Here is a 576,716-nt window from a genome sequence, read left to right on the forward strand (position 1 = left end):
ACACTCTGCACTCTGTCTCGTGCCGTAGAGAGTGAAAAGGATGCAGTGCCAGTTCTCTATTTGAGTCTAATTTTCTAGTCATTCTATAAACTAATTTTATTCCATAGCTCAAGAATTAAAGAAGGATCACTGACATACTTAAGAGTTGTTTCTGTGAGATCTATTCAGTGAAATGAAGTTTCATTACAACAGATGTTTTAAGTTTCATGGAATCCTCCCCTTTCACCTCCAATGTTACTTAATTATTGTATTATTGGCCTTTTGTTTGTAATTACAAAGAGTGTGCTTTAAATAATTAATTGCAGCTCAGTGATACAGTTATGTGATTTGCCCTCTGCTGAAATGTAAAAACACACCATGAAAACTTTGAAATTTCAACTGCCATTGTTTATTACTGTTTTGGCTACATTCTCTACAATTTCAGCAGCATCTTAAAGAGACAGTTAACGTTTCTTTATATACAATGAAAACAAAATGGCTTGCAACATCAGAAACAAGAGCAACAGTTTAACTGTACAATACTAAATGAAAACCTGTGGTAATACAGCCTCCTCTTCCTGCAACATGGACAAAATTACATATAGGTATTCAGCATCAAGAATGGGATAGTAAAAAGAATAGTGAACAGGAGAGAGATACACTGTTCTGAAAAATAAGTTTCTACCATACAAGGCAGTTAGAAAATGTTTCACATTTTAAAATATCTGTACAAGCCACAAGAAACATTTCCTTGTTGATAGGAACTTCCAGAAATAGAGAATAACCATGAGCAACTTCTACATCTAGTATCAATGCGCTCTGCAGGTTGAGAACGCAATAAACTGAGTTAAAGAACTGTACTGTATATTGCCAACACAGATCTGTTTGACATGCCTTGATTGTTAACAGATTGCCTACTCTCAATCTCTCTGAGCGTACAGTTGACTTGCACCTTAAGGAGGTCATTTGATTCTTTTGTAAAAGTAAAAGCAACATCATTTAGCAGCAATTAAAAGCGCCTTGAGGGAGACTTAAAAAAAATACAATATCCAATTAGAAAAAGCCATACTTTAAACATTTGTACAGGAATAAGTTGCTGAAATTTAACTGAAAATGTGACATCTGTACAACAATTTACAATAGAGCTAGAAGGGAATTTATCATTATTCCTGCATAGAACATTATACATGACCTGTTTGCATTTGGTTTCATACTGTTGCTTGCTTTTATTAGAAGCCTGGAAGGTTTCACGAGTTTTGATACCACAGCAAGTGTAGTATTTTTAGAAAACTGAATGGATTTCAAAATTAGCAATCTATTTGAGAAGTAAGTACCAGGAATTTCATATCACCCTTCCAATCTAAATTCATGAAACACCGCCACATTTTTGGAGGTACAAGCCTGAGTTGCCAAATACTCTACTTTTAACTGAGAAATCTGATACAGAACATCTTTCACCGTCTCACACTCCTTACTTTGGTTTCAAAAGATCAGTGTCTTGGAAAGATGGCAGTTCATTTAGTTTATAACCAGGCACGAAATTTTTCCTGTGTTTTCAAATTTACTCACTACTCTTTTAGATTTAAATAATGAAAAACTACCCTTCATGTTAGAACTTTCCAGTATCCACCAAATGTATTTTAAGTATTAAAAAGATTATTTACAATGTTCCCCAGAAAAAAACTAAAAACCTTTTCTTCAGTCTTAAACACAGTATACCTGCTAGTTGTAACAGGAAGTGTCATCCTTCAATGTTTAACGGTGTTTCTCAGAAGGGTACATTTATTCACAGTCCATGATCCATTCCAATCATACAAATGACACTATGTAAGAGGACTTCAGTCTGAAAACACAGTTATCAAACTTGTCCTGTGTAAAAACACTCAAACGCTTTCAAGCTCAAGTCTGCATCAGGAAACTACACAAAGGTATCATCCCATTCCTCGGCTGGAGAAACTTCAGTACGAAATAATGCTTGAAGTAGGTGGTGTAGGGGATGCTGCTAGCCCAGTCATGTGCAAGTTTCCTGAAGAATTCGATCTCCTCATGTGAGGGAGAAGATAAGGATCATTAGCCAGCTGGTGGACATCAAATCTATCCTCTTTTCGGTATGCTAAACAGCGTCTAATAAAGGCCTAGAAATGAAATGTAAAAAGTTACACCAGCATTCCAAATACTTACCTCTGCTTTCAGGTAAATATGCAAGTCCTTCTGGATAAACTAGTTTTTAAACAAATTCTTGTTATTAAGTAATTCAGTTCAAATGACATTTTAACTGCTAAGCCCAATGAAAAAATGGAACATCATGGCAGAAAGAAAAAACATCAGTAAATTAACTGGCTTCATATAATCACATTTAAAATATATATTTCCATGTTTAGGAACTACATTTACAAGTAAATGTGCACCTCACCCAATTAGAATTCTGCATGTGTTATGCCTGAACAGCCTAGTAAAAACCAAGAGCAAGTGTCAGAGGAATGAAAAAGTAGACCTTTATACTTTCTCTAATGAGCTTCTAAAACCATTGAGCTGAGTGGTGAAAAGTAGAAAGATTATGCAAGGACAGAATCTCAACACTTCAGTTGACTTTTGAAAACACAGGCATTTCCACCTGTGCCATAATGCAGTATAGCAAAAATGAATAATATTTAAGAAACCACTACCTTGCTGAAACTCTCTTCCCAGGAAAAACTCAATCCCACCTGCTTAGAATCACCTAATCAATTGAAAAACTCTGTAGCTAACTTCAGGACTGTTCTTAAGTCACTCTGTTATCCTACATTTAGGTCCATGCAGTGTAGGCCAATCATTCTGTGCTGAAAGTTTCTGTCCAGTCTTATGTCTAGCATACACAGAACATTTGGTCTCCTGAGAGCTTGGGCTTCAACATTTAATGACAGAAAATCCTTATTATTGCTACAGAACTGATTAGAACATTATTACTTAATTTAGAACTTAATTTAAAAGAATTACATATCTCTTCGATAAATCTGTTCAGCTCTTTGTTCTTTGCTCCAATTAAAAAATGGAGATTAAAGGAAAAAAGAAGTGATACAAGTTACAAAGAATCCTGCTAGAATTTCATTTACATATCCAGCATGAAAAAGGTACAAAATAAAAATCATGCACATCTGTTAATATATATTCACATGTTCTTGAACATTACAAATTTTAAGCAAATTCTTCACAATAAATCCTTCATAACAAATGAACTGTTAAAACTTATTTGCAAGATCCTCAGAGTAACAGTTTGTGTCTATAATGTTTTTAAAATACTTCATGATTTTGTGACATTGTAGACATACTAATGATAAGCAAAGGAGACCACTGCACAAAACAGGAAAAGGGGAGGAGGATCAAAGGACAGTTGCAGTCTGAAAACTAACTGAGTCCTTTCAGGTTCCATATTTACTTCATAGTCATGTTTTCCAAATCAGAATTTCAGTTTACAAGGTGTTCTTTTCCAACTGCCAGGCCTATAAATCTAAAAACAATTTGGATTCTACACAGTCATCATAAATGGCCTGCATGTGCAAGTTAGTCTGAAATTGTTTTATAGCATTTCCACCAGAGAATAATTTCACCCTCTCTCTTAAAGCAATTGTGGCAATGGTAATATGAGACAAGAAGACCAGAAGTTTATTTTAGTCTTTCCAACAAACAGAGCATGAAATACACAGAGAATGCAAAAAGTTGCCAGTTCTCAATGTTGAACTGCCTACTCTTTCCTGACATCCTCTATATAAAAATTATTACTGACAAAGAAATGCAAAGTTAAAAGACAGGGATATAAACTGTTAACATGTAATGTTATCAATTATATGATGCATATCTGTCAACTGCAATTGAGGGAAATAGGTTTTCCAAATGGGGGTGAAAAAACAAAACCAGCAAACAAAAACCTCAACCAAAAATAAAAAACCAGTAATAACTGCAATTCTTCAACCAATTTTTCATAACCTGAACTGCAACTCTCTCACTAACATTACTTTTAGAAAATATAACCAACAGAAATATACCACAAGTTGTAACAGCAGGTTTATGTACCCAAAAGACTTATTTTCTTGGGAAGTTACAGCCCCTAGTAATAGGTTTTCTTTCCTTTTAATCTTTAGAAAGTGAATCTTAACATTCCTAATTTTTTTGCAGCTTGTGTCCCAAATCTAAGTATGTTTAATTAGTTGCTGAAACTTGAACAGGCATTTGACTGTCTTGGGCTTTTTTTTTTTCCAAAGAGCACATCTTCTGCATCTGGTCATGAATATATCTTTCAAAAACAGGGAGAGTTTTTACAAACAAGTAACGCACAGATAACATTTTCTTCCACACTCACAGAATTGGATTTGTGTTATGGATGCTCACAGCAGTATTCATTTGGGAAACAACTTTAATCTGTTTCTGAATAGCTAGTCTGTGTTGAGGAGTTTGATACTACTAAGATTTTTAAATAAAGGCCATCTACACCTTTGTGGCAGATCAACTAGTATGGCAGTTTTATTTCCTGAATCAGTATCACAATATCTTCTGGATTCTTAAGATTAAGAATTCATGTTTCCAAACTCAGCTTTGAATTAATACACACATATTATAACCTTTCAATAGGACAAGTGTTAGCAGTCATATGCTCCAGGTACTTGGTAGCCAAATAGTTCTTCAAGCCAATAAGGCTGCAGAGAATAACATTCACTATTTTCAGAAAGAGCTTGTTAGTATCAGCAGAAGTATTTCACAAGAACTTCTAGTGAGACAGCCTGAATGAGACACATAAGGTCCTCTGGACAAAACCAAAGCAGACAATTTTTGAGGTGGCCTACTTTAAAACCACTTGCATATTTTTGGAATATATATATAGTCTTGCTTTGAAGTACATGGTTTTGAAAAGTCCCAGAATAAGTTTGCTTAAATAAAAATATATCAAAATACTAGTTCTCTGTTATGTTTTTCTACATGTTTAGTTACTATGTCTGACAAAATTCTTGGGTTAACAGCAATTTTACAGCTGAATCCTTTAAGATGAACGTTTTACTCAGAGATGATATTAAAAGTTACCTTGGCTTCATTGCTTACAACAGGTTTGACAGGGAATTGAACTTCTGTGGCTTTTAATATTGTATTTTCTTGTAAAATATCTTGCTGTGATTGATTGTGGCCAAATGGCTGAAAAATAAGCACATGATTTTCTTCATGAGAATTATCCAACTACTTTGATTTTTAAGTATTTATGCCATAGTAAGTTGCTGCAGTGTTAATACAAACTGCTAACCATTCTGCAAATAAAAAAGTTGCAGGCAAGATTTTCTAGTTTCTTGCCGTATCAATGCACACCGCCAAAAAGTAACACGAGTAATTTTCCATGGAAATTCATGTTTTTATGACTGTAATTCACAGTCTACTGAAAACAGGCATTTACACTAAAACTCTTTAGATTTTCAAACATCTTCCTTACCTTTCTGCCATAAAGGCATTGGAAAAAGATTACTCCGACTGACCATACATCAACCTTATTAGAAATCTTTGGTGGCTCTTTGCCAACTACAAAACACTCTGGAGGCAAGTACCTGGAAAACAAAACATGCATCTCAGTGTCTTTAAGTATGGCATCACTAGAACACGTTCAATTATCAAACTGTACAAACCCCTCAGGTACACATCTCTGATCTTCTGACAACTCTACAGTTGCCTTATGATCTGCATTCCAACACCTTGCACACCCATCAAAACTGACATTACAGTCAGTTTTGTCTGACATTACCCGTCAAACAGAGGGTCTCTTTCACACAAGCACAAATACAAGCATTTTTTTACCTAAATCGCCAACTATCACTTTGTTTTTAATTGGGACCCCAGTTTAAATATGAACTTTCTCAATCTATCCAGGCAAGGAAAGATGAGAGCCAAACAGGTCATTTTACAGCAAGGTCTGGTTAGGAATCAAAAATAATGCAGATATGGCTTAAAGACTCTTTACCTAAGTTTTCAGTAAAAACGATGATGTTACCCAGAAGGGTATATGATAGACAAAGGCGATTGCTATTTCCAGCCCTATGACCTGTAGGAATACTCAGAGAACTGAAAGCTGAGGAAGTTCCTGTGCTAATCCTGAATTAGAAAAGAACTGATGAAGCAGAACTTCCTTTAAAAAGCAAACAAAACCTTCCAAATGTATCAATTTCAGTGAGGTATTATTGACCGTAATATCTAAAATTGAAAAAGGCATAAAAACTATTAGAGCAAGTCAGACCAGGCATTCTTTCATCAATGACATGAAAGACTTAAAAAGAAATTCTGAAGAAATATTTGTAGAAACGGAAATAAGGAGAAAAATGAGTTAAGAATGCAACAATTTTGAACAGTATCAAACACTCTCTTCTGGAATACTTGTCTACAATTCTGATTACAAAAACCAAGAAAAGTGAGCTTAAAGTGATACAAGTGCAAAGAAGGTTACCAAAATGATCTGAAGAATGGAGAGCCTATAGTTCGGGGTGGGGGGAAGTGAAGGCTATAAAAACACCAAGGAGCAAGTACTGGGAAGAGAAACAACCTACTTGAGGGAGGACAGTGTTGGCACAGGAACAAACAAGCATAAACTGGCCACAAATAAACACAGTCTGTAAATTAGAGGATTAGGTTTCTAATGATCAGAGAACTGAGGTTACAGAAGACACTTCAAATCAGATTACTGGGGACAAAACACTAACTAAATTTAATACAAACGTCTGTAAGTTTACAAAAGAGATTATGTGACCTAACTGCCTGGAAAGGCAGGTAACTAGATGCAGTGAGTGAAGAAATCCCTTCCAGGTCTATGCTGCTGACAGTTTCTGCAATGTACTCTGAACAGACTCGTTCCCCATCTCAAACTCACTCCAAGTATTTCCCTCCTCAATGATGACTTTGGGCTCAGAGAAAGCATGATTTAGAAATGCAGATTCATCGTGAACCTATAATGGTTACAAATCTTTTTTACTCTTTAGTTTACAGCGCTAGTAGTGCCTGTGGCATTCTAGATTCAAATCCAAAGGCCAATATTTTTTTACATACTTTCCTACAGTAAAATACTTAAAGTGGTGCTGAAACAGGTAAAACACGAAAAAGAGTAGCAAAAGCCTAGCACTTCTAAAATGCTTTAATTTGAATCATCTTTTCCCAGTATGTGCACAGTGGCATTTGTGGAAGAGTATGTGTGTTTTCTTTTCTCAAAAAACCTGAAGGATAAGGCAAAAACTTTATTACATGCAACTTCTGAATATGGGAAAAGCTGCAAAGCAAATGGGAATGACACTGGCTTCTCTGTTTAGTTAGGTTTCAACTCCTGACTGATCTTACTACAGGCACACTGAGGAGAGAAAGAGCAAATGAATTGACAAGTAACAACCTGGCCAATACAGGCTTTCTAATCCACCCAGCCTGACACAGCTACCATGTACCCAGGCTCAAAGGGCTGTGCCATGAAGAAACTGCATCTTCAGAGAGCAAATTCTAAAAACAGATTTTCTGTAAGCAATGAAATGCCTATTGCCATTTCTGTTCTTGGGCAGCTCTAGAACTTCAGTGTTTTGGACAAGCACGCAAATGCACACAAAAAACAAATCACAGCTGTTGAGCTGTCATTAACCTTTAGGATGGAAGAGTGAATACTCTTTTGTCCTAAGGGCATTATCTATTGGTAATCCCTGGTCTACGATTTCCAAGTACTAAGCACCCACACTTAATCATCACAGCTCTGTCAAATGTCTTCAACCACCAGCAGCCAAAGATTAAACACCTGTTTCTTTAGAGGAAGCCATGTTTCTAAATCACAGTGATCATCTCCACGCTTCTATATACACACAGACACACCACATACACATATATAAAAAAAATAAACAACACACACACACACTCTCTTATCTTATTTATTATGTTACTCTTCTTACATTTGGGAATATCAGCATTAACAGTACTGCACAAAACCCTTTCTTTGTCATCCATGTTAATATTTTTAGTCCTAATTCTCTCATCAAATTGGCTTTATAAGAGAGCATTTCCAAAATCTGAACCATTAGCCAAGGTCTAAAGAGCAAAATCAAACCAGGCCTCACCAGTAAGTTCCTGCTCCCTGTGAAGTTAAATCCATTCCATCCACCCCATAGCTATCATCATCCATTATTTTGGACAGGCCAAAATCAGTAATTTTTATTTCTCCACATGCTGTTCCATCTACAAGAAGGATATTACCTATTCAGGGGGGAAAAAAGAAAAATTACCTCAAAACAGCTAAAGAACGCTTTATTTTCAAAACCAGGTTCAATTTTTAAGAACATCTAACTTGATGAGGGCTGACAACTTTACATCATCTTTATATCCTCAAGTCTAGAGTAACTTGACTATAAAACGTTTCAATGCAGTTTCAGGAACTCTCTGGGTTATCATGAACTGAAATGGCACTCTCAGCTGGGAGCTGGCCGGTCAGCAAAGAAACACCAAAATATAGTGACGAGACACCAAAATGCAGCATTATACCAGTTACCATGAAGTTTCACTCTTTTTCTGCCAGAATGAATCCTATACTACATGTTTCAGGGCTTGCACATGCCACAGAATTGTGGCAAGAAATTGCTGTGATACTACAAATCTTACTCCATGTTTTAAAGTTGTACAATAATTTCTTGATATAACAGTTATTTGAAGAGACTAAGAATATAATTCCATAAGACAAGAGAAACTTGTATGAACAATTTATTACACAGCACTAAGCAAACAGCCTGGCACTAAGAGTTACTTTACAAACCCCACACTTGGAATTGCAGCAGACTAAAGCACATGAAGAATACAAGCATCATTCATGCAAGGTGGTAAAACAAAGGCCATGGAATCAAGACAGAATACATTGTTTATAACAATGTTTATTATTCATTGTAAAGAAAACCTTCTGTAAAGTCCTCTTTTGGAGTGCTTATGCTAGGATGCTGAAAGTGACTGATTACCTATTTCAATCCTTCACAAGTTAAGAAAAACATATAGGAAAAATTATTTACATATCAGCATTGAGCCAACTAATGATCTTATCTGTTTATACTGCTAAGTATCAATGCATGTATCTATCACCTATATGATTTTTTCCTAAAAATTCAAATCAAAATAATGCAAAGTAGAAAAGTTATAACAATCACTTTCCACAGAAAAGGCAGATCACTCTGACAATGAAACTAGAAAAGTACACACTTTTTTCCATTGCTTACAATAACCCTGACACACAAGACAATTTTGGTCTTTTGAGGCATGAATTACAAACAAAATAAAGGATAAAAAATAAATTACATTTTCAATCGTAACATTTCTCACTTACCTGGTTTAAGATCATAGTGTATAATAGGGGGCTTGATCTCATTGAGATACCGTAGTGCATTTACTATTTGCATTACAATGGACCTAGCTTCTTTCTCTGACATCAACTTATGTTGCTTGAGATAGAAATCCAAGTCATTGCCTTCACAGTATTCTAACACCGTGCAAAACCTAGAGCAGAATTCAGAGAGACAAAATTAAATAACGTATCACACCGCATAATTAGAAACAGACATGACAACCTAGTTTCATACTGACAAGTTTAAGAATGGCTGCCTGAATATTAAACTATATGAATTAAATTGTTCATAGAACATGATGTAACTATTAGTTTATGAAAAGTGACATAAATCAGAACATTCATACTCACTAAAAGAGCAAACGCACCCATGTTGGTGAGAGGTTAAGTTAAAAAAACCCCTCTATTTTTAGCAGACACATTTCTCAAAAGAAAACCACCCTAACTATCCCTGAAGATGTGATACATTTCATGTGAAGAGGTGCAGGACAGTCACCAGCGGCTACACTTAGGCCAGTAATGCTCTTGATGTCGTTTAGTCTTGGAAACTTGCCTAAGATATGGCAGCCTTTCGAAGCTGCCCTGCAGCAGCTCTTGCTCTGCCCAAAACCATTACAACACTGCATGTTCCTTGCACCCTAAAATCCTGGCTAAGTTTTACTTACGTATCTGTATCCAGGGAGAAGTAGTCATACAGTTTAACTATTCGGGGGTGATCCAGTTCTTTGTGTATTCTATACTCTCTGCAGGCATGTCTAAAAGAAGATGGATACATTAACCTTCCACAATCAATAAAATGCTATTAAGCTTAACATATGAAGCGTAAGTCATTAATATTTACTTGTGGTAGTTTTCTTTCTTTTCATCCCTCCAGCTTTTGTTAAGCTGGTGAATCTTCACAGCAGCATATCTTTGTTCATAAAGATCAAAAGCCTAAAAAAGAAACACACAATTATGGGAAAGTTATAATGAAAGGTGATAAAAGCAACATCCAATAAAGAGAGGGGAAAAAACTGTCATGTAATTCACGAGTCTATTGACAAGTCTATTGTAATGACACCTACCACTCCACAGGTTAATCGAAGTTTGCTCAACCAGTGTTTTAAAGAGTACACCACATTACAATCCTACTTATTTAAATCCCTTTCCATCCCCCAAAAATTAAATGTACATGGTTCAAACACCAGATTTATCAGGTTCAATAAACTCTACCTTGTATACTTCACTGAAGCCACCTCGGCCAAGTAAATGGAGTAACAAATACCGTTCATTCAATGTGGGGTGATCTTTAAATCTTGAAAGAAAAAAAAATTTGTTTAATTCTATTTAAGGTACACAAAAAGAATACACAATCTAAATCTTTTAGTATTATTTATCAAATGGAGTTTTCTTTTTACAAGCTACATATAATATGCTAAGCAACGTTACACCATGTGAAACCCTATGGCACAACTATAGAACATGATGAATTTCAGTACCTTTTGACTATTTAGTGTACAAATGCTATCACAACACCGTCACCGAAACATGTTAAGAAAAGCATGCTTAAACATGTGATATAAGGGGTCTCTCTTTGTTGTGCCAATTTTTAGAGAAGTCTCACACTTCACCCTTCTAGAACAGACAAGAAGGATATTCTTTCAGTTTCACACAAAACATGACCAGGCCTGTTCCTCTCTCTTTTTCACAAAATAAGATTCTACATAACACTAAGAAGTTAAATCAGAAACAGTGATACAGGGGAAAACACACCAAAAGACTGAATATCTGCTCACACTCTAAGCAAAAGCAAAAAGAAAACACTCCTTCCAAACACAAAATGATGCTGCAGAACAGAGTAAAAGGACCATACTCTCTTTCCCGAAATATGCAGAAGACAAAATATATCCTCCCATCCAATCGGGGGGAAGAGAGGTGAATACTCATCACATTTTTAGTACAATAATGAGACAACTATTCTCATGAATCTAGGGCAAGCTGCCAGTTACATTCCATAGAAAACTTTAAGAGGGGGTTTAAGGCTAGTCTGTCAACAGGTCATCCCATCCTTCCATATTCCCTACAGTTTTGGAGGTATGGTCACAGGTAGTCAAGTATTTGAGGGCTGACGCAGATTCTTGCTTACTATGCCCCTTTTAGACATAAAGTTTTCCTTTTCATTCACTATGAAGATACATATTTCAATGCTAAAAATTTTTTAGAAACCCATTAACAGTTACTAACACATTCAGTGTAGAAGAGAGAACAAATTTTGAGGTAGCATCATTAGGCAACTGATGTCATGTGACCAGTAGTCCAATTCTTTAAAATCACACAACAAATTTAGATTCATATTTTCTTGGTCCTTCTATTACACATGTGCCTCTAGTAGGGCCAATCTTGTGAATCTTACCACTTTCCCTCTCCACTGCTGCTTTTGTTACTCTGTGTGGCTCTCCATGGCTAAGAACCTGCACCCCAACATGGTGCTCCAAACCCAGACAGGGAAGCCCTAACCTGCACTCTCAACTTGTCCTGTTACCCCAGTGCAGTTGTAGACATACAGGTTTACCCATACGTAGATGGATTTGCTGCTGGAATAAGAAAATAGGTTTAGCTTTACACCGTAGCTGGAAGCTGAAAACTCAGCAGGATTTGAGCCAGAACCTTACAGCTGCTTTGCCTCAGAACCCTCTCCCTTACCAAACAGCCAGATTGCCAAGACATGTCAGGAAAGACAGCAGGGGCAACACACCTAAATTACTTCTCCATTGCTTCTCTCTTCTATGGGATGACTGGGAACTGTGGCTTGTCCACTTTGTAAATACTTCTCTAAACTCCCACAAAACCATGAAAACACAGTTTAAAGCTTTTTGTTCTGGACCATAAAATGTGTCAACAGTGACTACAGACAGTGAGCAGTGAAGCTGCAGTATCCCGCTTGTCCATCTCCTGTAACTGTTTTCAACTGCGACTGCAATTTGGACATTCTTTCCCCCACACAGGCAACATTTACACAATCAAAGCCTGTCATTTTTCTGTGCCATTTATTACCAGTTGTTGAAGGATCCTTTTTAAAAAATAAAATCCCTTCTTCTAATGCAAACATTGAAGATTTAAAAAAAGTTGTCATTTAACCTGCTTGTTTACTTGTTTTAGGACACTTACTTTAAAAAGATTCTGCCATCAATGTGTAAGCATCAACACCCATGACTTTTCATATCCAAAACACAACACTAGTTTAGATACAAATTAGCACTAAAGCCACACGGTAACAAAAAATTTCTGTATTACTGAAGGGTAGGTACAGGGACCATCAGAACAGTTAAGCAAAATTTCACATCTAGTTCTTTTAGTGTTTTAGTGTATACATAATTCTATTGTGTATAAAAAGTAAAAAATAAAATAAAATCTGGAAGGCTTAAGGCTACTGTTTCATTTACATTTCCTAGTGTAGAAGGCAAGAAGTCCAGTCCCATCATGTCCTTCCCCCTGGCTCATTCCACCCTTGCACTGCCCTCTCTCCTCATGGCAGCATAAACATTTTTGCAACTGGGGCAGAGAACTAGACCAAGCAATTGATCCAGGGTTAAAATTAATTCAGAAAAATATTGACCACAGGAGCTGGTTTTAACTTGGATCAATTTCCAGTATCTGTTCAGTAAAGAAATGCCATTGCAAGCACAGAAAAAGGGCTAAGTAGGCAGGGAGAGGCAGAATCAGTTCCTTTTAAACAACAGGGCCAGCTGAAAGTGTGGGTGAAAATGAAGTGTTAGTGTCTGTATTCATCATCATGGAAAACAGACTTAATTTTTTAAGTTACATAATTATTACATTCAAATCTACACAGTAATAGTTAATATTAAACAACAATTTAACATTATGATACACTGCTATCCAAGGTAAAGTAGAGTAACATTTAAAGTAATATGGCTTTTTCCTGCTAGGTATCTGTACCTAGTAGGAATGAAATTACAGTGCCATAAAACCAAAACTAATTTTAACTGCTGCACAAAATCGCAGCAAACTTCCCTGCCATTTTCTTGCATTATTGTCAGCTAAGTGAATTGCACTAGGTTCTCTTACAAGTATTTTTTTTACTCTAGTGATATGGTGTAGCAAGTTTTAGCTCTCCACTATAAGCTGTGTATATATATATATGTTATTTCTTGCATATTCAACAAAACCATTAATAACTTTACCAAATTATAAGTAATTCTAATTTTTTAAGTTTAAATTAAGTTGCTGTTTAAAATATGTATATAAACACAGAGAACCAAAAAAAATTATGAACAAGTCTCCTCTGTAAAGTGTAATTTTAGAGCATTATTTTAAAAACAGACATGTAAAATTCAGACAGCATCTTACTGTGAATTATCTTCATTATTTATTCTTTTCAGTTCTCTTATGTGAAGATTCCTAACTCTTTCCAAACGTTCAAGTTCTGCTTGTATTTCAGCTTCCTCCTGCAAATGGAAAGAAGGACATATAAAAGCTCATTTACTCCCCATTTGAAAAGGGTATTTTTACCCCTGCATCAATACTAGTGGTGATGAAGGAACGTTACATCACAAAACCCTGCTGAACTAGAAGAAAGCATTGCTTTCCTCTTAAAGCTAGAAAAATTCAGAAAGATAAGGCAAAAGCCTGTTTCAAGGAACCTTTCTGTTCATGAACCCACAGGTAATGAGATGTTCACAGTTTTGTTCTGCACTGTAGGGATGCTATCTGAAATAAGAGGCAGCTGGGTTTTGTACCTCAGCCAAGGAGATAAATTATCTGGGAAGCAGTCTGAAATTGATGTCCAAAAAAGAAAAAATTGAGATATGTGCAGTTACTGATTTTGTACAAACCAACATATCAAGAAAAGACATTTAAAATATTTTGAGGCTGAAGTTCAAATCAAGGAAAAGAAGAAAAGAGTACATCATTACAGCAGAAATCTTCTTAAGGTGCTACTACAAGATAGGAAAACCAATCTAATTTAAAAAGATTTTCCCATTTGTATCTTATTAAAATAACAAATGCAGAATGTATGTTGCCTAAGATTTAAGTGCAATTTCAAAAGAAGCATATCAGGTAGGAGGCACATTCCTTAACTAATTTCAGCACTTAATTTTATCAGATCTTTATGTTACGTATCAGAGAACAACAAAATAATTTTTTATTCTCTAAAAAAGAAAAGAATTCATGATGCCTAATTTGTGGAAATCTATGTATCTATACTCAAACTGAAAAATATACTTCATACACTGTAGTTATTATAGATTTCAGAGTCAGTGCCTCTAGAACTTGAAAGTCTGAAGAAAGGAGAGACAAAATTCATTCGTATCAGAAAGCTCGTAATTATGGAATTATTTTATCTGAAAAGGAAAAAAAAAGGCCTGGCATCCGATACATATTTCTTTTAGTAGCAGTGCCCCTCATCATCTCTTGTGATTTTGGCACAGTCTCTTGCACAGCCACATGGTAAATCAAACCAGAATACTGATCAATCTTTTCTTTAAAAGAAAAAAAAAAGGGAGAAAAAAAATAGAAAAAAGACACTACCATCACAAAAAAATACATATTTTCTCTTTGAAAGAAGCTAGATCAGTTCTCTAACAGAATTTATTCTGTGACTGTACAACTTGGTGGTGCTGGTAAAAGCAACAGGGCAACACGTCATAGCACTAGGGGATGGAGGCAGAAGTCAGCAGGGTAGAGAGAAAATGGCATAAAGCTAGTATTTTCAAACACTGTATATCATAAACTCATACTCTGAAACAACTGCGTTTGATAATTTAAACCACACATTAAAGGACCACATATCCAATGAGTTGAGGAGTCCAAACTAGATGATTTCAGTGGATATCCTGAAACCCTCCGCACAAACCATGGAAAAAACTCTCATCCAAAAACAAGACATGAGATGAACCTTCATTCAGAAAATGAAATTAAATTCCTAATAATTTAAAAGCTGGACTAAGTAGTTCTAATCTGCTAGCAGATCTGGGTGGACCATTTGTTCTTCCTAAAATATGATGTCAAGAATTAGGTTTTTTCTCCTGTTTATACAACGTTATACTCTTTTTTTTATATTTAGATGCTTCCCTGCAGTTCTGTGTTAAATATCCTGAAATGACAGGCAGTTCCTCATAACCCTTCATAAAGAATTCTAGTCCTTCTCCCCACAACAATGGTCACACACTTATACACACACAATTGTCTATGTTCTTCCCAAAGGCTGACAAAAAAAAAAAAATCCATCAGTTATGCCTCTTTTGGACTTTTTTGTTCATATATTATGCAATTCAGTGGTTCTCAAAATGTGGTTCATAGGCCAATGTTAGTCCAAAGAGAACTGGCTGGTTGCATTGTTTCCAGCTGTTATTTAGGACACTCAGGCTGTGAATACCTTTAAGCAAGAATGAACCAGCTTAGCTGCCTCAGGTCACTGCTATATAAAAGGAAGTGAGAAAACAAGAGCCTCTCTCCAGGACCAAAGCCACTAGCTGGAAAAGAATTTCCTGGGTAGCAGAAGGAAAAGAAAACTGGTGGTGGCAGCATGTACAGGGCACCAAAAATAAGAGCACCAGGAAAGCATCTGGAGAATGAAAAGGAAGAGGAGCAGAGAGCAAAACAGCATATGCTGAGGGAAGGAAGGAAAAAAACCTAACTAGCAAAGAAGCACCAGGAAAGAAATGCAGCCACGTAAAAAGAAGGTAATAAAATTGTTTTCCTTAGTTAATGGCAAAATCTGTATCACACATAAGAATTAAGATGTAAGAATGTATTTTTATTATTATTTTCAGATATACTTGAACATAATTTGCTACGAAGTAAAACAGTTTCCCCTCTGGCATTCAGTCAAGGAATTTTCTTCTTATGCAAAGTACTCCAGAACTGATGCTCAAGGTGAAACTGAAATTCCAGAATTAAACAACTATGTAACAGCTTCCTTCATCTACCATTTCAAATTTCCATTAGACTTCAAAAAAGTTAAAGCATGGGAAAAAACCTACAGAATTTCATGTGAAGCTGGTACTATTTCTAAAGCATTAACAATGGTGAACTATGAGGGCAGTCTACTTCACTAGTGCCAACAAGTTACATGCAGATTCTCTACTGCAGATTCAAGTATTTTCTTGTCATATTCTTTAAAAACAGTAACAGCATTCTCACAGGGCCCAGTTCAGTTTACTAGAGTAGGATTTATAGGAGGTGTCTTGTACATTTGATGAGAACAGGCCCAAAACAGACTCTTGCAACATTTCAAGGGGAAATACACTATGACCTGTCTTGACTGAACAACTCAAGTACTACGCAGCACATATAGGTACTTTTCTTTCACTCTTGTTGAGGTATTTCTGTCTGCTTCAACTGTCATTCCTCTTTACTAATTAATCCTCAAAGGCTTTGCTTGAATGAGCAATAGTTTGTTCATATCATAATTATCTCACTACACAGATTTATTAGAATGATGGGCTTCAAGAAAAGTTTTTTTCAAAAGTCAAATACTGGAGTAAAATATCTGACTGCAAAAATAATTTAAGATACAGAGAAAAGATTTTCTGTAAAAGTAGGAAAATTAATATTCTCTTGTGATAGGTAATATGCTAACTGACAACTGAAGTGGATATTGCAAATGATGAAAACATTACATTCATTAAAAAATACAATGCTTTGTAAATTGAATGTTTTTAAAAGTCAAAAAAACTAACAAAATCTCCATATATCAAACTTTGCTGACTCCTCTTCCTTAGTTCTGAAACAAGAGCTCAGGAAGTAGGAAGGGAAGAGCAGTATTGGTGGTGTCATCACTGTTACCACTGCTTTAAGGATTTAAGGAATCAGTACAGTGTTACACTGGATGGACTCACTACTACTCTCCTCTCAGTTTTTATGGGAAGTTGCACAAACAAAAAGAAAAAGAAAACTGAACCCACTATTAGGCATAAAGCTGTACAGCAATTGTAGTATTAGAGTTTCTGATCAGACAGCTCTCAACAAGCCCTCTCCTTATTCTGGTAGTATGGTTTTAGTCATGATCAAAAAAACCCATACCTTTTTGAGATGTCCTAATCGAAGTTTGAAAATTTCTTCCTGTTCATGATACTCGGCTAGAGTCAAACTGAAAAACAGAACAATCATGTAATTAAAGCTCTTATATGGTGGCAAACAAAACAATAGCATTTTTACTTAAATACTACAGTATATACAGTATCTTATATTATTTAGTACCACAATACTAGAAGTACATTTTTTAATCATCTGAACATCTTGGTTTGTAATTTCAGGGCCAAAACATACTTACAGAATGCCTCTCTGTCTGGTATTCTGGAATATTAATTGCCTCTCCCACTGGATCTGTTCTCTCAGATAGCCTGTAAGACTACCTAGGTGCATCCTGAATAATATCAGTGGTCCCTCACTGTCCATAGACTCGCTAGGACATGAAGTCAGTTATCGTGCAGAGGATCTAAACTGTTCATAAAGATTAGTAACTAAGAAGGCCGCGAACTGACTGCAGGCAGGATCCATCGGATGAACGAAAAAGACACAGAAGACAAACGACCAAAGAAAAGAAACCAAAGAGACTTAAGTTCCAGATGAGAAACCATCCACACATGAGAAAGAAAAACAGGGGATGGGGAAGGAGAAAGAGGTATGGCCTCCTTGAAAGGGTTCACACAAATCCCTACAAACAAACTAAAATTAAACTTTTTATTGTTTTGCCTATATTTAATATTTTTTGCATGATACAAAGCTAAAAGTAATAGTATAATATATTCTCACGAAGTCCATATTTCGGTGAGTTCAATTACCAACTGGAAAGCTAATTACCCAAGGTGTTTAGAAGGCTAGAAATGCTGTTCAAGTTGCAAGTCTAAGGACTAGAATGTCTTAAGAATCACCAGTAGTTTCCCCAGAGGTAAGCAAATGCTAACTTCAATAAAATTCACAGAAATCTAATAGACTTATAAGACTTCTTCCTCCCTTTTAAACTTCAAGTTCACCATAGTTTTTAGAATTCTAACTCCTGTATTTACTGGGTCTCAAAAGTTGTTAATAAAGGAGTGCATCTTTTTAGAATAAAAACTGGTGGTCTTGAAGTTTTCACAGAGACCTTCCCATTCCTGATATTATAAATACTGAATTTGCTGCCCATTTTCTGATTTGACCAGGATAGAAGACTGATTCAACCAAATATTAGTAAAATTACTGGGTTCTTTTTTGACCACAGTATCTACATTTTCAAGAAACTAGAAACATCTTCAGAAGACTGCATTTCTTTCATCAACCTTCTGGGTCTGTAATGTATAGAAAAAACTCAGATCAGGCAACAAAAGCACCCATCATCACATCCTGTCAGAATCCAAGAAGGAAGCCATACTTTCTTTTACAAAGCATCATACAAAGTTACCCTGCTTTTTTTTTTCCTACTGGGAATCAAAGCAGTCTTGTATTCCAGTTAATAGACATTCCCAAACACTCTGAAGGCAATAGTGTGAGGAAATTTGCCTCTCCAAGAAAGGCAAAAGGTCTCTTAGTACCAGATTTTGGTACCTATAATTTATGTTCTTTTTATAGCAAATTAAACTAAATGTGAAATGGAGTGTCTCAACAGCTAGGAAAGCTGGCAATGCATTTTCTGTGTAGTCCAAGCAACAGCAAGAAACCTAAGAAAGAAATGCTCTAATTCCTGCTTTAATACACCTGCTAGAACTATCCAAGAGAGCAACAAGCCCACACTAGACAACTTACAGCAACATCTCTGACACCTTTTCAATACTTCCGTTAAAACAGCAAACTACTCTAACACGGATTAAGTTCTCAGTTAAGAAAGACAAAGGATCAATGTCAATGTGTACAAAGCTGAATACTGTTCTTTCCAGATTACTGTCAGCAGTATAAATTACAGGTTTGTGCATTTCCAGAAACACCGTTTGTCTTTCTCAGGAAAACGTGTATGCATTTAGGTGACTTAGCAAAGCTGAGCCACAGGTAAAACACACTGAAAAGGCAAAGTTTATTACACAACTTACCAGAATTTTCAATGAGCACTGAGAGCCCTAAAACCATAGATCCCCTTAAAAACTAATGCAACATAGAAAATAATGTTCCTATTTATAAAACCTCAGATATTCACACAGTTATGATAAAGTGCCTAGACAGATCTAGCAAGTATTGCTTTTCAAAAAGTTCTGAAACAGTCCTCTTGAGCACAGAGCACAAGTTAGAGGTCATACTGAAAACATTAAGATTCAAAGTCACCCTTTCCATGTTTCTATGATATATCCCAATAAATGACTGTTTTCCATTTTTCTATTTCCTTACAAATCTAACTCTATTAGAGGCACAGCATGATTCACAGCAATCTGCAACTGTCGTTACTGACCACCACATTTTGGAGGAAGGCATATAAAAACACTGAACTGTACACAGACATAGTCACTTTCCATTTTGTTCATTTATTTATGAAAAACAAAACTTTATTCCCTCATATTCAGAAACATTTACTGTTTTTCTAGGTTTATTATTATCTATAAAGATACTGTAGTTTATATTAAAATAGCACACAACAAATAGCAGTAAAGCAATGAAAGTGTGTATGCTGTGTTTTCTGGCTAGAGGTTACCAGCCCACTGCACAGTCTGAAAACATCCTAGCAACCAAGAGACTGCTTCCCATCAGTCCACCACTTTCTACCTGCATCCACTCACCACACTTTTTGCAGGATGGTGGCATGCTGGGGACACATTCTGAAAACAGAATCAAAGAAACATGGAATGGTCTAGTTTGGAAGGGATCCTCTAGTTCCAACCGCCATGTCATGGGCAGTGATGCCACCTACTAGATCAAGTTGCTCAGGCCCCATCCAAGTCACCTACAAAACACCATCATTTCCCTCAGAAGGTGTTGCTCCTCCGTCACCTGAGACACACAGGTCTCATCAGATAAGGAGGGAGAAAGGTTGAGGAGCACAGGGGAGGGATGTCAACCAGAAACAGTCGCTGCTGCTGCTGCCATCTTAAGTTGGACAGTCAGGCCTGAGGCTAATCTGAGGAGCACCGGGGAAGGGCAACTGGGAAGAGGTTGCATGGATTAATGTGGCAACAATCTGGTCCTGACCATGTATTTTTTTGCTCGAAATGATTGTGCAATTGTATTTTAATTGTCTGGAGCCAAATAAACTCTAAAACACATGCAATGAATTCCTGAAATTCCCAAAAATGCACTGGACATACTCTGTGTATGTAGTATAATTTTCCTGTGATGTGTAGGGCCGTGATGTGCCACTTTTCCTTGTTGCTGGAAGAAAGTGAACCACTTTCCTGGCCTGAAAGGTTTGATTATCACCAATTCAAACTTTTTTTTTTTCAAATTAGCAAAGGTTTTGACACAATATGCATGGTTAGACATAAGTAGTCTTCTTTTCACTTTTTCCTCACAAGTTCAGACAAAACCTTCTTCTATGACCAAAACACTCTTACTAGTGGGTACAGACAAGACAAAAAACCAAATTGGCTAAGTGTTCCTTGGTTTTCACGATAATCAATCCTGGTACATTTACAAGCATCTCTTCTCCTAGCTGGAATATCATCCTGGATACACGGGCACAGCAGAATGCAGCCATGCTCCCAAACAGTCATATACACATCCAATACAAGTTTTTGGCCTCAATTTCTGAAGTTCTTTTTTTCTGGTCCAACGTTATTCTCGCTCTAGTTCCCCAAGTTTCTACAAGGATGAACAAATACTGACCAAGTCAAAACCTTTCACGATGTCTTTTCACCCATTGTTTCCATGTTTGCCTTAGAAAGAAACTGCCCCAGGAAAGGAGCTGTCTTTACTTGTCCAGTAAAGCCCAGACACATTGTTGGCACTTCAGCCTGAAAAAGTTTCTGAAAATATTTTTATTTGTTCTATACAGAACAGAATGCTCCCTCTAAATGATGCATTTGTTCAGCTACAGTAACAAACTCTGCCAGCTCTCTCTGTTCTCCTATTCCGAACTGCATGCAGGGACAAGGATGCATGCAGGCTACCATTGAGGAACTGGGAAGCATTGGAAGAGGTGACTGGGAAGTGAATACAACCGAAACGGTTGAAGTTGCAGAGGAAGGACTAGCATTATAATCTCACAGACTCATCTCTCATGTCTCCAAAGAATTTGGAATAGTTTTCAAACAAGATTTTTTCCAGGGCTAAGGAGGCAACCTCTATTTCAAATAAATGTTTTTTCTTTAAATAAATTTCAATTTATTCTTTTCATATAAGACTAATAAAATTACTTTGCTCAGTAGAAAACTCTCAAAATTGAAACTACTTTTTAGTCTTGGCTTAGGCCACAAAAGGTGAAAAAATTATGGAAAACCCGAACAGTGTTTAGACTCATCTGTTGCATGTTACTTAAAACACCAACCCACACTCACAAGATACTGGCAAGATGGCCACTTTTATACCAGTAACTTGGCTTTTACATGTGCATCAGAGACTACAGTATATTCAGCTAAACTAAAATGATTCCCTTATTAGGAATGCCTCAGGCAACACCTCCAGTCTGTTTCAAAATAGTTGACACCTGTTTTCAGAAAAAGCTTCAATACTGCTGATTGTTACAAAGCCATAAATCATTTTGTCAATACCAGAAGCTGGAGACATTTTCTAAAGCAAACACTGCAGTGGTAATGAATGACACCTGTTGGTAAAAACCTCTAGCAAGTTGTTTGTATGTTTAAAATAGACCTGTCTGATCACTTGTATATATGTTGTACTGATTTAATACTAGTTTAGTTCATTAATCTCAAGCAGCTCTGCATTTCCTCATGCTTCATATAAACAGAACCTTTTCCATTTGGCTATGCCAATTAAGATCATTATGAAGTAATGATAAGCACAATGTGATAAGCACAACGTAACAGAAGAGAATCACATACAGCAGATGACAAATCTACTCTAAAATTAATGTTTTGCCAAGATACTCAAAACGTTTAATTCTGTACTGAGAAGCAGAGAGGAGTCAACACATAATATTAGTATACAAAGTTATAACAAATCCCAAATTCAAACATTAAAAAACCCTTTCAAGGAAAGGCCTAAGAGCATAATGTAGCTAAATGATTCTGTGATCCCAAGATGTATTACAGATCTTCTCAAAGGTCTGAAACAAAATTTATAAGCTTATCATACAGGCAAGTAAATCTGATATGTGGATTATATAATGATCAAATTAGGATACTTAAAAGGCGCAACGGTTTGATTTAATAACTGCTTACACTTATGCTAGTATTGGATACAAAAGGGCAATTTTGATTGTTTTCTTGGCAATTCCATAACCAGCACGCATTTTCACGTGCCACTTAACATGCAACAGGTTAAGCCAAATGAAATGAAAATCTGAAGTGTCTTTAGTAAATTGGAAACGATTTAACACTGTGTAACACCACAAAATATTCTGAAGTTTATTATCAGGAATTCATCTTGTCCTAAACACCTCCTCTGTATTTTTTCCCAAATTTATATTTTATCACCTTCAAAGCAGCGGTAAGATTATGGGAATTTAACTGGCCAAAAGCTGGCAAATAAAGAGTTCTGTAATTTGCCAGGTATTTCCCACTACTTAAATGTTACTTCTAATAACAGGAAGGATTACATTCAAACTAACATGACAGTAATATTTACCGTACTATTCAGAAGTATTAATTATGGTCTAAGAAGAAACATAGGCATTAAGCACTACTAAAGAATCACACTGAGCAATGGCCCTTCAGCTCTCTGCCAAAACACAGGACTAACACTAACCAAGACTTGCTTACATTGCCAGCCTTACTACTGCATTTTCATATTTTTGTCACAGCAAAACAACTTCACAATGTGAAATTTAAGAATGATGCATTATGCAAAACACATGCAGCTGTCTTCAACCCGATGGTCCAAACGTATCTATTTTGCAAATCTAACCAGAATAATTTATAGACCCCCCGCCTTGGACATATGAATTACTACCTCCACAAGTAAAGGTGACAAGTGGCCACACGTGGCTTACTTCTGCAAAGTAACACAGATTAATTTGTTAGTCTTTTTAATCCTAGTTACTTACTTTTTATTTAAAAATAAACTAGGAACAGATACACTATCAGCTGCAGCCTCTTAGCATCAAGGCAATAACAAGTATCTTCAAGCAGCAACTTCATAAAATATTAAAATTAAATGTCAAGAACACATTTCTGTGTTTTGAATTATACTACTCCTGCCTGCAGGAAAAAAATATCCCTTGAAAAAAGAGAGTTCTCTAATAGCTCTCAATTTTTATGTTTCAATGACAAAACATTTCAACACTGTCAATATGTGAAATGGGATCAGTAACTTCTGACAGCTGGTCTCAGGATCTAGCATTCAGAAGGTGTTTTTTCCATATGTTTTTAGACACATCTTCAAATACTAAAGGCCAAAAAAAGCTTTTCTTGTCAACTAAATACTATTACATGGAAAAAAATGATCTCTAACTGAAGGAGAAGCTCTTAAACCAACATGGAAAAGTTCAAAAGGTATCAGTGACATTATAAGAGAAGGAAGCCAGGATAAGGACACTTCTAGATCAGGAAAACATAAGGAACGTTGCATAAACACAGAATGGTCCTTTCTCTGATGACTTTACCAAAAATAAATTGTGCAATTGTACAACAACTTCATAGACAGTGGTGCAAATTCCCCTAACATCAGCAAGTCCTCAGCGAGAATATAGCTGCTGAATATACTGAGTGTCTTTTTATGCTGTTATTTGAATAGAAGGCACACAGACAATATCTGAGAATTTATGTAAAAGACTGATTGAAATGTTAAACTTACAGCTGTGGTAAATTGGGTCTAACAAAGGGATCGTTTTCTGCCCCATTCACAGCTTTATTTTTCCTCTGCTTGGGTTCAGAATTGGCAGATGGTGCCTGAGAATTATTTGTAGTTGGAGGCTTTCGCTTGGCCAGGAGCTTTCTTTGCCTTTCAATGTCTTCCCTTTGTTGATTCACCCATTCTTGCTGCCTGTAAACCCGAAAAAAAGCTTTATTAAAGTTTGATCCATTTGCATTTTTTAAAGAACTATCTTTTTAACTGGTAAGGCATTTAGAAATTTTAGAAAACTTACTGTACGTGTGAAAATGTTTCCTAGGAAAAAGAACACCGGTGTTCTTCATGAGGTGGAAACATTTTGCTAAAGTTATAGCACAATTTACTTTTTAAATATGTGGTGGTTTGTTTTGGGTTGTTTTGTTGTGTTTTTGAAAGTGTTACACATCACTTCTGCACTAGTAATAGAAAAAAAAAATATATCTGAGCTAGTAGATACCTTCTTTTATACCATCAAAAAACCCCAAAACAGAATCAATAGAGATTACACCTGATTTTTATAGCCCAAATACTGAATTTGATCTGTTGCCAAATAAGTTATCAGTTTGGTTGTATGACAATTACAGCTTTTATGCAAAACTCACCTACAGTCTCTGTTTTTAAGATTGTTTTATAAAAACAATGCCCTAAGCAATCACGTAATGCTAAGACTACATGCTGCCCTTCAAAAACTAAAATCTTGGTGAATTACCTTTTAAACACCTCTCTCTATATCTATCTGTACCTCCAAAGATTGAATCAAATTCATTACCAAATAACACCTTTTGAAGTACTGTGTAATTATTTTACCACCATCTCCAACTGCCTCCCAGAGCCCTTTCCCTTGGCTCTATCTCTGCTGAAATACCTGCTGCAGCATCTCTTTTCCAGGTAGTTGCTCTCCCCCATCCATTGCACTAAACCCTATCTGAGGCTGCCAGATTTGTCACTCCTCCTTCGTGGCACTGAGGAGCAGCAGGATGCCTCAAAAAACTGCTACTGTGATGATGCAGCACATGTAAGTGACCAATGAGAACTTCACAGACCTCATCCGCCCCGACACATGGTTAGCTTCCTGAAAAATCACTGATTAGTTTTATAGCTCTTTCTATGAGATGAGATGAATAATTACATGCTACTTATTTACTACATTCACGCTTTTCTAAGGATAGTTAAAACTAAGTGAAACCAAACTGTCTTTCAAAGACACTCAGCCTTAGTATTCCCTCAGCTGACTAATGGAGTTCTGTACTGTATTCTCAGTTTTCAAAAGGCAAAGCAAAACACAACATATGAAAAGCTGCTCCAATCCTAGAACATTAGTAATAAAAAAATCCACTAGAGGGAACTAACAATTAGTGAGAATTTTAAGAACATAGCATTGACTAACTTTACAAGATTTTGAAATGCAAAGCCATCTGTCCACTGTTCAGTAAATGAAGCACCATGACGAACTGTTGTAAAATGCCCCAGGCGTAATCTGTCTTGCATGCTCTTCTCTCTGCTTGCCAGCTTCTCCTGTGTGCTCTAAGAAAACAACAACAAATTCATATTTAGTAACAATAAAGTGTTCATAAAGTCAATAAAACACTCAGGTTTTTTTCCTCCAACAGCCTTCTAAAGCAGGGATAAAAGGAGAGTAAATGAAAATATCTTGTAGTATTTTACTCCATTTACTTCAATTTCTACAGAACTCAAACTCTGCAGTTGTCAGAATCAGTACTAAGGACAATTTATGCACCAAAAAAAAATAAATCTGAGTTTGGCTCAGTTTTCCTATAAAGTTCACTGCTCTCCATAATTAACAGTTTATTTGTAAATACAGCAAAACTGATAGAGCATCACCATTATAGAGGCATATAATTAAGATTCTGTCTGTACAGGTCTATTATAAAAAATGAGCCAACTTAGATATCAGAAGGAGTGCACCTACTACACTTAGCCTGGAAACTTCCTTGACAGAGCATCTATGTTACTATTTGTACCAAACTGACTTGGGTCAGGGACTTCTATGTGGGAATGCACTGTAGGTAGGCTTAACTGCAATCAGATATTCACTTGCAGTAAGAGAAGCAGATGCCCTTCTCAGAATCAGTCACTGATACCACAAGAATCCTTGGGATGTGACAAACAATTGAATCTGCCTAGTCTCCTTCAGCAGAGGAAGAAAAAGCACTGTGAACACTTGATGGAAGGAAACTCCTTTAATTGTTACAAATGCTTGTTTTATAAGAAATTTCTATGGTCCAAAATCACACACACACAAAAAAAGTCAGAAGTTGACAGAAAGAAGGATCTTTGTGCAAACAGACTCCTAGAATGAGGAAGTGGCCTGCATGGCATTTCACAACAAATGGCCCTTGTGATATTCTCAGTCTGAAGGTACCACCTACTATCATGCCGAACAGATCTGATGCATCTTTTCTTTGCATTCCCCTCACGATGGAACTTAAAAGAACTGCAGTAATTTATTTGTGACATGCTAGTGAGGAAACTCTCCCTAATCTTCCAACAGCTCAGTTTGTGTCCTTGTATCTGACTGCAGCATCCAGCAGCCAGCATTAGGGAAGAGACCTGGCTGTTTATCTTAAAACTTTTTTGTATCCTAATTTGTAATAAGCTGATTTTCTATTCACTTCTTCTTAATGTTTCTCTTTTTTTTTTTAAATAAGATTATTTTAAAGAAGAGGGAGAGAAACAAGGTATCCTTGTCCTCTAAGAAACTGCTGCTAGTTGAAATATAATTGGCATTAAATTTCAAATAAGTATTTCTTTCATAGTAGTATGAAGGTAAACAGTCACTTTCATTTCCCTGTTTCCATTAATTCTGAGCTAACATGGCATTTTACATCATAAATTATCTCAGCCACTTAAGTGTCTCACAAAGAGATTTTAATAGTCTCCTCTCCACAACAGATTAAGTTTAGAAATTCTTTAATCCACTGTGATCTTACAGTTTGTCCATTAAACTACATCACATACTAAATTCTTATCTTTTATGCTTTTCTGTAGCTGAATTACTTATGATGGGAAAATCCTTAAATTAAAAAGGGTACATTTTGCATGATCTGAAAAAGGCTCAGCATTTTACTTTTCCTATTCAGGTTTATAAACACACTGCCAGATAGAGATCCATGGATAGTTTCATTCTCAAGAGACTAATGTGAAAAAGCTGAAGGGAAAATGAAGGAATCATAATGGAGTTCTAGAGCAATCTCCCAGTTTTTATCAAAAAGATTTTAAAAGCAGTGAGCTTACCTTTTCAATTAGAAGCTTCTTGCTCATTGAAATACATTTGTTCAACCTTTCTTTATATTTTTCAAGTAGCTTTTGTTGTTCATCTATTTGTCTTCTAAGATCACAGTTAGCCTAACAGATACATACAAAATATGAAAAGATATATTGAAACACTATTTTTTTAATCAGCTCTCACAGAAAATAAAGGTATCTACCTTCACATGACTAAAGTAAGGAACATGCATAAACATCTATCTACAAAAATTTCTTTTCACAGATCTATCCCAATCTGTAGAAGGATGCTTTGCTTCCTTTTTTATTTCCTGTACACTGTCCTGCATTCTGTATTACAAAGCATTCAGCATACAAACAATACATAAAAGCTCTGAACCTATCTCTTTTCCAGCTCTCCAGTGATAAACTGTAAGTTTAATTTTAGCTCCAGATTCTTTATATCTGATTGCTGAAGTCATGTGAAATCCTAACATTTTTAATTTAAAAGGAAACAAAAACTTCACAATGATAAAAGTTTCAGTCATCTGAGTGTGAAGTTTAACAAATTCCCTATGTTCCAATTATATTTAACTTATTACCTTAAAAATCCCACAGCAGTATTATTTTGATTAAAAGAAAATTTTAAAAAGTGTTTAGGGTTGTCTATCCCATACTGTTGAACATGTGTTCAAACAGTCTACATGTACCATTTCATAATATATGATTGCATGGGTTAATATTTGTATGCATTCTACATATGTATGTACACATATAAACACTAAGCAGACTACAGCCTGTAAATACAGGTTTGTTTTGTATTTCATATTTCTATATATCACCTCTCCAACACTTCTTTCAAGAGCACAAGCATTAAGACTTTTTCCCCAAAAAGCTTAGAGCACAGTATAGCATAGTTTTCTTATACAAAGTAGTTATTTATTGCCTGTAATAATTTGCATCACAATCATTTCCATTCTGAAACTGCCAACAGTTGTTCCATCGGTAACTGCTATTCTCAATTAGAACAACCAAAAAACACCTGTTAGGTGAAATTATAGTATGAACTCAAGGAATTAACCAACTGCTTGCTAACTGCGTCAGCTTTCTTTGTACCTTCAGGAAGTCTATAAACATATTTACTCATAAACAAGTCATAGCAGAGCAGAAAAAACACCTTATACATTTCATTATATGGACTTCTCAGATTTAAGAAAAAATTTTACAGAAATAAAAAACTTGTTATACCTTTTAATTTAGGTAACCCTACAGTAATTAAAAAAAATTTAAAATATTTGCCTCGTATTCACTATCTGTTGTTCTGCACAAATAACCTTTACCCCATGTCTAACACTTACCCTGAGTAAGTCATCTATACGACCTTCTTTCTTTTCCAAGTCTTGATTTTTATTACTTTCTAGTGCAGCTAATTTCAGCATTGTGAGATCAGTCTAAAAAGAACATTTTCAAATATTTATCCTTTCCTTTAACAACTACAGCATTATTTTTCTCGTGTTTGTTAGGCAGAGAAATAAACTAGTTTAAAACATTCAACAAGACCAGCACATCTTATTTTTATGCATTTTGGAAGTGTCATGGAAGGTTCTTATTCAAAACCGCTTTCCCTCTTCGTGAGGGCAACTGTGAACAGTTGGGACAAACCACTAACAGTATCAAAATATTTTATTAATTGAAAAGTTATTGTTCATTAAAAAAGCATCTAAAACAGGGCAAGAACATAAACGTCAACTAATTACTTTAAATTCTCTATATTGGGTCAACAGGTAAAGTAACCTTGTTCTGACTAACATGTGAAAGACAGAACAGATCACAACAGAAGTGGCAGAGAGGATAAAACAGCTGCTTTCAGCTTTTGAAAGTCATGTCAGAACTCTGTCTTGATCATTTTGAGTACCACCTCATTTTTCTTCTTCAATGTCAGATTTTAAATGCAATATGACAATGGCAGCTGTCAATTCAAATAGTGCCTGAAAGAGCAGCCTCTACTTCTAAGATCACACAACAGCTAAAATCTACCAAATGACACGGTCATTTAAGTACATATGAAGTGCAATGCTGGAAGCCAAGCAAGCGCAGAATACAAAACAAATCAGAGAGATTTAAATTATGAGCTGCTGAACTTATTAGGAAAATGCTTCGGCAATTGTAAAAAGCAAAGCTTTTGAAAGCTTTTAAGAGTTTAGAAGTTAAAAGACAATGAAATAAACATAACTACCTTTTTTTTGTTTCTGTGGTCTGAAGTGATATAAGATAGCTCTACTCAAAAAGTTACCTGAGTAATTTTAATAGATAACTGCTTTGGTTGTGTGATAGGGTGGTCCCCGAAAGCTAATGAAGTAGGAGAAGGACTATTCTGTCGAACCTGAAAGGCACGAAAACGAAATATTTTAGATACAACTGTAATATTTAATTATGAACATAGCCTTGTTACAACTCGTGGCAGAAAAAATCCGGAAGAATAGAGAAACAAGGTATCTGTATTACACAAGCTACTACTTGCAGCACTGAATTGAGAGCTATTGCTATGCTGATATGTATCACTTGCAGTTCAGAAAGGATGCAATATATTCACTGAGAAAATTAGGATTGTCACTTTTGGGAAACAGACTGAAAGATTTAAGACAATACAAGACTGACATAAGGTGATGTCAGTCTTACACAGACTTATTTTTCTGATTCTGAGCTTTCACAACTCATGAATAATGTGAGTTATTTTCGGAGTGGTTATTTCCCGTGGGAGAACCAGAAAGGGGAAGCTAGTGCAGATCAGAACACAAATCCTGTTAATGAACATAGTTTGTGTGAATGAGATTTTTTTCAAGCCAAATTCCACAATCTGTATTACACTCCATACTGTTGGCAAGAACAAGAGGATGCCTGAAGTTGAAAGTACATGGAATAAAAGCTGAGGTCTACCATCAGAGAAAACAAATCTTTTCTGCAACTGGCGAAATTTGTTTGGCCATTTAGAATAACACGTGGGTACGCTGAGCACTGAAATTGTGCTTATGAGAAGGGAAAAAAATGAGTTAGCATGACCAACAAAGAGAATTTTAAAGGTAAATTAGGTATTCAATTATTTTTTAAAAATTATGATTTATCATAAAAAACTGAGATTTTAAAGTCCCAAGTTAGGGGTTCAGTTTCCTCACAAGTAAGAAAAAACCTCCTCTTTTTTGTGTGAGACTTATGAATAGATGTCATTATAATATTTAACATTTATTCAACATTTTACATAATTACTTTGTATTTTAAAAAGACGTTTAATAAAAACAAAGTCTCAGTGTTAACAGAAAAATTTAGTTTTAATACTTAGTTTGATCCTTTTTTCTTTTTAATGTTTAAAGAATGAATGTTTTCCAAGGACTCCTTCCTTTAAAAACTCTTCCCTTGAATATAGACTATTTTCAATTATCCTGTTTTTAGACTATAAAATTATGTCCAGCAGTTATGAAGTTCACAAACTTACAGAAGAAGGAGCGGAATGTGAATTCTGAGGAGATCGGATTGCAGGAGGTACACCTCGCACTGGACTAGAGCCGTTTCCACCTTGGTACTGTAGAGTAGATATGGCCCTCCAATTAGTCAATCTTATCAAAATACATTATACACCTACTGAATTATACAGTTCAACTGTACACAGAATCTGTAAATCAGACTGTATCACTTTTATTAATGTAGCCTTTAGCCATTTAAAGAAAAGCGTGAAATAAACTGGTTTTCATATTTTATTTCAGGCTGCACCGAGATGACTGTGTCTCTACTTCAAGGTTTAATACTCAAGAAGTTTATATAAAGAAAAAGAGTGTAATCTCTCAAGAGACCTGTTCATTACAAACAAAATTCTGTAGCATCCAGAACAAGCTAAAAGTAAATTTTAAAACCAAAGTAGATTTTACAAATACACAAAATCCTTACCTCGAAATAATCACTAATCTTGTGACCACGTCCCCCAATATTCTTTCCTGCAACAAATACATTAGAATAGATTAAATAAACCACTTATAGAGGTGCCTTACATTTTTATATATAAAGTAATTATAGCAAAATCTTACCACTTGTTAATTGGTTTTCTTGGATGTGGTAATACGTAATGTCCCTATGTAGGTAACTAAAGGATTGGCCACAACAAAGGGATTTGCATATTCCATTCATTGAGAAATCAGATATTAAGTCACACTTCAATTCCTAAACCACGTTAGTGTAGACTCAGCAGTAACTCTAGACCTCCTCCAGATAACAGGAAACTCATCTCTTATCCTACAGATCAAACCTTTAGCTCTAACTCCCTCCCCTTTTCAAGCACTATCTCAAAGTCCACCCGCTTCCAGAATATTGAATTAACCAAGTCTACTAGCATTATATACTCTACTCGAGTTATTATTCCCAAATGTTCTGCCCAAAGATTTCCCTAAGGGCCAATAACAGAGTGGGCATCGATGATGACAAGTACTTCCAGTCCTCTTAACCTGATTAAGAATCGGGTAACTCACAGGGTTGACTAGGGAAATAAACACCAGAGAATGAGATCAGAATTTCCTTTATCGCAAACATTTTGAGACTTCAGGAGCAGTAATTTGAATTATCTCTCTTCAACTTGAGGACCTGACTCATATGTGGCATTCCTACACCTTACCTGATGCACAAATGCTTTCTTTTATTTGGCCCTAGGATGACCAATAAATCTCAAGACTGTATTTGTCTCTAGTACAGGTGATGCTACCTATTAGGAGACACCTTGGAAACGGACTATTGTTCAAAGCTTTTTACTTTATAGAAAGAAATTTTTGTGATAAATTAGGAGACCATTGCCTACAGATCCAAAAATGTAAATCTTTTAGCAAAGATTTTCAAGCTTTTCTACTGTTCCAGCCCTGATGAATTCTAGTCCAGTGTGACTCTATATTGGCACTGCTGCATAATGCTGTGTTACTAAAAAATAACATGAAGAAACAGAAACATTTGTCAGTCCTGTCTGTGTAAAGACTTTTAACAGAAAAAATTAGATAAAATAATTCAAAGACCTAAACAGCACACAGCTAACTTCTCCAGTAGTTATCCAGTTGGTGTATATACTGCTGCTACTTCCCTCCAGCCAGTTCTTTACCTACCCTATAATTCTGCTAGTGATTTCTGTCTTCATGCTTAATTCTCATGCATTGCTTTATCAAATTAAAATTTGCTTTCATGCAGATAAATGAGACAGACTGCACTCCTTTTCAGTATAGAAAAATCTTTTTGATGTAATGTAACAGAACTCTGTACTGAAGAAATACATCAAATTATTTTGGCACAGCCAATTATGAATAGATTTACACTGATTTTATTCCACATTCCAATTACCTCCATCTTCTAAACAATACTTTTCTTCAACATTTATGGATTATTTTACATATTACAAAGTCAATATCCTGGCTATGCAATATACAAGAGATTGATCTCTTGTTTCTTTTTTTCAACACAATAGCAGTATTGCTGTGCTTGAACCGTACTGTACCACTCCAACAGGTTGCAGTTTCTTAGGCCAGTTCCTTGAGAACATTGCAGTGCAGACTATTTAGTTTCACTGCTGCTGACAGTAAAATAGCAATTATAAGACATTAAAATCATGTTTTCTAAGTTAAAAAGTTCCTGAAACTTCCACATCTTTAATTTCAATCCTTATTAGTAACAGGAAGGATAGGCTATTAGAACAATGGAAATAGGAAATTTCATTCAGGTTCTTTGAACAAAGCAGGTGTCTACAAAGTAACACAAAGAAATCAATTTTAGTCAAACTACATAATTCTTCTGATAATAGCATGTTGCATGATGAAGACTTCCAGATATGGAGCCCATTGATATATATCTGAAGTGACCTTTTCTAGCTCAGTTAGAATAAAACAAAAAAGCTAATACTGATGTTATCAAAACTATTTCCTCTCCCCTTTGATGAATTTTTGTCTTGAGGTTCAATTTCCATCATTCCTCCCCCAAAGTCACACTAAAGAGAGGAACAACAAAAAATAAACTTTGTAAATATTAAATCAGAAATCAGTCTCATCCCTCTTTCCCCATCTCTCTAGACAACCACAGTGTTCCATAGAAAAGGAAGAATAAACCTCAATTTTTGTATATACCTGTAAAACAAGCAATCAGATATTGTAATCTGTAACCCTTTTTTCCCCTTACCTACTGAAAAGAAATACAAACCACAAAGGTATTTTGCATGAGAAGAGCTGCTATAATTCTCAAAAAGAGCACAGAGTTGTATCACAGCTGCAAGTTATAGACACAGTAGCTCATGATTCTTTTGGGTTATTACCAGGTCAATTCATATTTTACTTGCCCACCCCTTTCAGTAACAAACAGGAGGGGGAGGAGAATATGTAATTTATCATTCAAAACCTAACACCCGTCTTACACAAGCAAAACCACAGAATTTTTAAGGCTAACAGTCAAAACTTTGTTACACGCAATCATTATCTAAGTAATTTACAATTTAGTTTACCTTGGCTGCTTTCACTCTGAGTGTCTGCTTTTCTTTTTCTTCCTCTGGAAGGTTCTGACTGTTTCTTCTCTGGAGTCTACAAACAACAAAAAGAAAATGATGCAACAGCATTTCTATTTATTTATATTACTGCTATATTATTGCAAAATAAATTTAAATCCTCATTCATAAAACATGATTTCACAATTAAGCAGACATGCAATTTCAGATAGTAGTTAAAGTAGATAATATGATCTTTGGTCAATCAGGTAAGTACAAGCTAGAAGAGATATTTAAGAAAGTGCAAAATAATTCTTAAATTATTTCCCAAAAGGCAATTCCACATATTAACTTTTAAGCAATTATACCTTTTCATCCATTCCAGGGTTTATGAACACCTAATTTTGTTTCACCTATGGCTACATTTTATCAAGATCTCCATATTTTAGTGTGGGTGTTTTAAAGCTTAATACTTAAGCGAATAATCTGGTTTTTAAAGTTCTAGTGCTTCAATAGGAAGCCAGTAATGTTGCACATTTTCAGAAGTGCAGAAAACATCTCCAAAAAAAAACAACTGTATAGATTTCTAGAATCTGCTTAGGATTAAAAAGAAAGAAAAAGAGGAAAAAATAGAGAGCAATTGCTCAAAATTTTAATATCTATGCACTTGTAAAGTGTCATCCTCCCTTCCCCATTATATTTTTATCTCAAGTAAGTGTAAGAAAATCATCAATGATAAGTGAAAAAATACAAATCTGTTAATAATTCTAAAATAAATTTTTATATACAGTTGCCTAGAAATTACAATCAGCATGTACAACACAGATGACAAGAAAGGGCTGTGATGAGAAGCATCTCTAAATTATATTTGCTCTTCTTTGATCTGAGGATTCAAACCAGCTAGTCTCCCCAGTTTAAGTTAAATGATAAAAGCTGCTTTGGTTCAAGAAGAACATACTGCAGCTCTGTGTGTGTGTGTATTCAGTCTTCATGGTGCCTCATATGTAACTGGAGAAAGCACAGGAGCCATTACATTAACTATTTTAACATCAATAAATCAAAGGTCCCTAATATTTTAGACTAAACTTGAGATTAGTGATCAGATACTTCATTTTTTCATTATATGATCATTTTATCATTTTATTGTATGTCACTTTGTGCTCCAAATATGCTTTCTCAACACAGCAAATTATATCACAATTCAAATTTCAACCATCACTAAAAGCATTTCAAGGATGTTTCATTTCCAAAATCTTCAGGCGGATATCTTCTTATATAAATTTACTAAAAATATTCTAAAGTATTTATTTTGGCAAGAACCACTTTAAGCTATCTGTGATCCGTAGAAAACTGTGAGTCTATAAAAGAACAAGAAAGGTCTTTCTTACTTATACCATGTATTTAAGTTACAAGAGTTATGTGGATAGCTTCATAAAAACATCTTCGGAAGTTTTACAATTATAACTGCATTGTATTATAATTGTATTATCAGGTTACAAATTAAGTTCAAATTAAATACATTTGCATCTTTTCCAGTGCTATCATACATTAGCAAACTATACAACACAGACTCCTGGAAATGAAGTTATTTCAAGACTGTACAATTCTAAAAGCAGAATGCATAGATTAGAAATACTACTTTAATAATTTACAATTACTGCCAGGTAAATAGGTAATATTAAGCTGTTTTTCCATAAACAAAATTGAAACTACCTGACCAAGAATTTTGATGTTATTCTTATTTTCCAACTTTTAATTTTGCAGTTACATTCTAATGTAGTCAGTTTTACCTATCATAGCAAGCAAAAAAAAAAAAAAAATTGTTTAAAAGCTAATTAATGACAAAACATTTAAGATTTCCCCTACCAAAATTAGCTTCCAACTGCTGTGACTTGTATCTAAAAACCAGACATTTAAAGAGGTTTATAGTTTTAAAACTCAAATAATTCATAAATGTCTATATCCTTAAGCTCTTCTGATTTCTTTCAGTGTTTAATTTAACCTTCCAAACTAGAAAGTATTAGCACACTAATGAGGTTATTAATGAGGTTACCCAACAAGGTCATGTTCACCTTTCCTAAGCACAAAATTCACATGGTAATGTACAGCATACATCAATCACTAGAAAATATTCTCCAAAATCCTTCCTAATGAGTGGAATCATATGAATGACAAGAAATTGAAGACTAATGAAGCCAGAGAGTATTCTCCTAATAAATGAAGCTGCTTTCTGTCACTTCAGAAGTGTTTATATATAACCAAGATTTAGATTAAAATCCTACTATTTCATAAGCAAGACAAAACAGTTTTGAGGTTATCCAATGCTAGATTGTAAAGTTCTGTTAAAGTCACACACAGATTGGCACATCAGCAGAGCTTCACACATAGTGGTCTTGATTCTAGTTTTCCCCTCAATTCACTGTGCTTCCCTGAGTCTTCTTTTTACATTTATAATTTTAAATCTTGGGTTTTCACATCCTGTTTTATAAAGTAAACATTTCTAAGTACCAATTATGAACTAGTTAATCTCCTTTTAATAAACACTCAGATAAGTATTTTTATGTATTTTATATATAGTTAAATATTCTTTATCATTACTGTAGAACTGTTAACAACATAATTCAGGAAGTTGTTTTTGTAGAAGAAAAAAAATAATGTGCAATAAAATCAAACTTTTTTTTTTGTATCTCGACACTTAAATCTTTAGTATGCTTAATAGCTATGATGTTTTAGTTGTTAAGATTTTTTCATATGCATAATGAATGAGTCCCTAGTTTTCCACTATCATTTTTTTTCTAAATCCTACCCTCCCCTAAATACAACTACAGCAAACAAATACAGGAGTGCTGTTTTCCCCTGTGACATATTTTAAATTCTAATTAGATCAAAACTTTAGTTACTTCTGAAATTACATTTATAATGAGGGTTCGGTACTACTGGAATCTGTAGCAACTAAACAGCGACAAGCAAGTTGAGCAAAACATTTAAATAACTAATCAAACTGGACAAATCAAGCCACAGACAAAGCTGTCCTCCCCTAAATAATTCATTATCTACAGAGAACAGAAAATACTAGTTATAAATAAAAGAATGTATTTGCCATCAAAACAAGGAGGAGCAATCTATTTTCATAAGGAATGGTAGGGAAGTCCAAAATATTGGAAGACTATCATAGGCACTTGTTCACAACCTGAGGTAGCCAATTTAGGATTCATATCTTAACTACAAGTAGCTAATAAACACTCAAGACCCATGCACCACAGCAACAAAGCATTTAATAAAATAACGTATACCTTTAAAAAGAAACTGGAGTACTGGTCTGGATATCAAGATCAAACATTCAGCTCATGTTTATTGCTCAAAATGCTGTACTGAATCCAGAATAAAGCCTGGTTTCAAGTTATTTTGCAGATCAAAGTTTAGCCCTATTAAAACTATTATTCAAGTAATCTGCCCATCTTCATACATCCATCAGACAGAAAAAAAAGAGACTATAGTTCTAACAGTTGCATTTTCTGCAATACTTTATGGAAAAAGTAGAAAAGGAAAAAAATCACACCAGAGAAACAAAAAGTGGCGTGTGTGGGAAGCCTTCCTTGTTTTAAAAACTAAGTATGAAAGACTCACTTTCTTTTCACATGCCACTTCATGATGAAAGCACATAATAATGACATGAATGTGCCATCACAATTTGATCAGAAACTGACATTCTTGCTAGAAATTAATTTCAATGATTCTGAGATTTGCATTTCTTTTTTTTTTTCTCCCCAAACCTATTGTAATACAACAGTGCTCTCTCAACATCAAATGATGGCACTGCTTCCCGAATGAGCAGGTCTTTGTATTTTCACACTACCATCACTGTTATTGTGAAAGCTTCAAGGTCACACCATTAAAACAAACAAAAAACAACAAAAAAAATCCCACAATGAAGAACTACAGTATACTTTTTATAGTATCACAGCATATAAGTAGCCAGATGCAATTTTAAGAACAAAACTGTAAAAACTTACAAACGTATTTGCTATTACAATTAAAAAAAGTCAAGAAATTATATTTCACTACTCAATGTCATTAAGACTCATCTTGCACTGTGCAATGGAGCACTGGACTTCTATGCAGGATATTTTAGAAAAAGAAGTCTATTTCTATTTTAGAACACAAGTTTTAGAATATTTAAAAAACCAAATTATCCCTACCTAGAAGCACAAACCTCTCTTGAGGCTAAAACACTGTGCAGAGACTTTCAAATTTACATGCCTCAGAAAAACCTTGCCTTTGCATCTCATGTATACAACTGTAAAACAACATTTTCCTACACCAAAAAGTTATTACACATATAGTCAGTGTTCTGAGATCCCTGAAATACTCAAGGACAAGTTTTTCTATCAAGGAGTTGCAATAATGCATCATAGCCTTCATGCTACTGCAGCACATTTCCATTCCCACAGCTACACCAGGACTGCATCACTGCCCAAAGTATTTCTACGAAGAGCCATGAATAAAAACAACAGGCAGACAGAATCTTCTGGTTAAGAAAATAGTCTATGCAGCTGAATGCATAATCCAGCTGGGAAAGGTGAGGGGGAAAAAAAACACAGCAGACACTTTTCCAATGAGGAAAACAAATCACACATACAGAACTTTTATAAATAAGGTATCAGTTTTGGGAACCAACTAAATTCACTTGCTGGGCAGCCCAGTATCAAAGCAAACATCAGACAGTGTTTCGTAGCAACTGAGCAAATGAACAATTAAGCCCCAAAGTAAAGCTTTGATATGTGAAAACAACATCAACAGCACATTCCAAACAACTCTCCCTCCAGCATGACACACACTCCAACACAGGTCTGGCCTAGGCTAGAAATACGCTCTTGGTTAGAGTGGCTATAATCTTGTCCGTGCAATGTGTGATGTACCCCCACAAAACTCTCAGAGGGACGCACCAACCCCAAAACAGGTGAATCCCAAGAGCTGCACTACTGCAACAATATCGATGCTCATCACTGAGGAAGATCTTCTACAGAAGGGAAGTCTGGGCTCTGCACATTAAAACCTAATAAAAGTATGAATTCTTTTTTGCATTACAGAATGGTCTCAGGTAAGAAAATACAGTGACAACTGCAGCTTTTAAAAATGCAGGTGATGGCTACTGTCTGTTCTTGAAATAAATCCATATTTTCAAAAGAAAACATAACAAACTAGTTTTCAGAGTATTTTCTAAGATTCAGTCAAAGACTAGTCAAAGTTTATCTGTGCTGATGAAACACTTATTACTTATGAAATGAAAGACAGCAAACTGTTTAAGCATTTTCAGCTCCAAGAGATGCATGTACACTCACAGCATGAGGACAGATAATAAAGAAGCAGAAGCAGCTTGTTTCATGACCAAAAATCCAAAGAAATTGTCTTTTTCCAGTCATGTTTCCTCCTCCAAGAGATGGTGTCTTTTAGTAGTTTTTGCTTTTTTTCTATCTAGCCGAGTAGTCTGTATTTTATTTTAAAAGCTTCTATACAAAATAAGGCATCAAAGTAGAATACAAAAATATGACTTGTTAGCATTAAAATTCTGAGGTAATAATGAATCTGCACCATATACTTACCTCTGATTCTTTATCACTTAAAGATCCCAAACTTCCAAAGCTGTGATTTGAACTCTCGTTATTTGTTGAGGCCTACCAAGACAAATAAAATAGTCAACATTATATACAGATTAATAGAACAGCTAATCCACCATTCTCACAACAAGTAACAGTCATTTCATTCTTGCATAGAAAAATTGGTTAACTACAGAGCACTTGTGACTTGGAAGGGGGATAAGAAGTTTGACAGGTGGATATTTTGAGAGGGCACAGTAAATTCTGAATTTTGATTGCTTTTAAGCCAAATAAAACCCCAGAACATTCAAAACCATTTCAGTTTTATTTGAGAATAGCAAAATATCCAATGAAAAACCACATGAAATGATTGCACAGAATGGGTTTAAAAAGCCAATACTGCTGAAAGTGCTGGAGACTACTAAAATTTTTCAATTTTCAAAAAAAAGAGGGTTTAATTTTCTCTAAGACAGATAATAGGTTATTGCAGAGATTTTTTTTTTTAGTTCATTCAGTGACAGAAAATTAAAATGTATTGACTGTATCACTCTACATTCTTAAAACAAATTATTTTCCCCAAAGTAATAAATTCACAGTAGTGAGGGAAGGAAAAAAAAAAAGCCCCCAATAGTGAAATAATCCCAAATTACAATGTTTGTTTAGAAATTTACTAAGGCTGATTTATTCAGAGATCTTTTGAACACAGCATGGCAACAAGGGCATTTTAATGAAAGAGTCATCATCAGCTGAGCATCTTTTTATTAAAAGAAAACATCCTTTCTTACAATGCTGGATTGTTCTCCTCCATATAGTAAGGCAGAACAAATACTTTGAAGTGAAACAACTAGTTGCAAGGCAAACTGTTTGCTTCAAAGCATTAAATTCCAGCACTGCATCAGTTTGTGGGAGAGCACTCATCTGTGACACTCATCTGAATAACTAGATCATCTCTGAATCAAAATTTCTAGAGAATGTTAACTAAACCCACAAAACTCCCATGTATGGCTCCCTCTACAGGGAGGTCTCTAGTACAGAAACGCCTGTATGTAGCTCTTCCTTGCAATGTCTCAGTACCTGGCCATTGGAGTCAGCTAAGACAACAATCTAACCTATATTCATATTTCCAGCCTTGCTTACTGAAAAAGCGTGAAGGTGATGGGCTTTTTACCCCAACAACTCCAGACCTCTTCAGCAAAACACAGATAAGGCTAGGCTTTCAAAACAGTAGTCCTCATAAATAACAGTCCATCTCAATTTAATTACTAGAAGAATATAATGACCTAGAATATTACAAAAAATAACAAGTAAGTGCAGCTGCAAGCTCTGTATTGTCTTGCTAGGTTAGGAAAACAAGAATTTGGTACATGTGGATTTGGGTTTGTACACAAAGAAGTTTTCTCATTTTGGCCTTCAAAGTGAAAGCAGAGCAACAGATATCGTATTTATACATCACATTTCCCCAATTACCTCTGTACATCAGTTCAAAAAGGTCTTATCAGTTTTTTTAAGAAAAATCAGATAAGCCTCTCTGAACATCCCCCACCAAGACTAAAGACTGTATTTAAAAGAAAAAGCATTTTCCAAACACAGCCCAGATCAGCTATTACACTTCATTTTATCTGCATGGATACACTGTATGGTCACAAAAGAAATAAAAACAAAACTGATATAATTGTCATTTTACTGATGGTGTAATAAATCACACGACTAGGAGGTAAGAACAACAGTGTCTTAGATGAGCATCTGCATCTATCAGAAAATACTGGTGGCAGTATCTTCAGCAAATATTTATCAAAGCATTTGATAGAATTAAAATCACCTTATCTAGATATCCATCTGGAAACCAACTGAATGAGATACAGATCTTGGAATGCATCAGGGACAAGAAATTTATGTTTTATATGGCAGAGTGAAAAAAGATATTAGTTATTTTAATTTTTTTTCCTGGCTAATTCACTGATAATGTGAAACTGGAATGTAATTTGGCTAACAGCAAAATCAGCTGAACAAAGGACAACAAAAAAAAGACTTGAACAGATTTATGGAAATATAAGCAGTGACTCACAGGGATCAACGTTTAAAGAAGAGGAACACCAAGAAACTTGATAATACCTTTTAAAGAAAATGTATTACACACAGAGTAGTAGACAGATTATGAGGAGGGTAAACTGGCAACAAGGCCAGGGACCAAAACAGCTGTATCAAAAGCTAAAAGTTAAATGAAGCTAAAAAAAGGTACAGATCTAGCAACGAAAGGATAAATAGTAATTTGAATAATGAATGACTACCTGAGCTATTATAATGAGCTAATTAATTTAAGGAGTAAGCAGTACTAGAGAACCGAAGCAATAAATAAACAAAGATGGGCCAGAATTACTGTGTTTGTCTCTAATTATAATCATAAGATATGGCAAGTATACACTTTTGCAGTCATAATGAGAAGGCAATTAAACAGTGCATCAACCTCACTTTGTCAATCCAACCTATTTCCTTCCCCTAACTATTTAACTCATTTCTTGGTTAAGATGGAACTAACAAGTGATAGGCCACCTTTTTACAGCTTTGTAACAGTTACCTTCATGTCACTCTCAAAAACAAATTAAGATACAATGCAAGACCACTATACAATAATTTCAATTCTTTATAGTTTCTTAATAGGCATCAATGTCTCCAGAAATTTCATCAATGTCTCCAGAAATTTCATCAATGTCTGCTATCAGGAAGTATTTTGTTCTGTAATCTGTACTGGTAACTACAATACAGCGTAGGATGTGAAAAACACTTCAAGTTTGTGTAAAATACTTCAAATATAAGGACACTGCAAACACTTTGGAAACAGAATTCAGAAGTACTTTGGTCATGAGGGAGATGTGCCTAAAAAATAAGAATTACATTTTTTTATTATCAGTTTATTAAGTACTACACTTGATGAAGAACATTCAAATGCATAAATACAAAATGGAGTACCTCTGCCTAGGCAATAGTATTGCAGAAATCAGTCTTGGAAGCTGAAGCTAGTAACTTGAACAGAATTTGCAATAAAGGCAAATTTATTTTGCAGAGGTATCAACTGAAGGGTAATATACAACATATGGAAGGTAATTAAGTTCTGCTATTCAATGTTCATAAGGTTCTTCCTGAGGTGGTGTATCCTGGCTTAGATACTAATGGACAAACTGCAGAAAGTCTACAATGAAAGGATACAAATGTCTGGAAATGCTGAAATCATTTGTTAATCTAGATGTATTAATCATCAAAACCATTTAATCTTCAAAACAGAGGTTGCACCAGATTCCCAGTGTCTATTTCAAGCTGAACAGTAAGTAGATGGCCCACTACAGAAGGGACAACTCAAATAGTGGGAAAATCTTCCATCTCTGATCACATGTGCACTACAGCAAAACCACAAAAGAGCCTAGATAAGCTCTTTCTTTTGCGTTTTTAAGAACAATTCAATGCCCATGTCATAGAAAAGTTCAGGATAAACAATCCTATCTCAAAGCAAAATAACAGACTAACAAGGATTTTTCTGAGAGCCTCTTCCAACGCAGTGCTTTTTCAAGTAAATCACATGGGCAATATGCAAGTGAGACAGCGTGAGACAAATAAGTATTTCAAAGATGGCAGATCTGAATGACTGTTCTCAGGACTTACTTTAGCTCCAACACTGCAACTTCCAGTACTCCCAGTGCTGCCACTTACTACTCCTGTAAATCTTGCCTCTAACAATTCTTGTCTTCTTGGGTCCAGGCTATGAAGTTCATCCATTGCTCCTGAAAAAGATACATAAATTCATCACATTTCCTAATATTTGAAGTGGAGTATTCTACAAAAAAGCCAAACATACCACAGGCCTATGCAAAGAAAGGATTTATATCCTCAACTTGACAATGACTCACTATCTGTTACCTAATAACCAATGCACTCAATTAATTACAGAAAATTTGTGGGAAGTTCTATGCATCAGAACAGCCTTGTCAATTCTGGTGAAAACCAGAACCTGTTAGAGGCGTGTAAGAGACAGAGTCTGCAGTATGCAATACGCCAACCAGGCAATTATTTATAGATTAAAAAACTAGCTGACAGGAGCAAAATATTTTCCAGCATAAAACCTCCCAATTCTGCAATGCATTCTGCAATGCTCTTGTTTTCCATATATTTAAAGTGGTAAGACTATCAATGTTCAAGATCAACAAGTAGGAATCATAGAAAAAAAAGAAAATCAGAAGGCAGATCACAGTCCTCAACACATGCAAGGGAACGTACTGTTATATGGAGGCTTGAAGGGCAGAGAAGGAAGGAGCAGGATCAGCAACAAAAAAGGAGCCAAAGAGTAACAGAGACCCTTGTGCAAGCGGTGGCTTTGACAGTGCTCTGTAAAACGGGGTAAAGCAGTGCTGCTGGAATCAGCAGGGAAAGTAAGGTGGAAGGAAATGGAGGAACAAAAGGAGTTTCTGATGAGCTCAGTCTACATGAGTAGGCTGTAACATGATGTGCAGCTTTCTAATTTGTATTTAAATCACTTACGGCTGTTTAATGAGTCTGAAAGATGATCCAGACAAATAGTCTTCCGTATTTACACAAACTGCATTCTTTTTTGTTTTTATCTCTTCAACTACTTGAACATTCAGTTTATCTTCAATTGGAAACATTTGAGCTGCTTTATTTTAAATAAGATAATTAAGGTTAAAGTCTTTATGCACTATTTTAATAGTATATGCCTCAAGTACCACATAGTGATATAGTCTCAATCTTTTCAACTAAGACACAATACATTGGTGCTTTTCAGTCCCAGAGGACAACACAACAGTTCAGAAAGGAATGGTGCTATGAAAAAAAGCTTTTGGAATTCTGTTTTCATGAGTTTAAATGCTACTGTGAACCTCTACCCACCAGCTAAGCATTCTGACAACCAAGGTATCAATGTAGCTTTTTCCACACTTTCTTATATTGCTCTTGGGTATCTCAAAATCTTTAGAATTCAAGAACTTGACAGATCTTTCTGTACCAGACACCACTGCCACTCCTGGCCATGCAGCAAACCACTCCCTTCCCCCGCCCCCCCCACCTTCCACTGGTAGGGAGAGCAGTGGTTCTGCTACTTGGCTAATTCAAGTTGCCCTTGTTCCTGTGGGAAGGCAGATGATGGCGAGTGCGGTGTCAGTGCTCCTTTATCACGGGGCCTGGCAACAGACCTCCTCCTCTGATGGAAGGAAACCACACCAAGACACAAACAGTAGGGAGACATTCAGGAAGTGTGTTGGTGACAGAGCCTTCTTTTGAAAAAATCGAACCGCAAGTGGCAGGTTGAGGATACCACATTTTGTTTCTAGACATAGGGAGTTTACCCAGACGCAGCCATATACAGAGCTGGAAGACTTTTCCAGCAATGCAGGGGAATTACACAGTTTGAAACTGCAGCTGGCTTATCTGCAGTTTTAATGCTGCTTCTGAACTTGCTTAGTAAAAATTCCTCCAATTTCTACATACTTTAGACCGTAAACTCTCTGGCTTAAAAACTGTTTTACTGTGTGTATGCTTAGTGCAGAACAATCAGGAATTCTCTTTAATTCTTGCTTCCTAAAATGTGCTTTCAAGGGTTTCTATTACAAATTGTACATTTCTCATACACACAAAAATGGACTGTGCAGCAAGGATTTTTTTTTAAAAGCAGATGTGTACAGTCTTCCAGTATATATGTAATCTCTACCTTAATGGGAAAGTATTGCTCTGAAAAAGTGTAAAAAATTAATCACACCAGATTTGTCAGGCAAGTTTAAATGACCATTATTTTCCTTCATAACAGTAAGTGTTTAAGTGCATGCCACTCTGAAAAAAACAATTTTTGTTTACCAAAGTAAACCATTTAATGAAATAGGTCTAGCAATATTTTGATTTATTAGCCTATTTGATAGTCACCACCTGCAGAAGTTCAGAGCTTAGTTAAAAGTACTGATGTAACTCCAGCAATTACAAAACCATGTGTACATTACAGAAACAGATACTACCATATCCTACATTGTTTATTTTATGAAATATGGGAAAGCAAAAATCACTGTGGATTGCTAAGGCTCATCTGAAGTACTGCAGAATAAAATCCTCCTGCAGGTCTCGTGTATTGTGTGTAGATAGTAATGCACTAAATAGATCAGCACCCCTGGGTTAACTCACTGGTCAGAACAGTGATGTAGCAGGGTAGAGGGGCAATCCACAGCACAGATGAAATACAATCCCCTTTTTTTTTGCCCAGATTTTGGAGCCTACATACACTAATGAATGCACTATATTCTCTTTACTATTTTTGCTGCTATCTTTGAGGGGTTTATTTTGGTTTGGGTTTTGCTATTGTTAAATATCCAGAAGCAAACAGCAACACATACTCTGCCATCTTTGTGATTTGATTTGAAAGACAAGACAGAAAAGCTGGATTCAAACCTTCTTTTAACAGAGAGTAAATCCCAGGAAGAATCCCAGCAACTGCCTTGCTCATTCATGTTGTAATTTAAAATTACTCCCTGAAACAGCTATTTCCTCAAAACCACGCAGTTCTGTACAATCCTTCAGTTCTCAGCACAAGTTATCTACTTTTAAAGGTACCGTCAGCTCTAAGGCACTTCATGTTAGGGACAAAAAATTTTTTTTTATATTATTGAAACTATATATTATATGTGACATATAATTTTCTCAAACACCAGATTTTATAAATTCTCCTGCTCATTGAATGCCTTTGCTCACAAGACTAACAAAACTTACAGTTTCGAAAATATACACAGACTTCTTACTTGAACTAACTTTATTCCTACACCTGAAAGCCAACTCACTAACTCAAAGGACATGCAATCACATTACACAACTACTTATAGCATTATTTACACCATGATGCTCAAGGAAACACTGGTATTGCTACCACCTACTGCCATTCAAACTTGTACCATCTTCCAAAGAGACTTGGAAGTTTAACTGAAATTCACAGAAGAGCACTATAAACACTACCGGTCTTTATTTCTTGTAAACACCACAGATTTTTGAATGCTCTGTCTAATAGTTTTTTTGGCTTTTCAGATTACCAACAATTTCTAGCTGTTGTGGTTTTGGGGATTGGTGGTATTCTCCATATTAATTTATCAGAACCATACACAGCCTCTCCTCTAAAAAGTAATATAAAATATACAGGTATCTTGCCCTGAAAAGGACACTTTCAGCAAGAACTCTTTTGAAAAGAACTCCAAATTCCTCTGATAATTTGTTAAGCAATGGGGTATGTCAAAAGCCAAAGTTATGAATCAGAGAAGCAACTTGAAAGCTTTTTCATGGCATTTGGTATAATCAATTACACTGAATTCTACCTTAGCAAAACAGAGATGTCAGGATTCAGAGGATTCTCCATGGTAGTTTGATTTTTTTTAGAACCAGTGACCAGAAAACAATGAAGTGAACTACACCTGTACCCCAAGGCACCCCACCCCCAAATAGACAAATACTTGCAAACAATCTACTTATTTAACCAAATACTTGCTCATACCTCAGTAAAATTGACATTTTAGGAGAAAAAGTTTAGCAGAGAGTTGCAACTGCAAGTCTTCATCATCTAAAACTGCATCTTTTGTAATACTCTTGTACTATGGTCTCTATCTTGAGCACAGCTAGACTACACATAGCAGCGCTGAAGATTCAAACGCAAAGGCTTGACAGATCAGACATATTTTTCTTTTCCATTAAATATGGAATCAAGCTCCACGACTCAGTGTTTATCTTTGCATCTCTTATTACCCTGAACTGACTCTTGTTATCTGGCAATCAATTACAGCTTTGAGTTGAAGAAAGATCAACAGCTTCACACATTGTCAGCTTTCTACAATGAAGATAAAGTTCATTATGCAGAAGCCAGATTCTTCTTAGAACAACTCTCCAGATTAGATTGAGGCCCCCCTCTCCTGAATTCAAGGCCAGCACAAACCACCTTTCACTTAAGCGAAAGCCATACTGGTTTGGTCTGGTTTCTTTAACGCATTTATATGCATATAGCTTTTAATGCCAAAGCAAAATACTTCAACACAGAGACCTATCTGTTGAATAGAAATGGACAATTCAACAATAGCCCAAATGTAAATTGAATTTCCTGACGTGCTCCTATTAGGCGCTCAGATTTTACGGTAACACACACAGTATGAAAGTTATGCCTAATGTATTTTTAGGAACACTTCACATTAACATTGATAATATTGCCACCATGTAGTCTCTTCACTGACAGTAACATACTTTAGATCAGTAATCCTAATTAATATACAGCTAAAAGGGCAAGGGGTGAGAAAAGAAAGGGTTGGGGGTGGGGGTGTACACATTTCGAACAGAAGGAAAAGTAGGCTGGAAAGCAGCTTTTTTTTTTGCCCCCCTTCCTTTTTTAAAAAAAATCAAGATTCCTTTAAAGGTATCAAACCAGACTTAGAGTTTGGTAACCACTGGTTAACAGCACTGCAATGCAATCCTTAAAGTCCTTAAGTAACTGTTTATTTCAATTTGGAATATCCTAAATTGCATTATCTCATTATGTTTATGCTCTAATAATTTAATTTTGTAACAATTGAGTATGACAGCTCTTGCCATTCTAGAATACATGTTTATCAGCAGGTAAAAGGAAAGCTTTAAAATATCAAATGCAAAACAGACTACAGAAAATTACTACAACCAGATTTTTAAACCCTTGAGCAATCTCTTAAAAAGAGGCCACACTACTACTTTTCTTCATTCATCAACATGAAGATGCATGTTGCCTCTGCATCCACGTATATTTCCTTTTAATTGAGCTATTATCTTGTTTCATTTCAGGGGGAAAAAAAAAATCAACCCAGACCAAAAACAAACTGTGCACTCAACTTCATTCTTCCTTCTTATCTTTCTGAAACTCTGGACTTTCCTTATTGCGGAACCAACCAGAAAGGACTTTTTCATTTCCAGGAAAATAAGGTAATGAAGCTAATACTTCTGCCTCCAAGAAAACAAACTATTTGGTATTATGTAGTTAGGTAAATGTTAGCAAGTCACCACCATGTTTATCCAGGTCTCTTCCAGATTAGACTTCATATACGCTTCAGTACCTTATAAAAGCCAGTGGAGAATAAAGCGACCCAGAACAAGTTGTCAGTGAAGGAACAGAGGGGAGCACTAAAATACAAACCTAATCAAGTGAAAAAGCACGACAAACCAAAATACATTACAACATCAAATTGTATGGAGTGAATGCAAATTGTGACTTGTAAATTGGAACAAATGACACCTGTTCAACCTAAAGTAGAACATTTGGGTTGTCAGACTGAGAAATTAATAAAAAGACCCCAAAAGGTTGACCTGTTCTGCTAAACAATGTCTTGAATAGTTTCTCTTCCACAGTTTTTTGGGGAGTCACAGAAAATAGAATTGGAAACAGCCTTGAAAACTACTAACGTGCTAAGAAAACGAGTTGAGATGTTAGTATGATGGCATAAAGCCAAGCAGTTTTAATTTGAGAAGAGTTCAATTTCAAGGTAACAGCAAAAACACAGCCCATCCTTAGCAGAAGGCTTTGAAGTACATCACCACCTGAAGTCATTTAGTACCGCGGCCTCAGAAGTCAAGAAGGTCCCGTTCAACTGATATCAGCAGTCAGAAGGGCAGACAGTAAGAGACAATCTCTGAGATTTAAAGTAAAACAAACAAACCAACAAAAAAATCCCAAAACTATATTTACATTCTAACAACAGCTACATAACCAAAGCCTAGAGGACATAGCTTACCAACGTCGCAGCGTTCCAGCTCTTCCAAAACACTTAACTAACAGCTACAAATAGTCCTGTAACAAAGTTAAACCTGGAAATTTAGAAATACTTAAAATGACTGACTTTCCAATGAACAGGATTAACTTCTTTTACAGAGGACTACATAGCTACTATAACCTCCAAACAACAGGTAACATGAAAAAGTTCAGGGGACTACATTCAAGTTGAAAACCTTCACTGTAGCCGAAGCAAACAGTGGCAGTTGATGAAACAGAAAAGGGTAAAACTCATGTTCAAGTGAAATTAGCTGTTTGAAAAGATTGTAAGAGATCAGAAAATCCTAATGAGAGACACATCTAAGCCCAGGGTCAGGAAAGAACAGAATCCATTCAATTAATCAAGAGTCATTTTAAAGCACAGTGAAAATACAACATTTCTCAGCACCTGAGAACACTGAAACAAGTAACACAGTAGACACTTCTGTTTCCTAACAAGGACACCCCCTACCACTACTAAGGTCCCTACGTGAACTTAACATGCTTTTCTTACTAATCTAAACAGAGTTTTTATTCCACTAACTCATCCTTCTAAAATGAGAAAGACTGTGTCCACAAGAACAGACAGTGAAAGGTGGGTAAGCAAAAGGTGACTACTGCTGACAGGAGGCTGAAGAGTAAAAGAAAGGAGGGAAAAAGCAGGATAATTAGCAGACAGATCAGGTTTTAATCTCCATAAAACCTGTGGGATAATAAAACCTAACTGGAAAATTTTGGCCTAAAAAAGCACAACTATGGTAAATCTAACAAAGTATAAGAAAACAAAAATCTCTATGAACATAAAAAGACAGCAGTTTTTGACAAGTATTATAAATTTATATCTGCTGATTACAGTTTGATAATTGCTGGATGCAAACTTGTTAAAATACAAAGCAGAGAATATAAGGGTTTTCTGATGGGGAGAAAAAAAAACCCAAACACAGTAAACTTCTGACCTATTTCCCATGAACTAAAGAGTTGAAAAGGAAGTGCATTTTGGATAGGTTGTTGGGTTACCTGGACTCCATCATTCAAAATTAATTCTTCTGGTGTTGAAAGAACAGGAAAGTATTTCCTGTGTCCCTTCTCTCCCCAAGATGCAGCAGTCTATTTCCGTATGCAAGTCTTTTTAAAATTACTGTAGTTTACTTTTTTAAAATGCTGTTTGAACACTGTTTATTTCACTTTTCCCAACAGTTCAGCAGTCCAGAAATTTGATCTAAAAAGAAGAAAACTTTGGCTGCTGGATAGATAAGTAATTTCCTGCAAATCATTCTACAACAGAAATAATTTCTCTAACACTAAAAAAAATTGTAGTGATCTTTAGACTTCATGTCTGTGCTGCCAGTTTTTGGATTTCAATTTTCTGGCCAACAATCTGGAAAAGAAAAGGGAATTACAGAGAAATATGTTCCTGAGTGAACCTCTGCTAACACCTTTAAGAAAGACTTATGAATAAACCACTTGGGCCATCTCCAGATCGGCTAGGAGACATTTGTGGGTAACAATTTAAGAATGTTTAATTCTCCCTGCCTTTCAGCTGGGTGCTATAATCTAAGGATCTCTTGAGGACTACGTGTCTCATCAGATGGCTGTAGGAAGCAGAGGCAGAGATGAACTTACAAGTTCCCTACCAATGCCTTGATTTGGCCACAAACCAACAACATATTCTCCTGTGAGTGGGTATATGCCACAAGGATGGTATGCCACTCAGAACGGCTCATTCAGAGCTCAGGGAGTGATTCATACGACTGAGAGGACAACAGCTCCCTAGGGTCTATTCTATTGTAATTGGGGCTAAACCAGGCATGCAACTATGTCCAAGGCAATATCCAGTAATGTCTCATTTCTGACTAGGCCCTCTACCAATCCTACCGGCTGGAAGTACAGCTGAATTGCTGAAAGCCACACGTGGCTAAAGAGCAATGCATGGGCCTCCTGAAGCAAGGAAGAACTCAGATATTTCTGACTGACAGCATTTCCCCTATGTATTGCATACAAGTAATTGCGCTTTCCTTCAACACCATAGACAACAATTGCACAGATGTAAATACAACCTGTCTGAGCTGTACCACAGTACCCAAGAAAGACAACGTGCCACCACTAATGTAGGAAATAGAAAGACTTGAAAAGGAAAAATAAAGAAACAACTGATTGAGTACCATTAAAAATTACATTCCAAACTTAAAAAATGATAACGTGCATGTCTATGACAGCTTTCAAGACTGAAGTCTGTCTAACAATTAATGGTGCTGATGGGTCTGAAAGCTACTGAAGTTTTTTTGCAACAATGACATGGTGTGTCTCATTTCAATCTTGTTCATTATTCAGAAAAGAAGTCAACATTTATTGTTATTTGCCATGTGAAAACATACAACAGGTCAGTTTTCAGCCAAATTTTTCTTTCTGCTAGCTTTTCCTGAAGGGATTCTTCACCCATCAAATTTTTCTCATCTTGCCCCAGAAATTATTATGCCATTATTTTTGCAGTGGGTTTTTTTTTTCATATTAGTGATAGGAGTTGGCAAGTATGGAATAATTAATAAAGATATAGCACAGAACATTCAACATGGCATCTACCTATCCATTTCTGAAACTTTTAATATAACTCCATGTGCACTGTGTACAGGAAGCGTTAGCATAGCAAAGACTGCTATGAGCAACAGAACCACGACAAGGTCCTTCCTGAGTCTGTTGAATAATGCTTAACGTGATGAATGAAGGGAAATTAAGGGAACGAAGGGAAAAAGGACAACTGAAAGAACATTTCCCCCTGTATTCAGCACTGGTGAGGCCGCACCTTGAGTACTGCATTCAGCTCTGGGCCTCTCACTAAAAAGGACGTTGAGATGCTGGAGCATGTCCAGCAACGGGCAACAGGGCTCATTAAAGGTCTAGAAAACATGTCTTATGAGAAGCAGCTAAGGTAACTGGGTTTCTTTAGTCTGGAGGATTTTGGGGGGACCTCATCAGTCAGGGAGGTGGTAGTCTCCCTTGAGGTGTTTAAGAGGTGTCTGAATCTGGGTGATATGGTTTAGGGGTTACAGTGATAGTGCTGGTTTGATGGTTGGACTGGATGATCTTGAAGGTCTCTTCCAACCTTGATGATTCTATGAATCTTTAGTACTAATATCTCAAATGCTGTTTATCTTGCAGTTGCCTCAACAGCAGTGAGGAGGCTACATTTTGAAGACTGCTATCATTGTATTTTCCTCTCCTTTGCACACCTTAACTACTGAATTCAACAGATCGGTTCATAGGCACTGTAATAGAAACCTCTGCTGTGCCCCACTGCAGAACAGTTCACTTGCAAGAAGAATTCCCCACATCCAAAATCCCTCTCCCTTCTAATCTCTTAAAAACAATATTATGCAATATCAGAGTGTACTGCCTGTGTCAAAATACCAAACTCCAAGATCTTTCCCCATCATGAGAGCCCTCCTATATCAACAAAACAGAAAAGTCACCACAAAAAATACACCACAGAAAAGCAGTAACAGTGAAAAATATCCCTTTTGGAAATGCCCTAATTTAAAAGACTTACTCTGAACTCACACAGCTAGGAGTTTAAATAATAAAGAATTTGCTAAAACCAGATATCTTAAGTTGCTGGCTACAATACCATATGCAGAACAAGCCTAACAAAGAAGTCAACACTAAACATATACAAACCACACAGGTGATATCCTGAATGTGTTCATTACAAGGAATGGTATTCTTTCCTTTGAAACTTGTTGCTATGTAATCCCAAGTGTCACATTTACCTGCTTTTTCTAAAGGCCTGGATTCCTCACTTGCAATTGTTCTCTAGATTATTCCGAACTGCATAGAGCAAGCAAAGAGCAGGTTCTGATTTGGCAGAAGGATTTTGGTGGCTTTTCAACACCATCAACATCTACCATTTAACAGCAAACTGTCAGAGCCAGTGTTTCAAAGAAACAAGTAGGTTTGTTAACATAGTCCTGACTGACCATTTTGCACTCTTCATGCTAAAGACAGTGATACTGGAGATCAGGTTTATTAACTAGTTTTCTCTCACAGTCTAAAGTACTGCTCTAAGCATTTAGTCTATTTAGAACACATACTGTAGAACAAATGCATCTTCAGTAAAACTCATTTTTAATGACAGCATCTGATTTGAACATCTGCTACAGTGACAGAATAATCAGAGATACAAAGCCCTCTTTTAAAGTGCTTTTAATAAAGTTTTGTTCCAGACAACTGTCAGTTTTGGCAGCAACTGGATAGTCAACTAACACATCCTCCTCATGTTTCTTGTCATCTCTGACCACTACAGTCCATGTCTGCATAAATGCGACACTAACCTCTCTAAAGTCTCTCAAAAAGCCTTAAACAATCACATCTAGGTCCCATGGAGCTTTCTTTTGGAAAGGAATGATTTATTACACAGTTGTAAGGTCAAAAGCAGTAACTTTTCTTTCTTCAGAGTTAAAAACAATGTTCTGGTTAAGAAAAAACAACAGTAAATGCATTGTTTCGTGACCATATGCGACCAAGTTAGAAGAAAGGTTAAAAGAAAATATGATGGCGCCCCTTTGGGTTGCCTTTGTCAATCAAAAATAAAAAAGTCCTTGCTAGTGTCCCATTGAGCAGTATCAGTGTTGATGTATTATACTGTACTACTCCCACTGATCAATAAACAAATATACAATACACAGACAAGTTTATGCTTACTATCGCCCTATAAGGTAAGAAAAGCCTATTTATATTTTACAGACAGTACCTATCATCTTGGACAAAGTTACACAAGACATCTGTGGCAGAACACTAAAAGACTGCCTGTCTAGGTAGCAAACATCTGCCTTGAACACAACATTATGTCAAGAGAGATAAAAACTAACAGCCTGGGCTGCACATATGCAGGTGACGTGCTGCCTGCCTATCTCTACCAGCTTCCTTTCCCTCTGTGTAGGGAAATCTGCAGCAATTACTGTTGCTTCCAGACAGCTCTGTAAAAGGTATCCAAACAGAAAGAGAGCAGCAGAATTTGCCCATTTCAGCTGCAAAACCAGATGCTCCCTGTCCCCTTGGGGAAGAGGCAGCAAGCAGGGAGAAGCACATTGCAAGTTCATGGGTCACTTGTTGGCGATGTAGACTTAACAGGTCACAAGATAACACCAGTTTTGTGATACTCTCAAAAACTGCATCCCATGCTGAACAAAAGCTTGCTACATTCCATCCCTCCATTCATTTCCATGATGAAAAGGACCAAAAGCAAGGAGTAGTCCTGAAGAAGAAACATCTACATAGAGAGATGCCAGAAAGTACAGCAAATTTCATTTGCTGCATTCAGTTATAAGGAAACAAACTGAGAGCTCTAAACGCCTGAGTCCACGAAATGGTTGTTCTGCAAGAATTTAAAATGGCACAGGCCTTTTGCACATATCAAAAATAAACAGTAGTTTCTGATATCTGAGGAAGGAGTGGAAAAGAAGTTAAAAGCGGAGGTCTCCTATAGAGCAGGAAGAGAGCAAGCAATGTCTCTTACCACAGGGCTTTTCGTTCTCACCCTTGCTCCTCAGAAAAAGTAAACTATGAAGGAAGAAATATAAGTTGTGCAGCTTTTCCCCAAATAATTTTTTTAAGTTATCCATAGAGTAGAAAGGCAGCCCAAACCCCCTCAAAAATTTAATAGAATAAATTTATCTTATTTTTCTGAGTTACAATACCAGTCATTTAGTATTTGAAAGCTGTATTTGTGTCAATAGAGGTGTATTTCGGTTGTTAATTCCCTGAACTTCCTAATCTCCTTAATTCTGTAGCTCCTACTGCCATTTCTACCCCCATGATCTTCAAAATCTCCCAAGCACAGCCAGCCCACTGACCCTCAAGGCAAGTGTTCTGCTCCCCAAAGCACGCAGGACATAAATGGCTGACCACAGTACATAAATCTTAACCTATATTGTTCTTGCCATTACATGGCAAGGAATATGTTACAAATAAGAAATTAAACAAAAAAAAATTCCAGAGTCTTTACAAAAATATTAATCTATTCCACTCACTACATTGTGATCAACTAAAATTTCAACCTCCATATAGTTTTAACATCAAACATGCAAACAACCTCATTACACATCTAAGATTAAACTGGAACAGTGAATTCACCAATTGTAATCATAAGATTCATTAAATATTTTGGGTTTTGAACTATTTTTAACCATTTTAAGGAAAAGATATTAACCTCAAATAACACGATCAATTTCCTCCTTTCAAAATACCTGTATGGCTCACTCACCATAGAAACTACAAAAAAATGAAACAGAAATAACTTAGCTAAGAGATTTAGACTCCAGAATCACAAGATCCACCAGAAACCACCACACCACCAGACAGCTCGTATATCAGGGATCCTGTCCCCTGTGCTGAGCAGACCGTGTTACCTGCGAGATGGCTTCCTCTTGGAGGCACCCTGCCTAGGTGGTGCTCAGAGAATCAGGCACCTAGATACTGTTCCTTAGGTTTTTGTGGGGTTTCTGGTTTTGGTTTGTTTTTTTGTTTTGTTTTTTTTTAATTTACAACTCAAACAGCAGCCTCTGAACTGACAAGACAATCCAAACTTCACTAATTTCTTTAAAGTCCCCTATAGGGAGGAGCCTCTCAGAATATGACTACACAAATTACACACACACAAAGCTGACTTGCTAATGACTACACCTACATTTTCCTGGGACCTTGCAGCATTGCTCCCATTCTACAGGCAGAGAAAAAGTGAGACTTGTATGAAAGATGTGAATCAGCAAAAAATCAAATTTAAGGCTACGCGGGGAAAATATTTCAAACTTTTTACTCCTTCTTTCTACAGCACAGCTACAAAGCCTGTTGATACTAGGAGCATACATAGAATTCAGTTGCAACTTTGAGTACTGAACATTTTTAAAAACTCAGAACCCGCCCAGTTCACACACAAAGAAACATCCTATGTAATCATCTGTCAAAAATTCAGTTTTAGTGTTGCTCAGCATTATCATTAAAGAAATTTGCATTACAGGCGTTTCTCCTATCCAGCGTTCATTGCCTAATTTTAAACCAGCTTTCTTTTCTGCTATACTATCACTTTCATTCAAGTTTTAGAAAAAAACAGAAGGAATTCTCACTACTTTCAACACCGTCCCTTCCTAAGAAGTGTCCATCTTGCTGGCTAAGTGAACCTCATAGAACAAAGTCTGCAATCATGTGAATAAAATTTCATAATGTAAATGCAGTTAAAGCCCTGAGGGCAACCAGAAATTGGAAAGAGCCTTTGATACTGCAAACTGAAAAACAAAATAATATTGTCAGGTATATATTCAAAACATACTACAAGACACCAGTAAAAATACTTCTGTGTAATTAGCATCATGCACCATGTAGAAGCACCTGAACACTCCTAGTACTTATTGCCCTTTTCTTCTTAAAGGATAAGGATGTTATACTGCCTTCTGTGGACCACTGCAGGCATAATTTAAGCAAAAACAAGTGTGATTCAACATCCCCTCCCCAGTATGATAAAGCAGGATTTCTCCTTAAAATAGCTCACACCAGAGGCAGGGAAGGACCACGAAATTCCTTGGATGGTTAAAGTGGGTTTCATGGAGCCTACTTCCTGCAGCTGATTTGAGAGAGACAGAACAGACCGTGCTTCCAGGAGGCAGCAGCACACCTTACTAAGAGCTGACAAATCGGGATGCTCATTTAACACAACTTACCCACGCTCCTGACTTTAGGGTATCTATTAACCACACAGAAAATGTTATAGAACTGAATACATCTATCACCAAACCTATGATGGACTTAAGAGAGGATCCAGAACCAAACCAGGCTTACCACTATCAGTGAGAAAAGGCAAACAGTCCAAATGAGACCAGGGCCTCTACAGTCACACGGCAAAGGCCCTGATGAGTCTCCAGGTGCATGGGGGTACCTGACACACACACCACACGCCCATCTCAGCCGGCTGCTTTAGTGGCTATCTCAGTGACAAAAACACAACTCAAATTTAAGCACTGCTCAAAGCAACTGAATAAAAACACACCAGCAAGGAGGAAGTTTCACTAACAGCAGTTCCCCAGAAGCACAAGCAGCTGAGTTGGAGGCCACCCTCCTCATCCTGCCCATGCCCAGAGGGAGCCACCGCCGCCGGCAGGGCTGACACACACCATGCGCTCACAGAGGTGGCAGCCACGTCCTTGCAGCTATTGCATTGCCACAGGAAATATGGACATGTGATAAAGTCTACACACAGGAAAACTTCTAAATACAAGGTAGCAAATGTCAACTGAGTACACCAGGCAGGTTTTGGTGTAACTATTAAAATAAAATCAGTTTAGTCTCTAATGAAACCCTTTATATCCCTAATAGCTAGTCACACCAGTAGTTACTTGAAACACTAATTCACTGCTTTCACATAACAAAATATTGTTCTGCAAGTATTACATGCTAACATGGTTATTTACCAAATGAAAAAACTCCTACTAAAAATGCCTTATTTTTTCAGAAATAAACTTTTTCACTCACTACCTTTGGATCACTGACACAACAAACTCAATAGATTCAATGACTCAAAGCATTTCTAATAACCTGTCTTGCCTTAAACCTAAAAAGTATGAGGAATTTCCATTACTGAGGACTGAATAAAATACTAACAAAATCTGTTATTTCCCCAAAATTTGGACCATTACCCACAACAATCTTAAAACTAGATTTTTGACACTTGAGATAAACCAACATTCCTCTCTAGTCTTTCCAGACACAAGCACCTGTGGTTGTGAACTCCTAATTGCATGAAGCACTCACCCTTGCTGTCAGCACTACAGCGGGAGAGCTCCCACATGGTGATGTGCCGCGGGACACAGGAGGAGAGACTCCCGGGCAGATCCTTGCACAAGTGTGTCACCCAGCGCACCTCCAGCGGAAGATGGGAGATCAAATACCCGGCAGGTTCCCGCTCCTACCGTATCGACCCGTTCCCTTTATGTAAGACTGTCCTCCCTCCAGCAATATCAACAGCATCCACAAATAAAAGCTGAGCAGGGGCACCACTGTTTAGAGAAGCAAAGGGGAAGCAGAGGAGCAGGATGAGACTGGAGGTCACCCTTGTGGCCCAGCACCAGTCCCGAAGGGAAACTGGCAGTGGGAGGAGGCAAGTTGAGCGACCTGATCTAGGAGAGAGCACACACCCCTCCCAGAGACAGCAGGAATGGTGGCACACTGCCAAATTCTGAAACTTCTGACAGTCACTGGTGCTGCTGCCTCATCACTTGCTTCCCTTAGAAAGACGGAATTCCGAAACCACAAGAATAACAAGAAAAAAGTAAAAATAGTAGGTTCTTTCCTTTTTTTTTTTTTGAACAAACTTAAAGAAAAAGATTTAAGGAAAACAGCAGGAAGGTAGTGTTAGATGCTGGCAGAGACTGGTGCCTGTTGGTTGCACTTCTCTAGAAGAAAAAAAAACAAGTGAAAGGCTCCAAGAGAACAGCACATTGTGATTTAGCCAGGAGAACAAATCAGGTCAACTTTCAATTACATGATACAGAGGGGGAAAAAAAATCAGAAACCATTGCTATTAAGGTAATTTACTGGAAATTATTTCACTGTTGTTGCTTCAATATTTCATACCCAAATTATGATATATGTTGCAAGTATAACAAATAGAGATAAAATACAAGAAATACAATATTAATATATAATCTAATACACGACTAGGCTGTTGTGAACTCTGCATGTTTCTGTTCATCTGTTTAAAAGTGAACTGCAATACAAAAAGCTAAAATTCATGATATGGCAAAACTGGCATGATTAATCCAGCTGCCAAATTTTGTAACATCTGCAATAGTTATCAGGTTTAACAAAATTACAAATTTGAAAAAATGAAGCAAGTTTTTAAGAAGTATGTAGTAAGAAACAACAGAAAATTAAAACATTTTTACTAACAAGCAGTTGAAATCTTTGCGTAAGCTTAGCTTGTTTAAGAGACTGCTATGGGGAATGCAGGGTCCTAACCACAACATTAGTATTCCTAATAACAAAACAGCTCGTCAAGACAACATTTTGTGTGTATATAAAAGTGTGTACATGCAGGCCATGTAAAATTGCCTCTTCCCTAATACTAACCACTTGCAGGTTCTGGACATGTAAGCATGTATCAAACAAGCAACTGAAAAAAATATCATCTATGGATGCAGAATACAAAATACCATCTAGCAAGGAGGACCAACATGATACTTGCCTTTCCTAGTTTGAATACTGATGTAACTCCTCTTAGGCATTATTTGTATCACAATCACTTAACAATACAATTTAATTATAAAGAGGCAATATGTAATCTGATAAGTAAATTAAATAAGCAATGAACTTCAAAAAAGTAATCACATACAGAGGCAATACCATGCACAGCAAAAGTGTTTTTAAAATTTCATTTAAAAATTTTAAACTGGCATCTCCAGGAACTGCTTCTATTTGAAACCTATGGTAACTGAAATACTAAAATCCCACTCCTCATAATAATCCTTCATAATACTAAGAAAAAAGGTACTATAACAACAATTTCTCTACCTTATTCAAAGTTAAAGTCTGTAGAAAACTTACAAGAGAGCCTCTTTCAGTAACTACTGAAACTAAAATGCAACATTAATAATCAAAAAGTTTCTAAAACATGTATCAAGACACAGCAACCACTCCCAAACAGCCACCAGTTCAAGGAATAACTGATTTGTAAAAAAACACCCCAAAAAAACCAAACAAAAAAAAACCAAACCAAAAATCTAGTAATACTGACAAAACTACTCTTTATAATCACCACTATCATAGTTAAAAAAAATCACTTTAAGAAGATAATCACATTCCCTAGATACTACCACTCTTGGACATTCTACTGATGTTGAAGTGAATATTATTAATAATCTGTGGATTTTATTTTCAATTGCTTTATAATGAAAATATCAACTTATTAAAGGACATTACTTTTCTCACCACTTTTACTAGGAATAACCTAAGAAATAACAAATGCTATAACGTCCCTGAGGACAAAACTAGCCACGAAGAGGGCATTAGTGAGCACACATTAAAAAATTGGCTAAAGTACTGCTGCAAAATTTAGGACAAAATGTGGAACCTATGTGAGAACAAGTATTAACTACAAAAAACAATGTTTACCAAATACAGCTATGCAGTGTACCGGTCTGATTAGTCTAAGCCATAGGAGTGAAAAAAAGAAGTATCACAAATCCTACTTGTAGCATCATCTGAAACTGTCTCCATAGAATCAAGAGGCCAATGAGTTCCGTAGTGGAGAACAGAAATGGGAAATACCTCTGCTGTTAAATCTATGTGATCCCAAGGGCATCAGAGACCCAGAGAGTGAAGATCAGCATCTAAATTATATTCTTTCAGACTTGCAGGATTTATGAAAAGTAACTTATATATTTATTTGTAGCATTACTTTCCAATTTGTTGCCCTTAAGCATATAGTTTAGAAGTTCTATTACTTACAAAAAAGAAAAAAACTTGCAATCCACCAAAAGCTACAGCTGCAAGACACGGTGATTGAAGTATCTAAATGCTTTCAGCTCAAGGTACAGTTGAAAATTAAACAGCCAAAAGGTTGGGTGCATCATACAACAGATTTTTCTAAAAGCATCAGGATTTCCTGTTATTCCTAAAAAAAAATTTTTTTTCTTATTTTTCTCTTACAAGTATAGATCTATTAGAAGTCCATAGAAAGGGAATCTAGTACTCGCCAATTCCTGAAATAATTATGGTCAGGCTTTATTTCCTGTAAAAGGCACTCGAGTTTCTTACCATCATCCTCATTTCTTAAAATCTGAAGTACAGAGTGCTTTGTTCTTAAGGACATTATAAAGAAAGCACTGTAGCCTTTAAGTTTCCACCCACCTAAAACTGTGCAGACATGATCAGGCAAGATACATCGCTTAATGCTCCTGCTGCCACCTCTCAGCAAGCAGAGGTGGTCCTAGGGAATACCAACCTCCTCTCTGATGTTCTGTTTCACATAAAAGCTCCAGTAAATTAACTTTCCCACTCTAAATTGACCAGATTCCCATCACAGTCGTGTAGCCACTCAACAACCCCTAGCTTTTCCTCTAAATCCTTGGAGGACACTGTCAGCCTCGCAGCCTCTCCAGCTAAAGCTATTGAGCACAGGGCGGATAATTTTTCTTATTTGTGTATTTTAAAAATACGCTCCAGCATTAAATGTTTAAGCTAAGCTTGCAGCGATAAGAATCTACAGTGAGGTTTAAAGTTTATGATCTATTAAATTCGTACAAGGGAAAAACACATCCAAATGTTATAAACTTTAATGCTCTGCTGGCAGCCAAACCATCACATCACGGGAAGCTGCTGATGAGCCGCCTGAATCAGAGTTCTGAAGCACTTGATCAGCTTTCACCAGCAACTACTTCTGCCATTTTCATTTTTTCAACCATTTCAACAGTTGGTTCAGAACTGGTAAAGAGCAACTGACAATTCAGAAAGGAGGAAAGGCTGGCTTTCTTTTCCAAATGATGAACAAGAAGGAATGGTGACTGGATTTGATCTATTAACTCCAAATCTCACAAGGCACAGCGACCAGAAAAAAAATGACTCATTTTACAAACAACAGACAATTCTACTTAATCTGGTTTAAATGCAAAACACATTTGGATATATTTGTCTCTTCTATGTATGTAGCACAATTAGGATTCATTTTACTTAGCTAACAAAGTAAGCTAAAAGCTGTCTAAAGCATGGGGAATTATGTTTCTTAAACATTAAGAATCTAAGCTGCATAACTACCTAAATAAATGCATATAGATGTGTATCCTCCCACCTAGCAAGAGGTATGATCAAATTAGACCAATTAGAATCAACTTTTCTTTAGGAAAAATAATTAAGCACAAATGCAAAATAAAATTAAAAACAATTATTTAATCAGGGTTTCCTGTTCACTGATTTAAGTCATGATTAAAATTAGTAATATAGTCACTCTGATTTCAGTCAATCCCTCCAGCATGGACCGACCCCGAAGGCTCCCACAGTCCCAGCCTTTCCCCAGCATCTTCAGCATGTCCAACCTCATTTAGGACCTTCTGCTCCATTCTTCTAAGTTTGACTGAGGTGGATTAAAGCTTACAAGCTTTAATGTTCCTGCCACCTACCACATCCTCACCAGGGAAAGGCTGGTTGCCAGGACTTTTCTGTTGGCATATCCCAGCATTCTGCTCAGGAATGAAAGAAAGGAGTAAGACCTCCAGAGAGAAGGTGACTGGGAAGGAAGTAGACCCTTACTTCCTATCCCAAATGGAGCATCTCAATAAGGATGGAGTCACGATGATAGGAAATGTAGGATCCAAAATACCTTCTGATACTCGCTAACACTTCCCTACTGCTATAGAACTCGATCATTAAGTACTGAACCTAAAGTGATAAAGTGCAGTACTCCTTCCTTGTTATCTTCAGCTACTATTAGGAGTTTTCCACTTGCAAGTCCTCATGAAAAAACTGGGTTCTATTATGGCAGTCAGCTTCTGTTTAACTGCTCTCCAACGATCACAACTGAAGTACTGGCATTCTCAACAGAAACCCTGACCACTCTTCTTCCCCTACCCACCTTAATATCCACTCAGAGCAACCTGGCAAACTAAATTTCCCTTTTCCTATTTTACGGCTGAAACATACCAAGCCAAACAGAAGGAAGTTTATAAATACAAAGCTTTTCTTCCTCCCACTTGTGTGCTTTTATGCTTTTTAGCTACAGTTCAGGAAATACTCTACTTCATAAACACAATTTACTAACTTCAGCATTTTTTCTTGTGTAAAAATCTCAGCATGGAAGCAAAAAATTTAGTATGGGAGTAAACTGCAAGTACTACTTCAAAACACAACCTTATACCAAGAATACAAAAAGTATAAAGGATTATTTAAGCTTGTCATATTTCCATAATCTCAATTCTTAAGGTAGCAAAATTCTATATGATGCATATATATAAAGTACTCTTTCTCAGAAGTCCCAACAGTATTTTGCAATCGTTTAGGATTACCAGGTTCTAACAAAATCCAAAGAAATGTCAAGACTAAAGACTAATTGCAGACCACAGTTATTACTAATAAGCAAGTTTACTTCAGCTTGATTAAGAAAAAAAATTACTTGCTGAAAGAAAAAGCAAACAAGAAGAAAACATATAGAGAAAAAAAGAATGAGAGAAAAAGCAAGCTTTTTATTTGAATGGAGATAATAATAAATAAGTATAGCCTGTCCTTAAAGATATCAATTCTCTTTCCATTTAAAATGGAATAGGTTAATGGGAAATTCCATTCTAGGCAGCTTAAAACAGAATTAAAACAAAACAATCAGCCAAGTACTAATTTGCTCTATTCGCTACAGCATTGCCTTATAGAAAACCAGATTCAAACAAGAATCCGTATTAAAAAAGGTCAACTTTTCCCATTTCTCATTTGGACATGCTACAAGATCTTGTAAGAATCTGGCATAAGCATCAGCTTACCATGAGAAACTCATCTTCAAGAAAGGCAGAAGCTAGAATTTCTATGTATCACTAGCAGCACAACATTAGGTCTCACACAACATGCAACATGCTACAGCCAGCCTAAATAACCTTTTATGATTGCTTTGCTCATTCTGAGTAAAAATATACCACCGTTTTTAAATTGAAAGTGTTCCCATTCTTGTCTGCTCCCCTATAAACTGGCCAAATTCATAAAATGTTCAATCTACAGTTGAAAGATAAAAAACAACTTACTAAGAACTTACTCATAAAGCAAATAAAGCAGCTGAGGTTTTATACTACAAGCAAACAACAGAAAACAACAACCCTGGAAGTTTTAATAAGGTTCAGGGCTATGTCCACGTCCATGGACTAATACATTGTACATAGCATAGGGGACATAACCTGACACCTAGAAACATTTTCTGGACTGAAAACTTAAGGAGGAAATAAACTGTACCTTTATGTTCAGACAGACAACCACTATCCCAATTTAGATAACAATAAATACAAATATGAGACATTTATCAAACTTTAGGAAAAAAAATGTTAGCAACAAAATTTGCTATACCTACATTAGTTCTTCAAAGACTGTCAAATACATGTCATAAGTTTATTTACCACTTTGCCATCATATATCAATTTGGGCTCAAATTTGAAAACTGAAATTAGCATTCCTGTTGCGGTAATTCAAAGTTCTATTTGGCATTCTATTTTGCTTTTAGTGAAGTGCTGAAAGCCAACAGCACACGCAAAAAATAATTTACAAAGCATTATGCTTGATTGCCAGATACTACAGCACTGCCCAGTGAGCCAACCATGTCCTGGGCTGCATCAAAACAGTGTGGCCAACAGGTTGAAGGAGATGATTCTGCCCCTCTGCTCCACTCTGTTGAGACCCTACCTGGAGAGCTGTGTTCAGCTCAGGGGCCTCAACACAAGGATGTGGACCTGCTGGAGGAGTCCAGAGGAAGGCCATGAAGATGCTGAGAGGGCTGGAGCACCTCTACTATGAAGACAGGCTGAAAGAGTTGGGGCTGTTCAACCTGCAGAAGAGAAAGCTCTGGGGACACCTTAGAGCAGCCCTCCAGGACCTTAAGGGGCCAACAAGAAAGCTGGACAGAGACATTTTACAAGGGTATGGAGGGACAGGACAAGGGACAATGGTTTTAAACTGAAAGTAGGTTTAGATCAGATATTAGGAAGAAATTATTTACTGTGAGAGTGGTGAGACTCTGGAACAGGCTGACCCTCTGGTAATTGTGGCTGCCCCATCTCTGAAGTGTTCAAGGTCAGGTTGGACAGGGCTTTGAGCAACCTGGTCTAGTGGAAGGTGTCCCTGCCCATGGCAGAGGGGTTGGAACTAGGTGACCTTTGCAGTCCCTAAACCCATCTATGAAATCTCTTCTGACTCTGCCTTGTCAGCGATGGCCTGAACATTCCCCATTTAAGAAAGAGCACTTTCCAGCTATGTGCTTTGGTGTTTTTAGTTACACACATAAAGCAGACAAAAGTCAAGAAACTTCAAACAGGAAGTTGAGTGACTGCAATTACGTGAACTATGGCACAAGATTTATCTACAGAATCAAACATACAGTATGTAAAATAATACTGCATAACAGTCCTCCTAAATTCCTGATAGCATCTATTGCAGACTCTTGAATAAGTGACCACATATACCACAAATAAGTCATAGGCATGTACAACAACTGACAGAATGACAGCCATTTAGAAGCTATACTAAAATGCAAACAAGAGACAGTTCTTACACAATAAAAGTGTACAGATATTATTGTGTTCAAGTCCATCACAGTGCTTTCATTTTAAAACCTTAAAACATATATTCAAATCAATACAGCTAAGCAATGATGCCACTCTAAGTAAAGACACAGAAGATAACAGCCAATAGAAAACGTTGCTGCAACGTTGCAGCGCATTTTAAAAGACTGAGATATTTTTAAAATATTATTTTCACCCATGTTTTCCATGTAGTCTCTTTTGATACTGGTACAGCATTGGAATTATTTTTTTTCAAATAACTTTGTGCAATAGTTACATATATGTGAGCTTTTATTTTTGCTTTTTCCTTATGACATATTCAGAGAATATTTTTAGCACATCCTAAATCAGGGTGCTGGGGGTTTCTGTTCTTAATAAACCAGAACCTTTAAATGTCCATATGAGACAGGTGGGTTCATACCAAACCTTCATAGTGGATCACAGGTGAGGTCAAATTAACCACAGCACACGCGATACACTCAGTGAAGGCCTGCATATCTGAAGGCAATGTGAACATAACTCTCACAAAGGCCAACCAAAGGGATTTGAATCCACAACTGAGAAGGCCAGGCCGGATGACAAGCTCTGCCCAAGCGCCAAGCGTGCTCTATCTGTAAATATTATCCACCCAAAACAGGCCCAGGTTTTGAGGCATTAGCAGTGATGCAGCTGATCCAGTATGGGCCGGTAGCCCTGCGCACTGCTCCAAAACTCATAACCTCCACTAACATCACAAGGTGTCACAAGTTCAGAATTGATGATAGCACAGGCTCCTATAAACACACTGCACTGCAAATTTTGCACGCTTATTAGTTTGATCCAATATCATTCTTTCACATACACAAGCCAGTGTCTATGAACGTACTGACATGTTTATATTTCAGAGCCTACTGCTTTCAGGCAAGACACTTAATTGTAAAACGTACATACATAAAGTAAGCTGTGCTGATAACATCCCACGAGCATGAACGCAAAACATAAACCCAAGCATGGCTGGCAGCTTATGCTGATTTTCAAATAGAGCTACTTAGTGAGAACATACAAGTAATGCGACCCAGGAACACCGTGCAAATACAGCACATTATAGTACCAAGCAAACACCAAGGTTTTAATCACTCTGTAACCCCTGAACCTGTATCAGAGAATGTAAATTACAGTACCCAGAAAAATCCAACAGCATGAGCCATAAGAAAGAAAACTGTAAAAAGCATCATCATCATGATCACGTTAAAAATTAATTTCACAAAAAAAATGTTTTTCCTCGTCTAAATAGAGGTAGTCATGGATCACCATTTTTTGTTAAAATAAACAGATACGTAATTTATGCTGCAATAGTAATTTCAAGCTTATACAGCAAGTATTTGAATACACCCGAAAATATCCTATGTATACATATTATATGCACGCATATTCATAACAAGAGTTACAACACCGAAGAAACCTACTCTCAATAAACTTAAAACTACGAATTTGGCTGGTGGTTGTCGTTTTTCTAAGAGCTTCAGTTTCCCAGACAAGACGAGCACAAAATGCCTGCCACTTTACTCAGCATCTTTAACATATACCATAATTCCTTCCCAGGTATTTTCTAGAGCATTTCATGTCAATCTACCTGCAGGAGCGTGTGCAAAAGTGACACCGAGTGATACAAGTCTGACAACTACTGGCGTGGAAAATGGGAGAAACCGGACTGCATTATACGTTTTCAGGATGTCGAATCCCTGTTACCACGTCCTTACATCGCTTATCAACCAAAAAAACCCCCAACAAAACCCAAAAAGCAAGCAAGCAAGTGGCTACAGGAAGACCTGAAAAACAAAGACTCCCCGTCTTCGCTATTATTTCTATTTTAAGTTAGCAAGTTTCCTGCTTGGGCAATGACGTTTTGCAGATGCTGCAAGAAACGCTACATGGTAATCATTAAACTGGGGCAAATCAAGTAAAATTATACAACTGCTCGGTATGCAAATATCTGTGCATAAAAGTTCTCCTCCGCCACTAACCGGCGTTCAGCAAGTAGTTATTTTAGCTAAAAGCGCCGAGCAATTCACTAGCTGTATAACTGCTACATCTTGTGGCAACACATTTCAACACAGGGAGGAAAAGCAGACAATACCCGAAAGGGAACAGCGAAGGGACTTGTTTGCTCATAACCTTCATACAGATATTCCCTGCAAACACCCACAACACCCTGCTGTCGCTGTCGGTGTAACACAAGAGGGGAGGAGCAGGGGAGGGAGGAGAAAAATATTATCATCGAAGGCGTGATGGAGGACAGGAGAAAGTTGCAGTCATTCCGTGGCGGCCGCAAGGCGCCCTGTCACTTCTGGCCGCAAAACCGGCCACCCCCGAGGGCGACTTCCCCACGGGGACGAACCTCCGGTGTCGGCCCCTCTCTCCTTCCCACCTCCATGATGCCAAAAGTGCCCGGCTCCCTCCAGCGACAACAGCCGCATCCTCCGGCGCAGCACTTCTACTTGGCCGCTGGCGGAGGGGAGCCTATTTCGGGGAGGACGCGGCGAGCGGCCGCCCGAGCCGGGAGCGGCGGCGGCCGGCCCGGGAACGGAGGGAGCGCGGCCGGTCCCGCTGCGCGGCCCGGCGCGGGGGGGGACAACGAGGCGCCGCCGCGCTGACGAACGGGCGGGGACGGCGGGGCCCCCTCGCCCAGCGCCCGAGGCTCCGCTCACCGCCGCCGGGCCCAGCGCTGACCCCGCACCGCCACCGGGGGTACCGACCTCTCTCGCCGCCGCTCCCCGCCAGCCCGGGACCGACCTCCGCCGGCGGCCACCGGGCCCCTCCCCGAGAACCGGGCCCCCCGCGCGGCCCCGCGGCGCGCTCGTTACCTTCCTTGGGCGCCTTGCCGGGCGGCGCGCCGTGCAGCTGGGAGGCCGCCGCTGCCGCGGAGCAGCCCTGCAGGCTCGGTGGGGACGTGGAGAGCCGGGACCAAGATGGCGGCCCCTCCAAACTTCCACTGCTACTTTGGACACTCATCAAGCTACTTTCCTGGAGCCCGGCAGCCGCCGGGGGCGGCGGGGGAGGCGGCGCGGCGGGGGGACACCCAGCGCCGCGCTCATGGCCGGGGGGCCGGCCCGACACCGGCGCGGGGAGGCCGCCGGCAGGGAGCGAGCTCCGGAGGCAGGCGGGGCGCGGGAGAGACGGGGCGCGGGGCCAGCTCAACCTGCCCGCACCTCTGCACTGCGTCGCCGCCGCCGCCGCCGAGCAGCCGCCTGTGTCTGAGGCCAACCTTCCCCGCCGCCGCCGCTGCCGCCGGGGAGGGGAGGGGAGGGCGCAGGCGGGGAGGGGTCATGCGCAAACACGATCGTGAGCCGAGCGAGCGCCGCGCTCCGCCGGCGCCCAGCCGAGCCGGAGCCGCCCAGGGGCGGCGGGAGGGGAGCGGCGCCCGCCGCGCACGCACCTGCCCCCGGCCCCGCTGAGCGGCGCGGCCGTAGCGCGCCGGCGGCCCCTGCCCCCGCTCCTGCCCCGGCCGGCCCGCAGCCGCCCCTCGGCTGACCCCCGCTCCCAGCGCACGCCCGTCCCGCGGCGGTACCTCCCCCCCGGCCCAGCGGGCACCTTGCGCGCCGCGGGCAGCGCTCCGCCGGCCGCCACGGCCCAGCCGGAGGCGGCTCCCCCGAGGCCGCGGCGCTCCCCTCCGTCCGGGTGTCCTCGGCGGCACGGTCCGCCCGCGCCCGAGCCTCCGCGCCGGCCGCCGCGCCTTCCCGCGCGCCCCGCCGCCACGGCCATGGTGCTGTCGGGGCGGGGCGGCGGGGGCGGGAGCGGCGGCGGGGCCGGAGCCGGTACGCGCGGCTGCCGGGGCCGGGGCCGCGCCGCCCGGCACCACCTCGGCGTGCTGCCGTGCGAGGCCAGCCCAGCCCGCGGCCGCGGGGAGTGCGGGCGGCAGCGGAGGCGCTGGGCCGGCGCCTCCCGGCACGGTCCAGGTGAGCGGTGTTTCGGCAGCATCCCCTCCGCGCGCTGTCAGGCGCCTGCCGCATCGCAGTGCTTTTCTTTTCCCGGACAGGATGGTGTGGCGGCGGAGAGTCGGGGGGACCTGGGAGAAGCTGAGGTCCCGAGGGAGAGGGCTTTGCTCGCCAGCCTTCTAGAGCTGGAGCTCCCATCAGATGAACTGGAAGTCGGGCAGGAGCCATGTGCCAGGCCCACCACCACTCACTCGCCTCTCCCACGCAGCTGGGCACCAACCCAGACCTGGGCATCTTTGAAAACGTTCCTCTCTGCCTTGAGTTTAGAGTCTAAAGTGAAAACTTAGCTGACTGTAAACACATTTTTCAGTTTTTCCTTCCTTAAAACTAACATAGTCATCACTGAGAACGTGAGATATATGGAAAGTCAGTTTTGGAACAAAAACTATTAATTTACCAGTGCAACTTAGGTATAACAATAACTTTTTATTATTTAAAAAAAATAACGGGTTGCAGATATATTGCATTTTGCATAGATGAAGAATATATTCATCAGTCAGGCCTTAGCACTCATTTTGTGGTTGCTGTGGGGAGACATCCTGGCCATCTACTAACCTACTTTCCCCTCTATTTGAAAATGACAGGAATAGATTACTAATGCTGGATTGCAGCTCTGTGCACAACACACATATTACTAATTCTGTATCTTCTTTTTAAAGTGACATCTGTCAAATTATCTAAGATCTTCACCTCCCACAAATATACAGCATAGCTGCAAGTTTCTTTGCAATTTGGTATTAAGTAAAAATTATTTTGTTTTCTTGCTAAACAAGTCTGTTCCAGGACATATATTTAGTAACAGCTATACATTTTTTTTTGGCAGAGAGAAGTGATTTGATATTTCAACCAAGACTTGTTTTTAAAGACTTGATCTGAAAGAAAACTCAGATTTTACCTAAGCGAATTATACCAGGAAATTGCCAGTACATGGGCATAAAGTAAAACAGTGCTAGTTCACTCTGACTGCAGTATTAATGTTTAGCAGCTGGCATAGAATATTCTTGCAAGGTTAAAACCAAATTGACGTACTCATAATCCCACAATCCATACAATAGCATAAGTGAGCATGCACCTCGTTTCCTCATGAGTATATCCTGCTGCAGCATGCTGCTTTTAAAATCTGCCAAGTAAGAAGCAATAAGTTAAAGAAATTTAGTCTCTTTGTTTATAACCATTTGCATCCACTTAATACAAACCCCTGCTATCCTTACAAAAACATACATAAGCAAGCATTCTTTCTGCCAGTTTTGCTTACAAACTGTTGCCTGCAAGTCATTCCACCAATAGGGTTGAGACTTCCTGTTTAAATAAAGCATCAGTTGCTTTGATTAGGGGAACCAGGACATGAAGAAGATCCGATTCATTACTTCTTCTATCAGACATGCAGTTTAAAAATGCTGAGGTGTCATATATTAACACTATGAATAGTAATCAGATCTTTGCAATGTTGTAGTGTGTTAGAAGACACCTCACCAAGGGACCAAGAGGAAGTGGCATGTACTGCAGGACTCTCCACGAGAGCACAGTACTTGCTGCAAAATACATGTTGTCTACTTTTTGTAACATAGCAGAGCTGTATGTCTTGGTTTTGTGAGCTGTTGATGTAGATTGAAAGCAGAGTGTGAATTATACAGATCATCTCCAGATGACACAACCTAAATAACTTCAAAAATACATGGAGCTGGGTATATTTCCCCTCTGTAGTTCATAGAAAATCTACTTTCTTAGTGAGTTAGAGCTGACACTGATTTATTTGGAAAGCCACATTGCTTCAATGTTACCAGTTTAATAGTATCATGGCAGAAGAGAACATCTTCAGTAAAACCTTTCAGAAATTTCAAAATACTTCCCTTATTAAATAGCATTATAAATGTACATAATGCTTTTCTTTGAATGTCCTGTCTTTATTTTGCAATAAAACTTTATGTTCCAGTGGCCAAATAGATAGATGACCTTTCTCTCACAGTGGTGAGCAGTCAGTCAGTGTCACCTGCCCAAAATGTTAAAAACTAAATCAAACTCAAATAGTACTTAGTAAGTATTACTCTTTAAAAAAATATATAATAAATATTAAATCTTTCTCTTTGCCTTCTAATTTTTAGGAACAGAATAGTCTGCTATCAAGCTTTCCTGTGTAAACACTGCATACCAGTGACATTAGGTAGTAGTAGATATATAGATATAAGTAGTAGATATATAGATATATATATCTATGTATATATATAGATATATATATCTATATAGATATAGATATAGTAGATATATAGATATAGCAGTAGATATATAGATATAAGGAAGTCCCCTTTCAGTGGGATTGCACTGGATAATAATGATGAAGGTGTCACACACCTACCTACATGGGAAAACTTCATTCCAGCTGAAGCCCCAGAAAGCTCATTTAGTTTTGCTAACTCCTAAGGAAGATGACCTCAAAATTCAGATCAGAACAGAGAGGAGTGAAATGCCTGTGTGCTCTTTTTCTCATAAGAACGTGTCAAATGAAAGTTAGCAAGGTTTATTGCAGTAGTAACTCTCTAACTGAGGACAGCTGAGGAACAGAAAAGCATAATGAGTTTTCCTTATTCCAAAAATAAAAAAGCTAAGCAACAAAATTCCCCAAAATTAAAATTCCTAGAGCTTTCAACTTTGCCACTGGAATTATTTGTGCAAGAAACTTTTATCACAGTAAGTTCACAATCTGTGGGAAGTTAAGGGAAGTTAACTGGTGGATAGTGAAGGAAAGCATTTAAAGAAAGGAATTGATGACTAGTGACAATAAGGAAGATGACAGCGGGAGTGAGTTTTTGGAGACATCTGCATGGTGTCTATAAAGATAACTGTGTGCTCAGGTGAGATGTCAGTTAGAAAACTTTTACATATATCCTTTACAGAACAAAGACATAATTTCAAACATTACATGTAAAATCCAGAGTTTATCCCAGATGTTCTTGAGGAAGAATATGCTATGATTGTGGGACCAGAGACATTACAGTTTCTTCCCTATTCTGAGACCCTCACCTTCATCGCTCATAGGCACCAAATACATTTTGGTGTCCTTATGAAAGATATGTATCTAATAACATCAAATAATACATGTTCTTAATAACTGGGTATGTCTTACCTTTCTTTTTCCTACTAAAATCAATTTGCCTCAAATTCACAAGATGATTGGAGGAATTAGAGGTAGAAGAGGAACTTGATTTAGCAGGCTTGATGAAAGTCAAGACTTTCCAGAGTTATGATAAATGACAACATCCTTGGAAAAGTACTAAACTATATGCTTCCAAACTTAAATCAGTCTCTATCAGCTAGAACCCAGGGAAATGTCAGGAATCAGAGATTGCTAGATCTTCAGATGCTTTTGGCATCTCTTTTCTTCATTGACTACTTTTGATTAAGAGTTCTAAAATACGCCCAACAAGGGTATTACGTCTCCTCTTTTTACCTTTTCTTGGCCTTGGCAAAAGACGGTAGAGCAACCCCGACTTGTTAGTATCCTTTTATTTAGCCCATCAATTATTTTTAATGCCAGTGAAACTGAGGTTTTGTTTGTTAAGAAGGCTTCAAATTCTTTGTTAGTTCCCTGTCGTCCTAGCACTGGATAATAGACCTATAGCAGTATTTTCTTAAAGCATAAGCCCTTACAGTATGCCTCATTGTATATTTGCCAGTATATTTGCCAATATTTATGAATTTTATACATAGAAATATGTGTACACATACACTCAACTATCCCATATATAGAAAGACATACACATCCCCTATAACTTTGCCAACACCAGCAGCCAATCTGATTTAACTAGCAGAGTAGAAAAATATTCTTATAACTAAATAGGCACACTGGTACAGCAGTTTGTATAGAAAATGCCTACATTATTTCATAATCAAAATGATGTATTGATGACATTTCTAGGTTAGATGGAATGCAGTATGCTGGGAAAACATAACTTGTGAGAAGAAAATACTGTTTTCTGTCTTGATGAATGCTGGAAGTTTGTAGCTCAAATTCCTCTGTCCTTCCCTTCTCTTGACACAGCTGAGTACATGTATCAGACCAATGTGCTCCTGGCCACTCTGGGCTTGGATAATGACTAGAATCTTCCAGTCTGTGTTCTGTAGCTCAGAAGATTCAAAATGCAGTTTTGACAGAACTACAAGGTAAAATGCCCAGTGATTGTGACAGGAAGTTCATTGCTGGGATAGAACATCTCAGATCGTAACAGCTTCTGCACCTAAATCTCACAAAGCATTTCTATTTGTGAGCAAACAGGAATGTTGCAACTGTACAAACATTCATTTTCAAGTTTAGTTAAAGTTTTCTAAAACTGATTTAGCGCAATAACATTTTTATAGGAAGAATTTATTTTGATCTTTATTAAATCAATTTTGAGGCTCGCTGAATTAGAGCTGTTTCCCTGAGCTATATATTGTACTACATGCTTTATAATTTTTTTAATATAGCACTTGCTACCAACTCTGAGTTGCAAGGTAACAAAAACATACATAAAATAATATAGTAGCAAAAATATCTTCCCTAAATATACCAGTATATCAAAATGCAGAGAAGCTAAAATGAAAACAATGGTATCACATTAAGCCTACTTTTAAGAAATAGACACAAACACCACGTAAGCACAGATCTAGTTTTATCATACATGTAATTGTCATAAACTGCATTTATTATACCTTTGATACCATCACCATCCGTCAGATCCAGTGATCCACCTCTGCTATAATGATTTTTGCTCCAAATCTCCGAGAGGCCTACAAACAGCCTCCCTTCAAACCAAACACAAAAATCAAATGGAATTTGTTTTTTGGGTTTTTTGCCATAGAAATATTCCTCTTGACTCCAGCTCTAGCTAGTATGATTATTAGCTACATTCCAGCCAGAATCAAGGACAGTTTTACAATCCCTTCTTGTGTATGTCATTTTAATAAAAAATATTTGATTTAAATATTCCCTGGTGAAAAAATTTAAAAAAACCCATCCTGATGGATGCTACATTCACTTTCTTTTTCCTCACCTGTTTTCATTTTATTATATTTCTTTTCTTCCCATGCTCCTTACAATCTTCTTGTCTTCTCTTCCCTGCAATTTTTTTCCTACACACAGACTATTCCTTTTACAACGCTGCTCTCAGGTAAATAGGCCTCTCTTATCTGCCAGGCTTCCTCTCCATGTTTTTTTAAGCTCCTGCTTTTCCACACAGCTTTCATACTTCTGTCTCACTCTTTACACCTTATATCTCCTTTCCTGAAGTATCTGTCTTGCCTGGAGCTTATTTTGTTGCCTTTGATTTTAAGCCATTAGAGACAGTCAGTGTTTGCAGAGAGCCATGTCTGTATGTGGTTTCTAATAGCAATGGGGCATGTCTTGATGCTTTTTTTTCAGGCAAAAGTCATACCAATTTAGCATTGTTGGTTTGCTTTTTTGGTAGTTGTTGAATAAGGCCTTCAAATTTTGGCCACAAAACATCAACAATAAGCCTGATAGATGATGAAATATTAGATATTAAAATAACAGTATTCTAATTTACAAATTCTCTGCCTCTGTTCCCTTCCAGCAGCTGGTCTGCTGCCCCATTCTGTGCTGGGAATAGGGGAGCTGCTTTGCTCCATCTGATCTGATACCCACCCAGTTCAGTGTCCTATCCCTTATTCTGTCCAGACACACCTCCAAGAAAAAGATAACAGCCCTGTAGTCAGCAGATTTGGAACAACTTTTCTTTCAGGGTACAGAGATTTCAGACAGTTGAGGAGATAGGAGATGAAAGGCTGTTTTGCATATTTAGCTCATCAGTTAATACTTCCTGATAAGACAAAGGTGGAAGATATAAATATAAAACTGATCACAAAACAATAAAATTAATGATGCCAAAGAAAGCATGGACTGACAGAAAGAGCATGGGCTTCTAAAAGCGGATTTTTGTTGGCTTAGGGAATGAATGGGTAGGTAGATATTTTGGAAGAAATTCATAAGGAAATGGGAGCATAGGAGAGCTGACAGTTACTGAAAGAACTGTATTAAAGGCACAGCAGCAGACTACCCTGACACAAAGTAAGCACTGCAAGAGAGCAGCAAAGCTTCATCAGGAGCTATTTGGTTAAGTGAAAATCAAGAAGGAATGACACAAAAAAGTGAACACAAGAACCAATGACTAAAAATGAGTTTAAAAGAATAGTATACTCACAGGGGGAAAAAATCATGAAGGCTAAGAGGCAAAATGAGTTAATCTAGGAAAGGACCTAAAAGCCAATAAAAGGTTACACACACATGCATACACAAATTAATGCAGACAAAGGAAGATTCAAAACCGGTATCTAACTGAAAGACAGGAAATAATGTGACACAGAGAAGACTGAAATATTCAATGCTCTTTTTTGCCTAACATAGCTACAAAATATCTTAGCGTCTGACATGCAAAGCAATTTACTAAAGTCCAAGATGCACAGACCAGAAAAGGGAAGGAATGGGTTAAGCAATATTAAGAAATGCCAGTTTCCAATCCTGCTGACTTAAACACGTAGTTCAGAAAGCAGTGAATAAAGCTTGTCTCCCTGTAGCCTTATGTCTCCTGTTTGCATTAGCCCAGAGCAAAAAGTCTGACTGAAATTTATGGCTGGAATATTCATAACATTCTTCTGTGAGTTTTCCAATGCCTGATATCAGGGTTTCATTTACACTGAGTTCCTTGTTGCCATGGAAGACTCTCTATTTACCTGCTCATTTTCACAAGATCTATAGAAATGTAGTACCTTTGAGACCACCCCTACCCAGTCTAGTTCAGTTGGAGAGTGAACAGCAAGTTCAAAAGGCATGGTGTGGTCTGACTGGTCATACATGTGATCATATAAACTGTGTTCCCATAGGAAAATCTGCTAAAAATTACCCCAGAGCACTTAAAAGATAAAATAATCTCTGCATGACGATGCAGGGGGAAGGGAGGTTGTGGTGGGTTTTTTTGTTTTGGTTTGGGGTTTTTGAGAATTCATTAAGTGCAAGGGAAGTCCTAGAAGACTAGAAAGGATGAAAATGCTGCCTGTCTTAGGAAATAAAGTTCAATTGACCTAACTTTCATAAATAACTTCCGACATCTCTGAGGGATACTATCCTAGGTTATTAGGCAGTTAGTATATAGGCACGAAGATAACAGTATGACAGAAAACAGTTAAGTAGTAAGATTTTAAAATGTAATCTTAGAATCATTATTGTGTCAAACCTCTCCAATTTCCTTCCTAGAAAGGGCAGCAGGCCTATTGAATAAGAAGGAAGCAGTAAATGTGATATCTGTACTTTAACAAAGCTTTTAGTTGGATCCTCATTAATTTTGCCTTCAACAAAAAAAATGGTGTAGACAAATTCAAGTAACAGGTGACACACAAGTAGTTAAGTATTTCTCTCAAACAGTATTTATCAACAGTTTCCTGACAGAGTAGGATGGCACTGCAGTAACATCCTTCAGGGATTTCTCATCCATCCTATTCTATTCAATTTTTCATTGAACAGCTTGGATAATAAAACAAGGACTAAATTTGTAAAATTTGCAAAAAAAAATCTGGAAGAGGGTTGCAAATACATAGGAAAGCAGATCAGAATCCAAAATATTTAGCTAATGTGAGAAACAGTATAACTGCAACAAGCTCATACTAGACAGAGAGAAATTAGGTACTACCCATGACAAAAATAAAAGAGTATATTAATATAACCTGATGATGATAGAAGGATAGGAAGGTTCAAGTGGATTTCAAACTAAATATTAGTCAACAACATGATGATGTTGCAGAAAGGCATTTTGCATTCCAGGATGTACTAGGAGCGTGCAGTATGTGAGATGCAGGATCTAATTATTTTGCAGTCTTCAGTGCTGCTGAGGCCTCAGCTGGAGCATTCTGTGCAATTTTGGGCAATGCACCCTAAGAATGATTTCAGCAATTTGGATGGAGTTGAAATGAAACCAACAAGAATGGTAAATTATTTTGAAAATATGACTTACAAAGAAAGATTGAAGGAATGGGGCTTGGCTTCCTCAGAAAAAGAAGACTGGAGGGAAAATGTGTATTTTAAAAGGTAGCATACAGAAAGTCATGGTCAACAGATCTTTGTACCCACCTGAATTATAACAATTATGCAGCAGAGTACATATAAAAAATGAAACAACAACAAAAAAATCCTTTCAACTTAAAGTCTAGATTAGATGGAATAGGTTTAAGAGGTTGTGGAATCCCCTTCATTTGTGGTTTTTAACAGCAGCCTATACAAACATCTGTCAGGGATGACCTAGTTACCCATTTCCTGCCACAACAGGGATGGACTGGACCTCCTTTTTTTTTCCCTGTAATGATTTCAGTACTGGAGAACCTGTTTCATTTAACTTGGTTGCTATAGATCAGGCAATACAAATGTTGTGGTGAACCAAGGCCTTAGTAAAATAAAACAAACCTCCACATAAAATAAAAAATAACTATGAAAATGAAAAAATAAACTAACTTTAGCAATTTTTAAACATAAATGTGTCAAAAATATTCTTTATTTATTACTTTATTTCTTAAAATACAGTTCTATTGTCCAAAACATACATTTTACAACCATTAAGAAGTCAAATTGGGATTTTGAATTCTTTTAAAATAACAAGGTTAGTAAAAGGTATTTTGATGTTCATTCTTAATTTTAATCTGGCTTTATTAAAGAGAAGAAATATCAATGATTTTCACCAAGAAAGAGAAGTGATACATGAAATACAGAAAAACAACTCACCGAAAAACTGTGAATGAAGCTCTGCCAGCACCTCAGGGATATGATGGTATCATAAATGTAAACTGCACAAGAGCTTTTCTCCTGTACTTAAGATGCTGTCATCAGAAACTTGTGTTTATCCAGGGCAGCCTTAGGTACCACTGTTACCAGTACTTAGATAATATCAAGCTGTGCACATGCACAGAAGCACAAAGTGTCAAGCTATAGTTACAGTTGATCTGGTGACACTTCCATTCTGAGAGCTAATGCAATCCCTCTTAAAGAAACCAAAATGTCATTTATGATGAAGTCTTCATGACTGTTAAACTTCTAGATGATTTCTAAGAGTTATTTTTAAAAAATACATATTTCTTTCTTCATCACTACCAAGAAGGCCTCTTCCAATTTAAAAAAATTGGAAAAAATTCAGTTCCAGAATAATATTTTGAAGTATTTATTTAAAATTACTTTCCTAGAACTCTAAAATGGCTGTTTTCAGTCCAAGCTTGTAGTTTACAAAACATACACAGCATAAGAAGGTTTCCATGTGTTCTAACACACCAATCAAGAAAAGAATCCAACTCCTACTACTGGCTACTGGCCATCAGTGGGATGAAAGGAAACAAGTTGGTGGAAATCTGGTTCAAAATATGGGATGTGTGGCCAAAGGCCACAGCATGTTCTATATTACCAAGATCCCCACCAAACTTTACAAAATAGTGTGAATTATTAGAACTACACTAAATGATACTTTATCCAAGATCAACGTAGTTCTTGTGTTTGGCTCTCCCATTTCCGTAGACAGGCGTGTTTAATTCTGTGTGTGTTTCCCAGACACTGCTAGGTGTAAAGGACCTGAGAAGAAATTCACTGAAGTAGCAAGACAAGAAAGCAAAATGCCATTGCTTCAATTGGTGTATGACATGCATAAGGCAACTGAGGAGATTAGCTTTAATTTCCAGTCCTAACCAAGAATTGCATGCTGGATTTTTACAATGCAAAAATGTGAGTGGGAGGATATTGCAGGAACACTGACACATACCAATGACTTTTTCATTTTCTGGATTGGATTTCTGATTGTCCTGCATGCCAAAATGTAGGGTTTTCTTCCCCTTCCCAACCTTGTTTAAAGCACGAAGAAGAGATATGAACTAGATAATAGAGGAATTAGCATAACTGTTTGGGAAATACTGAGAAGAAAGTACAATAGTTGTGCCTGTAAAAGTAAGTTCTTATGCATGCAAAAAACCAGATGTACACAACCAGCTGTGCAGTTTCTACCTACAAAGTGAAAGCCTGTGCCTATAAATATATGCTTTTGTGGCTGCAATGTATGTAGAATTGCTTCTTTTTAAACCAGCTCAAATTGAAATTGAATTTTAGGCCTTCCCATTTTTCCACCCTCTGGTATAATACTGCATATAGAATGAATGGCATCATAAGGGAATTTGTTTGTACCTCATCTCTTTTTTTTCACCAAATTGTATTCCCAGACTGTTCCCAGCAGCTGTTCATCTAATTCCTCAGCAAGAACCATATTCGACAAGATTATACTGCTTTCATTAGTCCCATTTGGAGAAGCAGAGGAAGACTAGAAAAGTAGGAGAGCTAAGAATGCAGTAAGTGAGCATATAGGAAAACACAAAATTCCCAGAGTCCTGCAACTCAGTTAAGCCTTAGTTATAGGCAAAACACCACAAACTGCCCTTTGATGTGTTAATTGAAATTTAGCTTTCCACACGGTACTATTTTCTTCTCAACACAAGGGACACTAGCTGCTCTCAAGAAAGAAAAAAATTAAATGCCTGTCATATAGTTTTTCCTTGCTTACTTCAAGAACAAAGGGTTAAAACAGGCATTGAAAAAGCGTCCAGGAGATTAGATAAACAAATAAAAATGCTTATGTGTGTGTATATGTATGCATGATGATAAAACTATTCCTATACATCTTTCCTTCTCCCCTTGCTGCAACACAGACAAAAGACAGTGTCAGGCATGTTAGGCCTCCTCCCTTTCTCTTCTGCTACAGCTTTCAGTAGGCACAATGCTTATTAGTACCACAACAAGCAGAGATTTTGTAGTTCAAATGAATCACATCTTCTGGGGTGTAATCAATGGCTAAATCAAAGAAAAAGAAAAGGTCATAAGTTAAGGACTCAAACTGCAAACCAGCCCAGAAAGGAACAGCAGATGTTAAACATGCCACAATATGTAGAGATGACATTGACTCTTATCTGCATCTAATCAAAGAAGCTCAAAGATCAAACTAGACACAGTCATCTCTTGCTTGTAATTTGCTCTATGGCAGTTCAGCAGTGTTTCACACAAGTATTAACAATCACAAAAAATACAGATGGAAAAGAATTCTGCATGTCCTTCAGGTAATGTAGGAATTTTCATTTTGTATTTTTCTCTTTTTGGTTCAGTATCAGGCACTGGAGATTTTTAGTGGTGGATCTGCAGCCCAGTAGCTGGAGTATTCTTCATTATGGTCTGACAGTGTTAGCTTTGCTGATTTTTCTAGAAGGCAGAAAAGGGTTTTTCGCTGCACCTCATTAGCCTTCTAATTCTCCAATAAATACTAAGAGGGTTGGATTCATCATTCTTGCCAATTTTAGTAGGAAGCAGTTTCTCTCCACTAATAATAAATATTTATATTCACAGAGTTGTTTTCTCTGTTATGTTACATCTTGACCCATAGCTGTTCTTTTCAGAAACAATCCATATCTGTTGCATATTTGTAAAAGTCAGTATCAGTATGCAGATACTGTAGGATATTTTGAGGATGTCCTGTTGCTGTCTGCATAGATGTGCAATTTACGTCCTCCATTATGACCTTATTTTGAGATATCTTATATTTCCCATCTATATTATATTTCAATTCCCCTTTTTTAGATTGCCTCCTATTTGTTGGCCCTATGCTGGTCATGAAGTGTCTCTCACTGAACGCCTTCAGTCTGCTCTGGCAGATGTATGCCAGGATGAATCTAGTGTCATAGTTCATATATTAGAGGAAAAAAATCAAAACTGCATCCTCTGCAGCATTGATTAAGGGACAGCTTGAATCCCTAAGGCATTTCAAGGCACCCTGCTAAAGATATTCCCTGTCAAAATAGGAAAATTTAATCTATCGCACATAGTATAAAAAGCCAAGTACTGGAAATATTCAGCACATAGCCTGAAACACACTAGTGTGAAATGAGGTAATGAAGTGGTCTCACTGTGCCAAGCTGAATATCTCAGGATGTTGACATCTAATACCACAATGCAGAACTTTGCCCAGTCTTGAGTACTATCAGATTGTAAGAGGACTTTGTCACCTCACCCTACTATTCTATTTCCTTCTGATTTGATATACATAATTTTTTTCACTTTATTTTTGGAAAGTATTCAATTAAACCCTTTTCTTCCCTTCTCAAGTTCTCTCTACCATGTACTACCAAGTAGGAAACTTCAAGAGTTTTCCTATTTACAATCAAGAAATTTCAAGTTTCTCAGGGAGCATCATTGCAAAAAAATTCCAGGGCCATCTTTAGTATCTTTAGTCTTGTTTTGCCTTTTATAGTGACAGAAAAATTCCCTAACACAGACAACAGCCACTGCTGAGCTTAAAGCTACAAGGCACCACTTGACCTGAGAGTCAGCTGATTTTAAGTGTGCAATCAAATACAGGCAGGGAAAAACTGATTGGTCTCAGAGCCTTCTTAATTTGGAAGAGGATATTACACAGTGCACTGAAGCACCCATTATGGCTCTATTCCTGCATATATCTATAAGCTCAGCAGAAGGTGATCTCCATTGCTCTGGCAGGAGGCACCCAGACACTATTCAGAGAAAGAACAAGTGCTTCCATGTCATTAATTGAGCTGAGAGAAGCAATCAGAAGTACAAAGTGGAGACCTCAATTCTTAGGGAGAGGCTGAATTAAATTTCCGAATACTCTAATAAGTATCTGGGGAGCTGCAGGAAACTATTATGCAATATAATTTTATCTACAGGATTCATTCTCATGCAAACACATCAAAGAGTTATTTTCTTAGCTGACATCAAAACAGCCCTATCAAAAAGAGTATGTTAGCTCTGCCTGAAATATATGAAGGAACAGTCTTCAATCCATGACTTGTAGGCAATGTACTGGCCAAAGACCCTCTGCAATGTTGCTGATAGCCAAGCACACTATCTAATACCCACTGAGCAGTGGGTCAGTGAAGACTGGGATCCCAATCAAGAGTCATTTTCCTTCTTTCATGATGTGCACAATACGTCCCAGAAATGTGTGCATGAGAATGTCTGCTTTACAAAAGGCAAGACCTGATGATAGGAAGCTAATACAGAACTAGATAGAACCAAAAAAAGAGAGCTGAAAAATTAAACAGTGCCTTGGAGGGCTTCAAAACTTAGTTAGTTATAAATGGTGTGCTTTATTAATAAAAATCTAAGAAGCTTTACCACATCTGACATTTTTTAAAGAGTTTAAAAAAAAATACTAACTACAGTTCCATAAAGAACTCAAATTCATCTTGAGTCTACTTCATTCAGATTTGAAGAAAATAATCTTATACAAACCCAAAAAGCTGATGACTAACATTAATACACTGATCATCAGGGTGCTCACAGCAGCTATTATTGGCTATGGATGTAATTCAATGTTATCCTCTTCCCTTCCTATTGCATTGATGGTGTGCTGGCAGAAGCTGTATTTTATACTTTAGCTTTCCTAGAAAAGCACAACTGCACCTTAGGAGTAAAACTGTGATCATCCTGAAGTCAGTAGCAAAGCTCTTATTAGAATCATAGACCTTTTTAAGATCATCAATTCCATCTATTAACCTAGCATTACAAATAGGGCTAGAATTTCACAGTAGGAGTTATTGTATGGAGAGATATCCTAATCCTTTATTTCTTATCTTTCTCCCTAGGGAAAACTTATTTTCACTTTTGCAAAATCTTATATAAAACTCAATACCAACACATAAAAAAGGATGTCTATCAGACTTGACCACTAAAAGACAATGCACCTCACCTTCTGCCTTCCAAAGATACATTCACCATTCACATTCAGCTGTCATAAAAACAACAGTGAAAGCAATGCCTGTCTCAGATGAGACAGGTTCAAGGATCCTAGGGAAGCAAAGAGAACATAGTATGCTATCAGATTACTTGTAATTCATGTACTTAATAAAGCTCACAGACCTCAGGAACAGCCAAAATATTTGTTTCATTGCCAACAAAACTTAACCTTAAACCATTAATATCAGTCATAAGACTCCTACAGATAACTTGATCCACAATTTGCATTTTTTTCCACAGAAAGTCCTACCCAATTTTCCTGTCAGACAATTCCATTTCACGTAGTAAGGGTTAGTGCCTAATAACACACAGGGCTCTTTTAGCTGCTTGCATGCTAACAACCAGTATAATTGTGCCTAGCTTTTTATTTTAAATGGAGACTACCTGCTTCTCATAATAATGGTCCTTCGTTAGAGGACCTATTCCATCATGACTTATATGATACCTATACAAGTTCCCAATGGGAGTTGTACTTTGAATAATAAATGTAACTTCTTTGTTCCATACAGATTTTGTGCCAGTTCTATCTCCTTTTCACTTATTCTAGTCACTATTTTGATCTTCTTTTTGATGATAGTACCACAGTACACTCATAAATTCATATGCCAAGTTATTAGAAAGTAAAAAAAAAAAAAAAAATCTAAAGAAGTTGTGAAATACCCTGTCAAACTTGTTCCAAATTAAGTTTTTAGACCCTCAAGGGTAAAGGATAATTCATGGTCAACTGCACATACTCATTTATTTACACTATATAGAGAGACAAACAGAACAGCAGCAAGACATTTCTTACCATTAGTTTATTTTTTCCATTCTATTTTTTTATGTATTTCTATTTTGTTTCCTGACCACACTTCAGGCATGCATAAAGCCCGCCTAAAGAACAATTGTTGTCTCTGCAGTTCTACAATTCTGTCTATGTGGAGCTGGGAAGGAGCAAGTCAACTTGCTTTGTTTTGGAATTTTTATTTTGTTTTACACACACATGCACACAAACATGGGTACTTACGTTCCTTATCTGTAGTTTCTGAGACAGAGCTGAACTGTTTCCAAAGAAAATTCTGTTCTCACATGGTCAAGCTTTGCTATTACTGTGGAAAGATTCATTGTTCTAGATAACCTGTGTTTCATTTCTGAACTTTAGTAGATCCCTTAAATACTCCAAATCTCACTCTTGGAGTGCCTAGAGAAAATAGAGCAGAATACTGATATCAATTTATTACTCTTTGAACAGGTAGAGCAAAGAACAGAAGTCAGATGGGCTGTATCTTCCACTTCTGAGAATACACAGCATCATTTTGTGGTAGCTGCAAGTCTTAGGTACCAAAGTTACTGCTTTGTGTGTTATTATATCACCCTCGCTCTAACCCAACCATGAACTAGCAATGAATGAGATGAGATAATTATTCACCAGGATGGGACAATTTCTCACACAACTTCATAACCAATTACAGTTAAGCAGCTGTACTAAATTCAAGGACTGTAGCCATGCCTTTTTTGCTGATGTGACAGGTACAAAATATCCAGGTTGTTTGGGAAGGCTTTGTTTATATATGGTTTTAGTGGACCTTTATTATGGTGGTTATCTTATCCATGGCTCTTGTTATTTGGTCCTGATGCTTAGTTATGGCAAACTGTTTACTGGGTAGCTTCTTGGCATGGGATTCAACAATATGAAAGCAAAGACTACATAGAGATTTTCTGGGCAAAAGTTATGATTCCTCTTTTACAGAAGCTTTCAATTTCCAGTACTGTCATTCCAAACTCTAGCCCTTCTACCTTCATGTGGGAAAGGGTAAGGAATGCTGTAGAGCAGTGGAAGAAAATAATCCACCTGGGGACCAGAGGAATAATTGAGGCTAGCACACATTCAGAATAACTCAGGAGATCCCAGACTCTGACTCAAAAGAGCAATTGCACGGCTATTGCAAAGTTCCCCTAAAGAGAGTGTGAGTGCAGAGTTCACAAAGACATTAGCTTTTTCCTGTTTTTCAGGATCAGAACCAAACTATCGCCCTCCCTTAATACAAAAAAGTAGTTATTGCTATGAATAAACTCAAAAATGCTACTTACAATCTGATGTGTCTAGTTCTGGGTATATTAATGTAGAATATTAAATCCCCAATCTCTGTTAGTGATTTGGGTATTTTTCCACAAAGCACTTCTCAGTGTAATTCACAAACTAGATTAATGTCTGATTTCATTATGATTTTGCTTTTGCATAAAAATCACAAACAAATCCCAAAACATTATAGGTCTCAAGCACCTTGTTAAATACTACCTTGCCCATAAAGACTCTGTACAAGATACCTGAGAGATCTCACAAAAAAGCTGAAACAGAAAGGGACTGAAATAGGTGTATTATATAGAGGTCCCACATACACAGCAAGATTTCTCATATACTTCTAATACAGGCAAAACTTCTCATGACCACTATCTGCAGGAAGAATTTACTGTCAACATATACTGTACACTGAAGGAACAAAATGAGCTCAGTCCACATTCACACCAACTCCACAGCTCCTTAAGACACTCGTTTTCAAAGTGGGTTTTTTTCAGTAAAATGAGCACTGTTTCATTTCTTTATGGCAGGTCAGTAGAATCAAAATGAAGGCATGCTTGCTCACTACTCAAAGCACTTGCCTTCTTTTTAATTTCTCTTGGGAATGAAAAGTATATTCAGCTTTTCTTTCTTCTGCTGCACACTCTGCCCTTGTAGCAACATGCATTTGAGAAGGCTGTTTCAAGCAGAAGCATGTTCCAATGTATAGGAATGATGTTAATTCCTGTCACTCTGAACATCCAAGTAAGATTATTGTTAAAGCTGCTTCTAAAGGACCAAGGGAATGCGTGCCATTCAGTTCAATGACTTTCATCACCTCTATTAGACTAAACATAAATGTAATATAGCCAAGCCAGGTTCCAAAGGTTAGTCTTTCATTTAGGCAAAATACTGGAGATGCAAAGCTGTGTAGCATTTACAGGAATCTAACATGGATTCGATAAACCAATTGAACACGAAAGGAACATCCTTTCTAAATGCAAATTATTCAGGTGCAATTTGAGTTCCTTAAAGGTTACTCTTCAGTTCCCTCTCCCTGTCTAATAAATGAGAATACAGAACAGCTTAGTTTCCTTTTCAAACTTCTTCGTATTAAGGCATTCTGCTGATTCTATTACAGGCTTTTTCTGTATGAAGCAGATACAGACTCTGGACTGCTTCTGTCCTGTGACTGCTCAACACCAACATTAATATTTTACTAAAGCACTTCTGAGAAGAACTTAAAAACTAATTTATAAACCAAGTCTAACAATACAGCAACGTACAGATATAATCAAGCTGCAACATTTTTTCTTTCCTTTTCACTTTGCCAAAAGATTCTATGTTTTCCTATATAGAAGAGTAAAATCACAAATATCAAGAAGGTCCCAGAAAATGCAGCCTAATGACTCTTGATACTACACTCATCCAAGGGTCAACAGATGTACCTGAACAGCTATGCACAGTAGCTCTAGATCTGACTATGAAATTTCTTTATGATGAGATCTTGTCTTTTGTGAAGCCTGTGGCCAATTTTTTTCTTGGTTCCTATGCGTCAGAACAATATTTGTTATACCAATTTTGAGGCACGGTCTTAGGAATCACATGAAAGAAAATGTTATATTATATTAGTCATATTAGAGACATATAGAGACATATATAGACAAGAAAGACTATACTTGTGCACAAATTAAATGCTCCATAATAATAGCCACTGACTAGGAAGCTGCTGTGGGCCCTTTATGGCATTGCACATTCATTAGAGAAATCTGCAAGTATATGTTAGACACAAAATTTGTCTTTTCTATGGAAATTTAATTTTACCACAACTCATATAGCAGCACTGTCAGAATTAAAAGGGATGAGTGACACTTCAGGGCCTTCATATGAAAAAAAAAGACTGATTGAAAATGGCACTGATTTCCACAAGAAAACAAAAACTGAATGATCCTACTGGGAACTACTGCTACCTTACCGGGTTTAGCTCACTGTTAAAGATAGAGGGGAGTCACTTCCACTGGAGAAAGAAGTACTAGCAGTTTTGTGGATACAGAAAATGTTTTGCATTTTCCATGTTTCTTTTCACATAAGATTCAAATGAGACACAGCAACTGGTCACGCAATGTTAAGAGTTTAAGCTGAAATTGTGGCTATATTTTACACAGTCAATAATTCAGTTCATATTTCTGTCTCAGCTGTATTCTGTATTTTTTTAAGTGTACCAAGGTCTCATCCATTATATATTAAAAGGTAGCATGCATGAAATAACTAGTGTTTTTAATGTTGTAGGTAGAAAATAGACAAATAACAGTAAGAAATTCAATTAAGAAGAAGAGACACATTCTGGTTTTGATTCTGTGCAAAGATAGCACCCAAAATAAAGGGAATTATAATAAAGACTGGTAATAAAGTTCCAAATGAATACCTTCAGCATACCATACACAATTGAAAGAAGGATTCAGTCCTCTCCAGAGAACATGCTAGAAAGTCCTGATAAAATGGACTTTCATTTACTGATAATAAACATTTACCGATTTTTCTCCTAGTGGAATAAACCGTGACTTTCTTGCTTTTTTTATATCTCTCGCAGGCAGCAGAAATACACTTGGAGGTCACGTATTAAGCTTTTGTCTTCTGGAGCCCAGAGACCTTGACTCCACCTACATGCTGCTGAGAAACTCCATGAGAGCAACAGACAAGATGTCTGTGGCCAAGATCAGACCTTTTAAGACAAGTGTCAGAACAGTCCTCCACCCTAGTTTAATCAGAAAAAGATTCTTCTCATCATGCTGTTGTAATACTGTCAAGAAACTCCATTTTATTGTAAAATCATCTGTCTTAGTCTTACACCAGTTGGAAGGAAACAGATCAAATTAATTTTGAGCTAGAAGCAAATAAAAACCAGTCTTTTCAAAATTTAACATGAGTTGCTAACTTGTGGTTCTATAACTCACGCATGGCTGACTAACTTTTAAAACCTCAAACTTTGCATGTTTAAAGTTTTCATAGAAAATGAGGGCAGAGTCTCATTTTGAAGCTCACATCTTATAGTAAGGTAATGACTTTTTTTTTTGACTGATGAATCAGCTGCACATGAACTGCCAATGTACAAAAGCACTGCATGTTGGATGTGATGGCTAGAGCTTTGTCGCTTAACACAGCTACACGTTTTTTGCACCCTATTAAGACTTCTGTTTCCAGCTATTTCAGCTACAAAAATAGCTCCTAAAATACACTGTACATACTCAGGATGAAAATTTGACACAAAATTCCAAGAAAAAACCCTATTTTTCCTCAAAACAGTCTTTCCTCTGCTGCCATCCACTTACTAGATATTCTTTCCTTAATTCAGTTACCAAGAGTTTTGCCTGCTTGCACTGTAAGCAATCTAAATAATGAAGCACTTTCTTCACTCAAAGCAGAGCCAGGCACTGGCGCCCCTGGGCCACACCTGGCCTGCCAGAACAATACCTCTTGGAGCTCACAGCTTATTGAAGGACTCACTGTCCTGGAAGACACTGATAGCTGGGTGGGGAGATGGCACCTGTGCTGCACATGCTCTGCAGCAGCAGGTCCATACAGAGAGAACCAGGGCTGAGTCACGGCACCTCGGTGGCACCAGCAGGTGCAATGGCCGGGCCTGCCCCGGCAGAGCCACGACACCACTGTCGGCAATGCACGTGTTTAGCCAAACTGACATAACTGTTGACCAGGCAGGATTTCTCCCTCCCTGCCCCACATTTTCAGGTGGCAAAGCACTCAGCAAGCATTTCTTCAGCTAGGATCTATGCAGAAGGCACAGAAATGCTGTCAAAATAAAACACTGAATCACCCATGTAAAACCTTGCTTTTTTAAGAAGGAACTCCTACTTTGCAACACTGGATTATAAAAATTCATCTACAGTGACAGTGAAAATGCATCTTTAAATTCTGATTCTCTGTCAAAGCACTGAACATCAAAGGTCCTATTGTAGCAAAGTTCCCAAACAAACAAACCAACAAACCAAGTGTGCAGAAGTTCATCAGAAATTAAAAAACCATCCCACCAACCTACTGAATGTTGGTATATTATACCAACTGCAAAGGTAATGTTAGTATAAATATCTGATAATATTTATTCAGCGAACTGACAATTTCCAGTCAGACTCCCACAAACTCACATTCCTTACCCACTGAACACAATAGCTAAAATCCAACTGAAGAGTCAAAATTCACCACTTCTAACCTTAACCTGAGCTTCCTTCCTTAATTTAGGTTGCTCTTATGCTCCCTCCCCCAAAGTCTACTTGTTCTACCTCTTCTGCATAGAGCAAAGATACACAAGCTATCCTGACAGAGTGCTGATGTTTAGCAAAAACTGAAACTTATCACTCTTCTATTTTTCTTATAAAAATTTTTAAATTTTAATTAATTGTTTTTTTTATAGGAGCTACAGTTTGTCAGCAATACATGTAATACAAGCACAACTTTGGTTTTGATACAAGCCTATTACAAATGAAATCTTCATGTCACCAAAGCTGCACACGAATGTCCACTGTTCCCAGATTAGGGCTTTAAATGTTCACCTCTATATTTAGAAACCGTAAACCAAATGGCCAGCTTTCCTGATGACTCAGCATCCATCCTGACTGCAGAAGAATGTGGATCCCCAGCAGGCCCCTTGCATAAAAGTGCTTAGAAAGTCTGAACGTGAAAGTCTGGCTTACACAGTTTTCCAGACTAAGAACAGAAAGACCCTTATTAACTTTTCTTTTACTTCTTGTCCCATACAACCATTTGTTTTAGGAAAAAGTTTGAAGCAAACAGCTGTTCTCTTTTACCTTATGTTAAATGTCTATTTAAAGAATTTCTTTTTTCTCATGCCTGGACCTTTCTTTAATTGGATGCCAGCCAATTTCCATTTCTCTACCTCCCAGCCTGCTGATGTTCTCTATGCTCTCATTTTATTTTTATACATACACACACATATACATATGTATATACGTATGTATGTATATAATCTAAGCCCTTCAGGCTTAGATTTGGCAATAACTGTTTCATTGTGGTTTAGTTTAGTTTTGTTTTTAAATCAGAGAATACTGAAACACTTGGCAGCACCGTCAGAGATAAAAAAGGTCGCTCTAGGCTACCCCGGGGAAAGTTTGCACGTTCATTGCTGATCTCACCAAGCAAGCTGGGCATGAAAATCAAGAAGCCTGAAGCTGTCACTGTTCACATGGTTACACATGGTCACACATGCATACTTATGTTAAAATTTGTATTTATTCACTTTACAAATATAACCAGTAATACTCAGATAATGTAAGTAATATGTAAGCAATACTTACTTACTTACACTCCCCACTTGAGAATCTCCAAAAGCTTTATTAATGTAAATCAGAAAGTAGGATAGCTAGAAACAAGAACGTGCAAATGATACGAAGTATCCAAACGATACCTCTACTAAGAAATTTGCTGGTAACATATCAGACATAACTGCCCATTCTTGATCTCACATAGGGAAGGAAAATCCACTGGAAAAAACAGTTAATATTTGCCTGCATTACCTTCAACAATATTTTGCTTTCAAAGAGTGCCATTATGTTTGCTTTCTTTTTTAATCCGATGGACTGGTTTAGGAAAAGGAGAACGAACAATTGGAAAAAAGTGGAAGCCCAAAGCATAATATAAGTTTAAATTATATTGCTTTACTGGTATTTCCTTAGAATCACATACCATTATGCAAAGTCTTTTGGTAATGAAATAACACAATTTCTATGAAAGCTAAAAACATAGGAAAACATAAATATGCATTTTCACTTTCTGACAATGCATTTAAAAAGCCATTTTTTCCCCTCTTTTTTTTTTTTCAATCTTCACTTTGTTATTTTGGACTTCAAAGGTCTTTTAGGAATAGGCATACTTTTTCAGAGGAACTTTTGCAAGTATTTGAGAGAGAAACATTACAAATACAAACATGCCTTAAGGACTTTATTTAAATCACTTACTTTAATCTATCATACTTATCTGGTTGGTTGTTAAGATTCATAATACTTATTACCCATTACAGAATGTTGTAGGATAAAAAATTCTGAATATCCTACACAAACATATAAACACAGGTATGTGAGCATCTTAAACCCAAACCAAATTTCAGCCCTTAAACAAAGTAAGAGTAGTGAACAAAGTACTTTTGTACTTCTATGTTTGCATTTTTATCTTTACAATTAATATTAAGCACTGTCCTGGTTCAACCCCAGCCAGTAACTAAGCACCAAAGAGCCACTTGCTCACTTCCCCCTGGTGGGATGGGAGAGAGGATCATGAGGGTAAAAGCGAGAGAACTCAGGGGCTGAGGCAGACAGTTCAATAAGTAAGGCAAAAACTGCACATGCAAGCAAAGCCAAACCAGGCATTCATCCACCACTTCCCAAGGGCAGGCAAGCGTTTAGCCTTCTCCAGGACAACAGGGTGACTTGGGAAGACAAATGCCATCCCTCCAAATGTCCTCCTTTCTCCTTCTGCCCCCAGTTTTACATGCTGAGCGTGACACCATATGGTCTGTAATATCCCTTTAGTCAGTTGGAGTCAGCTGTCCTGGCTGTGTCCTCTCCCAGTTTCTTGTGCACCCCCAGCCTCCTCACTGGTGGGGCAGCACAGAAGCAGAACAGGCCTTGACAGGATGCAAGCACTGCTCACATCAGCTCTGTATTATCAAATCGTTTTCAGCACAAATCTAAAACATACCACCATACCAGCCACTGTGAAGAAAATTTAACTCTACCCCAGTCCAAACCAGAACAGGTGCCAGTTAATTTGGATTCCAATTGCGAGCAACTAGTCTATATCTTGAGGACATTCTACAGAGTTCAAGAGTCTTCTGGACTTACAGTGACATAAATTATGTTGGAAATTTGGGTCAAAGATTCAAAGATTTTTTTTTTCTTTCAGAATAACCTCAAGGCCTTTTACTAACATTGTTTCAAAGTAAAATAAATATTTACTGTTTCTGATACTCTGTCTCAAGCCAACTGATGCAAGAAGAGAAGAGTGTGGTTTAGAAGCTTGTTACATATCTTAAGTGATATAATAATACTTGTATGCTTTGTAGACTGTATTATGTGTTTCCTTTTCCATCTGCTTTTATTTGTATTAAAATATATACATGCAAAAGAAAAAGAAACTAAACTCAAGGTTGTTTTTGGTTATATTGATTCCTCATAAACTTCAGTAAAATAAAATGTAGACTTATTGCCAGGATAATTTTGTTCTTCTTTTTTTTGTATAAGATTGCTTGGACTGTTTCCAATTTAAAAACTAGACTTTATTTCAGAGTTTGGTAACTATCACTGAGGGTTTATTCAATTCACTAATGTTCACTCTTGAATAAAAACATGAAATGTTTATCTAAAATAAGATCATGAGTTTGTTTGTCATAATTTGTATCTTAAAGAAAGTCATGGTCAGTGACAACTACAGCTTTGTCACACCATCTTTTCTTAACACAAACATCTCTGGTTGTTAGATCACAAAAATTTCAAAAGGATTAAATGATTGATTTTGAACAGCATTGTGTGCCATCTTTGGGTTTAGCTCAGCCCATGTGTAAACAGGCTTAGCATTGTCATTGAGAATTACACCCATTTATGCCAGGGATTAACATGCCAGGGTCTCTCCCTCTGAAATCACAGCTCCATTCTAAAGATGCAGCTTCTTGCTACTGTTATTTTCAAGCAAATGCACAATTAACTACAGGCTGCACTGGTAGTTTGTGGGGATGAAGATTAAACCTGAAGTGAGCACAGAAGATTCAACTGTGCTCCACTTCAGAGTAAAAACTGTTTCTCTGAGGGATTGTCACCCACATGCAAGTGCTGGAGTGCAAACCTCCTCCTTGAAATGCCTCACACTGCCTTTTCACTTCTCCACCCACCACTTGTTCTCATACTCTCACTGTTGAGTGTAATCAATGTCATTGGAAGCTAAGCTGCCCAATTCCTCAGAACAACATCTGACTACTGCGCTTAATAGCGAATGTAGCAAACAGAGCCATTACAAATGGCAAAGCTTTTCCTAGTGTAGAATAAAAGACTAGCGGTAAGTTCCGTTTCTCTAACCCCATCTGCTAAATCCTACACTACACAACAATCCTTTTATTCAAGTTAAAAGATGCAGCTTCTCCATTTAAAGAGCACTTGTTATCTCAGAGGAAATGGAGGCCAGAGTGTGCCTGACACTAAAAGAAAAAATTAGTGTTGTCTCTGCAATGAGACCCTCCAAAACAGCCAGTCTCACCCAAGCATAATAAATCAATTGTGTGCTCTTTTAGCAAACCAATTACTTTTATTCTTCGGTTTTTGACTTGTCCACGTGCCAGTTTACAATTGTAAGTGACAGGGAAGTGTGGTAAGACTGACGTCTCTCTTCCTTTCTCAGGCACTGAGCTGAATTCATCATTCTATATAAAATACTAACTGCTCTATGATTGCTACAGGACTACATGTCATACTAATTAGTACATTCTCTTTTTTTCCTACTTTTTCCCCCTCTATCTCTTCTTAATTCGATAACTGTGTCTATTAGACCCGTTCTGTATTTAGGCTTGTTCTCCAGCACTGCTGCTGAGCAATGTTAGGACCTCACAAAAAGTAACGAGAAAGGTTTTAGGATTGTTGTTTGGTTTTGATGTGTTTGGTTTGTTTTTTAACTGGAGGTATTTTAAAATCTTTAACAGTAAATATGCAAATTTTCCCTTTCACACATATAAAAATAAAAATGGAAAAATCTAATACAACTCATTTTTGGTAACTCACCAATCTTTTAGCCTCATGAACATTGTGATTCCTTGTGTTTTTAAGGGTACGTTGCATACATTTATCAATGTAGGTTTGTTGCCTGCCAACTTGACTAATTTACCTTGCTTTTTGTATAATGTGAAGGTGTAAACTAGACCATCTAAATACTAAAATGTAATATTATACGCCATTTGCACACTGTCTACCATTCATTTCCCTAACATGTCTTCATATGAAAATTCCTAGACACATGGAAAAATTCCACTATCTATTTTTACTGCATTTTTTTTCCCTAGCTTAACAGGACACACTACAGAGAAGACTATACACTGGATTTATGCAGTAGCTATAGAGCATTCTATTTTTACATCATACTTACAGATTTTAACATTTTGGTTGTTTTTATAACTAGCAGCATACACTAAGTCTGTTTTTTTAATGAACTTAAAACTTCATTTAGTATCAATACACTAGGAAATAATAATCTAGGAATGTCTAGATTATTCTTAATTTAATTATTTATTAAATTGTATATGTCATCCGTGGGTTTTAGCCATTATTAAGCTAATTCACTTGCTTTCTTAATCTTTCATGTTCCCTTCAAAATTGTAGTAACCCGATCAATAAAACATCATCTGAAAATGAGACTATCTCATTGCTAAATTCTTTTTCACAGTTGACAAGATGTCTTTGTCTAACATTATGTATACAAAGCTTCAGAACATGGCTATTAGCTTTAGTATTCTTGACCTACATTATACCTCAAATAAGCTAAATTTTCTGCCCCTTGGCTAAGTGCTCCTCTGCAATAGTGAGTATTTTAAAATAATAAAGCCTATCCTGCTATTTTCCCTTAAGTTTTATTTCTAGTTTATACAAATTTGTTTTAAGTTCTGTTGAACAGATGCAAGTATAACAGAAACTGATATGGGGAGGCACTTCAATGTGATAATCTGCAGATATGATCTTGATTTAAATGGGACAACATCAGAACATATGGAGTAAATTTAATTGTTCTACCTTGATTGAACACAATCAGGATGGAGACACTTCTGTTATTCTTTTGTATTTGCTTCCCAGGAGGTTAGGAATGTAGCTTCTGTCACTATGGGGTTCTACTTGAAAGAAGGTAAAAACATTGTTCCCTAAGGAAAAAGCAAAAGCAGGTGTATCATACACTTGCCTGCACTGTTGCAAACAAGTGCATAGCACAAACTACAACAAATGAAACATTCCATCATTTTAATGAATTGAAATAGATTGTGCACATATGGATGAAAGATAAAACCTGTAATATTCCACCAAGATGTGAAAATACAGTACCACTTGGAAGAATAAAAACTTTGAAGATACATCGTTCTACCTCCAATCCTTACACCCAGTTTCTTTGTTTACCCAGATTTCACCCTATTTCTGTGACAGATAGGCCCCTTTTTCTTCTTGCCTCCACCATTTCATCCCACTCATTTCTAGGCCCAGTGTTCTCACCCTGCCACACTGCCACTGTTACATATCTTCTCCATATATGGTGCCCATGGATTTCTGTTCCTCAGTTCCCTGTTCCGTTCTGCATCTCGTTCTTTCTGGTGAGTCTATCCAAGCTTCCTCTTATCCTAGTTCCCAGAGGAAACACTCACTCCTTCTCTTGTTTGCCTTTGAGCCGCATCTTCATTTTCCTCCCTTCCTGCATGTATGGCTCTTGCTTTCAAACCAGACAATTCTCCTTTTTTAGTTGCTTGGTACTAGCAAAGGGTGAAGGATGGTCACCCCAAAGTCCAGTCCTTGTTTCAAACATGTAAAGAAGTCTACACACACTGAAAGGCAAAGTGACCTGTATTATTAACAATAGCAATGTTTAATATTTTTATAATATGTATAAAGGGTTTATTTCCAAGGTTGTTCAACCACCCATTATGAAGACTCTATGGAGAAGATATAGTTTATATATGAACTGTCTGTTATCACAGACAGAGTGCTCACGTTCAAGGCTGGGATGCACGGGGCTTTGAGCAACCTGGTTTAGTGGAAGGTGTCTGTGCCTGCAGCAGGGTGGTTGGAACTACAGGATTTTCAAGGTTCCTTACAACCCAAACTGTTCTATGATCCTATGATATTTGATCTAAAATAACTAAAAAAATGCACCCAACACCACTGTATAGAATTTGGCATCTTTATAATTCATTGCATTCACACAAAAACAAAAAGCAGAAGGAAATAAAACTCTCTTGCTTCAATCCTAGCAATAACTCAGCCAGCAAACTTTACTGTATATAGCTCCTGTGAAAACTGCTTAGATGTCCACTATGCACAAGAAAAAGGAAATAAGCCGTATGTCAACAGATCAAAGAGTACAACGGAACAGTGAATGAAGTTCACACTACAAATGAAAATGAAGTAGCAAAATTTACACTAAGTGATATCCACTGGCGTTTAATACAAATTTTGGGGTTGTTAGTTATAAATTTTTAGTCATTATTAAACAGCAGAATCAGGACATTAGCTGAGCAGTTTCCAAGACAACAAACTTTTCCCTAGTGTTGCTAGAGTTTCTGCTGTCTCCTCATCAGACCTGCATTTTGGTTGTCTTTCAGAGTCTGTGGATTTGTAGATATGGCACAAGAACTTGCCTTGGTTTTGCTGAGAAAAAACCCAATCTTCTTTTATATGAGCTAATTGTTATTGACTAGATACTTCAAAATTAGTGTACAAAAAGGTTGGTTGCTTTCTTTATAGCTGTCTTACACTTGCTTCAAAACTAAGAAAAGTCTAGACCAATAAGTACCCTTCTCAAGTGGCCATGTATATAAATGTAATACAATACCAGTGGAGATGGGCAAAAAGTACACACTATTGAGAAAGCAAGACAAAGCCAATGAAGCCAAAGCTCAATTCTAATAAGATTACCTTTCTCTAATTGCCATTAGGAAGTCATGCTGAACAAAAAAAAAAAATTAGAGAAAATTTGCAATTATAAATTAAAATGTTTTTATAGAATGAGTACTTCTATAAGTTAATTTTAGGTACGTATCTGAGTAAAGAAATAACTTTAGATGTCAAAAGTGAAACTTAAAGCCTTTTTCTAGACTGGGCACATTTGGTTGCAATAAACTAATTTCTTTTTTCCTCCAGAAATTAATTAACAATAAGACATTTTAAACTGCACTTCCTATATAGTTTTCTGCATCTCTTTTCTTTTTTTTGACAATGCTGTAATAGTAGTTTTCCCAACTAATACAGATAATTTGAAAATATTTTAAAAATATGTCCTTGATTAAGCTTTTTGAAAACTGAAATGTCATGAAACCAAAATACTGAAAGTCTTACTCAGATTCAGAAGTTCTTATTGGGAATGATGTCTTTTTCCATTTCCACTCCCCTTTTATGAATCTTACGACTGTTCAGACAGCGGATATTCTACATTTACCAATAGTAGCTGATCTTATTACTTCTAAAGTAGGCACCATTATTCTCAAAGAGACAGCCAATATTTATTTTTCAAATTGTAGAAGAGAAACAATTTCGCTTAAGGCCATTCAAAATTCAGGTTTTGGTTTCTTCTGATGTCACATTTTTGTTAAACTAACAACATAGCATATTAAAGCCTTCCCAAAATCAACATATCCTTGTGAGTGCCAAAGTAAACATTATATTAGCCCTTACACATGGAAAATCTACGTCACATACATGAGTAAGACTGCATGATGCTCAGGAGCTTATCACCATCACCGGCCGTAGAAAATTCTACAAGTGAAAACGATTTGCATTATACTAAGAGCTCTGTATATTCAGAAATCACAATTATTAAACAGGGTAGCAACATAATTAAAATATAAGCAGATATTTATTTGTATTTCCCATGAAGACTACTATAGTCTTTTAAGACTTAAGGCTTAAGCTGTGTTTTAACCTTTGATTTACACCACGAGAGTTTTATTGCTGGTTACAACAATGCCATTGCTAACCAAAGCTTCCTGAGTCTCTTAATTCATCAAACAGTGTCTTATGGCAGTTTAGAATATACCAAAGATGCAGGATCAGATCCTACCTTCCAACTCCCTTTCTTGTACCTTATTCTTGAAACAGATCTGGGTTTATGGAAATAAAGCAGGTCTCTCATCCTGTTAAAGACGATGAAGCTACTTGATATCCATGTTTAGATAATTGGGGTTTTTTCTACAAGATAATCAGTTCTACTTAGCTTAGCAGCTAACAACTTGAAAAAAAAAAAATCAGTGGTTGTCAGCTCTGACATGTTTACCCTTCAGACTAAAACAAAAGCAAGAAGAAACTTTGAGAGTGTCACTGTATTAATGGCACTCAAAGCTGCATGTTATAGGTTACATGCATTCCATACCCTTTTTGAAAGAAGAGATTTATTTTATTCATTCACCTGTTTCTTGTCCTCTCCTTGTGGCTAAGTGATTTAAAATTACATTTAAGTAGCAGAAGTGGCATCTTTAACTACTAGCTCTACAGCCTCAGTATCCTGTTCTGCATTTGAAAACAGTGTTTGCATTTTGGTTTTCCTCTTAAAAGCATTTGAAGTACTACCGTAGCCCTGTCCTTTACTGTCTCTCCACCCGGTCGATACAAAATATTTTGTTTTCTTTCTAATATTCAATCCCTAAGAAAGCAACTTCTATCTGTAAATGACAAAAATATCTCAGCTGCCAGGTAGATTACCATTTTAGTGTGATTACATTACCCTATAACAATAACAATAAAATGTACTCTGGACTACTGTTTTTGCTCCTCGCTCTAGCATATCTAACATATCATAAAAATAATGTTTGTATTTATCCAGACAAATATTAACTATTTTTTTCAGCACTGTTTTGGCATTCTGGTAGTTCTTTTCTACATGAAACATGTTCAGTTTACAACCTACGCACTTTGAATATAATATATGTGTCACTAAGGTGTTACAGAAAGCTGAATTTGGCATGTTCCTCATGAGCATGTAGATGAAAAGTGGACATTTCAACAGCACAAGTCAGTCACAGTGGAGGACACCAATCACTGACTAGTATGATACATGTGCGTGTCACATGCAGTTAGTGTGGAATAATTACTTACATGCAAAAAAGAAAGAGAGTTTGTCTTCATTATTTATGCACCAAAAAATTCCCTCAAAAGAGGAAACACAGTTGCAAGACACACAGTGGTTAAAAAAGACATGACTCAGAAATTAACACACTGCAGCTTGTAGTAACAGTGAGAAGAGATATTCTGTTTCTCTAAATCTCTGAAAAAATCCTGCTTCAGTCTAAAACTTTTTACATATTGTGAATTTCAACATGAATGAGATATATACTTATTGACTATACCCATTCCAGGAAGTAGAATAGTGCCTGGTCACAATTATGAAAAGATTAATGAATATCCCTTTATTGCATATAAAGCAGAAGTGAGAAATGGCCTTCCCCACCACCACCCCAGATCTTTCTCACACGTATTTATTTATAAAGAAAAGAAAGTTAGGGAAAAGGTTTTAATTTTCAGTTCAATATATTTATCCTTTTCAGTGGCTAACACAACGTTTACTGGAAATATACGTACTCCAATTTGCTTCTGTTTCTGGAGTTCATTGCTGTACTACATTTCTGGAGTACAATTATTTATAAGAGTGCCTTTTGGTTGTTTCTTCAAGATTATGCAGAGACAGCAACGGTTTCTGGAACTTGCTTTGTATCCAAACTCGCTGCATTTTCACTTTTTTCTTCCTGTTTACTTGTAATCGCCGATCAACTAAATTCTGTACTTCAGTTAATCCAGCCAAGTTGAACATGTTCCATACCTCATCTATTTTTTCATAAGAAGAATTATTGCAATTAAAAAAAAAAAGGTAATTTGTAGAATGTAGCAATTAACAACCTTCAGTTCAACCAAATGGAACTAAATCTGTTTTGCAATATGAAAGATCAAAGACACTGCCTCTAAGAAGTCTTTTATTAGAAATTCATTCTCACAGCTCTTGATTTACATTGCAGTAAAAATTCTTATGTTGAGGCCCAAACCACATTGGTTATTACTCATGGCACCCATAGAGACTCTTTTTTCAGAGGGTTCAATATGCCAGAGTTGAGTAAACAAATGCCATTTGGTCACTGTTCACCTATTACACCCAGATAAAGCTATTGCACCTGCCAAATGACAATCCAGACTTTTATGCCTTATATATATATGTGTGTGTGTGTGTGTGTGTGTGTGTGTGTATATACACATGTATATATATGTGTGTATATATATATATGTGCATACACACACATATACATTTATATTAAATATATGTAATTAGTTCCTTCTTGTCAGTCATCACTGGAAAACCTTAAGCTTCTTTGTCTTAAGGAAGCATGAAACATATTTAAAAACTGAGAAGGCTCTTTAAATTCAAGTGATTTCCTATATATGTCTCAGATCCTTCTTCTCACTTCTAAAATTACTAAGGCTGGGATAAATCCTGATCCATCTCTATTGCTTACAGTCGAGGTTGCAGAGGGTAAAAAGAAAAAGAAAAAAAAAGTATTGTGATGCTCACTTTCACAATTTCACAATATACCAGTCTAAGCTGTCTGCCAGCTGAACCAAGTGAGTGGACAGGCAATGAGGAATAGTATACATAAGCAGCAACTGAAGTTTAGCTCCTGTATAAAGAGCAACCTCACAGTTCAGATTCACCAACATGGCATAACAAAACATCAGAGCACTGCTACAAATTCTCCTTCCAAGCATGTTTATCTCAATTTTAAGAGAGAAATCATGTACATATTTAAATAACAAAATTTGAGCATACCATTAGACACAGGACACTTAGATAAAGAGAAATTTCCAGTGATGTCTTTAAGCCATCTTGCAAGACCCCAAATGCAACAAGTGTACATATAAAGGAAATTATTCTCTTACAATAGTTAGCTTTGGTCTTTTTAAAAGCAGAGAATTTAAAAAAGCCAATAAAACCTTCTTTAAATTTTTGTTTAAAGATAAGCTTTTATAATTCAATCTTGAGAGAAATTTAACTCTTTCTATGAAACTATAACTTTCCATACCTTTGGTAAAGAAATACACTCTGGTTCCATCTCCTCGTACATAAAAATTTTCTGACAAGCAATGACCTAGGAAATTGGGACAGTAATGCAAAAGGACATGTCACTTTTTTTTTTGCAGAAAGTTAAAATGAACAATGAACTACAAAGCCATTCAGGAATTACCTTTTTTAAAACGAAGTTGAGCTGTATCATATCTTCCATAGTCTCGAAATAACAACATTCCTCCAGGTTTCAGTAGCTTAGCCAACCTATTTACAACCCCTTGCATCCTTAGAAAATAGATGGGATACTGTTGATATTTGCCAACATAAGCAACCAAGTGTGCTGCCACAGACAGAAAAGGCAGCACCACCTAATAATAAGAGACACTTCAAGACGGGTAGTTGTGCCCAGAATTACAAACTTTGCCTATGTAAACTTAAGTTTTGTGCACAAAGGAAAAAATGTACATGCATAAAAAGTGAAAGTGCTTTGAGAAATCTCATCCAGCAGAACTAGAAGACATCAAATATATAGCTTGAAGAAAGTTTAATACCTTCCAATTCTGCAACCAAATCTTAGAGGTGCCTTCTAGCAGAACTGAAGCGTGTTAAAAATTTACTACAAGAGTAGCAATTATCAAAAACTAAGCACAACAGCCCGAAGAGAAATCACTAAGTAACAATTTTCTGAATATAAATGTGTTCCTCTCACATAAATTTTCCATCTTTCCCAAGTATGTAAGTTCTGCATCACAGTTCCCTTGGTTTTCTTTTTCATTTCTCACTTTCAAAGTTTCCAGAAAAAATGTATACTGGGCAAGATGAATCTGGATCACATTTTCCTTTATGCAGTCATTTTAATTCTACGAGATGGCAGTAATGACTAACACAGCTTTGGAAAGTGGGTCTCACAATACAGATAATTACACGGAAATTTTTATGTGTGTATACACACACATGCACACAAAAGCATCCATGTCAGCCCTGGGAGAAAAAACACAACCAACAAACCACAAAAAAACTCAAACACATTCTTAAAAGACTAATAGGAAAAGACACACAGAAATACGCAGAATACTGCTTCTACAGGCAAAGTAATTGATTTAATGAATGAAACACTATTTTCCAATATCTTTGTGGCAGCATCATGGCAGTCACAAAGATCTGAAGTCTACTGCTTGAATTGTTTCTGGAATCTGGACCCTGGCTTTGCACAACTTGTGCTCATCTCTGAACAAACAAGAAGGAGCAGTATCATATATGGGAAAGGGTTTCTGTAAAGCTAATCATTAGTAACTTAAGCAGAGAAACAGTTCTCAGACTTAGGCAAATACTGTTCTGTTTGCCAAGCCCATTTTAATGACATTCTTAGTGTAGTAAATGTATTATCACACATACAGTATGTATTTCCCTTCATATAATCCAGTTAAAGGACGAGTCAAGCAGTTTAACTTATGCCCTCCTATACATTTTTCCCATCAAAAAATGAGATTTTCACAATCAGCCAACCATAACAGTCATAAAATTTGGTTCATTAGACATAGAGAGGCATTAGCAAAGGCTAACAGTACCCAACATAACACTATACGTGAAAATTAGATCAAATTTTCTTAATCCAAACAAGTTAAAAAATTCTGGATGCATTTTGGTTTAAAAGGCCTGCATGTAAGCATTGTATGTGGCTAAATCAGCAACCTAAGTCTATATCAACATATTGCAAGCTGTTAAGTCATGAATGTTTAGTTTTGATCACTAAAAATGACTTCCTTCTAGAAGACTAGTCCGGTTTTTATTTTGCAGTTTTTTTGAATCCCTCACTTCTAATAGGGTTGTGTTTAGTTACAATATACTACTTGTATTTTTATGGAGACTAGAGACTCACTAATGAATTAGCCTGACAAGCTTCTCTCTTGAAGCCTGAAAATGGAAAACAGCATTTAAAATACCTTGTTTTATACATATTGTAGCTTACTAAGTAATAAATTAAAGATTCATCATCTTCTTTTGCTATTCTTGAAAACCTCCAGTGGAAAGAGAGATTTAACCCATTTGCTTTGCCCTTTAGTCTTCATTTACCTGTCAGGATGAATAGTAGAGAGCACAAAGACAAGGAGAATGACATCCAGGATCTCATCTGGAAAAGGATAGGGTAAAGCGTCATCACACACATCATGAACAAAGGCAGAACACCAGGCTGAATTGTAGGACGAATGTGACTGTCAGAAAAAAGATGAAAAGGGGCACAGAGAGAACAGTAGTAGTTAATACGTTTACTGTGACTCAAGAAACTTTTTTTCTTCAATTATTCTGCATTGTAAAACATCTCATATAAAAGCCTATTCTGTCTGGTATCTTACTCAAGCTGAGAAGCAAGCTCACTGATGGTATTCATTCCTCTCTGCATACAGTACGACTTTGTTCTTTGGAATATTGAAAACTTCAGTTAAAAGTTGTCAAAGCCATCACATTCTTTTTCATGAAGATGGCTTCCTGGCAGCCTCCTGAATTACGGGCTTATAAGGTACTCTAAAGCGAGCATATGAATTACCTTTACCAGCTCCACTGCTCCTGAAGCAAAATCACAACAGTATAGAAAGGTTCCAGGTGTATTGCTAAGAAAACAAAAGCAACATCAGTTAAAAAATTATTATTGTAAAAGATGAAAGTCTACATCAGTGTTCATGGAACTACAGAGGGCCCTTTGGGGTTCTCCACAGGTTTGATCAAGCATGCCTTATTGATGTCTAGCACGTGGAAAGCCACATAGGCTGTAATGAACCAACAGGGCAGACAAATTTGTAAGAATACCAACAGGCAGTTAGTATAAAAAGAATTAGAGCCTTGTCAGGGAGGAAGCAAAAAGGAAAAGAAAGAAGGTCACAGAGGGCTGTCAGGACTGATGACAATGTCCTGGTGCTGTAACGCATAAATGCACGTTAATAGGTCACGTTTTCTTACAGAAGCACTGCATTAAGTCTCTATCATGCAGTTTAATTAGCTGTATGATTTGGGTAGGGGTAGGGTGTTGCAAAAATCATCCAGTTCTGTAGATGTTTGGGTTTCCATGTGTCACCTTGCTGTGCTTTTGATTAGATTAAGTAGTATTGGTTGTTTCCCTCCATTATCCCTTTTGTTTTGTAAGCCAGGATAAATAAGAATTTCCTGTAGCACTCTTTTCTCTTTCCTTCCCATCCAAGACTAAGCCAGTTGCAAATTTCCTTGTACCATTTATCATATAATAGTAATTCTAGGAAGAGGTTTTTTTCACCTCTGAAAAATTCATTTAATATAAACTGAGCAAGCCACTCAAAACCCACTGAGGGATGACCTCATGATCAACTCACGATCAATTAATTTCTTTTAAAAACATATTTGAGATTTTGGACGGATGGCTTCTTTAGAAGGGAATCAATAAACTCTGTCAGTGCCTATAAGATCTCACAATATACACAGCTGAGTTAGTGACTTCTCTGAGGGCTCAACAGGAGAAAAATTCTGGAACAAAATATACTCTGTGCTCACTCCCCAGCAAAACTTTTATCAGCTCTGTGCCCATCATGAGAATTGATGAATTTAGATATTTATTAGAGACAATGAGAAGCAGCTAGGCTTTGGACCCAGCTAGTCCCTTGGGAAAGGTTACGCTGATTTCCTAGTTGACTTGTTAGAATGTTATTTCTTTTTTTTTTTAGAGCAGAATAGGAGCTATGTAGAAAGTCAACCTAAAACAAAGACACAGCTTGATCTGGATGGTGTTCTCATGATGCATTGTATTAAAAAGCAGCAACTTAAATTTTAAGGGAGGCAGGGGGAAGCAGTTTTAAAAGCTACATTACAAACCTAAGTGAAAATTTTTTTTGTAGCCAGGGTACACTGGCTTCTTTTTATATGCATACAAAAGGCAATTTCTGTATTATTAAATTCAGAGTAAAAGCAAGTGTTCTATAAAGCCAGGCCTACTAAAAGGTAAGAGATGTTTCCACTCAGTCATATACAAGACAAATGAGGTAGTTTTTCAGTGTATCAACCGATGTGATCGACTGAAGGATTTGCATAAAAATAGAGATCACCAGGAAAAATATCCAAAGAGTAGATTCTTAATTATCAGAAATGCCAATCTATGACTAATGCCTCCTGTGAGGAAAACATAAAAGTTTGTCTCATCTTTTCTAATACAGCTACAGGATATCTTTTCCTATACAGTGCTACTTTTCAAAGTTTTCATATGAAACAGGGCTCCCCTTTCATTACATGCTGTCTAAAGTAAAGCATTTCCTGTGGGATGAAGATGCATTGCTATCACAGGTTTCATGGATGACCCTGGTGCATCACTTGATTCCTCCTGCTGTGTTTCCATATCTGCAAAATGGAATATTTTTGTATAGTGGTGATACTAGCAATAAAAATTCAGTTGCAGAATAATGAACTGTTCTGTACTCAAACTCTTGAAGGCATGACTAAAAAGAAATCTATTTCAACCCCTGATACATACATAGTCTTTCCAATAAAACCTTCCTGCCTACATGGATGGGAGGACAAGCTGTCATAACAGTTTTTTCTAAAACTGGAAGCTAAGTGGATTAAGATGTTTCAGTGAATTAAGTAATGCAATACACGACTTGTGCCTTCCCTGACACTAAAACCTGAGGCAATGTGACAAAGTACACCAGCCAATTCAGAAACAATGCAACTTCTTTCCAGTAGATCACATGCCATTATCTACTGTCTCTGATTTTGGCCTTTTTAAGAGATACCTGGTAGCTTCACAGTGACATGTAAGACAAGAGAATATTTTGCCTGCCTGAGATTAACTACAAGAAATCAGCCTGAATGAACCTGAAGACAAAATTGTCAGCGAATATGGTCTCCCCAAGACCAAGATTAAGTGCTACCAACATTATCTGTGGTCTGGGCACAGTAAGAATTTCAGGGCTGTAAAATGATCCACTCAACACTTTCCGCAGCACTAGTCTAGCACCAAAATTTGGAGAAAATTAAGAAGATGAGAACACAACTCTTATATTTGAAAATCCAACACTACGTACCATAGAACTTCCAAAATAGGAAAGACGCTGTTTCCAGCTCCACAACCAACCTAAAACCAGAAGAGAAACAAAGTGAAAATAAATAAGCAAATAAAACCTTTTTTGTTATTTTTGTCTTAAATTAGTTGGCACGTAGGACCCATGAAGGTATGTTGGACAGAAAAGGTATAAAGAGCTCATACCACAATTCTCAAATAATTTATATGATCATGTTTCTCCTCAATGTCTTTCTAAAGTTGAGAGAATCCATCTCTCAAACTGCATAAGAAAATGCAATATTCTTGTCCAATTTCACCATTTGGCAAGAATACGTCAACTACTTGCACTTTTAGACAAAGCACTTGAAAATATAAGTTTCCTTAGGAAATCAGAAACCCAACTTTCAATGACAATGGAATCTGATTATCTAGCCCTATTCTGATTTGGGAGAAACTTCAAAGGAAAAACAAAGTCCATATGCTAGGTTTCTGTGAAAGTTTCTGCCATAAATGAATATAGTATGTTAAATGCTCTAAATTCTAAATGCTCACTTTTTTGATACTCACTAAGCATGTTTATCAGATTTTTGAGCAATTAAGTGGAGTTCTATATGATGAGTAGAACTTTTGCAGTGCATTACCTCTAATATTCTATAAGTGGCATCACTTCCAGGGAAAGATTCTAGCCTGTCAAGTTCTTCTCCACAATTTTTACCCTGAGGATTTTCACTAATTGTTTCTGCTTTGTTTTTATTATATACACATCCCTGTACAGCAGTAGAACCACCTCGATAATTTTTCTTCCAGTATTTTTCTCCTTCATCAAACATTTCATTTTTGTGTGAAAAACTGTTGGTACTATTTATTTTTCTGTGTTCTGAAGATCTTTCTTCTCTTCTCAATTCTTGTCTCTTTTCTTCTGGAAGAATTTCTGGAAATTCCAGAAATAGCCAATTACGATCCTTGAAAAAGTTATTTTTATGGGTCTTGTAAAATTCATTCCAATATTTACTGGCTTCTCTCTCATATTTATCTGAAATTAAAAGAGAACAAAACCTTGGTGAATATAAGCTTAGCTACAAAATACTCTAAAGCAACATGGAATTTAGACCTCAAATATACAGTTTAAAAACCCATGGTTCCACAGGTTGTACTTTTAAATTAAAATATATAGATTTTGGATTTACCTTAATCTGTGCTCAAAAATATTCCTATGAAGGTTTAATTAGATTTTATGTCACTTAGGAAGGGGCAGACAGGCTTTCTGCATCACTTTTTTTAATATAGTGACATAATAGAACAGCATCACCAAAACATGCAATCTGAAGATTTCGTTTGTCTCACATTATAAAAGCTATGCATCTTTTCAATTATTTAAGAAATACTAAATTGAAATTAATTTTATGTTTTATGAAATTCTGTGATCAACTGCAAATTTGTTGGTAGCTCATCATCTCTTAAAAAACCCCAGCAATTAGAAATCCAGTTCTGTGAACATGAGTGATAGATGCTACTGCATAGCATATAGACAATAATTCATGCTTAACCATTCAACAATACAGTCAGAAGAAACATACTGGCTTTCTTACTTTCAAAACACTTTCAAGTTTTACAGTAGATCTTTTAATTCACAAAAGATTGTAACGGAATGTTAGAATGTAAAGGAATAGGACTGGAAGGGATTTCACTCAGTCAGGGAATTCATACTCCTCCACAAAGACCTCTCCAACTTATTCTTAAAATACCACCTTTCATATAGGTTTAACAACTTTCTTCAGTAGTATATTACAGTCCTTAACTTTCAAAACAGTTAGAAATCTTTTCCACTACCTAACTATAACTTCTGTATTGCAATTAGGTCCAGCAATTCTTGTCCCATTAACCAAGTAGATAAAGCAGAGATTACTCACTTTTCTCTTTGCAACACCTATTTATATATTTGAAGTGCTTTACTATGTCTCCCATTAAATGTTTTTTCTAGAAACCTAACTCTCTTCTTTTTTCAATGTAACTCCTGATTTTTTTAATTCTTCTTCTCTAGATTCTTTCCAATTGATTTACTACTTTTCAGTGCTGTATTCTGGTAAAGGCATTATCAATGCAGAGCAAAAGGAGTATTTTACAAGGCTCACAGGCTGTAATCCTGTTTATAACTCCCAGCTTGCCATTTTGCAACAGCATGACTGCTGATTCAGCTAGTGATTCACCACAACCCTCAGATCTTCTTCTGCAAAATGACTACCTAGCCAATTGTTCCAGAGCCTAGTATTCTTTTCAAGGAATTATTCCAAAGCACAGTATTCTGCATTTATTTTTAGCAAACTTACATATTTCAAATTCTTTTTCCCCCCATTTGTCCAGATCTTTCTGAATCTTAATCCTGTCCTTCACCACACTTGAAACATCTCTTCACTTAATATCATCTTCAAGTCTCCAATTTCCTGAGGTCACTAATGAAAATACCAAGCAGAACTGGACACAGAATAAAACAGTCCTCACCCAGCACAGCCTTCTGTTCTGAAAGGATCTCTCTAGGCATTCACTCACCCAAAAGCAGTTTCATTAGCTCTCGCTTGCCTAACTTGCTTATGAAAATGTCAAATAAAGCAAGTCAGAAGCCTGACTAAGGATAAAGTTCAGGACGTCTGCTGTTTTTCCTTTATCCCCAGGGCTTGTAACCTTCTCCAAGAAGGAAATTAGCTTGATTTTACATGATTTATTCTTGAAAAAATATTTGCTGGCCAGTATTCATCTCCTTTGTTCTTTTCAAACCCAGTGTCTGCAAGCTCTGGATGTACTCTTCCAGTATTTTTCCAGGAACCGAAACTAATTATCTGACTCTTCTTTTTTTCCCACCTCCCTTCTTTAAAAAAGTAAATATTCTCTTTTCTGCTTTTCCAGTCATCCATGTACTCTATGGATGTACTTTGTAACCTGTTCTTTCTCAGTTCCAGAACAATCTTTCCTCCTTCTCACCAGCACTAATTGTGCTAGCCACTGGACTGCAGCTAACCCTTTCAAAGGCAGGCTGATAAAAAGATAAGAATTACAGCTTTTTCAATGTCTCTTTTGTTGATGGTTTTCCCTTCCTTATTCCACTAAAGTACCAAACTAAATCTTTTTTCCTGGTTTTTTTCCCCCTCATTCCCAAAGCATTTACAAAAGTATCTTGTTAGCCCTGACATCTCTTGCTAAGTGTAGATCATATAATGTGTTGCCTTTTTAATTTTGTCCCCACTCACACTGACCCGCTAATTTTTTCAATAAAAAATGCACAGAGTAAATATATGGTGCATTTCTCCTACTACTCTCATTTAAATCTTAACATATTATTTCCTGAGAATTATCATTAGAGGCACAGACAGGCAGTGGGAAGGAGGTGGCAGTATGCCTTGTCCTAGAAATCTGCATAATGTTTTAAAATTAACATTTAATACATCCAATTGTATTATTAAAGGGCCAGACCTGGTCATGCAGAGTAATTGCACAGACTTGTTCTATAATGTAAGTTCAGAGTTGATTGAGGTCATATATATCAGATTTCAGTAGCGTAAGTTGAACATTCACAGACTGCTCAGCTTCAGTATAAAAACAAAAACCCCTTCTAGTCAAAAGGTTTTTAAATTATTATCACCCCTTGTTACAGTCATTACTTTTCTATAAGTCTGCTCAGAACCCTTGTACTTAAATTCACATCAAGTTTTCCAGATTTCAGAAATGAAAGAAAGAGATATCAAAAGTCAGCCTTTCAAACTGTATTAGTATGGAATTACATAGGTTCAAGTGGAAGAACACTTCATTTTGCATTGTTGCACTGGTCACTCCTGCACCACTGTGTAATAGCTATGCATGCAGCATTATTATCAAATTTTTGCTTCATTTTGTATATTTAAGTAGCCTACCTACTAAATTTTCCAAAGCACATAAAAATGACAAAACTAAAAAACATATAAACTTCCAAGTAAAAAAAAAATCCCTTACTTTGTCAATTGATGTTTCTCCTTAACGGAATCTTCCAACACTAGCAAGCATGCCTGAGAAGAAACTAGACATGCTAATAAGCAAATCAAATTCCTAAAAGTAGTATCATGAGTTCATTCAGTTTAACATCTCTTGCCTTAAAAAGGCCCACCAGAGCTATTCTATTTTAATGATATAATAGTACTGTTGAAATCTGTCTTGTCTTTTTCCCCTTACTGTAGTTTTCAAGGCCCCAAAATAACCTGCTCGTTAGCTTCAGTCTAGTTCATTGTTTACACAAATAGGCCAAAATGTACTTCCACTTGCAGAATGAAGCTGAAGCTTTCTGAAGGAACACTATCAGCTGTGCTTACCTATTCAAGTTCTAAACAGAGGGGCATTCATAGAAAATGTCCTTGGATTCTTGTATTTCTTGGCGATAGACAAATGCCTAATTATTCCATTTCTCACCAGCACAAACTAAGTTCTAATTGATTGTAGATGAAGAATTAAAGGTTCCACGAGCTACATGGTCACACAGCTTACTTTTCAATTATGAGCTCTTTTTCAGCTTTTTATACAAACCAAAGGAAAATATTAGATGTAATTTTTGAAAAACAAACATTGTACTTAGATAAAGAATGTGAGAGGTAACAGAAAAAGGCAGGCTGACAATCCCAGAGCATTCAGAGTGATGAAGGGCACAAATGCAAGGCACATTCTCAGGTAATTCAAATAAACTCCAACATGTGCCTTAGTTATATCAGTGAAACTCAGCACAGGATCATAATGACACTATCTAATTTGACAGATTCAAGACATGCTAAATAAACTGAGGCCCAAGATGTCCAAGTAATTTTTTTCAGAATATCTTTCTAACACTATAACAAATTAAGAATCCACTCCTCTATGACACTATCAAGTTGATACTGCAGCTTTAGCATACATAACTACCCTAGAGTTTAGTCTATGGTTTAGTTTGCTAGTTTGAACCTGGAGCTATCATTCTTCAGAAACTCAGAACACATTAAATTTCCCTTCTGAAGATAGGCACAAAATTCATTAATCATTTACAGTGCAAACTCTGCATTGTATTGGAACACCTTCCACACAAAGTGAACATACTGCTTCCTGAAGCACTCCCAGCTCGGCCTGGCAAAGACAGCGAGGTGGGACCAGCTGGGACCAGTGCAACTTTCATGGCGCTCAACTGAAATACAGTGCAATGCACAAACACAAGCTCTCTAAATAGTCTACTAATCATTAAAAAGCATTTGAACACTGTACATGGGAACTTTCATCCCCAGCACCATAGCTGGATGCAAACTCATTCCTCTGATTCTGTAAAAGTCCTGTGTAGTAGTTTCATTCTGAAGAACTGCAAAAGGAGTCAGAACAGCCGTACCATACTGATGTACTTGTTTTACGTAGAGCCTATTGCTCCCCCAATTGTAAAATTGTTCAAATAAGTAACTGAATTGCTAGAAAAACACACTTTGAGATCTTTTGAGACAAAAAAGGGAAAAAAACCCAAAACAAACAAAAAAATTCAGACAAGAGAATGTAGAAATAAAAAGGGTGTTCCTGGATTCTAAAGCCATTTTAAATGTTTTCATAAACAGCATTAAAATAAGAATTTTTATGCCATTAGGAATTTCTTACCTTGGTCTTCCCATTGAACTTTCACAAGTGAGTTCTCTGCTGCTTTTTTCTTGGCACTCTCCTCTTCTTCTTGTGACCACTGCATGTGGTCCCTAAAAAAGGCAGTTGAAGAACCAGCTTTTTCATAGGATTTTCCATAATATTTTTTTTTCCAGGAAAAACAGTATCAAATTAGCTATACTGTCTCAAATACTTCTTTTTTTTTTGAGTGCAATCAAATGACCACAAGGAGACTGACAGGTAAAACCCAAGTTTCAGTGTATGATAGATAAGAATTAATCACCAATTAGGTAAAACTCAAGTGATTCAGAAACATCTTACAACTGCAAAGAGACTGAAGTAGTATGAAGTAAGTAGTTTCCTTAATAACAGGATTAATATATATCTTGTAGATTGAGTGTGTTTATAGGAACGTATTTTGAGTGTCCCATTAGAACCATGTTTAGCTGAATATAATAGACCTACCAACAAACACCTAATGCAAGAAACTTCTCACATTACTAGTGTTTATGATGAAGAACTGAGGTCATTTAGCAAAGAAATCAGCTGTTCCTGAAAGAGGGAGCATAATCCACCTATGCAACTGGAACCAGTGGAATTGATGAACAGGATTTTACTTATTTGGGGAATAGAGACAAGTAACATTTAAAAAAAAGAATGAGACATTCATAAGAAAAGACAAGCAGTGCTACAGTGGTTCCAAAGTTTATGTCCTCTCTATTTGCGTAAAGCGGTTAACCAAATGTTATGTTAATCAATTAAACCGTCACAGAACCAAGCCCAGATCTGACACTGATGACTAAACTGCGTTCCCTGCAGATTCTGTGTTTGGATCAGGCTGCAATGGGAAGCGCCCAAAAATGTGCTGCTGGCTGTTTTTAAAAGCCAATCAGTTGTCCCTCCAAATCATCCAGTCTGAACAGATTAAATTCAATAATATAATTCAAGTAATCTATTAGATCCTAATCCTACTGAAATCAACTAACTGAAAGCCCATGACTAAAATTCCATTGGTTACTATGGGAAAAGAGACAAGGTGCCAACTTGGAAGAGCTGATTGTCTCTAAAAGCTAATGAGCATCTTCCTGTTCTGTACCTGGTGATATATAGGTAATTTAATTCTTAGACCTTCGCTGTTCCTCTTTTGTTAATTGTGGGAGACTAATTGGTATGTATTTGTCTGCTTGCCTCAGACTTGATTTCCGCATCTCTACTGAAATATTTCTCATTATTGTCCCCAGCAGGTTGCCTCTCCCCTTCCTGTATTTGTTCATATGCCAAATGTTCCTGTGCAGTGTCACGGCTCTAACAGACATGCTGCAGTAGAATAAACTGAATGACCAAAAGCATTACTAGGCAGTCATCCTCTTGGAAAGACTTGCTTCCCTCACTGCTATCACCACTTTTGACCTTGCCTATTCCAGCAAGCTGAAACCAAGGACTATTCGGATGGCAAGAATACACAATCAGCCCTTCTGACAGATGACTTGCTGTGGTATAATCTTCAGCTGATCAGTTTTAATCTATCATTGTGTGTCTGTCAGAGCCCTTAAGGGTGCCTGAAGCCCTCCATCTTCAACAGCCTTTTTTTTCCTTCCTCAGAAATTCATAAAGCTGAAGAAGGATCTTTTGGCTCTTTCCTAGAAATTTCTGTATGGTAGATCCCAAACAACATGACTGCAGCAGCACTTCCTGATCAAAATCTACAAAGGAGAAGACATAGCATAGTTCTTATGCAAACTATTTACACAGTTTGGATGCTTCAAATGAGGCAATACAAGCTGGCAGAAATACAGGACACAGGAGAATCCTAAGCACAGAAGTGTTTAAATACAGAAGTGTTTTAAGCTGAACACTGACAGCAGCAAAGCAAGCTATCCATTTTAACCACACCAGGAGCTGTTAACATGAGTAGGCCTGATACAAGATCAAACAATGCTGCTTTTAGTTCAGCTTATTCAACTTAGTCCTTTTCCACTAACTTGTTTGCTAACATAGGGTTTAATTATCTCTGTGATAATGTGAAGACTATGCCAATTACTAACCTGAATAGAAGCAGACATTTTTTGCTCCAATGTTTAACCTTACTCATTAGTTCTCTCTTGAAATGACAGAAAAGCACCACAGCAAACATCTAAAGCATTAGTTCTCAAATTTAATCTGCTTAGTATGTCTAGCAGAATGGTAGCAGCTCTTGGCTCTCTGCCAATTCACACACAGACAAAAAGAATGACAAAGCATGAAGTACCAAAGATGATGAGTGGAAAACAAAAGGATATCATACATCAATGCTAGAGAAGATGAATATCTTATGCTCACCCTGCATAATCTATTCAGCACTACCACCCCTCATCCTAATCCCCCTTATCTCCCTAGTGAGAACCGTGCCAATTCAGTGAGCTTCAGATCCAAGGACCTACATCTCTTCATAGCCAAGTTCTTGATTTATCAAGACCATCACAACTTCCATGCACCTCTGCTTCAACTCAGTTTCACCTGCTTTCCCTTCTGAGCTACACGGATTCATCTGCAGATCCATTTTCTGAACAACGCTGTTCCGTTCACTCTCATTTTCACAATCCATCCCAACCATCTGCATCAGAGTTTGATAACTCTATTAGACTGTCACCAAAGGCTAGCAGGAAAAACTGAAGCTACACATGATCAGTTTTTTGGAGGGAAATTAAAAAAAAAAAAACAACAAACAACCAGAAAAATAATCCCAAAACTGAATTTCATTGAGATACAATGTTACAGAAAAAGGATGTCCTTTTCCTAAAAGATCTTTTCCTATCTTGATTACATAGTATACATTTAAATCAGCATTTACACAGGTAAAGGATTTTAACATCTAGCAGAAAGCACTCAGCCTGGAATATGTCAAAGAACTACACTGCTTATAGATTTATGAAACACAGGTTAACTTTACACTCTTAACACAATAATCAGCCAGCTTCCAGCTTTCTTGACCAAGGAATGTATGGAAGTACAGTTAACTCCAAATTTGGCCTTAAAATGGTAAGTGTTGGGGACCATGGCTTGGGGACACCTAGTTTAGAAAACACTAATAGGTAACAGATCTAGTTAACTAATCAGTTAAGTCCAAATTTAGAGACTAAAAAGAGTAACAAAGATGCTAGTTCATTAACCAGAGGACAATTTTCTGTGTCATATTCTTAAGACCTTTTTATTAATCAGAATTTGATTAGATAATCTTTTGAAATAATTTAGATTAAAAAGCAAAGTGGACCAATGAACAAATAAAATGGACTACTAAAAAGAATAGTAATTAAAAAAAAAACCAAACAGCAAGTTGAAACTTCATTTCAGAACACAACCTTGTCGAGGAACTTCTCTGACAGCTGACAGCAGAGGACACCTCTGAGGAAACTATAAGAACTGTAGATTAGTTCTATGAAGTAAGCTTAAGGCCTGAAACTTGTTATCTGTTACTTCTATGTTACGTTACCCATTGGTTATTATTAGCCACTTCCAGTCTCTTTTTCCAATATTGCTAAATCCTTGCTATCAAAAATAGTGACACAATTCAAAACTACATTCAAAATTTATGTAGAAAGTAATTTCTTGTATAGCTTCTAAATTCACCACTTTTCATCAAATATTCCTTGGTTTTAAGTTATGAACTATAGGAAGAAAAATTCCTGGTTTCCCCAATATGTTAGGCAGATATTCTTCTACTTTCTAAACAGATTTAGATATTCTTCTATCCTCCTAACACTTCCTGTATCACTTGCTGTTTTGTATTCACCTCCATTCCACAGCAAAAAATCTTAGCCTTTTTAGTCTAATTTTTCCCCCTGTGTTGACCAGCATTCTCCCTCTTTTCCGAGCACCCATTAAATACAAAAATACCTTTTAGAGATGGGGATGCACTGTTGCAAATCAGGACAATTCTTCTGGTTAACATCTACACATTGATGTCTTCTCTGCTGTTATATCGCTTATTTATGTTAAGATTCAATTTACTTTTTTTGATAATTGCACACTGTATGGAAATCTCTGCTACAGAATGATCTGTAACATCTTCAGTACACCTTTAGAAGAATACAAGTAATTCACATGTTCCTTTCAAAGTGGTGTCAGTTTTAGACTAGGTCGCTAATCCAGGACGCAACATCCTTGTACCTAACAAGTAACCTTCTGCCATTATAAATAATATGGACTATCTTATTGCTACACTTTCTGTCTCTTAATTAATTACTGATGCATAACAATATTTTGCATTTCATTCCTTGACTAACTATGTACTCAGCAGCTTTTTACAGAAGTCATTGAGAACTTTTAACAGTCAGATTACTTGTGACAATCTCAAGTTTTCTCTAATGCTCCCTTTACATGTCTTTACTGGCAGTACCTTGTTTTTTATACACACACACACACACATCATTATTCATCATAGTAAACAGTATACAAAATTATATGAAAATCAGCCTTGAAAAAACATCTCACCACATGTTATGCTCAAAGACCTTAGAAGGATCAGTTAAAATCCGTGATCCAAGTGGAGCAGTTGGTCGTCTATTACTTTGGTGCCTGTGTTGCATCTTGCTTTTCCTCAGACATAAAGCAGAAAGCCTTGTAATGAAATTCATTTTGTTCAGAGACCTGAAAACACATTTAACTCAAATTACAATTTTGCTGTAACTTAATTGTTTATGTCGCTTACATGAGAAACGGGTCAAATAACCAAGCACCAGTATCGGCTCTAGTAATAATAATCTACTACAGTTCAATTTAAATGCCTTTCGGAATAGCAACATCCCTTCAGTGCGCTGAAAACCCAAATAATCACAAAGTAGGCTGGAATGAAACCAACTGAAGGACAAATTATTTGGTATCATTTCAAAGTCCTATCAGGCAGGGGAAAGAAAAGCAATGTACGGTAAAACAATAATCCAAGTCTGATATTGCACCTTGACCAAGACAAGCAAGAAATGATCAGTAAAGAAACCACTTGTTCTAGTGGGTACATTCTGTCACCAAGACTGACTTTTTCACCCCACTCATCATCTTCAAAAGATTTCATTCTAGATCTGTGACTCTGGTTTTATGCCTTTAAATAGGAAATGAAAGATTTTTATTTTTAGAGTGTAAACATTATGCACCTGAAAGCCTTCCAAAATTTCTGATACCTATGTAATGCCCTCTTTGAAATGAATGGTCCTAAATGTTAAATTTCTATGCAAATTATATAATTTTCAATGCAAATTATAAAGTGATTGAAATTTTTCTATTACATGTATAATTCTGTCTTATACATCTATATTTTACTTTACTTGAAATTTCTTCATACAACATCAAGAAAGTCCAAGTAATGAAAGATAACAAGTGTGTGTATCTCATACCAGCATTTTTTCTTGGGTTTTTATTTTCTTCGTTTGTTTTTTTTTGCATATTCTCATTAATGTAGGCTTTTTATGAGATGAATAAAATGAAATACACCTCCTAATACTACTTTTATCCTGATGTGCCTTTGTTCTTTTTTCCTTCAAATGCATGCTTTGTGTGACTTTAAAAATTATTCTTAGCCCTACTTTTTTTTTTCTTCTTTTTTTTTTTTGGAGTGCTGTTTCTGTAAAAACCACACATACAAGTTTAATGCACTGGAAATACAAAATGCAGTTACAAAAGAACAGGCACAAGAAAACATTGTGTGCAAATTGGTTACAAAAAGATTTTTATCTTGCGGAAAATAGTACTATTTGATCACAAATCTTGTATTGTGAATCAAAAATTATTAATTTGTACACATCACTACAAAAACTGGCAAAGGAATTACTAATTAAATGAACAACTACTCATTTAAGGTGTACTTTTGAATGAGTCATGCTTTAAAAAGGGCATTGTTTATTCACTTAAGCCTACAGAAAAACAAAAGGAAAAAAGATTAAAATTTCTTTTTATTTGTGAAAGATTAAATAAAATGAAGTTTACCTTATGGCTGTCAATGCCAAATAAAATTGTTGTTAATTTTGGTTAATAAGACTGCAATGTTACCAGGATATGGGGCCACTGCCATACAGTGAAAATATATCATGTTGTCCTATTAAAAAAATCAGAATTTCTAATGTTAGCAAGTTTATAATGGCTTTTTTTTCTCAAATGTGGCTCAGCAACTAAAACAATTCCAGTTTATACTTCAATTACTACAAATTGTTTATGCTTTGTATTTGAAAATACGTATGCATTTTTCATAACACAATGCATAACTTAACATATATGGGATATAATAATTATTATGAGACATGAAAATTAAGACATTATGACAATTTCTGCAAAATGTGTAATTTACATAAAGGGAATGTTCTTGAAAACAAAAACAAATAGAAAATCCTTCAAAACCCCAAACCACAATCTGATCTAAAATTATTATTATTAAATTACAGTAATGCCTGGATAAAGATTCCATTATTACAATGCAAACTGTTTACAAATCCTCTTCCTTCTTCAATCATTCGAAAAGATCTGAGTTAGTATCTTGCATTTCCTGTGCCAGCATTGATATTCACCATAAAATATGATTCAGCTGCTAGGCTAGTCACATAATTTTTTTTGGCTTTCTAAACATCTCAATAAGAACATGAAAAGATGCACAGATGGCAGTTATAGTCAGATGACTAAGATGATCTTGCATCAGTAAAATCCAGATATGAAACTCTTTCTATGAAAATGTAATCCTTTGAGTGGTAAGTGAACAATTTTAGCTGATAAATTCTGGAAAAAGCAAAGAGAGTGAGGTAGGTGTGGAATTTAAATTTACTGTTGCATCCAGTGTTAAATGTGAATGAACCCCTTGGAGACATGCATGTGTATCCCTGAGAATTAAAAGTGATCCACAGATCATGAGATAAGTGGACAACCTGGCTACTAAAAGTTGAAAAAGCATCTAAATTACTTGGAAACCTAAATAACATTTTCAGAAGCAAGTCCTTGCTCAGTTGTTTCTCTAAGTGATTTTTGTTAATGAAACATGCAAACACCCTTTGTCAGGTAACATGATCATACCCTGAAGTCACGACAGCAAGAAATGTCTGAAAGAATTAGGAGTTATTTCCTTGTTCAGAGGCACAGTCAGGAATAGTTTAAGTTTTATTATTAATCAAAGCAATTCAACCTTCATCTTTAAAGAAATTAACACTAAACTGAATTACATTAAAAATGGCTAAATTTTGTGGCAGCATAGCTATTTTTCAGAAAAAGAAAAACTTTAAAGAAGCAATGCAATTGATAACCATGCTGAAAAGCAACATGGAAGACTTTTTTTCCCTGTGGAGTACTGCCTTTTATCCTTTATAATTTTGTCATTGTTACAAGTATAGATCAGTTTAGTTGAGAAATTTTAAGAAACAGCCTTAAAACTCCTCCTCTCCTCAAACCAGCTAACACAGCACTTTTAGCAATACTTTTTGAAAGTGGACATGCAGAAGAATGAATACACATCAAATGCAAGCTAGACCTGAAAGAATACATTTTTAATTGATGTTGCCATTAAAACTTTGAGCAGTCACACCCACAGAGACAAAAATAAAGATACAGGAGAAAGGAACTGTTTTAATGTTTTTTAATGGCGGATTACACCCCAAAACATATGTAAACCACTTAATTGATGAGTAAAATCCTTTAAAAGTATCAGTTCTGAGGGAGATGTCAGTGAAAAAAAAACAAATCAAAAAGAACAGAAATAACCTTTTATTTCTGTCCAAGAAGCTAATTTAATGAACTTACTAGATGAAAATATTTTGACATTTGACTGATCTCCAATTACAAATATAACAACTTTTTCCATGTCCAATCACTAAGCCAACTTGTAGAGTCTCTGTTATAAAGAAAAAAACAGCCTATATTAGGAACAGTATGTGCAGCTTATGTTACATTCCTGGACAGAAAAGTATTCTGGAAACAATTAACTTCATACAGTCCCTTTTGCTTGGCACCTAGAAGTTATCTAGACATTTGACCATTAATCCCCAACACTCTCCTGTAAAGCACAGCTGATCTATTTTATCACCATCAAACACTACGAAAACTCAAAACACCTTACACAAAACAGATGCAAGTGACAATCATGGACACAAAGGAAAAAAATTTTCAAGATAATGGTAACACAGAAAGTATAACTATGAATTACCAGTGGCTATTTTTAAAATACATACATATTAATATTTCTTAATATTTCAAATCCAGAGGGATGGGGGCGACTACTGTCAACCAGACTCATTCATCAACTGAATGCTTACTGCTATTCTATTCTACCAAGTGACTAATCATGCCCTCTTGAGGTTTCATGATTAGTTTTTCAATTATATGCTTCCAAAAAAATATGCGCATTTGAAACAATAGGATATTTCACAACTTTTCAAACTCAGCAGATCTAAAATTTTCAACTGTTTTTCTTCCTCGTGCATAATAACCAGGAATGATGAAGACCTCCCTGTGGGCATACAGCAACTTCAGTAAAACTGCTGCAGAGCACTGACTCCCAAGGAGAAGAGAAAAACAAAAGAAAAATTATTTTGATTTATTCTGACTTCTATACAGAAAACACAGTTAACACTGGTTAAAAAGCAAAGCAGATAAAAACAAACAAATCAATGCCACCACATATGATTTTAATCACATGTACACAAATATTGAGTGAGAAATGCCTGTTCTTACACCAGCTGCCAGGTAGCCCGTCAAATATAGTCGAGGAAAGAGAAAATAGTTTCTACAATGGTAGAGGGAGAGAGAGAACGGGAGATAAACTCTGCTGATGTTCTGAAAACATTTACTTGAATCACAGAAGAGTTACCCGTTACCCTGCACACCCTCTGCTGGCTGCTGCTTACACAGGAAGGAGGAAAAAGAAGAGAAAGAAAAGGAGTTGTGGTGACTTTGTGTCACCACATATACATGCACAGTGAAGATGCATCTAAACCTCCAAATGCAATCACTTAAACTGTTTTTAATCCTATTTTCTACGAAATATCGAACATTTAACTGTACTGTCTAACAAAAGATGATTTGTCTCAACACAAACGATGTTCTCCTTCTATTAAAGATGATGAGAATTGGGATAGAGCAACGTGAATTTTACTACTGTCTACAATTTATTTTGAAGCACTTCATTCACTAACATTCCTGCAAGACTCTGGGTGTCCATATGGACTTGGCTTAGCTGCAACCTGCCCTGTCAGCTCTGAAGTCACTGGCAGTGTTGCAGATCCACTGGGCAGGATGCACTTACTTGTCTCACCCAGGTCTTTGAAGGAGCAACTGCAACCACCGTGTTTGTGTGTTTAACTCACTTCATCAAATAACTGTAAAGCACCAGAAAATTAAAGGCCTCTCTCTTTGCTTACAGTATCAGTGAAGATTAAAGGTTTCACTCAGAGACCCTGAAGAACAGACACGGACAAAACAAAACACACAAAATATCAGCAACTTCCGCATTACCCCATGTGGCCGCCCGGCCTCTGGCAAGCAAGGGAAAGAAGTTTTTCCGCAGACTTCAGCTGCTCTGCCGGCAAGTACTGACTGATAATTGTGACAACTTTTGGAATGTAGCTCTAAAAATACACAATTGAAGCGTCATCCATCTTAAGGAGTTGCTGTTGACCTTGGAGTCTTAAACAGGGTTAAACAAATCCCTTAACATTTCCAACCTTCCCCCAAGTCCCGGTACGCTCCATCCCACCCCGCCGTACCCAAAAGGGGTGGTGGCCGGTGCCACCGGCCCGCAGGTGCCAGCCCGGCCGGGGCAGAGCTCCCGGGGCAGCTCGGCGGCTCTCCCCGACCCCCGCGCAGCGCCTCCCTCCTGCCCGCTCCTCCGAGCGGTGCCTGGCCGACGCCGCAGCGCTGCCGACTCGGGAGCGGCCCCGCTCCGCCACCCAGGCGCGGGGACCAGCCGGCCCCGGCAGCGGCTGCGGGGCCCGGGGAGCCGCGGCGGGAGGTGAAGTCCGGGCGCGCCGCGCGATTCCGCCCCTGAAAACTACAGTACCCGGCGGGCCACGGGGAGGCGACGGCGGCGCAGGGCTGTTCGTGCCTGCTTTGCGGGAACTCGGCGCTGTGGCGGCGGGGGAAGCGCGGGGAGCGGAGCCCCGTAGGGAGGCCTCGGTGTGCGTCTCTCGGGAGTCAAGGAGCAAGAGGCCGCTCGAGCCTTTCCCCGCTTCGCTTCACCTCTCGCGGGGCTTTGAGAGAAACCCGGGGCGGGCCCGGGCCCAGCAAGGCTGCGCGACCCTCCAAGCGCCAGGCTGGAGCGGGGCAGGAAGGCGAGCCGGGAGCGGGGCAGGAAGGCGGTGCCCCCCCGCCGGCCGGGAATGTGCCCGCAGGCGGCCCCCGGCCGAGTCAGGGCCGCCCCCCGCGCGCCCGGCCCTCACAACGTTTGCCGCGTCCTCGCCCGCAGGGCCCACGGCTTCTATGCCAGGGATGCTGGTGTCGCCCACAGGAAAAACCTGGGACTCCTCAGGAAGATCATGTGTCAGGTAATAGCGGGGCGTTTCGGCGCTGGCTGAATCCCTGCGGGTACTGGCTTTCAGTCGGGGGGACTGAGTGTCAGTGCTTAGCCCAGGTGTTTGAGAAGTCCCTGGTCACGCTGACGAACAAGTTTGGGGAAAAAAAAATCTGCAGTTTTTCTGAGGAGAGTTAGAAATGGTTACATTTACTTCTCGAGTCTCAGACCTAGAAATGTAGAGACGATTATGCTGTGCAAAAACTGCAGAAGCACCTGTAAATCTAATAATTGTGTTATAAATAAGCTTTTGTGAGACTTTATAGCACTTATTTCCCTAAAGTGGCTTCATATTTAATACCAGTATTAAATTCATAGTGCTTAAGAGAGCATCAACGTTAAACTTGAAAGGAGTTCTCACAACTAAGTAAGCTAGTCAGCAGAGTTCTTCAGGTAAACATAACCCTAACCAATCAGTGAATTGATGGTATAATAAAAAAAGGAATTAAACCAATTAGAAACTGAACTCTTTTTTTAATCAGAATGATTACTGCTCCCATGCAGTAGTTGATAGGAATACATTGGAAGTGGAAGGGAATTGGCAGTTATGTTATACTGAAAATACGCTGATTGGAAGTCAGCTGAAGTGTGTTCTAATGTAATTAGATCAATGGGCATGCAAAGTTTATTGAAATAAAAATAGGTACATTTGACCTACACTTTTTTTTTGCAAGACTAGAACCTTTGTTAATGGTATAAAGCTACTGATACCTATAATGCATGCAAGAAACTTTTATGGAAGCAGTTTATTCCATTAACATTTCAGGCACTTTTTGCAAATAACTGCAAACACATTTTTCTACCTTTCACACCAAACACGGCCGGCAAAATGGAATTAGATGTTCAATAAATACAATTAATTCTATATAAAAGAATTCTATGCATATTTAAACTCTGGGGAGTTTAGTTCTTGATTTCAAAAGTCACCATGAAAGTTTAGTTGCCAGCTTCAATGCAGGTGAGATAATGACAGAACATTCCTCACCCATGCTGTCCATTATAGGTAATAAAAAATCTTTTAATTCGGTTAAAAAAAAAAAAAGACAATTTTTCCTTAAGAAAAGTCTTTTAATTTGGTTTAAAAAAATCAAATAAGAATCTCTCTTATATTTTCAACTACAAAGTTTCAATTCATGTAAGTTGTTAAGCTGCAGGAACCAAATAAAATATTTTCCAGAAGCAAAGTTTGTTACAAAAGCCATCCTTATTACAACTACTGTGTTTCAGGAAAGTACTAAATTCAAGAACGTTTGGACAACTCATTCTGCATCTCCTATTGCATATGAAAGAGGAAGAATATACATGGATAATTACCAGTGCTGTATTAGCAGGTAATAAATTTACAATTACAAGGCACCCTGACAGTTTTGAGACTGTGATTCTGTGTTAGACATGTTGCTAACTTTACTCATTCAAATAGCTGCTGTGAATTGAGTGGAATTTACCTAGGAACAAGAAATAACCAGGAGCATAAATCTCTGTTGAATTACATTTAGATGCCCTTGTATTTTAATGTGACACTTGCTTTGATAAAAGAAAGTCTGATCTTACTGGTGCTGTATTAACTTCAGCTTTCAGAGTTCTTTAATAAGAGTGGAAGATTATCACCATTTTATAATCTGGCACTGAAAAGCCAAATGAACAGTAGTTCTCTGTAATCTGGTAACTAGCAGTGTACTAAAGAGTGTGTCCCAAAATCAGGCAATGTAACAAGCCTCATGTCTATGAATTCTGTATAAAATAGGTAAATTATTTTTCATGTGAAAGTACAGCATGCAGAGCATGTGCTGGTTTTTGCTAATTTATTTTGCAGATCAATTCTCTGATCTGATGTACTCTCTTATTCCATCATCAGTTGCAGAAGCACAGGTTAGGAGGCAGCATATGGCAGGGTAGAGGACGGGAAATCTGTGTACACCAGCCCTTCTCCTTGCCCGTCCCTCCTGTGAGGGAAGTAGCATGGTCTTGGAGAACTGCATTGCTGAGTAAGTTGTGGTCAGAGCAGTTTTGAGACATAGAAGTCGTATGATACATAGAAGACAAATTACTCTGTCAGTGTAAACCACTGAGAGTTAATTAAATTAATCTATCACTTGCAGCTGAGATCTAAATCTACTTCTATTCCTGCGTTGTCTGAATGCTTTCAGTACTGGGTTAACCTGTCTAACATCTTTCAGGTTTATCTTTGTCTCATCCTCTTCCAGAGGGGAAAACTATGCACAGTACAAAGCTTTCATTTTAGTTAGTAGGGTTTGTTTAAAAATATCTGAACCTTTATGTTATGAAAGGCAACACTGGAAGAACTGGAGGGGAAGGTTCCAGGATGATCGTTAGTTTCTGAAATATGCTTTCTTTTTAATGTATATCACTAAAGGAAGAATGTTACTATTAAGTTTGTTACTAAAAGAAAACAAAAACAAACCCAAAACAAACAAACAACCCCCCTACCCAAACCATAACACCAAACCAGAAGATATAGAGAAGGTTAGCTTTTAAATGTCACATTATATTAACTATTGTTTATTAGGCCTTATTTTGAGAGAAATTTCATTTATATTTACAGAGTAAAAATAAGACGTTTAGATTTCTGATCTGCCTAAGGAAAAGGCAGGATTTATAAGACTGTATGAAATGACTTGTTGATAGAATGTGGTCTACAAAACAGAATAATGATTATCCATCATTTTCCTCTAGCATTGCACAAGCCCCAAGAATACTTTATCAAAAGTCAAAGTGTGCTAAGTCAGAAAAAATAGAAGATGCTTTATTATTGGAATGCCCACTGGTAAGATTATTTTTTACTCGAGCATTGTTGTGCAAAGTAGTAAATGAATATATTTCAGTGAAATATGTTTAGAATAGAGCACTCTTTCCCTGCAAACTACTTTCTCAATGTTTTATGGAGTTAGGTCATTAAAGGTTTGCAACGTGTGCTGATTTATATTAACTGAACATTTAGAGGTATACTTCTCTGCATTTCTCAGTAGTGCATTCAAATGCTTTTTTGGTAAGTGTTCATGGAAGATTTTATGCCTTTATGCTTATGCAACTAACTCTTAATTCCTTACAAAATAGATTCTGTTTATATTTTTCTTTATTTTTTAAATAGCAAGGACAGTAGCTGGGAGTTTTAGTTTTCACCAGATCTGTTCACATTAAAAAAACGAAAAAGCAGATGCACTGAAGGCCCATTGAAGCAACTCTGCCCAAAATCTGTTCTGCTGTTTCTAATTAATATATTATATAATTTCTCTCCCCCACAAGAAGTTTTTCTCCCATCCAGTGTCCACAGATCTTAGAAATATTAGGCCGATCCTTGAGGTGCATAAAAATGAAGCAGTGTAAATACTTTTCTTAGCAGTTACTGTTGAGTTACCATTGAATGTCTTATTTTGCAATACTTCAACAATTTTCTCTTCAAGACTGGTATCAAATAGATCAATAAGCAGTTACACTTAATTTTTTGCAAGGCAAGGAAGTTTTAAAAGATGTCTTTTCTAGAAAAGGTAACTGTCTTGCAAAAAGTGTGACAACAGATTATTTATGTGATAGATGATTATTTGGCATGGACATGATCTTAGAGATATTGATGCCATTAGCAGGCTGATTTTCCTCGTTTAGCTTTTGAGGAATGTGTATCAAGTTTTGTGTTCTTCTGACTGTGTCCAGATGTTATGTATCCTCCTGGTACAAATATTTTTCTAATAATTTTTTTTTATGCAGGGGGAAATGTTACCAAGTCCCTCAGATTATAAAGCTTCCCTGATAGTCTTGACGGTGCAGAACTGGCTTCTACGTCTCTCTGCTGATAGTGGAGAAGTACTGGAAAAAATATACCTTGCTGGTTCCTGTTGCAAGTCCTTCAGGTATTAAACAACAACTAGGCTTTATATAATTAACAGTCATTAGTATTATAGTGGAGAAGGGAAGTCATGTTTATTTTAGTACCATCCTGTGGCTGACTACAGGTTTGTTAGTCTAGAACGTTACCTGGAGTATTGCTTCTGCATGCTCTTACCTGTAGAAGAATTTTATCAACTTAAGTATTATAGTCTTAAATTTGGTATCAGGTTCCACAAAACCTATGCTACTATTTGCTTTTCTCTGACAACTTTACAGCCTTTAATATTGCAATGGCAACATACCAGGAAAGGACCTTTAAGAGCCGTAGAACAAACCTCAACAAACGTACAAAAAATACATTTAAATTTTGAGCTGTTTTGAACTTGCTAACATTCTTCTCCATTTTGCTCTTTTAAAGCAGAGCAGTTACTGCTTCTGGTAAACTGCTGCTTTTTTTTCAGTTCTCGGAAGAAATTACTTCCTTTAGGCTGAAGGATAAGAAGGCGGTGATTATGAAAGGAAGGAGAAAAACTAAGATGGGAAGTGTTCGTGCTTTCCAAATTTTTCTCACAATCCTGTATGAAATAAGCCATCCCTACTTCTGTGGGTTCTGCACTATTGCAAACAGCAAACATCTTGAGCACCTCTTTCGAATCAAATACTGAAGTTTGCCTGGGCATAGGCATCTGCATAGTTACAGTAGATTACATTTTATGTGAAGTAATATATTTACTAATGAATGGGTTTTTAAGTGATTAAGATAGGCCTTTCTTGTCACAAATAGGTATCTGAGCTGGGATACTCCTCAAGAGGTAATGGTTGTAAAGACAATTCAGAATAAGCTCCCTGCAGCAGCACGGCAGGTATGTTTGTTGAAAAACCATCAATTTTACAATATTGATCAAAAAAATGTACAAGTACAAAGATGGAGACATTATAATTTGTTATTATGGCAGAAGATCAAGGTGTCCTACCATTAATAACTATATTCAATATTGTTCTTTTCCAGGCAGGAATACAACAGTCTGTATTGTTTTATCTTGCTGTATTCCAAGTTTTACCTCTTTCTTTCATTGGAATGCTAGAAATAAACAAAAAGGTAAGTTAATTTCTCCATTAAAGTTGATCCGTACTGTAGTTCTATGACAGTTCTAGTTTAGGCACTTGTTTCAGAATTTCAGAAGCCATACTTACAGCTTGTAAAAGCAGCTGAAACATTAATTAGCAACAGTGTTCTTGTGTCTGATAGGGGCGCTGGGGGCAAGATTCTTAATTCTAATGACCGGAAGAGAAAATGCAAATGCATTCTGTTATTGGGTTACTCTTTGACATGTAGAAGGACTTTAGCCTTTATTTAGAGCAATCGTAAGAATCAGGAAATCCTAAAGTAGACTTCTTTTCACCTCTTTAACGAAAGACAGATGGGCCTCTGACCCAGTCCTAGTAATAGTCTATGAATTCTATACAGTTACAAATTTTTCAAACTTCTGTTATCACTGTTAATGGATAACAAATGTAAATATGTCTTGATTTACCAGTCAAGAGCAAACAACCTTTCTGAGTTCAGTTTGCAACCTGTAAGTAAGAATCTGTATACTGGGAAGCCTAGAGGTAGATGGCAAGTTTTACTGTTCTATTTCAAACCAAGAAAACCCTGGATACAACTTACAAATGGAACTGTAAAAACATGCAAACTCTCTCTTCAAGGTTCTGTGAGGTACAGTCTCGTTTAGGGTCCAGAGCTATGAGTGAGTTTTAGTTCGTGCTAGGTTGGGTTGAGGCTGTAATCGGGACTGGGCTAGCAAGAGAAGGTGTGGGGTTAAACTTTTTCATTTGGGCCCATGAAAGTTTGGGGGCATTGTGTATTGTTCTGCTAGTATTTAGGACTGGAAAAAATATTACCAGTATCAAAGGTATGTCAATCTGGTTAGGAATGACATGCCAGATTCATCACGGTCATAGTAGGCAAAACATCTGGAAGAGTAATGCTTCGGCTGTGTCCGTGCCAAGTACTCACCAGAGAAATTGTTACAACTGGGAATAATGGCAAGGCAGAATTTGGGATGTGAGAATACACCCAGCAGTAGAAGCAACCAGTGAATGCAATGCCAAGCCTGATATAACTACTAGATTATATTAGATTAGGGTTACTGTTTAACACTGCAGAATGCATCTCATGCATCAGCCTTACTGAAATGTTACTCAGTAAATTCTGAATTCAGAGTGGCTAAGGTCTCAAAGATACAAAGTAGACTTCAGAGTTGGAAGACTATTAAGGTTTGTGTCTGGAAGACACTGGGACCTAAGCTAACAAATGTATTGAAAGAGCCATAAGTCTAAATAAAAGGCAAAGTCTCAGGATTGAATATATCTTTCAGAACCAAACAGACCACAAGATCACTGATAGTGTTAAGATGTAGGAGTTTTGCAGCTTTTGGGTTTCTTTATATTTTTTAATTGTTTTTAAGCCTGTTTTAACTGGTTTTATTGCTTTTTTCACATAGTGAGTCAGATTAAAGAAATGAAAACTACATTTCCAAGCATACCTATTGGAAAAATTACAAACATCACATGTTGTTATTCATTAAATATGAAGAATTAGTTTGTGGGGGTTTCTCAGTGATGTGTTAAACAGTGGCACAAATGAATACTGCATAATTATTAAAAGCTTCTCATGTTGTGTCTAATTTGGATTCAGAGAGGATCCTGTACTCTGTGACAGCTGGATAATGTAGTTTTGGTACAGCTGTACAAAGAGCTGTGATTAGACTAGTATTTTACCCTGGTGATAAAGAAAGAAGATCTGAAATCAGGACTTGTAGATTGAGTTGCTAGTTCTGCTAACATTCTTGTGACATACTGGATAATATAATCTATTCATGTATGATAATATCAGGGTAACATGGTATAAAGATATACTGAGAACTGATTAGGGAATGAATCTGCTTGCAGATTATGACTAATCTAACCTTAGGTGTTACAGCAGTGCAAAGTATTCCAGAAACTCAGCAGGACAGATAAATTACAGAAAACTTCATGAACTTAAAACACTGATCATAGGGTTTGATCAGAATAAAAAATGAAAGTGATTGCAAAATTAAGGACATAATGTCACTGTTTTGCATTGTCTCAATTATTTCTTCTCTAATAGAATGCATTTTGCTTCCTTTTATTCCAGATATTTGGTAATAGTGTGACAGATGTTGCTGTTTCTAATGGAATCCTGATTGTAATGTATAGTGTGGGTCTGGTCAGACTCTATAACTTCAAGGCCATTTTGGAACAGGTAATGAAATACATAAGTTTTCATACAGTGCGTGCTATTTTGGGGCAACAAGTCATAAATATTCACATAATGCTGCATAGGTACATGGGGATTGTGTCAAAGGATAGAGTTCCTGCCTAAATTTATTTACAGTCAGAAGATGTAAATGGATACACTATCAGAAAATTCTGCCTGCACTAGTTACAGGTGGCAAAACATGGGGGAGTCAGACAGGCACTTCAGAGGAGTTATGTAAACGTTAGACCAGATGTGCTCCTCTTTACACACCTAGCCTGTAGCTTTAGATGATTGTTAAGGCCAAAAACTGGTGGGTGTGGAAGATATATCTCAAACAGAACTGCAGGGAGCCTTTGGAGTTTATATCCTTCCAATCAAAAATCGAACGTTGATTCAAAAATAAGACCTCGAGCAGTATCTAACAGGATAAAGAATGCAGTAGCAATGGAGCAGTAAAACTAAACAGTAAGTAAATATGCATCAATAAAGCTAAATTGTTGTGTGTTCTTTTAGTTCATGGAACAGCCGTTTGATTTGGGACAAGAATTCAACTGGAATGGTCAGGTGGGAGTTGTAGGAAAGTATCCATTTGGTCTTCCATGTAACATTAAAATAACAGGTAATTATGATCTTTGTATTATCTTGGCTGGTGGCTTTTATGATTTAATTATTACTTATTTCACACCAAGAAAATTAAAGCTATTGTGCTTATATTGTGCCATAGCTATATTTCTGGATTTACATTATAGTAAAAGTGTGGTTTGCTTTAGTTGTAATTACAATTATAATTATATAAGACTACCTAGAAAACTATTACAGCAACTAAGCTATCTGAAAAACTTCATAAGCAATGCATGAAATGGAAACTTCTTCCTCATTTCTGAGACACAACTGCTCTTGGGAAAGAGGAAGGGCTAGGATAGCTGCTAGTAGCACCCAGAAACAGTACATGGTATGTAAGCAAACATGTGAGAACATTTAATCTAATTTGCAGAGGAAATTTAAGAAAACTGAATACAATTTGTCTGACTTGCATTTTGGTAATTCTAGGTTGTCAGAAATGTGCCAGTTTCAGTAAAATTAGTTCCTGAGAACAAATTATTAAAAACAATTCTTATGCCTTAAATCATTAACTTAAAAATGTTCTGCTTTGTGTAATGACTATAATTTCTCTGAAATCAGACAGTGATTTCTGTTGGTGCATTTAAGATTAGAATTTGGTGCTAAGATTCTTAATGAGTGACCGAAGACTGACACTTTCTTTGAAACAAAAATACATTCTCACAAGTTCACACTCAAGGCACTTGCAAAGAAAAAAAGAAGTAAAGAAAGAAAAAAAAAGTTGGTTTCACAAATATCAAAGAATGCATTCTTTTAGTTCTTTAATTTTGAAGGTTTTTCTATTTAATGTTTTTTACAGGTGATTGTCCACATAAAAAATGCTTTTGATCTTTATATTCTTCAACTGTCAGATAATAAGAAACAAACCATCCAGATTTACATAAAAATGAGGGAATACATACAATACAGACTTACATAGTAAAGGCTTTCAGTTAAAATGCAATGTTTTATCAACACAAAGTAATAGGTTGCTATAATTGATGTCTCAGTTTCTGCAAAGGGAAATTTTTCCTCTTTTTTCTCTCTCTCAGTCTGCGAAACCACCATTTAATATTATGGGCCCTGTGGAAAACACGCTTATAGATCATTGTAGTTTTTAGTTTTGAGATTTAAAACCAGTGTACTGGCAAAACCATTTTTGATCTTGAATTCTATGCAAGAGCTTGTGGAAGTTTTGAACTCATGACACACATTTGCCATGGCTGCTCTTTGCAGATACTTGTATCTCTGTGGGTTTCGAGTTGTTTTCTTCTAAGAGCAAGATGGCCAAATGCTTCAGTGAGCAAGATCTTAAGATCTTATTTCAGAGTTTAGGCTTGTATTTACTATAACTTAATTGTGTGTCATCTTCCTTCTTATTTAGTCCTAGCCTCCCTACAGAAATTGCCTGAAGGGATGGCCATTATTACAGTACTGTTTTTGTGGTGTGAGATACCCAAAAAGAAGTGTATAGAGATCAAAATTATGTACTTGCCACTTCATTTACACCTGTTAACTGGTGAGGAATTTGATTTTGGTCACAGTGGAAGGAATGGAAAAGTACCTATAAATCTTCATTATGTAACTTCTAAAGGTCCAGAACTTAAAACTAGTTTGATTTATTTTTAGAGGATACAGTAATTTCATAAGAAAACAAGGAAGAAGATACTTTGTAGATTTTTTTTTTTAGAGCAAATACTTATTAGTGCTGCCATGAACTACTTTATGACTTTATTTTAGATGAGTGTGGAAAGTTTTAAGGAAGTGAACAAAGAAGCTCAACTGGAGATTGAAAACTGGCAAGACTTGGGAAGGAACTTGCAAACAATAAAACGGGTGTTAAGCAACGAGAGCGAGGGACACACAGCAGGAGAGTTGAGGCAGCAGAGTGACATTATCACAGTGGTTTAAGTGGCTATGATCTTGCAAATCTTTGCCAAATGAACATAAAAAGAAAGGCATATTTTATCAACAGTCTATACTGCTCAGGATTGATATACTACTTAATTGTACCATACATATACATATTTAATTGTATCATTTAGTCCATCTACCAGAATTTTTGAGGAACCTTGCTAGATATTTTATTTTAAAAGTTGGTAGGACTAAATGTTAACAAATTTTCTTAACTCATTTTTCATTTTCTGACTGATTTTAATATCAGTAGGTCCTCTGCTTATGCTTCCATCTTCAATATTCTCTACATTTTCAGCAGATGCCTGAGTTTTTTATAACTTTGTTATATCTTGCACAGAATCTCCCATTTCCTATATGTTAGTCCAAAAGACAGCTAGACAACTAGCCACTTTCCAGCTCAGGAAAGACTTCATTTCCATTGGCAGTGAACTAATTCCATTCGATCTATATGCTGGACACATGAACAAAGGAAGAAGAGAGAAGTGAGAAGCACTCTGTAAACACAGTATCTCATGTCATGTGACATCTCAGCACCGTTGGCTAGAACCTGGATAATTATCTAGACTAAGCAGGATAAGAACAAGTCTAAATTTGGATAAAACCTTTGGCACACAGGAGTCCAGATAAGAACATTGCTCTCCTCACAGTAATTCAGTTTGTGTTTTTATACTCTGCCAGTTTAAATGCCTCTTGAAACTGCAGATTTTCTCCACATTTTGTCAGTTTTTTTCCCCAGCTTTTCTTTGTATTGTTAGAAAGAACTGATCTTCAGTCTAAAATTGATTCAGTTATGGCAGCTGTAGAAATGGCTTTAATTTAGCTCGTTGTCAGAAGTTGTAAAGTTCTGTGTGGTCCATTTCGTTCAAAGATGCTTCTCTCATTTACTAAACAGAAGACTTGTAAGAATGGCATATTACATCTCTATAATTTATCCCAACTGAACTGAAAAGGAAAACTAAAAAAACATTAATTACAAAAATTTCCATATTTTTATTGATTATAGATTGCATTCATTGTGGTTCACACTATTTTGTTGTATTACACAAAAGGAGAAAGAATATTCAGATTCTGCATTTAATGCTGTTATTTGAGACTGCTGCCTGCTGTTTCCAGCTATTTATGGCTATTTTTCCCAAGAGAATATTGACCCTTTTGATATGGTCTTTTGATCTGTTCATGTGTACATCCTTTCTCAGTCAGATGAACTGGATTAATTTTAATTATTTGCTATGTCTTTGCTCATCCAGCTCATTTGGAGTGAAGTAAATCAAAGGTATTAGAAGAGCAGTTCAGCATCAAGGTCTGAGAAGGCAGTAACCCTCCACAGGGAGCTGCAGATTTGTGCTTGGACGTTAGCTGAGGTAGCATAGCTGGTGCTGGAAAAAAGTTCACAGCCAATGCACTTCCACCAGTCTTCAAAAGTTCTGAACAATTAGTAGCTTTACTGGAATTTAGAATTGTAAGGATCAATGGAATTATGATTGTTCTGCTACTAATGGTGTTAACATTACCGAATGTTTGCAGATACCCCACCTTTGCTATTTGAAGCATCTTCTCTGGAGAATGCATTTCAAATTGGAGGTTACCCTTGGCATTATATCATCACACCTAACAAGAAAAAACATAAAGGAGTCTTCCATATTTGTTCTCTGAAAGACAATACTTTGGTAATATATTCAGATAGCAGCTTCTCTGAAATTAATGTGTATCATGTCTGTCTTCATCTCTTATTCTGAGTAGCATTTGAGGTAATAATACCCTTGTTTTCCAATGTGGTGCTTTTGCAGGGATCACCCCAGAGTATCAAATCAGCTATCCCATGGAGTCATGTGTAAAATGTTTCCTTCTGAATTAGTACTGCTTCTCATATTTCCTTCATTCCAATGTAATAGTGGCACTGTCAGGTCTACACAGCAAACTGTACACAGCAAACTGTAACATCTTAATGCACTTCTGCATAGTCAGCCTACCAAATGCTGACTAAAGAATTATTTTAAATTTTAAGAAATTGCAGAATAAATTTCCTTAATGTTTGTAGTTTATTTTTGATTTTTGCCTTCTGAATCTCCCTAGAAAGACTTCATTGCTCAGTTTAATCCCTCTCTGTCCCTAGAAAGGTTTTATGACTCAGTATAATCTATTCCTAATTATTTTTATGTATTGTTCTTCAGATATTCTTTTGTGTGAGCTCTCTATCTCGGCTTTTATTTTTAACCTGGAGTTGACCTGAAGATTCTGTAATACAAGCAGCTTCTAGGCCTGTTCAGAGTTCTTGACTAAATAAGTCTCATCTGTAGATGTCCTTATCTCTTTTGCTAGCCTGATCAAATCAATGATTTCCCCTCCTATGTCTTATTTTCAAAACTGTTGTTTCACAACTCTAGCTGAAGATCAATTTTGATTAAAATGGACATGTACAATCCTTTCTTATCTGTTTTTTTCTATGTGGGTTCATATGTTTGAAAATTTGAATGATCAATGTCAGCTAAATTTACCAACAAAAAGCTACTGCCAGAGTCCCAAGGTTTTAACCAGCTTGCATCTGATTGCTGAAATCACGAGCTGTCCCAGGCTTACATGCTCCACAAATAATTTGCACAAAAGAGGCTAAGCCTGAGGTTTGAAGCTCAAGTCAAACTTTGTGCTAATGTTTGTCTCATGTCTTGACACATCCCATGTCTTGGGTATTCAGATTGCTGAAATTGTTGATGTGTTTGCAGAGTGTAGGCTAATCTTCATTTTGCTTAGTTTCAGGAGAGAAAGGACTATATATAGCTAAGATACAAGGTCATTGCTTATTGCATATTAAAAATGTTAAAACTGTTCCATGGAATGTCTTGAGAATTGGAACTGAGTCTTTTTATTATTGTTGTTATTATTATTGTTCCACTGCCATCCTTTCTGGTCATGATTAGGAGCAATACTTAAAAAACCTTCAGAGGTATGTAGTGAGGAGCTCAGTATTTCCTCTTTAATTAGGTCTGTGAGACTTTCAAAATACTAATATTCCTTTTCTTCTTCAGGCAAAAAATGGCATACAGGATATGAAATGCTGTTCACTTGAACCTGACTGGATATATTTCCATCCAGATATGTCAGGTAGAATAATCCACGTGGGACCAAATTTGATAAAGTATGAGCTTCTTTTTTTTTTCAAATCTTATTTTCATCAGAGCAGAGGTTGCATAACTGCACAAATTCAGTAGTTTGACAGTTTGCAGGCCCAAGCACTCATTAAACTATAGAAACTGTAAAATGTCTTAAATTTGTCAGAAGTTCTGGTAGAAACATCTGCAGATTTCTATGTGATGAATGTGGGCACTGGAGGCCAGAGTCTAGATTTTTATATGAAAAATGTTCAAGGACCACTGTGTTAAAATGTCATTGATAAACATAAATTACAAAAATAATTGATTTCCATTACACTTATTTCTGATGTTTTTATGTACACAATTTAAAAAGATTATATAGAAGTGTTGTGGTAGGCAGATTAGAATACGTGACTGACTTTGTAATTTCTGTTTCTTTTGTAGAGTCTTGAAGCTTAAGGAAGTTAAAAATCGTACAGATCAGATGGAGATTGCAGAAGATTTTACGATTGTAGCCAACAGAGAAAACTGTGTGAGTTTAGTGTCTGAGATCACAATGTATGATTTTGAGCAATACACGGGAGTTTTGCATATGAGTAATCACTGTGTTTTATGGGCTCAATTCAAGGTTTATTGAAAGACATTCTGTGTCGTCATCAGAGTTTAAAAAAATTTTTGAAAACAGTAACATTTTCAGGATAGATTTCTAAAACCTCCAGTCTTTAGTTTTCAGCATTCTTTATGGTGTGCAGTATCACATGTATCATGGATATAAAACATACTTAATAGATGATAACAGATTTCCTTCAAATGAAGGCACCACGAAGTGATAATTGTGTGCCTCTCTGGTGCTCAGGTAAGTTGATCATCATGGCTGGGCTTCGCGAACGAAGATTTGGGAAGGCTCTATCCACATTTGCTACAGGCACGCTGGTGGCTTATGAGGCCAATACGTGACAGACATATCCGATTGCAAAAGGCATACAAATGCTAGAAATGTTTCAAGTCCCTCATAACTTAGGGGTAGGTCTTCATAAGACAACAAAGACAATACGTTGCTTCCAAAAGTCTGTTTCTTTTCCTGGCCGTGCACACCTGTCACTCTCTTGTGACAGGTTTGGCATTCAGCTAACTCTTGGTGAGCCAAATCAGTGCACTACAATAGAAAAGGTGAGTGCTTGTCTGCTTGCTTGGTGAGCTGAACTGGAGCAGAACAGAACTGAATCATCAGTGGATCAGAAGAGTGCAGAAAGGTAGAATCAAGTGGTGAGGAGATGATCTAAACCTACTGGTAGGACTGAGCTCTTAAATCACCTCAGTTGTTTTGTGAAGTCTTTTGTGATGTGAAATCACAAAGACAATCTAACATCAAAAAGGTTAAAGAGCACACTCATGAAGAAAATTTTTTTATAATGGCTGGAACCGTCATTTTGCTTCAGCAGACAAGGTTATGTCTTACCTACTAGCAGGTTTTTAGTTTGAGTACTGTAAGATGCCTGGAAACCGGTCATACTAAAATTTTGAACCTTTTGCAGAAAAAGGTTTGTGTATTGAAAATCTACACAAACTCAGGAGTAAATCTTCCACTGAATTCAGGAACTGAAAGCTAGGTCATCTAATGACTTGCCATACTGGTTTTTTAGGGTTTGTTTGGGTAACTTCTGTTACAGTAAGAACAAAGAAATATGAGTTTTAATCCTGTTTGTGCTGTGCCTATTCCTTTTGACTTCCATTGTGACATTGATAACCCAGTTTTGAATGTTTCTTGTGGTAAAGAAGCCCAGTGGAAGCAGCCGTGGTGGTTTAAGATGCTACTTTTCCCATCTTCTGCAACTAAGAGTTTAAGAAGCAAGCTGATGGTGACTTTGCTGTGTCAATTCTCATTACAGCATCTTAGTTTCAGACACTTCTGTTCTAAAAATTATGGTAGCTGAGAACCTTTGCCACCTCTACAGGACGTCCTGAGAACTTCTGAATATGAGTAAATATCAATAATACCTCAATTAAAGTCACTGAGTTCATGAAGCCTCATAAAGAAGCCATAAGCAGCACGAGGGTGATGCACAGCTAACGAGTGAAACAAGGTCTGAGAGATTAAAACAAGCTCAGAAAGCAAAATATAGGAAATTGTCAAAAAGATGGACACTAAAATGCTCTGAAGTCTAGAGACACTTCTCTATGTTTCTCCAAAGGTGAACAACACTGTTACTGTAACAGCTTCTGGTCGAGTGGTGAAAAAGCGTTTTAACTTGCTGGATGATGACCCAGAACAAGAGGTAACTGATGCAGTGAGTAAGACCACTTCATGGATTATTTTAGATGGTTAGCTATCCAGAAGTCATTCTTGTTTCAGGTGCAGTGGGTATAACCATTAGCTATGTACGTCTTTGAGTTCTTTATTCCTCTTCTGTGTCTGTCTTCTCAACTTCTAATTGCTTCAAATGCTCTGTCATCTTTTCTTCTTAGTTGACATTTGAGCTATGGATTTTCTCTTTCTTGCAAGAACTGCTCTTATGCCCCACGATACCATCATAACTCCATGTGACTTCAGTGGCAAAGAAAGGAGATATTAATGTGACAAACCATTACTCTTTTCTCCATTCAAATATCTCCTTTAAATGTTTCTTACAAAGCATTTTATGAAATGAAAGAAATTTTTTTTTCTCTGCTTTAGGTTCCTCTTGTCTTTGATGTAATATCTCTAAACTGCATTTTCCTTTCCCAGTTACTTTGATTAGATTGCAGGAAAAGGTATTTAACACTTTTCCTTTAAGTAACTGCTTCTTGAGAATGAAAACGCCACATGCCTTGGTGTTGAGTCTTCAAGAGGTTGTGAAAAATATTTTTTAGCTCTCTGTCTAGAGCTGAAGCTGTAATTGTCATAAGCGCAACAGTTAAAATGCATCAGTTTCTGGCAGTCACTTCTTTTTTTCTGAGAGAATACGGTAAAACTACAGCACAGTCCAATATAACCCTTAAGGGTCTGCAGTTCATTTCTATCCACTTTTTCTTTTAACCATAATAAAAATAGTCTACACACTCTTTTTTTCCCCTGCTGTTACACTTTACTTGGGATTCCAGTAGATGTTTTTACATTATGGAAGAAAAAGACTGGCGTGAATTTAAAGAGTGTGTCACAGTGAAATAAAGGCAATTAAGTTAGTTCACAGTCTTTACATTTTGGTCTCAGTTCTTCACTGACACACTCTGTGGAGCAAGAGAGAGCTCTGAACAGAACATAGAAATATTCATGTGAATGGAATTACCCTAATATACTCATCCTCTCAAAACCAGTAAAGGTTTTAAGCTACACTGTCTCTACCATGTCTGCATCAAGAGCTTAACTATATTTCTTCTGCCACTTTAGAAGTACCTTTTTTCTATATCCTGTATGTTATATATAAAAATACATCTACTTGCATATTAGGATTCTTCAGAATATCACTTTATTTTCTCCTGCTTAAGGAATTTCACTGAAATACACTGGACAACTTGTGTTGGGAAAGATGCCTGTTGGGTATCAGTGTCCCAAAGTTTTCTTTGTCACACCAGAAGACTTAAGAACTAGAATTTTTCCAATTCTGCTTTCACCAGAAAGAAAAAAGAGCTATTCAATTTAGGTGGAGGGGAATGTGAATTTACGTTTGATTTCTAAACTTGAGGTTTTGTTTTTCCTAAGACATTCAAAATCGTGGATTATGAAGATGAACTGGATTTATTATCCACTGTGGCAGTTACTCAGATAGGAGCTGATGGAAGAGCTCACCTCGATTTTCATTGTAATGAACATGGGATTCTCCTTAAGAGTATTCCATTCCGGGAGTCCTGGGATGTGGTGAGGAAAATTCCTGTCTTTTGTTCACACTGTCTCTTCCCTATACTCGTTTACCTGCCATTTTTGTTCAGATTTGAAGCAAATACATAAATAGTGTTGCCAAAGGATGAGATTTGTATAAAATAATAATTACAAACTCTAAAATTGTAAGTATTCCATCAGACAGTAGCTCATTTATCTGAAAATCTCCATTATTTGAAATTATTATTCTTTTTGTTTGTTGATTTGTTTGGGTTTTTTGGTTGGGGAAAGGGCTGTCCTTATGTATTTCTGAAGTATTTATCAACTTAAATACTCACCCTATGGCTAGTTTCATCAGATTAACTTTACAACTTGTAAATAATTTCACTATTTTAGCTTGAACTACTCATGCGTAGAATTAAGCATGGACCTCCCTGTGTGTGTATTTGGAGAGATGGAATGGGCTGTTCATACAGTCCAAGTTTAGGTGGACATCCAACTTAGATGGTCTGAAATTTTCAGCACCTTTGCACCTCTTTTATCATTGACTGCATAGGCAACTTGGTATCTTAAATCAGATGCATCTAATTGCAGTTAGATGCCTAAAATAGGTATGTGAGAAACCTCTCAAAGTTTTAAAATGCTGTCCTTTATCTGGAAGGGCAATCTCTGTGTATCCCCACAAAAATCCTGCCTGATCATGGAGGTCACCAATGTTAAATATTTTTTTGTTCCTCATGGAAAATGGTATGGATATTAACAAGTTGTGGAAACAGAGACTACAATCCAAATTTTTTTTTCTCATTTCAGACTTACAGTCATGAAGTTTACTTCGACAAAGACCTTGTATTACATATAGAACAGAAGCCTAACAGGAGATTCAGTTGTTACGTTTACCAAATGGTCTGTGATACTGCAAAAGATGATTAATGTTCAAGCCATGAAAAAACAGAAAGTGTTTTGTAAAAAAGGAGGGAGAACTTTTGAATATATTTAAACCATAACAACTACAGAGACTTCAGTTTGGATGTTATTTAAGGACTCCATACATAGAGAGTAGTCAGCTACTGTTTTTCTGGCAGGATTTAATCGTAACATTTTGTACTGCTACAAGAGGTTTGGGGTTCTTTTTTCTTTGTAACACTGTACACTTGCCTGTAGTCCATAATGGCTCTTCATGTATTCACCAGTTCATTAATGCTAGGTGCAGCATTTATTGCTTCTCTTGAGCAATAGGATTGAAATACTGGACATCAAGGAAAAAGATGTGGACTTACTGATTATCTGCCATCTGCCGTGATCTGTCTTACATAGTTTTACCTATGCAACTCTAATATAGACTGTCAATTAAACAAAGTATATAAAACTGTCTAGGATAAATTTTATATGTAGCATGAAAATTGCAGTGTTACCATTAAACCACTTAGACAAAAACCTTCTCTTGCTTTTGTGTGAGAAATAAAATCAAGCAGGTTTTCTGGTTGTGTATGTGTTGGTTTAAAGAGAAATATTAATGATGTGGTTTACTGTCTTTTTAATATATATTTTTACAGATACATATAGCAGTTCTCTGGTTCTCCCTGTGCCAAGGGTCAGGAGTTGTCAGGAGTCTGAGCCAAAGCTCCCAGCTGCTCACCCTGATCACTGCGTGCATCCTGCCTGATGCATGGGAGTGCCATGTGGTATATTCAGAATCTGCAGAGTGTGGGCTTTCATTTTAAATTAAAAAGCACCCACAACAAAACTCAGGCTGTAGACTTCATGGTGATAAAGAGTGTTTCCAAATGCAAGCCAAAGATGGGCTCAAGAGAATAGCTCTTGGAGGGCATGACCAACATCTAATTTTTCACTACCACCACCATCATCATGACTGTGGTAATTCTAAATGGAAATATTCTTTTTACTCCAAGCTTAACTAATTAAGCATGGATCATTCTAGAAGATGCAATAGGGAAGAGCTCTAGAAGAATGATAAAAATTTTCTATTTTGAGTTTTTAGAAAAAGTGTAATGCAAGAGAAGAAGTGAACTACAATTGTGGAAAGAAAAAACAACAAGAAATGGACATTTATGAAGATAATGAAACAGCAGTAGTAATAAAGGGCAGCAGCAACACCTAATTTCCACCCTGGCTTCCATAAATTTTCGCTTAGTGTCCAGGAAAGAACACCTGTCCATTACCTGCTATTTTATAAGTAACTACATAACTAATATATGAAGGTAATGAGTCTATAAGGCAGAAGACCCAAATCTCAAGCAGTTACTTAAGATGCGTTTTATGCTCATTTCTGTTTGGGTTATTGAAGCAGTTCCTCCTAGAAAAAGACATTTAAACTTCATTGTTTATTAAATTTCAAGGGTTTGCTATGCTTCCCAGTGGCTTATTCTTAAATTAGTACAGACTTCTGAATTGATATTCTGGTAAATCTGTAAATGTACATCAGTATCCAAAAATGCAGCAATTTGTAATGACCAAAAGGCAGCCCAGACTTTGATGAAGATTGTGGGATCTCAGGTAAGAAATTCTATCACTCTAAACACTCGCCGTGTTGCTGCACTGCAGATAATGGCAGATGTTCCATCCTGGAAGATCACACATAGACATTTTCATTCAGAAACAGGAGTATTTTGCTTTAAAACACCTTGAAAGCTATTTAAGAATAAAGAATCCCCAGTAATTAGGCCTGAGCACTTCTGTCTTCACACCCTACTAATGGGCTGGAACACACCAAAGAAACAGAATCAAGCTGTGAGTTGCCTTCTGTACCTATGCAGAGACCCAGAAAATTCTAAAAATAAACTTCTGTTTAAATGGGAGGAAAATCCTGACCACAACCCAGTAGTTAAAAAAATAACTGTATCTAAACCAAATAAAAATACCTGCATGCTTGGTAGCAGCTCACTTGAATCAGCTGCTTTTACTTGAAGTTACATTTTTAAACTCATCCACCAGAAAAAACCTACTTTGCCAGGAGACTTCATATGTAGGCATTTTTGGTCACTGTTGCTGGCAGGGGTGTACTGTTGTGCAGTGTCAAATTGATAATTTGAATTAATGCATTAGATCTGACTTGTAGACCTATATTTTGATGTCCATTTATGATGATTCTAGAGCACTTAGGTTTCTCTTTTTCATAATGTAAATTATATGCTTGGAAATCTCCTACACAATCTGAATAATTCAGTGTGCTAAAGAGTAACAGTGTTTGTAAAGTGGAAAAGTTCTGAGGAAACCCATGTGGTTACCATTACAGAGGAAAAAATATTCTTGTGCACATGCCCAGCATAATTATCTGCAAACACCAAAATGTGACATTAGTATAAGAAAAGAGGGGAAAAAAAAGCTTTGAAAAAACAGAAGTAACTTTTTCAAATGTAGTTTTATTTCCCATTTCTAAATTCAGAAATTAACATTAATAAAATAGAGAGTAAAATTTTCTTCTCATAGGCAGTAGCTTAATGATTAAGAAACCCATTTACCGATAGTTTTTTGTTTTACCAAAGTCAGACTAAGGAACTATTGGCATGAAATTGTGAGTTCCCTTACTTCCTGTGTATTTCAGAGGGTGCTTAGCACTCATGCCATGGCTTCCAGAGTCTGCAGATAAAGCCTCAATTAATTATTTCAAATGCAATCTCAAGTGTATATTTAATAAAAGATCAAAGCTGAAAAGTTCATGCTTCTATTATTTTCACTAGCACTAGGTGCACAAGGAGAAGACTATATATATATAGAGAGAGAGAGATGTAAATATATATGTGAAATGTTAATGTGAATAAAGACTCAAATGTGTATTTCAAACATAGAGTTGAAGGGATCTTACTCACTTTTGCCAGTTAGGTGATTTCACCCAAACTTTCTGCGTTTTCAGTGTGGAGAAATGTTTCTTTATTCTTTTGTTTGTTTGTTTCTGGATACGTCCAGTTACTTTAGCAGCACAGTTTCTTGCTCATTTTATTCCCATTTTGTATTTTATTTTCCTTTTGTTATTGAGAAAAATACCATTTATATTACTTAACGTTAACTGAAGACTGCCAAAAACTCACCAGCAAGAGATTTGTTTTCCTTATGGAGCTGTAACAGCTATCCCACATGATGGAACAACTAAGAAATGAATTTGCTTCCCAGTTATGATAAAGATTGTTAATAGGAATACCTGCTAGAAAGGACATCTGCATAGGGCGGCATGTAGGCTGTTTCCTGAAAGAACAGTTGGGAGGAACTGCTGTCAGCTCTCAAAGCAAGATCTCTGGGCACTCTGCCTGCAAATGGCAAAATGTTGGTCTAGGAAGTAAAAAGATCATGAACTAGTGAATTCACGTTGGATTTCAAGTAGCGTTGTATGATACGAGCTTTTTGCTGTTGCCAGAATGAACAAAATCTAAATGATAAGAGAAAAAAAGGGGAAAAGGTAGTAAAAATGTGGTTTTCTAAGTCTGAACCACAAAAGAACATGGAACAGCAATTGAGTTCTTTCCTGACTGCCAAGTATTGCTACAGCCACAGTACAAAACTTTTAAAGAGCTTTTTTTTCCTGGAAGATGTGTGAATTGATCTGATATGTATGTTGCAATGGCTCACCAATAATAATTGCATTGAATCAACATGATTTCAGGTGTCTCTGATACACAGACTGATATGTTATGAGTACTAAAAGAAGGAAACAACAATTCCAGTATTTAAATCAGTTAGAGATATTTAAGGGAACATATTTTTTTGCAGCTATTTCACAATCTTAGATTTTCAGAGAGGATCACTTGAAGCTCTCTGGTTGCTACACTTGGCATTTATGGAATTATAACTTTAGTATTCATTTCTGCTTTACTGAAGTTACAAACTGATGACCCAAATAACCTTCAGGAGCTCCAAAACAATTTTGTGTCAGTGCATTCTAATGTTTATAGATTGAACAAATTTAAAGTAGTTAAAGCGTTTTCTTTGGCTAACAAAAGATTACATGAACTGCAAAAATAGGCTGGGTTTCTTTTTTTTAATAAAAAGAACTAGGTATCCTAGCTGAGTGAAGAATTACAATGATGCAATTGTTAAGAACTGCTTGGTATAGCTTAATAACTCGTTTAGTAAACTGGGAGTACAAATGCCTTGTTCCTGCCTGTGTGGAGAAGGAAATTGAGTTCTTGGGAATATATTTTTAAGGAAGAGTAAGTGCACATTCTTCTCAGGAAGAGAAAAAGGAAGCATGGAATGTGAATCTAAAATTCACTGGTATTACTCCACTGAGTGGTTAAAGAGCTCTGGCTTACTTGAGATGCTGCAGGAGAAGAAATACATTCCACATGATAGGACTGCAGGCTCTCCAGACAGCCCCCAGTGAGAGCTGTTTGCCAGCAGACAAACAGGAAAATTATTCTGTGAACATGTTTACTTGGATGTTCCACATTTAGACTCATACACGAGCAGTCTTCCTGATTATATCTGAAGTTAGTCTCAACCTTGGGTATGTAATGTGTGTGTTGGCTGCCTCTAACATGTACCTTGCAGCACGGTCGCAGCACATTTGCATGCTCTGGGGCATTGGAGATCTAGTAAACTGAATGTTGACACCACGCTTTTCCTAGTTTAGCCCTTTATAATGCCACTGCCCTTCTTTGTGCTGCCTGGAAGCTGGCTTGATTTTATGACTGTCTTAGAAACATTTTGGTTTGTGGACTAAAGCAGCCTACTTCCAGCATTTCTACTTCAACAAAATCAGTTGAAGTCAGTAACAATAAGGTTGAGTGCCTGTGGATCAAAATCAGGGGGAAGGCCAACAAGGCTGACGTGCTGGTGGGAGTCTGTTACAGACCACCCAACCAGGATGATGAGGGTGATGAATTATTCTACAAGCAGCTGGCGGATGTCTCAAAATCGCCAGCCCTCATTCTTGTGGGTGACTTTAACCTTCCGGATGTCTTCTGGAAACTCCACGCAGTGGAGAAGAGGCAGTCTAGGAGATTCCTAGAGCATATAGAAGATAATTTCCTGCTCCAGCTGGTAAATGAGCCTATCAGGGATGGGGCCCCACTAGACCTTCTGTTCACAAACAGAGAGGGACTGGTGGGAGATGTGGTGGTTGGAGGCCGTCTGGGGCACAGTGACCATGAAATAATAGTTTTCAATACTCAGGGATGCAAGGAGGGCCATCAATAAAACCTCTACGCTGGACTTCCGCAGGGCAGATTTCGACCTATTGAGAAGACTGGTTCAGAGGGTACCTTGGGAAACAGCCCTTGAAAACAAAGGGGTCCAGGAGGGATGGACATGCTTCAAGAAGGAAGTCTTGAAAGGACAGGAGCAGGCTGTCCCAGTGTGCTGAAAGGCAAGGTGGCAGGGAAGACAACTGGTCTGGTTGAACAGGGAGATTTTGAAGGAAATTAGGGTAAAGAAGAGAGCCTACCAATTATGGAAAAACGGGCTGGCTACTCGGGAAGAGTTTAGGAATATAGTTAGGTCATGTAGAAAGAAATTTAGAGAGACAAAGGCACGACTTGAACTCAAGCTCACCACTTCTGTGAAGGATAACAAAAAGTCCTTCTACAGATACATCAAGAGCAAAAGGAGGGGCAAGGAAAACCTCCATTCTTTACTGGACACAGGTGGGAATATAGTTATCAAAGATGAGGAAAAGACTGAGGTATTTAACACCTTCTTTACCTCAGTTTACCTCAGTTTTCAACAGTAAGAAAGGTTGTCCTGAGGACAGCTGGCTTCTGGAGCTTGTAGGAAGAGATAAGAACCTGAATAGCCCCCCTGTAATCCAGGAGGAAACAGTTAGCGACCTTCTGAGCCACTTGGATCCCCACAAGTCTGTGGGACCAGATGGGATCCATCCTAGGGTGATGAGGGAGCTGGCGGAAGAGCTCGCCAAGCCGCTCTCCATCATTTATCAGCAGTCTTGGCTCACTGGGGAGGTCCCAGATGATTGAAAGTTGGCAAATGTCACACCCATCCACAAAAAGGGGTGGAAGGAGGACCCGGGAAACTACAGGCCCATCAGCCTGACCTCAGTGCCTGGCAAGGTTATGGAGCAGATCATCCTCAGTGCAATCACACAGCACCTACAGGATGAACAAGGGATCAGACCCAACCAGCACAGGTTTAGGAAGGGCAGGTCCTGTCTGACCAACCTGATCTCCTTTTATGATCAGGTGACCCGCCTGGTGGATGAGGGGAAGGCTGTGCATGTGTCTACCTGGACTTCAGCAAAGCCTTTGACACCGTCTCCCACAGCATACTCCTGAAAAAGCTGGCAGCCCACGGCTTGGACAGGGGCACTCTGTGCTGGGTTAGGAACTGGCTGGAGGGCCGGGCCCAGAGAGTGGTGGTGAACGGGGCTGCATCCAGTTGGCAGCCGGTCACTAGTGGTGTCCCCCAGGGATCAGCATTGGGCCCAGTTCTGTTTAATATCTTTATCGATGATTTAGATGAGGGGATTGAGTCCACCATCAGCAAATTTGCAGATGACACTAAGTTGAGGGGGAGTGTCAATCAGCTGGAAGGCAGGAGGGCTCTGCAGAGGGACCTGGACAGACTGGAGAGTTGGGCTGATTCCAACAGGATGAGGTTCAACAAGGCCAATGCCGGGTCCTCCACTTTGGCCACAACAACCCCCTGCAGTATTACAGGCTGGAGACAGAGTGGCTGGAGAGCAGCCAGGCAGAGAGGGACCTGGGAGTTTGGATTGACAGGAAGCTGAACATGAGCCAGCAGTGTGCCCAGGTGGCCTTGGAAGGCCAATGGCATCCTGGCCTGGATCAGGAACAGTGTGGCCAACAGGTCCAGGGAAGTGATTCTTCCCCTGTACTCAGCGCTGGTGAGGCCACACCTGGAGTGCTGTGTCCAGTTCTGGGCCCCTCAGTTCAGGAAGGACATTGAGGTGCTGGAGCAGGTCCAGAGAAGAGCAACGAGGCTGGTGAAGGGACTTGAGCCCAATCCTATGAGGAGAGGCTGAGGGAGCTGGGGTTGTTCAGCCTGGAGAAGAGGAGGCTCAGGGGAGACCTCATCACTCTCTACAACTCCCTGAAAGGAGGCTGTAGCCAGGTGGGCATCGGTCTCTTTTCCCAGGCAGCTATCAGTAAGACAAGAGGGCATGGTCTTCAGCTGTGCCAGGGGAGGTTTAGGTTAGATATTAGGAAGAAATTCTTTACAGAAAGGGTAATCAGGCATTGGAATGGGCTGCCCAGGGAAGTGGTAGATTCTCCATCCCTGGAGGTTTTTCAGATGAGATTAGAGTATGGCACTTAGCGCCATGGTCTAGCAACCACGGTGGGAGTGGATCAAGGGTTGGACTTGATGATCTCAGACATCCCATCCAACCCAGTTGATTCTATGATTCTATTTGTATTTGATAAGCACAGGTGTGCAGACGCCAAGGTGGAATTTCCCAGTCAGTGCCTAGGAAATGAAAAGATAAGGAAGGATTGACTTTTCTTGATAAGATTTGCTTTGAGTATTAAAAGAGTGCCCATCCTGTCCTTCTCTCCAAAGAGATTATCAAATGTGTCATTCAGCCTTCAGCAGTCAGCTGTATCACGTTGAGTTCCCACTCCCATGTAAACATGCAATCCACTTGGACATTGTAGCTGTGCTAAGGATTGCTTCTGATTCAAGACCAATCTGACATTTGCATCAGGTGGGCAAGAAGAGGCGGAAGAACAGGAAACAAGGAGAAATACAAGCAGGAGTTACTAATCCTCTTTGTATTACAGATGTTCCATAAAGAACATTTCACTTTGTCTAAGAATTTATTTTACACTTTGTTCTGGTTTGGTTTATGTAGCAATCTGTAAGCTTTCACATTTCTTCAATTCTGTTTTCAAAAAAATTCATCCGTGGTTAGTTGGCAAAACTGGGCCTCATTTTTCAGTTCAATAAAATTTTGCGTTTGCTCTTGTTATTTGCTGCTTAACAGTGTAAACTGGTTTGAGCTATAGGAATTCATGAAAGTGTTCTGAGAAATATAGTTTTAGGCATAAGTAAAATCCACTTGGGTAGAAGGTTTCTATATGGGACTGTTGGGGTACTGGATGTAATGAAAGCTTGTTGAAATCAGTGGGAACTTGAAGTATTTTGCAGTTGGGAGATTTAGGTTCATAGAAGGTAAATCAAAATAAATATTTGCATCAGTTTTTAGGCTTTACAGAGACAAGAGTAATTTTATTAGACCACCCCATATAACTGGAAAAGAATGGACACATTGGAGCCTGTGAATCCTTTTTTTGGAATTTTATGTAATATTTTTGCAATTCCTTGCATGGAACTGACAAGAACCATAAAAACAATGCTTTGGTATCTGTAAAATTTCAACATCAATCTGAAGGTTTTACAATACTCTTTAAGTAAATGCTATTTTTTTAAAAATATAACAAAGATTGATTGTTCAAAAGATGGTGAGTAAAGAATTATAGAAAAATACCCCAAAACTGATAGCGTATAAGTACCATTTTTTTTAACCCACATGATATTTTTTGTGTACAAGTAGGCAGAGCTATGGTTTTACTATATGCTGGTTTGCACATAAAGAATAAAAAGATTCACTTCATTTAACAATCCATAAAAAACTTAGTAAAATTTTTATGACCATAATATTGAGACGACCTTTGTGCCTCATAATCTAATCACAACCTAGTGTCCTTGGAAGTGCATTTATCAGAAGATTCAGGGCTTAGATCTTTGCTTCTCAGAGATGTTGTGATTTGTGAAACTTAATGGTATCAGTGTTATCAGTTCTAGTTCCCATTGTGACTAGAATGGCAACCACTTAAATCCTGAGGGCAGGTCACACCAAATCCATGCAAATTAAAGCTAAACATCTGTAAACAAATGATGCCCAAGTGAAGCTTTTCTTTAAAATGTCAGAGCCCAGCATCTATTTTTAAGAGATTAGAGAGAATAATGAAGAAATACATTTGCATCCTCTTCCAATCTGGCCTGGTCTTCATGTCTCTATGCAGATGTTTCCAGCAATTTTATAAGTACGGTGTTTGAATTGGCAGTATTCTACTGAAACTATTTTAAGTTCCATAAAACTGTTTCCTTTCATTTTTTTAGGCCTCAATTTGAGTGTGAGATACCAGACAGCTCAAAGACTAGCCAGAGTAAAAAAAAAAAAATATTTTTTCTCTCAATCAGTATTTTGATACTATATGTATATTTTAAAAGTAAGCTAACCAAATACCAGAAAGTAGTGCTGAATATATGTTTGGGCATAGCCTCCTACTGATAGGAGAAACAGAAACATTGTTCACAGCACTCCAGAATGCCCAAATAAGGAACAATAAAATCTTAGAGAAATCCTAGAGAATTAGATGAGGGATGTACTCAAACAAATAGGATGTAAACTAAGCTCTGCATACCCAAATAAGATAAAGAACAAATGTTACAGTTTTTGGTGGTGAAACACAATGATGCTGTGCCTGTTCAAGAACTGAGGTCAAGACAATGAAGAAGATTCAGCAGGACCACACAAGGACTTCCAGTGTGAGGGGGTGAATATGCAAAGCAAACTAATGACACTGTATTAAGTGAGAATATCTAATGAATATGTAATATGCAATAAAAAGCTCTGTTTGTCTGTCATTTGGCACATTTGATTAGAAGAGCTGTCCTCTGAACATCCAGCATGCTGCTTTTTAATACCTACAAATAGGAGTTTAAAAGTTTGTTTGTCGCTTTTCAGTATCACTACTACATTTGACAGGCTCCAGAGCCAGCTGAACGTTCTTAAGCAAAGCAAAAAGTGACTGAATAAATGATTTGAAAAAACTGGTCTAATCTATCATGTAATATCTCTGGCAGGTGCTGCCTGTTGTCTCTTTTGCAATTCTGTTTTATTTCTTTCTCTTTTCCTCTCTAACTTCCCTGCAATGGGTCCTTCCATACCTGTTGGAATTGTCTTAAGTTTCATGCACTCCCCTTCTTAGCTAGTGGACATTTGATGTATTTACGCTATTCAACAGAACAATGTCCACATCCTCCTGCATACTTAGGCCAGACTCCATATATGAAACCGGTTAGTATCTGTTCTACATTTGCAGCACTCGAATCCAGTTGGAAGGGGACGGTCATGATGGCAAGCCGCGCTCCAAGTACAGGCAAATCCATCAGTATTCTTTAAGTGCGCTCCTCCAACTCTGTACGCTCTGTCTGCCTCTTCGTCACAGCAGTGCTCCTGCTTTATCTCTAAGTCCTTATGGCTGTAGTGGCTTATCTTTATGGCAGGTCTCTAAATTCCCCAACGTCCTCTACAGGCTCCCCCACAAAACCCCCTCCGCTGCTGGGGGGAGCGCAGTGGGGCCGCCACCCTGGAAAGGGACAGGCTGACACAGAAAATTCTTTTCTAAGGCGCGGTTCTGAATCCGAGGGCACACTCAGAGCTTGTGAAAACTTTAAAAAAAAAAAAATGCCAATACGTTCCTCGTAAAAAGCAGCGCTGAGACGGCCGCGGGACGCCGGGCGGCCGGCGCGCAGGGCGGAGGGGCGCGGAGGGGCGCGGAAGGGCGCGGCGTGCCACCCTGCTCTCCTGCTCCCGACCCTGCGGCTCCGCGTCCCGTCTCGTCCCGTCCCATCCCCGCCGGGCCCGACCTCGACCCCGCCCGGCCGCCGGCCCGCCCCTACTTCGCGGCGCTCGCTGCCGCACTCGAGGCGCGGAAGATGGAGGACTACGGGCGATTCTTGGCGCTGCTGGCCTCCGCGCTGCTGGTCGGCTTCGTGTCCGTCATCCTCTCCTTCGTCTGGGTCTTCCACTACCGCGAGGGGCTGAGCTGGGACGGCAGCGCGGGGGAGTTCAACTGGCACCCCCTCCTCGTCGTCACGGGCTTCGTCTTCATCCAGGGCATTGGTGCGTCGGGGGCCCGGGTCCGGGGCTGACGCGGAGAGGGCCGGGGCGGGCGGGCGCGGGGCTGCGGAGGAGCCGGCGCTGCCCGGGAGCGGGGCGGGGGGCGGCGGGCGGAGCCCCGGGCGGCCCGCGGGCGATAGCGGGTGACAGCGGGTGACAGCGGGAGCGCTGCGGCTGGTCCTTGGTGTACGGATGGAGCGGGTCAGGGAAGCTAGCACTCCCCGAGAAGGGACAAAGAGTCCCTTGTAATAAGCCAAAACTGCTACGTATCGGTTTGGGCTTTCTTTTTCCTGTAGGACCTTGTTTACCCTGGCGTAGGATTGCTGTGTACTTTGAGTAATATTTGAGAGGTGTGTTTTTCTAGGCAGCCTGAATTTATGCAGGTTGAGAATCTAAATGCCAGAAATGCTGCCCTAGGAAAGTTTCTCTTTTGGCTCTCTCCCATGTCCCGAGAGGAGAAAGGAAAGTTCAATACCACAGAAGCTTGATCCAGGAATGGGGTTTGTGCCAGAGAAAATGTAGCAGCATTAGCACCATTAAAATGCAGTTCTTCAGCCCAGACTTAGCATAAGTTATTCTGTAAAATATATATTTTAAATTAATTCTTAATTCTGTTGCCTAAATAACATGCAATTATTATGATGCAGTGTTGCTTTTTTGTTTTGTTTTGTTGTTTATAGGTATATGAACATTTGACTTCATAGAGTTCAGCCTTGTACTGACATTTAACTGTTTCCCATTACACTTAGAAAATGAACAGTATCATTTTTTCCATCCCACACAATTAGTGTGTTGGGTCTTCTGTGCAAGGGATGTTCCTTGAGGCCAGCAGGAATACGGGAGTTGGAACTGTGTTTTGCTGTTGGCATAGTTGGGTAATTCCAATAAATCAACTAAATTAGACACACTGTAGTTGCTAAACTGTCAATTTAGGAAAGAAATATACAATGCTTTCTGTAAAGTTTGAAATGTAGATAATGAGAGAGCGCCACAGAAGTGCTTATCTACCCTGTGAATATATTCTAACCAGAGCTAAATATTGCAAAAAATAACATCACTACACTGTACCTTTAAAATCCTGAAATTTGGGAGTGTAAATTTATGCTAATGGCATTAAAAAGTAATGGGAAAATCTGACAGAGAGAACAGCATCCAACAGTAATGTTTTTATAAACTCAGTGACACAAATCTTGCTAGTTTCAGTATGCGGAGAACTAAGTGAAACATTAGTAACCGCCCCACGAAGGGCAAATAAATACTGCATAGAACAGTGGAAATGCTCTCACAATATTACCACTGAGTTTTGGGGGGAGAGGATAGGGACGATTTCATTGTTTTTAACGAAGAAAGAACCTCCAGCGACTTACAGTATAATTGTAAGCAGGAGTATTTCTTCTTTGTAATAGAATATAGACTCAAATTTTATCTAGACAAACTTGGAATTTAATTTTTAATAACCTTATTTACATTTGCTTCATTACTGAATGATATATTGCATTTGTCCAGCCAGAAGACTTGTCCAGCATTCATTTCAGTGGAACATGTTGTTTGCATCACGTGTGCTTGCTTGCTATCCAGCAGGAGCCCAGCCAGTCAAGAGGTTGGAAGATGCCGAAGGCTGTCTAGTTCCGGAGATGAAGGGAATGTTGTAATTTGAACATACGCTGTAAATTTTTTTTTTTTCACTGGGAGTGGTGGTATTCTCAGTTTTGTGGCTTCAAGTCACAAAGTACTATTGAGCAATAAACAGTACTTCGAGCTTGTTCTACATAATATTGCTCAATAGGAAGTGTAATTTCAGGCTATAAATAAGCAATGAAATTCACCTGTTGACTTCACTAACATCTATACTACTTACTGTGCTTAAGCTACTGGTTTTTTTATATAAGCATAGCATTTTTTAAGAAAATAGGGAGAGATTTTCTGCAGCTTTTTCCTACGTATTTTCTATTTTTTTTTTTCCTCTGAAACTCAGTTTTTTCCCTGTGTCACAGAGAAAGGGTGTTGTCTCAAACTTTCTGTAGGTAAGGATATATGTAAAGTAAATGGAGGTTTACCATAGTTAAAACTCCCCACCTATAGAAGGAATTCACTTAGATCATTATTTGCGGAGGAAATCCTGTTGTATAACATGAAAAGCAAGTTAGAGACTGAAGGAGTATTGTAATAAATCAGATAAAATAACAACAGATAAGATACCACTGTGATTCTGATTCAAATTTGATTGACAAAAGTCTGCCACTGAATTCAAAGTAATTTGGATGAGACTGGGAAATCAGATACCTCTTTGGAAACACACAAGAAACACAAGTCTTTAAGTAGTTAAAAGTAGGAGTATCTAAAAAAATCTTGCTTAAATTTTTGTGGAGGATTTTAAATAATAACAAAACCAATTGTTTCTTGAGTTTATTAGTCTATACAAAGGATAGAAATATTGTATTGTCTGTAGGAGGTAGAAGAGATGACTATAATATAATGTGCACACTGGGAAGTAGATGTGCCCTAATAAAAGTGTTGTATATATCTTGTCAATCAAGTGGAAAAGCTGTAGGCATGGTAATATTAAGATTTAATATATTTGTGGACCAGCACCTATGGGTAAATGATACCTGACAAAACACTGTCAGTGCACAGTAATTGTCCACAAGATTTCCTAGACTTAAAGTGAGAAAGGCAATAAAACTGTGTGCATATTAGTACAGCAACATTTTTGAAAATAAGAAAAAAACATGATGAAAAGATGAGTTTTAAGAAGAGCTTGAAGGAATAGTAGTGTGATAGAATGAGTTAAATAAGTTAATAAATTTACATGTGCAATTGTTGAACAGTGACTGCAGACTGAGGACATGATCCAAAGGAATATTTGCATGATAGTTCATGTTTGGCCTGCGAATGATTAGTCCTCTTGTAAAAATAATAAAGAAACCCATCAAGATATAATGTGGTGTAAATGGTTTTTGAGAATTTCCCATTACTCACCTTATAAAAGAAGATCTTTTTTTTCTACAAAGATGTGACAATCTCTGTTGCAGACTGAGGAGCAGCGTGGTGGCTTTTGGGGTGTGGAAGATTGAATAAAGAGTGAGTCAGAACAAGGAAGGTGGGGGAGTCTGTCTCCCATCCTCAGATCAGTCTTCTACTGCTTATGAGTCACATGTATGCTCTATACAATAAAGTTGTAGGTTGACACTGTAAATCTTGGAAGGTGCTTGGAAAATTAATATTCCTCATCATATATGATTTATAAATATCGTATAACTTGTATTTTAAATGGTCTTAATACATGAGGGTGTAGCTTAACATCATCAGTAGCTTAACATCAGCAGTATATTACTAAAGGAATACAGCAAGAATGTTACTTAAGAGTGCTTACATAGAAAAGAGAAGGAAAAATCCAAGTCTACCACATCACCATGTGGTTTTATAGAGTCAAACTTCATCTGTGTAGATGAAATTACCTACGTGGGTGAGACAGTCCAACAGCTCACTATGGCTGAAATATTTCTACTTTTTTCCTCTACTTCTCCCTTTCAGCTTTCTCCTTGACTAAGACTTTATCTTCATACACACTTGTTTGTGCCAGCTCTGGCCACTGTCAGACAGCTGGCCCTTGCCAGATGCATAAACTGAATTAACTCAATTAGCAGAAAATTCACACACACACACACACCCCACACACACCTCAAGTACATTTTTTGCTCAAATAAAAAGCTGAATTGCCTGCATGAAGGGTCTCTGAACTGCCGCAGATGGGAGAAGGGAGATGGTGGACAATGTGCAAGAGCAAGGAGAAGGAGTGTAAATCTATTTTAAAGCAAGCATAGTCTTTCATCTTGAAATCACAGCTAAGGATAATGCTTGCTCTGAGCTATCTGACACACATGATTACTTTTGCTTCAAACATAACAAAACATTTGTTCAAAGGAAAGACAGTTAAATGCTGGAGCTCCTAACATCCAATAGGCTGCAGAATTCTCAAGAACTGGAAGGGCAAAAGACTGGTGACCTGTGAGGGTCTCATCAGAGGCAACTTGTGAAGAGGCCGCTCTCTTGATGAGCTTAGTTTAAGTCCCTTTGAAATCATAAATCAGAACTTTCCAAAGGTAAGCAGCAGGATCAGCCAAGAAGGCAGAAGAGGAAACAGGCAGAGTGAAGAGGACCATTCCTTTCTGACAGCTTTGAGGTGCTGTGCAATGCAGCCCCAGTGCACTCACAGAGCCATTCTGTGTGCCTGCTAAGGTGGAAGGCATCTCACGAGTAATCTGTGACACTTCCTACAGCACGTGAAGCACATGCCAGAAATAACTAGAAAGCCAACTCTAGAATTCTGCCGTGTATGTTTGTCAAAGAAAGGTGTCCCATGCCACATAAAGATGTTGCAAGATCACTCTGGCCTGTGTGATGTGTTTTAAAATCATAGCTCAAAACAGGAGTGAGATCTGAGTGAAAAAGTTCAGTTTAGGATGCCTAGACTATCAAATGACTTAACAGTACTAGAGATGCTGTACCTAGAGAAAGTTATTCACAGGGCTGCTTTACTATGTACCCACTAAAAATTCTGTAACTGTGCATGTGCTTTTAACCAAGGCTTTAATTTTGAGATTAATTTATACATCACATCTGAGTAAGTTTTAAGAGCTTGTACTACTGAAAGACAAATCTTCCTTTTCTCCCCTCTGTTCCCCAGATTGTCTTGTTTCCTCTGGCAGGTCAAAAAAGCACTAGTTATGAGAAAGGCAAGGAAAAGCACACAGAAGAGGTGATGGGGAAATAGACTGTGTCTTTTCACACTGATAAACAGTCGGATCTGCTGAAGTTGCAATGTTTAGCTTCATACATAGCCCTCACAGAAAGAGGATTAAAACAAATTGTACTACCTTGCATATGTCCTGGGCTGTGGCATGTAACATACTAATGCATGGTATTGTTAACAAGTGTCCAGACCATTAGTCTGTATTCCATGGTTTTCTATCATATCGTTTATGGGAAACAGCCCAGAAAATTCAAGGCTCGGATGGAGATCTGAGACTATGGGGACAAGGGACTGGTGAATTTGATAGTGATTTTTGAAGTTAAATCAACTAGATGAAACCAGAAAAATATTATAGAAACATTTTAGCCTGGACTTGACTGTCTGAGATCAAAGACTGAAAACCTATGCTCATGAAGTTTTCTTTAAGACATACAGAGTCCATTACTCTGCTGCACTTTGAATAAATGATTGACAATACTGTGGGCCATATGGTAAGGAGGATTTACCGGGAATATCCTCATGGGATGTTGAGGCTTGTTTGGGGCCCTTTGACATACCTGCTTTACAAAATTAGAAATCATTATCATCAGCACTAAGTTGATTTAATAATAGTCTAATGCAGGATATTATTGGCAGCTGGCTGAACTGAGCCAGCAATGTGCCCAGGTGGCTGAGGCAGCCAACAGAATCCTGGCCCATATCAGAAATACTGCGACCAGCAGGACCAGGGCAGTGATTTTCTCCCTGTGCTGGGCACTGGTGAGGCTGCACCTCGAGTGCTGTGTTCAGTTCTGGGCCCCTCAATTCAAGACAGACATTGAGGTGCTGGAACTAGTCCAGAGACCGGCAGCAGAGCTTGGTAAAGGGTCTGGAGCACAAGTCTGATGAGCAGCTGAGGGAGCTGGGGTCATTTAGCCTGGAGAAAAGGAGGCTCAGGGAGGACCTTATCATTCTCTGCAACTACCTGAAAGGAGATTGTAGCTAGTGGGGATTGATCTTATCTCCCAAGAAACAAGAGAAAATGGCCAGTTGCACCAGTGCCATTCACTTGGAAGAATTTCTTCACTGGAGGGTGGTCAGGTATTGGAACAGAGTGCCCAGCGAAGTGGTGGAATCACTGTCCCTGGAAGTGTTCTGGTGTTGGATCACTGGATCCAACACTGGATTGTTGTTTTGTTCAGACTGAACTAAACACTGTCTGCTACAGTTATTAATGCAAGTATAGGCAAAACCCCCCTACATTCATCTACCACTGGTGGAAGAGTTGTATTTGCCAAATGCTTTTGTCTCTTACAAGTAAGGTTATGATTCCCTTATGCCAAAGAGCACTTTTCCATTTAAAGCAGATACGTTAATATCAATGCAATAGACAGTCATATAAATATTTCCATAATTAGAAAATAGCATTATCAAAAGTTGGCAAAGAGAATAAATATTAGAAAATAATCTGACACACATTCTCAACAAGTGAGATATTCTAAATAGAAGAATCAGGCTCTATTCCTCCAATCTGACTAGTAGGAGAACAATCAAAATCCTATGCAGAATCCCTGTTAAATCAATTTAATGACTAAGGAAAAGATGACACCAAGTTGTTTACTGGTTTGTTTTTTGTTTTGTTTTGTTTTTGAAACATGCTTAAATTTGGGTTTTTTTTAATTAGGAAAAAGTCTCCCTAAAAGCTATATTTAAACCTTAGTTGTATATTCGGAATATGCTATGCTATGTGTATGAGAAAAAGCCTTTTAATAGACTTTTATAGAGGACTAAAGGTTGGATTTTTCTGTATTTAACAATGGAGCTATGTGAATTATGCATAATTTTTAACATCTGAGAGAAGTTATAAGGCATAACATCTTGTTTCTGTTCTTTCTTCAGCTATTATTGTGTACAGATTGCCCTGGACCTGGAAGTGCAGCAAACTTCTAATGAAGTTCATCCACGCTGGATTAAATACCATAGCTATGATTCTTGCAATCGTTGCTATGGTAGCCGCGTTCGAATACCACAATGCCCAGAACATTCCTAACATGTACAGTCTGCACAGCTGGATCGGGCTGACTGCTCTTATATTTTATTCTCTCCAGGTCAGAATCTAACTGTATTTATAAATGGGTTGTAACTTTGAGGAATGTTTCGAGTAATTTAGGCACAAAAGGCCCTCACTAGCACACCGTAACTACTGGGATAGCCATTTTACACTGTGATTTGGCAAATTAGCATGTAAATGTGCAAATACTGGATCCTTGATTTTGAAGAAAAATGCATCTTAAAGCATATTTTGTTTATTTGCTGGGATAGTGACCATTTATTTACTGTACAGTTACACAGTAGTGTGTTTCTAAGCTCTGTTAACTCCTGAAGTTAAAGTTATTTGGTTTGTTGGAAGCACATTTAAATACAGTGAGAGCTTTTATTAAGGATGTCTCAAATGAAGTAACTGCTTTTCTTTTTTTTTCAGCTGTCCTAATTTTAAGTAGTCACTTCCTGGCCTTGTTCTGTTTATCAGCAGAACAAGTGCTGCAGGAAGCAGTAGAAATCTAAAGGATCTGACATCTGAGTGAGCTACTACTGGCTAAGCAGTTTTCTTGAATCAGCAAAACTTTGACAGATGTTTGTGGGCATGCTTTTAACTGCTCCCATTGGCAGAGAATTACTGTTATCATAATGTAAAATGAGCTAACTTAACATGTTTTGCATTTGGCATAGAAGAGGACCAGGCATGCCCTGACATTTACAGTACACATACAGATGTGATGTTTCTGCTATACATTCTGAACTCCCTATATTGTGTTATTACACTATGGAAATTTATTTTGTTCTTTCAAATATTTTTTTTTTTTGCCAAAACACTAAAAAGAAAAAAGACTTCATTATCTGTGATCAAGCACAGAAAATCCTCAGCTGAGGGATTTGGGTTCTGGACTTTTATCCTTTACTGCTCAGGCTAGGAGCTACAGGAAATAGTGTTGAAATAGTGTTTTTAACACTTAGAAAAATAGAAAGCATATTGCAGCATTGTTGAGTATATTCTCTATAGGTGAAAAAGTTAATGGAATGAGTATAAATAAGAAGGAACAATGTTATAAAAATCTTTGTCCTAATAATGCAGGTGTTTCAGGGAAATGGCATGTCAGTCTTATGCTCACATACTCTGCCTCCAGGAACAATAGTGTAAATGTATTTACGTCAAATGTATGTTAATACAGTATAGCACACAGACATAAATTTAAGAATAGGGCAGAAATTTAAAATGTAGACTGTATCTTGGAAAACAATGTCTTTGGAACGAAGTACTCAAAAATTACATGAACTCAAAATGACTTCTCACAAAGCTGTGACAATAAGAAAAATATGGCATTAGCAAAACTGATATGAAATACTATGGAATAATTTTTTTTTAAATATAAAAAGAATGACCAGGAAAAAAAAGTAATTTGAGAGTTGGAAAAACTTATCTTCCAGTGCAAGATTTAAAAAGCTCTAACTGTTTAGCAAATCTAAGGAAGAATAAGAGATGACTTGATTACAGTGTATTAAAAAGCTTCCCAGGGAGAAAGTATCGAGCTCCTTAAACTGTCATGGAAAGGCAAAACAAGGACTAAGACAGGAAGTTAAAGCAAGATGAAATACAAATTCATGCACTATTTCTAATTTAGTAGCAGGGCTGAGTAATGGTAGAACAAACTAAAGAAGGGATGCAACTTCAGTATGTCTGGGCAAGCCTGTGACTGCAACCATGTGACACGATGGATTATTTTCCATCATGAAAATAGTGCTAATGGGAGAACTAATCTCCTCTCAATAACTTGACACCACCCATACATATCTTCTCTGTAAATGCCATCTGATTGATACATTGAGAGACCATTCCCCTTCTGAAGATATGTACTTTAATTTAACTAAAACTCTAAAAAAGTAAAATTATTTAATCCACTCAAGTCAGAAGGTTAGACTGCCTTCTGAACTTCATTTAGGTGTAAATCTGTAACAGGAGCAGAGAACAGGGCTTGAAGAGACTGTAAAAAAGTAGCTACTCACACCTTTAAGATATTACTGTATTAGTGACACTGAAAACTTGTGTTTTCAGTACTTAGTTTGGTTGCAGTTTTAGCATTACCTATAAGTTTGGACACCGGTATTAAGTAGGATTATTTTTAAAATATTTGATGTCTGCTTCCTAAGTGCTAATCCAGAATTTTGCTCTGGTTTTGAAGGGAAACACATTCAAAAATAGAAATGCCAATTACTTTCAAATTTTTACCTGAAGACATCTGAGAATGGAATTTTTACAATTATTTTTATTCTGCTTGAGAAGTGCAGCTTGTTTTCTATATAACTTTAACTATAAATCTGTTTTGTGTTTAGCTCTTCTTCGGTTTTGCTGTCTTTCTGCTCCCTTTTGCTCCAGTTTATCTCCGAGCACTTCTCATGCCAATACACGTTTATTCGGGTCTTACCATCTTTGCAACAGTGATTGCAGCCGCTCTCATGGGAATCACAGAAAAGCTTTTATTTTCATTGTAAGTATTTTTCCACTTGTTTTTGAAGTTATTAATTGGAAACTATACTTCTGTTTGCGCAGAATAATAAGCATCTAGTATTGGGACATTGTTTTGTTTTAAAAAGACTACCCAGCAGGAGACTACTGGTTTTAGACCGGGATTGTCTTTAAAACAATCTTTTCTGACTTTTCCTTTCTCTTTCCTCTTTCAAAGGAGAGATCCTGCATACAGTTCATCCCCTCCAGAAGCAACTTTTGTCAACTGTCTTGGTCTTTTGCTTGTCGTATTTGGTTTACTTATTTTGTGGATGGCAAGCAGGCCCCATTGGAAGCGCCCCCTAGAAGAGAGCACTAAAGTCCTGCGGCCCATTGGAGGGACTGCTGAAGGCACAGAGGTGGAATCCACAATGACAAGTAGTAGTAATGCAGATAAATCTGATATGAGGATCAATACTGAAGCAGCCAGAAAGCAAAACCTCAAGTTTGATGAATCAGGCCAAAGATCAACTATGTAAAGAAAATACACAGAATAAAAGTACTATTATACTGCCAAAATCTGCCTGTCCCCCTGGTGGGGTTCTTTCTAATAGTTATATTGATATAAAAATAGGTTGGGGGGTTATTTTCATTATGGCTTGCTCAAAGAGACTCAAGTTTTCTGCATATGAGTTTAAATTCCAGTAAGTCCCAAACATATTATACTGGTTCCTGCTCAGTTCTCATTTAAAAAACGAGAGCATGAATGACATGAATGACATGAATGACATCAGATAATTAAAAAATGTTTTCCATATAATTTCCTAATTTTATGCTTATATCCCTTATAGCCATGAAAAATTAAAAAGATTGAGACTAAATTTTGCTCTGATTTTGCAGGTTATGACTCAGTCATGCAGTATACTAGACAGAAGAATTTAGTTGTTCACACATAAACTTTCTGGTAATGTTCAATTTTTTAGAGCTGTGATTTCTCTAGCTGATTAACCCCCTCACCAGCTGCTGAGATCTATGGGATTTGAGGTCATTCAGCACTTTGAGGAGTTGCTCCATAAAAATTACTCCAATTTTAGTCTAAAATTTTTAATTCAAAACAAGAAATTAAAAGTTTGCTTCATAACTTCATAAAATGTTATGTTTCCTTTACAAACTTGTGGTTATTTTTTTTTTTAAATCAGAATGTATCTGTTGACTTTTTAACAAACTCTACCAAATATATTGTATACAGACAACATTTGGCTTTGGATTATGTGCAATCATTACTGAAATCTAAGGAAATGCAGAATGGAAATCCAAATGCAGAATTTGTCTTATTTGAAAAGCTATAGAAACACACTTAGAAAAAGATATATCACTTGAACCAAGTCCTTTTATCCCAGAAGACAGCATTTTACTATCTTTATTTGATTGCACAGTTCTGTTGATTTATGGCACTAGACTAGGAATTAGGTTAGCAACCAGAAAAGACTACTATCAGTCTGTCGGAAAAAAAGGAGCCTGAAGTAAGAAATGCTTTCTGAAAGAAACAGCTGAGCTTTGCTGATTTGATTGAAGTGTTACCTATTAACTGAAAGCCAATTTGGGTATCTCCACACTGATACAATCATTATTGTCACAGGCATGAAGACATATTTTATAAGCAAACTATCTAAACTCTATGACTTTTTAATTTGAAATTAGAGTGTTAAATAATGCAGTTTGAGTCTCTACTGGCACTTTACTCTTATAGCTCTTTATAATAATTGAAATATTTATGTATTATGCTCATTCATTAATTTCACAGATATAAACCATATTTATATTTTTACTACTATAGAAGAATAAGTATAGTAGATTATTTTGATTGCATGTCAAAAATTATGAGCCTTTCTATTATAATCTTTTGCAAAAGCTGCAGAGCCCACTAAAAGGCCAAATTTACCATTGTTCATGTTGGAATAAAGACAGTTTCAGACAGCATATAATTTCCTAATTTTTTAAACACTACATAAATTTTTATCTACTTCAGCTTTTAAAAATGTTTAAACCCATTAAACTTTAACAAATATGCCATTTTTGTAGTTCAGTGTTGTGTTAGGAGAACCTCCCCGTCGGGAAGTTGAACCTGGTCTCCCGTGACAGGCAGGGATACTCACTCACCACTGTACTAACAAGGACAGACACCACCATGTGCTGGTTCCACCAGGGCTCTGCTGTGGGGCCACCACGTGATGGCCACCGGGCTATGCTGTGCCCACGCGGCCGCCAAGCCATGGGGGTCCTCAGACCGGCGGGAGGGCGGGCGGGGCAGCCCTGTATGGAGCATCGCAGGAGAGCAGTGCGAGGGAAGATCTGTGGTAACACAGTGGGGGGAGGATAAGGGTGGATAGTGGGTTCTTCTGGGGGGCTGGGGGGTTTTGGCTGGGCTGGGGCCATGGGAGATACCCGAGCCCCGGGTGGGTGCGGGGGCCGGAATGGTTTGGTTTTGGCTCACCTGCGGCTACTGCCCAGGTTCGGTTTGTTTTGGATTTATTTATTGTGTCCCGAAAGGGTGGTCAGGACAAAGGGATGTTCCTGGGTATTTCCCTGCGTTTGAGTATAGATGGGTGGCAGAAAAGTAGGGAGTGAATGGCTTGCCCTAACCATTTTGAGTGGGAAAGAAGCCTGTGTACCCCTATGCAGTTGCAAGCTGTGCTGGTGATGGTACATGCCTTCGGTAGGGTCTCCCATGCCAGACAGGTCTGAACACTAACAGGCCTTAGTGGCCCTGACCAGCCTCACCCCCAGATGCCTGCCCATAAATCCAAGGGCTCTAATTAAGCTCAGTCTGGGTGTTTTGGGGCTTGCCTGTGCCTCTTGGACCTGACTTCCTGGCCTGATTTCTGCCTGACCCCATCACCAAGGACCTGCCCAGTAAGCACAGGACTCTAACCCTCAGTAGGTTGGGTTATGACCTGTGGATTGACTTTCCAGCATGACTGTTGACCTGCCTCAGCAGTTGAACCTGGTTGCCATTTCCATGCCTGCCCCGCTCCCAGCCAGCCCTCATTGCTCCCTGACATATTCAGCCTGGACTCAGAACTGGAGTACTTGCTGTAGACATGCCGTGGCTTCTCCATTTATAACTATTTCTTCTCTTCATATTGTTTTATGGAAATACTGTGCTTAAAAAGCTTCAAAATTACATTTTAGTTATTATAATCTACAAATAACAGATGAGGTGCATGAAGTGAACTAAGATGTTTGCTGGACAGTTAGTCCATAAAGCAATTTTTTTCCTGCATTTACAATGATGCAAAACAATACCATCACTTCACAGGTCTCCATACCTAATAAGAGTAGCATCTGCAAATATACATTTCCATGTTGAAAAGTATGCTTAAAATCTGTAGCAATGTAAAATGAGGGATAAATCTTGTCCTCACTTTATTGCATACTGTAAGAAGTTGCAAGGGCCTTGCAAACAGAACCTCAGCAGCTTTCAAAATGTACTGATAACTATACAGCTGGTGACTGGAAATAACAACTGCAGCCCTGCAAAGAAGGCACTGTTATACATGGATTTGGATGAACTCTTCTCCAAGCAGTGGGACCCTGGCAATGGCACTGCAAAAGCCTGGGAAGAATTTGCCTATCCATGAGACTGTAAGTGTATAACCATAAGCACTATTTGAGTTTGCATACAGACCTAAGCACTGCTATCCTATCCTCAAATAAATGACATAAAATTCACAGGCAGTACAGGCAGTCAGCCACTGACACATCAACAGCTGTTCAAATCCCCCACAGTAGTGTTACTCCACTTCGAAGAAAAGTATCTTTAAGTAAGAATTGCTCCCAGAGTTCACTGTTATTCCAGTCTCTGACTGTACCTGTACTGCATTTGTACCTGCTTTTAATAAGAAGTCAAATATTCTGGGACACATTCACATAGAGGTGTGGCTTTTGACTTCTTCCTTTGCAAGCCTACTCCAGTCATCGGGGAGTCTTGTGTACTCTGAACCTCTTTCTGATTTTCAATTGCTACTCAGTACTAACTGTAGGAAGCTCTATCAAGGAATCTACACACGGTTTGAGATCTCCACAGCGACCCCCAGGTCTTCTTACTAAGTGAAGAGGTGACTACAATCCTGTGAGAGTTCAGACATTTTTTCCCATTTCTTTCACATTATTTTGTACTTACTAACATTATGCTTTCCAAGCTACTCAGTGACATGTGCTCCATTCACTAATTAACATTTCCTTCTTATTCCAAAACTCCTTTCTCCATTTCTTCTAAGGACATTTTATTCCTATATTTGTATTCCCTGAATCTCTGCTCTAGCAAATGAAATCTTTATATCTCTGGGTATGTTTTCTCTGGTTTATAACCCTAGTAACTAATATCTCATTTTTGGGAGGGTAACTCAGTTTAGTATGAGGAAGACAATTTCTCCTAAAAGGAGAATTTCTCCTTAAAGGACTAATTCACTCTGAAGTGAAATCAGCTCTTGTGGAATGTAATAACTGGAAAAAAAGACATTTTGTACATCAGTCCAATATGTACAAATTAAAATTATATTACAAACCACATGTATAGTTTTATTATGTTATCGACATGTTTATATGATAGTTATTTGTATTACACTTAGTCTTCCTTTGCCTATCTCTAAACATTTAAAACATCCCTAATCAAATTACTAATAATATTATTTAACATTTAGGACTGTAATAATAAAAAATATTTTGGGGGTTTGCTCTAACATTTTGAATTTTCAATTAAAAATATTTTTGTTTCTTTAGAGTCAGTCTGTATGTAAAAGATAGAAAATCCATCCCACCAGCTGCATCCAACAATTTTTAGTTACTTTATAATTTAAGGTCTGACTCATTTTGAGAGAAGACAGCTCTATGTAAAACACTAGGACAAGCAGAAACTTCAATCTGTTTTCTTTATAAATTTGTTTATTCAGAAAGAAGCTTTGAAATAAAAGGCTTTGAAAGGCTGGCAGGCTTGCTGAACAATGAGTTGTTATATTTTGAAGGCATATTATCTTTAAAAATACAAGAAAACCTGAAGTGTTTCTAATGAGAGAACTCGTATTTTTGAAAGGAAATAAATGGAAGAGTTTGAGAGGATATTTTTGTTGTGTTTTTTTTTCTTCCTCCTGGGGCTGCCTGTTGCTCTTATGGGGAAGTTTCCTGCTGATTTGACTTTCTATTCTGCTGTGAGACTGATGCCAAGATTTACATGATTGCTGTGGATAGAAACTGGATTTAGCATAAGGAAGATAACTGCTTTTCCCCTAGGGAGAGACAGAAAAGGGAAAGACAGAGTGGGGCACATAGACAATATTATTTGAAGCTGTATTCTTGGTCAATTACTTTATTCAGCCTCTATTTTAGGTTATGCTGCAACTAATAAAAAGCAAGAAAGCTACTGGTCTCAAGCCAGGAACAAGATAAAGATGGAAACTCTTTGTAGTTTAATGCAAATGTCCAACTATAATGGAAGCAATGTACTGGTTTTATATAGAACTGTCATAGCACATCTTGTAACATAAACATAATTAGCAAAAACTCTCATCAGAATTTGCTGGGTGGTGATTTGCCTGATATGCAGAGTCCTTCAGCAGAGAGAAAAGAGTGAGTGCAGAACGGTGCATCATTACAGTTATTTTAGCAATTCATTGTCTGTACAGTCTTTTGCACATTCTTTAATTTTGAATTACATGTTCTGAACATTTAAACAGGGGTTAAGAGTTTTGTTGATAAAGCAGGTTTGTGCAACTTGAAATCATTTCCAGCCAGTTGGCAGACTGTTATCTTCTGTCAACCTACAGTACCTATGGAAAATGCAATCTTTTGAGATACTGAGAAAAGTTTGCATCACAATGCAGGAAACTTCACAAGCAAAGCAAGACTCCACAGTAAGCACACAAGAAATACTGTGGGCAGAAGGCAGTTTGAGGGAGTTTGGCACTGAGAGGGTATAGGTTTTCAAATGTAATTATTAACAGATCATTTAACCAAATTTTAGTAATTTTTCTAATTAAATAATATGCACTAAATAAATTAAATACCATAATGAGTCAGTAATTAAACAAACGAGAAATAAATATTATCTACTTGATCTAAAAGTTTAAATTCAGAAACTGGAAGATAGTATCATATTACTGAGGTAAATATTCTGGAGTTCCTGAACTAGATGTACATAATAGAAAGATGGGTAAGAATTAATTTTGTTCCCTTTTTGTTCAGTTAGTTATATGAACAACAATTTATTCTGACATTAAAATCAGGTTATCTAACTACAATGACTAATTTTATGGTTTTGCATTTTGTTGATTACAAAGTTATGATTATCTTGTGAAATTCAATTATTAAGAATAACTGATCCTTTAAGCTAAGCCTGTTGTAGGGCTGGTTTTGCTGTTAGAAAATAGCATACTTGAGATACTCAGTTACCACCTGCAAAATCTTCAGAGACCATTCAATTAAAAAAGGTGTCATCTTAGGGCCACTGATAATAGTTGCTTGGTGTTTTTGCATATACTAAAGATTATCTTTAGTATCAGTGTTTCTTGCATAGAAATTTTAGCAAAGCCTTGAATTTGGGGTATATGGACAAGCTTCCTGCAGTTTAGAAGTTTATTTGAGCACCCAAAGTCTTAGTGAACCCACCATTTTACTGAGACTCCCCTGAACACAGAATTATTTTGGAGATAAACCTAATAACCTGATACACAGCTACAAAATTACCATGAGGGTTATGGTATAGACTCATTAGCATTTATCTACTTTCCAGAACCATTTATTTTCTTTTCAAAACATGGTAAATTGAGACTTGATTTGGGGTTTTACATTTTGCCCCCTCTGCTTTTAGAGTGGAGTGTTGACGTAGAGTTTTTTTGTTTCAAAACCTCTTATTTTTTTTACTATCTTCTGCTATGTCACATTCTACTTTAATTCCTCTTGCATGGGGAAGAGAGCACTAGAGAACAAGAAGTGTCTTATTTCTCCCCTCTCTATTTTTCACAGTTGGCTAATTAGATTTCTAACAATGAAATTCAGGGCAAGGTGCCTTACCAGAAAGTTCAGAGTGTGAAGTCCAACCTCTGTGAACTATTTTGACCTTCTACAAATCAAAAGTTGTAGGTCTTTAAGCAATAATTCCCATATCAGTTCAGAAATTGTGTGCAAGCATACAGAAAAAAAATGGCAGTTAAAGAATTTTGATGATAGAATATTCCCCTTACTCTAGACACATTGTTCCAAATTGTAATTAACAAAAACTTTTTAAGTACCTAATTAAGATTTTATATTTATCTACCGTTGACTTTTGATCATTAGATTTTATGCTTTTATCTAGTAACTAAATGATCCTCTGCTATTAGCTGTCTTCCTTCTGTACAGATATTTATAATTATGACTCATTATCCTTTCAATGAAGCTAAATGGGAAGTCTGCATATTAGGAAGGTAGATGGTAAATGTTCATTCTTCTGCCCAAAATGAAAGAACCCACCTCACAAAATTGACTACACAGAGCTATAACCAAGATAAAACTTTAATAGCTCAAATTTGGGCTTGTCACTGCTAGCTTAAACTGTCACCATATTCATTGTGTTGCAAAAAGAGTCCAACAGGCTCAGTGCAGTGACAGAGCAAGTTCACATTTATTCCTACAAAATACAATACAAAACTATCCTATATAGGACAAAGACAGCTTTAAAACTTCTTTGAGAGATATGAGCTCACATAAATGTTCAGAGCTTCATCTGAAAAATAAACTATGTTTTAGTTTTGTAAAGATTTGGAATAAAACTGACTTTCCTAACAGGATAACAGCTCGCCTTCTTTCCAGTAGTTCTTTTGGCCATTTCATTCATTCATTCATACGGTTCAGTGCAGGACTGGGACAAATGTTAAGTGAAGTCATATATTCCAAAAGTTCCTTGACTGTAGGGAAACACCACACTTTTTATTCCTTTTACATTATTTATCTTTTGTTGTTTGGTTGTTTTAAACGTATACTAGCTTCCACAACTCAATACAGCAAAATATTTCCCTTGGCTCATGTAAGTTTTTTGTTAGTAAAATTACACTTTTTGTTGATGTAGGCATAGTGCAGTAACACAGTCATTTGAAAAGGAAAATCAGCCGCCTTTGGATTGTATACAATACTGACTTCTTTAACCGATTCATTCCTGGGAAGAGTAGCTAAAGGAAGGAATTCTGCCTATCTGCGGTGAGTTTAGACATCTTTTCGAATGGAAGAATTAACGCAGAGCAGTGCAGGTACATGCACACACAAACAGACATGCATATGGCCAGCTGGTGTTAGCTACTTTGTAGGAGACAGACAAACATTCTGAAGTTCAAATATTTAAAAACAGCTTCTGATGCTGTGTAAGTAAAAATCTTGTAATAGGCTACACATCATACAAGTGCACATAAAATGGTGGGGTTTGCCACAGGCAGTAGGTAATTTAAGACATCTAAAAGCTAGCATTTGAAACTACCATTTGTTATGATCCAAAATTTATGGATTAACTTTAACACTTTAAAAAAAGTTATTTATAAACAGAGTACATGCTAAATCTATTATTTTTGCCAAACTCTTGGGTTTTTATTTTGGACTTTTAAATGACAGATTTAATAATGGCCTAATAAATGACCTCCAACTGCATAAGCAACTGTAGAAAGGCACAGGTAGCTGGCTTTCACAATTAGAAAGTTCCATTCCTCTTCCTGGAAGCAAAAAGTTTTTTCTTTAAAGTGTATCCTCCTGACCTACAGATTCTACATGAATAGCTTAGAAATCTTGTAAGACTGAAAGTTTTTCTGAAAACAAGAGCCTTGACTATTGTGTATGTCTACATGTGAGAAAGTTTATGCAGGTACATACATATATACATACATACATACATGTATATATACTGTAGAAAGAACACGTTTTTTTCATATGAATTAACTAGCAGGGCAGCTTTATGTTGCCATCATTTTGTATGCACTGATGGAACCAACTGTGCTTTTAAATGGTAGTAATTAATTTTTGATGTTACCCCATTCACTATTACCCTCTGTGCTCGATCCGTGAGCCAATTTATATCAGTAATACAAATATAATAAGAAGAAAGCTTTTCACTGAGGACAGCAGAAAATGTCCAGTGCATTGAATTCAACTGAGTTGTATGACTGAAGGTCTAAGGGGCTTAAGCCTAGATTTCTACAGTAAAAGTATCTGTATATTCACCCAAAGATGAAATTATGAATACATCTGCTTTGCTTGAAAAAATGAAAAATCTCATTGAGAAAGTGTGCTTAACATTCCACAAGTCAATGCTGTTTATTACAGTGTTATCACACACATGCAGCCATTTGTTATAGAATAAACAAAATGATTTTTTTTGTGTTTCACTGGGTCAAAAAGCATGGGCAAAGATGTGCTGCAATTCATTACAATGTCACTGGAAAAGCTTTCATAAACATGAAGCTTTTTTTCTGGATTTATAATCAAATCACATTGAATATGATGTCAGAGAGCTCATCTAATTAGTTTTCATTGACTTAAATACATGTTTATATTTCTTAGCTGTTGTTGTCAGCTTTACAACAGTGTTTTTCATTAAAGGTTGGCAAAAAGTATTTAACCATATCTTAAGTGGACTCATCTGCACAGTTCTGGTTGCTGGGATATTCTGCTAAAATCTCTTGATTCTTCAGAACAGTTTTGTGTATGATAGACCCTACTTCACCATCTTTATGCAGCTGTACACAAGACTGAATCAAAATCAAGATGGGAAGGCTTGCAGAATGAATCAGCAAACAAGTGTTTCTAAAATAAAAAAAAATCTGTCACAGGTTTGTTGATGATATGAGAAGTATAACACATTGTAGCGAGCCTACCATCTGAACATGTGGAAGGAGAAATACAGAACACAAAGCTACAAAAATCCAGTAAAATCGTAAAGTCTTTCGTAGTATCGATTCTACAGATCACATTATTTCTCGAGGCCAGAGGCAGAATCTCATAATGTGATCCTTTTCCAAACCAAACAGGTGTCCAAGTAAAAGACAGTTGTGCTTTTCACCACAGTTTTTAAGGAGATTATTGATTTTGTATGTGTCCATTTAAGTGTGTCTATTTGAGATGTGTTAGGGTGGGTTTTTTCAGAACTATTGAACACCCATAATTGACTGTTGAGGTCATTATCATTCTTGGTGTTCATTTTAGCTCATACAGTTAATAATCTTAAGAATACCCAGTTTGTCATTTTCTTGTTCAGCAGTTCTATTCTCTATACCATATTAACAAAGATATATAAAAATCTTTTCTCTCTTCAACTCACTATCCATGGATAATTTCTGTGCTCTGGAGTAGTCTAGCATGATGTTCTAGAAGTTGTTTGAGATATATGCAACACATATAGGATGTTCCTGCATCAATATATTCTAGCATCACGATTTTGGCAGCTCCTCCAGTACAAAGTCAGTTCTAATTTATTCCTAACATTTTTATATTGCAATCTCAGAAGTTTCATCCTCCACACTTCCCCGGTCTCCTGACACATAGTTTCGCACATCTGGTTGTCTTTCTGTTATTTGCTTTGGACAGTCTCTTTCCAATTCAAGCTAAATATGGAATAAAATATTTTGCTTTAAATGCTTATTCTTATTCTTTCTCTTTCTCTGTGGTTAGCCTGCACATTTGGTAACATTTTAGAACCTTCTATTTACCTTTCAAGCCATTTCAGAACACCTCAATATTTTTGCTCTTATTTTAGAACCTTCAGAAAATCAGAACTTCTTTCCTGCATTCACATACAAAGCAACAGCAAAGAGAACTTCGCTGTAGTTTTAAAAACTCAGAACACTGAGGTTTGATTACTATTCTGAAAGAAGTCCTTTAAAAAGGGAAATCTCAGGAACATTTACCTTTGTGCACCACAGTACAGTGCAGAGATCTTTGGCATACTGATGACAGAATCTGCAGATTCCCTTTTAGCTCTCTAGGGAGTCTTACGAATTTCAGATGCAGTAGTCCATGGTTCAATTTCTTGCTGGAATGGATTCTCCACAAGTAGGGATAATCCTTCATTTGATGCTTACTCACTTGGATATATTTCTGTATTCCATACTGGCCATATCAGGTTTTGCAATGCTTATTTATTTTTGCCAGAACACATTCCTGCATTAGCTGGTATTATTACCCTTACATGGTTGAAATGGCACTTTTCTTCTATGATCTTCTTTTCATTAGCTTAAAATAACTTTTTAAAGCAATTATCTCTAGGTTAATACTTCTCAGGCTTGTTCTCAGGCTAACAGTTACATTTTTACCATTTTTAGTTGGAAGAGAATGCACTCAGTAGTTTTTGAGGATCAGGCTTTCAAATATGTACAGATACAGTTGGCAAATGCAATAGTTCCTTATTTCCATTCATTTAATTTTTATCCTCCTAACTATAAGTAAGTATGATATAGTAACACCTCAAATACCACTTCCAATCTTCTTTGTTTTGAAGTTCCTACTGAAGTTTGTTTTTGTTAAGTTGCACGGTATTTAGAGCATCTTTTGACTTGACTCACTATCTGAATTTATTAAATAAAACTAATATCTTTATTATATGAACTGTGTATGTTCAATACATACTATATGCATGTATTGATACATTACCTCAATTACATAATTTTAATTTATATTATAATAATAAATAGATTGTCTTATATCTCAATTAAAATATAGCTTAATTACATAACAGAGATGTTAATGTTGTAATTTTAAATCTGTAAAAGCTATATAACTAGGTAAGATTTCAAAAGAATATTATGTTCTCTAGGTAAATACAGCGCAGTGTGGCATAATGTATAACATGACATTTTATGACATCATGGTCATATATATATATATATATACACACACACATATATATATAAAACAGTAACACAGTTTAAAGAAATAGGTTACTGCACCTGAAAGACAGCAGATGAAGATGGGAGACATGGAAAAATTACCTTCATGCAAACCTCACGCTGTGCCACCTGGCAGCTCGTGTCATGTACCCTTCAGCCACCACTGAATCTCCTGTGAACAATGGAAGATTCAAAACAGATACAAATCAGAACAGGCCACAGTTTTTTGCATTAAATATTGCTTAATCTTCCTAATAATTATATTTTTTGTTATCCACTATTACTAACCTTTAGTTGGCTAAGAAAATTCTAAAAGCATTTCCAATATTTTCTTAGCAGGCACTGAATCAGAACTTTCAATTGCTACAGCACCATACAAAAAGTGTATTTAAAAGGTATTTCAGTCCAAGGCCTGACAGAGCAATTTCTAATCACTTAGCTTCTTACCACCAGCACTATTCTTTCCAGTGCAGAAACAATTCATAATACACAGAGTCACACCAGCATTCCAAGTCCTACATGCTTCAGCAAATAAAACAAGGTGATTTGACAATCTCAGATATAGCTCACTCTTTTTGGATAAATAAAAAGCCAGTAAATTTAAGCATTTCTTTTCATTTTACACAACCTTGTGGAATTTATTTTAATAAATTATCTCGGAAATCTACTTGATCGGTTTCCATCAGTAATTTAGAGATAGATTTTCAAAGGCATGAAAACCTAATAAGAATGCATCTAATTGATTTTCAGAAAGAGCTGAGGACTTGATCCTGCATTTACTGCAGTTGGCACTGAAATTTTCATTGATTTAAATAAGAACAGGTTCATACCTGCAGAGACTAGCTGCTATTTATGCCTTTCACACTATCCCTTCCATAGTTAGAGATTTCTTCCCATTTTTTGTACAAATAACCTACACACTTGATGTGAAATGAAAACTCTAAGAGCATATATTCATGTCAAAACAAAAGAAGAAAGGAAATAATGATTTTGTACATACACTCAGTGCAATTCACCTTATATTACAAAAAACAAACAAACAAAAAAACAACAAACCAACAAACAAGTCACATTTCCAAAGGTAATGGAAGTTTTAACACTTAAGAGTGAACACATTGCAACTGCCCCTCAATTTTATGTTGCCTGTTCACTGAAGTCAATGGCATTATTTAGGAGTAAAACAACCAAAACATTGAATACCTAGTTTAGTCTCTAGCTGTTTAGAAGTCTACAAGTTTGAGTAACTATACACAGAACTATTGCTTTACTGCTGCAAGTAAGGAAAACGTTATGAAACATTCTATCAGTAAATGAAACGCTGTGATCTTATTCTGTTTTTTGTAGTAAAGAAATGCAACTGAGTATTTTAAAAGTATTCCTATGTAGGGAATATCTGGCTTTTCAGAGAATTGTCTCACCGATGTATGCAAAGATCAAAAAGGGGTGATAGTGTTAGCATTCCAAATTCACCTATGTGAAACAACAAGATAATTAGGTGTAAAAAATGCATAGTCATGTTGAAGGCAGTAAAGGATCGATTTCATCTGCAGGCAAGTGGAGTGTGCACTGTATCATCTGAGCCAAAGGAGTGACCGCCTCGATTCAAATGCAAAACGCCTATTCCTATTGCAGATGGAGTTTTCCAGGACAAAATGTTCAATAGAAAGATTACATTTCCAGTGGGGCAGAAAGGTATTTGCCAGTGTCTCATTACAGCTTTGATACAAACATCTTGGATTTCAATTAGCTTTGAGACAGAACAGCAATAATCCAGCATTGAAACTACAGACAAATCTTTGTTTCTTACACCATTATATGTGGATTTTTGTTTCATTTGCAATAAGATATTGCAAGATTTCCAAAAGAAATACATAGAAGGAAATAACATTCCATTCATTTTAATGGCAGAGATATCAGTTAGTGATGTGTCTGATAACTTTGCACTAGGAGGCGAGGGTGACATAATTTACATTTTTTCCAGCATAAATGAAAAGTGCTGAATTCCTTGAACCGTAAGTGTCCCATCAGTTCTACCCTCACTGTCCCACCTCCTATTATTAACATACCATATCCACTCTGATGCTTTTGATCCCTTTCTATGAAAAGTAATTTGCCTTCTCAATGGAAATAAGTATGAAATTTGCTCTAGTACATTGCAGGAGTTCAAACAATGGCCTGCAGAAATTTCCACTCTGTGGAGATAATCTTTTAACCTCACAAATTTAGACTTTGCAGTCATTTAAAATGCTTACTCCTAAATATTATTTGATATTTAAGAAAACTAGTATGTTCTTCTGAATCAATCATGGAACTAGGAGATTGAAGGGCAGTTCTTAACCGTCACTTGAGTATCTGTGACTGATTTTGAATTAACTCCTGTAAAACTGGATTGTATTTGCCATCCTTACTTTATACCTGCATCACAAGGGTAACTCTCAGTTTCTGATATGTGGCAGGAAGAAAAGCTCAAAAACCACTCAGATATGATTCTGTATTGATTTCTTTGTTAGTAATGAAGTTATGATCTACGCCATGCAGATATGATTTTAATAACACTCCAAATTATATTTGATGCCTTCCATTCAAAAGGCTTCCTTTCAAATATCAAATCACATAGCTTTAGCAGTAAGAAATATTGCTATTGAAATAAATATGGTTAATTTGACACACTAAACAACTGAGACTAAGAAAAAATAAAGATAGGTCTGTAACCTAGTAACCAGTGGCAAAAACTAAAGGTGGCAAAACACGACTTTTCCTCCTGTGACACCAAGGTGAAATTCAAGACATGACTGCAGTCACTTGCCCCACAATTCCAGAGCAGGGATAAGAGCTGCGAAAATGGTCCTTTTAAGATTAATTGTTCTATGAACTAGCCACAAGGGTTTTTCTCTCAGAGAAAGAAATGCTACAAAATGCTAGATTTATCACTAAATGTAAAAATGAAACCCAGGAAATTATAAAATCTCATGGATCTGTATTTTTTACTTTCTTTTGGACTCTAAATGGCCGTCATAAATAAATCACAACAGCTGATCAGTAACTGTCTGTGGATATATACAATGAATTTAAGCCAGCCTCTATAATGGGCTTTATGTTTCACTTCTGAATGGCAGGCATCTTTAGGGGAATGAATGCAAGAAAGATATAATTCTCTATAACTATAGTGAAATTAAAAATAATTTTCCTGATTAATGACAATATTGCTTAAATAGCACATACTTCCACTGACTTTAATACCAGCTGTAAATACATTTTGCTCATAAAAACAGATCTGTAAATGTGTTAGAGCTTGGTAGCATTACTGGCATACACAATACTAACAAAAACAGTGCTGTTTATTTTTTGTCATAGCGCTATAAAAAAACTTAACAGGTTAGATGGTGCTTTGTGTATGTTATGCAGAATAAGAAATGCCAAATTATACATGTAGATTTTTTCCAGAAGGATATTTGAACATATTCTATTTACTGTAAAATAAGTGCAAGTCCCCAATTATAAACATATATTTAATATTATTTTTTAAAGTTTAAATTTTATAAGTTTTTTTCTGCAAGTATAATGTAATTGAAGAATTTAATCTTTTCAAATTATTTATTTTTTGCAGAGTAGCAGATTTTGATTGTAAACTTCTAAAGCCACAGAAAAGTCCAGATGGCTGTTTCACAAGATGTTCCATGAGAAAAATTATATGAGTTGGTTGTTTTTTCTTTCTGTACTCACAGCACTCTCAGAATACAGACTTGAAAAGGACATCAGAGATCTAGTCCAATCTGCTTTAGCAGAATAAGTGTTCTTTAACATGTAATAGCTGCCCAATCTCCTGTTAAAAATTCCAGATAGAAGAGATTCCAGTAGCAAATTTAACAAAACAACACCACAAACTGCTTTCTCTAAGACAAACAGGCTCATTTCTTATAAAACTTTTTCTGACAGGAACAACAGATTTGTCTCAATAGAAATCTGAGTACTAACAGCCATTAAGACCCATGATGATGATGCCTATGTTTAAAAGCAGTTATTGAATAAAAATTTGCCAGCAGTAGAGTATCCACTTATACACACACATACCAGCAAAATATACTTTATTTGTTGAAAATTGTATACTTCTCTCAGCCTTTAAAGAACTGAAAGAAACAGCTGTTTAAATTTCTACCATTAGAAAACGTGTGCATTTCACTGTTTTATGGTTTTCTGGAGTCTCAAAATCACATGTCATGGGAAAGATGTACACTTACTTAGGTCTCTACAAGTTCACACATATATGTTCCATTTACAAGCCATACAAAAGGCCTTTTGCAGGTTTATTCTCTTTTTCTGTCTGAAAACACATGTGCTAATGTAGTCAAAGGCATTGAAAGATGTACCATTCAAACCTAAGTGGATTCCTTTTGTTCAAAAGGTTATTTTTTAAACTAAACTACTTGCATAGATCAGACTATCTCAGAAAACATAAACCAAAACACTTGTCAAATAGATTAAATAACAGGATATTAATGTAACCAAATTTAGGTCAAGCAAAGTAGAAAGAAAAAATTAATCCTGATTAAAAAATATAATCAACAGTTTAATACGATCAATGGGAAACAGATGCTCAAGCTGAGGGCACACTATAGGCTGGCATACAACATACTTTAAAACCTTTCCTTTGGTCTGATCTCTTGGCAGTTCTCATATTCTCTCATAAAACCAGAGCTAGTGCAGGTTTTGGTGTGTTACAGGATCCCTTAGGAAGCTGTCATTATCTCCTCTCTTAACCACATAATAGAAAAAAAGAAGAGAGTACCGTACACAGACCACACTGAGGAAGGAGAACCTGGAATTTTTCAACTGGTAACCTTATTTTCTGCAATCCTCAAAAAGGACCCATTCACCACCACCTTATTGTGATACAACAGAAAAAAAATATGTCCATCTAGCAGGAATAGGGAAGGGGAAAGAAACTTATATTAGCAATGCAGCAAATTTTCTAAGCAAAAGCACAGACTAACAAATGATATTAGAAAAGTTATATATTTATATCATGAAATAAAATTTTCCTGATTATTTCAATTCCAGTAAGTCTGTAGAAGGGACTTTTAATTGCCCTGAAATATGAGGGGGAAAAAGGGAGCCTCAATGGAGAAAGGTAGGTCAGCTGCCTTTTCCTAGACTCATGTACTTCCAGAGAGGACAGCACAGCACTGGCAGTTACTTGAGGAAGGAACTACCCTCTCTAGCACAGATCTTGGGCTCATGCTCCAGAGCAAATCACTGTTCCTCAGCAGCACAAGGAGGTGACAGAGTAAGATGATGGCCCAGTTGCCTTTGCTCTCTACCCTTATGATTCAGGCAGCAGAGGAGTCTAATATTCTCCAAAAAAACAAAAGTAGAGACTCTTCTAAATCAAATGGTATCTTCCTCTGCTTAGTCTGGATTCCTGCTCACCTGCAGCAGAGACCTGATGCCCCTTTATCATTCTTTTACATGTCTCAAAATAACTTCTCAGTAATACACTAGTTCTGTTTACATGGGTACACAATCACTATTAACTCTGGTGTTCGTGTCTTAACCAAGCTGTGACCATCCAAGAACCAATGCACAGGATGGGTGTATAAAATCCCCTATAAGCTGTTTTCCCAGTGCTGGGTGCTGAAAGAGTTCACCTCATAGTGTAACTGAGCCACATTCTTACAGGCCATTATAAAATTGGGGTTTGCTACACCGAAAGATGCCACCACCGGGAAGCTGAGGCTGGAAGAAAACGCTCACTTGTAAACAGCTACAACCCGTGTGCTTTCTCCAACCCGTCCTCCCACCATAGACCTCATGCCTTCCAGCTGATGAAAAATGTACCAGCTTACTTAAACTGAAACTGCTGTTACTTGTGAGATCCCTGACTGCTAAGCCCCCACAAATTTATTTGTATAGAGTTAGTACCCTGTCAGTGTTTGTGTCACTGCTAAACTGACTCAGGTAGAGTTGTTTGAAAACTACAGCTATCATTTACAAAGAAAAAGGGGGATGTCACTGCTGCAAAAATTAGCTATTCTATTTTCTGTGTTCTAAAATGAAGGACTAATGCAAAAAATAATAACATGACCTTTAGCGTATATATGTAGGTTCAGGACCAAGAAATACACTTCAATATTGAAGATCAATTACCAAAAAGCAATTGGCTAAATTAATTAGAAATGTGAGATATCTGGTTCCTACATTCATAATTTTAAATGTAAACTTAAAAAATATTACTGGAAAGCATCAAATAAAAAATTAATATTTTATAGCCAGACAAGAAATAAAGTAAAATACAGAAATAAAACATAGATTCCTGTTCTGAGGTGCACACATCACTTTAAGTGGTATGAGAAAATTCTGGCAAATTCAAGGACGATAGATGTTAGTGGAAGTTCATTACTATCATCTTCATATTTCCATCTCTGGAGAAAGATGCAACCTCTTGTCTTGCACATCATACAATTTTCTTTGACACTTTCACGTAACAGTTTCTCTGAATGGTAACACCCATACTCTCACAAAATGTATGGAGGTTATTCAATGATCAGAAGCCATCTAGACAACAGACAGTTTCTCTAAATTTTCTTAAGGTACAGTGTGAACCCTGACTCACATGGAAGACTAAATAATCAACACTGACTCCTGCAGCAACTGAAGTTCTCCTGGCAGCTCTCCCAGCAAAGTACCAACCAACCTGTTCAGTTTATGATACCTAGCAGAATTGCAGCCTGACAAAGGCTGACGGCAAACGTGGCCTCTTTCCAGTGCTTGTCAGGACGAGTTCAAAAGATATACTCACCAGGCACAACTATTTGTAGATCCAGTGATTGCAAATAAATTATTCCAATTTGCAATAGCAGAAAATTTAACCTGCTATGGAGTTAATAGTTACTGCTTCCAAAAGCTTCGTTTTGTAGGGTGTTGCAAAAACACACTCCACTTGAACTATAAGAATCATCCATATTAATTCTGCCTTGGAAAGCACAGTTCAGGAAGATCAGCAGGCTGAGGTGTCACGCACTTCAGTGAGATACATTCAGCAGCACCAGCCCAGCAGTTAAAAAAACAGGTGAAAGATTTTGATACAGGTTTCCACACGACGCAAGTGACAATATACTTATTTAGGAGGAGCGGGGAAGAGCAACGGCACTTGCTACCAGTTTGTAGCTGTACCCGAACGAGGTGTACCTTCACTCCTGCACGACGCCCGTGAGGGACAGCGCCGTGTCCCCGGGACAGCCCAAGGCCAGGGCGGGACACCCCGCACGGCACCCTCTGCGCGGGCCATTCGTCCCTCGCCTGACGCTCAGGGCACAGCCGGCGTTTACAGCTCTCATCCCCAGCTCACTGGAGTGATTACGGTACTGGCCCTACGCCTGGCCCGCAGAGAAAACCCTACAGTTCAACCAGTGCCCGCATCGACACGATTCGTTTCACTGATCGGCAAGGCGGAGTCTGAGGCGGCTGGGCTAAGGTAGATCCTCACTGACAGGGGTGGGCTGAGGCTGCTGGGCTAAGGTGGATCCTCACTGACAGGGGTGGGCTGAGATGGCTGGGCTAAGGTGGATCCTCACTGACGGGAGTGGGCTGAGGTGGCTGGTCCCTCCTTGCCCCGGGACCCAACCCCGACGGAGAGGTCGCAGCCCCGCCCAGTGGATCCCGCCCGGGCCCCGTGAGGCGCGGGCGCCTGGACCGCCGAGCGTCCGCACCACGGAAAGACTACAGCTCCCTTCATGCAACGCGCGACAGCGCCACTCTCCCTTGCGGCGGGGCGCCGGCACCGAGTCACGCCCGGCGGCGCGCGCTGCATGCCGGGCGTCGTTGTTCTCCGAGAGTCTTCTCCAGCCCCGCCCCGCGGGAGGGGCGCGGTGCCGGGCCCGGGAAGCGCCCCGTCCCCGCCTCTCTTCGCCCTCGTTCCCCGTGTGAATTGCTTTCGGATCGCTCGCTGAGTAGCGCCTTGGGTGTCTTCCTGAACAGGTCTCCGTGTCCTTCCGCAGGTCCCGTAAGTTCCTGCGCATCCCACAACGCTGTCAGAGCTGGTTTGTCCTTCGGCGCTCGCCGTAGGCCGCTGCCCTCCCGCTGCCGGCGCCTTTGTGCGGCGGCGGAAGGGGCGCAGGGGCGGCGGAGCGGGGCCGGAGCGGGGCAGGAGGCACCGGCAGGTGCGGGGGCCGAGTCGCGCTCGGGCCGCTGCTGCCCAGGGGGAGCGAACGCTCCTTCCGTGGGGCTCGCCCTGCGGAGCGAGGGCCGGGCGGCAGGGTGGGGCTGGGGGCGGCCTGGCCGGGGCTCCCTGAGGGGGAGAGACCGGGAAGTGCCGCCGCCTCCTGGGCCGCGGGTGTGGGGGAGGACCCTGCCGGGGCGGCCGGGCGCGCTCCCCGGTGCGGCCCCCATGGGGTTTGGGATGGGTGCTTTAGTTCTGGCGGCACCAGGTTCGTGCCGCTGTCAGCCCCGGGCGAGGCGGGGCGGGGCGGGCGCCCCTCTCGCTCCTCGGGAATCCCTTCTCTAGACGGGCGGGGCGGGGACCCGCGGTGTGACAACGCACCTTCCTGGTGCTGTGCCAGAGTGACACGGGAATGCCATTCAAGAAAGCCGACCGTAGAGTATTTATTTATTGGGACTTAAATGTTTACAGAGGACATATTCGTGTCCTCTGTAAACGTTTAAGTACTGGTAGACGTCTGAGGCTTGCAGCATTTTGCATTCTTGTCTGTGCTTAGGTGTGCAGTGCAAACGCAGGTATTCTTAATTTTGAATTAGTGCGTAGTTATATTACTAATGCATAATCCTGTGTCCTCGGTGTCAAGCTTAGTGTAAAAAGCATTTATTGTAGAACCACTCAGTTGTTGTAGAACCACTTCTACATTTTCTTTTCAGACTTAGATTTCCTTAAAAACAGTAAAATTAAGCTGGTCTCCATTTAGTCTGTTCACACAATTTTTCATACCTGTGTTCTAAATCTTTGTTAAGTTCTAAGTTTGGGAGTTTCCCACTTTTTGTTGTTGACCTTCTCCTCTGTATCTGAGTTAGTTATATAGCAAAACTTTTTGTAGCATTTTTGTCTTTAAAAGATCCACCAATTTCTTAACAGTGTACAGAAAGTTTGGGGACAAAAATTGATAATACACATATTTTATAGTTTTCTTTGACCATCACACTTGTACTTACATTGTCTTGTAGTTTATAGTAATGCTACTAAATCTCTTAATAAATATTTTGAATCATACGGTATGTAGAAGTATATATAGTTTACATGCTAAGTTGTAGTGTGCCAATATTTAGCTGTTGAAGTGAAAAGTGAAAGATAAATACTGTCTTGGTGCTCTCCTTGCTGTTTTCAGTCTCAGTTGGCTCTGTAGCTGTACAGAATCCTATGGCAAAATCAAATACTCCCGTCTTCAGTACCTAATGTTTCTTTCAAAGTAGTTCCTTCAAACAGCATCAGAACTACCTTAAGAATGGATGCTGTCACCATGTCATAGTTCTATCTGTTTTAAATCAATCCCTTGAGAATGTGTTAAGTGAAAGAAAAAAGGAAATAGGGAAGTGATTTTTTTTTTTCAATTATTACTCTTTTTCATATTACTGACTTTTCAGGTTTGTGGTTGTGGTAAGCTAGTGTAATTTCTTTAAGGATAGCTTCTTTAAAGGAAAGCTGCTCTCTTAAAAAAAACTCAGCAAACGAAAAACCCCAAACAACCAAAACAAAACCCAAACAGTGATGTGATTTCTGTTGATCAGCATTTCAGCCATGTCGGACAAAAGTGAGCTGAAGGCGGAGTTGGAGCGCAAGAAGCAGCGATTGGCTCAAATCAGAGAGGAGAAGAAGAGAAAGGAGGAGGAGAGAAAGAAAAAAGAAGTAAGAAATAATTTTCGCTTTGAAGTTTGGCTTTGCATATGTAACTTGCCCAAAATTTAAGGTTAGGTTCACATGATCATTTGCTACGTGTAGTTCAGGGAGTGTCTATTTAATGGCTGGTGCCAGTACAAATGTAGTACTTCCATTGTCTGAGGAGAGCAAACACCTGCTGTTTTCTTTAGAATTGTCCATACGATGTTATGTATTAATTCTGGGGGTTTTTAATCCTACACTGGTATAAAGTTCTGATTTCTAAAACTACTTTGTGCATGTAACATCACTAATCAAATCACTGTAAATTATTGCCTGAAAGCTCCGCTTAATGAGTTAGAGTGGTGTTAACTAACTTCTGAAGTACAGTCCACAGGATGTCTATATGAATTGTCTGACTGTCAGTATTATCATTGTACAAATACTGTTCTACAGTCTCGTGCTCTTTGACCCATCTATAGGGTGAATTTTAAAGTCAGATCAGCACTCAGGATGTGTGTTAGACTTGGTTTGCTAACATTGTCTTCTGGATTTCTGTCTTCTAAAGGATGTGACAATCAGAGATTTATTGCTGTTTCTCCTGAATGCAGATTATGCCTTATAAAAGAAACTTACTGGAATGTTTGGGGATACTTTTTCAAGACTTCTCTGTTTTGGTTATAATCTGGTTGGTGTTCCAAATTGGGATATGACTGAAGACTGGACAGCTGCCAACTACATGATTCAGACAAAAAGGAGAGGGAAATATCTCAAATTATGTTCTAATGATCTTGTAACAATGTATTGCCTGTATCTGAGATTCCACATGTGATGCAATAGCTTAGCAGCTGAGAACTTGCTCTAAAATTTGGGAATTGCTTTTTAAAAAAGCAGTTAAATGATTGTGGAAAGATACGGAGTGTTCAGCATCTTTTACGGTAGAGTTTGCCTTATGTCTAAATTAAAGAGGAGGAGGTGTAGGGTTTTGAGTGCTTTGTTTTTTTAAATCTGGCAGATAACACAACTTAAAGAAAACTACTTTTCCTTGATACAGTCATTGTAATTTCAAAATTATAACAATATGGCAATGTCTCTAAAACACTTTCATACACAGATACATAATATTATTTCTTCAGTCTTTGCATTTTACAGTGTTTAGCATTAGTGTAAAAAAAAAGGTATTCTTAATCTTATGAAGTGTTATTCATTGTGGCACACTTTTTGGATGTTTATATATGTCTTTTAAAGACAGTACCAAAGCTACAGAACTTTGTTATTCCTGTCTACTTTATCTACAAAAAGGACCGTCAGAATTACTGGAGTCAAATACTTAACCTGTATGATGATAGGTTTCAGAAGAACAAAAAAGCCCTATGAGGTCTCAAAGTAAATGAAAGGTTAAATGCTATAACTTAATTATTGAATCACTTTTAGACTGACCAGAAGAAAGAAGTTCTTCCTGTACAAGAAGAATCTGATCTTGAAAAGAAGAGAAGAGAAGCTGAAGCATTACTTCAAAGCATGGGGTTAACACCTGACTCTCCCGTTGGTAGGAATGTTAATATTTGTTTGAGATGAATGTTTGAGATTTTTTTGTTTGGTTTTTTTGGGGGGGTTGTGTTGGTGGGGTTTTTTGTGGTGGTGGTTTGTTTATTTGTTTTGGTTAGGGTTGAGGTATTTACATGTCTAAAATAAAAATTCTCTGGCCACTTTTTTGGGGGAGTGTACATGTCTGATTTTAATACTAATTTGTCCTCATGGTCTTTGTTATAAATGCCAAGTGATGTGCTTCAGTACACATTACATTACTCTTTTGTAAAATATTAGTATTTTGTAAAATATGTTGTATATTAGATAAAATATATAAATATCATGTATGTGTTTTATTCCCCCCTATTTTTCCTGCACATTATTCTACTGTACTTTTTCTCTTTACTCTTTTTCATAATGCCAAATTTTAGTGCCAGTATTTTTGTTTGGAGTTGGCGTGTTTCCTTTCTGTATCTTTTACACCCTTGTTTTTCTTATGTCATTTACCTGACTGACTTTGATGGAGCTTTAGCAAGGCTGAGTATAAAAATTAACTACCAAGGGTGATGATTGATACCTGTGCAGCATATTGGTTGTTGATTTTTGCCTTTACGTAGACACATTGCTCTGGAAGATGAAAGCAAAGAGTGTGATAATTCAACTCCACTTTTTGTCTCTAACTCTGAAATTGAAGAGATTTAAAGCTTGTCAGTTTGGCTCATTGGTGAGGTTCTATTTCAACTGGGTTTGTAAATAACTAATAATAATTTCTTATGGATATAGTATATCTGTGATTATATTTTCATAATTGCTTTTGCATAATCCTGAAGCATTCAAAAGCAAGCATGGAATAAACACTCTTACTGCTGGTTCCATTCCAACAGCCACAGCAGTCATTTCTGGTAATTTGAACTCTTTGCATTGTTGAGAGAGTGCATTTGGGCTATGTTAGCACTGGCATACAGCTTTTTAAGTAATCAGTTCTGACCTACTACTGATTTTGCTTGCTAGACTAATGGTTGAACACTTCCCTTGCATAAAGTTTTACCAAGGCAGTTGATAAGACTTTTGTAGAAACTTGTATGGCTATTGGTTTTTTTCAAATCTGTGAGAGGATCCAAAAACCACAGAATAGTCAGTCCTCAAAGCAAATCATTGCGTAGGCTCAGAGTAGCTGTTCATGAAGAGCTTGGGAGCGTTGACATCCAAGACTGGTGCACAGCCCTGCGGGTTGTGGTTAATTCCACTGAGCATCTACTTGACCACACCCTTCAGTGGAAAGTTTGCAGGGGATTCGTTCTGTTCCCTTTCAAGATAACCAGATCTGATGTGGATCCTAAATCAAGCTAATATATCCTCCTCGGTACCTTGCAATTAGCATGCCTAAGGCACAGGCTCCTTTTCTGCTGGCTGGATACTGGCAGATGCAGTGATCCTGTCCCTGAGCTGAAGGTGGCACTGTCGGTGGAGGTGGATACCTTGACGTTAGATTCCTTTATAGAAAATTGTATTAAACATTCCTAAGACAACTCCTGTCCTGTTAACTGCCAGAGAGAGAGAGAGCTCTCCTATGGGAGGAGGGACCACAGCAATGTCAGTATGATTTTGATATCTACTGTATTTCTTATATAAGAAGCCATAAGTTAGTGAACCAGAATTACTTTCGAGAAGGTATTGTAGTTGAATCGTCTGTCGGGGTAGGTGAAATTTCATTTGTTCTTTTCGTAAGATGTTGGTCTCTCAATGGGATTCCCCTCAGTTATGGGAGGGCTCTCCCGAAAATGGCTTTCCCCACAAGAGGGCGGTGCAGCACCAGCGCTGGGCGCGGGTTCCTCGGGCTGCGCGTCCTGCGACCTCAGAATTTCTCTCAGCGCGCCTGGTAATGCACAAAAACAGCGGTAGAAGGGCCTGTGGGCGTTTCCTTTGGGGTAAATTAATCGTGCATGGCGATAAGGAGTTGAAGAACATACATCCCTATTTATATAAATATGAAGTCTGAGTATGTTTATGTGTGAATTAACAAAATATAACTCTAAACCTATAAAAAACTTCTCTCCTGTTGGAAGAATGATTTTTTTAAAAAAAATTGAGGAATTCACTGTGGGTTTTATAAAATTAGGGGAGAATTTTTTTCAGCGAGAGTCGTGTCTCTGTTTTGGGATGGGATGGAAAAATTCTCTCGAATTCACAATATACTTGTGATTTCGGGAAATTCTGTAGAAATCTTGCAGATCTAAATTCAGAGTTCTCCTATGCCTGACCCTTGACAGAGTAGATACCATTTTATGTACGTAATTTGTGTTCTGTTGATTAAAGGTACTTTTTAAGGGTTCCTAAACAGTGAATGTTTGACATATTACTGAAAAATGAAGCATATGAGTAGCTTCAACACACCCCCTGATTCTTAAGTATTAACCCTAAGTTTCATTAAATAATAGATTTGGCTATTTCTAAAAAAAGTTGAAAGAAGTGTCAAAATAACTTTGTGTTTGTATCAGATTGCATGATATCATTCACTATTATGTATCAGCTGCAAAAAACATGTTCCTTTTTAAAGTGTGAATGCAGTCTTCACCTGTATGCTGAAAATGAACTGACTCTTAAGAAAAAGTTTCAGTATAGCAGTACTAGACTGTTTACTGTCAAGTAAAAAAGAAAATCATCCTCAAAACCCAACTCTAGACACAAGATTTGTGTGGATTTGATTCAAACTAGAACAAAAATAACCGCATGCTGCATGACAAAGCCACTTTTTGGTCCACGTTTTAGTGATCATATATTTTGAAACAACATTGCCAATTTAACACTTTCATTGTCTAATTTTTAACAAAGACTGATGTCAAAGCTGTATTAACAACTATCCTTTTTTATGTTTAAGCAACGTGATCTCGTGGAAATTACCCTTTGAAAATCGATGTCATCATTTGTCAAAAGTTCAGTTTAAAGATATTTTTTCAGTTCATTTTCTCTTAAATGTCTTTCGCTCCATGTTTTTTTTTGTATGCCCCAGATGCATAAATGCCAAACAATTGCATGAAAGTCCAGCATGAATTGTTAACATTGTCTTTTCCCCTCTCTTTCTGCTGTTCATTTTCACCCATGTATTTTTTTTGTTTGCCATCACTTTTTTTTTTTTTAATACTTCATTTTAAATTAATTTGAAAACATCCTAAGCCGTGCAACCTCTGCGAGTAGTAACAGCGGATACCTGTCTGTTTCACTATTTAGTCCCTCCTCCTACCTCTCCGTCTTCCAAATCCGTGAGTACGCCAAGCGAGGCCGGGAGCCAGGACTCCGGAGATGGTGCTGTTGGATCCAGGTACGTCACTTTCCTTGTCGTGTTGCTTTGCTCAGTACTTGTATTTTGAATAATTCAGCTTCAGAAGGAGTCAAGATCAATTACTTGGTTATAATAGTATGAGGTTACAGTGTACAGGATTGTTTTGCAGAAGTGCTTTACTTTAAAATTTGAAGTGCAACTACAATAACGTGGAGTTGTTTAAACTTGCAAGTTTAAAGTAGAATGAATGTCTTGGGACAACAGCAAACTGGAAAAGTCCAACTTCTGGGCTCTTCCAGCTTTTTTTAAAGAAGGGTGTGTATGAATGGTAGTGTACTTCCCTTTTTCCTCAGTCCTAGTTGGTCTAATAAAAGACAATGTCTACAGACTTTGCATTACTTCTGGTTTTAATTTTTCCTTACTCAGAACCATATTTCTCATTTTGCAGCCATCCGTGTAACACAACTACAGCGCTTGCAATCTCTCTTATTTTGCCAAAACATAACACCATCTTAATGCAGCCACAGTCATTTTGGTTTTTTTTCTTTGCCAATACTTGCCCCATCTATTTGACCATTTCTTTGTACATGATGATTTGAGACAGGCTGCTGTAGAGTCAGATAAATATTTCTGTTATATATTCAAAGTGGTGATAAGGTGGGAAACACTACTTCCAAAGGGTATTTCTGCTGTTTCCTGGTCATGATCTGCGAATAAGAGCAGTAGCTGCCTGTTAATTTGCTGAGAAAATATCTTACCAATATTAAGTTCCTGCACTTAAAATTTACTAAATATGCATTGTGGATGAAATTTAGTTAAAGCACAGTAACCTCAGCAGTTATCATCAGTTACTTTTGATCTTATATGAGTACTTGTTTTGGAGAAGGAATGAGTATTTAGACCACTTTGAAATATCTTTTAAAAAGACTTCAGTGACATCTTGTATACATGTGGGTCATGCATTCTTAATTATATACAGTCTTAATCTGCAAATATTCAAAATGTTAATGGCCTGAACAGCAGTTTTATGGTGCCTATTTCTAAGTAGAAATCATTATGTTCAAACAGAGAATACATCAGGCAGCAAATATGAACTTTTTTTTAACAGTGCCCAGGTGTGATCTTGTTTGTCCATCATGGTAATTAAGAACCAATGTAATTGTTCCTTAACTGAGTAACAAGCAGATTTTAATTATTTTAAATCTGTCATTATTGCTTATTAAATAGTAATTTTATATTTAAATTCACTGTCTGGAAGAATAAACAAGAAGTACTTGATGATAACTTTTTAAAAAGAAAAGAACTTTTTCCATTCATACCTAATTTAAATTCAGTATGAAACAGTATGGATAGGCCACATACCTGTAACTGAACGCCATGTTGTGTGGTAAATTTATTTCTACCTCATCAGTGCACTGTGCTCTCTGATTGTATGTTCTCAAACATAGTAACACAGTGTTGTATGCATACATTTTCTTATGAAACCCTGAGAAAACTCATACCCTAAGCCTCAGTAGCTTCATGCATTTTCAAACTTTAAATCTGTGTCAAGATTGTGGTATTAAAGGCATGGAGGTATGAATGTACAGCTAAATTGAAGGCATTATAGAGTCCCTCTAAGAGTCCCCTTGCTTATTCTCTGATCACTGGATAATATTCTTCCTCTCCCCCGGGAAAGAGGTGTCTGTATCCCAGACTGTTAGTACAAGTTCATACATTTCTGACATACCCATCCATTTGAACCTGAAAGTTGGACTCTGATATCACTTGGTCTTTTTTCTGGTATTTCACAGGTGACTCATATCAATATGAGATGTGTTAGAAGGCTTCTTCTGTGATGCTGAATCTTGTCAGTAACTCTTTTACTAATTAGTAGAACAGTGTTCAGACTGTTCCTGCTGTTACTTCCATCTGTCTTGCTTTGTTTTCATCAGTAAAGAGTTGTTTCCTAGTTTGAGCCTGGTTTTTTCCCTTTTCCTCAGTTAAGAGTATAAGTTTAAGACTAGAAATTAATACAGTTGGTTTACTTTTTGGCTTGGTGGATGCTTAATAGAACTAGTTCAGAAGCAAAAAAGACTTTTTAGAGATATAGGAGGCATTAGGAATGTGCCTGGATACAGGGAAGTTCAGGCATATGTGGAAGAATGGGCACTTCTGTTAACTGAAGCTTGTAGATAAATTCATTTAACTCAAGGCATAATAAACAACTGGAAAACTAAAGAAACAGTGGTTTACATCATTTTAGTACATATGTAATAGTTGAATTTTATCTCAGAATGTTATCTTTATTTTAAAAGAATATCTCTGAGAAACATTTAATTGTTTATCCTGCACTGTTTGTTGACTTAAACTATTTTAAAAGACAGACTGTCCCTGGCACCACTGCAACAACTCTTGAAAGTGAAAAGAGTGCTTTGAAAGCAGGAAAGCCACCTCAATAAGGGCTAGATCTTAAGCAGGTGCAAACGTTGGAGCCTTTTAGATTTGTAGCCCTTTCCCCAGGTTCCTCTCAAATGGGATTGAAAAAGTTGAGAAAATGTTTGACAAGTATTGTGATGATGCAACATTTGTATCTCTAGCTAAGTTACCCTTTGCAACGTGAAGTTTTGGGTGGTGGTTTGGTTTTGCTTATAATGCATATGACATGAAATGCAATATACAGCTTGAAGTCTCAGGCACCAGATTAAACTCCAAGCTTAATTCTCTTTGTCAAGAATGATAGCAGAGATGTAACAAATAAGTATACTCAAACTAATTGACTTCAGGCTAAAATCATGTGTTTTCTGATGCACAAAAGATATGAAAAGGTTTTGGAGATATAGGTGTGAAGTTATTGCTGTGGATGCAATTGATTTGCTAGATATGAAGACAGTGGATTTATAATTCTTAATTAAACTATGATTAATACTTCTAATGCATACTTTCTACAAGAACAAGGTAGTGCATGACACTCATATTTATGAGCTTTTATGGCATTGTGTGTACATTTTTCAGATCAACTTTGCTTTTAGGAATTCTGCACCTGATTTATAGGAAAGTTACCATGTATGGGTTGAAAATGTAAAATTACTTATTTTCTTTATTCAAAAATATGGTATTTTTATATATATAAAATAACACCTGAGGATTTCAGAAGAAACCATGCTTGTTATCTGTTAATCTCTTACAAGTGCGTTTTTAAAATTCTGCCCAAGCCTGATAGCAGCCAATAGACTACATGAAAATTTGTGAAGAAAGGATGAAAAATGAAGGGGGAGGGAATATTGATTTCCCCCTTCATATTTCTTCTGATACAAAAGCGACTTGAAATAGATCCATTCTGTTCATTATTCCACATGACTTTGAAACGTATTATTAATCCAAAGCCCACTATTTCTAAGAGATTTTAAGTATCTTAAATGGAGTTGGCTCTAACTCAGATGACACTTACAAGCCCAAGGCAGTGCTTAACCCATAATTACTGCAGTGTCACATCTTGGAAACTCTAGCAGTTCTCTATCCCAGTGGAAATGCTTTTTTACCCCACTACCAAAAGGCTTATGTGTTGACTCATTTCCTTTACCAATATGACAGTTTCCCCCACATATTTACTGCTCTGGGCAAGTTTGCATTATGTTAACAAATCTGTCTTCATATGACATGAACAAATTTGAACAGATTTTAAAAGGAATGTGAAGTTTCTAGTGGTTCTTGTCAGTATTTTTATTTGCCTTTCATAAGAGCTACATTTTTTGCAAGTCTTTAACTTTCAATCTTTAAAATAGTTTAATTCTTTGCTGATAGCTCTGAATTCTGTGTTTGCTTCTTAACTTTTATAATTACTGCATGTGTTATTGCACTGAGTGCTGAATTTCCCATAACTGATGTTGCATTGCCTCGTTTCTTGTGAATAATGAAATAACTATAAGCTTGCTGTAACTCTAGAATTTTATAGTGTGTATTTGCTTCACTAATCTCTGGCCTTTTTTGCTAATGCTGCATGATTGTTCAACCTGGGGTATCAGGACGCTGCATTGGGATACTGATCCATCAGTTCTTCAGCTCCACTCTGATTCCGATCTGGGGTATTGCATAGATTTCTTATATTCCCTCTTTCATATGCTTATGGATAATATGTATATTATTATACTTACATTATATATATAAGAGCCTATTTTTTCTTTAAGACTTCAAGTTGTGGTTGTTAAGAAACTGTTCTGTAAGTAATAGAAATTCACTGTCCCTAGACCTAGCACAATTTGCGTGTAATGGGAAATTTTTATATTATTTAATATACATTAGATGCTTATTTCTAATAACAAAACTTATTTGTGTTTTCCTTTGAGTCTTTCTTTGACAAAATGTAAACTTTAGGAAGTAATTTATTTAATATAAAAAAGTTAGAATGACTGCATTTAAAAACAGAGCAACTCCCGTCTTTTCTTATAAATATGTTTATAAAAGCTGTATCTCATTATAAGCACTTACTAGAACCTGTATTGTGCTCTAAGAATTATGATTCTGCTCACCAAAACCTTTCAAAAGGTGTTACTCTTCCACTTTTATCTCAGGAAAGGAGTAGATAATAAAAAACTCAGTTTGATATAGGTAAATTGTTGGATCGTTGCAGTATTATTACAGGACATACTGCAATTAGCTTTTATAGGAAGCTACAATGACTGAATTAATTTTGTGCCAGTTTTGGAAGTACATTATATATTGTAGTTTGATGTTAGCTATATCTACCTTTATAGGATCTTCCATGAACTAAAGCCAGAAAGCTCAGAGGTTTTCAGTATTGTGCTCTGGAATAACATATTATGGATAAATCACTTGTCAGTGTGAATTTCAGGTTAACTTGCAGTTCTGCATTCTAAACACTGTGTTAGAGCTGAACAAAAAAAGGGCAGCAAAGTTAAAAAACTAGGAAATGCTTTTTCCTGCAGAATAACTAGGTTGGTTTGCAAACTTTAAAATCCTAGAACTGTTGCTGTACAAACATGACTTGTCAGCAGATCTGTTCCACTGAAAATAGGGATGTGTCATATATGTGGCAGTACTCTGGTCAAACGGAAAGAGCAAAAATTTAAAATTATGTCCTACAGTCCAGCTATTTATGTATGCATATATTTGTTTTTGTCACAGATGTATAAATAGCTGATTTTAAATAATAATGATAAAATATTAGTCATAATTGTGTGACTTCTTCAGAGTTGAGCTTTCACTGGATTTACGTTTGACTAAGCAGTGCTGTGACAGGATGACTTGGGTATTATTGTGGGCAAAATATGAAATAATTAATAAAGTTAATTTTTTTTTCTGATTTCTGTATTAATTTTATTTAGACGTGGACCTGTTAAACTTGGAATGGCCAAAATTACACAAGTTGACTTTCCTCCTCGAGAAGTTGTTACATATACAAAGGAGACGCAAACACCTGTTATGACTCAGCCAAAGGAAGGTGAATGATTAACTTATTACTACCTAAGTTATTTTTTGGTTTCTTCGATTATAATAACAATGACTGGCTGAATTAAAACCAGCATTTGTGATCTTGAAACTTAATAAGGTAAATGAAGGTTGATATGTGAGATAATTGATATAAATTCTGTTATTAAATTCTTACAGGTCTTGCTAACTGTCATTCCGCATCTTGTTTAACGTCACTCTTACTACTAATACGTGGTATTTTCACACTCCTAGTAACTGTTCAGATTAGACACTGAGTTGCTTAATTAGCTGACAGCTGATAAATAAATGGGATATATTTTGCATTTATGATGTTTTAGAATACACACACAACCTGGCACATGTAGGACAGGGACGTGATTTGAGACAACTGGCATGGCTTCACCAAGGGCAAGTCCTGACTGACCTGCTGGCTTTCTGCAGTGGAGTGACTACATCAGCGCACAAGGGAAGGGCTACACATGTCATCTCTTTGGACTTCTGTAAGGCCTTTGACACAGTCCCCCACAACACCTTTCTCTATAAATTGGAGAGAGATGGATTTGGTGGGTGAACTGTCAGTTGGATAAAGAATAGGATGAACAGCTGTATCCAGAGGGTAGTGGTCAATGGTTCAGAGTCCCAGTGGACATCAGTGACAAGTGGTGTCCCTCAGGGGTCCGTACTGGGACTAGTGTTATTTCATACCTTTGTTAATAGACAAAGGAATTGAGTGCACTCTCGGCAAATTTGCAGGTGACACAAGGCTGAGTGGGGTCGTTGACATGCCTGAAGGATGGGATGCCATCCAGAGGGACCTGGACAAGCTCTAGAAGTGGGGCCATGGGAATCTCCTGAGGTTCAACAACACCAAGTACACTTGGGTTGGGACAACCCCCAGTATCAACACAGGCTGGGTGGATGAACAGACTGAGAGCAGCCCTGCTGAGAAGGACTTGGGGTGCTGGTGGATGAGAGGCTGGACATGAGCCACCAATGTGCACTTGCAGCCAAGAAAGCCAAACGTGTCCTGGGCTGCATCAAAAGCAGATCAGCAGGTTGAGGCAGATGATTCTGGCCCTCTTCTCCACTCTCCTGAGACTCTACCTGGAGTACTTCATCCAGCTGTTGGGTCCCCAGCAGAGGAGGGACACACACCTGTTGGAGCAAGTCCAGAGAAGTGTCACCAAGATGATTAGAGAGATGGTACACCTCTTCTATTAGAAAAGGCTGAAAGAATTGGGATTGTTCAACCTGGAGAAGAGAAGGCTTCAGGAAGACCTTATAGCAGCCTTCTGTTACCTGTAGGGGTACATGGCTAGGGTGAATGGCTTTACACTGAAAGAGGGTAAGTTTAGATTAGATATTAGGAAGAAATTCTTTACTCTGAGGATGGTGAGGCACTGGCACAGGTTGCCCAGAGAAGCTATGACTGCTCCATCCCTGGAAGTGCTCAAGACTAGCCTGGATGGAGCTCTGAGCAACCTGGTCTAGTAGAAGGTATCCCTGCCCACAGCAGGGAAGTTGGAACTAGGTGATCTTTTAAGGTCACTTGCAACCCAAGCCATCTTGAAGGCTGTGTATCCTTACACCGACTTAGCAATTAACTCCCCTGCTTCTTAAGAATTTGAATTTTTATACCTGGCACTTGTACTTTGAGTTTTAAAAGAAGGAACTAATTTATTTATTACCTTATGCAGCCATTAAACATGGGCTTTCTTTCTGAGTTGTTTGCTTTTCAGAAAATAAATTTTTCCGAAGAAAATGTGGTTAGTTAATAAATTTGCTTTACAATGTTGAAATACTTGAATTTAGCTGCAAACGAAAATACTAGTCTTGACCTGACTTGTGTGTAGTTCTACAACACAATCTCTTGGTAGTTTAATGTGACTGACTTTGAGTATGTGTCTTTGCTAGCAATTTTAGTACCTAATTCTAAATTCATAATTTTGCATTTTCCTGCTCTTTAGTATGTGAACTTTTGGGTATTTATGCAAGGATATATCTTCCAAATTTCATTATTCAGAGAGCCAGAGGATATGCTTTTTTGCTAACTGTGCTTCTTTTCCATTCTTCATTTTGTCTGTATCCCTGCACAGGTAAGTGTTTAGGGTTTTTCTGCTTTCATTTCTCCTATGACCTTAACGTTTCCTTTCTCTAATCCCTCAGGTCTCTTTTTCTTTCCTCTGTCAGGTTCATGGAATCTGAAGACTCAGTTCATAGTTTATGTGCTTGAAGAGTTTTATTTCTGCTGCCTGCTGACAGTGGAAATTGCTTGGAATTGTATGATCCGAGTTTCACAGTGGATAGGCTGTAGTTGAGGTTTACTGTAGTGCAGTTGGAAAGGTGGTCATCTTTATTTCTGCATTTACCAGAAAGCTCTGTAATACATGTGTTGTCTCCTGATCCATTCCACCTTAGAAATACTGATTTCTTTAGGGCCATCATAAATTTTTTAATGTATGTGTGCTTACAGGTGCCTTTTCATCATATTAGTGTCAAAGATCTTTTTAAGGTCTATCTTAAGACTGCATGAATACATTCATAATTAAGCTCTGTGTTCACATTTTACAATGACAACACTAATAGGATATAGGCTTAAAAAAAGAGTAAATCATGCTGCCTCCAAAAAAGGAGTCACTAGGTAAGAGATTTTTATTGTGGTAAGAAAACTTTGAACTCTTTAAAAACAATTGACAAAAGCAATATGCTGAATTTTTGGGTGCAGTTAGATAAATTTAAATTCTATAAAATGTGGCTTATAGACTCTTATTCTCACAATCTGAGTTGTCGTGGCTTTTATTTATCTAAGAGCACATACTGTAAACAAAGTTACCTTGCAAAGTACACTTGAAAGTGGAGCTTGCAACTGGATTTACACCTGCAGTAGCTCCTTTGTACAGGAACAAAGTTGCATCTGAGCTTGGTTAGATCCAGTGTTCACACCTCCGTATAAAATGAAGTGAACCAGACCCTTAATTAATATATCTCGAGATTTTAAAATGCTGCTGGAGCTGTGCTTTTGAATAAAGGAAGATAGAAGCAGTTTTATTAGATATGCTGTGCAGTTGTTCTGCAGGTTTAGGTCCGCTCGTGCTGTAGGTTTCATTGTGCTAACACCGATTTGGAAGCGGGGGGGAGGAAATAACAAACGCACAACAAAACACCAAATTAAATAGTTCTCTCTGATCCAATTCTGTGTGGCACAGTGGTTTTGTAGTTGTATTGTAATCTGAATTAGGAAACATTCAAACTACAACTAGTCTGTCCCACCAGAGACAGATAAATAGGAAATAGAAGTAAATTAGTTTTAAAACAGTTTCCAGTTGTTATGGAAATGGCAACACATACCAAGTAAGTTAAATAGGAGAGACTTCATGTCCTCAACTAAAAGTTGGCATTTGGAAATGCCTGTTTTGGATTCAGTGTAACAGTTAAATTAATTTTGAAATGTGACAGCTTCCTTGGGTGATGAACAGCTTCCTTGGGTGTGCTAACAGTTCTTGCAACTTCCATTATTTTAGTGCAGTACTAATATGTTGATTTATTATGACCTCAAAGTATTTGAGAAACTGCCTGTCTTAGGAAGATTAAGTCTTTTTTATTGTAAAACAATAAAATTGGGGTCTCCTAGAAGTCAGTTTCACTGAGATTATAGGTTGAATCTTATTTAGAGTTGTAAGTATTTTGTCACAGGAAGTCATTCACTGTATACTGAACTCTATGGAATCTTAAACTTCCCCATTAATTGAAGTTAATAAACATGTTTCATATAGGAAGATGAACATGTTTCACTATAGGAAGATGCCCACATCCAAAGTACACTTAGAAGGTAAATTTGCAATACTTGTTGGGGTGTTTCTCCTCACACTATTGGTTTGATTTTTTTCTCTTAAATTTTCAATAGCCTTAGTTTTCACCCTCCTCTCTTGTAGCAGCTGTATTTGTTACCTAAAAGAAATGAAATGAAATGATGAAATGGTTCATTGTTATGAGGCATATAGCAGAGAAAATAGGTCCTTTTTTTTTTTGTGTTCTTTTGGCATGTTCTGTTTCCATTTTGGTGAGTTTTGTCATTCTGTACATACAGTAATGATGACCATCTTTTTTATTTAGAGACCAATTAAATTATTTTTGGCTTGGTAAAAGTGTTGTGCCATACTTGATGCTGTTCTCCCTTACTTGATAAACTAAGCCTGAGTGTCTCTGTCTGTATGCCATTACTACACTTCAGTAACTTGTCATGATCATAACATGAACATGCGGTGTTTAGGTTGCTTCATTCCGCAGCATCCTTTTTCTAACATCCCCTTTTTGCTATTTCTCACTGATGCTGTGTGTAACACTTCTCCTGCTTCTCTCATTGTTCAATTTTGGTGTGGTCAGCTGGTTATTAGGGCTGTTATTTAACCTCTATTTGGCAACGGATTTTTCAGATCTACTGTCTGAAAATACGTTTGAAATTATGTTCCATTCCTTGACTCATTTTTTTCTAGCAGGCAGCAGAAATTGTTTCAACAACAAAGATGTAATTCAGATGTGAACTCTGGTATGTCTTCATGTTCTGCAGGCTCTATGTTGGCCACTACACACAGTATTGTAATCATTGGTGTTAATTCTTTTTTTCTTATCTATACATCTTGCCACACTGGTCTCTACTATACTATTTGATCTCTTCCTTTGTGATTTGATAACATATTGTTCAAAATCACATGGAAAGAAATTAGTCACCAATATGCCCAGTAAAGATGTGTTCTGAGTCCTTGAAGTCATTAATTCAAAGAAAGATGGGATATAGGGGAATATGGTTTTGCTCAGCTGTCACAATTAAGGCAGACAGTATTAATGTATTAGCTCCACTCTTTGAGGAATAATTGTCTGCTAATGTCTCCAAGACATAGAATTAAAATATTAAGCAGAGTAATAACAGTATGGTGTATAGGATTTGGTTCTTGGATGCTGTTATGATGAATGTAGCATTTATGCATTTTAATATTTTAATAATAATAACAGACCTCTGTATATTCGTGTACGATCCCTTTCAACTCAGAATATTCTGTGATTCTGTATTATCTAGTACATGCCTTGAAATGTACAGTGAAATATAGATGGGAAAACTTGATATGAAGACATTCAGCTTAACAAAAGCCACCCATTTCACAGATGATTTAACTTTGATTAACCTACTCTGCAGCAACAGATTACTCAGACAACTGGAACTGCACTCTACAGTGTTTATTGCTAGGTGCAGCCTAATTTATAGCACTGCTTTTCTTTCTGTCTTGCCAAAATACATCACAATTTCGATGTTAGCTTAAAGTAAAAATTCAGTGGTTCATTAAATCTGTTTTTAGCATTCATTGACAAGAAATTTGTTGCCATTAAAGATTGCATAAAAATAGCAGCTACTTTGCTGCTCAGTTTGTAACCTTAGATCCCCTGTTCGCCTGTCAGAAACAATATGGTGTAAAGCCCTTAGCATATTATAATGAATATTCATTAATATGTTGATGTGACAGTCCCATTTCCTGTCTTCATGGCCTTATGACTTTTCCTAGTCTTAGCAGCCTTTTTTAAATCTGAAATTGTATTTGGTATACTGACAATTGAAGTGGCATAAAATGCCAGTAGGGACAGTCAATAATGAATAAGGGGGATGAAGTTAAGAAGTTCCCTTAAGGTTTCCAAATTGAGCTGGCTGACTTGAAATAAATGCACAACTGTATCGTGGTTCTTGACTTCATAAATGTGGAACTTTTTCAGAAATAGTGTGTCCAACCTTTCAGTCTTTGGGTGATACATTATTATTATGCCAATTCCTTGCAAATTCCAGCATCTTGCTTGTTATCAAATAAATTCAAGATAAAGGAGACACAAGAAAAGTAATTAAACATTTCTTACCTCTTTTGTAGTCCAATAGTTTAATGCTTCCTTTTTTGATCGTAAACTTCTCTGAGAAAGCATCCCAGGTTTGGATAAGAAGCATTCTAGTTTTGGATAATAAGGTCAAGAACTTGTATATGTGGGGGTTTTTTGTTTTGGGTTTTTTTCCCCTACAGATCTCTGAATGAGAAAGTTTGCATATGACTCTTTTTTAGGCAGAAGGTTTTAGATTTATGTAGTTACAGATAAATCAGTGAGATGACATGTTCAATTTCAAGTCTGATACTTCGAGAATATTAAAATAAGTGCTGTATCCTGCATTTAAATGCAGTAATATCAGCTGGCTGTATGCAGTGAAAGTACTATGAAGGAATTTAGAGCTCTGTATAATATATGCCATTTATGTTTCAAACATTAAAAGGCAGGAGCAATCAACTATATGATCTTTTGAATAAAATATGTAGATTAGAAGGTCACTTAGCACTAAGGGGTTGACCGTCTACTTTGACAAGAAGTTGACTCCTGTCACTGAAAATGGTACTTAGAATCAGTGTAGTATGACTAATGGGGGGTTGGGCTGAAATTTCTAATTTGGGACTTTCAAAGCTAGAATAATGTATCCAGGGTGACCCAAAACCAAATCTATAAATTTGAAGGCATCGTTTAATTCTGCAAGATTGATTGGCAGAGTGAACAAGAGGGGGATTTTTATCGAAGTGACTGTGATGTGAATATGTGGTCCTGTATTTGTTGTTCTTAAAATCCATGTATGTTAACTCATATTGCATTTTTTAATTAATCATTGTTCATACCTATAGTGATTTGACATTAGGAATTCCATTCTTTAGAATGGCTATAAGTTATACAGTTTTCAGGTTACAAGTCTGCTGTACATGCGAATCCATCTAAAAAGGAGCAGTGTCTTTCTGTTTCTCTGCGTGATTATTTTGCCCAAAAAAGCTTTCATTTTTTTTAAGTAGCACAAAAGCTGTAATTGGCATGCTTTGTAAGGAAGTGTCAATGTGCAAGAGAGTGGAGATCACTAAGAATTCTTTTACGGGTTCTTTCCCCTTTGCACCACCGCCTCCTCAGCAGGGTCACTGAGATCACTAGCTTTTCTTGAAATGGCCATTTTCACTGGCAGGTGCATTATACCCTGTATTTTCAGATTGTTTTTCCATTCTGAATGTTTGGCAGGTTGATTGCTCTGGCTGCATTGACGGAGAAAGGGCTGACAAATGCGGTTGGGCTGGCTGAAAAGACAGTGATTACTGTTTTCCTTTGTGGCTGATTGAGGCCCTTGAAAGGAAAGATTTTAACCTTCACCATTTGGTTCAAAAGTATGAGCATATATTGAAATCATTCATGCCATTTATCCTAGTTCTGTAAACTTGTCAGAACATAAAAATCGCTCAATTTCAAGTAATGTAGGATTGGCATACGTCATTATCATTTTGATTAAGTTGGAGTTTGTATTATTGTGTGCATTATACGGTGTCATTTAAAGCTTTCTTTCCTGCAGGTACAGTTATATTTTTATTGCCTATACTATGGAGTTAGAAAGATTTTCAGACCTCTTTAAACCTATCACTATGTGTGTGGTTTGGCAGCTGGTATGGCCTACAAGCTGTATTTTGTTTGCAGGGTAAAGGCTTGTCTGTAGACCTCCTGGAGTGCTGGTAATTGCACAGGCTTGCCATTGGGGAAAGACATGATTGGAAGCAGTCAGGCAGAAAAATGTTGTGCCATCCCATTGCCACCTCATAGTAGAGAGACAATCCTAGCAGTACCATCTGGTTGTTGCTATCTAGTCAGCTGGCCTGGCTGCTGGGACCATGGCTTGGCAGCTGGTTCCCATCCCTTAACCACCCCCTTTTTTTTTTAACCCTTTTTGTGTGCACGCATGTGGATTTTTTTTTTTCCTTTAGTTTTTGTGTTAGATAACTTTGAACATGGGTCAGGGAGAGGCTGCAACAAACAAGCCTAGTCCCTGTTGAATACTGTCTCATTACTTGTGATGAGGCATGCAACACTCTCCTGCTGCCATTCCCTTATAAGCAGATGACATAGCTGTTTAACCAATAAAAAGAGTCTTTTCAGAAGCTTATTCTAGAAAGTGGATGAAGAAAAGCCAGGAAATACATATTCCACAACACTAAGTAATTTAAAGGTATTTTCTGGTTTACAGTATTCAAAGAATAAAATGTAGAAATGCAGAAAGTGCCGTAAGCCTTGTCAGTATTCCCGAACATTAACATTTTGTTATTCATTGCAATTAGGGAAAACACATTTTCCTGTAAAGTTCTCATTGCCAAACATGATACAGATAATGAGACTTGCATCTAGAATGACAGAAAAAATGTAATCTCTCTGCTATTATCCTTAGCAAAATTTGCCTCTCGGAATAGCAACCTGAAAGCTAATGTAAGCCATCTTCATGCCATGTGCAGACCCATTAGACTCTGATGGTTTCAGATCACAGATAAGCAGCTGCTCTGTAGACTTAGACACTTGATTTTTCTTTATTCTGCAGCATTAATGTGTCAATGTGTTACACAGAACATGCATCCACCACATGGTTTTGTGTGGAATCATGAATGCCTGTAAGAGATTTCTGCTTTGGATTCTTTACAATTTCTTATGTGTCTTAGTTCAGTTTATGCAACTACATAATTTAGTGAACTAAAACCCAGGTGTAGACAGTATTCCAATGATGTTTTGGTTGCAATAATGTTATCCTGGGGACTGCATTTTACAAATACAACCATTTTAAGCTGCATGATACCGTTTTACCTCAGCTTATTTGAGATTCATATGGAATGTTACTGTTACTCTTTAGAAACACTGACAGTCTCACCATAATGTTTCTCCTTAGATGAAGAAGAGGAAGATGATGTTGTTGCACCAAAACCATTAGTCGAACCTGAGGAAGAAAAAACATTAAAAAAAGAGGAGGAGGAAGAAGGTACAGTTTACCTCAAGACATTCTCAGTGTGCTGTAAAGAAAGGCATCAATACATTTTTAACTTTTTGTTCCATTAATTTAAAATTAATTTGTTAAATATCAATCAGCTAGCAAAATATAAAATGTAAAAATTATTTTAAATCACGGTAAATACTCATTTTTCTTTCCTGAAAAGAATTGGTGAAAGCATGCAGTTCAGAAAACGTATGTATAAATTTTTTTCAGCTGCCCCTCATGAACTTACAGAAGAGGAAAAACAACAAATTTTGCATTCTGAAGAATTTTTAAGTTTCTTTGATCACTCCACAAGGATTGTTGAAAGAGCCCTTTCTGAGCAAATCAACATTTTCTTTGACTACAGTGGAAGAGACTTAGAGGACAAAGAAGGGTAATGTGAATGTTGAATACTTCCCTGTGAATGTCCAATACTTTTAATTGAAAAAGTGATCTAAGGTTAATATCTCCTCATTCTCTTTATAGAGAGATTCAAGCAGGAGCAAAACTGTCATTAAACAGGCAGTTTTTTGATGAACGTTGGTCAAAGCATCGTGTTGTCAGTTGTTTGGACTGGTCATCTCAGGTAAGAAATAATGCTTAGATTAAACGGTTACCTTTGTAAATTGTTCTGCGTATTTGACTCAAATAAGAAGTACAGTTGATACAGGCTGCATTTCTAAATATGTTCTTGCCATGATTTGCAAAAAGTAGACAGAGCTTGTTAATCTTTTGTGAAAAGTAGCAAAAGGTTTGTATTATGAAAAAAGTCTTTGGCATATTTGCTTTTGGTTTATGGACTACTTAAAGGTAACTCCGAGCTTCACTGAAAAGCAAGCTCACTTAAAAGTACTGGGTTTTACAGTTAAAAGCAAGTTATGATGAAAGAACTGATGTGTACATTAATGCTGTTTTATGAACTAAATTAGTAATAGTTTTAACTGACAATTTTTCATTCATTTGTAATGTGGTGATTGTAATGTAAGGTGATTTTTTTAACCCTATTTTGGTGAAAGAAAGCAAAGATTCTAGATTATCTGAACCATTAGCTAGTCATCTTCCTTACTTTGAGGTTTTTTTCCATTTACTGTGCAGTACCCAGAATTACTTGTAGCCTCTTACAACAACAATGAGGATGCACCTCACGAGCCTGATGGGGTCGCCCTTGTATGGAATATGAAGTACAAGAAAACTACCCCAGAGTATGTCTTTCACTGCCAGGTATGATTCTGTCTTGGGAGGCTCAAGATTTTATCATGATGAATTTGGACAAGTACCTTCCTGATGTTTGTCAATATAATAATTTCATTGGGCTGGCATTCACTTTAACCACACTTATTTGCCAACAGATGTTGATAGCTAGAGATTGTGGCTGAGAAACATTATCCTGTTTCAGAATTTCTGACATCATTCAGAATTCAGTCGTGTTTGAGAACTGATTTTCTTACTTTATTTAAAAAATAAAAAAGTCTTCTTGTGTAATGGTTGAACCACAGAGGTTTGTATGTAAGGGGATTGAGTGGGATTGCATATACTACTACAGCTTATTTTACTGAATAAAATGAAGACAGTCTGAGGAGATGGAGCAAGGATGAAAACTAGAAATATGCATCAAGAAAAAGGCAGATGAAAGTTTTCTAGTAGTTTTCTGAAAGATAAAAACATGCAAATCTCTTCCATTATGCCAAGCCCGAGATAGCCACTTTTTTTCTGTTGTTTTGGAAAATTACATAGTTGAATTGAAATTTAACCTCAAGTTGTCACATTACTGTCAAAGCCCAGATCGCAGAAGTAACTTTGTTGTATCAAAATGTATTTCTACATTCTCTAAGAAAATAAGCACAGAATTTGGCAAAACATTATCAAAATTTTGTGGGTTATTGGGCCTTCCTTTGCTAACAAACTGTGCTCAGAGGAATACAGATGTATGCACGTGAAAGAAAAGACAAGGAAAACTTCATTTTATAATGATAAAAAGACTGTTGAGGGGTCAAAAAGGGTACGTGAATCCTTAAGTTCATTGGACACTGAAACAGTGTATTGAATAAATCTAGGCAAAGAACTTGTTCTGATATTTGTCCTCATTTTCTTTAGACATAGTGTCATTGAATGATAGTTTATGTATATTTTGTTGTTTGTTTTTCTTCCTATCAGTCAGCAGTGATGTCAGCTACATTTGCAAAATTTCATCCCAATCTGGTGGTTGGTGGCACATACTCAGGCCAGATAGTGCTATGGGATAATCGCAGCAATAAGAGAACCCCAGTGCAGAGAACTCCACTGTCAGCTGCTGCTCACACGGTAGGAGGTGAAATATCTTTAAGGACTGTGCCATGTTGAGATGTGTTTAATGTCTAGGAAACTGTCCAGTGCACTTGATTGATTTTTCTGAATGTCCAAAATATGGACATGAACATTTAAGCATTATCAAAGTGTCAGAAAAATAAGTATCAGTTTTATAGGGGAGTATTTGTACTTTTGACAATCTGTTCAATCTTTTATGCTTTGTTAAAAGGTGAAGTTGTATATTTTACTGTATGTTAATTATATCAGAACCAGTTATTACCTGTAAATTCCTTTCTGATAGTATTTTACATTTCTTAGCACCCAGTGTACTGTGTGAATGTTGTTGGGACCCAGAATGCTCATAATTTGATTAGTATCTCAACTGATGGGAAAATATGCTCTTGGAGTCTGGACATGCTTTCCCAACCACAGGTAAGCTAACTTTGGATATATACACTATTTATTCCAGGTTAATATTTTGTAAAAAAATTTAACTAGCTTTAGAAACAGTAATCAACAGTTTCCCAACACCCAGAATTAAAATAGCTTGATATTTGATAAAATATTTGCCCACCTGTGGAATCAAATATTTTCTGTTGATCCTTTTGTATATTTTTGTTGCACTTTTATTAGTGGTGGAAACAATTTTAATAAGAAAACTTCCTTATTCCTGCCCAATCTATACAAGTGAAATAAAAACCCCTTCCTATTGCAAAATCTAAATGATTTTATAGGTGTTAATATTTCTTTTCATAAATTAAGTTGCTGATATTTTCACTACAGGACAGCATGGAGCTGGTTCACAAACAGTCCAAGGCTGTGGCTGTTACCTGCATGTCTTTCCCTATTGGAGATGTCAACAACTTTGTTGTTGGCAGTGAAGAAGGCTCAGTGTACACTGCATGCCGTCATGGCAGGTGAATACAAACTTTAATTATTCAAAGGAAATAAAAATAGTGAAAAGAAGAGTCCCTGCATGCTTTACACTCCTAAAATTATTTAAAGTGCATATTTCCTCCTTTGTGTTGAAGGAGTTCAAAGTAGCTGTTTGTGAATTGCAGTGCACACTTTTTCCTGAGTAAGAGCTTCCTTAAAAACAGGAGAAGTTGGAATACTGAATTGGTATTATGAGTTGTGTTGATGAGGACAGCATAGGTTACTGTGGCTTTATTCATTTGAATTGTAGCAGAACATTCCAAACTTCGTATCAGTTTTGTAGATAATTGTACAGTAACATCACGCACAAATCTTAAATTGGCTAGCTGTTCTCCTGCTGTTCAATCTATTTTGAAATTGTCTTGACTGTATCTTATCAATTGCTTTCTTAAATACAATTGAGTGTCCAGGTTTCATCTCAAATACATATCACCCTCGCTGCACAGCTTTTTGGTTCCAAAATACCCAAAATTGTATCACTTTTGTGTAACATCTTTCCCATCTGTTCCCCCCCTTCTTTTTCATTGCTCCTGATAGGAGGCTATTAGGGATATATTGTTACTGGTTTATGTCTGAACCCCGTGTCCATAAACTTCCCTTAAATCAGTGGGAGTTTTACGCTCATTCCCAAAGACTGGATTTTGTTCCTTGTGTAAATGGAAGTTTTAGCTATTGCTTGGAGGACAATGTAGTTAAATGTGTGGACTGGTACGTGCCGAATGAGTCTCTTCTCCCTGGGATATATTCTGGCACTGAGGGTTAGTAGAAAATAGATGTTGAACTTAAGGTCTGTTTTCAAGCCTGGTCTTCTGCGATCCTGCTGTGGTGAAGCCTTTTGCAGTGAGGTAACATCCATATAAAGCAACAAAATCTTCCTGTGGCTATGTTTAAATTGCATTTCAGTGCTATCTCTGTCTGCAGATGTACAGTTTCCAAATAAATTAACCTTGGTTGTATATTCTGAAACAGCAAAGCTGGAATCAGTGAGATGTTTGAAGGACACCAGGGACCAATCACAGGTATCAACTGCCATGCAGCAGTTGGACCTGTAGACTTCTCACATCTTTTTGTCACCTCTTCTTTTGACTGGACAGTAAAGCTTTGGACAACTAAGGTAACTTAGATAGTTCAGTGGTTTTCTTCGTAGCCCTTGACACAAGGTGGTGCTATAATGTAAGCTACTTAAGGCAGTTCACTAACCTGAAGTCAAATCCTGTGAAGCCCTGAGGTTCTTAGCTGCAGTCCTGCAAAGAGGAGGCAGCTGATGAGCAAAACTACATGAGTTAACAACATAAAGCTTTGCTTTCAGCTTGTGCATCATTTGTATACTTCTGATCCATTCTTTTCACCCTTTTGCCCTTTGTTATCAACAATGATTACAATGTAATCAAATGTAAATCATGTTGTAAAGTCAGTTGCTTCATATATTCATAAGGCAAATGTTTTGCTACAATTTTTGTGGAGGACTAAGGGACAGCATTGAAACTGATGTCAGTTAAACTTCATGAGGCTCACAATTGAAATATGTCATTCCCATTGCCAGAATTACTTCTTTGTCAGTTTGATGCCCTGAAGAATGCAAAGCAGAGGAAGCGGAGTTAGAATCTCCCAGTAATAGTCTGAAGTGCTGTCAGTGAATTATCATTGGCTTGATTTACAAGATTCTTAATGTGTTAAATTTACAGTCTTTTAAAATGTTGTCTTGCTATTGTTTTACAGTAGCAGCCAGCAAAAGGGCTGCATGCTTTGGAAAGCATACCTTTAATAATAGCATTAATTTTGGGCTGGTTTCTGCAGAGGCATTTTTTTAAAGCAAGTCAAAATGTGAATTACTTTTTAGTTATATTGAAGTTCTCTATTTTGGTTTGCCCTTTAGCTTTATAATTTTGAATTGCAGGGTTTGGGTATTGCATTTTCATCTTTGCTTTTTTTCAGAATAACAAACCTCTCTACTCCTTTGAAGACAACTCAGATTATGTGTATGATGTGATGTGGTCTCCAACTCACCCTGCCTTGTTTGCCTGTGTGGATGGGATGGGCAGACTTGACCTGTGGAATCTCAACAATGATACTGAGGTGAGGAAGTCAGGTTAACAGTCAAATGTAGCTGGAAAACTGTTTGTACACTTACAAAAAAGTCAAGAGTTTACCATAGTGTTTTGGTTTGGTTTTTTGTTGTTCTCAGATATTCTGTAGTTCAAGTAGCTTCTGTGTAATAGACTGCATTCTTTGATTACAGGGTTGCAACTTAGATGACTCCTTACAATGAATAACAGCAATAATTGTTTTACCTGTGACAAGAGTGCAAAAGGTCTACTGGTGTAACACTGATCCATTTTGTGAAAGTGATTATAGATCTCCCACTCTGTGACCTTGTCAGCCTAGAGCTTAACAGCGTGAACGAACCTGTTACCACACCCCACTGTTGTTCCTATTGCCATGGTAATACTGCAGTGAAGGTGTCATTTGTTTCTCAACTTAGAGAACTGAATGTTTGGTTTTCCAGCATGAGTTATGAACTTCATTATAGTATAAGTCTTTTCCAAGACTTGTTGGAGGTAGGTCAGAGGAAAAACCTGACAGATACTTAGTACTTAAATTTCACCTTCTTAAAACTGCATATAGAAGAAAGTTGTAGACCATATGCCAGCCCCTGGCTTCAAATTGGAATTACCTGGTTCTAGCCTTTTGGACAGGACTTGACGTGCTAAAACACCTGATTTCATCCCTGCCCTCTGTCAAAATCTTTCTTGAGATCCCAGGGCTCCTTGTTGTTGACTTCGATGCATGTCTGTGCCTCCTGTCTCGCAGGAAGAGTGCAGATGTGCTTTTTGATAAAGAACATTTGAACTTTGGCCAAGAGACAGAAACTGTGTTGTTTTAGTCACGTCACTGAGAGTATTTATATGGTTGTACAGTCTCTGATCTGCCTACTGCGCATCAGTTGAAGTGCTGGGAACTTCTTTTGATACAACACAGAGGGAGTAGGAGTGTTCTGTAATCTACAGCTTATGGAAACCTGATGCATTTTTAGCAATGTGTTTCAAATCCACATAGGTACCAACTGCAAGCATCACTGTGGAGGGCAATCCTGCTCTGAACCGTGTGAGATGGACACATTCTGGGAGAGAGATTGCTGTAGGTGATTCAGAGGGACAAATAGTTATATATGACGTGGGAGAGGTATGTATACCATGTATTGTGCAAGTATATTGAGTTTCTTTGCCCTTTACTTAGCAACTTGCTTTTCACTTTTTTTCTCCTGTCATTACAGGAATCACTTTTAGGTTTAATTTTTATTTTCGAATTAAAGATTCCTTTTAGGGTTTTATTTAGGGTGTTCTAGCATAACTTTTTAGTGTGCTGTCACTCTTGTTAAAAAGGAAAAACATTACTGTAAGGTTGGCAAAATAAGATGAAAGAACCAATGGTTTTGTTTGTAGAGACTTTGTCTTCTTTGTAACTGTGGCACATGTGAATTGTGACTGCAGTGGAGCAGTGTTGATTTTGTTCCTACAGGGAAGCTGTTGCTATTGCAAGTATGTGTACTGCAGTAGTACAAAACTGATTGATGGGCTGAGGATATAGCATTAGCATTCAGTTTTGGAGGCAGTCTCTCAGATGGAGGCGTATAGCCCAAGTTTGTAATAATATCATTATATATTTAAACGTAGGATTCTCAAATTCTGCTTGTTTTATTAGTTAGAGCTATTGATGGTCAGACTGTTTTAAAAAGTGACACTAAATAAACGTAAGCTTTTCTATGAGAACCTCTTCTGAATATTACTTAAGTGCTCTGCTGTTCAAAGTGAGCTCAGATTTATTTATCATTAGGTCTAAATACCACTCTCTTTGTCCACAGCAAATTGCTGTTCCTCGTGGTGACGAGTGGACTCGCTTTGGTCGGACGCTGGCAGAAATAAACGCCAACAGAGCTGACGCAGAAGAGGAAGCTGCGACCCGAATCCCGGCCTAGAGCTGGAAAATAGGCAGCACTGGTAGATTTGTGAATGATTTGATGCAAATCCTAAAAGTGCAAGCATGTGTCGGTTCAAATCATAGCTTAAGGGAGGAATGTATGGATTCAACTATGGACTTTGAAAACATATTAAGATCACTGAAAATCAGATCTTGCATTGTCACTTTTTATATATAAATTACAAGCACATTCTTGGATTTGTGTAACTTTTAATACAGTTAACTTTGACTCTGCAAGGAACTTACTTTGCTGAAACACTAACCTGGTATAAATTTGCTACTTGGCTTCTGAAAATTCCAGTCTGAAACAGTATCTTTCTGAAAAGTAGAAGTTCTGTTCCTAAAACTTTCTGTATTACACAGACTAACCTTCATTAGGTAGTAAATGTCTGAAGCATTCTTTAATGAACTCCTCAAATTACCCATGGATATGCATGCATATGTTCCAAGTAAATGTCATTGTTCATATATAGATAAGCCTCAGACTCTGGTAGTGGGTAATATATGTGAATAAAACTTGTCTGTAGTTACAAACTTACTTGATAATCCACCCTGAATTAATGAAATACATATTTAATACCAAGTTCTTTTTGTCTGAATTGGTGCATTAAAAGGTGAGATTGATTCATAAATAAATACGAGAACTTGTCAGCTGCCCTGACCTCTAATCTGTGTCCCTGCATTAGTTTAAAGTTTCTGGGAGCTGCTCCTTTTGTTTTACTATACACATCACAGAATTCTTTTCTACCTTCAACCTCCACTTCTTACCAAAGCCATTGGCCAATAGGAAAAAGGCTATTGTCAAATTTTTCTTTTCCAAAGGATAAGGAACTAGATTTTTACTTAATTTCTATGGCATGATGATTTGCACAGGCTTGCTACTAATTTTCTGTATTAAGTTAAAGGAAGATTTTTTTCATTGATTTTTAACATTTTTGTTGAAAACAAACTTTGTAATGGCTTCAAACAGAATAGTTGCAATTTCTGTTAAAGGTTAATTTTTTTCTTTCTTAGCACATTATAAAGTTTAAAGGGCTGGGGGCCTATAGTTTGCTTTTGGGTTGGTTTTGGTGGTTTTGAGGTTTTTAATGAATATTCTGAGTTGTAATAATTAGATTCTAAACCAGTATTGATGCCTTTAACTTAGGATTCTACATTTGTTTCTTCTGTTCTTAAATCTGCTACAAGTTTATTGTTTTCTCAGAAGAGCTGGTTTTATATGCTTAAAAATAGGAAATAGGCTTATATTTATTGATCAGCTTTGTGTCCAGAAGTATTCTCCTTGTTTCTTCATTGTTTGTATTTTAACTTTTCTGTTTTGTTTGGATTTTTTTCTGTTTCTCCTCCTCTCAGTTCTGTTATGAGTAGTTTATAGAGACATAGGCAGCAGGAACAGCAGTTCTGTCTTCAGGAGGGGTTTTTTTTCAGTGGGTCTGAAAGTGAAATGTGTTCAGGCTTCCATTGGTGTTGGTGTGTTAAAAATGTCTGTGTACCCCCCGCTTTCCCATGCAGTCAGGCTGCTTGGTTTGCAGATATTTACCCTGCATGTTTTCCTCAACCTTACAACAGCAGCTCTGTTCAGTTGAGAAGCGTGTGAACTACATAAAGAACAGGCACATCATGCGATGGTTTGTACCCTTTGGGCACAAGAATTCTTAGTGAGCAGAGTGTCTGCTTTCATGACGGTTTGGGGGGAGGGGGTGCTTGGGATTTTGGTCGGTTGTTCTTGGGGGTTTTTGTCCTGAGAATACATTTCTCTCAGACTTTTTCTTTTCAGAAATCCAGTAGATGAGACTTTCTTCCAGTGACTGTTGCACACAATGCAGGTCATATGGCACTAGTTTTGTGTAGTTTCAACCTTTTAGTAATTTTCATTTATTAAATTTAGTACTACTCTATATTCATTCCTGCTTCTTTTCCTCCCTCCCAGAATAGCTGAGTCCAGATTAAAAATGTTGTCAAACCCATACCTGCAACATGGAGACCAACAGTGATGGTAGGTACTATAAATGACCATTCTGGGAGCCAAACTGTCCAGTTTTAGAGCTGTAAGAAATACAAATGTTGTTGTGCATTGTAAAGTCTCCTAAGGCCTTGATCAAGTCAGTCAACAAGCTGTGACTAAGATTAAATGCCAGTGGTACCCACCACTTTTGTATCTGTTTAGAAAAGCACAGGACAAAATATACAGATACAAGAGAGGGTTCTTGGGAAGCCTGTCTCTGTCCAGAGAACTGTACAGAACAAGAAATTCCTTAAACAGAATAATAAAGACAGGAAGCCTTCTCATTGGGTTATATATATGCATGATGCAGAATAGTGATCAAACTCCCAAGGTCTATTGTAACCTCTGGCTCACTTAATATTAGGCACCAGAATATTTTGTATCTTGCTTGGAGGCTAGAGCTGAAGGAGGGCTTGTCTGTTTAGTGTTCAGTTTTTAAGAAGCCATTTCTTCATAAACTGACTAAATCTCTGATTGGTCTGCTATCACCTGAATAAGTAAATAACAGAACCTTGAATCAGTTCATACCGCTGGGATACGCTGCACTCTGGGGTGCTAAACCTGAGAAGAAACACATAAACCTCAAGATAGGAGGCTGCTGTGCTTCAGTGAGCAAGGCTGGAAACCCACCCCTCTCTTCTCTGGCTGCAAGGGCAGTATAACTACTTTTCCTCTGGGACTGTGGAAATCTAGACTCGCCTATTTCCTCTGACATTTTTGCATTTAAATATTATACCAGGGAAACTTTCAGCAGACGCTAAGCCAGAAACAGTTCAAGCTTTTGGTTTTTCCTCCCCTTTCACTTCCACTCAGCTTCCACTCCAATCGGTTTTGCATATAAAAATAATACATTAAGTAACTTTTTTTTTTTTTACCCCCACAGAATAACGTAATCTTTCAATGGTACAATAATCTAAAATAAAGAGAATGCCTTCAATTTTTTTATAACAAGGTTTCTATTCTGGAAAAAAAGCACTCTGAGTAATAAGCCCTGTAAAAATTCTTGAGTCTGCTAATAACTGGCAAATCTCTCCTTGTGTTTTAAATGTGCTACCATAGAGGTAAGATCTATTACACATTTACTATGACCATGTATTTCCAGATAATTCCTTGTCACAAAGTAGTGCTGCAAAATAAAATATTGCCTGTGCTCATCTAGTTACTGTATCCTCTTACACTTACAATCCAGCACATGGCATTTGAATTCCTTTGCTGTAACTAGCACTGAAGTGCATTCCTGCAAAGGCTGTGTCCTGTCCTGTACATTCAGTAAGTGGGCGCATCTGATCTTTAATCTGTGGAAGTTGTCCTACTGGACAACTTTCTCTAAACTCAAAGAAGTGAACTGATGTGTTTTTAAACATTTTATTGTCACGATTGTTAACAAAACGCCTTCAAAACATCTGTACATTTCAAACTATTTTGAACTGCAATACCCATTATATAAATGTACGTGTATAGATGCCCTGATGTCTCTGTACAAAGATGTACAATATGTACAGTAACATTAAATGCAAGCTGTGCAAGGCAAAGTCTAGGCTACAGCTTCATGCCACCAGTTAAAACAAGGCATAGAACCACAGCTTCAGTCAGTTCCTTGTGTGTAAATAAATAAATGCAGGTATGTATGAATATTAGAAAGGAGCAATTAGATTTGCAAGCTCAGTTCAGCTAGAACACATGCAGCTGACTGGGAAAAATATAGTAGTACTCTTGTGAACTCTTTCCACTGCATCACTTCGTTAGGTTGAAACATCTTTTCAGGATTCAGCTGCTACTTTTTGCTTGAACTGAGGTGATGCCAGGAGCTCGAAACTTTGGAAGATATAAACCAAATTTATTTTCTATACCAGCAAATGTAGCTGTAGCAAGTCTATATCCGCCTATATGTGCAGGGTTTACAGGAGGAAGATCTGAAATTCGAGTTTTTGGGGCAGCTTCTGATCCAGCAGGTTTGCTGTTTGAACAAAGAAAAAGAAAAAAAGCCTTTTTGTTATGAAATCTAGACTAAGAAATAACTGTAAATAAAGTTACTCAGGCTTAAATACCTCAGTCTTTTGTCTGAGTATGGAAGACTGTTAAAGCTGACCTTAATTAACTCTGATGGTGAAGTGGACCACTACTTAATTTTAAATCAACCCCAAAACTGAAGTTACAGTTTTACTGATAGTTTTGTAAATTCTTTTAACTTCCAGTGCCATGAGGAAAATGGACAAAACTATCTTGCTACAATGGAAATATAAATTAGTGTATTGAAATAAATATGAAATGGCTCTTTATTTCCTCATCTGTTTAGAAGGAGCATGCAAGTTTCCCTCAATTATATAAAAGGGGAGGGGATTTTTTTAATGCTGCAATTTTAAGCACAGGTGCTCAAAGCCAATGAGTTTTAATGGGTCCCATGCATTAAAAAAATAGTTTTGTTTTTTTTAAATTTGGTAGTTGTTTTGTGCAAGCTAAATAGCAAATACTTGACTTACAGGCCTCCAAAATCAACATAAAACCATCTCTGCAGAAGTTCATAAGTGACCAAAGTAACACCAAACTGGGGTGAAGATCTGAACACGCGAGCTGTTAAATATTACAAATCACAGTGTTAAACAAATGAAAGAATTTCTTAGGAGAGCAGCTAAACATTTTTAACAAGGTGTTATGTTTTTCACAATCAGACCTTGTAAATACTGCTCTAATTTGAGTCCTTAACAAAGCAAGTGCTAATTTGTAGGTTTGGGGTCAGCCATAATATTGAGAGTCCGTTTCTCACCTCCAGCTCCCTTCCACAAAGCCGAAGGGCCTTCTTCCCTCAGAATCTTCCTAAAGCAGTCGATAACTCCACTGTAGGTTGTCTGACCAGCGCGAGCTGCCACTTGCAGTCTTGTCTTGATGACATCAGCAGGGGTTACCAAAGAAGCAGCAGGCACACCTTTTAGAAGAAAACCACATTTAATTTGCACAAAAGATCTTGTAAAAGATGAAACACTTCTAACTGAAAAATACAACTGCAAACTTTCAGGTTTTTACCAAAAATGCAGGTTCTTACTCTTGATGCTCATATACACTGTTGTGCTTGGTATAGTTTTGTGTTTCTTTTAAAGGCTATAACTGATAGTAAAGAGAATAAACTATCAACAACGAATCTCTCAACATCTTCCAGTGGTCTGGCATTAACAGTAGTTTAAAACAAGATAAAAGAGGCTATATATGTAATATATAAAAATTAGTTATGCAGCCTTTCTGTATTTATTAATACTCTACAACATATTTTGCAAGTTACATAGATGATTGATTTGGGAATTGAATGCTATGCATCCGTTTGTTAAGGGTGCTAATGAGAAAACTACTACTTAAAACACCTATTCTACAGAAACATGTCTGTACTGCTGTTTGGATTGTTCTGTAGGAGAATAGATGCTGTTTACTTCAGTAGGCAAGCCATAAAAAGACTGAGGACAATGAAGGTGTTTTACAAGTCTGCTTAGTACCAACAGCATGATATTAGCCAACAGTGATGGAAGAACAAATCTCCATTTCCAAGGCACCACTCTTGGCTTTCTAGCCAAAGGAAAGGAGAAGGTTTTCATAAATGTACTCCACAGTATATAACTGTGTTATCTGAGAGATTTCTGAATACTCATGAATACTGTAAAAATTTAATCCCCTTAAAAAAGATGAACCATCTTCTGACTTAGAATTCTGAAATTAATTTAGACTTCTGTTGAACTTTTACAGTTTGTTAATATTGAATTAAAAATTTTAACAAGACACTGACTTGTATAGGTGATGATAAACTCTAAAGTGTCACTGACCAAGTCAGGAGGTTTTAAAGGAAAACAGAAGCACTGTGGTTAACCCTACAAGCACACGCTAATAGCAGCCATAAGCAGATTTCCCTTTGCAGGCAGATCCATTCAGACTGTATTCTTCCAGCTGCGCACGCGCAACAGGAACAGAGCGAGCAATTGGGAATTTGAAATCTGCAATTCAGAAAGGCAGATTCCTGTACATACTCTAAAACTAGGCCTGCAAGATTTACACACATTTTTAATAGGGTTCATCACTTAGTATGAGCAACATAGAAACACCAATCAAATGGAGAGAAGCTGTAAAGGTTGCAGTCTAAAAATAAAAAGTCTTGTATGAGACACAAGTTAGTGATATACTAAAAGATATATATGAGTATTGTACGAGTACAGGAAGCTAAATAATTTCCCACTTCTGGCAGCTCTGCACTACTGAAGGATAAGCGGGGCTACGAACACTCATTTCCTAGCTGGTCTCCTTTCCCTCTGGCATGAGGAACACACCAACTGGCACAGAGGAGGTGCAGCCAAGCTCTGTATCAAGTCCAGTGTGGGAAATGCTCTTCACACACAGGCGCTTGTGACTGATGTGTATATAGTGATTCCTTAGGATTGTAACAAGTAACAAAGGGTCTTGCTCAGCCCAAGGGTATTTCTAAACTGCAGATTCCAACACTGAGTCGTTCACAGTGGAGAGGCTGTGTGCAGATACCTGGTTTTCATCCAGTGAGCTCATTCTTGGCAGTGCAGAACCTGGTGATCTCTGGCTGCATGTTTAAATATCCACCACTGCAGTTCCTACAGCTTCTATTTTTATACCCCTTGCCATTCAGTAAAAACTTTTTATTACAGCTGCATATTGTCTGTATACTAAGACTGCTTGAGAAGCCTTAAAATATTTTAAATTTGAGAGTATGATACTTTAACTTCAGCTTCTTTACAAACTAATGCCATATTTTTAGCAAATAGATTTGCACAAAGTTTCTTTTAGTTATTCTAGAATCCAAAACTAGGTAAGCAATTTTCTTCCGAGCTCTTATGATCTCTCATTTTATGTTCATCAAAGATTCAAATTAGCCTTCAACTCTGAGAGCTCAGTAACAAGTAAAACCCCATTGAGACAGACAGATCAAATTTGACTACAAGTTGCTGAGCTGCATTACGCTGTTTATCCACATTATGCAAATGTAATTAGCTCTCATCAAAATTACATCGCCTCCCACTAAGGATAACAGTGATCAAATTTAGATTAAATCACATACAATGGTACAATGCCCTTCCTTTATATGGGGCTACTGAATGAATATTAAATGTTACTCACTAAAGAATGAAAAAATTACTTTTGGAAAACATTCTGCAATATTACCTGCAATGGCTCCAGCTGCAAGGAGATTAAGCCCTCCCACATGGCCACTTTCATCAGCAAACATCAGTTTACTATGAGCATAAACTGGAAAGTAGATTGCAGAAAAGGGAATGTCTCTGAGGAAACACGCTTTGGCACCCTGACACAGAGAAAAGAAACATAATGCAAATAAATTCTGTAGATAGGACTAAAATTCATATCCAGCAAGCAGCCTGAACCCAGAAAGTACAAACTCTTTTTATCTGCCACATAAATAACACAGAAAATAAAATGTCTCAGGAAACAGAAGATACAGGGAATTTGAAAATAAGAATAAAGTACATCTAAAGTAAGAGTCTGGAACCAAGAAGATTGTAAGCCATACATGACATCAATCCTGACATCAGTACCTAGGATAAATACTTTTTACACATTAGGTGTCCAAAGGCAATGAAGTGACAAAGATCAGTCCCTTACATCTTGCTGATAACAACCCACAGCCAGGGAAGCAGCAAGACAAGTCCCTGCAGGCCATTCTTTCCACCAAACACAAAAGCAATATTAAAATACTAGCAAGGACTGTAAGACCTCACACTGGTCATCATCTGGTTGACCAAAGAAGCTGCACTGGAAAGGTAACAAAAAGAGAAAAAAAAGCTGTGAAATGGGCACAGTTTAGTAAGGAAATGCAATGGTCATGAATCTCATCTACTGAATTCAAAACAAAACCCTTCAACTCTGAAAGTAAACATGCACATTTTCATAGTATTATTGCAGGTCTATGGACAAATCACATAAAGCAATGTTTTGTAAGTGCACAGCTAATATAACTGCTGAATTTACGTATTACCCCTTGCACTGGCAGAACATACAGGAAGAAAAGCTTTTCCTTGTTTAAGAAAACTAATAGCTTCTGCTCCATTACATCTGATCTGTAATGATGGCAGTAAGTACACCTGCAGGGAAGGAATCTGTTGACTGGCATTCTGCTGAAGTACCATACAGTATGGGCTTTTTTCAGTGGAATTTATTGACAAATCCCACCACTTAACTTCTTAAAAATCTGAATCCTACTAAACTCCACTACTGTTTCACTGCCATCAAATTATTAAGACAAAGAGAATATCCTGCTGGAAAGATAACAATAGAGATAACAGAGATTCAAAATAAATGTAAGAAAAACGCACAGGGAAAGCTAGAGAAACTTCTCAAAAAACCCCACCAAAGGAAATGATCAGTGCCAGGAGCCAGCAGGTCTGCAATACAGGACTCCCTGTAGCTTGGCATAAAAGCCCAAAGGATAGAATGGGGGAGTATTTTTTTGTATCCCACTGCCATTAATTTAGAAGTGAGTTTCTTCAGTTTTCCACTGTGGGGCTGCCCTGCAGGAAGAGATTGGTTTTAAATTCAAAAGATGTCTTTGTTTTTAACAATTTTTGTTTCAACAATACAAAAGTTTAGCATAAAACGATGGAGCCACTCCAAGCAGAAGCACGTACCTTATAAAGACCAAGAAAGCCCAGATCTTTTATAACAGAGAGGGCACTGACTCTGGGTCCTGTAGTAATTTCTCCTGCTACCTGCAACCGAATCTTTACAATTTCCAGAGGATTAGTGAAGATGACCTGGGAAGCTCCTGCCTGCAAACCCAGAGAAAAAGAAAGTAAATTGCATTACAAGAGCATGTGGTGATGTACTGACTTTTGCTATGTGCTGAGGGCCTGCACTTCTCACTGCTTTGGCTGATATTCTCATGTAAAAATATATGAGAGATATTTAATAAAGCACCTGTGTGGAAGTTAAAAACCCTCAGTTTCTATCTTCTCCTTGACATCATTTTCTAGAAGTCGTGGCTCTGTTTAACTGTCTATTAGATATTACAGGAAATACTAAACTAAAATAATCATTAGACTTGTGCTACTAGAGCATCAAACACACATAAAGAAGATCTTATGTTTATTCAATTATAATCCATCACAAATGTGTAGACATGCCATTTGCATTTAGAAGTGATACTGTTTAAAAGGTAAATTTGCATGTAATGGTGTAATTTTAAATTATTAGAAAAGGTGTTTGGAGTTTTGTTTAGCAGTCTTTAATTGTCCTAAGTGGAAACAAAATATGAAATTTAAATAGGAAGAATAACATTTCAAAATAGATAGAAAGAGAAGCCATATCTTTGAGCTGAGCATGACAGATTTTACTTGGAGGAAATACTCTGTTAGCAGCACTGAAGGACTACCTTGCAAACTTCCTGGCAATAGTATTGAAAAGCTGCTTCTGATTCTGCACTTTAACCAAAGACTTTCAAAGAACTGTGTTTCAGGTTTGAGAGGGATTCAGTCTGACAGTTCAGTTTCAGAGACATGTAAACCTATTTAAAACGACAGGTTTAGATTTCTCCCTGGTTTGCTGTAGGTACTACCATTCACTTCTGAAGAAGTATGTGGTTCATCACAAAACAGCTAGATTTTACTAAGCTTCTCCCCCTTTCTCCCTAAGCCACCCTTTTTCATTAAAAAATTAAACCAACTTCCTTAAAATTTATGGCATATAACCACTTGAATACAGCAAACTTTAAAAAGCATTTCTTCCACAATATAAAAGCTCATCTTAATTCTGATCTGTTCCTCTAATGCATCAAATTTCAGTGAAATAACCAAATGCACACCATCTGCAATTAAAACTTTTTACCACTTCCAAGTTGCCCATTTTCACTCAAATTATCAGTCTATATTGATGATCTTAATTTTATTCCCTCACTTCACTTCTCAGAAATAAAACCAAAGCCTACGTTTTTGTGGACATTTATTGCAACCATCAGGAAGATCACTAGAACTCCCAGACCAGCCAAAATGATTCCCATTTTCTCTGTTCCTTGGACGTGCTGCATGGTGTTAACTCAGTTATGTGACACCACTCATGTCCAAAGGCATTCTTCAGCCTCTCTTTACTTCTCATCTCACCTTTTCCTTCCCAGGTCACACACACCCACACATGCAAGATGAGAGGGCTGTCTTGCTAGACAAAGTTCCAATCTAAATACAATTTATAAAATTTGCATCTGGCAAGTTCTGTTAAACAACCTAATTTTTTTTGTTTGTATTGCATTAAGCAGAAAACCAATTTCAAATGTTTAGCATTTCCCTACATGATTTTAAAAAATAATTTTGGTAGATAAAATGTTAAGCAGCATGTTCTGACTATATAATACAATGGTCCACACAAAAAAATTCAAATAACTTTAAATTGCAATACTAGGCTAGAAATTCACTCTTTCTAGACAATTACCAGCTATCTGCCTCTTAAATATACATTATTTGTTTACATGTATATGTGAAATTCCATTTTTCATTTTTAATGTTAAAAATTAGAACATCCTGCAGAGCAGCCAAAATAACTTTTCCTATTTGCCTAACAGCCACCATAGAAACACAAATAGGCCAATTTGTAAACATTTCTATTTTCTACTCGGAATTCAATCTTCCAGCAATTAACATTTTCCTCTCCTAGGTGCACAACTGCCTACCTTTCTGTCAAAATCAGCAACAGCCCTCTTCTGATACAGAAAGGAAAAGAGAAGACTCTTAACACATTTTAATAATTTAGCAGCAACACTAATTATATATACGATGTTACAAATTCTATATAATTAATACAGAATTATGTATTCCAACAATATTAAAATATGGTTTGATTATTGGGTTATTGAGCAAAATAAAACATAAGGAAACCTCTGTGCTTATATTATCAGTAGAAAACCAATTGAAAAGCTCTTTAATTACATCAACACTTTGAACATTGAGTATTTACAGTGTTGACAAACTTCTCAACAGGCAGATTTCTCAAAAAGAGCTGTAACTATCTGGATACCAGTTAAATAGTCCCTATGAGCAACATGTACTTCTAACCGAGTCTTGACTTATCATACTGTTGTACTTGGAGCTCAGCACACTTTTGTGCACAGCAGTGATTTGATTCACATGAAGAGGAGTGCTGTGTTCAGGGGAGTTGCACGAATGAGTTGGGTCCTTCAACATCACAAGTACAGATAAGACAAGCATTGACTTTAATACAGAACATGTAACACAAGAAAACTCACTTTTTCACTGCGTATTTTTTAAAGAATGTATGCAAGGGTTGCTTTTTGTTAGTTTGTGATTTCTTTTTAAGTAAAAGGTGGACTATCTATCTGAGAAATAACATGCGAGGCGGAGGAGAGCGCTGCCTTGGGGAGCAGAAGAGGATGCAGAGGAGAGTGACACAAAGGATCTCCAAATAAAAATGAACTGGAAGCACGCAGGGTTGCAACACAAATCTCCATGCTCCTGTACAAATCACTGGCAATCAGTGTCATTCTTTTTCAAAGTATCTTACTTCAGCTGTCAGCTGTGTATGTTAAATACATGTGCACGTGTACATTCACACAGAGGTATACATTGCACTCCTTGAATTTCTTTTGGAGATGGTGCACTAAATCTAGACTCCCCCCCTCAAAAAAACCTCTCTTCACACATAAATTGCAACAGACACTTTAAAAAAGGTTGACAAATTTGTTTCAGAATGGAGGTTATTCATACACATCAAAAATACCAGTAATAAAAGCTTCTACTTAACCTTAATGTCATGTAAAATAACTCTACAAGGAGCAAATGAAGGAACTAAATCTGACAGCAAAGGTTATGAAAGAAAAGATGTAGTTTGAGATCCCACAGCAAACGCCCCATGACATGCCAAAGGCTGAAGGAAATACACAAATGACCCTGCAACATGAGACCTCTTGCCCTTTCCAATTCCACCCCAGAGGCATATGCTACAAAGGGGGAGAGGCCTATTTCAAGCCCTTCCTTCCTTCCTTCCTTTTTGAACCCACCACATCCTGGACTACAGCTATGTCCCATACAAGCAGCTGAAATAAGATGTTACTTAAACCAGACTTGTTTAAAAACAAAAAAAACCCTTGCACTTCTTTCTCAAGGCAAAGCTGTCATTTTTCATGAACCTACAGTAAGCTTACTGTCTCTTTTATTAAAAACAACCATTTTCTCAAAGATTTTAAATGTCCACAACAGAGATCAAGATAAAGTAGTAAAGTTTAATTCTGCTTCTAACTTTATCTGTTTAAAGTATAATAAAAGAAGCAGAGTATCTTCAGGATTCTGAAGGAAAAGTAGCCTGACAGCTATAATTCTATATTTTTGTGTTCGTTAAACAAAATCATTAACATTTTAAATTATTTTTTCAAAAATAAATATTTGACACATTCCCATTTGCTTGATAAAGCCATATACATGTTTGTTTGTATGTATGTATATATTAATAAATGTATGAAAATTATTTTTACAAGTATACCAAAATATTTAGACTAAATGTTAGATTTAATGTTTATAAAACTTTTAAAATCAGTGGTAAATTTGGACCTCTCAGTGTATGTATGTGCAAACACACACATACACATATCCCAACCCCTAATTATCAACAGATGCATTGCCTACACCTCAGTGAGGGTTCCTAGACCCTTTCTGCCTGGCACTCCACCTCCTCTTCCTCCCTGCAGCATAAAGCAAAAACATCTTTCTGATGCAACACGGTTCATCCATTCGAAATGCTAAGCACCATGCACGTTGCAATGATGGGAGGAATCAATCCATTTCTTCCTGTGTAACTCATAGGAATTACAGCCTAAAATCACAGCATCTCTGTCTCCTGTAACAGTAACTATGAATCATTTACTCAGCATCGGATGAGTAAATCACTTCCCAGGTGGGGATGAGCAGTTGCCCTACAGCACCTTCCCCTCTCCATGTACTCACATGTGCCATGCATGTGAGCTCCTTTGGGAAGCACTGTCCATATCAGGCATGCACTCTCTGCTTCCCAGGCCTCTGGCGGGATAGAGGAAAGCACTGCCAAAGCCGCACTCAGTCTCCCTGCAACTCAAAGCTACCAGGAACTGAAAACTCCAAAGGCAGGAATGCAGGTTAATCACTGAATTGTAATGAAATGTAATTCAATTAATTGCAGTAACAGTAGGGAAAGAGATTGTTTGCTCTGAACATGCATAAATGTGGATAGTCCTGTTGATGATTAACAAACCAGCATACTCTCAGGAAGGTAGGAAGATGGGATATCAGTTTCATCCATCAGGGACCAGAGCCCTTTCATTGACAAGTATGACCTGACTGCTGTAACCGAGCTGCCCCACGTAGCTGCTCTGCTGTTTTCAAATACAGCAACAGCTTGAGAGCAGCTGGGAATATCTGGGCTCTGACAGAGCAGACCCTACACTTCCCAGTGACATTTACACTGCCCAGCAGCCAGCAGGTAGGTTTAATGGAGCACAGGGCACGGGCTGCCTGTGGGAGGTCCCTGCCCTGCAGTAAGGAAGGAAAGACAACCGACAGGCAGCTGACCATATAAACAGGCCACTGCCTGGGAAGGTGTCTTTGCTAACTGCTGTGAGAATCAAGACATTTCCTCTAAATGAAAATGGGAGTTCATTCCACAAGCTTACAGAAGCTGAGAATAATTGAAGCCTGAGAAGTATGATTTTGGCCAAAGAGATACAGTCTCTGGGCATCAGCATTGCTGGATGAGGCCCACGCCTGTGAGCAGCCCCTTTGCTGGACGGTCCAACACTGCTTGCACACACTCCAGAGCTGAGATACTGAACAGCCTAGGCAAGGTCTCTTGAATCACTACTGTCTTAATGTAAAGGTTTCACCTGTCCTCATGTGTGGGTCTTAGAAGACTGCAACACCATTCACAAGTTTTGATACAGCACTGCCATCCAGAGAGGAGAAAATTGCTATGTCTGCTGGAGCCTTTCCCAAGCTGCCTCCACTTCCTCACAAGAATTTTTTTGGTTGCTGTTTGAGGACTGATGTGGTATGTGGTATGCACTGTGTGTTTTTGGACACCTTGCAAGAGGGAAGGCTTCAAAAGCATGGAAGGCCTCTGCTGTAAACTCTAAAATGGCTGCAAATACAACTTGCTCATCTGGCTCATCCACTAGCAGTTCCACAGCAGAAATGATGAAAAACTGCATTATTGCTGTTAATGAGGAGATGGTTCAACACTAAACAGAGGCAACTGACAGTCAGAGACAGTAATAAGTACATCTCTGAGAACTACATACAGATATAATGCTATTTCTTCTGATGTTATGGCAAGGTAAAAAGTATATTTTAAATTTAGCCTATATTTATAGTGCACTATTTGCAAGACATTTAAGTGTTGAACAGTAAAGAAAAGCCGCAAAAAACCAAGTTACCCAAATCCAGATGCTGAAAATAATTTTGGCATGTATGAACCCCAAACAATCCCATAGTAACCCATCATTTTGAACTAACAAAGAGAGAAGGAAGAGAATAAAGGAAAAATGAAAAAGAAAGGTAGCATCGCTCAAACACAAAGCACACAGCCTTGTGTGCCCCTCCACAAGGAAATGGAGAAAGCTTACTCGTGGCACTTCCTTGGATGTAACTGTTGGTTACATCCCATAGCATTTTGTAGAAAAACAGTACAAAATGAACACAAAAAGTGCAAAGATAACACTATTTCAGAGTAAGTCAAAATAAAAAAGAGCTGTCACAATGAGGATTAAAAGGTCCGAGGATAAAAAAGACTAACATCAACTTGGTCCTGCTTCAATGAACTTACACTTTCAGAGTTCTAACTGCATAAGCTTGCCAATAAAGATTCTGGTATTTAGGAAGAAGTGGAATTGCTAAAATGTAACTAAGCAGCAGTACAGACAGAGAAGTCATCAAGTGGTAAGATTATCAGATGATCCAGAGGAAGCTACAAAGAAACACCCCCCAGGTTGCTAAACTGTGGCCAACAGCTCTTCTATAATTTTGTTTAAAATTTTCCCAGATTGAGTGAGATGAATATTATCTTGAAAAAGGAGATGAGAATATCAGCTAAGACAGTCAGCTAGAACAAAGTGTTGTGTTTGGACAGATTACAAATCCGCTCAGCTTCACAGAAACATCCAAATTTCTGAAAGCTTATCTGAAATTCAGTTTCTCCCCAATTTTTGCATGTTCACTACAGTCAGACAATGAAGTTACTTTGAAAAAGAAGTACCTACCACGAAGTGGAAAAGCCTCTAATGTAGATTGAATTTAATACTATATATTTCAGTATATTATATATTTCAGTACAAAATAATGTAAAATAATAGAATTATCTGATGTTTGTTTTTAATTAGGAATTTAAACACAACACAGAGAAAAACACTAATGAATTATATTAGCTTCTGTTATAAATGACCTGTATGTGCTTTCTCTGTTACTGAGCTTTCTAGAAAAAGGTTAGTCTTCTGCTAGCTACACATTATAGCTGCTTTCTCACATTTCTCAGAAAATAAACTTTGTACACTGACAGGTGAAGACTCAACCATGTACCAGGCTGTCAAATTCAATCAGGCAGAACTATAAGCAGCCTCCCTTCAGGGCTGTTTCTTTGAATTAAAAGTTTGCAGAGGTCAACAACCTTTCTGCCCCAGGTTTTGTTGTAAGCTGAGGAGGTTTTATACCAGCCTGTCAGCCTACTCAACTGGAAGTTATTAGTGTTCTCTGCTACAAAAGAAACCTGTCTCAAGCCTTAAACATTTTATAGGGTTAAGAACTGTAGGAGAATCCCACAAATGAAATTAGCCAATGTGCAAAACCAAAAGAAATCTATCATCAATAGCAATTCGAATCACTTACAGATTGCTAAAACATCCACTGAATTTCAACCCTCAATCTAAACAAAAACACAGCATGTTTTTTAACTGTATTTAGACGAGGGATGTAATTAGCATCTGGAGTAACACAGCTACATTTTATACAAAGTCATTTAAATGGACAATTCACTTATACCTGTTACCTGAAAGGCAAGGCTACATCATTCATTTTTTCCACATTTTCGCAAACAGAAAAAAAATTCACATATAGCAAGTTAGAAAGGGTATTTCTTTTCCTTCTTAAAATATTCAGCAAGAAAAGGATTTTTTAAAACCATTCTAGCCACCTCCACCCCTGCCCCCAAAGGAAACTCAATCGTGTCTATAATCCATTCTCAAGGAATATCTGTATCTTCCCAAACAAATGATGAACAGCAACCAAGTAGAACATATGGAAAGGGAGAATAGGCACCCTCTCTTTAGCCTTTGTGAATAAAACCACTGCTGAAACTGTTACATACTGGGCCAAAAGAAGTGGTTTAAGCATGTAATTCCAAGGAAACTTAACTCAGAAGTACGCAAAACTTTCCAAACAGAAAAAATACTTGTTTTAGTACTTGTGACTGGGAGAAAAAAGAACACTCCTGTTCAAATTGACAAAGCACACTCATTAACTGTCATTCCAACTATTCTGCACATGACTGAGAATCAATTTTTCCTAGGAATACAGGACAGATACTTACACAGCCTCCAGCAAGGACCTCTGCAGGGAACGGAATGGAACCATCTTTCGTAGTAAATTTGTCTCTGACAAAATCATTAACCTAATAAAGATACAATATATTACACACTATTTTGAGTTATTTTTCCTCCTTATTAATAAATATCAAGTACATCTGTATACATATATATTAGAGTGCTTGTAAGTGGTCATCTTGCACACATTTTAGGAAATAAATCCTGTGCATGTTAACAAACAAAAGGATGCCAAGGAGAAAAAAAAAAAGATACGTACAGTTAGCTTAATAGCCTTTTCTGGAGCAACACCTATCAGCTGTGGTAACAAGCCTATAGAAACAAAGACATCATAAGGCAACATTATCTTCCTAATAGAGAAATTAGTATTTTATAAGTGCTGTACAGAAATGCCTTTCTGCACAGGGGATATCCTTTGCGGTGGATGGCATTCAAGCACGAGATGCTGCCAGAGCACTGCATATTCATACCAGTACAATTTTATATTACAATTTCTGTTGAAAATGATAAAGAAAAGGGTGACCAGATCTGCCTTCCTCAACTAAGTCAAGCCTGCTACTGCTGCTGTACAGAAGGAAAAAAAAAGTGTAAAGACCAAACATACACCTTGGATATGCCTACTACATAATAGTTTGTTCGACTTTTTTAGCCCCTTAACATCATTTTCCCATGCAAAGGCTTGCAATGACTTTTTAAAATAGGAGAGTAATTGTGAGATATACACATAACTATGATAAATTATCAAATCACTTCTACCTGACTCACTAATCTGAGTTTTCTGAAGGCTCCAGTCAACTAAGGATATGAAGGATTTTCCCCTTTTGGTTCAACATGGTAGCATGAACTTCTTCAAACCCTACTCATATTAAGCATTTTTTATCTCACTAAGAGGAAGTATTAGTGGATAGAAACTGATTTTGACAAGGCCCTTGCTCCTGGAAAATAGCTATTATCAAAATGAAATGTCATTTGACAAAAGCACACACACTTTTCTAAGAACTAATAGATTTAGGAAAAAATCAGTAGATGGCAGTCTTAACTTCCTAACATACCACATTATAACTACATCTGCTATTTTTAAATCCATTTTCTCCACGGTCATTTTGGCATATGCATAGACTATAAACTCAAAAGGCTTATTTTTATTAGATGTGGTCACTTCCTAAAGTTATTCCATAATTATGGAATATCATTTTGTCAAAAGTGTTTGCCAGTTAACTAGTAAAAAATCCCACAGCAACAAAACCTTCTTGATGCAGCTTTCCACTATTCATTAAGTAAAAAGAATCATAGCTAAAAATTAATTTTAAATGTTCAAAATTCCCAAAATACTCAGCCTGCAGAATTTTTATACTACTTTCTTAAAAGGAAGCTCAGAACAAACGTACCTAAATAGAAAGTGCAGTAGTTAATGTATGCAGTGTAGTGTTTTCTTCCAAAGTAGCACTTTCTGTGTGATTTCCAGACTTACTATGCTGAGGAAAGGTAGTTATTAAATACAAAGAAAGGCTGACAATAACAAATAGAAATGGTGCCCTCCCAGTCTGAATCTCTGATCTACCACAAAAAGACAACCCACTTCAGCAATGTCTACACTTAAAAAACCCAAAACTACCAGACAAAAAACCACAAGACAATCCCTCCACTCCCTTTCATGCTGAATTCACTGGGCACACACATTTGGTGTGCCAGAGAACCTGGGACCTGATGGTCTAGTGAGGGACTTTAGAAGATACTTCATTAGTTCCAAAGTTGGATGCCAGGACTCAAAAGCATCTTAATTTCCTCGACCAAAAATAATAAGTTTTTTAAAATTATGACATTTCCAGTATGCATTGAGTTCTATCTTTTAAACTGCAGTAAACAACTACTGTAGACTACCATTATATTACAGTATGTATGTATAGTTATATTACAGTACAATTAGGAGAATCCAGCTCAGGAAAGTAAGAACCATAAATGTTTCTGCTGAAACAGACCATCTAATTCTATGCATCCAAAATCTTAGCAACATGCTGACCATTAACTGTAACATTTTCAAAACAACTACATGAACTTCTTACACTAAACTATCTTAAAGACAATTACTAAACAGACTACAAAAAGTTTAGCAAACTGACATTCTTTCAAACAAGTGCATTTTTTCTTTAGTGTAAAGCACTGCTTTCAACTCATCAATGGAATCATCATTAGTTTCAAAGTATTTGAGAAAGGTTAGGAAACCAAATTAAAAATAATTAATGATCAGTTTTAGATGCTCCTGTGCAAAAATGAGCAGGGGGGCAAGAGAAAGAAAACAGTACTGTAGAACAGCACTATAGAAATAGTCTCATAGATGTAACTCAAAGACTATTTGCTTTTGTGAAAGATTCAGCAACAAAAAAGGAAAACAATTTACCAGTAAGATGTAATTTACAGAGACTACAGATATTTCATTAACCTTTCATCAACTTATTCCTCCATTTACTCACTTTCATAGCAAAATCCTGCAAGACTACAAAACACTCTTTAGCCAGAACCCACAGGCTTTCACATGTACTTAGATACTGTCCTTTACAAAGCAAAATGCTGAGACCATCACAGAAGTGAGTGACTTTGCTCCAACCAAAAAAAAAAAAAGGTGTGCCAATTAATAAGTACCTTACTGAGCCTTAATTGTGAACTTCATTAAGTTCTGTGAAATTACAATTAAAAATAGAGATTCAACCAAACATCTATTTCAGAGAACTGGCAAGCATGTACCCTGTATGTAAGTCACCTTACCAATGTGATAAAAACTCTTTCAGAATCTTCTAAGCTAAAACAAGATATTAGATAACTTCCAGTCTAACTGATAAGGAACTGAATTCTTAACCTGTATTTTAGAGTTTTATTCTTTTTTTAAATTACAATTTTTCGAGTTCCACTGTTGATATTTTAATAGAGCAAAATAATTCAACAGCAGGATGCAATTTTTGTTCATGGGATAAAATCATAAAACAAGTCCCACTACCTGCAAAAGAATGAGGCATAAGATCTGGCATCCAGTTTACAGGTTCATTTCAAAATGACTGTCTTTTGTCTCTTAAGAAAGAAATATTTGCAGTAAAATGGATGTTTATTCCTCAGATGATAATCCACTCCCAATGTTTGACTCGAGCCAAAAGTTGCAATCATCAATTTGTCCACAATCAGGTCTACAACACTTACACCCAAAAAATTAGGACTTTAAACAACTTAAGCAGCAAGGAGTAAGTCAGTAACAACAACAAAAAAATGCCCAGTTTTTCCCAGCAATTATTTATGATGAAGGGTGCTCAATGGAAGATGAATATTGAGCTCTGAAATGAAAGCAAAATTGTACATGAAATCAAGTATCCTGATTTTCCCATAGGAAACTAGCTGTTGAGGTATCAGAAAAAAGGGAGAGGGGACAGAAAATTACGAACTTGATATATGTACACCTTTTTTTTTATTCACTTACCTCTGTAAAGACCAAAAAAGCCTTCAAAACGCAAAACCTTTTTAAAGCAGTCGAAGCTGTTTTTATACATCAACTCTCCTACGACTGAACCCGTGGAGCGCTGATTCTGCATACGAGTTTTCACCAGGTCTATGGGATACACTGCAGTAGCACCAACAGCTGTAAGAAAGCATTTGGAGTATTATTTCTGCAACATCATTGTTGGTGTGGTATGTAATTACTGTGATGATTTTCTACAGCATTTATTTAAACACAAAGAAGACATAAGCTGGTAAGATATGTTGGAAGCAAGAAAGAGCAATACCGAAGGTCTAGAAAAAAAGTCTCAAGGAGAATGGATCACACTATTAAATAAAAACGGTGTGTAGAATGAAGAAAACCAATCTGAATCACAAATAAGGAAATTTGTTACTGGAGTAGAGTTTCAAAGGACTGTGGAGGGATTCTAGAACCCAAGTGATAAGGAAAGAAAGGGAACAGCACAATCAAAACAGTTCCATTATCCAATTTTTCACATGTATAACCAAGGAATGCACCTCAGATGAGATCAAATAGTCTGGTGAAAGTGTTAAACTAACCCAAGCTTGAAAACAGAAAGCAGAAATATTACTCACCTCCAGCAATTGAGCCCAAAGTGAACCTGTAAGCTGACTCAGCTACCTGGAGCCAAATAGGTCTGCCTAATTGTCCAAAAGATTGCTGTGTGAGGAGAAAAAAAAAACCAACTTGAAAATCTGCATGGGAAAACATGGCTTTTATAATGTCACAGAAAGAACCTGATAAAAATTGGTAGCTTTATGTTAAGGAGGAAGAAAAAAATAAATTACTTTATTACACCTAATGAATGAACCATATTTTTCAAACACTCCTTTTAGAAAATATTCTTCCTTTCATATTCCTGGTTGTGCCAAAACCAGCACACTAGTAACAACTATGGTCAAGAAAAAGAGACAGAAACTCAAAACAACTTTGCTATTTTCCATTCCATTGCCGTTGAATTTGTAAGGCACGGAACTCTGTTTTGACCCAAAATATCTCGAAAGGAATTCAGTATCTCACAGACAGGGTCTATCGGCACAGGACATACTTTAAGATTACATATACATTAATATATAGCATAAATATGACATTTCATGTTTTCAAAAGAAACAGAAATTATTCCCCAAAGAATTCTCCACAAGACTTTTTCAGGCAGTTGTTAATTTACAGATACAATATTGACCTCACTCATTTCAATGACATATACTACTATAAATCTATTAGTGTTCTAAATAGATACAAGTCTGCACAGAAAGTATCTGCAGACTCATAATCATATTATTAGATGGCTGTTAGAAACAAGGTAACTGATAAACAAGATGGAAGTGTTCACAAACTTGTACTATAAAGTATGCAAGACGGGCCAAATTTTCTTCCAACCATAAACAAGATGATTATTTATATTATGCAGTATAATTTGTCCGGGCCATATAAGGGGCCAAGATATTAACTGTTAAATTCCATATTAAAGCAGACACAAAAGTCTGATTCCCAAACATAAGCCTGTTTTTCTTAAAAGTACCCTGTATTGTTAGCAGATGTGCTCCTGACAGCACAGCTGGAATGTCTACAGAACCCAGACTGCCACAGGAGGCTTTGCTCTGAGGCATATTAGGAATTCTTCACAAGGATTATCACTGGCACACTTCCCAGCTAACTCACCAAGGCTACTGATCTAAGGTACGTTCAGCGCTCTGAAGCTCTGAGAAGTGAAATCCCCACTGCAAACAACACAGACCTCAGTGCAACCTGCTCTGTTGGGACTGGTGTTACACTGGGTGTGCAAAAACCTGCCTTTACTGCATAAAGTTACACTGTACATACACAGTGTAGGACAAAAGCCTATGAGATCAAGATGAGATCATCATCTGTAAAGAAACATGAATTACATTTTATACACTTTTTCCACAGAATAAAGATACAGCTAAAACCACTTCCCTCCACAAGGCATTTTCCTCCCCCACAATATAGGTAAACAGAGAAGAATAGTGAAATTCTACGTAGCACCAAAACTGCACATGTGGGCCAGCATAAAAAAAGCATAAATCAAATGTACTGCTTTTACAAGCAAATAGAAGCAATAAATTTGAAGAATATCCTCAATATTTCAAAACCACTATAATTTCCTATTAAAAAAATAATAAAAACAAACCCATAAAAATAAATTTAAAAATATAGATACAAACCTTTTGATTCATGTAAATGAAAGACACATGCAATAATATACCTCAAAAAGCCTTAGATGCAGAACTAGTTCTTCCACAAAAATTTTCTCCTAGTTTAGCACACCTGCTGCCTTTCAGCTGTTTTAAGATTATTCTTTTTTTCTAAGCTTCACATGGCTCTCATCAAAATCTAATCATTGCATTTAGACATTAATCTTAATGAATACACCACTGAATGTTAAAAATCAAATTCTTTCTGAAGGAAATGTCACTTTTATATTATTAAATAAGTGTTCACAAAGTTTTCAGTTTACTTGTGTGTTCAGATGGATATGTAAATGAGTGTAATTAATGCTATAGCTTTCAAATCATGAATATTTATAAACAGAAAATTACTGTAGCTGTCATCCCCATAGGATATTCAGCTGCTAGGCTTTAAAAAAATCTTACACAATGAAAAAAACCTGACAATAAAGTAAACATGGCTGAAAGCGGGCTAATTTTCATTTCTACTAAATCTATATAGAGTGATTTTATGTAAAAATTTAGATTTTTCTTTACAAAGGAATTTTTAAATCACATAAAAGTGATTATAGAATTGGTTTCATTTTCCAGGGACAGCTGGACCTAAGTGGGATGGTATTTGCTCCTCATGAAGGAATATCTTTCATTTTGTCAATACAGTTAAATAAGTTAATATAGGGTTCACTTAGGATAAGGTCTAATAAAAGACTGTTTCTTATAAATCAAAGAAAATGGAATTACTTTGCTTTCTGCTGTCTGGTCTTAACACAGAAAGTAGAGTAAGAGGAAAATAAGTCCTATATATGAAAGACTTGCTATATTCTGTATAGGACTGTTTTTCAACCATATCAGTTGAACTAAGTCAAGATTTTCCTGTTACTGATACATATCCTAGATCTTGTAGTGGATATAACTGCTTAAAGGAACCTCTTTGCAACAGCTGAGAAAGAAAAGACTTTATAAATGCAAGCTTCCGTTTTCAGATAGACTCCTGGGACCCCTCATCGGCTGGCAAATACATGACATTGATGTGGCAAAAAAGGCCACAGTGCTGGTCACTGTGCTGCCACTTTATCTCAGACCACCTGCAGCAGGACTGGCAGTGGCATCTCCAGGGTAGGCACCAAAGTCAGTGAAGGAGGAGGGGGAGGATGTGCTCCAGGCACCAGAGATTCCCCTGCAGCCTGTGATGAAGACCACAGTGAGGCAGGCTGTCCTTCTGTAGCACATGGAGGTCCACAGTGGAGCAGAGATCCCCCTGCAGTCCCTGGAGGGGACAGGTGGATGTGCCCAAAGGAGGCTGTGATGCCACAGGGGATCCATGCTGGAGCTATTCCTGAAGGACTGCATCCCGTGGAAGGGACCCACACTGGAGCAGTTCATGAAGAACTGCAGCCTATGGGAAGGACTCATGTTGGAGAAATTCATGGAGGGATGTGTCCTGTGAAAAGCCTTTTCAGGACCAAACAAATGTATTTGTTTGGAATCCAAGTATCTACACATGCTTGTACCTAAACTGGCCATTCTTCAATATGACATCTAATACCTCGTTTAGACACATACAGTGTCTGATAGTCTGCCCTGTTTCTATCCTTACAGCAATACACACAGCATGTTTCACTTGTTAGGAATCTGTTAAAAGTGTATTAATCTTATTTTTCATTTGCAAGTACATGCAAACATTCCCATAATTTCAACAATTTTATTCTTCTACCCACCTGCCTCTGGAGTTCTGCCAGGTTGTAAGGTAATGCACCTTCAGCCAGTGGTGCTATTCTCTCAATATCTGCCAAAGTTAAACGCCTTTACACACAGCAGAGAAAAGCAAATTACGGTTAGATAAAACATCAAACATATTCAATACAGTATTCCTGGCCACCCCCCCACAGAGTACATCTGAGTTTAGAAAAAGACTGTCATATTTGAATGCACACCTAAGAACTCTGCTACGCTGCAATAAAGAATGCTTGGAGATGAAGGGAGCTTGGGTTATTCAGAAGCGAGTTCTTGATTACCAGTAACAAGGAATATAATACACAAGTTAAACTATTTCTAGCTATTTCTACCTAAGATCTTGTTTGCATTAAAAATCCACGCAAAACATCAACCAGTGCATTGCAGCCTTTTGGAAGTACTGTGTTTTATACTGTTTTGCTATTTCATATGTATACCTATAACAGAACAATTAATAACTGTGCTTGATATACACAATCCACTTACAAAACCCCTGCACACACCAAAATCACTTTACATTGAACAAATTACTGTAACGAAATACAATGAAACACAAAACTTTGTAAGATTAAGACAAAAATAAGTAGTTTTCACACAGAAAACAGAAAAATAATGGTTGCAAAATGATAAAATAATCATTATGTTACCCGGTAACACTGTATAAATCTGTAAGTTGGTAGAGAATATCTATTTCCATTGGTGTAACTTGTCCAAAGTGGATTGCAGAGTGGGTAAATTCCTCTGGATTTAAAAGGGAAATAGAAATACAACAACTGGGTTATTTGTCAAATTTCCTCTTTAAATGGTCACAAATAACTTTAATATCATAAAAATGAAGTCTATCACCAAGAAGCAAAATCCATAATGCAAAGGGGAAAGATATCTTTAGGAAAACATCTATCCTGAAACAGGCCTTTGCAACACAGAGCAAATCTGACCCTGCAACTCTGATTTATGGTAAGAATTCATCAAAAACAGCAAAACCCCTCAGATGAGAAAGCTTAATAAAATGACCCCCACAATTTGTGATTCTTGCTTCTAAAGTTCTGCAAAACAGAACAGGATAGAATAATGGTCTGTTATTCACAGCATTAAGGGCAACTGACTCATCTACTGCCATCCTGTCCAGACTTCTTCCTCTTCTAGTTCTGAATGACTCCAAGCTTGGGTATTCATCCAGCCAAATTAACAAGTCTGAGCAGTGAAAACACAGCAGCCTTTTCTCTCGGCACAAACCCAAACAAGATGTATTCATGCATCTGTACCAAAAAACATCGCTAGGCAATTTGTTAGCACAATTTGGAGGATGAAAACAGGAATTTTATGCTTTCCTATACAGAGCACAGGAATATAAGCCAAACAAAGAGGAAAAAGAAAAAAATAATTTGGCATGTTTTTACCACACAATGATTTGACTGGTGTCATCCATACAGGTAATAAAATTGGTGATAAATTCTACCATAAAATGACTACAGAAGCAATCCGCTCGTGCCTGTGGCGAGACTTAGATATGGCAACCTTTCACATGCACAGGGATTTGCCATGTACTAACAGGCATAAACAGTATATAAAACCACTCAGGCGAGTAAGCACTTATGAGGTTATAAATTCATACCATTTTTCTAAAAAAAGATTTAATAATAAATAAAGTAACTAGAGATAAAACAACGCAGAGATTACTCATGATGGATCTTAAAACTTAATCCATTTTACCACATTCTCCAGGATCTTTCTATCTCTAAGCCACAATGCATCTCTTTCAATGAGATATATATAATAATATTCTGACTTGCAGTTACCCATTTAAACTAATAAGGGCAACACAACTTCTGCCAGAATCTTCTCTTTAATGAGCTAACTGAAAATACTTACTAACCTATGAGGATGAAAATCACTCACAGTTAAAAAAACCACTTTTACAGAAGCCCTAACCTTGCATAACATTGCAGCTTCTGACTTGCCTTAACCATAACCAGATTACAAAATTGACAGAATTAAAAAATTAATGAAATGTAGGAAATATACTTTACCTTTTGTGACTTCAATATCTCTTCTTGTACCTGCTATATTACTGTATATCTTCCTAACAAGATCCATGTTATTCAAAAGGGCATTAAATGCATTGAAAAAGGAGAAGCTGACCTGATGAGAAACAGTTCCACCAGCTACCTTTAAAAATGAAATGAATGCAGTTAAGTGCCTTAAGCCCTTCTACAACATCTAATTACAAATTATAGAAACATCCATTTGAGCAAATTATGAAAGAATTAAAGTTATCCTTCTACTCCTGTAATTTCAAGATATTTTTAATGGAAACATGAGAGGAGAATTATTAGACAGGATACTATTTTTGTAGTAAAAACTGAACATCAGGAAACAATTAGGAAATAATCATGTAAGTAGACTATTGTTCAATATATCTGATAGACCCACTAAATGTGTCACTGAGTAATTTTCTACAAGAAAAATGCATGCAAATGCTACTTTAGATAAGGATACTAACTGACTGCTGCATCACATACATCAATGACCATCTACTTCAAAGTCTAAAATTAGTAGATACTCTACATTCTATGGAAGACAATATGCCTTATTAGTAAGGCAAGGCAAGATTTATAGGTAAGATAGTAAGATAAAAGTAATTACTTTATCTTTTATCTAAATTTCATTCTTATATAATGTTCATGCTATTTAAGTTTATAACTTGTACGTCATTACTTTACCTACAGATCTTGCCAAACTATCACAGTCGTAACCATTCTACCTCTAGAATCTACATACTGATTTTCCAAATTCTGATCTGAAAAAGAAAAGAATGCAAGAGTATATAAAAGCACAAAACTGTAAGTAGTCTCCAGTTCCTGAGATTTGTCATATATTCAAATATAAAAATTGAATCCTTTTGTTCTAAATTAATTCCATGGGACTTGGTGATTTTAAGGGTTTCTTCCAACCTAAATGGTTCTACAATTCTGCAATTCTTTCTTTGCCAAGCAAAGTCTGCCCTGCTCTAGTGGAAAGTACAGTAGACTAACTCAAACTGCTTCCAATGGCACTTCAAACATGTAAACCAGACTGCCAACCTATTCACTACTGCAGCCAAGGAATGCTGCCATGTTTCACCCTGACCACTCTATTATGAAGCTTATAATCTCTAGCACCAAGGCAGTGACAAGCAGGTAGATGACAAAGTGAGAGAGAAGCAGGACCATCTTAAAGCATTACAGCTAAAAACCACTGAACTCAAGGCCCTTTTTTTTACACTTACAGAAACTAAATTTTCTTCCACAAATGGAGTTAGCATATGTGAGCGAATGGTAACCATGATCTCATTGAAGTCCAGCCCAGTTATCAGACCAGTTTTGTTTTTGTCCTTCAGAGCAAAGGCTTGTCTTGCATGTTCTGACTGTAGCTCCTAGAATGGATATTCAGAGACAGCAGATTAGAAACAAATTCTGTAACTCACTGTTCACAAAACTCTAGCTAACTTCACAATCTTATGCTCCAATAGGTCTGTGCACATAGACCACAGCACAAGTACAGTTTAAACTTCAAGACTAGCTCAACTAAAACAAGAAGTCTGCATACTGATTCTATCCACAGATCATTCCTCTCTCAAAGAAAAGCCTCAATTCAACTTTAAGGAAACATGCACCTTCATTAAATGATTTGAGAAATAAACTTCATATACCCTTCTCCTGTCTGCTATCTATTTCTTTATCAAATACTGCTAGAGAAACTTCTGGTATTGATCTTAAAGACTCAAAGTGAGCTGATCTCTTACACATCCAAGATGAGATATGACTGGGCTATTATAAACTAACTCATTGAAAAGTACTTGAAAATAAACAGGAGGACAGTGAAAATTATATAATATAGATTTGGATTGCCCCAAACAGCTATCTTCCATAATGTCAGAAATGGTCATTCATTTCAGGCAATTTAAAACTCCTATACGAACTGTAAAAACCTTCATACAAAGCACACTGTGGTAACCTAACCTCAAGATAATAATGATGGTTGTAAATTCTATGTCCAGAAAAAGTTGTTTCCTTCTATTCAAGCAAACAATAAAAGCACATTCAGCTGTCATTCAGATCTCTAGAAGCTGCTAAAATAATAACCATGTTCTGACAGACAGTAAGAAGAGGGCAAACCATCTGGCTTATATCACCTTTGCAGTAATTTCTCAACTCTCATAAACTCATGATCAAGGTTTTCTAGATCAGGGTGCAACAAATGTGCTCTGATCCAAGTCCCAAACCCCAAAAGATGCCATTAAACCAAATGAGAAAAACCACCTGATCTAAAAGAAGGGGTAACAATATCCAATTTGTGTACATATTGAAATTACTGCAACCCATACTAGCCTTCTCTACTAAGGGTTTTTATTATATGATGACAGTAAGAGGTTACTTTATCTTACATGGCAGTATCTTGGAACAATAAACATAAAACCAGAACAGATATTTATCACTTTGCTCTGAGTTCCCAACAAAAGGGTTCTTCTCACTAATAATCCGGGGGCTCATTTCTGCACTCATGTCCCAGATTTGTGCCTGGGATCACTTAAAATATGTAGTGTCAAACATGGGACACAGTTTGTTACTTCAAAGTATCAGGTTATACTGCAGCCTTGAAAGAACTGTGCTAAACTCCAGTACCTCAATACAGACTTCAGTTCCTACAGTTAGGTATGTTTTTCTAGAGTCTGCTCTAGATCAAGACACATCTCAGTATAGGAAAGACATGGACTTGTTGGAGCAGGTCCAGCGGAGGGCCACAAAAATGACAGAGGGCTGGAGCACCTACCCTATGAGAAAGGGCTGAGAGAGCTGGGACTGTTCAGCCTGGACAGATGAAAACAGAAGGATCCTGGAAGATCTTACTATGGCCTTTCAATACTTAAAAGAGGGTTTATAAGAAAGATGGGGACACACTTTTTAGGGCTCATTGTGGTAGGGCAAGGGGTAATGGTTTTAAACTAAAAAAAGGGTAGATTCAGATCAGATGTAAGAATGACGTTCTCTATGATGAGGGTAAAATACTGGAACAGGCTGCCCAGAGAGGTGGTAGGTGCCCCATTCCTAGAAACACTCAAGGTCAGGTTGAACAGAGCTATGTGCAACCTGATCTAGTTGAAGATGTCCCTGCACATTGCAGGCAGGGGTGGACTAGATGACCTTTAAAGGCCCCTTCCAACCCAAACTATTCTGTGATACCTATTTTTATCCTGGACAGTAACTGCAGATGTCAAAGCACATTATCACTCCTTACTTTTAAGACAGTACATACAAAACTTTTTTTGTGCCAAAGACCAGCTCTGGAAGTGCATGATCTATTTTTCTTCATGTCTACTAGACAGAAAATTATATCATGAGTATATCCATTGTATGTTAATTTATGGGATTCAGTGCAATTACCTACAATTCCGTCAACTCCTTTTCCACGAATTATAATGTAAATTCCTCCTACTTTCCTCTTTCTCTATCCTTTATAACTGACATCATTATTTCTTTCTAGTATAATGTTCAATTCATAATGTTTTAACTGTTAACTTTTTGGCTTAGCACAAGGTGCAGTTCAACAAGTGAAATCCTTTAAAGCCCAATTCCTAGAGGACATTTCAGCAACATCTCAGGAAATCAGATTTACCTCCTGCAAAGTTGGCTGCATTTAAGACTTAACTCCCAATATACGTGCGGTAGCATGCATGCCAGTGAGTGAAGAAAAGTATTAGGATAATGTTTATAAAACTAAAAGAAATGTTACAGAAGCTAAAACCTCTATATGGGAAGTTATACGGTTGATAACAACTAGCTATATTAAGGATGCTAAGTTTCTCTGGTAGAGGTTAGTTTTGCTATTAAACTCCTATGACAGAAAAAGTAGACCCTCAAACCAGTGTTAACAACAATCAGTAAAATTGTTAATTCCGTAAACAGTATGTTTAGTCCTATTCTTTGAAAGTATGGTATGCAAGTTAAAGCACAATGAGTACACACTGCTTACAATGGAGAAATAACAGTTCATCATAACTGTCAGGATTAGTATCAGATAAGGCAGAATAAGCTCAAAATTTATAATGGTATTAGTGTATTAATAGAAGTGAAATGAGTTTCAGTTCTACTTTCGAAGAAGGTTAATAACTGACCTGAAGAAACTGAGTGAACTCTGAATAGTTAAGATGCTTCTTCCTGTTATGTCCAAAATGCAGTCGAATGAACTCACAGTCCCAGTTGAAGGGGATATGAAGATGAGTAAGAGTTTGTTCAAATATTTCTTTGACATTTGCTTTGGGGGAGGGAAAAACAACAAGTGAGCCTCGGGGTACAATAAATCTACAAACATTCCAGGAAGGATACAAACAAATGATGATTTCAGCAGCTGTTTAAGAAGTGTTTTAGCTTGTTAAGAATAATTGCTAACTGAACCTTTACAGACCTATAAGAACATATTTGAGACACAACGTGATACTTTTTGTATTACTGCATAAAACCTTGGAGTGAGTGTTTTATTTCGTTTTAATTAAGAAGCAATTTCTCTCATACATGACAAATAAGAGCTATTTTGCATTCTGATATAAAAATCAATAGTGGTTCTCTGCCTCTGCCAGGAGTCAAATTAGGCCCTTTATCAAGAGCACGAATACCTGCATTACAGTCTCAGGCAATATTTGTCATACTAAGTATGGTTTGATTGAAACTTCATTATTACAATCACACTGTCTGAATATGGCTATTGAAGATAGGTATAAGAAATGACATCTAAAACGTATCATTAACTCAGCAGAAAGCACGTTATTAGATGCTTTTGATAAGGCCTTAGCACAAAAATCAAATCCTATAAAACATAATTGATAGTCTCAGTTATTAAAATGTTTTAAGATAAGTGAAGATAGAGATGTCCTCTTTTAAATGAAGTAAAGAAAAAACCTCTTATTTCAGATTATGGAATTCTCCACATGTATACTGTACAACTGAAATGCCAATGCTAAACATATTATCTGAATTTAGTCAAAAACCTCATCTGAAAAACAGCGTGCATTATTCATACACAGCATTGCCATGCTGCAAACAAGCCTGCTTTTTGTGCAGATTATCCAACCACATAAACTGTATAACTGGACATCTACCCATATCATATGAACACTTTTCAAAATTTACCTCATAGTACCTGAAACGGTTTGTTTTTATCAACCCAGAACCTGATGACAACCAAAAAAAATGTGGTATACAGCTTAAATTTAAAGCAAAGTACAAAATATTTTAGCTGAAACCACAACTTTTATATGTTTAAACAGTTATGCTAAAAGACCAAATGCGACAAGATCTTTAATTATCATCTGACAACTCTATCAAGAGCTATTTGTTTGGAGCAAATCTACTGCTTTCTCTAAGCTAAAAGACTACTTGATTCACTCATTGTTTCAATTCAATAGCCCTTCTACTAGTTCTAGATCAAATCTAGGCAAACCACTATATGGTTTTATGTTTTCAGTGAGAAAAGGAAGGTAAATGTCCAAAATATAGGTGTCTCAGTAGAGGCACATACAAAGTAGGATTCCTGGGCTAGATTATCTGCTTTGCAGTTAGACTGAGATTACATATTCAAAGGCAGACTGTGGCTAGTGGTTTAACTGTAATATAACCCTTACTTAAAGGTCAAACACAGAGTATAGTCAAAAACCTACAATTAAAACCAGTTTCCACTGCAAGGTAGGCAAAAGGAGTTGTTAGAGTAAACAAGAAACCTAAAAAACTATTCTGACTACTTGTAACTGTCCACTCATACCTACTCACCAGTATGAATGTGCAAGGTGAGGGTTAAGAAAAAGAAAGATAAAGCACCAAATACACAGTGCTAAACTATTTTATTTATCAACGAACCAAGATCTGTAAATTCAAATTCCCCACCTGCCACTAATTCACTGCAGCTTCTGACCAAGCTACCTGGAGTCTGCATGTACTACAGGCACAATGAGGTCAGTGCAGCTCACTCAGCAGTGGAGTCTGCAAAACAGCACTGAACTGTGGGCAGTGAAGAAGACAGGCCTCCTTCACTGGCTCTGTTGGCTTGGCTACTAATGTACAAAGAGGGTGCCAAGCGGCAACTACCTACATGTCTGTATAACTGATTTCTAATAAACACCAAATTCCCCTAATGAAAACTTAGGAAAGAATGTGCTGAAGCAGCCAGAGAATTTAAATTATATTTTCACTTGTTTCCGATAATTGCTTCTTTTAACCTTAGACAAAGGTTAAAAAAGAAAGGTCTTTTTTCTTAAAACATTTCTTATCCATCCATGTTCATAGAGACAGACCTTTCACTTACTTTTAATGAGACTCAAGCCCCTAGTGTTTTCATAACTCTCACTCCAGCATGTAATTGTGTACTACTTAAACAACCAAGAATCTTAAACTATTATCTTCATAAAAACATTTATAACTAGTCATCAGTGTATCACAAGTCAAGATTCTTCAGCACATAAAAATAAGTTAAATTAATAAATTTATATTCAATAGTTGAGCGTATTGAAGAATTCCAGAAGTGGCTAACTAGTTTTAATAAATGGTCTCCAGATTAGCCTGTTGCTTCTCTGAAAATTTGGGTGCCTTATCCATTTCTCTTCCACAGGCATTCACACCCAGTAACATATACTGCACGTACTATAGTAGTCTGGGTTTAAAGATACGCTCTTGTATCTAATGCTTAATCAATTCCATGTTGGCATTGTTTATGAAACACTTGGAGTACAGAGGCAAAATTGTGTCATAGAATCATAGAGTGGTTTAGGTTGGAAGGGACCTGAAAGATTACATAGTTCCACCCCCTCCACCAGGACACCTTTCACTAGATCACATTGCTCAAAGCCCCGTCCAGCCTGGTCTTGAGCACCTCCAGGCATGGGGTAGCCACAGCTTCTCTGGGCAACCTGTGCCAGTGCCACATCACACTCACAGTTAAAACCACAGAAACACTAAATGCAATCTTCCAAAGCCATCTGAGATTCTCAAACACCTCTCAACAGGTGCTAAAATTTACTATGTCTACCCAAGAGTATGGGTGCTTTCTTCACGATATATCAAGAATACCTTTTTAATCCAATTTTGCTGGCTATTCTCTTATACTAAAGGAAATAGCCATCACCACAGTTAACAACTTGTGTGATGAGAAGCAGCAAACAGACAATCACATTTCAGAAATAATACATAATGTGATCATCACCTGCATTTTCACCACTCTGAATTATGAAGAAATGTTTAATTTTTAATTATTTTTTTCCCCCACAGTAGTAGCAAAGCACTGACAACAAAGAAAACAGGTAACCTTAAGGTACAGATGCCGGGTTTGCCCGTGTTTTTTATCTCCCTCAGAAACCTAGTAACATTTCTAAATTAAGATAAACTACAAATGTTTCAAATTTCCAACAGAGCTATTCTGCAGGGGGCAAACAGCAAATCACTTTTAAAGCCTTTCATTTTAGTATGACATTTTACAGAACGCATTCATCATCTCTGTCAATACATGCTGCTCATTTACTAATGTCTTCTACTCTTTGCTCACCTTTCCACAGTGGAATTCTTTCCTACTGAGCTGATAACTTTCTTTCCAGGCTTACAGGAGCACATTTTCTTCTCAGATGGGCATACAAGTCAGCAGCCTGATGACACACTCAACTTACCATCAGCGCCAGGAACAATAAACCTACTACTCTAGTGCACTAGTACATTACCTCCAAGGCGACACACATTCTCACAAGATTGCTGCAGAATTTCCCCACCCAATCATTTTAAACAAATTATAGATGCCTGGAGCAGCTATCTGCAGGCAGTATACACATGGCTAGCTCAACCTCCATCAAACATTCTTACCTATCAGGCTCAGAAAAATGATAGGAGAAAAACAAAGTTTCTAGGCAATACTCCATATCATATAAGGAGAAAGAATTCTTTAAATTATAAACACTATGACGTCTTGTTGGTGGTCCACTGTAAGGATGAGCTCAGTACTCCAAGTAAACCTTGAGGTAGTACCTATTATTTATTTTGACTTAGCAGCTCCCTAAGAAGCAGACTGGAAACCTCACACAATTCCAGTGCCAACAACGTGTTAACAGTTTGCCATTGCTTCTCACCAGTGATGAAACATCAATCATGCTTGTTAGGGACACAAAAATATAAAAGTGGCAAGTCTTAAGTAGCAGCAAAAGCATACTAAAAGTTTGTTGTTTATCAGGGTTGTTTTGCAGTTTCTTCTGTCTACTCAGTAATCTACTGTCCCATTTGTAGATATTTCAGATCAAATGCACATAATGCATTTTAACATTTATGTTGCTAGTTTTCATTATTTCTGCAAATAGCATATTTTCACTTTGAAGCCTAAAATAAAGAACCACAGTTAAATGCAGAAAGACTTTTTTGTAGCACCTGATGTCACAGAAGTATATTAAAAGTGATCCAAATGTAAGTAATACAATAATTACTTTGACATGAGAAAGCCAAATTAGAAATAGCTACATAGTATTTCTACTTTTATTTTAAAAGGATTAGTGATTCTATTTAAAGTTAAGATTAATGACAGCCTTAACAAAAAATTCCTTTTCTGTTTCCCTGTTGTTGAACTATGGTTTTGAACTTAGTATTATTATGGAGTTGCCACCCTGCATTGTTCACATGTATTTAAAACTGTGGTTTAAGCCTGAAAAGATCATACCAAAAAAAAAAAAAGACAAAAGGAAGTGGTGTTTCCTACAGTATCTGCATGTGTTAAGTAAAAGACACCTTGAAAACAGGCAACTAACAGCTACCAGGAGGCCAAAAAAATAGCAGTTCTGGTTTACAGCACACTTAATAAAAACACAGTGTTTTTCTTATATCCTCAGCTCTGAAGACATGTGATTGTATTTTTCTGTTTACATTATAAAAGGTTTCCAGCCTTTATGGTTGCAAATAATATTTTAGAACACAGAACTTTTACAATTAAATCCAAATCCTAGCATTTTCAATCCAACTGCCCTTTCAGAAACGGTGGAGAAGTGAGCACTAGGAGTGATCCATGTTTCCTGATGCTCAAAAACAAAGCACTAATAACAACATATATTCAACTCCTTTCTCTTGTTCTTCTCGCTCATCTTCTTCCAGTGTTCTCAAACTCTATGTCCTGATTAGGGGAATCCTGAACTTTCTCTCCCAGATTAAAACTGGTTTAAGAAAATAGATGGGCAAGAGTTCGGTATCACTGTACACCCAACTTCTGAAACTATTAAACTGATGTTTATTATTTCAGTTCACCAATATCATATAATTTTCAAATAGTTGCATTACTAGGCATCTGATTGCTTTCCTCCTCCCCAATACTTTTGAAGAAGACAGCTATTATACTCTGCAAGATATTTGTAATTAGATTTTGAGCTGCAGGATGTTTTTAAAAGCCTTATGTTCAGTTCCATAAATATTCTCCAATTATCTCCAAAATAATTCTGAGTGCACAAGAATCACGAACATATTTCAGCTCTATCTTTCTATCTGTATCTGCATGTGTATTTAACTAAAAAAGCATCTCTGAAATTCTCCAGTTTATCAGAGAATGGCTTTCTTTGTGATGAGTCTACAAGGAAGAACAGCTGGGAAAAGCCTTGAAAAACTGATGCAGTCCAGATCATTGTATCGTGTGCCAAAGAGATAAATTACAAAGAATCCTTTTACTTCCAGTTAGACAACCTGTTTTTCAGAGAAGTTTCAGTCATAGTCACAGACTTCATCTTTTAGCCATAGTAAGGATTATCTGCTTCAACACTGGAAAAACACAAATAACCTGAGCAAATTCAGGTGTGCTTTAACCTGAATTCAGGTCAAAAGACCTGCACAGAAGAGAGATAATATTCCTTAGTAAAACAGTATAAATTTTACAGAGTGTTTTCAAATATTTCACTCAAGAAGCAGCTTAGTCAGTAACACCCCATGAGCAAAAGAGCAAAGCACTTGTCAGTTTTCTCTGGCTACAGACAGAAACCCGTAACAAGAAAATAACGCATGAGAAAAAAATCACTTTTCTTCATCAGCTTTAGCTGTTACCTTTTAAATATTTTATGGTTAATGTAGTATTGTAAGGGCTCATCAGCAACACATTTTGCATAAAATATTCACCTAGGAAGCATTTATGAAGATGTAGAATCACTTGATCAGGAAAATACATGCTATTTCTCTATTTCTACATGAATTAAAAAGTAACAAACTACACTATCAGTTGTATCACTGGGTTATTAAAATAGTCATTTTACTGCTTTTTATTCACCAGGCTGACAGCAAATCCAGTGTACTAAGCACGCTGTGCAGTTTGCTCATACTAAGTAGGTACAACTTCTTGTTGCAATGAACCTGCCATACAAATGCTGCAGAATACTAACTGCATATTTATAGAAGTCATTCATACAGGGTTTCTGGATGTCCAAAACTCCTGGAAAACTGTCCCAAAGCATTAAGAAAGCAGATGATATTAAAGTGACAGAAGGCTTCATGTTGCAACAATTCCAACTAACATATGATATTGCACAGACAAGTACTTCGATTAGCATTGCATAGCTGACAAGTATTTATATAAAACAGTTTCTAAAGAATCATAAACTCTTGCTCCTCTTCTAAGATAGTTCTTCTGTAATACAATTTAATTAATAGTTTCATCATGGGAGAGTTGGAAGCTCAACGTTTTAAGAGACAAGTGGCAGACTGAGGCTCAAGAGGACTGTAAAATGCTAACGTGCTTTAGTATGGTCCAAAATCATGTCAGTAAATAAATCTTAAATAGCAGGTGTGAACCCAACTAGACCAAATTGCTTTCAAGTACAGAGCCAGTTCTAAAATTCAACAAGTATACTTAACTTTCTCTGGATAACTGAAAATTTGAGTAGACGAGAATATTTTTTGAAAATGCATTATCTCACACAAGGCCAGTGTTGGGTTCAAGTTACTGGTCTAACAGACAGATCCAAGTTAATTCTGTCCCTTGCTCCAGATGCACAGTGTAGGAAAACCTCAGTAAATCCATGTTGCTTCTGGCAAGACTTACTGGTTTGAGTTAGCTTTGGCATCAATGCAATCACATCCACAGAGCATTTCATCTGAGCTAGAAAATCTTGACTGGTGTTTGCTCCCATAACCAACATGGTTTACCTGCAGACTTGGACACATTACACAGCCTGTAACAGACTTGACTTGTCTGACAGCAATTCTCACACCGTCTAAACTTATTCCATTTCAGTACATTTCTGATAATTTACTAAAACTTTTAACTTTAAGACTTATTTTTCTATATTGTCCTGTTTCCACATGGAACTAAACTCTGTGTCTTTCTGTTTATGTGCTATGAAAACGAAAGAGTGCAGGACTCATTCATAAAACAGCCTCTAAAGGCCAGAAGACTGACTTGGAAATTGACTGAAGGGTTACCAAATTCTGAATGTCACATATCACCATTGCCATTTTTCACACATGTATTAATTTGTATGTTATGCATATGAAGTAAACAGCCCATGTTACAAACAAGAATTAAAAAAGGCAAAAAAGCAGCAGCAAATGTGGGAACTGTAGCACAAAAAATATGTACTATGTTATGTTGCAACATATAGTAATAACTGCAATATAATTAATTTTGTAAAAAAACAAGAAACCAACAGTAAATTTTAAGTTCCCTAAGGAATTTCCTATTCAAGATTTATCAGCCCTATAAAAAAAATTCAGCAAGATATAGAAAAAACATGTAATTTTCTGTTTTACAATTTTTCTTGTTTGTGTTGTTCTTTTAGACTTTAATTTAATTACACACTCATAAAAATAACAATCCTCAGTCTGACTGAGCAATCTGTATAAATTGAAATGTATACAATTTTGTTCATTTACGGAACCAGCAATTTCAAGTGTGCTCATGAGAGCTGCGAAGTTCAAATCCCTGTTTTGTGAGACTATTAAATACACCATCATTAACGTGGTCACACTGATTGCAGTAGTTTCTCCAATCCATAATGACTGCATTTACTGACTTCATCTTTACGTAAATTCTAAAATATTTTCTTTTCAAGATGTTGTGTATCCCAATTGCTTAGTATTTGACTCTTCAGTTAACGATGTAATTTAACAGACATCGTAAGTCAAGCAGTTTGTTTCCATAAAACGACCCTTGCATTTTTTTCAACAAGTTGAAACACTTTTCATACGAATGAAATAGTACAAACAGCAAGTGGTTACAAATCCAAGCATAGTTTGTATTTTCTTTATTAAGAGCTTTATTCTTTTGGATAGAAATAACATTTAATTCTCAATCCATTTTATTAAAATTCTTACCATTGATTTATCTAATTTTCATAAACATGAAGTTTTAAAAATAAAGCCTACTCCTCCTTAAACTGCAATGTTAATAACAGTTATTTAGCAATATCATAAAGCAGTATAGTTGGCCTAAAGAATTTCGTCTGATCACTAATTTATGTGATTAGGGGAAAAAAAGGTAACAAAACTGAAGGCCATTATTTTCTTCCTAGTTTTTCAAATATATGATCTAGTTGTAAGTTACACTCATACCATTAAATATTTGCTCCTCAAGAAAAGGAACACTAACCTAGGAAATCAAAAGATTTTAATTTCTATATTGAGCTCTTACTGTATCTAATGACAATTCTTCAAAGATATGTGGAGATCCAGAATGTATTTTAAAACTCCCCCATTGCTGAAGCAGTTTAAAGTCCAGGACATAAAATTTCACTTAGGATGACACTGAGCAAAACATCATTGTATAAACTACCTCAGGAAAATGAAAACTCTTGATTCAAGATGACAGAGCAGAACATATTTTGTTTCTGTGTACTTCTTAAGCTTGTATCACTTGAAAAAGTTCTACTCATGCAAACTCTTAGGAAAACAGTACAGTACTGCACAATATACATTTCTATGCACCTGTGGTCAGGAACCATTATTATGACTGATACTATTTTAATCACTTTCTTAAACTGTTTTTCTTTAGGTATTCTTACCAAATGTTACTTCTCCATTGCCATTCCTGTCAAATAACTGAAAAGCAACAATGAATATTGCATCTGGAGTACACAAAACAGATTCAAATGCCAAAAATTCTTGAAACGAAATTAACCTACAAAGGAAAACACAGAAGTTACAAAGATTTTAAAAATATTCATAATAACAATGATCATTTGCACTTGATACTCTAGAAAACTATATGATCCAAATATTAAAATAAAATTCTAACATAAAATAATTAAGACTCTAGAAACTGAAGTATTTGTTACATTTAAGTAGTTACTTAACCTTCATGCAACTTTCTTCCTCTATAAAGCAACTGAATTCTTCATATCCATCAAAACCAAAACATAATCAATTCCCACTGAACACCTATAATTCATTACTTTGTAATTCTAAATGTAAGCACACAGCACTTAAAAATTAAGAGATAAAACCACAGAAATCCTATTACCATGAAATCTACAGCTCTGACATTGTATTACTATATATATTTCTACTGAGAAAGAAAAGATATTTTAATTCAAGTACAGGAATATACTACAAAACATACATTTTCTTAAAACAATGTCTAACGTTCATGAAAAAAAACAGGGTCAGAAAAAGTTAAACTTTACTACGCATATGGAAAGAATATTACACTTCAAATATAATGTGAACCGCCGAGTCATGTACTTGGGGACAACAAAGAATGTAGGAACATTTGGACACAAGAACAGTTAGACATGACAAGGCAGGGAAGGACTTCGGTGTAACAGCAGATCACAAGATTCTGAGTTGTTTATGCAAGACAATTGCTACACAGAAAAAAGCCAACTCAGGATGCATGAGGAAAGTTGTTTCTGTGCAAGATAAGGAAGCAGCGATAGCCCCAGATAAGGTTCCCACATCATCTCTGCAACACTGCAGAGAAATCCAAGTCCCTGTGGTCACTACATATCAACTCAGACTTGAATGCACAGATAATTTGTTAGGATAATAATAAGTACTTTTTCTAGAGGCACTCAGCTTATTCTGACTTACAGAAAAACAAAATATTTAGAAGGGGTCCGAATGCCACATGCATAAAGAGTTGCAGAAAGATAAGCCTTAAGCTAAGATAAAGGATAATGCTGGCACAAAAAACGATGGGATATATATTTTAGCATCAAATAAATTATCAATGGCAATAAGAATTTCAATTACATTTCTTTAATTAAACAAAAAATTACTATTTCAGTAAATGCTGTTAAAACATAGAATATCACTGTAGATGGTGCATTTTCCTAGAAAATGTACACAATTGATCTGAATTTAGTACTCTTCATAGGCTATCATTAGTTTATAGTGATTAATTCACACAACACTGCTTAGTGCTAATGAGTCAAGTATAAATTCTGTTCCCTACAAAGAAAAAAAAACAGAAGAAAATCAAGCTACACTATTCACTACTTTATCTAGTCTTTCTCTATCAAAGTACACAAGAAGCAGAATTGAGATACTTTAAAAAAAGGTTACTTATGTTAACATCCTTGCATATACATATTACACAGGAAATACAGAAAAAAATAGTGATTTTGAAAATAATTAAGATCTGGCAAATACAGAATCATGGTATTAATGTGTCACATTTCAGCCACAAAAATCAGAGATATGAGAATGGTTCTTCGGATGCAAAGGCAATTTCATCCGAAGGATGACCTTGATAAACAAGGGGTTAGGATGAAAGAAACAGATGATCCTTTAAAACAATTGTAAATACTATCATTTCAAAATATACCTCACATACAAGCATAAAGCTGACATACAAATTAATTCCTAATCAGGAAGCTTTACAATTGACAAAATCAAGTGGCGATCTCTGTAGAACGCATTCGTAGAAGCCTGAACCTGAAAGAAGACGTCTTCAGAGGTCTCACTTTAACAGTGCCTACAGCAAAAGGAGACAGACACATTCAATTGCCTTTCCATATATTCAACTTGCAATGTCTAAGAGCAGGGATATCCTCCGTGATCCTCCATTAGCCATTAGTGGGGAGATAACAGGAACTGGATTAAATGGAATGATGGAGCTTCCCACCCGATCACTACTCAAGTATCACCCAGTGAACCCACTGCACTACAGAGTCCAGAACGATATCAAATCACTCACCTTTCATTTCATTTGTAACATTTTAAAAAAATTTATTTTCCTCTTATTTCCTCTCTACTTTTATCCTCCAAAAGCACACCAAGTAACCCATGTGTTTACAGTTCTTCTCTATCTTTCCTTTTTTCCTACTACAACTCTTTGTTCATTTTTCCCCACACAACATAGCTTTTTAGACGTTATGTATAGCTCTGCTGTGACTCTCCACTATGTGAAATACCAACTCTTTCTTCAGAACTTTGCTCAAGAATGTATTTCCAGATTTAAGGATGATACGCTGACAAAAAGAGTATGTAGAAACAAGCAATTAAAATGAAGAATTTTGAATTACTACTGTGAAATTTTGAAGGCCTGAAGGGAGAAAAAATCTTTTATTTTAAAACTGCAATACCTACTAATGGTAATTGACTTATATAATTGGGAAACTGGTTTAGGCACACATATATATAAGTACATTATTCAGAGAGGGTATTTATCCTAATTTCAAAACCAGTGCCAGCAGTCTCAAGACATAGGAATGTTTACAGCGTCAGTGAAATCCTGCTGTATTAAACAGGCAACAGACAAGGAAGTTTAGGTGAAATTCTGATTTAGAGGTCATTGCATTAATTGCTAAGAACATGCATTTTTAACAATGAGGAATAAACATTTTGAAAGTGAACAGTCTTTTGTTTTATGAACTGCCTTACTGAGTTCCACTAAAGCAAACCAGTCTTGTACTGCAGTAACGGGAGAAGGCAACAGTACTCTGGAACAGTTAAATAAGGATCAGGTTACTATCAGAAAAAAAGTAAAAAAACATTTTTTTTAAACACACGCCTACAGAGAGCCAGTTCCAAAATGTCCTTTTTTTTTTTTTTGTAAAGTGCCAAACTTAAACCTAAAAGACATAAAAAAATATTAACAATGAAAGCAACCAAGAACACTGCGACTATTTATTTGAAGAGCAAGCAAGGCTAAGAGACTACGACAGTAGATACAGAAATGAAATCTTGTAAGAGAGCCCAAAGCTTCTCAATGACTTGCTGCATGACGTTGGGCTGTCATTTAATTTACAAATGTATGTATGGGATAGGGCTTCCTTGGACTTCGTTATAACTTATGTCCTCGGAAAGATGCAATGCATTCTGGAATTCAGTTGAAGATTACAATAATTATTCATGCTACAGATTAAACTCTCTATGCAGATTATATAGATATTAGTGTTTGGATTTTGATATATTAAAACTCACCCCAAATGAAAGCATGTGAATGTAGAAGTAAATAAATAAACCAATGATGATGGGGGTATAACAAATTCTTCACATGAAACACAGATTATGGAGAAATATTTAAAATGTTTAGAAAAATAAGTTTCAGACAAGTATTCAAGCAGATAAACATTTTGCACTGCAGACTATATGGTAGTGTACAATAAAAATCCCAGTCTTCCCATACAGAAGCCGATAAAGCACACTTATCCATATTTGATTAACTCACTTCAAATATTACCCAGATTAAAAAAAAAAAAAAAAATCCCTTTATATTCAATTTGCAGGGAACGCAACAAAAAGTGATGCCTCAAAGTTCTGTTCTAGCAATAAAACAAATTATTGATTTCTTACTGTAAGAAAGATCCTTTTATAAGACATTTTCTGAAGAAATGCACACCATAAAAGATAACCAACAGCTTTTTGAGAGGAACAAGATACTAAGCTGGTTGGTTTACTAGTCATCAAATAGACTATTATTTCAACAGATACATACAAAATATCCTTTCCAATCCGAAACAGAGCAACAAACTGCAGCCATGTACTGGAAACAGAGACAGGTTATTTAGATTTACAAAATATATGCACATTCAAATGTATTAGCAAAGTAGTGTAGCTTTATAAAAAGAAAAATCATGTAACATTACATCAAACAGAAGATCCTATTTTTGTCATTTAGTGTAAAAAGTATATAGCATATATAATTTCACTTGTAGAGCACAGATACTGCGCAGCAAGCTGCTCAAGACAATAAGCAAATTAAGAAAATATTCTAAAGCAGAACACATGAAAACAAAAACATTTAAGTTCAATTTAAAATAAGTTACATCTATACATTTACAAATGTTTACTATTTTAACAGCATTTTCTTCCCTACCAAACAGCCACTCACTTCTGCATTCTTGACCTCTTCTCTGATCCATCTTAACTTCGTCAATTTACTTCAACAATGTCCATACATCCTACTACAATCCAAGGCCAAAACTAGAAGCCTACACACAGCAAAAGAAAAGGCTCCTTGGAAGACAAATGAGTTAGGGGGTACTCAGCAGAGCAGACATTTTGCAAATTGATTTGAGGGAACTGTCTAGCAGCAAGCAGGATCATCTGTAAGTAGCGCTGGAAAAGCTTTATGTGCTGTGACCTCATCTTCATTAGGTAAACACCTTCTTCCTGAGTAGAGTCATTCGTGTTTCACTTTTCTAAGATCAGCACTTCAAAAAAGACCTCAACGGTTTGATTTGAATTGCATACTACAGAAATAAGAATGCTCTTCCATACTTCCAGGTTTAATTACAGGTACTGAAGACGCTATACAGTATCTAATCATGGACACGGACACACAGAAAAGAACTTTTCCGAGGCAATCATACTACGCTGAACTTCCCTGCAGTTTGACTTCCTCAGTACTTGTAGTATTATTAAAATGTCACTAAAACAAATATGAACTTAAAAAAAAATCCATGTTAAACACCACCTTTTTTTCCCAGTTTTCCCAAATCTATAGTCTACTGTACTTGTAAAAAAACTTATCTAAATAAGCTTAAAGTGTAATAAAATCAATAATGTATTTTAGAAGATGAAGTTATCCAACTCACGACTCACGCATGTACTAATGCATTACAAGTTTCAAATGGAAAGCAAAATTCTCACCCATCCTTAGTTTGATCTGCCACTCCAGCCAACAGCTGCACTGTCTTAGGATTGTGATGTGGGTCTGTATGAAGTCCTAGATATTTCTGCACAAAATCTTCTGGGGTCATGTAATGCTCACCATCTTTCTCAACACTTGCATACTACAGTAAAAATAAAAAAACATAACCACACAAACAAAGATTAATCCATTTAAATGCTAATTATTGGTGAGTAACAAACTAGTAACTTTACTGAATGTAACTTAAAATGTTGCACAACTGTCTGCACATAACTGCTCTGAAATTAAAGTCCTCGATTAAATTAACAGTGTTACTGTACTAGTTTTATACTACCAACAATCAGATTTCCCTGCAGAATATATATGTTCACATAATGATCAATATCTTCTAATTAAAAGACAATTATATATTTTCAGAAACTGTCAGGTATTACAACCATGCTGTAGCCTGCCATTTGCTGAAAACACAGCACGTAAGTTTTCCTACCATTTCTAGTAGCAGATATTTTCTGAATAATTGTTCTTGATAGTTACTAGAATTATTTTGGAAAACATATATTATTTCTTTTCTCTTTTTGTGAGAAATAAACTTCCAGATTAATTTTTATCCTGAAACAAATGATTTTAAGTAAAAATTCACACACACAAAAATAGGATTTGAGTAAACTGAAATGTTATTTCTTTCAATTTTACTAGCATTGAATTTTAAATTAAAAATCACAGGCAGATTTAAAATTTTGTTATTGATTTGCATTAGAAGTAATGATTTTTAATTTATTTGTAAAAATGTGTTATGCTTTTCTAAGCCCTAGCAAATAAGCATTCTCTGCAGAAAAAGAAATGGCAATGCCTCCAAATATCTAAAGTGCAACATCTATGCTAATGAATTCAAACTTCAACTAATGGCCTTTTCCACTATATGCTGCAGTACCTTGATTCAGCTGACACAGCTTTACATGAAAGAGTGTCAGCTCTCAAAACAAAGGCTTACTGTGCCAGGGACCCACAGGAATTACAGTATTAACAATAAGATGTACACACAATACCTGTTAAGGTGTAACACTCCATTAAGGTAAAGGGAATCATTCTCATGTCTCATACTTGTTTCACCACCAGTTCAGTCTGGACACACTTTCAGCAGAAAGGAGCTTGCACCAGCATCAGTGCCTGCTTCAGCACCTCCTGTATCCCTTCCACAACACCAGTCCCTCACATCCCCTCATCACCTCTCCCTCTTCCACCCTATAGCTGTGATGACAGCTATTTGCAAGACTGCACTGTAAACCAGATTACTGAATTTATGCAGAATTAAAACAGATTATTTCCACAAAAACAGGAACAAAAAACAGTGGACAGGAATCCTTTAATTCAGCACTGTTGCCAACATGATAGCATAAGGAAATTGTGGCTTCCTTGAATCAACTCTGAAAGGTTCTCTTCCCAGTCGTACACACAAGTGACTGAAAATGCATTACGAAGCACAATTCTGCTGCAAGACATGAAATCCAAAGAAAATGTTATGTATGAAGGACCATCAAACATGCAGAGTACTGAGCATATCTTCAAGAATAATGGAATTCAACTGTATGACAGCAGAGGTGCATATCAAAGACAGTCAAAATCTAAACACCATCCTCTTTTTTTCTCCAGATAACAATTTATCTGACTTTATTATAAACAATGATTTGTCTTACAATAAAAAATGTGTCCAGGAAGTTTTATCACAAAAATTTTGAGACAAAAATAATTAACTGACAGATACACTGAGCTCCATATGAGAAGGTCATGGCATTTTGGAAGAGCTTGGCAGCAAGCCAATAAATTAAGGCCTAACAAAGTAGCCAGGCATGTAAATACATTTGTCCTCAGGTTACCTTTTCACCATGCAACTTCAATCAAGACTCTTTTAGCACAAAATAAGTAAATGTAAATTATGACTAAATATGAATGTAAAATATAACACATCAATTAAATCTGTATTTTCCTCAGTCCTGAATGCTATAACACAAAATTCTTACTATACGTTTATAGACTGTCTTGGGTAAGCACTTTGATGAATTTGCATGAGACTTTTAAAATTCATCACATAAAATGAACACACAAACCCTCTACTCTAGTTGTACAGTCCAGTGCTAGGTACCCACCACACTTTCAGAAACAATGCTTTGTTTTTAAAATTGGTTAGTTTTCAATTTAAAGGAGTTTTCTATCCCAGTGATTTTATCTGGGCAGAAGAGAGAGAAGTTCCAAAGCAGAAGAGACCTACAAGCACTATCAATATTACATTTTTAAAATCAAGCTAAGCTACGAGCAAGAGATTCAGGTAATTTTTAAGCGGTGGTGGGGAACGTTTCCTGTATTAAAACTGGGAATTTGTTTTTGTTTCTTTCTTCACCTTGCTGGAACAGGTTACACTTGAACTCAGCAGGCAGGGAATAATTCAACTATATTTCCCAAAGACTGACTGTGTCTTCCCTAAGAAAAAAGAATGAAGGTTCACTAAGAAATCTAGCAGCTGTGTTTCTACGTAACTCTTTTATCCTTCAGGGATAATTTGTTATCCAATATGTTCTTTTATGGTTGTTACTGAAGCCTGTTCAGCAAACACCTAAGTTACCTGATGGTGCACAGACAAAGAATTTCAATGCCTGCATTTCATAGTTACAAGATTACAGAGAAATAATAGCACATCTTTTTAATGCAAGTAAAATGTTAGATTTTTAACAGTTCAAAATAGTAAAAATAAACATATAGCAAGCTTTTGGAAATCCACTAATACAACGTAAACTACATGGACAGAGGGCACATAGCACTTTAGAAGACATGCATGAAGAGAAGGAAATTTAAGTACACTCTCTGTGATTAAGGTGGATGGTGATGAGGCCTACAGTTCACATCTTCCCTTCTAACCATTTCCAAGGGATGCCAAATTTAGGAAGGAATGCACGACCTTTAGCTGAAGCTCACAGACAGGCCAGCACTCTCAGCAAAGAGCACAACATATTTGACTCCTGATGTGTGCAACACTAGCAGTATTTCTCTACAAATTAAGTCTTGGAAAGAATGATTCTCTTTTGATTTTTTTGAAGCTTGCAACTAAGATCAATTGCTACCCATCAAACAGAAACACAATTTCAAACTCAATTTTAATCAAATATAATGCAAAATAAACTTTCTTTCTATGTTCTTTTTACTGCAAATCTCAAATACTTAAGGGGAGAGAGAAGAGTGTTCATTTTTTTCATCCCTCAGAGCATGCAACAACCCACAACTTAATTTGCATGTTTTTTAGAAGATAACAAGACATGGAGAAGACCCAGAAGCTGTTTTAAAACCAGACTGTCCCCCAGGTTGCTGGAAGATTTTTTGCTAGAAATTAAATGCTGAGATGTCACAGTTTGATGCCAGCATTCTAAGTTTTTGCACTCCAGCAATACTACCAGTGTAATCCAGTATACAAAAGCAAAAATCCGCCAAAATCAGGGTTGGGATCTAACATTTCTCTCTCAGGCAAAAAGGTCTCTCTGACTACTTGTAATATATGGGAAGTATTAGATAATACAGTAGAACCAGAAGTTACATGTCAAAAATAATAGATTTTATTATTTACAGTATTAGCTTTAATATTCATTTTATATTCTTAACTTTTTCACAGAGAAAACCTTCTTGAATATACTGTGTTAACATTCAATATAAAAGGAAAAGAAGCTATTTTAGTGATTTTGAAATATCAGTGCCCCAACTATGAACCTAAAACACAGTTGTTGTTCTTATTCCATATGCTTGATTCATAGCTTATTATCAAAGTTACAGGTTTGACTCAATTTTCCTTTCTGACTGTGCTTTACTGTAACTAAGGGAGTGTAAAAAGCTTCATGCTCTTATTTATATATATCTTAATTATAAGGCCCTGCAAGGGATAATATTATGAAATGCATAAATCTTTAGTTATCAATTTTAAGTTCCAAAAACATTGCCAGCGGTCCATCCATTTGTGAGAGGAACACATATAAACCCCAAAGATAAAACATACAGGCAGAATAATTTTTTTGAATCTTGGAAAAGTATATTTTAAAAATAACAGTACTTAGTTATAGCTTTTTATTTTATAGAAAACTTGAAAATACTTCAGAAAAATATTTAGCATTATAATTTGGAAATGGTTAATCAGGATTTGTGTCACCAGCAGTTTCTGCTCGATGCCTGACAGCCTCTTCAATACACTGTGCCTGCAAAGTGAAGTTTTAAGTATCCCAGCAGCACAACGTGTTTGATTCCATGGCAAACTGCTGGGAGGGCAAAAAGCAGAAGTCTGTCACTTAAACAACACTAGACAGATCTTTTTACCTGCAAAAAAATATTTCGTAGTTCGGCGGGGTCCGCTCTTTTGGCTGAGTGCACCTGTAAACACAAGCAAGATACTGCTTCGAGAGCCGTGCCACTGACAGAGCCCCGACACCACTCGCTGTAAGGGCGGCCATGGGGCGTCCCTTGAGACCCACAGGCCCAACCCCAGCCAACACCGCGCTGTGCTGCTGTGGGACCGCACCAGGCTCGGTGCCGGTGACAGCTGTCAGCCCCGGGCTGCCTGCGAGAGCCGCGGCGCCCCGGCCCAGGAACGGCCCCTCGGAACGGCCCCGCCACGGCCCGCGGGCCAGGCCGGCTCCGCCACAACCCCCGCCACCGCCGGGGGCCCCGGCCCGCACCCCCCGCGGCACCGCGGCGGCGGAGGCACCGCGGGCTGCGCTGCCGCTCCCCCGGGCCGCCCCACCATCACCGCCGGCCGCTCCCCCTGGCCCCCGCGGGCTCCCTCAGCGCCGGCGGCGGCCACCGCCTCCTCCCGCCGCCCGCCCGCCCCCGGCCCCGCGCGGGGTCCGCCCGCTTCCTCCTGCCACAAGCGGCGGAGCGGGAGAGTCACCTTGACCGCCATGCTGCGCCCGCCGAGGAGGAGGAGGACGGAGAGGAGGAGGAGCCGCCCGCCCGCCGCGCCGCCGCAGCAGCCGCTGCCTCAGCGCAGCGCTGTGGGGGCGAGCGCCGCGCCCGGCCCGGCCCGGCCCTGCCCTGCCCGCTGCCCTCGGCGGCCGGTGCCGGACACCGCCGTTGCAGCCGTCCGGGTGCCGTATCTGCCCCCACCGAGGCACCAGCGGCGCGGGTGCGGGTCCTGCCGGGGGCTGCTGGCAGCACCTCCACAGTGCAAAACCGAGCTCCTGTAAACGCCGCTGAATCTCATTTCTGGCGTGACAGATGCAGCTGCTCTCTCAAGGGTCAGCTGACCTGTTGGTTCCAAGTTCATCAAGAACTGATGTTCTGGCAGCTTGGCTGCAAATTGGTAGTAGCCCTGTATTTCAAACAAAGGAGCCAGAGGCAAAGTTATCAGTCCTGGCTGGAATTCAGTAACTTCTGACAGGGTCTTTAGCAGTAGAGCACACTCGTGTTATATCTCAAAATGAAAAGCATACAGGCCACAGCCGCAAGAAAGGACAAGTTCATATTTCATTTGGACAGTTCCATCACAGTAAGTGCTTGTAAAACCTGGCTTAACTAATACTACATGTTCTGTCTTGCTGTATTATTTCAAGACCCCAACAAGGTGTCTTTTATCACATGCCACTGGAAAATATAAAAAGGGCAGATTCTGGTACACGTCAAATAGCACAGTGAGATATAAAACTACAATACAGTAGTTGGCAGTTTATAATAGTGGTCACAAAACAATGGATCACTTTTCTTAAGTTTAAAACAACTAATTTTCTCTAGAAAGCAGAACTTTTCTTGGCTATAGGTCAACAAAAATTCTCCGAATATAATTCAGAGTTCACATGCTATGTCACAACTGACAACAAGAACAGTTTTGATAGAAATCTGCCTATTTGACAGGCATCTGATAGGCATTTGATAAGCATCTGACCACTAGAGTGCCTTGCTCAGCAAGTCCATAAATACCTACTAATTGCAGAGTGTCGTGGTTTAACCCAGCCAGCAGCCAAGCCCCACACTGCCACTCACTTCCCCACCAGCAGGACCGGGGAGAGAACAGGAAGGGTAAAAGCTGGAAAACTCATGGGTTGAGATAAAGGCAGTTTAATAGGGAAAGCAAAAGCCATGCACACAAGCAAAGTCAAACATGGAATTAATTCACTGCTTCCCATTGCAGGCAGGTGTTCAGCCATCTCCAGGAAAGCAGGGCCCCACCATGTATAACCACTTGGTAAGCCAAACACCATCACTCCAAACATCGCCCCTTCCTCCTTCTTCCCCCCACTTTCTATACTGAGCATGCCATATGGTCTGGAATACCCCTGTGGTCAGTTGGGGTCACCTGTCCCAGCTGCGTCTCCTCCCAGCCTCCCATGCACACCCCCCCTCCCTGCCAGTGTGGCAGCACAAGAAAGCAGAAAAGGCCTTGGCTCTGCGCAAGCCCTGCTCGGCAATAACAGAAATAACTCTGTATTATCAACCGTGTGTTCAGCACAAATCCACCACTGGCCCCACACCAGCCACTGGGAAGAAAAGTAATCGTTCTATCCCAGTCCAAAGCAGCACACAGAGTAACAATCTGTGTTATAAGCGCATCAAAAACCAATCCCTTAAAAGAAAATAGCAGAAATATCCTTTACACGGTGGCTGTAACAAGCGGTTCAGCACACAGATTTTTATTTATTTATTTCCTAAGGCTAAAGCTCTGGTTGTTTGCTCGGCTGCAGCGTGGCCGTGGCGCTGGGCCGTGCGGTCGGTGCGTGCGGGGGGCGCTGAGGCGAAGGGCGCTCGGCCGAGCGGGCGGACGTTCCCGTCACGCCGGGGCCGGGACACGTGCGAGCCCGCGCCGCCAGCATTGCGCATGCGCGCCCTCTCGGGGCGGGGCGAGGCGGGGCCGGTCACGCGAGCGAGGGCGCGAGCGGAGGGCGCGAGCGCAGGGCTCGAGGCAGCGCTGGGCATGCGCGCGAGCCGCGCGCGCCGCGCGGCACAGCCATTGGTTCCTGGCCCGCTTTCGGCGGGCGGAAGCGGAAGCGCGTTTGAGCGCGCTTACTTCCGGCGGGCGGGCGCGCGGGTTGGTTCGCGCTGCGCGGGCCGCTCGGACATGGCGGGTGAGGCCGGGACGGGGCAGCGGGCGGGAGGGACGGTACGGGGTGTGAGGAAGGGGAGCGCGGCTGCCTCTGCCGCCGGCTGTGTCTCTGTACCCCCGGTTGCCCTGGTCGTGCTCTTGCTGCGGGGCGTCCTCGGGCTCACGGCCCCCGAGCTCGGTACTCCTGAGCCGGAGTATATCTCCTTGTCCGCGAGTTTCTTGGGGGTGGGCAGGGAATTAAAAGCCCGAAACTGTTTTTACTCCCAAGTTCACTGACTGAAGTAAGCTATATTAGAACTTTCTGGTGATACTTCTGGAGTGAAGGGTAGCTGTGTTCGTAAAGCTCTTGGAAAATGCCATCAGTGAAATGTCTTCTGTGCTGGATTCTGCTTTGAAAAACAGACTAAATGCAGTTCGCTTGCTTTTTTCTCTCACATCCGCTCTGGAAGAGCAGTGGTAGCCAAATAATTGCCGGTGGTTTACATGCCACTGCAGTTCATGAACACCTGTTTGTGAAAATGACTTAATGCAAACACTTAATACGTGTTACTTAACCAGTTTTTTTAAATAACATGTTAGATCGAATTCTTAATTTCATACTTACATTTTAAAATATATGTTTAATTGGTAATAACTTATAACACTTGCTAATTTTACGGTAATGTCTTTAATTCTCAGAAACTAAATGGAGAGATGCTTGTCTGTTTTCTAGTTCTTGTTTATGGTTCCAGAGAAGTTTTTAAGATAAATCTCTATGTTCTCCATGTTACCACATTGTAGCATATTGTAGCTTTTCTTAATCTTACTTGTTCAGATTTTGTGTTGTGTGTTTTCTGTAGTTTTTACAACCCTTTTTCTAATATGATCTTTGAGTAATAGTGACACACAGACTGAACACCTCTTAAACCTTAAAAAAAACAACTTTTTCTTCAGGACTTACTGCTATGGAGAAGAAACTGGCTGAATACAAGTGTAATACAAATGAAGCAATTCAGCTGAAGCTAGGTAATGTCCCTTTTTAAATGCTGTACAATTGATATTGGAGTATTAGTACCTTCCTAAGAAATGTTCTTATACTTAAATTCACCCAGGTATTAATATGTCCTTGTTGATGTGAGCATGCAACTCAAGAAAGAAATGCGTGGTCTAGTTTGCTGAGACTACTGGAATTCAAGTACAGCTGTAGAAATTCAGTCCTATCTCTGCATGATAATCAGCACTTTATTACCATGTTACCAGAGTGCATTGGAATTACATCATCTTATTTTCTTGAAGCATCTGTTATATTCTTTGCTTCTGTAATCCTTGTGACATGGTGTAGTCCTAAGTATGTGTTGACTTCATGGTGACCATAGCAGCAGAACTAATTTCTTTAGGGTTACAAATATCTAATTATGTGTTTCTAACATCTTTCCCTTTCCTCTTTCTTTGATGGGGGGGGTGAATAAAAGGCTGAAAAGTGTTTTTGGGTTGGGGTTTTTGCTGCCCTTCCCCCTCAACATCTGGATTACACAAGACATTTTTAGTGAAATTTGTTTAAAATCTGAAGAGAAAAGATACCGATCTTTCAAGAACTGTTTATTGCTCTCTCTAGCCAATTTGCTTACTAGGATACTTAAAATACAGCCAGAATTACAGAACTCTTGGTGGACTTGCTTATATCTTAAACTTATGTGCAACTGTAATAACTTGAAGAATAAGGTGTATCTGTCTAATTTTTAATCTTTACAGCCCCTCAACTATTTGTTCCCTTGAGCAGTACATATATATACACCTTAATTTATTAAGGAAGTTGAAGTAATGAACTTGTTAAGCACTTTTCAGAACTATTAGCAGTCTGTTCTGTACAGCTTAGTAGCATTTTCAGTACACAGTGGCTTGTGAGCCAAAATGTTGTTATAAGCAAAATATTTAAGTTTTTCAGCCACTGTATTTGTGAATATTTCTCTTACTCTCAAACATTATTTCAAAGAGTAGACCGAATGTTCTATTTTTCTCTTCCACCTTTCTAAAGACAAAGAATTAGAGATAATGACATCTGAGTGAAATTTGTCTAGAAATCCAAGGAGCTACTATATCAGGTTTTTAATTAAGGTACCCATTGCCCATTTCAGCTAATTTTTTTGCTTTTTTTCTTCCAGGGAGTTTAGATGTTCCATACACTAATTGTGTTAAGAGGAAGATATGAGATGCTACAAAGTTGTACCATTTAAAAAAATACCAAACATTACATGTTTTTCATGGGATATAAAAGCAGTCATACACTATCATCTTCAGGGTCTTAATTTCTTCTGAGAATTGCTCTTTGGTTTTTGTTTTGTTTCTCCTTTGTTTGCTTTCTTTTAACACTTGTTACTTTGCCTCAAATCTGTTGCTCTCTGAATTAAACCTGAGAAGGCAAGAGCAACCATCTCCTTTGCTTTTGAGAGTGTCAGACTTTTATCTTGTCACTTGGACGTTCCTCATTCACATTTTTCTCTTTGGTTAATTACTCTCTAATATTATCAGAAAAAACTTTTCTTTGTCTCTGGTTTTACTGGAGTAAAGCAGCAATGAAGCTGTATATTCCACATGCTTTAAAAAAAAAAGCTGTAATAGTAATATTAACTCTTGCAGCATTGCATACTCCTGCTAATGCAATATCAACTCATTCAGCATTAAAAATGTGTAACAGTTGTTTTGAGCTACCTGTACTTTGTTAGCGTGACTGAACTATATCTTTAATGCCTAAGTTAAGAGTTACAGCCCTTCCAATTCTAGGCATTTTTTTTAAACTGCAAATACACAGAATGTTTAGGAATCAAGTTTCTCGCTATTTTAAATTTTTTTCCTAGGAAATCCTACTTTAATCTCTAATTTCATCCACTAATAAATCTTATATTTAATGATGGAAGAACTTCTGTCATAATTGCTGTGGAGCAACTGCTATAATCCCATAAGCATGAATAAAATGCTTGTTCAGTAAGTTACTGAGTTTGAATAGATGCCATTATAGTGAATGTTTTTACTTCACCAGAGAAAGCCATGTTTATTACTAGGCTTTGAAGAAAAGTAGAGTCAGGAAGAAAAAAAATCACTAAGTGTTTTGGTAATATTGGTACAAGTACCAGTATAATATTGTTGCAGCTGTTTTGTATGTATCCATGCTGATTCTCCAAAATTTTGTCATGAATATAAATGCACATAAATATTTCTTTCCAGTCATCTCTCCATGAAAATCATCTACAGTGAAGTGTTCTCACCTGCATCTAGGAGAAGAATGACAGGAGAAGGCAACATTGATTACATGATTGATGTGCTTATTGCAGGAGTAGCCAGCTGGGTAGTGTCCTCAGTGTTCAAGATGAAGTTAAAGGCAGAATATTCAGGAGATGCATGTATGAAACATATACATGTGTGCATCTGTGTCAATTTTTCAGTTTTATTCTGATTAGCGATTTGACATCCTCAGATCAAACAACGTGCACCTAAATTGTACAGAACGTCATTTCATTTGTGTGTCAGCCTAATGTACATAGTTTCTTAACTGAAGTTGTCTGTAGCAGAAGAATGCATGAACAGCTACCAGGGCATCTGTGGATAAACAAACCAAAGCCGATGACTTGGTCATTCTCTTTTTTCTTTTTTTTTTTTTTTCTTTTCCCCCTCCTCAGTTCGCTTTCCTGAGGATTTGGAGGATGACAACACAACATTTAATCCAGAGTACAGCCATCAAGTGTTTGGAGATGAGTAAGTTAAATTTTCCATAGTCAAATTAATAGGTCTAGAAGGGAAGAGTTGCTTCCAAATTGTTAGAAAACAAGAAATCCTGCTATACTGAGTACAGGAGGAAAATCACTGCCCTAGTCCTGCCGGCCACACTATTGCTGATACAGGCCAGGGCACTGTTGGCCTTCTTGCCCACCTGGGCACACACTGGCTCATGTTCAGCTGCTGTTGACCAGCACTCCCAGGTCCTTTTCTGCTGGGCAGCTTTCCAGCTGCTCTTCCCCAGGTCTGTTGTGCTGTAGTGGGGTTGTTGTGACCCAAGTCCAGCAGCTCAGCATTCCACCCAACTTGATGTTGTCTGCAAACCAACTAAGGGGGCACTTGATGCCCTCATTAAGGTCATTGATAAAGATATTAAACAGGACTGGCCCCAGCACTGAGCCCAGGGGAGCACCACTTGTGACCAGCTGCAGCTGGATTTAACTCCATTCCCCACCACTTTTTGGGCTTGGCCATCCATCCAGTTTTTTACCCAGTGAACAGTGCACATGTCCAAACCATGAGCAGCCAGTTTCTCCAAAAGAATGCTTTAGAAATGGTGTCAAAGTCCTTACTAAAGTGAAAGTAGGAAAGTATTGTTTCTTCTATTTAGAGTATGCTGACTTAATTAGTACTGTAGGGAAGTCAGCCACTCTGTCCCTAGTGCTGAAATGTCATTTCATATTTTCAGTAGAGTGATATTCAACAATCTGACCATAGTTAAAAAAGATCAACAACAACAACAAACCCAACCTACTAAGGAAAATCCAGATGCATGTTTCTGTGGACTTCTTGAAATAGTTATGTTTCTTAATTTCCATTTCCTTTTTAAAAGCATTCTGAGTACTCCAATTAGGATTAACTATGTATAATTCTAGTAATGGGAGAACTCTCCAATCTGTTAGAATAACTAACAAGCAAATTCTTGTTCTGGAACTTCTATTTCAAGTTTTAAATTATGAATGTGTTATCATAAAAGAAAAATCCCAGTTAAAAAAAAAATTAGCTATGCTTTAAAATAACAAAAATTGACCTGTTACTTTGTGAACACTACTGTTTTATCAAGATTTTTACTAGAAAAAGAATTCTCTATACTTCATAAGAATATAGGGTTTGTGTTCAGGCAACTCTTACTTTCAAAGTGTAGAAAAGGCTTTTGTGGGTCTTTTTTGGGTTGTTTTTTTTTTTTTACATTTGCTCAGTTCTGGTGACATTGGATAACTAAATAGAAACTCAACCAAAAACTGTCCACATACTGCTATGTCTCATTATCTGTGTTTTGTACAGTAGAAATTGCAGTAGTTTATTCCAAAATGTTATACTACACCGCAAAGTAATTTCTAATAAACGTTATTGATCGACTCATATAAATACCTGTTAAGGAGTTAAAGCTACTGAAAAAACATAAACACGGTATTAGCTATTTCAGGTATTAGCTATATCTCTCCTGAGCTGTTGCAGTAAGGGCAGAGACATTGCCTTGCTGAGTTCAGAAACATGTTGTATTTCTCCACTAGAGGAGCAACACAGTAGCAATACTTTAAGTCATTGTCTCTGTCTGGATAGTGCACATCCAGTTTGATTCCCTTTTCCTATTAGGAAGCTTACCCTACCTTACTGGGAAAGATGATGTGAGCTTCCAATGAGATGAAAGCACTGTGATGTGAATATTTTGCTTTGTGTAGAGTTCCTGATTGTTCTTTTCTTCTTTCTCAGTGAAATTGCTTTTGGCTACAAGGGGCTGAAGATCCTTTTGTATTACATCGCTGGTAACCTGTCGACGTTCTTCCGCATTGAATACACATCGAAAGTAAATGAGAAGTTTGACTGTGTGGAGGTAAGTGCAGGTGTGCTTCTGCCTTTGACATGACATTTAGAAGGTTTACTTGGGCATGGACAGGAATTCTAGGTTTAGTAATATCCCCCCAAAACATGGTTTAACTTAACAATAAACAAAAAAAGCTTCCTTTGTTGCTAAGCTGTAAAAGAGCTTTGGACTTCATCTGTACATTTTCCCCTTCTTTGACTCCAGTGCCATCAAAATTGTGTCAAGCAGTACAGTGAGACATGAAGTGCTAATACCAAAACCAATTCCACAGAAAACCCCTCTACCTGACAAGTCTGTATTTTCACGTTAACCGAGTCCAGGTTTTATGCTGAAGAGAATTCAGTCAGAAGGAATAGGAGATTTTTGTAAGCACTTCGTGATATGGTATGTGTGTCTCTTTAAATGTGGAGGACAAGTAAGGCAGAAGAGAGATTATAAAGTTGTGGACAGGTATCATGTGTGCTTTACATCTTAAAGGAATATGATATACAGTTATCTGCAGTTATCTGCAGGGGTTTTTGTTTGTTTTTTCTATTTTTGCCTACAGGTTTTCTGAGCTTATAGAATACTTGTAGAAAAGATTTATTTTCTCTCATACTGTCTATATGCTCTCAGAATATTCTGAGAATATTCTGAGCTGTATTTAAGTTACTAATTTCAAGTTCATTGGAGTTTATTTAAATAATTGCAAGGAGAGGCCTATTGTAAAGGGAGAAATACACTGGAATTACTTTGGTAAGTGAATTTTAAAGGTTTGTCCTTCTTTATTCTGAAGGTGTTTTAGAATATACTTACTTCAACAGGCTAAGTGCCTGGACAATATCTGAAATACTTTCAAGGCTAGAGCAACATATCTTAGGAGTGAAAGGTCATGTTCTTCAATCTTAAGAATGGTTTTGGAAATAGGGGAAAAAGGAAAGCTGTTGGCAATGTGGTAAACATTAAAATCAAATGGTTCAACCTTTCACCAGTATAATTTCATAATTATCACAACAGGAATCCACACCATAGCACCTTTTTACTGACAGTCTATTTTCTGTACAAATGGCAAACCCACTTTACTTTTCTGGAGGTGCAGGCAAGGTAAACAAGGTCTGTCTTGTCCAAAGCATACTGAAACTTCTGATTGCTCAGAATCATTGCTTTTTTCAAGCCCTGTTTTCTATACAGAATTATTACTCCAATTGATTAAGGGATCGAGGTGAAGACAAAAAAGAGGATCATTTTGAGGGAGGCTTCTCTGTGCTTTCCAGAGCATTTACAGGCTTTGACTGGATGGGAAGAATGTGGTTGCTTACTCTGTGCTTTCCTTGGTGTTACTAACACTGTACATTCAAATAGACTGCTCATATTGCTGTATCTAAACCTGTGTAGAAAAAAAGACATGGCTGTAATCAATCTTGGTCTCATTTGTATTTGCCATCAGTTTAACCACCTTAAAGTATGAATGCATTTGCAGAGATTAAAACATAAGCTGTCATTACAGCAGGATGTTAATTTGAATGCACATTAACATTTATTTTTCTGAGTTAACTGTTTGTTTGCTGATCTCTGCTCCTTGAGGATAATTATACTAAGAGGCAGATTATCCACCATGCATGACAGATAATCTTTGTGCTGTGAATAGATGGTGTTCAGGAAAGGACAGCAGTTTCTGCCTTTAACATAACTGTTTACAAGTAAGATGTTGATTTTAATGCTCCACAAAGTTATTCACAGCTTAGGATTTTGTATCTAAATACCCCTACAAGCCCATTCAATGGTGGGTGGTTTTATTCTGTGATATTAAATTTGGTTTGATTATTGCTAAAGCAGCTGCTACAGTCCCTTCTAGGGACTGACAGAAATACTTATCCCAATACCTCTTCTTTTTTTTTCTCCAAGATGTTTTTGAACATGAGGAAAAGATACAATCCTGAAATGTCAAGAGACAGAACTCCAGTCATATTTATACATCTGAACATGGTTTAGCTCCATCTTTATTGAGGAAGGCTCAGCAGAGTATGATTGTGTTTTGAACAGAAGTTGGCACTTCATTTAATGAAAATAGACAGAATTTTCCCCTGGGTGAAGTTGATTCTTTCAAATATCTGAAGAGAAGCTGCTTTCTTCTAGTGTAAATATTAATAGCATTGACCTCTGCATTGCTGCTTTGAGATTTGCAGCTGTTCCAATATTTTCCTTTTCATCTGCATTTTATGATAGGGTGGAGGAAAAGTATTTCACTAAACTATATATCTTGCTTTGCAACTAGTCTATACGTTTATAGACTTTGATACAAAAGTTAATGAAAAAGTGTTATTTTAATATTGGCATATTTTTCTTTCTTTCATGTAATACTGTTGATCACTCCATTGCTCCCCACTGAAACACATGCATGTGTTAGAGAAATTCAACTTTTAAATATGCTTCTGTAATTATTTTAAATTCAATCACTTTTTGAAACAGCATCTACATGGTATACAAATGTCATAGCTGCCTGTTAGTACAAGAATAATCTCTATAGTAAAATTATCCAGATTCAAATGCAATGTACAAAGACATTACCCATTTAAACAGTCCTACTAGAAATCAAGTGTAATTACAAGCCTATACCAAATTCCCTGTCATCACCACACATGATTCTGATTATGAAGGTAATACATTACAGGCAGCACTTCCATGAACCAAAAGCTCAAAAATTCTTGGCTGGCTTAATTCAGGCTTTTGCATGCTTCATTGTATGTGGCTTTGCCTATGTTAAACATTGTTGGAGTAGTCAACAGGATTGTTTTTCTGAGGAGAAACTTAGGTGCCATTGTGTGCATCCATTCCTGTTGGGAAGATATGAGTGAAATTAACCTCTCAACAAGAGCAAGGAAATACACAAGGGAAGGCAGTAAACAAATTCTGGTAGGTCCTTGGATTATGAGCACCTCAGAAGGGTTTGGAAAGGGCCTACGAAGTAATTAATGTTTCTGGCTTACAAAGTAATTAATGTTTCTGTTAAAAAGTACAGGTGTTAATGAAACATTATTTTTTATGTTGTCGATATGTCAAGATTCCAGTATTCCAGGACTTGCTAATTGAAAATTGGATCACTTAAACTTCTGCCACCACTCCAGCTGAGGATTCTGGGATTTGCTCTGTAAGAGAGAGAAATCCTGTTAACCCTAAAAGTAACTAAAGACTATATTTTCATTTCTTAAATTATGTCAGATCTGATTTCAAGGGGAGAGAATTTTTAGGAGGCAATAGGTGAAAATATGTTTTAGTCATATAGAACCAAGAAGTATTATCTGGTGCTTTATCTGCTAAGTCTCTGTCATCTTTTAATCCTTTCTATTTTTTTGAAAGTAAGATATTTCCTTGGTGGCAGCCAGTGATGGATGTGTTATCTTACAGGCTTTCAGCAGGTGAAAGTTTGACTTCCTTCTCACCACTAATGAAGAAAGTTACAAATATGAAGGGAAGCAAAATTACTTAATCATTATTTATATGGTACCTCATACTGTATGTTCACCTTGTTTAGATAGCTTCCACATAGCCTGAGATACTGAACTGATGCTTGGAAGTACTGTTTTAATTCTTAGTTATTTTTACATGCCTATTTCAGCTATATAAAATGAGTCACTATGGATTCTTAGTTGTGGTTCCCTACAGCTCTGTAAGCAGTGTGCAGACTAAGATTTGCTTAAACAGTGCATTTGCATGGTTTAAAAAAAAGTAATTTCTAAAATGTGTTCCATATAAATATGTTTTTAAATGTATTACATTGATTCTGAAAAAATGGCTGATTTTATGTAATGCACTTAAATCAGTAAGTGTAAAGAAAATGTTTTAGTTAATATTGGTCTGTGAAGAATAGCAAAGACTCCAATAAATTATCTTTGTTTTGAGAATGAAATGGATGTAAAGACTGTACATGTTTTAACTTGGTTCTTACACCAAGTATTGTAGAGCTGTATTTTAACTGCTTAATAGCTCTCTCTCCAAATATAAATATAAATGTTGGTAGTACCAAACCATTAAGAATAAAACTTGTTTGTGCTGAGCTAAACCCATCTTTCTCTACAATAAAACTGTAACTGAATGATAAAGTGCTATTCATTTGCAGGTGCATTGCTTCTACTTAAGGGCCTATGGTTGAAAGGACAGGAATTAGTAGCATGTTGTATTAGCCTTTTGTAGTGTATTTTGTTCTAAGCATCTTAATTTCCCTGTTTTGAATGCTAAGTAGCAAGGGTCTTGGTTTTGAACTAATACCCATCATGCATGTAAACGGTGTGAAAGAGCTGCTTAGTAAGTTAACACAAAGTGTTCTTGTGTCCGTCCTTGTGGAAATAGATACAATACAAACATTACAGCTGAACTCACGGCAAACTCCATTAAGTAAAAACCTGGATTCATTGTCTAGAGGAAAGTTTGAATTGAATGTAAGCTCATTTTGTTGAATGTAATGTCAGGCTTTTAGGGGTTGTATTGAGGAGAACGGTTTTGTTAAGTTGAGACCAATTCATTAAGTTTTATTGCCTGGTGAGAAGCAGTAATACGTTATTGTGAAACTTCATCAAATATTCATGGTTAAAAAGAAGTAGTAAATGTATTCAATCAAGTGGTCTTCTGGGGGTCTGAAAAGGATTATGAAGTCTGCTCAGCTGATAGTCTCTAACTTTTCAGATAACCAAAGTGAAATCTGTGAATTAATTTTGGTGTCAGAATATTTTGTCTTCCACAGTATGTTAGACTACAGGTCAGATTTGCTGACAGTATTCTTAAATTGTACTATTTTATGTCAAACTTTGTTTTCAAAACTGTCTTTTATTAGAATGGGGGATGTGGTTGTCTGAGTTTGTAATGTGTTTTGGAGCTGATCCTGTAGACAGGCATTTCAAGCAGAGGGACACAAGAATGCAAGAGTGTGCTAGCTGTCACTTTTCTGTTTGGGAGCTAACATTTTTGATCTTTGTGCCTGTTTCTCTGCTTAGTTCTGCATTACCTAGTAGTTATTGCAAGCTGCTTGTTTGGGAACCTGAATTCTACAAGGCTGTGTTGCATAGCATAGTCTGGGAGAATTGCTGTCTGGAATGTCTTAGCTTCTGAATGTGCTCCACTTACAGAATAGCTATCAACACTCTTAGGCAAACTTGGACAAGTGTAGCAATCTCTAAACATAATAGTGTTCATTAACTTATGCTGTAACTAAGAGCTTTTTGATGCTTACAGTGGCTGGATTGTGACCTTTCTGATTTCACCAGTGCAACTTCTTTACTTGCTGGAAGGTCACCACTAAACAATAGAAATGCTTCCCTTCTTTTTTTTTTTTTTTTTTTTTTTAATTACTGGTAGGCCATATCATCTCTCATATAGTCATTTCTTATAGCACAATAATGACATCAATGCTGTTTTTTTCTCATCTTCCACTGATCCTGCCCCTTTTTGTAATCTGCAGGCAGATGATGTTGAAAGTAAAATTAGAGAAATCATTCCGCCTGGTTTTTGCACAAACACAGATGACTTTGTGTCTCTGCTGGAGAAGGAGGTCAACTTCAAACCCTTTGGAATGCTGCTACACACATATTCTATCCATAATGAGGAAGCCGGTGAAGATATAACATACCAGATATACAAGGTATGAAAACTTAAGTTCAACTTCTGCTTTTGAGCAACCAAATGCAATTTTATTTTGCAAGGATGCACGGTCTGTCATGATTGAACCATAGTATATAAATAGTATCATTTTATCCATTTATTAATCATTGTAAACATGCTTTTTTATACTGATAATTTAATTAGGTTTTGCATATTTTTTTTCCTCTTACATCTGTGATAGGTTTCACCTGACTTCTCCTGGCTTTTTCCCTAGGCTGACATGACATGTCCAGGCTTTCGAGAATATCATGAAAGGCTTCAGACGTTCTTGATGTGGTTTATTGAAACTGCTAGCTTTATTGATGTAGATGATGAAAGATGGAACTACTTTCTAGTGTAAGTACAGTTCTAAAGCAACAGTGGACCTTATTACCTCCACAAAGCCTGCATTTTAATTGTGGCTGGCCAATTATTGGAGCAGTATAATGATATTTTTCCCAGGAAAGAAAAACCATTGTTTATGAGGCTTGAGTTTTCCTCCATTATGCTTTGGGAAAGCTTGAGAATAGAGCTGAATTAAATGCTGTTGTCCGTTAGAGCCCTGAATGTAGGCTTAAACAGTAAAATGAGCTTTGCCTGTGTTTTCTTTTACTTGCCACCTATTCATCTTTATAATAGGCAAGTGCACTGAAGTGCTGTAAAGAGGCCTGATTTATCCAAGTTGCTGCACACCAATTAAGTGAATTGTACATTCAGAACATAGCAGGTGTACCCATTGGGTCCTCACAGAGTAGCTTGCTGACACTGAAAATTCAGTTGGAGAATGGAAAAGAAAATGGACACTGCATGGGAGCGTGACTGTAATTGACCTGCTTGGCTTTCTGTTTTATCTGCAGATTTGAGAAGTATAATAAGGATGGAGCTACGCTCTTTGCGACCGTAGGCTACATGACAGTCTATAATTACTATGTGTACCCAGACAAAACCCGGCCACGTGTAAGGTAATTGGCGGTGTAACTCGTGCCTTGCCTTTTATTTCAGAAGAGGGAACTGCTGAAGTTCCCAATACTTGTTTATAATGGTGTTGATTTGTTTAAAAAAATCCCCATTATTAGCTGTCTGTGCACTGATTTATTTCATTGTTTCCTTCTTGAAGCGGAGGGAATCTCAAACAAGTTTGGAATATTTAACAATTTTAAGACTCTGTTGAAAATTACATTTTAACATTAAGGTTGCTACACATACTTTAATCTAAAATGAAATACCATTTTGTTTTTAAGACTTTATATTTGCAAATGCATAATTTGAACTGAAAATGCATTCCTTTGTCTATAGTCAGATGCTGATCTTGCCACCATTCCAAGGAGAAGGCCATGGTGCTCAGCTGCTTGAAACAGTTCATAGATACTATATGTCTTCTCCTACAGTACTTGATATAACAGGTTTGTGTTAAATTTTTAACAAGCAACTTGTAGCATTCACAGGTTGTTAGCCCACAAGCTAATTTCTGTGTTCATTTGTCAGAATTACACAGCCTTTTGAAGATTCAGCTTCTGCTCAGTCCAGCATCAGTAGTACCCTGGTTTACAGAAGTGGTGTATATAATGTAGCTCCTTAAATACTTTACTTAGAGAACAGTACACCAGGAAAATTCCATCCCTAGCATGAACGGATTACCAGCTAATTAGCCATTTTATTGTGAGATACACAGCTGAGTTTGCCAAGAGATCAAGCTTTGTCAAATTCCTTGTTCAACTTCCTTCTGTTAGCCAGAACTCAGACTTCAGGGGGCACACACTCATCTAACTAAAATAGCATATTAATATTAGTGTGCAAGATGAAATTTTACAGACAGTAAAAGTCCATAGAGAACTTGTGCTCTAGGAGCACACATTGCTGGCTGAAGGCATCTGTGATATTAGAGGTGTGTGCACAAATACCTAAAAATAAAAGATTATTGAGGAAATGGCAGGGGGGATAAAGGGTGGATGTGCATAACAAAAATAACACTAGAAATTGCCACAAGTGTGACGTCTGTCCTGTGGTTTCAAGTCTAGCATAGGAAGAAATATAGTTGAAGCACAATTTGACCATTCAATTCTATGTGCAGTCTCATCTTGGTTAGAAATAACTCCCCATTCTAATTAAAACACAATTGACTGCTTGCTTCATAATGCATTGTTGCAGCATAATCATAACAAAAGGTAATCCACCTCATAATTTTAATCCAGTTCATGGGAACCCAAGGAAGTATAACTGTTTATGCAACAGAAAATCATCTGCATCATGCATTTACTTTTTCCTTTTAATAGTACAAAGCTTTAACTGAGGATGAATAAAGTCTTAACATGGTACTGCGTAAATCATTTGACATATGCATGGCTCAGTGCCTTAAATACAGGGTTGTAGCAACCAGTAAATGTGCACTAAAACAGGGTTTAATTTTTTTATGGAATGAAGCAGGAGAAAGTTTACAATATTCTACGTGTCATTCAAGGCTCTTACAGAATTATTTTTTGTCCTTTTGAGCGGGAAATTCGGCTGCACAATCCTGACATTGTCAGGATATTTAGTTACGTATCATCTAAAATTGGGAAGTAAAGCCTTTAACCTTTCTGAAAAGAGTTAACCTCTTTGAAAGAGCTAACGATGTATTAAAAAACTTTGGAGTTTCACATTTACAACAAATATTTTGTTCTGCTTATACCTGGTCGTGCTGACACAAGCAAAATGTATGCTGATAGTGCTTACTGTACAGAAACTGCCTCATGTTTCTCTTAACTAATCTGAGCTCAAACGAATGGAGTTAACTTTAGTGCACCTTCTCCAATCTGTTTTGTAGAGTAAGTGCTATAAGGTTTGCCATACGAGATTAGGCCACTCATGCATAAAACATGTTAACTGATACAATCATCATAAGCATCCTCCAACCAAAAAAATAGTTGTGCAGTGCTGCACAAAGATAGCAAAAACTTCTATCCCAGTCCTTGGTAACTTTTTTTTTTCTTTTTGATCATTCTAAAACTGCAAATTCCAACTATTTACAGTGTTCCTCAAAACTAAAGAAAAACACAGGTGGGGTATAAGCTGGTTAGCAATAAACTCAACAAGTTCATGCAAAAATGAGGGTTGGGGGAAAACATGGCCCTGCTACTTATTTGTGGTGAGCCTGTCTAAACAAACAAGGAAGAAAGAAATATATTCGCCATGTTGTTCATAAATAGGAACAATGTGGATGGGACCACTTTGATGTTAACTGAGGCTAGTTCTCAACTTCGGTGTTTTTTTCTTAAAGCAACAATTTTGATAGCTATGCTGTCATTTTAAGCAAAATGGAAGTAACTTGAAATTGTGATCAGCTTTTGCTTAGGTGCTTCCAGCCTTTTAATTGTGGATAATCGTGTCTTTTGGGTCTTTCTACCTTTTCCTGTCTTCCTTGCTAACATAGACTTTAACTCGTGGTCAATACCTGTCTTCAGCTAGCTTACTTGTGTACAGTAGGATATTTTCACCACTCTTTGTCCACATAATTTACTTGTGTTTTAGTAGTTCTACCACTCTGTCAAATATAGAATAGACGGAGGATATAGAAAAAAAGGTGTTATACACAGAATAGTCTTACTTTTCCCAAGAAGTTAAATGGGATTGAACGTGTATGTTGTCAGTTTCTTATAAATGCACATAATATAAAACTGTACAGTACTGCATACACAAAATGTTACAAGTTTCTCTTTCTGTGACCTGCTTGATGTCTGCTGTCAAACACCTAAACCTTTGATACCAATACTTAAAATTAACTAATTAAACAACACAGTTGTTTATATCACAGAATAGTCTGAGTCAGAAAGGACCCACAAGGATCATCGAGTCCAAGTCTTAAATGAATGGCCCATAACAGGATCAAGTCCACAACCTTGGTATTACACTGATGAATGCTGTATCCGCTTTTGTTGTCCATAGTTCCTTGTAGTTACATCCCAGAGATGAGAAAACAAATAATGCTGATAGGCTTTTTTTATTCTTTCTAGCTGAAGATCCATCAGAGAACTATGTGAAGCTAAGAGACTTTGTTCTTGTAAAGCTCTGTCAAGATTTGCTGTGCTTTTCCCCAGTAAAGTTAATGCAGGGTTTCAGTCAAGAAATGGTGACGGAAGCTCAACAAAAATTGAAAATAAATAAGGTACTGAATCAGAACCATTGTAGTTGGACATATTCTTATCAAAATAATAGAATAACAATATAAACTTAGAGATGGAGACTTGGAATTTACACACTCTGGCTTATTTTGACAGTTTTTTAGGATGTATCTGGAGAGACCTAGCTATTGGTTTTAGATAAATGCTTTTTTTACTTAAAAAAGTCTGTTGTTGTAATAGAATTTGACATGGTTTTGATATCTTTTAAGTGTATTTATGTAAATAATAAATGTTGCTTTGGGAATAAACACCTAAGTGGTAAACAACTGCTACTAAGGCAACTCTAAACACTTGGAGAACTGAACAGGTGAATTGAAAATTAAATTTGCTGGTAATCTCAGTAAGTTATTAAACTTGTTTGTGAGTATAATAGTGAAATGGCAGAGTTGCTTAATAAAAAAATGTATTCAAATGTGGTTTAATGAAAACTTTGAGGCTTGAGGGATGGGGAATGTGAAGCTATATTCAGATGTGTTCATGAAAATGGTATCGTTTGTGAAAGCCTTCTGTATTTTAAATCTGAAAGGATAAATGTTCGGTTTGATTTTTTTTTTAATGGTATAAAAACATAGCAAACAAACCACCTTATTTAGACTTGGTCTTAAATTCTGCTTTCATACAGATAGAACCTGTAGGGTTTTTTTCTCCTCAGATGTCATACTGTCAGATAGTGATACCAAAAGCACTTCTGTGTTTCCATTTACTAATTAATTTTCTTCACTAGTAAACAGAAAACTTTAAATATTTTTGTTTCATTTTCATATTTAGAACTTCGGGGGCCTTCTGAAGGACAGTAGGTATATGGGGATTATTAAAATTAGCAAAGTAGATACTGTTTGATATTGTTTAATGTCACTCTAGTTCCAGTCCTTCAGTTCTTTGAAGTATTTTTGGATTCTGGTTTCTGGGCTTTCTGCTGTTTATTAACAGTAGGTCCTTGAAGCACCTCTACAGCTGGTGCAACACTTTGAGAGACCGGACACTGGCTGCATGGAAGAAAATGGTTTTGAAGTTAAAAGAAGAATGTTTATTCATTTAACCCAGCTGATAGGAGGATAGATTTGACAGAGGCTCTGTCCACGCCTCTGATTGTCTTCTGATAGGTTGAGGAATTACTCTAATATTTCAATATTTCTCCACTTTGAGTTCTGTTGAGTGACCTCTTCATTCAGACGTGGTTTTTATTCTCCTTTCTGTTCGTCAGCAACACACAAGACGAGTCTATGAAATTCTCCGATTGCGTGCAACAAACATGGGGGATGCAGAACAGTCCAGGAGCTACCGGTTGGACGTTAAAAGAAGACTGATTGGCCCCTATAAGGTGTATATAACTTAAGTATCATTTAATACTTTTTTCCAGGGCTAATTATACTTGATTTTACTTTCATTTCCATAAATGTAGTTGATGCCAATTATGTTGCCAATCAACTACTATTAGTTATGCAGTGTTCAACTGGCACGTGTACAGATGAAGAGATCATTCGTACGTTGCAGTGCTGAAGATCCTGACTGTTTCCTGCCCAATTCCAGCAGGAGGTTGCTATTAAGCTTATGCTCTCTAGCTACAAGTGGCATTATGCCCATGTAGGTTTAAGGGGAAAAAATTGTCAATTTCTTGAAAAGGCTAAAAATATATCTTAAATAGGCAAGCCAAAAATGTGAAGATGTAAATGCTGTAATAAGTTTATACTGCAGACTAGGTGGTAGTTTAGGTTCCTGTTCTACTTGTTAGCTAGGTCTTAACAACTTGCTAGAAGTAATCAACATAGAACTCTGTGCAGATGGAATATACAGTAATTTCAGCAGTAAAACTCAAGCAAATACTAAACTAGATACAAAGTAATTTTCTTAGTTCCTATTAATTATGGGTTCCAGGATCTTCAGTATGGTTGGTCTGTGTTGCATAAACTGACCCTTTGACATACAGGTTGAAAAAATTATATCCTAGTTGCTAATGGCATCAGTCTTTGACTCTTGATGAAAAAAGACCACAAATAAATCTACATTTATTGCTAGAACTGGCACGTTAGCTACTCTCATCAATTAGGTACTTGCTAAGCAAACCAAAATCCTGTTGAAAAAAGAGTATGAGGAATACCTCGATTAGCTTGCAAACCTTCCTAAAGCAGCACTTACCCTGTTATACCACAATACCAAAACTTTGATTGTAGTCATGTTGGGATTATGGGGGCTGTTAGCAGAAATGAGAGCCCAGCACTGTATTAAATACTTGTCTGATCTGGAGATAACACCATGTCATGCTGAGTGGCAGAACCTTAATCAATACATTTTCTCTTTCATGAGTGTCTTGTCTCATTTGTTAAATTTCAGTCAGTGCCCACTACAAATAAGGTGATTTTTCAGCAAACAGGACTATTACATCGTTTCAGTTAATTCACTCAGCACTGAAGTCCTGTGGGGGAAATGCAAAATTCCCAATAAGCAGCTTCAATTCTACTGCTTCCAGCAGGTGTTTCCACTTCAGTCTTTGCATGCAATAAATGCACGGATAATGAATGGATTTTGTATTGCTAGATATGCAATATTACTACTTTAGAATATTGCATTTCTGATTTTTTCCTGTTATTTCAATGAGGATTCAAAGGAATCCTTAAAGCAGCCAACACCTTTTTCCCTGATTTTAAGTTTCATGTTCTGAAAGTCATCTTGTTTGTGATAGTTCTACCTAGTAAACAGCTTACTCATACACTCATTTTAAACAATTTCCAATAAATTTTAGTTACAGTGCTGTTTTCAAAAAATTTTCAGAAATAAAATTAAACTAACTTTTAGTATATAGATGGTAATTTGGAGGGAGGGGGAACAAACTTTAATAAACTATCAGGAATACTACTGCATACTCTAATACTGGTATCATTTTATTATGTGAAGCATATGATAGCTTCATTTTAATAGTGCTGTATAATAGACTAATTCTAAATTGTCACTACCTTAGTAGAAATGGTATTGCATCTTACAGCTATTTCCTGGCTAACAGTAGCAGTAATAAAACTACATGTGGAAACTTCAGGGAAAAAACATGTAATACATCTATTCTCGTTGAAGTCTTCACATTAGCAAGGTTGTTAAACATACTGAGACTTTTATATACATGGCACCACTAGATTGGAATGACTGATACAGCAGGTATGTTGCTCTCTGTATAAGCAATACTAATACAGGAAATAGAAGATTTGTTATATTAGTGAACAGGGTTTAAGGTAGTTGGAGGGTGAGCATCTTGTGAAATTTCTTCATTTCTGAAGAACTCTGCTTTTGATTAATTGATGATGATTTGATTTTGATATTGGTGGACTGTGCTGGTAGACATGTCTCCCTGATCATGTCTTTGTTCTTCATGTCATCCCTGTTGGAAGTAAATACCACTGCTGTGCTGATACTTTGTTTGGGTTTGCTACTTCAACAGAATATACATTTCTGCCTAGCCCAGTAACTTGCTCCCTAAGAATTCTCTTGAAACTGCCCAGGTAAAATGTTACTGATGGCAGTTTTCAGAATCTTGTGTACCTGGATATGCTGGTAGTATATTTGGAGGGAAATGGATATTGGAACAACTGGTTATCTGAAACACGCAAAGGGAGCTTGCTTTCTACCAGGAATCTGGAAGTTAGAGATGGCCTAACGCTACAGCATCAGATGTAATGGGCATTTAAAAGGTGACAGCCTTTTTTCAGAGCTAATACTTATAATCTAAACAGATATTCCTGTTAATTAAGCAGACTTAGATTTAGAATAAGAAGGTTTTAGTTCTTCTACTGACAGAAGCTTGGTCAGAAGGTACTCATCTCTATTTTGATTTGGGCAACTCATCACATGTTTTGAGTATCTTATACATTTTGACTAGATAGAACTAACAAGAATCTAAAACTTGAACATCTGTGTTGTTTTTGACATTGATTCTACAAGGAAAGATTTCTTGATTGTTGGCAGAAATGTGCCTGGAGGCCTTATCAGGACTTAAGTACAGAATCTCCTTTTCTGAACTGAACTTTGCCTATCTGTGGAATCTGTGGGAGATTATAAAAGCTTTTCTGATCTTACTCATTTACAGTTTACTGTGATCTCCACTCCTCCTTCCTGACACTCAGCATCAACCACAGAAAGAAAACAAATATTCCTGTGAGAGATAATTGTAAAATTAGAGAACAGAAGGAGATTAATTTTGAGACTGATGGTAGAAATAGTTGGGTGAAATTTTCTTGATTCCATAGGCATTGCAAAGATTTATTGATAAGATGCCAGGCATACATAACATCTTTTTTTAATGAAATGTTGAATGACATTCTGCTTTTACAAAGCAAGAGAAGACTGAAGAATTAAAAGTACCTGAAGAACTATATATTCAGATATAGATATCAGCTGTGTAAAAGTATATCTGGGAAAAGGAAATACAAAAGCATTTTGAAGTGTTTTTAAGAAACAGGTAAAAATATTGCATGTGACACAGCAAGGAGAACTCATCCTCTTGCTGTACAAATACACTTATGCTTGTAAATAATCTTATTTCATTTCACCATTGTTACTGCTAGTTCCTGACAGTTATTACTTGAATAATTTGTAAGAATTTGTGAAACTTTTTCTGTGTACAGGAGGCTTAAAATTAATTTTTGATAGTTATGGGGAAATTAGTTGGCTGAACAGCTACATATTGGGACACCAGTGTGATTAATGCCAGTGTAAAACTAAATATCCTGGTCATTTTTCTGCAGTCAAGTTTTTCATGCCATACATCTTCAGTAGTAGGTGTATTGTTAGACCTAATCTGTTTGGTTAAGGAAAAAAAATCGAAACCATTTTTCACTTCACTAGTTCACTGGTAATACAGAAATGGTAATAAGGCTTTAACAGAAGAGATGTACAGACACTGTAAATGCTTTTCTTGAGATTAGGGACATCTTAAAGAACTAGATACTGAAATTGAATAAATTTTAATGAAATACCATATTCTTGATAATTATTGTTGTGTTCAAACTGCTATTTGTTTGATTGCTTAGAAAAAACAGAGAGAACTTGCCAAGATGAGAAGGTGTCTAAGACCAGAGGAGATGACTAATCAGTTGAACCAAATAGACCTAAACATGCAACGTGAGCAGTTAGAAGAGAGCTTCCAACAGCTTGTTTCAGATTACCGAAGAGTCCTAGAACGACTTGCACAAGCGTGAGGATCCTGCCTGTACAGGAACTTGCAGATTTCTGTACAGTGTTGTAAAGCACATCCTTAATTGCCACTTAACTGCAAAAAATCTCATGTGACGTTTTAATCACATTAAAAGTGACTTGTGTTTCTGTGCATTTTGAATATTTTCTATTTTTGTGTTGTAGATTTTAAAATGTTGTACTTTAGGTTTGGGGGCACTTCTTGCTGAAATAAACAAAGTAGATTCTCAGATACAGTGTCACTTCAGTTGTATGAATTTTCTTTTACCCTTCTGTTTTGCATCAAGACTTAATAGATACCTGAATAGGAAGTGCTTAAATTTATATATGAAATCTCTGAAATTTCTCCTAATTTGATTCTCCTCTGGCTGTTCTGCTTGGATACTCTCGTACAGCATAGGGCCTGTGCTCTCTTGGCTGTAATGTCACACAAGCAGGTTACAGGGGTGGTTCTGTGCTCTCGCTGCTGTGCTTCCTGAGTACAGGCTCTTTACCTTTTCCTAAAAGTGTATCCTGCTGCCATAAGCTAACAGACCCTTTCTATTTAAGCCTCTAAAGTGCCTTGAGCACATCCTTTTTCAAACCCCCAAATTTTCAGGTTCATAGTTTTCAGGAAAATACCTCACAGTTGGGGAACCAGCTAAGACTTTGTAAGAACTCCCATAGCTCTTCTACTAGTGGAAGAAACATAAATCTGTAGGAAGCAAGTGCCTTTATATAGTTCCTTGATTCTATTCTGCTATCTATTACTTCTCAGACTTGAGGTTAATTCTTAAATATCCTGCCTGTCCTCCCTCAAAGGAATAAATTATGTTATCTTTTCTGGTAGTTCAGACTTTAGAGGACTTAATCAGAATAAGAATCGTTGAAATTTATTAACCATGTTTCATGGTCCTAAGGGGATTCAAGTCCAGCTTCCGAAAGTGGAATTTATAGATTGACTGATGTGATGTGGAGAAAATGTAATATTTTTCAAATATTTAGAATCTACGGGGGGGGGGTGTTGTATTTTCTATTCTTTTTAGAAATTTTAATTTTTCTGGGTTGGGATACCTTGTCTGTATGATACATCTTTGTAGTATTCAAATCTATCGTACTAATCAATAGTAACAATTGTTAGAAGACCTTCCCTGATTGTAGTAGTAAGTCTGTTTTTGTTAGATTGGTTTTGGTTTCTTATTAAACATGTTCAGATGTTGGTGATAAGCCAGAAGTGGGAAAGCTGAACTGAAGAATTGTGCTTAAATTTGGTTCCTGCATAGAGGTCCAGGATGCCTCTGGAGAAGCCTGCACTAACACTCCCTGAGCTGTTGCATTACTAAGGCTGAAGCCACTCACAAAGAAGCTTAAGCCATTTAAGAAGCTGTAGGACTGACAAGAAGAAGCACTGCCTAATGGGCTGTTAGCCCTTTTAGAAATTACTGAGGTACAGTCTTAAGCCAAGCATGGTTTCTCATTCCAGTATGGTCTTGGGAGCATTCTAAGCTGTTGGGATGGGCCTGTGGACAGCAAAACTTATGACCTGGTTTACAGGAACTATTTTGTTACTAATTCTCAGCACAAAAGATAGAAATAAACAGTCTCTCAGACATTTAGAAACTCCAAGGATGGAATTCTTCCATCCTGCAGCTCTGCTGCCAGGAAAGGCCATGTGAGTACTCCCTAATCCATTACAGTTAATTAAGCCAATTATCTGAAGCAATCTTCATGAGCAAATTGAACTAGCCCTGCTGACTTTGCCTGAAGTGGTCTTAACTGTCTGGACCATCCTTTCCCTTGGCAAAGAGAAAGAGGCGATAATCTCGTTTGACAGCTAGAAAACAGTGATGGCTCTTCTGGCACTGCTTGGGGAGCATGTGCCAGTTTAGTTCAGTAGGCTTCTGGGGTGCATCTGTTCAAACTAACATTTTAGAGACTGTGCATTAATGGTAAAATTGACTAAACACCCAGATTTCAGAATGCTACTACACAAAATCCTAGCTTGCCAGTCCGGATATTTTGTTCCATGGTTTTCAAGAGGATAACAAGTTTCACCTACAAGTGAACTGCAGGATTCTTGTCTCTGAAGTACACACAGCAGCAACACCAGCTGTTCAGTGAGTCATATTTATGAAATAAAAAAGTGTAGTACTGTTTATAAAAGTTTAGTAAGCTTTGTGTAATGCTTATATTTCTGTATTAACATAATTAAGGACAGGGACCTCCTACTGTATTTAAACAAATACTTTGTAGTGTGGTATGGAAGATAGCGTGGATAGCACTGGTGTTGTCTGGCTTTTACATGCTGAGATAGGACTGTGAACTAATAATAGCTGTCTGTAAGGAATTGCGAGCAGATACTGGAAGGGTTCAATTTTGTGGATTTGTGAGCTGACAAATTAACACTGAGGCTTAGTAGCAACTTTTTCCCTCTAGATGTTAGGAGTGCAAGAACTGGATAGCTGAAGCTGAATGCTATTAGAGCCCTCTCTGGGCACAATATGACACTAAAGTAATCCTGGATTAAAAATATTTTTGTTCAAATATTTAATCTGTTATCCTAGGTTTCTTAAGCTGCTATTGTTCTTCTTTTGAGTTATTACACGCTAATAGGAACTTAGAGGAAACATTAATAGTAGGCTTATTAATAATAGGTTTATGTGATTTAATTTACTCCAACTTTTTTCCTACATTTTGGTTAAATCTGGGTTCTTCAGTTACTTCACTCAAACTTCAAGTGAAACTTTGCACAACATACTGATAAAGCATTTAAGAGAGTTGTTTTGCATTTGATTATTCTTTTTAGAATGTACATAAAGATCTGTAAGTATATATGAAGCTTTGTAGATGCTGTTGACATCAGGATGCTGGTTTGCCCTTCCATCACTTACAAATCCAGTCACGGCATCAGTGAATCTACTTCAAGAAAATTCAGTAGGGTATCTAAAATGGTGAGTTTAGTTCAATTGGAATATGCAGGTTTTCTTTCCATGTAAAGCTATTGTCAACAGTGCTAATCCAAGATTTTGTCCTAAGAGGTAAATAAAGCTCTGAAAAAATGTTTATGGTTTAGAAACCTGCATCAAACTGTTCCCTTTTATGTATTTTGAAACATAAAAGTTACCTACTGCAAGGAAACAACTTCTACCTCAACAACTAATAATCTCAAGAAATACAACAGAATACCTATGGCTTCAGAACTGAGAAAGCAAGCTACCAAAAGCTGCAGGATTTTGAGGACAGTAACTGCTGCAGTTGGGGGAATAAAGGTCTGTGTGTTGCTGAAGGAGTGTCTTGGGCAGTAAATGTCTGTGCCTCCTATGAACCAACACACAAAGCTGCTATGTGGCAGTTTAGGCAATTCAAGTCTGACCTATTGTCTCTCTCTGCAATGTCAGCAGGAGGGTAAGCAGCCCATAATGTCTGTATGAAGGATTTGTGTCTGCTTATATAGATTTTTTTCAATTCCTGTTTTGTCTCTCACTGAGACTTTGTTGCTCCTTATGCTTTTCCTTTATCATGTTTTGTGACTGTCAGACACCAGAAAGCTTGAAAATCTTATGCATATTTTGCCATTTTACCTTTCCTCACAGTTCTGACCTGATTTCTTCAGTATCAAACTGTTCAGGCTAGAATACCTGTCACATTTGTAAGCCTATCACCTAAAACCTTGGAATTTCAGCTTTCAAATTGAAAATTGTTATTCTCTAATGCTATTGCTTTGTGAAATATTGCTTGCTAGGATAATTTGGACTTGAAGTTGAAAAAAGACAGCATAGTAAAATACTAAAATCTGTATCTCATAAGCAAGTATGTCTTGCCGATATTTCCATTATCTGAAAAAGAAATCAACCTAAAGTCATTGGGAATATTTTTTCCCCATGCTGTCAGTAATTCCAGCTGGTTTACACTGCTAGCTCTTCCTCCAATGATGAGAAAGATTTCCATCTTACCCTGAGTTCTTTCTATTAAAACGTTTCATTTACAAACAGCTGTTGACCACACCAGTGGCAGTATTTGGAATTGTGAGGCTAAAAATTTAGTGCAGCCACTAAAAATGGAAGGCTATTACACAAAGCAAAACAAATAGATGCAAGCTCGGCTCAGGCAGGGCATGCTATCTGCTATCCTACTAGCTTATAACTGTGGTGGGAAAATTGTAGGAACGGGCTTGCCTCCCTATCGCTCATCTTTTTTTACAATGTAAAAAGAAAAATAATGCAAATACCAGTTTCTACCCATAACTACTCATTCAAATACGTGCTTACCAGGTTCTTTGTCCCTTATGCTAAAGCCTTCAGCAACACACATTGCAAGAAAGAAGATTACCAACTGTGTATTGGAGTTTCCTTTTACATCTATAATGGAACAAGCTAGTGTAAAAAAGGGTCATTAATCTAGCAGTTTTCAGATTTCCATGTTCAAAATATTTTTAATTCTCCAGAGTAGAGGCAGAGAGGAAAGGAGGGGGGAAATGTCCTACTTCCGCTCTTCAAAGCTCATTTCAGATATAAGACTCCCATCCAAATTGAAGGAATCTCTGGTAATGACACGATGAAGACAAAGCCTTGGGAAGAGGATTCAGAATTCCCTGTTGGCCTTTACAAAAAAATCTATATATCAGGAGCAGTACTGTGTGCTGGTTTTTTTCCTACAGTAGCACTAGCTTCTTTCTTTGGTAAATAAAGAACATGTAATGCTGTAAACATTCCTCACACAGGAGGTATGTGCTCCATTTGTGGTTGTTGCACAGTTTGAGCTGAAGAGATAGAACATAAAGAAAATCTAGATCAATGGGAAGAGCTTGACATCCCCTTTTTTGTTTCTAAATGGTACGGCAATAAGGGAGGTGTTCATGTTCAATAGCTGCTATTTTTAGATGCTTCTCTTTCTTCCAGTTGAGCTTTTCTCTGAGCTGTATGGGGTGTTCATGTCTTTAAGACTTTCATAGTTTTGTGGAAAAGAGAAAATTAATTTAATATGATAGAGACTGTCATTTTGCTTTCCCTAGAGCTGTGATGTAAGTTTGGTGTAGCTTTACCTAGTTATATTTATTTTGTATCACTGATTTAGGAGGTTTAGGGGTTTTTGCAAGTTCAGGACTCCAAACTGTTTCACTGTGGGTCCGATGAACACCAGTACTGAAAAAAAGAACACATAGTTGTGAATAGAGCAGGATGCAAACAGCACCAGTCTCATCAGCAAAAGCTGTTGTGGAACTAAATCATCTTTTAAGACAACTTTAGATAGGAAAGTCTAAGCCTAATCCCAGTAGTATCCAGCAGCTATACTTAAACTAGAAGCATACTTCTATATTGTTCTACATAAGAGTTCATGTGTATATAATGCATAACTATGTTGTCTTACAGACTGTTACAGGCCACTTTCAAACTTGCATATAGAAACCTTCTTCCTTAGCACATCTTTTGCTTATTTTAATATCAGCCTGCCCAATCTTCAGAGGAAATAAGGTTGAGATTCTACATTTAGAACATGCTGGCTCTGACAGCAGAGAGCCAATCTGAGTGAGATGGAATGTGAAAGACTCTCCTTGAAGAACGTAACGTACAGACAAGTGTTGAAAATGCCCTGGGCTGAAAAGTGATTTCTCCAAAGCTGCCTCTCAACCTGAAGCTTAGTACAGCTTTAGACATCAATGTCCTTGAACATTTCAGAGGATTTGTCAAATATAACCAAAAGACAATTATACACAAGGAAAAAAGTGATGTATTTTCTTTTGGTGACAAAACTTGAATGTGGCAGAGTATGATTTTTCAGGTTTGCTGTGTTAGGATATGGTGTATCTCTTTTCTGAGATATTCATCCCCCTTTTGCTGGTATAAAGCTCCTAAAACCTCTATCTGTTGTTTATATTTCTTAGTAAAAGGCGAAAGTCTGCATCTAAGCATAAATTAGAGACCACTGAATAATGACTGTTGTTAGGCTTAAGATTCATCCAGAAACTGCAAAAATTACACAGTTCACTTGAAATGTAATCGATCGTAATTTGATTGATCCCCTCTTGGTTTCTGACATGCAAAAAAAAATTGGTCCAGTCTAACCACTAGCCAATACTTACAAGTATTTGTGAAATAGCCTGACACTCAAGGACAAGATAATTACAAAGGTGGTAGCAGCATAACTAGTATTGTCTCGACAGTTTCTGCATTTTGTTACACCATCACCCAGTTTCCAGCCTGTTACAATAAGGAATTTGGGTCTTACAGCTGCAGACAAAAGCCAAGCATTCACTTCATTTTCTCTAACAGTGGCCTCATTCCACAGAGTAGGAAATGCTTATTGACTCAAATAGAAAAGGTGAGACCAGGCTACATTAGGGCGCTCTGTTTCTCTCCTTTAGTGACAGATCAGGAAAAGATGGTGTACTACTCATCATACATGGGTACTTTCATGGGAAGTGTGTTGTTCTCTTTAGGCACACACAAGTACATCCACTCCAAAATACATGTAGTTGCGTAGGCCAAGCAGCACAATGTGGATTGCTTTACACTGTACATCATTGTTATAGAACCAATGGCTGGGTGTCTGCATTCCTAAAGCCTTGCCAAGATACAAAATAGGATAAAATGATGCCTGATGAGATTCAAACTCGTGAAAGACCATACTATGTTTTAGAATTAGGAACAAGTGAAGACATGTGCATTTCTGCCCTGCAAATGAAATGTGTGCAGACCTCTCACCAGAGAGGTGAGGGTAATGGTGAGCAGAGGGTAATGGTGCTCACGAGGTGTAACTAAACAGCTTAGCAATGCTTTTTCTACATTTATTTCTATCTCTATTTTTCTGTAAAATTCCTATCATTCTCCCCTCACTGAATAACAACGATGAAACATGTCAGTTGATGCAGAATGTAGCTATAAGCGGTGGATTGTTTTATTTTTTGGAGGCAGTGCAAGGTATTGTATTGATCTTTAACCTACTGTGTGGTCTGGATATAAGCTATATGATGGCTGCCTATCGTGCTTTGGCAGCTGATTAAGTCATGCACTTTTGCTAGTGATGTCTGTATGGGACCACTGAGAGGATCACAGCACATTTTGTGATCTCTCACATCAGAGAACGCTTGGAATTTGCTCCTTAAAGGCAGAAATGCTTGCAGTGTAACTTTTAAGTTCATACTTTTTTCGGGCGTTTTCCATAGTACAGGGGGGTAAATAATGCCAGCATTCCCACCCACCTTGTGCTTTTAGTCTGTTCTTCATAACTAAATCATAAAATTTGTACATGGGAAGTTAAAAACTACTAATGGCTGTACCAGGAGCTAAATAAATCTGGAGATAAACAGCCTCAGTTCTCATGTGAGAATTTGCTTACTTATCCTAGAGATTAACAGTGTGTGTGTACATGTGCATGTGTGTAAGGAGAGAAAGACCATTACATGTGAGTCAGAATGTAAGAAAGGATACTTCTATTACTTCTGCATTTTGGTTTCTTCCCTCTATTCTTGTAATGATTACCTTCATGCATTCTATTCATTCCTTTATTTGGTGATTTGATTCCCTCAGATTTAGTAGTTGCCTGCCAGCTGTTAGGTTTATGTCCTGTACCAGTGATTCTCACACTCTGATAAGCCATAAGAACATGAGTTCAAAATGTGTTTAATTGTTCATACAGGCAAGCCAAATGCAGCCAAGCGAACAAGACATTGGAAAATAAAAATGATAAATGGACATTAGAAGTTAAGTTTGATTTTTATTTGACTGAAAATGAAACCTACCACACCAACACTGTTAAGATGGTCTTTGGATGTTTTTTTAAGGTCGGGTGGTACCTGTACCAAAAAAGGTTGGCAAGATGCTGCTCTACTGAAAAGTTTGCTCTATTAGATCTTTTTTAAATGGATGAAGTTTGGCTGTGCAAATGAAATAATGAGTTTAGTTAGAAAAGGCATTAGCTTTCAGATTCTGTATAGACCTTTACAAACATATGTAACAGCAAAAACTTAGTTCACAGAATTGTTAGGGTTGGAAGGGACCTCTGGAGATCATCTAGTCCAACCCCCCTGCCAAGACAGGAGGGTCACCTAGAGCAGATGGCACAGGAACATGTCCAGGTTTTGAATGTCTCCAGAGAGGAAGACACCATGGCATCCCCGGGCAGCCTGTTCCAGTGCTCTGCCACCCTCACTGTACAGAAGTTCTTCCTCATCTTGAGGTGAAACTTCTTGTGTTTTAGTTTATGGCCATTGCTTGTCATCCTGTCACTGGACACCACTGAAAAGGGTCTGGCACCATTCTCTCAGCACCTGCCTTTGACATATTTATATGCATTAATGAGATCCCCTCCTAGTTCATAAAGAATAGTTCACGATTTAGTCACAAAAGTACAAAAATTGTTGGGTTTTTTGTTGTTGTTGTTTGTTGTGGGGTAGGGTTTTTTTTTTTCTGTGTGGTTGGTTTTTAATGGAAAGAAATTCTAAGGTAGCTCCAGCAGTCATGAAACAGTACAGCTGCAACTCTTGTCGGACCGAGCCCCACTTCGGGCAGCGCTGTCTCACTAGTATGTGTTTCGCTGTCGGAAGGAGCAGTCTCCAAGCCCGCTAGCGATGTTGCCGAGCTAAGCAGGATGAGGGCTGTGTAGGGGAGCACTTTGGCAGCACGCCTGAGCGACACCGACCGCAGGTGCGAGCGGATCCCCCACGCCCCCTCAGGCCCGGGCGAGGGCGGGAAGGGGGCGCTCCCGCCTCGCCGCCACGGGCACGGGCACGTGACCGTCTCACATAGGCAACATGGCGGCGCCCAGAGCCGCCCGCGCGCTGCGGAGCGCAGGTGAGTGCGCGGCGCCGCCGGCGGGAGGCGCGGGCCCGGCCCGGGCTCTGCCCTTCCCTGCCCTTCTCGCCCTTTCCGCCGGCCGCCCCGGCGCCGCTGCTGAGCTGGTGCTGGCTTTAAAATCGAGGAGGGAAAGGTCCCGCCCCCGTCCGAGCGGGGGGAGCGCCGCGCCAGCCGGGGGTAGCGACAGACCGCTCCGCCGGGCGGGGCGCGGGCAGGCGGGAGCGGCGTGTGGCGGTGGCGGCGGCGGCGGCGGCGCCTGGCGAGCCCCGGCGGGGCCCCGCGGCAGCGCCCGCAGCTGTCAAGGCTCGGCTTCCATGAAGGCGCGTTCCCGGCGCTGTGCTCGGACTGGGGCCGGAGCCGCCCCCCCGGGCGGGCACACGCCGGCAGGAGCGGGGGATCGGGGGCCCGCACAGTGCGGACAGCAGTGCTTTGCTCTGGTTTTGCTGTTACGATTTTGGCTGTTGCCATGTGTTTGACAGAAAAAGTAATCTGACATAACATGTACACGTGTTTCTTCTACCAGCCCGTCCAACTGCAGAACTTGTTACCTGTTGGCACATCCGTGTGTGTAAAGGCTTTCCGGGTGCCGTTGTCCCTCGTACCCTGAGGTTCTCTTACAGGCACCTTTTCTACCACATCAGGCTTCTCAAGTGAAAGTTGTGTGTCCCTGCCCCACCTCCGTCTCCAGCCCCATGTGCACTTAGAAACTGAAAGCCTGTCATGCGGTTAAAAGAATCAAGCAATTTAAATTTGTTAAGCTTTCCTACCTTCCCTTCAGGCGTCAAACCTTGTTCAGCTTCCCTCGGGGACATGTTTTTCCAGAGACTGAGAAAGCAAAACTGCCATAGTTAAGACAAGACTGATTAAACTAAATCTGATTTTCCCTGCACTGGACAGTTAAGTATAATTTAATTTGCAAATACTGAAAGATAGAAGTAGTTGAAATTAGTTTCTCTTCACCTAAGGATATCTGTTCTACCTAAACTGAAGGAAAATTACTTTTTTGTAGCCTCTTTTGTGTTTTGTTTTTTTTTTTTCATGTATCTGATGTTATGTTTTTATAAGTGATAAAAGTTTTCTTTGTTATGGAGCGGTTTCTACATAAGTGCATCTGAGCAGCAGGAATCTTGGGTGTTTGTATACTTCCTCCACATACTCGAAAAGTAAAATAAATTGATTGAAAGAAGTTAAAAAGACAGTTTGTACCTTTTTGATAGTCACATAGGAAAATTATTTTATAGTCTCTGCCTTGCTCATGTCAGAATTGAAACACTGTCAACCCAAGGAGAAGGTTCTGAGTGGCCTTGCAGTGGGTTCAGCTGCACAGGTGATGCATAGAAGTGGGAATTGAGTTTACAGTTTTGTAAATTAAAACTAAGAAACATCCAGAACACAGGCACTTCAAATCACTGTCATGGTTTGTAGTTAGAGATAGTATGGATTTTATGCTGATTCATTTGCTTGTAAAGGGTCTAATTTGATATTATCACAGTTTCTGGTATTACAATAATTGCTTCTGTGATACTTTATTGGTAATGAAATAAAGTAGAAGACATCAAAGAACTACATACCTACAAATACTGCTTAGATGCTTTATGGCATAGTAGTCTCTTCCTGATTTATTTATTTTAGGCAGGTAAATTACTGTAGAGTAGAAGCCCCTAATTTTTTGTAATGAACTTCCAGGGCTTAAAGCCACAGGAAAATAATTGATGAGAAGACATCCCTTGTAAAATGAGTTACTTACTGTGTTAAATACGCATAGAGCTGATTTCTGATCTTTCTTCTCCAACAATGAAGAAGTATTCTGTAATAATGTATGTAATGCATTACTGGCCAGGTTTTTAAAGTTGAGTCACTGTAGATTGATGGGGTGTGATACATCTCTTAGATATGTAGTTTGTGTTCCTAGGCTGTCTGTTTGCTGGTTAGGGGCTTAAGTGCCTTGCTAAGCCCCTTGCAGAACTGGGAATTCGTATGCAGGCTCCTAAATGGAAACTGCACTCAGGGAGAAGCTACAGCTGTCTCCAGCACCACAGTATGTGAGATGGTGTGAGATACTTTTCTTCTGCGAATACAGAGACTTTTAGAGATGGTTGTTTTCAAAACTTTTCAAAGACTGTTACTCCTTTCCCCTCTTAGTAAAATGACAAGATACATAAATGTGTTTTTAAACCTTTTTTAAAAACAAATAAAAAAAGTAGGGGGACATAGCTGGAGTTTGATTTTGTTGCAGTACAGCTTCAAAGTTTGCCCAGAAGTGCTGGGCAATTCTTAGCACTATTAATATTTAAATGCTAGAAGTGTCTTCATCTGTATCTTCTTCACCATTAAAAAGAAGCTTAGAAATGTATAACTCAAACAATTAATCCTTATCTGTAGTAACTTTCTATACTTCTAAGCTAATGCTTTTAAAAAAATTAACTGTAGAATATACAGATAACAGTTTTGGGGAGACTTGACTAACTGTTTCTTGGCATTCCAGACTTATAATTAAATATGTCCTGTAATTCTGATTTTTTTTGGTGGATGAGGAAAAGTGATTGAAAACTTGTACAAGAGAGTTTTCAAGATCAAATGTGCTTGGCTGCACTGTGCAATATATGAGCTGGGCAATTAGCTGGAAGAAAATATTAATTCACATTTTCCATTAATTTGTAGACAGACTCATGTCTCCAGAATTTAACATTAGCATTATGAGCTGCAAGTGATGCATGGTGGAAGTTCAAACCATTTGATTGTAGTACAATTTCAACATTTTTTAAATGATGCTAAGGTAGTTTCATCTCCGTCTTGAAAATAATCAGGCAGACAAGGAATTATTCCCATTTCAACAGTGCAGCAACTCTGGGGGAGACATGCACTTTCATGGTTTGAGGCATGAGAGAAAAAATATTCCCCTTTCAATAAAGTGTTTAATTGTTCTTTCAGTTGAGAGGTAATGTATTGTTGGCAGCACACAGCATCTTTTTTTTCTGCCAAGATCTATCACTTCTGGCTGTGGGTGGATTTGTAGGGTGTGGTTTCTCTGTGAACTTAGGTTTCTTGGTCAGCATTAGCTAATATTGCCTTTAAATGAAGGAAAGTCATTAGCAGATGTCCAGGACAGTGGCTGAAACTCAAGGTTTTCTGCCACATCAACAGCTTTACTGACCCACACCTACTGTTGTAGCCATTTGTTCTAGTATGTAAAAAGTCTTCTCTTTAGGAAGGTGCCCACTGACCTGATGCTGGAGCATCACTGTTGTGGTTACAGCTAAAATCCAGACAGAGACAAAGTCAGTGACAAGTTCCTGAAGAGTACTTAGTTTCAGCTTTTTGTGAATGCTTCCTCTGCTCTGCATGCCTTATATCTTGGGTGGCTGGGTCCCAGGCAGTGTCCTGTGTTTGCCAGTGCTTAGTCTGTGATGAGTGTATTGGACAGGTACATTTTCACATGCCAGAAAGTAGGCCTGGCTGTAATCCTTCTGGCAAAAATTGAACTTTTTTGTAAATGTATTTTGCGCGTATCACTTTCCATTTTGCAGAGTTTTTCTTAAAGCTCACGTGGACCTTTCCCTAAGCAGAAAAAAGCTGCTTTCTCTTTCCATTCCCCTCGCAGAGCTCTGAGACTTTTCTGTCATCTGCAGAAGCTCACTGCCCTGGTGTGGTGATTCGCTGAAGGGCCTTTGTCCAGCTTTCTGCATAAGCCACTGACCCTGAAGGAAAATGTCAGAAAACTCTGGGAATGTCTACCAAGAAAATGGGGTGCCCCATCAGAGGGACTTGGCTTGCTGCCATGTTTCCAAAGTGGATTTTACAGTGTTCTCTCTGTCTTCAGAGTTGGACACGGGGGTGTCTGTGAGTGAGGACTGTTTGCATGCAGAACTTCTACCTTGCCTGCCAGAGGCTATTGTCCTTCTCTGGCATTTCCTTACCTGGCTGCAGATGTAGAAGCAAAGGCTCAACACAATACCATGTAACAGAGTGGAAAATCTAAAATGTAAAGTCGTGTCTGTGATTTTAATTCCAGATGTGCAGTTCAGTGCTGCCTCTGGGCAGCACAGAAGGCAAACTTTGTCTCTCCTTCAGGTGTTGGTTCAGGCTCTTATTCTTGGGGCTCACCAATGCAGTGTTAGCCAACACACAGATCTTAGTATTGTTCTGCAAAGAACAAAATGACAGATTTAAACTCCTCTATACTCATACAGCAAATAAATGAAATAAAGGATACCACTCCACAATTTTTAGGGGTTAAATCAAAGGAAGAAAAAATACAGGCTCCTAAAATCTATACTGGAAGATGACCCTGCCTGGCCTGTGTGCAGGATCGAACCATGAAGTCTCTGGCTGCTTGGTCCTTGCGTGTTTGTTACTTAAAACATCAGGAGTAGTTGTAGAGTGTATCACAGGTCTCTGGTGGACTCTGAGCTTGTTTACTGTAATATATAGCACTTGAGGAGAAAGAATGAAGATCTAAATCATCCCTAAAGAAATTATGGACCTCAAATTGTGGCTTACGTTGCGTTTAGAGCAGATAGCTTCGCTCTCCAAAATCACAGGATCAGATGTCCTGTGAGCATACAATAAAACATTTTTTTTTTTGCTTCTGAGAGCTCGCAGTGCAGAACTAAGGCAGACAAAAGGGACTGAAATGGTGAGCACTAGCTGATGGATGGAGAAACTGTAGCACCAAGGGAGTAATTTCTGGAGGGTCTTGTGGCAGGACAGCATCAGCAGGATGAAACAGGGCCTGAGCCTGCCCTAATGCCTGCTGCTCCGGAGCTACCAGGCAAACATGCAGTTTAGCAGTGAACATATGTGATGTGGCTTTCTAAATTTAGATGATTAATTCCTTTTACTCAAGTTTTTGCAGTGAATTACCCCATCTGGACCAGAAGCTGGATTTAAGGCACACGTAAGAACAACATACTACGTGTCTGTAAAGTTTGGGATTTCTGTGTCACGGATGTTCTCAAGCTGTGCAGCAGAAACCATACTGAGCTGGTCTGGCACACTTCCCCTCATTTCTTGTGTGACTTTTCTATGTATAGCTATAGTTGGAATGTAAGGTTGAAGCTACCAAAAATATTTCTATTGTGTCATGGTATTTTATTTTTTTTTATTCTGGAGAGACCTGGATTTCTTCCGAAGTCACCTTGTAGACAGGCTACTTCTGTTTTTGAACCTGTTTTGGTGCTACAGCTGCAGTGGACGTCTGTGTCATGAAATCTAAGGTGGTTTTTCTTTCCATGATATTAAGATGTAGTAGACACAGTATTCTGGTTGTGACAGTTGTGAATCGTGAGGAAATTTAAGCAAAAGCTCAGGAGTTTTTGAGTGTTCTTCAGTAACAGTTCTGCTGGTCCTCTGCAATCTCTGATTTCAGAGTAGTGCTTCATCGCTGTAAAAGGCTTTTTCTGTGCTGAACCACCTGTAGGACCCCTAGTTACAGTGACCTTCTCTATGAGGGATTGTATAATTTTCCCTTTTTTTTTTTTTCCCTCCGTCCTTCTCTCTGGCTCCCAAACAAGCACATTCCTATAGCAGTTGGAAATTCACATCTGATGAGAGAGACTTGCTGCCTCTCCTTCTCTTGGAGTTTGACATGATGATGTGCCATGATGGGTAGCTTGCAGTGCTTCCAGACACCACATCCCAGTGCTGTTGACCTAGCAATATTTATTAGCATTAAAATTTAATTTGAAAATATTTTGAAGTAATGAAGTGGGAGGGGGAGTGGGCTACAGGGCAATTGCTTTCCTTTTTTTTACATTTTATCTATTCAAGCCATGTGTATTTGTCACAGTGGTTTTTTTCCTAAGTATTTCTATTTAAGATCAGTGTTTATTAAAATATACTTGTGTACCCAGCCTGACTTTCATGTTATATATGTGAAAAAGCGAGGGAATGTATACAAGGAGCAGTCTGTATGTTGTATGCTCTCCGCCTTACAGTTATTGCATCCTGTAGAAAGGGGCTGTTTGGCTACAGCCTTGTTTTAATTTCATTTTTCAGTTTTCAGTTACACATTTCTGGAGTCTCCCTGACCACTGCTGTTACCTGATGGCGCCTATATTTCATCAAGTTTAGACAAGCAGTCTACCTGGACTTAGGCCCAGAGGAGCTGCTGTAACTGATGAACATGATCCCCTCTGCCCGGGAATTCAAGACTTATAAAACCACGATTCCCAAGGGAATTGAAAGAAAACTGTGTTCAGACCTCGCCTCTTGCTTTTTTTATTTTCTTTGTTGTTTTTATGTAGTGTTGCCTTGTCCTGATGGGTAGCATACCTTACCCCAAGTGAAATCTAGTATTAGTTTGTTGATGATTAGGAGAAAAGATTCTTTTTAACCTAGACTGAAAACAAAAGCAGCGAAGAATAATAGAGCACAAGCAGAGACAGAAGTTGCTGTAATATGTCTTGATTACTGCTTACAAATAAAGTGACAAGTTATTAAACAAAATAACAAAAAATGTTGCAGCATGAGTGTTACCATGTTGGTGGTTTTTTACTGCATCATCACTTTTAGGCTTCCAGAGTTTATTGGATACAATTGCGTATTTTAATTTTGTTCTTGCATGTTGCTCTCAAATCTGTTTCATTCCATCAGAAAAGCTGCGTTATATAAAGATTGTATATTATTTTAGCTGGAGAATATTATTGTGGTGGATTTTTTATGTAGAAAATGGTTTTAGAATTTTTTCTTATGATTGCAGAATGAATATTAGTGTTCAATGTAATTAAATTTAATTGCATTTCCTGTATGTTTTAATTTTAGTTTGCTCTTATATACCTTTATTTTCATCGAGAGTTGTAAACTTGACATATTTTTTTAAAAAGCATGGTGTTGGCAGTCAGACACAAGCCCACTTTAAATCAATGAAATAATTAGCCTAAAATTCTTCTCATGTGGGGGACTTGTAGTTTCTGCTTAACAATCAGGAGTTGTTTCTTCATATTGTTTTGGATTATGTGACCTTGTTCATTTTTTTCTTTGTAAGTTTAAAAACTTTAGATGGGGAAGAGTAATTAAAAGCTGCTTTCTTCCTTATTCTGGCTTTTATATCCAGGTCGATTGGGCAGGCTGGCAGAACTCTTTTAGCTACATACATTTTTGCATTTCATTTATCTTCTACTGCTTGTGTTTGCTTAACTAACATGTTATGCCATTACTGTAGAGACTTTTTTATTTTGATATCTTAAGAAAAAGTGGTTTTTTGTTTTTCTATTATTGTAACAGTTTGTTTTGTTTTTTAAACATGAGCTGTTTACCCAGGGAGGAGCTACAGTGGCTCGAGAGCTTGTATAGCTCTGAGTTCATGAATGTGAAGACTGAACAGATAAGGATTCTCAGATTTATTTATTTAAATCTAGTGACTAATAAACATCTGAAATAAAGATGGTGTTACTAAAAATTCATTATTCTTTTTCCCTGTGTAAGGGAATATAAGGTCCTACTGTAGCACAGTACAGGTATTGTTCACACCTTCTGGGTTTCTTGTCTGCTCTAGGTTTGACATTCCTGGTATTTCTGAAGGTTTTTTTTTTAAAAGTCATTTAAAAAAATCATATCAGATATTTTTAAACCTCAAAAATTGGAATCATACAGTGTAATCACATTAAGATCTTTTTTTCCAGCCACCAGCAAGGGAGTGAGTTACTGTTCTTGATAGATAAAAACTCGTTACAAGTTTTTGATAGTTCGAGAACACTGGAGGAGTGAAGCTGTTTTCTTGAATCATGGTGGTAATCGGAGGCTTTCAGGGTTGTGTTGCCTGAATTGTAGGAAGCTCCTGCACTGGAGTCTGTGCAGCAGTCAGAAATAAATAGGGAGAGAGGCAAAGGCTTCTGCCAGCGCAGCAGCTTTCTCATCTCACTGCTTGGTGGGGAATCAGTTTGAGAACCTATGTTGTGGGGCTCACTTTGGCGTCTCATGGATTTCCCGTTTCCTGGGGTTGGTGATTCTGGAGGGAGCTAGCAGTCCTTGGGAATTTACCAGCTTTGGAAAAGGGAGGCTCTCCAGCTAGCTTGCCACTGTCCTTGCAGTAAAACAGGTCCTCCTACAGCTGTGTGGCTGAAGAGAACCTACGATCTTAGCACAGGGTGGGGCTCAGGTCCTTCATGGGCTTAGGAGGCAGGAGCTAGGGATATTTAGGGCTGGTAGTGTGCATGGCTTTGGATAAGTCATTGAACTTTCTGTGTCTTTCTCCACCTATAATGCAGATATTCACCTACCTTGCAGGTGCATTGGTTGAAATTAATGAGTTGTTTGTAAAGCACTTTGAACATGAAAGGCACTATAAAAATGCTAAGTATTATTATGTATGAGCTCTTGAGTGTATAATGGCTGTTTACCTGCCAGTATTTAAAGCAATTTATAATACACTAAGTATGAAAGGCACTGTATGAAGTCAAGTTCTAGTCTCCATTTAAGAAAAGTCACTCATATTTTGTGTTAAGCAGTTCAGGTCACACCACTGGCCTTTGGTGTTATCTAGAGTGAAAACAAACTCCTAAAGATTTTTTAAAAGGAACTGTCTCAAAACATTAAAATCATATTTTATAATAAGGATCTTTTTCTCAGTTGCTTGTTTCTTACCCCCTTTATATGACTTAAGTTTTGATTGATAAATTCCGAGGTTTTCTGCCTTTTTCAGTTTTGCCAAATTCTTCTTCTGAACCTTACACTTTTAAACTGCTGTAAGTTTTCTCTCCCCAGCCTTTACATCTGTCTCTGCACTTGCCATCAAAGCTCATGTTCTTTGTACCACTTCTGCTCAGTGGCCCTTGCCACATTGCACAGATTTCCTTAGCCCTTCATCTACCCATCCCTCACTTTGGGGCTTCCCCTGCACTCCTGCCCTGAGGAATCCCCTGCCCCAGGTGCTCGCTGCCAGCCAGTGCTGCACGGTGTGGTGCTCTTCTTCAGGATGCTTCTCCAATAAATGTGAATTACCTGTCGACAGGCAAAAACACCCACAAAAGGGGTAAAGCTACTCTGTGCTTGAGAGGCCTGCTTGTCTGAGGCCTGTTGGTTCACTGTTCTTCAAGGCTTTTGAGCATCCTCCAGTGGCAATGTGGGCTACCATGTAGGAAGCCAAAACAAACTGATAATGAACTTGCTTTCTAAATGAAAGTCTTGCTATCAAATTCCCAGGTTTTGTCAAATCAAATTGAAAACAACTGCATACTGTTTGTTATGTATCAGCACCATGTAGTCTGTCCAGCTTGGATAATTAAATATTCACTTTAGCCTCAATCTTGGTTTGCTGCATTGGGTTAGAAATGTGGCAGAAAACAAATACCCCATCTTTAATAGATTAACACTCATATATAATCACTGAAGTGCAGTCTCCTTCACGTTATCAGGTGTGTCGTGTAACCAGAATAGTGGATGTTTTAATTGTAGGAGTAAAATGTGAGAGAATATGCATGAAAATTTGTATACCGCAGGGTAAGGTCTTGTAGTTTATTGGATGCAATTCGGACAGGAAAATATTGTATGTGGCTGTGTTTAGTCTTATAAAAAGTGTCAGAATTCTCTATTTTGTCATAGCTATTACATTATATTGCTATGTTTTTTTAAAGGATTTAGGAGAAATGAACTGTTCATTGGCAAAGGGCTTTATCCATATGAGAACTGGCTTTTCCTTGGTGGACAAAGGAAGTTTGAATTATTTTTTTTTTAATTCCCTCAAGATACTTCATATTGAAAACATTATTTGAGTGGAGAATGCTAAAAATGTTTTATGACATAGAAACAAAGTATGGAAAATTTGTTTGTTCTCCTTTTAGAGATCTTGTCCTTTCCAAATCAGTAGCTGTCTTTCCCTATACTTCTTAATTCCTGAAGAAAAAGAAAAATGTTGGAAACAAGTGTTCAGCAAACTACCCTGCTGCATGGAAGCCTTACAAAGGAGAATAAAGGGCTCCTCAAAACTCCTTGGAGGTCTTTTGGCAAACATGCTCAGTAGCGTGCAGCCTGAGAAAACTATCATGAGTGTTTTTGAAAGTTGCACTATTCTCTTTTGAATTTAGATTATAAATAACCACCCACTCTAACCAGCTGTATGAAGTCTCCAGCTTTCACATTTTAAAGGTGTTTACTTCCAGGTATTCATTGTTAAAACCTGTTTAAAGCTATGTTTCAGTTTTAGATCAAGCTCCTTTTGCACCATTGCAGTAATAAACACAATCTGAATTTATACATTAATACTTACAGCATATCAGATGCTCTCTGAAGAAATGCATACACTTCTCAGATTATCTGTTTCATGTTTTCTTGTACATAAACTTAAATTAGGTCCTGCCCTATCTATTTTTTTTAAATTATGAAAGTCAACAGATGTGGCGTAACATTGAAAGAAAAAGGCAAAGAAATTGTTTGTTTCTAACATAAATTCCAGCTGTTTAGTCTCAGATTTTCTGATAGAGACAGATGAAGATGGAGTTGGACAAAAGCAACAATGAGCTCCTAGCTTCCTTCCATGTAAAATGGAGATGCTTTATGTAACAAATAGTGCAGGCACTGCAGATCTGCTTATGTACTTCTTGAGTTCTCAGCTCTTGAGTGTGCTTGTAAACTCATCTGGAGTTGTTGAGCTGAGGTCCTTCAGCACTGGACAAAGTGGATAGTCATCTTGCAAAGACATCCTGGTTTGACACTGAGAGGAAGTGTTGCCCATAGTGTTTTGTGCAGATCTGAGCATCAAGTCACATTTGTGCATCGTGGATGAATCAGTAAATGGTGACAAGGGTTAATATCATTGCCATGTGCTTTCTGAACTAACACCTGTGAGGTGACTAGGCAAGTCTCACCTTTCCAACCTATTTCTGGTTGTTCTGCACTGATTATTAACATACTTCCTGTGAGTCATGGCAGAAATGGGTGTTCTTTAAAGAAATAAATAAAGTAGTGGGACTTGTCTGGGTTTCTAAAGACTTACTTATGCTCTGACACACTCTGCTAAATCAGCAGAGGCTCAGCTCGTGCGAAGATTTCACTTCTGGGAAAGCTTAAATCAGTTCCTCAAAAAGATCAAGTTGTACTAGGAAGGATTGTTTTGCTGTTATAGCTCTGTCCCAGCATCTTTCTGAGTAGTATCATCATATTGTCTGAGTTTTGGGTTCTAGAATACTCTCCTTAACTAATACATGTTTTCTTGCCAAAATTTAATTTCAGAGCAACTCAAAGCTTGCAGAAGTGGCTGTTTCTAAAACCTGCTTGATAAAGACAGTCTTGGTTTTGTTCATTTGGAGTCTATTTTGTCTTTTGTAAAAGCTGCTTCACAAAATCAGGTATGGACTGAAATAGTTGCTGGATAAACTTTGGCAAGTTTTGCTGCAGCAGCTATGGGAACCAGATGGAGGTTGCAAGTGGGTTGGTGGGATGTTGGCAGCTGAAGTTCAGCCATATGAAAATAAACTGCTGGGGTAAAGGCACTAGTTCTCTTCTGTCCACTGTGGTGTGACAAGTGGTAATTCCCTACCAACCACTGCAGGGCAAAGGCACAGGCAAGTCACTTCTGATGGCTGTGCCTTTGCCAAGGGAGCAGCCACGTCAGAATTAATTTTGCTGTAGCTGTTTGCTTACTGAATGCAAATCAGGAGCCTTGACGTTTATGAAGTTGTGACCAGGGCTGTAAAATTCAAATTCACAGTCACATCACTTTTCAGTAGACCGTGCAAGTGGATTGAAATAGACTTCACATTTTCTGTGATAAAATTATACAGCAGGATTCTTATTATGTAATTGACTGAATCCACTGATTTGGAGATGACTTTAGAGTCAAAAGGATTTGAGACCTCCTCCTGTACATGACTCAGCTATGATTTTGTAAAGACGTGTAACTTCTGTGATCACATCTTTCATATATTTTAGCCCCAAAGCTGGTCAGAATTTAGTCAGGCGTTGAACCAAAGTTTTTTAAGTCAGACCAAAGATACGAAGTCAAACACAGAAGTTGCCTGGTTGTGTGACTGGGCTTCTGCAGAACATTGTGGAAGCACCAGCACTCCCTCCAGACTTGAGGCATTTAGACTCTCTGTCCAGCTCTATTTTATAATTCTCAGAATAATTTATAGTGCGTCATGAATCATACCTGGGTAGAGGTTTAATGAACAACTTCACTGACCTGATTTTTTAATTAGAAAAATAATCACAAGTAAAATTGTGGGTTGTTGTTTTTTTTTTAAGTTGGCCTGTGTGGGGAGTGGCTGTCATGGGCCTTGCCATACCCATCCTTGGAGCACTGTCTGCAGTAAGCAGCTATTATGTGGGTGACTGATACCTGTACAGTGTGCATCAGGAGGAGTGACAGGGAGAAGGTCAAGATCTGGAGGTGAGAGACACTGCCTAAAGTACAACTGGACTGCGTGATCTTCTCTCTAGGAATTAAGTAGCTGCTGTAATTTGTGATTTCTTGTTTTTATTTTAATGAGTGCTTCTTGTATTTCCTCCAGGAAATCTCCCTTAGTAACAGCTGGGGTGTTGACCATGGGATGTGGGGCAGTGTAGAGAACCAGAGGTCCTTCTTTACCTCTCAGGACTCCCAGCTAACTCTTGGGATCTAGTTGTGATGTTTTCTCATTGAAAAGCAAAGGGCCAAGACTGAACCTTATTCATCATGGTGGTAGTTGTTTAGTAAATTAGCCACCAGGTCAGTGCCCACGGATGCCTTAGCTCTGCACTGATGAGTTACTGTATCCAGTTAAGGTGCCTGCTGTACCCAGTTGTTCATTAGGTACTGGTGAAACACTTGTCCAGGGCATGAGTGTTGCACATTAAGTCTTATGAGGTCCAAAAAGTTGGAAAGCTCCTACTTTGCCATATGTTGGTTAGTTTACTTTAAAAGCTGAAGCACAGTTCCTATCCCCCTTCATTTACATGTGTGGATTGGAAGAGAAAACGTGGTGAAGGCTGTCAGAGAAAGTCAGTGGCCAGTGCCCAAGCCGTATTACTGGTTTTCATATCTCAAAGTGAGTAATTTGGGATTGTGTTGGCAAATAAGTGGCGCCAAGTGAGTGGCCAGTATAGTTTCTGGAGAAGAGATGTTATGTGTGCTGCTATTACTGATATACCTGTTTAACAAATAAGAGCTACTTTCAGACCAGTTTCAAGAGTTTAAGTTTGTTACTAGAAAACAGACTGAAATATGTATGGCTGTGTTGATATTATTGTGATATAAGGATGGATGCAGAGGGCGGTCACTGGTAAAGCTTAACCATCCGTCACTGGATGTCCAGCAGTGATCGGGGAGGAGGCAAGGAGTCCCACCACCACACTGCCTGTTGTCTCACAGCCCATGCATTCCATCTCCAAGAAGCTCGGACCTCCCCTGTGATGTCCAACAGGATCTGCCCCATAGCATAAACAATGTGGGGTTTCCCAGGCAAGCTCTGTCAACCCTGTTACCCCGTAATATAATCAAATGTGTCATCTCTGCCTTTACAGAAATTTTGTGCCATGGCAGTACTTTGGTGTTGGAGGCAATTTTGATGGCTTCCTTTTTTTTTAATCTTAATAATATATTTTTTGAATAAATGAGTCTGAATGTTTGGTACACAACCATCCTGTTACTTTCTGCCTGTTTTACGCTTATGTTCTTTCCCTTTAGCATTTATTAGAACAGCTTCCCTTTCTACAGAAGCGGTGTGTTATTTATAAACTGCCATTTTATTTGCAATATGCCATATATGAAATGGGCCGTAGATGGTAGTTACATGGCTTGAGAATAGAACCCTTAATTTTGATGTGTTTTATAAACAATTGGCAATAAATGGCCTCATCCTGTGTCCTTTGACTTTAGCGGGAGTTTTCCGACAAGTGTATTTACACAGGAACAACCAGGCTGCCAGAGCAGCGTCAGCGGGCAGCACGCCTTTGCATTCAGCGCAGTTGTGTGTCCCCGTGCCAAGAATGAATTTTGCTGATTCAAATTTGCTCAGTTTGTCAACACACAGCTCCCATTGAACTTCGCAGGACGAGAATCATTCTTGGCACGGGGCCGTGGCAGCCCAGGGAGCGCTGCCGGCACCGGCTGTGGCGGGAGCTGCGCACTGGCAAGAGAGCAGCACCTTGGCTCCCCAGTTTCCGAGGCTCCCGTCTCCTGTTGCGTGTGTTTGCTGTTGTGGGAGTAGTGGGAAGAGTCAGTGATAAAAAGAGGTCTCCTAGGTTAGTTTTCAAGGCTTTCTTTTTTCTTGTGTGTGGCTGTCTGGATGATTAATGTGAATAGGAAAATACCGTTGACCCATTTAGATCATGTTAGACAACATCCATTGCTCATCTACATAATGAAATACACACTGAACATTATGGCCTAAGTATAAGAGCCAGTAAACTACAAAAATAATATTTTACTCATTTAGATTATGAAGTAAAATATAGGACATTAGTACTAATCATAGTATTAAATTTTAAGCTATGCAAATTGTAATTGTCAGTGAAAAAGAACTATAAGTTGAAAGGCTATTAGCGTTTCAGCTTTAACTGTTAATTTGAGTAATTTTTTTTTGCTAGTGTGCAGCAGTAGAAAAGTCTATATGCAAAATATTTAATAGTAAGTGCAGAAGTGTTTGTTTTATACTGTTATTTAATTTCAGTCATTAAAGAGATGTTAGAAAATAATTTGCAATATTAAAATATATTAACATTTTATATTACAGAGAGTAAACTGCAATCTTTACTTGGGTAAAATCAGCTATAGAAGGCAAATTATTAGTAACCAAAAGATGAAATAATTTTAAGCATTTATTTAAGTACCAAAGCAAATAGTGAAGCCTTTAAAAGTATGGATTTTCTCAAATAGAAACATAATTGTCAGCATTTTCAACTAAATACAAATTTTAAAGTACTGAATTTTGCCTGACAGGTTTCTATGGTTACCTACCTTTCCAGTAGTTTGGTAAATCAGCCTGTGAGTCACTAGTAATTATTTGGTTTTTTGTTTGTTATAGTTGTAATTCTGTGTTCAGTTTGAATCTAATACAGTTCACACCACATGCTTTGGTTTATGTATATTTTAGTGTGTATGATTGACAGTGATTGAGCATTTCTTATGGAGTGCTTGGTTTTTTTTGTCATAAGTGATGTATGTTGGTACTTCTGAAAATGTAAACAACTTCTTCCTGTATCACTGTTTGATAAACAGGGACTTTTATGCTAAGAAAGAGGTCTTTGTAAATGTTAAGCATGAAGATAAGTGAAAGGTATTTTAAAGATATTTAAAACAGCTTCCAAACATTATACCCTACTCTTCCAAGTTTGAACCATAATTCGATCATTATAATTCATTCAGTGACCCAAATGTCACATATTTATGAATAAGCTTCCAAGTTATGCATTAATAGCACATACTAATGACTGACAGGTTTAAAAATAAATGTTTTAATCAGGATGCTACAGGTTATCTGCGGCAAGCACTTGATTGGAACGTCTTCCTGGTGCAGAGCATCTTCTTAAAAAAATAAAAAAAAAGCGCTTATTTCCACCACCACAGTAGTTTAGTAGAAACAGCTGTAAACTCTTACACCTCTCTGCTCATATATCTGAATTATAGGATGTAATTCCCTAACCTTAACACTTGTCAGTCTAGCGAAGGACATATACGTGTTTTCTCAGTAAAGGCTTAACTGTCCTAACGTAACTTGTGTTTTCATGTGAAAACAGGACAATACAAGTCATTCACAACTTTTAACACAAATCAAAAAACACTGCTAGCTGTCATTTTTACCAAATGAGTAGTGATATAATCTTAATTAGTTAACCCATTCATCCCAAACTTGCTAGCCATGTGCACTTTTTTTTTTTTAATTTTGGTATAAGACTGGCTTATGATTCAGAAATCGCATTGTGTCTTTAAAGATTTGGCTGCAGGTGTATTGAAAATACTTACTGCAAGGATTCTTATACTTTGTGAAGGGAAAAGACCGACTACCCATCCTCTTACCATGTCTCAAGCTACGTAGAAAATCCTGATACAATGTTCAGGAGCGTTCCTAAATTTTCTGTGCAAAGATTACTCTTATTTCAGCAGTGTTGCTCACCCGCTGAAAGGGTTTCTGTGGGAAGTGGTTTTTTGTGGTGATCCAGACATATTTTTCCATTTCAGGTGGAAATTTAAGAGGTTAAAATAGGATTTATTTTTAACATTTAATATTGATTCAGGCATGTATGTAGGACATAAACATGCCAGTTGAAAAACAGTTGTTTCGCAGAGCACCTGAAAAGATTTTATCCCAGTAGGATTCAATGAATGTTAAAGCTGTGGGTGGGTGCATATAAACAACAAGATTTGGTATTGTGCTGTGTGTGAGGACTATTTGAATAGCTTTTTATTTTAATCTGAAACTGATATTTTTTTAAACTGCATAACTTGTTACAATAATTGTTACTTCCCAAAAAAATCGAAATCATTAGTACAATAAGCAATCTTTCAAGCAAAAGTAATTTCTCTGATCTTTTAAAAAAACTAGGGATAAACAGAAAGTGATTGAAAAATGTATTTAAATATGCAAGCCTGAACAGTTATGTTTCTCATTCTAATTTATTCACTTTATGATAAATTAATTTACTCAATATAGGAATGCAGTAACATAAGAGGAATGTTTCTCCTGCTAGTCACAGAAGTTGATACTTGCCAGATGCTGTGATCTGGAGCCTAAATTCCCTTGATATTAACTGTGATTGAAACTCTTAATATTGCTTTGTCCAGCTTTTGTACTGGACTTGTTCCATTTTACTGTAATACTGCTTTAGTCAACACTGTCTTTTTATTTTCTACTAGTGTTATTTTATCAGAGAGAGAAAATATAGTAGAAATAGCACTAGCATGTAAGGCTCTATTGGAAAACTGCAATGCCCTGTTCTCAAAGTTAAGCTTGTACAGCCTGATCCTGCTTTCTGTAACAGACAACTCATTTTCTTTGGTATATTAATGAATATTGTTCAGATATAGTTAGATTGTACTCTTCATTCTTTAAATCCTATAATACAATGGGGAAGTAATGATACCAGAATTTTACTCAGTTATTTCTTATACTGCCTTGGTGTGACTCTGTGTGTATGTATATATCCATCCATCCATATACATATATAAATATATACGAAACTGCTCAATTGGTCAAAGGAGGTTTTAATGATATAATATTAATTTTTCCTTTTCTTCTTGTTTGTTAAAGTTGCACTGTTGGTTGCTGCTGATAAAAGGTGGCACCGAGCCAGCTTCCTAAAGGAGCTATGAGGAGGGTCATGGCTTGTCATGACCTGGGCACTGGTACTTGAATGTTGTTATTATTGGGATGAAGTACCCTTAGGCTGCCATCCTTCCTGTAAATAGAAGAGGTTCTGATTCTCAGTGGTTTTCCAGTTTACCAACTTGTAGAACAGCTATTTTGTTGGCCCTAAGTTTGACTGAATAATGAATTAGAAGCACGGAACTATTCCAGATAGAACTAATCCAGGCATGGATTCATCATTTTAGTCTGTTAGTCTAGACTAAATCATAATAAGTAAAGAATCTGTTTCCATATAGTTTATAAATTTACTCCAAATTTAAAACCTGATTTGTATTGGCATACAGCAAAACAAATTGCCCAGTTCCACTCTGCATGAAGGGCAGAATTGTAATTAGCAGGGAGCATATCTGAGGGCCAAAATCGACTTCTTTCAGTGACACGGAGGAATCCCAGCCATGTCGGCAGAGGGGCTGATTCTGCTCCCTTGGAGTCCGTCGGCATTTGACTGTTCCTTTGCTTTATTGCCTCTTAGGAGGGTAACAAGAACAGCAACTCTTGTTAGTGCCTTTGTTAAATAAACAAATCGTCATTAATTTCCAGATAATTTAAATAATTAAATAAAACAATCCCAATTAGAATATAATGTTTGCAAGATAGTGGCCTATGTTTCAGTTTATCAGAGTAGAGTCATAAGCATGCTGTTGTTGATGTTTTCACCAATGTGTTGCTGTTGTAACTGAAGTCACATCTATCCTGATGAATATTTCATTTCCCCAATCATGCTATTAAAAACAGAGTGTTTTTACCCTTTCATTTCTGTTTTCTCTTCTCCAGTACCATCATGACAGCTGTGGCTGTGTCCTGTTTACAAATTGCTGCTAGTCACATTTTCAGTAGTCCTTACGGGTTTTGCTTTCCCCTAATGCGTCCAATTAGGAGGAAATATTTCTCACGAGCATGGACTTGCTCTTCTTCTTGTAATGGCATAGTTCTGCAATCCAGGAAACAGTGCTGCATGGTGTCCATGTCCACGATTTCCTGATGTGGGAAAAACGTGTGGAAAGCATCTGGAGAGGAGGAGACCCCCTTTACCAGCTTGTTTCCTGTAAGCGAAATTGGAAGACCTTGTCTGTGCAAATAGATTTCAAAATAGAGTCTGCCCTTTGACTGTCTCCATAATTACACAGCGCTCTCTGTATTTTATTTGGCTGCCAGAGCAGTTAACCCCTGGAAGTAAGGGGCTGATGATGGCGTGACCAGCACGGGTATGCAGACATGACCATGTGAATACACTCTTGTTTGGAGAAGCCTGTTGTTAAGACCTTGTTACAATATACTTTTACCAAATTTGAAAATTATTATGTGTTGGATTATGTTGATTAAGATACGTTATATCCTTAGTGCACAGAAAATGTGGAGGTATTAGTTGCAAAAAAGGGAAAAAAAGAGAAGCAAAAAAAAAGTTCTTTTGTGGCTTTGATGTAATCAACATCTGTCAACAGAATGAATTTGCTTTTGTTTAATTTCAAGGGCTCTTGTCCTTCTACTTTGCCCAATCAGTTTCAACTTATGCCTCAGGCATTTCCCTGTGTTGTTCTTGGGTTTTTTCCTTTTTTTTTTTTTTTTTTTTTTTTTTTTTTTTTTTTAGCAAATGCACAGGTTATTGCTTGTGAAATGTGAGCTGCTCTTCTGCTACACAGGTTACACAGAGCTGGAAAAAACCTTTAATCTTTCCCATCCTATTTTTGAAGCTTGGGCATACCTTTGCAACAGGGGGATTACAAAGTCAGTGTTTTATTAGACAGTTAGAATTACGATTACAAGTAAAGGTCTTTCAAACCACAGCCATTATTTCAGATTGAAAAATGGGAACATTTGGTAATTAGCAGTAAAAAGCCATATATTCTTACCTAGTTGTCTTGGCTGGATTCCACATATTGTTACCCATAATAATTTTTATACCTCACTTTAAACTTTTATTCCTCTGAGGTTTCAGCAAAATGAATATTTGCACAAGAAGATAAATTATGGTAGAATATTAAAATTACTTGACAAGACCTCTAGTGTTTTACCCCCAAATGGGTATATGCTGTCTCCACAGTCATTCTTTTTTGCAGTTTTAAAAAAAGATTAAATCACATATTTTGAAAAGAGTTGTCAGAACAATGCTTTTGATGTTATTAACTTTATCAAGAGCAAGTTGATTTTATTTCCTAAATGGTTTGGATGTTAATTCTTGTAATCCTAAATAATTTTGGTACTGTGCTTCCGTTGATACTATGACTAAATTATTTTAAAATACATTAATTTATTTTTTGTCTCTTAAGATGTATCCTTGTATTTATTGTAGCTTAGAACTGTCACGAAGTTTATCCATTGGTAATGCTTTTGCTAATTGCTTGGAAAATTGAAGTCTTTTATAAGTAAATACCAAAAAAAAAGGTTGCTAACAATCACATTTGATGAATCATGTAAATTAACAGGTTTTTTGCATGGCTACCTCATACCTCATTCATTGAAAACATAGCTTGATAAATTGCTGTAACTGTTAAATAAGAAGCATTAGAAAAGGGCTTATATGAAAGTTCATTTCCAATATCTCCCATTAAAAATACTTCTTGACCAGAGGAAAATCATATTTAAATTACTAAAATCAACTTAATTAAGGGTCATTAATAGAGATACACATAAAAAACTCTCCACTCTATGAGTGAAATGGGAGCATTTCATTATATAGTGTAGCATGCATGAACAGATAACAATTAAAATAGCCCTAGAGTAAAAGGCTAATAAATATAGGGCACATTGTGCTGCGAAATCAGTCACTTAAAAATGCTCCTACCCATCATAATTTTGAATGCCGTATTCAGCCACTCTGACTGACTCACTTAAACAGAAAAAAAAAATAAACGTAATTTCCACACAAGATAAATTCCTCTGTAATTCACGAGAGCTCACAGTGCGCATTTATATCGTTAATGCAAACAGAGGTCTGGAAGGTGTGCTGAGGAATCCGGCGGCTCCGGCAGGACGTGCGTGCGCTGAGATTGCACAGTGAGGTTCACTGCCGAGTCAGCGGAGCGGTTGTCAGTAATTTCTGTGCTTGCTGCATTGTATCTGCTGATGGGATTCGGTAGTGCTGGTGATAATTCTCCTCCCTGCAGCTGATAGTAAATATTCTGATACTCGTGGCAGGTGACGTAGCCTTGCTGTTGGGGCAGAGAATAAACACGTAAAGGGTCAACTTTGCATCCTGGCTGTGCTGGTCTGTTACCAGGCTGCCCGGCTGCACACTCCGGCTCTCTCCGGTGGCTGCAGTTTCTGCTGGAAGATGCATTAAGCCCATGTTTATGAACTGTCTTACAGTAATTAATACACACAGAAAGCTTAACAAAAAGAATGTGCTTGAGCACCAGTGTTGCAGAAGTAAATAAAGGCACTGAGAAAAGCTTTGATGGTTGTAAGGGATGGGGTGGAGGGAATCTCTGAGCCAGACTTGGAGAATACAGACAGTTGTTCCTGTCTTGGGTGATTGATGATGTTGCTATATCGAATTAGCTGTGAATATGGGAGCTTAAAAAAGAAAAGGAGCTGTGGAGGCATCAGAAGGCCTTCTTAAGGAAGGAAGTGTATGGATGGAGTCCAGATTTTCATTATAAACCAGTAACTTCATTATATTTTAATGCCGTTTTATTTAATTTTATTTTTACTTTGTAGGAGAATGTTTTCTCTTATAATTTTTTATATTTCTAAGAAAGGTTTAGTTGTACTGTTTTTATAATTCTTGTGATATAATTTAGGAATTGTATTATACTATGGTGATATTTATTTGCATGTTGTATTTCATCTGTTCAAATAGTAGATATTTTTGTATGCATCTGGTTTATAATGAGTAGTTAGTAGAATAACAACAGGTTACAGTAGCTTATTATCCTGTTATTTTGTGACAACACTTACAGTGTATCTTTGGGAGAACGGAGGTAAAAATTTTATTCCAAATTAAAAGATATCCCTTCTGAATGTGGGCTAGTCAACGGGCATGCACCCGTGAATATGGTTTCATGTATTTAAGAGTGTGTATTTGGGAGTGCGTATTGTGAATAATTGACAAGCACACTTGCACCTTTTCTCCCCTGATTAAATTTTGACACAGTAGACAACATGCCCAGGGAGTGTGCTGGACGTCAGGGAGAGCATTTGAAATAGATGTTCGCATATTGATGTCCACATGGACTTTAGTTGACCACATCAGTGACTGTGGGATTTCAATATATTTATAATACCTTTAGCTGTGGTAAGAGCAAGGTACTTCCACTGTGCTCTGTAAAAGAGGTACCTTAAGCTTATGCTGGCAGAGTGAATTCTAGTTCTGATGGCCCAAAAGTTGCTGCTTCAGCAGATTCTGTGCTTCCAGCTTCCAGAAATGAGTGCAAACTAGCCAGGGAGTTTGTAGGATGCTTTGGGTTCTTTGGACACACTTACAGGCGCAGGTTAGGTGACTGTTTCTTTTTTTCTTGTTTGGGGTTTTTTTGTTAATTGGACAATGATTTTTTTCCTTATGAGGAGACCCTAGGACAGCAGTAGATTATGAGGCTGCTGATTAAATTCTAATTAATGCACCACCAAACACATCCAGCTCTCTGTTAACTGGGCAGCTCCACTTCCCTGGGAGGCACTTTCTTCCCTTTTGAAGCAGGCAACTTCCACTGGAGTTCTTGGGTTATACTGAGAGCTTGATCTGAGCCTCACCCTTCAGCTCCACTTTGTTACTTATCAACAATTAAAAAAAAAAAAACAGTAAAAATTTACTTGCCTTGAGTAAAAGTTTCTACAGCCTTTCAGAGACTGGTAACTAAATGTAACACTAATCAGTGTGCAGAGAGATGATCAGGAACACTTCCAACCAGATGCAACTACTTCATTCAGTCTGTGTTTTGGGGCTCCAAAACAGTGTGTAACTTGAATTTCCTGTGTGTCCTGGAATACTGTAAAAGGGCTGTCTATGAATAAGTGTGCATGTGGAAGGATAATTTCTGCATCTGAACATGATAAATGCATCCAAAGGAAGGAAGGTACAATAAAATAAAAACATGCAATATATGCAAGAAACTCTTCTAAAAAAAATAATTTTAAGATAGTTACAAAAATGCAGTAGATTAATTTCTTAATTTCTGTGATATAAAAATGTTGAGTTACTTCTGTTTAAACAAAAACTTTTTACTGAAGAATAATTATTCATCTGGATTACTTGCCACAGGATTGCTCTTGTGTTTGTGTACATAATGGCATTTTTCAGAAGCAGATCAACTATTATGTTAAACAACGTTTCAGAAAAAAAACTCTGTTTTGATTGTAGAACATTTGAGTAATGGAAATATACTCTATGTGTAATTGCAGCGTAATTGGGCAGTGCCAATAATCCTTTTGAATTTCCCAGTTTTGATGCTAGCATAATTTTTAGAGGTACATTATTTTGGTTTGATGTCTCTGAGAACCTTTGGGCCTCAATACCCATTTTTCCCTTTTTCTTTTTTTTCTTCTTCTTTTCTGAAGGGGCAAAATATGTCATTGCCCAACAGCTAAGCTGGAGCAATTAAACTGATGAACTGTCATCCCAAATTCTCACGTGAATTAAATGGAAATCTAATTCAAATATTCCAGATAAATGTCAGTTTTTAATCCCTTCAATTGTCTTGGGCCAAGATTAAAAATATTTCCTGAAGTTTGTTCTGTTGCCCGGCTAGGCAAGACAAAATGAACCCCATTCCTTGCGTCTTGAGCAGCAAGACAAAGAGCAGCATTACTTTTGTTATGTTCAAATCTGTGACCAATTCTGCAAAAATACAGCCCAAAATATTATCTGAAATAACATTAAATCTTTTTTTTTTTTCCTTCTCTTTTCTTGCTCTTGTCCCTTATTCACTGTTTTGCCAAGCTGCACTTTTGGCAGTGCAGCTTCTGGCCGTGAAAATTCTCCAAGCAGGGGCCAGTTGGAGGATCACTCCTGTCTGTAAACTGTGGGGAATTTACCCACACTGTTTTTTAATGCATCAAACCAAAACAATCTGATATTTTATAAACCTTCGAAGTATTGCTTGGGATGGTCTTTTTGTCCTCATTTCTTCTTCTTGTTATTGCTCTTTCTATGACAGTACAAGATTTGAACTGTCCTTGGCAACTATGTGAGTTCTGTGCTTTGTTTTACATGATGCTCTTCTTTTTGCGTACTTTCCATTTTGTAATGTGGAGGTAGAAAAAAAGATTAACCATTTTTAACTTCTCTTTTAACAGGTTCTGTGACTGGCTGCCACATAATCTTTTCTTCGTTCAGTCGTAACTACCCGAACAGGCAGTCAAGCGATCAACAGCAAAGATGCTTCTTTTTTCAGGGACAGAGGAACACTGCTTATAGTATAGTTTGGCCAGCTGTGGTTTCTCCAGCTCACCAAGTTCCTAAGGTACTGCAATTTCTGTTATCCAATCTGTTAGTCAGTCAGTATAGAGTTTTCGGCTGTCTACCATGTTGGGGTATCTAGTTATTAGGGATTTCAAACCTGGGGCTTGCTCAGTTATAGTAGTATAAACATGGAGTAATATCTGTCGGTACTTCTGGGTCCAAATTCTTGTTTTGGACAATTATAGGCAGTCCTACCAGAAGTCAGTAGGAATCATTCATGATCATCTGAGTCCTTTTCTGTATAAATCTTTAGCAAGATAATTATAAAAATGTTTATATTTTGCTGAAGGTTTTGTTATTTGGTTATGTCAGATTTAAGAAGGGAATATACGGTACCTGCTGGCAGCAGCCCTGCTACCCCACTGCACATTCTAAACTCGAATTCTTTTTGCCTGAGTGTTTTTTTTCCTTGCAACATACTTTTATTTTTATTTACTTTAGAGCCAAAAGGGACTTTTTTTTGCAAATGCAAATTTAACATGTGTTCCACTTCTGGTTTCCTTTTTTTCTTTTCTTTTTTTTCCTTATTTAGTTACAGCATACAGATTAACTGTTTAGTTATCCAAAAGAAACCAAAGTACTCTTTCTAAACAGTGCTTTTAAGGATGTGCATTAGTACTTTTTTAAATTTTGCTTCTCATTTTATTATAGATTTGTTAGGTGAAATATAAAGTATTTCCATGGGCCAGAAATACTAAAAAGTTTTTAGATAGGAAAGCAGATAAGAATGCTGGATGTAGAGGCTGTGGAAGCTCTGTATGCAGCAAGAATATAGGGTTACATGCTCTATATATTTTCAAAAGTTTAATAGTCGTAGAATTTACAAACTTTATTTTCTGTATTTAGATGCTTCTTTCAGGATAAAGAAGGAGAAATATATTGTCATAATGAAAAATTGGCTTCCCAGATCAGAGTTCTCAGACTGTCTAAAAGTCAGTCCATGTCTATGAACTCTGAAAACTTGAGGGCAAAGTTATTTTTTTATACAGGGTATGCCAGAAATCACTCTAAAATAACATGGTCTTTTTTAAGATATTGGTATGAAACTGTCCACGTAGACATTTGAATGTACACTGCTTTGGGCTTCTCCCTTAATAGACCATAGAGGTCAGTAGGGTCATGTCTCTGCAGTTACTGGGTAAATGCCCTCCACGAGCAAAGCGAGGGTGGTGCTGTCTATGGAGTTGCTAATCCAGCAAATGGTGGGTTGTTTTTTTTTTTTTTCTAAATTGAAGCCCAAACTACTGCAATAGGATGTTGTTAGGGTTGATATGCCATTAATTTGAAAGAAATGGAAATCTGAAATTCTGTTGACATAAGTCGACTAAAGATAGTTTCACTTTTTATCAGATTAGAAATTAAATACCTGTAGGAGTAACAATAGTCTTCCTATTTGAAGTCCCAGTAGAGCTTAGTAGTTGCCCCACTCTTCTGTACTCGTATACCCTGTAGTTGTATGGTTGTATTGAGTACAGCCTAAGTGCCTACTTTTTTTTTCTGCCTGCCAGCTTGAGTCTGTATTTTGTGAAGTCAAGAGCAAAGCTTGTCCTGTGGCCAGTGTGGCAGAAAATCAGCCCGGCTGTTGTGGGCAAAGGGATTCTTCTACAGTCAGTGAAACAGCCCAGGACTCTCTGAGAGAAAGTGCATTGCCATCTCTGCGTGGAAAAAAATGTTCTTATGTGGAAAAAATGATGTTTAATACATTTTCCTTGACACAGCGAATCAGGATACCCTTGTGTAATATTGTAGATGGACGAGTTTTAGCATATGAACTAGATTAATAAGTAAAACCCTCTGAGTTAAAATAAGTTAAATCCTAAGGTTCTTAGTCAAAAAGCAACCTCATGCAAGTTAATAGGAGTTTTATCTGAATGAGAAACTAAAGATTTGATAGGTTTAAATTTTGAGCACCTCATTCTGTATGTTTGCCCTGTCACTTCCAGTGTTTAGGTGCCTTTTGTAGAAAATGTCCTTCTTTGCAGAAGAAAATAAAGAATTTTTAAGTCTTTGTCACAGTTTCATAACTTTAGACTGTGCTGGAAGTTGGCTGCAGTATCTGGGGTTTCAGCACTGGAAGGCTAACAGACTGTGTAAGTCAGTAGTAACAGGCAATGTTAAGTTCAAAAGGGCAGTGGAAGAAATTCTGAGGCAGCCTTGAGGGTTTGCCCTGATGGCTTAGGAAGGTCGATACTACGACAGAAAGGGCAAGCTGCCATGAAGCAGGAGGCAGTATCTGAGAAAATGATCCCATTGTCATGCTCAGTTTTCTGATCTTCATTTTCAATCCTTTTTCTCCAAGCACATAAAGAAGCCAGACTATGTGACGACAGGCATTGTACCAGACTGGGGAGACGACATAGAAATTAAGAATGAAGATCAGATTCAAGGGCTTCGTCAAGCTTGTCAGTTGGCCCGTCATGTCCTGCTTCTGGCTGGAAAGGGCTTAAAGGTAACAATTACAGAAGTCTCATAACAGGATGGTTGTCTTTTATGCTTTCACTTATTTGGATTTTGTTCCTACCTACCTTTTTTTTTTTAAACTTTCCCATAATGTGCATTTTAAGTTTAACATGTTTAAGTTAGATCCTGAAAAAATAATAATTGATTAACTTTTGATTCAGTTCGTTGTATGCCTGTTTAATTATTTCTGTATTTTGAACCTCTGTATACTTAGGGTGAGTTGCTGGCTCAGGTGTAATATCTCTGTGTCTATAGTCTTCCTCTGCATTGTCTTTTCTCCTCGAGAGTGATCCTGTGTGCATTCTCAAAGGAAGCAGCAGCGTTATAGATGGTGTGTCTCCAGGCCTCCCAATTGGAGGCCAGAGTAGACCAGTTCTGTTGATCAATATGGCCAAGGCTGAGATGTTGTTTCAGAGAATCGTGTCTTGCAGAATACACCACATAAGGAGTCTTTCCACTGTGCCTTTTGCAATCGGACATGTCTATCCCGTATTGGCCTTATTAGCCACCAACATGCTTGTAACAAATGTGGATAGAGCCTTTCCCAAATCTTCCTTCGCGAAGCCTGGCCATGATAGTCTTCCTCTGTTTCAAGTGTACCAAATGATGTGAATTCCTCATAACGCCCACACTGCATTTTTTCCTTTCATTTCATGGCCCATCTTCCTCATATGTCATGCTTTCCAGCTCTGCATGTGTGCAAGCCCAACGGGCTGGTCTGCATTCTCCATTCCTGTCCATCCTTCAGCCCCTTACCATCCTGCGGGATCTGGCACAACTCATAGAAATGCCGTTGGAAAAAAACAGCTGCCAAATTCCACACAGTTTTCCAGAGTGCATGATAATAAAGCCTCATGGTTTCCAGAAATGTTTCTACAGTATGTTTTTTGGGACACCTCCCAAGTTAAAATGTACAGGGAGGAGCCTACTGCCAGGTTTTGCAGATGAAGAAGTACTTTCTTAGCTCTGCCTTGGTATTTCATGTAATAGCATACTGGATAGGGTGAAATGGGTTGAGTAGCTATGAGATGCAGAAATAGATGGGGACTGTAGGTCAATCCCATTGGCTTAAAAGGGGATTTTTCTTCCAGCTATCATCACTCTTTCCCAGAGGTTTAATTCTGGAGCTGGGATGGTCAATAATAAAACTGCCTGAAGCTTTAATCTTATATAGCTTTGCACTTTTTTAACTTCTTAATGTGCAATTATTTCCCAGTACAGTAAAACTTACTCATTTAAAGCTAAGGGCATATACATGTTTCTGAAGGATCAAGGTGCAACGTGGGTTTGGAATGACAGCAGTATTTCTCAAATACTCTTTAGCTGTCATGTGTAAATACACATGTATGCAGTGTGGTGTAGCTTATGATACAGTTCATGGTATGTGCCAAATCATACATAATAGCAAAGTACTACACACACATAATTAATGTTTTGGAGCAAGAAGGTCTATAAGATAAGAATTACATATCCAGGAGCTGTGTACTGGGAGGGAGGTGGCATTTGGAGTTGCAGTGCTGAGACCACTGCCCGGGTCAGTCACAGGCTGGTGGTGACCTTTGTTTTACGCAAGTTTGTCCAAGACTCCCCTGACTGAGAGAATGCTCCAAACCCCTCCCTCATGGACAGTGAGCGTCTTCTGGTTTCCGGTCTGATGATGCGCATGGTCAGTTTATACCCATCTGGTCTTGTGCCAGCACTGCTCTTTAATTTAAACAGCTTCCTGCCTTTCCTTGAGTCTTTCCCTTCACACAGGAATAGAGCTGTGCACCAGACTAAACAAACCAAGCTCTTTTAGGCTATTCTCATAACGTAAACTTTACATTCCTAATTTATCTGAAGAGTCCCATCCCTCCACCTGTTCCTGTTGTCTTGATGAACCCACCTTGCACACAGTCCTCCAAACTGGCTCTTGCCTGTGCTTTAGCTAGTGGCAGTAAGATCTTCCAATACAACAAAGGTGCATTATAATCCATGGAAACAGAAGGATACAGTTTGGGTGGTGCATGGTTCTGATATTACTATTTACTGCCTGTGGAACTTAAAATTACAATATGGTATTATATATGATAGCTTTCCTGGGTTTGAGTTACAAATTTGGGAATAAAGCAGCTAATTCTATGACATGGAAATATTTTGTTAGATACCGTCACATTGCCACATCATCCAAATAACGAACAAGGTGCGCAGTAGATGCCACCTCAACCTTGCCCAGCTGGCAAAAACACCTTTAAAACAGACAGTGTTAAAAACAGAACTTTTCACAGGGTATAAGCCATGCAGAGACCACAGATCTGTCTGCTGAGTATCCAAAAGCCACATCAAATTCCTTGAGCAGAGCAGCAGCAGACAGCATCCAGTTGGGTACACAGCAGTTCAGTTTGTCTGTGGGCTGTAGATAATAGATATGCGAGGAAAGGCAGGAGCAATAAACCTGTGTTTCTCCAGAACCAATGGCTGCAGTATCCAGTACTGACAGCGTGCCGGGGCTGCGGCTGCCACCCAGCACAGAGGCTGCAATGGCTACTGCAAAGCAGGGGATATGTGCAGTAACCCCAAATCCTGGTTGAGTGGGTTCATTGCTCCTCATCTGCCCAACGATGTTTTTGTGCTGAACAAAATTCAAGCTGAGTAAACAGATGTTTTATCTCAGCACAGTACACAAGTGCACTCCGCTGTATTCACTGTGCATGGTCTCAGTGTTTCAGTATATGACTAAGTATGTCTCCTGCACCATAGCCTAACCTGTATTCCACATGTTACTCCAAAATCACAGCCACTGTGATTTTCCTTCAGTCTGCCAAGCCTGATCTTCATATCTGTACAAAGTATGCTTTTCAAAGGCTCAGAACTCATTCAAATCAAAATCAATTTGTGGAGGAACCCTCAAAAGTACTTTTCAATGAGAGAGGTTTCCCTACCAAATTTCAAATTTCAGCTCTAACCAGACTGACTCAGAGACAGAGCAGATCCAAAAGAAAAGCGAGAATAATGTTATTTTAAGCGTGGATACTCAGAAAATGGATGAATGTTGGGGTTTTTTTAATATGTACAATTGTGAGGAAAAGACAAATCTAGAAAAAGTCAAACATAAAAATGAAGATTTCTAAAAATGATGGATAAGTACTTGTAGATTCACTGTGATCATCCAGGCCATGGCAACTTTAAGTATAATATGCTCAAAATATGAAGCCAAATATTTTATAAAATTAAAGGATACCTGGAAAATAACTTCATAAAATGCACAACTACATTATGGTAAATGTACTGGGCAGTTAAAAGACATAATATCCTTTCTTTTACAAATAAAAAGGGAAAATAATGTTGTGTTTTAAAGGACTGAAAGCATTGAAATGAGACATTTCTATAGCAGCTACTGAAACAAGAAGCCATGAGAAATTGGTGTCTTTGAGAAAGCAAATGTGGAAAAAAGGATGGAAAGGAAGTAGACAGTATTTTAGGTTTCTAGGAACCCTTGAGTGCTCATTTCTACTGCGTGCTTTATTTAGAACCTTTTTCTCTTAAAAAAAACAGGTCCATATATCAATAAAGTATATCAGGCAGTGTAGTGTTTTGTATCAAAGCAGTGTACTTGAAACATCCAATATTTCATTGAAGCTTGGCTGCAGTCATATTCACTAAATATGAGAAACTATCTTTGCTTTTTTAACAGGATGTTGTGTTTGATATTTTAGGTTGGCATGACAACTGAAGAAATAGATTCCATTGTTCATCATGAAATAATCAGACAGAATGCCTATCCGTCACCTCTGGGCTATGGAGGTTTTCCGAAATCTGTTTGTACTTCTGTAAACAACGTGGTATGTCATGGTATTCCTGACAGGTATTTCCCAAATAATATACATTTTACCACCGGGAATTAAAATGTTAAACTGAAATTAATAAATTTTATTTAATATTGAACATACTTCAGCTTAACTAAATGTCATACGTAAACATACTGCAGATGCAGAACATGTTAGCACACAATACTGGTAGCTGTTATAGCAATGTATGTGAAATAGAAAAAATATATTATCCTGTTTGTACAGACACTTAAAAAAATAGCATAATGCCTTTTGAGTTTAGTATGTGGGGGGGAACAGTGCTGTCTGATTTTTTTTCATCCAGCAAAATAAGTATAGGCTAAGGAATAAATATATTTGAATTTTTGTGTTTTTTTTTTTATACTTGCAATACATTCAGCTACTCGAAAAGTAAAATATGAACCCTAGTGAGAGAAAAAGAATAAATATAATGGTAGATTTTTCATGTGTTGATATGTTTTTCTAGTAGTTGTTTCTCATTATTTTATATTCAGCTACACTTGTTCTCTAAGTAGTGAGAGCTGAACATTAAAAATGGTTAGTCTGTTTGCCTTTGCCTTCCTCCATCACAAAATATCTACCCCGTGATTTTTTATGTATGTCATTAGGTGTTTATTCTTATATTCCCTTTGTTGGGAGCTGTCTGTCACCATTTATTTTTTTTCTGTTTATGTTTCAGTCGACCTCTTCAGGATGGAGATATTATCAACATTGATGTCACGGTGAGTAATTCATATAAAAAATAGTCTTTGATCAACTTTAGAATCACTAGTAGCAACAGGAAGAATAGTAGATTGGAGATGGGGGATGCACAGATGGATGTGCTGTTTACTTCTGAGCCAAGGCACAAGCAGCTGGTTTCCTTTTTTGTTTTTAACTGTGTGTTTATTCCAGCTAGACCCAGGCCTGACTTGAATTTAGGACTGGAATCAGATGCACTGAGATCAATGTTGGCCTAAGTGAAATGTCAACCCAATCCTGCTATGTGTCATGTTTTTGAGAAGGTGTAATTGTTATTGATCCACTGTGTAGTTAATGCAGAGCACCACACTACTGGGCAGCAGCTGAAGATAGATATGTATGAGATGAGCTAACATGAAGAAAGCCAGCATTTTTCCTTCACTCTGCCAAGATTGATCTTCCTCTTCCTGCTGATTTTGAGTGGGGCCTGACATTATCTTACTCTGTCATTAGAGGCTGCATTGGCCTGTGTGTGTCAGTCTATTTGGACAGCAACTCTTTTGCTAGCAGTCTTCCCTACATTTATTAAAATCCCCAAAGGTAGTGTTGTGTTCCATTCCTGGTATAAAAGCCCTGAACCTTTTGAGCAGAAACAGAAATAGTGTGATATAACTGTGATTTAATATTTCCAGAGAATCGTCAATTATAGCTATTTAAATAAACACGGGCTGGATTTTCTTAGGAGCAAGAAAGCACAGGAACTGGAAGCCCAATTCTCATTTCATTTATGAAAAAAAAGTATTTGACTCTTGCAGAAGCTTTTTTTCTTTTTGCTGTGTTTTTATTTTTCCAAAGTGCTATTTATTTCTAATAAGAACACAGATGTCTTTTGAATCCCACCGTTATTTTACAATAATATGTCACATACAAAGGAGTAACATCTCTTAAAAACAAGCTTTTTAAATCATTAAAGAAGCTCTTGGTAATTTGATACTATTTTCACACTGGCAGAGTGAAGAAATCTCCAGCAGACCTACCTCTGAGCATGAGATTCAAGCTTTCTAAAATATTTTTTCTATTAAAATTAGGGTCAGTGACCTTTTTCCCATGGTATACTCACATGTGATCCAGAACTGGGTTTGGTTTGGTCTGTTTTTTGGTCTTTCTAAATTCTTCCCCATCTCCATATTTTTTAACTGTAGAATTCTGACTATCAGGTTTACACAGTGCAATCTGTCATTTTTGAAGTTTATTCTTGGCCTTCACTTTTACTTTGGTGAACTGGTGTCTCTTTGCTTATTTTGTTAGACTAAATCAGTTTGCAACAGCTAAGGTTTTAACATCATATTTCTTTGTATCTCATTAAGGTTCATTTTATTTTTTTGTTTATCTGTCAGATAATGATGCCTTAGATTAAAAAAAAGTGTAGATTCATATCACAGATACTTTCCATGATAAAATAAATGAAACATTTTTATATCGTCATAGTGTGCATATCTTGTCCACTTTTCTTTATAAATATCTGACTAAATGTTACTGGTCTTTTTGAAGACATATATTTATTTGCTTTCAGTTTTCTCTAATAAAGTAAAATAAATCTTAATGTTTCTGTGACTGTGAAGATTGCTGCAAGGGTGGGAATTGCTGATTATCTTTGTAAGATTTTTTTATCAATTAAAATGGAACTGTGCTGTGATGATAATTGCTTAGTCCAAAATAACTGAGGAAAAAAATACTACTTTTCAGCATTATCAGCTGATCTCTTAAATTATTTTTCATGAGCAAAACTGGGATGTTTCACAGGTGGGCAGAATAAAAATCAAAGTAAATATTGCACAACAAATTGTTTATGATTGTGTGCAGGTTCTATAAAATACTTAATATTCAGGTTCTTAAGTGTAAATACCTGACACTGTACAAATTAACTGAAGAAAAAAAATCCATTCTAGCACAATTAAGATAATAGCATTTCATAGATGAAAAAAAAAAATGTATTGGCTTGAATCATGTAGACTTTAAAATGTGTTTTAGGATAGAAACAGTAGGGTCAGCCATCACTGAATCCTCAGCATAGTGCAGTTTTCAGCCTGTTGTTATCAGGTTAATGTTTCTTACAACTTGGTTCTTACAACTTGTTAGTGTGTTACAGTTACTATGGTTGTAGTTCATTAACATCAGAAGTACGTAATTGCAGTCGATGGGCTGCAGTAAATATTGTTATTATTGTTGTTATTGTTATTATTGTTGTTGTTATTGTTATTATTGTTGTTATTTTTAAGCTCTCCTATGTTTTAAGTCTGAGTTTGCTTTTCCAGGATGATGATGTTTAATGCTGGGGGTTTGTATGTTGTACTTGCTAGAGCTAAAAACAAACTAGTTCAGTTTAAGTATGAACTAGGTATATTAAAACCTGCCCAATGGGCATTAAATAAAAAAAAAAAAGATTCAGTGGTAGTCTGGACTGGCAGAGCAAGGTGTAGAGCAGGGGATTGCAGCTGCTCTTTGCTGGGGCAGTGGCAACACAGTTGGTCCCTTGCTGGCACTCACCTTTCTTTAAAACACCCCTCGCTCCTAATGGCCTGCATTTTCTTCACATCTCAGCCTGAAGACAAACCTGGCCGTGGGATAAACTGTCTGTAGCCTTTTTTTTTTTAGTTGGGAATCAGCCAAAAAGAATGTGAGTCTGTCTTTCACAAATAGCTTGCCAGTGGCAAAAGTTCAGTCATTCGAGCTTGGTGAGTAATTAGTTGTAGAAGCATAGTTACCCACTGTTTGGGGGAGAAAAATGTTTTAGAAGATCAAAACTGTGCACTATTATAATTTGTCTTTCTGTAGGAAAATTTGGCTTGGTCTTAAAATTATGGGCCTGCCTGCCATGGTGCAAAGCTGCAAATCCCATTTTAATGGCATATTGCACAGCTCTGTAGTGCATAGCCAGGGTTTCTTGTGCCCGACAGAGAATTTTGGAAGAGCTAAGGTCTAAAACTTACAAAATGTCAAAAAGAAAAGCAAAAACAATACATAATTAATTCAACAGGGTGTTACATTTTCAGCACATGAAATTTTGCAGTGCCAGAGCGGTACATTTATTCTCTCAGAATTCATCTCTGGAAATCAGAAGTAAAATCTAACGTTAACACCACATTGTAGCTTAAAAATGAGATTAAAGAAAACCTGCAACAGCTGGCTGTGGATTTGGCCCATGCTCTTTCCTTGGGGTTCACTCTGAATGTTGGTAGCAGGGCATAGCTCCCACCTCAAAGCTCCAGTGGGGAATGCTGACTGTGGACATACGGGTCTCCCTGCCAGCTGCCGACTGATCTCCCAGTGCCCACAGCAAGCACTGGGATGAAATGCCCTGCCCCTCTGGGGAGCAGGCAGATCCCTAGCCACAGGGACAGGCAGCCAGGATGGGTGGGCACCTGACAGCCCCAAGGCCCCCTTCAGCCCATGCACAGCCCCAACCCGTCTTCTCACAAACAGCCCCGTTAGCCTCGTGTCCTGTAGCCGAGCGGTGTCACTGCCTGGTGCACTGCTGGGCAGTGATGCACAGCTTCTGCTTTTCTTGAATTTTTAATTGGCAATGTTGGCAACCCTTATGCACCTTGCAGCCTTTCAGGCTTTTTTTTTTCCTCTGCAGTGTTCTGCTTTTCCAGTCTCATTCTTGCAAATACAGCTTACCTGTCTATCTGTTGCGATATACAGCTTGTTCCTAGAAAGAATGGATTTAATTAAGGAGACGATCTGTTTCTGAATGCAAAATGAGAAAATGTCTTTACATTTCTGCATATGTTTAGGTGTATTACAATGGCTACCATGGTGACACTTCTGAAACCTTTTTGGTGGGCAATGTGGATAAATCTGGTGAAAAGTTAGTGGAGGTTGCCAGGAAATGTAGAGATGAAGCAATTGCAGCTTGCAGACCAGGGGCTCCCTTCTCTGTAATTGGAAACACAATCAGGTAAGCCTTATATTGACAAGTAAAAGGAGGGCTGGCAAGTGGGACAAAGGTTATTGGTGGTTTGGTATAAAGCTGATGACATGTTTTATGATTCAAAACCATCATTTCAGTCTGATATCAGTATGTGAACTGCCAAGCTATAATGTTGTTCCTTGGGTAAGAGGTATTTTTTTTAAAGTGAATTACACTAGGGTCAGCAAAGATAACTGTAGAAAGAGACAAAGATATTCATAAGGTAGATTTAAATTAACACATCTGATTTGCAATGGGCTTTAGTTTATTTTTTTATTTCTGTGTGACACTACACCTCATCTGTCTAAGAATGTAAGAAGGTTAGAAACCATTATTTTCATTGTATAGCAATAATGAATGTTACAAAGGAATTAGTCAACATAAATAAGTCTCTTTGTTTAAAAACTGCAAAAATATTTAACTCGAGAGCTTCTGATCTTACAAAGAGCAGTGCTTGCTAACGTCACGGGGGAAAAAGAGCTGACATTCAGAGATTTTTCCCTATTTTGCATCTCTTCTAGCCTTCACATAAATGCAGTCATGACTCTTCTGCTGCTGATGGTTCTGAATAAAAATGCATCTTAGTTTTTTGAAGGTACCTATGGATCATTTTAAAATGTTTGCAAAAAAAAAAAGGAAAAAGACGTATATCGTATACATTTCATTAAGCGATACTTCTTTGGACTGCTAATGGTCCCAACATGTATTGAATTCATTTTGATTACTTAAAAGCTGCAAGGCTTAGTCACCTTGAAAGGATGCTGCTTTTTTTTTTTCTTTGTAAATCTTCAAATACTTTAAGAGAAAAAGAGAACGGCAAAATATCAGTTAGATGTATTTATAGCTTTAAAAATATTGTAACGGAGTCTGAATCAAACTTTAGTAAAACCTCTTTGGGTTATATCTGAGAAGCTTTTATTGAAGACTTTGTATAAAATTGTGTTTTTGACAGTTTTAAATTATAGGCTAACTAGCCTGGAGAAAAAGGATAGTGTCTTTCTGTTCTTTCATAGGAAATGTTGAATCAGACCCCTACTGGGAAAAGAAATTTAATGCATATCTCACTATCTTACTGTCCATGAATATAATAGAAGTGAATTCAAAATGTAGTTTTATTTTTGCAAATGGGATGAGTCGATAGATGCACCTCATATTTTTGAACACCTAGGGTTCAACAAATTTACTGGTGGTGCTCTTGCATTTTAACAAAATTTATTCTTGAGTAGAAGGGGGCACAGAACACTGGATTCTTATTCAAGCATTCTATCGAGCTCTGCATTCATGGCTGTGTCTAAAGGGCATGTCAGCCTTTGATTCTCTCTGAGAGGTAATTATCCTTTTCCTGTCACGGAACAACAAATGATAGCTAACTACAGAGGCACATTTGCAGTAGTCACATTCATCAACTGCAGAAAAAAAATTCAATTTAATTGTGCAACACAGCTGCACATAGGCTTTTTGAGCATTTCTGTTGTTCTCCCTGTCTTGCTATTCCTCCCTCCAGATCTATTTTTTAAACTTTTTTTCTGGTTATTTTTTTCCCCCTTTTTGTCTCTTCTTCCATTTTTACTCTCTGTACTTTCTTGTTAAAGTAATTTTCCTTTGTGGCTCTCATTCTTTTTTCCCCATTGAAGGCTATGAATGTAGAAAATTATCACAATTACTCATATAATTGAGCCTCTTTGTAGCAAGTGCAACTCCAGTAGCCTTTCTCCATCATGAAAATGGTTTCATTATAGGGTTTTTCATATTCTCTGACACCATCTACACAGAGGAACAGGCGTGCAGATGAGATGTACTAGGAACAGGGTAGATCAGTAAGGTCACAGTAGGAATAATTAGCTCTGCTATGGAAAGAGCATCTAGGCCTTTTACTGCTACATAAATGTACTGTCCATGGCTTTTAGTCACAAAAAAACTTACTAACAAATGGAGCTCCCGCCTACTACTTTGAAAAAAAGATTTGTATCAACACTACAATTTTCCATCATTAAGACTAATAACACAGAGCCTAGTATACATCAAGGGGAATAAAAAGAAAAATCTCACATTCAAGTGGCGGCTGGGTGCTGACCTTTGTTCCCTTTTTTTGTGTTCAACTTAACTCTTTACAAAAAAGAGCCACACGCCACACCAACATGCAGGTGAACTCCAGCTAGTGCTAGTAAAGCATGGCATTCAGTTGGAAAATCTGATAAATCTCCATGCAGGATAATGCATTTCATTACAGATTCACTACATTAATTTTAGCTGTATTAAAAAAAAAAAAGGGAAGAAGAAATAAAAAGAACAGAGTTGAATGTGACATTGGATTTTTGCTCTGTTGGTACGGAGGTCAGTTTGCTTGCAAAGTGTAAATATATAGTCAGCGCCCCCTCTGAAAAGCAGATTAATCGAAGCTCGTAACTATTCAAAACTATATGTGAAATAGCAGGTCATTAACTTTATTTCTCAAGATTTTACCATGTTGACGATTTAAATGTGCTGATTTGCTTAGAACTACTTTAACACTGCCTCTGCTGAAGGATCACCTCGACTTGGTGAAACTGTGTTTCAGATTATTTGTCATTCAGCATTTGCTTGCAGACAGACATATAATGTATAATACATACGTTTATACATCAAAATCTGAAGTTTCAGAAGAGTTAGATATAATACCTGAGAACAAGCACCTACAAACTGAAAACATTTAGGTCCATCAGAATGGAAACGTGTCTAAGTTCCTTTCACCAGTATTTCTATAAAGGTGCTCAAGTGATATGCAGAATCCATCTTACACGCAAATAATCAGAATATTTTCTTTCTACAATTAGGTTTGAGAATAATTATATCTCAGAGGTAAGTTTGCAGTCAGTATTCAAACACAGTCTTTGTTATGGAAGCTCAGTAGCTGACACTGAATACTTCCTTGATAGCAGTTCCTTCTCCCATCGGCTACAAGTTGCAATAAAAGATTGCATGGAAGTTACTTTGCTTAAATTTGGGTCTTTGCTAACTCCCATTGCAAGGGGTGTCAAAACTGTTGGTCAGCTCCTGTGGAAATGGAATTGGGCCCTATGGTCCATTTCCTTCTACCACTTCTGACATTTCTGTTTCAGATATAAATAAATCTAGTTTGAAATCTCTTTTTAGACAGTGAGTTTAGGTCCATGAAAGTGTTATGAGTGTAGAGAGCTAAAAAACTTAAACATGATGTTAAATAAAGCAATTTCCAACTCCTACAAAAAAATAGTAGCGTTGAAAGTATTAATAAATGGTTTAAAATGTTTAACTCCTAAGTATATGTTTTGATATTAATTTAGAACAATATAAAGCAGATTTTAAAAAAATCTGTTTCTATCAGATTATGCACATTTAAACAATAAGTGGCTCAGGCAAAATAAGTCATTTTAATGTCATCTGTGATAGATTTTCCTTGACAGCTACTGTAAATTACAATTACACTGCTTCTCTCTCCACTTGAAAGTAAGCATTGCAATAAATTATCTTTTATTTCAATCCATCATGTCTGCTTTCAGAAACAGAGAACCTCAAATAAAAGTTCAGCACTATTGTAAGAAAAATACAGTAATTTGTGTTCTAGTTTGAAACTAAAATGTACCTTTCTTTCAAAAAACAATTGTTGGCTTTCAAAAATATTACTAATTATACCTCAACATTTATTGTCATTATAGGGAATCCCTGAACCTGTGCATTCCCTCAGTCTAGGATTACTATTTAAGAAGAAAACACTTGAATATTTTTCCTGTAGAATTTCATAATTTCTCAAATTAGACACAACGGTACTATTCAAAATAGATATTTTTATCACCAGTAAATGTGGTTTAGGCTGATGTTGCTTTCAGTACATTTTTTTTAAAAAGCAAATATGACATTCAGTGGCCATTCCGCTAACAATATATCTAAGAAAAACGTGATTACTTGTAATTAAAAAAAAAAAAATCAGATCCCTACATAAGAACACAATTATTGTAGGGCTGTTATGTGTTTCTCAAGTGTGTTCACTGACAAGAATTGTAAGACAGATTGGTTTAGCAACTTCAGCCATTCATGTCATGCTGCTCTGCAGGACTGGTTTTGATAAAGTTTCATCCCTGAGGAGAGAAGCTGGCTCTGTGGGAGAAGCATTCCTGGCTGAGAATCAGGGATGCTCATCCTGGGTAGCAAAGCAGTCTGTGCCATCTTGTCTGATCAGTCAAATTCTTTCTTCCATTGTGCCATCAGAGAGCCCAGAGAAGCAGTTGCTATCAGTGCTGAAAATAGGATTTGTGTCACTTTTTTGTCTTCAGTGAGTGCTAAGAATACTAGACCAGACCTACCTTGAAGAAAAGGTGACAAGATTTGGTAAAAGGAAAAGAAAATGCTCCTTTAGATGCTTCTGGAGGCTATCTGCACAGGGCAGCCACCTAAGGAAATTCTTTCAACCTGCTTTTCAGCTTCTTAACAGCAGGGATTTATCACCCAAGAGCTCCTTTCAGGGGAAGCTTGAGTACTGGGGAGAGCTTTGTAGAGTTGGTCTTGCCTGTTCCTGCTTTGTGGCAGTTTCTGTTAGGCTGCTGACAGGACAGCAATGCCTGTCTCCACACTTATCCCTCCTTTCAGAGAATTAGCTGTTGTCTGGCAACATGGGAAGAGGATGCTCAGATGGCAACTGATACCTGTCTCTCCTGTCTCTGCTCTCAGAAGCACGATACCACCACAGGAGAGGCTCTGGCAATGCGTTCAGGTGGATAGTCTGGCCCTTAGTGATGTTCCTTTACCGGCTTGGCCACTGCTGATCCATCCCAGTGCCAGACACTTTGCCTGGCTTTGCCGCAAGCAAAAGAAGAGCAGCACTGCAGGCACTCTTGACTCCGCAGCCACTGGGCTGGAACACATGGCAACAAAACATAAAATCAAGTACTGGGCTCACTAAATGATTGAGCTTTTAATCCTGCCCAATTCACCTCTGCCCAAGCATGCAACATGGCTCAAAGAATAATGTCTGTGATGATAAATGTTGTCAATAGGTATTTTTAACAATGATTACTATGAAGAAACTTCTTTTTTTCTCTTCATGCTGTCTGTGTGGTGTGGCTCTGCTGCCCCAGCCTTTGCTCTGGAAATGCACACCCCATGGACAAGGGGAAGTGGCAGACTGGCACATCTTTTGCCACAGCAGATGCCAGGCAGCCCAGCTCAGCTATGCCAACTTCTGCCTCCTGCCTTTGCTGCTTTCCCACTTGCAACCAGGGCTCCTCCAGCTGCCTAAGCATAGACTGCCTGTCTACAAGAAGCATCTGATGAAGTTGGGGCTGCAATCTTGTAAGGTTGTCTTTCAGGAAAACTGGATACAACCTTAAACAGCCACCCCTGATAGATCCTGAACTGGACAGTGCTCAACCAAAATATTGAAATGTTGTCAGCAGCAAATGGCAAATGTGTGCAAAAATGCTCCACTCCACGTCATCCTGATTTTTTAATCAGATTCCACAGCCTGGGAATCCTGGAGACCAGAGAGGCTAACCAAGACCAACAGTTCAGTTCACTCTCAGAGCTGTTTCAAAGTTACAGCCAACACGCACATTTACAGAGTTACTTTTGCAAGTTGTAGCTTGGATTAGCAGCTTTGGCTTTTTACTGTAACTCCACAAGCAGGTGAGAGCTCACTGGGATTTTTTAAATACTCCAAAGTAAAGCTAGTAGCTATGGAGAGAAATTCCCATAGGTCCTTTTGAAAGACATGCAAATACTAAAACCAGATTGAAAGCGGCTGAGTTTCATACCTGCAGCTTGTTTCCTCCACGGGTTTTCTGTGTGACACTTCAGGTTTATTGACCACGTTACATTTTATGTAAAGAATACCAAGGCTCTGTGTGTAGACATTTTTAAGAGGGAAGGAGGAGGGGCATGGGTGTCTGTCAGTGCAGATGTCAAAGCCCTGTGAGTTCCAGGATCCCCTGTTTTGATCACAGACAGTAACCACTGAAGTACTGATGCCAACAGAATTGTTTTCAAGCTGTTTGGCAAGAAAGTGGCAGAATTCACCACTGAAATGCATGAGAACCACTTCTTTCACTGCATGAGGACAGGATACTGTCTTCACACTGCCTTCTGTGTGCCCGGCGCTCATGTGCCTGCTGCCCAGCATGCAGCTGCTGCTGCTGCTACCCTCCTTGACAGCAGCTGAGTGCTGGGGCAAGAGCTTCTCCTGCCCAGTGGAGAGTATGTAGTCATGGTGCTCAGAAAAATAGCTGCACAGAGAAAAAAAAGCTTTCTGTTTTCCTACAGAAGATGGATTTTGCTGGGAGAAAAAATCTCTAATAATACAAAACATCTCAAAAAATGACTGCGTTCTTTCAGGGATGCCATGTAAGGACATCGGCAAAGCTGAATAGTTATTAGAATTGTTTCTGGTTTTGAAACAAGACTTGCAGAAGAAGGTGAAATAAAACTTTGTCACACATTGCATGGATGTCTTTTCCCCATCTCGCTTTAGAGAATCACTTCACCCATATGGGAATCATCATTTGCATTGCTCTTGGTCACTGGAGATCTTCCATTCGTTTTGTGTATGTTTCTGAGGAATCTGGCTTTCTAACTCATTGCTATTCCCTGTACTTCTTGCTTGACCTTCGGCATCGTCATAGCCAGCAGGCCAAGTCTCTGACCCAGATGTGGTGGATGTGATAGAAAGGCAGGGAAGAAAAGTACTTTCCATCTCTAGTAGGACTTTTCGCTGCATAATCCTTCATGATTTTTTCCAACATAAATGATGTATAAGGTAAAAGCCTGAACTTTGAAAACAAACAAATGAAGCCCGAATTTCTAGCTTTATTGGTAACCCTCTTTGCCTAGTACTTTGGACTTTGGGGGCTGCTACACCTGAAATTTCCATTCTTCTCCAAAGTTAATGAAGAAATGTGGTGAGTCTTTGTATCAGAGCAATGGGTAGGTAAAAGCTAATATACAAACCCTGTTAAAACATGCTCTAAGGTCTGAACACTGCAGCATTATTAACCATTGACCCAGCTCTACTCTGTCATGGCCATTTCGCTGTAGTGGAGCAGCATGTTCCTCAATTGCAATGGCATTAAATTCTGGGACTATGACCCATGGGCACTGGAACCAGCACTGCAGGGTCTGTGAAGCCTGGTGTGCAAAGGGATTACTTTGTACAGCAAGCTGAGGCCACTTTGCACCTGAATAAGAGCTACCCGGTGGGGTTTAACATGCTTTAATTTCTGTAAGAGCTTACACCTTTATTTGAGTTTCTTAACTTTTTCACCTGTAGTGAAACTCTCAGAGAGCATTTGTTAGGGTGTAAATATTGGCAAACCTGAAGTTCTTAGTGCCTACCTTGATTCAAAATAAAAAAATGAAGCTTTTCATGTTAGTGAAATCTCTTCAGGCTAAGTGCCTTCCTGTCTTTTGCTCCTGTTTGATTTCAGAAAGTGTGGGGATGATCACTTCCAATCCATCTCCAGGTCTTCCCAAATCTCTATATTTTTCTGGTTTGTATGTGAAACAAGCTGCCTCAAATCACTCCCTCCACCACTGCTTGAGTACAGGCAGAGCCTGAGAGTGAAGCCTGTAGACATGGGGTGGCCCAGCAGCCAGAGGATACCCCATATACCTCCAGTCCTCCAGTTTTTAGGAACTGAGATAGGAATTTGTTTTCTCAACTTGGGTAGGGATCAGTGGCCACCCATGGCCCTGCAGGCAGCTCTCAGAGATGCTACTCCCTGAGGCAGGCCATGACAGGCAGGGCAGATTTCCCAGGCAGAACTGAAATACTGTAAGATAAATTCATTAGAAACACATTGTTATTTAGTGTGAACGTATTTGCTGGACTTTCAATACATTTTCATACTGAATGTTTGCAGTATTGTAAAATGAAGCAGTAGGGCTCTTAGTTCTCTCTGTTGGCAGCAAGAGCCTCCTCTCTTCAGGAAACCCAGTGCAAGCACTGGATCTGCACTTCAGGAGGACTCGGTAGAGGCTGAGGTTTAGTGGTGTGCTGGGCCCTTGACTGCCCAACTTGGCAACTTTAGCTGTGCTGTGCCATGTTAAAATTAGTTCCCAGTGTGCTTGTGGAAAAGATTATCTTCCATAAGACAGGGAGACGACACGCTGCCATCTTGCTTAGACAGCAGGGCTGGGACAGGAGCTACCAGCCTCTGCTACCAGTCTCTGCTACCAGGAGTGTTAACTGTGAAACCTAACAATGGCTCACCGGTGTTTGCTCCAGTGGCCGCTGTCTTTCGGAGCGGGTGTGAAGTGGTGACCCAGTGTCGGTGGCAATGCAGTGGCGAGGGCTGGGACCGTCTAGCAAGAGGTGGTGGTCGGGGCACGCACCCTCACGGTGTCATTTTTTGCCCCCGCAGCTCTGTGGCGCGGCGAGGTGGCTTCCAGGTCTGCCCCTTTTTCGTCGGCCACGGCATCGGGTCGTACTTCCACGGGCACCCCGAGGTGTGGCACCACGGTAAGCGGCCCCCGCAGCCAGACCCGCCTCCCCCCGCGCCGCTCCGCCGCCGGCGGTGAGGGGGCTCCGGGAGAGGGAGAGGGAGGGCGGTAAAGCGAGCAGAGCCCCCACACACCCACGCACCCTGCCGGCTCAGGAGGGCAGGGGATTGCCGGGGGGAGCTTTCCTCGCTGGGAAGCTGGAGGGCATCCCCGGCCTTGTTTTCTGAGAGTATTTTTGAGGACAAATCGCTCGTTAACGGAGTTGTCAGGGCAGCCGAGCCCCGCTGAGCGCCTTCCCCGCCCCGCTGCGGGCGGCGGCCGCCGTGTCCCGCGGCCCCGCATCCCGCCCGCTCCCGAACCACGCCCGCGAAGTTTGTCACGGGGCAAAGAAAAATGTCTGCTGAAAATTAAAGCCCCCGGCCTGGACGGAGCCGCCGTCGGGGAGGTCCCGCCGCGGCAGGGGTGGGATCGCTTTTGGCGGGTGCTCCGGCCTCATAGCAGGGCCCGGCGTGCACAGTACCTGCGAACCAAAAGGGGGTTTAAACAAAGTGCTGGTTGCGTTTCCTATTAGAAGAAAAAAAAAAAAAGAGCCAAGATCCATAAACACGTTTTTATTTTCTTTTGTAGCCAATGACAGCGATTTGTTAATGGAAGAGGGGATGGCGTTCACAATAGGTTAGTAACTCTCTGCTATGGTTTTCTGTTAAAAAGCACACACGGAGTAGCCCAGATCCGTTAAATTTCTCTATTAGGATATAGAAATAGCTGTGCAGACAGGAGAATGTTGGCGACACTGACCCCTTAGGAAGCAGACTAAAATATAATTTTTTTTAAATTATAACTAAGGGACCATGTGAGTGAAACAGCTTTCAAATTGCAAGATTTAAAAAAATGAAATGTTTTTTACAAATCTTACTAATACTTGACACGTATTTTTGGCAAGGCAGAGACTCTGCCAGCACACTTGAGTTGAGGAGGGTGAGAAGGATTTGATCATGTCCCCGAAGCTGAGCAGCCTGGTGGCACTTAGTCATTCGCTGTCTGCCAGAGCTGCTGTTGGGTTTGGGGACTGCGGCGGCGGTAACCAGCCGGAGCCTCGCCCCGCAGACTGATGGTGCTCACTTCCAATCGTGGAAAGCTGCTGGGGGAAAAACCCTCTTTCTCACTGTGTGGCTAAATGGCACGGCAATTAGAGGGAAATAAGAAAATTGTTGTTTTGCTGATTTAATGAACATTTTAAGCCTGTTTTAAAAATTCAAATATTTAAAACTATCTGCTGTTTATAAATGTGGTTGGTGCTTTGGTTATTATCCACGGGGTCTTAATTAAAGCTTGATTAAAATTCCCTGCTTTTACAATAGGGAATGGGCAACTTCCTACCTTGATATTTCATCTTCCTTTTTAGTTCACATTTCAGTGTGGCCTCCCCAGCCTAGGGAGGACAGGACCTGTGTGGACGGGGAGCTACCTGCTGGGACATCCGCCCTCCTTTCTTGCTTGTTTCACAATCCACGCAGGAGTGCAAATAACTTTAGAATACATTTTGTTTTTCTTGCTGCAGAGCCAATAATAATGGAAGGATCCCCCGAATTTAAGATTCTGAAGGATAAATGGACTGCAATTTCTGTAGACAATAAAAGGTGCCTGATTTTATTTTTTGTTATTTCCTAAGCCATGGAACTCATCACTGACAGACAAAAAAACCCAAACGGATGAGTTTTCATGCGTGGTGGATGCGTTTGCCCCGTAATAACTGCTAAATGTGCATTTCAGATCAGCACAATTTGAACATACCATTGTGATTACCTCAGAAGGAGCAGAAATCCTCACTAGACTGGTGGAAGAAACCTAAAGACGGAGCAAGGAGCGGAGGGACTTGCTGTACTTCTGGGATTTCCAGTTTCACTCAGGACAGAGAAGAGGTTTCTGTAATTTCTCTGGGGTATGGGTGCTGTGTGAGTCACTACAGGGGACAGAAAAAGCAGCTTGAGGGGTCAGCTCTGAACATAGTCCTTTCTGTGTGTTACCTGGTGAGTAGTTAATAAAAGTCCCTTGGCTTGTTTGTGACCCTTGCAGCAGCCATGCACAGTCTGCAAGTGCAAAGGTTTGGGTTATTTGGAGTGAAGGACAGAGAGCGGGTCCTCTCTCTTCCAAATCCTATGTGGGACAAACAGGTATCAGATGACACAGTCTTTGTGCAGCTGAGAGGACAGAGAAACATAGTATTTTCCCTTTATAGCTGAGCTGTGGAGTCAATTTGTCTTCACTGCGATTAGCACAGTGCTGTTTCCCAGGCTGTAACTTCTACTAAGATGGAAAAAAGTTTCATGAGGGTGTCAGGCGGAGGCAGCAGCCTCTTCCCCACATCCTTCCCAGCAGCAATCCCCCCCTTCTTGCCTCTTTTTACACGGCACAAAAAAATGATTAAAAATGAGATGCGAAGCACACCTCTCTGGGGATCAATAATTGCCCTGCTTGAAGAATTAGCTGGTTTGGGGTAATCACTGCTCTGCAGTGCCCACGTTAGTTAAGGGAAAGGCACTCAGCAGTTTAAGCATTTTATGGAAACAGAGGAGATGTGGGTCTCTCTCGACCCCATGCTCTCTGTGGTCCTGTCCTGGGCCTGTGGGGGGTGCAGGGTTTGATTTGCAATTTAGGCAGTTGCTGACCACCCTGTCAGGCCAGATGGGTCTGGCATTGGAACTTGGAGGCTATGAGAGCAGGACCTGGTCCTATGAAATGCAGGATAGTGTTTGGAGATAAATGACTTCCAGAAGTTTCCCAGGCCCAAGGCAGCAGCAGTGCGGTTTGGTACAAATAATTTGCTCCCCATTGCAGGGGGATGCGGTCCTGTGCTGAGGGCTGGCCTCAGCACATTCAGGCAACCAGGGCTGCTCAGCACCGGCTCCCTCAGTGGTCCCGGGCAGAAGTAAGCCTCTTTCTTACAGCTTTACACGGCTGTTTGCTTTCACTCAAGTACAGCGAGCTCTCAGCTCTAATAGTTTCTAACAGCACCTTTTCAAAAAGCGGGGACCCCCCTCCCTGAACACAGCTAACGCTGCAGGGCAGCCGCTCAGCGTTGTCCTCCCCAAGAGGAGCATGAAAGGCCATAAAACCTGCAAAACAAACGATGCAGCCAAGTTTACAAACACACAGAGATTAAACAGCACAAGCGACCCTCGGCACTGCCCGGAGGGGGATGTATTTTGTTCGCTTACATTCCGTCGCGTTTCCCCCTCCGCGGGGCACTGGGGGCAGCTTGTGTCCCGCGCATCCCAGAGGCACTCCAGGGACGCCTCCCGTGGATTTTGGCCAAGCCCGGAGCACCTGGATGGCACCACAGGTGCCAAGCTTCTCACCATCGTCTGCCCCTCCGCCTCCTGTCCTGCGGTTACCGCGGCGTGGGGTGACACGGGAACGGGGCAGCCGGGAGGGGGAACCTCCTTCAGCCCAGCATAAGGGGACTGCTGGCAGCTCCTGGTAATCGCTGTTCACCCCAGAGTCCCTCAGGTAACTCTGGGGGGACTGCAGGTTTTACCGTCGGCTGCAGAGCGGTGGCGTCCAGACGGAGGCATTGATGGCACACGTTTGTAATCCTAATTATGAACGAGACTAAAGAGATGTGTCGGCTGTGTGGGGACAGCCAGCGCTTCGCACAGACCCGTCACGCAGGAAGTCTTGCCGGGCAAGCACGGCGAGAGCCCCGATGTGGCAATCGCGGGTCAGGGCGTCCCGCGGCCCCTCCGCGCCCGGTGAAGCCGCGCTGCCCGAGGCCGGCGATGCGCGGAGGGGCAGCGGCCCCGCTCCGGAGCATGGGTGTGAGCAGAGCCCCACCGACCGGTCCGCGCGGTTTTGGCGGGGCCGGCGGGACTGTGGTTCGCCTCGGGACTGCCTGCGCCCGGCCGGCCGGAGGAGGTGACGGCAGACCCTGCGGACACGGAGCAGCCTCCCCTCCCTGGAGCCGTCGGGCTGAGGCCGGCGAAGGTGCCGGAGCTACCCGGGCGCCCCGTCCCCTCCTCGGGCAAGCGCCCAAACCCGCCTCAGGGCGTCACTTACATGGCTGGGGGGCAGAGCCGGCTGCCAGGGGACACCGTGTGTGGGGGGACACACCGCCATTGCCCGTTTCGCGCCAAGCCTCGGAGAGTTTGTGAGAATGAACTTTGCGTATCGCGAGCAAAGCAAAAAAATAAAACATTAAACAAAAAAATGGAGGGAAAGAGGAAGTAAGAGAAGCATTAGGAGACGAGCAATTAAAACCGACAGAGCCACTAATGAAAGGGGGGGGAAAAAGTCAGGAACAGAGGGGCTCGGTTGTGCCAGCTTTGCACAGTCAGCAGCCGACTGCTTCACGGAGCGTCGCTGCCCGGAGGAGTCTGAACACCGTGCGGGCGCTGCTGGGGGTGCCCCAGCCCCGCTACCGGCGCTAATACCTCTAACGACATCAACGCCGCTATTTGTTTTGAATGTTCACTTTTATTGGTGTTCTCCCTTTGCCAAAATGTGCTTGATTACATAGATGTGGTGCCGTGATAACTGCGCACCCTAGACAGCCTAGGTGTAACCGGGAAAGTTCAGCCCAGGCCAGATCAAATCCCAGGCTGTTTAATGCTGGAAGGCTGCATGTTGCTATTAGTGTTAAATATATGGCTAATTATGCGTATGAAAATTAAACATCAGTGTTATGCTAATGGGGCCGCCTTCAGCTGTGGATCAGAGCACTTGAGACTAGCATTTAATCAAATGAATCAGTAACTAATACATCTGCACGTGTGAACTTTCACAAGATCATTTTCCTGTTACAGTCACACCGCAGAATTATGAAAGAAATAATTATCAACACTTTCTAATTATCTAGCAAAGTAATTTGGGATTCATCGTGGGCTTTCTGGGGAGGATCTCCCAAGTCCCACCTCATTTACCTCTCACGCGTGCGGAAGTTTTCATTTTAAGCTCAAACGCGCCGTTGGCCCCTTTTACGGCGATTTTGTTTGGTTAGATTGGTTTTTTTCCTTCAAAACAATAATGACAGGAGCCGGGCGGCGCGATCCGGAGGTGCGGGCGGCGCTGGGACCCGCGGGCCGGGGCCGAGAAGCCCCTGAGCGCCCGCGGAGCGTGTCCGGCCGGGCGGGCGGGGGCCGCTCGCTTTGTCCGCGGGTCCCGCCGGAGAGGGGCAGGAGCAGCGGAACCCCCGCAGCCCGGCGGCGCCGGCGGAGCGCGGCCGCTGCCCCTCCGCGCCGCCTGCGCGGCGAGGGGCGGGGAAGGGCGGAGGGGGTTGCGCTGCCTTCCGCCGAGCTCCGGACCGGCGCCCTCGGGAGCGGGCGGCCGGGAGCGGGCGGCCGGCGATGGAGCGGGTCCCTGGCGGCTCGTCGCCCGGGTCCGGGCGGGCGCGGGGCTCGGTGCCGTCGGGCGGCCGCGCTCGGGGACGCGCCGCCAGACCCGCGCTCCGCGCTCACCGCGGTCCGGCCGAGCCCCGAGCGCCAGGGACCAATCCAAAGCGATTATGCAAGACGGCGGACCAATCAGCTCCGCCGTTCATGAATATTCATAGACTTGGCTGAGTCAAAGCTTTTAGGCGAGTTTGTGTAGATCTACAGCATCATGCTTAGACTTTTCAAAGAGACAAACTCCATTTTCTTATGAATGGAAAGTGAAAAACCCTGTTCCGCTTAAATTGGGTTCTTTCCTGTCCTGAGAAACACAACAGACCCCAAAAAGGCAAGCTGAAGAGAGAACACACACACAGACCAAGCGACAAGAAATGACCATGACCACCATGCCAGAGAGTCTAAATAGCCCCGTCTCAGGGAAGGCTGTCTTTATGGAGTTTGGGCCGCCCAGCCAGCAAATGTCTCCTTCTCCCATGTCCCACGGACACTATTCCATGCACTGTTTACACTCCGCGGGCCACTCTCAGCCTGACAGCTCGTACAGCACAGCTTCGTCCTTCTCCCGACCGCTGGGCTACCCCTATGTGAACTCGGTCAGCAGCCACTCGACCAACCCCTACATCAGTTCAGTGCAGTCCTACCCCAACAGCTCCAGCCTGACTCAGACCCGGTTAGAGGAGACAGGTAGGTGCACTCGGCTTTGGGGAGAGGGGAAGGGGGGAGGGAAAACAAGGAGGGAGGAAGGGTGCTTGTATTAAAAAAAAAAAATCTGTGGGGGAAAAAATAAATTAAATTACAAAATATTAGTCAAGAGAAGCTGAGGATCACAGGGGACCAATACACAGAGTACACAATGCCTGGCTGGAAAAGAAACCAACCCAGATGTGCACGTATTAGTCTTCGTAATTATTTATTGCGTAGTGCTATAAACAATGTATGCAATTAAGGGTAATTAAACCTAAACTGCAGCCTGTAAAAATAGCAAACTTTCTCTGGGAAGAAGCCTGGGCTGCCATAATCGCCCGGAGCCTTTGTTAGCGTTACTCGAGCTTCACTTTTCTTCCTTCTCATTATTGTTATTGTTGATGTTGTTGCTGTTATTGTTGCTGCTGCTGCTATTACTGTTACTGCTATTATTGCTATTGCTGCTATTATTATTATTTATTCTGCATCGTTTGTTGTTCATAGGGGCCGAATCGGAGAAAAGCACTGTGGTAGAAGGAGGGGAAGTTCGCTTTAATGGGAAAGGGAAAAAAATCCGCAAACCCAGGACTATTTACTCCAGTTTGCAGCTACAGGCTTTGAACAGGAGGTTCCAGCAGACTCAGTACCTGGCTCTCCCTGAAAGAGCCGAGCTCGCAGCATCTCTGGGACTCACCCAGACCCAGGTACAGCGCCGACTAAGCCGGGCCTTCTCCCGTGTCCCCTCCCTGTCCCCACAGCCGGCGTGGGAGACCCCACGCGTAATGCAGACGGGTCACAGCCGCGGGCAACGGGGCCCGGCGCGACGCCTGTCCCACCGCGGAGGCGCACCCGGTGCGCGGAGGCCCCCGCGGGGCCCGCTGGGGTTGGCGAGGGTGTCTTATTGGGTGGTTTGCCATCACAAAATAACACAGCAGCCACGGGGGGAATAAGGGAGAGAAGCTGGGGGGCCGCTGGTTGCGGGAATCCGTCGGATCCCAGAGGGATGGGGGAATGCTGGACCATACCGAGGGATGCTGAGCCCTGCCCCATTCCCGTTCGCAGGTGAAGATTTGGTTTCAGAACAAGCGTTCCAAATTCAAGAAGCTGATGAAGCAAGGAGGGGCTACCCTGGAGAGCAGCGCCTTGACCAACGGCAGGGCTCTCTCGGGCAGCTCGCCACCCGTGCCCCCAGTGTGGAATACCACCTCCGCCTCCGGTAAGGCCTCGTCGGGGACCCCGGGCACCTATATCCCCAGCTACACGTCGTGGTATCCTTCGGCCCACCAAGAAGCTATGCAGCAGCCGCAACTGATGTGATTATAAATACTTTTTCCCCTAATGCAAGCACTATCCGTCCCAAAAAGAAATAAAATTATCACGGAAAAAAAATTAAGTAAAATAAAAGGAAAGGGGAAAAAAATCTAAAAGAGGGGGGAAGAGAGAGAGAGATGAAAAAAAATACAAAAGAAACCCAAGCAAACAAACAAACAGGAGGTCTCTTGCCCATCCAGCCATTAGGACGCTGCACGGTAGCTCGGTGCAGGAGAGCACAGATGTGATGCGGGCCGGTTCCCACCGCTGACAGCTGACGGAGCGGCCCCGAGCACCGCACAACAGCCTGGGAGCAGAGCGAGCGCCGGCCGCGGCTTTGTGGGACAATCAGAAAAAGATGTTGGGGGGGGGGAAGCCCTCTCCTCTGTCCTGTCTGTCTGTCTGTGTCTGTTGAAATGTAGGTCATTTATTTACTACCCCGATCTGACGGTCTCTTCAATTGCAAGGGGGAAGGAAGCTGTACAATTTACCAGAGCTTCTTTCCCTCGACATTTTCTGTACCTTTCACTATCCATCTGTATATTTTTTGTTGTTGTTAAAAGGGGAAGACAGGGGTTTTATTTATTGATTTAAATTACCACTATGAGAGTGCTAGAAACAAACTCAGCTTGCTGAGTGCACTGCTCGGACGCACAATTTAAACGAAACCACAGACGGTCCGTCGTCCCGTTCCCCCCGCCCCTCCTCGAATAAATCACCACGAGGGAAGGATGCGATTTTAACTTTGACAATAACTTTTATACTTCGCTGGTGTGGAGAGGTTTGGTCTGAATGATTTGCGTTTCTCGCGTATTTAACAAAGGAAATAAATGCACATTATTTGGTACTCTGAAGTGGAATCGCAGCAGCTGCCGAGCGCTTTGCTGAGGTGAAGCAAGGCGCGGAGGACGGAACGAGAGCCCCTAGGGCGGCGGCGACGGGGGGGGACCCGCCGGGAGGGTGGGCAAGCGCACCCGCACAGTCCCGGCGCGGCCTCCCCGCGCAAAGCCGGCCCAAAGTCGAAATGCACAAACCGACGTGCAGGAGCTACTCACTGTACATATTTTATTCTTTATTATTATTATTATTATTATTATTGTTCTGTAAACATGTTGCACAAATTTAGCCTTTTTTAATTATTATTTCTGTTCTGTTTCGTGTGGCTGTAAAACATGATGCTTTGTGTACTGAGATCTTGACATTTTACTTGTGAAAGTCGGAAGATGTGATAAACTGAGCTCGGCTGTGTTTAGTGTTCTATATGTCAAAGTTTAGTTTTATATTGAGAATGTTAACTTATTGCTTTGTATCTGGGGGAGGAAATGGAAAAAACCCACACAAATCTTTGTACATAAGTTATAAAGTTTCTTTGAGACAGTAAAATTATGGTTTGGAAAAAGAGATACTCGTGCTCCCTTGTCTCGTAGCGCAGCCGGGAGCGGGGCCTGGGCCAGGCTCCGCGCTCCGCGGCGGGACGGCGGTGGCCGTAACCGGGAGGCGACACAGAACAAGTGGGTCGACGCGCCCCGGACAGGGCAGCGTGTCCCCTTGCGCCCCACCAGACCGAGTTAGGCGGCGGCCGCCGCCGCGATGGGCTGCGGGACCCTCAGTCGGGGGATCACTCCGGGCCGAGGGGGATCCGAGAACAGTTCCTGGGACGGGAGAGGGATGCGGACAGGCCGAGACAGCCCCGGCCCCCCGTACCGACAGCCGAGCCAGCTGCCTATCCCGTCGGCGGCGAGGCCGTGCCGCTGTCGCCGCGCTCACCCCGCGCCGGGCTCAGCCCGGGCCGCTGCTGGGGTCAGCAAAGCGCTGCAGAGCGGAGGGAACCGGGAGCGGCCGGGCTGGGCCGGCTGGCCGTGCGCGTCTCTGCGCGCAGGTTCCGCGGCGGATCGGCCGTGCAGCCCCGCGGGCGATGCTCACCCACCCCGAAAGACGCACCCACTCCCCACTGCGCGGGGCCGGAGCGCAGCCGATGCGCGGCAGCGCAGCACCCGCCCTGGCGCGCACACGCGGCGCCGTGGCCCGCGGGGTGTTGGATCCGACCTGGAAAACGCTCCCCATCTTTGCATTTCCCGCGGTGCCACGGCCCGAGCCCGGACCCGATCGGCTCGAAGCCCCGAGCGGAATCGGAAGGCTCCGCGTCCCCGCAGCGCCGCAGGATCCGCGCAGTTCCCGCGGCGGCTCAGCCGGAGACCACAAATGCCTTTAACCGGACAGGAACGTGGTGGTCAAGCAGCTCGGAGCGTTTTAAAGATATATTAGCTTCTCCTAATTCGATAACGTCTTGCTAACAGTTTAAATAGAGAAATTATTAGTTTTCTCTCAGCGAGGCGGTCTTGAGTTAGAGGCTATTATAATTGTACATTTGAAAATGTTAATCTCAATACAGGCCTAATTAATTCTGCCTTATTGCTGACAAGTAGTTCATCAAATATCTGATTCGAAGATTTTCATAATGAGGATATTAATTAAACTATGAATAATCCAAAGGTGCTTATATTGAAACAATACCTCATTACAATGATTAAGTCCTGATTTCGAATATTATACCTTTACCAATTGTCACCCGGCAAACACAACCTTATGGATGAATCTGTAAATGGCAAAATGTAATTTTGGGATATATTTTTTCCTTGTTGGGGAAAAAAAAAAAGTGCCCCTCATTTTCAAACACTTCTGAAATAGGTTACACACAGCTTAATGATGATCAAAATGACTCTTTTCTGCAAAAAAAGACCCCAAAGTGCGCGTACAGCTGCAAACCCAAGAGGGTCAGCATCATTTCACTGTATTCTCTTCTTGATTACAAGCCGAGCCCATCAAACACAACATAATTACAGTAATTTCAGGTTTATTTATTCTAATGCAGTTTCCCCATCTCTCTGGTAATTATGAGCAATTTTTTCGCCCAGGGAATCTTTTTGCATTAACAAAAGAGATAACGCACTGAAAGCCAAATTTGCTGTGCATTGAGAAAAGCGAAGAAAAAAAAAATAAAATAGGTGCGAGCTGCCATCTCTGCAATTCTCCTATATTGGAGCTCTGCAAATTGCTTGCAGGTGTATGGAGCAGAGCTGTCAATAGGAAGGGGCTTCCAAATTAGCAAATGCACAATGTTGAAGTAATGAAGACAGACTTAGCAAAATTGCCAAACAACAGATACCTCTTTAATATCTTCCACCCAAAAAGAAAAAGGAAAAAAAAATCCCCTTGGAGTGTCCCTGCGAACCCCTTTCAATGGCTGGGGATGTTGTACATGTGTCAATCTAATTGCAGAGCACAGAGCGGTCCCTGAAACTAGAAAAAAATCAAATATCAGAGCCCGTTTGCATTCCGAATTTGCTCCCTTCGTTTGACAGAGTGGGATAAGAAATCCCAGCCGCCGGTCTCTCCGCTCTTCCCGCCGCCGCCCACCTGCCCCGCTTTCGCCGCCACCGCCGCTCTCATGCCCGTGCAAAAGTGCCATGTCCCCTGGGCGTCGGCGCCTTCCCCTCCCGGCTCCCGGCTGGGGACCGGGCAGTAACGCACCCCTCCGCAAGGAACCGACAAACGCGCACCACAAAACCACCGCCGAAAACGAGCGCTCCCCGGCGCCGCAGCCCCCGGCACCACGGCGGCCCCGGGCGGGAGTGTCCCCGCGCCGCCCCCGCGCCGCTCTGCCCGCGCTGGCTCCGCGGCTGGCGCGGCTCGGCCCGCGGGATGCCCCGGCACGACCCGCGGGATGCCCCGGCGCGGCTCTGCGCGGCAGCCCCGCCGCCCGGCAAGCCGTCCCCGCTCCCCTTCCTCTCCCTGGTGCCGCCGGCGGGAAGTTTTGCGGGGAGACTGGGCCGGTGGAGCCGCCGCCGGTGCTTCCCCCCTCTCGCGGCCCGCGCGGGGCATCCATCCACGTCGCGCCCCGTGCACTCACCTACCCCCGCGAGAAAGGAGCCTGTGTCGCCACCCTTACCTTCCACCTCAGTCCCTGAGGCTCTGGGCACAAGTCTTTGCTTTACAACAAACCAAAGGACCGAACGCGGCTTTTTGCTACGAAAGTTAGAGGAGCGAGAGAGTGTGTGAGAGAGGGAGAGGATAGGGGAGGGAGAAAGAAAGCGAAAAAAAAAATGAAGCCGAGCACAATAATAATATCCTGAGAGTGCAAATGTGGATTGAGATCCCCCAGAGATGCACATGCCTCTGAGCGCAGCAGCCTTTTTGCAGCTCTGCTCTTGCAGAATATGACTGAAATTTTCTGCTATATAGCCTCTGTCTTTATAGCTGATGAAAAAAATTGCAGATTATTAGCATAAATGTTTACTCTTCATTACGCTGATGACATTGTGCACTCGAGATCTTGGTAATCTTTGGGAAAATTATGAGTAATTTTTAAAAATTTTAAAGCAGCAGCAGTTACCATGCAATTCAGGCTAATTCTGCGTAGGCTCCGAACGGATATAATTATCGAGGAGTCAAGATGTTATGCTAAAAACTATGCATTGATATTCCCATTTATTATGTACATACAACTTTGACAATGTTGATGCTTGAAATAGCAGGAAATTGTCTTGCGCAAAAATTACAGTCCATATTAGGACATGTGAAATTGCGAAGAATTATATAGTAATTGCAGGCTTTCAGATGGGAGAGCCAGAATGCTCAAACTAGTGCAAATGTGGATAAAATTACAGATCAGAGCAAAAATTAGGGAAAAAAGGGGTCTGGGATTTTTCAAGTTGGCTATAGGATTCCGGAAGTGTCTAATGCCACATGATTGCTTCAGCTTTAGGGGAGACATTCATGCCTCAAATAACTCCTTTTGCCAGAGCCGCTTTAATTGAATTTCTCGTGCTTTCTCTTTTCACCGGGCAAATGAGTAAATTGCCTCCCAACGGTACAAGCCCGGCCGGCCCCGCCCGTGCACCGGGGAGGCAGGGGTGCCTCTCGCCCGGGCGGCTGCCAGGCCGCCCCCCCGGACAGGGCTGGCCGCGGAGCTGTCACTTACCCCGGCCGCCCCCTCGGGACCGGCCCCGCTCAGCCGCTCCCGCCGGGAGCCGAGCCCGGGCCCGACGGGGGGGCCCTCGGCGCTGGGACGTGGGGTGGAATCGTCCCGACCCCCTCCCAGGCTCCCTCCCCCTCTCTCCAGCGCTCCCCGGAGTGCTAGGGAGGCCGGGGCAGCTGTCGCCCCTCGGTTATCTTGTTCCCCGCGGCTCTGCCCGGCCCCGGGCGGCCCGAGTCCCGCGTCACTGTGTCTTGTGCGAGGGCTCATGGTTCTCAGCGCCTGCCCTATCTATCGGACAGATAGATCCTGTCCCATATATCGGACAGGAAAAGAGAAGAAGAAAGCAGATTACAAACATGCACATATCTATACGTATGCATCTGCGGTACGCGCGGAGCTGCAGCGCGCCCCTGCCTTCGCCGACCCCAGCACGGTGTGAGCTGCATTTAGGATGCGAGCAGTGCGCGAAATGAGGAGGCTAGAAGGGCTCAGGGAGATACGGGGATGCTGAAACACGGAAAACCCCTCGCATACACCAGGTGCAGATAGCCCAGAGAGAACCGCTGCTAGCAGACAGCAAATAAATAGTAATAAATAAATAATAAAATACTAAATAACTAAATAGCAGAAAGAAAGCGCGGAGGCCCCCGTCCTGGGTGCGGTGTGCTCTGCTCCCCGACCGCTGACAAGCGTCCCCCGCTGGGCAGGTCCCCGTCCCGGGGACCCCACGCGGCTGTCGACATCCTGCCCAACCCCATGGGGCCAGGCAACACACCGCACAGCACTGCTGCATCGGACTGGAGACGCTGGGCGCAGGTGTTTGGGGGGAACTTTATTTAACTGAGAAAAGCGTCTGTAAAAACGACGGGGCGGGGAACGGGAAGGGAACCGTCTCCGTCTCAGCCCGCGCCCACGGTCTCCTCGTGCATCTCGGACGATCAGTTTAGCAAAACTTGTCACCTGCCAAAGGGGTGTATCACACATCCCCCCCTCCTCCCTCTGCCGGGGTCCGCGGAAACACCGCGCTGCTGGGGACACAGCCCCTATCGCCACGCGTTCCGCCCCGCTCCACGCCCGCCGCCCCGACGGTTCGCCGCACGCCAGCGGGGAACCTTTGTCCCCTGGCCCGAGTCGGGGCTGAGGTCTTCCCGCGGCCGGCGGGAGGGTGACGGAGGGGGGAGATGCGGCCGGCCCCGCTGCTTCCTGGGGCGGCTCTGGACTCTCTTCCGCCGGGTCAGCGCCGGGACCGGAGGGCAGCTGCCGCTTCCCCCTTTGTGTCTCCCGCTCCCTCCTCTCGCTTCCTTTGCACCCGACTTCCAACACCCCCCCTTCATTCTTCTCTTTTCTTCACTCCTCCTTCGACCCCCGCCTCCTCTCGCCCCCAAGCTTTCCCCAGGCTCTCAGGAGCAATCTGCCCTCCCGCCTCCCCCACTCCTCCCGACGTGTCTCCTGTGGGGCCGCCCCCCTCCGCCTTCCCCGGCCCCGCCCGAGCTCCTCATGCCAAGGCCTGTCGGAAGAGTCTCGGCCAGGCTGCGCATTCCCTACCCCGGCCAAGCTAGTCTGGGCCTCTTCATCATCTTGTCTGCAGCGGGATCTTCCTCACGGCTCTGTCTCCCGCTGCCTCCCCCTCCAAGGATGGTGGGGCGACAAGGGCCGGAGACCACCCCCGCCCCGTTTTTGCTTCTTCCAGCACTAGGATCTCTAGGGATGCAGCCCGAAGGAATGCACCCCTCAGGGTTACAGCTTGGAAGGGCACAGCTGGAAGGTGGGCATCCCTAGAAGCGGCAGCCCCGAAGGCTGCAGCCGAGGTCATAAAGTGAGGGTTCAGCTCAGAGGGGTGCAGGGAATGGAATGGAGTGGAATGGAGCATTCCAGCGGGCTACATCAGGGAGGGGTCCACCCCTCGAGGGATACATCTCAGAAAGGTGCAACTGGGAGGGGGTGCTGCCTGAAAAAGAGTTAAGCCTGGAGGGATCCTATCCTCGTGGGGTACATCCCAGAGGAGCTATGAAGGGTGGAGGCTGAGGAACCCCCCGCGGATGTTCCATCCCAGAGAGGAACATCCTAAGGGGTCCAGTCCTCCAGGGGCACATCTCGGAGAGGTCCAGTCGATGCCTCCAGCCCTCGAAGAGCCACAGAGCAGCTCGGGGGCAGACATCAGTTCTGGCTCAAGCAAAGCTCCCACACAGGCTGCTGGCCTGGGTGCCACAGCCGGAGGGGCACAGCGAGATGCCTCTGGGGCAGGGCTGCGCCCGGGGACCAGCTCCAGGAGTACTGAGGTCCTTGGACACGGCCCTGCCCCAAACCCCTCCGGACCGTCTGGGAAGCCGGGAAACGGCAGGACTCTGTCCCGGGTGAAATGTCACTGGCGCCAGCAGGCGGGGGAGGGGAGAGGGAGGGCGGCTCTAGGCTGCTGCAGGCAGCGCTGAGTGATTCATGGCCTCGCCGAGAAGACTGGCAGGGGCGAGATTTTATTGTAGATGGGAAAAGGGGGAAGAAGGGGGGAAGTTGCACGCTTGCGGCAACAGTTGGAATGGGGAGGGGGTGGAGGGGACGCAGCGAACGCCCGGGTCCGGATCGACACCCCCAACCTCTCCCATCCCCAAATAAACTCAGCGTGGGCACCATGGAAACAATAATTTATTTAAATAATCTCTGCTGATTGTAAAAGAAACATTAAAGAGTGTTTAAGTTTTCCATAATAAATAACAAAAAATACCCTGTTTTTTTTCCCCCACGATCCTACACATCAACCGGCGCAAGGGAAGGGTAGTGGCAAGGTTGCCGGCGGGGCGGTGGTGGTGGAGGCGAGGGCTCGCCGCGGCTCGGCGCCCGACCCGGGGAAGCCCCGTCGGGGCACGAAACCCGCCCGGAGGCAGCGCACGGGCGGGAGCCGCGCCGGCACCGCCGCCTGAGACCAGTCCCCACCCCCGCCGGACGATTTCGTTCACGGCTAAAAAGGATACCTTAAACACGGGGGGCTTCTGTTTCAAATCTACATATAAAAATTATTTATCTTTTTTTTTATCGTTTTATTTTTTAATCCCCAACATCGAGGTGAGGTTATCCGCAAAGGCACCTATCAATTTTAAGAAAATAAAAAATAAAGTTAACCAGAGTTCTGCACCGGTGGCTTGATGAAACGCCGGGGGAGAGGACGAAGAAGGACGAAGGGAAGGACGTGGGTACTTATTCCGCAGCGTGGTTGTTTTGGCGGCGGGAGGGCGGACCCACGGGGCCGAACGCACACGGGGTCCGCCGCTGGCGGCAACGGGGCGGGACGGGGAACGGAGCGGTTCCTCTCCGCCTGAACGGCCGAAGACATGTTTCACCAAAACACCAGTGGCGGCACCTCTGTGCCCCGCGGCTGCCGGACGCGACCCGGGGACTCAAGTCTCTGCAGCGCCTAGAAGATGCTACCGCCGCCGTGGTGGTGCGGGGGCTGCGCCGGCTGCGGGAGGGGAGCGGCCGCCGGCAGGTGCGCCGGGCCGCCGGGCGCCGGCGGGTACCACGAGTAGCTACCGAGGAAGGCGGCGGCGGGGCTGGGACTGGCGGTGCCGGCGCCGCCCGCCGTGCGCGGATGCGGAGCAAAGTCCCAGGCGGGGGGCGAGGAGGGGGACGGCGGCGAAGCACTGCGGCGGGGAGGCGGCTCCGCTGGGATCTCTCCGCTCTTCCACATCTTCTTGAACTTGGAGCGGCGGTTCTGAAACCAGATCTTCACCTGGGGAGAAAGAGAGGGTCAGGCGTCCGCAGCCTCTGCGGCGCCGTCCCGGCGCCCAGGTCGCCCGCGGCGGGGCAGGGACGCGCAGGTTTCGCAGGCCCGAGCAGTCCCGGCACTGCCTCGGCGGCGCTACCGCTTCGTCCGCACTCCCGCCCCTGGGCCGTCGAGGCGCCGTGGGCCGGCCTCCCTCCCAGACCCCCGCGGAGGGCGAACGGTCACCGAGGGGCGAGACGCGCCCGTGGCCCCGTGGCGGGAGAGCCCTACCTGCGTCTGTGTGAGGCCGAGGGAGGCCGCCAGCTCCGCTCTCTCGGGCAGGGCGAGGTACTGGGTTTTCTGGAAGCGCCGCTGCAAAGCGGCCAGCTGGAAGCTGGAGTAGATGGTTCGGGGCTTCCGCACTTTCTTGGGCTTCCCGTTCACGATCCTGATCTCCGGCTCGCAGTCTTCCTTCTCTGCTGCGGCAGAAACGGCGACCCCGGTAAGGGAAGGCGCCCTCGCCGCCCCGGGGCCCCCCCGCAGCGCGGCATCACCGCCCGCCCCGTCGGGGCGACCCGCCGAGAACGAGCGCTCTCCCGGCCCACCCCGGCTCTCGGGCCCCGACCGCCTCCTCGCCAGGCCTGGAGGGGACCGCCGGACTCCCGGCGGCTCACTCAGCTGTGTCCCCCGCGGGGTTCGGACGTACCAGAGTCGTTGTTGGCCGGAGAGGCCCTGCTGCCGTAGGGCCCGTAGGAGCCGTAGGCGCCCGCGTAGCCCACGTCGTAGGCGGCCTTGGCAGAGTAGGGGGCGGCGCCGCCGCCCGCGTAGGGGTAGGAGCCCACGGGGCCGTAGGACGACCCGCCCGCCGCCCCGTGCTGCTGGTTGGTGTAGTAGCTGCTATCGGTGGCCGTGGAGACAGGCAGAGTGGGGGACTCCTGCGGCTTATGCAGGCCGCCGTGCTGGTGGTAGCTGCCAGCGGAGATCTGGCTGGCGTGCATGTCCGGCACCAGACTCTCCAGCACCCCGGTCATCCCGCGCCCCCGCCCGCCGGGGCACAGGCCGCCACCGCCCCAGGGCCGTCTCCACGGGGGCGAGGCGCTCAGAGCCGCGCCACCATGCCCGGCGCTCCCCGCGCTCCGCCGGGGCGGTGCAGCCGCGCTCCCGCCGCGCCCGCGGGACGGGCTCTGCGCGCCGCGCGCCGCCGCCGCGGCATTTAACACGCGTCACGTGGCGCGGCGCACGTCACCTAGCAACGGCCAATGGGGAGCCCGCCCGCACCGCTCCCTCGGGCCCGCGGCGCGCGGGGACGAGCGGCCGCGGGGCCGCAGGGACTGGGACCCTCCCGGGGAGTGGGACCCTCTCGGTCCCTCTCGGTCCCTCTCGGTCCCTCTCGGTCCCTCTCGGTCGTGCGGCTCAGGCCGCCGCCCCTATGGTCGGACGGGGCGGTCCGACCCACAACGGCGAGCGTTGGGGTCTGCGGCTCGGCCCGGCTTTTTCTGCCGTGCTGTGCCTCCCGTGTGTGTTCCCGACCGGTCGGCGACCCCAGGGTCCTCCCGTGAGCGATATCTGCACGCGGGCGCGCCTGGCTGCAGTCCGAGCTGGGAGCGCCGCGTTCGGGGGTCCCTCTCAGGTGTTCTAATCCCCGGGAGAACGGGCACATCGGGGAAGATCAGCACCCCGTTCTCCGTGCCAGAGCGGCAGCGCTTCCCAGCGGAACCTCCGCAACGTTACGCGTGTTTCACACAGCAGCTGCTGGCGGCACCCACGGGCCGTCCCGACACGCGGCAGCCGCGAACGGCGCGTTGTTGCGGCCCAGGCACGACGGCGGGGCCGGTGGTGCCAGGCACCTCCGAGCAGCCGCCCGGATCTCTGCCCGTGGCGGCTGCACCGGGGCCATCGGGACGCGTGTCGGGCGGGCACAGCGGCGCTGTCCTTGGCCGCCCTCTGCCGGGGCAGCGCCGGGGGGCAGCGGCCAGAGTAGTGTCTCAGGGGCGCTGGGAAGCGCTTAGGAACTTTATTCTTGTCTTCTCCCTCGCTGGACTGTCCCGCAGCGCAGCGGGACCGCGCGCGGCTGCCGGGCGGGGAGCGGCCGCGTCCCTGCGGGAGCCTCCCGGGTGTTCAGTGAGGGAAGGGACGGAGGCGGCACTGGTGCGAAGGTGGCTGCGAATGGATAAAAAAAAGGTAAAAAGGCTAAAAAAAAGAGAGACGGGCCGCCGTGGCGTTGTTTCAAGGCCGAGGGGGCAGCGGGGCGCCTCCGCACCTGCCCGGCCCCGCGAGCCCCGCGCGTGCCCCCACAGGACCCTGCTGGCGCTCGCCCCGCCCGGCGGGGCCGCGCCCTCACGGCGCAGAGGCCGCGGCGGGGGCCGGGCCGTCGGTGCCCGGCGGGGCGGCGGCGCTGCGGCGGGCCCGAGGGAGCGGAGCTGGGCCGGGTCGGGCCGCCGGCGGCAGTGGCAGGTGGCTCCGGGAGCGGGACTGCGGGAGGTGTGGCGCTCGCCCGTACCGGCGGTGAGCCCGGGGCGCGGCCTCCGCGGCAACCGACGTGCCCAGGGCCCGGGGTGGCACCACCGGGACCTGGCGTCCGGCCTTACTGGGGCGAGCGGAGCCCGGGAGGGCCCGGGGCCGGCCGGGAAGGAGCGGCGACGGTCACGGGGGGGGCCCGGCGCCCGCAGCAGTGGCTCACGTCCTGCTCACTCTCCCAAATATAGCTGATGTTCAGTGCAAAAGAAAGCCGGTTCCTGCAACCCGCTGTCTGAGCGACTGCTGTCCCAGGTGTCATATTTGTAGGACTATTTCTGTCCATTGCTGGACGTGGGCCGGCAGCCTGAAACAGCCGCTGGCTGGCGCGGGAGAGGGACAGACAGCGTTTGGTGACTGTCAACAGACAGGGCAATCTGAAGCATGCGAGATGGTTTTAAGAAATGCAAAGAAGAAAGGACATGTCATCTTATATTATCTCATCATAGGATTTAATAAAGCAAAGGACTTACTCGGGAATTTGTCATTCTATGTGGCAATTTTTGTTTTTTTAATTAAACTAAATATTTTAGTGCCTTATAGCTCTATGCATGTGCATGGTGATCTATACAAAAAGTAAAGGGCGTGATTTTGTTTACTTCAGCTTTTTTGTTTACTTCATGAAAGTTGTTCCTCATAAGTTAGTGCAGGGCTCACAGAGTTAAATGAATTGTTACATGGTAGCTGCTCCAAAGTCTTACAGCTTTGTTCCTGCAGTTTGTTTTGCGTCTGTGGAGGTAGAGAATGGCTGGAATGACCACTGGGGAGTTACTTATGCATATATTCACATGGCTGATCTTGTAGATCTGATTTTAGTACTTCTAATTGAACTTTTCTTGTGAGGTAGTTGTTTTAAACAACTTGTATAAATAAAGGTATGACTCTCTGAACTGTGAAGTTGAACAGCTTATGATAGAGGAAGACATCAGGCAGCAGGAAGGAAGGAGGAAGGGTTGTATTAGGTAAGAGACAACTTGACTGCCGTGAATGTTTTAAAACACACTTCTCTGAATCAGTCACTGTATTAGCAAGATGTTTTAAAAAATAATGGCATCAGGCTGGCCCACGTTTGTGTGTTTTCATGTTCTCATGTCAAGCTAATGATTTTAATTCTACTTTTTTGCCTCTGCTTTGGGAATTGTGAATGTTACATGGATGGGTAATTAGAAAGGACCCAGGGAGACTGGGGTGTGAGATAAAACTCAGAGGACTAAGAGTGTTTTGTATACCTGCTGTTCACTACTCATCAGTGCTGCTTGGTTTTGGTGTTATTATTTATATCCCGTGAGAAGGAATGTTTGGGTGATACAGATTTTGTATCTTATGGACATTAGTGAGTCAGTTGCACATGGGAAAAAGATGCTTGCTTTCTCACTGCGGAGCAGTTCAGTGTTCAAAAGGTTTGGTTGTGAGGTTTATATAAATATACAGCACTTATTGCCAGAGGCTACAAAACAACTGAGCTGGCTTTGTTGTTGTTGACTTGTTTTCTGTAGAAGCATCCTCATGCTGCTAGGACTGTGGACATATTTTGTTTATCAAGTATACTAAACATAGTGTGTATAAACACAAAAAAGGACCATCAGTCTTCAAAATCATCATCTCCAACTGATCAGCTTGTATTTTTTTTTTAACAGGACCATTGTATATGACTCATAGAAATGGCTACAGTAACTCCTGGTTGGTATGTTTTCTTCTTTATTAAGTATTATTTCTATGATTCCCTTTCTAGAATAGACTTCATTTAAGAAAATGTGAAAGCACTTAAAGGCTGATATTCTCACTTCATATACATTCTATAGATTTAATCTAGGGATCAACATTCCATAATGCCTTCTCTCAAGTTTCACTTGAAGAGAACCACACTTAGCATGAACAAAGAGATTAATTTTTAATTTGGTGTATTTTTTAATATTATTTTCCCCATTATGATGCACATTGGGTTGAACCATTTCACTTCAGTAGGAATGTGGTGAATCTTGAGAGATAGGCCTGTTATTTCTGATAATGTTGCACAAAAGTAATTGGACAGTAGTCTCTACTGCGGTGGCATGTCAACAAGTATGGATTTCTTTTCATGGCTAAGGGAAATGCTTTCTGGTAGATTTATGGTGATATATATAATGTGTGGTATAGTCCTGAGGTTTGCCTTAATAATAGAAGAGTAATTTAAATCATGTGCCAGATGAAGCCATGAGAAGGGTTTATCCTTGCATTGTACCTATGAGATCTGGTATTACATTTTAGAGTGATGGTAACAGTTAAATCTTCCTTTTCTGAGGGATTAAGCATATCACCTTTTAGGAAATCGTATGAGTCTTTCCAACACCTCTCTGTAAGCCTGCTGCCTGCTGTGCTTAGTTTCAGAATCCAGCGTAATCATTTTCCTCTCTAAAAACTGTTTATTGTCTCATTCATCTATACATCAGATTACTTCATATCAAAAATCACATAACTCTTCTGGGAAGAATATGCCCCCTTGTGTGGCTCCCTGAGGATTCCTTTCTTAGCCCCTTGTTGTAAACAGCTTATACAAGCGTGATAGGAGACATGGGCTCTGTAAAATCTTTTCAGAGTTATTTATTAAGCTGTCATGGTCTCAGATTATTTTTTTCAGGGATGATTCACTGGCAGCTCAGCACCTTTCTTCAGTAGAAACCTTTGCAGACTGGAGCACAAACTGTGACTTTTAATAGTGGATTAGTCTGGTGTTATTTAGCACAGGTGTTTCTCAGTTGTTGCTTTGTACAATGGTGAGGAAGTGCACAGCCTGATGCATTGGGGTGAGTGTCTAATACTAGCACATTCATAGGTCTAATTATTGCTACAGATGCATGATGTGGGGGTGAGAGGGAAGGTCTGTCTGCACAATGTGAAGGCAGTAGAGCAGCAATCTTTGTAAGTGGCAGTGGGTTTTGGGAATAAAGCAGAGCATGCCCAAGCAGTCCCTCTTGCCTCCTTTAAGAATGTGAAATTCTACCCTGTGCTCAAGTGGGGCCCTCATGCTGTTCTGATCACCTCTGGTGCTTCCAGGTATTTTTTTTCTTTACCAGATGTATCATAAGTAATACCACTGACAAAAGCTAATTGGTATGTTGGGGGTTTTTTAGTAGAATGGGATTGGTAGAACAGCTAGAAAGTAATCTTTTTACTAGTGTTTTATGGGAATGTTAACCAGCCACTGGCTGGGTAATCATGACTGAGGTACATGTATACTCTGGAACAAGTGCTTATGAGTCCACTTTACAGTGGATTTGGGCAAACTCAGGTTCAGCTCACAACTACATCTTTGTTAAAAGTGTTTTGTATGTGAATATTTAGATGGGAAAAAAATCTTTAGTATGAGCATGCATGACAAATGCTTTCAAGATGAATCACTAGATAATTTCTAATATTGCTGTTGATGACAAGTGTGAGAGAAGCTGAGAGGCGTATTTTGTGCGAGCAGATTTAGGCTGAGTTGATAATTATAAACTGATAATTATGAACTCTTGTTTTGCACAGGTAGTGGAGAACAGATTTTTTTGCCTTGACCGTAACATCTGTACAACCTTTACCTGTGCAGTCTAAGCACAGTAAAGTAAACTGTTCAACACTGAGAATAACCTAGACTGCTTTGGTTTTAGCTCCAATGTGATTATTTTAAAGGTTCAGTTTAGTGGACAATGGTATTTGGAGCTCAGAAATGCTGTATCGCCTCAGTGTGGTTGGATGAATTTTGATTTGTAGTGCCTGTGAACTGCCTGAGGCACGAAGTGCAGTTTTTCCTGCAGGATGTTGTTTGCAATGACACCTCCTCTGACTGGCAAATAACAAGGTCTGTTCCTGATGGAAAACATGAATGTCTTGCTTGGAAGGATGAGATGTGTCTTTCACTTTGAAGAAGATATGTACAGGAACAGATCTCCTAAATGGATTATACAGCTGCAACACACTTTGGGGATGTACATGGTTGCATTTCCATCTGGAATTGTGGACCATGCAAACTGCAGAGCTTCTTCTTGGGAACACTTGGATATATGCTCTGGGATTTGGCTCTGGCTATCCCCAGCCTTTTGTAGGCAGCTTAAGTAGAGATGATGAATTGCTTGAAGTTGCAAATGTAAAAGAAAATGTTCTTCTTCCCTGTAGTGAGAAAATATGCACATATAAAACTTACAAATTAATTGCCCTTGAAGTTAATTTGCTTTTTGTTTTTAAAAGTGATGAAGTCAAAATGATCAGAAGTGAGTACATTAATATGATCTTGAGTGGTAAAGCCACAGTTGTCCTGTGAACTGGCTAGGGAACCTTTTCTTCAGGCGTATAGCTGAAGTCCATTGTACAAGTATGAAAACAGAGAGAATTTGTCTGTGAGGAACACTCAAATCTCATAGTCTGCACACATATCTGTCTTGAAACTGTTCCTTCCTTGGAGGGAAGGGGATGAAAGGAAGTGTGTTCAGATTCACAAGAGTTACTGGCCTTTTGTTTTCTTGCAGTTGCTTAGCTTACAATATTGGCAGGTGCTCTGCACATGTATTTAATCTCATAGTATTTTTCCTGTTGGCAGAATGCCTAGATCTGAGAAGTACATGCCTTTTATGAACACTGCTGTAAATCTAAATAAATTAAATTAGAATGTTGTTTTTTACTTGTATGCATGGCTGTGAGGGGTTAGTGTTGTCATCTAGACCAGCTCGAGCTCCTTAAATTTTTTTTTCTTTTCAGCTTGGAAGCTATATAACCCAGAAGAAAAGATCTTGAAATCAGAGACAGCACAGCAACTTCTGAGAAGAGATTATATAAAGTGGTAGGTGGGAAGTTAATTAAGTAAATTCTTTTGCCTTTGGGCCCTCTCATGTTATTAAGTGACTTTGCATGTAATTTGCTAAAGTCATTGAACAAATGCATTAAAAATAATAATGTGAACATTAAAGTGTAAAGAATATAAGTGGCCACAGGATGTCCCCACTGTTCGTGCTGATACATCCTCATAGGCTGTTTATGCTGTAGTACAGAGCTTGACATATTTCTTAAATATGATATTTTGTATGGTAGAGGTTTTCACATTTATTTTTGTATTTCAAATGTTTATGTGGCAGGGCAGCCAATTAACATCTAGATAGAGGTAGAAGAGAAAAAAGGAATTGCTTTGCTTGGTTGCTTTAGGTCTGAGTTTTCTTTTAACTTCCAAAGATTGGGAATGGACAAGACTTGATTTTTTATAAGTAACAGTTATTCATTCCATGTGAGTGCAGTTTGGTTGCTCAAATCAGAATGAAAATTTATTCAGAAAGGTAATTTGCTGCCCACTTTTAAAAGCCTACTACCAGTGGTTTGCATGTTCACAGAATTACAGAATATTTTGAGTTGGAAGGGACCCACAAGGATTGTAAAGTCCAACTCTTAAGCGAACGGCCCATATGGGGATCAAAACCATAACCTTGCAGTTATTAGCACCATGCTGTCAACAACGTTCATGTTGACCAAGAACGTGAAGGCGCATACTTATCTAAGGACTTTTTTAAACAATGCTGGTGGTGTCAAATACACTAAGGTGTGAAAGTAAAAGTAATGTTTTTGGGCTATTAGGATGGCTTACAATGGAAGTGGTTTAATTTAAGGACAAGTGAGTCATTCTGCAAAATAAATGTATCTAAGTGGGAAGCTGGTGCAGAGAATAGCTACATAAAACTTACACCATGGCTTCTGAATAGTATATGTGTCCCAAAACTCTGTAAGTACTGTATGTGATGGATCAGACCGTGGCTGATACTGCACAAGGATATATGTCCCATCCCCGCAAGTGTTCAAGGCCAGTTCGGACAGGACTTTGCACAGCCTGGTCTAGCGGAAGATGTCCCTGCCTGAGGCAAGGGGAGTTGGAACTAGGTCATCTTTAAGGCCCCTTCCAACCCAAATCATTCTGTGATTGTATAAAAAGTATAAAGCATAAGGAGCTCTATGTTAAGGCTGGGACTTCATGTTAAAATGTACTCCTGAGGTTGTTTTACTAAGACCATGCTGTTACATATAGGCTATGGCATCAATGCTTTCCTTAGGAATTCTTTATAGCTACATTACCTATATCCAGTTGCTTTGGATTTTCAGCACTTCTGAAAATCACAACCTGTGTTTTGAAGTCAGTATCTTAGATGAGAAACAATGACATTTTGGGTAGCCCGTTGTGCCTGAAAATTCAAGCAGTGAGGCCTTGTAAGTTGGATACGAGCAGACATACGTCCACAATGATACCTTTTTACATGCATGTGGCCATTCAGCCTTCTGGGAAAACCTGAAGAGGAAACTCTTCTTTCCCGAGCAGCTTACTGCTTTTGTTTGTCCTTTCTACAGTGCAGGAGCTGTGAATTACATTTTTGTATCAGTGGCACGCCTGCCTTTTCTTATTGAATTGAATGTTGCAGTACCAGCAGTATTCTGCAGTCTTGTTTATCTGGTAACTTCCAGGCTTGGATTGTCTACCCTATTACCAATAGCTCTATAGACCAGACTTGCCTGAATAACTACAGTAATTGTGCTGCAAACAACAGATGACTGGCATTTCACTAGAGGTGCTTCCTCGGGACTTGGTGACTTTGAACTTGCTTTCTCAAGAACTGCTCTTGGAAGTAAGCTTGGAGTACAGCACTCAACATATAATCTAAATCTATTCTTGTCCATGAGGACATGCTGCACGAATCTATGTGATTGTATATGCGTTTATTATTGAAAGAGCTTCAGGGGAGACAAATGTTTTCTCTTTTCCAGCATGCTATACCTTTTGGGTGTTTTATGTGGAATGTAAGTTGGCTTTTTTGTATCTGTGGTTTTTATGACAGTATTTTTATAAAGGAAGCATATGCTATCATCCACTTCAGTATGTGCAAGATTCCCACTGGACCTGATTCATGCTACTGCTACTGCTGCCTGCTTAGTCATTTGGCTCACTGACATCAGGGGTAGTTTTGCATGAAAGGAAAAACTCCGATGGAGTTGTTAGTGGGGATAACTGTTCAAAACAGTGGGACTCTTGTGTATCCAGAGGCTGCAAATCTTGACTTGGACCTGTCTTTGAACTCTTGCACTGACTGATATGAAGGGATCCAGTGATGAAAGCTAATCACCAAGTAGAAAAAACTTTCACAGTGCTTTTGGAACTGAAAGGCTGCAGTTGCAATACAGTGTGTGCAAGCTCCCTGTGAGCTGGGAGGGTCATGCATGGGCAACTGGGCTGTTGAACTCTGAGCGATCAGGTTTGTAAGGAGCCTGCAGTGCTGCTAATTCAAGAATCCTGCTGTATGAATCTTAGTGCTTTGAAGAGTTAAATGCATTACTAAGTGCACTGCAGCAAAGGAAAATGCTACCCTACAAACAGGGGATTTCTGTGCTTTAATTGAATCTGTGAACAGTTGCTCTTCAACAATGTGAGGCAGCACATATTGGAGGAATAATTGCCCTTCAGACATAAACTATACAGTATAAGTGTTGTAAGCTTGCTTCAGAAGACTCTCTGTGTCCCCTTGGTTGCTGCCTTTCTTTTTCCTTCTTGCATATACATACCTCCCTGGAATGAGGAATAATTAGTGTAATTTTTTAGTGAGAGAGCTAGCTGCACAGAGGTTATGAATTCTCTCATTTTCTCATTACCTGACAGGAATGAGGCAGGATATGGAGTTCCTGCGTGGATGGGTTCAGGTTACATTCCCCATCTCATTCTATGGATCTGGCCCTGTAAATTAGGAAAAGGTAGCAATAAGAAATGCAGTCTCAGGCCCTCTATCTACAGTATGGCAATGATAGCGTGACTCTTTTGGCTCTCTGTGTGTCTGTGTGGCACAGTGGTGCTGTGGTTGGAGTATAGCAACTCCCAGCTTGCTGTGGGAATGGGGATTTGGATGTTGCTGTCTCCAACCTGAAGAAATGTATGCCATGTCCTCAGCCAGCTTGATTTCAGGAAAGAAAAACTGGGTGGGAAACATTGTGTGTTCAAGTGATTTGCTTTATGTTAGCTGGTCCAGTCTTGACAAAACCCAGGAGCAGAGACAGATAGGAAGGTGTGTTCATAGCCACATTGTCAGGAAAATAAGCTTTCTTCCAGGAGAGGGCACATTTCCACTAGGTTTGTGCCAGTACAGCTGTGTTGGCAGGCAGACTCCAGCCCTCTGACTGAGAAGGATGTTCTGTCTTTGACCTTTCAGTCATTCAGTGATGAAACCAGATCTTTCCTGGCAGACTCTGGCATGGTAAAATAGGTGTGACAAGAAGCATTCCTCTAACTGGTAACTAGCTGTGGCTGCCACTTGGTACTTACCTAGCATGTGGCCTTACAGATTTTTACATGTCGAATTCTGATGTTATGTCAGTGGTAGGGAAGCTGGGCAGGGGAGAAGAGAGTACTGTTGAGTGTGAAAGTTACCTGATGTTGGAGGGGGAATGGGAAGGAGAGAGCACTTTCATCTTTCAAATGAGGCGAGGGACCAATGTGTTTTAAAGTCCAGAGATTTGCTGTTAAGTTGAACCAGAGCTTGCTTTCCTGTTATTAAACTTCTTTTTTGTTATGCGTGAAGAAGACATGAAATACTTTTGAATTCTAAAAGTGTCCTCACTGTTCTGGGGAGAATTGGATAGAAGTAAGTTAAGAGTTTGTGGGAGTATCTGTCTTTCAAACAAAAATATGCTTTTTTTGATCCCTGGTTTGCATGACCTAGTGAACTCGTTACGGTTCTCTGCATTGTTCTGCAGAGACTTGATAATAACTGCACTGTAATTAGCAGTTCTTCAAAGAAATACCAAGCTTCAACTAAGGTATTACCATTGATGATTTACTTGGTGAACCGATAGCAAAGGTAGACAAATAACTGCCTTTTCCCCCTCATATGCTGCCCAGCAGTTACTTAAGCATATTACAGGGAGGTAAATAAATTGGACCTTTCTTTTTTCAGGTGACATGTCTGACAGCTAGCTGTTTTCTTGTTGCCTCTCACACAGTTTCTTTTTTGACAGCAGCAACTCACCTGATAGAGTTGATGTGCTGTTTTTAGCACAAGTATAGTGTCTATTGTTTAGCCAGAAAGTCAGTGATGCATCATCTCTTGAATTTCTGTTAGTTTTAAATTCTCATTGCTGTATCCTTCCTTTCTTATACTGTTTTTGGGGGGGTTGTTTTTGTTTGTTTGTTTGTTTGTTTGTTTGTTTGTGTTTTGTTTGTTTGTTTTTTTTACTGTAAGGGTGAGCCACATTCTCATGGAAGTTGTTAAGGATGCAGTTGCATTTAAAATGACATTTAAAAACAAATATACATCATGTCTGTTGCTTAATTGCACGATGATATATAACAATACTTAGTTCATCCACATACACAAATGTGCATTGGCAGTTTTAACAGGAGGTTCTGCAGGCTTAGTCTTCCTCCCTGGTTATGGTGCTTGAAGGTAAAAAATACAGCTGTATACTTATGAAAGCTGGCAGAAAAATCTCTTTTATAATAGCAATGGTTATACTCTTATATCCTTATTCCCTGCCATTATGCACTACTGAAAATGGATAATTGAAGTTGGAGTCGATGTAAACCACAACAGTCTTCGTGAAAAATGTGAAAAATAGTTTTAACAATTTTGTCAAGAAGCTTTAAGCTGTGCTTAGGGGTAATATCAGGAAATCTCAGACAATACTCTACAGAATCTACAGAGGGAATAGCAACCATATTGCAGACTTAATGCAGTGCCTTCAGGAGGTTTTCTGGAGGTAGCGTTTGGACTTAATCTGCACACAGCATTCATGAAGAGAAGCATCCCTGGTTATTTGCATCGGGTATTTCCACTCTTACTTGAAGGAGCAATGCCTGAACTTTCTTCTGCATGAAACTGAAACTTCAAAACCATGTTGTTGCCAAGTGTGTCTGATGTATTTGTCACTGGAGCATGGCAGTATCTCTTGAACAAACATCACTATTGTGAAGAGATGATTAATGGATTAGTGCTTTCTAAATGTGTCCACTTGGCTGCACTGTAGATTTATAAATATATCCCTCTCCTAGCTTGTTTCTTAGATTAGTACTTCACCTGAAGTTGACAAACTTTTAATTTCTTGGGATGCTTCCAAAGTTCTGGCGTCACATCTTCTGGGAGAACAAGACTTTGGAAAATCATCCTGAATGTAGCATAAAGATCTACAGCTTACAACCTCTGCTGGTTTTTTGTGTTTTCTCTTATATAACTTGTTGAATACAGGAAATGTGAAATTCAGTAGTTTTGTTAGTCTGTCTGTGTGTCATTTTCAGTATAGCTTTTGGGCAAAGAGCATAGTTTTGGAGTTCTGGAGTTAGGGTAGGGGATATATGAGCTGTGTACAACCACAGGGACTGGCGTCCCATCCTGCTAGGGTTCACTTCCCTGTCGTGCTGCCTGTGGCCCTGGGGAAATGCCTAAAGGGGGCAGGAGTCAGGAGGGAGACTCCCATCCACCCAAAACAGTTGCAGAGGAGGGCTCTGCATCATGATCCCTGCTCCTCAGTGGGGCCAGCTGCTCCAGTATCCACCCTGGCAGGGCATTGGGCTTACAGGGACAAGCGTGGCAAAGCCAGTGGGACTTGTGCAATGTGGGGACATTAAGGATGGGTGTAAGGAGATGAAGAAACCTGGTCTAGTGGAAGGCGTCCCGAGCCATGGCAGAGGGGTTGGAACTAGATTGTCTTTAACGTCCCCTCCAACCCAAATCATTCCACGATTCTATGTGGCTGATCTCCAGTAGACTCGTAATGCTGTGACCTCTTCTGAGGTACAGGAAAATTAAAACAAGAGCAATGCACTGTCACAGATGTGTAGTATAATCTCTACCAATGTGTTCCCAAGCAAAGATCTGGACTCCACCTAATTTGAAAGCTGTTTTAATAGATGCTAGTAGTTCTACTTGTTTCGTATCTCTAACATTGAATATCATAAATTGGGAATTACATTTCAGTAGAAATTACATGTTACATATCTTTCTTAGGATAGCAGAGCATAGCTATCGATCTATGGATTACTTAAATGAAATATTCTCTATTATTATTACATATTGCTCTGTCAAACACAGTGTTAGCTTTAAAGATCATGCACAGAGGAACAGTGTTTGGTAATGCATAGCATTAGCAAACAGCATTACTGGGCAGTCTGACCACCCGGTTTATAACAAAGGCTTTGGCTTTCACACCAGTGAGATCTTTGTATTGCTGCCAGCATGCTTTCCACAACACTGCTTCATAGTTGTGTAAAACTTGTGAGAGCAGAAGACTTATAGAAATAACAGGCTACACCATTATGCAACAAGATTATACACTGCTTATCATAGATGAAGTGCTAAGTACTGGCTGAGTCATCAAAGAGATTGAGATTGATGTGTGTGTGAGTGGATGGCTGCATATTTAACTTCTTCCTTGCGTTCCTTAGTGTAATAGTGTCTTAGTTGTTGAGCCTGAGTACTTTCACTTACTCTTGCTGTGATTAGCTACTGCCAATTTTGACTGAGCACCAGTCATAATAAGGAGTAGAAACTCTCTAACCTTGTTTTTTCTTAGCTGATATATATCTGCCAAATTCCTTAAAAGAAGCTTCATCCTTCTTACTTGGTGCTTTCAGTTTCGAAACTGGATTTATACCTCTGAATTGTGCTTGATCATGATTGGAGAGTGATGGTTTTAACAAATATTTTAATTCAAACCAGTTCTTTTATAAAATTAAGTAGCTTCTCCTCTATTATATAGATGTCTAGCACTTTCCCCCTTTTTCTTGTGCCTATCGATGTTTACTTCAAATACATCTTAGTTATTGCAGTGGAATCAAAGACATTACAACATGTAATGTTTTGCATAGGCAAAACAGTGTCTTGACTTAAAGCCAATAATAAAATAATTGATGACTTAAACTACAAGAACTTAAACCAGTAGTTTCTCTGAAACACTTTCTTCTGTCTGGAAAATCAGGAATCTGCTTTACAAAATAGTCTGGAGCATTAAGAAAACTTACAGGTGAGGTAATTGAAACACTATAGTGCTACCCTAAGAACAACTGAAAACCATGACAACTTTATCTTCAGGAAAGAACCCTACAGTTCTTATTATCAGTGAGCATTAACACCTCTTACAGTAGACAACACTAAGGTATCGGTATTACAGAGAGAGCTATGCAGCAGAAAATAAGAGCTTGCTATTTCCTGAACAACTTAAAAATAGATATCATAGTAAGTATATTTTGTTATGTGCTCTACAAGTACTTCAGTTTAGCTGCACAAGAGACTTTTGGGGGCATTTGTTTTGTTGTTTAGCTGCTAAGACTTCGTTAGGTTTTTATTTTACTGACTGTCAGTCAGTGACATCATTTGAAACTGATAAGTGATACTGAGCAATCGATAAGCTTGCTTTCAGGGCTGACTGAGGTGCTGGTTGTTACTGTAGTCATGTCTGGCAAACACAGCTGCTGTTTGTAACACCAGTTTCACATTTTATTTTGTAAGGCTGCTGCAAGCCTCAGATGAGGTCACATGACTATAAACAGCAATGAGTGAGAAGAGATAAAGTTCTAGGATCCTAATTTTTACACTTTAAGGAAATAAGGGAATCTGTACATCTGCTACAAAAATGTGGAATGAGAGCTGAGAAGAAAGAAAAAGCAGCAGTAATCTGAAAACAGTGACAAGTGTCTAAGGAGCTGTGCTTCAGGGTTAGGGGGTTTGCTGACTTTAAGACCTCTGCCTATTAGGTCATTAATTCCTGGCTTCAACCTTTGATCTTTCTGCAATTCTGGAAGCTCTCTTCATGTTTTTCCAACACAAGGCCAAAGTTGTGTGATTACAATGAGGCCATTGTATTAAACATCCCACATAGGGATACAGAACAGAAGACTCAGAGAAGTGGCTTATGTTGCAAGAATGCAACAATCCACATTGTAAAATGTATATTAATCTCAAACAGCCTTTATTAAGGCTGAATAAGGCATGATTATTTTTGTTTAAATAGAGTTTAGGAAGTTGCACCTCAAGACAAGTTAAAGGGTGGATAATGTAAGCTCCACTGTGACACATTAGGCAGAGAGAAAGGGGCTGTTCATCAAACCAGGACTGCTGGAGAGCAAAGCTCTTGGAAGACAATGAGGAGCAAGCAACATGAGACTATGAAAACATTACTAGCATTAAAAGATTATTTTCACTATAGCTAACCATGCCTTGCTGACTGTTTACATGTAAGTGGTTTACTTACTCTCTATGAATTTAAAGTACAAATTATACCAACAGTATTTTTGTTTAATGAGGTAAATTAGATTTAAGACCTATGAAAAGCTGTAGAAATTTCAGCATAATATAGCAAGATAAAAAAAACCCTGAAATAATTAATCTGACATTGTTACTTTCGTCTATTAATAAAATACCACATCCCCAATCATATTAGAATATTATTTACAAATCAGGATTTTAAATACCAGAGAGTGAAGCTAACACTTTGTGAAGTATATTATCCACAAGATATTAATATTAAATCCCCCAAATCTTTACACAGTTGATTATGTACACAGAACTATGTTATGTGTATTGAAACTTTGACAACTTTGCTGTAACTCTCAATAATGTTATATCTCAAAACCCACCAGAATTGATAAATTATGCTCCGCAGATTAATTAGAGACTTGGCTAACTTGAAATTACACATCCCAGGGAGATGTGTGTCCTCTGGGGCAGGGCAGAAGATGCTGGATGTATGTATTTCTTAAGAAGGGTTCCCCTGTTTTCTTTCTCCCTTGGTATTTAAGTGAGTTACATAGTAGTGTCTTTAGTGGTTTCTGGAACTGCCATTCATGACTGCCTTCCCTTTTGATTTTTATGGGCCAGATTCTTGGCCATTGCAAGGTGTCATTGACCATTCAGGAGCATCATTGTAGATTTGGGAGTACAATGTAGAAATTGTAAACACCATGGCCTCCCCAGTGTCTTTGAGGTTGTTCTGGTTTGTGGAGTAGGGTCAACCAAAGAGCTCTAACCCCCTTTCTGAGGCTGTGAAAGAAAAGAGCTTGGAAATACCTGGAACTGCCTGATTACCCAAGGCTACTCTCTTACATATTTGCTAACATATTTGCTAATATTTTGCTCCTTCTATGGAAATGCTTTATTTTTCCTGGCTTTCCTTTTATTCTATTCTACCACCACTGACAATCTGAACTATGGGTCTAGTAAGCTAATGGTTCCCAGAGCACAGCTTTTGAACTATTTACCAGCTCTGACTGAAGCACAGACATCTCGTTGGTAGTGCAGCACCTCTTCATCATCCTCCTTGTCTGTATCTAGTTTAGATGTGCTGACCATCTGTTCCCCTCCTCCATGTTGCTCAGAGAGCCCAGGAGCAGTGGGTGAGGCACTGAGTCATGGAAACAGGAACTGTAAATGCCACACTGGCAGGGTCTTAGAGCACATTGGGGCTGACTCCAAGACAGATTCATTCAAGCTCACTCTTGCCTCTCAAGCTTAACCACTGGCAGGCTCCGTCTTGTCCCACATACCAACACCTGGACTCACATGGGGTTACAGAGGAGAGTCCCAGGATGTCTGTGCTGTAAACAAAGATGTAACTGTGGAGCCAAATACTGAAATCTTTTTAAGGTCTCGTAGCCTGGAAGATCTGTGTCATGAAATCTGTTTCAGCTAGTTCAGTCTGGTGACTTTGCATCTTTTTATTTTCCATTTTTTTAAGGATAAAAACCAAAGGGAGCCATTAGATTATCTTTCTTGGTCACTCTCTGAAAATTAGCCTAGCTACTAACTTACTTAGCAAACAAAACTGACAAATGTATAATAAACTGTAATTAGAAGGAATCCTCGGACTAGTGTAGGCATTAATAACAATAGGAAAATTAGGGAGTCACACTGTAATCAGGGGATGGTGTCTAAAATGTTACCATTTAAAAAGAAAAAATTGAAAAACCTTCTTGTTTTCTTTGATACCACTACCAAATATTTTTCTATTTGGAAATTGTGTGCTTTTCTGTTATTAAAAAAGGAGCATGACAGCATACCTAGGCTTCCTGTTAAGATGTGATATCTTCCTACACAGTCAGTAAGCAGAGTGTCTTTACCAGGAAATGACTGAAAATCTTCATGGAATATGACAGATGAACCTGTCCAGAGCCAGCTGTCACTGACAGTCCTGGTAGAGATAGACCTCTAATAGAGTCCAGTAGTTTGGGATATATTTTAGTTAGTGGCAGCCCTTCTTTTGGGTTCAAAGAGCTGGATCAGTAACTTACTACTGCCAGTTGGAATACTTGTATCTTGCTGTGTTCTGTCTGAAGAGTGAAACTATTCATTTCATGTTGTTTTTCTTATTTAAGTATTATCACTTAAGCAGTACTTCACAGTGTCTGACAACATGGCTTTAAAAAGTTAAGGTTCTTTAATAAATTTAGGAACCCACAGCCCTGTGAATTTGGCTTGCTTTTCTGCAGTGTTGCTGTGCAATTATGCATGCTTATCCTTGGCTACACTGGGTTTGATCTGTGTGAGTTCGCAGAAATGAATAGCCAGCCCAGTGGGATCAAACTTCTTGTGGAAATTGGCTGCTCTGTTGCAGGGACTGCCAGTTTTATTCAGGAACAGAGGAGGCCCCTGGAGCTGAGTATGGTGAAGATTTGATCTATTTACTGGTTGGGAATGGTTTTGCATGTGCACATTGTTAAAAGTTTGTCACGGTATAGAGAGTCCTCAGTAGAGCTCAGTATGTAAAAACTGCAGTCAGCATGTCTTGCCTGTGCCATTCAGAACAGGTAAAGCAAGGTGGACCCTGGAAACCAAGAGTGGGCAGGGTGTTCCTTTTGCAGGAAGAAGCATGCATGCCTGTTGCTCTTAAAACCCAGTAACTTGTGTTACTGAGCACAGTTAGTCTGCTGTGTGGGTGGGGAGCTGGAGTGTTGGAGACACTGGAGGTAGTGTTTCTCTTCCTTTTTAATTTTCCATTGCTTAGCGGTGCAAAGGCACTTCCCTATATCCTGAAGCTGGCTGTGATCCTGTTGTAACCCTGTTTGTGCTATAAAGGGCAGATCTGCTCAAGCAACTGTAAAGTCATCCTGATTGTTTGAATCAGTAACAAACTAGTGCTGAAGGATTCCTGTGCAGGGTAGGGTGAGGGAGGGAAAGGCAGGTGGGCCCAGGACATGGCCTAGGTGCTCAACTTGGACTGTCTGTAGTGACCACTAACCCTCCCAGCATCACTTCTCCTTACTCTCACACTGCCGCTCACCCTCAATTAGCCCATCTGCTACTCTAGCCTTGTATGGCTCATTGCCACCTCATGTCATGCTTCTTGTATACCTGAGTACAAGACCCAGGGACACTTGAGGTCTCTCATGGGTTGGCTGCAGTCTCATTTTCACCTCTGAACTCTCCCCAGAACCTCTGATGATACCGGAGGCTGTGCTACTGGCTCCAGGGCATACTGAGAAAGATTTAATAAATCCCTAAAGGAAGTTAAATTATGTGAGGTCAAGTTTGTCCTTGCACTCTAACACCTCAGGTTCACATTAACCTGGCAGTGGCTGACACTGTCTGAGCAAGGTGGTCCTGCTCAGGGTTGCTTTTCCCCATGCTGGACTGACCCCTTCATGTGCTGGCGTAAATGTACTTGTGGTAAACCGTGCATACAGTAGAGTGGCTTAATAGTGAAGTGACAACCTTGATGTCCTTCAGTAGTGCATTTTTCTGTGCCGTTGGCACACACAGTTACGTAAACCTTAAGGTGTGTCCAAGAAGCAAAGTGAGACAGTTGTGAGGCCTGAGGCATAGGACTTGGGTTTGAGAAATGTGTTGCAACATTTTTGAGGGGGATGGAAGGGAAAAAAGGAGAATTGGCCTTTTTTCCCCCCCTCCACTGCTTTCCCTGTGACTTGGAAACACAGTTTTGAGCTGTAAGGGTTGATTTGAAGATTTCCACGCTAGGCTCTTTGATCCCACTCTTTATGTACTTTGTGTCTCTGGAGTGACAGAACTGAAGATGGATTTTTCTTTCGGTAGGGCAAGTGCAAACTCTCTCTAAACAGGAAAGACATTTTAATACTCAGAAACATTTTTCTGTAACTGAAATGCTGCATCTCTTGCATCTCTGGTATTTGTACCCTTTCCTGGGTTGCTTCCAGGGGTATGCAGGAGAGAAGTATTTAACAGCAGAGGAGACTGTCATGGACTCAGGAAGGTCTGAAAACAAAACAAGCTATGTAAAAATTCAAATGATCTCATTCTCTTCCCTGTTTTTTGTTCTTTTACAAGATGATAACAGACATTGACTTGCTGGACTTCTGTTTCAGCTGCATGTAATATATTCCAGAGCAGCAGAAGACACAAAAGCCATTATATTGAAGGTGTAAGTTAGCTTGTACTCAGGACTGTTGCCAGATCAGAGGACAGTGTGTGAAGCATACAAATGATAGAGCTGAGTATGTGGCAATGATAATCAGGCCAGAGAGGGGCTGCCACCTTTTTGCTCCAGCAATACAAGAATTGGCAAGGAGAGAAAGAGCAGCGTCTTGGAGCTATTCATGAAGAGGAGAGAAAAAGGCATTAAATTAGCATTTAGTGTTTCTAGCTGCCAAAATGTCTCACTTAGGCTGCATGTGACTGCAGGTCCCTGTATTCCTAGCAGCATGTTTCTGGAGCCCGAGGAGTCTGGGGAGGAGCTGGGAAGCACCCACTGTGGTGCACTCCCAGACTGCAGTAGAGTGTGTAGGCAGGAGTTGGCTGCCAAGTGGTAGCTTCTGCTGGATGGTTTAAGCAATGGAAATCTGTGGAGATCTGCCTGGGATGTGTATGGAGCTAAATCGAGTGACAGAGTTCTAGTTGAAACTTCAGCTTCCAGCTCTGTGCCAAGATTAAAGGAAAGACAAGATGTGCAGGTTGGATGTGCTTAAGTGTAGGAAGGAAAATTGCTCTTCAGCTTGAGCAATGTCTTCCTCTTACCCCAGACAGAACAACCTGAAAGCACTACCTCCAGATGTGTGGGACCAGCAGGCAGCTGAACGAGGCTAAATTGCCTTGTCTAGAGTTTGAGAGTTTTTATCCACGCTCTTGACATTGGACTGGATTATAGACTAGGAAACAGAAGGAGCTGAGTTATGTGAAACACAGCAGTGTGAGATCTGCAGCTAAAACAGGGTTCAGATAACTACTGTGTTGTCCATGAATGACTGGCAGATGCAATCCATGTATTCTTAGGGAGGCTTTGTATCCTGACACTTAAGAATGAGGGACTGTGGTTGCATTGTGCAGGACAGACACAAGGAAGCACAGGCCATCAGTACATAGCTTATTGATGAATACAGTTACTTTAAGAGATTTGTAAAGCTGTATTGCCCATTTTTCTTTCTCTTTTGCAATATTTTATCAGAGGTAGCCAGATGTATTAATTCTGTTTGCCAAAGCTGCTTGGTGGAATCTTGTTTTGATGCAGGCTAATCTTATTTAGAGTCAATGTCAATGAATGTGTGTATCAATAAGCTGCCCTTAAGACACTGGAGTGTATATTAGCAGATTAGTATCCTTCGAGTTGTTATATGGATTTTTAGATATGCTTTAATCTCTTGCTGCCTCTTCTCTGGAAGACTGATTTTTAAGTAGCAAAGCTGATTAAAGCTTTTTAAGTTTTGGGTTTTGTTCTTTTTTATTTTATTTTATTTTTATTTAAAAGGAAAGGACTACATATACTTTTATCTCTTAACAATTGTTCACCTCAGCTGTGAGTAAATGTTTACTCTCATAATTTAAAATATAGCCATTGTGATAGTGTCTTGTTCCACAGGGTTCAGCTGTGACTCTGGTGCTAATTTATTCAGTTAATCATTAAAAGAACAGTATTGGTTACCAGTAACAACACAGAGTTTGAGACTGAAATAAAACTGCTGCAGAGGCTTAAGGTGGAAACTGATGTAGGAATAATAGCAATAGACCATCGGCTGGGTGAGATTTGGCTTTTATGTCTGTTTACTTTTGGATATAGAGGGAGAAAGTAACTTGGAAAGAGGAAGAAAAGTACTTCCTAACTCTCTACATGGTATGAACTTGCTCCAACCCCTTTACTATGATATCTAACGTTTAATGTAATGCATTCTTATTTACCTGTACTTGCTTAAAAATGAAAGTGTTTCTAACACAAGCACATTGTTCTGACCTTCAGTGTTAACATTAATTGTATTTTCCAATATCCACACTCTGAATCATAACTGAAAGACCTTTGATTTATGATAATTTGAAGCACCTCTTTATGTTTTGTGGATTTTGTTTGGTTCTTTTTTCTTTCAATAACTAAAAGGTCAACAATAGCTGCATTTGGTAGTGATAGCATAGGATTTATCCTGCTGAACAACAGTGATTACTGGGAGAAACCTGCATGGTATAAGTATGGTTTTTATGGCTGAGGCCATCTGGGTAGATGAACTGTGATTGTCCATTTTGCAGCTGAGTTAGGCAAGTATTTAGTATGGTCTGAAAAAAAGCCACTTCCCTTTTCTTTGCCTTAAATCTCCAAAAGCTAAATTGGTGGATGCTTCCTTTTTCTGGTGCTTGACCATTTGTTTGTTCAGGCTGAGAATGGTATCAGTTGCAATATCACCATGTTCTCCAGTACAATTGAGAGTATTTAGCTTAATGGAGGGAATCAGGAACCATTTTGTTATGGACACTAAGTCATTCAGAAGCAGCCTCCACAATGCAACAGACAGACTTTTGCAGGCACCTGATGTGATTGAATCTAAAAGAGGCATTAGGGGTAATGACAGAAGGAGACTGTTGGGGACCAGCCTGGGGGAACTATCAAACCCTCTTTTATCCTGGGCAGCTCAACTTTTGTTCCTCACCTTCTATTTTTAATGCAGTTTCCATGATTCAGCAAGTTCGGGATTGAGAAAAGTGCCAGACTGATGTCTACAGGTAGCCCTGTCTTCTATATCCCTTCACTTGTGTCTGCTCTCTGTAAGTGTGACCCTGCTTGAAGAAAGCAGCAGCTTACTTGCTGAGCAGCTTGTTACTGTCAGTAAGCTGCGTGAGGCATCTGGTGGCTGGTGCCCGCTCTCTGAAAGTTGGGTTGCAGAACACTTGACTTGCTACAAGCTGCATCTTGCACCTTTGCAATTTAGATGAGGAAGCACATCCTTAATTAACTTGTGAGGCTCTTATCACCTGCTAGTTGCCCCTTCCACTCTGGAAAGGAGAAAGTCTTTTGGCCAGCTCTACAGAGAGACAGCTGCTATCTCCTGGCATGGTAAGCTCAAGTGAAAATGTCTTGAAGGAGAAGCAGGCCCACTGTAAGGAAATCTGATGCCCTTGGCATAAGATGATCTGTAATTAGTATGTAGTTTTAAAAACAATTCTATGAGGAGAGTAACAATACTATCATGAACTAATTGCAGCATTTCTGCCAAACAGCTTTTCAGCAGCAAAATAAGTTTGAGAAATCCTCTCTTTAAACTGCTTTTTCTTCTGATTTACATCTCAGCCACAGTCAAAGTTCTCTGTGGTTTTTATTAAGTTTCTGAGTCAGACTTCTTCTTTCTCTTTTAAGATAACAGCCTTCCGTCTCTTCTTCATGAACTCTTGTTGCTCTACATTGCATAGCACTGCTGCAGTGGGGGTCCAGGTGCATCTACAGCCTGTGAAGCACTAGTCTGTTGTCACACCTGTCTAAACACAGCTGATTCCTACCTGCTGTGGTAACACCTCCAAGTCCTGGATCACCTTTGGGAAGTTACTGAGGAGACTGTTTGGGATACCCCCTGAGCTGACTTCCATGTTTTAGAGGGGAAAACAATCTAGAGAGATTAAAATGTCATTTGCGGGTCTCAGCTACTGTTCTGCAACACTGTGAGTAAGAGCTATGCTTTTCCTTTATGTTTTTACCTTTAGCATGTTCAGGAAGTCTCCAAGCACAACCTCTGCACTTCGGCTTTTGTCTCTGTGCCAGGACTCCATCTTGTCCCATAGTCAGGCACTTAGGCTAGGAAAGCAGTGCAAGATGAGAATTTGCTATGCTGGGTGAATGCAGTAGAAATTTCGGATAGCAGGAGTGTGTCCTGGAATGAAATGAGAGCTTGTTTTTTTACTGAAGATAATGTTTTGTTTGTTGTATTTATGTAATCTAACTGGGAGAATTGGAAGTATTTCTTTCAGTTCCTGACTGGTTAGTGTTGTCAAAATATTTTAATGGGACAACTATATGACAGTGTGGACCTTAGGATAGGATAACATATGAAAATGTGGAGTCCTTTCTGTGGATGTGCATTATGAAACTTGGTAGTACTTGATATAAGGCTTTAAGTTTTGCATTTTAATGGTATGGTATAGCATATTGATATCTATTTCTTTTACCTTAATGTAGCCAAGAAGTGATGCTGTTATATTTAAATGAATCCAATAGAAACAGAAAGTGTTCTAGTATGCCTTTTGGAGACTAATGGAAAGTGTCCATGGCACTTCTTTGCTGAGACTGTGGTCTCATTTGAGCAAAGGCTGGGGTCACTGAGACAGCACAGTTAGGTTCATTAGCTAACCAGACATCTTGTAGAGAACTGCTTTTGTTTTTAGTGAGAAGTGTCATATTATCAGCACTATTTTGATGTGGAGGAGTCAGAATTGCTGAGCTTCTTTGACATTTTCCCTTGGTTCTCTTTTCTTTATTTTTGGCTTTTTTTTTAAAAATAAAAATGTAATAGTGACTGCATGCTGAAAGTACTTCCTTTGCTCATGGTATAAGAACACTTTTCCTGTGCTGTGTATGCATTCGGAATATGATCTAGAGCCCTGGAGTGATTCATGATGCCTTTGTAATGGGCACCTGACTCATGTGTATCATGATGAATCAGCTTCCTAGGCATGGTGGATGCTGTTCTGTGAAACAAATGTTCTTTGGACATGACACACCGTACAAGGAAGTCTGTCTGTGTTCATCCCATCAATTACTCAGACTGTAAATCCATGTCTAAATTGTAATACTCTTTATGTAAATTAACATTTCAGGGAAACAGTATTTTGCCATTGGTTCAACTTCTCGTATGAATAGAAATTCTTGGGCTGCTTTTACAGAGCCTCAGGGTGGTTTTTTCTTTCCCTTGTGACACTGGTTACTTGTAGCTGCCTCAGTGGTAGCTTTGTCCTCACATCAGAATGGCTCTGCAAAGAACAGATTTACAAGTGGGAAAGTGTTACAATATGAGAGTTTTTAAAGCTTCACATTCAGCTTGAATATAGTAGGATGAAGTGGAAATGAAACAGGAAAGTTCAATTTAGGCAAAACAACACGTATTCTGGAGGGTTTCTTAGGACTAAGCTGACTTGACTCTTAAAATGTTTTAGTTAACACTATATTAGCCTTGGTGTGTTTGGAGGACTGAGAATGATTTGTTTTCTCTCACCACTGGCCCAAGAGAATTTGTGTTTGCCTTCAGCTTTGTGCTACACATTGTCATACTGTCATTATTATAAGAATGAAATACGTGACAAAAGGCACTTATGAAAAATCTAGATCACCTTTCATGAAATGTGGACTAGGCACAATTTTCTGTTTGCAGATATACTTCTTGAAACAGATAGTGATTATCATAGGACATGATTTCTTAACAATGAAGCATCTTAAGTACCATAAATAAAAATTAAAATTACATTATGTTTTAAAAAGTAAAGTCGAGCATACCTGTATTTCTGGTCAGGAACAAGCAAACCTTTTAGCTCTGAAAAGAATTTTGTAGATGCTTTGTTCTTTGCAACAAATATTATACAGGCATATGTTAATTAATGTTCATTATGTCATGTGCTTTGATTTTGAGTGTATGTTTTTGGTCATGAAGCATGAGAACTGCAGTACTAGCCTTCAGAGTGTGCAAAATATAGGAGTACTCTATGTGGTGTATATACTTAAAGTTAATAGAGATGATTGTATTCCTTGAAATTAAGGTTGTCTCGCATTTCTCTGTAAATATCACTTTTAAGAAGCTTATAACTTGATCAAATTTTAATATTTTGGACTGATGTTTGATCTGTGTCTGAGGGTGAAAATTTATATCCATAAATTTTAGGGAAATTATTTTTCTGAATATGACTTGTATTGGTTTTGTATAATGAAATTTAATTTTTTTTAAGAGTTAGGAATTCACACCTGAAGAAGTTATGTTAAAAGAGCATATGTTAAATGCAAAGTGAAGCATGTTTGGGAAATACCAGATGTAAATTTTCCTTTGTAACTTGGATTCAGTAGTTTACATGGACAGAGGCATCACCTATATTCTTAGAGGAGAAAAATAAATTCCGAATGCTCAAATGCTAAATAAAGAAGTGTTTCGGAGAAATGCTTCAATAATGTAATTAGAGACTTATAACCTAATGAGTATGCAAAGAGAGTCATCTGAGATTGCATAAGTAACTTTTTCTGTGGGTGTGTCTGCAGTCTAATCAACTTGATAAGTCAGTTTATTAGACATAATGAACCTAAATGGACATAAGTGATTATTCTCTGGTTCAACTTTTGGGGTGTAGAAATATGAATAAGAAACACTTTTCATTGTCACTTTGCACTATGCAATACATTTAGTCCTTGTTGGTATATAAACCTGAAACAATTGCTTGAATGTAGTGAAGTATTTTCTATTTCTCATTTTGTTGTGATGCATATTGAAGCTTTTTAATGTAATATTAATATATAATTACCTGTAAGGTGTGCTGTACTGGATTTCATCTTATACTTTCATAATGAAAGTAGATTTTGTATGCTCCACTGCTGTTATACTCGCAACAAAGGATGAAAGTGTTTGATTCATAGTTAAGACTGCATTTACATTGAAGTATAACCTGGAATATTCTGTTGACTAAGAAATGGGAAAGAATGAGTGGTTTATGTGCATTTATCAGGTGTGTAATAACTTTGAATTCTTAAATATCATGATATGCTTTATATACTATGAATATGGTATAAAGTGCTGCCTTGCACCTGCCAAAGACCTGAACTCAGATACTGTGTTTATAGCTAGGTACTATTACTACAGCAGTAGTTCAGGAAATGCTACATCTCTGCGACTTCTCATCAGCCCCCAGTTTGGAGGCACTTAGTGGTAGAGGAGGCTGCTGCAGTGGCAGTGGGTCTGCATGCAGCAGTCTGGCTGGGGTATGTGCCTGAGCCTCGAGCAATGGGAGCAGGAGTGGTACCTGTATCACTGCTTCTGCCTTTTTTCCTTTCCTGAGCCTGCAACTTTTTACAGGAGAACAGAAATGTGAGAATGTTCAGGCTTTTGATGAGCTTGTAGGTTCTAAGTCTATGTGAATTTTTTTGATATTTGCCTATAAGATTGTTTAATTAGGAATAAATTAAAAAGTATTGCTAGCAATCCTCTGTAATTGCACCTGCTCAGATGGAAGAAACTTCCCATAAACAAGATCAGACTCCCATCAAGAAAACAATATTCAGCAAAATTTCATGCATGAAATAAGTGGGATCAGTTTCTATGGCTGCCAGAAGCAAAAGTTCCTTAAACAGAATTTAAATTACAGAATCATAGAATGGTTTGGGTTGGAAAAGACCTTAAAGATCCTCTAGTTTCAACCCCCCTTGCCATGGACAGGGTCACCTTTCACTAGACCAAAGCCCCATTCCACCTGGCCTTGAACACTTCCTGGGATGGGACAGCCACAGCTTCTTTGGGCAACCTGTTCCAGTGCCTCACCACTCTCACAGTAAAGCATTTATTCCTAATATCTAATCTAAACCTAGTTTATTTCGAGTTTAAAGCCATTGCCCCTTGTCCTGTCACTACATGCCCTTGTTCAAAGTCCCTCTCCAGCTTTGTTGTAGGCCTCTTTAAGTGCTGGAAGTGTGCTATAATGTCTCCTTGGAGTCTTCTCTTTGCAGGCTGAACAGCCTAACTTTCTCAGCCTGTCTTCATAGGAGGAGTGCTCCTGCCCTGTCATCATCTTTGTGGCCTTCTCTGGACTCTCTCTAGCAGAATCACAGAGTCACAGAAGGTCCACATCCTCCTTTATGCTGGGGCCCCCAAAGCTGAATGCAGATTTTAAGTTCATGTTCTGTGAGTGGATTAAGATGGGGAGTCAGATCCACATTTTTCAATAGCTAAAATGTATCTCTAGCATGTCACTTCTGTTAATGTAAGAACATAACTGAGGAGAATATTGGAGGGGGATGGAATAACTGTTTTAAGCCACTTTTATGATTTTCCTCCAGCAACTCCTGATACAGTGAAATGCAGGAGGAAGATCCACATGAGGTGATTCACCTTGCTTATGGGGAACTTACTACTCTACTTGAAACAGGAGGGATAGGAGTTGTGTATACATCATGTTAATACCATCCAGAGGGTATGCAATTCTCTCTTCAAATCTTGTAGCTAATTCAGGAAAACTTTCAGTATTGACAGATGGTGGAGACAGTACAGCACTAATAGACTTGCAGGCATCCAGGACTTCTGTGCCACCCTTATATCTGGACAGATCGCTTACAGGTCTCTGACAGTATGGGCTGTTGGTTGTTATAGTGCTGCTGAACTGTTATCAGTCCTCTTCTGATCATTGCTAGTGGATGTGTTGAACCTCTTGAAACAGCCTCATGAAAATGTCTTTTCTTATTTGAAAGTTTTGGGTACAGTGCATATTGCTGTGTGTCCATTTGCAGTATGGTAGCACAATCAGTTTGTTTTTGTATCCTCTCTCAGTTGTTCTGAACACAAGCTGTATATGTGCCCTCAGACTAGCATTTGAGGTTTGTCAACCTTATGGCTTAGTTGCTTGAGGAGAAACAAGGAAAAGAAATACTGACTTCATAAAAAGCAGCAGTGTTTGGTTCCAGTAGCTGGGGAAGATAGGGTTGGTTTCCGTAACACATAGCAGCTTATACCATGCAGCTGTAGCCAGTTGTCAGAAATGGATTTTGCAGTCATGGACCATTTCTTCCTACAATTGCAAGACCAAATAGCATCCTGTGAGTGTGCTTAGGATGTAGTGTGTTACTGGCAAAGGCAAATGCAAGTTCTTATCTTATAGCTAGTGTGCAGTACTGATGGTGTTATAAATGCTTTACGAATTAGAGATGCTTTTTGTGGGTTTAGGAGAACTTAGAAATAAGCCAAAAAGCTTTTCTTTTTCTCCTCAGCAAATGTAAACTTGCACTTTACCTGCAGTGGAGTCTGAAATCCAACCTCCTACTGTATTGTGTTTCCCTATAGACAAACAACTTCCTTATCGGTCTTGATAAGAGCTAAATAACCTCCTGCATTCAAAAGGCAATGTTCACAACTGGTTTCTATTTCAAAGCCAAGATCTTATTTCCTATGAAGACTATCATGCTGCGTCAGCTGAAATTATTATTGGAAGACACAGCAGTAATCTGCTTCCACTGGAGATTAAATGTTCCAGTGTGAAATTTTATTTTATGTTCCAAAAATGTCAGCTGCATAGCAGGCATTGTAACTTGCTGGAGGAGTTTTGAATTTAACAGCTGATACATTTTTGAGAGTCATATACATCTTTAAAGTTGATAAAATTCTAATGGCTTACTGAAATAATAACCCTTTTTTTTTTGGCCTGGATTTTGTGCAGACATCACAGCTGCTGTGATAGTCATTACACAGGGAGTAATGAATGCAGTGCAGCAGAAGTGGGCCTTGCCCAGATGGTGGCACAGAAAACTGAGCTCCTCCCATGCAAGCACTGACCGCACCTGGCATGCTCTGCCTTTCCCAAAAGGATCTCTACAGGTTGTCAAGGCTTAAGTCATTTCAATTTATGAGTTTAGGACACAGATTTGTTGGCTCGTATTTTCTCTGGGTCTTCCTGCTGTGCCTGGTAACGTTTTTGCCTCACGAGTGTGAGGACTGTATATGTAACATATATAGAGCATGGTTTAGGGTAGTGGCACTGGGTTTAGGGTAGTGACAAGCTGAATATGGTTTTATGATTTTGCCTAAAGAAACTGTCTGTGAAATTTTATAACAGAAAACAATCTACAGCTGGAAGGATGCACTTTATTTCTGCAACAGGTCGTGGAGGGAAGGTTGTACAAAACTTGTGTAAACCAGTAAAATTATTTTGGTGATTTGAGTTGTAAAGAATTATCTTGCTAATCCAATCCATGTGAGCCTGTCTCTGTGCGTAGTGAATGATAGTGCTGGAACAGAGGGGAGTTGGGCTGAGTGGTGCTATGGTGGTTTTTGGCTGGAAATTTTTGGGGCAGGAGATCTGCTGATGCAACTATGAGCAGCATGAGTATTTCACTTTCAGTTTTATCGGTTACAAATGCAAATGCTGTAATACCTCCTGGACTTTTTTTTTTCCTCTGTGCCTTCGAAATAAGTTGCTAGGACTGCTTCCCTGATTTACTCTATTTTACATTTTCCAAGACTATGGCAGAGTTGCTCTAATTTAGCAGCAGAAAAGCATAAAATCTGGATGGATTGGTTAATAGATGATGTCTGAGTGTGCTGTTGTATCATTATGATTTTCTGATAATTGAAATGGTGAACTATCTTTTGAAGGTTGGGTAGCCCATTTTAGCTGACAGCACATCGACCTGATATGGTCCTTGGAAAATGTTATTAATTTGCTGGTCTTTATTTGGAATTGGTTTGGTAGTTGTTTTCTGTTGTGTTTTTTTTTTTTTTTTTTCCCCCTGTGGCCATAACTTTTTGCAGGCACAGAGAATTCTGCTAGGACAGGCCTTGGTAGCCATTTTAGGGCAACATTTTCTGTTCGAGGCAATTTCTGACTACTTCAGCAAAAGCAACAGGGTAGGACCTGAGTCAGAAAGCATCAGTAGCAGGTTTACAGCTGTGCTTCAAGCTGGCTTGGGAGTATGAGCCTAGGAAAACTCATCCTGTCTGGGCCAACAGTATCTGTAACTCATAGGCAGACAGTTGAATGAAGAGGCACTGCCTCTTCCCCACACCTCCCCTCTTCTTCTCAATAGCTTTCCCTCCTCCAACTTTTTCGGCCCAGGATGATTTCCTGAGATTAATGTTTTCTGTCTAACAACATGAGGCAGGCTCCCTTCCAAGCATGTATTGCTCCTCCACATGACCCCAGCTCTATTTAAATGTCTCCATGGCATGGCTTGATTTTGATTGCCACAGTTTGGTCAGCTGTGTGAGGAAATGCTGTGCATGTTGTTTCTGAACTGGCTTCTGATGACTTCATTTGTTGGAGCCTATATCCAATATCAGAAGAGGCCATGAAGAGCATTTTTTACCCACTCCTTACTCCTTTCCATCTTTTTGCCACTTGCTACTGTGACCATCACTTTCCCAGGCTGATCAGTCATAACCTGCCCAGCTGACCCATACCTCTGTTCTCCCGTGCTGTCTCCTCTGAACCTTTCACTTAATGAAATAATTGGACTAGTCTGAACTGCACTCAAGGTCTGAAAAAGTATGGATTTATTCAGCAGCATAACATTGTTTTCTTTTGCTCACTGTCCTGTTCTTAATAACTGAATGGGTTTTTGCTGGTAGCCAAGCCTATGTTTTCATGGAACTGTCATAACCCCAGTCCAGGAGGTACTGTGTACATTATAGAATTAATGGCTGAGTACTCTCTTCCTCCTCTGAGGTGAGAGAATCGAGTCTTTTATACAGTGGGGATATAAGAGTAGCACCTGTTCTGAAGAGAGTTTGGACCTAGTAATTTAAAAAAAATCATCTAGACATTCTGCCATCTTTTTAAAGTGGCTTGATCATAATATTCCTATAAATACTATCAAGAAAATATGCCATTGCTGTGACATCTCACATGTATCTTCATACAGATTTTTTATAAAACTGCACTTTTAGTTTTATTGCAGTTGTCCAGGTTGTTAGAAACAGTCTAGCAGTTGCATTCAGTTACACTATACATTTGAATAACAAAATAATTTTTTGTATGTCAGCCCTTGTTTTGCTTCTTATTAGCTTTAGAGAGTACATTATTTGTACAATCCTGGAAATTTATGCTTGACTGCATTTGCTGAAAATATGAGAAACATTTTATGTTATTGAAACACCTACTGTGTAGTAGGTATGAAACCGAGATTGTATTTTCTGTAGGTTTATATGATGGGCTTAAAATCTAGGGTGTTTATTTCCAAAAGTATGTATAAACTGCACCTTGGCAGATGAGGGCTAGAAAGGAGATTCCAGTATTGGCAGACTGTGCTGAGGCTGTCCTGTGTCATGTGGAGAGAACTTGAAATGCTGACAACTCTTCCCCCAGAACACTTGGTAGCTGGGCACAAGGTTGTTCTGTGTTAGTGCTGTTCAGTGCAGGTAATACTGTAGTGCTAAAGAGCTGTAGCCATATGAATGGTCAGTGTGGTAGGATAACAAACACACAAGTAGATGCAGGATTTGTTATTGAACAGTGGCATGATTAACAGGTATTTCTCTCTACCTTGCTTGAAAATACATATAAATTTTATATATGTATAAATCCTTCTATTTAAAACATTTAAATGTGATGTATATTACTACACCTCGGTTAACTGTATATTTTAAAAGTATTTCTACTGTCTCATTGCTACTTACTTCTAAAGCCTGGTTTAACTGGACTTAGAAATACCTTCTAAGCAGGGGAAGAAGTGTTTCAAGACATGGAAGACTAGTAGGGCAACATTAGTGAGAATGGGTAGCATTTGAGAGACTAATGAAAGCAAAAATTATACAAGAGGAAAAAAAAAAGTTAAAATTAGCTAGAGGTGTGTGGTGAACCCTGGTGGTTTATATGCAGCCAGGTTTGCAACAGCAAAGAAACATGTATGTTTGCATTGTGGTGTCTGTCAGACACTGTGTGTTTCTCTTTCTTCCTTTTTAGTCCACCACAACTCTTGAACTTATTGGCTCAAGAAATTTATCATGCAAATGAGATGTCTCAAATATGTCTGAGTTCCTACAAATTTAACAAAATCCAGCAGCTGGATGAAAGAGAACAGCCTCATTAATGCTCCCTGCTGAGAAAAGACAGCTACATCTTGGCTCCCAGTCGCCTCTGCTGGGCATCAGCCAGCTGGTCAATGAGCACACACATCCTGCACCGGCCGGGCAGCCGGCACACATGTAGCTGTGAAAACATCATGACCCATATGTCACTTGTCTGGCTGAACAGAGTGCTTGGAGATAAGTGGGTTAAAAAATCTGGGACATGTCTGTAGGAAACCAGGCATCACGTTTCCAGTGGCTCATGGAACAACATACTGTTTTAGTAATAACCAAAATGTGATGTTTTACCTCTTGTCAACTAATGTGTGCTTAGAAATCTTCAAGATTTGTATCTCGAGAACCTTGTGGTCAAGTCCCACACGATAGGACAGGCTCTAAAGTATCTCTGGAGGTCCTGCTCTGGTGTTAATGCAGAGAAGTAGTCACTTTGTCATAGTTGCAGTGATGTCAGCCAGTTGATGCATGTGCATTTCACTTTTCGTAAAAGACAATTGGATTTATCCAGACATGAAGTGATATAAAATATTTCCAAGTTTTCTCCACTCTTTATAGAGTTGCTGCCAAGGGAAAGAAAGGTGGAGAAATGGAGAAAAAAAATGCAGTAAATATCGCCATTAGCGCTTCCTTCCTTTTTTTCTTTGATTGAGAGTGTATTTTCTTCAAAAGTTTTTAGTGGGTTCTTCTATTAAGATCTCCGTTTTCTATCTCTTAATGTATGCTATGATATTTTTATTTGAATGAAGGAGTAAAAATTTTGGCCATCATATTTTTGAGGAAATATACTTTCCATTTTAGTGATGCCGATGTAATTTTTCTGTGTATCCACTCTTAGTGACATCAAAGCACTTTCTTATTCTGTATTTTAACGAGTAAACCTTTTTTATAGAAAAGTATGTTGATGATGATAAGATAATTTTAATGAAGAGAATGGGAGGGGAACCTCCTAATAAACCTATAAACTCTTTAAAGGACTGGGAAGAAACCAGAATCCATGAGGACTTCCAAAGCGGTGACCTCTCTGTCACTGCCATGGTGGTTCAGGGGCTCATTGACCACTCCAGTACAACATGCCTTTTCACTCTGTGGTGTTCCTGTGTTTGTGCTAAAATGCCTGTTTCTAAATCAGCATAATGCATGCTCCAGTTCCTGTTGCATGGGTTGAATCTGAGAATCTTTATCCTGTGCTTGACAGAGTTGTGCTGAAGAGAGGGAGTGAATGTGGTGGTCACCGCAGAGGCTGTGGGGACTCCTGCCCCTATCCCAGCCCCTTCTGTGGTGACAGTGCTTGTTGGTCTGCTCTCAGCTGGGGCTTCCTATTGATCACATGGCTTATGGTGATCCTTATTGCTGTGGTCGTACAAGTGGTGTTGCTCTCTGGGAAATTACGTCATTTGATGTCAGCTTTTCTGAGCAGTGTTAGGAGATTAGTACCAAGCCCTTGGGAATATCTGTGTAAATATATGGGAAATCATTTGCTCAAATACCTTTAAAACTAATGTGATTATGAAGAAGAGATTACTCTGGTTTGCATATTTACTCATGATAGTTCCACTGAAATATACATATGAAATATAAATGCAGTTGATTTAATGATAATTTGTCTTATGTTGGAAGTTGAAAGGCATGATTTATTTTAATTGCGTATATATGTGTGATCAGGACTAAATATACTGATGATTAACATAACTGGGGTGAGAAGTGCTTTGCCATTATGAATGTGCCATACAATGATGTATTGCAAGCTACAAAGGATTGTAAAATTAAAAACCATCAAATTCTGGAGAACATTGGCACCAGTAGGATATGGTGGTTAATGATGAGGGTCAAGTAGTAGTACAGTGGAAAGGCTGTATCTTTGATACTTATAGCACTTCTGTAAATATGACTGTATCTTTCACAGTCGAGCTTGGCAAGTGTTTGAAAAACACCATATGATGGAAAACAAAAGTCTGTCTTTAAAAAGTGCTGTAGTTGCCTTTGTTTGCCCAATATTTTATTGGTCAAAACAGCGTGTAGCAAAGCAAAGAATCTGTTAGCAGAATCTTTTCATTGTAATTTTCAAGTTCCGTTAGCAAAGAGATGAAATCAATAAAAATTGATGGACTGTAGTAGAGTAAAAGTGAATAGAAAATGCCCTTCTATTATTTAGTGATGAACTACTCTATACATCCACTGTGAGCGAGTGTCTGGTCTTTCCCTCAGATAGTTGAACTAAAAAACCAGTATATATAGTGTGTTTTCATCTCAGCACTTCAGGAAATTTTGGAGATTCACTTGATAGTACTGTGTTCTGTGTTAATGATAAAGGTGCTGAAGCATTGAACATGGGTTTGGGGGAGGATGAGTGTTAAGAAGAAACCATAACCTTGAATTTAAAACAATGAGGTGCTTTTTTTCAGTGGAAAAGATGTCTTCATGTTCATCATCATGCTTACATTTGGCTAAAAGTGTTGTATGGTCAAATACCTGCTTTTAAAATATTTTTGATGTTTTACACTGATTTTGATTGTCACCATAACTTTCATTAACTTGTGTGATATTGTGCTACTTAAAAGACTTTAAAATTCTTAAAATTATAATAATGAGTGGAGGTAAAAGAGTATCAAAAAAGGTATTCTGGATGGAAGCTGATCTAGGCTGACAGAAGTCATGCTGTGTAATTATCCTGATTTGAAACAGTAACAGAAGAACAACTAGGCAAAGGGCATTACTGGACAGGTATGTGGAAAGGATTTTTTTTTAAAATGTTAGGCCAGCAGAAACAAGTTTAACTGAAAGTAACAGAAAATCCATATGAGACTGGCAAATATGTTTGAAGTTTGTGATGAGACACTGAGAAAAGGACCGTGCTCTGCAGTGACGCTCCCTTTGCTCTGACTCCTGTCTTGATTTACAAGTTGTTTTTTTTTGTAAAGTACTGTATTTCTCTGTGCATAGTGGGGAATGGAGTAGAAATCTAATGGTATTAAAGTCTCTAACAGTTGAGCAGAGCCTAATAAAATTAACCACAAACTCAAATCTGCTTTATCTTTGAAGAATTGTTATTAAATAGTAAAGAACAAATACTTTCAATGAGAAATTTGAAACTGGTACTCTAATCACTGTCAAGTGAAGCTGTTAGAAAAACTGTGGTCCTCACTTTGTTTTCCTATTAGAAACATCTGGAAAAAGTGCTATTAGAAATGGTTGGAAGAAATCTGTTATCAACCCCCACTACTTCACTGCTGTAAAACTAAGAGAGAAGAGCAAAACAGATACAAATTTTCTAGGCTTTCCTACCTGGAAAGGTAGAAGTCAGTAAATTGATGCTTTGTAAGGTGATGCCTTGGGTTACTCTTTAGCAATTTCTTTGCATAAGCAAGTTCTTCAATTTGTCTCTGGCACAAATTTGCAAATAAGTTTTTCTTAAAATGTTAATATATTTGACAACACTGATGACAAGATAGAGGGACATTATATGGCCTGAGACACTGTTTATCCTGAGTATTTGAAAGGTCAGTGCTTTTCTGAACCTCAGAGAGATTCAGCTTAGCACGAGCAACAGGGGAAGAGATAAACACAGGAGACAGAGAAAAAGAGATAAATAGCAGGAAGTTAAAGACAAACAAACCAAACCCACCAAGCCCCCTTTAACAACAGAAAAAAACCCCAACACTCTAATCCAAACAATCCATCTATGAAGAGAAGGAAAAAACCCCAAACTACCCTATGTCTTAAACCTGGGTTTCCTCTATTTTAAACGTATTTTACAAATTAAGTTTTAGATATTTTTTTTCTTTTAACCTTTCTTGACTTGGAAGAAATAAATCTTGGTTGGGTACTGCAGTTTTAAGAGACATAATATAAATTACATCATCAGTATTTTATCTTCTAAGATAATGTAATTTTAGATGAACCCAAGGAACGACAGTCAACCATTTAATTGGCATTGTGTACAAGGCAGAATATACAAACTAAAGGTTACCATGAGGTCTGCAGCTATAATTACCATTGACCAAAGCAGACTTTTCATTTAATTAGCCCCCAGAGAAATAATGTTGCAAGGTTAAAGGTTACCATTTTTCAAGAAAGATGTCAATAAGGAATGAAGACTGCTTACAATTTTACAGGCTGTCTTGTCTCAGCTGTGCTTGAAATCTGATAGAGTTGGACCCTTTAAGTATGAAAAGGAACTATATTCAACTCATTCCTACTAAGAAAACCACCACCACCACCCTCAACCCCCCCAAAACCACAGAGAATTTTGAAGGTGGGGAGAGAAGACATTCAAGTGGCTTTTAAATACCTTTAATGCTTCATCACGTTCTAGTGAATTTTTTTTTAATGCAAACATCTAAAGAACTGATGGGGAAAAATGCTGGAAGTACAGAAGTATCCCTTGATATAGAGGCAGCTGAGATTATTTGGGGTGCTAAATTTACAGCTGTATAAATTTGGGAAGAGAGAGGTTTATGTTTATGTCCTTAACAAAGGCTTCTTAGCTCTAAAATATGCTTCCCTGCTTTCGTGGTTGGTTCACATTTGGTTATGATGAGAAAATTCTGAGAAGCTGTTTACTAGTGTTGAGGTAAATGGTTGGGATACATAAGCTTGTTGAGGCTGGGATACATAAGCTTGAGAAAATACATACTGTGACCAATGTATTGTGCTGCCTGAGCATAGAAATACAGATCAAATTGTATACACAAAGAGAGTTACTTCTAGCTTTGAATACAGGGTATTAAGGAGAAAAAATGTTGGAGAGCTTTCCATCTTTATTTAAAACTGTATCCATAGGCCCTGTGCAAATGGGATGTCTGACAACTTGCATTAATGAACTGAAAACCTTTTAAGTGGCTCTGAGATAGTTTTGTGGCATGGCTTGATTCACATAAAATGGACGAATCTAAATATTGTCTAAAAATGAGACTGCCTCTTCTCCCTCTGGGTTTTTTGTTTGTTTGTTTTCATACCTTGGGATGAGCGTGATAGTTATGTGAAAGTAGAAAACACAGCAAAGAGAAGGCACATTAACACCATATGCAGAAAACCCTTCCTGCTCCTTCTGGGGAAGGTGTAGTCAGGAGGCTGGAGCAGCTGAGTAATTTCTAGGCTCTGGCGTCCCTTGCAGTACTCAGATGCTTGTCCTCCAGCAGGCAGGGGTCGTGCCATGACACCATGTGAAAAGCACAGGGCCACTGCTGCGACACCGGGCCTCTCTTTGTTTGCCACTGATCAGGAAATCTACCTCTGCCCTTGAGTTGTTGCTGTCATCCTTCCTTTCGTGTCACCTCCTTCCATCTGTGTGTGGTTTTGTCCACTTTCTGTAGCAGGATAATCTAACACCTAGGTAGTGTGGGACAGGAGTTAGCTCTACTGTGACTTGTTCATGCAGCAATTAGCACAGTGAGGCCTCAGATTAGTGTAACAGCTGCTATCTTGGTGAAGACCAGACGCTTCTCTGTGGATCTCCAGAATTAAAAGCACAGCCTTGTATGGATCTCAAGTTAAGTGCAGTAGCTGTCAGGCTCGAATTCTTGTCACATGGAGGGGCAGCACAGCTGAGTGATGGGCTGCATTCCTGCGGCAAACACAATAGTACTGGCACTAAGGAGCTGCTACAAGGGGCCAGTGAAGGAAAGCACAAGTACTACAAATTTATTTGTCTGCAATGTGGGAAAAGTGTGGTTCCTTGCATTTTAATCCCTGAGAATGTATATATAGGCCATACCCAACCTCTCTGTATCTACTTTGGTTCGTATCTCAGTGATTCACAAGTCACTTTCCTTTACACCATCAGATTTTCAAATCAACTGCAAGATTCAGGATGTGATAGGAAACATCTTAAATGTTCACAATGAGCTCAGCTTTCCAATTTTCAACAAGCTAGAAATATATATATAAGACAAAACATGGAAGTCCTACAAATTATCAGTGAATGCCTGTGTTCTTTTTTACAGGAAGTATGCTTTGGCTTACAGATCCCTCTCAGTACAGAGTTCCCCAGCAGTCTTGCTGGACAGTTTGAAAGTGATTACCCTGGTAACGCCACTTCCCACAGCCAAAAAAGCTTCAGGCGGCTTGTCTTAGTATTGCCTTTGTGCTCAATGCTCTTAACAATTACAGTGTAAGTCCCTCATTATCCTGCTTCACAACAACTTTCCTTCTCTCCTGCTGGAGCACTTGAAAGGGTGCAGCAAAATAGAATAAAGCAAGGATTTACATCTCTGAAACTTGTTCAAAATCAAGTCCTGATAAGGTAACAAAATGCATTACAGAAGAAAAAAATTTTGGTTATCAGTTTCCTGCTGCTACATCCTCCTGTTTTACACTAGTATACACAGACACACACGCACGCTCTCTCTCTCTTCCTTTAAATCTCAGATGGGACTGCGAATATGGTGCCAATTAAGAGTATAATGCTAGAACTACTAGACCCAAAAAGGGTGTGGCTAAGCGGGAGTAAGACAGTGATCACCTGCTTTTGCTTTCTGAGTTCCTCTCATGGTCTAGTTTTCAGATGTAGAGCATCCAAAACTGTACAGAGATCAAAGAAACAGTACCTACTTGATTTTTCTGAAAATTAGGCATTAGTTATTCTGCTGCGTTCTGTTCCAAATACTGCTGTCCTGCTTATCTTATGACAATGACAAATGTTTGTTTGTCCCAGGATTGTAAAACTTCAATAGGAAAGCTGCAAAGGTGAGGAGATTGCAGAGTTCGTGATCTTTACCTCAGAGGCAGCAGCAGAATGCTCCTAACTCAGTGATAACTTGCCTTGCTTCAAGGATTGACATGAGACACTTTCTTAAGTTAAATTTGAGACTTTTGTCATTGCTTTGCAGTTGAATTCAAGGACTTCCTGTATTAATAAAAACAAACAAACCCCACACTGAAGTAGCTCTTGCAACTGAGGAAAATGCTTCTGTACATCATAGGCCTTGATGTCACCTCACATTTAACTGGTTATAGTAGAACAAAGATCTGTGTTTCGGGATCTATTGTAGATATTCCTTGTGGAGAGAAAGCAGGAAGCTTTTGTTAGCCTGGGATGGTACTATTTACCTGGGTAATGTCTAGTATTATGGCCAAAAAGTATATTAGTATTTTTTAGAAAAAGTCTTGCTCATCTTTACATTTTTAGGAAGGCATATATCTTTTTTAGAGAAATAAAGTTACTATTATATGCTTCTTTTGTTGTTGATGGAAGTTCCGTGTTCAATTGTGATGTGTCAAGTATGAATGTAAAAGATCTGCCATTCCACAATAGCTGTCTACAATATGTCCTGATGACAGTGAAGCCAAACTAATCTGCTGCATGCAGGTCAATATTTGCAACTGTTTAGAGAGCTTCCTTGATGGACATTTATATAAATAGTGGTTCATTGTCCCTTAAGTGGATGTCACCTCCTGAGAGACATAATCTCCCAGGGGGAAAAAACAATCATGGTAAACCTATAATCAGTCCATAGACTGAGAGACATTAATTTTCTTTTTGTTTCACTGTGAATACCTATTTCGTGTGCCTGACACTGATTTCTGTTTTTTATTTACGTTCTGTAATGTACAATTGCCATGAGACAGAGACATGTATATATTTTTTTTTTGTGCACAATTGTTATTGGAAATTAATAATTTTCTTTTTCTCCTGTGAAATACAAAGTCAAGTTTTAAAATCAGGACTATATAATTAAAATGCTAAGATACTAAACATTTCTGTGAAATTCAAGAGTTTGTACGGACTTGAGAACTACAATTGTGAATTCGTCCTATTTAGATTCGGTATGAAAGAGCTGCCAGTACATTCAGCTTATCCTTAGCAGCTTCCCTGTCTTCTCAGGTCTTCTGCCAAACCCTTCTATAGTGCTAACAAGAGCCATCTGTGCTCTTTCTCTTCTCTAACCCAGGCATCTGTAAATCACCAGGCTGTTCAGTGTTGAAACCTGCTTACAGGAATAGGTGATACATTTTTGTATGTGAGCATTTATTTAAGAAAGAACAATGTTTGGTTAACCATGCCTTACTGTGCACTTCAGGAAATTTATCTTTACTCTGTTTTGCTAGATTACTGATAGGTTTAACCCTCTGCTTTTCAACTACTGTGCTTCACGTAAAATACACTTCAGGAAATTTATCTTTACTCTGTTTTGCTAGATTACTGATAGGTTTAACCCTCTGCTTGTCAACTACTGTGCTTCACGTAAAATAAGTAGTCGCTTCACATTCCCTAAATGTTCCTTTGAAAACTTATCCAAATAAATGTGTTTGCTCCTCAATACCTTTGTGAGACAAAAAAAGTTTTACTTCTGGCTCTTCTAGTCTTCCATTTTTAAGTGGAAACTTCTCAAAAGAACTTCCATCCACACAAGTGGATTTTATTTATAGAAGAATGGAGTTGTTTCTCCTGCAGGAAGGACAAATTTCTTCTGCCAGAAACAAATAAATAAGCAAATTAAAACAAGGAAAAGGTCTATTTTGGCTGTCCTTACTAATTAAAGAATGAAAAGGCAAAAGATGGGCAGGGGAAGGGAGATCAGAGTTTGATTTTCTGTTTGGCTTCAGTTTCTATTTTTCTGGCTCAATGTTAGGAAATCCTCTTCCTGTGCCCCTAGTGTCACGAAAGAGCAAGGGGAGAAATCTTGGGGTCACATATGTCTATGGAAATGGTGTTAACTTCTACCAGCAATGAGCAAGTGATTTACAATGCTCAAGAGAGAGACTGACCTGTTAGCCCAAAAAAACACTGAGAGGGAAGAACTATTATGGCCATTTGAAAAAATTGTCCCGAAACCATCCTTTTTCTTTTGTGTTGTGAATGGTTAAAGCTTTAAGAGAATGAATTGTCTCCAGACAAGCTTGCCTGTCAGTCTATAATGCCAGTAACATCCAGCCCTGAGGCAGCTCATCCTCAGCCTCCTGTACTTGCCATGCTGCGCTGCAGGCCTTCCTTGGAGGCTCGATATGTGAGCAAGGCTCTCAGGAAGCAGGACGTGGTTGTTATTTGTATCTGCTTGACTTGCTGTGTAACGTGTTACGGATTTGTGGGTCACTTCTTTCACTCTAGCTTGTCCTTCTCCCTCAACCTCCAGCACTTTAAGATGCCTGAGGATTTCCCAAATACATTGCATGAGGGAAGAATACTCTCCTGTTGGTAGGAAATTTAGGTCAAAGGTGGGTGTCCCCTGTGCCAGAGAGGCACAGTTTCTGTGCCTTGTGATGTTTGGGTTTCTTCTGCAATTTTACTTACATTTAGTAACTGAACAGTCCTTTAAAAAATAATTAGAGTTAGCAGTGGTTTATTTTTGTATACGTGTCTCTGTGTGTGTGATTTGTTTTGTTTAAAGCTACTCAGGAAACAATTATTAAACAAAATTTAAAACAAAGTAAAACATGTTTATGGCTTGATTATATACAGAAGCACAGCAGAAAGTGGCAGAATAAATAGACAAAAATGAGACTGGATTGATAAATAGCAGTGGGGTATTTATCAAGGGTAGATTGAAAGAAAGGTAGAAAGAAGGGTAGTTTACAATTAAGTACTGTGTTATGCACATAGCAATAGGATATTCTGTGATGCTCCCATGACATTTATGCTTGGCCATGTGAGGCTGTCAGTATCGTAGTATTTGGAACACCCTTACAAGTGGAGGATGTGCTATCCTGCATGACAGCTGAGGGACGGGAGAATGTAGTTTATTCAAGGTTACTCAGGAAGTCCAGCTGTTTGTCATTCCTGTGACAAAAGCACTGGAATTAATGTCCTGTTGCAGTGCTGGTGGACTCCTTTATACACCAACTCCTAGGCAATTGATATATAGTAAAAAACTCTGCAGGTTTCCAGATTTTTTGGACAGTGAAATGGCGCATTTAGAATGAGTCCTGCCGAGGGTGTTTGTCCAGTTCACAGTAGCAGGTAGGGCTAGAGGAAGAATTATTCTGCAACACACAGCCACAGAACTCTCTGGAGTCAAGTTAATAGCTTCAGTCCCTGAATGTCCATTTCCTGAATCTATTCCGGGCTCATCTGCAAGAAATCTTGTTGCCACTGCAGCATCAAGGAGTCCTGGTCAGTGCTGTGGTTATCGTCATCACTTTTCATGTATATACAAAGAGTCCATGGGCCTCATTTCAGAAACACCTCTTGTACAGCAGGTAAAATTTTTCCATTTTTAGAACAGTTACAGTTAGAAAAAAGTAATAATAAAATGTTTATGAACTACATTAATAACTTATTTTTTCTCTTGATGTTACTGTTTTGTTGAACTCCCTGTTAATGCCAAGAAATTCACATTGTAATATGTTGGTGCATGACTCCTCCTAAGATATCCTATCTATTGGATTGTGGCCCTAGATGAGGCAGAGATGTGTCTCATAAAGTGGCTTTTATCAATAAATTACCTCAAAGGTAATACTCCTATGCTTCACCAGTGGGGTTTTTGTGTTTGTTTGTTCCATTTGCCCTCCGTTTCTCACACTAAAGGAGATGCCAGTGACAAATAGTTCTGGGCAATACCCTGTTTCTGGTATTGTTTGGATGTCGATAATATTTCTCTGCAATGCAGCCTCAGGGATTGTCATATCCCCTACCCAGTGGTTTGCGAGGAACGCATTGGATAATGACAAACTGCAGTGCACTGTGCTCGGAGAGCTAATGAGGTGCTTTGTTCTTGAGCATCAGTACGTATTTCATCTACACCTTTCATATACAGAAGAGGAGTTTTAACTGACATTGTATGCGTTTAAAAGGAAGTGAATTTTTTTATGCGAGTAGAAGTACTACACTAACCATAATGATTTCATTATGTTCTCCACACTCAGCATCAGGCTGTCCTTGGGGGAAATGGACATTTTTAATGTAGGGTAAGAAATTACCAAAGGAAGTTGAGGATGCCCTTCTGAAAGGGTGTCATAAAGATGCTGTGACTTGATAGAAGGAACAGGTCTGATATATTCTCAGACATGGCTTTATAATTGTTTCCTTGTCACTAAGCACCTCTACTGAATGCTAAGGCTGCATTTCTACATCATGAATGTAACAATACAGTAAATGTACAGGAAATAACATTTCAGTTTTGTCCTTTTTTGCCTTTTCTACATATTTGAAAAAATGTCATGGAAATAGGGACACATAACCTCTATTTTAAAAAGGGAGAAAAAGGAAGACCTCAGGGACTACAGAATGGACAGTCTCTCCTCAGTGCCCAGTAAGTACATGGAGCAGATTCTCATGGAAACTGTGCTAAGGCACATGGAAAATAAGGAGGTGATTGGTAACAGACAACGTGGCTTCACTAAGGGCAAATCATGCCTGGCAAATTTGGTGACCTTCTGCGGTGGGGTGACAGCATTGTTGGATAAGAGAGGAGGGACTAATGTCATCTATCTGAACTTGTTTAAAGCATTTGATGCTGTCCAGAATGACATCCTTGTCTCTAAACTGCAGAGGCCTGGATTTTATTGATGGACTACTTGGTGGATAAGAAATTGGCTGGGTGATTGCACTCAAAGAATTGTGGTCAGTGGCTTGATATCCAGGTGGAGTCAGTGATGACTAGTGTTCCTTAGGGGTTGGTATTGAGACAACTGGGGTTTAACATCTCTGTTGGGGACATGGAAAGTGGGATTGAGGGCACCCTCAGCAAGTTTGCTGATGACACCGAGCTGTGTGGTACAGTCAACACAAAGGAGGGAGGGAATGTCATCCAGAGGGACCTTGACAGGCTTGAGAGGTGGGTGTGAACCTCTTGAAGTTCAACAAGGCCAAGTGCAAGGACCTGCACCTGGGTCAGGGCAACTCCAAGCACAAACACAGGCTGGGCTGAGACTGGAGAGAGAACAGCCCTGAGGAGAAGGACTTGGGGGTGTTGGTGGACAAGAAGCTCAGCATGACCCAGCAATGTGCACTTGCAGCCCCAAAAGCCAACTGTGTCCTGGGCTGCATAACTAACAGGTCAAAGGAGGTGTTTCTCCCACTCTGCTCTTGTGACACCCCACCTGGGGTACTGCATGCAACTCTGAGGGCCCCAACATAAGATGAACATGAACCTGCTGGAGCGAGTCCAGAGGAGGTCACGAAGATGATGAGAAGACTGGAGCACTTCTGCTATGAAGACAGGCTGTTCCTCTGTTGCGCTGCCTTAGACTGCTCGCTCTTACCAGAAAGTAAATTAAATACAGTGTTAATAACATGGGTAATACCAGTGCTTGGAAGTGAGTAGGAGATAGGATAAAGAATGTAGACTAGAGGGCCTTTATCCTTCTGGTAGATCTCTGCACTGAAACTGAGCTGCAAAATTTGTTAGTTGCTGGGAAAATGTCTCCCGTGTCTGTTTGTTGCTGCCTGCCCTTATTAAGATCTGCTTTTGGAAATCAATGCTAATGCAGTATTTCAAGGTGATCTAGAATCCATGTGTAGACTGTGACTTTGCTTCACCTATGTTGCAGGCACATTAGTGCAGATTAAATAGAAGAAGATAAAAGGCAAGTTGATGCAATCATATTTGCAGAACAATAGAAGTGAGAGTGATCAAAGGCAAGAAAATGATTGAGTCACTTTGCTGGAGTACTCTTCTCACTCTCTTCACTTGAGTTGCTCTTAGCAGTTTCCCAGGCTCTTTGGAGCAGGAATTGGAAGCCTGGCCAAGATAGGTGTTTTGCCATTATGCGTTAGTTTTTATTTAGTGCTCAATAGCTGAGAACCAAAGAGTAGACCTTGTTCTTTAATACATGGCTGACTTATTACATACCTCTATAAATTCCTCTCATCAGCAGGACTTACACATCAGCTGGTCCTGAGGTCTGAGGTATTGAATGTCCCTTTGGTACGTGACAGATCTTTTGAAGCCTTTGAAGTTACTAAAGCCAAAAGCACTATCAAACTTCCAAATTGTTTGTAGGGTGTATAATGACCCATTAGAGAAAATAAGAAAGTTAGGGAGTAGCTGTGAAATGTCCGAGACCTACAACTGCTCCGTGTTGAACAAGTGGTGTTCACTGCAGCACCTCAATTTTCCTCCTGTAAAATGCTTTGAGGCTGACAGCTGAAGGAGACTGTGGAAGTGTTTGGATTAATTATTATTTATCATGATGTTATTATTGTGGCTACTGCTGCTATAATCTGATGTAGGTTCATTTATATAATGAAACGATTATCTTGTCAGTAGAGATTTGAGTTGCAGTTCAAATCTGTTCCCGTGTTGAGAAAATGTAGAAACATTCTTGTGACTTGCTGTAGCACAAACCCATTGCTGTCCTGGATTTCAGTGAGAACTGCTTAGTTAGAATGCATTCTAAATTTGAATAGCTGATCTGTTTGGGTTTTTTTTAAGAAGCACTGGAAGTTTGGATGTACCAAGGCTTTGATTTTTTTTGATATTTTTTAACAACTAAAATGAATCTGGCTTAATGATGTGTTCCTGTAATCAGGACCACAGACCATTCAGCAGGTGTAGAAGAGACATTGGTAAAAACATTTGAGAGATGAAGTGCCAAATGTTACAATTCAAGAGAGAGGCTAAAGAGAAACCTTGGGGCTAAGAAGGAACTTGCTGTTTACTCAGACTTTTTCTTACAGAAACTGTGGAAGTCAGTAGTTTTTGCAAGAAGGAAAGGATTGATGGTCAAAGGTGAAATGGCACTGGGGAAAGCTGAACTACTGCTTCATTTATGGCAATCACCCACAGCACACTGAACACCAAGGGCTGCTGAGGTATCATGCTGCTGGCATTAGCCACAGAAAAGGGTGAATAGTCTGGTTCTGAGGCAGACATCTAGGTTTTCTAAATATGACCCAAAATATTGACATTTTGCTCTGTCCAGGGAGGTAGTTTGCTCCAGCAGAAATCTTATATTGTTTTGATTAAATACTCTAATGCCCAGAGAGAGAAAAATCACCCCTCTTCTCATCCAAGACATACAAGTTTGGTTTTGTGACAGTTTGAGAATGAGGGTTTTCCTTAGTCTTGTTTTTTTGTTATTACTCTCCCTGGCTCTTTTATTGTGTTTGGAGATGTTAATGAATCACAGCAACATTGTCATTTCAGATGGGTTTGGTGAGGCATCCAGCATGTTAGTGCCTGTGAGCTGACTGCTTGTGCTCCAGCCAGCCACAGGATCACACCAGTCTTGCATAGGAATAAATAGCTTTACCTTCCCCCATCTTACAAATCTGCTGAGTGGGTCAGTCTGACTTCTTTCTTTCTTTCTTTGGCTTCCTTCCTTCCAGCTTTCACTCTGCTATGCCTTTAAAATGCACTAGAGATGGTACAATACCAGTTTTACATAACAAAAGGAGAAGAGAAGGAGAAGTGAAATGACTTGACCGAGTTCAGGAAATAAGTAAGGCATGAGACAGAAAATAAATTTGTTAATTCCCAGGTAGAGTCAGAACAATCCCCACTCAGGCACCTGCTCTCTCTGACTTTTATAATTTCTTCCCCATACACATTTGAAGAAAGTTTCAGGACTGCATGCTTCCTTCTGCACTGCTTGACCTCAGTAGTAACCAAAGTGGTTTGAGATTTGAGCTATAGCTGCCTTTTTTTCTTTGTTTAGCTACATTTTAAATACCAGCTATGTCAGATTTGTTACTTACTACTTCCGACTACCCTCAGCTACTTTCTTGCGTAGACTAATAAAAGTACTTGAGACCAAAGTCTAGTAATGCAGTTTAGTTTCACAGTATGTTTCATTCCCACCCTTAACTTGTTCACCTCCTCAACAGCTGTATCTGGGAAGCTACACTTCCACTTTAAGATTAAAGACACTTCAGAGATTACTTCCATAGTTTTGGATGATAACAAAAAAACTTTTATTGCATTGGTTACCAAAAGTTCATTTAACAAACATGCAAATATTGCTTTGCAAAAGAAACACAGTATGGAGGAGAAGGAGTCTTAGTGATCAGTCAGGGACTTGTGGAAGGATTATTTGAAGGTGGCAAACATTACTATTTTTTTTCCTCAGTAATGTCCAGAAAATAAACTGTATAAATGTCATGAAAGTAGGTGTGGACTAGATTCACGAAATTCAGAACTTCAGTCTTTATGCTTGCTTGTTCCACGATTGCATACATTTTGAATGTGGATGCCTGACATCCCTATCTCAAGTGAAATGCTACAACATAACAATCAGAGCCTGCAGCAGTCAAGAAGACTAACAGGCTGAAGTACAGCTATCAGAACGTCAGAGCCTGTCACTTTGAGCAGAAAATATGCACCTAAAGCTAGAGATTGCCTGATCAACCCTGCATCTGTGCTGATGCACAGGTGTCTCTAAATGTTGCAGTGCAGCATTTTCTAGCCACTCTTTTTGGCAATTTTTAGTCATCTGAACTTGTGAAGGAATTTTTTTACTTGGGTGTTGGTTACACAACGGGGTTATACACTGGTTAGTTTTGGCTGGGTAGTTTTTTTTAATATAATTTTTGGCTCATTTAAATTCTCTCTTCTGCTTCAGAGTACTTGTATGTATTTGTGTACTTTTTTAATGCATAAAAATGGCTTCGCAGTCAAATGTTTTCCTTCCATGCCAGTCTGCTACTTTACTTGTCTCCTTTAGTAGTTCTTGTTCTGAGGGCAGGAAAGAAAGGGATGAATGAAGTTTCCATTTTATGCTCAGTTAGTTATCCAAATCACTTTGCTTTGTCTAAAAGCATCATACTTTCCACTAGCAAGACCCCTCAGTCATAATTTGGTCTGTAGACATGATTTCCAAGAATTGCTTCATAGGCAAGTTTTTAATGTAATTTAAGAGATTTCCCCATCAATCTTTACTGGCGTTCTTAATCTGGAAAAGAAAATTGGCAACTGAAGAGCTCTCTTACATTTCTATGGTATAAACATGACATCACTCATTCTTTCAGTGTTTGTGGAGTGGGTTTTTTGTTTGTTTTGGTTTTTTTTAATCCTTTGCTAAAATTTAGCAGAAGCAGAACAAACAAAATTTCTAGGTAATGCAGTGAAGTTCAGTGTTTTACTGCAGTGGTTAAGATACAGTGTTCTATCATGTCTGACTGTATTGCTCACTGATTTCCTTTAATTCCCAGATGTGAAATCTTATCATACTGTTTGCCTCTTCCACCCACTGCAATTACCTCAGCTAAAGAAAAGTTTCTAGAATCAACCGTATTCCGTTTCATGATTGTTCTAAAGAAAAATCAGTCTCTCTCCTTATATGTTTGGAGCACCTCAAATAAATAGCAGGTCAAATTACTAATCTATTAGCTCTTTGTCTGCCATAGTATGCACAGTTAGTCATGAAATATTCATGCAATTCAGAAGAAAGCTTGAGAGGGGTGAGGGAAGGCAGCTCCTGAAATAAAACCACAGTATCATAAGGTCAATCAGCTTGCTGCTTTTAGATTCAAGCGCAGGTCAAACCTTTCATCCTAGAAACTTTGCCCAAGAATTATTTACTTTCAGCTGTCGAGCTTGTTAAATGATTACCTAAGTCTATAGTCTGCATTTTTTTTCTTCACAGGAAGGGTTTTATAAATGACTTTTTTCCCCTAAAGGATTACATTTTTACAGTACATGGTTCTCTATATGCAAGCTTTTCACAAGTCCTAATCCGACTTCAAATTAAATCCATTGGCAACTCCTGTAGACTTCAGAACAGTATAGCGCCTGTCTTCATGCGTTTGAAGAAAGTCCATTCAGCAGTAGAAAGCACATTCAATGGCACATAGTTATAAGATTACTGGGTTTAAAAGAATATGAAGTTGCATATGTACATAAATACAAAACAAGATGTACTTGGTGTTCCTACTCCATCTCCTCATCCAGCTTTGGAAAATAAGAAAATGCATGATAAAAGAGGAGATAACTTAGATTTTAAATAAAAAAGAAAAATAAGAACTAGTGTTTATGCTAAACTTATGCTAATATTGTGTTCATTAATATAATATCACAGTACCTTCTTCTGTGGACTAGCAACACACTTCCTTTCTGTTCTTGTGCTTTCTCATCAGTGTGGAAAATGTGTAAGAGAAGGCTTCAGTCTGAGGGTGATTTTTCCTCTTTAAATATGTGTATGTGCTAGGGAAGCTGAGATAGAATCCAACTTTTAATCTAGAGTAAAAGGCGACAAGGTTGACTCCAAGGTGGGTTGAAGGAAATTAATTTCACAGATTCAAGCTGATGCTTGTAGACGCTCGTGTCTTTTTCCATTATTTCAGGTGAACCAAGTGTTGCCTGTCATCTTTATATCAGCACCTCATTTATTTTGATTAATCTGGTTCAAAGTTTTGGAAACTTTGCAAATTACCACCTGAGGCCCTGATTTTATATTTATTGATTTTACATATTTATATAAATATATTTATAAATATATTAAAATGTATTTATTTTATTTTATATTTTTAGTATGTTGTGATGCACAGTTTAGTGACTTGTAGCAATTGCAGGTGTTTAAACATGTCTGGATTTTTAATGCAGTTCTCAACAGTCTCTCGGGTTTGAGACAGACTAATCAGAACCTCAGACAGACTGAGGGTACATAAAATTGTGGAGTCACAGAGATATTGGCTAGAAAGAACATTTAGTCCAGCAACCCTCTCAAGGCGGAACAATCGCCCGGGCAGCTGGAGTTTTGTGTAGCTGCATTCTGAAAACCTCCAACGATGACAATTTAACCTATTCCAAGTTCTCCAGGGTGACCTCTTGCTGGAGTTATTTCCCCCCAAATATCCAGTCTGGATCTCCCAGGCCTCAATTTCCAGTTGCAGTTTGTTTTCCCATGTTTCAATCTTTGTTACTAAAGGAAGAGGTTAACTCCATTTTCACAACTGCCCTTGAAATAGCTGTAGGCTGCTGTTAGAACCTCCTATTGCCTCTAGATAAGCCTCGGCTAAACACATTAGAAAGAACAAAATATTCTGGAGGCAAATCTTACTGTAGTAGAAAACATATCCTGTGGCACATGCCACATACACCCATCATCAGTGGCTGTTGAAGCTGATGAATCACAGTAGAATAAAGCGTGATCCATAACACATGAAATTTCCACTGGCTGCCAGCCAGAGTTTTTTTTGAACAATTTACTGCTCCACCCTTGAGCAGGATACCCTGCCCAGCAGCAGGATCAGGAAGTGAGACATGGTTTTGTTTTTTGAATAAGAACCCTCGCCGACATGAAAAGAAAACGCATCTAAATCCAACTACCTTTGTGCCTCCTCCAGCGGAACTGACACATTCCCATAACCTGTTCCTTTTTTCTTAATGGTCTGTGCAGCCCTTTGGTCCAACACACTAGAGATGGAAGAATTGTGGGGAAATGGAGCCTGGTGTTGGATCCACCTACCTAGTGTGCTATTTCTAAAGAATCATGTTAAACACCTTCACATTACCCATTTGCAGATAGCACCTGGAGTGCTGTTGCTGTGATGTTTATGGCAAATATAAAGTAGTTCAGTAAAGTTACTAAGACTCTGGCTAAAAAAGATTTGCCACATAACATATCATGTCACCAGACCAGTGTAATGTTTTTTGCCTATTGTTAATCCCAAAGAGGCAAATGCAATTACAATTTAGATATTCTGAAGTGTTAAATTTATCTCAAGTTACTGCATTGCATGAAAATGCTAAAATGAACCCATTTGCAATATGTACTGCTCTTAGAAAACTGATGCTGGTGGAAGAAATGTTTTCTGGGGTATTTAGATACTGCTTTTTACATATGACAGAAGTGTTCATTCCTTGTGCCATGCCACTGACTATGCCTTGCAGTAAAGCATTCATGATATTGCCATACAGAATTTAGGATTTTTAATGGGAAATCTCCTTTTCATTGTGAGGATGTGGAAAAAAAAGCATGGTACGCTTTGAAAAGATTATTTTGTATGTAGTTATACAAACAAGATTTCCTTCAAGAAAAAGCAGGTTTAGGAGGTTTTTGTAAAAGAATCCAGTTTATATCTGTCTTGACTCATAAACTAAGGTGCCATTGACTTTAAAAGTGCTGTGTGTGCTGTTTCTCTACACAGTCTGGTACTGTGACCATGAAATAAAGATCAGGTGCTGTGCAGCCCACTGAGGTCGAAATGCCAAATGCTGTTCTCAGTTGCACATGATATTGGATAATGGCTGCATCAATTCCTGCCCTGGGAGGTCGTGGGGACCTGCACGGCAGTCCCTGTGGGAGCCTGCAATGGCCACCTCGTCGCGGTGTGGGACACTCCCTCCCTGCATGCTGCTGTGGGCACACTGAGCCCCAGGCCCTTGCATGCTCTGCCTCACAGAGCTGGACAGATCCTTCTAGTAAAAGATTGCAGAGTGAAACACTGATTGTGCAGTTATGTCACACAGTGAGCTCTAAAACAAGGACTGTTTTGGTTATTATCTGAAGCATAACCTACAAAGCCAAAATGAGGGGCAGCCTTCTCTCCTGTGCCAGCTTTCATTCCGCCTGTATAGGAGGTCATCTCCACTTGCATTTCAAGTTCTGTTTAAATAATTTGGAGATATGCTGCTATGGGATGCTGGCTCCTGACTCCTGTCAGAGGCACTGTGAGAATTGCTGGTGCACTTGCATGTAAAATTTCTGCCTTATTAACATAAATAAATAGAAACCCACCATGGGTTTCCAGGGATTTGTGTGTTAATTGTTACATTTCTCAGTTGAATCTGGTCCATGGTGACATATCTACAAGGAAGTGTTAAATCTACAGATGAAGAGAGGAGCGCAGTTCCTTAATGATTGTCATGATTTGTCTCATTTGTGACTGGAATCTTGAAAGGGCACTAACTTGCACACTGGTAGAAGATTTATTTAATATTCCTATATTTGCCTTCCATGTATTAGATGATTTTTCTTTCTTAAGAGGTGAGAATAGTAAAATATTAAACTTGGGAATATAGGTCTATATGCAATGTTTGATGTTATTATAGAATATTTAGAAATTGGTCTTTGATCTGTTCTTTATTGTTCCAATGCTCAGGTCTAAAATCAAAGCTGTGCACTGATATTGCTGAGGTCTTTGCAGTTTTACCATCTGTAAATAAGAATAATGATACTGATTTTGTTGGCAAGGTATTTTGATGATAATGAATGTAAAGTGTTATTAAGAGCTGGGTTTTTATTTTCAGATAAATATTACATTCAAATTGTTTTTATTTGTCACTGAATTAACATATTATATTTGTAAATTTTGCAACTTTTCTTTCTCCTCTGATGGAATAATTTTCATTTACAGTTTTCAAAAGGTATTTCATTTTAATAATTAGAATACATTTTTTAGTTTTGTTTTCTTTTTTTAATTTACCTCTGGTGGATCCCAGTCAGTACATGTTTTCCTATACTTATGCTTTTCTTTGAAGAATAACAATGGAGACAGCAGGTGTGGTGATTGATTCTGGTGATTGATTGACTAGTTAAGTGCTGATGTCTACAAAAGGAGTTAAGGCCATTTTTATAAAATTGAAAATGAAAGAAAATTATAAGGGGTGGATTTTTTTTAGTGATTGAGACAGCTTTTGCTGTATATTGTTAGAAAATGAATTTCCTTCATAGTAGCAATTAGATTTCTTGAATTATATTATCATTCTATTCAGTTTAATATTATAGTTGTCACTTATATAATGAGCCTTCTGTATGCAGCTTTGATACACAGAGCCTTGCTATTTCACACAGGGAACATGAAGGAAATAAGTATCTACCTCTGGATTTCCCTGCATGCCCAATAGTCTGCGCAGTAAGTTTTCAGATACAAATAATGGAACCGGCATGATCTCTAAATGGTAAAAGATGTCCTTTCTGCTGACTACCAGTGAGCTACACCAGCTCTCAGGCAGCACATTTTCATTTTTGCTGCTTTGTTTCTAATTAGAAATTCCCACATCCACACAGGCTAATACTGGGAAATATTTTTTTCACGGTTTCATGATTTTATTTGCTCAGATGTGTTTTTTCATTAGTGTTTAAATTTTTTACTTAGATTGTACACAAAATATAAATGTATTTCTCTAGCATGAAGACATATAGTCACAATATGAAAAAAGGGCCATGAAACCAGGGTATTACAAGTTAAAGTGCTGTGACACACACGAATTTACAGGATGGCTGGGATCAGGGAACCAAAACTACATTAGCAGGAATAGAAATATTTTGGAAAGTGCTTTTCTGGAACAGAGCATATTCAGTGCTCATGAAGAATACCGGTGCTACTTGGAAAATGATGAAGAACAAATCTGTTTAATTTGACTGTAGATAGGACCAACTCAAGTCCAGTACCGGTATCCTTGGTTTATTGGTTGTTTTTTTTTGGCCAATATGCCATGCTTGCTCAAGGGAGTCAGCAATATCAGAGTGTCTGAATGTTGGGTTCCTTACAATAGCTCGCTTCCCAGACAGCTCCAGTATAGGCAGGACTTTGGTGTGTTTCCTGTTATGGCAGTGTCTGGTTATTTCCTTTTTGTGCTTATTAGATCTTGCATGCTTAATGAAATTATGCTCTTTAGAGGCTCCGAAATGCAGGCCAGTCTCTATCTGGTATTGTTTTGGATGATCTGTGGAGTTTCTCTCTGGTTTGTATCCAGATGAAATTGTACCAATTTTGCATGTCTGCAGCTGTGCAGAGCCCACTGCCCCATGGGTGTGTCTCCCCTCTGTGACATGGGCTCTGTGGGGAAATTGGAGGTTAGGTGATCTGATGGATGAGGGGACTTTCCTGCCTGACTGTCGTGGGTTGACCTTTGCCAGATTCTAGGCACCCGCTAAAGAAGCTCTGAGCTGGGAGAGGTCACACAGACAAACCAAAAACTCAATGTAAGGTTAATACTAAAATTTATTACTAACAGGATAAGATCTAAAGAGTGAGAAATAAAACAGTCTTAAATACACTTTCCACCCACCCCTCCTTCCTTCCATGTTCTCCCTCCGCCCCCCACAGCGGGGCAGGGAGACAAGTCCACCCCCTTGGCAACAGGTCTTCCAAATCTGCTGTCCCGTAGGTCACTCTTCATCGGCTACAGGGCGACAGCCTGCTTCACCATGGTCCTCACCATGGGTTACAGGGAGGGGCATAACTCTGAGTCCTTCCCCTGTTCCATGGGGTCCCTCCCACGAGTAAGAGTCCTTGACGGACCTCTGCAATGTGGGGCCATCCCTCAGGCAGTAGTTCTTCCATATCTACTGTCCCGAGGTCACTTCTCCATCCTTCATAGGATGCAGTCCTTCATAGCTGTACCGATGTGGATCCCCACAGGGCCATGAGTCCTACCCAGGAATAACCTGCTCCAGCATGGATTTTCCTCTCCACAGGACTCCGCTCCATCCTGGGCCTTCCACGAGGGGTAATGGCCTTCTTCCATACATCCATCTGCTCCAGCACGGGCTCAACTGCGCCGCGGCAGACCACCTTGGCCCGGCTTGACTCGGCTGGGGGGGAAGGGAGGGCAGTGCCCGCCGGCAGGGGCCACTCTGCTGCCCTGGCCTAGCCCATGGGGCAGTCCCCCCCACCCCTTGCAGTTCACCTTGGAGGCTTTGGCACTGTCAGTGCTGTTCGGCTCCTTGGGCGGGATGGGCTCCAGCACGGGCTGCTTGCGGGGCAGGCCTGGGGGCTGCGGGGCCGCTTTCCGCAGGGCCATACGCTCCAGGTCCTGCTGCCCCTTCGCAGGGGCCACCGGTGCCTGCTCCATGCCAGGTGCTGAGAGACTCGGGCCGGGCTGCCGTCAACCGCCGACCACCCCCCGCGGCAGGGGAGGCAGCAGGGCCACCCGGGAGCTTCGGTCAGCTCTCCCCTGGCTCGAAAAAATTCTTCTGCATAACAGCTTGTTCTTAAATATGTTATCACAGAGGCATGATTATTGGCTCTTCCTTGGGCAGGAGCAGGAAGTCCTTCCTGTAGCCAGCTGTCATTGGCTTCACTGGGGGGGAAACTTCTAGCAGCTTCTAACCGAAGCCACCCTATGTAGCCCCCCCACTACCAAAAACCCAGCCACCTCAACCCACGATACTGGCAAATACCCGAGGGTCTTTCTTCATTGTTCATGTGGTGGGATGTTGAAGGAGCACTTCCTGAAGAGGAGACATGGCTACGAGCTGAAGGGGCTGTGCATGGCTACTGGCATGTACCCTTGCAGGCACATGGTCTTTCACTGAGAGACACCTTTTCCCCAATCATGGGTCCAGTGCTGATTTGCAGGCACCTGCTATAGGCACCCACCTGCCCCCCACAAGCTTAGCTTGGTTGTGTCCTCCTTGTGCACCACTCAGAGGCTGGCACTCAGAGGTAAAGGTGATGGGTTCAGCTGCACCATAAGGGATTTCAGGAAAGTCAGGCACTTAGTTTGAGGCTTTTCTTGGACATTAAATGTAATGGTGTTTGTGCTTGAGTAAATAGGCTTGTTGGCTTCAAAGGCATCTACTTACATTATCTGCAAAATGTTTTCTGTGTTTGTATGAAGAACACGTGACTGCTTGGAAAGTGGGAAGTTGCAGTATTTTTAGTAGAGAGAGGGATAGTATTTAAATAAAAGGAGTAATTGAAAAGTTCATGGCTTCCCTGCCAAATCAAATCAGATTTTTTTTTCAGCCATTGTCTAAGAATTTTTAGTAGATGTGCTATGTCTAATGGAGGGACATGGCGCTTGTGGACATGAGGACTAGTGACCATAAATCAAAACAAGAGCAAAATATCCTTCCATAAGTGTGGGGCAGAAATGATTTTCAAATCAAAGGGCCATTTTGTTAAACCATCTAGTCTGGACTTAGTGTTTCACAGTAACTCCTTGTCTAGAAGCACATTCTTTTTATGCTAAGATCATTGATTCACTCATGACTCCTAGACTTATATGAATAAACCCTTTCCATTTCACCTACTTGCCTTGCAGCAAAATCATTTTAGGTTTTTAAATAAATGATGGCTAAAATGAACATTTAATTAAATAATAAGGACCTCTGTTGCTCAGCTGTTAAATAAAGATCAAGCTCCATTTGGCTGTAAAAACTTTTTAGACATTGCTTAGCAAAACATACTTTATTTTTATAAAGGCATCTGGTGTTTCTGGACACGACATTCTCTGCTAACTCTAACTGCCAGTTTCTTTTAGTGGTGTTTTTATTGTCTTTCAAGACTTGCTAAGTTGCTGCCCAGCCTTGATTTATGTCAGTAATGAAAACTAGTAGTCTGGAGCAATGTATAATCAGTCAGTATCTCATACATCCCATGACTAGACATTATCTGTCTTAACTTATTCCCGTCATATATTTCTGAAGCAGTAAGTCTCCCGAAGAGACTCTTTTTGAGCAGGTACTGCCTTTTCAATTTTATCCTCGTTAACAATTAATCCTTTTTCACAGTTCTTTCTGTAGGTAACAATAGGGTACGTGTTTCTCCTTCTCAGAGTTTTGTATATGTATGTCCAAGGAAGGAAAAAGGACACACTTCAGTTTTTAAATGTGTTGTAGGTTTAGCTCATTGTAAACAAGGAGTAATCTCTTAAATTCTGCTCCTTGCATGTGCAAGTAGCAATGAAAACAAAAAGATTAAAATCACTTATTCTGTAGGATGGTGCTTAATGAGAGATCTTTTCAGAGAGAAGCATATTTCTCTTGGTAATAAGACTGCAGTCTCTTTTTCTTTCTTTGATCTTCATAAAAAATTAAGAACCTGGTGATGAATCAGTGTTGCATTAATGAAATTATATGGTGGTAAGTAACATTAAGCAAATTATATTTAGTTGGTTTTCTTTTTTTTCTTATGAAGATTATGAAGATTACACTGTAGCTCAGGTCCTTTATAATTATTTTGGATGTTTATACCATTCATATCTAGAAAGTGTAGAAGTCCTACAAGACTTATGTGCTTGTGGCTGTGTAGTTGCCTGTACATGAAACACCGAATTCTTGGCAATTGGAGTGTGTAACTCAGGATTTCAAATCACAAGGTTAGCATAAAAAACCTGTACATTTTGAAAGTAATTTTTTTTGGTCACAGGCTCATAAAGCACCTCTTGAGAGATGTAAGCCAGACCAGTGCATTGCTGGGTCTGTTCTACGCTCCTAGACTTCCCAAGGCTGCTCTTGCTTGTTTTCCTGTGTTTGAGGAGTGGCTTTTTAAAGGAGCTTTCAGAATCCTGCTCCACTTCATCACTGCTTAAGGGAGTGGATCTTCATGTTCTGGCTACATATTACAAGATTGACTAACACCTTCCCCCTAGGCTCTGTGTCTCCTTGTGCCCTTCATTTCTCAGAAGTTGTGCCTTACCATGCAGCCCTCTGGGGACACATAGCACGGAGCTTGAAACATTTGCAAAGTCTTTTGTCTCCAGTTATTACAAGAAGCCACGATAGGCAGGAGTACTCTCATGCAATGCTCTGTTTCAGTATCCTCAGCACTCCTGAACTTTCTCAGGGCTAAGGTCAGTCTGCTCCTATGACTTGGCTTCCTGTTTTTTTTTTTTCTGTAGTTGCAATCTGAGTCATGAAGCAAGCCTGTGGATCTTACCTACTTTCTTATTTGAACTTCCATTAAATTAGCCTGTGAGACTAATAGACCAAACTTCATGTGATAGCATGTACCCAGCATGCTTATTGAATAGCTGAGATACTTCATGGGGAGACTGTCTGCTTGACTATCACTTACCTGAAATTCATACCAGAAAACTTGACTGGCCCTGCATGTCAGTGGATTTACTCACTAACATGATCTATTTTGACTGACTGGCAAGTCTTGGAATATTGTCGTACAAGCAGCTTCATTTGGGCTCAAGCCTGTATCATGCCTGTATCATGTACCACACCTCTGTGCACATCACTACTCCTGCATACTGTAAGTTTGCTATGCAGGTAAGGTAATAAGGGAATTTAAACAGCTGCTAAAGGTATTGTATTCTGCTTCACTTTTCTGACTTCCCACTGGAAGTGCACAGAAGCATTTGCTTGGTACACTGACAGTGGAGAAAGTAGTTTGGGAAGATGATGGGCTGCCAGCTAAGCCCAGGGAGGTGGGACTGTGCACATTCAGTGCGTACCTTTAAGCACATTAGCAGGCATGTTGTGAATAGTTGAGGAGAACAACAGCACCCAACGTTGAAGCTGCATCCCAGTGCTGTCTGATACTAACTGGGGAAAGTTCTATTATTAACACCATATAATATATGTTATTGGCTTCAAAAGCACACGTTAAAAATGAGGTTAAAAAGAAACCCATTAAAAATAAAAGGTATTAAGAACAATTTTAATGACCTTCCTAAAGACTTTGCTTTCTTCTAGGTAGTTAACCTTTCTTTCTTGGAATTTGGTGAAGTCCTTGGTTTTATTCTTGGGGTTTTTGTTTTGCTTTGGTTGGTTGGTTTTGTTTGGTTTTTTCTTTAATAGGTGAAAACTACCTTCAAAATCTATTATTGTTTGCTGAAGTATTTTATCCTGAGAGTGTTTACAAACTCATTGTCAGCAGATTGCCAGGGTTTTCAATCAAGGACAAAACCACCAGCCAGCCTTTTCTGATAAAGAACTTTATCTATACTTCAGCTTTCTCTTTTCTAGCTCAGATGACTCACTGCTCAGCTGAGTCATCTTCCATCACAGCTCATTATCAAGCTTGAACACGCATATACCCCTAAATCTCTTCACCAGCTGCTTGTTGATTTAGCAGAGCCAGGACTCGCTTTGGGTACAAATTTTCAATTTCTTTCTCTGAAATTGCATTTTGCATGTGTTTTGTCTCTTGAGATCTCATTTAGAGTTAGAGGTCTATTTTAATGTTTACATGAACATCAGAAAGCTGGCAGTTTCTCATCACTGAAGCTGGAAACCAAGCCAAGTGTGAAGACAGCAATATATTTTCTCACTATTCCCATCTACTCTTCCCTCCAGTTGCAGGAATAAAGGCATGGGTGGGCAGAGGCAAACAAAACCCAGAAATGAACATCCTAGATCTGGTCCTCTAGGGGAGTGCAGCTGTTATGTCAATTTTATTGAAAAGTGTAATTAATTGATATTGTAGGGGAAAAGTCAGATTTCATCAACTGGTGGACTGGAACTATACAGTGCTTCTGTTAAGCCTTCTTTGCTTTGCTCCACTAACTCTGCTGGTAAACTTTCGGTCCACACTGGGAAATAATATTGAACTAAACGTGGGCCAAATAACTTGTTTGACGCTCAGCATAACCTTGAGATAAACAGCAGGATGTGCAGCACTTTGCTTACAGCACAGTCTGTTTCACAAACTGTGGAAGAAGTTAGTTATGTTTTCAGTAAAGACAAGTGGCTAAGTGGCCTTATTTTAAAATATTAAGGATTTAAAATCAAAGAACAGTTGAGCCAGTGATAAGCAGTGACCCAAACCTTTGAACTGAAGTTCTTTTGAAACTTTCTCACACACACCCCCACCCCCCTTTCTTATTTTCTTGTCCTCCAAGGACTGGCAGGGGCAGGGAGAAAGCAGTACAACCTTGAAAAAAGTTTTCTTAACTCAGCTAGAACTTTGGAGGACTGTTTTTGCTGTTGTTGCCATTGTTACATGAGGACTCAGAAAACTGTGAACTGTCACAAAGGTCAGATGTGGATACAAACCCTCCCATAGTTTTAGACTAGTGAGATAGATAGTAGACTGACTGTGGTGCCCTTCTTACTTACTTCACCCTTCTTCAAGCCACCTTGCAAGATGTCTCTTTCACTGACCTCAGTACTTCAGAGAAGTAGGTGTTGTACCAAAAAAAGTGTTAGCTTTAAAATAAACCTGACAAAAATGTTGTGGAAAAAACCTCATAAATAGATGGCAGCAGCACTGCTGCAGTGTTGATGTATGTAGTATGTCCAGATTTGGCTTCATCTGATCAGTGTATATTTACCAGCTCTGGATTTCATTTGTATTCTGCAAGGAGCTCTTTCATCTCAATAGACTGCTGATGGTCCAAGGCTGGCAGTTAACCTTGGCACAATCCATGATAACTGTGAGAAAGGAAATCATATGGCTAGCTAAAAAGGAGAAGCCTGTTAACATACAAAGAAATGAAAGTTGACTCTGAAAGCTGCATAGCTGAAATCTTCTAATGTAGGAGAGTAGAAGATATTATTTTCAAAATGCGTACCTCTGGGGAAAATACATTCTCTTGGGTCTGGCTTTTCTGGCTTGGCACTGTTTCAGGATTGTGACAGTGTAAATGAACATGAAGTGTACACTGCTAGAGTGGTATAAACCAGCTTTTTATGTAATAAGGAATTTATTTATATATATATATATATATATAATGTTTTACTGGACACAAGATACTATTAGTTCTAAGAAACCAAGGTCCCGTTTCCTTGAAATCAGTGGTAAAAATCTTGCTGGACTTTCAGGGGGATTGATATATTACTTCTTGTTTGAGAATATCCCCAAGGAAACACCAGTGCTTGACTATCTCTCTCTCTCTCTCTCTCTTCTGATACTATAATCTGGCATGTATGTTATGGAAGATCTGCATGCTACTGAACATCTTTTGTTTCTCACAGCAATGCCTCTTCTTTGCCAACATACAAAACAGGATAAACCCCCAATATTGTAACATGACGGGATGAATTTTCTGTGGGTTCAATACCACAGAGTCCTGTAGAGTAAGACAGCTTAGAAAAATGTACAGTGCTCTTAGTTTGAAACACTTCCAATAGAAATGTGTGATTTCTGTTCCTCTGCTCCCCCAGAAATCCATCCATCTTTTGCTGCTTTAGACTGATTTCATCAGTTTTGAACTGTATTTAAACTCTACTTTTGCTTTTTATGCTTCAGCTATTTCAGGACATGCCCTTTGCTTATGAGTTCTTCATTTAGCCTTCTTGGTTGAATAACTTCTCTTTTAAAGCTCCTTGTTTCTCGACCTCTAACTTCAAGGCAAATGTATATGTGACAATGGCAAGTTGAGTATGATACCTTAACTTGCTTTGAAATATTTTGAAACAGTGTTGACAGTCTTTACTTTTGATGCAATTAGTAGGATCATAGTTCTACCTACAACTCATATAATGATGTTGAATCTAGTAATTCTTGTATAATTTCAGAGGGCAGAAATCTTACCCTTCTCTATAATTATTGGGTGGTTCTTTTGTATTGAGTTTTTCTTCTTTTTGCAGTATAAATTCCTACTGAAAGACTGTTTGGCCTAAAACCTTTTGTAAAACAGAAGCTGACTTCGTATTTTAAAGAAACGGTTTCACAGTATTTTCAGTAAAGAATGGTTAATTATTTCTCAAGAAAGTAGTTTATCACTCAAGATCATATGTTTCTTGGCATTTAAGAGAAATCATATAAAGCCCATTAAATGATGTATCTTTATTCTTTTCTCAACTAGGGCTGTGCAGATTTAAAACCAGATACTGGAAAGTCATGGAGAAAGGTCTTGCCCTGATAAATGTTCACAAAGAGGAGTTACTAAGCTATGCTGGTTCCTTCGATGCAAACACCTTTGCATGTGGCCTCATCCCTGGGAACTGCATGAGTCAGAGAACACTTCTTAGATGTCTTTTGCTGGTATCTCTGACAACCTCACAGTGGAAAACCCTGCTGTCAGTTAACAGTTCTTCCGAGCCTGGAACACTGCATGATTTCATGCTCTCAACTGGCTACTGAATCAGGTTGTACACAAAATATTCAACTAGACATTGATGCGCTGTGAGTAAATCCTCATAGTGCTGATGTCCCAGCAGCTTTGGGGTTTGTCAGGGCTCCTGGCACCTGAGCCTCTCTCGTCTGGGTGCTACTGAACACTTACTGTGGTTGTTTGAGGATCTGCCCTTGGAGTGCCACAACAAAAGCGTCTTGGAGAGAATGGGTAATACTGCAATATGATCAAGCTGAGCCACAAACCACAAGTGCACAAATATGTGTTATTAACGAAATAGATTCTAATGCCTCTGAAGTACCAAACCCTCTTTGGGTAACCACTTCTTTTTTTTAGTGCATGGATTTTTGATATGATACATCTTGACAGCTCTTGCAGAGCCATTATAGCCTAGCACAAAACCAAATGCTTTTATAACAAAGACTGATGGCATAAAAAGACTTGTGATGATTTCTATTAAATATGGTAGTGGCACACGTAGTTTAAAAATATGACACTTCCTTTGAAATTCCTCTGGCGTATATACACAAGCTAGTGTTCTAAACGTGATTATGCAGTTGGGATATTTTTTTCCCTTATTAGTGCAGTCTGTATTCTATGAAAATAATAGTTGGTACTTAGAGCCATCTTTTCAAAGTCTCTTTCAATTTCAAAACTTTTAAAGCATTCTGAGATGCTTTAGCATGCATTATACCTGTTTTACAGTTAAGAAGGCTGAAGTGCAAGCTGAATGGTTTGTCTGAGATCACAGAATATAGCAGTGGTAAATCTAGGAGAAGAGTAATGGTGTTAAAGCCTGTTGTTTCATAGCTCACTTAATGTGTGTTTTCTGGTGTTGCTTTGTCTAGAGGTTAAAGTGCAGAAAATGCTTGTTCAGTTCAGAGATGTAGGACTGCAGAAGCATTATTTAAAATTAATGTGTATTTTCACATTCTGGTTTGATTTTGTACTGATATCAAGACAAATTGCTTGGTTACCTTTTTGGGGGGGAAGGAAAAGGGTAGAGTCATGAGTAAAATGTTATTGAGGTCAGTCAAAAGAGACATGGTTGAAGCTGTTTGGAAGTAGGAAAACAGAGAAGTTGAAACAACTAATCCTTCTGTGTAGCATTGCAAATTGAGCCCTCCTGAGCTGAGAAAGGATTGTGGGACTGGGGGGAGGGAGGAGACCAGCATTTCACTGAGTAGCTGAGGCAGCAATGTTTCAGCTAAGATGATTTTGGGGAGTAGCTGCTTGATGAGGTGCTGTTTCACTAGAACATAAAGCAAAACACCTGAAAGAATCAACTTCTTGCCCCCTTCCTCCCCTTTTTTTTTTTTTTGTTTGAGATATTTTAATTACTCTTAGATGTAGGTCACTGGTTTTGGCAAACTTGAACATGGGTTTTGTAACTTAAAAATTCTGCACAGCTTGCTCACCAGGCTGCACTGAGTTCACTTGAGTGCATGGAGGAGTCAGACGGTCCAGCAGACCTGAGGAGGAGCAGGAGGGAGTCTCATGGTGTGGCAAACCCAAGGGAAGCATGGATGGTGTTCCAGCTGGCCTGCTGCTTCTGAAGGCAACTTACAGCAGCTGAAATGCTGTTCTCTGCTTTTTCATTTGTGTCAAGAAATTGAGATATTTCTGTTGTTTTACATACCTGACAGTTTGTGAGTTCTGCACAGAGTGCTGCTGTGTTAGTGCTATGTTTAAATACACAGGTTTGCAGCAACAAATCTCCTTGTGCACATATAGTTCTCGATGCTGACTTTGTGCCTGAGGTAAGCGCTATGTGTGAGAATGGGAGCTGTCACTCTCTGAATTTCCTGGTCTTTGTGTAATTAAATTATTGGTCATGATATTGTCTTAGCTGTGGCAGGCAGACATAGCCTTGAATGCATAAGTATCTCTGGTTGGGTCACTGCGTACTGTAGAATGTGGGTCTCCAGGATACTTATGCCATCAGGGTTAAGGTTTTCTGGAGGTACAGTAAAAAAAAGGGGATTGGTAGGTTGGGATCATGCTCGTGATAAAATGGCCACTTGTTGTTTTTCCTCCATCTCAAAAGGATTATGCTTTTCTAATTTAAAATTAATGGCTTATCTAGATTATTTTCCATCTTTTACATCACACTTTAGCAAAAGAAATATCATGGGTTTTTTTCTGTTAGAAGAGTGGTTTCATGCTCACACCACAAGGGTGAGAAACAGGTATGGATGGGTTAGCATGTGCTGTCTATCCAGCTTTTCAGGAGCCCTGCTATCCCCCCACGGGAGGGTGGGTGTTTAGAGGTAGCTATATCAGCTGCTAGGCATGCTTGTGAGCCCAGGACTATTTCAACAGAGTTTACATAATTCTTATAGAGCTCCAGAAGTCATGTTTTGGGGATAGTAACTTGCGAATAGCTTTTTACTGGAAACCACGAGTACTAACCAGTAGCTGTGTGACACAAATTCAGGAAATATCTCCTTGCAAAAGACTTCTTGAAAGTTCCTCCAAAAGACTGCAGAAGAGTTTTATTACCCATTCCAAGATTATCAAACACGTTGGGCTCCAGGAGATAATTTCTGTTTTTCACTTCAGTTGCACTTTAATATTCTTTCAGGGTCTGACACGGAACGTGGGTTTCTGCTTTACAGAGCATTTGTAATATATGAGGGCACAGCCACAGTAGAGATAGCCTTTGGCTATTAAAACCCAAATATACTTAGACTGTTTGTTTGGCTTTTCTTGTATTCTGTGTACAATAGCTTTCTCGGTGTATGTAACCTGAAGGGGTTTTCCTACATCATGCTGGCTACTGTTTTGCTTTGGAAGGAATAGAAACATCAACATGCCTTCTAATTTCCTCTGCTCTGGTTCTGTTTAATATAATTAGCTTACTAAGCAGTAAGACAGTCAAGGTCATTAGCATCAACTCCGTTCTTTGTCTTGACATGTTAGCTACCCACTTTTCCTTCAAAATTATCCTTAAAAATCCAGTTAATTTTTAAAGTTTAGTAACTATAGGAACACATTCAGATTTGTGTTTTTCTCCTTGATTTCTGCGTTGTGCTCTGTTTGAGTCCGGAGAGGCTCAGGTGTCAACTGCTTTTGTGCAAGATATTGTTCTCTCGGAGACCTGTGATACTGTTCCTTGTGTGTAAAGTGGAAAATATGGGGTAAGTTCTTAAAAAAGTTCAGAGGAATGGGAATGATTGGCTCTGACTCCCAAAGCCTCACTGACCGAGGTGAATGAACAATTAAGTAATGGCAATATATAAGAAACACCTGGAAATGAACACCTGTGTAATTTGGCCCTTTGTTGTGTCAAACAAGGGTGAGATTAGTTAGTAATTTGTATGAAAGTAAGCACCACAGGGCCCAGTCTTAGCTACATGGTGGTTTGATCGCAGGAGTAACCAGGCTTTTTCTTCCTAATTTCCCTTACTGATCCCTGCAATTGCACTCGACTTTTTGTGGAAAGGATGTTTCCAAGCAGATTTTTCTTTCTGAATATACTTTTCACTGCTTTTTCTTTCACAACCTGAAAACAAAGAAAAAATGCCAGTTAGGACTTGTCAAATACCTCTTCCATTCTGTCAGATGTTTTATGAAATGAGCTATCTACGTAACTGCATTAATTTTCATTATAAACACAGCAGTTGTGTTTATCTGGGAAATACTGTGGTTTAAAATGACTCATGTATACCTTACAGAACTATTCCACAATAAACATGTATTTTGTGTATAAGAAAAATCCCAAAGGCAAAATTCTTCAGCTCTACTTCAGTGTGTGGCTAGAATTTCAGACAGATTGTCTATTTCAAAATCTAAACAAATCATTTGAGGCCTCTACATTTTTAGAATACTTCTGTTTTGATAACAACCACCTTGTAATGAAGTCTCTGAACTCTTTGGCATCGTCTGTTCCGTGTAAGGTAGAAATGAACACCTCAAAGTAATTTTATTTATTTTTTTCTAGATTTTTTATCTATTTTTTCTACCAATAATAGTAGAAACATTTACATCTTCTATATTACAGATATTTTCTGAAAAACGCCATGTTTATTTAATTAAACTGAGAAATTCCTTGGCTTTGTATACTAGAGGACAAAAGGATAAATTACATGCTTTCTAATTTTGAAGGTATTTGGCATAGTGCTGTCTGTATGCTGTGAATTAAAGAATGCCTGCTTGTTTTTTAAGTACAAGTACACTATGTAGTTATTTAGGAAAAAAAAATTTTAAAAAAGTCAGTCTAAATTGGAAGCTTGGAGTGTGGTGTTTTTTGAAACTGCTTTCAGTTGATGCTTAATAGTATTATAGTTGTCACAAGTAAGGTCTAATTCTGTCTATCTTACTTTGTTACCTCCTTGTCTTGCAAAAGCTGAGAGGAGCACTCCTGTTGTGAAGGAACTGCTGATGACGCTGAAGGATGATGATGAGTGGTGAGAGGAGAGAGCTGTTCTCTACCCTTGGCCTGGGCAGTGTCTGGTTGATCACTGCTGAGATGCCTTAAGTTGAGATGTCAGTGAATCTCTTGCAAGGAAAAGATAGGAATGACTGACTATTCACCTGTTCCTAATGCATGTTCCAAGCAGCAGTTGATGGAAGCTCCTAGTCCATAATGCAGATTCTTGCAATGCTTTCTTGCTATGACAGTTAATTTTTCCCTATAAATTAAGTAGGGAGATGTAACTTAGATTTCCCCCTGATGTTGTACCTATTTTTTAGTAGAACAGTTTTCAGTCTTAGCTTTTTGCATTAAAAAAAAAATAAATTACTGGAATATTTGGATCAAACTGCTTTTCAGTCTCCCCAGACATCCTCTAATTTTATTCCAGCAGTAGCAAGAGGAAATATTCTCTTTTTCTTCTTCACAGATTTACAGAATGTAGATATGTGATATTGAGTTACAACAGTCTGACTCCAACATTGCTGATAGTTTGGTACAATTAAGTCAGGCCTAATCTTAAAATAGGCCAAAATCCTAAATAAATACAGCATTAGGATTGCAGTGATAAAATTCCTGCTTTTTGAAAACAGTAATTGAATACACAGATATTAAAGGCAAACCACAGGAGGCCCAGTACATAAGATTTCTAATCTACTTAACAGAATCATTTTATATGGCTAGATTCAATTAAAAAGATAAATGCATTCAGTTTTCTCACAGGAGAACCTGTACATACTTTGTATTCAATCTAACTCATAGGGTGTAATTTTAAGCATTCACTGTGTCAGTGATTTGAGGTTTTTTGACCCTCCCAAAAATGAATTTATTGCATTAATAGGGCTCTGGAAGACTTGGCAAATCCTGCGAGGCAATTTGATTTTTGTCACTCTAAGGTGTCTGCCCACCTCTTTCTTTCCATTCTCTGACAGGGCCAAAGGGAAATGTGTACTTCTGCCTCCCATCTCTCATCCCCAGACTCCTGCGCTCACTTAAGCTGCTGGTGAAGGGCTGCAAAGGTGGGTTTAGTGATGTCCTGAAAGAGCAGCTGCTGAAAGGCGCTCAGAGCTCATCTGTCAGCATCCAGAAATTTGTAGGGAATATTTGCGTGTCGTGACCTGTCTCTGAGAAATGGCAGTTGGGTTAGATTTGAGGAAAGGAGGTGGTAAGAAGATCCCCAAAACTCTCATAAAGAATTAGACTGTAGGTTGTTTGTCTGGTCTGGGTTGATGCTCTGGCCTAAACTGGAAACTTGTTTGCAAAGTTTCTGTATGATTACCCACTGGCCTATAATGTATGAGCAGAGCGAGACCACGTTATTAAGTCATCCAGGACTGCAAATACGACGGCACTGAGGAACTATTTAACATGATGGTATTACTAGGCAGTAGCTTTGTCTGACCTGTTTATTAGGATTGAGTCAAGTGATATTATATTGCTAAAGCCAGAAAGTAAATGACTGAACAAAATTTCCTAAGATGGTTCTAGCTTATGCAAGAAACTAACCATATACTCTGATTTATTACTTTATTTTCTATCAGCATAGAAAAAACTGACTATAAAAGTTTGCTGTAAATCTCAGCTTAAATTCTGTGCATGGTTTATAAAGGTCATTGTGCCCAAGGCTCCTTATTTTCCACTTAATCAACTACCACTTCCATGGCCCCGTTGCATTTCAGCAAACATCCTTTCAGTATGATGTGACACACCCAGTGAATTTGCACAATGTGTGCTTGAAGGAAGCCCTGATCTTTTTACATGTGAGGACAATGATTCAAGTGTTTAAAATTATCTGAATGTTCTGCATATCAATTCAGCATTGTTGTCATGCCTGAGTCTTTCTAAATGTGAAATTAGTAGATTTAGAACCCAGAGCTCCCCTGGAGTGTCCCCATAGATAGATTGTAGGTCACAATAACATGAGACAACCTAATTACCATAGCCATTGAAGGGACTGAATGCACAGTAGGCACTGGATTATGAATGCTCAGTTCCAAGGAATCCATTCCCTAAATGGTTGCTGCTGGGTCCTTCATAGGCATTTTTATCTGTTTAGTCACAAATTTGTTCTACAACCATTGCGACAATATTATTACTTAAAAATATCTGCAATGGTGTAAAAAATTCATCAGCAAATACAAAATGCAAATTGCATAATTTTTTTTTTCCTTTTAATGCTGAATTGGGGTGGGGGTGGGGGGTGGGGAATCTGCTGATTCTAGTTTCAATTGTCATGCATGACTTCTCTGTCCCTTTTACATTTGTCTTTGGTTTTCTATATGACATTGCAAATGTGGGGATGGCCCGAGTCTGAAGCTCAGCAAAACTTGAGAGCTTAGATTTTAACTGTATAGCTGAAGATTTTTTTTTGTCTTTGTCTTTTTTTTATTTTAATTTTTTTTTCCAGTAATGGTAGTAGCCACAACACTGTTTCCATCATCAAAAAAAAAAGAGATCCTACTTCAAGCTGGGGGACAGGCACCTTTTGTCTTCAAAAAGAGTACCCAGGTTCAGTTAGAGAACTGGAGTTCAATGCAGCTGGTCTCCAGAAATGTTGTTATATTCTGTATTTATGGTCTACATTACTCATTTCTAAAACTGGTCATAGCAACCATCTTACTCTCCAACAATAACTGATGTTGCAGTGCTCATTTTTCTCTTTATTTTAAAGTTTAAGCATTTAGAAACTCATGGGCAGGTTCTGCATGGCAGCACCCAGGTCAGCTGGTCCATGTCCTTTCTGCAGTATGGTCCAGGCTTTGCTCTTGTCATAACATGAGCATGAATGTGAGCACTTGCATCTCAGATTCAGGAGGACCAATTCATCTTATATCATCTGGGAAGAGAGTTAAGTGAAAGGAGAGTAGAGCAGGTTTTTGTGTCACTGTATTGTGTGTGCATCACTAGAAAATCGTCCCATGTAGATGATGCCCTACTGTGTCTAAGTAAATCTCCATCCACACTTACTCCCCTGTAGCTCTTGGGACTGAGCTGGGCAGATCTGGCAGTAAGCTCTTGATAAAAAAACTTGATACCTTGAAAGTTTTCATCTTAAATTGGTTTGGTTGCAGAAGTGACTGAGACAAGAAGATGGAAATGCTAATTTTGTTTTGTCATCTACCACTTTGACCCTTTTAAATACTGTGCTGAAATTGTTATGCAGGGATTGGTGTAAGCACTTGCATTTTTGTGCTCACAAAATAGCAACAACTCTGAATGACATAATTTGGTTCCAAATATCACAGTTCAGGGTTGTGCCTGGGTTCAACTTCTACAGGACAAGGGCAGCCTACCTACAGTTACCAAATGGAAACTATTTCCACTTTGTATTTAGTTCACAGTTTGGAAGCAAAAGTTGTGCCCAGAAGTTAAATGAATTGCTAGCATCACACTTCTGCTAGCTCTCCAAATAATTTTTATGGCAAAGCTTAGAGAATTTTAAAGGATGGCTTGCACCAACTCTGAAAGAATTAACCTAAGAGAAATATCTGGGTTTTTTTTGTTTGTTTTTGTTTGTTTGTTTGTTTGTTTGGGTTTTTGTTTTATTTTGTTTTGTTTGATTTGTTGTGGGTTTGGGGGTTTTTTTAATATAATTTTGCTTTTAGAAAACCACATCTTAGTAAATTAAATAATCTACTCTTAAAGCAGTAAAAATATTTTTTTAGTGCTGTTTTTTTAAATAATAATCTGATTTATTATTTAGTAATATTTGAACTTAATCACCATTTTGGTGAGGTCACAATCTTCACATTTGTGATATTGTTGCAGTAAGAAGGCTGGGAGGGTATTGGGGGCAGAGAATGAAGTAAGAATATTTTTGTCTTGAAGTCATCACTTCAGGTCCTGCCTGGGCCAAGTGGCATTGCCCCCATATCAGTGGGTGAGGGCCTGAGCTGGTTTTCTGCGGGCTCTGCAAAACAAGATGGGCCACCCCCTGCTCAGCACTTGGGATAAAGCTGTCATTATTTGATGGATATTTAGTGGCACTTTGTGAAATGAAATGGAGGCCTGTGTGGCTGTAGTCTTTGCTTTCACTGTGTGTTAACCATGGGGTGAGTAATTGAATGCTCATCCATGTGTGATCATCTGCACTGCCACAAGCTCATTATCAGCATTAGTGTGCTGAAGTCACCCGAGGCTCCATAATGATGTTGTATGTGGCCACTGCAAGAAGTGCTGCTGTCTTTGTCTTTGTCCCAAGACGACAGCCAGCAATTCCTGGTAGCTGTTGGAAAATCTCAGTTTATAGAATTATTACAATTCTTTTCTGCTGCAAGCTAGAATCTAAAATCTGCCAAGAAATTTGTATTGCTTGCATGCCTGCTGGTCAGATGCTGTGGCTGTTGTTTTATTTTATTTAGGGTGAGGGCTGGGTGCAGCTGGCTAAGCATTGCATACGATGAGACTACAGATAAAGAACAGAGGAATAAAAACCAGAATACTTCATGTGTTATCTCAAGTCTGTGGAAGAACGGTGTTTGGGGCTTCATGTTGTGTCATTACATCAGTAGGTTCCTGGTTATTCCATTTCTGCTTCATTTTTTTCAGGGTTTTCCCTGAAGCTTCAAGAGCTGTATCTGCTTTGTCCCATGATGCTAGCGAAGGTGTGTAAATGGGTGAACACACCTATCAACCGTGAAAACCAGTAGTGAGGACAAAAAGGATGTGGTAAAGTGTGGGGCTGCCATGGGGAGAGGCAGCCTCTCCCACCTCTGTGAGGACAGGATGTGTAGAAGGTACTCTTTGGAGTTAAGAAAAACTTTTACTGACATTTTCCATCACATTCTGGATCTCTACAGAACCCAGTCATACTTACTGATGCACTACGCTGGGACATCAATGATTTCTGAGAAGAGATTTACTGACCCACTTCACTGAACGATTTCTTGAATATCCTCGTTGTGTCACCCCTTGATACTATGTTGGAGATCCTGTGACAGAGTTCCTGCACCACCAGTTTCCTGCCAGTGCCCTTTTTGTCCTTGTGGCCCAAACCACTCCTTAAAAAAGGCTATTCAGCTCTCCTGAAGCACCCATAAACATACCCTGCTAAATGCTGTGGGAGAGGAAGGAGAGACTTCACAGCTGGAGTGAGAATTGGAAATTCAAGACATGTCCTCTTCTGCTGTCCAGGAGAGCACTGACCACTGAAAGTAGATTGATCAGTGTCAAAGATGAATGAGAGGATTGAGAAGACAGAGCAACTTTTTTCTACGTATTTACACATTTATTTGGAAAGGAGGGGAAAACAAATGTTATCAACTATTTCAGGCATTTTTTTTTGGGTAAATGACAAAGCATTTTGGTATGCAGGAAACAACTGCTTCCCCTCTAGAGTTTTTCGGCACTTGAAAGGAAACAAGCCAACTCCAAACCTCTAAAGAGGAGAGCAGTTACAAAGACTGATTATTCTCCCTGTAAAGCTTTTTAGGAGTTTCTCTTGCATCAGACAGAATGATGATTCTTCTACACCCCAGTAATACCATTGTGTTTCATTTGGAAGAGTTTACCTGTATGCAGCAATGGACAGTACTGGAGTTTTATAAAATTCATATCTGCTACCAAGGACATTATATGTGGAATATTCCATGTAAGTCAGTCCCCAAAATAGTTAATAAAGTGCCAAAATAATAAAGAATGTTTACTGCAGAGTTTCATGAGGAGACTTGAAATTCCACTTATGCTGAAGAAAACAGGGAAATGTCATCAGTTTTTAGAATGTTGTTCTGTTTTAGAAACAATAGAGTCTTTTCTTCTAAATCCTTATTATGTTGAGGGGTTTGGCTGTTTGTCTGTTGGTTTACAAGGACACTTGCCTTAGATGCATGTTTAGTGCATATGTAGTATGATGATTTTGGTTACGTGTGTGTTCTCACAGCCAGACAGACTGTTGTATCCATGCAAACCTTTCCTGACCTCAGAGATGGTCTGGGCAAACTTAGGGAGGAGGTCTTCTGTTGTGTGCTTTGTAAGTCAGGGACTTCTCTAATGCAGAAAAGGGGGTCAGAATATCAAATATGAAGTTGTATTTATTGAGTGGGACTGGAGGACAGACAGAGATGCAAAAACCTAAGGGATTAATGGGTAAGGTACTGCTGTGCAAGTGCAATTTCTTTCATGTGTTACAGGATGGCTTGAATAGCAAGAAAATTCACTTTGTTAAATCCTCATACTTGCTAATTCCACATCTTGCTGTGTTGTAACACAGACCTTGCTAAGTCAGCCGGAATTTTATGCCTGGATGGGGGAGCTCCTGTGCTGGAATTGGGGGTCGGATGGATGACCAGAAATAGACCAGTTGGAAGGCTGAGTTTGGCCATTTAAAGAAGTCAAAGCAGAGGCATTTGGTTTCGCTCCTGTATTTATTAATAGCTGGCTGGTGCTGTGCAGCACATTCGACAGTGCAGCCCAGGGTCGATAGGGATTGCCTGCGTGCTTTTACCAGCTGTCAGTGTGGCAACTGTGAGGTCCCAGCTGCAGCACCAACTTCGTCTCCAGGAGCCAGCAGGTTCTCCCTCCCCAACTGGTGTAGCTGGAGGGAGTTAGGAGCAGTTCCTCTGCTCTCAAGAGAGTGCTGTGGCCTCTTAGCCACAAATGGAACACCTAGCAATGAGGAGAGGAATTGAGAAATAGCAACTCTTACCTGGCTTTCATTTTTCAGGCATCAAGGCTGCTCGGTCTTGTCTGTACTGCTCTCCTTTTCCCTTATCTCCTGCTCCTACCCCTAACTTTGCAGCATGAAAAGTCAGCATTCGAACTGGTTCCTGTCCCACTGCTCTCCTCCTGTCTTCCAGTACTTGGGGCACGTGGTGGACAGCTGTGGTTCTCCCAGCCCCAAAGTCTTGTGCTGGCACTGGAGGAGAGCATCAGGCATTTTTTCAGGTGCATTGTCTTGTCTGGGAGGAAAGATGCATTGGGCACCCTGACCCAAAGGCACAGGGTAGAGAAGGCCAGTAACATACTGTTGTATGTGCTGATGTTGGGATGAGGTCTGAGGAAAATTTTGTTCTGCCTGAGGAGTGCAGTTATCCAGGGGACTTCTGTACCTGCGGCAATGCGGAGTCGGTCCTGCTCTTCTCCTGGATTCAGCTCACTTGGTGGCAAGAGGTGTCTGCAGGAGGATCCTGGGCCTGTCAGTCACCCTGGAGAGGCACAGACAAGGAGGAAATCTTCAATTACACTAGTGAAAGAGGTGAACCCCCCCTGTAATTGCAATAGTAAAAGAGAGGGAAAGCAAGGGCTGGTGATTCCCTTTGGGAAGGGGTGTTTGTGTGGGAGGATGCAGAGCAGCTGCAAGAAAGATGTTTCTCATGTGATACGGGCATGGTTGAGGCTCTAAGTAGGAGGGGTGAAAAGATCTTGTCTTCTCAGTTTGCTACAAGAAAATGACAGTGTGAGAACCTCACCACTGCCTGTGATTAGGGGGTGATACCTGTAAATGGATGCTGACTAAGAAGTGCAAAGAGGAGAAATGGCTGCATGTCATCTCCCCTCTCCCTTCTCCTCTGAGTGTTAATTAGTGTCTTAACTTTATTTTTCACTTGTCCTGCTTAATTTATTTAATGAGTTTTCTTAGGCAAGCCAGGATAACGTTCCTTTTTCAAGCATACTTATGCAGAGAAGGTCCAAGGTGGTCTGTGCTGGTCTTTCATGCACTGGTAGGCTCTTGTTCTAGCTGCAGGTGAATTTATACCCTTTAGACTAAGAGTGAGGATGAAGTGTAATTTCTGAAAAGGTTCTTATCCTACAGTGGCATTTGGGATGTTCACAGTATTTCTTTGTGATCAGGACAGAAAAGTAAGGAAACAACAAACCAAAATCACTTACTTTTCACAGTAGAAGTTTTTTGTATAATATATTCCTTCCTAGCTGTGCCTTCCAAGGGCAAGAGAGTTATTTTTAAAAAGTCTTCAAATGCATTAATGTGACTTTCAAATGAAGTTAGGGAAACCAAAGGACAATCATTCAGACAGTACTCTAGAGAGATCAGTTGACAAACAAAAATGCAAAAATATTGTACTCCTGTAAATCCAAAATCAGCCAGACAACAGATTCAGTAGGGTTAAATTAGAGAGGCAGAAGGATGAATTGGGTTCTGATCAAAGAATTGTTCCATAATGGCTAAGTATAGGCAGCAGTTTTAATCCTAAAATAATGGGCTGTCAACTAACAGGTTAACATTTGAAGGGATTTCATTGTAATGCCTGTTTGGAATGACAGTCATTATGATACAACTTCATACTGCATTTTCAGAGGCATAAGTATTTGTAGTGGCAACTGGGCAGTGGAGAACCAAGGCCCCTTTCATCCTTAGGTGATAAGCATATATGGTTCCTGCACTCCTTTGCTCTGAAAAGGAGCCTGTGCAGTTCAAATATCAAAGGGCCAGTGCTCTGCTCTGTTCAGAGGAGGTCATTCTGAGCCTCACTCATGTTTTAAGAGTAACAATGGATTTTAAGGAAATAAAGATAAATATATATATATGGGTGGACAAAAGAAAGACAGTGGCATAAACCAAAGTCTCAACTGAAAATGCTTTAAAGTCCTAATTTCTGGTTTCCTGCTCATTACCCTGGCCAGAGGCTACGTCCTACAGTTGCAGTGGCACTTTCACAAGAGCCACAAAAGGTGACAACAGAGTGGTAGTGTTGTGCTGGCTGAGGTGTCCACATGTGGTGACACTGAGCACCTGCTTTGCATAGTTTCCCACCAGATTCCTGTGTTCTGGGAAAGAGCAGGGGAAGGGAAGGGAGGTACAACTGAATATTTTCTGTGTTAATATGTGTACCACTCAAGAGATACGATGGACACTGGGCAGGAACTGAGATTGCAATTGCATCATTCAGCACGTCAAACTATTTCTCTGAAAAGGGTGTTTTGGACTATGTTGTCCAAAAGCCAGGAATTGTCAGGCATCCACAGGCCTTGTTTGAGAACTCTGCAGATTTCATTTTGAATATCTTTGTTTTAAATAAGAAAGTGAGTAAATTTCTATATTTAGAAGATTACTAGGCCCTCAGTTTTCCCATCTATTTATTCATATGTCTAATTATATTCCAATGATTGCTTCCTTTACAAATATTGAAAGTACTCATGTAATAAAGTCATCATATGTGCATCTTCAAGAGTAGGGCTTTAATATCACTAAATGGTTTATTTGTCTTCCCAACTGTTCCCTCATATTCAAGCTAAATAACATGAAAGAGTAGAAAAAGTAAAGTACTTAAGATACTAAGTTTTATAACAACAAGTGTGCCAGTTACTGCTTTATAAAGAGAAAAAGGAAAGGAAGGGGGAATAGGAATAAGAGGGAAATGTAGCTGATGATTCAAAATGCTGTAACCTTTGTGCTGTCACTGCCACCGTTTCATTTGTTCCAAATGTGCCTTTTCTGATTTTGACAAATGAAATATTGAAACAGTTTTAGAAAAACAGGGTGGCTGTATTTTCCCTTTAAAGAAAAGATGTCTTATATTTTTAGAAGTTCTACAACTGCAGTTTTCAAGAAAAATAAATTACTTACAGCAACTAGTGAAAAAGGGCTTTTTAAAGCAGTACTTTCTGTTGCCTCTGTCCTAACTAATCTTTCTTGTTATTCTTTAGAAACATACAAGTATCCTCTCTGTTTAGATACACTTTTATTTCCACTAGTAATTTGTGAAAAAATCTTCAGGTTTCCTACAGTTAAAAACTACTTTCTTAGCTACAAATTTTAAAATAAAGTTTTTATAGATTTATTTAATCCCTTTGAATAATGAACTTCCATTCTTCATAATGTATTATTGAGTGTTATGAAGTTTAAAAGGGTCAGATGTGCAGTGTATGGAAAAGCAGTAAGCTTCAAGTAAGTGGAGCAGCTGTGCTGCTTTAAGTACAAATTCATTTTGTTGGATGTGATTTCTGAATGTTATGGTTTAGACGAAAAGTTATGTTGGATAGTATGGATTAGAATGAGAAGTGTGTTGACTACTAGATAATGCCATAGTGGAACTTCGACACTTAAGTGCCATCCTTTTTGGTGCAAGGGAAACACCTGCCTAGTCTTAGAAAAAGCACAGAGCCCCACCTGCTTATGTAGAGATTAACTGTGCTGAGAACCCCGTTCTGCTGTGGTGACAGATGTTGATCCATTGGAAGGTTATTGCTCAGCCAGGAGACTGCAATCATCTACAAAGTTTGTACGTATGATAATGTGGAACTGACAAGAATTTTATAGTCATGAATGTGCATTCATATAAATAACACCTAAGGTTATGTCTCTCTAACTAAGGCATGTGGAGACAAGGCACACAAATATTTAGGTGTTGGCTTACTGTAGTCATGCAACTTCTTTAACATGAAAGAGACACCTCTTCTCATAAAACATTTTAGAAGTGCTTTTGTTCTGAGTTGCTGTGTGAATAAGAAAAAAACCAACTAAGTACACAGGGGTAGTCCAAATTCTCATTATGAAATAAGAAATGAGAAGACAGTACAGCTGAGCTATGAAAAACCATGAAGAATTCAGAAAATTGAGTTTGCTTGAAAAATGACTTGTTTTTACTGATGCCATTGTTGGAAGATGAACATGGGCCCAAGGAAATTAGAGATTTTAATGGAGTCTTGCTTTCTAAGAGGATTTTCATGCTGCCAGTTGAATTGTAACAATTAGCCAGTTGCTACCAGCAGCCTGCTTCAAAAGAGTAGATGCATTGGCATTATTTATACTAGGCAGACTTACAGCCTCCTGTTAATCTGAGGGGTGAAGAGGAAGAGATATTTGTAACCTTCTGAAGGGCAGGCGTGATTTCTGGGTTCATGATGCTTCTTCAGTTCCTGAGATCACAACTTGGTAAGACTGAGGATAAGGAACAGATAGCAACTAGCCTTTTTTAGGCTCTGGTTTGGCAATTACACATGTTCTAACAGCACTTAAGTGCATAATTATGAACATGGAAATAAAGATTCTGTGTGTTTATGTGTGTTCATTCTATTTGCTTAGTACATCATCAGTTGATTCAGTATTTTCTTAATTGTTAGTTTTTTATGGATTTACTACTGTTCTTGAGATTTGAATGAGTGCATGTACGAAATTTCTGAACTCCCCCAAATGGAGTTTTAACTGTCATTTATCATGGTACCAGAGGAATAAAGGGGAGTACATTTGAGAAAGTTTGAAATAGGGTACTTGGGAGATTTACAGAAACTGAGTTGAATTCTCAGCCAGGAACATGATGGGAATTGTAATGAGAACAGTATTAGCGAATACATGGAAAATGTGGAGTTTGCAAAGGGACATCAAGCCTCTTGGAATTCTTTCAATGAGCCTGTAGATAAAAAGATGAGTCAGTTGTCACAACCTCCTTGGATTTTTCACGTTGCTTTGAGCCCTCGAGAACTGAAACTGGTATGCAATAAAGAGAAGATCCTTTTGCAGATTATGAGGTGGCTGAAGAAAAGGGGAGGAGTACATATTTCTCTTAGAAACAGATCCCAGAGGGGTATATGCTGTTTGCCATGTTTAAAAACCTAGGAAGGGATGTGAGTATTAGGGGGGCTAGTGTTTGCTGCCTCTATAAATTTTTTTGTGAGGTAAGACTAAAGCTGGTTCTAAAGAAAGGTTTTCATATATAAATGACTGAGAAATAAAATAACAAGACTAAGGTTCATACTATACAAAGCAATTTGCTTGAATTAAAAAATGGATTATGAATTAACTTGTTCCATTCAGGATCTTGATCTTCCTGTGGTAAGTTCACCATCATCTCAATGATTACTAGCAGTCAAAAAGAGAATTAGAAAATTAGGAATTACTAATGGAATACTATATGACACAGAGCATCTAATTATGCTACTGCTATAAGTCCCTGCCTTTGCTACATCTTGAATGTTGTGTGGTATTCTGACAATTCTGTCTCAAAAGGCATATGATAAAAGTACAAAGAATGCCCAAAGTGTTTAGAAACATATAATGATATCTATTTCAGATATGAATTGGACAATGAGCCTTCTGTGTAAAAACAGATGATTGAAGTGGTGTATGACAGAAATTAATACTTGAATAAGATGAGTATGAAATGTTCATTCGCTGAGAACTGTAACACAGTAGGACACACAATGAAGTTATTGGGCAGGGGAGTTTGAAGCAGAAAGTCCCTTTTCCCAGAGTGCACGATTTAATTACATATCTTGTTTCCACTGTGCTGTAGAGGTCAATAATATAATTATAAATTAAGTTATATAAAGTAGAAACTGTCAATAAATACAGTGGTTTGAATGAACTCATGGCCAAACAAAGTCTGTAATCTGCAGAGCACTGGCAGGCAACAACAAGAGAAGGCTCTCTCTATTACACAGTCTAAGGTGATTACTATTGACAGCTCTTAGGAAGGATATTGAGCTATCTGAACTTTTTTCTGAGTCAATAAGTCTTATTTCAAAAAATAAAAATTGTAATTTTATAATTGTAATTGTTGGGGAAGGAGCAATGTTGCAGTGGCCAAAATTCTATTAGGGTCCTATTGAGGCTTTTCTTCAATAGTGGTCTCTTAAGAAAAGTGACTGTTTGCCCTGTCCTCTCAGTAAATCACAGCTCTAACTTTGAACTTCACAGATTTTCAAGATTTGGAGAAAGCCAAGGGTTCACCTGTGAGTCCCTAAAACATCACAATGCCTCCTATTGTTGTACTTCTGGAACTGTGTTGCTAATGAAGCTATGTTGCTTAGAGATTTGAGATTTGAGTGAGACCTTCCTAGCTGTGGCTACCTCTTGAATGCCTTCATACTGGGAAAATCCTGGCAGAGGATGATTTGTGGTACAGGTAATGCAGTCTCTCACTTTTTGGGGTTAATCAAGAAGCCTTTTGTTAGTGTCTTCACAGGCCATGCCCTCTCTTTCTGAGTGGATTTTGATCTTTGGGATAAAAACAAGGAATGGTGTAACAGAGATTGCCAACATCTTCCCTCTGTTGTGAATTGACTGTGGAGGATGTGTGTGGGCATATGTTCTAGTCTTGATTTACTAATCACAGAAAAAATCATACTGCAGCTTTGTTGGAACTTGTCTCACAAGATACTAAAAGCTGCTGTTGACTCAGTAGTAATAATGAAAAAAGAAAGGTCTGGCTAAGTATTAACATCATGTTAATCAGACTAAAACATTCCTTGTACTGAGAACTGAAAATCTTGTGTTTTGTGATGCCAGAATAATACAGGAGCTCGATACTTTGATATTTTTATTTCTTGCCCTGATTCAAGGTGCCTTTAAAGTAAAAATTTACAGAAGTGGTTATCTGAAAGTATTTTGTCTGGGAGGCTATTTGTTACATTAAGGTTTTCGGCTTCTTTTCACTTCCCCTTCACCCTAGCAAAGTGTCATTGCAAAAAAGTTCTTCTTCTACTGCTCTTAAAAATGATTAGGAAGAAATCAAATGCCTTTTCAAAAGATGTTTGTTGTACAACAGAGTCTTACTAGAGGTGTTTATTTCTGTTGAATGTATTCACATTCAGTTTTAGGTCCTGCTGATACAACTCTTAGTTTATGCTCTTCTGACAAAATAGTGCTTCCAGTCTTCAGGTGTTTCTGCTCCATTACCTCAATGCTATTATATTACAATGCTATTATATTACAATGCTATTACAATGCTGTAATGTCACTGACATTATGGAATGCCAAGTCTGGTTACATTTTGGAGCTCTGGAGGTCCGAGTCACAATGTTTGGACTTCTAGCTTTTACAGTGTTTGAAAATACTTCTTTTGCAGTTCTGAGAATTGCAGTGTGAGTCTATGCAAGGCCAAGATGTACCCAGTTTCCAGGAATAAAGATTATTCAGATGTTCCAGAAAGGATGAGGAATTGTTGGATAAAGAAAATGTCAGGAAATGTGGCAAGAGCTATGGTGACCTTGTCAGAGCTGCTGTTTCTTGGCAGAACTCAGCCCCATACTGTCTGGGGCACACCAGCAGCATTCAGCTGACAGTGTGTTCCCATGCCCCTTAGGAAAAAGCACCTTTAGCCAGCAAAGCAAGGAAAAAATTTTGAGGGATTCACAAAGGCTAGGTCCTTTGTAGGGGGAGGTAACATACCTTCATGACCTAGCCTGAAGTACTGGAATGCAGGCTCACTGTGGCATCTGTAAAGATATGTAAATATACATATATATAGCCATGGTCGGACTCTTTTTAGCTACCCAAGTTATTTCAATACATTGTGCAATGTTATCCACAAAAGATGAAAGAACTCAGGTACTTTACAAATAAAGTGTGTGTTAAAATAACCCTCTCAGTGGACAGTGGTATGCTGCTGTCATTTCTCCCTCAAACCTCAAAAAGCAAGGGAGATAGGGAGCAGGACACTGTAGCTGAAAGTAGCACATCGTCCTATGATTATGTAGATGCAGCAAAAATTACAAAATGACACAGTAAATACACTGAAACTATGTAGCATTCCCTATCATCAACTTCAGTAAAAAACACTGTTCAAATTGAAGTAAATCACAAATATGTCTTCTATTACAATGAACACAAAATTGGGGTAAGGCTATGCACCCAGCAATACTAAGCATATATAACAAATTTATTTAGAAGTAGGGCTGTTGTGAAGCAATGTAACAATTTGACATTGTCTACATAATGTGATAAGACTGTTATTTCAAATGTAGTTCAAATTTTACTATCTACAATAGAGTATTTTTATGTTCCTACTTCACCACAATGTTTTGGTTTCTAGATAGGGCCAGCCTGTTACCTACATGTCTAGGGAAGCCTTCTTAATTGACTTAGATATTAATTCCCATGCCTGATCCATACTTGTGCTTCCGCATGCAAACTATGGTTAATGGTTACACATCTGCAAATTGACTACCTCCTGTAACAGCTTCCTTTTCTGACACCAAACAGATTGTTGAATGATGCAAACTTCCCTCATAAAATTGATACCCTGATTCTTCCCTCTCAAAGCAGCTGTCATTTTGGCATCCTGAGGCTGAAATAAATTTGGCATGCAGCAGAACACAGGATCTGAAGGCTTGCATTCGCTGCTGACAGGCACAGACTTATTCATGACCTGATCCCACTGCACGGTGGTTGCCCTGTCATGTGCAGCTGGTCAGCAAGTGTTTGTAACATCTGTTAATTGTTGTTTATTGTCTGCAGAACGCTTGTTTGCTCAGATTTCTTTTCTAGCTGCTGTACACCTCGTGAATCTGATAGCTATATTTCCACAAATACAGACAAATCAGTTCCTTCTCCCAGTAATGGTCAGTCAGCTTCAGGGGTGACAGCAAAGGGCTTGAAAACTGACATGTTGAAAGTTGGAATGGAACAGAGAGAACTCCTGAAGTAAATATTAAGTGAAAATGAAATGATGAAGTGAAACAGAAGGAATGTTTTGACACTGAACACTTATGCTCTGATAAGTACTGCTGTACTGCAAAAATTCCCAGAGATGGAAAGCCAAAAAGCATGATGAGGGACATTAGTTCTCATCTACAATGTAGCATGCTTTTTACTAAACACAGTATGTTAATCATGGGAACTGTCAGTCAAATGTGCATATATACCTGTATCCCATTTCAGCAGCTGATAACTGTGCAGAAGTGACTTTGGGAATTTTCAGGTTTAGATGAGCTTTTTATTACAAGGCAGAGGTGGAAGGAGAATTCCGAAGCCAGATCTGTCTGTGGGTTCTGCCGCAGCTTTCATCTGTGATACTGGGGCACTCTCTTGCCCTTAAGTAGACCATCTTATAATATCCACTTGGAAATGGAGATTATAAAACTGTTATACCTCAGGAGGGAAGAATGAAAATGCTTTGAGATAGTCTTTTATGTTCTGTATGGAAAACACATCATTACTGTAGAATATCTGCATTTTATTTTATTAACGTTAAGAACAGTTCCACAGTAAAATGGGTCAGTGTACCTTTATTTGCACTCAAGAAGCAAATTATCATGCCTTGATCTACCTGCCAATTAGGTTGCTCAATTGCTTAAAAGTGGACCTTGATCCTTGGAGATGCTGACTGACTTTAGGAGTTGAGTAATAGGAACTGATGCATGCATTTCACTCAGTGTGGTCAGAAATTCACAGAAGTTTACTTTCTAGCTTGTATGCTAGAAAACGTACTATTTGTCTGGTATGTCCTAAAAACACACACCCACAAGTAAAGAAAGCAGTATATGTGTGCCATGCAGGAAATGATAGGAAAGGTACAGCCCTAGTGAAACTGAGAACACCTCTCCCTGACTGTATCATGTTACCTTCTTCAGTTTTTTGTGTTCCCAGATGTGTGGAATGAGCTGGGATAGGTTTGGGGTGTTGTCTTTGAGATTGCTGGTGTGAGAGACGTAAATAAACAAGGCAGAGACTCCCAGCACACTCGCACAGGGACTGTTAATTGCAGTTGAGAAAAATACACATAGTTGTTACAATGTGTATTTTAGAATAGTTCCTCATCACATCAAATAAGACTGGGCTTAAAAAGGTTCTTCGCCCAGAAGGTGGTTGGGTGCTGGAACAGGCTCCCCAGGGTGGTGGTCACAGTACCAAGCCTGACAGAGTTCAAGAAGCATTTGGATGATATTCTCAGGCACATGGTGTGACTCTTGGGGATGGTCCAGTGCAAGGCCAGGAGTTGGACTTGATGATCCTTGTGGGTCCCTTCCAACTTGTCATGTTCTGTGATTCTGTGAAATGTGATTACTATATAAAAGTTCAAAACCTGACTTTTAGAACCTTCAGAACAAAAATTTCCCCTGACAGAATTAAGTTGGAGAGCATGATTAAGCAAATGATGGTCTGAAAATAAACATTAGAGTAGTTACAGTATATAGAAATATGGAAATGTGTTTGTGCCATAAATATTTTACCATTTCATAATGTTCTTTGAATAATTGTTTAAACTCAATGCTTTAAAGTCTGATTGCCTACAAGGCACAAGTTATTTTGCCTTTTCCTAGGAAGATGCTTGAAATTTAGATGTATAGAAAGATGGGGGGAAATAATGACAAAACTGAATACACAATGAATACAAAATTGAAAACTGTTTTTGAAACCTTTCCAACACTGTATAAAAATTTGCACTTCCATAATTAATGAATGACCTTTCCTTCCTTGACCCAGATTTTAGTTGTTTGCAACAAGTGAACAAAAGAAAAAAAATCACTTGAAGTCAGCAAAGCCAGAACAGCAGCTTCCGTAAAACCCTTTGCCAAACTGATTAGATTTGCAATTCACTCACTAAGCCTGCCTGGTCATGGCAGCATCATGCAATGAATCTTTTCATTGAATAAAACTGGAACTGCACAGGAACTAAATTTCTGTAGTGCTTGTTTAAACATGAAATTGTTCCTGATTAACTCACATGAGAGCAGTCTTATTCTAGAATTAAAAAAAAAAAGTTTCTTCCTGTTGAGCTTAATGTAGTGGTTTAATAATTAAACAGAGCAGTTAATTGGAAAATACTGCATATGTAGACAATCCTCAGTGTTTTTCCTTTGGTGGATGTAAATGGATAGTGGTTGGATAAGGAAGTAGTATTTAAAAAATTCTTAGATAACAGATTGTCTTAATTTGTTGATTTTAATTTCTTAATTTGTCTGACTAAATGAGAAAGTTAAAGTATCTGATAGGTTTTGCATATAAAATGGCATTACAGGTAGATTAGCATGACAGTAAAAGAATCTTAGAAAGTAAAGGTTGTATCTCTCAGAAGGGAGTTTATGAGAACTACAGTGTGTCCTCAGTCTCCACATAACTGCTATTCATATCCAGGCAAATCAGGGAGAGAGAACAACCTGATTTTCATTCAGACAGTAGCTCAAATCCCGAGTGGACTGGGCTTTTACAGACTTTACTTAGGATTTTTTTTACAGCCTTTGCATTATTAACATATTCATCATTGTTAGTGAGCATGTTAGCAAGTGAGATTTAATATAACAAAAGATTGGATTTGCTTATTATGGATTGATTTAAAAGACTATGGTTAATTAAAACTATATATTGTCCAGAAAAGAAATAGTTTTAAATGGTGGTGATCCAAAAAAACCCTAGAAAAAGATGACTGTGGTGTTCAGTTCTGCCTTGTCCCATTTGTTTTTCAGAAATTAAGGTGTTAATCTAAAGAGAAAAGGGAATAAATTTGTTAGATTTATTTTTATTAAAAAAAAAAAAGAGAAGACTTCTATTAGCAAAGAAGGAGTAAAGAAAGTAGAGGAAGCATCTTTCTGAGGCTGTTTTAGACCTTAACCAGAGAAGCAGCCCTTGCTTGCTTTGTCTGCAACAGTCTGAAAGCCGTGTTGAAACGTGTCTTGACCACAGGTCCTGTTGAATCAGTGGTAGACATGGTTTGGTTGGCACATGCAAATGAGGTAGCTCTATACCAAAACTATAAAACCTTTGAAGACAGTGACTATAGAAATATTTAAATCTATTAAAAAAAAAAAGGTTGGATTTCTTTGCATGGTTCTTGTCAGTCACTGGAAACCTTTGTGCAATCTGACTGAGCTTTATCTCCTCCGTGGAAGCCAAACAGCCAGCTGGTTGGCCTCACAGCTGGGGCTGATCCAGGACCTCATGGGGGAACAGGAGTAACAAGTGTGGAAATGACCAAGCAGCTGTTTCCACTAATTTGCTGCATGAGGAGCTGGGGATCTCAGTTGTGTTGTGCTGATACAATAAGCCAGATAGTGACCTAGAGACCAGATTCCTCAAGTGATTAAAGTTTCTGATCCTGTGCTTTGCAGATTGTCACAGGGCTAAGTCCTCTGTGTCCAGCACCCAGTGCAGCTCTTGGAGGTAAGTGCTATAAAGGTTGGGTGGAGTTGTGCTTTGGGTGATGGCCAAAGACTCTTCAGTCAGACCTGTGTGAGCTAGGAAAATGAAAGTGTCCTGAACATGATCCTTTTTGGCTCTTGATGGAGTTAAAATATGTCCCATGAAGGATTTCTGAATTCCTGAGGAGAATCTCCAGGGAGATTTTCCTTGTAAACCGTCTCTCTTATTCTTCTGCTCTCTGCCAACACCTACCAAAGAAATACCTTGCTTATCTTTTTAATCTCCTCTGCTCGCCTATAAGCAATAGTTGGCTGCTTTGGTGCAAATTGGTTGGAAGATACACATATAGACATGGAGGGAGAGTTGGCTAGAACTGCCCAAAAGTTTGCATCTGGTATTGGGTTATATCTCTCTACCCTGGTGAAAAGTGCTACAAGACAAGCAAGGTTTCACATGCAGGACAGTATAGCAGATCAAGAAGCATGCATGGTATAGACAGCTCTGGGATGCTGTCAGTGCTACAAGTTTCAACTGCGGTGATGTAAGTGATTTGGGGATATAAATGGCTGTGTGAGAGAACCACAGAATGGGGCTGCAAAGGTGCTTATGATGTGTTGCAGCTTGGGCTACTCTTATTGGGGGGGGGGGGAGAATCTTACATAGTGGTGTATGTAACAAGTGAATTAGAATACAGGCATATGTTCAAAATCACTGCAACTTTATGCCTTAGTTATAAGTAGTTTTGAAGGAGCTGCTTTAATTCCTTCCACAGCAATCCAAACTATGGGTACTCAATTCCCATTTGTCACCAGCATTTCTCTGATCTCTGCCTAGCTACACTCATAAAGTGCCTCCAAGTATGTTTACAAAGATGTTTACTCTCCAAACAGTTCAGGCTGGTCATTCTGAAACTACTTAAGGAATGTACCTGACAACTTGGGTGGAAAAACATTCTCTAGATGTAAAAGACTGAAAGAGCTGCTGTATACACTGGTCACAGTGTTCACCGAAATTCCGAGTCTGAACTGAAATATTTCTCTCTACTCATATTTTTATTTGTGAAATACTTTGTCTACTGAGGTAAAATGTTTTTACTTTGCATGCAAGTAAAGAATGGCAGAATGTCATCTACAGTTGTTTTAGCCATCAAAGAGAAAAGGAAAAGTCATATGAACATAGCAACATCTTCATCTAGAACTGTAGTTTAAATATAGCACTTAGTAAAAAAGCTGCATCTTGGTAACCTTTCTGAAAAGATAGTAAAAATTGAGACATTCTTCATCCAGTTACAAATGAGAAAAATACGAGTGTCAGTTCTGTATAATTCAGAATACCAGGTGTGTAAATGTAACTATTTTAATGCTCTGGTTTTTAGACTGTTCAAGGCAAAACATTTTGCTTACATGGTGTTGAGCAGTTTGTTTCACTTACCACTATAAGCACCTTTATCTCCTGTGCTGCTGTTTGCTACTCCTAATGTAATTGTTAACAGGAAACCAAGAACAGCCATAGAGGATATACTGGGAAAAATAGTCTGATAACCTGGCTGCATAAAAATTGTTGTTTGTTGTAGCTGTTGAGATGCATCTGTTCAATAAATGTAATTAATTTGGAGAACATGCAGTTCTAGAAATGGTATGAGTATTGTGTTCAGGAGGAACCACACAGAAGGTTGATTCAGGCTACTAACACTTAAAACTAGTTTATATTTCTGAATCGAAACAACACTGTATCTTTAGAACTTGTACAGTGAACCAATCCAAACCGGTTTTGCCAGTATTATTTTTTCATCTGGAATTACGTAAATTATAAAATCAAGCAGTTTTTTGAAAGGAAGTGGGAAGGGGATGTTTACATATTTTGCCTTTTCAGGACCATTTGATGTGCTGCATTAAAACTGCAGAGCTGAGTATCCACAAACTGCGTATTTCTTTGCGTAGTATATTGTTGATATAAATGATAGAAGTTCAGAAATGTAAAGCATTGTGCCTTCTAGGGAAAGTCTAAAATGTCTTGCCAAGCTCTAGCTTTTCCATTCCACCTCTTCTATTTTCGAGAAATTATTTTTTTTCTTTGTAATTAGCGAGATGGTTGTATGGAGGAGGAAAGTATTGCTGGCAGTAAGGCTTGCTCTAATATGTAGACACAGCAGGCAAACACCTTGTAGCCTTTTGGCTGGGTATCAACACACCATTAATAAGCAGACAGCTTGAAAACTCAGCAATAGCAGAGTGTTTGTTACAAAACAGAGAAACGCCTTTGATCTGGCCATTGCATTTCTTAGAATCACTACATTATTATCCATAACAGGGTGCTCACATTTAGTTCGTCATCATACCTAATCTTGGTCCCCCTTTATACAGGGATTGTGAAAAAGAGGAATTCCTGAAGTACGTGTTAGTTATAGATAACTCACAGCATGTTTGTTTTGGAGGAAGAGCAAAGGAAGGAAACTGACATATTTGTAAAACTTTTTTTTTTTCACTCCACATCTAGAGCAAATGAAAATAGCACAAAATTACAAAGACCATCCAAGGTAACTCTAAGCTGTTTGTGTGCAGATTTGCTCCACCCTTTATAGGGTCTATTTTTGTTGTTCTTGCTGTGGTCACTTGAGACAAGTTTTAATGTTACTACATCTTGGAATGCTTATTACTGCATCAGGAGATGATAAAAGCCTGTTCTCCCCTCAGCAACCTCTGTGGATAACAACAAACAGGTACAACATGCCCAGGCAGTGCTGGTTAGAGGGAGGGGGAGAAATCAGATACACCTAATGTGCCAGTATCATTCAAGTGGCTCTGGATGATTTCTGTGACTCCTTACAGAAGTTGCTGAGTACAGGCATTACTTAAAAAGTAACTATAGTTACTGTTAGAGTATTAGAAGCATGCAAGTTTTGATTGTCCTGAAAGGCAAACTGCTACGACTTTGGTACAGACATCAACACGGTTTTAAAATACTTGTTTTCGAATCTTTACTAATTACTGTGAAATACGTGGACTGTAGTAAGCCAGCTTATAATTAGTCTGGGACCCTTCCTTCTCATGGGTCCTTTAGTGAAACTGTAGGGCAGTATTTATGCCAGTACAGTTTTCTGCTGTGGCAGTGATTGAACACTGGATTAAGACTTTGAATAAGTTGGGCATGAAGAGGAAGCAGGGAAGGACTCTACTACCAATAAATATCTGGGAGCCTAATTTAACAAAATGTTTTGTTTCCACATTAGATGCACATTTCTGGTGTGTTTTCTTCCTCTCTTTTGATCAAGGGTGTTTTGGACTTGAGCCAAAGACTTGTCTATACATGGAGTTATCCTAGAATAATTACTCTGGAAAAAGTAGCCTGGATTAACTCCATGGGAGCAGAGTATTGTTCCAGAAGGAGTTATTTGGAGTATCAACATATTTGAATGCTCTGTCTCAATTGCTCTTTTCTCACTTTCTCTGAATCTTAGCTTCTCTCTTCATGTCCTGGATATTGGTAGAAAAGAATAACCCAGTGTCGTCATGCTGCTTGGAATTTGTGAGTAGTTTTTGAATAGTTTTTGGAATTTTAATAGTTTGCATCCACTTCCCTGAACCAGAGCACTAAACCAAGACCCTCTGCAAAAAGACCAAAACCTCTATGCTTGCAAATACCCTTCTGGAGTTATGGGTGAAAGCACGAGATAAAATGACCTGAGATCCAAAACCACATATTGCTTTCAAACAATTAAAAGGTAGGGGTAAGAAATTCTCAGATGTGTTCAGAGATAGAAAACGCTGGAGGAGGAGATTTAGGTAGTCTTGAGTCTCTGTCCTGATGTGCTGTCCAAAGAGTCTGGAAAACAGATAAATATGCCTTCCCCCCCGCCCCCCCTTCTTCTTCTTGTGGATGTGTTGTTTGGGGAATACAGACTGAATACTGGGGTCATGCTGGCCGTAGTTCTGTATCAACCTTAGCACACTTCAGCAGTGTGTTATGCACATGCTCGGTACCCGGACCGACCGGATCCTTAATGCCGCTGAGCGCCACCCAGACCGGTGTGAGTCCCCTGGGGACACGGTTTGATGTATAAAACGCCCCCACCGAGGAAGCTCTCTGCCCTTTTCCCCCGCCAGTGCGGGAAAACCCTCACCTGCGGCCGTGACCCGCCCCCGGCACGGCTTTATTTTCTGCCACGAAGGGCACAGACCCCCGATGCGGGGAGCGCGGCAGGCGCGGGCGATCCGCGAGCGGGGCGACTGCTCCGGCTGCCCTTGCCTGGGTAGGGGAGCCGAGCCCCGGCTGTGCCGTGCGGTGCCGAGCCGTGCCCGCCGCCCCCGCGGCGCGGAGCGGGCGCTCGGGGGCCGGGCAGCCCGCGGAGGGCGGGGCGGGGCGGGCCCGTGGCGGCGCGGGGCCGGCGGGGCAGGACGGGCGCGCCGAGCGCGGGGAGCGGCGGCAGGTTCCGTGCCTGGCGAGAGCAGATGGCGGCCGCGCTCCTCCTCTACCTGCCCCTCCTGCCGGCGCTGGCCGGCGCCTTCAACCTGGACACGGACAACGTGGTCAGCTGGAGCGGGGAGCCGGGCAGCCTCTTCGGCTTCTCCCTGGCCATGCACCGGCAGCTGGAGCCGCAGGAGAGACGGCTGTAAGTGCTCAGCGCCCCGCCCGGCCCCGTCCCGGGCCGCCTGCGGGGACCCTCTTCCCTTCCAGCGCCGGGAAACTTCCCCTGGCGGCGGGCCGGGGCCGCCAGCCCGCACCGGGTGCCCGGCTGGCGGCGGGAACGGGGCCGGGGGCGCGGGGCCCTCGAGGGGCCGGGGCAGCACCTGCCGCGGGCGCTGCGGCGCCGCCGGCCGGGACAGCGCGGAACGGCGGGGTCGGGCCGGGAGCGAGCGGCCCCCCCGCCCCGGGGGCCTGCGGGAGGCGGGAGAGAAAGGGGAAGCGAGCGACGGCCCCCGCTGGGAATCCTTCCCGCTGGCTGTGCCCGCGGTGCGCCGGGAGGCTGGAACCCGGCACGGGCTCCGGGGCAGCGCCGACCTGCTCCGCCGGTGCCTGCCTGCGGTCTCGGGTTTGTTCTCCCTGTGCCTACCCGGCCTCCGGTATACCGGGGGCTGCTGTTCAAGAGGGCACCTGCCCGGGAGTGCAGGTGGGAGGTGATACAAGGAAAGAAGGAAAAATAAATCGGTGTTTGTGGCATATGTATGAAAGCTAGGAACTTATTTTGGGAAATTCAGACAACAGAGTAAGTCTCCTCTGTACGTTTTCAGCATCTCTGCTGCTCTGTGTCCGTAGCTGAGCAGTGCTGGACCCCACCCTATCCAGTAGTGCTGGATAGAGTGTGTGTATAAAATATTGTTGTTAAATAAATGCCCCTTCCCCAGATATTTGGTTTCAAATCGAGGGAAGACACGCCCGTTATCATACAGAGTTAGTGAGATAAGGAAGCTGGAAAGAAATAATATTCTTCCTAAAGTTAGGAGGTAAACTTACTTAAAAATCCTGTGGGCTCATCGTGCTCACACTTACATTCTTATGTGATTTCATTAAAATTACAGTGTATGGAGGAGTATAAAGCACAAATAGCCATATTTCACCTTGTTTCAGTAGATAAAATGACCTGTAGCATTCCAAAGAAGGAAATACAAATCTGTGAGCTCCTTTTCAGAGGCCCTTATCTTAACTCTTGACAGGATTACTCCTGCATTGGTCTCATTTTAGTTCTACTAAGAAAGCAATGCCTGAAGCTTGTTAGCTTCCTTGTATATTGTCAGTACTGGTAGAATGTGTGTAGGAATATGCAGAGACAGAAAGCCAATTGCTGAGAAGTCAGTAGAAACACAAGGGCAGTCACAGTATTCAAGCTAGTCTGTACTATTTGGCTGAAATTCCTCAGAGATTATTGGCATGAAAGTTCTGTATTGTATGTATAGTAAGTGTTTCCTCAGGCAGTCCAAATCTGGGGACAGAGCAGAGCCAGATGCTATCTGCCTTGACATGACTTTCTGAATCCAGGCTTTCATGAGAAGCAAGGGTCTCTATTAGAGACAAAACCAGACTAGACAAACTACGTTTTATGATGATGTGCACTTCTGAGTATGAGGTGTCTTGGCCATTTTTCAAATCTGTGGGTTTTAGCATAAGGAATTAGAGTGCTACCCTGGGTAGCTGCTGGGTAGTACTCATGGAATGAAACCTTTTATGTCAAACAGGCATGTTGTAGTCACTTTGAGCATCATTTTTCTGTCTGTAAGACTAGTAGTGTGTGGCTGTAAGACAACAAGACATGCTATACTGTAACTTTCTTAGGGACTGAGGTGTGTTTAGCTCGTTTTGTGTGAGTTCGTCTTACGAAACAGATGGGAATTTTGATGGCAAGACTCGAAGTGAAGCCTTCCTTATTGGGCTGCGGTTTTATATCAAATAAAAACGAGCTATGTTGAACTAATATCAAAGGATTTGTGTTGTGTTTTCTATGGAAACCACGTGCGGTTTCTAGATTGACTCTTCATAGATGGAACAATGTCTGCTGTCCAGATATACTCAGGGAAAGTGGAAAGTTATGGGAATAGAGGTCATACTGAGGTTTCCTACTGAGAAGCGAGTATGTCTAATACCTGTATGCCACCCACTGTTTGTAACAGCCGGAATTTTAGTAGTTTATTATCAGGAGTGCAATACCTCTGCATTCCCAGATGCATTTTGGTCTTACCTCTGCTGCAAAAATGTCTCTTAGTTAGAAAGAAGTATTTATTTTACCCCTTCTTCTTGAATGGATGCTAACTTCAAAACTCAGCCGCAGTTTGAATGTGAGTGGTGTTAAGTAGTTGACAAAAATACACAAACCCCGTTTCATCACTGAAACTTAATTAAAAGTGACACTTGGATTCTCATCTGGCAGAGGCTCTCATTTCAAAAAAATCTGCCAGCCTAAGCACCCTTCTGCCTCTCCAGTTTTATAGAATTAGACACAGGTTGCAACAGACACCTGCAAGATCAGTCCATCTTTGGAAAAACAAGAAAAAGAGAGAAAGTGAAAGACATTAATTGTGTTCAAGAGCTAGTTTAGTCTGCGGCTTGGAGCAAGGCTTGGTAAAACAAACTAACAATATGTAATTTTACTCTTGTCTCGCTTAAGTGGTTCTTAAGTGAAATGATTCCCTCTTCCTCACACCGGATAATTCAGTGTTAAGCATTACAACAATCCTCTGTAAAGATGAGGGTGGAGAATGTCTAGGAAGTGTGACAAATAAAGGTACAGCTGAAATAGCGTTTGATTAAACATGGTATTTACTTTTGATCAACTTTTTCTTAGTCACAGGATATTGTAGATTGCATATTAGCTTTGAATGACAATCTTTTAATGCTAAAAATGCCATGTTTGCTAATGAGGAATTACTTAACTCCCAACAGTATGAGTAGATGCCTGTTCAGTTGCTTTTACTTTAGTTGTAAATGGTACTGAGTATAAGACTATGGGCTAGTAACAATATTTTGTTTTAGTTTGTGAGTATCTTCAGGTTAGAAAAGTTGGAAAGTTTGTCAGTTGGAGAGGAGAAAAAATATAACTTACAGTGATTGAAAGTGGACTGCTAATGGTGTATGGGTGTGAAAGACAGCTGAAGGCAATCTTAATGTGCATTGGGGAACGTTAATGTTGGAGGTACCAAGGGCAGCCTCCCTGGATTTCTGTGTATGGTTCTGGTTCATTGTCCAGCACAGTGAATCAGGCAGCAGAAAAGACTAATGGAGCTCTGAGAGAGCTGGGCTTATTGCCCTGTATAAAGTTGTTCTGTTTGTAATCTCTTTGTCAATATGATGAAAGGCAGGGAGCTCTGGTTCTTGCAAGGGGGTAGTGGCACAACAGCAGTGCATTTCGTCTGCAGACTGGGAGAACATTTGTAACTTGGAGAGGTCTGAGACTCAGGGACAGCATAACTATAGGAGTAACGTGGTTAAAATGTAAGTAGTCCTGTGATGGAGAATGTGAGTGCATCTAGCATCTGTAGATGGGAACTACACCAACTATATTATAAATATGTTACTATTATAATAAATGTATGATTACTAGCTACTCACTACATATGTCATGCAGGTAGTCACATATGTGTAATTTTACATGTATAGAATATATATAAAAATGGTCTTTATTTGTGTGTACTCTGTGTAAGACATCCAGCAGGTCTGTTCCAGTTCATTTGTTTGTAACTCATGATGATTTAAGCAAATTAAATTAAATTGAATTAGAACAGAACCATCAAGAATACCTAAATTTGTATATAACGTTCATGGAATCATAGAATCCTAGAATCATTTGTGTTGGAAAAGACGCTTAAGATCAAGTCCAACTGTAAACGGAACACCCTTTAGCCCTTTTTTATTTATGGTTTAGAATGATACAATCACAAAATATCCTGAGTTGCAAGGCACCCATAAGCATTTACTTGCATGTAATTCTGATGTTATTTTCAGTAGAACTGAATTCATATGAGCTTCTTGTTATTGTATAAGGCAAAAAAAGGAAGAAATTGTAGTTATCAACATTCAGGATCTTCCTATCAGCTGCAAAGCTGCGTTGTTGAAAGCTGTGGATAGGCACTTTATGTCAGGACTACACTGACCATTAGCAGCCATAAAGTCCTAAAAATTGCAGTGTCTTATTCAAATTTTTGCTTGTAACAGGTTTTGCTGATACTGCACATCTCTACTGTGAGCTGTTATATCAATACATAACACAGTTGCCTTAGGTCAGCAGGGCTGCTGACATTGCTGTACTGCTGCAGTGCATCCTCAGTGGAATTTAGCCAGTACTTCCGTGTTGTCTGAGGGCTCGGGCTCACAGACACTTTGCTCCAACAACAGAGAGCTGGATTATGCTGGTCTGCAGTGGAAGATGACAATTTCTGCTTGCGGAGGTGGTGTAGTGTAGCTCAGACTTCAGGTGGACAGAGTTAGTAACAGCACGTTTACATATTCAGGATTAAAAGCTGTAATAGCGATGGTCTTTAGTTTAATTTACTTTTAATTTAGTTTAATTGCTTCTATCAATTTAAGAGAGGATTTATACTCAATTTTATTTTTTTAGACTGCGTTCTTACCGTCTCATATTACCTGTATTTTCTTTCCTTGAGTGTGTCTCTGCTTTTTGTCTATGCAAACTATTCTTGGATAACCTGCTTAGTACACTTATTTACTTTCCTAATTTGTGATAGTACAGGAGTTTGACTGTGTTTGAGATAAGATGTCCTATGGCAAAGGTCAGGATCAAATGAAGTTGTGAAGGAGGAGGGAGGAGTAGTTTAAGAGTTTCCCTGTAGTGGTAAGGGATAGATTTCTAAAAAGATGATCCATCATACTAGTACCATGGGTGAAAGAAGTGAGAAGATAAATTTACATTGCATAAGGGGAAAGAATGTGTAGTTATTACAGGTGGAGTCAAATTGCAGAAGGCAGGCTTTTTCCCAATACTGAGTTTGAATTGTGCTGTTATGGTTATCAATATAGTAGAGACACAGCTGACAAGTTTACAGGTCAGATATAAAAAAGATTGGAAATTCTGTATAATTGTCACTGTCTGACTCGCATTTAGGGTCCTTTTGTTTAGTTGTTTTCCTCAAAGGAACAGGAAATAATTGTGTGCTTAGACCTGCAGAATTCTGGTAAAGCATGAAGGATGAAACAGAGCGTTGAGCTGATACAGACTAAGAAGTTGCACTGATGTAACCATTTTCGTCAGTTGTTGAAGAGGAGCAGACTCTGCAAGGCACTAGTGTAGTCATAGGTCATAGAGCAAAAATGTGCTTCTATCAGGCCAGTTTAGTTCAGGTGGCTCTAAAAAGGTTGTGTCAGAAAACATATGCTGTGGTACAGTCCTTTGTCATTAGCTGTGTGAGTTCATAGATTCAACTTCACTGCAGCATTAACTGGTGAGACAGACATTCATAGTGTAAAGCTAACCTTCCCACATGGTAAGTGGCAAAGCTCTTATCCCAGTCCTCCATCTCCTTCAGAAACTTGTTTTTCAAGAGGTCATATACTTTTCAGGTAATGTTTTTTCCTTTGGTCACCTGTAATTGCATAAGAATCTTGAGTAACCCTGGGGTAGCTGTGTTACTTTTTCTTAGGCTGGTGATACTAAGAATTAACAAAATTCATTGCTATGCTCGTTGGAGCTTTCCATGAGTAAGGACTGCAGCATATACCTTTGGTCAGCAGTGATGATAAATGGCCTGATGTGTAGACTCCAGCTTTGAGAAACAGCCTAGGCTGCCAGCTTCAATTACAGCTCATAAAATTATGCTCTTACTGGAAGATGCTTGTACCTGATACAACTCTTTAGTTTCATAGTTCTTTGTTTTACTGATGCTGAGCCTAATTGGTGCACCAGTGTCTAATGTGGGAGGTACCATGTCTTCGGCGTTGCTAGGGCATACCATTTACCGGGTAGAGGTGATGACAGGTTTAGAAGCATTTCGACTTATGCTTTCTTATTTTTAAACATCTCAATAGAGGGGAATGGAAGTTTGAGAAGGCACAAATTCCTCTCTTCAGGCTGAGTGATTGGAAAGAGAAGGGTGTTCTGTAAGCTGTTACTCTGTGTAAAACATAGACCTGCCAAGCCATTGCAAGAGCATTAAAATTTAAGTGATGGCTCAATTAACCAAAATTGCTTTAAGTTCCTCTGGTCCAAATCTGTTGTACTCATTGCTTTCTAAAAGGATGAAATTTATACCAGGTAGTTCTTATTAAATAATATTAAGATATAAATCAGCTCTGATGAACACAACATATGCTAGCCCATTGAGCTCTGTTGTGGCCAAAGTATGAGACACGTCTCAGAAACAGATCAAAAACTTAATCTTGCATCCTCTAAAACAAGCAAGGTTAAAATAGTGTAACTGGAACAAAATAACGTAGTGCAGTCAAGGACAGACCTTAATCTTGGGAAGGAGGAAAAAGGCTTTTCTCTTTGCTAAAGCAAATGAAAACTAATGAACTGCACAAAACATGAGTTAAGGACAAAAGGAAAGCATTCTCCTTGACAAGCTGTTGTGTTCTTGAGCAGGGTCTGTGGGTTCTGACAGCTCTGCTTAATGATGCCCGAAAGCTGGGCAGAAAAGTATTGGGGGGAGGGCTCACAGCTGGAAAGACCAGCAGCTAGTCTCTTGCTTTTCAAACTCAGCTGATGTAGACACACACAGATAGGCAAAGTAGATGTGTCTGTGTGCATGTCTAACATAAAGCCTTCCATGCTTTGTGATATATTCTATTGTGGAAAGGAGCTTTAGTTCTTACAGTGTTTGCTCTAAATCTTTGGGGGTAGAATGCATCCTGTATCCTCTTAGTCTGAGATATAGTTCAGTTTGAGAACTGTAGTTATCAGTTGAATGGGCTAAAATGTGTTTGAAGAGCATAACACTTAACCACATAAAACCTGAGGTAGGAGTGAGCTGGGGAAGCATTTTCTCTGCAGTTCTCTTTACACAGTGAGAGGTGGGGTGCTGGAGTGCTGACTGTGCTGCATGCATGTTCTGCCATGTCTCTCAGCTGTGTGGGCTGGAGCTGAGTGAGAAATGAAGGCTCCCTATGGTGTGGGCATCCTGAAAGCTTCAGCTGGCAGGCAGCTTCTTGAAGCTCATTGCTATCCCAGTCTTGTGGACTGACTGGCACAAGAAAATTTATGGTGCTCTTTAAACTTAAAATGTGACCCCATCAGCTACGTAAGGCTAGAAAGCAAGGCAGACAGAGAGAATGTTGATCAAGATACAGGGATGTTGAATGAACCATTCAGGTATCTGCAAGTACATAACATGTACAGCACAAGGCCTGCTTTCTGTGTTCCGCTCGGTTCCAAAGCAGCAGGATTTGGAACAGACATGCCAGGAGTCCTTCTGCAACAGGGGCATTAAAGGGAACACTGTATCATTACATTATCTGTGAGCTAGAATAATAAAATTTAGCATTTTTATTCAAGGATGTAGTTTTCTTTTGATTTCTGTTTACATTTTCCAAATTTTTTGAGGCCTTGAAAGCAGCAAAGAGCTTTCAAAAGGTGTGTGCAGTGATGAGAGGTACTGGTAGTATTGGGCCCAGAATCGCTGCTGGGTTTGAGTTATTGGAAGAGATGCTACAATTTCTGTATTGATTTCGCTCTTGTGCTGTCTACTTTGATGGTGAATAAGACTCTTTAGCTTGCATGTGCTTAAAGAATAAACCACAAGGCAATCCTACCATCAGGTATGGATCTGCCTTCATCCAGACGTGACGTTTCATGCACTGCATCATCTACTGTTAAAAATACTATTCACCTGTGTAGAGAGTCCTAATTAATCCCTTCTTTTGTTATAATCTAGTAATTACTTGTACCAAGTCAGGAAATAATAAATAGTCTGAATTGTATCTTCAGAAATACTGGATATCCTGCTCAGTCTGCACCTGGACTATTTGATGGGTCTGACCTGTAGCTGTACAATATAAATGTAAATTTCTGTAGCATGTGGTGTTATTATTTAATTAAACATTTTTATTGATGTTTCTGAGAAGTTTATTTACTATTGACTGCCCTTTAATAAATATTCTGCAGTTGTATAGGCTTTTTCATACAAAAATCTCAATGTAATTTATATCAATGTTATTCTTTATAAAATAGGAATGAAGAGGAGAACAAAATCACTGTTATGATGCTTGCTAAGATGAGTGCAGTTGTCTGTAGTATATGTTACTAGTGTTAATTTGTGAACAAGAAAGAAAAACGTATGCAGAAGTGGGACAGGTAGGTTGGCTTCTCATAAATGTTTTTTCTTAAGGTCTAACAAGCAGAGAATAATGGTTTACTGATCTGACTTGTTCCTGTCTGGTGTCTCCACCAAATAAACCAGAATGTTTTCCAAATTGCATATTGGGTTACCTGGCATGTTACAGTGGTAAATAGCTCACCAGTCAGCGTGGGCCATTCTGTTCTCCTCTGTTAAACTCGACTTGTATGTGCCAGAGCAGCTGTCAGTTTTGTAAGGAATGCAGTCTGGTAAATTCTCATAAGAGATACCTCATCCATTTCAAAAGAACTGCTGTTTAAAATCAACTATTTTTTAAATGTTTCAGAACCAACCTGGGTCTAGATGAATCATTCTAGCCATAACTGTAAAAATTCCACATTTTGAGGACATATTCTGTGGAAGGGACAAGATTCAGATTAGGCTATTGAGCAAAATGACCGTTTAAAAAAACAAGTAAGTAAAGATCCATATTATTGAATGAGCAGATGGTGGTCTGTGCTGTGAAACATTAGCTGGAAAATTAACATCTTAAAGTGATATTTAGGAAGGGTAGGTACAGTAAGAGGCACAGGAATATTTGAAGAAAGAACTATACAGAATGGTCTGGAAAACATTGAAAAATTCATTAATTAGCATTGAATGTTTTTTGATTGTGATATACATAAGCAGGTTGCTGCTTTGAAGGTAATGGGAGAAGAATATGGCTTATGAAAGCAAACAAACATGGAAAAAAGTTTTACTTCCATTTTTAAGGGAATTAGTCTATATGTGAAAAATAAATGGTTAATAAAGCTCCTTTTGCAATTTTAGCATAAAATGTATTGTATTCGTGGTAAAATGCACTTCTCTTGGATTTAAGGTATCGTGAGTGTCACATTTTCTAACATTATTTTGAGAATTCCATGGCAGTTACTTTGGAAAAGAGCATTGCAGTTATGATGGTTTAGTTTAAAGAGCAGGCCAGATATATTCTGCTGTGAAGTACCTGAGATAGATTTTTGTATCAAAAAATGACCGTAAAAGGCAAAAAGGTACTAGTTCTTGCATTGTGATTTTTGGAGCATTTACTAGTATGCATTGACCATTTTTGGCTCTGTTGGAGCTTTGGCTGGTTTTTTTGTTTCCTCTTACAGAACTGCATCTAAAAATATGTCATTTCCTGTCGTGTCATGTTTAGGCTGTGTTTGGAAGGGAGAAGGTCTGCAGAATCAAGAACAAAAGAAAGAGGGGCTCACAGGATGCACCCTGTCAAGATGCCATCTACAACATAAAAATGTACTCTAGTCCCTCCAGTGTAACATGGACACATCCTGCCCTGGATTTCACTGTCAGCTAGCAGGCTTCTAGGTTACTTTTCAGCTGTATTCTCTGCATTTGTGTTCTACTTCCAAGGAGTTTGGAGATCTTTTAAGAAATAAGGAACAGTAGATATGAACAATCAGCATTGTTGTTGAGTTTACTGGTAGCTAGTGCCCATAGGAATGGAAGAATTTCTTAAGAGAGACTGAATGTCACTTCAGTTTTAGTGAAGATGACATTTTTTGAAATGGAACTGTATGTCCTTAGCCTCTGCTTGTTTCACTTGGCATTGTCACCTTCCTCAAAAGCAAGTTTATGAAATAGATCCTTAAAAAACAAAGGAAAAGAAGATTGCAGATATGCTGGGAATGACTCCCCCATGTAATGCCTGAAGTTGTTTGATCAGCAGCACATGCGTGGGTCAAAGGTCTTCATGTTTGTCCTGGAAATGGTCAAAAGTGACAACCAGCTGCTGCTGATAGCAAGGACGCTATCATCATGTGTAGCTGAATTTTCTGTGTCCTTTTCTTATTGCTCTTCTCACAGTACTCTGCTAAGGGAATTACGAAGATTGGTTACCTGCGTAGTGGTGTTAAATCTCCTGGCTCTTAGTGACGTATAGCAGAGTGTGTGAAAACATATCATGGCTCATATTGAATTACCTGTGATTGTTAATGTGAAAATGACATTATTTTCTTGGCCAAAGACGCTAAAATTAGTTTGATATATTTTTTTCTTACATAGCCAACTCCTGTAGCTGCTACTACAAATACGGAATAATTATGAGAGTCCCTGTAATCTTTTCATCCACTCAATTTATTTTTCTGCTGTAATAATGGTAATTATGTAGTGTGGTCCGAGAATATTGCTGAAGACGTTTGTTCTCTCTTTCCAGCTAAGCTGTGTTCCTGCCTATAGTGGGAATACTTGTTGTCAGATCAGATCCAGTCCTGGTAATAGCTGTAATACTGTTTGCACAACTTGCAGCCTACAGGAACATAGGGTGTTAAAAATACCTGAAAACAACTGTTTAATTCCAAATTCTGCTCAAGTAAGAATGTGGGGAGTGGTGAAAGAAAAAGTGTATGTGTGAGGGGGGGCATATAAAAATTAAGTATGTGTGCATGTGGAGGAGAAGCAGTGTGCAGAGGAAGAGAATGCAGTGGGTTTCTTGGCATAGTCTCAAACAAGTTATTTTGCAAACAGAAAAATCTTGTTCTTAGGTTTTTAAAGCTGGTTGAAATTCTTGGCGTTTGTACATTCCTGTTCATAGTAAAATGTAACAGTTTCTTCTTCCACAAATGTGTATATTGAGAAGTTTCTTGTGAATATATGATTTAATTCTGATCTGTTTGATCAGTGCTTTAGTATCTGTGTGGAACATAAAACAAGGGCTTTTTAAGCATCCCAACTGTATAGGCATTTGTATGACCTGTTTCTCCTCCAAAAATACCTTATTGGAGTGACGTTCTTCCAAGTAAATAGAATGCCAGTGTTTTCAGTTAATTTGAAGGTGTGTGGGGACTATGTGTTATATACCCAGTGACACATCTGCTTTTCTCATTAAGTTCATGGCTTGGAAGAAACGTCTTATTCAAACTGTGGATTCTGTTATAGACATTTAAGCTAGGGCTATGATGATCTTAAGACTGAAAGAATAATTTGAACTGTGCTTTAGTGTGCAAGTGACACTTGGCTGTCGAAATGAGTGTTTGATGGCTGTTTGTGTACTTGTTCTCTATAAAATATTTATTAGGGATGATGTATCAGGAAGGTACATGCTTCTTCTACACATGTGGAGTTCTTTAGCCTGGTCCCACATGGACTCTGTAGTCCATGGCCTTATGGTGGCAGCTGGGCTGGTACAGCTTAGCTCAAGAGTGCCAGTATTGGTCTGGTGTGGGAGAGCTTCCCCTTGGGGTGCTGGTTGGTATGTTTTAATTAAATGTGATGAACTTCTGTTCAGACCATGAATCTGTCAGAGTCACATATAACTATTTCTGTGGTTATGTATCTAGTGCAGAAGGTTTCTACCTGTCTTGGTTTTCTCCCTATGATTTGGAGGGAGATAGTGGTAAGTCTGGAAAAGGAGGAGCAGGAGGAATCTCATAATTGGATGTACGAGTGAAGGAACTATGGCTTGGGTTAGCTGAGGAGCAATTGCTCTTCGTATACTGCAGGGCTGTGGGATTAGTTGCTGTAGCACGTTATATTGCCCATTGATTCTACAGTGAAGTGTCTGACCCTCTTGCTGTACTTCTTTCACGCCCTTTAATGGTTTTATTATGGTCGTAAATGAAACTGATGTACTTCATTCACTGAAGGAAATAGGGGAATGACATTTCAACCCAAATATTTGTTTTGTGCTGTTATAGAACTGCAGTTTTTAAAAAAATGTCTTTTAGCATGTTGATGAACAGTATAAGCCTGTTAAGGTTGTTACCCCTCTAACAAGTAGTGCATTCAAATGTCCCTGGGCACACTGCACTTTCAGATTTTATTTTTTTTTTTTAAGGCAAGGTCTGAGAAACTGTTTCCATATTTTGATTATTTCCATGTTTATTTTCTAAAACATATAGCTAATAGATGACGTGATACTTCTTTAATTTTTCAGATGGAGATGCTATATGTTGACTGGCTGCTTCATGTAGTGGCTGCTTCATTAGAGCCCGTTTTGTCTCGGGAGCTGGGGCAGCACTGGACGAGGCGATGCACTAGGGCCCTGGTGTGTGGGCGCAGCTGGCAGGAGAGCAAGATTGTGGTGTGGGGGCACCAGGGACGGACAGTTCACTCGCTCTGTGCTTGCAGATAGCTGGGGACCGCTGGGTCACCCCTGCTTTACTGCAGCTGTCCTTGCTTGCTTGTCTTGCTGCTGTCGGAACCTGCCCCTTAGTGCACCGTCGCTGGGTTGTGCCCGAATGGCTGTGGTGGGACCACGGTTCAGTCAGTCTACTGCAGACAAGGTGGCTGCGGGCAGGGGCTGGGCTGGAAGTGCCAGCACCTCGCCTTCCAAGTTGGTTTCTTGAAATTGTACACTTGTCACTTCTTGAGTTAAACTGCACGTTATTGTAAGAGGATTTCATGCAGTGCCACACACACTGCCAAGTTAGAAAATCTGAGTGAAAATACCTTTAACATTATTTCTTCCATAAATTTGTTGTAGATTAATTATAAAAATGTCTGTTTTACAGTACCATTTTGCACTCAGGTCTGTTCCTGGCATGGGTATTGTTCTTTCTGTTAAATCAGAATGACTGTATAGCTTGTGAAGGAGAAATTAAACCTGTAAGTTATATACAGGTTTCGCTTGCTATTTCACAATAGCAGTTTGACAAAACTGTGAGGTACCTCCTGATTAAAGCCAGAGAATGGTGTCTGAAATGGAAAACTGGATTTTGAAACTCAACTTTGGAGCAGACGGTACCATTTCTTCTAAGAAATATGTCTTGTACCAATGGAAAGGAGATCTGCAAAACTCTGTTTCAAATCCATGCAGGCTGGCTCTGGACTGTGAAGGGAAAGGGTTTATTTTTCCACGTGACTTTCAAAAAGTCAAGGGGCCTTTCCAAAACAACAGGTATCTTTTTGCTTTGTAGTATCTTGCCGTAGTCCTTATGCTGCTTTTGGCTTCTTTTTTCCAGCCTCTATCATAATCTGTTTCCTGAAAAAGGCTGAAGGAGTAAAATGAAAATCACAGTCCTTCAAGTGCCAAGCCTCCAGGCAACAGAAATTAATGGTGTACTTGGCCATGGCTTTGCACTGGTAGTTCTAAAATGCAGCTGTGGAGTAGCAGATTAGGAGAATTTTCAGTCACTTAAAATAGCTGTTAATAACATACTGGCCATGATGGATGTCTCTGTAAAAAGCATCATGAGTAAGTTCTCTGCTGGCACGGTTACTGGTTGTGTTTCGCTGGGAGAGGGTTGTTTTTTGGAGGAGTCCAGTCTCATGGTTCAGCTCTGGTTCCCATTAGCAACCCAAGTATATGAAGGGACAATCTCTGTGCTAATTAGTCTGTGGTGCTCCTGTCTTGTGACTTGTTTCTGTTGTGGGAAGCCAAATCCAGGCACAAAGCAGAGGTGGTACCACCAGTATTCAAATACGATATCTGTCACATTGACTAACTTGAGTGATGTTGACACACTGTGTTGGTTAGACGTTCCCATCTTCAGTGTTTGTCAGTTCTAAAAGCAGCTGAGAACAAACCAGTGCAGAGGACTGAAAATACAGCTCTTGTGGAGGGCTGTAGATGTCCACATTGTGGACATCATCAGAGGTCTCTACCTGGAGGTTGTAAACATTTGATAGATGACTAGTGACTGTGAGTGATGATTTGGTAGTAAATTTTAATCTGAGTTAGAGCTAGTTACTCTATTTTCATTTTGTTCAATCTAGTGAAGCTCCTTGCAAGAAGATACTGGGACTAGGAGAGAAAAAGGATGCAGGAGTCTCTGTCTAGTCAGGGTTGGAGACGTTTCATAGCATTTAGCTTCACACTTTCCAAATTTGCCCCTCTTGTGTGTTATGGAGTCTTTCTGAAAACATAATGAAATGCAAAGTCTGCAGCGGTAGCATTGTTATCTGAGAACAGCAGTAATAAATTGGACATTTGTGCTCAATGAAGGCTACAAAATTGGAAATTACTTACACCACTGACTATCTTATTTCCCCTGTATGTGGAAATGGTTAATGGTTTGTTACCCAGGAAACACTTCTATGATTTCTACTCCAGTCTGTTAGAGCTGAAACTACTGATGCGTTGCTTTTACTTTTAAAGAAAGACTGGCAAAGATGTGGTGCCTTGTTTAGGTAGAAGATACCATGGAAAAGGAAAGAATTTAAGGAATGAAGAAAACTTTGGGAGATAGAGTATCTGAACTTGGTACAGACTGTGGTATTTTTTATATTTGTTTAAATCAAAAGGTAAATTACTCACTGGAACCTCTTAATTTGATGAACAGGATTTGCTTTAAAAAAATGTTGAAGATCTTCTCCCTCCTTTGGCTTGATTTCTTTTGAGTAAGTGTTTATTCCAAAATAGAACTGTAATGAATCTCTGATAATTTTCCTTCTCTGAAGTATGTTGTATAAATTTTATGTTGTCCTTGGATAGTTCCAGGCTATAAGTGAGGAAAAGATTTTCACTGTGGAGTGAGGGAATAATTCCAGGAGCTTGGAGAGATGGTTTTCTCATCTTAACTTAAACTTTCCTTTTGGAAGTGACCAAGATAGTTTCATGAGGAATACTGGAGGGAGTTCAGATAACTGTGAGCAGATACTACTCCCAGTTCTCACTGTTGTTTTCATTAGCTGAGAAGGAGCCACAGCCACCTCTAAATGTCTCAAAAATTACCAATGAAAGCAGGGAGGGTTTTAAAATCTGCACCCTACTGCTTAATATTTTGTAATGTCTGTTAAAATGGAAAGTTGGTTCTGGTGTATTTTGCTTTGGATCTCAACAACTCTTTTGGGCTATTTTTGAATAAATGAAGTTACACCCTTTCTTCTTGATGTTCCCCTGACTTTTCTTGTCAAATACCAGTTGTTGAAAGCATAATATAGTGAAGAAAATGCAAAGCTTAGTATGCCAGAGGGCCTGTAGGCCCAAGTGCGGAAATCAGATGGAGGTCTTGTGGTTTGTGTTGCCGTGGCATCGAGGGCGAGAACTTGGAGTGAGGTGTAGGCCACGTGGTCTCATTCTTCTACCTGATACCCAAAAATGTTTTGTACAAAGGAAGTACACTTCCTACCAAGAAACATTCTATAAATGTGCCCACGAAGAACGTTAAGATTTGACCACAGTCCCACCAGCAGCATTTTGCACAATTATGGCTATAAAGTGTAAAAGTACCTCAATTTTGCATCTAATCAGGGGATGATAATTTGATTCAAAATTGCAGGGACAGATCGATGGGTTTGTCCTCCTCACCCTCCCCAGAAGGGGGATGCCTTTTGGTAAGTCTCATGTCCTCAGCTGGGCTGAGTGTTGACCTGGGATGTTAAGCTTGTGATTGCAATTGTATTGTTAGTGCTATATATAACTGCTCTACAGTTAATGCATTATCACCAGCAGTCCAAAAGAACCTTATATGTTGCGTTCAATAGATTCTGCTATTCATGAATCCGACAGACTCTGGTGGATGTGACGAGCCCTGGAGTTCACAGACTGTTCGTGCATCTGGCCTCAGAGCTATAGTTATGTGTTTGCAACACCAGTCAACAGCAGATGGCAAACTGAGTCCTGGTGCCTACCTGAATGTGGGCAATGAGTTCCCGCTTCGTTCTGCTTCTTGGAGATGTGTTTATGGAGACAGGTTTATGAAGCATGTTTGCTACGTACAGTTATCTAAAGGTCTGCTCCAGATCTAGATAAAAGTCAGTAAGATGTCTTGATGCCTTTTCTAAGGCTTGAGTAGTGCTTGGCATAACTGGCAAAATGGAGTTTTTCTTGCCTCAGCTGTTTTGTTCAGGTAGGGTGGGTGGGTGTAGGGTGGGTGTAGCTGTGCTGTGGTGTTACACAGAGGGGTGTGGTGCTATGCTGGTCCCTCTTGAGAGGGGGGCTTGTGCCTGTCCCTGTTGCATTCTGACTGCACCTTGCACATGCAGGTACCGCTGGTCAGATGATGCAGTCAGATCCACCTGAGCCAAAGTTGTGCCTCAGTGAGGTCAGTTAAACGGACATCCTGGAGCTCTCATTTTACGGGATTATCTCATATTTGGCCCTGAATCTGGGATTGTAAGGAAGTAAATCTGTTCCTGTAAGCCAGCAGATGCTCATAATTGGCAGTGGGACTTCAGTCATTATCACGTATTTCCAAGAAGTAATTAAGAGAAAGCAGTAATAAATCTAATTCTAACAGAGAGCAACTGGACTGATTAATTTGGTTAAAAATTAAAATTTTAGTTTGAAATTGGAAGGTACTTGTTTTAATTATAATTAGAGCTAAAGAACATTGTAGTTTTATGCTGGAGTATGAGAGAATTCTGATTTTTTTTTCCAACACTGTCACTCTATAGACACTTCTTTTAAATTAACTTCTATTAATAGTTCATTATGTTGCATTTCTGTAGATTAATGCCTGTGCAGTCTGATTGGTTCAGGGAAAACCCAATCACTTTATAGTATATATTTAAGCAAGAGGAATGGGGAAGATCAGGATCCAAGTTGTTTGAAGCATTTGTTCCTCTAATTTATATGAGGAATAGTAATACTTCTTTTGTCTGACTTTTAGCTCATATGGTAAACATTAGATACTAAGTCATCATAACTCAAATATTAAAAAGCTAAGGCTCTGACAGGAACTGATACTCAGACATGTTTATGTTCAGTATACTGTATAGCTGAGCTTATGTTCTCTGTATAGTAATAAGGCAAACCTGCTATGGGATAGAAAAATCAGTAAAATTGTCTGCACGTTGGAGCCTTTTGTTTCTGACTCTGCGGTCTTGACATTGGGGTTGTTATTTAGGTATCTAAACATGGGTTCTGGAGCCTGATTTTGGGCATTTCAGACCTGAATTGAAAGTAGTGATGGTAGCCCTTGTACACGGACCTTCAGGAAGAAGTCCCAGTGAATAAAATGAACTGTACTGTGATCATGGGTGGGGAGAAATTATGAACGCATTTTTGTGACCCTTTGTTTGCAGAAGAAGTTCTTAGGTTTTAATGTCGGTGTTTCATCTACCAGTGTAAGGAGATAGTGATAGCTAGGAGAGCACCTCCTCACCCCACCCCTTACCTGTTTCCTTTTGCAGAAGGAGCTTCTGCTTGCCACTGAGAAAGCTAAAATGAAACATGCATGGCTGCAGAAAACCTAACCTGTTTTTAGCATAATGAGCTCAAACTTCATTAAAATTCTTCTATTAAAACACAGCTGAGTAAGTAGCCATACAGTAATGACTGGAATGTGTCCTTAGTCCGGATTGACTCTGTTGAGCACGTAGCACGGCTCAGAATACAAGCTGATTCATTTGGACTGCTGCAGTCATGCTGAAATTCATACTGATGCATGGTACACGTCATACTTCTTGAATTTTAAATTAAGTAATTTGGCTTCTATGATAGAATTTTGATTTTTCAAATGTATCTCTTAAACAGTAGACAAGCTGAATCGCAGCTCTGCTGATCCCAAGTCACAATGTGCTTGCGGGGGATTTTTGTTTTGCTTTATTTATTCAGCCAAAGATTAGATGCATGTGACTTTCTTACTTACGTTCCTAATAATGTGATAATCCTCATAATGTTTATAATCCTCGTGATCTTCTGTAACCTGTCTTGCAGAACCTAGGAGCATAGGTTTAGTCTTCTCTGCTGTGGTGTGTGGGACAGAAAAATAGTAGAGAAGTACAAAGGAGTTATGCCTCTTTTTAATGGGTCTTACACTTGAACTGATCTAATCCTTTGCAAGCGCCTGCTCGTAGTGTGTGCTACTGTTGAACTGTGTTGTAAGGACTTACAGTGACAGATTCAAGATTTTTGTATTTGATAAACCTTGAAGACTAGTGACAGGATTCCTGACAAAAGTTCTTTGAAGTCTGGGGAGTTTTAAATAAGTCTGCTTTGAATTACTTTGTTTATACAATGGAAAATAACTTATGCAAGATTAGGGAAAAATAACTTACACAAGATTTTTATGGGGGGATATGGGCATCGGAAAGGATCTCAGGTTGCCTGTTTCCTTTGAGATCATGTTGGATTGATGCCTTTTTTTTTTTTTGCCCCCCCCCCCCTTTTTTTTTTATTTGTTTTTTTGTTTAATGAAGGCTGAACAATCTGCTGATCTCAGGAGGTGTCTGAGATGCCATAGGATGTTTGGGGCATCTTATCACAGAATATGCTGAGTTGGAAGGGACCGATAAGGATCATCAAGTCCAACACTTAGCTGTGCACAGGACCATCCCCCAAGAGTCACGCCACGTGCCTGAAAGTATGATCTAAATGTTTCTTGGACTCTGTGTTGGTGCTTTGACCACTGCCCTGAGGAGTCTGTTCCAGTGCCCACCACCCTTGGGGTGAAGAGCCTTTTCCTAATATCCAGCCTAAATCTAAACCTGGCACAACTTCAGGCCATGCCTTTGAGTTCTGTCACTGGTCACCATAGGGAAGAGATCAGTGTCTACCCCTCCTCTTCCCCTCACAAGGAAGTTGTAACTGCAATGAGGTCTCCCCTCGGTCTCCTCCACACTGAACAGACCAAGTGCCCTCAGCCACTCCTCACATGGCTACCGTGTCCTGGGTCTTACACTTGAACTGATCGAATCCTTTGCACAACTTTCCAGCATCTCATTCCCCAGTCTGTATGGACATTCAGGGTTGCCCCATCCCAGGTGCAGAATCCAGCACTTTCCCTTGTTGAGCTTCATATGGTTGGTGAATGCCCAGCCCTCTCATTTGTCCAGGTCTCTCTGCAGGGCCTCTCTGCCTTTGAGGGAGTCAGCAGCTCCTCCCAGTTTTGTATCATCTGCAAACTTGCTTAGTATTCCTTCCAGTCCTGTCTCCAAGTCCTTTATGAAGATGTTGAAGAGCACAGGGCCCAAGATGGAGCCCTGTGGCACCCCAGTAGTGACAGGTGTCCAGTCTGATGTTACCCCATTCACTATTACCCTCTGTGCTCGACCCGTGAGCCAGTTGCTCACCCATCACATGATGTGTTTATCCACCTGTGTGCTGGACAGTTTGTCCAGAAGGACACTGTGAGAGACAGTATCCAAAGCTTTACTGAAATCCAAAAAGATGACATCAGCTGGCTTCTCTGGATCAGCTAGGTGGGTTACCCTGTCATAAAAGGAAATCAGATTTGATAAGCAGGACTTTGCTGTCATGAAGCCGTGCTGGCTGTGACCAATGACTGCGTTGTCTTTCATGTTTTTTTTCAATACCTCCCAGAATAATCTTCTCCATAACTTTACCAGGCACTGAGGTGACACTGACAGGCCTGTAGTTTCCAGGGATCTCCTTCTTGCCCTCCTTGAAAATCGAGACAACATTCACCAGCTTCCAGTCAGCTGGGACCCATCCAGATTCCCAAGGCCACTCAAAAATCGTCAAGAGGGGCTTTGAGATGACATCAGTAGCTCTTTGAGGATTCTGGGATGAATCCCGTCAGGCCCCATAGATTTGTAGGGATCCAGCTGGAGCAGCAGATCCTGCACAATTTCAGAGTCGGCTGGGAGCTGATGATTCTCTCAGTCATGGTCCTCCAGCTCAGGGCACTGAGACCCCCTTGGTCCATCATCCATGTTGAAGACAGAGGCAAAGAAAACATTAAACACCTCTGCCTTGTCTCTGTCCCTGTTTGGGAGGTGAGCATCCTCATACTGTAACAGACTAATGATATTTCTACACTGCCTATTGCCATTAATATATTTGAAAAAACTCTTTTTACCGTCCCCAACATTTCTGGCAGCTGCAACTCCAGCTGAGCTTTGGCCGCATGAATTTTCTCTCTACAGTGGCAAGCAGAATCTCTATTCTTCCCATGTCACTTGACCTTGCTTCCACTGAGCATACATTTCCCTTTTATGCCTTATTTCCAAGAAGAGATGCCTACTCAGCCAGGCCAGCCTTCTGCCTGACCTGCTTGATTTCCAGCATTTGGGAATTGCTGCTCCTGTGCCCTTAGGAGGTGATGTTTGAAAAGCGACCAGCACTGATGGACCCCAGCACCTGCAAAAACATTTTCCCAGGAGACCTTACTTACTAATTTTATGAGCAGCCTGAAATCTGCTGTGATCATGTTCAGAGTTGAGGTTTTACTGGCACTTTTCCTCCTGTGTCAACAGAGATTTGAAATTCAGTCACCCTGTGGTCTCTGTTGATGTCAGGTGGCACATCTTTCCACTTTGTATTCTGTTGGCTGTGCTGTTTATTCCCTCTTGTCTCAGTAGACCTTCCCTCTGACCAAATCGTCATCAAGATCACAGTCACATCACAGTGTGTTGTAAAAGGTATCATTTAGCTGGGGAGAGGATATAGTCTCACTATCCCACAGAAAGGAACAGGGTCATAATTTTCTTGATCTAGCACCACCACTGTCAGTAGTATGCAGACAGAACAATTAAACCAAATCAAGTATTTAAATTCAAGAAGCTTTTAGTTGTGTTCACAATGTTGATCAAATTTGATCAAATTTTTGTAAGTGAAGTTCAGTACATCTTATTTACCCCCCCCCGACTTTGAGTGAAAAAGTAGAAGTAATGAAAATTCTGTAAGTTAGGAAATCAGTGCCTCTACTTTCTTAAAAGTTATGGTGGTTAGTGTTAAAAAGAATAATTTCATCTGTCTTTCCCAGGGCAATAACAGAACTGAGGAGAAAATGTATTTATTCCCACTTAGTAATAGCTCAGAAACAGATGCTTTGCAAAAAGAATTACTCCAAGAGATGACAGTTAAATGCACTGTTGCCAAAACGGGAAAATGAAGTTATTAATGGCCTTTCTAAAAGCAGGGTTGTTTAGATTGCAAACTCTTGTGATGACTGCTACATTTCTGAAAAAATGCTTGAAAAAGTTGGCAGACGTATCTAGGGGGAAAAGCAGGAAACACTTTAAACCAAAACCCACCTACACTGTGTGCCCTGCTTTTATATGTGTATGGATCAAAAGCAAATATTTTACCTGAAAGTTTCAGCATTCAGGGGTTTACCTTCTTGAGGAGGACAAATTACGGATTGTGGGAGAATTTATTTCTGTAAAAGTGATGAAAATTTGGTTGTTTCACAAACATTTTACAGATATAATTTTGTGTTTTAAAACATCAGTTTCAGGTTTACTTTAGGGACATTAAATAAATATTTTCCTAATAACAAAAATTATGTATTGAATGTAATTGATCTCCATGCAGCGCTACAGACTAGGGGCAGAGTGACTGGAGAGCAGCCAGACAGAGAGGGACCTGGGAGTTTGGATTGACAGGAAGCTGAACATGAGCCAGCAGTGTGCCCAGGTGGCCAGGAAGGCCAATGGCATCCTGGCCTGGATCAGGAACAGGCCAGCAGGACCAGGAAAGTGATTTTTGCCCTGTACTCAGCACTGGTGAGGCCACACCTGGAGTGCTGTGTCCAGTTCTGGGCCCCTCAGTTCAGGAAGGACATTGAGGTGCTGGAGCAGGTCCAGAGAAGAGCAATGAGGCTGGTGAAGGGACTTGAGCACAAGTCCTGTGAGGAGAGGCTGAGGGAGCTGGGGTTGTTCAGCCTGGAGGAGGCTCAGGGGAGACCTCATCACTCCCTACAACTCCCTGAAAGGAGGTTGTAGCCGGATGGGTGTCAGTCTCTTCTCCCAGACAACTATCAGTAAGACAAGAGGGCATGGTCTTCAGCTTTGCCAGGGGAGGTTTAGGTTAGATATTAGGAAGAAATTCTTTACAGAAAGGGTAATCAGGCATTGGAAATGCCAGCTTTGCCCTCCTGGACACTAATGTCAGGGATATCTTCTCAAATGTTTTTTGTACGAGGGTCAGGAAGCACATAGTCTGGTTCAGCATCCATCCATCCATCCATCCATCGCACCGGCAGTGTTGCACCATCCACATACCATTATCTTGTCCTTGGTCTTTCAGCTGAGCATGATGTTTCTTCCACAAACTATTGCATACCGGTTGCTGAAGCTAACTAGCTGCCTGAGAGGCAGCTGTGCTTTCTCTGTGTGTGACATTTCAAAGAAGAAGACAATATAAGAATTTTTTTGACACCCCTTATTTTGCAAGTATATATGTCTACTGGTGGTTTTGTGATAATACTCATGGTGTACAGTTGATACAGAAAAAAATTCGCTTTACTCAGTTTTTAAAATAAGAACTTTTCACATTTGTTTACCAGAACAGTGTCTAAGGAAGGATTGTTAGAGTAGGCTTTTTGTAGGAGAAATAAGTCCTTTGTGGGCCTGTTCTTGATGAGAGATTTGTTGGAGAAAAAATTTCAGCTTCAAAGTGGAGTATCTGTCAAAGGAGAGAGGAGAGGGGGAATGCATGTTTGCACAGAGCCTGGAACAGTTCAGTAGGTATTTGCTTGGGCCAGAAGGGATCTTGCTTTGATCAGAGATACCAAGATGCCTTTAAATTCAGGCAAACAGTGGTGCAGGACTGGTGTAAAACTAGAAGACATCTTGAAAACCACTTGTATTTACTGTTTGGGGGGTTTCTGGTCATTTTAGAAACAATACTTTTCCCACCCTTATCAACAATTCCTAGTAAGGCAAAAAAAATACCCCACTTGACTCCCTGATAGAAATATGGTGTTTGCAAAATTGCCAGACACCTACTTTACTTTTATCAGCCACTGTCAGTGAATACTGCAACAATAATAGCAGGAATAACAATACAGGTACTGCTTTTCAGGGCCAATCATTGCAGAACTGTTACTGCTATACAGCTTTCCCCACCCTATTTTTTTTTTTAAAAAGCAGTGCTGTGATGTAGCTTTTCATCCATCTTCAAGTGTTTGCACGTCAAACCTCTAGCAACGTGATGAAAACACTTTCTGATTCTGTTGCCTTCCTCTTCTCTAATATTCCTTCTACAGATCTCTTTAAATTATTTTGCTTTCCCTGCAGATTGCTGGTTGGAGCTCCTCGGGAAAAGGCCTTTCCAGCCCAACAAGCCAACAGAACAGGAGGACTGTACAGCTGTGACATTGCATTTCCAAATAAAAATTGCATACGTATCAAATTTGATGAGGAGAGTAAGTTTTTCAGTGCTTTTGTTTTTAATTTAAAGAGTTGTCTGATTTTTCTTGTTTAATGTCCTTTCCAGAGGCAGTGTATCAGACAGTTGCTTCTGGGAATTTATACGTAACTCCTTTTTGCATCAGAATAAGTTGTAGCTTAATTGCTAAGATAGTATGAGATGCTTAAATATTGGTAGATTCTTACTCTTTTGTAAATTGATGTAACATGAAGTAGTAGGCTAGAAGTGTTTATTAAAATGGATATTGTTAGTGATAAAATGTACAGACAGTGCCATCTGCAGACTGTCTGGTGTTCTGTGTGAAGTGCTTCTCCTGACAGACTTCAGAGAAAAAGAAAAGTAAAAAGAAAATGCAGTTAACTCTTAATATTTTAAGTTGTTTTATGATACTCTGCAGCTGACCCGAAGATGGAGAGTAAAGAGGACCAGTGGATGGGTGTAACTGTCCAAAGTCAGGGGCCAGGAGGAAATGTGGTGGTAAGTGTAAAGGACTAACTTATAAAAACATTTGAGGTCTACAGTAAATGTTCTAAGTGGTCTGTGTTTCTATGCAGCTTGCTGAAAGGTAACTTGCCTAAGTTTATTCCTGTGATTCCTTGTAGGTAAAGACAGAAATGTCTCCTTAGCAAAGTAAGGCACTTGAGATTGTAAGAGCTTTAAATTAGCCTCTCTTATAAAGAGATTTAGCCTCTTTTTATAACCTTCGTAACAATCTAGGATGGACAGTTTTCAAGGGTGCCAGTTATTTTTTGTCATATACACGTTGTTTCTTTTAAATATCGCAGAAATAGGGAAGAGTAGTGTAGGTCATAAAAGTAGCAGGTTGTCATCAGTTTGTTTTCCAGGATGATCAGGCTCACTTTACCTTTCATCAGGGACTTTGTCTGAGTTGCATCTGTGAATTAATGTGGTCATTACACTGCAGTAAGACAACCAACTATTCTTTATTTTATACAGTACAGAGATACTCTTTATTTTATGCTAAACACAGAGAAAAAGCTTTTGGGAATTATCAGAGAATGTTATTTTTTAAAGTCTTTCTCAGTTAAATAAACCTCTCATGGTGCTGCAGGATACCAGCTACATCATAAAATAGGTCTGCAGTGAAGCTTCCCCATCTAATTATATTTTTGCAGGTTAATGTCACTGGGTCCAAAACTGGAAGCAGGTGACTTCAGCATGTGAATCTGGTTATTTAAGGGTATTTAAGGATATAGAAGCAGTAATAACTAGGTTCTGTCTGTCTCAGAACCCAAGGGGGAGAAAAGCAGATGTAAGCAGTCCTGTTCATTAACTGATTGTTCATCAACTAATGCTGTCTTGTCTTTTCTGAGAAGGAACTTTTCTTTGTGAATGGTAAATGGGAAATGCACTTATTAGATGAGATGTGGGCAACCTGCAGGTCACTGTGCAGCAGGACAGTACTGCAGTGCTCTAAGTGTGGAGCAGCTGGGTGTTTGCCTAATATTTAGGCCTTGATAGGAACCATAGAAAAGGTTTGTCAGCTGAGAAACCTGACTTGCTTGTGCTCTTCACACACCTGCTACATCTGGCTCTGCAAGGAATACTGCTGGCAAAGGGCTTTGATTGTTCACATTTTTTTTTTATAGTGGTTTGGCAATTACACTGCTTAACCCAGTGGTTATTCATCCTTTGTGTTAAGTATTTGATTAGAATTCTGTTCCCGGGGGAACAGTCTAAAAGGATAAGGAACGGGATGTGCTTAGTGCTGCAGCTCTGTCCCAGTGACAGTTACCCTATAAGTGGAACATCCAACATAGGAAGTAGGAACAGCTTCCCTTCCCTTCATTGGTAAAGCTTTCAGCCTCTGCTTAGTGGCACTTTTCTGGAAGGGGAGAGTTCTGAATGGTCTCAGGTAGATGGTAGTTGAACCAGCTTCTCATGTCCCGAACAAGCGTGTAAGTCATTTAACTCTGAGAGATGTTGGGAAACACAGACACTTCTTTCTTTGTGTGAGAGAGAGTGGTTCTCTCCTCACTTCTTGAGAGGGTTTAGGTATCAGGAATGGCTTTAGGGATTTAACCATGTGGCCTTCCTTGACCATGAAGCTGGCTGCTTTGACTTTGTAGCTGCCCAGCCTTTCCCGTACGTTGCCCCCAGGAAACATTGGACTCTGCATTGCAACAGAGACACGTCTACAAGGTGCCTTACAGCATTGTCGGCATGAAGGATTGCTGAAGGAGACCAGCCTTCTTGGATGACTTGCATACAACATACAGAAAACATCACCTATTATTTCTTCTGTCTTGCAGACCTGTGCACATCGCTATGAGAAAAGGCAATATGTAAACACAGTGCAGGAAACCCGGGATATCATTGGAAGGTGCTATGTGCTGAGCCAGGACCTCACTATTAAGGATGATATGGATAATGGAGTTTGGAGTTTTTGTGACGGTCGTTTAAGAGGCCATGAGAAGTTTGGTTCCTGTCAGCAAGGTGTTGCTGCTACTTTTACTAGAGACTATCATTATATTGTGTTTGGTGCCCCAGGCACTTACAATTGGAAAGGTATGACTTGGCTTCCTTCCTGCCTACCCTTCCCATTTCCTCTGAGGCTGCTCTCAAGGGTTGCATCCAAAGTTTTACATTTTTTTTTTTTGTTTTTTTTGGGATGGGGGAGGGGATAATAGGGATGTAATGATTTAACCCTCTTTTCACAAAACGCTATGCCTCTGTATCAAAATTATTTACTGCAGTTTCTTTAAATATCCTTGAAGTATATGAATAGATAATGGAACTTTGCACATTTGTACACCAATTTTTTCCCTTGTAAGTCTAATCTTATGGTGAGATTGAGGGCTTACTTTGACAAATTTTTAAAGATTATTTGACCAGCCTTTTTCTGCGTTTGAGCAAATGTTAGATAGCTACACTGAAATCTTTATCCTGCAGTGTTCTCCACTTTATTCTTTGTGAAGTCTGTGAACAGTAGTACTTTCCAAATTAAATACTGGAGAGTTGCAGGAAGATAACTGAACAGAGCAATTCGACATATATTCATACCTAAATCCATGCATATCCATGTAAAATTTCATGGATAATCTGTCTAAGAACCAAGTACTGTGTATCATCCAGGAGATATTCCAAAACTGAGGGGAAAAAACCATAAGATATTCTCTGTTAGTTTGTGTTGAGAAGCATCTAAATGGCCAGCTCAGTCTCTTGAAGTGATTTTTCCCATCACACTTCATTACACCAACAGCTGTGAATTCTTCCCTCTTGAGAACATCTGATCCTCCAACCACTATGTTTTTCCACCTCGCACACCTGTGCCTGCCACCTGAACCATGCAAAATCGTTGAGTTAAGCTCTGGCACAAGGTGTACTTTAGTGAAAACTTAATCTTCCACTTGTCTGTCAACAAAATCTGACCAAGCTGAAACAGTATATTGAGTTCAGACACCATTTTACTTCAATTGCAGAGAAGTGCTAGGACAGTCCTAAGACTACTCTTCTGTATAATGGAAAAACATGTTTGTGCTTGCCAAAACATTAAATACGCCTGTTGATAAAAGGGAAGCACACATTTTATTGAACAATAGCTCTTTCCCCTTAAATACTGTTTCTAAATATACCACTGGTGTTTGTCATAGCTGAACAGTAGTTTTATTTTTTTTTAAATTCCTGTGTACTTATCTCCCTTTTAAGGGAAGCTTTATGAGGCTAAGAAATGATGAGGGTAGTTTCTGACCAGATTGGTTTCATGTGTGTTTGAGAATTTTCTTAGTATCCCATGTTTTCCAGATCATTGTATGGCCTCTGTAGAGCAGCATGAGCTTCTGCCACACAGATAGAACAGAGAGAGAATGCTGTTCTCTCAGTGCACTATTCTGTGTTTGTCCCATTTTAACAGCACTCACTATCTCATTCAACATAATTGATATAAGTTGGGAACCATTTATCTGTTATTTTTCTCACCATTCATTTGCTTTTATTTTATCATTTCATTTTTTCAGGGGTGGTTCGTGCAGAGCAAAAGAATCAGACATTTTATGATCTGGGTATCTTTGATGATGGGCCTTATGAAGTTGGTGATGAGAGCCGCCAAGATAAGAATCTAGTTCCTGTTCCAGCTAACAGTTACTTAGGTAGGATTAAATACATATGGTAAATCTCTTTAGGCCTCTTAAACATTTATGATCCCAGTCTGGTATGATGATACGAAATGGGAGCAGAAGATCTTTCATTGTGGCCCTGTAACATGTTCACCATTTTGGATAATTCACATTTATGGGCCAGTTTTAAGTGTAAAATGATACTGCTGAGGTACCTGGAAGAGCTACCATTGTAATGTGAGATTCAAGAGCTGTGATGAGGACCTACAGAATCTCAGGGAGTGATTATAATCACTGTGATGGTTCAGTGCAGTGTGTAGATCTGTAGTCCTTAGTCACAGGGTCTCTGCTATGTGCTGTCAGAAGGCTTATCAAAATTTGAGTTTCTGGATGTAATTGTTAAGACTGCAGATTTTCTCTCCTTGTAGACGAGTGCAATTCTTTTGTTCTTCAAGTTTTTAAAACTCCAGTGGCCTTCTTACAGACCTTTAAAATATCGTCATATAAGTAGTGTTTATATTTTGTGTGTGTGTTGCAGGAGGTGTCTTGTCTTTTGTGCACTTATGAAAGCAGAAATATGTCTTTAGGCCACTGGATCTTTCTGTACACCAGTGAGATACATTGGTGCAAAGAAAAGGCTATGCTGCAATTTTGAAAAGGCTTTCAGTGTAAAGAATCTTTCTGCACTGGTGCAGATTTCTGTGTGTTGATCCACTGCTTTTGGCGTATGCAGCAAATACAGTTTTGGTAACTTGAGACTGGAATTTCTGTGTGAGTGGTGGAAAGCTGAACAGATGGGAAGGGCATTGCTAATCTAAAAAGTAAAAGCAAGTCAAGAAGAGAGCAAACTTAGAACTACACATCTGTTAGTAGAAATAGAGTATAAACTTCTGTTAAATATCAGGAGTAATTATTGGGTGTAAAGAATAGCAATTAAAAACCCCCATCCTAAGAGCTTAAGTTAGACAAGCTGATAGCATCTTCTGGTGAAATAAGAATTGGTAAGGTGAGAAGTGCTGTGGAGGTAGGTGCCTTTTGCTGCAAACAGTCAATTCTGACTTTTTGCAGTTTCATAACAAATACATTTATCTCCTAAATGTAAATGCTGCCTTTGATTTGTCATAATCAAAACCACTTCCAGGCAAGCCAGCTCTTCACTGGCATTTCTGTTCCCTCTGTTCAGACAGTAAGTGAACATGGTTAGAGGTGTTTTGCTTAACTGCTGTTTTTTTCTCTTCAATCTTTCACTCGTGTTTACAGGTCTTCTATTTTTGACAGCGGTATCTGATACCCATCCAGATCAGTTTGTGTACAAAACATTGCCTCCCAGCACACAGGTGGACAAATCAGTGGATGTAATGATGAATAGCTACTTAGGTTTGTGACCACATCAAGTGGCAGCATCTGGTCAGATACAATCTCCAGACCTTTGACACGATCCTCTCCCCTCTATCCCCTCTCATCTCAAATACATTGTAAGCAAAGCATGTAAAACTAGGGATTCAGATGAAGAGGAGATGGCAAAGTAACCAGGCTTCAGAGAAATACTGATCTGTCATGCATTTCTCCAGACCCTCTCATCCCTCCCCCAGCTGGGACCCCCTCAGTTTTTCTGGAACTGTCTCATTGTGAATTGCTGTAATTGAGAGTTCTCATAGTAGTGGTGAAGTGTTTCAGAAGGGAGACTCCCATCTGCTGGCTGGTATCATCCTACCTTGCAACATGTGCAGTTTTCAACTTTGGCCTTTGTTGGATATGTTGCTATATGCAGTATAGTCATTTAACTTGGTTTTTCATATTCTAAAATGTATTGATTTTTATAAAGAATAGGTAAGACTAAATTAATTTCAACATGTCCTTTAGGGCTGCACTAAATTAATATTGCCCATTTCACCATTACTGTGTAAGCTGATTCTCAAATACTGTATACATCATTCATGTGGAATACTTTGCTTGTGCAATACATTTTGCATGTTTGCAACAGAATGATATTGACTTGTACTTATAATTTTGCCAGAGGTGAAATACTTGAGCTATATTCAAGTGGTAAGGTGGTGTCATTTCTAAGCTGGTATGTTTAAAAATGATCTTGTATTTGGTGTCCATGAAAAACAGATCCAAGTGAGCAATGCAATTATACATTTTGTGGGAGAAATACTTGAATGTAACGTGTGGAGGAGTGTCAGTTTATAAACTTGCATCCACAAGTCCAAATAGAAATGGAGAATTCCCAGCCATATCCCATATCTTACTGTATTTTAGATAAAACTTGTATTCCATGTACCACTTTAATATAGCAGGGGAAATCTTTATTTTTTGTATTAAAATGCAAGCTGTTATTTAGTTTGTTTATATTTTATTTCTTTCTTTGGTAAAGGTTTCTCTTTGGACTCTGGTAAAGGAATTGTCTCCCAAGATGAGATGACTTTTGTGTCTGGTGCCCCAAGAGCCAACCACAGCGGAGCAGTTGTTTTACTGAAAAAAGAGAAAAATCAGAGAGCACTTTCACTGGAGCACATGTTTGAAGGAGAAGGGCTGGCCTCTTCTTTTGGCTATGATGTTGCTGTTGTGGACCTCAACAGGGATGGGTATGGCTGTGGTTAACTCCTGCTGCCTGTACAAAGGATAACAATCTTGCTTATTTCTGCTTTGGTTTTCACATTGTAAGTATAAGGAATGCCACCTTCCACGTTTTGCTGGAGGAAATGGCAAGCATCTTGAAGAACCAGTCAGGACACAGTCTATGTTTCTAATTATAGAAAAGAGTTTTATTTAAACAATTAGTGTAAACAATGAAAGAAGGAACCAGTCTTATACGCAAAGAAGACCCTAGATAGAAGATCCTTGTATGCCACCAAAGGAATGAACCAGCTTGTGGTGTCAACTGGGGCTGTTGCTCAACCAGTTTAATGCATGTTTTGGTCTTTGTTCAGCAGCTCTTTGGGCAGCTGATCTTTAGCCCACAATCTGACCAGTTACTTTTCACAGTTCTTCTGCAAAAGCACTGCTTTTTTTTTTTTTTTTCTTTTAATTCTAAGATGGCAAGACATTGTTGTGGGAGCCCCGCAGTACTTCGACAGAAGCGGAGACATCGGTGGTGCTGTGTATGTCTACATCAACCGCCAAGGCAAGTGGGAGGGAGTGAAACCTGTTCGCTTGAACGGAACCGCCGACTCCATGTTTGGGCTTGCAGTTGAAAACGTTGGGGATGTTAATCAGGATGGGTATCCAGGTAAGTGCAAGACATTGACAACAAAAACGTACGTGACCGTTTTGCTGATGCCAGACTTGAAACATCTTACCCTTACTGTGATTGCACACGGCAGAAAGAGCAAGAATGATTTTAGATGTTGCAACTTACTTTCAACAGATATCGCAGTCGGGGCTCCTTATGATGGTTTTGGCAAAGTATACATTTATCATGGATCCAAGAATGGAATAAATACAAAACCAGCACAGGTAATGAAATAACCTTTAATATAAGTAGTAGTCTTGAACAAAATTAAAGAAATGATTGGGCTATCCATCTTCTCCCTTTCCATTACTATTAGTGGGGTGGTGGATATGCAGCAAAGTCACAAGACCCTTCAAAGATTGCACTGCTGACCAGGATTAGGAATTCTTGATATTAATACATATTTTTATTTCCGGGGCCGTCCTTTAGCACTAATAGTATGTAGAGAAGGAAAAAGGCATGTAGATGTATAGTTTTGGATTTTTAAAGGTAAATCTGGTGATTTGAAAATAATTAGTTTCTTGGGTTTCTCTTTTACTACGACACTTTCTTCTTAAATAAAAAATGTTCATGCCTTTTTAGTTTTCAGGACCACTGTGTCCAGTTTGCAAGGTGAGAATGGAACTTGATTGTACTCCCTAGAATACTGCTAGAATACTTTCTAGAATACTTTTTCAGTTTCAAGTGCCTATAGTGCACAAATACTGTAAGTAAAGATAAACTAAGCAACATCTCTATGCATACGAGTAAGTTCTGGTACTCACTGCTATAAAGTAACTTCTTGGAAGAAAAGCAAATCATCTTGGCACTTCAGTGTCATTTACCCGAACTGAACACAGAGATCCTATTTCACAGGTTCTATTTCATTGTTTCTCTTCCCTTTCTTTTTTTTCTGGCCATAAGACAGTTATATTCAGTTATTTCACTTTTATAACTTTTAAATGTCTGAATTTCCTCAATCTGTTTGCTCTTTAGATTCTTGATGGTGAAAAAACAAACACCAATTTCTTTGGTTACTCTATTGCTGGAAACATGGACCTGGATAAAAATTCCTACCCTGATATTGCTGTTGGTTCCCTTTCAGATTCTGTAAATGTGTACAGGTATTATATACAGAACCTTAACTAATTACACCGAGGTTTTGATTTTAGTTTTTTAAAAACAATTTGCTTAGTAGTAACAACAAGCTGTTGGGCCTGGAGTGTATTTTTCTTACTAGAAGGTAGAAATTCAGGGTCGAGGGGGAGGCAGAAATTCCATAAATTGGTTTATTATTTTATCCCTCTCTTTTCCTTGAGAAACTGCCTTGCAATCAGTTCAGGGTAAGAGGGTGAATGTGGACAGTTCCTGTGAAATGCTGGTGTGTGCAGTATACCTGTACCTTAGCTTTGCCCCATGGTAGCTTGCATGCCTGTCCTTTAATGGAATTTAAGGGTGAGAAGTAATTCCTTTTCCTTAAGGAGAAGTTAACAGATATGTTTGCTAGCGCTTTTGTTTGCTGCTGTTATATAATCTAACTGTGCTTTACTGAAGATGGAACAAAGCAAAACAGAACCAACACCCACTTCCATAGCCAAGGATCCAAACCAGTGAGGCTGAAGCCTTGTGGAGGTTATACTGGGGTCCATGAAACAGCAGTGAGGAAGCCCTGCAGATAAGATCCTTTGGGATTTCTGTAGCACATGCCTAAATTAGGGATGAAGTCAGTCTTTTGCAGACCTCTGCTTTTTTCCAGTTTAACATACTGTTAAGCTGAATCACTAGTAATGGGCAGGAAGAGGACTCTCTGTCTCATTATCAGAATGCTGCATCAAGTTCAGGTGGTTGCTGTCAGGTCCCAATGGAGGAGGAGCAGAAACTTCAGAACTGGTTATCTGGATTTTGGGAATGAAAACAACTTTTCAGGCAGAAAATCCCATCTCTAAAATGTATAATATCTGTGTACATAATTGTAATGTTCTTGAATATACTGGAACAGCACCCAGGAAAAGCAACTCACATGAACAGAGTAGGTGGAAGAGGAGTTGATTAGATTATTAAGTGTTCTGCTTACTCAAAAGGAGCTTTAATCTTTTGCTGATAAGGGCAGGATAGAAACTTTTACCAAGGTGAGAATAAAAGCCTCTAAGGTGACAAACAGTGAAAGGGGTAGCCCAGTTAAATGGAGGAGGTGGCTAACTGCCTACTTTAAACAGGCCCTAGGTGCTTTGATGAGAACAGGATCAGATCATTCATTTGGTCATGTGAAATGTCTTCTCTTGTCCCTTCCGAAAAGGAAAGTTGTGAGGCTGAATTATGGTAACAGCCTCCATGCAGAGGAATTAGGCAATGAAAACATTTCCCACAGCCACCCAGGCTCCACATTAAAGCTGTTGTGAACATTAATCTGAATGAACTTTAGTACCTACAGTTGTTCACAGTGGCTGAATTACTGTTGGGGTAGAAACCACCACTGAAATTTCTGTTTTTCATAAGTGTATAAAATGACAACCACAACATCACCACATTAGGTAGGCTGCTTCCCTGTCAGGCATTCAGTACAATGGTAGTTGTTCTTTGTTACTTGCTTTGCTTAAATAGTTTTCTTTTGTTTCTAATCAGTATCAAAGCCAAAATCTTTTTCTTGGGGTGTCTGTTGCAAATCAGTGCAGGTGTGGAGGGCATCTGGGATTCACATGAATTATTTCATTAATCTTAACAGAAACTTCTTTTTTTTATGCTTTCTTTTCATTCCCCATTTTCCCTCAAATGAAGATCTCGGCCTGTGATTAGCATTAGAAGAAACATTACAGTACAGCCTGACAGAATTGATCTAAAGAAAAAGAATCCTGAGGACCACAGTGAGATATGGTAAATAAAAAAAAATATTCTATCAGAAGCCTTGGTGTATTGAGTTTTCTGTAGCCAAAATTCATTCAGTGGCAATGTTAAAGTGAAGAGGTATGACAATTGTGCAGGTTAAGCAAATGTATCTGCATTTTGACTTCCTGAATTTCTTACAACTATTGTGCTAAAGACAAGGTGTGGAATATGTTCTGTTCATAATGTCTGCTTTTGAAAATTACTTTTAACACAAATATCTGGGCTTGAACAGCTTTCTCTTGAGTAGAGACATAAGAGCAAATGCCAGAAAATTTTTCTAATTGCTTATTAACCATTTTTTCTTGCTTTGTAATCCAGTCTAGTAAGCAGCAAATACCAGTCATAAGACTGATAAGATCAGTGAATGCACTATTAAAACTTTTCAGTCTGTTGGACCATGCCTTAGTAAAGTTAATATGAGTTTCTCCATACTTTTTACAGGATGGATGTGAAAGCATGTTTTAAATATACTGCAAACCCCAGAGATTTAAATCCAAGAATAAGTAAGTTTTGAAGATAAAGATTTTTGATTTGTTTGTCACATGATTTGTTTTCTTTTTTTCTTTAGAGCTTATCATGGAACAGTAGTACTCAAATTGTAGCGACTCAGATGGGGACTGTCAAATTTAAAATGTGACTCATTACTAAGGTCAGATGTTGCACTATCTGTAGTTGGTCATGCTGGTGTGTTAAGCTGTTCTGTGGATGACAGAAACTTTCTAACTGCTAGTGAGTAAATGGCTGCCATACAGACCCAGACCATTTTGCCTCTCTAGGTTACTGCTGCTTTAGACAATAGTTTAAAAAGCCCATTTTATATATTGTTAGTAAGCATTATTTCTTATTGTAGGGTTACCCTATAAAACTGTGTCCTGTATTCATGAAAATGGTTTTGTGGAGATCAGTAACTGAAATAAAAAAATTTACGTTAATAGAAGACTGGAAGACTGTGCCACAATTATAGTAAAAAATGTAAAGCACTTGTTACAATGGTGCTGTTACTACCTCTTGGAGAACCATGTAGGATTTTGAGAGGAAATTAGAAGAATTTTAAGCCCAAAGCTCATTTTCCTCCTGTGTTGAGTTTCTCCATTACTTGTAAAATCTGAAGGATGTGCCTGAATGAGGTCCTGGTCCATCAACAGGTCAAGTGCTACCAGCTCTCAGAGGCTGCTCCCTGTGTCCATCTGTGAGTGGCCTGGCACACTCAGTGCTGTTCCCATCCGTGCAACATTGAATTGGCTTAGTAAAGAGAATGATTAAAACACGCACCGAGTTCAGGTCTATCAAAACATGCCTTGGCACACAGCTAGAAAGCTCTAGTTACACTTGTGTTTTCAGTGTTAAAATTAACAGTGTACTCTGACCTCAGAATCCTGCTGGCTCTCAGGTACCATTTGGGACACAACAGGAATCCCAGACAGCCAAGTTGGGATATTTACATTGTGGTACCTCAGCCCTCTGCTGGCTCTGCAGCAGCAATTACAGCTCCCCCGTAAAGGAACGGTGTACTTTGGGAATAACAGGATTTGATTTAGAAGTTTGCTACAGGTCATGCATGGGGTACCTGACCCCCTTGACTGTGGTGGGACAAAACTGATAGAAAGTTTTGTAAATAACTGAAAACAGTTTGTGAAGCCCAGGACTGGCTGAAACAATCTTCCAGAATAATGCTCTAAGATCATACCTGGAGAAGTTAAAGTTCATTTTAATAAGGCAATGATTCTTTTTTTGTGGTGACTTATTTTATTTTTTCACACAGAGATCAACTATACGTTTGAAGTGGAAAACGAGAGGCGGCAGCTGGGCCTGCCGTCCAGGGTACGGTTCAGTGACCACTCGTCTGATCAGTTTACTGCAAGTACAACCCTGAGGGGACAGAACTCATGGGAGTGTGTGACTACAAAGCTTGTACTACAGGTAAGGAAGAGTATTTTATTTCTTTTTCATTTAGACCCATTTAAACCAAAAAAGTGCTTTTTTCTTTTTCAGCCTCATGGAAGGAATCTTTGTATATAATTTAAAAGCCACATGCAATATAAAGCTTCAAAAATAGAACCCCCCCATAGTTTAGTACTTTACTATTCCCTGCACACATGCTGCTTCCTCCTGTTGCTTTTCTTGCAAAGTATGTATAAAAGTTGTAGCCACTGCAGCATGCTCTGGAGGTCAATAGAGCTGAACTGATTTCGAACAATAGAGAGGAACTAAATGCCAGAAATGGAGAGCTGTTTCCAACAGAAGTAATTGTTACAGAATTTAATGGTGTGACTGTCTAGGAAAAGAATTTTAACCCATGGTTTTTGGAGTGAATGAATGGGCAGGGCAAGAAGGCTTGGTGTGTGCTCTCTTGACTTGGCTGCTACACTGCCCGTTAACGGTGGCGTTGCTCCAGGAGCTGAACAAACTCCTTCTCTGTGGCTCAGCAGGAATGAGTCCTCCTCCAGGGTTTCTTTTGACCACAGCAGATTAAAGAGCTTGAATTTACGCAATAGAATCATAGAATGGTTTGGGTTGAAAGGGACCCTTAAAGATCATCCAGTTCCAACCCCCCTGCCATGGACAGGGACACCTTCCATTAGACCAGGTTGCTCAGAGCTCAATCCAACCTATTCTAATTTTATTTTACTGCTGGAGTGTGAATTTTACCTGCCTGAATTACCATCTGTTGTTCCTAAGAATTCTTAATGGTGAGAGAAATCATCAGATTGGGAAGCCAGGAAAAAGAAAGACAGGCTGTGCACTTTGTGTTCTTGCATGTGTTTAGAAAATGCTGTTTAGAAAAAGCTTGTTTTTGTGTTGTTTTTCATCTCTGCATTGTATACTAACTATGCCATTTATTTTAATATTTTATTTAATATTTTAACAGGAAAAAATTAAAGATAAGCTACGTCCCATTCCAGTATCAGTCAGCGTTAAAATTGCTGGCCTGGAGTCTAGCTCACCGTCCACAAGAAAAGATAGTGCACTTCCAGATCTTATACCAATTCTAAATTCAAATGAATCTGAAACAAAGACCACAAAAGTAAGCCTTTGATATCACATATTCATATAAATCTGCACATCTATAAGTAACTGAATTTTAAAGACTGTAGAAAGCTAAATGATGACCAAAGGAAACAACTGGGGTGGCACTGGACTTGCAACTACTGGCTTATTTTATATTTTGTTCTGAACTTGTTAGCACATGTTATGAACTAGATCCTGCATTTATTTTGCAACAAAAGTGAAGATGGCATAGCTGCTAGGGTTTTTTTCCTCTCCTCAGCAAGTTTAGGAGGAAATGTACTTTTGATTAAAAATGGAAATCCATTGTCTCCTGCTGTGAATGCTTGTCTCACATAACAAAATAACATACAGTTTAATTCTTCCACTGGATGTTGTAACAGCCTTTGAGCAATGACTGCAGTAGTGATGTAAAAGGGAGAGAATATCTCAGTTAAAAGTTTGCATTTCCTCAGTGCTCACTGAAGAATCAGACTTAGGGATGTATTTCCTTATTAGAATTCTCACTTAGAATTATCCAACTCTGCTTTTTAGTTACATTTCAAGTTCTAAATTACCAAGATAAAGGGCTGTATATCTCACAAAGAAAAACTTGACAGGCAAGAAGTAAGAGTCAGGTGAAAATCTGACCTCTGTCCAGGAAAGTGTCTCTGAGTTCTGTGTAGATGCTTTATGCAGTGCACTTGAAAAATCTTGTTTTAAGCTACTATCGTATGTCAGGCAGTAAAATTGCTTTGGTTTTATTTAGGTGGAGTTCTTAAAAGAAGGATGTGGAGAAGACAATGAATGTCACAGCAATCTGAAACTTCAGTACCGGTTTTGCACTAGAGAAGGAAATGAAGACAGGTTCACTTCTTTACCGCTGTAAGCCTTGATTAATGCATTGCTAAAGTTCAAATTATTAACAAGTGCTTAAAAGAACTTTTAGGAGAGAGTTCTGGGAGAGAGAGAGCAGTTTTCTGTCTGGCAAACACAACCCAGTGTAATAGTACTGATCTGTCAGGAGGAGGAAAGAGGGGAGAGAGGATGAGCTTGAGAAGAAAAGTGGTACAGAGTCAAATGGATACAAAGTGGCCACAACTGTGCAGATGTGGACTAAAAGAAAAAAAAATTTGGCACCTGGAGAAATGAGATTCTAAACCAACCTTGCAGTAGTTTACTGTGTGACGCTGTTTTGTAGATGAAATTTTATTGTGAGTATGACAACTCAATATAGTATAGTCTAGTAGCCCAAGACAAGCGGTTACAGAGAAATAAACAGAGTAACCATTTCACTGTCACAAACATCCCCGCTGCATCCCTCCTCCCTGGAAGGCCAGTGAAATTAGAAAAGGGGTAAAACAAACAGAAGGAGGTGTGTTTACTCACTGTCAACAGTCAGTCACCTTTAGCAGTGAGGGCCACACCCTGACACAGAAGCCAAAATCGTGCACTTTACAAGAAAAAAGCAGATCAGTAGATTGATTTGGAGAAAATTCATCACTAGTGAAGGTGAATCAGATGAAAGTGCTGGTTCAGAAATACTATAAACTTGATTACTTGAGGGATTTATCAGTCTGTTCTGTCCTGTTAATGCTGGCCACTTTCAGAGATGAAATACTGGTCTGGGGGAAAAAAACTATGACTGTTCATGTGTTTATAGCCTTCCAGTAATTCTTGCTAATACAGGAAATTCTATTCAAGTAAACCATGAGAAGAAGCAAACTTTCATATGCATTTGTTTTCCTAATGCACACAACCCTGCATACTCTTGTTTCTGTAGGGAAAACAATGTGCCAGTGCTTGTTCTGAAAGATCAGAAAGATATTGCCCTGGAAATAACAGTGACAAACAACCCATCTAATCTAAAAAATCCACAAGAAGATGGTGAAGATGCATATGAAGCTAAACTAATTGCAACTTTTCCGGACAGTCTGACGTACTCTGCATTCAGGGAGATGAGGGGTTATCCTGTAAGTATTTTTAAGAGAAAATATGTTAAAAAATTTTAAATATTTTCAGGTAACTTTAATACTGATAAATGTATTCTGTTCAATCAGGAAAAACAGCTAACGTGCGGTGCTAACCAAAATGGTTCTCAAGCAGAGTGCGAACTTGGAAATCCTTTTAAGAGAAATTCCAATGTAAGTTGCAACTATTTTACTCAAGTTGTAAAATCTCATTTCTGACTGCGATTGTCCAAAGTTTCTGTGTGTTGTAACTGAAAATCTGATTTGGACCTGTCTTTTTAACTCCAGAACTTGATGGTGCATTTTTATAATATTGCATATATCAATATATTTTACAAAATGTTTATATATTTCACTATATTCATTCTTGTCTAGGTAACCTTTTATCTGATCTTAAGTACCACTAAAGTTAATGTTGATACAACAGATTTGGACATTAACCTGAAGCTGGAAACGTAAGTTTTCTTGGTGTTCATGCACATGCGCTATGTTTTTATATACAGTCATAAACATTTTGAATTCATTTGTTCCTTTCACAAAAGTAATTTAATAGTAAAGTGAAAACCATTACATTTGTAAAATAAACACCATTGTTTCCTTTTCATTGTAGAACAAGCACTCAAGTTAATTTGACTCCAATTACAGCCAGTGCTAAAGTGGTTATTGAATTGCTTTTATCGCTCACTGGGTAAGTGTTGATAGCATAACAAATGGGGGGTCTGGGGACAGTTCTGCTGCAGACTCATATAAATCTGACTGTTTTCCTTCTCCACCCCCACCTGAACAGAATTGCTAAGCCTTCTCAGGTATATTTTGGAGGTAACATCGTTGGTGAGAGTGCTATGAAATCTGAAGATAATATTGGAAGCCTCATAGAGTATGAATTCCGAGTGAGTATTTAGATAATGTCAACACCTGCTTTTAATCAAATGCACAGCTTATCATTTTATGTGTATGAATACTTGGAAAAGTTGATATATTTGAATTGGCTTTCTTTGTACCAAATTCCTGACTTTCTTTAGGCTTTGATATTTTATGGTCATATTTTGAGGAAGTGACCTGAGTGTCTGTACACATTTTTTTTTTTTGTGGAGCAGTTCATGCACGTTCAGTTGTAGGGCATAAACCCCCTGCAGGTAGGGAACAAAAGTTAGAGCAGAACCTGCCTGTGGCCTGCCCAGGCATTGGCTGGTGCCCACAGACAGTGAGTTATGGGCACGTGCTGCCTGCAGGGCTGAGCTGGCACATGGAGACACTGCAAGACCCCCTCTGAGTGTGTGGGTCTATTCCACTGGTTTCATCTTCTGCCAAATATAAATCAGGAAGACTAAGAGAAAAATTAAAGTCCATCTCCATCAGTCCTTTACTTCCTTCTGTACCTGCATGCATGTATTACAGTAGCAGGAGTTAGAATGTCTGATTTAGAACTTGCTATCATGAATAGTAACACTAGGCAAGAAAAAAAGAGGTTGGGAAACAACTTTCATACTTATCAGAGCAAGAGCTGGTTATCTCTGAGTGTCAGAGTTCCTCATAACTTGCAGTTTGCCTCAGTTATGTAACTGCATGATTTGTTAACTCTAAATTGGAGTTGTCATTTCACATGAGAAGAGATTTCTAAAAATCAACAACTAAAAGTTTATGTTAGGGAGTTTTAATCCTTACATTTTTAAGTCCTGTATTTACTTGCTATCCAAGTGTGCTGCTTTTAGTATATGCTTTGTCTTTGTAGTGCTTTGACTGCCTTTCATCTGATCTAAATTTCCTGCTAGCTGCATGCTTAAAGCTTGGCTGAGTCAATAATGTTTTCAAGAAAAAATTCCCTTTAAAAAGTATTTCACAGTTTAAAGAACGTTTGTTTTAACAGGTAACTAACTTGGGCAGACCACTGAAAACATTTGGCACTGCTTCCCTGGACATCCAGTGGCCTAAGGAAATTAATAATGGCAAATGGCTGCTTTATTTGATGAAAATAGACTCCAAAGGCTTGGAAAAAGTCTCCTGTCAACCTGAGAATGAAATCAACAGTCTGCATGTTGTGGTATGTTATGTTACCCTGTCTTCTGTTTGTGAATTGGTACAACATGAAAGCACTCCACAGCATGTGATAGTAGGGCATATCAGAGCTTGCTCCAGAAGGATTTATTTTTTTATCTAAAGAAGCTCACAAGTACAATACATAAACAATGTATCAAAGATTAAGCTTATTAGGAGGCTTCATAACAGCTAATGAGGCTAATGTGCTAGAGGGGAGATGCTGTGGTGGTGTGAATGTTTTTGCAATGGGCTCTCCTGGCATATGCTCTTACACAGATGAAACTGCTGATTGCTCTAACCAATTTCATCAGCATTATTGAAATCTCTTCAATAATAAAAAAAACCTGAGTTCTTACTCAGAAAACAGTAAATAACTGTAAACATCTCCCCAGCCTGGGAGAATTCTTTGTAATTTTTTTAAAGACAAAGGGCTTGCACTTAAATTTACTTATTTACAACAAATATAATAAAAAGAATTTCTCAAGCAATTTTTTATAGGCCTGAATTGTGCCTATCTAGCAAGATCTTTTTCCTAAAACCTAAGCCTTTTTTCTTTTTTTTCCATATAATTTTAAGATCATATGGGAGGAGTTTTATTTTCCACCATTAAAACTGCATGTACATAAATCCATTCTTGTCAGATCACTATATTAATTAATATAATTTTTACTGAGTGTAATCACTATACAGTTCAAAAAACCCTGCATCTGTTGGACTCAGCGCAACCTTATTCTTTTAGTGTAGTACCATTAATACCCTTTATCTAGAACAAAAATGGAGATAGCATTGAAGGCTTTATAAATCTAAACCTCCCCTTGCCTTATTAAAGAAAATAGTCAGTTGGCCTTTCTTTAGGTAATCTCAAATTTTAGTAGCTGTCCCGACTCTACTATTAGCAATAAATGCAGGTAAATAGGGATATATAATGATGTCACTTGTGCTGATTTTGGAAGAAAAAAACACTCACTGAGCTCTAGTTTCACTGGTTGTATGGGGTCAGAATTAAAAGATTCTTATGATAAACTAGTTTTTACTTTTTTTTTTTTTTTCCCCTTTTAGGAATCCCATGACTCAAGAAGGAAGCGTGAGGTTGCAGAGAAGCAGATCACGGACAGCCAAGCATTTCCTTTATTCGCAGAAAGAAAACACAAAATCTTGGTATGTAGTCTTGGGTCAGATATGTCCTCCTGCACTCTTAAGAGAGCTTTTCTGAGTTTGTCAGGGTGAAAGAATTTATCTCTGTCTTGTTTTTATCTTACATCCAAGTACCAATGCTTTTAAAATCTGACTATTTAGATTATCTACTGATGAGAGAGAACTAGGAAAGAATATTTGCATTGTTATCTACATTAAAATAAACAGGTAGTAGTATCTTCATGGTATTTTTCTGTTGCTGTTAGTACAAACGGATACTGGTTCTTGCACGTAAGTATGATGCATATAATCCAATTTTTAATCTTGGGGTGAGATTTAAACAGTCTGTGAGAACGTGATCTTATTTACATGTAGAAATTTGTAATTGCAGGACTGCAATGTAAATGCACGGTGTGTGGACATAAAATGTCCCTTGAAGGGTTTAGACAGCAAGGCATCTATTGTCCTGCGTTCCAGACTGTGGAACAGCACTTTCTTAGAGGTAAGTCTTCTTACCTGCAATTTTTGAAAGGTCAGGGTTCTTTCCTGTTCTGTGCCTGATACCCATATTTTATTTTGGAACAGGACTTCTCCAAAATGAATTACCTGGACGTTCTTGTTAGGGCTTCTATCAGTGTTCCTGCTGCAGCTAAGAATGTTAAACTCACAAACGAAGTTGCTCAGGTAGGTTCAGTGTTTAGTGCTAATCATGTATTATGGTTGTGATGGTTCCAGCTTATCTCAAAAGACCAGGAAACAAACAAATTTAAAACAAAACTAGCTTAAAGTCTAACTTTTTAACCGAGTTTTGAATTACTGATCATTTTTACCTTTTAATTGGGTTGGGAAAATTCACTACCATATTGAAATGATACCAGTAGGTGGTCTTCTTCAAAAACATTTTGTAGAAGACATCTTGTTAGAGATAAGACTGTATACGTTGTAGCTTTATAATTACACGTGGATTTTCAGAAATGCTCTTTCCATCTTCATGTATTTTCTGTCCTTTAAGGTGCGTGTTACTGTCTTTCCTGCAAAACCAGTAGCCCTTTATACGGGAGTACCTTGGTGGATCATTGCGGTGGCAATTCTTGCTGGAATACTGATGCTTGCACTCTTGGTATTCTTGCTGTGGAAGGTGAGTTTTTATTCATCTGGCTATTTTTTATTTCCTGCTCTATAACTGACAAGATAGCAAACTAATTAAGCAAATGATTAAGTATTTGGGACTCAAAATAGGGCAAAACTGCTCAAACCATACATTATTAGTTTCTCAATTTTGCAGCATTTGGAAAATGGTTATATGGACAGACTTATGTAATTTTTCTGTTTTCACATCCTCAAAAGGAAGTATTTTGAGCTCTGGGCAAAACTCAAGACAAATGTTCAGAGACCATAGCTGGATACAGCTAATGAGCCTCTGCAGTTACGTGTAAAACTTCATGTGAGCTGTTTACAAATGCTTTAGCAGGGCTATGTTCTCATAACATTAGAAATACCATTAAACTGATAGTAGATAAAAATAACCAAAAGGTACAGTAATAATACACAGCCAACTGTGCTGGTGAATTTCTGTAGTATGGGCTTTTAAAAAATCTTAGGAGGAGTAAATAAGTATGTATAGCAAAAGGTTAACAATTTGAGAAAGAAAAAAACAAGTACCTATTTTTCTAATGACCTTTGTAAAAATGCCAACTGTTTGTAGTCCCAAGTATAAGAGAACAGCTTTTATTCTCAGTTTTTACAGGGCAGACAGTTAGTATTTGCTGTTATGGGATTATTTTAGAAGGTTATTAAGGAAGAAGAGGTGAAGAAGACTATCCTGTCACTTTTTTCCGGCAAAATTGCAGCAATTAGCTTTACTGAGGAACTACTATTTGCTGCAGGTTACTTCTCACAGGACAGTTATGATTTCCTTATTTTCTAATAAATGCCCAGCTGCTCCTGCATATGTTCCTGATGAATTAATACTTTAGGTAGGCTGTTAGGTTATAACTACTGGTGTTTTACTTCACATGAAAATACAAGCATTTTTTACACGCACACACAGTGTAAAATGCTGCTTTTGATGACAAACACTGTGCTGTATTATGAAGGACAAACATTATACTGCAAAGACAGATACATAATTAATTTAAGGTAAAAGCTTGTGTTGAACAGGTCAAAGCAGTAATTGGTTTTGTTCTACCCTTTGTTCTTGTCTGTCCTGTGCACTGGTCCACAAACAGCTTTCTAGGCTTCTTGGACATACTTTATTGTACCTTTTCTTAAAAAAATCCAAGCAATTTATTACAAATTTACCAAAATACCTCTAAAATAATATTGTCAGGTTATTCTGTTAATAACTTGTGTTATTCTGTTACTTTATAGATCAAGTTAGTCCAAGAAGTTCTCAGATCTAGAAGCAGCTGAGTTCTTGTTATTTTTTTTGTTTTGTTGTTGGTTGGCCTGTGGAGGGATAAGAGGAAGACAGTTCACAGAGTTAATTAAAGTTAGTTTTAATAGGTTTGACATCTTCCAGTCCACAAAAATTGACTAAATACCTTGCTTCCTTGTAGTGTGGTTTCTTCAAGAGAAATAAGAAAGATCATTACGATGCCACATATCACAAGGCTGAGATCCATGCTCAGCCATCTGATAAAGAGAGGCTTACTTCTGATGCATAGTATTGATCTACTTCTGTAATTGGTAACTGATGATATTTTTTAATTTTTAGCTGTGGCACATGCTATGGTTGTGGTGGCTAACTGTGAAGCTTTTTCTGCATATGTTCTATTAACTTTTGGATTTCAAACTGTTGTACTTGCTTGCTCATGCTGTTGATAGATTTTCAGCCTTTGGTGCATGTGAACACACACGGGTGTTTACCTTGGTCTAAAACACTTCTTGTTTATTTCTTTAGAAAACATATTGTTCTTTTGCAATGGGGTTTAGTCTTTTTTTAAATTTATGTTTTAACACTACAAGTGAGTCTTCAAGCTTGCAAGACGGTAATCAACACTGTAGAGTTAAAATGTAAAGATATATAAACGTGGATGATATATAAACTTGCTTTACTAACCTTTAGTGCATGCTAAAAGGTCCACGTTGCTTGTAATGAGAGGGGTTTTCATAATGAGAATTTATTGCATGGAAACATCTGGTTTACTTGAGTTCTAAGGTACACTTTTCTAGGAACACACTTTGCTGAAGGTACTAGACGCTTTATGCTTCCAGAAACCTTTATTCAAATTAAGATATCACATGCTTGTACATTATATCAGTAAGTGATGCTTGGGATCAGAGGGTGGGGAAGAATTCTTAATAAATTATGTCAAAACAGTGTTTAATGAAATCTTAACTATGAGATCGCTGAAGATTTGGTCTATGCTCACTATAACCTTTTTTAAATTCAGTTCCATGTAAGTTCCAATACTAAAAAAACCTCAAACCGCCAACCAAACAAAATCCAAAAACCCAGCACTCTAAACACTATGAACAAAAAGACCTTGCCACTTTAATCTTTTCTTACCCCCAGCAGTACCTAATGACAGCTGGATGGCACAATGTCTCTTAACCCTAATCTTACCTCAGTGATCTGTAAGCACGTACAGCTGAGTGTCTGCCAGTCATGACCTTGGTAACATGGTGGCCATAGCTCCATTTTGTTTTGAAAATTAATTTCAATCTGTTCCTCTCTATTTAAAATCAGTTTTTACAGTGGCTTTGGATAAGAAATTGCAGAGCACAAATAAACTGTACAGGATTTCATCTAGAGTGATTGCCCATGGCAAAGTAAGCAAGACTTGTGTTCCTAATACTGCATATGTGTAATTAGTTCAGATGACTATAGTTGAGATGGTGCTTTGAAAAACAAGGCCCTAGTGTAACTTTTCTTGGAGGTTCTGGAAGTTTTTTTGTAGATTTTTAAGGGTAAATCATGTCACCATACAGGAAGACACTGAAGTACATAGTTACCTTTGATTCAGGAGAAGCAGCTTTCCTGAACTGTACCTACTTCATTGTGTAGCAGTAAATGCTCTCATTAGATGAATGAACAGCTTTGTACTGGAGGGAATCTTTTTAAGGTATTAGATTACCACCATATGGCCAGACTGTGCCATTTGTCTTCAAGTGCTGCTGGAATAACTAATGTAGACCTGCTGCCTCACATTTTTACAGCTACGTATGCTACATTTTTGGCTTACATATTTTTCTTTTCAATTTTCTTACCTTTGTATTTGTGCAAAGGAAGAATTTAGTGCCTCTATGATTGTAGTACTTTGGCAGCAACTTAAACCTAAACTGTTCTTTTTCTCCTCTACCCCAGTGTGGGTTCTTCCAGCGTTCCAGGTACGAAGACAGTGTCCCCAGCTATCACGCTGTAAGAATTCGAAAAGAAGAGCGACAGATCAAAGATGAGACAAAACAGTGGTTCACAAAATGGAATGAAAATGAAAGTTATTCTTAGGGAAAAATGTTCTCCATCCAGAAAGTTCAGACAGAGGTTAAGGTTTTCATTAATGGAATACTGATGGAGTTAGACCTATGAACACTACGGACATTCACCATTTGATTGTAGATGTTACTACTTATACTGAGGCTTTTATTTGCACAGTTAAAATTGCTTCAACAGACTTTATTTGCATTATTTAATTTTCAGACTGCCTCTTTCCCCCCTCAAATCTAACCCACACTTCAGAAAATACTATGTTGATTTGGGGTCTTTTCTGCAAAATATGCAAAACCACTATAGCAGACCTTTTCCTGTGATCCTGACCTTCTTCCTGGTATGTAAGGAATGGACGATTAACGTCAAGACAGGTTCTCCATTGTTCCCTCAATACATAGTGCTTTACAAACACACAGTGGCCTTAACACACTTTGTTCAAGTATAACTGAAGACCTGCAAGTTTGCTTTAGTCATAACCTTTACCTGCTGCAGTAGTTAGGGCTTAACAAGAAGCATCATCTTAAATTACATGTGCAATGGGTCATGTTGCTTGATTTTTTAAATTTTTTTTTTTAAGATCAGATTGTGTGATTCTTGCTCACAACAAATATACACAGGTTTTTTTTAAAAAGAGAGGCTTGAATATTAGATGTACTTTTTGTATATATATATTTTAGTCATTTTTGTATTTATTTTTGTTATAAATCATTGTCTTTGACTAACTGTTAGGCCAAAGACTTAAATGAATTTTCAAATCCACTGTGTTTTTGAACTTAAGATTATGAGACCTGAGGCTTTCACTGCATTTTAATAAGTAACTGAAGGTGCCAATACTTTCTAAAAATGTAAATATTTATGCTAATAATGTGTATGGGGCCTTTCTTTTCCTGATACTTGTAAGTTTATGTGTTGTAACATCAGGTCTTGTAACATGATTTGTATATTATTGCAGACTATTTAAGGATTTGGACACCAAGCAGAAGTAGGGGTTTAGATAGAGTTTTATACTTGCTGTAAGAAAGTGAGTTCTCTCAAAACAGCTTTCCAGCTTCATAAGGACTTCCTGTTTGGCAAAAGGCATTGACTACTGCAACTGTTATACAGCACTTGAAGGAGTCTGTAGATGCCTCATGTACCTTAACTGTGTGGATCTGGAGCTGATGCACATTGAGACTACTGAATCATCTCGAATACCTGAATGTTGATAAAGTAGAACCATGATATTGTTTATCAGTAATCTAGTTACTGTACCATAAGTGATAAAATTATTTAAAGAGTTTACTTTTTTACCCGTGTTTTAAAGTGTTGGTACTATTTAAGAACAAAGATTTAGTTCAAAACTGTTTATTCCATGTGAAACAAAATTCTGCTCAAAAAGTATGCATTTAATTGCTCGTAATTTGAACTATGCAAAAACCTCTTGGTACTTTTTCCCCTCATAGGGTAAAAACCTGCTAGGAGGGCAGTTGTCAAGTGTCTTATTTTTACTACTAACTTTGAACATTAGTACGAAGGTGTGGTCACCTAAAAAGTTACAATTAATTTACTACACTCATCTTTCTTAACACTAAATAATCTCAATATGTTATGACTGATTTTATGAACATTTGCATATGAATGTTGATGTTACCCAGTGTTTGAGCTTTTAAAATTCTAGCTTATTTGCTGAAAGGCTCAGCAACATCAGAAGCCAGGCTAATCAGGGGCTAAGAAGCTTAACAAATACCCCTGAATCTAAAAGCAGATTCTGGCCCTCGCCTAAGAACATGAATGTCTTAGCAGTGTTAAAGTGAAAGTTCTTGAAAAATAAGTCATGTCACTGGTATACTTTTATCTCAAACTTTCATTATACTGGCTAACAATGCTACATCATTCCATGATTAGAAATGACCTGTGGATATTTGTATAGAAGTGTGAAATAAATTTTTTTTAATTAAACATTGTCTTGGCAATAGTGATTTTATCATACTTAACTGAGGTGGCCATAGCTAAATTCAGTAGAATATGCTGAAAGTCACAAACTGTAACAAGTTCTCCGACTCTCGATATTGCCACAGCTCCTGCTCCGGCCCCACGCCGAGGGGCAGACAAGGAGGAGATAACGCGCAATCTCGTGCTCGCAGGCTCTCTGCTACTTGCTGCGGCTGCCAGCATTGCTCAGGGTCAGGCAGAGCCTGGAGCCTGGCAGAGCTCCAAGTGTCAGCTCCCAGCAAGGCAAGCTGCCCTCTCCTCACTCCATGCTTGCACTCACACTGCCCAGGGGACCTTCAATGCAACCAGCCTCCTAAAAATTTTCCTAAATACAGCCAGATTAGTGTTTGAGTAAGTAGGGGAGAGGGATACATCCCCCAAAATTGGTCAAGGACTTCATATACCTATCTCTATTTAGCAGTGAAAGATTGATACTGACAGTCAGTAACACAATTGCAGGGTACAGCTTCAAGTCCACCAAAAAAGCCCACAGAAAAGCCAAAAATACGCAGGGGGAAAACCCACCAAACCCAACAGAGAAAACGTAGTTTATCTCCGTTTTTAAGATGTCAGCCCTCACAGGATCCTTTGTTCACCTTTGCTGAGAGGCCTTTTGATGCAACAAAGCCTGAAGAGAAGGGTTAGCTGGATATGTGCTAGGCCAGTGTTTGTTGTGGCCAGGGAACTTCCAGGACTAGAACCAGAATATGCCACTAGACCCTTCAGAGCATGTCCAAGATGTGAACTCAACCTGCATTTATTAAACAAGTATTCTCATTCACATAGCACAACAAACATTTTTCTACAACAAGACAAAATACGGACTGGGAGAACAGATCATAAGGTTTAGTACTAATATAGTATATTGTGCTTTATATATGCTGATATATACCATACATGCATAGTACTATATATAGTATATACTATATATACAGTGATACAGCACTATAAATAACAGTGTATGTGTATAGTATGTATATATGTACCCTTATAGAATCTAATGTACTATATTTGCTATATATAGTGTGTGCAGTGTGTATGTATCTACATAAAAAATAGATACACTATATACCCCTAAGGTACATAAGTGGGATGTTGGTAAACTGCAATACCTTCACGTACCTTTAACTGTCACAGCACAGGAGATGCATCTTATGAGAGAAGCTTTCAATGCAAGGGACCACCACAGTACAGTTTCAATAACGACCTGTGCAGAAGTTATATGTGGAAAAAGAGAGAACAGGGCACTCGGGTGGACACAAATATCAGGAATCAGCCCATAAAGTGAAAGGAAACTTTTGAAAGTGGCACTGAACTACCAGTCCCCATTCAAAGCACCCACGTTCCAATGCTAATCATCATGACTGGAGTGTGTCTAAACTAATAGCAGCAGACCACACAGAACCAGAAAGCTGCTCATTTACAAACAGCTGAAATAACTTCTCCCAGCACAGAGTAGGCAAAGGTGGCAACAGTTGGTTTGCAAAACCCAAGAGAACAAGCTGTAATGAAACAACGAGGCAACTGTAGCTGGCATGCTGAGCCAGCAGAGGCCTGTGGACATGCTGGATGTGCTTCAGCTGGCCTGCCAGACAACAGCCTGTGTGTCACAGGAAGAATGGAAGCAGTGTATCTCCCCATAGGGAGTGTGTAAGCAGTTGCTTCAGTTTTTTATCCCGGTCCTCAGATGCCATTAAATGTTTGTTTGTCTTCCCAGGCTATGGAATCATAGATACTATACACCTTTTACAGCCTCATAAGCCTTGCTGAGTCCTAACCATGATCCTTGTGAGAAAACACAGAAACTCCTTAGCCCAAGACACAGCCAAGGTGTGACACGGTCACTGTATATGGACTGGGAACCTGCAGTTTGCATTTTCCATACTGCAAGATAGACCTCTTTCCTCCTTTTCTTGCTCTCCAAAATGTTTGTCTGCAAGCTGCACCTTTTCAGGGCCATTCCTCCCTCATCATAGAAAACAGGCAGACAGAACGGGTTTTTGCAAGAGGAGGTGTCCTTGCTTCTGCTTACCTAAGTACTGCACACCAACATATACCCCCTTGGCACTAATAAACAGTATTTCACCTCTCAATCCCAGTGTCATCAGGGGATAGGGGAAGAAGGGACAGAAGAGTCAAATACTTTGGAAATAACACGGTAAGTTGATTAACAGAAATGTTTGCAAGATATCGCTTCGTTTCTTGAAGTGGAGGAGTTCAACAGTACAGAGCTGAGCAGTGCATCACTCCCAGGAATTTCTTTGTTGGGGTCTCTCTTCTGAGGTACCAAGCTACCAGATATCAAAATTGATCTGTGCCAATAAACTTATCTGTTGGAGATGAGACTCTAGTGTCAAAACTTCCTTAACATCTAAGTTTATCAGAAATGCTTATAATCACAACTGCTTTTTTTTGTTCATATTCTAGATATTTCTACCAGAGCAGGACAATAAACTATTAAATACACTGTTTGGTACCTCACATGTTGCATTAGCATCCTAACAGCCACTAAAGTGATTTAATGTGATCTATGGTCAAAGTGATTTTTAACCAATACAGATGCATAAGGTGCTCATTGTTGACAGATCGGGAGTCTACCTGTAAAGGCAGAAGCCCTATTTTTTCTCTGTATTTTTTTTTAATTCTTTTTTTCCCTGATAACTGAAACAAATCCCAGCCCATCCCGCAGCTGGGCAAAGGGTGCGCTATCAAGAAGACCGACTCTCTCAGGTGAGGCTCTGCCCTCCCACCGCCCCCCGGGGGCCCCGTCCCCGCCCCGTCCCGCGCTGAGCAGCGCACGGCCGAGCCCGCAGGGATCCCTGTGCCTGGGCCCCCGCGCCCACCGCCAGCGAGCGCCCCGCAGCCCTTCGCCGGGCAGGCGGCGGCACCCGCCCCGCAGCGCCCCTGTACCGTGGGGGGCCCCTCCGGGAAGCGAGCGCTGCCTTCTCCCGGCGGGCCGTCAAGGTACCTCAGGGGCTGCCGGGCTGCTCCGGGCGCCCCCGCCCCGCTCCCTCAGAGCCGCCCTCCCCTCCGCCCACCTCCCCCTCGGGCACCTCCTCCTGGCGGCGCGGCGGAGGCGGCCTGGGCAGGGACTGGGGCCGGGGGAGCGGCGTGGCGGGAAATGGCGGCTGTGCTGGGCCGGTCTGAGCTGAGCTGAGCTGAGCGGACGGAGCTGCGCCATGAGGCTGCTGCGCGCTCTGCTGCGCGGGGCCGCCCCGGGCACCATCCCGCAGCAGGTGGATTTCTATTCCCGCTTCTCCCCCTCGCCGCTCTCCATGAAGCAGTTTCTGGACTTCGGTGAGTCCCTGCCGGGCCGCACTCCCCGCGCTGCCCCTGCTCCCGCAGGTGCCTGTGAGGAGCGGGGCGGCTCCGGCCGCGACCCTCCACCGTCAGCGCTGCCCGCTGTTGCTTATCCCATGTTAGTGCTGCGCTCTCTGGCACAGAAAGGCCCTGCTTCCTTCTGGGACAAGGGAGCCCAGTTGGCGCCTTCCCGTAGACTGGAAGTGTGACAAGGTGGAAATTCAGCTGAAAACTCCAGTTTTTGGCACCACCAGAGTAGCTGGGCGTTTTCCTGCAGAACCTGCAGGGCAGAGGGTGGGGACAGCTGGTAGTGTCAGAGCAGTGACTCAGGTGAGACTGGTTAAGCCTTCTGCAAGCTGGCAGCGTGTGACCTTTTAAGGTATATTCCAAACACAGGAAACACCTAACCTCAGATGGCACCGAGGGGCTGGAACAGTCATCACTTCTGAGTCGCGTGTCTGTGCCCTACAGAAACACCTTACCCAAAATTTGCTGGTTTAGAAGGAGCAGGATGCGGAGACCAAGAGCCATCCTGGAGGATTTGGAATCTAGCACTGAAAATGAGCAGATCAGTAACTCGGTCTTACATTCTTCACTAAAACCACTCGTAATGCTTCCAGGTTTGACTGTGTGCTTGGAAACAAAAGGGATCACAGCAATTGTTCTGTTCTGCTTCAAAGCAAAGACCACACAGGGAAAGGTTGTGTAAGTCTCACTGTAAGTGCCTTTCTGTATCCAAGGCACTCTGGTGCACATAAATGCGTACATAAGTGTTGCATATAAGCATTTAACTAGCTAATAGTTGCATTGCTTTTTACATTTTTGTAAGTAAAACATAACTGAGAACTAGTCATAAAACCCCAGACTTTGTGTAAATAGGAAGACTTACAAAGAAAACTTTCTCTTAACTGTCTGCTGTAACTTTATCCGTCTATTCAACATTTCATTTGTGGCAATGAAATGTATCCAACATTTAAACTCTGGATTCATACAGGAACCCCACCCGATGTTCTGTTGCTACCATACTTTTAAGCAAAGAATCTTGTAATTCAGAGTTTGCTCTGACCTGTATTATTTTACCACTAAATACTGATAAAGTAATGCTTACCTTAAAATCAGTGTTTATTTTCAAGGCACACTATTCCCTTGTGTCAAAAGATAGACTACTTTTTTACTGTTAATTACCTGAACATAAGGTAAAAATAATTTTGAAAATGTTTTATTTTTTTTCCTCTCCTTTGCTTAAGGATTTAATCACAGATAGTGAAAAATTAATAACAAAGGCAAAAAAAAGAGTAGAGTGCAAGACTGAGACAGTCTTTAAGACATTCTGTAGCCATTATAATCTGATGTTTTCATTAGGGATTTTTTTTGTCTCCTTTTGCTCTAGGGAGAGCATTCAAAGAGGAAATAAATCTGATAATGCTAACTTAAAAAAATGAAATATTCCATAAGCAAATTTAGGTCTGGCTCATATACATCAGTCATATCTTGACTTACAAGCCCACAGTATTTTCTGTAGGAGTCTTATCCATTCTTTGCCTAGACAGACTGTAGCTGCACAGGGAAAGACTCATTTGTCCATTCAGCAAAGTCCTGCCCTAAACTGCCTTCCATATTTGACCCAGGATTGCAAAAAGGCAACCTCCAGATACAAAAACTATTTTGTGGAGTGTAATTTGCTGAGTATATGAGGCATTTAAAGATTATATTTATGTTCTAATACCTTCAGTCTGACTTGTTTGTGGAATTTTACCCAAGAAAAGGGAAAGGCCAGTAACAGTCATGCCTGAAACGCAATCTGACTAGGGAGAATGAAAGGTTTCTGGGCAGAGGTCATATGTAGACAACAAATAATACTGGTAAGTGCCACTGGGGAGGAATTTCTTTTTCATTAAGTTAACTGACATTCTTTCATCAGTGTAGTTTATGATGTATCTGAGTCTGGATGCCTTAAAGTAAGGTACTCCATTTCAATTTGCTGAAGATTTTTCCTGTTTAAGACACTCCCAGCTTCCCTTTTTTTTTTTTTTCTCCACGTCCCTTCCTTTAATTTTCTTTCCCAACTCCCCCTTTCCAGATGGAAAGAGTGAACTGAGCAGTACACCAGAGTTAATTTTTAGGAGACATCTGTTGTAAAACACCAGGGTGAGGTATGTACTTCAGTGCAGAAGATGAGCAGTTTAGTAAGTTCAGGTGCTGTTTACATGACACTCGTGAAGTCCAGACAGAAGTCTGGCTGAGAGTGATATACAGTATTTCCTAGCCTCTTCCCCATGCTGCACTCTCCTGTCTCGCTTAGGAAAACAAGCTTTGTGGGAGTAAACTCAGGTCTTGCTTTTAATAACCACGTTTAATTGCCACCCACACAGATGACATCTGTCTTTAACAAAGGGCAGGTCTCTTATCAAAAGCTTCTACCTTTTAAAAAGGTAAAAACATTTAAAAGTAAATGTATGGAAAAACTACCATGCCAACAGATAAGCACAGTAGCTGTCCTACTTTCATTTCTTTCTCGGTATTCATGTGAATTCATTCATCTGTCTTCTGTTCCTGTAAGACAATGAACTTAAAACTACAACAGATTTAGTTGAAAATGAGATCAGTATTACAGAATTTATTTTCTGAAAGTGTTCCAATATGTCTTATGGTAATTCAGTAAGATCAGTGATCAAAAGCAGGGTGTATGGGACCAAGATACTTTCTCAAACACCCTTCCCATAAATAGTTTCCTGTGCTGGTTTCATTTGCCTCTCCGACACGCTCAGAGTGACATACTGTTTGATCAGTGGTGGTCAGAGTCAATGCTTGCTGCAAATAAAATGAACAATATACATGGATAGATGCTGCATTTAAAGTTGAATAGTTTGGGTCTGCAGCTATTGCTCTGTATATTGAAGATTCTCCTTACGTGAACAGGGCTGGTAGGTCACAATATGAGGTACATTTTGAAATACAAATGGGCTGCTGCCATGAAAGAAACATTGCCTTACCAGCCTGGCCAAGTCAAGTTTGAAACCAAGCCACAGGCCTCTTATGCAAGAAAGTAAGACTTTGTGTAGTTTTCTGCCATAAGTGTTGACTTTATTCTGATGTCATATATTTATTTTGGTCTTAGGATCTGAAAATGCTTGTGAAAAGACTTCATTTATGTTTCTGCGACAAGAGCTGCCTGTGAGATTGGCAAACATAATGAAGGAAATAAGTCTGCTTCCAGACAACCTCCTGAGAACACCTTCAGTTCAGCTGGTTCAGAGCTGGTAAGAACAGTGACACTTCATACCTTCTGCAGATACACAGGTCGGAGGAACTCATTCTTTTCTACTGAAAGAACATTTCATGGGCTTGTTACATGAACATCCCTTATGTAAAGTGAGATACTGAATATCCAATGTGATATAGATCAGAAACTAAATTTACAGACTTGGAAAAAACTCTTTAGCAGCAATTAGAGAACCCATGAGGGAATTAAAACCCATGAGGGAATTAAAAAATCATTGAGTATTGCAGACACTCATGTATGAGAATTCAAAACATTTTAATTTAAAAAAAAAAATAACCAAAGGTCCACCAGAACAATGTTTAATAGGGGACTTACATAAAAATGAAGAGGCTAGTTGAAGAAACCAACAGAAGCAGGCTAAGGCCTGCAAAACATGCTTGCAAAAACATACTAGAAACCATTTACAAGACAGGTTATTGCATATTGATAGTAGAGATGTAGAAAATATGAAGAAAGCAATAGGAAGCTCCCAAAGCCAAAACATAAAACAATAGAAAGAATATAAAACTATTAAAGTAAAAAAGATATTCTTTGAAAAGTAACATTTACTTTCAGATAAGGAATTTACACATAAATATAAACTTGTTAAGAGATTGCTTGGCAACAGCTAAAGGCACAAAGATATCTGGAAAGGCTTTTAAAGTTAAGAGAACAGAAAACCTGCCAGTGAATAAGTAGGATTGATTAGATGACTGAATATAAAAAGAGCTATCAATGAAGAGGAAGGCTCTTAATGAAACACAAATGCTTACATTTTCATGATAGTGAATGACATTGATCAAATGGGAAATGAATTCTACTTGGACAAATGCAAGGTAGAACACAAGGAGGACTCTCCTCTCCCTGTATAATTGCTTACTTACAATGGAAAAAGAAATTTTGATGCTTCTGGGAATATTTTTCCAAATATGTCAGTTGATGGACAAGAAGGAAAATTGTGTTAGGAACTAAGTAACAAATGGGGAGGAATACAATTGTACGAACTGTGTTAGCCCTTTATTCCTCTGAATTGTATGCTGTTTTAGTCACTCTGTCCTAAACAGAAAAGACCAAGAGGGATAATCAGAGGGTTGGAACAATTTTTACGTGAGGAGAAACCAAAGAGAATTCTTCAGCTTGAAAAATATGCATCTAAGGAATAGATGGCAGAAATACTTAATTCATGAATAAGCTGGAAAGATTTTTCTAATAACAGGAACTTGCTGGGGCTGCAAATAAGTGATCACCCACTGGGTTTAAAATACAGAGATGATCCTTTATGCATTCTAATTAAATTGTGGAGTTCATCGCTCTGGAAATTTTGGAAGAAATGTCATGAATAGATTCAAAAGAATCTAACAAAATTCATGGGGGACAGGTACTATGACATGGAAACAAGCAACCTTAGAAGACCACAAACTGCTAACCAAAGAGATCTGGGGAGGCATATTAGAATTGGTCTTTGTCCTTTTTCTTTCATTGAAAGGTACGTCCAAAGTCTTCAGGAGATCCTTGACTTTAAGGACAAAAGCTCAGAAGATTCAGGGGCTATTCACAGGTAAGGATTTGCTGTCACATGTTAATATTTTGTTAATATTATATGGAAGAACTGGCAAGAAAACAATAGGTTAAGAAAAATATCTCAAATCTTTACATAAGAATTGCAGTAATGTCACCCCCTGTTCCTAAAAGGAGGGTACAGGAAAACAGGAAACAAAACACTTTAACATCATGTTGTTCTGTAGAGAGGCTTTGGTTAGTGTTGGCTGACCATAAGTGCCATTTGAGAGACATGGGATGTTCTGCATGAAAACAGTGGCGCGGTTTTCTCTTTCTTGTGGCAGTAATCAAGATAATAAATAAATAAATAAATAGTAATTTTATAAATAGTCAAAATAGTTGAATTGTTTCAATGCTAGTCCCCTAAAATACGCTGTAAAGTCTGACCTGTCTTCTTACTGCAATAGGCAGACCTGTAATATTTCTGTATGTAACAGTCTTCATTTTTGTAGGCAGGTACTCTGTTTGCCAGAGTATTAAATTCCCTTGAAAGTGAAACACTAACAGTGTATTAATTTTAGTTTTACAGATACCGTGATAAAAATCCGGAATCGGCACAATGATGTAATTCCTACGATGGCTCAAGGAGTAATAGAATACAAGGAGAGCTTTGGCATTGATCCAGTGACCTCGCAGAACGTGCAGTATTTTTTAGACCGTTTCTACATGAGTCGCATTTCAATCAGAATGCTCCTTAACCAGCACTGTAAGTGCCAGTGCTGAAAGGAGGGGAAATGGTACCTGTACTATGTCAAGTGTATCTTCCTTTAATTTTTAAGTGCTTCGTAGGTACTTAAATGCTACTTATGAGTACACTATTTGCCTTGCTATTTATAAACTCAATTCAACTCCTAAAATATTTATTAATAGTAATCTTTCAAGTATGGTGAAGACTGGAAATATAGATTGCCTATATAATTTTTATTAAGCATAGCTGAAGATGTAAACTAAAATTATAAAATTATACTGGGTATTAAATAATATTTTCTTTTTTGGCAGCTTTACTGTTTGGTGGGAAAATTAATCCAGCTCATCCAAAACACATTGGAAGCATCGATCCTAACTGCAATGTTGTTGAAGTTATTAGAGGTAAATTCAGCAGATAAGAACTAGAATCCTGAAAACTTACATGAATATCTGTACTAAGAGCAAATACACATCCTGATACTCATATACCGCTTAGTTCTTTTCTCCTGGAGTAGAAGTTTTATTTAAAGTGTAATGCAATTTGTATCTTTTTCCTATAAAACCCAGCTTCTGTCAGAAAATACAAAATCTCTCTGACAGTGCACAGTACTTGCAATTTTTGTTTTTCTTTTTGGCAAACTGTAAAGGAAAAAAAAAAGTGGGAGGGGGAATTGTAACTTCCTCTGTTTTTATTATAGATGGCTATGAAAGTGCCAAGAGACTTTGTGATTTATATTACATGAGCTCTCCAGAACTTATCCTTGAAGAGCTGAACGGTAAGTGAATGTGGATGAGGCACTCTCCTGAACATCATGATGGCTTCTTCTGTAGTAGCTGGTGGTGGAATGTCCTCTTTCTGCCTTTCGTATAGTTAATGTGTTCTCTTGGATCTACTGTTGTAAATAGTTTGGGTTTTTAAAAATCTGGCAGAAGGCTTTCCCCATTCCTCCCTTTAATTGGAAAACTGAAATCAGTAGAAAAGTTTTTGACACTACAGCTGTTGATGTAACAAATTTTAGCAGCCTCCTTCCCTCTCTAAGATTTCTTGTGTCTTCACCTACACTACTGCATCTCACCCTCTCTGCATTTCTTGTGACACTTAAAAGATTTATACCAAGCATTCCATTCCATCTTCATTATAACCTCCTCAAGGGTTATAGAAAGCAACTATGATGTGCCCTGATCAGTGATGCCAAAGTGGTTTTAAGATTAATTTCTAAAGCAGCAAACAGCATTTGAAAATCTTGAGTGTGACTTTTGATTAACATCAACTTTTCAAAAGATTTCTGTTAAAATTTTCCTTTTTGAAAATTCAACAATACAGATTCACATTTTGAACTACTGAGAGAACGAATAAAAGATACCTCATTTGCTCTTTAATTATTTAGACTCTCTTTTCTCCAGCTAAATCACCAGGACAGCCCATGCAAGTGGTGTATGTGCCATCACACCTCTATCACATGGTTTTTGAACTTTTCAAGGTCTGTGCACTTATCATTACGCAAGTCTTTTGTACATCTTTGTTTACTGAGATTGTATTGGTTTTACCTTTTGAATCAATTCTAGATAGCAGTGTGTTTTTGCAAGTGCAAACCTTGTGCTACTTGCAGGAACATTACTAAATTGTACTGTTTAGACAAACAGTAATTGAATAGAAAATAAACAGCTTTGGAAGATGTATCTCCTTTGCCTAGCCACTGAATACATCTGACACCTTCTGAACAGACAGTTCTTAAAATCTTAAAATAGATGAAGATATTACTTAATAAAGCAAGTGAGAATAAGATACACAATTTTGGGGATATCTTCGAATCTGATAAAATGTGTAATAGGTCCTCCAAAGCTTTCCTCAAGCAGTTCAGTCCTAGACTTTTCTTGATCTTTGTGTCATATTGCATGTACTGTGCATTATAAAGAATTCTACAACAAAAACTCTGTAAGTTTAATTATTCAGATGTTTCCTTTAAAAAAAGTGAATATTTGAAGTCTGTGTATTTTAACAAACTATATAAGTACTGATACTGAATAAACCAAAAATATAAAAAAAATTATTCTAAACCAATATACATTTTTTTCTGCTTCTGAAAATAGGTGATAAAAATAACTCCTAAAATGATGTTTTAAGGTAATATGCAAAGTCAATTAGGATTTAAGTTGTACTTGAAAATTGCAGAATGCAATGAGAGCCACCATGGAACATAATGCTGATCGATGCATTTATCCTGCAATTCACGTACACGTCACGTTGGGAAATGAGGATTTAACTGTGAAGGTACCCACTTTTTTTTTTATTACTTTGAAGATTATTTTGATCAGGGTTTTTTTCCCTGCCACAGGCAGCATATTACTAACTGTAGTGGGTGATGTGGTTCTGTCAATAGATGGAACGTGATTATGTATGTAAGTAAAAAGACCATTATGGCATTTCACATGGTGCATTAGTAGGAAGTTCATGACCACGTTGCACAGTCACACTGAAGGCTCTGCAACAGCATCCTGTGCTTTTGTCATGCCATGTTTTGCCTAGCTTGTAAGCAACCATGACTAAAAATGAAGGAGCATCTTTATACAATTTTAACTAAGCATTTTTTAAGTGACAATGACAGAGCTATACAGGTGTGAAACAACTGAAAAACAAACAAAAAAAATTGTATATTCCACACAAACCTCCTTAAGTACAGTTTGAAGTGTCTTCTTTTTCTGTACAATATTCATGTTGGATTTCAAATACCAACTGCAAGCATTGGGTTTTTCATAGGTCTTTAACTAAACTGTAGTAAAACAACTCCTTTGATTTACTCCTTCAGTAACAGGTTTTAGTAAACTATATTCAACTGGCAGTATTCCTGAGGAATAAAGATTAAAAATACAGAGAACCTGGTATTTTGTAAATAATATAGATGCTGACCTCAGACAAAAGATAAAAGCCATGCACAATTTAAGTAGAATATTGTTGCTTTCAAGAGAATATGAATGATGCTTACAGTAGTATTTTGTTTAGTGGTTTGGATAAGGGATGAAAGGGAGGGATTGATCTCCCTCTGGTCATTGTTGGAGATGAGAATTAAAGAAGACCTGTAACTTAACAGGGACAACTTCATATTATGTTTTACCTGAACTTTCTCAGGTTTTTTATTGTTTGAGAAAAGCTGTCTTTTATAAAATTGTATTCAGGGACATAACACTACATGCTCCTTCTTGTTCCAGATGAGTGATCGTGGTGGTGGTGTTCCTATGAGGAAAATTGACAGACTGTTCAACTACATGTATTCAACAGCACCACGTCCTCGTGTTGAGACTTCACGAGCTACACCTTTGGTATGCAAATCTTTCATATCTTGGCATCTTGGCTATGTTTAATGGTCACAAAAGAAACCACTTAGCCAAAGCTATGAAGTACTGATTTTATAGATACAATGAGTATTGCTGTTTGAATGTTAGAGCTTAATTCGAGTATTTTTCTGAAAATAACTGGAAAATTGCATAAAATACTAAAAATTATTCAAGATTCTGTTTTCCTCTACTACATCTAAAGATCAGCTACCTCAAGCAGAACACTTAGCTATGCTGCACGTACTGTAATGAGGACAGAACACTGAATTCTTTTTGTAGCCACTGAATGAACTGAAAAATAATTATAGCAATGACTTTGGGTCAAGGCCATAGTTTATTTGCACTGTGAGGTCAATTGTACCATCTCCCAGCAAGGATGAAGGAGCACAGATGTGACAGGCCATATGAAGAATTTACTTTGGTCTCATGTGAGTGTAATAGATGCACAAGAAATAAAGCCTAAGCTCCCAGTCAGAATCTCTGAACAGCTTTCCTGTATTTATTCTCCCACATTGCATCAGTGATCAGTGTTCTGCACATAGATGAGTCTGCAACTCATTAAACACTAGATCTTTACAGAGAAGTGTTGTGTATGCTCATTGAGAGATCACCTCTAAAATTTAGTAAGTGAAAACAAATTATGCCCAACACTTCAGGGCTATATCGTGCTACTGCAGTCAGGGCTTGATAGAATTTTAGTATAAGCTACAAATTCAGAGACATTTTGTCTTGAACCTTTTTTATATATACTGCTGATGAAATGTATCTGACTTAAGTCCTTGGTGTTCTTAAGATTAGTAGCTCCATGAGACATAAGTCAGACACAGTACAGTTTTCTCTAATGGTATCTCTTCTTCAAAAAGCTCCCACAATACAGGAAATGTTAACTACCAGCCCTGCCTGACAAAGGAATAAAACAGTTTTCTCATAATCACAATCATCCATGCATTCTTCTGGTTTTGGGATGTATAATAGTTCTGAGGGGCCATAATAATTAACATATAAACTCCTCTTACTGTCAAACATCATGCTTAGTTTGTTTACCTGTTAAGTTAAAGCAGAAAACAGCATTGATTGATGCAATTAATGGAAATATACCTTTTTTCCTGGATCAGGCTGGATTTGGTTATGGCTTACCCATATCACGTCTGTATGCACAGTACTTCCAAGGAGACCTGAAACTCTATTCCTTAGAGGGCTATGGGACAGATGCAGTTATTTACATCAAGGTATGATGTAACACTTTACCATTTACATTTATCAGCAACTGTAATCTAAACTGCTAATGGAACTCCTTGTTCTGTTACTATAACTTCAGTTAAAAAGAATCATCAGTTACAGTCTTCTCTCCTTACAGGCCTTATCAACAGAATCAATTGAAAGACTCCCTGTGTATAACAAAGCAGCCTGGAAGCATTATAAAGCAAACCATGAAGCAGATGATTGGTGTGTGCCAAGCAGTGAGCCAAAGGACATGACCACTTTTCGCAGCATGTAGCTTTTTCCTTGGCAGCTCATAAGAAGTAGGTTTGTCTGTAAAGGCAATTTAAAAGACCTGATTTATACCAAGATGGTGACCAAGTTTGATATGTGAAAGTAATTTTAAGTGGAGTAACAGAAGGTGTAGTGTAATAGTCTTTTCTGAAATTAAAAAACCAACAGCCACCAAAACTCCCAAACTTGTACATACTTTTAAATTTTAAGAACGTCACAATTTGTTTCATTTTCTGATTTTGGTTACTTTAAGAGCTAAGTCAAGGGAGCAATATTTTGGGTTTTATAGGGATCAGTGCAATCTCTAGCACATCTGGTATTAATTCATATAATTACAAAACTGTTTTAATGGAAAAACTATTGAAAAAGCTCACTGGAGCATTTTTCCATTATACAGTATTACAGATTAATGAGAAACTCGTGTAAGAAATATCGAGGAGCTTATTGCTATACCTTTGCACCCGTATGGCATTTGCTGTTCTTTTATCTTCAGCATGCTGAAGCCTAATTTAGCAAAGTAAGATATGTTGCCAGCACACCTTGCCTACATCAAGGGTTTTTTCACCCAGAGAAATCACGCTTACCTCTGTAGGGATAAAAAATAAATAAATTTTAGCTGCAACTACTGGTATAATGTATCTCAGGTATGGAGCATCGGTCGAATTTCTTTTTTTGTAATGTGAATATATAATACATGTGAAAAGCTTATCTTTCCCTGATTATTGTGAATTAACAACTAATGCTGGCTTGTGTACAGTACGTTGTCTTGCATTTGCCTGTGTTTCTGTAGGTCCTACCAAAACGCAGCATCAACGTTCTAGTCCTCGTAAGTTCTCAGACTTGAAATTGTCAGGTTACAGCTGTAAAAGGAAACTATTTTAATAAACAGATTTTTTAAAATTTGCCCTTCATAGGGCATCTCTGTTACTTTGACAGTATAAGCTATCTTCTCAGGAGTATTTAAAAAAAAGTGGAATTAACAGGTTTTGAAAATACCTTTGTATTTGTGATGTGCTTCTGGTCTCATTTTTGTAGTAACTGGAAGTCACACTGTAACTTAAACATGGTGAGCAGAATGTGTATCAGTCAAACCGTCAAAACATACTGGGGAAGATAGAGAGGGGACTGAATATTACATTTCAGGTACAACCTCCTCCTTTTAAGAAAGGATTCAACTTTTTTTAATGCCTACTGTGCCAACTTTGTTCAAATCATACACATGAATGTTGCACCTCGATCCCTGTAATTCCTGAATGTTTTAAGAGTGATGCAGTTAACGCCACTGAGAACTAATCCTTTTCTCAGTTAATTAGCTGCATGTAATTCTGTGATTTTTGTTCTGCAGTAGACATGCATAATCCCTCTCAGAAAGAATAAGCCTAAATTTTGCAAGTTTACTATCTCAGAAGGTGAGATACCGCAAACAAAGTGCATAGCTGGTACATCAGAAATTGTTCTAGCTGTAGCTGAGCCAGATTGGAGATTTCCACCTGCTATCTCCCTAGCTGAGTTCTGCAAAACAGTGAAATAAATGGTTTTATACCCTGGTCAAGCTAATGTAGAGCACTTTATCTGGAGTGAATTACAGACTGCTCTATATACACAGTCTGAGGGAGGACTATTCTAGCTTAATTGACACCACAACAGTAGCGTTACCTGCTCCACTCAAGCTTGTGGGCATCTTGAGGCCCCTGCTTTTCTTTCTTACAAGGATGTTAGATGGTGACTGGCACACCTTTTAATCTGCTTGGCTACAAGTGAGGAGAATCTAGAGCTGTTCTCTTCTTTGGCCCTGCAAGAGGATGTACGTGAGAAATGCCACACATGGTAAAATGGGGCCTGGAGGGGACACTTGCAGCTACTGCTTTTGCTAAACTAAAGCTGAAAGTTACAGCAAGGACTTTTAAAAACTCAGATTTGAAGCTGAGTATTCTTGCTTTTATGCTAAGTTTTACATCTTTTAATTAATTCAGTTGAACTGATTTTAGTAATAGCTGAGAACTGCAAGAGATGTTTCTGAAGAAAAGCTAACAGTTTGTTTTCTATAAAGTCTATTAAATATTTCAGATATTATTGAAATAAAGCCTCTGAGTTAGCTCTCAACTAACTACCAACTGTATTCTGATTATTAGAAACTTGCTGTGTAATTATATTTGTATTTATCTCTTCACCTGACACCCCAAATGACTGTGGTGAAAACACAAATGTGTAGTACTTTGGTTTACAATGTTTAACCCTACTTACAAGCATGGTCTTTGACAACTTTTGGTTTAAGCAGAAGTTCAGAAGACAACTTTCATGTTTAGTATTTCCATTACTATACTGAAGTAATTGCTAGCACATTGGTTAAGTTGAACTGAATCACTGTAGAAAATTAGTATACTAGCTCAGCTATCAAAATGCTGAGATTAATAGTTTTGTATGCAAATGGACTCAGTCTTGCACTGTATAATTAATCTTGGTTTGTGTTAATTTTTTTGAAAGAATCACTACATTTATTCATTAAAACTGTTGTAAAAATTAAACTCTGTTGGGTGATTATGTAGCTTGGTACTAAGCTCGTTCCATGCAGCCTTCTTGTTCCACATCTGACAGATGTTAAATGCGGTGGTCTGTGATGACCAATGTTCTTATGCTCAGGTGCCAGGTGAGTTTATCATCCCTGCCATGGCCCCTGTTTAACTACAACAGCTCTGAAACCATTATTTCCACTAGTCTCCTTCATGGGACCACTCTTCACAGGGTGCAACAGTAGGCTCAAAGGAAAAAAGGTAATACATGGTTGCATCAATATTCTGTGTTCTATCTGAAAGCACTCGACCTTCTTGACTGATTTAATTGAAGGGTGGTTTTACATGTGTGATCCTGAGCTTTTGATGATTCTGTACTTCTAATTCCTTTCTCTTTTACCAGTAGGGCAGCATTCCTCTCTGGCTCAAGGTCTGTAAGTCTGCCATACAACTCAAAGCTACTGAAAACAAAGTAAAACAAAGTAAATAAGTTAATTGACCAAAGAGTAGTTTCTTAATGCATCAAACTGAAATATAACCTCTTTGAAAAAGTAATTATTACTGAGATTTTCAAACTTTATTTTGGAAATGCCTAGAGTGTGCAGAAGCATTTCCATACAGTCATTTTGCTGAAATTCTTAGACATTTATACAAAAAAAAAAAAAAAGAATGTGAAACACCAATAATGAAGTTCATTCATTTAATTAAAATGAAAAACAGTCCACAGATTTAAAGGAGAACTTGGTCCACAGAAACAAACTATGTAAGTTTTGTTCTAGTCCCTTCTAGGGTGGAACTGATATTTAAACTAGTCTATGTTTCTGGAATAATCTAATTTTAGGAAGCGCTCTTTGTAGTATCTCTAGAAAATAGTATGTAAATATACAAAACACCAATTCATGTTTAAGCTATTTTGAGAATCAAATCCTCCTTTAAAGAGAAAAAATCTGTAGTCTACAATTGAACATTTAAATACAAGGCAAAAACCCAGTGTGTCAGTGATAATTTTTCCTACAATTCTTCCCTCAGTATTTTAAGTTTGAAAAACAGTATTGTTTAAAATTAGCAAATATATAAATTTGGTCCGCAAAAATCTTGTAGCAGGTAGAAAAGAGAAATACATGTATTGCAAATTGATCTTATTCATAGCATAAATCTATAAAACTATGTATTATTTAGGAAAAATAGGTTAAAAATGATCTTATTTATAGGTTTAAACCTTGTCCCAACACCATACGGGTAGCGTACAGAAAATTTAATATTATGCTTAGGATATGTAGTTTGTGAAAACTACTTAGTATTTCTTGTTATTTTCTCAGTAAATTGCAACACAGAATTCAAAACCAATGTACTACTAAAGTGAACTTTGAATGAAGTCCCAGAAATACAAGAATTTAAACAAAATAATCCATAAATTTGAAATACATGCTTTCTTTTTAAATTAATATGACATTACCATTTTCTTAAACTTAATTTTTACTATACATCTTTAGTGGCAACAGATAACAGACTGTCACAGACTGAATTTGTTGGCAGGATTTTTCTATTGTCCCTCTATCAGATTCAACTCTATCAAATGCTAGTTGACTACTATTGGAATGATTTTAATACAGTATTCTACTTTCCACAAACATCAATTTCAATGAAAAGGGCATAAGAGGTCTTAGAAGCAGAAATGTTACTTAAGGCAGAAAGTTAAATTATTGTCTATTAGTACAGGCAGAGTCAACTAGGAATAAAAATACTGAAGACATTATTTCATTTTATTGGGCTGTAATGGGGAGGGACCACAATTAAAAAGTAAAAAACCACCTACCATATTAAACTGTTGCACTTTCCCTCCTCCCTCAATTGTACAATTATATACAAATCCGCTGAACTACGTCAAGATTAGGCAAGTCTGCACTAAAATAAAATGGTCATTTTAGCAGCTTGATTCAAGAGTGGCCACCACTCTGCCAGTCTTGCGAACTTCTTTCTCCTTCTTTTGAACCTTTTCCTTCTGCTTTTCCAGTTTTTCCTGTGTTTTTCTAATATCCTTAATTTTTTTCTTTATTGTTGATCTGTCATTTTGACTGGAAACTCCCAAAGCCTTTGGAGGGGGAAACAAAACAAAACCTCATCAGTAATTTTTTCCAGTGGTACTGTCCACAGTGCTTGTGCATGAACAATTTAAGAAAGTGTAATTGCTGCAAGACAGTCTGTTTATTTGAAAATAATGACTCAGGCTTCAAAAGCATTGTAAATAATCATCTGAGTAACAAGGTAAGTAAAGAGACTAGGGCCGACTCTTCAGTTGTGAAATAACAGTTTTGCATTTTACAAACATGTAGATCCCTGAGAATTTCCAGAAAATACCATAGCAAGTAGAAGTCTCAAAATACAAGAGGAATTTATATTCAGTAACTACTCTTTAATTTCAATATTAAGGATTTTAAAGTGTGTTATTAGGAAGTGATTCAGTAAGCAGCCAGTACACTTCAATGTTCGATCAGGAGGTGGCAGCAGCTGATTCCACGTTCCTGAATGCTCTCACACTCCGTCAACCCGAATGGCATTCGGTGCACACTGACCTTTAGGCTTCAACACCAAAAGTTCCCCAAATAAAGACAGTCATTTAACAGGCCAGTCACTGGTATTTCTTCTGAGTCCAGGAAATTTTACAAAATATGGGACATTCAGTGTTGCACATCTATTTAAAGTGCAGGTATGTTTTGGAGACTAAGTTAGATGCATTTTTCCCCCTAAACCCCTCAAATTCTACTTTTGGTTATTAATAATAATGTCCCTTAAGCCAGAATAGACCAATGAACCTCTCTTAGTCACACATCCTGCTTGTCCAAAATGCAGTCTGATAATCTAACAAGACAGAAAAACCAAAGAGTTTACTAGCACTATAAGAAGTACATATTACCATGCAGCTTTCAGATGTGAAATAGCAAGAAAAGGCTCAAAAGATTTAGAATATATATTTTCAGCAGGAGTAAAAACCTGAAAAATTTAAAAGATCACTGGATAGGATTTTAGCCTTCCCTTTTGAAGAGGATATGTGGAAGAAACAGATTTCTAAAACAGGATCCTGCAATTCTATGCATTTGAATTGGCCGGATCGTATTTTGATATGACCTTATGTTGAGATGGATGACAGATGAATCAAGACCCTTTGGACAGTTATGCCTAATTTCACTTCCTCAAGATGCAAACGAGGAAACAATATTTGTTATTTTTCTGATTATAAACAGCTTGTCTTTAATTCTACAATTACTAATTACCATCTAACTGTATAGTCTTGTATAGTCCAAGTATTTCAAAAGCAAGTAACTCCAAATAAATAACAAGAGCAAGTAAGTCTAACTCCCTTAAAAAGCCATGAAAACAAGAAAATACTTTGTGTTTAAAACTATGTCTGAATAAGCAGTGGAACTTATGTGGTTACAAATATATCCTGGTATATTCACTTACCTTTAACTTCTCGCTGTCGAGCTGCATTAATTGCTGTCCATCTACATTCATAGCTGTGAACTCTGTAATATACTGCTCCATGTTCATTCCCATTAACCAGTGGCATACTTGCTGGGTGGTCCATTCAGAAATAGGTCTACTGTGCCATTGATTTTGCTTTCCTGTTGTTGCAAATTCGTCATCTAATGCCTAACCAATTGAGAAAAGTCACTATGAGCAATGTTTTACTTGACTATATGTTGAATTCCAGTTGCTAGTTGAGTTTGATTAACAAAATGCATTTTTAAACATACTCTATTCCAGAAGGACTTAAGTTCTTGAGATCAGTTTACAGTCAGTTTGCCTAGGAGTTTATTATAAACAAAAAGACTACAGCATTCAACACAAAGTCAGTCAGAAATAGACAACATAAATGTTTTTCTTTAAGAAATTATATAGCAAAACATTAGCTTAAGTTGGATGTATCCTAACAGTGAACACACTGCTCACTTAGTTGGTTAAAGGAGCTCAATCCTAATGTTAGATGGTACCTTGCACAGCATGAAGAATCATCAAGTAGCACTTCAACTCTATTATTCGTTATTGTTAAGTGACGGAAGTCCAGTAGTCAGTAAATCTGGTGACTGTTCCAGGCATAGTTTTACTACATTTCTAAAAGAGAGGACTGTTCATTCTTTCAACTAATGCTATCACATCAACATTTTAAAGGGTCTAGTGGAAAATGACCATTTCAGAAACACAAGCGCTTGTAGCCTTCCACTGAAAATACACTGTGCCAGCTCACGGAGCTTTTGAAGCATACTGCTTCAGTTTGCTTCTGAGGGGAAAAGGTACTGCTATTTGTCCTGAAGCACTACTACATCACAAAAGAAAATCTACTTAAAACAGAGCTCAATGTCTTTACAGAAGAAATTTGAGTGCGGTACTTGAATCAGTAACATCAGTTACCTAAAGTTTTATTAACTATCCAAAATGATCCCTCACTAGCTCGTGATTGAGTATAGGCTGCATTAGACTTGCATATGCTCCACTAGGCAGCTTCCATGATTGATCAAAGATATTTGCAAAACAGCAGAAAGTACTCCCCCCTTTCCCAGGGAGCCTTACACATCATTTGTAAACAGAAAACCTGGAAATAAGCAACTTCTAGTCATGGATTTGAGACGTGACCCTGTAAGTCTCAGGTGAACAACTACAGCTCCCAGCCACAAGGATCTCACAAAATCCAGCTTATTTGATGGAATATTTGGGGGATTTGATTGAATGTAACAAAATAATTCAGGTGACTGCAAGTCAAAGATGGTGAGATGCAGGCCTGTGATGTGACCTGATCATACAGTACACTGGATCTGAGTGCTCAGCATGGCAGGCACCGGGAGTCTGAGGTGAAACAAAATTTTAAAATTTCTTATGTATTGAAGGATCACATGTAATCAGAAATGGTTCTGCTTCCCCTGGTCTGTGAAACAGAGGACAGTGGTTACATGAGGAGACAGTGCAGATAAATAGGAACGAATCTGTAGAGCAGAACATTTTGTGCTGAGGTTCTAAAATCTGTACTACAAGCATTTCAAAGCATTTTCACTTCCAAACAGCTATAGTCTGGTCACACCAACTTAATGGTCATTAGCAGCTGGAATGTAGCAGGACCACTGCTGGAGCACATCTGATTTAATTTCCAAGGTAAATCAAAGTAAGGCAAGTGGGAACAATCAGGAGATTTATTTTTAAAAAATGAACTCCTTATCCAAATCAAAATCCTTATGTAGACATAACAAGTGTGAACACATCTACCTTCCTGATGTGCAAAAGAAAAATAACAATTTACATAAAATAACAGCAAATGGCTCTAGAAGAGGTTTTGCTTGAAGTGCTCAGTACAGCATCTGTATCAAGACAACTGGGGCACTGTAGTTTCCTATCCAAGCTATCAAGCTTGAGATACTTCATACAGAGAAGATTAATTTGATAAATTACCAAGGGAATTTCAAAATGCCAATTGATTTTAAATAATTTCAGATAATAGTGCTCCTTAACCTGATAATGTAATGCAAAATATATATTGGTAACTTTGTCTTACACTCACACATGTTCATGAATAATACATTAAAAGGGGGAAATACTTTACATTTGAAGTTTGACCTGTATCTCAGAGTCACGTGTGGTCTATCAGCTGCAAGAACTACTAAAACATATATATTGCCATACATATTTTTTCTAATATATATCTACTTCTATTCCTTGGAGGGGAATGTGCATGTATCTAAATATCCCCTTTCCATGGAGAAATGTGTAAAATGTTATATTCCAGTTGGAACTCACTCTCTAGTTTTATTGAATCTGTGCAAGCCATGCAAAAACTTTGCTTCTGTAATTTTAGAGTGTAAGTACTTGAGGAAGGTGTACTCCTGTCAAAAAAAAGAGGCACAGATTCATTCATTTCACTGAAGGAACACAGTCCCCTGACAGAATCCTGGGGGGTCTCTGCATCAGTTCCTCCAAGCTGTGTGGATTAGAGCAGGTAACAGACTGGAGTCCTCCAGGCTGAGCTACTAATTGCAATATAGGGTTTCAGCATCAGCAGTTGCTAACAAATTCCTTCTACTTCATATTGGTAAAGATAGACCCCTAAAACCAGAAGTTGTTGTAGCAATACCTGAATCTGTGTTAAAACACCTAGACATCATCTCCTCTCAGAAAGACATTTAATCCTGTATAATTTGAATTTTTCATTACTGCACAAGGGAAAAGCACACCTAAATACTTTTCAGAATATGAACAGGTAAGTGAAAACTGTAGAAGGGTAAGATGAAGAACACACACTTCCAAGTAATGCTTATTGCTCATTAAATAACACCTCTACATCATTTTATCCCAAATGTTCATTCAGAGGCACAAGGAACATGCCAAGCTGTTTGTACATCAAAGTTACGGTCCCCAAAACAGCCAGCATGCACAGAAGAAATCAGCTGCAAATGCAGAAAGCAGAACTAAAACTACTTATAAGGTAAGGAAGCATGAGAAAGCCATGTGCTCCCACATAAAAACACAGGTGATTCAGAAAACAAGTACAGAAATACTGAAGCTCTGAAGACAATACAAAGCACAAGAAAACACCACTGCTGCCACACCATTTAACATATTAAGAACTTTAGAAGGATTACCAGCTAGCTTGCTAGCCATCTGTGAGGGAAGTGCCTCTGCTGTAACTAGCTGGCTGCTAACGACATAACTCTCAGCAGGCAGTCACTTCCCCAAACTGCCTGTGAGCACCTGCCCAGCAAATGCAGGCTGTTCAGTGCTGCCCTTGTTTACATCTCTAAGAGGTGCTTCCATCTCTTGTTTCCTAACAATTCCACGATTTATAAGGCAGCATGCAGTGGTGCACCCCTCTGCAAGCAGGGGTTGTTACACTGGATAGCATGATTCCTGATGGATAATTATGAACCCATTCAAACAACAACCATCATGTAGAAATTCTACTTGTGAAGAGCTTAAGTTAAGGATCCTGTCCAATATCTTTACTGATGATCTGGATGAGGGGATTGAGTGTACCCTCAGTAAATTTGCAGACAACACCAAGTTAGGTTGGAGTGTTGATCTGCTGGAGGGTAGGATAAGGCCTTGGAGAGGGACCTGGACAGCTTGGATCTATGGACTGAGACCAACAGCATGAGTTTCAACAAGACCAAGTGCCAGATCCTACACTCTGGCCACAATAACCCCATGCAGTGCTACAGGCTGGGGGCAGAATAGCTGGAAAGCAGCCCAGTGGAAAAGGACCTGCGGGTGCTGCTCAGCTGCCACCTGAACATGAGCCAGCCTGTGCCCAGGTGGCCACGAGGGCCAAGGGCATCCTGGCCTGTATCAGCAATAGTGTGGCCCGCAGGACCAGGGCAGCACTTGTCCCCTGTACTCAGCACTGGTGAGGACACACTTTGAGTTCTGTGTCCAGTTCTGGGCCCTCAATTCAGGAAGGACATTGAGGTGCTGGAGCAAGTCCAGAGAAGTCCGAAGCTAGTGAAGGGTCTGAAGAGCTGAGGGAGCTGGGGTTGTTCAGCCTGGAGAAGAGGAGGCTCAGGGGTGACCTAATGACTCTCTACAAATTAATCCACTGCTGCAACCTGTAAACAAGTTATATGATTTTTGACACTTCAGATTTTTAATTTAGTGAATTTATATTTATAACACTGTTTGTAAGACTGTTCTGACTTTCTACATATTACTGGAATATTAAGGTTTTCACCAGAGCCTGATTTAAGACAGCTAATAAAACCCCCCTGACATTCATGAACCACCAGTTTGGCAAGTCCTCTAACTCATTTCCGTAAAATCACTGTGTTCAGCTTTTAATGAGTTTAGAAATTAAATCCTTTAGTTTAGGAAAAGATGCCCATCAGTCAATCATCAAATGAGACAATATCTCAGAATGTTACCCATGTGTTTCAGCTGTAGCCAATGGAGTTAGCTGTCCAGGGGAATGAACACTGATTTTCAGATATCTGATTTCTACCTATATATCAAAACTACCAAATTCTGCCTTTTTTTGGTTGTTTCTTTTTTTCATTTTTTGTTTGTTTGTTTGTTTTTATTGAGATGAAATTTTACAGTAAAATCAACCTGTGCAGAAGTGAAGGTCAAAAATGCTGCAGTTTTTATTCACCCAGGAAGTTGCTTTAAATTAGTGGAAAAGAACAACGTTATATTTAAAATTAAAAACTGCAATTTGATCAGAGAGTTTACTCCAATTTTTATGATATAACTAGAATCAGAACACACAGGCTGATGTCACCCACTAGTCCGTGTCCTTTAGTTCATTAACAGCTTATGATTCTCTATAGTGCTCTTCAACATTCAAATATGGAATAGCCATCTAGTTTCACATTACACATATCTGTTTCTGTTAAACATGCTGTAGTGTGAACAACAACATCAACAAGACACATATACACACTTTGAAACTCACCTCATTTGAAGAGAAGGTTAAAGTGTGTGAACGACCTGACAGATTTGGTTCTGTCACTAACCCTGAAAGTTCACAACTTGGCTTGCTATGGTATGTATCATCTATGACAATTCTACTCTGCAAACAAGTGGAAATAACGTTTTATTAACTCACTCCTCGGAAAAGCAGGTCATAAGGTGACATTCTAGTAATTTTGATTTTTGGTTAAAATAAAAAAGCAGTACAACTCAGTTACCTTTAGAACACACATGAAATGCACTAACTACATAAAGCATCTGACTTGTTTCTGTTAAACTTCTGAATTCAAAAAAACACAGTAACAAATTTAAATCAATATCCCCAATAAGAGCACCTTGTGTGCAGAATTGGTCATAACCTGAAATGGTGTTAAGTACATAAGGAAATACATGTGGTTACTTTTTCAGCAGGCACCCCATGCTTCAGGAGAAGCAATTTAAAATGCATTTGTTGAAATTATTCATGCCGAATTTGTATTAAACTGAAGCCTAAAGTTCCTTTAACAGCTTCAATAAGGGTGGTAAAACACTGTAACAGGTTGCCCAGAGAGGTGGTAGATGCCCCATCCCTGGGAACATTCAAGGTCAAGTTGAACAGACCTCCGAGCAACCTGATCTAGGGGGGTTGATCTAGGTGACCTTTAAAGGTCCCTTCCAACCCAAACTACTCTGTGATTCGGTAATTCAGTTTTGAGGTGGCTGCATTTGAGGCACAGAATCATGTAATCTGAAAATTACTGTACATGAAAAATACTACATAAATGCAAAATATCTTTAGAAGAATTTTTATAGTATATGGACTATATCAAGCTATGTAAAATTTCTTTAAAGTACCAAATAGTGTAAAAATACTACAACAAAACCGAACATTTCAGATGTTAAATAATTACTCAGATGTCTTTAGAAAAACTAGTTTAAATAAACATTAATTATGCAGTTTGACCACCTGAATATATTATTTGCAAAACAGAACACTCTTCTGAAATAAAAGATTGTTACTTTAAAAAAAAAATAGTATTTTATTACTTCACTAAAATAATAAATTTGTCAAAGCAAAATTCAGGTTAGAAATATGACTAAGATACTATCATGTGACTATCACATTGAAAGAATGTAAAATCATACTGAAAGAATGTAAAATCTTCATAGCATTACTGTTTACATTCAGTTATTACACTTAGTCTGTGTTTAAAGGAAGTTTTTTGGATCCTTATGCCTGGTTTAGTATCTAAAAGCAGCAAGATCTGCAACTTAGCCAACCAGTACTGGTACAATCTCAGGCAGGTTACCTGAGCAGCCTGGGACTCAAGCTGAAGACTCTGATAAAACCTGATGCTACACCTGAATACTTCACAGCAATTTGGTAAAAAATCCTTCTGAAGAATAGTAATGTATCTCTTTTCCAGAATATCCTCTAATTTGATTACCTCCATTTGCAACTCAGATTGTGACCTGTATGATATTTTTCTTTAGTGAGTGAAAAATAATTCTGCCAAAAGCACGTATCCTACTTTTGCCTGTCTAAAATTTATTTCTCGGCACTATTCTTTGTTGTCTACAAACAGTAAGAAATCACCATTATTTTCTCTAATTTTCTTTAAGTCTCTAATCAAGTAACTACACTTTTAAGGATGCCATACCACACCCCTATATGCATAAATAACCTGAGATTCTAAATTAAGCTGATCTTAAAGACATTTTTCTTCAGTAAATTATGCTCCCATAAGAGAACTACATTTTTGCCATTATATTTATTGAGTACTTCTGTATTTATGTTCTGATTGCAATTTAACCTGAACTCTCAATTTTCTAGATTATTCTATTTTTGTTATGGGAGCATACACTTGATCTTTGCACTCCCTTATACTCAAAATTAATGATACACATTTCCAGCCTCAAATAAACACACCCCAAAAACCAAGGAAAAAACCCATCACCACCATAACGCAACAAACAAAAAACCTCAAATCACAGCTTGAGTTTTCCTGCTACCTTTGTGTGGTACTGTCCATGACTGAAAAATGGTGTTCTATTTACCATGTAGATTATTTTATTAGTTACATTATATTTTAGGGGCTTCTTTAGTCTTTTAGATGAAAAATTATTACCAGAAATAATAGAATACTTTGTCCATCAACCTATTCTCAAATTAACTTCAACCCAAACTGAAAATCTATTTAGGAGCTTTTATTTTAGCCGCCCTCCGTTCACTCTTTCTACCTTTACAGAGAAAATCAAGAACAATTAAGAAACAAACCAGTTAAAAAATCCAAACCCAGCATTATGATATTTAAGCAAAAAGCTTAGAAAAAACATGAAGAAAACACAGCCAAAAGTAAAAGCATTTGAGCATCGTTGCAATGTCTTCTCCACTTCCTGCTCCTATTCAGTTTTTAGAAGGAGTAATTTCCTTTTAAGGATTTAGAGCCAATTGCAAAGATTTTTGATCCTTGAAGAACATAGAATTTCGACAGAAGAGGTTTTATAGGTATGCTTTCTATGATTTTAGATACTAGAATATAAATACTTTATACCACCCTGCTCTTCCTTGCATCAAAAATGAAACGCTGCGTACAAGCTTACAGAAGCTAAATAGAGTTCTGAAAAAACAGTGAATATGAACAATATTTATGTGTATGTATCAGAGAGTGGCACTAAATGAAGGGGCAGATAATGCAAAGGGACTAATTTAAGGACAGTGTAGTTCAGAAGTTCCATAAGGCTAAAGAGTCTGCAAGTACTCATCATAGGATTTTAATTCCTGTGTTTCTAGATTTCACAAGCAGCAAGAAGTTGACTCATTACATTGTCAAACTGTAATTTTAAAACTAACTTCAGTATCATTTTAAGAAAACAAAAACCTTCTAGGTGCAGTAACTCTTAGAGGCAAATTGTGCAGAAACAGAAACCAGTTAAAATATAATTACATTTCTTACATCATCAATGCTAAAACACAACTACACAAATTATATACAGTGCAAAATACTCATTACAAGTGAGAGACTTTTTATATGACAAAGTTCTCATTTAAGAGTTTCTACTTCTACCTGTTCTTTAAGAAATGCTTTCACATGATCATATGGGATATTACAGACATAAAAGCAGCAAATACTATTGCTACACTTGCTATATATTGCTTTATTTACACATTTGGAGTTAACACCAACAAAAAGAAGTATTCTTTCCTTAAATTCTGAGAAGATGACTTAGTTCCTGCTTTTATATTGTTTTAGTAACAAGACTCACTGCTGAGTGGTCAAGCACATTTCTTTGTCAGCTTTAATGTCTTTTCAAAGCAAAACAAGCCAAAGCCTTGTTACTGTAGTGCAAATGTAATTACCAACTCCAGGTTAAGATCTAGAACGATTAGTCATTCATTCCAAGGAACAGCCACTGTCACGTTACAGACCTCAAACACTGCAAAGTGAAAACAGCCTGACTTTGGAGAGGACAAGTATGATTTTATGATTAATGAATGTATGAGAATCTGTTCTTCAATGGGATCAGCTTTCTGCCATTTTACAAAGCAGGAATATAGCTGGAGACTTGCATAATCTTCCAGCTGCTGTTTTGCAACTGGCACTAAGAAAAAGAGCAGCAAGCAGCAATTACATGCTGCAGCATGAGAAGGAAACAACAAAAAAAACCCCAAACCAGTAGCAAGAAACCAGCTGGAAGGTTTAAGTGATAATCAACTTGGATAAAGTAGACAACAATAAGAAGAAAAGGCTATTATTTCAGGGCAACGAAAGGAAGAGAGCACCCAATCTGGTAAGATCTATACCTTTTTGATGGCCAAAAAGAACTTCTATATATAAAAACCTTAAGAGGTGCTTAAGCACATTACAGGTGCTTATAGTAGAAATGCAGCAGTGGGATTTAGAAAAATTATTTGAATCAGAAAGGAGGAATGAAGAGGGGACGAATGGGTTCTTCAGAATCAATGACTTTGAAAGATAAACCTCTGAATGTTTATCTGGACAGAAAACATCTCTTGATAGCTTTGCTGCAGCCTATTAAGAGATCAACCATGCACTCCTATTTAATCAAAAATTTTATCAAAATATATGCATATACCCTGCAAGATCCTTGGTTATGTACAGAAACACCTTTTGGCCACTGCACGCGTCAACAGAAGCGAACAATGCAGGAGCTGACGCACACTGGGCAATATTCTATAAAGTTCTGTTCTACTTCAGAGATCAAAAAGTTCCTACTCATATTAAGTTCCTGTGTTATAGTAAGGTACTGGATGGTTCTAAACCCACTTTCTGTAATTTTTAAAAACTACATATGATGATAACTTAGTCCTATCACAGGGACTGTAAATTTACAATGAGAAAACAGAAAGTAATTTAAAAAATGTATTAGCCTTTTAATGCAATCAGTATCTGGAAACATGGAAAGCAAACTTATTATCTGTCATCTCTGCAAAACATCAGTGACTCCACGGACTACAACCTGGCAAGTTTCTCTTCTGGATATGCAATTTCTCTCTAATAACAGAAGAAAAGGAAAACATGAAAGGGTGTTTTGCCCATCCAAAGTGAAGAAAAAGTGTGAAACTCAAGAACAAACTTAGCTTATGAGGTTACTCAAATAACTATAATTTTCAATCTAACAAAATCCAAAGGAAACAAGAATGAAGTTAATAAGTTTGTTGGGAATAGTCTTACATTTAGGCTTAGTCTTACCAAACATTTAGACAGTGCACACATTAAACTTTTTACTTTTTAAAGCTATTTCTTTCAAATGGTTTTAAACTATAAAGATGGCAACTTTATGGCTACAGACTGAACTCTGTAGTGTCACTTTTAGGACCTGGTTAAAAGGTTTTAAATTATTAGAACATTATCAGTTACTCAGAAGTAGTTTCTTGGAAGAGACAGTGTTCTATGGACACGCTTCTTGGCTTTCAATACTAAATTTGTTAATGAAAACCAGGATGCTATCCTTTCTCCAACAGTCTGGTATTCCAACCCTACATTCCAGTATGGTAAGAACTGGTTGGCCAACTGCTTGGAAGGCTGACCTCTATTTATGTACGCTTCCCCCAAGTACTAGGCTGGGAAACAGATTTGGCTTTTAAAGCTATGCTTTCCTAAAGCTAGTGTTACTTTTAGTGTTATAAACCAGCGAAAAAACATACCCTGTGATTTTTCCTTGTGTTACTTCAGCCTGAATAGCCACTACTGATGTTTCAACTAAAGAGGAGGGAACAGGAACACTCACACAGTGTCTGCTTGTGAGGGCTGTAAATTCTCAAACTTCTGCAGCAACGTTTGTAAGAGGTGATGTGGTCATGGACTAAGTCATTAGGCTTCCACATACTAACCACTGATGTTTTTTCTTTATCAAGATGCAACATTTAAATATTCAAAGCACAAATCAGTCATCTTTACCTTGGTTCTGTTCTTCTCTTGACCGTGCTCACAACCATCCTGCCCGCTCTGGGTAACGTGCAGGCTGCTACTAGAAACTGGAGGCTCTTTGTGGCTGTCTCCAAACCAAGAGAAAGGCATGCAAGTAGGAGCAGGGGAATCTGAATCTGATGCAGATAGATTGTTGCCAGAGTCATCCAAGAGTTCTCGGGAACCTCTGAGATAAGCAGATTAAATTGTGTTTAAACAACAATAGAAAAACCTCCATCCCATCCCTCAAACACACAACCCCCGCCTTAAAAACAAGAACAAACTAAAAACACTCAATACTTATTTTCAACAGTTTCACAGCACAACTGATACCTGAACTGATATTTACCTTTAAAGATCCATGCAAAATAATGTGAGTTATTTAACATCACAAATTTAAGAACTTTTGCAGTATTTCACACAATTAAAAAATTGCAATATACTAATTTAATTTACTTGTCATTCATCTTTCTAAGCAAAATACAGTTTTTATATATAATTTGCTCTGAAGTTTTCTGTGTATTTTTTCTTATTTAATGAGATTAGAAGCTCCTCTCTACATCATTCATCTTCATATCATTTTATCACTGTTAAACATGAGTGTACTTCAAGATCACAGTAATGACAGTTTTAAACACATTCTTAGGTTACAAATTTTATGAATGCAACACGTATGTACTGAACTAACAAAATAACTACCTGCTATCCAGAGAACCTCTCAGATTTTCTTTTTCTTGCTTCTTACCCTTGCCCCCAGATTTCCGTAATCCCCTGAAGTGAAAAAACACAGACTTCATACAGCATTTGCATTTACACAGTTGCAACATTTTTTAAATCAAGCAAACTAATTTTTACATTGATTTCAAGTTACAAAAAGCAACATTTGCATGCAAAGTAGTTTTTACATTGATTTCAACAGTTACAAAAAGCATCTTGTTACACAAAGCATGATTTTCCAGATTATAAATGCAATTTAAAAAGTTGCCATTCATGTTTTAAGAATGACAGTATCCTTTCAAAGACCACATATAACCAAAACAAAACCAGAAAATGCCCAAAGAAACATAGCATATAGCAGATACAACCAAGAGGAAGAACACAGTTTTATTGCTATATAAGTATTCCTATGCAGTGCAGTGACTTGAGCCAAGTCACTACCTACACTATCTGTGTGTGAAATAAGTTATCATTTTTATATTATATATTATGATGCCATTGTGGCAGTACCAGTTTAAGTCTTCAATGTTAGATGGCTTCAACAAGCTCCAATGTCTCCAAAGGAGCAAGGCTTACTGCAAAATGTAGCAACTCTTTCTCTTAAATCCCCAGAGTTCAGTTACCACACTATTTCCAGACAATATGCAGCTTGCGCTTCTCTTTTACCCCTGTGGGCAACCTCATTTTTTAAATGAAACTCAGAAATCTGCTCATGCCTGCCTCCAAGGAACAGTTCAGTAAGCAGAGACTATAGTCAAAGCTATGTAATGACACCTCTGCTATAGAAGGAATTAAGGCAAGAAAGGTATCTATTTCATAGTATAACACCAGCAGGACATAACATTAGAGTTTAGGCACCAACAATATTTTGGCATAAAACTACACATGTATTTGCAATTTAGTGTATTCAGTGGTGTATTCATAAAAAAACTGAAGAACCCCAAGGAATTCTTTGACAGGAAAAAAGTATAGATAAATAGTCAAAATGTGGTAGAAACATGAAAGGAGCAATACAAATTCAAGATGATCAAGACTCTATCCAGTGATGTTGCTATGAAGTAGCATTACTGGATTTCCTCAACATTTTATTATTTAGATAACATGATATTCTCAAAAGTAACACAGGGCACCATTTTTGTCCGAAGGAACAAGAGTAAAATCTTACCCAAAATCTGGAAATCTCCTTTTGGACTTCCCTGACGATGTTCCTTCATTTGTTTCTACTGTCCTGTCTTCATTTTTCTTTTCTTCTGCTTTCCACAGGGGGGTGAAAAATAAAAACATTATTTTAAAAATACCTGCAAGTTTCAAGTACTAATGACAATGCTTGTGAGATACTAAAACCTGAGTGACCATGTTAAAATTCACATTCTCACATGCAGACACTAGCTGAAAATACTACTGCCATATCAACCTAAGTTATTCTCTGTGACATCTTCCCATCATTCTGGTTGTGCTGTGACACTGAAAAATGGCAACACAACAGTTACTTATGACTGTTCAAAAATACTGCTTTTGATAAACAGAATTATTATATTATAGAATTCTATACTGCCTACAGAAAGATAAAACTTGCCACAGTATTTTGCTTCAATGAATTACAAACAAAAGATAGTTTAAGATACTTTTTTCTAAACCTATCTCCTCCTCTTGCAAAATGTCAACTTCAAAATGCACAAAATAGATAATTAAAACTACATAATCGGTATAAGATGCATGAAAGAAACTAATTTTTAAAGCAACAGTTGAGCAAGTAGAGCATTTAATCATCCTTTATTATGCTTGAAGTATTATAGATGTTCCTTTTGTAATTTTTTCTGGTTCAGTAGTCTAGGCCAGTTACTTCAAACGTGGGCTGTGTATGCAAGCTGCCAGCTCCAGAAAGTGTGCCTAACCAACATGACAGTCAGCACCTGAAGAGCAGACAGATCCTAACAAGCTGAGTTTCTTGGAAATGGTATAGAAATTGTGACAATTCTAAAGAAACAACTGGGACTTCGAAGCTCCTCCAACACTCATATTTTCAAAACTGCATACAACGCCTCTTAGGATCCAATTTTTCACCAAATAAAACATGTTCAATACCAACTTTTCAATAATTAAATAAAATTAGGTGATGAACTTAAGCATCACACTACCACTTCTCAGTGGATTGTAACAGATTACTGCAAGTTCTAAATGCACTTACTTTTAAGTTCTCAGGCTACTTGATGTTCTTTAAATAATTGAAATATGTTTTGTATTGCAAATCAGGTGTTTCATAACTAAGCTGCTTGTGAGAGAGATGCTATCTGCTTTTTGTGAGCCAAAGCAGACTTTAAGTTCTGCCTTCAAGACAACTCCTGACATGAAGTAATGTACACAGATGCCTTCAAGGACCATAAAACCCCAAAATCATGTTTATTAAACAAAACTAAAGACAATTCCCTACCACTTCATCAGCTAATAATAATTCCAGAAACATGTAATGATTATCTCAAAGCTGACATACTGAATTATCAGGATAGTCAAGAGTTTATCCCTTTTTGGTTTTTTTGGTATATCTGATCAGTAGTTTCTGATCAACATCAGAACTTTAGCTGATTAGTTAACCACTCTTTCTAAACATGTAACAATCAATAAATTATTAGCTACAGTTAAACTAGTTATTTTTTCTGTCAACTTAAATACAAAAGCAATAGAATTACTTTTAATATTGACATTTGTTTCCACCTCTATTTCCAGAGGTAATATTTAAGAAAAGAGCTAATTTCTTAAATGCAACACAACAGGTAGGTTAAAATACAGACTGATACATGAATGCATGGGAAGGTAATAGAAAGGATTATTTCAATGAAATAATAGGTAGACATTTAAATATGGTTAGAGAGCAACAATCTAGCAGAAAGTAGCATTTGCGCACAAAGAGCAAGCTCTGTATAGTAATCCTCATCTTTGATGCACTCCATTAATTAGCTCCTCCAGGGGCCAATTTAAAAAAAAAAAAAAAGGTGTTTGCAATGCTTCTGCTACCACAAAAAATGTAGAAAAGAAAGCAAAATCAATATATTTATATATTAGGTACTTGTTTTGATAAATGGTTTGATTTTTTTTTTAAAACTAACAGAATCACAGAATATGCTGAGTTGGAAAGGACGCACAAGGATCACCGAGTCTAACTCCTGGCCCTACACAGAACCATCCCCAAGAGTCACACCATGTGCCTGAGAGCATTGTCCAAATGCTTCTTGAATTCGGGCAAGCTTGATGCTGTGACCACTTCCCTGGGCAGGCTGTTTCAGTGCCCAGCCACCCTCTGGGTGAAGAATCTTTTTCTAATATCCAACCCAAACCTCCCCTGACACAACTTCTGGCCATTCCCTGCGGTCCTGTAACTGGTCACCACAGAGAAAAGATCAATGCCTGCCCCTACTTCCCCTCACAAGGAAGTTGTAACTGCAATGAGGTCTCCCCTCAGTCTCCTCCAACTGAACATACCACGTGCCCTCAGCTGCTCCTCACATGACTTCCCCTCAAGACCCTTCAACACTTTCATTGCCCTCCTTTGGACACTCTCTAATAGCTTAATGTCTTTCTTGTATTGCTGGGTTAGAACTATTTTTAAGACTTTATAGAAACACAAATTGAGGAGAGCATAAAATAAATCCTGTTTCAGGGTATTAAAAGAAGGGTTTTGCTGAGCTATATAGAAAAGACAGCAAGTATCATCTGCCTTTATACATTTGTGCTAGTTGATTACAGAAAATATCAAACTTTTAAAAGATTATATTAGATGCCTTTTCCAATTATTCATAAGAAAAAAAGCCAAGTATTTCCATCAAATAATGCTTAATAGTGACTAGGCTGATTTTAAACCCTTAAGTCTTACCCTTGGCCTCTTTCCCTTTCCCTTTTGCCTCTCTTTGTTTAACATTCTTGAGATACCCTTGAGGAGAACTTGGAGTCATCTCTTCAGGAGGAGGTGAACGAGGAGTGGTGGTGCTATTTTCGTTGCTTGGTTTGTGTACTGGAGAAGAGTGTGTGGAAGCAGAAGGACTTGACTCTAGAGGACTTTCTGTGCTTTCTCTTTTTTCCAGCTTTTCAGTCTTTCGATCTGAGTCATCCAGGCGTGGGAGAGGTAATTTTTCACTTGTTTCTAAGGTCTTGGTTAGGTACATAGTGGAAAGTTCTCTGTTGAGAACAGTATCTTCTGAATCCTCATCCTTCAACAAAGTCAAAAGTCATTTTATAATAAACATGACATATACTCATTTACTGTATGATCTTTTACCAGGACGGAAGGATATGCTATGCTACACAAAGTTGATCAGTTCTGAAAATTTTCTGAATGTACTCGCTTGTGGAGACCATCTTGAAACTCATTTTATAGGCTTTCTGTTATCCACCTTTATATAGATCTTTTTGCACATCAAAAACCATCTTTTTCTAGTCAAGTCAGAAATATTCTGCTACACCTTGGCCATTCCAATTCAATGTAACCACTTTTCAGTCTAACTGAATTAGTTCAATGTTCTCCTTCTATGACAGGCTCTCTCACATACTGACTACATACACCTCAATTCTTCCACTGTTTTCCAGAAACATGATAGAACGTTTTACTGGTATACTTCTTGTGAACTTAAATGATGACTTATGGAGTAATGAAGCATTTCAGAAGTATTTAGTTTTTGAAGAAATCTGATAACTAACTTGTTTCAGATGAAATAATAATAAGATAAATGAGTATATTTCACAACATATCACTGTATCAAAATCTCAGTAAGCAGAATACAACAAGCTTGCATAGTTCTTTGCTAACTTCAAATTAACTGTGCCACAAAAACATGCCAGAGTTCACATATATGGTATGAACCCAAAAAGGGTTTTTTCACTTGATACAGCATAAAAATATAATGCTTTGGCACAGCCTGAATGAAGCATGGACAACACTTAAAATTGCAAATACCGATAAAACTCAACACATATTCAGGCTCCTGTATGCATAATTATCTACCAGTATCAGTACCTGTAGATTTGCAGTCTGTTGTCCAGCCCCAAGAGATTCTTTCAGCTTTGATCGAGAAGGTGGCTGGCGTTTCACTTTCAAAGCAAGCTGAGCTTTTGCTTTGTGGGCACTGGTGTCTAATCTGGGAGTATCCCCAACAAAAGCATCGAAATCTGCAACAAATAGGAACTTCTTTAAAGAACCAAACAAATAAAACAGCACAAACTGGTAGGCAAGTTTACCAACCCACCATCCAGAAAAATATTCAGAATTTAGATCAGAATTATTCTACCTGTTAACCATTACTATATGAAAAAACTCTTTATATTATACTACACTATTTAAACACATTCTCATAGCAATTTCTAGTTAATTTGAAATATACTTCTACTCAACTTCTTCAATTAAAAATATAAAATCCAACAGAATATAATTGTATTATGGCTTGAAAACTGAATTTTATTTTCAAATAGATGAAAATTTGTGCCCTGAGTGTGTTTTCCTATTCTCGTTCTTTAAGACAGAAACTCACATAAGCATTTACCACATATTTTAAAAATATGATTCTTACTTGAGCCTCCATCTGATATTTTATAACTTTCTGGGCACAAAATTAAAAGGAAAAAACCATAGCAAGTTTTGCTGTAAATCATAGTTTAAAATTAATGGGATTTTAACTGACATATCTCAGTGTTTTAGTCCCACTAACATTATTGATTTCACTGACAGAGAATCTGAGGAACAGTTAAAATGGTTGTCTCTCCATCTGTCTCCTCTTTCCCACAACATTTAAGAAATACATTACAACAATACTGAAAATGTTGGGGGAACCTAAACTCAGCTATCCACACTGGCTCAGGTCAAATATTTACCCAGTCACTATGAAATAGCAAACACTTCACTTCTTGTAAGAACAAAAAAACCAATACACATGTAAATCCTCCTAATTTTTGTTATATGCAAATCAAAAATCCTACAACCTACTTACCAGAAAGGAGCATATCTAAAGAATTTATTCTATCTTCTATTGATTTGGTTTCTTTTTCATTTTCTTCTTTTATCTTTGACTGTTCGTTAGGCTGGCCTGGACTTTGACAGCCATCTTCCAATAAACTGCCACGTTCAAAAACATAAGGCATTTTCTCATATACTTTTAATTTAGTTTCAAGTTCTGAAATCTGCAAGAATTAAAATTCAGAAGTGAGATACAACTCTCCAAAAATTCAGAAGTTTATTTCAAAATATAATATTGCTTTACTTTTTCCTGATATATTTTCAGTTGTTCTGCATATTTCTGGTCTCTCTCTTCAAGTAGCCTTGAATGCTCTTCTTCTTTCTTCATAAATTCTATTTCTCTGGTGAAAGAAATATGTATATATCTATGAAACAGTAATACACAGAAATGTAGAAAAATACATAAAATAGAAATATGCACAACTGCATTTACTAAAAAGCATTCCACTAGTAAATGGAGACAAAAATCAGCCTGTAAGGTATAACTGATTCATTAATCTTGTAATGTCATAAAATGACCTTATAATACATATAAATATGTATTTGTACATATAAAATGTATTTGTATGCTTCTTCTGTCTTCAAAAGAAAATACATATGACTATTATTTACTCTGGGCAGAAAAAGGATGCGTGGCAACACTTTTTCTGCAAAGTTACAACCATCTCTCAACTTTTAAAAGTGGCAAGTTGTATACACATTTAAGCCTGAAATACATGCACAACTCAAATCATTACATCTTACTCTCTTCCACAAAGATACATGCACACACAGTATTTTCCTTCCAAAAGCAATGGTAAAATTCTTTGTAGGAAAATAAATTGCATTTCAAGTTTCTACTTGGTTCATCCTACAGAAATTGTGATGGCTGAGTTTTACAAAAAGAAACAATGACTATGAAAAGGAAACAAAAATAAAAGTTGGTTTTGGCTGCATCATATGGAATGACATATAAAACCAGGAAATAAGCATAAAACATCTACAAAATATGCAAAAGCTTCAGGGACAGTCAAATGAATAATGGGAATTTGCTTAACAGTGAAGAAATGGAAACTAGCATGTTAGCAGTCGTCTTAACGTACTTTTGAACTTCCATGCGGATAAGCTTGGGAGGAGAGGGGAAAGGAGACCTTTAAAAAGATCACCAACCAGCACAAAAATGTACTGTTAAAAGTAACATTTCTGGATGTGGACTACAGAGCAAAAGACCATATAAACTGCCTTTAAAAATAAATAGGAAATAGAGAAACTGGGGACAAGAGAATTATATGTTTACAGTAACTATAAAAAGCAACAGTTGTGTTCTCTATTATCGAGACACATCTACAAATATTTTGCAATTAGCTGTTGTTTAGCTAAGAGGAAAGAAGGTAGAACAATTAGACACAACTGCAGGACAACAGCATTCAAGTCTTATACAGGTGTATCTAATAAGCAATATTACTCCTACTCCAAACCCATTAACAGATTGAAGATACTGTTTTCATGCTGCCATTTTATTGGGCTAGATACACATCCCAAACTCAATTTTTCTCATAATTCCTGTTACTCCCCCTACAAAATATAACTTCTAACTCAGACTGAATCACATGTATCTGACTTTTATTAAATATCCTCTGATGCCTACTCTATCTGGAACATATAAATCAGTCAAAGGGTTTTCCACAAACAGCAAATTTTCCACAAACACCTCATGTCAAATTTCAAGTAGTCCTTCCAAAAGTATAGATGTATTACAGCTTCTCAACTAAGTTGTTTTAAAAAGATTGTAATTGAAATATTAAATAATTGTTCCTAAGGTAAGAATCAAAAGCAACAGCAAAATTTCTGGAGAACCTTTCCAGAAGTCGGTGACTTAAGGTATGGAAGAATTCAGCATTTATAGCCCACTGCTTCCCTAAACTCTGATAAATGAAAACAAAGCACATTAAGCGAATCCTACCCCTGGGTATTGTTGACAGCTTTCCCTATAATGTACAAAACATACAAGCAATAAATAGAGACCTAGTATTTTGGGGTACTTACTTTTGTTGGTAATCTTTAAGCAATTTCTTGGCCTTGCTGTATTTCTTTTCAAGGGCATCACATTGTTCTTGAGTCTCTTTAAGATGCTCATTCACTGTTTTGCATAAATTTTGTGCCTCTAACCAGTAGGTCTCTAACTTTTTAATTTTCTCTTTGCTTTCATCCAAGTTTTGCTGTAGCTGGGCTCGATTAAATTTCCATTCATTTTTTTCAGCTTCAACAATTTTTAACTGAAAAGATTAATACTTAAGGAATTAATCTAAACTAAAAGATGAAATAAAAATCAGTTGCTCATACATGTTTAAGTAGAGAATAGCTAATAACAATTACATACTTATCAGTAATATTAAAACCAGACACAACTGTTAAAGTAATCATGTCAACTCTTCCAACCCTTGCTAATCCAAGCAAGTTTAGCGCTGAAACCCAAGAGCTTTTCACTGCTTCCTCATTGGTATCACTTTTTTTCTAGAGAGATAAAATGAGCAGTACCATTATTGTCAGTTTATATTGTTCCAGATCTCACTATATCTTTAGCTCCAAAGAGTCCTATTTTGAATACCTCCAAAGGCAACCAGAGATAAAGAATAATAACCTGTATAAGACAAGCTCCCTGTCCTACTACTTTGTTACCAACCACTTTTTGAATAATGAAATAATGAGACCAGATGATCTTCCCTGGTATTTTATATGTGACTGGAGTGCCCTGTTGGATGGTTACAGGCTCTTCAGGAGGGATAGGCAGGGCAGAAGAGGCAGAGGCATAGCACTGTATGTAATGAAGGGTTAGGATGTATGGAGCTCACAGTTGGCAATACACAGTTGGGAGCCTCTGGGTAAGAATCAAGGGACAAACAAAAAATGCAGATGTCATTGCGGGAGTCTGCTACAGACCTCCTGTCCAGGATGACGATGCCAACAAATTATTCTCTGAGGAACTGATGGACACTGTCAAATCAACCTGCCCTTGCCCTTATGGGGGACTTCGGCTTGCCAGAAATTAACTGGGAGCATCACACAACTGGTACAACCCGAGCCAGAAGACTCCTAAAAACCTGGATGACAACAGTCCTAAGGGAGCTGACTCAGAAAGATGCCCTCCTTGATCTGCCGCTTGTCAACAGAGGGGATCTTGTCAGTGAAGTGGAGATTGGTGGTCATGTAAAATCTCTGTTGACAGGAGGAAAAGTGACAGTAAAACCTCAACTCTGAACATGATCACAGCAGATTTCAGGCTGCTCAGGGAACTAGTAAGTAAAGTCTCCTGGGAAAACGTTTTTGCAGGTGCTGGGGTCCATCAGTGCTGGTCGCTTTTCAAACTTCACCTCCTAAGGGCACAGGAGCAGCAATTCCCAAATGCTGGAAATCAAGCAGGTCAGGCAGAAGGCTGGCTTGGCTGAGTAGGCATCTCTTCTTGGAAATAAGGCATAAAAGGGAAATGTATGCTCAGTGGAAGCAAGGTCAAGTGACATGGGAAGAACAGAGATTCTGCTTGCCACTGTAGAGAGAAAATTCATGCAGCCAAAGCTCAGCTGGAGTTGCAGCTGCCAGAAATGTTGGGGACGGTAAAAAGAGTTTTTTCAAATATATTAATGGCAATAGGCAGTGTAGAAATATCATTAGTCTGTTACAGTATGAGGATGCTCACCTCCCAAACAGGGACAGAGACAAGGCAGAGGTGTTTAATGTTTTCTTTGCCTCTGTCTTCAACATGGATGATGGACCAAGGGGGTCTCAGTGCCCTGAGCTGGAGGACCATAACTGAGAGAATCATCAGCTCCCAGCCGACTCTGAAATTGTGCAGGATCTGCTGCTCCAGCTGGATCCCTACAAATCTATGGGGCCTGACGGGATTCATCCCAGAATCCTCAAAGAGCTACTGATGTCATTTCAAAGCCCCTCTTGATGATTTTTGAGTGGCCTTGGGAATCTGGATGGGTCCCAGCTGATTGGAAGCTGGTGATTTCCAAGGAGGGCAAGAAGGAGATCCCTGGAAACTACAGGCCTGTCAGTCTCACCTCAGTGCCTGGTAAAGTTATGGAGAAGATTATTCTGGGAGATATTGAAAAAAACATAAAAGACAATGCAGTCATTGGTCACAGCCAGCACGGCTTCATGACAGCAAAGTCCTGCTTATCAAATCTGATTTCCTTTTATGACAGGGTAACCCACCTAGCTGATCCAGAGAAGCCAGCTGATGTCATCTTTTTGGATTTCAGTAAAGCTTTGGATACTGTCTCTCACAGTGTCCTTCTGGACAAACTGTCCAGCACACAGGTGGATAAACACATCATGTGATGGGTGAGCAACTGGCTCACGGGTCGAGCACAGAGGGTAATAGTGAATGGGGTAACATCAGACTGGACACCTGTCACTACTGGGGTGCCACAGGGCTCCATCTTGGGCCCTGTGCTCTTCAACATCTTCATAAAGGACTTGGAGACAGGACTGGAAGGAATATTAAGCAAATTTGGAGATGACACAAAACTGGGAGGAGCTGTTGACTCCCTCGAAGGCCCTGCAGAGAGACCTGGACAAATTAGAGGGCTGGGCAATCACCAACCACATGAAGTTCAACAAGGGAAAGTGTTGGATTCTGCACCTGCAATGAGGCAACCCCAGATGTCCATACAGACTGGGGAATGAGATGCTGGAAAGCAGTGCCATGGAAAGGAACCTGGGAGTCCTGCTCAATGGCAAGCTGAATATGAGTCACCAGTGCCCTGGCAGCCAGGAGGGCAAACTGTGTCCTGAGGGACATCAGGCCCAGCATCACCAGCTGGTCGAGGAAGGGGATTGTCCCACTCTGCTCTGCATTGGGGCGGCCTCACCCTGAATACTGTGTGCAGTTTTGGGCACCACAATATAAGAAAGACATTAAGATACTAGAGAGTGTCCAAAGGAGGGTAACGAAGGTGGTGAAGGGCCTTGAGGGGAAGTCGTGTGAAGAGCAGCTGAGGGCACGTGGTATGTTCAGTTGGAGGAGACTGAGGGGAGACCTCATTGCAGTTACAACTTCCTTGTGAGGGGAAGTAGGGGCAGGCATTGATCTTTTCTCTGTGGTGACCAGTTACAGGACCCCAGGGAATGGCCAGAAGTTGCGTCCAGGAAGGTTTAGGTTGGATATTAAAAAGAGGTTCTTCAATCAGAGGGTGGTTGGATGCTGGAACAGGCTCCCCAGGGAAGTGGTCACAGCACCAAGACTGCCAGAGTTCAAAAGAAGCATTTGGACAATGCTCTCAGCCACATGGTGTGACTCTTGGGGATGGTCCTGTGTAGGGCAAGGAGTTGAACTTGATCCTTACGGGTCTCTTCCAGCTTGGCATGTTCTGTGATTCTGTAACATTGGTCTTCCTAATAAATGATGACATACACATGGTTTGCTTTCCTTGAGCTAATGTACAAAACCACCAAACATTCCCTCGATAAACGAAAGGGATGTCACCCCTTCAGCTGGACAGAAGCCACATTATAAAAGTAAACAGACAAGATACAGCCTAGTTTGTAAGTGTCCTCACTTTTACAATGAAGAAATCACTGCTTTTGAAGCCAGTTAAGATCACCTGCTGATGGAACAGAAATGTTGAAAGACTAAGAATGTCTTGAATTAAAAGTGGGGCTGTAAGCTGTACTAACTAATTATTGCAATCTGAAGCACTATCCCCTCCCCACTTGCTACCTGCTCCCAGCAATGTGCTGCAGCTTGTCCTAAGGTATGCATTTCTGAGCAAGGCAACACAGACAGAAAATGGAATAAAAGAAGCTGCTCTCCCACAAGTAATATTTCCAGAAAAAGGCCACACACAAATCTGCATCAGTGGAAAAAGTAGCAAAAAAGAATGAGAAACCCTTTCTCAGAATAAGCAGAAGCATTGAATGAATCCTCACCAAAAAAAAAAAGCTGAAACAAACTCTCTGCCCAGAGCAGGTCAGAAATTTGAGGACGGAAAGAGGGGAAACAGGATAACAGAAATAACTTTCTGGTAACAGAAAGACAGCCACAAACCATTGTCTGCAAGAACCAAATCTAAACTCAAATTAGCCAAGTTTTATCCAGTGATAATGTTCTCATATTTGTTTAGGAGCTTGTTTCATACAGTACTCCACTATATTCAGCTACTCTACGTAGTAATACTGAATCATTCATTTTGTAATGGCACAGAGGGGATTCTGGGGCCAGGATTTTTTTACTGGTTTGTGTAGGTTTTGTTGTATTTTTTCTTTATTTTTAATTTGAGTGTAGCTCTTCAGCTTAGTCTGTCTAGCACAACACTGGTTCCTAAAGCCTAAATGGATTCTGCCTTCTCCATTCAGCTTATTCCTGGTAAAATCAATAGCCACAGAAATAAGAAAAATCCCAAAGCAAACCACCCAACAAAAAACCACCCAAACAAATAATAAGACTCTTTGAAAACTTACTTTCTCCTTCAATTGATTCACTTCAGCTACTGTTACTGCATGTTTTAATTGCAGCTGAAATAAAGGAAAGAAATTGTATGAGTACAAAAAATTACATTTGAAACGCTAGTTTTAAGAATTTCTCCATGATTCCCTTTTTCTGCAAACCATTTTTATAGTGGCATCAAGTCAACTTAATTATTTATCAATTAAAGAAGTAATCATGAGCTTTTATTAAAAAAAACCACCAAAAACAAACCAAAACTAGCTCAAATTAACCCCCCAAAAAGTTCCACGGTAATCAATACATAACCTCCGATTGTTAAAAATCCCACCTTGTTGTCTACATATTGAGAAAACCGAGGAGATTAAAATAATGTTTCAATGTGCCAGGAAAATGACAAGGCAGCAATGCACTTATGATGACAACTGGTACACAGACTCAAGTAAAAATTTAACAGTACTAAATATTTTTACATTCAGCACTTATAAATAAATGTGCTGGTTTTAAAATTAAACCAGGTAATCTTTATAGGATTATTAGAAATGGAAAAGCTACATGTAAGCCAAATGTAAAGATTTTTTTTAACAAGTATTAATTATTTCTTGTATCTCACTTTCCATCTGTAACCCTGTGGGTTTTTTTTTTTGGCAAGGCATGGTATACCAAACACAATTAAAACTAGGGAATCCACGACTATTCTTCATTTAGATTATGTTAGTAACAGCACAGTAATGATTCTAGATGAGAATATAATTCCATCCCACATAAATATAGCACTTAGCAAAAGACACTGCAGCCTACTATTATGTTTCTTAACCTAGAAAAATTGTAAATGTTCTCTAGAGATCAACAGCCTGCAATTTCTACTTCCTCAATGACATCATCAACATTATCAAGAGAACAAACTTAAAGAGATCTGCAAAACACCAATCCTTCACAAAAATAAGCTGATGTAGCACCAAATGGCATTTGGCAAAACAGTTTCTCTGCAGTATATTTTTCTCCTCCCAGAGAGAAAATGACAGGCACTTAATTCTACCAAAGAAGCCTGGACCCCTAAATGCCAAACGATTGTACCACTTAAATCCCTGACTAAATCCCACAGCCCTAAATAAAGCAAATATGCTCCTTTATAAAAACCTTGGGAAAAGGGAACTATACTATTTCCAATTATATTAAGTTGCAATTCACAGTCTGGAATGCTCTATTGGGTTTGCAAATCCACTACTTCTAAAAAATACACCATTAAAAACACCCTCCAAGCCAAAAACGTGCCTACCTACAGAATCAAGTGCTTTTACGTACACAGAGATTTCCTAGAAGACTGCAGGGACTAAAATGAGAGATTAGATATGTATATCTTGTCTTCCTGAAGGACATCTCACAACAACACTTGAGACCATTCAGAATGGGCATACTTGCCCCCCATGCCCTCCTCTGCAGCTAAAGCCATTCTGCTGTGCAGCAAATACATGCAAAGGGCAATGGGCCAAAGAAGAACTAAGAGAAGCATCCTATCTATCTCATGCAATGTTCAGACATAACATGCACAGAGCGGTGTTGGGTTCTAATGTCTATTTCCAAGGGCTTTTTTAAATTTAATTTAAATCAACAGACCACTTAATGTACATATGCATAGGGAAACTGGGATAAAAAAATAACAGAAGATCTACATTTCAATGGACAAAACAGAAAGATTTGCTGGTGATGTTGGGTAAAAACAAACCCAAAACCATGAGAGGGACATGAGGGACATTATATCCAAGTCCTACAAGGTTCAGATGCTCCCCAGTGCAAAGAATATTCAAGAAACTGCTACAACACCTCTTTAAATTTAAGAAGAGACTCTGCTGAATCCATATCCAGTAGTAAACCAATGTCTTCGTTTTCAGGAAGATCAAAAACTTCTACAGATTTCCCATGTAAATGTGACTCATATGTATCCTCCTCCTCATCATCATAGTCATCATCCTGACAAAATCAAAAAAATGACATTCTGTAATGCACACAAACATTTGCATTATGGTAGCAACAACCAAAGCACACAATCAAGGAATCCAAACAGCTGCAAAACTTTTCTTGACTAATTACTATTCCTTTTTATTTTCTTGCACCTATGATAATGTTAAAGATGAATTGCAAACACCTTCATTACAGTTCCACAAAAGAGAGCAAAGTAAAACATGCACAAAACAATTACACACAGCTGATAGTTAAAAATACATTTTGGATTATCGATAAAGTCAAAATCATGTGCCTGAAGAAAAGTAATATATTAAGTTTGTATTTTCCTGTTTTTAACAAGTTGTCTGTTTTATCCTTTTCTGCTTCAGTTTCATTTAAAAAACCACATTTATTCCATTAGCAGAAGTTATTGTGCGTAGTGGAAATCATGTACTTTTAAAAACATGTAAGTCTGTAGGATGTTTTACCTGCTCTGTATCATCATGAGCGTAGTGCTGCTCATACAGACATCTCTCTTGCTCTAAGGTCTCACTAATGAGACGGGCTACTTCACTCTCAGCCCCTGGCTTCTCTCTCCCAATCAGAAACCTACAGGAGAAAAACAAATTATCTTCCAGCAAAAAATCATTAGATATGCTTAAGAAATGAGTTTGCCATACTGTTGCCTTCCACAGAATCCTTGGAAATTCTTCATATTATGGTTTCGTATTCTCCATGAATGAAAAATGACAAAACCGAAGTGTTATTTCATAAAAAACATACGTACCTCACTGTGCCCTTGGTGTTCTTTAATACAGTGGCTGCAAAGAACTGAGTAACTCCCACCAGACTTATGCCATCAACCTCAACAATCTGATCATTTACTTGAATTCTGCAAAATAAATAAATGGTTAGCTATCAGTTAAATAATAATAATATTTTGGGTTGAAGTATTTCTGACAAACATCACTTAAAACTCACTAGTATTTATAATGACAAATTCTGAGCTCATTGAAATTCATTGCTTAAATACAGTCTCCTGATCCTCAGTTACTATGCAAATCACAAATTAAAATTTACACAGTATTAGACTTGATATCTTTTATACTATTTACACAGTGATTGGTGTCCTGGGGTATTAACACGATTTTGTGGTACTTCTACACAAGGGCTCATGCCAACCTTTTCTTATATATGCTGTAAGCAGATCTACACTTACTTTTCAAAAATGTCCTATAATAAATAATTCCCCATTTTTTAAAAAATTAAGATAAAGCAGGAATGTAATAATCACTCAACTGCATTCAGCTTTTGTACTTTTATTCACAGTATTCAGCATATCTAATAAAAGCAATTGGGATCAGTTACAAATTTGTAAAAAGCATAATCAATTCAATAAAAAAGCTCACCGTCCATCCCTCTGAGCAGCTCCACCATCTGTTATTGTTTTTACAAAAATACCTAGTTTTTCCAGTCCCTGATCAGCACCAACTCCCATTCCAATGATACTGATGCCCAGACCCCTGTCACCTAAGGGATTCAAAAATCTAACATTAGTTGCATGACGCAAAATGTAACAGTTAGCAGTACTGAGTTGTTTCAAAGCATTTCAAGTCCTTCCACACAAAAAACCCCAAAAAACCCCTGAAAAAAGACAACGTATTTTATATTTAGATAGTACTAAGAGCATTTTTGTTCCTAACTTCAATTCAGTATGACAATTTGCACTTAGCAGAGGCCTGTCCAGTTAACATTCACCAAATTCAACAGAAATAGCCACACAATTAAAGCCTAGACAAACATTCAAAAATTCAAGAGCTAAGTTCTGGGAATATAGTTTTAAATGGTTTTATCTTTTGTTCACATAGTATCTATTGCAAATGTTCAAGGTTTGATTTGCACCTTTTTCAATTTCCACAGGAAATACTTCCATCTTTTCCACCCTTTTCTCAAGTTCATACTCAGCTGAGGCTGCCACAGGGTCAACTTCTTCATTACGTCTATCATAGTCTTCATTTGAGTAAGTACTGAAAACCTAAGAAAGGTAACAGAAAACTTTTTTAATGTTTTCTCACCTCCTTTCAAACATCATATAACTGAAAGACAATCATAATCAGTAAGGAAATAAGAGTGGTACTTTCAGAGATCTCATTTTCTAAACAACTATCGGTTTAGTAAATGCTGCTGCTGTCAGATAGTTTTCAACTTGCACAAAAGTAACATTTTAAAAGTTTCAAAACAATTTCATAAACACATTTTGTGTTGTAAATGTACAAAACAGTTAAAAGAAATCAGTTATCTCCTCTTGATACAGTGTGACTTTTTTTTTTTAGGACTACATTCCACCAAATCCTTCCTCTCTTCTTCCCTCCCCCCACACCATCTGCCAATTGCAGTGTTTCAAACAGATGTAGTTTTCTGATTTTGCAAGGGAATCACGCAGTTTCCCAGGAAAAGGAAATGCCTTGCTACATACATTACTATTTTTAGTAATCACTCCAACTGAATTTCTGGATTGTTAAAAATAAAGAGATAAACAAACAACACAAATTAAGGCAGAAATCTACAAAGGAAGAATGAGGTACATGTAACAGGGTTAATTTTAAACATCAGCATGTTCATTGCCTGTATTTAAATTAATAACTTAGAGGAAAAAAGGAAAAATAATATACCACCCCGCTTATCTTTAAAAACAAGGTTTCTCTGCTAAATGTTTTGCAGGCACCGAGTGTTTTATTCAACATCACTGTAAGACAAAAAACAGTTACGGATTGCAGCTGCAGCAGCCATCTCCCTAATCAAGAACATGCAGTGCTGACACAAAGTTCATTTACACTGGCCTACTAAATTTCTGCAATTTTTGTATTTTGCCACTAAGACTACGTAGACAAGTAACTGCAATCATGTAAGTAAGACAACATTAACCGTAATTAACATTTTCCCTGTGAATTTACATTCACTGGTATATGTGTTAGCTCTGCAAGGCAGTAGCCTCAGACACAGAAAAGCAGTTATTGAAACAGGTTATGAAAAAGCAACTAATAGTTACACTATTTCCCATGGGGAGTTACTGCTTTCCCTTCTGACTCCAGCTGGAGATCAGTTTCACACACTCTTCCCAAACCCTGCAAAACATCTACTCCAGAAACGTGGCACGGCCATATAGTCAGTCAAGTAAGCATGATTAGATCCACTAAAGGGAAGGAAGAAGCCCACTTTCAGAAGTCTTGTTTCCCCCAATAAAGGAACTTTAACACAAAAGTTGTTCTTCCTAAATCTTGCATAAAGGTTAATAAACACCTTTTGACTATTTACAGACATCAGTAGGAAACAACCAGACACAACTGGACAACAAGGGTCACACTTACAGCATGTCTTCCATGAACTTTACAGAATAAATCTGCAAAACAGACAAAGAAAACCATCTAAATGGTCTAAAGTACCCTTACTCTATTATTATCAGAAAAAGGTGGCCAAGTTCCCAAGTTCTTTAATCACCCTTCTTAGTCCCCAAATCAGTAAATAGGACATTTCATGAAGCATTATTCTCCCTTTGGAACAAAAACAGTCTAGTTTGCTTCCTTTCTATCCCGATAGAAAAAGCAATCTCTCTAAAAATATAGTCAAGTTATAATAAGATGAATTTTAAACTGATAATAAAAAGGAAGTTCATGAGGGAACAAGTAATAATTTCTTAGTGAGAATATTTGAGTTCTTGAGAACAAATCAAATACCAGGGCACGAAAAATATCAAGTTTGCTTATAAACTAGTATACATATAATCTAGTCTTAATAGTATGACTAAAATGTCAAAGGTCACTAACTGTCAAATGGCTGAATGAGCAAAATGTGGACAATGGCAGGAGTTCATTTGGGAGACAGTGACAACTATATTTTCCTTATTCTTTATAACTCAGTGGTCTAACTCACAAAGCAGAAGATGATGCAAGTAGCCACTATCTACTGCAGAATTACATTACTGCAGGGATGACTAATTCCTTGCACAACAATTTATAAAGCACTAGAAATTTGGGGGAAGCAAAGCTGCACCATAGCAATAGCATTACATATGCTGCAAGTCTTGGGCTACCAGCACTAAAACATTTCTAGAACTTCTAAAAATTATTTATTATTTTTCCAACTTAAAAGTAATAGAACCGTACTTAGGAGTCTCATGGAATTTGCTAATTTTGATATAAAATTGATCATAGGAATTGATCATCTACTGGGAGTGGATAATAGAATTTAAAACTAGTGGTCCCTTAGGTTCCAGTGATGTTTATAATTGTTATTAATAAAACAATAGCACAAACATATCTATGCAAATGAAGACTACTAATATTTATGCATAGTTTTTGCAGCTTTTTAAGTAAAGTTTAGCTGAAATCAATTCTGAATAATTCACTAAGAGAAAGAATTCATACTTTTAAGTAACAGATGAAAGTGTGTGAGAACATTTAGATAATATTCTAAAAACCACAACCTCACAACTAAAAAAAGGTAGCCCCATTTCAAAATGGTAAGAACAATATACCCCCCCCTCCTAACTTCAGACTTTTAAGAAAAACATCACTTCACAAGGAACAGAGGAAAACCAAAACTTATAACCAGAAGCCAAACACTGCAATAACAGAAAGAAAAGCAAAAGAACACTACAAAAACTATGACCAAAGAGTCAAGGGAAAAAGACAGAAATTTTTATTGTGTACATGTGGAATCATAACATGATATTCATCTTTTATGAGACAGAAATGGTAAAAATGTTGTTACTAATATAGAAAATGCAAAACAGCTCAGCAAGTTGTCCTCGCAAAGTAGCAAAAGTAACATTTATACACAGTTAAAATGTGGATAATAAGTAATATAAGTTCACAGTTTAGAAGATTGATGAGAAAGCTAAACATGTTCATCCCTGCACTGTGCCTGGCAGGGTTTAGTCACTGAATCAAATGCATTACAGACAAAAGAAATTCTAATCTTACTATTCAGAAGCCACTGCTAGCCAGAGATCATAAAATTATTAGTGTGCAAGTAGTATTTTTAAAAGATATTATTTAGCAAACACAAGTGATTGTCACGACATAGGAGAAAAGAGATTAATTTTACTGTGGAAACCGTGTGAATTTTACAGGCCTTTTATCATAGCTTGTTATATATCCAGGTTGCCCTAACATTAATAACTTTTGAATCCTGTCAAACTATCTGAAAAAATAATTTCTTTTTACACTCAAGACCTTTTTCCTTCAGAATGAATAAAATTAATTTGAATCAAAAATAGTTCTGTTAGAGGGCTGAATTTTTAAGAATTACTTTAATTAAATTGTTAAGACATATAACTGGAAATTTTCAAATATACTTAGTGCTTGAATATACATATTTATTTGGAGACAGAACAAGCTGCATTCTTTACACCAGGAAAATGAACAAATTTTTGAACATGAACAACTCAGTTTTGCACCTTCTATGAAGATGTTAATATCAACATCATCAAGGTCAGCACTCAACACCAATGCAGCCTACTGTTTAAGAGATCCTACTGTTGAGTTCCTGTAACTACAGAGAACTAAAAATCTCCATTTTATCATCTTAGTGCTACCACAGAAAACAGCATTATCACAGAAAAACAACAACCTCACTTACTTCAAACTCTTCACGGACCATAAAAAGGTCAACTTAAGTACTGTGTTAGTTTTAGAAGAATACTAATTTTGTTAAAGGGTAAACACTAACTTACCATGTGCTTGCATGAAAGTGCTACAGAGTGATGAACCACTGTCCGAAGACCTCCACTGCCACATTCATTTCTAGTATATAGATTTGTTTGTGCCCGATGAAAAGCAGAACATTACAAAAGTAATTAAGCAGTAAGATTAAGAAATCAGGAACTGCCCAGAAGGGTTTTCAACTATTTGGAACAGAAGCAATATCAGCATCATTTTAAAATTCTCATGTAATACTGCAGTATTTGCTGGAAAGCCTCAGAGCACCTGCACAGGCAGCAACACCTGCCAGCTGAGAGAGGCTCTGGAGTGTTACTGACACCCTGGCTGGACTCCACACCCAGCCACGGCTACACCCCTTGCTTCACCTCACTTCTGAAACATGGGGCTCACTTTGAACGGGCAAGTTTACTGACACTCAGTAAAGCCAAATATTCGAAACCCAAGTTACAGCTCAGGGAAAATTATTTAATAGTGAACAGTTTCGGCTTTCCAAATTGATGGCCTTTGTGATGCCTGGCAAAATGCGAAGTGCCCAGGCAAACATGAATAATCATTTGAAAGAGTAGCACTGAAGTAGACCTGAAGCATAATGTACACTCTACAGTTTACTCTTACAGTCTCCCTCTTCTGTTCAAGTAGACATCTCGTTACCACTACCCATTCTTCCCTCTATTTCCAAAAGCTACATGGTATTTTATTACTGCTACTTTTTATATTTTAAATGAAAAGTGTCTATATCTAATTTAAGTCAATTGATGCTATAAAAGCATTACAGAATCGGCACAGAGAAATATCTCGCACACCTTTACTCTTCTTCAAAAAGTTTTCAGAATAGTTAGCAACTGTTGAACAGGTTGGTATACAGGTAGGCTGCACACATTTATGTCTTTGATCTTGCAGCTCTGTATGACTTAAAAGCCCCAGCCAAGTCAATTTACATAAGTGAAACCTTGCTTTGGATCTACAGTACAGACAATTTCATATAGACAATTTAATCATAAATAAACCAGGTTTTTAGCCAAGTTCATTGTTCTCTATCTAATTCTCAATAAAACCAGTAAAATTTTTTCTCTAGTTCCATATTTCATTGCAGGAGCAAAATCACTGGAGCCAGCTAGAGAACAAGACAGCCAATACAGCATCTATTTCAGTCAGGTTATGCTACCTACTCGAGAAGGAGAAATTCTCTCACTTTCAGGTATTTAATTTTTAAATCCCAGTGGAAGAAATGTTGAAACCAGAGAACAGCATCCATTCAGATGCAGAGCACTGATTTTCTTTCATTTCAGACATTCAAAGAAGTTGAGAGAAGATCCATGATCTCCATCTGTGACCTGGTTGTACTCCTCCACCATCTCCTCCACCAGTTGAGGTGGCGTTGCTCTCTGACTGACAAAGAGACTGAAAGACTTCAAAATAAATAGGATATGATCAAAATACTACTCACAATCAAAAAACTACTCACAATACCACATAAAAGGGGGCACCCCCAAAAAATCTTGGCTCCTTGACTTTGCTTATAAAGAGAGTGATTCAATTACAAACATCCATAAGCTTCACAGGTGTCTTGGTACCCATCAGTTTACACCTGGTAATCCACATAGGTATGTGTATTTATTTAGTATTCACCAAAACAGAAATCTTGACCTGATCAAATTTAAACAGCAAGCAAATTGGTATGGGGAGCTTCAAAAGAATAACAACTAACACAAAAATAGTGTCCATCTGACTGTTTTCTAAAGACCATAAGAAGAAACAACAACAAAATAACCCTGTTACACCCAATCAACTCAATTAACTAATCTGCATTAATACTGTCATTAGCAGTGATCAATACCCCAGATTCGAAAAGGGTCATCTCACTATGCCAAGTCACATCAGAGGGTGATAGAAGAAAATGATGGAGAAATAAATGTAAAGAATTTGCCATGTTGCACAATACTTTCCTACTCAATAAAAATATAAGAACCCTGTAAAAATTCTGTAACACTGCACCTTTATCTTAAGGTTACAAAATGTGTACTCAGTTAATAGAGGCACGCATCTTTTTACTGATGTCCCTCTTAGTGTTCACCTTCTATGTTAGAATTATATGGAAAGGGATAATTAAGTTTTCCATCTCTCCAAAGGTAAACTAGAAACAAGTTTCAGCTACTGCCTGTTCATTCTTTACTAGCCTAGGTCATGTATTCTCAGATGCTAATAACAGAAATCATCATCAAAAAGACACTGAATCTTTCAGCAGCTTAGCTGTTGAGCTAATGAACTTGTCTCCCATAAATTTGCTTATCTTTGTTGACCTTCAACACCTCCTCAGTGTTTCTTCTGACTGTATCACCCATGAAACCCTCAAGTGCCTCCTATTCACCTTCTTTCCTCCCTCCTGTTCCCCACAGCTATTCAGAGAAAAACACAGCACAGGCTGGGCACACATAGTGATCAGCTAACATTAAGTCAAAAAGAACAAGCAATTTAAACTAAAGCTGCATGCCCTCAGCAAGCAGGTGAATCCACAACTCTGATTCAAGTGCTAATTTTCTGCAAACCAAGAAGTACCTTAAAAATACCTTTAAAACCCTCTTTTTCCTCCCTATCAAATCCAAGTGAAACTGCTAGCACTGCTAGTTAGAAGCTGGAGGAACTGAAAAAGGAGTGAGGATGGGCAGGTGATAACCTCACCTGACCTCCATAATCTCAGCATTCTCTTATTTTTCTATAGTTTTACAGCATAATCAAATACATCAAACAAGTCAGCTAGTATGTTATCTAACTGCATCTGTGGAATAATTCAGTTAGAAATACACTGACATATTAAAGTAAAGAGTCAAGCTGCTACAGCAGTGAGCCATGACAGAAAAAGAAATTCTTTACTTTTTCTGTTCCGAGTTAGATTTCCGCTCTACAGTCCCATGTCCTGGCACTTTCTGGACTCTCATCCAAAGACTCTTGAAATGCCAAATCAATCTACTATTGTAAAACTTAAATATCAAATATTTTCTAAAAATCTAAACAGAGAATGTATAATATAAAAAAAAAAAAAAAAAAAGACAACAGCTTGAGTTGAAAGGGCTTCTTTCTGGAGAGCTAAACAACCGTCATGGAATCAAAACAGCATAAGGACCATAAAGGCATCAGAAATATTGGACTTTTTAACCCAGATAAACCCATACACAGAACTAAATGCATTTAGGCCTAATAAACTTTTAACTTACATGAAACCTGAAATTTCAGTAAGAGTTTAAAGATTATCTTTCCTCACCCCCCCCCCCAAAAAAAATTTCACACGTGTGAAAATATGTACCTTCTTCCTCCAGGTAATACCCATGTTTTTAACATCCCATACTGTTAACCAGCAGGAATGCCACACTCTCAGATGCAGGCAGAACAAAACAGGGTTACTTTTTGCAAAATGTCACTGAAAAGTACCATGAAGAGTTTGTGATAATAACATGAAGAAAAGTTGTTATGATGTTAAGTTACTAATGTTGTAATGTTGATAAACAGAGCTTCAAAATAAATCAAATCTATCAGTTACAACAAGAAAACTGTCATTGCAAAAGCTCCCAAACAAAGCACAATGGAAATGCACTCACGTTATTTGCGTCAAGAAAAAAGACCAGACAACTTCCCACATATTAGTCAATTCTGTTTAAATCTACTTTCAGATCAAATCTCTACTTTCCTGCATCAACCTACATCCACATCACATACTTCTTTCTTAACGCCACTGAAGTATTTTACTGAAGTGCTTGAGCAATGGCTGACAAACAATTGACCAGTCATCAATTTTCTAATTACTGAAGAAACTCCAGGGTTTGGGTGTCTTCTACTACTTAGTGTATTTTGTATCCCTTTCAGTATATGACATCGTAAGTACAGAAGTTAACAGCTCAAAAATCAGAGGTTGTATGAAGCTGAAGCACTACTCTACAATATTGTTATTCAATAAGTATTCAAGAATCTAAGCATTGACCTAGAAAATTTGTGCATCTCCTAAAAGTGGTAAGCATTTACAGATATGCTGTCATACAGGAAATCTAATTCAAGGTTATCTTCATTTAGTGCTTCATTAACTTCCACAGTAAGCAGTTTTGTAATAAAAAGACTGAAGAGTAGGCCAGCCTGAACAATGTTATCATTTGTGCCCAGCTACACGTAAAACAGATCTATTCTGATGTGCAAGACAAATGGCAATATTATAAAGGATTTCCATATTCTCTCAGAAGCAGCTGATACTTGACTGGTCAGGACAACGCACAAACTACGAAACTGCTTTCAGTTTCCTTAAGAAATAAATTTAAGCTCCTGCTCAACTGTGACAGTACAAAAGTAACGCCTTTATGAAGGTTTGGGTTTTGTTTAGTTTGGGTTTTTTAAACTGTGTTCTTGACTAAATCTTAAAATGTATTATTATTCACAAAAAGGTGGGAACAGCCACTCCCACGAAACATGAACTAGATAACACTGATAATTAAACAGACTTACGGAAGCAAACAGTAGCTGTACTATCTTTTCAGTTTACCTGAGCTACAGAATTTCTAAGGATCATAAATCATTGCAGAAGTTAGTCACTGTACTATTAAAGGTTTTGAGGACAAAGTTTGACATAGTCAGAGGTAAGAACAACTCAAGAAGCCAATTTGAAAACAGGCATTTGTTTTCCCAACTAAATACTTCAAAATTACGAATCTCAAAGAGCACTCAGTGATTACATTTATGTTAATTAGAGCCTTTCAAGGTAATGTCTACATTACAAAGGCAAAATGAAATATAAAGGGATGACAGCAGAGTTACCTGATGTTCTTTGCACTGTGCAATGCTGATTGTTCACACAGTTTATTCAGCAAACTTCAAGACAAAGACAAATTCAGTTCCCTTGCAAATACCTTGGGCAGCTGAGTGTGCTTTACATTCCTTACTGGCTTCATATGTGGCAATAAGAGACTAAAAATTGCTCAGGTACCATAATACAAACCCACTCTGCAAAGTTCTGCTAATAACTGCACAGCATCACTCTTTCAACTACCGTAGATAAAATAAGCAACCGGGACATAGTGTGCCTTAAGGTCTGCAAAGATCAAACAGCAGCAGGACTAAAGAGAGCTGGGTTACCCACAGCACATAAGAAATCTTCCCACACGTCATTTATCACCAGTTCCTATGGAATTGAAACATTTCTTTTAAAAAGTCTCATCTGTGCTTGCTTTCACAGGCACAGGGCAACACAAAATAATGGGAGTATTTGTGTAATTATGTTCCATCTTTCCTGAAATTATCAGATCAAATTATGTTCTTAAGCCCTGCTACAGATGTCAACAATCATGGATCTCTATCATGGGTCAGATGCAGTGCTAACAGAGTTAGCTCCCTTCCACATCCCCTGGGAGCTGCATAGTCTCCTCCTTTTACTCAAAGGCCTTGCCAATTTTACAACTGACTAGCAATTTTGAAGCAGAAATATAATCACGTTCCCTTTGTTCCTGCATCATAAATATTGTTTCTAAGGTGCCTGTGCTTAAGTTATATGCATTACCTACACACACATCCAACTTCTCTTTTGTGTATATCAAGTACAATGGTCAGAGCTCCATCACTGCAGAACCTCGAAGATCTGAGAATGCGCTTTTTTATGCCCAATACCTTCTGAATGTTTTGAATTCTTCAACTCTATCACACACCTGCTAAACAGCAACTGCATAGATGTTTTTTTGTAAACACCAGAGAGGTGCAGAAGGAAAACAGTAAGAATGCAAGGCCAGGCTGGCCTCTCTCAGTAGCATCTATGAGGAGGAACACAGACCTTCTCCTCTAGTGCCTATGAAGGTCTGAAAATGGCACTCACATTTTAGTCAAACTTATTAGTATAAATAAAGCTGAAAAAGGAAGTTACTAGGATGCATTTCTCACTATGGCAATGCTCTAAGCTGTGGTGGGGACCAGGAATAAGCTAGCTACCACTCAGATTTTTTTCTCTTCCAATTTAAGATGCACTAAAATCTACACAGAAAGTCAGACAGAGAAATCTCCTTCTGTGAGGTAAAACTGGGATTTTCTAAAAGGCTAATGAGGTATTAAAGGTACACAACTAAAGAAAATTTTGGGTAAGCAAAAAAAAAAGTTGGAATTCTTTATTTTACAGAGTATAAACCTCAAAAACCATATACCAGGACTTATTTCCACTAAGTATCATAGAAAACATGAAGCAAAAAGGCAGACATAGGAAAAGAAATCATTGCTTAGGCATGAGGAACAAAGGGGGAAAACCTATTGAAAATGACATACAGAAAGACATCCCTATACCCAAAATAGGGAAGATATAGCCAAGTATCATTGAAAGGGGATAAAGAAAGGCAAGGATCACAAGATTCTATTTAAGGGCCCTAAAAAGTATCTTCAGTGATCATACTGCTATTAAGGACACTATATTCTGCAAATCCAAGTGGGGCATTATGGCAAGAACTGCGTTGTTTTTCCTGGAAAACTGCTAATAGTTGCTACTAAACATTCATCTCTTGGTTGTGTAAATGATAATCTGGTGCAGGTTGGTTCCTGTGGCTTTCAGAGAAGCAGCTATATTTGAACAGTGCTCGTTACAAAAAACTGTGTTTTGTCTACATGAGAGCTTCCATCACGGTTGGCACTGAGATTTCTACTAATGCTTTCAACTATGTCTGGCATAAACATCACAGAGAAAGCGGCAGTCTGTTAACAGCCCCTGCTTCAGTAGGATTTCAGCAATGACCAGTAAAACCCTGCCTACAGCAACACACATTTACAGTAGACTCTATACGGCACTTTCCTCAGACATTCAGTGCACGAATGCAAGGGGAAATGGACTGATGCCCCTCCGGCTCTCTCCCAGCCCTCATCAGACTCATTATGCAGTTTTCAATACCAGCACTCTCCCCTTCACTGCTCCAGGTCACCACTAAAGCAGCATCATCTACAAGAAAGCCATATAAAGTCAGCCTGTCCATGGAGAGACTACAAAAAAACCCCACGTGCAACAAAACTCACATTTTGCCACACCCAGAACATTTTCTGGGGTACAGCACTGGTGTGTGTTTAGCAAACTGGGAAATTACAGCTCTCCACTGTGGGAAATTCAAGAGTCAATAGAATTTTACATCCCTCTGATCAGTAAAAGCAAGTCTTGACTGTATGAACAAGGTGTAAAAGCTGTTTATTAAAGATGACATTTTTCATACATATAACAGTAGAAGTGAAGTATGCTTAAGAAAGCCTGGACTGTTTCCCATTCCATCCTGGTCTGCATCTCCCAATTCTTCTCCCAAAGTTTAAGAGGGACTAGAATAATTCAAATCTGCAAGAGACTACGGGTAAACACAATTCAAGTTGTAGAACAACTTATTTTGGGGGTATTTTGGTGAGGAAAGATCAAACACACAAATCTTTTTCATTTGTTAGAGTTGTAACTTACACTACTCCTCATTACCCAGTCTGCCTTGTAACTTCCACTCCTGCAACTTCGTGATTCCAAAATACTCATGTTAACACTCCCACGGCTTATTCACCAATCCAGTATTAAAACCAAATAACATATATATGGTTATTATTAGAGAGAATTCTAGAATCTTAAATAACACGAATCAGTCTTTCATGTTTTCTTAGAGTTAATTCTATAACCAAGTCTGAAGTTGAATCTGAAAGTTTGCTATGGGTTTTTTTGTTATTTTGTTTGGGTTTTTTAAAAACTTTTTTACAAAAAGTAAAACTGAAAAAAATTCTTCCTAATGCAATGACTCAATTTTAAACAAATTAAGGCAAGTATTAAAGGTCACGTGTTCATATCTATGCCTAAAACATTTGTGGTCCTGAAAACGTCTGGCAAGTAAAATCTCACGTGCTCCACTACACTATCTTATGAAGTTGCTGTAATTAAGAAATCACTTGTGACTAATTTATAAATTTTCTGAACATGTAACTTTTCTCTTATTTAGTGTTAAATAAAAGCTGTAAACGTAACACTTTTTAAAGGGTTTCTAGAGCTTTGGAAAAAACCCCACAAAATGTGTTTCCTGGGTATTTTTGACTGCAAAACAATTAAAAAATAAAGACAATTCAAATGTACTTACTTTGATAGGAGCTGTTGAGAACTTGACTTTTCGGTCTGGATCAGGATCCTCCTCTTCAGAAAGCCCAGGAAACTCCTCATATTCACTGTCATACATATACGCATCCTCTCCCTCCAAAATTTCTTTGCCTTCAGGCTCTTGGTTTTCTGGCTCTGTATCCCTGTCACCATCAAAAGCTGCATTCTCTATTCCAAAAGCACTGAAGTCCTCACTTTGCTTTTCCAACACTTGCTCCTCTTCTTCAGTATCCTCTTCCTGCTCTAGAACGTCCTGAATGCGTGTAACTGGACCATCTCTTACAGACAACCCATTTCTTTCTTCTTCCCAACTGGTCTTGCTGCCATCCATAGACTCTTCTATCACTTCCAAGGCATAGTCACTCCTCTCCCCTTCCTGTACTTGACATATGAGCATCTGATCCTCTTGAACAACGTGATCTTTCTCCAAACCTTCATTTTCATGCCCTGAGGTTTCATTTTGTCCAACCAGCTCTGTGCAAGTCCCCTCTGTGGGGGAAACTGAGGAGGAAACACTATCTGATCTGTGCTGAGCCTCCTGACCGGGCACACTGCCCATATCCCACAGGCTTCTCTCAAGTACCAGTTGCTCCCTTTTGTCTTTTCCAAGAGCCTCACTCGGCTCATCTCCGTGAATCCCAAGCACTTTGGGGAACACACCCTTCTCCAGACATCCTTCAGCAACAGCAGGCAAATTCAAACTCTCCTGGTCTCTCAAAGGGTCCTGATTCAGAGGACTATCATTTTTTGAAATTTCTTTGGAGTCTTCAGTATCACTGTCACCCAAAAAGCTTTCCAGCCTCCTAGAAATGGGCCCTGCATTCAGGAAGGAGGATTTAGAACCACTGTTAGGATGTTGCTGTTTCAACTCCTCACTGCCTTGATTTTCAACTTTCTCCAATGCAACTGGAGGACTCGCTTCTGTATTAAAACTGAAGTTGTCCACCACATTGCTGCAATCAGAAGCTGAACCACGTCTCCTCTTATCTTCACTTCTTTCACATTTGCTGGGGGAGTATCTGTCCACTGAGCTCCGCTGTTTTATATTCCTCTCAAAAAGCTTCCTAGTCTCTGAAAATTTTTCTGCCAGGGCAACTTTGTCCAAGTCTGCCTCATCACTGCTACGGACAACCCTGTCGGCAGCAGAAGGCACAGATAACGAATCCACAGGACTGCTGCAGGGGCTGGTGCTTGTATTAAGAAGATTATTTTTTTGGACAATGAGAAAAGATGGGCTACCTGGAGAAGGTCCATACTCTGCTGCTGTGGCCCGGCTGATTAATTTGGTCTCAGCAGGTGGACTGCTTTCAGAGGCTGTGGAAGAAGAGCTTCCCATTTGCAGAAACATATTTTTGATCTTGTGTACTCTATTGCCATAAGTGGCAGCTCTGCCTCGACTGTGTGGGTCATTTCCCCCTCCATTGGAAGAGGTGTTCAGCTTCTGATGCAAGCCTGTTTTACTGGAAGTGTTATCAGGATTGTTTACACCATCAAAAGAGCATTTGATAGCATGGAAATCAGATTTATAGGCATTTCGGTGTGGTGATGCACTTCTTAAAGTCCTTTCCGCCTTGCCTTCAGTTTTCATCATTGTCAAAGAGAAAGCTCCCTCGACTCCTGAAGAAGAATGGGAAGAACGGCTCCTTAGCACAAAGCTTCCACCCTCCAACAGCAGGCAGAGCAGATCCCACAGAAGATCCCAAAAGCAGCCTTTCACTCAGCCAGCTTCCCCGCTTGCACTGAAATGGAGTGCAGGGGAGAGAAAGAAATCAAAGCGCGTGAATGGCTACATCGGGTGTTATCCCCAGCGCGGATCGCGGTATCCGGAGAGCCATCTGCAGAGAGACAGAGAGTTTCCATTAACTCGCCGGCGTGTGACACGAATTCGAAACTCGGGGTGGGAAACGTCGCCCGAGACCTCCCCGCGGGATAAACCCCATTGTGTCCGCCGGGACGCGGGGAACCAGCTGCTGCCCGTCCGCCCGGGCACCGACCTGGCAGCTCCGGAGGGGGATGCGGCGGCGGCGGCAGGCGGCCCCCCGCCCCCTCCGGCTGCCACCCCTCCGCCAAGGGCCGTCCCGGGCCGGGCCAGGCCGGGCCGGGCGGCGGGGGAGGGGGCAGCGCCGGCCCTTCCCTTCCCTTCCTGGCGCCCGGGGGAAGCCGGGCCCGGCCGGCCCCCGCTGCCCGCACCGCGGGACGGAGGGGCCCGGGCGCCCCGTGCCGCCCGGAACGGGGAAGCCGCAAGTTTCGGCCCCAAGCTGGGGCTTCCCCGTGGCGACGCCTTTGCGCCGCGGGGCCTGCGGGGCGCGCAGCGGAGCCGCCGCGGTACTTCGCCCCAAACTTTCCGAGCCAGCCTACCTGGGGGCGGGGGTCCCGCCGCCTCCTTCCCCTCAGCGCTCCCGACCGCCCAGCGGCCGCGCGCACCACGCCATCATTATCCGCCGCCAGCAGCCGCCCGCCTTTCCTCCCTCCCTCCCACCCCCCCGCCCTACCGCCGCCGCCGCCGCCGCCGCCACCGCCCCGCGCTCCTCACTCCACCTTCCCCCGCCCCCGCGGCGCGCTCCGCTCCGCTCCGCCGCCCTCCCGCGCCGCTCCCCGGCCGCGCTGCCCCGCGCCCTCCTCCGCGCTGTGTCTCGGGCCCGCCCGCGCGCGCTCCCTCGCTCGCACACAAAGAGAGGGAGCGGCGGGCGCGCCCTCGTTCCTCTGGCAGCGCCAGGGAAGAGGGGCTGGGGGGCGACGGGCGCGCCCGGCCCGGGGGAAGCGCCTCCCGCGCCGGGATATACCACGCCGTAGCGGGCTACGGGTTTCGGATGATACCATGTCGGCGAGGTGAGCGGGCCGCGGCCCGGTGCCTCCAGGCGGCCCTGAGCGCGGGGCAGCGCCGGTGGGTGCGGAGCGCTCCCGGCCCCGCCGCCGGGGAGCGGGGAACGTGCGCGGAGGGAGAGCCGCGGGACCCCGGAGGAGCGCGGGTGCCGAGCAGTTGTAGAGCTGCGCGCTATTTTCAAAGCCCGGGCGGCCGGCGAGAAGGGGCAGCCCCGGCTGCACCGCAGAGTAGCGCGGCTCCCGCAAGGGAGAAGTCGCGACAGCTGCCACGACTGAGGCTCTGACAGCCGGAAGTAACAACAGTGCCAAACATTCCTTTTTTCCCCCTCTTCCTTTTACAAATCAAGTTGTTTTTACTCCCTCCCGAGCAGGCAGGTATCAGAGAGCAGGCACAGTCCCCCGCGCTCCCGCTGCCCGCCCCCGCCGTGCGGTACAACTTCGTGGATACTCTCACGTGCCTGCGCAGGGCGATGGGGTGAGCCCGCCCTGTTCCCTCGCACGCTCCCCGGGCTGGAAATCACTGCAGCTCCCCGAGACTGGGGAAATGCTGCCCGTCATCGGTAGCCCTAGGCAGTGATAATCGCAGTTGTGCAAGCAGTGTTCCATATATCCATTTGTTAGTCCAAATAAAAGCATTGGCTTCAATCTGTTTATCAGTTAAAGACAGAATTTGGATGACTGTCTAGTTTCGAATGTAGCTCCTTCCACAGACCATATATAAGGATCACACAAAATAATTAGGAGAGCACAGAAGAATACTGGTAGTTACCAATTATCTGGTAACTGTTGTTACCAAATTGTGTAACAACTCTTTTGAAGTCTAAATACTTAACTCCTTGACAAGAATTGCCACTGGTTTATTACTCAAGTCTGGTGTGAAGTTTATACATTCTTCCAGACATCCCAATTGACTTCTGCTTAACTGGGAATCACAGTGCCTGAAATACTTCACAGCTTGATCTAAAATTGATGATAGTTTCAAATTAGCCTTAATCATGATTTTACAATAAAATAAAGTCTTTTTATTGATACTTTTTTCTAATACAAAGCAGAGACAACATTGTTGAGACCTTCTTCTGTGTTTTAAACATTGCAGGGCCAGTGGAATTTCACTGAGGTCTGCCATTGGCAGTCTTACATACACTTGGTAACACCATTTTGAATAAAATTTTAGTACAGATAGTTTCACTGCAAGAGCAACAAATGTTTCTTATTTTGAGAATATGTAGATCCTATTTACAACAGGTAGTTGTGACCCATCTACTGCGTGCTACTGAGGTGGTCCTTTGTGTAGCATTTGTAGGTTGGCTTGAAATTGCAAGGCGTAACCACCATCTTTCAGTAAATAGGCTACAAGAAGATACTAGGCAAATGTGGTTTTTTTCCCAAACCAAAGGTAAGTACAAGGTTGCTCGGCAGCTTGAGTACTGTGGGCAGAGGATGCTCTGTGTTCTGCTCAGGGAACCTGGCAGTATGTAGGAGACTGCTCAAAGAAAACAAAGGCAAGAACTCAGGAACACCATGAAACCAAAGCACAAAGCAGCTCTAAAGCATGCTCAGGAAAGCCAGTGGCCTTTGTACTGGGTGCTGGCTGAAAGAGGCTGGAGCAGGAAGATACTCATGTGTTTTGAACCCTCCCATGCATGAGAAAGAAGGAATTGTAATTACAGATCCTGAAAACAGATTTAATTGCATCAAAGGACTCTTATTTCTTCACAATTTCCCATCCTAATTAGGAAAACATACAGGTTATTTTGGCTAGCTACGCTGCTTAGGGAGGACAATATTTATCGGGGTCAGTTGGTTTCTAATGAGGAAAGACTCTGAATTGCATTCTTGGTGAGTGCAATGTGAATGTGAAAGAAATCATAGATTTGTTTACAGAAACAATGATGAAAAAGATGGGAAGAATTCAAGAAAAGGACCTCTGGATTTTGAGCAAGAAGTCTGGGAAGGTGACGTAGTTTATGATTTCATCATAGTGAATAACTGCAATAAAACCTGGGACGAGTATCTTACACGTTCAGTCTGTGATGGTTTCCTTAAAAGATAATGCAACAACAGTGAGTAAGCAAATGGTTTGCACTGAGCAAGAAGCATCTACATTTTGTTATCTAAGCTTATTTAAAAAAATAGGGGTTTCAAGGGGGACCTTGACAGCTCAAATTCTTCTTGGGGAAAAAAGTGTTGCAGTATATGAACTCATGAATCTAACAAAGACAGACAAGGAGGAGAACGTTTCCAAGAAAAAAAATAAAATTGAGGGCACTTCTGCAAACTCAGTTGTTCAAACTGCCACTAAAGTGCAGTGTTTATTTCAGATGTGCAAAAGGAATCCATTTCAGTGGTCATCAGAGAGCGTTTAAGCATCTTCTGAACAATGTTCCTGTGACTACTCTTGTCTTGGCTTAACTGTTTTAAAATCCCTCTCCTATTTTACACATAAGCTGTGCTTACGGTTTGAGGGTAATGTTGACAAAAGAACAACAAATGCTCCCTACGAGTACATCAAAAGAGTGTCTAAACTAGAACTGCACAAGGAAAAAGACTCTCAGGAGGTCTAGATGAGAATGATATTCTGTTATTGGTGTGAAATTTTCTTATAAGAAAGCTCTAGTAAATGTGTAAGTACATGCGATTAGATAAACTGTCATTTCTTAAATGGTTTATTATATTCTTTCAGCTTGTAAGGACAGCCATCCTTTTAGACTTCGGTGAATGATTAATGTTGCTAAAATGGGGCACATATTTAGTGGTCTAGGTTAATATTTATTGATACTGGTGGATTCACTTGCTGCTGTTCATTCAAGGTGAGCATAAGAAACTACTGAGTATATGTTCTATGCCAAAGAAGTTTGAAACTGGTCTCATCGCTCCATTAACATACTTTCCTCAACTCACAAAAATTTTGGTCTTAAATCTTTCTAGAAGCTAAAAATCTTGAGCCAGCAATGCTTTGGCTGAGGGCTGGATGATAAAGCTCCCTCTTTCTTCACTGTTGTTTTATTGCTCCATGCAACTGACTGGGCAGAACATGGCCGAGAAGGAGTAAGAGCCCTCCAGGGCAAGGAGAGCTCAGTAGCTGGTGTAAGTTCAACACTGTTAAAGCTGGTGATCAGATGAACTGTGTGAGACAAACCCATGTCTCCAGCATTCATTGCAAAATTTAATTTTCTGAACTTTTACTCTTTAAAAGTTATCTGCTTTATCCACATTTTAGTTTCATCATGTAATTTGAAATACAGTCTCAATAGATTTCTGTTTAATCTGTTTAATGTGAGTTAAATCAGCAGTTTTAAGCAGAACGAGTCAGTGGTTTTTTTATATTTTTGCAAAATCCAGGAATAGAAGGAATAATTAAGCATTCAGAGTTCCACAATTACTTCTGTAGATTTTTAAAGTTGTATTTTAAGAAAATATTTTTCTATCATTTAGGAATAATTAAAATGTTCTGGAAGTATTTCAGTCATATTCAGTATAATTCAAACAGCAATTCTGAATTTGAAATAGAGCACCTTCTGTAAGTTTGGCAGACAATTTTGTGATGCTTATTTTTAGAATTAAGAAAGCAATCTGTAATTTTAGAAGACTACTTATGTTAAATACAAAGCTAAAATAATAAAGTACCATTTTAGACTCATTACTTTGTAGAACTTCTTCAGTAAAATAAAGCAGCACTAAAGTCCAAAATGGTATTTAATGGTCAATATGATCAATGAAGGAGGAGCAAAAAGTTTCAGAGCAAATGAAGAGAGACAAGTAACTTGGTAAAGGCAGTGCAGCAATGACTGTGAACAGATATGGAACAAAAATTTGAGGAAAAAGCTCAGGGTCAAGTCCCTGAAAGACATTCCCAGGCTTAAGGGCTGCACCAGCCAGGCTGTCATACAGTACCATATGAAAAAAGGCACAGTGTTTGGGTAAGTTAGTGCGTGCTCCAGGTTTCTTTCCTCTTTCCTCACATAATTATTATTTGAAGTAGTGTTATTAACAAGGTGTCAAGACTCAAGACCCAAGCCTTCAGCTTGCCTGGTTCTCTCATTGCAGTAATATTTATGCCACAGAAAACTTTAAACACAGGATATCCAGTGGAACTTTAGAAACAGAAGCAGCAAAGGGGGACTGCCCTCTCTCAATCCCAAACATATCTGTCATGCAAAGCTCCAAGGAGGGGCCATTCTGATGAATTACACATCAGTGTCTACCTTGCTGGATTAACTTCCATAGATCAGTATCTTTGCTGCTTGCTCACCAAGAGAGGTTCTTCAAGGATAAGGCTCTCTGCAGAAGGGTGAATTTAATTAATTATTAGTTCCATTACGTCCTTTTACAGCCCACCCAGGATGTTGTTCCCCAGAAATGCTCTGAATTAAAACCCTGACTACATATTCTGGCCACAGAACCACTAATTTTAGATGAAGATTGGTGGAACATCACTGAAACCTGCATTGAGCGCAGCTGACCTGACAACACATGTTACTAATGGTCTTTGAAAGCTTAGGAAGACTGTTTATGTTACAGCTCCAAGGCACATTTGGAGATAAAATTAGAAGAATCTCTGAAGTCTCCTAAGCCTCAAAGTAAAATATTGGCAGTTGAATTTCAAAGTTGCATTAAAAGAAAGAAATCTTTATTGCCAGGAAGGCTGAACAGAAGACACTTGAGACTTTCCTCACCTTACAAGCCCCATTCCTGAAGTGTCCAAACCATCAGAGCCACTTGCCACATTGGCAAATTCATGAGAGAAAAGAACAGGGGAGGAAAGAAATGAGAACATTGTAGAATTGTCTGAAATGGTGGTTCAAGGCCATGCCGGGTTTCTCAAGCACAACAAGCAGATGTTGATGCGACAAGGAGGCAGGGGGTCCCAATAACAGCATCCCACTGAAAGCTGTTGAAAAACAAAAGTCCGTCAGTGCATTTTTTGGCCTGAAAACTGCAGTAAAAAGTAAAGCTGTTAGCACAGCTTTATAAAATTTATAGGATTTTAAGAAATAAAGTTTGTGGCTATCGTTGATTTTACTGATTTCCAGTGCAAGAAATATTATGCTTTTATACAGTCCCTGTTTGCATCCAAGTGTCTCCTACTCTGCAAGGACTTTTGAAAATGGGCCAACTGGTTCAACCAGATTTGACACGGGCTGAGAGTTTTCAACAATAATTATGTTCCTACCATTTTCTTAAAAATAGGCAGCTGGAGGGAGAGAGGATAAAGAAAGACCTTGCAAGATCAGTCAAGGGAAAGGTTATAGCGAGAGATCACCACTTATAAGCCTCTAGAGGATCCTGTATGAGCCACTCAAGGCTGAAACATGATGAATATATTAGTCACAAGAAAAGCCTTATTTTGAAGTTTCATCTCTTTTAAAGCCAAAGTCAGTCAGCCAAGAGACACACACTGGGAGGGTAACTGGGTACTTTCATACTGGAGTTCACTGCACAATTTCTTACTCTGACATGGTAGTTTCTGACTGACCAAGCAGTTTTATAGAAAACCCAAAGTGTTTCTATACAATAAAAGTGCAATCCCTGGTCTGAATTATAATCATGAAAGTTACAAAAATAATGTGAAATGAACTCTGCCTACACACAACTAAAATAACTTAAAAAAAAAAAGATATTATACCTCTATGTTGTTTCACAGCATTATTTAAAATGCCTTCTGTTAAAATGTTTATATCACAGTTATATCTCTTTATGTACATATAACACACTTACTAATGTATTTTTCAGATACATAAAATATAACCCTAAATACTTTGACAGTAAGTCCTTGTAAGGTATCTTATTTTTATTATTCAGATTCCCTAGTATTTTTTAAACAATGGCTATGTATAAGCAAAGAGACAAATATAGAGAGCCTAGAGTTTAGACTACCACCTAAAACTAAACCAATACAGTTTGAAAGCAAATAAGAAGCATTCTAACTGTGTATCTTTTATACTGAAGTATTAGTTAGATTATAAAAACCAAAAAGGAAAAGCATGATCTTACACATAAGTGAGCTCTGTCCTTCAGTTATCAATAATTTCAAATAAATAAGGCAATATTTTGAAATTCTGTCAATCCAAATATCGCTTGACACCATCTAGGTTTGGAATATACATAGAAAAAAAGTAATAAATGTTAAAGACATTACAAGAAACAAACCGAGCTTAAAAAATATACTTTTTTTTTATATAGGTAAGTCTGAATGGTAATTGTGTCAAATAAAGTAAAAAGAAAAGGATGAGATAAAATAGGACATAGAATTTAGATATATGGTATAAATTTCACCACAAAGAGAAAATAATTTTAAGTCAAATTTAGAGCTTATTCTGACATTTCCAAATCAAAACATTCAGGTTTTATTTTGAAAAGAAATTTCTCATTTAAAAATATTTTACAGCACAAAATAAGTGTAAAGTGAACCACTTAGACTAAAGAAAATCTTTTGCTTTAACAGGAATTTATTTTATATTTTTTTAATAAAAAAACTTGTATTTCACTTGAGCTGAATGTTTTTTTGCCCCCTTATTTTCAATTTACATTTTGAATCCAATAATACATTGTCCAGATGTACCAAGAAACAGCAAACTTATGACTAAAGTCTTTCCTACTGTAAGCCCTAAAGGAAGTGGGAAAAAGAAACTTGAATTTCCCAAATCTAAGCAAACAAGTGATCTATCAGAAACAATCACTGCGCGTCAGTCATGCTATTCTAAGATGACTAAAAAAATAGTGCCTGATGAATAGAACACATTAACTGCATCTGCATGGGAGAAAGACCTGACAACCACCTGTTCTTATTTAAAAATTGCTATCAGACATTTGCCTTGTCACTTCTAGAATAGCTTTAAAAACGTCATTAGCAGCTGGTGGGTTGTCCCTGTTTCAGCAATTACTACTAAGGATTCACTTAGGATTCATTTTGGCAGTATATTGATCCAATTAGACATATTCGAGATGCATACTAGTACTCTGGGAAGATAAACAAAGTGTTTGTTCTTTTTATTGGTAGGCTGAAGTTTCTATTTTCATAGGGGTTGAAACCAGACTGGCGGATTTCTTAGGCATCACAGCTAGAGCTATTTCAGAATTTGATTCCTGGGTTTTCTGATTGTAGAGCTGCCAGCTTGTTTTGCACTTATTTTTGGAACAGAAGGATGAAAGGCTATTCCCAGTGACTTTTTAATGCAGGAAATACCATTGAGAGATGACTACTACACTGAGGGACCCTCAACTAAAAAGATCACTCCTATATCATTCTTAGTGTTATTCTTACAGCAAAAGACACTGGGGATGTACCCATTTAAGGGAAAAAACACTTGTTTCTGTATCTTCATTTGAGTAGTAATATAGTACAACTTGTGGCCAGAAAGCAAGTTATTGCTTAAAGATTCTGTTTCTGCATTTAATACCTCTTAACACTTTAAACAAGAATGTCTTTGGCGATTAATCCAAAGTATAATGAAATAATTGAACAACCACGCTCCATCTGAAATTCATGTTCTTTGGATGACGTTCGTGAGCAGAGTCCTTAACAACAACCCCGCATGCTCACCTGGTGTATCTTTGCCTGCAAGCCAGCACTAAGGCAGTGGTTTACCTTGACTGTGATATCATCTGGAATGATGAGCTGGCAAGTCTGCAGCCTCCCACTGGCACTTGGAGGGCAGGTCTCAAGTGTCACAGCATGGGAATCAAAGCCAGGCGATCCTCAAGTACAGCTATGCCGAATCATAGGAAATGAGAGAGAGCTTCACTTTCATTATAGACTTTCTCCACACTGAGGTTTAAACCTCTAATAGCAGAGTTACAGGCCGAGTCTGAAAAGTTGTGCTTTAATATGGTCCTAACAACTGCAATTTAGGCTACAGAAAAGCTGATTACAGCAACTTGGTTTAAACATGAAAATAAAACCACAGAGCTGCTCACATGGATGTCTTATGGGGTGAGTAGATGAGTACAGCAAAACATCACAAGACATAACAGGAAGGAGAGTAGAATCAACAGAATATTTGCCTTGAGGCACAATCTAGCTCTGATATATTTATTGTCCCTGTAGTTCTAGGTGGAGATCATAACCTTGTGGTAAAGTGTGTTGGCAAAGTAAATGATGCTGTGTTTGTAATCTTTCCAAAGACTAGTATCCTAATGAGACTTTGGAAGACTTAGGTCTAAGGAGACTTAGACCTGCCAGCAAAAAACCAAGTCCTTGTATGCTGCTAATGTGTCCCATTTACAGGTCACACAACAACCTGGCATGCCTTTGGAAGGTCTGATTTGGATGCATGGATGTGCACTGGATGATTTTGGCTGCAAACCTTTCCACCAAGTCATTCCCCAGTGCTTGGGCTGACATTCCAAACCACTGAGTATTTTTAAGCAGCTGGCCATTTCTTAACATCACTAATAGAAAATATTTCTTGCTCCCTAGTTCCTAAGTTTCTTCCCAAAATTACTTCTCAGATGCAGAGTAAAAAATGTTCAGCTCCACAGTAATGAAAGCTCAATAACTTTTCTACTTATCTACTTGTGCTTTAATTGTTTGACTCTTACTGTTATTTTTTAGCATTTATTTTCTGACCCAAAAGACTCACCAGCATAGCCTAGAGTAGGAATTTTAAATTAATAAAATTTAAGCAGGGTCATTTCTGGGTTGTTTTACTCTCATTGATTTGATCTTTTTTTCTCCGTCGTGAAAGCTTTGCATCCATGCTCTAACTACCCAGATTTTCTGGAAAAATACAAGAATCAGTTCCATAAACGTAGCAAACCCCTTGAAATCTATTCCAAAAATAGTATCTTTCCAGCATGTATGAAATACACAAAAGGCATGTGATGTGGAAAAGAAGTTGAGTTAAAATAAATGCTAATATGCCACAATCTACTAATAAAATAAAATTATTTACTTAACATTCAGTTCACATTAGACTTTACAGATGTTCAAAATATGAGCAAGTCAAGTTAGCTCTACGGGAACAAGACTCTGCATATTTGGCCTCACCATGTAGTTGAGCTCCTCTATGTGCCACAAAGCCTTAGTTCATTTTCCACAAACTGAGGCAGAAGTGTTGAACTACTTATGCTTGGTGTAGTTTCCTTCACACCCATTTCAGGTGATGGGAATGAGCACAGCTCTGCTGACACTGGAACCACACTCATAGGCATTCGTGAGAAATTTGACCTTTCCTTTCTGTGGCACAGGGAAATTTAGAAAAAGTACAGGATGGGAGTGCAAGAGTAAAGTATTCTCATTAAACTTGAGTGCCATCATTGTGAGACATAAAACTTTTATTAGATGTCACTGGGTGAGATCTACATAGCTTGTTCATTGCTGTCCTTAGATTATTCCTAGCTAATAAAAGCTTGTAGTCATTAAAAGTTGGTACTGTGTTGCATCTCAGAGTTTCTTTTGTACTTAAATACATACATATAAAAAAAGGGGAATTCTTTGAGTCATATTCTCTTTAAAATAAGATACTGTGACTCAAAGCTCCTTCAAATTAGTGTGAAAATACATAGTCACCCATTTGACATGATGACATTCATGTGAAAAAAACCTGTAATCAATCACAGCCATGGCTTTTTTGCATTTTCTGCACCCTGTAATCTGCCCACTTAACTCCACCTCCCTGTGGGTTTCCTCTCACGCTTCAAGCCCTGAGCTAGGCACCAGGACAAAAACAATCAGAAAATTCTTTTCCTCTTATTTCAAAATTAATTGACCTAGAGGTACAAAATAAGAAACTTTCAGTTCAGAATTTTTTGATGATTAACTGTTAAAATAAAAGTTCTTAAGAAAAAAAAATTATCACCAAAAGAAAATATTACCATGTTCCCATGCCAGTTATTTCTATCCATGATTTTGCCGCTCAGGGAAAAACCAGTTTTGGAAAATATCCTTGGAAAGGAAAGCACTTAGACACAGGGTAGATTTAAAGTCAGCAGGTATATCTGGCTTGTCTTTGCTTGATTTATGGACTATGGAGGAGATCTACAGTTCATGTAGGTAGTAAGTCTGAAAATCTATTTCAAAACTCTGTTTTATCCAACAGGTGCAGTCATCAATGTGGCCTCATCACATCTCAATTAATGCCATAATTCTACAGAACATAGTTAAATTTAATGTTTAAATTTATTATACACCCCACAGTTTCACTGTTTATCTTCACCAAAGATTGTATTTTATCCTGTTCTGGAGGCTTCTTTCTGTCATTTTGTTAGCCTGTCTAGACCAAAATGTGAGGTCATCATCATACCATCTGTTAAACTTGTTTGGGTTAGTGTGTCTGCAACTCAGTTCAGCTCAAATGTTATTAGAATATCCTCAAAAATAAGGGTAAGTCAGGCCAAGTCATACTTCCCAAGCATAGAAGAGGTACTAGATCTACTATTACAGTTAATAAAGCTAATATTCTGTCACAGTTTTATTATAGGAGTATTTAGAGCTAATTTCAAGCTAATCTTGAAATATTTTCATATGAATATCTGGATTTATGCCGAAATTAGCATATTTAAATGGCATGGAATTATTTAATTTATAGTACTGGCATAAATGTGGGAAAAATGCCTGTAATCTGAAGACACGTGTCAAAAGAAAAGGTTATAATTTAATATTCTTTTTGGCATTGTCTAAGATCTTGCATATACCAGCCCATGATCTCAGCCAGATGATGGGGAAGCGAAGGTACCACTTAGTGGTGTGTTGTGAAGATGCCAGTGTGGTCCCTCTGTCTGTGACTCCAGTATTTCAGGGCATACAGATTCACCAAAGACAAAACTTGCAAACTTTTAGCTCGATGTTAACAGAAGCAAACCAAATATCAATAGACAACTTCTATTTTGATTTATTTTCCAATGAACTCCATTGCCGTGCCAGAAACAATTGTTTACATACACATGTGGCAGAAGAAGAAATATACTGAGTGAGGGCTTCTTTATCACAGCTTGGAGTCCAACCAGGTGATTAACACTGAATTGTACAGAGAAATAAACAAACATTTGAAGTAAAACTCTTTTTTGGACAATTTTAAAATAAAAAAGAGCAGTAGCTTTTGTTTGTTGTTTGGTTGGGGTTTTTGTTGGGTTGCGGGTTTTTTGCATTGTTATTTGTATTATATAGTTTTAAATCAGTACTACATGGAGAAATAATGAATAGCACTAGATACAGCATATGTTCAATTTCTTATGAAGTTAATTTTTTTGAAGTGAACACTTTGCAATCATTCTTGCTAGCCCTATGATCTTGTTTCCAAGAAAGCCTAGGCTTTATTTACTTCCATATTTTTGCTATATAATTGCATTTAGTTTGACATTCCTCATATGAACCATATTCTCATACATAAAAAATCCAACAAAACTTAGTAAGTTTTTACCTGAATGTTGAAAAAGCAGCTTCCAAGTTTGTCTGCAGAAAGCAACATGCAGAAAGGAAAGAAAATCGAAATATTGCTAGATGTTTGCATAGATATGAGTTAGGTCTTCAGGATTTTTTTAATCTGCATTTTCTTAAATATTAGAATTTAGTTGACAGTCATGGAACTCCGTCTTGTTAAGCAACTTCTATGAAAGAAAAACAGTATTCTCAAATATATCTAGTACAATTCACATCTGGCTCCTTAGAGGACAAGCTCAGTTAAGTAACTGTTTTACTCATGTTGCAAACCACGGTACTCTCTTAGGAGCTGGAGAGGGAGATAAGAATGACCACAGTGACACTAGACCAGGTTGCTCAAAGCCTCATCTAATCTGGCCTTGAACACTTCCAGGCACGGAGTATCCACAGCTTCTCTGGACAACCTCTCAATCCTGTCAAGGTCCCTCTGGATGGCATCCCTTCCCTCCAGTGTGCCAACTTCACCCCACAGCTTGGTGCCAGCAGCAAACTTGCTGTCTGTGTCACCGACAAAGATGGCAAACAGTCCTGATCCCAATACCAACCCCTAAGGAATGTCACTTGGACATTGAACTGTTGACCACAACTCTTTGAGTGTGACCATCCAGCCAACTCCTTATCCACTGAGTGGTCCATCCATCAAATTCATGCCTTTGCAGTTTAGAGACAAGGATGTTGTGTGGGACAGTGTCAAATGCTTTTTGACAGGTAGATGACATCAGTCTCTCTTCCTTCATCCACCACTGCTGTAACCCCATCATAGAGGGTCATCAAATTAGTCAGGCATGACTTGCCCCTAGTGAAGCCTCCTTATTTTGCATGTGCCTTTCACATATTTTCTCAGGGGTGGGAATATACATTTACCTCTCCACCCTGTCCATGAAATATTTTTTTCTTTGTGCAAGTTTTGCATTTGAATTGATTCGAGTTGCACAAATTTATCCCTATTTAAAGAGCTGAAAATATCAGTAAGTAATATGTTCATTCCTTTCCAAGCAAATCCTATTAGTTCACTTCAAAATACCTTCATCTTCTTAAACTACAGTAATGCTACTCTGTTCTGAAGGCCAGTGTGAACTCATACCATTTTTGGGAGACTGAGATTTTCAACTGGCAGGAAATGAATGAAATCAAGGGGGGGAAAAGAAGCTGATTTTGTGCCAATTTTTGGCATATCAGTTCTGCCAATTGACTGTCATCCACTACTAGCAGATGTGCTACAAAAGCAGATGAAATTAATTGTTATCATGTTGCTTGGTGGCCAAAGCCAATTACAAAATGGAGAATTGAGCCATTATAATACAAGAATTTGCATATGGAAATTACATGTATTTACATATAGTGATAAGTATTTTCAAACTGCTTAAAGGAAGGCTTGATTAAACTCCTTTTATGTTAGTATGCATTAGCATAGCTTCTTATTTCATACACAGTACAGAATTTTTTTACTATTATACTTTAGACCACTACTTTATTTTTTCCTGATCATATTTCTTACTCTTTATAAATGTTTTGCAAGATAGTATACACTTTGATACCTCACAATAAAAATCTATAATGATTGCCAGGAAGAGAAAAACGTTTTTTACAGAACATGAGTTAAAAAAGCAGATTGAAATGGGTTGTTAAATCTGCTGAGGAGAGCCTGAAGGGAGAATTAATAAATATTTTCAAGTATATAATAGTTTGCTGGTTTGAGGAAAGTAATACACTCCTTATTTCTTACCCTTTTCTTAGTGGATAAAGTAATGTGCTTAAAGCAGCAAGGGAGACAGATTACATGCTATGGAAAGCATTTCCAACAGATACAGGTTGTGGAGCACAGAATAGATTGCCTAGGGTGATTGTTGCATCTCTCCTGTTGGAAGTTTTTAAAGAATGCATAATACACACCTCCCTTAAGAGTCTTTTGGGCAGCGCTGATCCTGTTTGGGAGAGGAATGACTTCTCTGGGGCTCTCCATTCTTAATTTCTATGAATCCTTTGAGTAGTCCTGATAGTTTCCCACAGAATTCATATTGCAAACTGTTCTAACGCCTGTTATAACAACATTGCCAGGTGCTATTTGCATGATATCTGCATGAACAAGTCTTGTGCTTGGCTTTATTTCTGTGACATTAACTGCCTCCCATGTCTTGGCCCCGTTTTCTTCACTAAAGGACAGAAGTGTATGCATCTAGTTTTTTAGAGTAGTAAGGAAAATCTTGCCTCTGTTTTGAATTCTTCTGATCCTTTGTCCAAAAGATTTAGTAGAAATAAGACAGTAGTATGAACGCTGTGATCAGGTCCAGTTTTTCACTTTTCCACCAATTGCAGCCAAAGAAGTTAAGGAAACTAAAATCTAGATTGGAAATTTCTGTTGTGGTTTCATAACTGGAGGGGACTGAGGAGATGGAGAGACTGAGACAGGGGTTGGATTAATGACATCATATTGAAAAATCTATATTTAAAATAAATTCTAATTCATACAGTGGTATCTTAAAATATTTTGCTATAAGCCTTGAAATAAATATTTCAAAACTAATTTATATATTACATATATGCATACCTGTACACAAACACATCTTTCATTTTAAGTTAATTGTATTACTGGCAATATTTAACAGAATTAAATGCAGATTTACTAAATCAGATATTGAAAACATTCACATAGATCCAGTATCTAGAAATACCCTTGCTTTCTATCAATCAAATGCATATGATAAATATTTCTATACAAATTTAATTTGCTTCATATTTACAAATATATAGGAATAATTCTTTTGTATTCCTTCCTTCCCAAATTATGCTATGTGAACCATACTTGATTGCTATGACAGAACCATTGCATCACTACCTTTTTACAATATAACATGGGTTAATCTTGAAACCTTTTTACCCCCAAAGTCTCACTGACATTCACAGGAGATTTTCCTGGGGAAAAAAAACAGTAACAAAGACACAAAATTTTTAGATGTTTTATTTCTATGGTACCAGAACAACCCAAACATTCGAACTCCCCCCACAAGTAGGTACTTAATCTCTCTTTAAAATTCTACTATGTTCTTTTCTCAAATGCTGAATAAACATTTCCTTTCTGTAATATCTATATCCAAGCTGAAAAACAGAAGGTCTGCTTTGGCTGTTTTATGGCATTCCTGTCATGCAAGACATTCATGTGTCTGACTTAACAAGGCAAGTGAGGCAAAGCCAGAGCTGCTTCAGTACACTCTTTTTTTACAAACAAGTCTAAGATACTCTAAACTCATTGCTAAAACTCACTGATCAAATCTGATTATCTCACTTTCCAAGCACTGCCAAATCCTCTTGTACAGCTTCAACAAATGCAGCTTTCCCCATTCTGTATGCTCAGAAAGCTGCAGCAATGGTCATTCTCCCAACCTGGGGCTTTGACCATGGCTCCTCCATTGGTTCTCCGTAACTTCAGATGTATGGTATCTGTTCTCATGCCCAGGGTCCTAGATCCTCCTAAAATTATAGTCTTTCATTGGAGACTATGATTGCATTCTGGTCTCCATCACATTATTGATTAATTTTCAAGGAAGCACATTTATACATTCTTCTGCTAGAGAGGTAAAGCTTATTATCTGTTTTCAGGTAACAAAACCTATTTATTTAATATTTTCTCAATGTTTCCACTATTTGCTCAACAAATGAGAATTTCACTGCAAATTAATAAAAAAATAAAAGAATAAAAAATGAAAAGGAAAATATGTATTAGTTTCTGCCTGTAGGCAGGTTCTTGTGACATATTTTTAACCAGAACTAATTTTTAACAAAGGTTTCTATTTGTTAATAACTCTAACACTGACTGTGGAGTGGTAAAAGAAGCAAGGACTATACATGAACAAAAAAGGCCTTTATTTTCACAGGGAAAATTTTGGACGGTTTTCAGCTTTTACTTGAAACCTTCTATGTTCATAAGATTTTTTTTTTTTTGTAAATAATGAAAACTCAGTTTTCCAAGGATAAGAGATACGCTTTAGAAAAAAACCCAAAACAAACAACCAATTTATGAGAGTAGTCTGCCATTGAAGAACAGCTTCGATAGCAAATATTTGACTAGCCTGAACAAGGACCCTGCTTTTCTAGGGAAACTATTTCTATTTTCAACACATATTGCAACTCCTTTCCACTTTGCCCACTGGTGTAGACAAGAATCACAGATTTCCACTTGTGCCTGGGAGCCTGGCTGTACCAGCCCCCAAGGTGCAGAGCCCCTGGGACTCTCTAAGTAGCTTGAACATCTTGAACAGCACTTACTTGAAATGGCTGCTATTTGGTTTTTCGTTTCTAAGAAAGAAGAATTGTGATTTTGCTCCCCAAACTAAGTACTGTAGCAGTAAAATAATATGTTCCACAAAAAATTCTAGAAAGAGATATTACACTAAACAGAGCATTGTAAGATTATTTCATCCAGAATAACATCACTCTTTTATGGTTTGGGAGACCTGTGTTTATCTCTTGAAGAATATGACTCATTCTTCTCCCCTGCTACCTTTGCAAAGTAACCCCTCCTATGGAAAAATATAATTTCACAACTGCTCGCTGATTTAGCCAGACACATCACGGGTTCAGAGTGAATTGCAGGTGCACCTAACAGTCTGTTCTAGCTGTTTTGTGCTGTTTTGTGTGAAAAGTACTGGGATGATTAGCCAACACTGTGAAGCCTGGATGTAACAGGTAGACTTATATGTGCTCATGCCATAAACTGGATACAAAGGGGAAGGAAATGAAAAATAAGGAAAATGGGTGGATATGATAAACCAAAGCAAATAGATTAGTCACATAAAATTATTACAGTTGGTAGCTTATACCAACTGTATATATATTAATTATTCTAAGCTTCCTGCTTAACTCATGTTGATTTTTAGGGTGTAAATGAGAGTAATATTTGGTCCAATTTGGGATGGTTTTGTTTAGCTTGTTTTCAGGCTTCTCTATGTGTGGAAACAAACAAGAATGTGAATTGCTGTGGCTACTTTTTATTTTGGAAAACAAAATTCAAACAATTCTTGGAAACTAGTCCCATGTATTACATTAATCAGACTGCCAATAATAGCTCCTGTTGTGAAAAGGCCGGTAAAAGAACAAGGTGAAAATCTTACAACCAAGCTAATTCTAATTCCTAGTTTTGCCACTAACTGGCAAGGAAGAATATACCCTGTTCAGAAATCTTATTTAAAAGTCTATTCCCTTATTATATGACAAAGAAGCTTTCAAAATAAGAGGCGAGTGGACTTAATTGATGGAAAGGCCTGGTGAGTGCCTGGGGAAGGAAAGGTTTTCGAGTGCATCAGAATGACCAAAATGTTGAAAATGGTTCTCACAGTGACTTACACTCTTAGGGACTTAAGTTAAGTTATCCCACTTTTTGGGAGAAAGTAAAATTGATATTATTAAGCACACAGTAAGTTGCACAATGTATGTGCTTATATATATTAAAAAATATTTTCTAGGAGTTGTTGGAAAAGCAATCATTTGTGGTTCTTTTTTTACTGGTAAGTCATGCATAACATAAAGAAAAGGAAAGGGGGTTGTGTAAAATCAACACACCTCAAACCAGTGCAACTTGTTATAGCATACTGCTTAGGGCACAGAGAATTTTAGAATCAATTATTTGTGTTAATAACAAAAGGAGTTTAAGATGTCTACAATTTCACATAGATTTAGCCAGGTTTTTGTGGCTAATGATGTGGGTATTCAAAACACATAGAACAAAAGCATGTACGCCCAATTATTTAAGAACTAACTTTGCTCTGAATAGAATTTCCCAAACACATTAGCAAAATATATAATTTTATAACTAATTTCTGACTATGTCACAAAGTTCTGTAATGAAAAGAAAATGAGGAGTAAAAAAGCACAAACCACAAAAGAATGAGTCAAAATCTGTTCTTGTGTTGGCAAATATCCAGAGTGTTCTAATTGGTTCTAGCATAACTGAGATTAGAAACTCTCACAGATAGTGCAATAAATTGGCCCAGGAGATGAGAAATATAATTCCATCTCATTCCATGGCCATGTGATAACTCTGTTGAGCTCTGCAAGAAGTTTGCTAAGCATTATGCAATGCATAGCCGTACAAAAATCTTTAGTACAGCTGATACTTGATGAGGGAGATTGAATTCAATTAAATACCTTTACATCTGAGTAGGAGGCAACAGGCACAATCTCTTTTCCAAACAGCTCTGGGATGCTCAGTAATGCTGATGGGATGTAAGGATACCGAGCATGAAAGAAATATTTCTGTATTCTTTTTATAGAATGTGAAGAGTAACAAAGTTAGTAGTTTAATTTTGTATTCTCTTAAGTCACTGAGTTAATTCTTTTGAGACACACATTGGCACTGAAAAATATACTGTGCCTGTCTGAGTTGGGTGGTAGAAGGAATGAGACTTATTAACATGTAAATAGATTTATCTGAGCACTAAAACGGACATGCTCAGTAAATAGCTGTGCCAGAGAAACTGATTTTACCAAGTGGACTCAGAAGACAAAGGATCACCTGATGAAGATGATGAGAGTCAGCTTTCAAAAAAATTAGAGATTAGGAAGGAAGTGTCACACACCATTTTAGGTAAATGCTGTGCCATCAGAGGAACGGCAATAATTATAGATGTCAAAAGAGGCCCTAATTAGGAGAGAAAGGCACATGCAGGAAGGGAGAGCTCAAATTAAAAAAAAAAACACTCAAGAGTGGCAACAAAATGGGAATGTGGAAATTTAGAACATGTTTTCAGTTATTACACAGAAGTCTGCAGACTGATGGCACCACTAAATTTTCTGGCATCTGCACAAATATTGCTGCTATCATGTCCCTGAGGAAGGAAAGTGAGAGAAGAGCCCGTAAAGAGACAGAGATCTGGAAAAACCATGCTTGCTGATATCCTGAGGAAAGGAGAGTATGTACATCCAGTGACCGTGGGTTACAGTGGTTCCCTCTCTACAAAGAAATAGCAGATAGAGCTGCAGGAAGCTTGACAGGGCACTAGAGTTCTCTGAGGCCAGTGGAAGCACACAGATTTCTGCCATGCCACGAGCCAGGTGCGACAGCCAGGGTGCCTCTGCCAGTGAGTGTTTCGTCATGGCGATGGATAAAGGCACTGGTAAATTTGCAGTTGAGTACCTTCCCATCATAGAAAAGCCATCTGAAAGTTTAGTATCATGCAGTTTAAAGCAAGGACATGCTGAAGTGAAAGTCTTTGTTTTCAAAGGCATATTTTTCCCCTCTAAGAAATATACATAAAACACCCAAGAATGTGAATAGCATGGACCTATGAATATAAATAGCATAAGCAAGAAGGTAAATAAAGTAAAATTGAGGAGCTTCAGGGTCAGGCTTACAGTAGAAATAAAGGGAAGGAAGCATGTCCAATGAAGAAAGATGCAGTTATTTCAGAAGTGGAAAACTGCCAAGCTGAGATTTGCCACAACAGGCATTGGAAGTCTTCAAATGAAAAGGCCTGGGAAGCATTGCAATTACTCTGTCTTGCTTCATCTCACATACTGCACACTTTAGAAAGCTAAATGCCTATCACGTGTTTCTTGAATAGCATCCCTTGCCACAGAGTTCCAGAACTGTTTCCAACAAGGAAGCTCAGAAACAGGCTCATACTCTTACTAAATCAACAATTCTGCTTGATTTAAAAAAAAAAAAAAAGAAAACCAAAAAATCCTCAGAAAACTACATTCATAACATCAAATGAGTTTATTTTAGTTCATAAAAATGCTGAATAAGGTCTTCAAAATTAAAAAATAAAGTTCTTTGAAGTAAGCCTAATTTCTGTTTTGTGAAGGTCAATATTTGAAGAACTAAATTTTTAAGTACATTTGGGGTATTTAGCAGTATTAATCTTTTTCCTTGGTGATCTTTATATTTAATTCTAAATAACATAGTGACAGCAATATTAGAAGTTAATGGTTAAGGACTCATCCACTAATGTTAGAAGTGTAAGGGTACTTAGTCAAAACAATTCCACAGATTACAATCTATATGGTGGACTTTAATACTGAATACTCCTATAAAAAGAGCTCCCAGGAAACTGCTCAGAAAATAGAAGAATTTGTTTCACTTTTTCATTTATATAGTACTCAATTGTACTTTATAGTTAGACACTTAGACTAGGAAAGCTTTAGTCTTCCAAAATTATCTTTGTTCTTTGGAAGATGTTTTTTTGTCACTAGAAGACTATCTGAATGCTTCTGTAAGGAATGAGAAGAAGGATTAACACACTTTTGATCATTTGTAATCTGCAAAGCTCTAATATAATGGTTTCAATGTTTGCTTTCTTGAACAACATATAGTTTCTTCTACAACTATATTAAGATAGTATCTACTTTAGAGATGATTAACAGAAAACTTAAAAAGTTAACATTAACAGTTTAAGAGGTGATTGTAATGGGGTAATGGAACTGCCATATGAGTCTATCTGTTTCCCTAGGAATCACACCCAAATGGAGGACTGGCTTACAGTACATTTTTAAATAGGTCGTAGACACTGCACAGATTGCCACCATTTCAGACAGTCCCTTGCTAAGTAAACACACAAATCTCAGAACTGAATTTTTGTGCTGTATCACACAAATTTTTGCTTACTGGTCCTTAGGAAAAATTGAAGGACTTAGATATTTCACTATTAGTCACCTACCATTATTAACTATTTCTTATATTTTTTGGTGTCTTTCTGGATTTGGCTATCCTAAATAAAGGTGACTTTCCCCATATTTCTCTTTACCGGATCATGAATACACAAAAATTATTGGTTATCACATACAGTTATCTGTAACATCAACATATATTTGATCTACTCATTATGTTTCTAAAAGATTCATAAATTGGGAAAAAAGTCCAAGTTCCTGACATGTATTTGGTCAACAGATTACTGTTTGTATGCAATAACCTATGAGCTAATTTCTACATAGCCTTTACTTTGCCAGATGGAAAAAGAAGAACTGATGGAATTTGTGGTAGGAAGAATGCTAACCAGGCATTCATTTTGTTACAGATGTCAAACACAGAGGTGCTTCTAGGTTATTTCCAGTTTAAAGACTGCAGTGGTTGATTTAAAGTACTGCTATACTTAAAACTAAAAGCTATTTGACTATGATCTGCGTCAAAGAAAAATGCCATTCTTTGACTTTCCATTTTCAGAAAGATTTAATTATACTTGCAAGGTTCAGGCTTTTTTAGAAGCAGAAAACATTTCCAGATATGTTCGTGGATTCCTGACTGTGCTGCAGCTGTTTAGACAGCTCTGCTCTTGCATACTCAGAAGCCAATATAGCTGAAAGTGGAGGGATTTTCTGTGTCATAAATACTGGTGGGGGGCAAACTTTCTAAACAGATCAACCTTGCTTTCACTCCATAGTCCTCCAATGATTGTGACATACGGAGCGTATCCATCCTGCTCTAGGGATACTAAAGGATCCTGTACCACCTTGCATAGCTGCTTTGAGAAGGTTTTGTAGACATTGCTAAGAAAACTTTCAGGACCCCTTCTGGGTCAGCGCTGTCATTCAGGGGCATGGCTGGACATAACCACCAAATTTAAGATCTCTTAGGTACTTGGCTGAAACACTGGCTACTGATCTCAGCAGCATTCCAAACCAGTGGGATAGGTGCATGCTTGGCTGTATCTGCTGCATACTGCTGGGTAAAAAGCACAGGCATAAGGTAATGGTATACCTTTTAAGCAAAGAAAACAACATTATCTCTAGATTAGTAGTCATCAGTCCTGCTATAAAGAATCACTTAAGAACTGCCAAGAAAAGCGAACAATCTTTTTCCCCAACTAGTATTATTCATTGCTTATTTTGTGAAGCAGTTGATACATGAAAATTGAACTTGATTATATAAATGCACTGATAATCATCTTTTTCCTTTGTAGCATGACATAAAATATGGCTAGGAGATGTGTTGATTCTCGCAGAAATCAGAAGTAATTTTATTCCATATGTAAGAAGTAGAAAATAGTCAGAATTCAGATTTCACAGTTCCTGAGGCAAGCATGGTACCACTGCTTGCATGGCTTGCTTCATGTCACACCCAAGCACTGTGCTGAGACACTACTTTTAAATGTCAATAAGGTTCTGAAAGCAATCTAGGTTAATTGCTGAGAATGAGCAAAACCATCTTTATTCTTGTGGTTTGCAGTTCTAGAAACAAAATCAAAAATGTTTTCTGTTGTAACTGGTTGAGCAGAATAGAGATTGATGTGGTTTTGTGGTTTCCTTAGTTGTACCAGGAACTAACCAAAATAGCCACTGCTCTTCTTGCCGTGTTACTCTCTTCATTAGTTTTCTTGAGTCACTACTACACATTACAATATCAAAAGGGGACCTCTAAGACATTCTAAGTTGGTTTTTGTTTGTTTGTTTCTATTTTCATTATATTTAATTTCTCTTTTGCAGTAGACTTCAAGTTTGCACTGTATGATTGTTCAAATGTCATTGTTGAGTCATAATCCAACGTGCATCATAGAACTATAAGATGTTAAACATTAATCTCAGTGCACAGTTTAACAAGATAAAAGCATTAGTTCTCAAACACTTATCTCTTACCCTTATGCTATCTTAGTTTGAATGAAATGGTGACTATGTCTCTTTATGGCCACTTCTTCATGCAAGTAGGATATCTGAAATAGAAGAAAGGGAACTAAATTAAATTTTGCTCCTGCAAATCATTTTGGTAGAACATATATTTACAGCTGCATGTCATAAAATAAACAAGTAAATTGTAGGTGAATTGAAAATCGTTTAACGTTCAAAATATGCTTGGTTAATGAGAGGGTAGTCTTGGAAAGCATCCCTAAGATCTTGCCCTGCTTTATTCTTCCCCAGGCATTTGCTGCTAGTGGCGGGATAACAGACTAACATGAACTGTTGATCTGAACTAATATGGCTTCTGGAGAGGTGAAAGAGAACTTTAAGCTGAAAGAAACTAAAGACTCAAGAAGGGGAGTCTGAAGTAAATGCAACTCAAACATAACTCCTGTCTTTAGAAGCAAAATCCAAGATACTTCAGAAAGAAACACAAACATGTGAATCTGACCACTACTAAAAGAACTTGAAAAAAGCATTTTAGATAGAAGGCGAAAATGGAAGCAAAGATACCATATCTATGAAGAGCCTGGATTAGACATAATAAAATTTTCTAAGATTATGAATTTAGTTTAGGGCAACACTGTCACTTTCCTTAAGGATCAGAATTTAGTGTTAGATACATAACAAATTTCTTACTATGTCAAGTTACTCTGAGATAAAGAACCACCAGTCAAACCTCTTGCTATGCCACTCACAGGCATTTGTGAGGGCTAGAGGAGCATCTCCTGTCAATGTGAACGATCTTGTTTTTAGAGTTCTTGTTTAATACTTTCTAATATTACTGTAGCAGGTATTCCTTTCCAGATACCAAAAGGATGATCTAATTTTGGTTCAATTTAAATTTTGTAAGAGAAATGTATCCTCCTATCCCAGTACTGTCTCCTAAATGATCAACATTAGCTCCTGACCATTCTTACAGTCCTGCCTAGTGATTTGACTTTTTCACTGTCTCTTGGTCCTCTCTGCCACCAAATGGGGTGGTAGAAAGGTATTGTTGCTTACAAATATAGCTTTCACCAGAAACACACCTGGATTGAAGTGCCTTTATTGGGCGATTAAGAAGACTGTAGCCCATCAGCTCTGCTCCCACAATGAAGGAACAGTCTTGTGGCTGTGGAGAGGCCTCTTCCTGGGATGATGAAGGTTTGGTGAGTTGGCACCACTTCCATGATTAATACAACACTTTCATGAAAAAAATTCACCTCCCAATAGTGCATAGTGGCTGAGGCAGAAGCACTACCACACACTTCTGAAGAGCAGATGATTTGCACCTCACCAGCCTAGACCAGAAGCTGCACAAAACAGGTCAGACTGCACTGACTCTTCCACACAGACTCTACCTGTGGTGAGCTGTCCTGGCTTTTTTGAAATTGTATACAATATGAACTATGGTTTCAGAGTTTGGTTTTGTATTTTTTTTTTCCTCCTCAGGAGGTTTCTCTCTCGTTTTCAGAAAAGAAAATAAACAATACCATTTCTGCAGCTAAAATTCTCTTCGTTACTATACAAAAATTATTTTTCTTCCTCATGCTGAATTCCTGGTACTGAAACATCATCTCCCTCAAACCTGAGTTAATTTATATTTAAAGTTTTGTTTTGGCTTTCCAGCCTTCTAAAATATTCATTAAAAGGTTTATCTAGTTCTCCAAATTATGTTAGTAAACAAGGACAGTTTATTTGTATTTGTTTGCATAAAATCTTTAGTAAACAAGCAACAAATTAAATTTGATTCATAAATGAACAGTGTCTTTTATGAAGTTAATATGAGTTCATACCTCTCTCTGTTGCAGAGCAAAATTTAACTAACTCATACAGTAAACATTTTCCACTCACTTTTTTTTACATATATACATATTTAAAAGTAGCTCCTTTGCAACTTAATCATGTTAATAAACTTTGATTTGTAAAATTAAGTTAATGTGATTTCAGTTTTTAACCCTTTCATGTGCCTTCCTCCACCTTGAAAATCTACAAAATCTTGCTTTTTTAATGTTTGTCATTTTATCCACTTAAACAATTTTTTTAAAAACTTTTTTCAGCTCCACCTCTGTTTTCACCTCCTTTCAGTAATGCCTGAGTTATTTTAATTGCGTGTTTCCATCCCAGCTGCACCTCCATGTGCTGACCCTGGCTCAGAAGTATGTGGTTAATTGGCTGTGCAGGTGTACCCACTTGGAGTCACCCACTGTTCCAAGTCATCAAGCTTTGTAGAAAGGTCAAACAAATAAGTCCAAAGGGAAAATATATTTTAGAAGCAGCCATTATAGAAGTATATCAGGATTGTAAAGCTGAATTATTCAAGTGCTGCTTTTGAGTTACTGTGTGAACATTTTGTGATCTGACTCCTGTTCCTTCAAGAGATGAAGCACCCTGTAGCACTATGTCTCCTTGAACAGTTGTGAATGTTTCAGTCAACTGTGTGGCACATGTTTCAGACTAGCCACTATGAAACAAAACAACTGTAACTAAAATTTCCATTCCAACATGTCCAGGAATTTGCAAAAGAAAGGTACTGTCAATTTTGGAAGTCAGGCCAGGTGAAAACTGGGTACTGTTCTTTCTATCTTGTTTGTGTAGTCCTTTGTCCTGTACTTCATATCTTAATTATTAAAGAAAAAAAATCCTTTGTTTCAAGCTAAACAAAACTGCAAAGTTATGTACATACAGATCCCTGTTCATTGTTGCTTTCTCTGATTATTTTTTTTTTGCATTATAAGACAAGTAAAAAAGGAGCAGAAGCACTATCAAGTTGGGGGATAGCATAACCAAATGAGAAGTATAATTTATTCCTTTGCTTTGCATGGGTCTAATGCCTGGTACACACAGAATGAAGCAAAGAATCCTCTTTGTCTTTCATATAGGGGTCAAACATGCCAATACATGTTAAGACAGTTGTAGAGTACTTACTGCATAAAGGTAAACAGCAAATAAAAAAGTGGGTAGACTTGCTTGTTTGGTATGTGTGAGGTATATACCATAAACACCCCAGTGCTCACATCAGACACACTTTAACTCTGCTTATTTGCATTTGTTTTCAACTAGATCACTCTGTGCAGATGTGGCTCAAAACACTAGAGTTAATAAAACCTAAACAGTATTATTCAAATACCCTCTCTCTATACGAACACCTGAGAAGGTATCTAAGCATATAATGCATTGCTGTTTCCTAGAATTATTCCTGTAGCACAATTTGTTTGCAGAAGTTCAAAGACCAGTAAAATGCTAAAATAGTTACAGAATTATGGAATCATTGCTCCACTCCCTCCGCCCTTTCTGTATCATAAACCCCTGGCTTTCGTTTCAACAAATGTGTGGACACGATTGCCTATAATGAGAACCTGCGGAAGGGTTTGGGCTTGCCCCCTCTGACTGAAACTGAATGCAGGAACTTCAAGCCTGGTTCTGAGGGGGAACGGCACCTCTTCAATACATTCAGCACTGAGCCAGGCCTGTGGATGCACCCCACTGCCACTCAAAGGGGTCACTGCAGCTTGCTTGGAAGGGTGCCCTGGAGTGTGCATCGGTATAGCCATACCCTAGAGTGGTTTGTATTTAGGTACATGTATTTAGAGATGATGATGACAACTGTAAAATGTAGGTGTTCTAGCTTATGGACTTGTATAGCACACATGATATAACCAAAACTCTTTATTTGGTCTGGTCATTGTCCATTTATATTTTCTGTCTTGATGGATTTTTATCTTAAACATTGTTAACGCTACACTCACTTTGGGCACTAATTACCACAGGAATATATTTTATACAGAACAGAAAATGCACCTTTCCCTAATCTTTCCTCTTTAGTACAAGGCCTATCCCTCATTTAGCCTTGTTTTTAATACAAGTGATGTCATTGTTTAAGAGATTTAACACTTTTCACAATACTGGTGCAATAAAAAGAGGTAGTAGTTAATGTTATCCTAGAGATTTAGAACTCTTTTGAGGTAAGTCTTGATTCCAAATTGATTGAAATCAACTTGAATAAGTAATTTCATCTCACTTTGGATCATGTCTTAAAGCTTTAACTTACACACACACCCCCCACTCTGGCAGGACATGGAGAAATCAAGTAGTCCTAAATTCCCCATATATGCTGAGGTCTGTTGGCACTTTTTCCTTGTTGCTCAAGAAAGTAGGATAGCTGTGAGGATTTTTTTCCCTCATAACTAGAAGCAACAAATTAAATGCTGGATTGTAAATTATCTCCCTTTGACCTTTGTCTGCAACTATATATCTAACTTTGATGGGTGTTCTATCACTACATTGCAATAGTTGAAAAATGAGATATAGTAATGGGTGAATGATGCCCAGCCACCAGTTACTGTCCTACTCTCATGTCCTCTGCAGGAGTTAAAAGATTAACCCAACACTTGCGTCACTAGGGGGGAAAAAAAAGAAAAAGATAAGTATTCTCATTAAATAAACAAGAGAGGAAAATGTTCAGCCCATTATCCTGGAAGCTACATACTATAGGAATTGCAGTCAATGCAGTTTTCAACTTCAGTGTTTTATATATAAAAATTTCATACATAAGATCAGTTTGTATGGCTGAAGTATTCTAATTTTGCATGTTTGCTTCTCTTGAAATCTTTAACCAATTTTGCTTCTTGTTTCTGTGGGTTATACAGGTCTAGGTGACAAAATAAGTTTTGACAGAATTCAAAACTTGTTAAATTAACAGTTCTAGATAATATACATCTTCAGAGCAAAAAAGAAATATTATCATAACATTTATGTCTAACTCAAATGCTAACACCTTATACTACAGAAAGGCCACACAAATACAAAAGTACTTTCAGTTTGGCAAGTGGGACCTGTCATGGGTTTCCTTCACCCTGAAGCTCTGCTATTTACAGAAACAGCCAGGATTGCTCTATCCCTAGTAAGGAAAGACCTTAAACTAGAGGGCTTGGCTGGAACAGTGCAAGTGTTGATCTGGAGATTATCTCAGCTTCCTCATTCCGTGGTCCTGTGTGATAATGTGGGAGGTGGCAACTACTGAATTATTGTTGGGGTTTGGACAATTTTTTCCTTTTTTTGATGTTCTAAGATGCTAAATATAATGCTGACACAATGCTTATCAACAGAAAAAGCAAGTAATAATATGAAGAATTACTGTCATCTGCAAGATTCTTGTGATGGGTAAATAACAGCTTCTAAAAGTTAAGATCATAAATGAGACCTGGTATTGCAGAATAAGGACTGATAGCACTGACACCTTATCTACATCTATGCATGGAAAGGTAGAATAGATTGGGTCTGAAGAGACCTGGGCAAAGAAAGGCAATGAAAAGAACCAATCAGTGTGTGCTTCATTATGAAAAGAGGTACCTATTTAAAAAAACATAACTCCTCAGCCCTTCCTCATCAGGTTTTATCAAATCATCATAATGTTTTTGGATAAAGCTACAAACATCTGTCATAATATCAATATAATAAGAACAGATTCTCATAAGACTTTTTGATTTAAGACATCCTGATGAATAAAATAGAATAACAAAAGGATAAATGTCACGGGGACTACAACAGCTCCAAAGATAATTTTTAGCATGTCATTGTAAGCAGAGCATGAAGGTACTGGAAAGGGAAGGAAAATTAAGGGGTAGAAGGGCTTTCCCCTCTTCTCTGTCCTCCCTCCTGCTCTGAGCACTAGCAGCAGCAATATGACCACTGTTGGTCATATCAGGCTTTTGCAAATGCTTAGGACTTCTCAAATATCTTTCCTCCATTCACTTTGCAGTAGGGCAATCAAAAGACCCAGACCTACTATACTGAAGGTTGTACAGACAAGAAGTATTTAAGTACTTTTCAAGTAAAAAGTTACAATAAAGGCTGAAAAACAGCAGTAAAAACTTTAATGAAGTTTGCTCTGTTTACCTCATAAAATATGTTTGATCTCAATCTATCAGAAAAATTATGGAAGGCACAGAAATTTTAGAATAAGGATATTCAGCCTACTGCTCCAATACAAAATAGGAAATTGTAGCTAGACCAGAAATAAAAGATAAGTTTTTAATGGCTACAGTGATAAATGAGCTGGTAACCAAAGGCTGTGGCTACCAGTGTTTCCAGTGATCATCCATTATTAGAAATTATCAAATCAGGAATGAATATTTTAGGAAAGGTGCACTCTTATGTAAGCAGGAATTAAACCGTTCTAGTCTTCTGTTTCCTGGCATTGAGACTGGACGAGTACATTTGTTCCTAAAGCCTTAATGATGCCCAACATTTTAGGCAGAAGAAGCCACAGAGGTTCCTACAGAGGCATTTGAAGATCACGGGACATGGCTTCTCATCATTGGATGAGACATCTGGAATTTAATGAAAGTTCAGACATTGTCTGTCGTGTTGGGTGCAAGACCAGTGATAGGACAGGACAGGCAAACAGTCTTGTTGAGTGACCCAGAATACTTCCAAATTCCCCTAACATAACAGGCATGCCCTCGCTATAGGGCTGAAGGACTGGTTTTAATAATGTGATTGATACATATCGTACTGTGGAAGGCCGTGGCTTCCTCAGGAAACTGGGAAGAGGAAGAAATAAGCAAGATGCTCTGAGTCATCACCCACCTGTCTTTGAGATGGGCATGAGGTGCAACCTGCATTGCTTTCACTAGTAGAGTGCTAACTGGGAACTCCTGCCTGTATCTATGAGGGCGAGGATTCAGAACTCCTTTCTTAATGCCATCACTGCTTTAATGCAGAAGACAGGTAATTAGATGTCCTTTGAAGAGGCATCCTGAGATTAGTCCTATAAAACCAATATCTGAAAAGTTTTCTGATCTATTATTTTGTATCAGAATATTTATGATCAATGTATAAGTGATATAGAATGATACCCTGTTCTAGCTTTTCAGTGAAGTTGCTGCTGGGTAATAGCTGATGCCCTTTCTGAAAGCCAAAGAACAACAGTGTCTCTATCCTGCATAAGGAGTTGGATTGAGATTTTGTAAGTGTATACTTGGCCTAGAAGGATGTTTATCTTCACTGCACACATTTTTTAGTAAAGATTTGCTGTCGGGAGATGCAAAAGACTTAAATATAAGCAAGCATTTTATGAAATTATTAAAAGCAAACTCTATTGTCAATATCCAGTTTATAATTTCCCTGTGATTAATTATCCTTATACATCTTACTCACCCGAATAGCTTACGAGCTTTTCTGACTCAGTTTGGGTTTTTTCTCCAGTCTTCCTGTTTCCATCTTAATTCCCAAATTTCTAGTGCACTTCCTTGTAGTAGTCTCCAGGAAGACAAAAGTAGAACATGAAAGTGGGAGCATAAAATCCAAACTGTTTCATTGCCCACTGTATGTAAAGTAAGACATAAGCAGCAGCTACTGATATAAAAGCTTTTAGAAGAAAGGTCAAGCTCTTTAGTAGTGACCAATGTGTTGTAGGAGAGGAACAGAAGATTATGTAATGTAGTATGCAATATTTTTGTTGTATATTTGTCTTGTATGTTACTCAGAGGAGATAACAATAAGAGATGTAGCATGAAGACACATTTCCTGGCATGAGCTTAGACACAGTAATGCCAGATAGTCCCAAATGGAAAAGAAAGGGATTTGTTGTGCTGACTGTCCTTGTGAGACTAATCACTCTAATGTTTTTTTATGTGTGAGCACCAAAACTGTATGTTTTTATGGTATATGCAATTTGTTATTAATATAAATACACTGTACTTCAATAATATGTAACTAATGTAAAGAAGCATGCTATTCTTACAGAAAAGAGTACCCCTGGAATTATGGATTTAAATAGAAGGAAGAGAATTGGGGAGTATATATTTTGATTCAGCTGTGTTTGAGAAGGGTTTAAAAAACTTTTGTTCCTGGAAACAATGAGATACAAACCTGTTTGCATAGTTGATCTCTGGCCAGAAAGGATTCCTGTCAAGTGAAATATTAACCCATAAGGAATGCAGTTTCTTAGGGCAATGAGCTATTGGCTTCAAACAAACCTTTAATGCA

General features: G+C 38.8%; 13 protein-coding genes and 1 long non-coding RNA gene across 45 annotated transcripts; 8 read left to right on the plus strand and 6 right to left on the minus strand.

Moving 5' to 3' along the window:
* Nucleotides 1-365: 365 nt before the first annotated feature.
* Nucleotides 366-69,233, minus strand: TLK1 (tousled like kinase 1). 4 transcript variants are annotated; one of them, XM_027733510.2, is made up of 21 exons: nucleotides 69,131-69,233; nucleotides 43,148-43,266; nucleotides 39,500-39,571; nucleotides 33,918-33,993; nucleotides 31,346-31,392; nucleotides 30,897-30,983; nucleotides 29,700-29,789; nucleotides 28,765-28,857; nucleotides 27,437-27,547; nucleotides 25,569-25,705; nucleotides 24,146-24,334; nucleotides 17,357-17,423; nucleotides 13,679-13,776; nucleotides 10,544-10,625; nucleotides 10,173-10,264; nucleotides 9,997-10,086; nucleotides 9,314-9,483; nucleotides 8,067-8,202; nucleotides 5,429-5,540; nucleotides 5,032-5,139; nucleotides 366-2,114 (listed from the first exon to the last, which is right to left on the minus strand). In XM_027733510.2, exons 2-21 carry the CDS (start codon nucleotides 43,259-43,261, stop codon nucleotides 1,938-1,940), a joined length of 2,148 nt encoding a protein of 715 aa, XP_027589311.1. In that variant the 5' UTR covers nucleotides 43,262-43,266; nucleotides 69,131-69,233; the 3' UTR covers nucleotides 366-1,937. The 4 variants fall into 4 exon arrangements, with proteins under 4 accessions (XP_027589311.1, XP_027589309.1, XP_039243871.1 ...); XM_027733508.2 differs by lacking the exon at nucleotides 69,131-69,233 and adding an exon at nucleotides 68,404-68,783; XM_039387937.1 differs by lacking the exon at nucleotides 69,131-69,233 and adding an exon at nucleotides 62,565-62,585.
* Nucleotides 69,234-78,184: 8,951 nt separating this feature from the next.
* Nucleotides 78,185-179,475, minus strand: METTL8 (methyltransferase like 8). Of its 4 annotated transcripts, XM_027733688.2 has the most exons (14): nucleotides 121,533-121,757; nucleotides 116,296-116,451; nucleotides 111,826-111,917; nucleotides 106,845-107,236; nucleotides 106,226-106,275; nucleotides 103,729-103,792; nucleotides 103,257-103,396; nucleotides 101,362-101,468; nucleotides 101,200-101,265; nucleotides 99,713-99,955; nucleotides 95,642-98,271; nucleotides 95,174-95,298; nucleotides 84,348-84,521; nucleotides 78,185-83,392 (listed from the first exon to the last, which is right to left on the minus strand). In XM_027733688.2, the coding sequence occupies exons 2-10, from the start codon at nucleotides 116,436-116,438 to the stop codon at nucleotides 99,768-99,770; spliced, it is 1,242 nt and encodes a 413-aa protein (XP_027589489.1). In that variant the 5' UTR covers nucleotides 116,439-116,451; nucleotides 121,533-121,757; the 3' UTR covers nucleotides 78,185-83,392; nucleotides 84,348-84,521; nucleotides 95,174-95,298; nucleotides 95,642-98,271; nucleotides 99,713-99,767. The 4 variants fall into 4 exon arrangements, with proteins under 4 accessions (XP_027589489.1, XP_039243876.1, XP_027589486.1 ...); XM_039387942.1 differs by lacking the exons at nucleotides 95,174-95,298; nucleotides 95,642-98,271; nucleotides 99,713-99,955; nucleotides 121,533-121,757 and adding exons at nucleotides 117,781-117,889; nucleotides 171,890-172,001; nucleotides 178,626-179,475; XM_027733685.2 differs by lacking the exons at nucleotides 78,185-83,392; nucleotides 84,348-84,521; nucleotides 95,174-95,298; nucleotides 95,642-98,271; nucleotides 121,533-121,757 and adding exons at nucleotides 117,781-117,889; nucleotides 171,890-172,001; nucleotides 178,626-179,475 and having other exon boundaries at nucleotides 99,643-99,955.
* DCAF17 (DDB1 and CUL4 associated factor 17) lies at nucleotides 121,812-140,351 on the plus strand. 4 transcript variants are annotated; one of them, XM_027733680.2, is made up of 14 exons: nucleotides 121,816-122,309; nucleotides 123,563-123,666; nucleotides 125,030-125,120; nucleotides 126,059-126,201; nucleotides 126,963-127,041; nucleotides 127,188-127,277; nucleotides 129,357-129,464; nucleotides 129,975-130,080; nucleotides 133,503-133,645; nucleotides 135,002-135,111; nucleotides 135,512-135,599; nucleotides 137,260-137,355; nucleotides 138,747-138,902; nucleotides 139,674-140,351. In XM_027733680.2, the coding sequence occupies exons 1-14, from the start codon at nucleotides 122,145-122,147 to the stop codon at nucleotides 139,791-139,793; spliced, it is 1,599 nt and encodes a 532-aa protein (XP_027589481.1). In that variant the 5' UTR covers nucleotides 121,816-122,144; the 3' UTR covers nucleotides 139,794-140,351. The 4 variants fall into 4 exon arrangements, with proteins under 4 accessions (XP_027589483.1, XP_039243875.1, XP_027589481.1 ...); XM_027733681.2 differs by having other exon boundaries at nucleotides 121,817-122,309; nucleotides 137,260-137,343; XM_027733682.2 differs by lacking the exon at nucleotides 139,674-140,351 and having other exon boundaries at nucleotides 121,812-122,309; nucleotides 135,512-135,597; nucleotides 138,747-138,833.
* LOC120322440 (cytochrome b reductase 1) lies at nucleotides 150,375-162,005 on the plus strand. Its single transcript, XM_027733683.2, has 4 exons — nucleotides 150,375-150,702; nucleotides 157,331-157,539; nucleotides 159,821-159,975; nucleotides 160,171-162,005. The coding sequence occupies exons 1-4, from the start codon at nucleotides 150,516-150,518 to the stop codon at nucleotides 160,469-160,471; spliced, it is 852 nt and encodes a 283-aa protein (XP_027589484.1). The 5' UTR covers nucleotides 150,375-150,515; the 3' UTR covers nucleotides 160,472-162,005.
* Nucleotides 179,091-211,978, plus strand: DYNC1I2 (dynein cytoplasmic 1 intermediate chain 2). 8 transcript variants are annotated; one of them, XM_027733678.2, is made up of 17 exons: nucleotides 179,091-179,300; nucleotides 181,562-181,679; nucleotides 183,084-183,198; nucleotides 186,354-186,498; nucleotides 190,464-190,523; nucleotides 191,784-191,899; nucleotides 200,645-200,734; nucleotides 200,960-201,122; nucleotides 201,215-201,314; nucleotides 201,824-201,949; nucleotides 202,883-203,029; nucleotides 203,333-203,446; nucleotides 203,798-203,931; nucleotides 204,920-205,064; nucleotides 205,886-206,026; nucleotides 207,008-207,133; nucleotides 207,813-208,314. In XM_027733678.2, exons 2-17 carry the CDS (start codon nucleotides 181,572-181,574, stop codon nucleotides 207,924-207,926), a joined length of 1,944 nt encoding a protein of 647 aa, XP_027589479.1. In that variant the 5' UTR covers nucleotides 179,091-179,300; nucleotides 181,562-181,571; the 3' UTR covers nucleotides 207,927-208,314. The 8 variants fall into 8 exon arrangements, with proteins under 8 accessions (XP_027589479.1, XP_039243874.1, XP_027589474.1 ...); XM_039387940.1 differs by having other exon boundaries at nucleotides 179,094-179,300; nucleotides 186,408-186,498; XM_027733673.2 differs by lacking the exon at nucleotides 179,091-179,300 and adding an exon at nucleotides 179,702-179,828 and having other exon boundaries at nucleotides 207,813-211,978.
* On the minus strand, nucleotides 211,283-257,005 carry SLC25A12 (solute carrier family 25 member 12). 2 transcript variants are annotated; one of them, XM_027733665.2, is made up of 18 exons: nucleotides 256,913-257,005; nucleotides 256,342-256,395; nucleotides 251,994-252,136; nucleotides 246,959-247,074; nucleotides 238,088-238,227; nucleotides 235,202-235,348; nucleotides 233,964-234,102; nucleotides 232,581-232,674; nucleotides 231,918-232,002; nucleotides 228,586-228,670; nucleotides 227,972-228,130; nucleotides 224,768-224,820; nucleotides 224,496-224,576; nucleotides 216,578-216,718; nucleotides 215,100-215,238; nucleotides 212,698-212,856; nucleotides 212,414-212,504; nucleotides 211,283-211,890 (listed from the first exon to the last, which is right to left on the minus strand). In XM_027733665.2, the coding sequence occupies exons 1-18, from the start codon at nucleotides 256,922-256,924 to the stop codon at nucleotides 211,701-211,703; spliced, it is 2,028 nt and encodes a 675-aa protein (XP_027589466.1). In that variant the 5' UTR covers nucleotides 256,925-257,005; the 3' UTR covers nucleotides 211,283-211,700. The 2 variants fall into 2 exon arrangements, with proteins under 2 accessions (XP_027589466.1, XP_027589468.1); XM_027733667.2 differs by lacking the exons at nucleotides 246,959-247,074; nucleotides 256,342-256,395; nucleotides 256,913-257,005 and having other exon boundaries at nucleotides 251,994-252,082.
* A 2,039-nt stretch (nucleotides 257,006-259,044) lies between these two features.
* HAT1 (histone acetyltransferase 1) lies at nucleotides 259,045-279,809 on the plus strand. Of its 2 annotated transcripts, none has more exons than XM_027733700.2 (11): nucleotides 259,045-259,079; nucleotides 259,991-260,062; nucleotides 262,711-262,786; nucleotides 264,521-264,641; nucleotides 270,064-270,243; nucleotides 270,478-270,599; nucleotides 271,100-271,204; nucleotides 271,539-271,645; nucleotides 274,232-274,383; nucleotides 275,604-275,720; nucleotides 279,415-279,809. In XM_027733700.2, the coding sequence occupies exons 1-11, from the start codon at nucleotides 259,073-259,075 to the stop codon at nucleotides 279,580-279,582; spliced, it is 1,227 nt and encodes a 408-aa protein (XP_027589501.1). In that variant the 5' UTR covers nucleotides 259,045-259,072; the 3' UTR covers nucleotides 279,583-279,809. The 2 variants fall into 2 exon arrangements, with proteins under 2 accessions (XP_027589501.1, XP_027589503.1); XM_027733702.2 differs by lacking the exon at nucleotides 259,045-259,079 and adding an exon at nucleotides 259,261-259,338.
* Nucleotides 279,810-294,399: 14,590 nt separating this feature from the next.
* On the plus strand, nucleotides 294,400-333,344 carry METAP1D (methionyl aminopeptidase type 1D, mitochondrial). 2 transcript variants are annotated; one of them, XM_039387933.1, is made up of 10 exons: nucleotides 294,400-294,459; nucleotides 311,859-312,025; nucleotides 314,324-314,473; nucleotides 318,180-318,328; nucleotides 318,991-319,033; nucleotides 322,790-322,953; nucleotides 331,332-331,429; nucleotides 332,038-332,085; nucleotides 332,972-333,050; nucleotides 333,184-333,344. In XM_039387933.1, exons 4-10 carry the CDS (start codon nucleotides 318,186-318,188, stop codon nucleotides 333,260-333,262), a joined length of 654 nt encoding a protein of 217 aa, XP_039243867.1. In that variant the 5' UTR covers nucleotides 294,400-294,459; nucleotides 311,859-312,025; nucleotides 314,324-314,473; nucleotides 318,180-318,185; the 3' UTR covers nucleotides 333,263-333,344. The 2 variants fall into 2 exon arrangements, with proteins under 2 accessions (XP_039243867.1, XP_039243868.1); XM_039387934.1 differs by lacking the exon at nucleotides 294,400-294,459 and adding an exon at nucleotides 306,609-306,672.
* On the minus strand, nucleotides 307,346-330,463 carry LOC120324587. Its single transcript, XR_005566007.1, has 2 exons — nucleotides 327,624-330,463; nucleotides 307,346-308,891 (listed from the first exon to the last, which is right to left on the minus strand). It is a non-coding gene; the product is annotated as an uncharacterized LOC120324587 (long non-coding RNA).
* A 3,668-nt stretch (nucleotides 333,345-337,012) lies between the features above and the next one.
* Nucleotides 337,013-340,193, plus strand: DLX1 (distal-less homeobox 1). 2 transcript variants are annotated; one of them, XM_027733653.2, is made up of 4 exons: nucleotides 337,013-337,481; nucleotides 337,986-338,185; nucleotides 338,544-338,697; nucleotides 338,993-340,193. In XM_027733653.2, the coding sequence occupies exons 1-4, from the start codon at nucleotides 337,169-337,171 to the stop codon at nucleotides 339,061-339,063; spliced, it is 738 nt and encodes a 245-aa protein (XP_027589454.1). In that variant the 5' UTR covers nucleotides 337,013-337,168; the 3' UTR covers nucleotides 339,064-340,193. The 2 variants fall into 2 exon arrangements, with proteins under 2 accessions (XP_027589454.1, XP_027589453.1); XM_027733652.2 differs by having other exon boundaries at nucleotides 338,544-340,193.
* Nucleotides 340,194-346,431: 6,238 nt separating this feature from the next.
* DLX2 (distal-less homeobox 2) lies at nucleotides 346,432-348,617 on the minus strand. 2 transcript variants are annotated; one of them, XM_027733699.2, is made up of 3 exons: nucleotides 348,171-348,617; nucleotides 347,756-347,940; nucleotides 346,432-347,491 (listed from the first exon to the last, which is right to left on the minus strand). In XM_027733699.2, exons 1-3 carry the CDS (start codon nucleotides 348,493-348,495, stop codon nucleotides 347,177-347,179), a joined length of 825 nt encoding a protein of 274 aa, XP_027589500.1. In that variant the 5' UTR covers nucleotides 348,496-348,617; the 3' UTR covers nucleotides 346,432-347,176. The 2 variants fall into 2 exon arrangements, with proteins under 2 accessions (XP_027589500.1, XP_027589499.1); XM_027733698.2 differs by having other exon boundaries at nucleotides 347,756-347,943.
* An 88,382-nt stretch (nucleotides 348,618-436,999) lies between these two features.
* ITGA6 (integrin subunit alpha 6) lies at nucleotides 437,000-484,980 on the plus strand. 4 transcript variants are annotated; one of them, XM_039387992.1, is made up of 27 exons: nucleotides 437,016-437,206; nucleotides 460,179-460,306; nucleotides 460,709-460,788; nucleotides 462,585-462,840; nucleotides 464,289-464,420; nucleotides 465,648-465,764; nucleotides 466,765-466,975; nucleotides 467,426-467,619; nucleotides 467,758-467,846; nucleotides 468,598-468,725; nucleotides 470,377-470,472; nucleotides 470,926-470,987; nucleotides 472,247-472,404; nucleotides 473,354-473,509; nucleotides 474,239-474,354; nucleotides 475,253-475,442; nucleotides 475,530-475,613; nucleotides 475,815-475,894; nucleotides 476,050-476,127; nucleotides 476,227-476,329; nucleotides 477,307-477,480; nucleotides 478,536-478,634; nucleotides 479,002-479,112; nucleotides 479,196-479,294; nucleotides 479,623-479,748; nucleotides 481,169-481,298; nucleotides 482,920-484,980. In XM_039387992.1, exons 1-26 carry the CDS (start codon nucleotides 437,046-437,048, stop codon nucleotides 481,274-481,276), a joined length of 3,336 nt encoding a protein of 1,111 aa, XP_039243926.1. In that variant the 5' UTR covers nucleotides 437,016-437,045; the 3' UTR covers nucleotides 481,277-481,298; nucleotides 482,920-484,980. The 4 variants fall into 4 exon arrangements, with proteins under 4 accessions (XP_027589416.1, XP_027589414.1, XP_039243926.1 ...); XM_027733615.2 differs by lacking the exon at nucleotides 465,648-465,764 and having other exon boundaries at nucleotides 437,000-437,206; XM_039387991.1 differs by lacking the exon at nucleotides 481,169-481,298.
* Nucleotides 484,981-488,071: 3,091 nt separating this feature from the next.
* PDK1 (pyruvate dehydrogenase kinase 1) lies at nucleotides 488,072-501,174 on the plus strand. Its single transcript, XM_027733617.2, has 11 exons — nucleotides 488,072-488,310; nucleotides 491,432-491,573; nucleotides 493,062-493,133; nucleotides 493,657-493,841; nucleotides 494,135-494,224; nucleotides 494,521-494,598; nucleotides 495,227-495,303; nucleotides 495,996-496,094; nucleotides 497,030-497,140; nucleotides 498,271-498,384; nucleotides 498,513-501,174. The coding sequence occupies exons 1-11, from the start codon at nucleotides 488,193-488,195 to the stop codon at nucleotides 498,651-498,653; spliced, it is 1,227 nt and encodes a 408-aa protein (XP_027589418.1). The 5' UTR covers nucleotides 488,072-488,192; the 3' UTR covers nucleotides 498,654-501,174.
* LOC113994500 (neurabin-1-like) lies at nucleotides 498,973-547,008 on the minus strand. Of its 8 annotated transcripts, none has more exons than XR_005566030.1 (20): nucleotides 545,932-546,035; nucleotides 543,921-545,772; nucleotides 532,004-532,136; nucleotides 531,511-531,631; nucleotides 530,889-530,993; nucleotides 530,590-530,710; nucleotides 529,982-530,128; nucleotides 528,175-528,228; nucleotides 523,756-523,985; nucleotides 521,975-522,071; nucleotides 521,705-521,894; nucleotides 520,738-520,889; nucleotides 519,601-519,934; nucleotides 516,898-516,985; nucleotides 515,715-515,786; nucleotides 515,007-515,202; nucleotides 509,588-509,704; nucleotides 504,622-504,810; nucleotides 502,976-503,251; nucleotides 498,973-501,617 (listed from the first exon to the last, which is right to left on the minus strand). XR_005566030.1 is itself a non-coding variant. In XM_027733607.2 (19 exons), exons 2-19 carry the CDS (start codon nucleotides 545,526-545,528, stop codon nucleotides 503,084-503,086), a joined length of 4,122 nt encoding a protein of 1,373 aa, XP_027589408.1. In that variant the 5' UTR covers nucleotides 545,529-545,772; nucleotides 545,932-546,035; the 3' UTR covers nucleotides 501,715-503,083. The 8 variants fall into 8 exon arrangements, 6 of the variants coding, with proteins under 6 accessions (XP_027589408.1, XP_039243921.1, XP_027589407.1 ...); XR_005566029.1 differs by having other exon boundaries at nucleotides 498,973-501,620; XM_027733607.2 differs by lacking the exon at nucleotides 498,973-501,617 and having other exon boundaries at nucleotides 501,715-503,251.
* Between the last annotated feature and the right edge of the window lie 29,708 nt (nucleotides 547,009-576,716).

Source organism: Pipra filicauda, unplaced genomic scaffold, assembly GCF_003945595.2.
Source record: "Pipra filicauda isolate LSUMZ 115617 unplaced genomic scaffold, ASM394559v2 scaffold5_size6683894_pilon, whole genome shotgun sequence".
Lineage (NCBI taxonomy): Eukaryota > Metazoa > Chordata > Aves > Passeriformes > Pipridae > Pipra > Pipra filicauda.

Excerpts from the sequence above, each read along its gene's own strand:
- DLX1 (XM_027733652.2), top strand. The coding sequence starts at position 337,169 with ATGACCATGACCACCATGCCAGAGAGTCTAAATAGCCCCGTCTCAGGG. Across the intron at positions 337,482-337,985 it reads GACCCGGTTAGAGGAGACAG|GGGCCGAATCGGAGAAAAGC; the intron begins GTAGGTGCACTC and ends TGTTGTTCATAG. Across the intron at positions 338,186-338,543 it reads TGGGACTCACCCAGACCCAG|GTGAAGATTTGGTTTCAGAA; the intron begins GTACAGCGCCGA and ends TCCCGTTCGCAG.
- PDK1 (XM_027733617.2), top strand. The coding sequence starts at position 488,193 with ATGAGGCTGCTGCGCGCTCTGCTGCGCGGGGCCGCCCCGGGCACCATC. Across the intron at positions 493,134-493,656 it reads GATTCAGGGGCTATTCACAG|TTTTACAGATACCGTGATAA; the intron begins GTAAGGATTTGC and ends TATTAATTTTAG. Across the intron at positions 496,095-497,029 it reads ATGAGGATTTAACTGTGAAG|ATGAGTGATCGTGGTGGTGG; the intron begins GTACCCACTTTT and ends TTCTTGTTCCAG.
- DLX2 (XM_027733698.2), bottom strand. The coding sequence starts at position 348,495 with ATGACCGGGGTGCTGGAGAGTCTGGTGCCGGACATGCACGCCAGCCAG. Across the intron at positions 347,944-348,170 it reads TCCGGCCAACAACGACTCTG|CAGAGAAGGAAGACTGCGAG; the intron begins GTACGTCCGAAC and ends TTTCTGCCGCAG. Across the intron at positions 347,492-347,755 it reads TCGGCCTCACACAGACGCAG|GTGAAGATCTGGTTTCAGAA; the intron begins GTAGGGCTCTCC and ends CTTTCTCCCCAG.
- METAP1D (XM_039387934.1), top strand. The coding sequence starts at position 306,609 with ATGTGGGAAAAACGTGTGGAAAGCATCTGGAGAGGAGGAGACCCCCTT. Across the intron at positions 314,474-318,179 it reads TGGCTGGAAAGGGCTTAAAG|GTTGGCATGACAACTGAAGA; the intron begins GTAACAATTACA and ends TTGATATTTTAG. Across the intron at positions 331,430-332,037 it reads CCCCGAGGTGTGGCACCACG|CCAATGACAGCGATTTGTTA; the intron begins GTAAGCGGCCCC and ends TTTCTTTTGTAG.
- HAT1 (XM_027733700.2), top strand. Across the intron at positions 270,600-271,099 it reads AGATGGAACTACTTTCTAGT|ATTTGAGAAGTATAATAAGG; the intron begins GTAAGTACAGTT and ends TTTTATCTGCAG. Across the intron at positions 271,205-271,538 it reads AAAACCCGGCCACGTGTAAG|TCAGATGCTGATCTTGCCAC; the intron begins GTAATTGGCGGT and ends CTTTGTCTATAG.
- DCAF17 (XM_027733680.2), top strand. The coding sequence starts at position 122,145 with ATGTGCCCGCAGGCGGCCCCCGGCCGAGTCAGGGCCGCCCCCCGCGCG. Across the intron at positions 122,310-123,562 it reads TCAGGAAGATCATGTGTCAG|GAAAGTACTAAATTCAAGAA; the intron begins GTAATAGCGGGG and ends ACTGTGTTTCAG. Across the intron at positions 135,600-137,259 it reads TAGCCAACAGAGAAAACTGT|GTGAACAACACTGTTACTGT; the intron begins GTGAGTTTAGTG and ends GTTTCTCCAAAG.
- DYNC1I2 (XM_027733678.2), top strand. The coding sequence starts at position 181,572 with ATGTCGGACAAAAGTGAGCTGAAGGCGGAGTTGGAGCGCAAGAAGCAG. Across the intron at positions 191,900-200,644 it reads TATGACTCAGCCAAAGGAAG|ATGAAGAAGAGGAAGATGAT; the intron begins GTGAATGATTAA and ends GTTTCTCCTTAG. Across the intron at positions 203,932-204,919 it reads ACTGCATGCCGTCATGGCAG|CAAAGCTGGAATCAGTGAGA; the intron begins GTGAATACAAAC and ends ATTCTGAAACAG.
- METTL8 (XM_027733688.2), bottom strand. The coding sequence starts at position 116,438 with ATGAATTTCATTACAAGGCTTTCTGCTTTATGTCTGAGGAAAAGCAAG. Across the intron at positions 107,237-111,825 it reads AGTTCAATGGGAAGACCAAG|ATAAATATGAGAGAGAAGCC; the intron begins GTAAGAAATTCC and ends TTTTAATTTCAG. Across the intron at positions 103,397-103,728 it reads GAGCAGTGGAGCTGGTAAAG|TCACATTCGTCCTACAATTC; the intron begins GTAATTCATATG and ends TTTTTCTGACAG.
- LOC120322440 (XM_027733683.2), top strand. The coding sequence starts at position 150,516 with ATGGAGGACTACGGGCGATTCTTGGCGCTGCTGGCCTCCGCGCTGCTG. Across the intron at positions 157,540-159,820 it reads TTATATTTTATTCTCTCCAG|CTCTTCTTCGGTTTTGCTGT; the intron begins GTCAGAATCTAA and ends TTTTGTGTTTAG. Across the intron at positions 159,976-160,170 it reads GAAAAGCTTTTATTTTCATT|GAGAGATCCTGCATACAGTT; the intron begins GTAAGTATTTTT and ends CCTCTTTCAAAG.
- SLC25A12 (XM_027733665.2), bottom strand. Across the intron at positions 215,239-216,577 it reads GCTTTCTTGGTCTTTATAAG|GGTGCCAAAGCGTGTTTCCT; the intron begins GTACGTGCTTCT and ends TCTCTGTGTCAG. Across the intron at positions 212,505-212,697 it reads TTTGTGGAAGGGAGCTGGAG|CTCGCGTGTTCAGATCTTCA; the intron begins GTGAGAAACGGA and ends AATATTTAACAG.
- LOC113994500 (XM_027733607.2), bottom strand. The coding sequence starts at position 545,528 with ATGATGAAAACTGAAGGCAAGGCGGAAAGGACTTTAAGAAGTGCATCA. Across the intron at positions 528,229-529,981 it reads CTCTTCTTAAATTTAAAGAG|CTGCAATTAAAACATGCAGT; the intron begins GTGTTGTAGCAG and ends CCTTTATTTCAG. Across the intron at positions 521,895-521,974 it reads TGAAAATATATCAGGAAAAA|ATTTCAGAACTTGAAACTAA; the intron begins GTAAAGCAATAT and ends TAATTCTTGCAG.
- TLK1 (XM_027733508.2), bottom strand. The coding sequence starts at position 68,551 with ATGAGTGTCCAAAGTAGCAGTGGAAGTTTGGAGGGGCCGCCATCTTGG. Across the intron at positions 33,994-39,499 it reads TAAGTGATAAAGAATCAGAG|ACTCCAGAGAAGAAACAGTC; the intron begins GTAAGTATATGG and ends TGTTGTTTGTAG. Across the intron at positions 29,790-30,896 it reads CACATTCCGCTCCTTCTTCT|GTTCGACAGAATAGTCCTTC; the intron begins GTAAGTTTGTGA and ends CGTGCCTTTCAG.
- ITGA6 (XM_039387991.1), top strand. The coding sequence starts at position 437,046 with ATGGCGGCCGCGCTCCTCCTCTACCTGCCCCTCCTGCCGGCGCTGGCC. Across the intron at positions 464,421-465,647 it reads TCCAGCTAACAGTTACTTAG|GTCTTCTATTTTTGACAGCG; the intron begins GTAGGATTAAAT and ends TCGTGTTTACAG. Across the intron at positions 479,113-479,195 it reads GGAACAGCACTTTCTTAGAG|GACTTCTCCAAAATGAATTA; the intron begins GTAAGTCTTCTT and ends ATTTTGGAACAG.